Source organism: Schistocerca nitens, chromosome 5, assembly GCF_023898315.1.
Source record: "Schistocerca nitens isolate TAMUIC-IGC-003100 chromosome 5, iqSchNite1.1, whole genome shotgun sequence".
NCBI lineage: Eukaryota > Metazoa > Arthropoda > Insecta > Orthoptera > Acrididae > Schistocerca > Schistocerca nitens.
This window is the reverse complement of record NC_064618.1, coordinates 782,345,952-782,922,667: the sequence shown is the minus strand read 5'-3', so window position 1 is coordinate 782,922,667 and position 576,716 is coordinate 782,345,952. Positions and strand designations below refer to the sequence as shown.

The window sequence follows — 576,716 nt, the reverse complement described above, 5'->3', positions numbered from 1 at the left end:
TTATCTCTACAGTTCCTCTGCCTGAATAGCTCTATGCCTATCAGCAACTACATTAAAAGAAAAGTAACGATGATGCAATTTTTAATCATCGACTGCCTTTATACAAAACATCGTTTGAAAGTACTACGGGACTGTACAAAATGTGCCCATATTGTAAATAATAAAACATTATTGAAATTACTGTCCCGCTAACTTACATTCTCCATGCATGAGTAATATTTATTTCTCTTCGTTAATGTACACTATACTCACACAAAGTTTCAAATAAAGATGCTTGATTGAATCACCAGTCTGCACTTTCCTTCTGTTTGCATTTGTTTACTGTCAACTCCCGCAACTGAACGAGGTACCTCACTCCAATAACCTGTACTGTGTGCCAGCATTGGAGATTCTAAGTTTTGCGTTAAATTTTTAATGACATAGTGGTTCCCTATAATACGTATTTTAACAGGTTTTGATGAGAGAAAGTAGGTTACCGAATAGGAGTTATAGGGTCCTATTTTAAAAAGCGTAATGCTGTTCATGCATTCGTAAAGAACAAAGTTAAAAAATATTTAAATAGAAAACTTTAATAACACGTTTACAAAACGGACTAAAATTTATAAAATAATTTCTCCTAGCCTCATCCAGATTCCTAACTACGTAGCGATAGTTGAAGCAAATGGTTGTAGCTCCGTCATAAGCTGCATTGAGAGGCATTTTTTTTATTTCTTGATGGTGACTAGTGTAGAACGCCTGTGTCCATTTTCAAACCATCAGTATAGTAAGTGTGACAACACAGGCGATAACCGACTCAACGCCATTAAATAGACCACATAGGATGTACGTTAGAGTTCTGTGCGTTTTGATCATCACTGCAGGGGCAGTGTCTGTATACAGGCTATCGCCTGCATTATCACGCGATGGTTTGAAAATGAACACAGATGTCCGAAACCAGTCAACATCAAGAAATAAAAAAAAAGGTATTTTTCAATCCAACTTATGACGGAGCTACAACCATTTATTTCAAGTATAAATCAACTTGCGGACCTATTTTTCACCTAAAGCATGTTGCGAGTTCGTACATAGCGACAGTCCTGAAAATATGTTCTTCTGAATTTTTAATACCTATGACATTACTGGTAAAATTCAAAACTAAAAACGTTGGGTGCATGTTATATATAATCGAGGCAGGAATAGTTTACGTAATCACTAACAGTTTCATTGCACTGCAAGTGAGAAGAACCGTTTTGTGATTTTTTTCAGCGACAGAGCTACTCTCTACACTCCTTACTATCATCTACTGCATGTGACCGATGAATGCGTTTTAAATTTTACATGTATTGACACAGCTATTAAAAATTCACAGTCACAAGTTTTCAGGTCTATCTGTACGGCGTTAGGAATCTGTATGTGTCTAGGAGAATTGATTTTACGTTTTACAGTCCGTTTTAAAAACATGTTACATTAAAAAAGATTTTTATCTAAGTAGCTATTTTCTGGCTTTTAGTCTTGTGAGTGTGAAATTTTTCAATCGATTTCAAATCTTTTGACGAGATTACAATAGAGACATATGGTGAATTTCAGGTTTGAGATTCTCTTCACCTGAATCAACCAGTATATTGCTTTCGTGTACGTGTACCTGGCGAAAAGACAGTAAAGCTAACATGACAGATTCGAGCTCACACGTTAGCTTACAAGCAATCGCTCTTACCACAAAACATTCTTGACTGGAACAGAAAGAGAAGGAAACAGCAGTAGTACACTAAGAACCCTCCGCCACACATCAGACAAATCCAGTTTTTCTGTTTCACTGTCATCCAGCTACGAATTATGTTGAAAGTTTCAACTCCCTAGCTCATCGGGAAGTTATTTTAAAATCAACTGCAAAATTTGTACTGAAGAGACAGGTAGACAAGAAAGCGACCTAATAAAAGCATGTTCGAAAGCTAATGATTGTGACTCATGTCCCCCTGGTGGCTAAACAACATATTATTGATACATTTCCTATTCAGCTTTTGCAGAAACGTTGTAGGGGTGGTCAAAATGATGGGACGCTCTGTGCTGTGGACATACAGTACGTAAAATTACATTACTCACTATTCTGGTGTTGTAATTTCAGTGGCTGGCAGTATCAATTATGATGCAGAGTGGAATCAACATGGCACTTGAAATTTCTTCCATGACAGATTTGTCGTATTTAAAAATCACTGGTATCTACTCTCGCAGGTAACTCAGATTCTGTTTCGATTCCCGATCTGACCGACAGTCTTAAACTGTTACACGCAGTCAGCAAGTCATGTACACCACAGAGAATTAAAACTTTCAGTCATTATACTTTTACAAAGTAAAACGTGATAAGGATATTATTTTGTAGGCAATAGTCACGTGTGTGTCTCTGTCGTTCAAGACAGAGCTGACATTTGTCATTCCTTAAGAGTGGTTTCTCCTTCTGTGCATAGAGAGGCAGAATCCACATATTTACCTACAGCAGCGAAGATGTACTGTGACCAGCTGTCGGTTCCGTTCTTACATTTTATCCGTCCGGTTCAAATTATTGTCTCACTGAGGATTAAAAAAAATACTTAAATAGGTGGTACAGGACTCTAAAGTGAATACTCTGAGATAAGAAACTAAGAGTAGAAATGAATTCATCTAGGCTGATCAAAAATATCCGAAATCGGTTAAGATATCATACACTCCTGGAAATGGAAAAAAGAACACATTGACATCGGTGTGTCAGACCCACCATACTTGCTCCGGACACTGCGAGAGGGCTGTACAAGCAATGATCACACGCACGGCACAGCGGACACACCAGGAACCGCGGTGTTGGCCGTCGAATGGCGCTAGCTGCGCAGCATTTGTGCACCGCCGCCGTCAGTGTCAGCCAGTTTGCCGTGGCATACGGAGCTCCATCGCAGTCTTTAACACTGGTAGCATGCCGCGACAGCGTGGACGTGAACCGTATGTGCAGTTGACGGACTTTGAGCGAGGGCGTATAGTGGGCATGCGGGAGGCCGGGTGGACGTACCGCCGAATTGCTCAACACGTGGGGCGTGAGGTCTCCACAGTACATCGATGTTGTCGCCAGTGGTCGGCGGAAGGTGCACGTGCCCGTCGACCTGGGACCGGACCGCAGCGACGCACGGATGCACGCCAAGACCGTAGGATCCTACGCAGTGCCGTAGGGGACCACACCGCCACTTCCCAGCAAATTAGGGACACTGTTGCTCCTGGGGTATCGGCGAGGACCATTCGCAACCGTCTCCATGAAGCTGGGCTACGGTCCCGCACACCGTTAGGCCGTCTTCCGCTCACGCCCCAACATCGTGCAGCCCGCCTCCAGTGGTGTCGCGACAGGCGTGAATGGAGGGACGAATGGAGACGTGTCGTCTTCAGCGATTAGAGTCGCTTCTGCCTTGGTGCCAATGATGGTCGTATGCGTGTTTGGCGCCGTGCAGGTGAGCGCCACAATCAGGACTGCATACGACCGAGGCACACAGGGCCAACACCCGGCATCATGGTGTGGGGAGCGATCTCCTACACTGGCCGTACACCACTGGTGATCGTCGAGGGGACACTGAATAGAGCACGGTACATCCAAACCGTCATCGAACCCATCGTTCTACCATTCCTAGACCGGCAAGGGAACTTGCTGTTCCAACAGGACAATGCACGTCCGCATGTATCCCGTGCCACCCAACGTGCTCTAGAAGGTGTAAGTCAACTACCCTGGCCAGCAAGATCTCCGGATCTGTCCCCCATTGAGCATGTTTGGGATTGGATGAAGCGTCGTCTCACGCGGTCTGCACGTCCAGCACGAACGCTGGTCCAACTGAGGCGCCAGGTGGAAATGGCATGGCAAGCCGTTCCACAGGACTACATCCAGCATCTCTACGATCGTCTCCATGGGAGAATAGCAGCCTGCATTGCTGCGAAAGGTGGATATACACTGTACTAGTGCCGACATTGTGCATGCTCTGTTGCCTGTGTCTATGTGCCTGTGGTTCTGTCAGTGTGATCATGTGATGTATCTGACCCCAGGAATGTGTCAATAAAGTTTCCCCTTCCTGGGACAATGAATTCACGGTGTTCTTATTTCAATTTCCAGGAGTGTACATTGTTTTCACACAGATGAAATGTGAGAAAGTCCTTACTAAATGACATATAGTCTGTTTTAACAGCTATATTAATTACAGAGATATCGGTATTAACTTTGATTTTTTTGTAGAACTGTAGTAATTTACGTTTTTAGCATTAACGTTCTGGAAGAGATAAATTAAATGGTGTTTCACTCTTTAAAATCGGATCACTAGTTTCAAAGTAGTAACACTGTTTAAAACTTAGGATTTATCTGTGTTGAACACGAAATCTATTGATGTCTAATGCATTCGTGATTTCATATCCAAGTAAGGAAGTACGTCACTTGGGATAAGGAGGAAAAAAAAGAGTCTTGCAGTGCGTGTGTGTGTGAATTCCTAAGGGACCAAACTGCTGAGGTCATCGGTCCCTAGACTTACACATTACTTAAACTAACTTACGCTAAGGACAACACACACACACACACACACACACACACACACACACATGCCCGAGGGAGGACTCGAACCTCCGGAGGGAGGGGCCGCGCAATTCGTGACATGGCGCCTCTAACCGAGCGACCACTCCTCGCGGCAGTTTTTCAGTACCAATATAAAAACGGCACAGAGAAACTCTAGCTTTTGGTGCAGCAAAAATAAGATAAAAATTAACCTCCTATATACAATAGCCCTATACTTTAGCGTGAAACCTCCTAATTTAGGCTTAACACTAGACCTCCACAGATAGAAAAATCTCATGGAAACCAAAAGTCAATAACTGGGAATAATTAAGGACAGACAACTGTTATTCCATAACTACGTACAAAACCTGTGGCACGAAGCATTATGGATGGCAAAACGACAGCTCCCAGTTTTATAAGTACTGAGTATCCTAATGTGTGGTTACACCGGTGTGCTGTCCGATCAAATACCTTCTGTGTTAGCATGTCCTGGGATATGGTCAGCGATACATAAAGGAGAAAAATTCAGGACGTGGAGAACAATTGTCTCAGGTAGATCCTGAGAGAATCCAGATACGCCAGAATAGTAGATTTCCATGCAGAGACTAACGTGTGAGCTATAGACCACATGACACAGAAGCGAGCCACCACGAAACGCCAAAGACTAGATCGTCTTAGAAGACAACCAGACACGTCCAGGACGTCGTAGTAATCGTTGCAGTGTCTTGACACAGGTGTAAAATACCTCGCTCCCTGGTACAGCACGACGAAATAAAAACAAAAAAGAAAATATACACAATTGAAGAAAAAATAACATATGTTATGAAAAGGAAAGTTGCTACTCACCACTTAGCGGAGATGCTGAGTCGCAGGCGACACGAGTCGTGTGTATGTGTGTGTGTGTGTCTATTGTTGATAAAGGCCTTACTGGCCTCTATTTGTGACAGTCTTTTGATTGTGCCTATCTGCGACTCAGTATCTTCGCTATACGGTGAGTAACAACTTTCCTTTTCATAATATTGTTACATTCCAACCTGGATTTTCCATTGTTTGAAAAATAACATATGGGTAGACTTACGGAAGTCTTCGGACCTTAAAAGTTCTCAGGGGACTAAGAAAAGAGGTTAAATCCCTTAACCTGCCATCTAGGAAGAATGTCTCATGGAGGTGAAGGTACTTCCAAAAATGTAAAGAAAATGAAATCTAAATTTCCAGTTCGTCTGTGCCGGCCGCGGTGGTCTAGCGATTCTAGGCGCTCACTCCGGAACCGCGCGACTGCTACGGTCGCAGGTTCGAATCCTGCCTCGGGCATGGATGTGTGTGATGTCCTTAGGTTAGTTAGGTTTAAGTAGTTCTAAGTTCTAGGGGACTGATGACCACAGATGTTAAGTCCCATAGTGCTCAGAGCCATTTCGTCTGTGCAGTAAAAGAAAACAAAAGAAAAAATATAAAGTCTTACACAAATCAAAAGAAACTAAATATTCTACGATAATACTCTAAGAAGGATGCGGACCTTCAAAATGTTAATTGAAACAATTCCGTCTTTTGCCACCTGAGCGACGTCAGGTAACTAACAAATAATTATATCAATATATATTCGTAAGTATTGAGCAATGTGTTAAAGAAATGTCCATTTCCTGTTTGTTACATTTCCAGCGCACGAGTTTGTAACAACACGGTCCAATAGTCATTGACTGACGTGACGTGCATCGCTACAAGGTATCAGCCGACGTCCACGAACGCATTGTCAAGAACATCGACGCTTATTACTATCACCATCACCGGCGTCACTAGTGGTCTGCCGTAGGGCAGGTCTTCACATCTAGTTCTCCATGCAGTCCTGTCTTTCGCTACCTTCTTCACTTTCTCATAATAGTCTTCTATCCTTATATACTGAAGAAACTGGTACACCTGCCTAATATAGCGTGGGGCCCCCGCAACCACGCAGAAGTGCTGCAACGTGACGTGGCATGGACTTGACTAATGTCTGAAGTAGTGCTGGAGGGAACTGTCACTATGAACCCCGCAGGGTTGTCCATAAATCCGTAAGACTACGAGGGGGTGGAGATCTTTTCTGAACAGAACATTGCAAAGCATCTCAGATAAGCATGTCTGGGGAGTTTGGTGCCAACAGAAGAGTTTAAACTCAGAAGAGTGTCCCTGGAACCAATCTGTACCAATTCTGGACTTGAAGGGTGTCGCATTATCCTGCTGGAATTGCCCAAGTCTGTCGGAATGCACAATGGACATGAATGGATGCAGGTGATCAGACAGGATGCTTACGTACGTGTCACATGTCAGAGTCGTATCTAGACGTATTAGGGGTCGGATATCACTCCAACTGCACACAACCCACACCATTACTGTGCCTCCACCAGCTCGAATAGTCCCCTGCTGACATGCAGGCTCCAAGTGTTCATGAGGTTGTCTTCATACCCGTACACAACCATCCGCTAGATACAATTTGAAACGAGACTTGCCCGACCAGGCAACTTGTTTCCAGTCATCAACTGTCCAATGTCGGTGTTGACAAGCCCAGGCGAGACGTAAAGCTTTGTGTTGCGCAGTCATCAAGGGTACACGGCTGCGAAAGCCCATTTCGATGATGTTTCGTTGAATGGTTCGCACGCTGACACTTGATGATGGTCCAGCATTTGAAATCTGCAATAATTTGCGGAAGTGTTGCACTTCTGTCACGTTGAACGATTCTCTTCAGTCGTCATTGGACCCGTTCTTGCAGGATCTTTTTTCGGCCGCAGAGATGTCAGAGATTTGATGTTTTACCAGATTACTGATATTCACGGTACACTAGTGAAATGGTCATACGGGAAAATCCCGACTTCATCGTTACTTCGGAGACGCTCTGTCCATTCGCTTGTGCGCCGGCTATAACACCACGTTCAAACTCACTTAAATCTTGATAACCTGCCATTGTAGCAACAGTCGCCGATCTGACAACTGCTCCAGACACTTGTTGTCTTATATAGACGTTGCCGACCGCAGCGCAGTATTCTACCTGTTTATATATCTCTGTATTTGAATACGCATGCCTATATCAGTTTCTTTGGCGCTACAGTCTCTTACCGACACTCTGGTATCTTCTGCGTTTTGTTGTTGTTGTTGTTCTTCTTCTTCTTCTTCAAAATGGTTCATATGGCTCTGAGCACTATGGGACTTAACATCTGAGGTCATCAGTCCCCTAGAACTTAGAACTACTTAAACCTAACTAACCTAAGGACAGCACGCACATCCATACCCGAGGCAGGATTCGAACCTGCGACCGTAGCGGTCGCGCGGTTCCGGGCTGAGGCGCCTAGAAACGCTCTGCAACAGCGGCCGACTCTTCTTCTTCCATTCGTTGTTTCTTCCATAGCATCCATCAGTAAACAATCTCTTCTCATTCAATATTCAAGTCAATTGTGTTTCTTCTTCGTCATTAACTTTAAAATTTCTCTCTCTTCCTCCACTCTTCTCAACATATCCTCATTTTTCACTTCGTCTACCCATTTTATCCCTTCCATCCTCCTCAAATTCACCTCTGAAATCCTTTTCTTACTGACGTCCCTATCCATGCACTGACAAAGAAGACTTCTCGTCCTGTTAAATACCTCCTTGAGAGTTGCTATACGCGTTTTCACATGCTTAGTGCATTTCATGCCTTACGTAGTTATGATTCCCAGATATCTGAAAGCACTAGCTTGTTGTCCTAACTTTATAGCTGTTATTTTTATTGCATTTATCACCATAGACTTTGTCTTCTTATTAATTCTCATTCAGGTCTTATTTAATTTTTTCGACATTCCAGGCATAGCTCTTTCACTTTTTGCCGGTAACATTATATTATCCCCAAGATGAGTGCATTCTATCCTCCTACTAACGGCCCGCACTCCTCTTTTACGTTTTAAACATTTCTAAACAATATGCTCCAAATATATGTTAAACAGTATCTGGGAGAGGCAGCAGCCTGGCCTCACTCCCCTCCAAATGTGCTCCAATTGTGCCTTCCTCTGTCATATTATTATAATGAAATTATTTTAATTTTGTAAATAATATAGCAGTTCTTTACGGGTCTTCATCATGTCTGTATGGTGTCTGTATCGAATGATTATAAAAAATGTTACGAAGATATTTACGTTAATGTGATTATAGTTATGCAATAAATCTCGACTACTGAGAAGGAAGTCAGCTGAAAATATTTTAGATATGGAGTATTCATTTATCCAGTAACGTCTGATGTAATACTTTAAGATCAGAAGTTTACTAAGGTACTGCATATAAAAAAAGATATTTTTGAAACATGTTAATATTCAGTCAAGAAATATCGCAAATACAGGGTTATTACAAATGATTGAAGCGATTTCACAGCTCTACAATAACTTTATTATTTGAGATATTTTCACAATGCTTTGCACACAAATACAATAACTCAAAAAGTTTTTTTAGGCATTCACAAATGTTCGATATGTGCCCCTTTAGTGATTCGGCAGACATCAAGCTGATAATCAAGTTCCTCCCACGCTCGGCGCAGCATGTCCCCATCAATGAGTTCGAAAGCATCGTTGATGCGAGCTCGCAGTTCTGGCACGTTTGTTGGTAGAGGAGGTATAAACAGTGAATCTTTCACATAACCCCACAGAAAGAAATCGCATGGGGTTAAGTCGGGAGAGCGTGGAGGCCATGACATGAATTGTTGATCATAATCTCCACCACGACCGATCCATCGGTTTTCCAATCTCCTGTTTAAGAAATGCTTCTGCTTTAGCCTTTTCCGTAAGATTTTCCAAACCGTCGGCTGTGGTACGTTTAGCTCCCTGCTTGCTTTATTCGTCGACTTCCGCGGGCTACGCGTGAAACTTGCCCGCACGCGTTCAACCGTTTCTTCGCTCACTGCAGGCCGACCCGTTGATTTCCCCTTACAGAGGCATCCAGAAGCTTTAAACTGCGCATACCATCGCCGAATGGAGTTAGCAGTTGGTGGATCTTTGTTGAACTTCGTCCTGAAGTGTCGTTGCACTGTTATGACTGACTGATGTGAGTGCATTTCAAGCACGACATACGCTTTCTCGGCTCCTGTCGCCATTTTGTCTCACTGCGCTCTCGAGCGCTCTGGCGGCAGAAACCTGAAGTGCGGCTTCAGCCGAACAAAACTTTATGAGTTTTTCTACGTATCTGTAGTGTGTCGTAACCATATGTCAATGAATGGAGCTACAGTGAATTTATGAAATCGCTTCAATCATTTGTAATAGCCCTGTAGTTCGAAGAATCAATATTGCTGGCAAAGATATACGCTGACATTGATGACTTGCACGGTGCATTTGTTTAACCAGTATGAGTATTTGAAGTCATAAGTCTTAAAGTTACGCAAAATATTAATGTTCTGTTTTGAATGGCAAAGTTAATCAGCTACAAAATAAAAGTCAATCGAAATATAAATTATACGAATTAACAGCAGAGAAGGGAAAAGTTATAATTTCGAAGTTTGTAGTGTTGCCACGGGCGACAAGGTCGGGTACATAAAAAAAATCAATGAATTGAGCCTTACCATTTGCAATATAAGTAAAATTACTAAAGAATTACCACAAGACGGAAAGCAAAGACAACAATGAAATTGTTCGCTCAAAGGTGTCCCGATAGACAGTGTTCGAGAAGTATAACGCGAATAGACAGAAAATGGTTGGTGGAAGGGCGTGGAATACTTTGCAGACGGTAAGAAACAAGGCTGGGACTAGCGGATCAAATGAAATTGATTTTTTGGCAGTTATTGCTCATGTTACACACGTTAGCTCCAGGGAAATTTCGAGTGCATCGGGAATAAGTTAGCCGGCTTCAGCCAAGCACTGTTTGGATGTTGTGCGCAAACTTCACCAGCGGATTAACTAGCGGGACCGCATAAGAAGGTACAGGGAATTCTGTCTCTCTGCTCTGATGAGATTTCAAGGTAATACGCATTATGGAGTCGCTGAGAACCCGCAATGTCTGATGCAGGTAGAACATGAGAGACAGTGGAGGCGAAACGTTTGGTACTGGATTGTTACCGACTACGTGAATACTCCACATCTCATCGAAGAAACCTAAACAGGTCAAAGAGTCGCACAATTTCCTATCGATGTTTTACCGGCTCTCCTAGAGGAAATACAACTTGAAATAGGTGGATGTATGAGGTACGAGCACTATGAATGCCCCGCGCACTGTTGAATTTTGTGCCACTACTTGTGGTTTCTGGCTAGGCATTGCTGTGTCTCAGTCTGGTTAAATGGAAAAGAATGGAAAGAGAAAGCTCATATTTGCAGTATGTATGGGGATGGGACATACGTCCTAATTCCTTCTTTCTCTGTCTATCTCCTCCTCCTCCTCCCCCATTTGTCCATCGCATTCTGCCTCTCTCTGTCCATCACGTCCTTTGCCCTCTCTCCACCCATTATGTCGTTTCCTAACTCTCTCCATATTTCCCCCCTGTCGGTCATCTTATTTTCCCTTTCTTTGTCCATCTTCCCCTCCCTACTCTCTCACCATCTCTTCCTGCCCCACCTCTATATGCCTGTCTTTATCCACCTTTCCGCCGCCTTTCTATGACCATCTTGTCCTCCCCCTATCTCTTCCTGTCCCTCTCTCTGTCCATGACATCCTTTCCGCTTTCTGTGTTCTCTGTCAGTCTCCTACCCTCTCCTCTCTCTGATCTTGAGCATTGTTTACTCTTATTTGCGAATTCTGATTCTGTAGTAGTTGTTGTTTATTGTTATTGCAAATTTCTATTCTGTTCAAATGGTTCAAATGACTCTAAGCACTATGGGACTTAACATCTGAGGCCATCATTCCCCTAGACGTAGAACTACTTAAACCTAACTAACCTAAGAACATCACACACATCCATGCCCGAGACAGGATTCGAACCTGCGACCGTAGCAGCAGCGCGGTTTCGGATTGAAGAGCATAGAACCGCTGGGCCACAGCGGGGGGCTTCCGATTCTGTAATAGTAGCAGTAGAAGTAGTACACTCCTGGAAATTGAAATAAGAACACCGTGAATTCATTGTCCCAGGAAGGGGAAACTTTATTGACACATTCCTGGGGTCAGATACATCACATGATCACACTGACAGAACCACAGGCACATAGACACAGGCAACAGAGCATGCACAATGTCGGCACTAGTACAGTGTATATCCACCTTTCGCAGCAATGCAGGCTGCTATTCTCCCTTGGAGACGATCGTAGAGATGCTGGATGTAGTCCTGTGGAACGGCTTGCCATGCCATTTCCACCTGGCGCCTCAGTTGGACCAGCGTTCGTGCTGGACGTGCAGACCGCGTGAGACGACGCTTCATCCAGTCCCAAACATGCTCAATGGGGGACAGATCCGGAGATCTTGCTGGCCAGGGTAGTTGACTTACACCTTCTAGAGCACGTTGGGTGGCACGGGATACATGCGGACGTGCATTGTCCTGTTGGAACAGCAAGTTCCCTTGCCGGTCTAGGAATGGTAGAACGATGGGTTCGATGACGGTTTGGATGTACCGTGCACTATTCAGTGTCCCCTCGACGATCACCAGTGGTGTACGGCCAGTGTAGGAGATCGCTCCCCACACCATGATGCCGGGTGTTGGCCCTGTGTGCCTCGGTCGTATGCAGTCCTGATTGTGGCGCTCACCTGCACGGCGCCAAACACGCATACGACCATCATTGGCACCAAGGCAGAAGCGACTCTCATCGCTGAAGACGACACGTCTCCATTCGTCCCTCCATTCACGCCTGTCGCGACACCACTGGAGGCGGGCTGCACGATGTTGGGGCGTGAGCGGAAGACGGCCTAACGGTGTGCGGGACCGTAGCCCAGCTTCATGGAGACGGTTGCGAATGGTCCTCGCCGATACCCCAGGAGCAACAGTGTCCCTAATTTGCTGGGAAGTGGCGGTGCGGTCCCCTACGGCACTGCGTAGGATCCTACGGTCTTGGCGTGCATCCGTGCGTCGCTGCGGTCCGGTCCCAGGTCGACGGGCACGTGCACCTTCCGCCGACCACTGGCGACAACATCGATGTACTGTGGAGACCTCACGCCCCACGTGTTGAGCAATTCGGCGGTACGTCCACCCGGCCTCCCGCATGCCCACTATACGCCCTCGCTCAAAGTCCGTCAACTGCACATACGGTTCACGTCCACGCTGTCGCGGCATGCTACCAGTGTTAAAGACTGCGATGGAGCTCCGTATGCCACGGCAAACTGGCTGACACTGACGGCGGCGGTGCACAAATGCTGCGCAGCTAGCGCCATTCGACGGCCAACACCGCGGTTCCTGGTGTGTCCGCTGTGCCGTGCGTGTGATCATTGCTTGTACAGCCCTCTCGCAGTGTCCGGAGCAAGTATGGTGGGTCTGACACACCGGTGTCAATGTGTTCTTTTTTCCATTTCCAGGAGTGTATTTTAATCGTAACCTCATAACCCATATATAGCTTTTATGTGTCGAAATATTTATTACATTAATGTGTTAAAATTTGAAGTATATCGGTGGATTTCTTTGAGATTTTTGGTAATAACGTTTCGTCCTTGTATATTAGATATCGGGTCGACAGAAGCGTCCGATCCCACGCGTCGGCTTTGACCCGTGACGTAAGGATGTTGTCGTGTGTGACGTCATGACGGCGCGGAGTTTGGTTTCAGTGTGGCTGTCTACAGTTCTGTTTTATCTTATTTTATTTACTTTTCTGATCTGTTCGTTCTATCTCATGAGATTTTTTTTTAATTTAAAAACACTTATTACTTATTTTAATTATCTGTTTCCTCCAATTTCTGTTTTAGTTTATTATATTTATCTTTCTGATCTGTTCGTTCTATCCCGTGAGATTTTTTTTTAAAAAAAGACAAAAACACTAATCAGCTACTGAAGCATCTTTATCTTCTATGGGTTGCAGGGGAGGTGGGTGGGTATTCATGCATGGCTGTCTTCACTTACACGTTGTAGCTACGCAAGGCGTCTAAATTTGTTTATATTTAGTTTGCCCCCACCCAAAACACCCCATTTCCTGCGCTTGTCCCGTTAGTGTCATTAGGTTTCTTGTGGAAAGTGTGTGTGTTTGTTTTTGTTTCCACCATATTTGTGACGTCATGCGTCAAAGCAGACGGGCGGGATCGGACGCTTCCGTATTTCCTAGATATCTATTTACTTATTACATAAATTTAAAGATATAAAAAAGCACACGCTTATTGGAATGCAACGTTGTGCCAAAATTTCTAAGTAATCGGTAAGGAATTTTCGGAGCTATGTGGTTTTGGACAAACGAACATTTACATTTGTATTTGCCACTATTGCACCTCTGTAAGTAGACCCCCTCAGCTGTGTCGAGCTGGAATGTCCCATCTGCCAGAGCTGACAGATTCGTATAATACGAACTTCCGTGTAAGACACCAACCGATTTTGTGTTTCGTACTGATGAATGACTGTATGCCATTCAGGACAAGAGCGTGTAAAAGATATAAAAAAAAAAAAAAAAAAAAAAAAACAGGTAAGTCCTAACTTAGAATACAGTAATTTCTCCGAAACTACTAGTCAGATTTTGAAGAGGGGAACGCCGATGAATTCGTCTTTCTTACAATTACCACAAGGCAGCAGAAAATTGTATACTTTCATTTGAAAAAGTGAAGTTGACACCGATATGTCTACAATTAATATAGTTATGAAAAGCGGGTATGCACAATTTTGTAAGGACTCTTCTACACGGGCGAAGCCGCACGTAAAATGCTAGCATATACAGGGTGTCCATAATTAAATTTCCATTTTCAGAAAAATAACGAAAATTTGAGCAACAGATGGCGGGGTAAGATGTCGGCTACAAAAGACAGATAAATGGTAGTATGACGGCTATGGTTTGAGTTGCAAATAATGTCGTCCGTACTGTTTAGCGTGCATGACTGCAAAAGTTCGGCAGACAACAGTTGTGGCACTGTTAGGTAAGGCCATCCATCACGGCGGGATGTACTACATCGGATCCTCAGGCCAAAAGCCCATAAAAAGCAATATGATATCAGTTTCTAATTGTTGTGAGACATGCGCAAGACATGTTCATTATTCTGTCCACGGTTATCTTCCAGAATTTGAAATAGAGAAACAGCATACTTCACAACAAATCGGAGTGTCTCGGAGTCACGTTTAGAGCACGTTGCGCAATCTGTACCTTCAGTTTAGCTACATTCGTAATTGGAACACCGAACACAACGTCTTTCAGATAACCCCGCAGCCAGAAGTCACACGGATTAAGATCAGCCGGCCACTGTGGCCGAGCGGTTCTAGCGCTTCAGTCAGGAACCGCGTGACCGCTACGGTCGCAGGTTCGAATCCTGCCTCGGGCATCGATGTGTGTAATGTCCTTAGGTTACTTAGGTTTAAGTAGTTCTAAGTTCTAGGGGACTGATGACCTCAGAAGTTAAGTCCCGTGGTGGTCAGAGCCATTTTGATTAAGATCAGGCAACTGTACGACGAACTGTAAGGAAATGACGGCTGACAATACTAGCATTTCCGAAATGATTTTGCAGCAGCCGCTTCACTGGCTGTGCAATGTGCGGAGGAGCACCATCTTGCATGAAAATGATCCTACCCACACATCCATGCTGTTGAAGGGTTGGGATGGCGTCGGTTCGCAGAACGCTCTCACAATGTTCACCGGTGACGATAGAGGTAACAGTCGTCGGTAGTCCATCAATTGGGACAGCAGCCGGACACGGAGAACGCGAATAAAGATGACAAAACCAGCGGCTGTATTTGAATTAAATTCGTTTATTCTTTGTTAAAACGTGCTGCCAGTTTCGACACCACATGGTGTCATCTCCAGATCCCTGCACATCGAAACATACATAACATGACAAGAGTATGAGAGTGCAGACGACATAAATCTGACCGAGATTCGAACTCGGGACCTTTGCCTTTCACGGGCAAGTGCTCTACCATCTGATCTACCCAAGAACGACTCACACCCATCCTCACAGCTTTAATTCCGCCAGTACCTCGTGTCCTACCTTCCAAACTTCACAGAAGCTCCCCTGCGAACCCTGCAGAAGTAGCACTCTTGGAAGAAAGAATATTGCGGAGACATGGTTTTGCCATTTTGCTACACCATGGGGGATGTGGTGCAAAGCCAGGTCTCCGCAATATCCTTTCTTCCAGGAGTGCTAGTTCTGCAAGGTTTGCAGGAGAGCTTCTGTGAAGTTTGGAAGGTAGGAGACGAGGTACTGGCAGAAGTACAGCTGTGAGGCGCGCCGTGAGTCGTGCTTGGGTAGCACAGATGGTAGAACACTTGCCCCCGAAAGGCAATGGTCCCAAGCTCGAGTTTTGGTTCGGCACACATTTTTAATCTGCCAGGAAGTTTCATATCAGCACACACTCCGCTGCAGAGTGAAAATCTGATTCTGGAAACATAAATCATAGTTTGTGAGTAAAAGGATAAAAATCTCATCATAAAATTACATAACAAAAATATGAAATTATTATCCACACTAAACAAAATTAACATCTAATAAATTTTGCATGTTTTACAGCAATGACGCAATGGACTTGAGGAGAACCCACACGTAGAAACAGTTTGCGTAACTGTTTGTACGTTTGTCTTTCCCTCAAGTCCGTTGTGTCATTGATGCAAAAAAAATGCAATATAATTTAGATGATAATTTTGTTTCGTGTTGATAAAATACCGTATTTCTATTATGTACATTTATGATGTGATTTATCACTTTTTAATCACAAACTATGATTTACTTTGTCTGCGCTCTCTTACTCTTCTGTCACGTATGTTTCCATATGCAAGGGCCTGAAGATGACACCATGTGTGTAACACCGAGCGCCGGCCGCGGTGGTCTCGCGGTTCTAGGCGCGCAGTCCGGAACCGTGCGACTGCTACGGTCGCAGGTTCGAATCCTGCCTCGGGCATGGATGTGTGTGATGTCCTTAGGTTAGTTAGGTTTAAGTAGTTCTAAGTTCTAGGGGACTGATGACCACAGCAATTGAGTCCCATAGTGCTCAGAGCCATTTGAACCATTTGTAACACCGAAAATGCAGCATACAAGGCAACTGCTAACGATATATAATTTTTTTCTGAATTGTATGTAAATATTTGTAATTTAAATTCTTTCTTTTAATAAGTAAGGACATTGCTTCCCTGTATGTGTAAATTTAGGTAGAAGTCTGTTGATGTTTCATTGTATTTATCTGTGTCTTACTGTGAAACTTATAAGCTCTCGGAGAAAGCCAAAGGAAATGTTATTTGCATCGACTAGCAACGATAATAGCAGTGCTTGTGCGTTGTAAAATCTTTGGGCAGGGGGTTGTTGCGCAGAGCGCGCGGAGAGAGGGGGAGACGGGTTCCAGCGCTTGTAGTGTCCGGTAGTGTGGTGTTAACGCTCTCGCAGTAGAGAGTACTATTTTTGGCGGCATCATGTACGCTCGCCGGCCAGATGACTAGTAGCACGAGTACGGACAGTGGACGGGCGGAAGAGGCTGTATTAATTACGATTGCCCGTTCCTGTAACCAGCCGTGGCTCCACAAGATGCTACCGTCTTCAACAACAGCAGCAGTTCCATCAACATAGTTTCGTCGTCGGCTCCGAGTTTCGTCGTATGCGCAGCACTGAAGTAAGACTGTTCATTTGTAGAATGTATTAAAGGCTAACCCAGCAGCACAACTGAATGTGATTTGATTGATAAAATTTATTTAAATAATAATCAGTTAAACTCAGGGAGATTGTGTCCTCATTGCCTCCCAGACATTGTTACCAAGCAGGATCCTTATTCTTTTTTCCCCCTAATATGCTAACTGAGTGTCATAAGAAACAAATTGAATAGTTACAGCCAGTTTATTAACGAATAATTTCACTTTTAAGAATTTTAGCCTCAGTCTACTTTCAGTTAACTGTTGTACAACAGAAGTTTCAGTATATGACTAAAGTAAAGCAATTTCATTTTTCAAGCTTGAGAATCAATCACCGGAAAAATTCCAAATCTAAAAAAATGCACAAATTAAGAGTGAGGAAGTTTTATTTATTTTACATATAGCTTGGATCACATGGCTGTTTGGTTTGGTACGTATTCTAGTGTTTAATTCTGTTCAAGTCAGTAAAAAAGTCTCAGTTGTTCAGACAATAATATGAAATACAATTTCAAAAATAAGTAACGGCAAAGTAAAAAGTGCTTGCTTCTTTTTCTAAATTTCTTTGAGGCACTGAAAGTCATTGTTCATGTAACGAAGTTCAATACTAACATACAGTTTAATTACATATTTTCAAATCATTACTCGATTGCCTTTTTCAAAATTTAATGCCAAACATAACGTAAGAGTGACTTCTCAGCTTTCTTTATCATTATATACTCACTTAAAATTAGTGTCAAAAAAACGTGACAACCTTCAGTTGCCACGTCAGTGTTTGATAATACATGTTTTTCTTTCCCATCATCTTGTACATGATTTTGGATGTACCCCTTTTCTGTCCAGTGTTGTTTGTGAGTGAATGCACAAAATAACTTTCATTTTCCATATTATAGCCTTGTTCGGTTTAATTACTTTTTATTTTTAGCAGACTTTCCATAAGAAGTGTCTGTTGTACACTTTCCTCATACTTATCGGCATCACTTCTTCGGGAAAGATAGCCTTATCAAATTAGAAAAAATCCATTAGGCGTACACACGACCCACGGTCATATTTTATATCGCAAGCAGGATAGGCTGATTAGTAAGAGGGAGGTTGCATATGGTGTAGAAATTGGTAGCATGTTTTAAAAAAGAATAAACGACGTTAGACTCTAATACAGCCGCTGGTTTTGTCATCATTAGTACAGCTAAGAGGACCAGATGGACTCCTGCCCTCGAAAAAATTGCGGCCATCCGATAAACAATCTGTCAACCCGCACCAGGCAGTCACCTTTGCAGAAAGGAGTGATGAAGGTTGATGTGCGTGCGGATTTTCCATTGCCCATATTCTATAATTCTGCATATTGACGTGCTCTTCGCTATGGAAAGGGGCTTCGTCTGTCCATAGAATGTTCCATGGCCATTCATTGTCTACTATCATGCGAGCAAGAAATTCCAGAGCGAACGTTTGTACGTTTGTCTTGTCGGCAGGTCAGCAGGAAGCAATTGCTGAAGATGGGCGATTCTGTATGGATAGCAATGCTGGACGTTTCTTAGGATTATATGCAACGTGCTCTCAGGCGTTTCGGGCGATTCCCAGTGGACTGCATGTTACCACACCACCGTTCGAATCCTCCTGCAATGCTGAGGTCTTATCTTCCACAAACATCGAATCAGCTGCTTTCCTCCCTCTGCCACATCGCACTTCAAAAAAACCTGTCTTTTTTGTAATCATTTTCTCCATACCTTTAGCACACATCGGACCAATATTTTCTTCATATCCTTGAGTGTCCGGAACTTCTGCAGGGCTACTGGCGCACAGTCACCGTTCTTGTAAAAGAGCTGTACTAGGAGCACGCGACCCTTCATGGAGACGCCCATGTTGGACGTCTCAGACGCAAACTGAGGAACAGCTGTGTGCCGCACGTCTGTTGGTTTGCATATTTGACATTTACTTGGTTAATTTTTTTTATGTGTTTGTTTACCCTGCGTCAATAGTATGACGTTCAAATTTGACGTCATTCGGAGCAGCGATTCTCTTTCTACAGTGTTTTGCAACTGGAACTTTTAACTACGCACACACTGTACACAGTAGTCGAAATCAGTATAAAGTAATAGTACAATGTCTGAAGCATGTATATAAGGAATTAATTATGAAAGTAGTAGATACAATAAGACAATCATGACGGAATTAAATAGTTTCTCTGATAACGCGAGTAAAAAAATAAGGCGTTTGCTTTTCCTGGATGGAAATTGATACAAATGCGCTCACTGACCTGTTGTGTTACCAGAATGTTAGCACTTTGTCGAACCTCAGTTCTTCTTAACTATCTCAAACAATCTCTTCGTCATTGATTCTGCTAGGGTTTGTAGTTCTTGCAGTGTAACTGCCGCCTACTCTTCTCGCATCGCACTTCACAACTCATTTACGGCCTCACATTGCCTTCAGTTGCGATATGCACGTCTTTCAAGTATTCTCTAAATGTTTTCCGCGGGGCAAGTGCAGACCAGGGCAAGACATCGATATTTTTACCTTCAAACCACTTTTTGGTTGTAGCAGAAACATGCACAGATGAACTATCTTGCTTGATCCAGCAGGTCCTCATACATTCTAATTAATTCTGCCTCTAGCATCTCATATACATGTTAGAGTTGCTTTCTAGTGTTCAATCAAGCAATCTGTGACTTACCTTTGGCGCAGAAGGCTCCCCAAATCACAACACTTCCATCACTGCTCATTATTACCTGCTGCTCTGTTCCCAGATCATGCCAATAATATTGAAATCGATTCGGCTCATCTAATTAAACTTCTTCTCATCACTGAAAATAAGTTGATCGCATTCTGAAGTTCATGAAATATGTTTTTCATCAAACTCCAATGTAGCCTGTTTATGTCTGAGTCTTAGAGCAAGTTTCTGCAGTCGTTTCTTGAATGCAAGATGTTTGTCATGTGACAAAATTTGTCGTCCACATCTGGCAGTTGGCTCTGAGCACTATGCAACTTAACTTCGGAGGTCATCAGTCGCCTAGAACTTAGAACTAATTAAACCTAACTAACCTAAGGACATCACACACATCCATGCCCGAGGCAGGATTCGAACCTGCGACCGTAGCGGTCGCTCGGCTCCAGACTGTAGCGCCTAGAAACGCACGGCCACTCCGGCCGGCACATCTGGCAGTTACTAGCACATGTAAATCACGGAGAAGTTGCGAAGAATAACGGTTATGGCCCTTGCTTTGCTTAAAAGTAATTGTTTTAATGCCTCAGACAATTTTCTGCTTAGTCCATATTTTCTGTTTTGTCCGTATCATGCGCCCAATCTAACGAAATGGTAATTCACTCTACTTGAACGGAACAACTTTATGGCGGTTGGCGTGTAGAGTCCCGTTTTCTTGTACGCACTTGATTTTTACTTTTTCAAAACGTGATAAATGTTTTCCGCGTGGCAGTGTTACAGTCGTGGTTTACGTACATAATACTTACTGTCACTAATGGTGTTTTCCTCGCATCTGCAGTAAACACACGGACGCACACACTAACATCACCATACAGCCGACTGCCTTTATATCGAGTTCCACCCTCTGACACTTAAATCGTTGATGTCTTGTTATATACTGCGATACTGACATCAAATGCAATACCCCTTGACTGCATTTGTCTGTATACTGGAACACATAGTGCTGCATGTACACTGCGCAGAACTATTACAAACGACAATGTTAATTTTCCTGCAAATTTCCATGCCTTTGTCCTGATTCCCACTACTGTATAAATAATTATTTAAGTAAAAATATACTCTCGTCAGAATTTTTAAAATCAATCGAAAAATTTCACGCACACATAACTTAAAATGCAAAAATAATGATTTGAATAAAAACAGAGTATTTAAAATACAGTAAAAAATATAAAATAAGTTATCCTAACTCCACACAGAATTCTAATCAGATACGGATAGTCATGAAAATTTGTGCTTGTTGATATTTAATAGCTATGACAATACTTGTATGATTTATAACGAAAAACATGGGCCGGCCGGAGTGGCCGTGCGGTTCTAGGCGCTACAGTCTGGAACCGAGCGACCGCTACGGTCGCAGGTTCGAATCCTGCCTCGGGCATGGATGTGTGTGATGTCCTTAGGTTAGTTAGGTTTAATTAGTTCTAAGTTCTAGGCGACTGATGACCTCAGAAGTTAAGTCGCATAGTGCTCAGAGCCATTTGAAAAACATGGGGTACTTGCAATAGATAAGACCCTACTCAAAATAATAAAGGGACACTTTTTTTTTAAACGTCGTAATTTGTCATTACTGCGACGCAGAAGCGTAAAATTTGTTTCAAAAGTACCTAAAATTTTCCTCTGTAATAGTGCAGAAGCGTGGCCTCCAGCCACGGCTCGACACTTCGAAGAGCAAAGTATCGACAAATGTAAAAAAAAAAAAAAGGCCAGAGCTCAGACGTTCACGTGAGGTGTAGGCTATCGTGTACGTGTCACACTATGGGAAGGTCGTCAGACCACCCTTAGCCACATCTCATCGCTTCTCTTGACGCCTTTGCGATGGTGGTCAGGACCGCGAGGTACAGCGTTGGAATCAGGCGGTTTTCTGATGAGTGACAGAGGAGAAGATTTAAGACACACCGCCGCTCAGAAATCGACACGAAAAGGCCCCAGGAGGTGGCATACAGGGTGTCAATGAAACCACCTCTTCATTTTGGTCGTTCATATACACATCTGCATCTACATGATTACTCTGCAATTCACATTTAAGTGCTTGGCAGAGGGTTCATCGAACCACAATCATACTATCTCTCTACCATTCCACCCCCGAACAGCGCGCGGGAAAAACGAACACCTAAACCTTTCTGTTCGAGCTCTGATTTCTCTATTTTATTTTGATGATCATTCCGACCTATGTAGGTTGGGCTCAACAAAATATTTTCGCATTCGGAAGAGAAAGTTGGTGACTGAAATTTCGTAAATAGATCTCGCCGCGACGAAAAACGTCTTTGCTTTAATGACCTCCATTCCAACTCGCGTATCATATCTGCCACACTCTCTCCCCTATTACGTGATAATACAAAACGAGCTGCCCTTTTTTGCACCCTTTCGATATCCTCCGTCAATCCCACCTGGTAAGGATCCCACACCGCGCAGCAATATTCTAACAGAGGACGAACGAGTGTAGTGTAAGCTGTCTCTTTAGTGGACTTGTTGCATCTTCTAAGTGTCCTGCCAATGAAACGCAACCTTTGGCTCGCCTTCCCCACAGTATTATCTATGTGTCTTTCCAACTGAAGTTGTTCGTAATTTTAACACCCAGGTACTTAGTTGAATTGACAGCCTTGAGAATTGTACTATTTATCGAGTAATTGAATTCCAACGGATTTCTTTTGGAACTCATGTGAATCAGCTCACACTTTTCGTTATTTAGCGTCAACTGCCACCTGCCACACCATACAGCAATCTTTTCTAAATCGCTTTGCAACTGATACTGGTCTTCGGATGACCTTACTAGACGGTAAATTACACCATCATCTGCGAACAACCTAAGAGAACTGCTCAGATTGTCACCCAGGTCATTTATATAGATCAGGAACAACAGAGGTCCCAGAACGCTTCCCTGGAGAACACCTATCACTTCAATTTTACTCGATGATTTGCCGTCTATTGCTACGAACTGCGACCTTCCTGACAGGAAATCACGAATCCAGTCGCACAACTGAGACGATACCCCATAGGCCCGCAGCTTGATTAGAAGTCGCTTGTGAGGAACGGTGTCAAAAGCTTTCCGGAAATCTAGAAATACGGAATCAACTTCAGATCCCCTGTCGATAGCGGCCATTACTTCGTACGAATAAAGAGCTAGCTGCGTTGCACAAGAACGATGTTTTCTGAAACCATGCAGATTACGTATCAATAGATCGTTCCCTTCGAGGTGATTCATAATGTTTGAATACAGTATATGCTCCAAAACCCTACTGCAAACCGGCGTCAATGATATAGGTCTGTAGTTCGGTGGATTACTCCTAATACCCTTCTTAAACACTGGTGCGACCTGCGCAATTTTCCAATCTGTAGGTACAGATCTATCGGTGAGCGATATTTTGCCGACAGTTGGAGTGTGATGTGCAACGTACCGACGTTCTTCACAACCTTTAACGCTGCTAATACCCTCCAGATGGTTCAATTTTTCTCAAATGACACTGTGAGGCTGCAACCACAATGAACGCAATCAGACCACTTAGGAGCATAGCACGATCACAGTGTTTGATGTGGTGTACGAGATAGAAACTTAGAGACCGTTCAAAACCATTCTACGAAATTTGAACTTGATGCAAAGCAGCAAGGAGTGTTTGTGCTTTTTCAATCCTATTTTGCGCCCTTCTGTGGAGTGGTCAGAGCGGGGTGCTACATCGACACATGCATGAATAAAACGATAAAGGGTCTCTTTAAGAGCCCCAATTCGGCAGTACCCTTGGTTCCACCTGCGCACCTTTGTTGAGCTTTTTAAAAGTGTACCTGAACAGAGACAAGCCTTGCCTGATTCCCAGGAGCCTGCAGGTAGGCAACCCCTTAGACACCTCTCAGATTCCACATGTCCAAGGTGCTACGTCGTCTGTGTAGTGACACTCAGCTGACCAGTTTCCAAGTGGTTTCCCGTCCACAGGTGCTCAGAAATCGATCAAGTATTATCTCTGTCCATTTTTAAATGCTAAGGTGGTGCCAAACTGAGGACTTCGAGAGATCTTTTGCCATTTTGTTCATGCATATGCCAATATAACACCCTCCTGTGGTCATGCAACATGAGGGTGTGAAAGAGGAGGGCTGTAAAGAAGCATAAAACCTTTTGCTTCTTCGGATCACGTTCAGATATCGTCGAATAGTTTTTCACGTATCAGAGAACTGTGGTTCTCAGTAGATAAGATAGGTTGATGTGGCAACTACTTAGATCTGAAGTTGATCCTGACTGATCGAAACATGTAATCTAATTAAAAATGTGCATATGACACAGAACAATAAATGAGAATTATCTTTTTGATAATGTTTCAACACGACGAAATAATTCCCACTTTTACTGATAAACGGCGTTGAGATTTCGTCAACCTTTGATTCCATGCTCTCCTTTACTCGACCAGTGTTTTACGGTGTTCGGACTTCTTTCGGACAGTTGCGGATTTTAGTCGCTACAGAGCTCGTTTCGCACAGTACAGCAAAGTACTCGGGACAGAGTATGCGAGAGATACAAATGTGTAGACGTATGACAGCAACCGACTGTTACATCGAAAGCACAGTTTCCAGCATTTTCTGTGATGATTAGTTCTTTCCTCATTAACGAGGTTCAATTCTGCGTCAGCAATATAAATATTTTCCGAGCCAGTTTCATGTGTGGCAGTGCAGGAATATCTACATTATCATACACCCCTGAGATACAGAGAACAACACTGCTTCGATAAATCTGTTTTCAAGAAATGAAGACGAGACGATACAATGGTGAAATTCGAGGAGTGGTTATGCTTCTGAATGTCACAAACAAGACGTTTCGGTCGCACGGCATCAAATATGCGATGCGGATAGACACCTGTGTATCACAAACCATCGTATTATCTGCGATTAAACAGAATATCCTCACATTTTATCGTCGGGAACATTATATGGAAGGAAAGTGTTTCTGGGCTAGGTTTGGGCTGTGCCTTCTATAAGTAAGAGTACATCACCACGTGGTGGATTCTGTCAGTGCTGCAGCGTCTCCGTTCTTCTTCCTGGCCGTTGTCCCATATTTTCACGGAGTCGGCCTGTTAATCTTCGGATTTTTTGCAGTGTTAGCGGTAAAAGGTGGACGGATGCTCTTCTTGTCGCACCACCCCTTCGCAAGAGTCCTTATGCCGATTTCGCTCGCAGTTTCTCATAATTTACATTGTTCTAATAACTTTTTAGATCTTTGGTTCTTCTTATAAAAAAAATCAACAATAAATTTTTAATGTAATTTCACAGAAATGAGTTGCAGAGAGTGAATAACGTACGGTACCAACTGAAAAACATCAAACAATGCGTACAAATAGGATTAGCTACAGGCAGGTTGGCTATCACGGTTTGGATTACTACTTATCGAGCACCTACTTCACCCAGAAATTTTGAATATGCGCCTCAAGTATATCTTAAGAAAGTACAATTGAGCATTCAAAATGATGAATACATTATATGCCCCGATAAAGCGATCTCACGTTCTTAAAACGATAAGAGAAGCGAGCTCAGAGCTCACGCAGAGTGCAACAAAGAAGTTGTGGTGGTGGAGGAGGGGGGAGGGTGGGGGTAGGTTACTCGGAACTAAAACAACTGAAAACGTGTATCAAATTATTAAAGGTCTATGATATACAACATCTGTTGGAATCACATCTTATGGGTCCATTTCGTGGAAGGTAAGATGTCTTTGTCAAGTGTTGCTTACTTCGTCCAATAACCCGTAAGATTTAGCCTGCGTGTTGAATGCAGTGATTCGCAATCACCTTATCTCAGCACTCGTAGATCTCAAATTAAAAGCTTCAACTGCGAATTGTTTGCTGAAAATTTTGATTTTGTCCATAATCGATGTGAGGTCATGGTTGTAAAAGTTAATGTTAAAATATTGACTCAATCACCTACTTAGAGTGTAAAGAAACCTCTAGATTTCTAATATTTTTTACACTTTATCATATGAAAGCTGAATAGGGACTGCTTGTGCAATTTAACCCTGAATACAAGTTTGAGGGTAAGTGAGAAGCATATCACCGCTCGAAAATCCATGAAAATTCCAGTATAGATGTGAATACACGTGACGGAAAGTGGTCTACCAGGAAAAAGTATAAGTTAATGAATACACTAGATCTAAATCCAATACACAAATCATATAATTCAAACCATAAAGTTGTCGATAAGGTGGTGATGCATGAACGTTGAGTAACAGAAGTTAACACTTCCTTGTAAGAAACATCTCAGGTTCACAGAGAAATAATACTGCAGACCTCTAAAAACTTGGAAACTAGTGTAAATGGCTACTTGTAAGCCAGTCGCGTTTTCCAGATTCAAATCACCATGTGCTCTGAATCAAACAGAATGTGAAGAAAGACACGATATTCTGCATGTGAGATTTGCACACAAAAGCTCTCGAAAACGCCAAACTTTACCGTAATTTCAGTAAGAAGACAGACCAAGACTATAATATACAAACAACATTATACAGGTTGTCAAGTTTAGTAATTATTTAGAGTGTAGCGTTTGAACTTTTGTGACTGAAACACAGTTGTCTTTTTCGCCGAGCGACGTTTGTTAAGCTGGAGTTATTTATTTTTTTAAATAACATGTAGCATTGTGAAAGTTGTATTGAGTATTGTGTCTCTTTCTGTGTGTTGCATGTACAACGCACGAGCTACTGACAAGGGGGTCTCCGGTGATAATCTACAGAGGTGGCAAGAGGCAGTATAGGTCAGCCGACATCCAACTTACGGAAGACATACTGGAAAATATTATCATGAATTAGTTTGAATTATTGTAAATTAAAATTAATAAAGGAATATTGATTATGCAGCACTTCTGTATTGTATGCTCTTGAGTGCACATCAAAGGTGCGTGAAGCTCATACTGTGTCACATACGTTATTTCTTATCTATGAATCATATTAACGTATACGGATACGGAGTTGAATTTGATCAGCAACATCAAATTTATTCAAAAGTGACAATTTATGTAGTTCGTCTTATCTGAAAAGAATCACTGTAAGGAAAGAAATAATTGCTGTCCTATGAATTCAAGCAACTCCTAGTGTCAATAGCCCTCACAAATATACCTGTATACAGAACAATTGAGAATAGTGTTATCTTTCAATATTCATACATAATATATCAGGTGTTTATGCTTTTGGAATTGGCCAGTTGTCTTGCTGTGAGAATATAACTATTTTCGTGAGATTGGAATAAGGAAACGGCAGCTACTACTTGCGTTAACAGTGAATCAAGAGATAATGACGGAACCTAATACTAAAAATAATTTCTGGAAGTCAGCAATACATACAATTACGATAAAATTTGGCTGAACGGTTTTAAAGGCTATGAAATTATTTTCTTAGCTCTTCTTAATTGGGAGTTCTTCGGAACATTAATAATCAAACATTGATAAATATCACTAGGTGTACGAACCTGAGATAACTCTAACAAATGTGGGTTTCCGACGTAGCGACACGCGGACATCCAATTAACCTAAACTCCCTGAATCCACTACACATGTAAAGATAAAATTCGTTGAGAACACCGTAAGAGGTTAGGAGATTAGTACAGGACAGACTTCCATGCGTCAGTCAGGGTTATACAGTTTCTAAAAAACACAGAATTTATCTTCGAAAACGCTATGCACATATCCAAGGAGAACTTTCCAACACTTCGGCGTAGTCACATTTTAACATTTCAATTAATTTAGTTCAAATAACTTAAGAAGCTGTATGTAACGTTTACCCGATATTAAGACTTAAATATAAAGACGATTTAAAAAGACGGCCGTTTAAAGCGAGCTCTTTTCATATATCGCAGGATTTCTCCACATTTGGCCAGTGATCTCTATAGTATCTCAACACTGAACTCCAGCTGTCTGAACGTACCGGCCAAACGTGCTTGTATTTCGTTTTTTGCCTAATTACAACATGGCTGCACGAATTGTGACGAGAACGCAAAGCAAATACGCTTTTCTATTCTGCTCCCACATCAACCGATTCATCGTATGTTGATATAAAGTTCAAAGCCAGAAATACATAAAGTTTTCTTTATCATGCACAGACCGTTGGAAATTTGTTTACCTAATTACAGCATAGTTGAGTGTGCAGTAATCTGCAGGCATGTCGAAGTTCCATGCTCTGAGGTCAGACATCTACAACCAGGTAGTAAGAGATGACTGCGCTCGACTCAAGTCACTTGTTTAAATTACAGACTCTCAGTCACTTATCGCCTCTTTCCCATGGCCTCTTTCTGCCAGTACGAAGTATCGTTGACAAATCGAGAAAGTGCAGGACACTCTTAGAGACAGCTAAGAGCTTCGACCGGCTTCGGTCAATGAAAACGTCGTGCGACAGAATTCGTTCTGTTTCCGCCAAGTCTCGCAAGTTTTCTTTGTCGTCCTGAGCTATGGCCTTGAGGACATTTTGTCTAGTGTGTATATGAGGGTATTTGACCAGTAAGCATTGGTAAGATCGCAGCCTGCCGCAAGCCTTATAACCGTGTTAAGTTAGCGATATGTTAAGAATTCCTGCAAACTGTAGCAGATGTCTCACTATTTGGCAAAGGTCTGCCACAGCGTTCTTTCCCCGTCTATATTTTAATACTTGCTACAGTGGTTTACGGTTGTGCAAAGAGGACTACGTTACATAACCATTGTTTGTCTTGTGGTAGACTCCTGCTTTGGTTTAGTATTCTGTCGCAGGTTCTCGTTCACACATACTGCTAAAGTCGTTATGAGAAAACTATAGCTTGTAATGCAACTCATAAACAGTATTTTATTTATATTGGTTGTTGAAACGTGTGCCCTGTTCAACTGGTTCAAATGGCTCTGAGCACTATGGGACTTAACTTCTGAGGTCATCAGTCCCCTAGAACTTAGAACTACTTAAACCTAACTAACCTAAGGACATCACACACATCCATGCCCGAGGCAGGATTCGAACCTGGGACCGTAGCGATCGCACGGTTCCAGACTGTAGCGCCTAGAACCGCTCGGCTACTCCGGCCGGCATGTGCCCTATGTTTGGCTGTTTTCACATCGCGTCTCGAGTTTCATTACACAACATATCTGTATGGTGCAAAAAGTGATAGTTGCAAGTTGTCAGTTAGCCACATGAGTAATTAAGGAATCCGCTAAAATTTCCGCTACACTATAAATCACACAAATCTTAAAGTTATGAATTCCCAAAATACTTAGAGATTACAGTTACGAATAACTGATATGGCCAATGGCCTCGCCGCAGTGCTAACATGGGTTCCCCTGAGATCACCGAAGTTAAGCGCTGTCGGGCTTGGCTAGCAATGGATAGGTCACCGTCCGGCTCTGCCGATTGCTGTTGGTAAGCCGGATGCACTCACCCAGTGTGAGGCCAGTTGAGGAGCTACTTGACTGAGAAGTAGCAGCACAACGGCTGGGAGAGCAGCGTGCTGACCACACGACCCTCCGTATACGCATCTGGTGACGCCTAAGGTCTGAGGACGATACGGCGGACGGTCGGTACCGTTGTGCCTTCAAGGCCTGTTCGGACGGTGTTTGTTTTTTATATTGAAACGATCACATAGATAATCCTGTGAGGAAAGCGAACCAAAAACTCTAATTTATTGCCAGAACACTTACAGAACGTAACTAAAGAGAGTGCCTAAACCCGCTTGTGCGTTCTCTTCTGGGGTATTGTTGCACAGTGTGTGGTCCATATTAGATAGGACTGTCGGAAGACATCGAAAAAGTTCAAAAAATAGCAGCTCGTTTTCTATTATCACTAAATAGAGGTACGAGTGCCACAGATACGATACCCAAACTGGGATGTCAGTAATTAAATCAAAGGCGTTTTTGATTATGGCACGGTCTTGTCAAGAAAATTGCCGCCAAGCTACATATGGAGGAATGAACATCGTAATAATATAGGAGAAGTCAGAGCTTGCACGGGAAGATTTAAGTGTGCCTTTGTCCCGCTTCTTTTCGAGAGTGGAACGGTAGAGAAGTACACTACTGGCCATTAAAATTGCTACACAAAGAGGAAATGCAGATGATAAACGGGTATTAATTGGACAAATATATTATACTAGAACTGACATGGGATTACATTTTCACGCAATTTGGGTGCATAGATCCTGAGAAATCGGTACCCAGAACATCCACCTCTGGCCGTAATAACGGCCTTGATACGCCTGGACATTGAGTCAAACAGAGCTTGGATGGCGTGTACAGGTACAACAGCCCATGCAGCTTCAACACGATACCACAGTACATCAAGAGTAGTGACTGGCGTATTGCGACGAGAGAGTCGCTCGGCCACCATTGACCAGACATTTTCAATTGGTGAGAGATCTGGAGAATGTGCTGGCCAGGGAAGCAGTCGAAGATTTTCTGTATCCAGAAAGGCCGGTACAGGACTTGCAACATACGGTCGTGCATTATCATGCTGAAATGTACAGTTTCGCAGGGATCGAATGAAGGGTAGAGCTACGGGTCGTAACACATCTGAAATGTAACGTCCACTGTTCAGAGTGCCGTCAATGCGAACAAGAGGTGACCGAGAAGTGTAACCATTGGCGCCCCATACCATCACGCCGGGTGATACGCCGGTATGGCGATGACGAATACACGCTTCCTATGTGCGTTCACCGCGATGTTGCCAAACACGGATGCGACCATCATGATGCTGTAAACAGAACCTGGAGTCATACGAAAAAATGACGTTTTGCCATTCGTACACCCGGGTTCGTCGTTGAGTACACAACCGCAGGCTCTCCTGTCTGTGATGCAGAGTCAAGGGTAACCGCAGCCAAGGTCTCCGAGCTGGTATTCCATGCTTCTGCAAACGTCGTCGAACTGTTGGTGCAGATGGTTGTTGTCTTGCAAACGTCCCCATCTGTTGACTCAGGGATAATATGCCTGTCATCTCGACTGCTAGTGACACGAGGCCGTTGGGAAAAAAAAAGAGGTTGAAATGGCTCTGAGCACTATGGGACTTAACTTCTGAGGTCATCAGTCCCCAAGAACTTAGAACTACTTAAACCTAACTAACCTAAGGACATCACACACATCCATGCCCGAGGTAGTATTCGAACCTGCGACCGTAGCGGTCATGCGGTTCCAGACTGTAGCGCCCAGAACCGCTCGGCCACTACGGCCGGCCCGTTGGGATCCAGCACGGCGTTCCGTATTACCCTCTTGAACCCACCGATTCCATATTGTGCTAACAGTCAATGGTTCTCGACCAACGGGAGCAGCATTGTCGCGATAGGATAAACCGCAATCGCGATAGGCTACAATCCGACCTTTACCAAAGTCGGAAACACGCATTTCTCCTCCTTACACGAGGGCTCACAACAACGTTTCACCATGCAACGCCAGTCAACTGTTGTTTGTGTTTGAGAAATCGGTTGGAAACTTTCCTCATATCAGCACGTTGTAGGTGTTGCCACCGGCGCCAACCTTGTGTGAATGCTCTGAAAAGCTAATCATTTGCATATCACAGCATCTTCTTCCTATCGGTTAAATTTCGCGTCTGTAGCACGTCATCTTCGTGGTGTAGCAATTTTAACGGCCAGTAGTGTAGCTTGAAGGTCGTGCGATGAACCCTCTTCCAGTCACTTAATTTTGAACTGCAGAGTAATAACGTTGATGGTGGAACAGATAGAGAAGCAGCTGGGGAACTGGAGCAGCTGTCGCAAACACTTGTAGAGAGGTGCCAGACCTTGGTGAGGGGCACAGGACAGGCATTTCCGTCGCCATTTCAGAGGCCGATGCCTGGTTCGTTAACGCCTCCCGTGTCTCGAACACGTAAGACAAGCAAGGCCACGCGTTAGCGCCCCGGTCGCAAATGCATGGGGCGGGCGCCGCCTGACACGTGGGTGTTCTCCACTGTTCAGGGACGGCGCGTGGAGCTATAAAAACCGTCGGCAGCCCAAAGTCAGCAGCACACCACTGCAGGACAACATGGCTGCCACACGAGCTCTCCTTCTGGTAAGCGATACACCTGTTGCTCATAGGCTAACTATCTACATCTTCTGATCTACATTCCGCAGAGCCCGCTATGCAGGGCGAAGGTTATGTTTACTGTGCCAATATTATTGTTTTTCTTTCTCATTCCATTCGCGTACTGAGACAGGGAAAAATGACTATCTGGATGCATCTGTACGTGCCATCATCTCTCTTATTCTCATGGTGGGAGCTTGATGGTGCCAAATTCAGCTTCGAATACGCGTTCTCTAAATTCACTCAACAGGATTTCGAGAGAACGGCGTCGCCATCATCTCTCTTATTCTCATGGTGGGAGCTTGATGGTGCCAAATTCTTCTTCGAATACGCGTTCTCTAAATTCACTCAACAGGATTTCGAGAGAACGGCGTCGCCATCATCTCTCTTATTCTCATGGTGCCAAATTCTTCTTCGAATACGCGTTCTCTAAATTCACTCAACAGGATTTCGAGAGAACGGCGTCGTCTTTGTTTGAAAGATTCCTATTTAATTTCTCCGAGCATTTGTAACATTTTAACGGCCTCTTCAGGGCCTAGCAGCGGATCTTTAATTTCGATCGATGAAGAACTGGGACAATAGAAATGGTCAAGGGTAGCCTACATGATTTTCTTTACAGATGCATTGCGTTTCCCCAGAACCTTTGAAACAAATCTAAGTTTACCATTCTTTTTCCCTAATATTGATTTTACGTGATCGCTCGATTTGATATCCCCTCTTAGTACTACCCCTGAATACTTGTACTACGATGTGAAGTGTTTAAGATGTTCACTATTAATCTTATAATCCGACAGTTGCGGATTCTGTCTCTTGGTTACAGGCATTATCTAAAATTAACCCATATTTAATGGGGGCCGTCATTCACAACACCAAGTGAAAAATTTGGCCATTTTTTCCTGCAACTCCTTAAGATCGTACAACAGCTTCGTCAGGCAACAATCTTACAGGCCTAGTGCTCCTGGTCCCATTTGATAAATCGTGTAAGTATAGTGAAAACAGTAGAGATTCTATTCTACATCTGCATCTGTTCTGTTAAGGCGAGTGCCGTCGAGTACTTTGTGTGTCCGTGTCATTTCTTGCTTTTCCTTTTCCAGTCGCGTATAGTTCGCGAAAAGGATTGCTCGCAACCGTCTATGTGGGCTCGAATCTTTCTAATTTTATCTTGATGGTCTTTTCACGAGATAGGAGGAAGCAATATATTGGACGGCTCTTATACAAAAATACGCTCACGGAACTTGAACACTAGACCGTACTGTATGCAGAACGCCTCTCTTGTACGTCTGCCACGTAGATTATGAACATCTCTGTGATGCTTACGCGCTCACTAAATGAAACTGCAATTAAACATGTTGCTCTTAGGAACCTTTAATTAAACATGCTGCTATTCTTTGGATATGTTTCCTGTGCCAGTCCCATCTGGCACTGATCCTTTACTGACAAGCAATATTCAAGTATTTGCCCAACGGGTGTTTTATGAGATAGCTCCTTTGTTGATGGACTACATTTCCTGAGGTCTCTTCTACTGAATATCTGTCTGGCATCTGCCTTACTCGTGATTAATTTTATGCTGCCATCCCATTTCATATCGCTCCGTAAGCATAGTCCTAGACTTTTTTATGGAAGTAACTGCTTCCAGTCATTGTCCTACAATTGTGTAATCATACAATAAAGCTTGTTTCTGCCTAAGTTATCGCAATACGTGCCACTTGTTGAGGGCCAGTTTCCACTCCCTGCAGCAAGAGTCGACTCCCTGCAGGTCTTCCAGCACTTCGCTACAATTTTCTAGCGTCGCGATTTCTCTGTACACAACAGCATCATCTGCGAAAAGCATCATGGGACTTCCTTGGGACAAACGTGATGTTACTTTCGTTTCCATGGAACATTCGCCGCCCATGGGAACTTATTCGACTGTGTTAGTTAAATGTCCCTCGAGCCAATCAGATATTTGAGAAGATATTCCTTGTGATCGTGTCTTAATTAGTAGTCGACGATATGGTACAATGTCGAGCGTCTTTCGAAAATCTAGGAAAACGGAATCTGCTCGTTCAACTGCATTTATTATTTCCGCGGTGACGTGAATGAACAAGCGTGTTGGTCTGCCACTAGTGGTTTTCCCTGAAACCGTATTGATTCTATGGGACAAGCTTATTTGCCTCCAGGAAAGACATAATGTTTGAGTTTAGGATTCAGGAGCGCAGATGGATGTAAGTGATACTGGTCTGTAATTCTGCACATCTGATTTCCCTATACGGAGGCTCATTTCATGTCTCGGCTTCTGCGTTTTGTTTCCATACACAGCTATGTTAGCTCCACCACTCATTCGGTCTCTATAAGCCACTGCTTCCACCGATACAAACTGTTTACGCTGTACTAAAACTGCAACAGTAACCTATAACTTAGACAGCAAACTGCAGCTGTGTTAGAGGCCTAGGTTAGTGCGCCAAGAGGTTATCATGGGATTTACGGGGCGAACCACAGCTCCATCCATAACATTTCTCAGGCTGCTCAGGGACGTTTTCTTAGTATTATGGTACAGGCAACCAATGGCCTCCGGTACTCGTTGCAAAATAACTACATTTGACGTGGTTTCTTACCCCCATGTGTCTTAGAATATGTACTGCACCGAATATAACTGAAGAAAGTGCAAATGTCGAAGGTATGCGCTATGTGTCATGCTTAGAAATAAACTTGTCCCATTCACTCACGGTACTTGCTGCTGAAAATATTAATGTCGACTCCACTCCTCGCCTTCTAGCTTACATTTGGTACAGCTCGGTTCTGTCTAGGGTTTATTTTCGCAGCAGTGTTAGTTGTACGTTAACAATTATATACAGTGCTATCGATAGATTTGCTGATGAAGATTTGGCCTACAGCACCTCACGTATACCTTCAACCAATCCACGCCGGCAGCTGTGACCGATAGGTTCTAGGCGCTTCAGTCCGGAACAGCGCTGCTGCTACGGTCGCAGGTTCGAATCCTGCCTCGGGCATGACTATGTGTGATGTCCTTAGGTTAGTTAGGTTTAAGTAGTTCTAAGTCTAGGGGACTGATAACCTCAGATGTTAAGTCCCATAGTGCTCAGAGCCATTTGAACCATTTTGAACGACTCCACTGGAAGAAAGCAAAGCTTAACTCTGCATTAGTCTGTGTTGATTTGTAAGTTTTGGTGATAGCAGATTATATGCTTTTTCACTGTTGTGAAGATATATAGACAGAACCAACGTTAACTGCGCTAACAAGCAGAATAAACAATATTTACATCATTACTCTGCAACGAGCCACCAGAGACAACAGTCCCTTACACCAAAATACCAGAAAATATCCCTGAACAACCTCAGAAATTTTGTCAGCGGAGTTCAGGTTCACCCTGTATAATGGAATTGTGCGCTAATCCTTCCGAGCACCCTATTGAGTTAACACGGTTCACTAACACGATTCTCCAAGGAATCATCTGTTGAATTCCCCTTATGAATGTCACTGAACGGTTTTTTAGGTGCTTGAGACTGACAACTCGTTCTCATAGAAGTTCCGAGTTGTATACTTCATGAAATTTAAAACTGTGGCATGCTTCGACTGCAGGATTAATCAGTTATAATTAGATACAGTCACGTGAAACATATGTTTCTGACGGAACAATATGTAGGACTTGGATTAGAATGAGTTCATAAGCTCCGTAATGGGTAAAGCAGACTGAGATTAATGTGTAGGTTGGCTGGCTCTGAGCACTATGGGACTTAACATCTGAGGTCATCAGTCCCCTAGAACTTAGAACTACTTTAACCTAACTAATCTAAGGACAATACACACATCCATGCCCGAGGCAGGATTCGAACCTGCGACCGTAGCGGTCGCGCGGTTCCAGACTGAAGCGCCTAGAACCGCTCGGCCACACCGGCCGGCCAATGTGTAGGTTGCTGGGAAATTGCAGTTCGCTTACGAAAGACTAAAAACATCTTGTACGACCTGTTACCTGATTACTGCTCACGTTTATAAGACCATAACAGATAGGAATAACAGTGAACATATAACGTACACGAAGGAGGACGATGGGAATGGTCACAGGATTCTTCTCCTGGAGACAGCTTAAAACAGAAATATTGAGAAATTTTTGTTGGTAAACATCTGAAAAAAGACAGTCACACATCTCGGTACAATCTAGGTAAGAAACTTCAAGAAACCTCTTTCAAGGGAGAAACTTTGAATATTATGCAGCGAGGACGCTTTGATCTTCGGAGGCGACAGATGACCTTGATATCTAAATAAACTCTAGATTTTGCCCTCTTCGGAGCATTTTAGTTTGTTTCAACAAGTAACCGGTTTCAGCTATAAAGATATCAGTTATTTAAAAAAAATATGACTTGAGTGTAAGACAAAGGCGTGTCTGAAACCGTTTTTGCTGGAGAATACCTTTCATGTCTCTGTTGGGTGATGATCAAAGGTGCCAAACTATCACTGGTAAGTGAAAAATATGTAAAATCACATATATGATGATTACGAGGAACAATTTAAAACTGCACCAGACAGAATAAATGCGTTTCGCTGAAAGCTCCCAAGTTTTTATTTATTTATTTTTTTCAATTTTTATACATTTATTTATCATTTGTATTGGCTGTCGCTACGTGCCAATACTGCCGTCTCAATATTGGAAAGACGATACGACAGTGTGTTTTGACATTCGGAATATTCATTAAGGTCAAACGGTACTCTGGTACGGAGTTACATTGGCTTAGCTTTCTCATATAACGCCATGCAGGCGATTTTGGTGTCACTTACATGGGATAGGAATATAAGGAAAACAGACCACCAGTCCCCGAGTGATGGAAATGTACGCCCCGGCCGGGAATCGACCTAGGCACCTTGATGATGGTGTTTGAGGCGTACTCGGTTCCTCTATTACTTGGGAACCGTCGACGAATGTCAGGACAAATACCCCTACGTGGCCCCATAAGCACACAGTCAGAATTGTTCGCCAGCAATTGACACACCATATACAGAGTAAGCAGTTTCATCGCACCACGTGTGTATTTGTCCACAGGTGGCGATCGGCGTCGCGGCGTTTTGCTTACTGGCGACAGCTGCTCCCGCCGAGGAAACAAGGTCAGTCTATGTTCTGCTCACTTTCCGTCATACGATGACGCAAGAGAGAAGCTAGGCATATAAAACAGAAGCAAGTTATGAGTCATCGTAAGATTTGTTGCCTGCAGATGTAATAGTTATGGAAGAGTACACACATATTTTATAGATAATAGCCAATCGAGACAGTACAATGGCTCACCTAGAAACATGACAGTCTAGTGGGAGTGGTTATGATTAATATTGAAAAGAAAAACACTTCGTAGTGTTCTGCAAAATTATATTCATCCGGTCACGAGCCGGCTTTTGTCTTCTCAGGCATCTTCAGGTGACAACTGAATGTGGCAAACACAGTGAGACTTACACAGATATTATTTTTACAAAAGATACAAAAATATCAGAGTGTTTATATAGGAAAGTATTACAAAATGTTCAAATGCGTGTGAATTCCTAAGGGACCAAACTGCTGAGGCCATCGGTCCCTAGACTTAGACACTACTTAAACTAATTTATGCTAAGAACAACATACACACCCATGCCCGAGAGAGGACTCGAACCTCCGGTAGGAGGGGCCGCGCAATCAGTGACTGCACGCCTCTAAACGCTCGGCAAACTATTACAATAATTACATCAACTAAAAAGGGGGTAAACAATGTTTCGCTGGAGATACATTTAACAAATGATGAGAAATAAGATTCATTTACAATTTGAATGTAATATTTGATGATCATTTAATACCAGGCTGGCATTCTGTGTCATGTGTTCATTGATTTCCAGTACTTTCAGTAGGGTTATCTTTCTGCTGTTCTTGACAAAATGGTTTGTGTGTCATATGACTGGTTTTCTGGTAAAAGATGATGAGCAAAGGTCTTTCTTCATAGCCAGCTTCTCTCACGTTCGCGTAGCCTAATTACCCGCAGCCTAATTACCACAGCTCTGACCTTTGGTTATCATCTTTTATCAGAAACCATTCATATGATATAGAATGTGAAGTTTTACATTATGTCAAGGAAAGTAGAAAGGTGATCTGCTGGAAATACAGGAAATCAACAAAACAAGACAGAGAAAGTCAGCCTAGTATTAATTGGTCAGACTCAGTTTCCATTTCCCCTCCGTTAAATTAAAGTTTCGTTACAATACTGTATTCCAACTGTGAATTAATATTATTCCTCATCATTTGTTAAATGTATCTGCACGAAAATCATTTTTAGTTAATGTAATTATTGTAATGCTTTCCTATGTAAACACTCTGTCATTTTTGTATCTTTTCTACAAGTAATATATGTTAAAGTCGCACTTTATCTTTATCTGCGTTTCCGACAGTCAGGTGTTACCCGAAGATGCCTGAGAAGCCGAAAGCCAGTTCCCTGTCTCTCTTTATGGTCCTCAAATCGTAGTTTCAGGTACCTGATGATGCTAGTAGCCGAAACGACGTAATAAATGAAGAAAATTTTAATAGCTTTCGAAACGATTTTATTCACAAACTATTCCATCTTATTTGTGCTTGTGATACAGAATTGTATTGACTGCTTTGTTTACGTGCACTGTCGGCCTATCATGTGACAACCCCTCGTGTCGTGTTGCAGGCCGGCGGAGGAGAGTGGCCCAGTCCTGACCGCAGCGGCACCGCCACAGTAAGTATGCGCTCACTCTCTCAATTTACATAACTTGTATCAGTCAAAATTCTTGCTACTTGTTTCCTGTTACTCTCCACCTCACTATGACTTCTACTAAAATTGAAATCATCCACTTCTCGCCCTATTATCAATGCAACGTCGTGAAAGCACATCTTTACTTGGGCCCGCACGTCTTACACGTTTGCGAAGCATGCGTTCCTGCTATGCGGCGTCACTGACCGCGCTCTTCGTGGAAAAACAGTTAATCGGCGCACGCGGATCAACACACTGCGTTGCCGTATTTGTGAACACGGTTATTAATAAACGCCGCTAGCCTTGCTTTAATCCACGAGATAAGGTTAAATAAAGTCCCTGCGCAGTAGCAATCCGATCGCCCTCTGATAAATCCAAGATCAAACCGCTAATTCTAACACACTATACATGTAACTTTCTCTGCTACAACTCGAACTGGCTCTCTGTAACTTTCTAGGCAACCTCAGCAAAAAGAAAAAGTTTTGTGGGTAATAGTACAACGATATGGTGATCGAAGGTGTTGTGGCGTAACAAGCTAGCTACGCCACACTGAGAAGTAGCCGAAAGGGCACGCGTCAACTCACGCCGTCTTGCGTTAAGTCTGAAACAGGATACTTTATGAATGCTACAAAGAAAAGAACGGAGCTTCTCGTATACTTAACTTTAATTAATTATGGTACATTTCTCTTGATAATACAAGTGAGACTCTCTCCAGATATGGTTAATGGCGCCTTGCTAGGTCGTAGCCATGGACTTAGCTGAAGGCTATTCTGTCTCTCGGCAAATGAGAGAAAGGCTTCGTACGTGTAATCGCTAGCAATGTCGTCGTACAACTGGGGCGAGTGCTGGTACGTCTCTCAAGACCTGCCTTGTGGTGGCGCTCGGTCTGCGATCCTGACAGTGGCGACACGCGGGTCCGACATGTACTAATGGACCGCGGCCGCTTTAAACTACCACCTAGCAAGTGTGGTGTCTGGCGGTGACACCACAGAAGGGTCATTCGAAAATCAAACATTAATTTCATCGAAAATAAAAAAAAATTTACTGTCATTCGATTGGGACATAAAGTCGCAGAATGTGCCTGCGATTATTTAGTGAATACTGTAAACGCCTTTTTCACCGCTTTTTGGTCTCTGACGACAGACCACTTTCGGTTAAAACTTTTTTATTCGCGCATTTCGGGGAACGCCCATAATCAGAATATCAGGTAAAAGAACTTAATACAAAGTACCACGTAAAAAAAATTTCTATCGTAACTGAATACCAATGTTAAGATAGAAATCATTTGACACTACTCTTTCTATTAAGTTCTTTTTATCTGTTCTGATGAGGGGCTACGCTCGAAACGTGTGAATAAATAAAATTGTAACAATAAGTGGGCTATTGTTATTAGCGGCAAAAAGGCTGTGGTATAGTCATGTTCAGTATTCACTTTAATAAGCTGGATCATGTCCGTTTCATCGAGTAGCACTTATTATTTTTTTCTATCAGTTGTTAGCTCCATGATGCCGGCCGAAGTGACCGTGCGGTTAAAGGCGCTGCAGTCTGGAACCGCAAGACCGCTACGGTCGCAGGTTCGAATCCTGCCTCGGGCATGGATGTTTGTGATGTCCTTAGGTTAGTTAGGTTTAACTAGTTCTAAGTTCTAGGGGACTAATGACCTCAGAAGTTGAGTCCCATAGTGCTCAGAGCCATTTAGCTCCATGATCTGACACAAACTGTCACCGAGCAATGACAGAGCTTGACCTAATTCAGTACGTACTGGACCTCTAGAGTCACAATCCGCCTTCGTAGAACAACGGAACGTAGTGACGTCAGTTGAAAGACACTTGCATTTGAGAGGATGGCGGTTCATGTCTCTGTCCGAAAAGTCAGGTTTAGATTTCCCGTGCTTGCCCTAAGTCGCTTGAGACAAATGCTGAGATAGTTCCCTAAAGAAGGACGCGGTCGATTTCTTTCTCTGTGCTTACCTAATACTAGTCTGCTTTCTGTTTCTAGAGATACCGCCGCTGAGTGAGCCCGAAACGGCAGTATCTTCCATTCTTCCTCACGTGAAACTAAAAGCCCTTGCGCTAAAATGATCAAGTATAATTTCGTGTCTTGGTACATCTATAAAAAGACTCACTAGACCTGTCTTCACTCTAGGAGAGATCGCGAACGAGTTGCACACTTTGCCAGTTTAGAGCAAGACCCGAAAATTCTCTTCCCGTCACAGCTATGATCCGTGGAACATGCATGTAACTAACTGTCTTCATTTTTCCCAGGATATCAAACATCTCATTGCAGCTCTCGTTGACGCAGACTCTGTCTTTACTCTTGACTGTACTGTCGTGAAAGTATCCTGTTTTTCTATGCTCTTCTTTCCACTTCTGCACACTTTTGCGTCTCACAAATATCATTCTAATTGCGAATCACTATAATAACGTGAGCGGTAAACGCTGTAGCTGAAAACATATTTCTCACTTATTTTATACACTGAGAAACATTGTCATATAAGAAACGTATTGCTATTCTGTTACCTTGCGTGTATAAGTTGTAATGTACGTATCTGCAATAGCGCAATTTGTATCACTCGCATGCACGCTGTTCATTTGAAGTAGAGCTATTCTTCTGGCGAGGAAACTTCATATGTGACCTGTTTTTCTCAGCACCGAAGGAAAATTCTCCGAATGCTCATCGGTGAAGTTTAATTTGTGAGCTTCTGGAAATTATGTTCACATTTTTCAGTTACGGTATACCAGCATAAGCTAAGTGCTGACGTAAGCTCTACTGCAGCAGAAACTGCAAACATCTCGCAAATACTAATATTCCTGAAAATACAACTGAGTTGCAGATCGCAGAGTGTGCCATACAAATCCATTGATACAACCAAACTATCTGCCTTTTTCTACGCAACGCACTGAAAAAGGTTTCTGTTGTAATACGGAATAAATGTGCATACTTTCAGGCGTTTGTGGTCTAAATGAAGTAAATGTTTCTTTCAGGACCGCGGGCAAGACACAGGAAAGCGACGAGTCGAAAGAAAGCGACGAGGACAAGAAGACGAGGTAAGATCTTTCACAGTCTCGTAGCTTTCTGTAGGTTATCTGATGGCGCCACACTGGGGAAGTGAAAGCAGCACAGAAAGAATACTGCACTATGTTATGAGTACAGAGACTGTACTGTACACTCAGACCGTGCGACGATTATGAGCAGAGAGCAACTCTACTGGTTAATACATCCGGTAGTTGCGTATTCCATTAACGAACATTACGTTCAAGTGCATCTGATACTTGGCTGCTGATCAATGCATCCCGTATTTACGTATTTCGTTAACGGACATTACACTCAGACGTATATAAATGACACTTCGTTAAAAAAAAAGTTCAAAATGGAAACAGTCATCATCATAGAGATTATCGATAGCAAGAACAGCAGCAACAGTAGGAGGGGCAGCAGTCTTTTGACTTCCACAAACCACTGCTGGATAAAAACCTCTACATTTCTTTAGCTATAAACACCCATGTTGCTTGTACTTGTTCTATAATGCCATTCACAACTTTCTATTATGTATTCGTCTCGGTCTATTATCGTCTTCTGCAGCACAGAAACAACTTTGGCGGTAAATCCTATCAATCGGTCTGTAGAATGTTATGAATCAACAGATCACTTATTCAGCACCTCCGACAGAAGTCAGCTTATATAGACTGATTTTTTCTAAATGCGGTCCAACTGCAGGAAACTGTGCCTTCGAGGATAAGTAGCAAAAAACTTTAAATGGACCCGTGGCCGGAAACTATTTCCAAGGAAGGTAAACCCACCGTAAAGGTGGAAAGAAAAGGTCTTTGACAATAACCCCGTAATCAGCACCAGACAAGTGACTCGCCAGCACGGGGTACGTCAGATGAACTTGTGGAACATTCTCCACGAACAATATCCGTATCACTTAACAACGCGTGCGTGCCTCATTACCTACGCGACATGCCTGCTCAGCAACGCTTTTGTCGCCGGTTTGTCGCACATGCCACCACAGTGCTGTACCCTCCTTGTGACAGAACAGGTTTAAACGGGGCGCTATAATTAACAACCATCGTTGAGCTACGGAAAGTCTCCGTGATGGCAGAGAAACATCAGTACCGGTTCACTCTCAATGCGTAGGCGGGGATTACCGGTGACCACCTCGCGGAAGCAGTCATTCTTCCACAAAACATCACAGACGACTTATATCTGCACTTCCTGTTGATGATCCTGCTTTCACTTCTGGAAGAAGTGCCTTTGGTTGTGCGAAGCGTAATGTGGATACTACACGATGGAGCCCCAGCTCACTGCCCTGTTGATTGCGAAGCTAAAACTGCATCTACATCTACATCTACATTTATACTCCGCAAGCCACCCAACGGTGTGTGGCGGAGGGCACTTTACGTGCCACTGTCATTACCTCCCTTTCCTGTTCCAGTCGCGTATGGTTCGCGGGAAGAACGACTGTCTGAAAGCCTCAGTGCACGCTCTAATCTCTCTAATTTTACATTCGTGATCTCCTCGGGAGGTATAAGTAGGGGGAAGCAATATATTCGATACCTCATCCAGAAACGCACCCTCTCGAAGCCTGGCGAGCAAGCTACACTGCGATGCAGAGCGCCTCTCTTGCAGAGTCTGCCACTTGAGTTTATTAAACACCTCCGTAACGCTATCACGCTTACCAAATAACCCTGTGACGAAACGCGCCGCTCTTCTTTGGATCTTCTCTATCTCCTCCGTCAACCCGATCTGGTACGGATCCCACACTGATGAGCAATACTCAAGTATAGGTCGAACGAGTGTTTTGTAAGCCACCTCCTTTGTTGATGGACTACATTTTCTAAGCACTCTCCCAATGAATCTGCCCGCATCTCGTGGTCGTGCGGTAGCGTTCTCGCTTCCCACGCCCGGGTTCCCGGGTTCGATTCCCGGCGGGGTCAGGGATTTTCTCTGCCTCGTGATGACTGGGTGTTGTGTGCTGTCCTTAGGTTAGTTAGGTTTAAGTAGTTCTAAGTTCTAGGGGACTGATGACCACAGATGTTACGTCCCATAGTGCTCAGAGACATTTGAACCAACCAATGAATCTCAACCTGGTACCCGCCTTACCAACAATTAATTTTATATGATCATTCCACTTCAAATCGTTCCGCACGCATACTCCCAGATATTTTACAGAAGTAACTGCTACCAGTGTTTGTTCCGGTATCATATAATCATACAATAAAGGATCCTTCTTTCTATTTATTCGCAATACATTACATTTGTCTATGTTAAGGGACAGTTGCCACTCCCTGCACCAAGTGCCTATCCGCTGCAGATCTTCCTGCATTTCGCTACAATTTTCTAATGCTAACTATCGTACAGACAGAACATCTTGCCGGTGTGCTCTCATGAGAGTTTTCGGTCACTGAAACCTGCGCTGTCCTTAACTTCAAATGGGTGTTCCTCCCTTAGGGACAGATTTACTTTCTTGCTCTGTATCCTCTCATGAATCCCATTCTACAGTTTGTCATTTAGGAAAATCATCCTTTATTGACGCCCTATCAAGCTAACATTACATTTAAATACGGCAATTTCAGCACTTATAGGACCAGAAAAAAACTTAAGTTGAAAATATTGCCGTTAACAGTCTCATTTTTCTTTTTATGGTAGTAGAAAGTATACTCTCAGATAGGGAAAAGCAGTGCATCAGCTTCTTCCTCAGTCTCAAACTAAAGTATTGTGTGCTTACTTGCAGGAGAGCAGCTGACGACGATGGTGATGATGACGATGACAGGAGAAAGAGGTGAGTGGCTGAAAGCCGTCACGTATCTCATTAATTTATTCTCTGCAAATCACTGTTAAGCACATAGTGGCTAGCGCTATTTATTGTGTCATGTGTTAAAATACCTCCCATACCAACTCACAGATTGGACGGGAATGAATATCCGTTTATTGTGTGCTCCTTCACAATTTCTCCGTGAAATTAATGCTTCACAAGCTTTTACAGCCGAGGTATCACTTTTCTGTTTAAACGATACTTCGACACCTTTCCTAGTTGTCTTCCTCAGGTTTCGAGTGCAGATTTCGTGGCTCGTAGGTGTGTCGTTCAAAGTCTGGTTGGACGAATTCTGCTATCGACGTCTGACAAAGAGAACTGGGGAAACCGTCGACAAATCGTCTAAAGATAAAAATAAGATCTCGACTTCAAATGCAGAAACATGTTAACCCTCTGCTTACCGTGTCTGTACGAGTTGTTATTGGTATAATATTATTTACACACTGCCTGCTAAAGTGAAAGTACACGCTAAAGGATATTCGTTGATATCGACACGAATGACGCGTTTACGCATTGTTACGATGGGTCGTTTAATATTATGCATTTTATTTAAGAATCAACTATCACTTATCTTTGATTGTTTTGCAAATGCTCATCCTTATGAGTGAAACTGCTGGCAGATTAAAACGGTGTGCCGGACAGTTACTCGAACTCGAGACTTTTGCCTTTGCCGACCAGTACTCTACCGACTTTTATCCTCCCTTTCAGTTTGTTCACTTTTGTTCGTTACATTTGGTATGGGCGGAGATCAGATGACACATGTTCAATTCATAGTTGATTCCTTCCCACACCTCTTTTGTTACAGAGACCAGCAAGCCCTATGACCGAACACGCTGAGCTACAGTGGCAGCGCCTACTGAACTACTCAAGCACGACTCATGAAGTGTCCTCACAGCTTTATTTCCACCTTCCAAACTTAATCTTTGAGAGTATTTGTCCTACCGTCCTTTTCGTACGCTCGATACGCAATGCTGATCACCAGTGCCGATTAGCTCTCAAAGAATCAGTCTGGCGAATCTGACAACCTTTTCCCGTTCCTCAGCCAGCTGCAGGAAGTGCATATACACTGCTTTGTGACCTAAAACATAAATCTCTCTAGAACCGAACCCCAGACCTTCAGATTTATTGTCTGACACCCAGCCACAGAGGCTAGAAGTTTAATATTGGAAACCTAAGAGAAAGAAATTTTCTATGACTGAACGCAAATCTAATATGCATCTGCATCTACATACATACTACTCAATCCACCTTGCGGTGCGCGGTGGAGGACAGTACGTTCGCCACTACAAGTTATTCCCCTTCCTGTTCCACTCGCAGACAGAACGATGGAAATATAACTGTCTATGCGCCCTAATTTCTCTTATCTTACGTCCGTGGACCTTGCGCGAAATATATGTTGGCGACAGTAGGATCGTTCTGCAGTCAGCTTTAAATGCCTGTTCTCTAAATTTTCTCAATATTGTTCCTGAAACAGACCGTTATCTCGAATTTCTGAGTCAGCTCCGCAACACTTGTATCGGTCAACGTGCAGATGCACAATATTGTACGATGTAAGCCAAGTGAGAATTCTCTTCCTGATATAGTTATACACTACTTGACATTGAAACTGGAAGACCAGGAAGAATAGCAAATGTTGCAGTGTGTACAGTGATGTAGGAAGGATACATTATTCATATCTACATCGTTTCATGACGCCATGCCAGATTTCATCACCGCAGTAGCTCCAGAGCGGTGGTGATCCAGTCTCTCGGAAACAAAACTAGGAAGATCAAGGATTAACGTCCCGTTGACAGTGAGATCATTAGAGACGGAGCACGAGCTGAGTTGTTTCAAGGATGGGGAGAAATAGGCCGTGCCCTTTGAAAGAAACCATACCGGCATTTTCCTTGAGCGATTTAGGGAAATAACGGAAAACCTAAGTGTGGATGGACGGACGTGGATTTGAACCGTCATCCTCTCTCATGCGAATCCAGTGTGCTAACCACTGCGTCACCTCCCTCGGTTCTCTCGGAAATTTACCAGAAGATGTTTTCAGTGAGTGAGTGATCGGGAGTACCTCTTGGGTAGACCAGGAATCAAAAGCCATTGTATCGAAGTAAGTCAGGGCAGCATAGGTAATAAGCGATCTTGCGTTATCTTGCTGTAAGATAACTTATCAGAGACATCAAACGTAGGACTTAGCCAATGGCTTTAACACGTTAGAAGTGTAGCGGCTGCTGGCTGTGGGCTAAGCAAGGTAGAGTTAGTCGTGTTCTGTACCCAGAGGTATCTGGTATTCTCACCGCAGGTGCTGGACCCATACGTCGATAACGAATGCAACCTGACAACGATCGTTCTCTTTAGAGCCCATAGCCCCAATCCCCCACCCCACCCCACTCACACCCACACACGGATACGTCTATCCTTACGTCTGCCGTTAACATTATCATTTTTTGTTTTTTTTCGGTAGCAGAAAATGTAATGTCAGATAGGGAATAAGTAGTGCGTCTCCTTCCTCCTCAGCCTCAATCTATTGTTGCTTTTTTTGCAGGAGAGCAGCGGGCGACGATGGTGATGATGACGATGACAGGAGAAAGAGGTGAGTGGCTGAAAGCCGCCCTGCATCTGCTTCTTAATCTGTTCTCTGTAAATCACTGTTAAGCACGTATTGGATGGTGCTATTTATTGGATCGTATCTTAAAATTTCTTCCGCACCAGCTCATAGACTGAACGGGAATGAATAACTGCTTATTGTGTGTTCCTTCAAGATTTCTCGGCGGAATTAATGCTTTCCAAGCTTTTGCACTTTCCCTAGTTGTCTCCCTCACGTGTCGAGTGTAGATTTCGTGGCGCCAGCGTGTATCGTTCGGTTCGGTTGAACGAACTCTGCGCTTGAAATCCGACGAAGACGTCCGGGGAAGCCATAGACATATGGTGTAAAGATAATATTAGAACTCAATTTCAAATCCAGAAACAGGTAAACCAATTGCTTATTGTGTCTGTGCCGTTTATTATTGGTATAATTTTTTCCACCCAGTGCTTACGAAAGCAGAAAGCACAGGCTAAAGGATACTTGTTGATGTAAACCGTAATGGAACATTTATGAATTTTTACTATAGTTTCGCGTATTATTAAGTGTTTTATTCCATTATCAACTATCACTTATCATTGACTGTTCTGCGAATTACCATCTCTACGAGTATTTGTGCTCCTGTTCTTTTCATATATGGTTACCAATGCATCGGTGTTGTCTTTTCTTGCGAAATATTTTGAAACTGTATTGTAAGATACTCATCAAATAAAAAATATGGTGCGCCAGTTTGTTCATAGGTTTTCACTGCCTCCGCCAGTAAGTAAATCTTTAAATGTATAGGATGGCGATGCCACGGTGTTATATTGACCAACGTCGCTGCTACTGCTACAAGTTGCCTTCATCAAGACGATGTGTTAACGGTAACCCAGCCGCATTTTTGGCTGTCTTGGTGCGCGGGAAGTTAATAATGACACTACGAGATACGCAGTACTCCTCAAGCCGACTAATACGACCTTATATCGTACGAAAGTGTTTCACAGTTCGTATTACGGGCTTCTAATGGTTGTAGGTGTGACTTCAGAAAAAGTTTCGATGAATAGCTCATGTCCGAAAACGTACCGTTTGGTTATAAACTAAGTTTGATGGAAGGATAAGTTTTAAATCGTTTGTTTCACGCTACACACACAAACTAAGATGGTACCGTCGTCACTCCTTGTTGTAATTATGACACCACTTACGATTTTCGTCCGACTACAACAACGGCTGCGACAATCTAGTTCGTTCGCAACTGAATGTGTTGACTGTGATGCTCCACCGACGCCTCGCACTCTCGATTTCCTTTCCCGCCCATTGGCTTGTTTAGTACTGGTTTATAGGACAGTATTGCTACGAGGACAGTCTGCTGAAAGAAATTATACACCTAGAGGTTTTGACGAAAATGGAAATTTTCCACAACAAATTCACAATAAAACGTGAAATATATCTACAAAATGAGATAGATTAAACACACAGCTTCAAATCCTTGGCTTTTGTACCGGAGGTAAGAAGTCCTTTCTCAAAGATAGCAATTTTTTTTTGCCCCATCGAATCCGGCGACGTTTCTTGGTATCGTAAAGGACAATTGGATCAGAAGTTTGAAGGTTGCTGGATACCCTGCAAGAGTGGGCTAAGCAAGTTATTCATGAGATGCGTGGAACGTCGACATGTACGAAGCTCTTATAGTCCGATTCGGTTGTGAAAGAGAAGAAAGCGTAGGTATTCGTTTGGACAAGGGTTTAATTAATCGCAATGACTGTTTCAGACTGGACAACCCATCAATCAGTCCGTTTCTTTGATTAGCTCTAAATGAGTCGATCTGAACACTTTTTCGTTCCTCAACCAAAAGCAAGAAGTGTATGTATACCGCTTTGCCAACTCACAAACAAATATATTTGGGGCATAAAATCCTTGCCCACATGCACCATGGCAAGGCGCAGTCAGAGTCAAAGAAGGCGGACGTGCTTGCAGTGGATCAGTCGCTCGGCAGACCCGATGAGTAGTTTGAAAAACGCAGTGCTTTTCTGGGCATGGTCCGAACTTCGAAAAATGGTTCAAATGGCTCTGAGCACTATTGGACTTAACATCTGGGATCATCAGTCCCCTAGAACTTAGAACTACTTAAACCTAACTAACCTAAGGACATCACACACATCCACACCCGAGGCAGGATTCGAACCTGCGACCGTAGCGGTAGTGCGGTTCCAGATTGAATCGCCTAGAACCGCTCGGCCACAGCGGCCGGCTCCGAACTTCGAACTAACTTACTCAGCCCTTACGGTCGGACCCACATTTTAGCGTGAACACCGAATCTTGACACAGTTGTGCATTTTTCACACTAACAAATCGTTGCCACAAGTGAAACAAGTGACAGGTGAGAGGAAAAGGTAGAACTGACTGGGGACCGAACCCCAGAGGTTTGAAATTTAGAGCCTGACACCCAGTCACCGAAGCCAAAAGTTAAATATCGGAAATGTGAGAGAAAGTAAATTTCTGTGACTGGACGCAATCTAAGCTACACCTACATAAATACTCCGTAAACCAAGACACTGTGCGTGGTGAAAGGTACATTGTACCACTACTAGTCATTTCCCTTCCTGTTCCACTCGCAAATAGAACGAGGGAAAAACAGCTGTCTACATGCCTGCGTACGAGTCATAATGTCCCTTGTTTTATGTTCGTGGTCCTTCCACGAAATGTACTTTGGCGCCACTAGGACCGTTCTGCAGTCAGGTTCAAATTTCGGCTCTCTAAATTTTCTCAATAGCGTTCATCCCGCCATTTGGGTTCCTTAAGCAGATCTTTATTCTTGTATCGGTCACAGTGAACCAGCATTCAGTACCATTTATGAACCCTCTGTGCAATCTTTCCGTGCGGAATGTAGGTAGCGTTTTTGCGGTTACACTGGAAAGCTAATTATCTGCATATCCAAGAATGTAGTACACTTTAGGCCAATTTGACATTTGTTACGCGTCACTTTTATAATGTTGAAATTTCAATGGCCAGCAGTGAATAAGGAAAGCGAATCTTGATAAAGGTTTTCGACATGTTCTACAGGTAAATGTGGTGGAGTTCTTACCACGAAGGTTACTCATACTACACTACTGGCCATTAAAATTGCTACACCAAGAAGATGACGTGCTATAGACGCGAAATTTAATCGACAGGAAGAAGATGCTGTGATATGCAAATGATTAGCTTTTCAAAGCATTCACATAAGGTTCGCGCCGGTGGCGACACCTACAACGTGCTGACATGAGGAAAGTTTCCAACCGATTTCTCATACACAAACATCAGTTGACCGGCGTTGCCTGGTGAAACGTTGTTGTGATGCCTCGTGTAAGGAGGAGAAATGCGTACCTTCACGTTTCCGACTTTGATAAAGGGCGGATTGTAGCCTATCGCGATTGCGGTTTATCGAATCGCGACATTGCTGCTCGCATTGGTCGAGATCCAATGACTGTTAGCAGAATATGGAATCGGTGGGTTCAGGAGGATAATAGGGAACGCCATGCTGGATCCCAACGGCCTCGTATCACTAGCAGTTGAGATGACAGGCATCTTAACCGCATGGCTGTAACGGATCGTGCAGCCACGTCTCGATCCCTGAGTCAACAGATGGGGACGTTTGCAAGACAACAACCATCAGCACGAAGAGTTCGACGACGTTTGCAGCAGCATGGACTATCAGCTCGGAGACCATGCCTGCGGTTACCCTTGACGCTACATCACAGACAGGAGCGCCTGCAATGGTGTACTCAACGACGAACCCGGGTGCACGAATGGCAAAACGTCATTTTTTCGGATGAATCCAGGTTCTGTTTACAGCATCATGATGGTCGCATCCGTGTTTGGCCACATCGTGGTAAACGCACATTGGAAGCGTGTATTCGTCATCGCCATACTGGCGTATCACCCGGCATGATGGTATGGGGCGCCAGTGGTTACACGTCTCGCCCACCTCTTGTTCGCATTGACAGCCCTTTGAACAGGGACGTTACATTTCAGATGTGTTACGACCCGTAGCTCTACCCTTCATTCGATCCCTGCGAGACCCTACATTTCAGCAGGATAATGCACGACCGCATGTTGCAGGTCCTGTACGGGCCTTTCTGGACAGAGAAAATGTTCGCCTGCTGCCCTGGCCAGCACATTCTCCAGATCTCTCACCAATTGAAAACGTCTGGTCAATGGTGGCCGAGCAACTGGCTCTTCACAATACGCCAGTCACTACTCTTGATGAACTGAGGTATCGTGTTGAAGCTGCATGGGCAGCTGTACCTGTACGCGCCATCCAAGCTCTGTTTGACTCAATGCCCAGGCGTATCAAGGCCTGAGGTGGTTGTTCTGGGTACTGATTTCTGAGTATCCATGTACCCAAATTGCGGGGAAATGTAATCACATGTCAGTTCTAGTATAATATATTTGTCCAATGAATACCCGTTTATCATCTGCATTTCTTCTTGGTGTAGCAATTTTAATGGTCAGTAGTGTAAATTACTACAGAACATGTTATCCGTACCACTGCAGTGAAGCAGTATTTCCACTGTACTTCACTGCAGTGTCTTAATGCTGCGTAACTGTTGGGAGAGCGAGGCCTCTAATAATGTAGCACATGACCTTTTTTGTGTTTACACGGAGGCGGCTCCCGTGAAACCCGGCGACGATGACGACAACGACAGGAGGAAGAGGAGTTGGTGAGTAGGCCTGCGGCACATCCAGCGAGTCGACAGTCCTTTGCTGAGCTCATTCACAGGGGTCATCGTATGAAACTGCGCGTCTGAAATAATTCAGTGCATCAGCTTATTTCAGCTGAGCTCCGACAATTGACGGTTTCCTCAAACATCTCTCACGATAAGTTAATAGTTCACAAGCTTTATTACTCCTACTTTAATAAGGCCACATAAAGGGAAGATCGTGGATTCCACCCCCACTTTGGACATTGTCGGATGATTTGAACGTTTATAAATTTGTTGCTCATTGTCTTCCACAGATTTTATAAATTTTAGAAAGGACATTATGTGAAATCTTAAGCTGTTGTTCAATTTATTCTTTACTGTGGGCTTGTTTTCAGTCAGAAACCTTTTTCCAGCACAAATTTTTGTTAACAGCTCTCTCTCTCTCTCTCTCTCTCTCTCTCTCTCTCTCTCCCAAAAAAAAAAAAAAATCACACACGCACACACACACACACACACACACACACACACACACACACACACACAGACACACATTCTTTTTACGTACATTACACAGGATATAGTGGATATAAGTGCAGATATTTCTGTTTGAGGATGGTGTACGGAACAATATTACACCAGTACTTACGTCATTTACAGACTAATAATTATAGCTATTACTAGCCGTATGTTTTTAGGTTGCTTAGTACCTCCAAGTACATGTGGCCAGAGCAAACCCTTAACGCTAATTTACCCCTGGGCAGCAGGTCAGATGCTGAAGTGTGGCTGCTTCCACGCAAAACAGTTAGTCTATGCTGCCAGGTGTGGTCTACTTAGTGGTGCAGCTACGACCATACGGAAAACATCGGGTAGTAAATTATGTAGTGTGTTTGTGGGAAGACTGTTCAACACAGAGAAAAAACTACCAACTCACTCGTGTGTGTACATAGCAAGGTACCACATATAAAAATATCTGCACTTCCATCCGTTGCGCCCTATATATATTTTTTGTCAAAAATATAATATTTATAAGTTATGTTTAGTCATGCAGAGATAGATGCATCTGTGAAAATTTGTGCAGATTTTTTCAGTGACTACTCTACTCCATTACATATAAGTGCATCATTTGCAAAAATCATTAGTATTGTCTGTGGAGTTGTTAGTATGGAACGTGAATAGAAGAGTGCAGACAATTTCCCCTGCGGCATGCCTTTAGTTGGGTGGGACGTTCGTGTTGACTATCACCTCCCCTACCATTCATTCAGTAGGGTGTGACGACTGTTTTTGTCGAAACATTTGGCACAATTTCTTATCCATCCGGCCCTGGAGCGCTGTTTTTCGAAGTCACTGCCAATAAAATTCTTATCACCCATCTTTGCTGTCGTGCGCTAGTTAAAGTAGTTCCGTATCTTCTACTTCTTTCGATAAATCCCCATCCAAGATAAATTTTGCGTCTTCCCTACCAAGAAATCCCAAAGCAGCCACGAATTTTGTTTGATTCTTCATGCGATGCTGCCTTTTCTTAACAGACGATCGCATGGTACTGAGCCAAATGCTTTTTGGTAGTCGATACATAGTGCAGCCACCTGATTAGCTTGATGCGTCGCTTTCAGGATATCATTTGAGAGAAATGCGGGTTGGGTTTCGCATGACTATTTATTTGAATGAGGGATATAAATGTATTCGAGATACTCATTATGTCTGAACCCAGAATATGTACTATACTTCTACAGCACTGACCATTGTCAGTCTTCATCAATCGACTTCGGCGCGCTGTTTCAACTAGGGTAGTAGTTGACATCTTGGATATTCGGGAATCCAGCCGGATGTTCGCGTCGTTCTCGCACGATATTTCAACAGCGTGCCTCGCTGTCTTCTTCAGGTGTTACCTGAGACTGGTCCTTGGGTCGATCGAGTCCAGTATTTATGCCTGGGAGCAGATGACAACCACAACCGTTGAGGACGGCCAAAACGGGCACCGACGGCAGTCGTAACATCCGTGACTGGAGGGGTCCGTTGAAGCCGAGTCTGGCGGCCGCGGACCACAGATGGAACACTCGGCGCGGACCGATTAGGGAACTCCCAGCTCCTCCCAGGCATAAATACTGGACTCGACCGACCCAAGGACCAGTCTCAGGTAGCACCTGACGAAGACAGCGAGGCACGCTGTTGAAATATCGTGCGAGAACGACGCGAACATCCGGCTCGATTCCCGAATATCCAAGATGTCAACAGATCGCCGGGAAAGCATGAAGAATTACAGGGTAGTAGTTCTTCCTTTGTAAAAGAGTATTTGAAAGAAGAGTTCTTGACATTTGTTTCGTATCACGAAAACTGAAAAGAGGAGCGCTGCGACTCAGGAAGTGGAACGCTGTGTAACGGCTGTCCATCTCTCCACAGGTCGGCAGAGAGCGCCGAGGACCTCTCCGACTCCAGGGACCTCGACGACAGTGACGAAGATGGTGCCAGGAAGAGGTGAGTCCAGTCCAGTTCTAACAAGGGAACCTCCCCATCGCACCCGCCTCAGATTTAGTTATAGGTTGGCACAGTGGATAGGCCTTGAAAAACTGAACAAAGATCAATCGAGAAAACAGGAAGAAGTTATGTGGAACTATGAAAAAAAAAAGCAAAATATACAAACTGAGTAGTCCATGTGCAACATGTGCAACATGTGCAACATCGAGGACAGTGTCAGCGCACTGTCGCCGTGGTTAGCGTGAGCAGCTACGGAACAAGAGGTCCTTGGTTCAAGTCTTCCCTCGAGTGAAAATTTTACTTTCTTTATTTTCGCGAAGTTATGATCTTTCCATTCGTTCGTTGACGTCACTGTTCACTGTGATAAGTTTAGTGTCTGTGTTATGCGACCGCACCGCAAAACCGTGCGATTAGTAGACGAAAGGACGTGCCTCTCCAATGGGGACCGAAAACATTTGATCGCAAGGTCATAGGTCAACCGATTCCTCCACAGAAAAACACGTCTGATATATTCTATACGACACTGGTGACGGCATGTGCGTCACATGACAGGAATTTGTTGTCGACCAACCTAACTTGTACTCTTGGCGAGAGGGTAAAAAGATTCTTCTACCTTGCCCGATTTAGGTTTTCTTGTGGATGTGATAATCACTCCCAAAAAACTGATGAAAACATAATAGTTTGTCACATAAACTGAAAATCAAAAATTAAACTTTTCACTGAAAGGAAGACTTGAACCAAGGACCTCTCGTTCCGCAGCTGTTCACACTAACCACGGGACCACGACGCTCCAGAGGTTATATTATCCTTGATGTTGCCTATCTTCCGCATGGACTACTCAGTTTATATATTTTGCTCATTTTCTTATAGTTCCACACAACTCCCTGTTTTCTCGATTGATGTGTGTTCAGTTTTTCAAGGCCTATCCACTGTGCCAACTTATAACTAAATCTGAGGGGGGTGCGATGGGGAGGTTCCCTTGTAAGCAAAGAAGGGAAAGCAGAAAGGTGGAACTGAAAAGAGGAGCGCTGCGACTCACGAAGTGGATCGCTGAGTAACGGCTGTCCATCTCTCCACAGGTCGACAGAGAGCGCCGAGGACCTCTCCGACTCCAGGGACCTCGACGACAGTGACGAGGCTGGTGCCAGGAAGAGGTGAGTCCAGTCCGACAAGCTTCGCTCACCACACGCTGTATGTTACCCGGGGACAATAAACGGTGAAGAGGGTGAAGGCTGGGGAGCAATCGGTAATGAATTACTTAAACTTCACGTTTGTGACTCCCCCTGTCCACATCCATGGTTATGATTGATCGTTCCAACGATGTTTACGGAAGACACAAGTATCATAACAGATATTTAGAGAAAAAAATCAACATCGGAACGATGTTTCAAAATATATATACGAAGACAGTAACTTTGTTCTCGAAAGAACAGTTACTGTTGATGACCGTGCAGCTTTTCCCTGGAATAAATGATGACTAACTGAAAACCTCGGCTGCTGACAGGTGTTGTTGATATACCTCGATGTGGACAGCTGACAATGTGTGCCCCGACCGGGATTCGAACCCGGGATCTCCTGCTTACATGGCAGACGCTCTATCCATCTGAGCCACCGAGGACACAGGTGAATAGCGCGACTGCATGGACTTATCCCTTGTACGCTTCCTGTGAGACTCACATTCCCAACTGTCCACAATTCTACATATGTATTGTACCTTATAGACATTTGCCCAACTACTCATTACTCGCGCACGCTTTGGCGGTTCCCGTAAGAATCTGGGCAACCTGTGCGCATTCGCACAGACGAAGGTCAATGGCTGGGCAGCCTTTAACTATATATACGAAGACAGTAACTTTGTTCTCGAAAGAACAGTTACTGTTGATGACCGTGCAGCTTTTCCCTTGAATAAATGATGACTAACTGAAAACCTTAGCTGCTGACAGGTGTTGTTGATATACCTCGATGTGGACAGCTGAAAATGTGTGCCCCGACCTGGACTCGAACCCGGGATCTCCTGCTTACATGGCAGACGCTCTATCCAGCTGAGCCACCGAGGACACAGGTGAATAGCGCGACTGCATGGACTTATCCCTTGCACGCTTCCTGTGAGACTCACATTCCCAACTGGCCGCAATTCTACATATGTATTGCACCTTATAGACATTTGCCCAACTACTCATTACTCGCGCACGCTTTGGCGGTTCCCGTAAGAATTTGGGCAACCTGTGCGCATTCACACAGACGAAGGTCAATGGCTGGGCAGCCTTTAACTATATATACGAAGACAGTAACTTTGTTCTCGAAAGAACAGTTACTGTTGATGACCGTGCAGCTTTTCCCTTGAATAAATGATGACTAACTGAAAACCTTAGCTGCTGACAGGTGTTGTTGATATACCTCGATGTGGACAGCTGAAAATGTGTGCCCCGACCGGGACTCGAACCCGGGATCTCCTGCTTACATGTTTCAAAAGATTTACCAAAGTTTCTACCACTTAATTTCGAAAAGTAATAGCCCAATCTTCAATTATCTACAGCAAGTGCTGAAACATCAATGTTAAATAAATCTCTTGGATACAGGTCTAACAAGGGGAGGCGACGACGTTGGGATCACTGATTTACTTCAAACTTGCACACCTGTAGTATGCCATTAAGACAGCAAAATGTGCAAGTAGTAAGCTACACCACTCTGGGAATTCCGAGAAAATCGCATGAGAAGTTTTACACGTCTATTATGTAACTGATGTATCCGTGCGTAGGTGCCGAACATTAGAGTCAAGTGGTTAGCGTTTGAGCTTCATAAGACGAACGAGTACGAGGTGACCGTTCGGCTCCCACTCAAACTTTCAATTTTGTACTAAAAGTGTAAATTCTGTGATATTAAAAAAAAATTTGCACCTACACTATTCGTTCTGGCTACATTATCAGCCTCTCACCGCTGTGCAGGTTACGGGTACTTTACCAGACTACATGTATAAGGGATTTAGCAAGTCACGACAGGCGTACATTTTCGGGAAAACTCTATCCTTTTCTTCATTTACTTGTCGATAGTTATGAATATGTTTGGTGTAGTAATTAAATTCAGTTATAAGGAGTAATCGGTCAAATGACATGAAATTCATTAAAACTTCGTGCAAATACAGGTAGTTTTTTAAAATTATATTACCTCTAAAATGTCATGCAAATAAAAAAAAACGTGACCAGTATGAAAAAATATAGATTAAAAATTAAGTTTGTGTAAGAGTCGAAACGTCACCTGATACACTATTCGTTCTTGCTACATTACCAACGTCTCGCTGCTACACAGGTTAACTGTCAAATGGGGTCTACATCTGTCTCTCCAGCTTGAAGTCTTACGAAGCTCGAACGCTAACCACTTGACCACCATGAACTCTATAACATTTGGCACCTACGCACAGATACGTCGGTTACATAACAGACGCGTAAAACCGATCTTGCGATTTTCTCGGAACTGTCGGAGTAGCGCCCCTTTCTAGTTGCACGTTATATTGTTTAATGACATATTAAAGGTGTGCAAAGTTTGAAGTTAATCTGTAATCTCGACGTCGTGCCTCGCCATGTAAATTAATTACACCTTGCACAGATGATGGCTAGATCTCTGACGCAATAATGTGGAACCGTTTGCATCCTTTGTATACATGGTTTGCGTCTCTCGTTAGATAATATCCATTTACAGACTAGTAGAGAGCACAGCGGCTTAAATTTTCCAGAGTGAGCATACTAATCTCTGCCACTACCCGGGATGCAGAAGAAACACGGATTTGCTGCACCAGCTCTCAGAGCTTTTATCCGTTTGAATAATGTGGTGCACTGTTTATGACGGATTTCATTTTCGAATTAATCTACCACAAACGAAAATGAATATGAACATCTTCGATTACAACACTTGGAGGAGAAAATATCCATAGTTACCGTTACAAAAGGACATTCACATGAAAAGTGGAGAAATGTGCTACAAAAAATTTGCTTAACAAAAGACAAAATGCCCGCATCTCGTGGTCGTGCGGTAGCGTTCTCGCTTCCCACGTCCGGGTTCCCGGGTTCGATTCCCGGCGGGGTCAGGGATTTTCTCTGCCTCGTGATGGCTGGGTGTTGTGTGCTGTCCTTAGGTTAGTTAGGTTTAAGTAGTTCTAAGTTCTAGGGGACTGATGACCATAGATGTTAAGTCCCATAGTGCTCAGAGCCATTTGAACCATTTTTTTGAAAAGACAAAACTGAAGGAAGACTGAGGGTAAATTTAAAAACATACTGAAAATTACCTTTACAACTCGTTCCGCACAGTGGACGAATGTTGATATGCAAATTTGCAACATACGTATCTACTAATGGAATAAGATACTTACTGCTGTTCTTAAGCTAGAGCTTTTCTCACTGTTGTACATACCCATTAAGATTATAGCAGCACACACACGTGTAAATTAATAGCATATAAACTCTGTCTTTCCACATAATAACGATACAGTATGTGAGTAACTGGCAGGTCGTGTAACTGTCAAATCACACTGCTAACGAGTATTCCAAGGTTGTGCACTGGTTATAATGGCGACACAACTACGAGATCATCGGGAGTTTTTTCTGGTCCATTAGTAAAACAGATCCTAGAAAGAGATTTAGGAATTTCCTTCCAAAACAGTTTATTACTGTTCCTAATTTTCAGCACAAATCCATAAAGTGCCATAGGTGTCGTGTAAAATTGTGCTCATTCGTTAGCAATTCTACTCCACTATACAAAAGATAGAAGGAAAACGAGGCACAAAAAATCTGATTTTCGCGTAATTAATGCTTATATTTGCATAAGTGGAGCAGTCTTACTTAGCAGTAAATGCGATTCAAATTGATTAAACTAAAATGAACTTTCTCATTTGTTCCAGGCGTGGAGCAGGAAAGCCCGAAAAGAAACACAAGTGAGTATATTCTGTGTGTGTGTGTGTGTGTGTGTGTGTGTGTGCGTGAGCGTGTGTGTGTCATTACAATAGAAATATCATTCCACCATATCTGTGTTTCAAACTTCGAAGTATGCTAGCGCATCAAGTTAGATGTTTCTAAACACATTTGGTCTTAATTTTCTTATAAGTTTTGTGTTTGGTTACTACATTCAAACTTACTTGTTTGAGAGATGTAAAGAATGACTTTTGCACTGTTTTCATAACAATCGCTGAAACTTTACAAACCTTCTCATTCCCCACTTTTCAAATCTGTTCACGTAAATCTTTGCCTGAAGATGACGAGCAGCAAAATCGTCGAAACGTTGCAACAACACGACGCTACTACTCGATTGATAATCTAAGAATGTCTCATCAGCAAATTTATAAACTGCATGGTCTTGTGATCTGTGGGCCTGATTCGAAAATTATCTTGTGGCTCAGAGGGAAATTAATGACAGAAGTAAAATTTTCTTCATTATGCAAAATACTTCCCATTTTGGACGACTGATGGTGAAACTGGTGCAGTTCGGAAGGTGCTGAACGATTGCCTTAAAAGCAATGAAACTGCAGATTGCATTGTCATTAGTTTATCATTTTGAGTCCAGTTGCAGCTATTTTTTAAATATTTTCTACGTTTACAGCTTGAGCATTTTTTAATATGACTGCGTCAGAGCTACATTGTGCCCCTACAGCACTGTGGATAGAAATTTATGTTTGTCCTGTACATTTTTTGCCATGTTTTGGAGCATTATGACGACTCCTTAAAGATATACAAATTAGCCATCACGTACAAAAAAATACAAGAACTAAATGAGCTGGAAACGAATGATCCAAAAGCTGATAACTCTGCATGGGCATCTAACGTCATGCAGTCTGCAGCGTTGTTCAAAGGACCACGACGCATTCGCAAAGGGATGAGACAACAAGGTGGTCCGGTAGGTTAGATTCGACCGCAGAAATGTGCGAGGATTCTGAGGGTTTTGAAAGGACTAAGTTGTGTCAGTCGCACTCTTCCAACTGGTTGTGAACATTTCTAACAGTATTATGGAAGGCAGTTACGGTATGCATGTGAACGTTACCTTTGAGGAGGGATTCGTAACCATTTTAACCAAGTATTCATTCCACTTGTCGCAATGGCACCATAGTATATCAAGAAAACAATCGCTAGAGAAGTGACGCAGTCTGTACCAGTGAAACAGGCTTTTGGAAGACTGACAGACGGTGCGTGTGTATTTTACTAGGTGTTCTGTTGGGATAAGGACACAATTTACGCGAACTACAACGATCACAGTCTATTCCTGAAGTGGGTAAACTTAGTGAATTTCACGAAATAAGCTCTATTGTCTGTACTTTCAATGATCATACTCTTGACTAATGCCTTTTTAGTTTTACACGCTCTCGATCACCATTAGTGTTCCACGATTACCAGTTTCGGCTTATTGTACCACCGCCAGAACTGCAATATCAAAGATAAATATAAGCTATGCTACTATTACACAACTGAAACTGTCGTATAGAGCGCTTTATCGACTACATTTACTCTATGGAAAACACTTGTAATTGCATGAGAATATCGAAAATAAACTGTCTACGGCTTGCGCCGCCAATGGATCACGTTTCCTGTTCAATGGGCATTATTTGACGTTGCCATTGTAGTGAGAAACATCTGAGAACAACCTCTGTGGTAACATGCAAATCTGGGAATAGAGGTGGAACCTAGGTCCTATGTTCGTTAGATATAGGACCATTAAAACAGGTGAAATATGTTCTTGGCCGGTTTCGTTTTGAATCTATAATTAGAGATGACGTTAAACCATAGTGATTGTTGTCCATCTTAGACTGGATTAGATTGAATAAGATTAGATTACATTGTACCAACTTGTTCCTTAGCCCCATAGTGAAATGGTCTTCAACAAACGTTCACTTAAGCTAATTTCTAGACCTTTGTAGCCGAGCAACATGGAAACAAGTACAATTTGCAAGGTTATATAAACATACCGCGTCACAGCTCTGGCGCCGTGCTGAAACCAGGTGTACGTAACATCATTCTTACTTGGTATGGTTGATAACATATGTATGAGTTCATTTTAATAATTGTACGATATTAGTAGCTAAACTTTTTACGGTTTCTGATAAGTTCTCTCAGGTGTACGTTCCTGAATAATGAATACCTATCTGACCAAGATAGGCCAGGTATTTCTGAAGATTGGTCTTCTGTAAACCATTGATTCCATGAAATGAGTTGTTGGATGAACTACGTCAAGGAATGAATATATTTATATGAACGAATTTCTCCAAGTAGTTCTTCAAATTGCACCACGAACAAAATGTATTACACGCTTCTGATTTCGGAAAATTTTAACTTGGGCCTTGTTGAATCTCTGGAAGTACCCGTAAAATGTTTGAAGCGCATGATCATGAGTTTCGGTCACTCTATGCCCCTCAGATCTCTACTTCTTAAGGTAGTCAAACATCTGTCACGCAGTTTCGAATGGGTTGTTATAACTTCGGTAGTGTTGTGAGCAAAGTGACTGTGGCATGAAAGCAGGATCGATTACCACAGTGGTGCGACAGGCTAGTCAAGAGTTTGTGACCTGATGACAGAGTCATATGTCGTACTGTTGTTATAGTTTACCTCAATGTTTATTACGGTACTGATGATGGGGTCCAGTACAGTAGCGTTGTGTTATATTTGACAAATGTCTGTCACCTGCCGATCGGGTCATGAATCATCGTGTTGTGTTGCAGGCGGGCAGCGGCCTCTGACGATTCGGATTCAGACTCCGACGACGACTAGGATGCCACAATGACGGACCACCACCACCACCACCACCACCACCACCTCATCATCACATGCCACGCCTACTGAATCTCATCATATGACGTCCCAGCAAACAACTGGTCACAAGGACTGAGAAGAAGCAATTCATTAGAAATTGTTTACTATTTTATTGTACAGTATTATTGTTTAGTGTACAGCATCAATAAAACAGCACTTTCGCAAAGCTGGTCTCCATTTTGTTGTTATTCCATCACCAACTGAGCGTTTCAAAATCAAAAGTTAACAACTAATATGAAAATTGTGTTACTTACAGTAGTGACCTTAGCATTAAAGAATGGAATCGATTAATTGAGTCTGAGTTAAAAGTACAACATTTATACATCTATTGACCACAAGGACAGAAAATGCGAATTTATTTGAACAAGAAACTATTAAAGTAACTGAATTAGTAATTTAGAACAGCAAACAATTATTTATAAAACTCAGATCCAATAAAACTTAAATCAGTTTAGTACGGCAGTAAAACAAACACAAACAACTTGAAGCAATCCACTACCAATTCTTACTGAGTTTAAAAGTTATATATTTAAAAGATACTCTAACCAGAGCCATTGAAAGGACAATCAGTTATTTACCCATGACTCAAATTAATTACAATTTAAATGAACATGATTAAGAAACATCATACAAAAAACGGTCAGACAAAGCAAAGTCAGCAAAATTTGAATTTATATAAACCAGAATGTTCAAAACAACTGTAGCTTCCCTTGTGGAGTCACAGCTCTCAACCACTGCTTTCTCCCATAATGTGTATCTTGGCATTTAAATATCAGTCTTCCTCAGCACATACAGGTACCAAGAAATCCCGCTGACTAATCTGAAACCAACTTTTCTTATAGTTTTAAAAAACATATTTTATTTCTACTGCCGACTTCCAACCATATGGCACTATTAGTCACAATGTACAAAAACATCTAGGCAACTGACTGACCGCTTAATCACACACCAACAGAACAAAATCTGTATCGTTTACAGCAACATAATACATTGAGCGCAGCTACCTTAATTTTTTTTCACATTTATTTGACTTCAGCGCAATAGTCAAGCCACGTTGTTGTTGTTGTTGTTGGGGTCTTCAGTTCAGAGACTGGTTTGATGCAACTCTCCATGCTACTCTATCCTGTGCAGGCTTCTTCATCTCCGAGTAACTACTGCAGCTTTCATTCTTCTTAATCTGCTTATTGTGTTCATCTCTTGGTCTCCCTCTACGATTTTTACCCTGCGCGCTTCCCTTCAATACTAAATTGTTGATCCCTTGATGACTCAGAACTTGTCCTACCAACCGATCCCTTCTTCTAGTCAAGTTACGCCACAAATTCCTTTTCTCCCCATTTCTATTTAGTACCTCCTCATTAATTATGTGATCTATCCATCCTCAGCGTTCTTCTCTAGCACCACATTTCGAAAGCTTCTATTCTCTTCTTGTCTAAACTATTAATCGTTCACGTTTCATTGCCATCTATGGCTACACTCCGTACAAATAGTTTCAGAAAAGACTTCCTGACACTTAAATCTACGTATATTCGATATTAACAAATTTCTCTTCTTCAGAAACGCCTTCCTTGCTATAGCCAGTCTACATTTTATATCCTTTCTACGACGACCATCATCAGTTACTTTGCTCTCCAAATAGCAAAATTCTTCTATTACTTCAAGTGTCTCATTACTAATCTAATTCCCTCAGCATCGCTTGATTTAATTCGATTACGTTCCATTATCCTCGTATTGCTTTTGTTGATGTTCGTCTTATGCCCTCCTTTCAAGACACTGTCCGTTCCGTTCAACTGTTCTTCCAGGTTCTTTGGTGTCTCTGACAGAATTACAATGTTGTCGGAAAACCTCAAAATTTTTATTTCTTCTCGATCGATTTTAATTCCTACTCTAAATTTTTCTTTTTTTCCCTTTACTGCTTCCTCAATATACAGATTGAATAACACTGGGGATAGGCTACAACCCTGTCTCACTCCCTTCTCAACCACCGCTTCCCTTTCGTGCCCCTCGACTCTTATAACTGCCATCTGGTTTCTGTACAAATTGCAAATAGCTTTTCGCTCCCTCTATTTGACCCCTGCCACCTTCAGAATTTGAAAGACAGTATTCCAGTCAACATTATCAAAAGCTTCATCTAATTCTTCAAATGCTAGAAATGTAGGTTTGTCTTTCCTTGACCTGTCTTCCAAGATGAGTCGCAGGGTCAGTATTGCCTTGCGTGTTCCAGCATTTCTACGGCATCCGAACTGATCTTCCCCGAGGTCGGCTTCTACCAGTATTCCCATTCATCTGTCGTGTGTAAAGAATTAGCGTCAGTATTTTGCAACTGTGACTTATTAAACTGGTAGTTCGGTAATTTTCACATCCGTCAATACCTGTTTTCTTTGGGATTGGAATTATCATATTCGTCTTGAAATCTGAGGATATTTCGCCTGTCTCAAACATCTTGCAAACCAGATGGAAGAGTTTTGTCATGGCTGGCTCTCCCAAGGATATCAGTAGTTCTAGTAGAATATTGTCTACTTCCGGGATCGTATTTCGACTTAGTTATTTCAGTGTTCTGTGAAATTCTTCACGCAGTATCATATCCACCATTTTATCTTTATCTAAGTTCTCATCCATTTCAATAATATTGCCTCCAAGTAGATCGTCCTCGCACACTCTGCATACTCCTGCCACCTTTCTGCTTTCCCTTGTTTGCTTAGGACTGGTTTTCCATCTGAGCACTTGATACGCATATAGGTGGCTCTTTTTTCTCCAGAGGTCTCTTTAATTTTCCTGTAGGCAGTATCTATCTTACCTCTAGTGATGCAAGCTTCTACAGCCTTGCATTCGTCCTCTATCCATCACTGCTTGGCCCTTTTGCAGTTCTTCTTGGTATTCCTGTCAAGCCATAGTCGCAGTAAAGTACAGAAAGTTTACATGACTAGTTTCGGTGAAGCTCATTCACCATTGCCAAATGTAACAAGTATGAAATAGGTCTGCTATTAATGATGAGAACCTGAAATATAAGTAGCATCTGACCACAACTGCTTTTTGTTATAGGAAGCAATACTGTGAATTTATCAGTATTGTTTCTTAAGACAAAGATGTTGTGGTTAGACATTACTTATATTTCAGGTTCTCATATTTTAATAGCAGTCTTATTTCACACTTGTTACATTTGATAATGGTGACTGACATTCCCCGAAACTAGTTATGTAAACTACCTGTAATTTACTGCGATAATGGCTTGTCTATTGTACTGAAGTCAAATAAATTTTTAAAAAAACTTACAATTAGTCGCGTTCTTTAAGACAGTGATGTGTAACTACAAAGCTAGCTTAATGTGTTCAGCTCAAACACAGTCTAGGGATACACTGTCGGAAAATGCTGATTTAGTAAGAAGCAAATTACAGTACCCGTTCAGGATAAAACGGTCACTAGCCGAGATAGCCACGTACACAACGTATGTCCAATATCGTAAATATATCTGACATAGTAGCAGAATTGACTCACTATGACAGGTACCAACAGCTTAATTCTGATCAGGCGAGCCAGCGCCGTCACCGGCATATGTACGGCTACAGCAGGCAAACATGCCCAACTCTTGGCTAGCGGCCATGTTTCTATCTTCGACCAGCACCATGCTGTCTTCTCGCTCCGCTGACGGTTTTTCTTCCTCCTTGCTGTCGGTACACGCCACCAGATAAACACTTTCCCAACCAGAAAGTTCCTGCACACAAGGTAGTGGGAACGACAGATAGTGGCCAGATAGTGCGAACTTCGCACTACCTTCCTCCGCCCCAGCTCCTCCAAATTCCTAATGAAGACATTGTCGCAACTGGGTAATTATATCGCCTCCATCCCATATTATAGCATATGGCTTCCTTCTTATGAGTCTCCCAAATATTCCTCTTAGTTAACATTCATTGCACAGGTTGAATCTTGCAAGGAAGAAAACATCAACCTGCCAGTAATGCTATGCTGTTTGTTTACGTAAATAGCACTGTTATCGGTTTCGAACCAACAGGTTCGCCTTTAGACGGGTCTTTACGTCTAGATACAATTTGACGATGGTGACATTAGGTTTCGGTTCTTTAGTCTCCCTTGTTGTGAAATTTCAGTGATGTCGTGGGGTCCTACAGTAAATATGGTGTTATAAACGATATAGTTAAACATAACTATCCCTAATATAATGTCTGAACACAAAGTAAACCAATCCTTGAAGTCGAGATGTTGTAGTTATAGTTTATTTATGTCAAAAATCCTGCATCATCATGTTGCAATGTTGTTTGCTTGCGCTCAAAAAATACTGAAGAGTATATAAAGCACTTATTTGATGTATACTAAACATACACAAGTCAAGAAAAACTTTTGCAACACCTAGGTTCCCAGAGTTCCGGAACCTGTACAGAAAATTGGAATAGACATCAGTATAAACATCATTCCGCCCTTTTTATTTATCATGAAACTGCGTAATGTACCACCATACAGCGAGACCTTCGGAGGTGGTGAACCATATTGCTGTACACACCGGTACCTCTAATACCCAGTAGCACGTCCTCTTGCATTAATGCATGCCTGTATTCGTCGTGGCATACTATCCACAAGTTCATCAGGGCACTGTTGGTCCAGATTGTCCCACTCTTCAACGGCGATTTGGCATATATCCCTCAGAGTGGTTGGCGGGTCACGTCGTCCATAAACAGCCCTTTTCAATCTATCCCAGGCATGTTCGATAGGGTTCATGTCTGGAGAACATGCTGGCCACTCTTGTCGAGCGATGTCGTTATCCAGAAGGAAGTCATTCTCGAGGTGGGCACGATGGGGGAACAAATTGTCGTCCATGAAGACGAGTGCCTCGCCAATATGCTGCCGAAATAGTTGCACTATTGATCGGAGGATGGCATTCACGTATCGTACAGCCGTTACGGCGCCTCCCATGACCACCAGCGGCGTACGTCGGCCCCGCATAATGCCACCCCACAACAGCAGGGAACATCGTTGCACTCGCTTGAAAGTGTGTCTAAGGCTTTCAGCCTGACCGGGTTGCCTCCAAACACGTCTTCGACGATTGTTTAGTTGAAGGCATATGCGACACTCATCGGTGAAGAGAACGTGATGCCAATCCTGAGCGGTCCATTCGGCATGTTGTTGGGCCCATCTGTACCGCACTGCATGGTGTCGTGGCTGCAAAGATGGACCTCGCCATGGACGTCTGGAGTGAAGTTCTGCATCATGTAGCCTATTGGGCACAGTTTGAGTCGTAACACGACGTCCTGTAGCTACACGAAAAGCATTATTCAACACGGTGGCGTTGCGGTCAGGGTTCCTCCAAACCACAGTTCATAGGTAGCGATCATACACTGAAGTAGTAGACCTTGGGCAGCCTGAGCGAGGCTTATCATCAACAGTTGCTGTCTCTCTGTATCTCCTCCATGTCAGAACAACACCGCTTTGGTTCACTCTGAGACGCCTGGACACTTTCATTGTTGAGAGCCCTTCCTGGCACAAAGTAGCCTAACAATGCGGACGCGATCGAACCGCGTTATTGGTCGTCTAGGCATGGTCGAACTGCAGACAACATGAGCCGTGTACCTCCTTCCTGGTGGATGGACTGGAACTGATCGGCAGTCGGACGCCCTCCGTCTAATAGTCACTGCTCATGCACGGTTGTTTACATCTTTGGGCGGGTTTAGTAATATGTCTGACCAGTCAAAGGAACTGCGTCTGTGATACAATATCCACAGTCAACGTTATTTAAGTAATGGCAGATGTGATGTTGTGGCTTAAACTGTTTTAACCGTAATCCGTGAAGACCGAATGTGATTGAAAACGGTCGATTTTTGGGTTTTAAATTAAATTTCAGCTGATGGTCAAACGTGCATATTATACATTACTTGACGGCTGTGAACAACCACCTTCCAAAAATGTTTAAAACATATATTTCCATCTCTTTGAGTAGAGTCATAAGGCCATTTTTCTTAGCATGATGTAGTATCTGTACGTGCTGCAATGTCTTTTACTCCATTCTGTTGAGAATTGTGCGGATTATAAATGTAGATTTTGGTATGTTGTTAAAATATGTTGGCATCTAAATGTTCCTTGAATCGGCTCTCGAAGATTCTCGCAATTTTTGCAATATAGTAGGAGAGGAAAGTGGGTGTATGTAACTGGTCTTTCGTATGGGGAGTTGTCATTTCTTAAGTTATGACTGGCTACCCGCTCAAGTTTGTTATCTCTGTGGGCGCTTATGTTTAAGTTGGTATTTCTAAACGGATTGCTTATTTTGTATGATATGCTCTTTAGGAAAGGTATTGCAACATATTTTGTGCTGTTTTCTAGTATCTTTTGTGCTAACTGCATTGGGGTCTGTTGTGAAGCTTTGTTTTCTGATCTTTTTATTGTTTGTGATATTTTTATCTATCATGTGAGGACTACATCCGTCGTTTGAAGTTATGCTTATATTGATAGTAATCTCTTTACGTTGTTCAACTATTTAAAGTGGAATTTTATGTAGGTGATTCAACACTGACGTAAAATGTAGCATCCTACTTTGGTTCGGATGACAAGATGAGGTGTTGATGCAAACGTCAGTGGTTGTTTATTTTCCACAAATTTCAAAATGATGTTAGTAGTTATTGCTGGAGATTTTTAAGTCTAAGTAGTAAATGTTGTTAATTGTCTCACATTCAACAGTGGATTTAATTTTTTTGTGGATGCTGCTCAGATTTGTAGCTAATGTGTCGATTTCCTCATTGATGACATCACAAAGAATGACTGCATCATCATATAATTTTTACAGTAGATGACATTGTTGTTGATGTGCCTGTTAGCTTTGAAAAATGTTTGCTCTATTTGGTTTAGGTAGATATTTGCTGACGTTTCAGTTAGTCAGCTATCCATTGCCAACCCATATTCCGGTTTGTATGTTTTGTTATTAAAACGCGCAGATTAATGTTGGTTACAGCACCTCTAAAATAGCGTATCACTACTACTCGTTCCCTTTCCTGTTTCAGTCTCAAACTGAGCAATAGGAAAAATATTATGTGCTTCCATAGTTAAGTATTCTCTACCAAGTGGCTTTGTTTATGTTGTGAGGACGTCATCTAGTACGTACACAGAGCTTATATGTGCTTCTGCAAAAGATCTGGATACTACAGTCAAGCTGATTTTACTTTAAAAAATGGACCTAAGGCCTTCTGGATGGTGTTACAATATCATGTCATGTGAACTGTTAGTTCTGCATTCTCACCGTGTGCATATGTAGAATTCAACAGGGAACATTTTCATCTGGATATATGTCACTCAAGAAAGGTGTAGACACTCCTAACGATTCAAAAATGTCTTACTCACTTTCAGTCTATCATGGCAGTGTTCAACCCATGTCGCTGTATTGTGTGCAAAAGCTTGCAGTATTCCAACAGCTGACACATATTCCTGACACAGTGCCAGAACGGAAGCATCTGCAGTGTAATAAACTCGGAAGAAAAACTCCATAATGCCAAAGTCGCTAGTAAAGCATTTATTTTGATAACTGATTTGGATAAGATCCAAAGGTGGTCATGTAGTGTTACCGAAACCGATTATCGAAATATGTGCTTTACTAGCGATCTTCTGAGTTTTTCGACTGACTTAGTCGTCTTTTTAAAGCATTCTGACGTGGTGCGATCGTCTCTGTGCCACTACGAGTTTCTAAAAGAAGCACCTACTTGCATTCAGCTACGTCTTCTGCTGGCAGTTTCATAGAGCTACAGAGGTTTCCCATTCCTCATTTGAGTTCTCAGAGTATCCCTTATACACCTCAATATGAGTACATTGACTTGTTTTGATCCTAGTTGCCCGTCCCTAAACCCTATCAAATCTGCATGATAACGACTCCAAACCAGCAAATGAAGACTCTAAAACTGAGTAGATGAAGAAACTGGTGTCACAAACGTTGCACTTTGTCGATTTCGGATAATTTTCATTGCAAACACATTAGCAGTCGGTTATGTGACTGCAATCCTTTCAAATTTTGTATGGTCATAGCTGCTACACACTCTTCAGGGGTGCTGGCATCCGTGTAAGTAATAGCAGCACAGTGTGCACACGTCTAGAGAGATAACATGGGCTGTTATCGCCTTGCAGTGTGTACTTGGATGGGAGCACCGCCTAGCTGGTGTATCGTTATGGAGCTCTGAATTTTGGTTAACTTGAATGCTCGTGGTTCTCTTTGGCTGCAGCTATAGGATTCTACCCCCTTAAAGTTTACCACCAATCTATGTATAACTCTATTAAAAAAACAGTGTTGGTTGAAAGTATGTTAAGTGCTGGAAACAGATTTCCCACATTGAAATGTTGTTAGTGCCACATTCCCAAGAGGCCCAAAATACCCCCACAAACGTTACAGAGGAGTAACGTTAGTGCATTTACATGTTACCACATCCCTGACGACTGAAAATAGCTTCAAATCAGTAAGATCTGTATGGGACAGTCTCCACTACAGAGGCTCACACATGTTTTCTCAAAGTATTGGTCGGTGTGAATTGTATGATGTACCTGTTGTCCTGTTCTAAAATTCGAGTAGGGTTAAGTTTGGAACCACGTAGCCCACAGAGATTGTCCATAGCCAGCAGAAAGTGTTTACCCACATTGCCAACTCATGGCATGACGCCAGCCAGTTCAGACATATTGTGAATATGAAACAAAGGGCCGAGCACCCCAATGGAGTTTCTAGCAGTCACTTACAAATTTGGCATGTGCAGTGTAACTCCCTTTGGCTTATGGCAGTGGACTCTGTCTCTCAGCAGCATTGGACACGGTGTGGCGCAGGCAAGGTGGCAGTGGCAGCAGAGTTGCTGTGGCCAGCAACCATGATCTGGTGTGGTGTGGCACTGGGATTACTGTGTCTAAAAACAAAAGACAAGTGCATACCTATTCCAGTCCTATACTACTGTTGCACATGCCACTGACAAGGATTTGACAACTTTGTATGTTGCACCAATCAGCTACAATATTTTGAAGTTAGGGTATGCCGTTTAGTTCTGACAATCAGAGGGTTTTCATCGTTTTAAACTTGGGGTAAGTGAATTTCTCACCATTCAAAACTGATGACAAGAGAATTTGGGATTTCCCACTATTTTAAACTTAGGAGAAGTGAACTCCAGGATTAGGATGAAGTAAATTGTTTAAAGTATGACATTAGAGAGGAGGGAGAAACTGTTAAATTGTAATGCCAGAGGGGTAGTGGAATTGCTTATCCTCCCCCAGCAATTGTTGATTCCGGACATGTAAGATCCAAGTTTAGGGTGACAATTATTTAAACTGTCAGGTAACAATCGTTGTTGGTGTAAGAACTACCTACCTTACACAGTTAGAGAGATATGAGGTCATATGTCGCTAAATGCTCCTAAAAATTATATCATAGTTCAGTCACATATTTCAGGACATGCGACGTCATAAACACTGACATACATGAAAAACTGCCGCTCTGTATGGCGTTAAATATTTATTACTTCTTTAGTACTAACTCTATTCGCAACATATTTTGCAGGCGGTATCGATATATGCCACTGAATGTGCCTACACAAATATATAACTGTATGACCCATAGTTCAAGAGCTATGACGTCATAAACACGAAGATGTGTGAAAAAATGGTGCAACATCAGTAGAATTTTAATGCGTTTTTCTTTACTAATAAGACGCTCTTAGTGTCGACTCTGCTTAAGGAAATCCCTGACACCTAGAAATACTTTTGACAGCTTTCAACTGTGAAGTTCAAACAGCTGTAGGCGAAAACAGTTGCTATCTACAGAGCTATGAAGGGGTGTTACGGTAGAGATGTTTACAACATCATGTTTCAGCTGCACCCAGCATACAGAAACTGTCTGGGATCAACTCACAATGAGTCTATTGCATAATGTCACAGGTGTCTTCATGAATACATGAAAATGAAATTTTTTCGTTTTTACAGTACAAACACGGTTCATTTTTTTGTTTTCATTTCTAATAGAAAATTGACAAAGTGAGTACCTGTGCAAGGCCATGTTTGTCAGCTAGTGCGTTATACATATGCGTATAAAGCAGAGTTTATGTGCATATGTCTGGAATCTTCTCCAAAATCCTTAGATCAGTTTCAGTGAAATCTGCCACAGAAACAGCAGGCCACATGAGTATCAACACTGTGATGTTTATAGCCTCCTAGCTCCTACAGAAGTAGAGATATGGCCCAAAACATGTTTCTTTGAGCCCCTGGCATATAGCGTCCCCTACATGAGAAATATGTTGTGTGGGAACCATATCAGATTGCCAAATCAAGCTGCTTTGCATGGCAGCCTATACATCAGGGGCAAGAAAAGGTTTTCTGGGCCCCAACTTGTAGGTTGCCCAGCATGACAGTTGTGTTGTGTTTTTGTAGTATTGGTCAACTTCATCAACCCGCTTTGTATGGAAGCCTCCACATCAGAAGCAAATAAATGGTTTTCAAGTGCCTGACCCATAGCTTGCCCTGCAGCATAGGCATGTTGTGGGAGTCGTTTTTGCCTGCTTCATTGAATTGCATTGCAAAACAGGTTACACATGGGGGGCATGGAAATCATTTATTTGCCCCTCACATACAGGCCGTCACGCAAAGCAGGTTGATAAAGCTGGCTGATACTACTCCAGCACAATACTCCAGTCCTGCATGGCAGCTTACATGTCAGGTACAGGAAACAGATTCTTTTTTTCAAATTATTTGGCAGATAGTATCGACGTATAGCGCTGAATGTATCTAGAAAAATATGTCATTGTACAACACATAGCCGGCTGGGGTGGCTGAGCGGTTCTAGGCGCTACAGTCTAGAACCATGCGACCGATATGGTCGCAGGTTCGAATCCTGACTCGGGCATTTATGTCTGTGATGTCCTTAGGGTAGTTAGGTTTAAGTAGTTCTAAGTCCTAGGGGACTGATGACCTCAGCAGTTAAGTCCCATAGTGCTCAGAGCCATTTGAACCATTTTTTTTTACAACACATAGCTCAGGAGATATGAGGTAATAAATATGTTTCAAATATGTTTCAAATGAAACTGCAGGGCGAAACTCGCTATAGATATAGGTACAATATGTGTGCATATATGTGTAAAATATGATGGAAACCCAGTTCTAACAAGGGAACCTCCCCATCGCACCCCCCTCAGATTTAGTTATAATTTGGCACAGTGGATAGGCCTTGAAAAACTGAACAACGATCAATCGAGGAAACAGGAAGAAGTTATGTGGAACTATGAAAAAAAAAGCAAAATATTCAAACTGAGTAGTCCATGTGCAACATGTACAACATCAAGGACAGTGTAAGCGCATTGTCGCCGTGGTCCCGTGGTTAGCGTGAGTAGCTACGGAGCGAGAGGTCCTTGGTTCAAGTCTTCCCTCGAGTGAAAATTTTACTTATTTTCGCGAAGTTGTGAACTGTCCGTTCGTTCATTGACGTCTCTTTTCTCTGTAATAAGTTTAGTGTCTGTGTTTTGCGACCGCACCGCAAAACCGTGCGATTAGTAGACGAAAGGACGTGCCTCTCCAATGGGAACCGAAAACATTTGATCGCAAGGTCATAGGTCAACCGATTCCTCCACAGAAAAACACGTCTGATATATTCTATACGACACTGGTGACGGCATATGCGTCACATGACAGGAATTTGTTGTTGACCCACCTAACTTGTACTCTTGGCGAATGGGTAAAAAGATTCTTCTACCTTGCCCGATTTAGGTTTTCTTGTGGATGTGATAATCACTCCCAAAAAACTGATGAAAACATAATAGTTTGTCACATAAACTGAAAATCAAAAATTAAACTTTTCACTGAAAGGAAGACATGATCCAAGGACCTCTCGTTCCGCAGCTGTTCACACTAACCACGGGACCACGACGCTCCAGAGGTTATATTATCCTTGATGTTGCCTATCTTCCGCATGGACTACTCAGTTTATATATTTTGCTAATTTTCTCATAGTTCCACACAACTTCCTGTTTTCTCGATTGATGTGTGTTCAGTTTTTCAAGACCTATCCACTGTGCCAACTTATAACTAAATCTGAGGGGGGTGCGATGGGGAGGTTCCCTTGTAAGCAAAGAAGGGAAAGCAGAAAGGTGGAAGGAGTATATAGAGGGTCTATACAAGGGCGATGTTCTTGAGGACAATATTATGGAAATGGAAGAGGATGTAGATGAAGATGAAATGGGAGATATGATACTGAGTGAAGAGTTTGACAGAGCACTGAAAGACCTGAGTCGCAACAACGCTCTGGGAGTAGACAACATTCCATTAGAACTACTGACAGCCTTGGAATAGCCAGTCCTGACAAAACTCTACCATCTGGTGAGCAAGATGTATGAGACAGGCGAAATACCCTCAGACTTCAAGAAGAATATAATAATTCCAATCCCAAAGAAAGCAGGTGTTGACAGATGTGAAAATTACCGAACTATCAGTTTAATAAGTCACGGCTGCAAAATACTGACACGAATTCTTTACAGACGAATGGAAAAACTAGTAGAAGCCGACCTCGGGGAAGATCAGTTTGGATTCCATAGAAATATTGGAACACGTGAGGCAATCCTGACCCTACGACTTATCTTAGAAGCTAGATTAAGGAAAGGCAAACCTACGTTCCTAGCATTTGTAGACTTAGAGAAAGCTTTTGACAATGTTGACTGGAATACTCTCTTTCAAATTCTGAAGGTGGCAGGGGTAAAATACAGGAAGCGAAAAGCTATTTACAATTTGTACAGAAACCAGATGGCAGTTATAAGAGTCGAGGGACATGAAAGGGAAGTAGTGGTTGGGAAGGGAGTGAGACAGGGTTGTAGCCTCTCCCCGATGTTATTCAATCTGTCTATTGAGCAAGCAGTAAAAGAAACAAAAGAAAAATTCGGACTAGGTATTAAAATCCATAGAGAAGAAATAAAAACTTTAAGGTTCGCGGATGACATTCTAATTCTGTCAGAGACAGCAAAGGACTTGGAAGAGCAGTTGAACGGATTGGATAGTGTCTTGAAAGGAGGATATAAGATGAACATAAACAAAAGCAAAACGAGGATAATGGAATGTAGTCGAATTAAATCGGGTGATGCTGAGGGAATTAGATTAGGAAACGAGACATTTAAAGTAGTAAAGGAGTTTTGCTATTTGGGGAGCAAAATAACTGATGATGGTAGAAGTAGAGAGGATATAAAATGTAGACTGGCAATGGCAATGGCAATGGCAGAATTTCTGAAGAAGAGATATTAGTTAACATCTAGTATAGGTTTAAGTGTCAGGAAATCGTTTCTGAAACTATTTGTATGGAATGTAGCCATGTATCGAAGTGAAACATGGGCGATAAATACACTCCTGGAAATGGAAAAAAGAACACATTGACACCGGTGTGTCAGACCTACCATACTTGCTCCGGACACTGCGAGAGGGCTGTACAAGCAATGATCACACGCACGGCACTGCGGACACACCAGGAACCGCGGTGTTGGCCGTCGAATGGCGCTAGCTGCGCAGCATTTGTGCACCGCCGCCGTCAGTGTCAGCCAGTTTGCCGTGGCATACGGAGCTCCATCGCAGTCTTTAACACTGGTAGCATGCCGCGACAGCGTGGACGTGAACCGTATGTGCAGTTGACGGACTTTGAGCGAGGGCGTATAGTGGGCATGCGGGAGGCCGGGTGGACGTACCGCCGAATTGCTCAACACGTGGGGCGTGAGGTCTCCACAGTACATCGATGTTGTCGCCAGTGGTCGGCGGAAGGTGCACGTGCCAGTCGACCTGGGACCGGACCGCAGCGACGCACGGATACACGCCAAGACCGTAGGATCCTACGCAGTGCCGTAGGGGACCGCACCGCCACTTCCCTGCAAATTAGGGACACTGTTGCTCCTGGGGTATCGGCGAGGACCATTCGCAACCGTCTCCATGAAGCTGGGCTACGGTCCCGCACACCGTTAGGACGTCTTCCGCTCACGCCCCAACATCGTGCAGCCCGCCTCCAGTGGTGTCGCGACAGGCGTGAATGGAGGGACGAATGGAGACGTGTCGTCTTCAGCGATGAGAGTCGCTTCTGCCTTGGTGCCAATGATGGTCGTATGCGTGTTTGGCGCCGTGTAGGTGAGTGCCACAATCAGGACTGCATACGACCGAGGCACACAGGGCCAACACCCGGCATCATGGTGTGGGGAGCGATCTCCTACACTGGCCGTACACCACTGGTGATCGTCGAGGGGACACTGAATAGTGCACGGTACATCCAAACCGTCATCGAACCCATCGTTCTACCATTCCTAGACCGGCAAGGGAACTTGCTGTTCCAACAGGACAATGCACGTCCGCATGTATCCCGTGCCACCCAATGTGCTCTAGAAGGTGTAAGTCAACTACCCTGGCCAGCAAGATCTCCGGATCTGTCCCCCATTGAGCATGTTTGGGACTGGATGAAGCGTCGTCTCACGCGGTCTGCACGTCCAGCACGAACGCTGGTCCAACTGAGGCGCCAGGTGGAAATGGCATGGCAAGCCGTTCCACAGGACTACATCCAGCATCTCTACGATCGTCTCCATGGGAGAATAGCAGCCTGCTTTGCTGCGAAAGGTGGATATACCCTGTACTAGAGCCGACATTGTGCATGCTCTGTTGCCTGTGTCTATGTGCCTGTGGTTCTGTCAGTGTGATCATGTGATGTATCTGACCCCAGGAATGTGTCAATAAAGTTTCCCCTTCCTGGGACAATGAATTCACGATGTTCTTATTTCAATTTCCAGGACTGTAGTTTAGACAAGAAGAGAATAGAAGCTTTCGAAATGTGGTGCTACAGAAGAATGCTGAAGATTAGATGGGTAGATCACATAACTAATGAGGAAGTATTGCCCGCATCTCGTGGTCGTGCGGTAGCGTTCTCACTTCCCACGCCCGGGTTCCCGGGCTCGATTCCCGGCGGGGTCAGGGATTTTCTCTGCCTCGTGATGGCTGGGTGTTGTGTGCTGTCCTTAGGTTAGTTAGGTTTAAGTAGTTCTAAGTTCTAGGGGACTTATGACCACAGCAGTTGAGTCCCATAGTGCTCAGAGCCATTTGAACCATTTTTTAATGAAGTATTGAATAGGATTGGGGAGAAGAGAATTTTGTGGCACAACTTGACTAGAAGAAAGGATCGGTTGGTAGGACATGTTCTGAGGCATCAAGGGATCACCAGTTTAGTATTGGAGGGCAGTGTGGAGGGTAAAAATCGTAGAGGGAGACCAAGAGATGAGTACACTAAGCAGATTCAGAAGGATGTAGGTTGCAGTAGGTACTGGGAGATGAAGAAGCTTGCACAGGATAGAGTAGCATGGAGAGCTGCATCAAACCAGTCTCAGGACTGAAGACCACAACAACAACAACATGTGTAAAATGTATTAAATATTATACATGACATGTATTTTACCTGTGCATACAAACGCAAAGTCATGGGCAAATAGCTCATCCTAAACACCTTGAACAGATTCAACCAAATTTGGTACACATATTAGTTATAGCTGGCCAGTGTGGCCGTGCAGTTCTAGGCCCTTTAGTCTGGAACCGCGCGACCGCTACGGTCGCAGGTTGAAATCCTGCCTCGGGCATGAATTTGTGTGATTTCCTTAGGTTAGTTAGGTTTAAGTGGTTCTAAGTTCTAGGGGACTGATGACCATAGATGTGAAGTCCCGTAGTGCTCAGGGCCATTTGAACCATTTTATTAGTTAGAAACTGGAAAGAAATACTGTGAGGGTGAGAACCACCAGCCTCTTGTTGGTGTAGCGTGATAACATGGAAGGGGAAGGAGGAGACTGGCAGACAGTGAAAGTTAATGAGGAGTGGACATACAGTGTGGAGGAAGGAGGAAAAGTGTAGCATGGGGGGAGGAGGAGATAGACAGGCAGAGGGGTGGGGGAAATGGTCAAAGAGAGAGAAGAAGAGGTGGACAGAGAACAGAAAGATCAGGTGATGGGGAGAAACAGGAGAGAAAGAGATAGGCAGAGAGAGGGGGGAGGCGGAGATGAAGAGACACAGATGGAAGAGGAAATAGAAAAAAGGAAGAGGAGGACATGGACAGACAGGTAAGGAGGTGATGGATAAAAAAAGGAAAGAGGAAATGAACAGGGAGAGGGAAGAGTAGGAAGTGGAAAGTAGGTTGATGCTGAAGGAGGAGGACATGAGGACAAAGAGAAGGGGTGGAGGAGATGAACAGAGAAGGGGTGAAGAAGGAAATGGATAGACAGAGATAGACAGAGGGGGAAGAAGGAGATGGACTAATAGAAGACTCGAATAAATACAAATCCAGGCAACGGTGGGTATTCAGTTAGTAGTGGTATATGAACACTAGTCTGTAGAGCGCAGAAGTAGGCGTAGACGTAAATATCCTGAACTGATGGACGAGACGTGAGAGACCACTGTTGATGTGCTACACATTGAAACTTCTTAAAAAAAAAAATTACTTAAACTGAAATAACTGAGAAGGTGAAACTTCTAAATATGATTTTACTTAAACTGCTGAATGCTTACTTAATATTCTTAAACTGCGTACTGAACCTATTGTCTCTTTGCTATTTTATCATTTCAGCACTGGCCCACAATATCCTAGTGCAAGCCAATCAGCCTGCTCAAAAAATGACAACCTGACTTCAAATAATTAATACAAAAGAATGGCTCTGAATTAGTAGAAATCCTAACAATAACCAATACATTTCATAAGTCACTTACCTCAGAAAAATCTTCATTACACGAACTACTGCAATACAGCAAGCGCCAAAACAGCCAGCTAAATAAAAGATTCTAACTATTGAAGGCTACGCGCCCGGGTTCCCGGGTTCGATTCCCGGCGGGGTCAGGGATTTTCTCTGCCTCGTGATGACTGGGTGTTGTGTGATGCCCTTAGGTTAGTTAGGTTTAAGTAGTTCTAAGTTCTAGGGGACTGATGACCATAGATGTTAAGTCCCATAGTGGTCAGAGCCATTTTTGAAGGCTATAACTACTGATAGGCATGTGGTTAGCAAAGGAAAGATTTTGTTGCAGAGCAAATAATGTATTTACCTTAATAATGTGACAACTAGTTCAAAAATTATATAATCATCAGTAATAAATCTCCGTGACGGATACACATTCAGACCGTCCGCTCGCGCTAATACGGCAAACCTCCAACACTGCTAATTATTAACCTCTAACCCTCATAACTGCTGATTACTCAGTCCCAACTTCCATCACTGCTGGCTGTTCACCTCCAACTTCCATCACTGCTGGCTGTTCACCTCCAACTTCCACCACTGCTGACTGTTCACCTTCAGCTTCCATCACTGCTGGCTGTTCACCTCCAGCTGCTAGTCCGACTAGCCACAGAGTCTCTTACAGAGTGCGCACCATGGAGGTATAAGGAGGGGAGATGCCATGACGTCACAAACTTGAAGCCGACAGAATCCGAGCTCCGCCATTGCAGTTTGGTCAGAAGACTCGTTTCCGATTGTGCTACTGTCTAGAGCTGCTGAAGGTTTTTTCATTTTAAAATGCCGGTTTGCGTTGTTTACGGGTGTACTAACCGTTGGAATAGTGCTACCAAGTTAAAAGGAATCACGTTCCATGCGTAAGTGGCCCCGTTCGTAAAATATTGTCGTTTATATTCGTGAGATGTGCGGCCTTGTTTACGTTTTGTGAAACTGTTTTCTTCTTATTTTATTTCAGATTTCCGATCAATGAAGCTCGTAGGGCTCTGTGGGTTCATATGCATATTTTTCTTGACAAAGCACAAACGATGTTTGTATTTACAAATGAAATTTTGTATAAGTGTGTAAACGAGTAATAAATATCTTCTGGTATGTAAACTAGCATAGCTTTCGGGTTCTGCTTTCAGTTTACATCGACACAAATACAGTAAAAGGTGATTTGAGTTTGAAAAGAGCTTTGTACACTGTTATTTTTCATCATTCGAAGTTCGTATCCAAAAGAAACACTTAAGTTAACGAGACCAAATCAGTTGTATTGCTGGGGCAAAAACGCATTAAAAACAAAACGAAAACACCTGAAAAAGCTATTCTGACGTTGTGTTATGCATGTAAACATTGTAACACTCATCATCTGAAATTATTTCGCAGACATAACGTTAAATATGAAGAACACGCAATTCTAACAAGAGCTCTGTCACTGTTTTGACCAATCAAACATGGCGGCCCACCGGCTTCAAACAGACGTACAGCAGACGGCAATAGTGCCATCTCCCCTCCTTATACCTCCATGGTGCGCACAGTGCTACCAGAGCTATTAATGCAGAGCGCTGAATAGCGCTGCCAACATACAAACACATAAACAGCCTACTTACAACATCTATCACTGGTCACATATACATAGGCAAAAATAATAGATACGAGCAAAAGGATAGAGTACCTAAGATTCGAAATGGCACCTACAACTGTAGGAGAATGAGTGCATGTTCCAAATGCTACATACAGCGTCATGTCCCTTTTAACACACAACATGTAACAAATATTTAACCAAAGAAGTTATACGCTTATTTAGTTGGTGTGCATTTTGTCAATGTCGTTTCATGGTCGATAGTCAAGACGGAAATGCGCCCGGCCAGTGTATTAGACGTGACCCGAGAACTGAGTGACGGACTATTGAACTGGTAATCTGTTACACTATCACAGGGAAGGGAAACGGCAAGAGGCTGATTGTCAGATAATTGGCTTACGTTTTACGTGCCCGGTATAATTCTCCGTGCACTTCGGTGCGCCTACTGATTAGATTAGCGGCGGCATCTTTCATCTGCGCCAGCGACTGCAAAGGAAAACACGAAAGGAATAACGAGGACGAAAACTAAAAATAATGATACAGTGCTTAATTTTTTACTAGTATACGTAGTACCGTTGTTCACTTACAGGCTGAGTCAAAAGGAATTTACAGTTTTGTAATGATACAGAAATTTATTGAGGTGACTTACAGAATCGGTAGATGTGTCATTTTGTAGCAAGGAACCTCAAGTTTGATTCACGTAGTGCTTTGTGTGCCATTCTGCCACTAGGAGTGTCAGCGTAATGCACAGTTAAAATAGTGTTGCGGAGTGTGCTCGCTGTGTGTTTTGGTTTCATGAAATGAACTTTGCAATAACTATTCGGGGTAAATTTCACACTGAATACACTGAAGAACCTACAAGTAGGCCGACAACTTACTCGTGGCGTAAGAAGTTCGTTGAGATGGGTTGTTCACTGTGAGATGATAGATCACCAGGTCGCCCACGTGTCACTGGTGTTGTGTATATGGATATGCTTGAAAACTTTTTAATTCGACAGACCAATGAATAGACGGAAATGGGATGATGTACTACTAGTAAGACGGTGCACCGCCTCATTTCCTAGCGGAAGTTCGAGATTTGCTCGATAATGGCTGCCCAGGTCGGTGGACTGGTCGTGAAGGGCTCGGTGGACAGGTCGTGAAGGACCAGTAAATGTTTGGTTCTCTAGGCGAGTATTGTGATTTAGTGGGCGTAGAGCCATTACCTTTATGGAGGTTGAAGACAATAATTAAATTTGTTTCCGTGGAAACAAAAATGTGGTGTTTTGTATGAATTTTGTCCTGTTATTCTCAACTATTTTAGTGAAGTTACTGAAGTAAGCCTAGATTTCGGATGCAGTCAGGTAGCTAACGGGATTATATATTAGCATCGGAGCAAGGAAATGTTTAATCCCCTCTCGTGGATCAAAGGAACGCTATCGAGCTATATTAAGCCTATGTTGTGAGGGTACATTTAAACCGTCCTGGTCCAACAATAAACGTTTCCTAGGTAATCTTTGTGGCAGTAAGTGACGTAATTTGGTTCACGTGCCGAGATCGTGTAAATTCCAGGCTTGATCACGAATGAGACTTTGCTCGAGGCCATCACAACACAAAGCCATGTTATCAACGTCCTCGCGGAAACGTCACCTTAAAGTGCATTTCTTCCATGTTCCGCTATTCGAAAGCAGAAACGTTTAGTTCTCTGCAAGTTTACACATGAAACAAATTCTTCAGTTGCAACTTGTATTGTCGATTCTCTTTGATGTACCTGTTCAATAACCTAAAAAGAAGGGCAATGAAAACAGTTAAATGAAAAGATTCCATACCGAAAACTCACTCTGGGGCGCTCTAAGAGGGATACAAACATCCTCCTAGTCATATATTAATGTGTTATTTTTATTATCTGTTGAAGCAATGTATGTAACTTGTTATACTCGTTTAACAGCATTGAAAAAAAAAAGAAAAACGAAAGTAATGAGAATTTAAAAAATGAGATCAGTTTAATATCAGAATTGGGGACCACATAGTGTAAGAGGTGAAATAATTTAGAGATATTCGAAGCAAACTAACCCATGATGGATGAAACAGGAAACCAGGCTAGCACAAGCTCAGAGAGCATCCTTTGCAGAAAGGGTCTATTAATATAAAAAATAGGGTTCAATTTGAGAGAAATTTATGAGAATTTACGATTGGAGCACAGCAGCGTATGTAAGTGAATCGCAGGTTGTGGAACTACGCGGGAATTAAATGTCTGATCTGCGCAGTTGCAGAAGGGAAGGCGCACTGAAAGCTAAGTTACGTGTAAAATTAAGAATGAGAACTTTCTTCGCAGAGTCGGTAAGGAGAGCAATAAATGTAAATCCAGAGAATGTCCTTGGTACAAGAGGGAGCCTCAGACAGAGATTAAATACCTTGAAACGTAGATGTCTGATGACCCCAAAACTAAAGTACTGAAGTACTTGTTAAGTGAGTTTGTAATTTTTCCTGTAATTCGTGACCCTGCCCTTCCTTCACATTGTGACTTACAAACGGATTCGCCCAATAATGACTTTTCTCAGCGAGAGAGCTTTATGACACGGGTTGGTCCTGTGTCATCTATGTAGCTGCGATTTTCTTGTCGCAGTAGCGGGCAATAATATTCTCCGCGGCCGTTGTGGCCGAGCGGTTCTAGGCGCTTCAGTCTGGAACCGCGCAACTGCTACGGTCACAGGTTCGAACCCCGCCTCGGGCATGGATGTGTGTGATGTCCTTAGGTTAGTTAGGTTTAAGTAGTTCTAATATCTATGGGACTGATGACTTCAGATGTTAAGTCCCATAGTGCTCAGAGCCATTTGAACCATTTTGAATAATATTCTCCGCGTCAGCTGTTATTCTGTAGCACCGACTGGAAAATCGAAAACCGCTTCTCCAAATCCCAAGTCTCTCCACATTTCTGCAAAATGTCCAGTTCCTTGTTCCTTACAGGCATCACAGGCTGTAAGATATAAGGAGCCTCTTAAAAGTGCGTCCATAGAATCGGTATAAATGTTTAGAGATATTTTGAAACAAAATTGGTCGCAGAATCAAATTCTGTGCTAACTATGGTTATGTCAATCTAATTATCCTTCTGCATCGCTGTTATATTTTTGTATGTTAAAAATTACAACTTAATGCGGTGCAGGTTCAGCCATCATCAGAATCGAAATTAAAATCTCGAAAACCAGTGTCTCTTCAGTTCATCTGTACACTTCTACCATGACTAGTCAATTACTGAACTAAACGATTCACGAGGTTTTACGTATGTTGATGGATAGCTTAAGCCTCATCCGTAAATCCTTCAAATTATTTATACTAAACAAAGAATTAAAAATGATAGTAATATGATAAAAGGGCGACTATAGCATAGAACATTGTTGACCCACATTTTAAAGAACATAAACAGTTTTTTTTTAAATGCGAACATTTTTAGGTTAGGCTTTACCGTGACTGTTACTGACATTAAATGAAACAACAAGTTCACTGTTACCAGTCACCGTTTTATTTATTTCCACGACGCGTTTCGAAGGTTTAAACCTCCATCATTGGGTGGATTTACATTAGTAAGTATTACATTTGTGTGTGTGTTGTGTTACGATTCTTGGAGGAACTTGTGGCACTGCCTAGTGGAGAAACAAGACACTATTTCAGAATACGGTTTGGGATTACTTTTGACAAAAAATTTAAACTGATATCTAATGGTAAACAGTAAGTAAGTAAACGAGAGTACCTTTAGTGGTCACAGGTTCCTTTTGCTGTCGTAACACATCACACGTATACTGCCACATTTGTAAACAAATATGGCGTCTGGAATCAGCTGGGTGCAAGGTTCGTATAGCAGAAGAGAAGACATGATCGCAAAGTGCAAAGAATATACATTGTAACAACATTATTGCAGAATCATTGTTTTAAGCATTTGGCGGTGTTTGTTTTGAGGTGTCAAATATATGTGTGTGTACTTCAGGTGGTATATAAATCCAATTCTGACAAGTTAAAACAGCTAAACATTCGTACTCGTTTATACAATCAGGTGAAATGTTAAAATGGATTAAACTTCATACTTGTTGATAACAATTAGGTGAAATGTTACATACTTTAATTACAATGATCATATTGGCTACAACAGTAAAATCATACATACATTACACTCTTTGACTGGGATTAATAAACAGATGTGAGGGGCTGGAGGCAGAAGGAGAGGTAGAGAGAGAAAAAAGTGTGTAGAGAGAGAGAGAGAGAGAGAGAGAGAGAGAGAGAGAGAGAGAGAGAGAGGGAAGAGTGATTATATGAGAGCAAACATTTACATGACAAGGGGTCTTAATCTTGCATGTTGCATATATTAGCTGCCTAAAGGTTGCGGTAATACATTGGTCAGTGCTATAAAATATGCAGATAGATATACATTTGTGCCAATAGTTGATGTACATACAGTTTCAAGCTGGCAAGGGGTACAAGCTGTTGGTGTGATGAATTATCTGTGAATGAGGTCAAACTCTTGTACTCTTTGCAGCTGTCAATATTTATGATAAATGTTAGGTGTGTGTGTGTGTGTGTGTGTGTGTGTGTGTGTGTGTGTGTGTGTGTGAGAGAGAGAGAGAGAGAGAGAGAGAGAGAGAGAGAGAGAGAGAGAGAGAGAGTGTGTGTGCATTTTTAAGAGTGTAGGCAGTTGTTGAAAACAGAGATGATACTATTGTAAATATTGTAATTTTTGTCATTTAAGATGGACTCTGTTTGTTTCATTTGATGTTTGTATATTTGGAGTGTTTCAAGGATGTCTAGTTTTCTGCGTTTTGGTTGGATGTGTAGGATGCTAATACTTGTGTTGTTAACATGGTGTTTTTTTTTCATGCAGGTGGGCAGCTATTGCTGATGTGTGATATTTTTTGTTTTTTAGTGCTGCCATTGTTCCTTGAACCTAATCTCAAATGATCTGCCTGTCTGGCCTATGTAGAAGCAGTCACAGTCCAAACATTCAATTTTGTACACACCTGTGTGATGAAGTGGGTTTCGTGTGCCGATGTTGTGGGGTAACTTCTGTCCAATCCTGTTGTCAGTTGTAAAGGATATGCTTATGCCTTTTCGTTTGAAGACATTGGCAATCTGGTATGAAATGTTACCCAGAAAGGGGATTGTATGGAAGTTGTTATTTTCTTTTTGTTTTTTGTGTTGTGATTCTTTTGCAATTATTGAATGATTTAGGGTGTCCACTATGGAGCTGTTATAACCATTATCAATAGCTGTTTGTTTTATTATTTCAATTTCTTGATCACATTTATCTTCTGAGAGTGGTAGTTGGATAGCTCTATTAATCATGTACCGGAATGCTGCCATTTTGTGTGCTGCGGGGTGGCAAGAGGAGTTGTGAATTGTGGTATGTGTTGCGGTAGGCTTCTGATAAATTTCAAACTGATGTCTGTTATTCTTTATTCTAATGGTAAGGTCTAGGAAATTTATACAATCATCTTTTTGGTGTTCAACTGTGAATTTTATGTTTTCATGGGAGTTGTTGAAAAACTGATTCAACTCACTGATGTCATCTTTAGTGCATTTGATTAGAATGATGGTATCATCTACATATCTGTAGTAGTAGATGATATTTTTGAGGAGGTGGTGATTGTAATTCAGGATTTTGTCTTCTAGGTTACTTATAAATATTTCTGCTAGCAATCCGGAAAGATTTGAGCCCATTGCCAGACCATCTGTTTGTTTGTAGATTTTATTGTTAAATTTAAAATAGTTGTGTGAAAGTGTGAATTCAAGCAGGTCCATTAGTTCATTAATGTGAGTTGAAGGGATTTCTTTGTGTTTATGTAGGTTGGCATTAATTATCTGTAGTGTGGGATCTATTGGCACAGAGGAATATAGGTTTTGTATGTCAAATGAGGCAAGTGTGGCTCCATCAGGTACTTGTATGTTTTTGACATATTGTGTGAATTCTGTTGTGTTTTTAAGTGTTCTCTCATTATTGAATGTGTATGCTTGTTTGAGAATTCTGAAGAGTATTTTATTGAGCTTGAATGTTGGGCTGTTCCTACAGTTCACTATGGGCCTGATGGGGGTCCTATTTTTGTGGATCTTTGGTTGTGATCTAAGGAAAGGTGCTTGTTGGCTCATTGTTACAATGTTTCTTGCTTCTTCGATGGTGAGTAGAAAGTTAATGTTGTTTGAAATGTGTTTAATCTCCTTTTGTATTCTGGCTGTTGGATCTTTATGTATTTCAGTTATGTTGCTGGTATGGAAGAAGTCTAAAGTTTTCTCTATGTATGTTGTTCTGTCCATTACAACAGTTGTGTTGCCCTTGTCAGCTTTTACAATTATTGCATTATTCACATTAAGTTAGTCTTAATGGTACGTGCAAGGGCTTCTTCTGTTCTCTTGTACACTGGGAATGGTTTTGCAATTTCCTTTTCAATGATTTCGTTAATTTTGTGGCAGGCTGATATTCTGTCAGTTTGCTTCTTAAAGGCGATGGTCGAGATCTGTGTTGCACAAGTGATGAGCTTTTCTTGGTTCTTTTGATCCAGCGGAGCTTGAACATTGTGTTTTAAACCTTTGCAGAGTAGTGCCTCTTCTTCTGTAGTGAATGTTATGTTCGTGTTGTTGAGGAAAGGTGTGAAGAATGTGTGTTTCTTTTGGCTGTTATGGTTCGGTTTGGGAGGTAATTGTTGCTTTATAAGATTGGCTAGTTTTTTCTTCTGTGTAGTTTTCGTTTTCTGTACGATGAACTCTGTGTACTCTTTGACTTTTTTGGTTATGGAATCATATTCTAATCTATGAAGCAAATTTCCCAACTGTAATTCTGCATTATAAATCTGTGTTGAACATTTGTTTTTTAATATAAAGTTCTTTCAGCTCATTTTTCACCCAGAGTTTTCGTGCGATTTCCAGTGTTTTCTTCGCAGTTGTTGTGTTTGTTTTGATGTCAATCTTGACATAATTTGGGATGACGTTATTCTTGAGACAATTCCTATTGAAGTGTATGTGTTGTGTCGTCATTGCGACCTTTTCCGCACTCTTTTTGTACTCGAAAATAGCCTTGATTGCCTGACTGGGCAGATTAACTTTAAATGCGAACATTTTTAGGTTAGGCTTTACCGTGACTGTTTCTGACATTAAATGAAACAACAAGTTCACTGTTACCAGTCACCGTTTTATTTATTTCCACGACGCGTTTCGAAGGTTTAAACCTCCATCATTGGGTGGATTTACATTAGTAAGTATTACATTTGTGTGTGTGTTGTGTTACGATTCTTGGAGGAACTTGTGGCACTGCCTAGTGGAGAAACAAGACACTATTTCAGAATACGGTTTAGGATTACTTTTGACAAAAAATTGAAACTGATATCTAATAGTAAACAGTAAGTAAGTAAACGAGAGTACCTTCAGTGGTCGCAGGTTCCTTTTGCTGTCGTAACACATCACACGTATACTGCCACATTTGTAAACAAATATGGCGTCTGGAATCAGCTGGGTGCAAGGTTTGTATAGCAGAAGAGAAGACATGATCGCAAAGTGCAAAGAATATACATTGTAACAACATTATTGCAGAATCATTGTTTTAAGCATTTGGCGGTGTTTGTTTTGAGGTGTCAAATATATGTGTGTGTACTTCAGGTGGTATATAAATCCAATTCTGACAAGTTAAAACAGCTAAACATTCGTACTCGTTTATACAATCACGTGAAATGTTAAAATGGATTAAACTTCATACTTGTTGATAACAATTAGGTGAAATGTTACAGACTTTAATTACAATGATCATATTGGCTACAACAGTAAAATCATACATACATTACACTCTTTGACTGGGATTAATAAACAGATGTGAGGGGCTGGAGGCAGAAGGAGAGGTAGAGAGAGGAAAAAAGTGTGGAGAGAGAGAGAGAGAGAGAGAGAGAGAGAGGGAAGAGTGATTATATGAGAGCAAACATTTACATGACAAGGGGTCTTAATCTTGCATGTTGCATATATTAGCTGCCTAAAGGTTGGGGTAACACATTGGTCAGTGCTATAAAATATGCAGATAGATATACATTTGTGCCAATAGTTGATGTACATACAGTTTCAAGCTGGCAAGGGGTACAAGCTGTTGGTGTGATGAATTATCTGTGAATGAGGTCAAACTCTTGTACTCTTTGCAGCTGTCAATATTTATGATAAATGTTAGGTGTGTGTGTGTGTGTGTGTGTGTGTGTGTGTGTGTGTGTGTGTGCATTTTTAATAGTGTAGGCAGTTGTTGAAAACGGAGATGATACTATTGTAAATATTGTCATTTTTGTCATTTAAGATGGACTCTGTTTGTTTCATTTGATGTTTGTATATTTGGAGTGTTTCAAGGATGTCTAGTTTTCTGCGTTTTGGTTGGATGTGTAGGATGCTAATACTTGTGTTGTTAACATGGTGTTTTTTTTCATGCAGGTGGGTAGCTATTGCTGATGTGTGATATTTTTTGTTTTTTAGTGCTGCCATGTGTTCCTTGAACCTAATCTCAAATGATCTGCCTGTCTGGCCTATGTAGAAGCAGTCACAGTCCAAACATTCAATTTTGTACACACCTGTGTGATGAAGTTGGTTTCGTGTGCCGATGTTGTGGGGTAACTTCTGTCCAATCCTGTTGTCAGTTGTAAAGGATATGCTTATGCCTTTTCGTTTGAAGACATTGGCAATCTGGTATGAAATGTTACCCAGAAAGGGGATTGTATGGAAGTTGTTATTTTCTTTTTGTTTTTTGTGTCGTGATTCTTTTGCAATTATTGAATGATTTAGGGTGTCCACTATGGAGCTGTTATAACCATTATCAATAGCTGTTTGTTTTATTATTTCAATTTCTTGATCACATTTATCTTCTGAGAGTGGTAGTTGGTTAGCTCTATTAATTATGTACCGGAATCCTGCCATTTTGTGTGCTGCGGGGTGGCAAGAGGAGTTGTGAATTGTGGTATGTGTTGCGGTAGGCTTCTGATAAATTTCAAACTGATGTCTGTTATTCTTTATTCTAATGGTAAGGTCTAGGAAATTTATACAATCATCTTTTTGGTGTTCAACTGTGAATTTTATGTTTTCATGGGAGTTGTTGAAAAACTGATTCAACTCACTGATGTCATCTTTAGTGCCTTTGATTAGAATGATGGTATCATCTACATATCTGTAGTAGTAGATGATATTTTTGAGGAGGTGGTGATTGTAATTCAGGATTTTGTCTTCTAGGTTACTTATAAATATTTCTGCTAGCAATCCGGAAAGATTTGAGCCCATTGCCAGACCATCTGTTTGTTTGTAGATTTTATTGTTAAATTTAAAATAGTTGTGTGAAAGTGTGAATTCAAGCAGGTCCATTAGTTCATTAATGTGAGTTGAAGGGATTTCTTTGTGTTTATGTAGGTTGGCATTAATTATCTGTAGTGTGGGATCTATTGGCACAGAGGAATATAGGTTTTGTATGTCAAATGAGGCAAGTGTGGCTCCATCAGGTACTTGTATGTTTTTGACATATTGTGTGAATTCTGTTGTGTTTTTAAGTGTTCTCTCATTATTGAATGTGTATGCTTGTTTGAGAATTCTGAAGAGTATTTTATTGAGCTTGAATGTTGGGCTGTTCCTACAGTTCACTATGGGCCTGATGGGGGTCCTATTTTTGTGGATCTTTGGTTGTGATCTAAGGAAAGGTGCTTGTGGGCTCATTGTTACAATGTTTCTTGCTTCTTCGATGGTGAGTAGAAAGTTAATGTTGTTTGAAATGTGTTTAATCTCCTTTTGTATTCTGGCTGTTGGATCTTTATGTATTTCAGTTATGTTGCTGGTATGGAAGAAGTCTAAAGTTTTCTCTATGTATGTTGTTCTGTCCATTACAACAGTTGTGTTGCCCTTGTCAGCTTTTACAATTATTGCATTATTCACATTAAGTTAGTCTTAATGGTACGTGCAAGGGCTTCTTCTGTTCTCTTGTACACTGGGAATGGTTTTGCAATTTCCTTTTCAATGATTTCGTTAATTTTGTGGCAGGCTGATATTCTGTCAGTTTGCTTCTTAAAGGCGATGGTCGAGATCTGTGTTGCACAAGTGATGAGCTTTTCTTGGTTCTTTTGATCCAGCGGAGCTTGAACATTGTGTTTTAAACCTTTGCAGAGTAGTGCCTCTTCTTCTGTAGTGAATGTTATGTTCGTGTTGTTGAGGAAAGGTGTGAAGAATGTGTGTTTCTTTTGGCTGTTATGGTTCGGTTTGGGAGGTAATTGTTGCTTTATAAGATTGGCTAGTTTTTTCTTCTGTGTAGTTTTCGTTTTCTGTACGATGAACTCTGTGTACTCTTTGACTTTTTTGGTTATGGAATCATATTCTAATCTATGAAGCAAATTTCCCAACTGTAATTCTGCATTATAAATCTGTGTTGAACATTTGTTTTTTAATATAAAGTTCTTTCAGCTCATTTTTCACCCAGAGTTTTCGTGCGATTTCCAGTGTTTTCTTCGCAGTTGTTGTGTTTGTTTTGATGTCAATCTTGACATAATTTGGGATGACGTTATTCTTGAGACAATTCCTATTGAAGTGTATGTGTTGTGTCGTCATTGCGACTCCGCACTCTTTTTGTACTCGAAAATAGCCTTGATTGCCTGACTGGGCAGATTAACTTTAAATGCGAACATTTTTAGGTTAGGCTTTACCGTGACTGTTTCTGACATTAAATGAAACAACAAGTTCACTGTTACCAGTCACCATTTTATTTATTTCCACGACGCGTTGCGAAGGTTTAAACATCCATCATCGGGTGGATTTACATTAGTAAGTATTACATTTGTGTGTGTGTTGTGTTACGATTTTTGGAGGAACTTGTGGCACTGCCTAGTGGAGAAACAAGACACTATTTCAGAATAAGGTTTAGGATTACTTTTGACAAAAAATTTAAACTGATATCTAATGGTAAACAGTAAGTAAGTAAACGAGAGTACCTTCAGTGGTCACAGGTTCCTTCTGCTGTCGTAACACATCACACATATACTGCCACATTTGTAAACAAATATGGCGTCTGGAATCAGCTGGGTGCAAGGTTCGTATAGCAGAAGAGAAGACATGATCGCAATGTGCAAAGAATATACATTGTAACAACATTATTGCAGACTAATTGTTTTAAGCATTACTTACTGTTTACTATTAGATATCAGTTTCAATTTTTTGTCAAAAGTAATCCTAAACCGTATTCTGAAATAGTGTCTTGTTTCTCCACTAGGCAGTGCCACAAGTTCCTCCAAAAATCGTAACACAACACACACACAAATGTAATACTTACTAATGTAAATCCACCCGATGATGGAGGTTTAAACCTTCGAAACGCATCGTGGAAATAAATAAAACGGTGACTGGTAACAGTGAACTTGTTGTTTCATTTAATTAAACAGTTTTTAGTTGTCTATGCAGAACTCATCCTTTACACTACGTTATACAGGGTGATTCAAAAAGAATACCACAACTTTAGGAATTTTAAACTCTGCAACGACAAAAGGCAGAGCTAAGCACTATCTGTCGGCGAATTAAGGGAGCTATAAAGTTTCATTTAGTTGTACATTTGTTCGCTTGAGGCGCTGTTGACTAGGCATCAGCGTCAGTTGATGCTAAGATGGCGACCGCTCAACAGAAAGCTTTTTGTGTTATTGAGTACGGCAGAAGTGAATCGACGACAGTTGTTCAGCGTGCATTTCGAACGAAGTATGGTGTTAAACCTCCTGATAGGTGGTGTATTAAACATTGGTATAAACAGTTTACAGAGAATGGGTGTTTGTGCAAAGGGAGAAGTTCTGGACGGCCGAGAACGAGTGATGAAAATGTAGCACGCATCCAGCAAGCAGTAACTGGACTACAGTATCTGGAGATGTTAGAGAATTGGCTGTTCCCTCAGCTCGAACAAGAAGCACAACAATTCATATTTCAGCAGGATGGAGCGCCACCACATTGGCACTTATCTGTCCGTAACTACCTGAACATCAACTACCCGAGGCGATGGATCGGCCGCCAGGCAGCCCGTGACAGAGCACTTCATCACTGGCCTCCAAGAAGCCCTGATCTTACCCCCTGCGATTTTTTCTTATGGGGGTATGTTAAGGATATAGTGTTTCAGCCACCTCTCCCAGCCACCATTGATGATTTGAAACGAGAAATAACAGCAGCTATCCAAACTGTTACACCTGATATGCTACAGAGAGTGTGGAACGAGTTGGAGTATCGGGTTGATATTGCTCGAGTGTCTGGAGGGGGCCATATTGAACATCTCTGAACTTGTTTTTGAGTGAGAAAAAAAACCTTTTTAAATACTCTTTGTAATGATGTATAACAGAAGGTTATATTATGTTTCTTTCATTAAATACACATTTTTAAAGTTGTGGTATTCTTTTTGAATCACCCTGTATAATTTCAGCTGCTTTTAGGATGTAATTTAAAGAAAGTGGACAGGAGAACTTAGACATTTGCTACTAGAATTAAGTTTTCCTGACATAAGAATTTCATGTGTCTTAGAAGAACAAACATCCGACATGTTCATGATCTGAATAGTTTGTTCAAATCGCTAGCTTTAAAAATTCTTCAGTAGTTTTTTATCATTTATTTTGAAAAAAAATTGTCACCACTGTTTCACCCCCATAGGGTTAAATTTTAAGAAGAATGGTGAAACACGTATTTCTTTAATTCTGATCGAGAAACCAAATACCGATTTTCGTAGGTCTAGCTTCAAAATTGCCTTAATAGCAACATGTTTTCAAAAAGCCTCTCCTCCCCTATTACACCCCCATAGGGGTGGAATTATGAAAAGTCTCTTCTTAAACTACGCCTACGGTCTAATCTCAACCTCCTCCGCAAATTTCAAGTTTCTATCCTTAGTGGTTTGGGCTGGGCAATGATGAATGAGTCAGTCAGTTGGGACATTGTCTTTTACACACATAGAGACTTAACCGTACACATAAGAAATGAAATATGATATGCAAAAACATATTTCCTTCTGATTTAAAAAAAATCTGCAATAATAATAATAATAATAATAGTGACAAACAGCTTGAGAATATTCTGAAGTTCACGTACGATAGTTGCTCAGAAAGTAATGCACCGCATCTTTTTTCTCAGTCGAAAATAATGCAACGAATGCGAAGCGTTACATATATATTATTTGAAGCCTCCTGAGTGAGCGCGCTAAGTTTCCGTCACTTCGGACAGATAGGGTAGCTGCAGGACAGTTTCAAAATGGCGCCTGTAGGTCATGCACGTTAAAAGCAATGTGGCATCATCAAATTTCTCACTACAGCGTAGCTGCAGGACTGTTTCAAAATGGCGCCTGTAGGTCATGTACGTTACAAGCAATGTGGCATCATTAAATGTCTCACTACAGAGAAAGAAACTATGGGGAATATCCACAAACGCTTGTAGAAAGTCTATGGACCATCTGTTGTCGACGGAAGTACAGTTAGTCGCTGGGCACGGAGGGTGAGGTCATCAGAAGGCGGTTCGGCGGAGCTCGACGATTTGCAGCGGTCGGGGAGACCATCCACGTCTGTCGACCGGACAGCCCTGGCCTAGCCCCCTCGGACTTCAACTTGTTTGGGTCATTAAAGGATGCCATTCGTGGAAGACATTTTGAGGACGATGAGGAGGGATTCACACAGCGGAGCACTGTCTCCACCAACAGGACAAGGACTGGTACCGACATTACATACACACACTTGTTTCGCGCTGGAGGAAGGCCATAGAATGGGATCGAGATTATGTGGGAAAATAAGATGTGTAGATTAAACACCATTCTTTCAAATGTGTAATTCTCATTACGTTCACTAAAGAACTGTTGAAGAAAACAATGTGGTGCATTACTTTCTGGGCAACCCTCGTATTTAGATCTCTAAAATGTCTCTAAGAATGTCAAAAAGCTGCCATTAATAGCCTTGGAGTCGTGTTTTTCTTGAAAAAGTTGAAAACTTTCACAGTTGGAAATTTCTCGTGGTTGAGAACTGGTGGGCTAAATGCTTTGCGCAGCGGAATTGCCAGCACATTGGTAGCCGGCAAGCACAGCTTCCATTGGTATATTGCTGGTGGGAGCAGGCCTTCCTGCTAACAGTCACATGTTAACCACACTACCTGACAGACAAGAAGTGAAGCACTGAGAAGAGCAGGTGCGAAACGAATTCAAATTTCACCAGTTTCGAGGATATGTGATGTTATGGCAATGATTACAATACAGAGTCAAATTCACGAAGACGTTGGCAGTATGAACCCACTTATCAGTAGAACGTTGCAGCCCCTCTGGCCAGGATGAATACACAGGTTCAGTTGTGAAGGATATCATAAAGCCAACAAATTACCTCCTGAGGCAAGCTATCGCACAGCTGCTGCAACTGGTTTTATTTTTTTATTTTTTTTTATTTACACGTCAAGATCCGTAGGACCAAATTGAGGAGCAAATCTCCAAGGTCATGGAACGTGTCAGTACATGAACTTACAACATAAAAGTACTAACATATAAAAATAAATGTTCACGAACCTGAAAAAAAGTCTGTCCATAAGTTTAAGTAAACGCTATCAGCAATACAATAAGAATCAGCTTAATTTTGAAGGAACTCCTCGACAGAATAGAAGGAGTGACCCATGAGGAAACTCTTCAGTTTCGATTTGAAAGCGCGTGGATTACTGCTAAGATTTTTGAATTCGGGTGGCAGCTTATTGAAAATGGATGCAGCAGTATACTGCACACCTTTTTGCACAAGAGTTAAGTAAGTCTGATCCGAATGGAGGTTTGATTTCTGCCGAGTATTAACCGAGTGAAAGCTGCTTATTCTTGGGAATAAACTAATATTAGAAACAAGAAACTACAACAAGGGGTATACAAATTGAGAGACCAATGTCAAAATACCCAGACTCTTGAACAGAGGTCGACAAGAGGTTCGTGAACTCACACCACTTATTGCCCGAACCGCCCGTTTCTGAGCCAAAAATATCTCCCTAGAATGGGAGAAGTTACCCCAAAACGTAATACCATACGACATAAGTGAATGAAAATGAGCAAAGTAGACTAACTTTCGTGTCGACGTATCACTCACTTTTGATACCGTTCGAATAGTAAAAATGGCAGTATTAAGTCTTTGAACAAGATCCTCAACGTGGGCTTTCCACGACAGCTTAATATCTATTTGAACACCTAGAAATTTGAACTGTTCAGTTTCACTAATCATATGGGCGTTCTGTGAGATTAAAACGTCAAGTTTTGTTGAATTGAGTGTTAGAAACTGTAAAAACTGAGTCTTACTGTGATTTGACGTTAGTTTATTTTGTACAAGCCATGAACTGAGGTCATGTACTGCACTATTTGAAACCGAGTTAATGTTGCACACAGCATCCTTTACTACCAAGCTAGTGTCATCAGCAAACAGAAATATTTTAGAGTTACCCATAATACTAGAGGGCATCTCATTTGTATAAATAAGGAACAGGACCGGCCCCAACACTGATCCCTGGGGCACCCCCCACTTGACAGCACCCCACTCAGATCCCACTTCACAGCCGTTATCAACATTGTGAATAATGACCTTTTGCTGACTGTTGCTAAAGTAAGAGGTGAACCAATTGTGAGCTACTCCCCTTATTCCGTAATGGTCCAACTTCTGGAGCAATATTGTGAGATCAACACAGTCAAATGCATTAGTTAAATCAAAAAATACGCCAAGCGTTCGAAACTTTTTGTTTAGCCCATCCAGTACCTCACAGGGAAAAGAGAATATAGCATTTTCAGTTGTTAAACGACTTCTAAAGCCGAACTGTACATTTGATAGCAAATCGTGTGATATAAAATGATCAATTAACCTTACATACACAGCCTTGTCGATAACTTTTGCAAACACTGATGGCATAGAAATAGGTCTAAAATTATCTACATTATCCCTTTCTCCCTCTTTATAAAGCGGCTTTACTACTGAGCGCTTTAATCGCTCAGGAAACTGACCATTCCTAAAGGGAAAATTACAAATATGGCTAAATACAGGGCTAACATGTGCAGCACAGTACTTTAATATTCTGCTAGACACTCCATCATAACCATGAGAGTCCTTAGTCTTCAGTGATTTAATTATTGACTCAATCTCCCTCTTGTCTGTGTCACAGATTTCAGACATCAATCTCAGAAAGGCATTTGCTAAGAAATTTATATGATTTCTTGTAGAAACCAAATTTTTATTTAATTCACCAGCAATGCTCAGAAAATGATTGTGAAATACTGTACATATATCTGATTTATCAGTAACAGAGATATTATTACTGCGAACTGACTTTATATCATCGACCTTGTGCTGCTGACCAGACACTTCCTTCACAACTGACCATATGGCTTTAATTTTATTCTGTGCATTAGCTATTCTATTTGCATACCACATATTCTTTGCCTTGCTAATAACATTTTTAAGCACCTTACAATACTGTTTGTAATGGGCTCCTGTAGCTTTATTGTGACTACTTCTAACATTTTGATACAATTCCCGCTTTGTTCTACATGATATCCTTATCCCACTAGTCAGCCAACCGGGCTGTCCATTATTGCTAGTACCCCGTTTAGAATGTTCTAATGGAAAGCAACTCTCAAAGAGCATGAGAAATGTCTTATGGAAAGCATTGTACTCGTATTTATCATCTATATTATCGGCACTATAAACATCTTGCCACTCTTGTTCCTTGACAAGTTTTAAAAAACTCTATTGCTGTTGGATTAACTTTCCTACATAGTTTGTAATTAAATATGACATTGGTTTGAGTACAAAAGCCTTTTAGTGTTAAAATTTGTTCATCATGGTCTGAAAGGCCATTCACCCTTTCACTAACAGAATGCCCATCTAGTAATGAAGAATGAATAAAAATATTGTCTATGACAGTGCTACTGTTCCCCTGGAAAAAACAACTTTTGCATCAGATCATATGAATTTAGGAGATCTACCAACATCCTTTTTCTTGCACAATCGTATACAAAATTAATATTGAAGTGATATAATGGATACTTTGCTCTGAGACAGAGTGGACGTCCGAGCTAGTGTCACGTGTTCTACCAGTGACAGTATGGGTATACTGTTGGCCGTGGCAATACCTCAACATCATGCAGACAGTTCACAGAGACACGCGCCATATGCGAGCGAGCATTGACCTGTTGAAAAACAGCACCACAATACCGTCGTATTAGAGTAATTTAAAAGAGTGCAGGATGTCTTTGACGCACTGCTGTGCCGTCGGAGTTCCCTCAGTTACTACTAGCCACAACCTGAGGTCATATCGGATGACTCCCAACATCATGACGTCAGGAAATTGCAGGATGTCTTTGACGTACTGCTGTGACGTCAGGGTTCCCTCAACCACTACCGTCCGCAGCTCGTGGTCTAGCGGTCGCGTTCTCGCTTCCCGAGCACGGGGTCCCGGGTTCGATTCCCGGCGGGGTCAGGGATTTTCACCTGCCTCGAGATGACTTGGTGTTTGTGTTGTCCTCATCATTTCATCATCATTCCTGAAAGTGGCGAGTTTGGACCGAGCAAAGTTTGGGAATTTGTACGGGCGCTGATAACAGCGCAGTTGAGCGCCCGACAAACCACACATCATCATCATCAACCACTACCAGCCACGACCTGAGGTCATATTCGATGACTCCCAACATTATGATGTCAGGAGTAACTCCGCTGTGCCTCTCCAAAACATTAGAAGATTGGGATTTTCCCCTAGGTCGCTACCATACTCGCAGACAATGGTCATCCACGGTAGTGCAGAACCGTGACTCATAGCTCAACGCCGTGTGGCGGCATTCATAAGGGGACTATGCTTCCTAGTCACAATACTACTACGAAATCAGTCGTTTTTGTTGTGGTGTTAATGGTAGCATATGTGTGGGACGGTAATTCCACAGCCCGCTTTGTGGGGCGGCGGGTAAATTAAAATCTTCTTCGTCGTTTACAAGAGCCTGAAAAATATTTTTGCGGTCAGCCAGAAAGCGATGGAGATCATATTGATCATATTTTCCAGTGTGCAAATCCATATTATTGTGGTCACCGAAAGAAAATGTTACTGCTTGCTATTTACTCAGCGGGATCAAGAACTAAGACTATAAATAAAAGTTTTGTGTTCTAACTGATAGACATATTCAGTAAAAGTTCACACACACAATCATGGAGAAGTGTGATGTGAAACTAATTACCCCAGGTGGTCAATCCACCGCACATAACTACGCAAGTAGACAATCGGATTCTGAGGAGTCTGCAACGTCACGCAAAGACGAATCGGATTGCCTTGGAACCTCAGACAAAATAAAATACAGGAAAGCAAACTACTTAGCAACTTTTAATGCAAATTCACTTTTGAAAGTGGGGGAAACTTACGACTCCAAAGGTCACATTAAATGAATATAGAATCAATATTACGGCTGAGCAAGAGACCAGGTTCTTGGATGAGGATAGCTCTGAATCGGGAGGATTCAGGTTTTTTAAGGGGAAGACGGGGACAAGAGTTCTGAAAAATGTTCCCCACCTTGGGACAGGTTTCGTAATTGACATGAAAGTTTTAAGCTCCATTATAAGCTTATAGTCTGCCTCTGAAAGGCTATCCACACTCACGTTTAAGTCGACCAACAAAGTATATACTGTTGTAAATGTTCATGCCCCTATAAACATTGACAACAAAAAGAATAAGGAGAAGATGGAACTAATTTGGGACAAATTAGATGACACGATCCACAAGATCCTCGAAAAACATAACGTCATCCTTCTAGGGAATTTTAATGCCCATGTGGGGAGAGATAAAAGGTTCAGGAATATAGTGGGGAGATACCCGGCACATAAGAGGACGAATCAAAATGGTATCAGGCTCATCGAATTATGCCAGGCGTACAGTTTGGTCCTGAAGTCAACTAGCTTTAAGAAATTACCAAGAAAGCAGAGGACGTGGGTTTCACCTAAACCTCTCGTGTGAAAATTCCAGTTAGATCATGTTGCGATAAAGCGGAAATTTCATAGAAAATCCAAAATGTCAGGGTTGTCAGAGGAGCCAACCTCAACTCTGACCACTACCTATCTAAAGTGAAACTGAAGATCATCCCCAAGAGCAACTTTCATAGGAAAAACCTCGCACGAAGGAGATATGATCCAGAGAAAATAAAGGAGAAAAAGGAGAAAAGGGGAAAGTTAACCAGCGACCGAGAAGACTAAGATTGGAAGCAGATGGTGAAGAGTCTTATAACCAAGGCAGAGCAGCTTGTTCCTGTTACCAAGATGAATAAGCACAGGTGGTGGAACGATGAGTGTGATAGACTACTTGATCTCAGGAAGAAGGCGTGGCACATCTGGCAAACCAAAAAGGACGAGAGTGCCTGGCAGCACTTTGCGGAAACTAGAAAGATGGTGTCCAAGGAGATCAAGAAAGTTAAGAAGGCGCAAGAAGACAAACGGCTGAGGAAGATAAATGACGACTTTGCTAAGAGCAACATGAGAAACTATTATCGGATCTTCAGGGAGAAGCTAAACAGGTATGACCCCCCAACTCTCCAACTTCAGAACAAAAAAGGGAACATGGCGTATAGTAATAGGGGCAACTGTAAGATACTAGCAGAATACTTCAAAGAACATCTAATCTGCGAGGAACCACACCAAAAGATGGCTTTCGATGGTGGACCGAAATCATTCCCCAATCCAGATTCGAAAGCCCAATCTGTAAGTGAGATCCAGGCAATACTAAATCATATGAAAAATTTCAAGGCATGAGGAGAAAACCAGATAACAGCCGAATTATGGAAGTATGCTAGCAAAAATGCAATTGTCTTACTCCAGAAACTTTTTGAGGGATATGGAAGAATGGAACCATTAGAGAGGAATGGAAAATGGCCCTGATACACTCTCTTCAGAAAAAGGTCCTAATCTGATCCTAATAACTATAGAGGGATTTCCTTGGTGGATGTGACCCATAAGATATTGTCCAGAGCTTTACTAATAGGAGCAGAATCCCAGATGGATTGCCAGATTGGATAGTATCAAGCAGGATTTAGGAAAGGAAGATCCTGTCCTGAACAGATCTTAAACCTCAGAAACATTTTAGCGTATCAGAAGCAGAGGGCGAAACCGTGTATAGTGACTTTTGTAGACTTCCAAAAAGGATACGATTCCATAGACAGAGAATCGTTGTTCAATATTTTGGAGGAGTTTAGCTTGGATGGGAAAACTCTAAACATCATCAAGGAGACACTCACGAATACGTTCTCTAAAGTCAGATTCTTTTGAGATCAGAACAGGGGTCCGACAGGGAGATGGTCTCTCACCCCTGCTGTTTAACTGTGCTCTCGAAAAGGTTGTGAGGGAATGTAATGGAAGAACGAGACGGGGAATAAGACTTGGAACAAAAAGCAAAGAAATCACGATTAAGTGTTTGGAATTTGCTGATGACATGGCACTGCTCGCGGAAACGTGGGAGGAAGCTAAAGAACAAATCACCGAGGAGGCAGAGAAGAAAGGACTTAAGATTTCTTACGAAAAAACGAAGATTATGACGAATATCCTAGATACTCCTAAGAGAATTACAGTAGGAGCTCAAAAAATAGAGGTGGTTAGGAGTTTCAAGTACCTAGGGGAATGGACTGAATGGAACAACCTTGAAGGGAAAGCAATGGAAGTAAGAAGGAGCAAAATTAAACTAGCTTTCCAGAAAACCAAAAACACATACAATAAGAAAGCCCTCTCTTGGAACACCAAACTAAGGCATTATAACACAGTAATTAAGCCGGAAGCACTCTATACAGCAGAGACACTAGCCATGGGGAGGAAAGGGTAAATTGAGAAATTGGAAATCAAGGAAAGGAAAATTTTGAGGAAGATCAGGGGTCCCAAATTCCAACATAACAAACAAGTTTTCTATAAGAACGATCCCTCTAAGCAAAGTCGGAAACCGTGAGGAAAAGGAGGATTGATTTCTATGGACACGTACTCCGAATGAATCCCGACAGACTAACTAAACAAATATTTGACTTCTTTTATAAAAAAGACTAAACCCAATTCGTTTAAGGAATTAAAAAGAATTTGAGAGAACTCCAGATTACCGAAGTCACGTTAAAGAACTGTACAGCCAAGAACGTGACCAAAGACAAAACTAAGAAGTTCCAAGTTAAGATCAACACCAGGAAACCGATTCAGATATCAGAGGAGGAAAGAAAGAAGAGATCAAATAGAATGGAGAATTATTGTGAGAAAAAGAGAGCACAAGCATCTAAGAAGTGCTTGATCTGACGTACCCTAAAGATGGGTGATTCGAAGTGAAAAAAATGCCCCTGTCGGAAACAGCAGTTCAGAGCCGAGCTCTACAGTAAGTTCCAAGTGAAATGGTCTAACCAGCAAAGTTAATTGCTGGCCTTAAATTTGGAAAATAATCTCGCCACATGCCATACGGTCTTGTCAACATTACGGTCGTCACACAAACTGTTACTTCCGTGAAAAATAAGCGATTCAGGACTGTGTACAGTTCTTCACTTTCTACTTTTACAGAGAACACGTTTGGTAGCTGTCCGGCTGTGATGTCACCCAAATCCCAGCTCACGCAGGAGTTGACCGACGCGGACAGACTTGACATCTCGGTGCGAAGTGTCTCTGGTCGTATTTATACGCGGGTACAGCGGGCTGCCGAACAGAACATCTGCTGTCAAGTGCTCTAGACACGGGTAGCAGCATCTAAATGGCCCCTTTCTCAGACACGTTTTAATTAATATCTCTGTTCTTTTACAATTTACAATCTTCTTAATTTTTCTGTGAATGAGGTAACATTGGCTTCAGTTACTGAAAAAGTTTTAGCTCGGCTGCAGGTAAACTTTGGCGACTAGAAGGTTTGGAAAGGAACTGACAGTAGAACATGACCTCTGAACTGCTCCTTTTAGATTCCTTGTAATGCTTGCCATTTACAGTCAAGGCTTGAAACTTGGTACAGATGTATTATTTCATCAGTGTAATCAAGTGCTATAATTAGAACTTTCTATAATAAATGAACATCATACTTAATCTATTATGAATGAGGACGATTGTGTTCCATATTTAATTATTAGTAAATAACTTGAAAACTAATGGATGTAACTTAATGGAGTTACATAGTTAATGTTTTTATATCAAACTAAGGGTACACACGAATGTTCATCTTTCTGAGTCTAATACTTAGCGTGTTCAAATTTTCGTAAAGCGCCGATCTTGACCAAAATTTTGCTCTGATCAAGTTGAGACTTGTAACTTTTATTTGTGACATACAACTGCACATTCTGATCAATTTTTAGCTTTCTAGCATCATTATGTAGTGCCACATTTTTTCTTAAAATACCGTATTTAGTAAAAAGTATTCATTAGAGGATTCTGAGTTCTCTCAATGTAAACATTATTTAGTGAAGCACACACTGACAAAATTTGGAAAAGTTATTTTAATTTTTAATTTTATTCCTGGAGTATTGTGCAATACTTTGTATGCTACGCACAGGCACATTGTGATGACGTGGCGCTAGTGGTAGTGGACTGGGGTAAGTCCCAGCACACGCGCTCGCCTCTGTATCTCTCCTAATGACACAGCGCTTGTTTCGGCACAGCCTGCTGCTAGTCTCCCATCAGTGGTGCAGTAGGAAACAGAATGGTGGACGAAGTCCATTACTTGTTCTCCGATAGTAAGCAGAGATATTAAGAGATTACGATGTGCTTGGTGCACAGTAATTCATATTCCCTTGAGGTGGTCAGATGTGATTGACCAGAACCCTCATCAAGAGTATGCCTGCCTTCATGTTCCCATGCGGTTCAACATAGGGCCACTGTCACATTCGACAACCCCATAATCCTGGACACTACACGACTCTAACAGTGGGCCAAATGAAGAGCCACAATAACGTACTGCTCATAATGCCGTCTCAAGCGAGTATGCTGTACCGCCATGTCCTTCACAGATGTTGCTCAATATCTGACCCTGTTCATGATCCTTACATACCCTATGAGGTCTGGTAGCAACACTAAGATGAACAACACTGGTGGCTGTTCTGACTTCCACAGAGAATTGTAACTCTATAATCATTTACATACCCGCCGATGGTGCAGGCGTGTACGAAGTTTCAGTTACATCCTACCACATCTTCTGGGTGCTTCAGTTTCTCTGTCAGGCAGTGAATTTAATCGTGACTAATTTTGGCCATATGAGGGAGATCTTCATAAACCATTAGTCTTTGGTGGAATATGGCGTACAAAGCTTTCACAACATGCGTTGATACACATACGTTTACTTTCTACGTCACACATGACCTTCATTGGGATATTCCTTCTTTATTTTCTAGGTCTCAATATAACTTTCTGATGCCTTTGAAACCGGTCAATATGTATAAATAACAGTGTGCTGGGAGTAAACAGTATTTTTCTTTTACAAAATATACCCCATACGATACTCTCTCATACGATTATAATCTCATACGATTATAATCTCATACATTTAGAATAATATTTTGAAATATATGGAACAATGTGTCGCAGCCTGACGTCAGAGGAAGCGATATGATACCAGGAAAAGATCTGAGGCTCTTGGGCGAACTAAGATAAGGCTTAGGCGCTAATACTTATCGATTATCTGTGGCGGATGTACGGCAATGAAGATTTTATTAAGATAAACGTAGGTCTTCATGTGACAAAGAAATTTTTGAGGATGCACGTCTCGATCAAAGAATTGTTTGGAAGTGAATTATGGACATGAGGAAAATCAGAAAAGAAGAGAATCTAAGCGTTTGAGACATGATGTTACGGGAAGACATGAAAATTAAATGAACTGACAAGCTAATCAACGAGCAAGCAAAGAAATCGGTAGAAAAAAGCTGACTAGAAGAAAGGTTGGGATGGTACATGTGTTAAGACACCAGGGAATAACTCCCATGGCACTAGAGGTAGAGGCAGAGATAGAGAGTAACAATTGTAGATGACGACAAACATTATAATATATCGAACAAGTAATCGAGGATATAAGTTGTTGTGTCTAGACCATACAGCCTAGACACAATGCTGTAGCCGATAGGGCACGCAATGCTAACGCAGACGGGCGTGAAGTCTGGAACATGAGACTTATAAATGAATAAGAAGAAAAGTACGTAGATGCTTGTTACTTAACTTTTAATTAGTCCTTGGAATACATCTCTCTTGAATATTAGTAAGCTATAGGCACTGATACAAATGGCGCCTTGCTAGGTGGTCGCCAGTTAACTTAGCAGAGGGCTATTCTACTGTCTATCTCTCGGCAAATGAGAGCAAGGCTTAGCACGTCCAATCGCTAGCTATGTTGTCCGTACAACTGGGGGCGAGGTCTCCTCAGTCTCTCGAGACCTGCCTTGTGGTGGCGCTAGGTTTGCAATCCCACAGTGGCGACACGCGGGTCCGACATGTACTACAGGACCGCGGCCGATTTAAGTTACCACCTAGCAAGTGTGGTGTCTAGCGGTGACACCACATAAGTAATAGTTTATGAAGAGATTGGCACTGTGGCGGGAGCATCAAACCATTTACAACAGTAATGGTATAGGAGCAACCACAATGAAGTAAAATGTTTGGTTTCGTAGTTTGTCACTTGTATCACAAGCACTCAGTTGTATAGGAAAAGAATTCAAGTGTTTTGATCAGCAGGACATGGTTATTTTATGGGAGACAGATAGTACTGTACGAGGTACAGACACTAAAATATTCATACAAGCTACTTCCAGGGGAGGGAAACCACAGCTCGATGACATTGTGAATAACGATAAAAAAAACACGCAACACTTAATAACCATTCAAATTATCACATAAATATTACAGCAGTTAAAAGGTCAAGAATGATGAGGTGTTCCGAAAGCCGACTAGCTGTATGAAGGTGCATTATTCGCAACTACTGGTTTCACATCAGTATAGATGCTTCTTCAGGTTTCATCTGCCAAGATTACAAATCACTGTATGAAATTTATTAAGTGGTTGAAATACAGAACCATTGAAAGTGTTGGCGTTCATAAAGAAACAATGAGTCCTCATAACGGTTGTATTTTCATAATATTGGTGTACGATTATGGAGTCCCAGCATTCGGAAAGTTATCCACGGTAAGACTCAAACCACGTTAGTGGACTGTCACAATAAAATTGAGTACACCCAAAAGATGTTTGACAAAAACATACAGAGCATGACTGCTGAATGAGCCAGGCCCAGAGGAAAACAGGAAAAAATTAATAATGAATGGGACAGTAATGCGAACGGAGTAAAATGCGTAAAAAGCTAATGTCTAGGGAAAGTACCATATGTAAACGGGAAGGTACCGTCCAAAAATTAATGCTGTAGTACAGAACCGAAATATCGAGAATGAAAGAAATTCCTAAGATAGCTTACCGGATAACACCCCGTAGGACATATTACAGGATTCAGTAGACACCAGCTGTATAAAACCGATGTAAGTAAAACTTAAAATCCTGTATAATGTGCGTACGTCATTATTGCTATTCGCTAAACACTCGCTAACGTGCGGTCAAATTGACTACATTTGCACGAAGATGGGTGTCGTTTCCCTTACAGACGAAGGACTGAAAGCAAATTTAGGACATGTCTCCGAGACCCAGGTAGAAAATTGCGCAGTGCTTGCAATCAGGGCCATCAGGACTTAAACTAGCTCCCAGTTTGTCTGTGTAAAGTGACGAAGGACAGTGCTTGTAACGGAAATGCGGTATGAAAATGGAGCTAGAATTCACTTGAATTAAAATTAGGGGTTTGATTCGGGCTTTTGATGAGTTGCTTAAAACGCTGGTGCCCTGTTATTGATTGGTCCCTTCAGCGCGACGGTGCAGTGCTAAAAATGGGGGGTGAGGGTGGAGAGGCGGACCCTTTGTCACACCACACGCTTTATTTTTAGACGGTACTACGTACCAGTCTGGCCACTTGTTCATCACACCAGCTCCCCTCCTCCACGTGGGCACACCTTATCTGATCTCCTCAGCTGCGTATCTCTGTATCTTTACTGTATCTTCTGAAGCTTGATTGAAATGTCATCAAACGGTGAATACTAATTGCTATAGAAGATTTTATTGTATTACACAATTTCCCTCAGCCGTATTATTTACTGCATCGAGTTCACAGTGAAGTCGATTTCGGGATACTACGATCCTGTTCTCAGGCACGTGGCACTGATCTTTTACACAAACGAACTCCTTATAACACCTCTGTACAGTGATGCATTTTAAGTATGAAAGCATGTGCCATCACGGAAACAAGGACGTTAAAAGTTCAGCCACGTCAGATTGAGTAGGCCATGACTGCCGTCCCAGCACACAGGCGACACAAGCCGAGTTATCCAGAAGAACAGGTCTGTGAACGTCGCCTTTCAAGGTGTAGAAATGTTTCAATTCGCCCTCTAACTGTGAATAACGAAAATTTTATTGAAAACCTCACGTGTAACGGTAGTTTAGAGCAAGTTAACTCCAGGAAGTTGTACAATCAGTGTGAACAATAGGACACGTTAACTCTTATTGTTATATATGAGTACTGCGGCAATTGAATAATCCAGATATATGAAAAATTACGCTAGGTAAACTCGTGCACACAGTCACAATGGGCCAACAGTTATTGCAACAACAGTTATTTTTCGATACCAATAACTTGATGAGTATTAATAATTGGCAGACAGAATAACTCTGATGTGGGCTGATGGCGAACAGCTGAAGTAAATGTCACATTTGATTTCACGGTTCGGTAAGTTGTCAAATTTGGTTGTTTGCATATTATAACTTAGTGGCAGTGGAAAACTTTTTTTTTTTTTTTTTTGCAGTCGGTGAATTAAAGATTGATAAAAATTCGACAATTCCTGCACGATTTCTTTCAACAAGATAACGGGAAATGCGATGTAGGTACTGTATATAAAAACGTTACACCCGCAACCGTCAACTAACACGCTGCCCACTCACTTCACGTTAAAGTTGAAGTTTAATTTCTACTGCAGTAAAATAGGTGCAGTAAGTACTCCATTGTGGCTCACTAAACAGGAGAACTGCCTGGGGTTACAAAATCGTAGAAAGTGGATTCATTTACTTGTGGACAAGATTTTCTTTCGAAGAATGTATAAACAGGCCAGTAAAGTTTTGAGGACGCTATAAAAACTACATTAATTCATCAGCTGAAAGAAAATGATTGCACCGCGTTATTGATCAGGAGATACCGTATGGGTTAGTTTTGGCACCTAGTGCAATTCTTTCTTGACGGCACTTCACTGACTTGCGCGTCGAGTATGATGAGGACGACAGAGCAACCAGTCGTGGAGCAAAGAAGATCTCAGACCCGGCTAGGAACCGAACCTAAGACCCCAGGTTCCAGAGACAGCAACACTAACTACTAAACCACGAGTTTCAGTCAGTTCAGTAGCTGAAAACAGAACATTATATCATATGAAACTCTGTAGTTCCGTATATTTTTCAAGTCTCAAACATCTGTGATGTATGTATGCAGACTGAAGCGAAGAATGAAAATTTGTACCCAGGCCGGAATTCGCAGATGCGCTATGCACTACGCCACCCTGGCACAATGGAATTTGGACTGAGGCGGAAGGAGTGCTAGGGTAGTCTGTGGAGTTGTGGAAAGGCCCTGTGCTGTATGGTGGAGAAGTGGTTAGCGCACCTGCCACGTGAGCCGGAGACCTGCGTTCGAATTCCAGACTGGGTACAAATTTTCATTCGTCCCTTCAGTCTGCATAAATATATGAACAATATTTTGTACTGTGAGAATAATTACTGATATAAACGTTCCAATTTTCCAAGCCTCTCACTATGCGATCATGAGTGATCTTTGTCGAAAAGTATTTGCGATGGCTAATGGAACTGGACTAAGGGTGTAATTGCATTACTTAACCGCACATCCGTTAACAAAATAGGAATAGAATCGCTCGCCGCCGTGGACATGATATGCAAAATCCTGATCCAAAATAAGTACAGCAAATGGCTGATATGTTATTTTGTACGGTATACACTCAGAAGAAAGTACAAATTACTCTCGACATCGAAACACACCTAAAAGCAGAATTTGAAAATTTCAAGAGGATAAAAAATTTAAAAATATTGAATGTAAATTTCCACGTGGCAGTGTTCCAAAATTAACAGAGCCGTAAAAGGGAATAGCCACAGATGAATAGTGATGTGACAGTTGAAACGGCTACACTCTCTTCGATTTTAGTTTTACTTTATTTCAACTTATTTTAGTTATATTAGACTTATTTTAATTAATGTAGTTATGTAAAACAAGAGACAAGAGTGAGAAAGAAAATATGCTGTAGAAAATACAGTAGATCCTGGATAGTCAAAAGAGGGACATTGCTATGTACACCTAGAAAAAAGCACATACAGAAATACCACCGCTGAAGAGAGATAGTGAAAATGCCTCTCATTTGTAGGAAGTTGAAAAGATGTCTCCACATAAACAACTGTTGCAGATTATATGACAAATCTCATTCTTTTAATCATGCAGTTACTTTTCAGTAGTATAAGATAATGATGATGAAAACGTCCCATACTTCGAGGAGCGTAGGTGACGATGCGGGAGACCCGCACCGCCGCGCTAGGCAAGGTCCTAGCGGAGGTGGTGTGCCATTGCCTTCCTCCTACCGTAATGGGGATGAATGATGATGATGCAGACGACACAACAACACCCAGTCAACTCGAGGCAGGAAAAATCCCTGACCCCACCGGGGATCGAAACCGGGACTCCATGCGTGGGAAGCAAGAACGCTACCGCAAGACCACTAGCTGAGGACTTTCTTACCTTACCGTAATATTGTTTAAACATTTACTTAAAAAAGCAACTGCTTAAATAGTGAGATTCCGAGCATAAAACCTAGAAAGAAAGACAAGAGTGAGTTGAAAAATATAGCTAGCGTCATGCACTGCTAAACAATACAAGTCGAGTTCAGTACTATACGAAGTCATTATTTGTCTTAAGCAAAAATTGGTGGCATGGTAAGCACGTATAAGAATGTAACACGCAAAGGAGCATATGAGTGTCTCTTAGAACGAACCAGACAGCTTTAGTCTTCGAATGTTGCGTCTCATCATCCAGTGACAACAATGTTTCATTTTTTGGATGTACATAAATGCGGAAACAACATAATCTGTCCTAGGACCTAATACTGGTATTACTTGGGTAGAGTGTTGTACTTTTTGATCACTTTCAAGTTTTATGTGTTTTGTTAGTACATTTTTAAATTATGGCTTTTACTTTTTGTGTGCTTCAGCCTTTTTTCTGAAATTACAAAAATTACTCCGGTAAAGTACAGTTTTCCAAGTGTGAAAAAATATTCTAGGGCACAACACAGTCATGTACCTAGAAAGATATTCTACTGAAGCCTTGCGATCTTGTCAATATTGTATTTAATCGTACAGTTATAAATCTGTCGTATTATTACTCTACTACACGCCAACAAGCAGTAAGTGAAATCAAATCAAATTAAATAGAAATATTATCAAAAGCGAGTTACTAGTTAATACAAGCTACTGGAAATTAACATAAATATTCGATTTTTAAGACAGGTGAGATAGTTAACCATTAAAGAAAGTCAATGTATTTGCAAATATCACGAACTGTACCTCAAAAGACCTTATTCCTTTTCAAGGTATGAGATGGTGCACGACCAACGAAGTATGACGTAACCGTCCACACATTATACAGCTAGTTTTAAAAATGCAGACAACCTTGTAAATAGGGTCTTGATAGACCGCTTCAATTGTATTTAGTCCTTTACTTTTAGATCACTGCTTTTCTGTTCATTTTTGGAACACAACCTATGACCAGCTAAGAGGCAGAAGTGATGACACTTTCTGCAGGAAGGACCTGACCATCATTTTGCAGGGCAAAGCTCAAGCACGTATAGTGCAAGCTGTTACTGGTTTGTTTGACTGATGTGGCTGCCAAGTGCTATACCACCTACTGCACTCCCCTGACTTAAGCCCTCGTGAGTTCAACTCGATTTCTAAACTGAAGGAAACACTTCACGGCATTCGCTTCAGAACTGCTACAAACTGGTCGGGCTATAGACCGCGCCGCTCGAACTGTCAACAAAACCTGCACTGCTAAGAGTATCCTACGACTTCCACATCGCTGGCAACGGGCTATACACAATGCTGGTGACTACTCTGAAGGTCAGTAAAACTCTGAAACACGTATCTATCTTGTGCGAGTTGTAAATGAACAGTTGCCACTATTAAATTTCCAACTCTCGTGTTTGATAAAAACGCAATTATTGGAAGCTTATGTAATCAATATTACAGTCTATTGATTTTAAAAATAATTTAATGTCATGACCGAAGCAAAGTCAACCCTATTGTTTTTATCCCTCGGAAAATCATATTTTACCCCTCAGGGGGCAAATTCCCCCAGGTCGGGAACCACTGCTCTAATAGCATGACCGAAATTTCAATAATTAAAGTAGCATTATAGAGTCAAGCTGCGACAATTTCAACACAATTTCGTTAAAAAGACATAAGTCAGATTTCCTCTCCATGAGAAATATACGAACAGACCACTTACCTTACATCAAGATAAGTGTAATCCACAATAATTATTATAAATTTGCGGAGAGGCACAGCAAATACGTAGACTTCAGGGCGTTTCCCGGGCGATGCGAGGAACTTATAGCTGTAGCCACCATAAACTCCAATTGCCACTTTGCTCTCCATGGCCGGTTAGCTCGGCTCTGAGCTGTATTGATTCCTGTACCCGTTAATTGCTGTGTATCTACAGATTATCCTACCAGTGAAGGTTGTTCTCAGCTACATGTTAATAAATTTTAAAAGAATGTATCCCATTGTGAGACTATAATCTGTTTTAATGACAGTCTTATCTTCTATCCAACTTCCTCAGTCGCTTTATTAATTGGAGCGCTTTGCAAGTACGTTTGACGTCAGTTACCTTCCACGGTCGGGAATGAGTTAGACATCTCTTAAATTCTTGGCATTTTGCAAACTTTCGGTCCGAGACGCAGAGCCAGATGCTACGGTAAGAGAACGCTGAGGCGAGCAGTTTGTGACCAGCAGACCAGCATTCAAGAGATATATCATTCGTTTTTTACCTGCCCTTATCCCGTGTCTTCAAGAGGTCGCCATATCACTCCCATTTTGACAGGGCCAGTCGTTGAGGATGACCAGATTTAAAAACACAGCATTGGGAGTTCCACTTTTTCTTTTATAATTATTAAGACAGGAAAATTAGCCCGAAGAAGGGCTGCTCTGACCAATAAATATGCACAAGCTGAAATTATTTCTAGTCGACGTTAGGCATTCGAAATAAGAGTTAAATGGGTTTGTGATGGTGTCTGGCTTGTGTGAAAAATCACAAAATGGACTTTTTCAGTTTTTCTCTTGGCTCGAAGACGATACAGCCTACAGAAAATTCCCAAAACATCAAAATGAAAGAGCATAAAATGTCGCCTAGAATGACCTACTCAAAAGTTAAACCGTTTAGCCACTATCGAGCGTGAAAGATTGGCAATTTTTGCCAAGTTGACGGAAAGGTATGTTATGCTCAGTTGCAACTCCTGTAACTCCAAAACGGCTATTCCAAACGAAAAATGTCGAAAGTGAAAAGCCTAGAGCATCAAATTATGCATAAAAAGAGCTCTTAAATTTTAAAATTATCTCACTGCTTTGCAAAATGCAAATAAAAGTATTCGTAGTGCTAAATTTCCCCTAAGACTATTTTATGAAGTCAAATTACTTTTGAACAACAAATTATCAACATTCGTCGAAATATTCAAAATTACCAACACTTATTTGGAGAAATTCAATAAGTGGTTTGATTCTCATGACCCATTCCCTCAAGCAACCGTCTATCAAGCGCATTAGCACCGGAGGGGAGGGGGGTGATGACATCTACTGCCAGGAGGCTTAAGAAAAAGAGAAAAAAAAACATGAAAAGTGATGAAGGCAGAAACTTTAAGGAAGTTCAGTGCTTGAGGAAGAACCAATTAGTGTGCCTACGATCCGTGAAGTGTAAGGTCAAAGTGAATGGTGAACCAATTCCTGTCAGTTGTGACACAATTTTCCGTCGAATCTATTTTCATATGAATTCACCTAAGCAGCTCGGGTAATACTTCGCCTTTGAGTTAGGCCCATATCCATTAGGTTTTTTTGGCGACGACGGAATAACGCGCAAGAAAATCAGACTTCTTTAAACTGTTCGATCCAGTCACTATTAAAATCGCAAGCAACACAGACTTTGTCCTTGATGGTAGGTTCCTCCTATACCGAGTTGTGTGGAATCCTGATGTATTGCCTCCATCCTTGAAAAATACAAGAAACATGTCGAAAAGCCTTTTTAGAGCTACGAACGCTTTCACGTTTTTATTTGTATCTTCGCTAAGACGTGAGCCTATTTTGAAATTTAAAAGCTGTTTTTACACAGAATTTGACGCCCAGCAACTTTCATGGGTGACGCTTTTCATTTGGTGGTAGCCGTTCTGTAGTTACAGGAGTTGACTAATAAACATAATCAACTTTTGCGCCCAGCTGGTAAAAAATTGCCGATATTTGACGATACATTGTGGCCAAACGGCAGAATCAATTTCAATTTTTTAGTAGGTAACTAATCGAGAATTTTTACGCTCTTTCATTTTGATGTTTTCGGAAACTTCCTGGGGGATGTATCGTTTTCTACTCAATAAGGGAAACCCTGAAAAAAAAAGGGTTTTCGGTCCTCAAAAATTTTGCACAAGCCAGAAATCGTCGCAAACTCATTTACTATTATTTGGGATGCCTGTCGTCGGTTAAAACTATTTCCTACTTGTGCATATTTATTGGCTAGCAAAAGTCTATTTTGCGTAAACAAATTACCGGTTTCGTTCAAATTTCGGACATCTTCAGCAACACGTCAATAACCACCGGAAACATATTAAAAATCCAGAAAGTAGAAATTATTGCTAAGTTAGCTATCACTATCACTTCCGCCTTTCAGCTTCCACTCTTGACTGGTTCGTGGAAAGAAAAGTTGTGGGTAGGCCCCTACACAAGCTCGAATCTAATCTAGCCATACTTTTTTGTGAATAAAACAGCCTTTTCCTGTTGCCACTTAATTTATTTATCCCAGACGCGTTTCACCTTTTTCTTGTTCTAAGGAATCATCAGTGGGATCTATAACAACGCAGTTTTGTTAGTTTTAGATTATCAAACAGTTCACTTCGCAATTTTTTGTATAAAATAGTAGTCACGATTTATTGATCTTCGTTTCCTCTCATCTGGTCTGGAGGTCGCACTACCACTTTATTGCTGACATATAAGACAACTTTGCGTTCTGACCTTCTTCACACTGTTCACCGTGTTTCTCCTTATTTTTTTGTGGTGTACTATTGTTCTTTTGCCACTCGATGTAACTATTTTGTCGGACACTACTTTTCACAACGTAAATATTGCAACTTCATCTCGTGTTTCCTCCTCTTCGGCATGTTTACTTACTTGTTGCCAACCTAACGAAGTATATGTTCGAGACTAACTTCTAACCATGATGTTTATACCTTGTGTTTGTATGAGGGACAGATACAGAGAGAGGGAGACAGAGAGAGAGAGAGAGAGAGAGAGCTGAAGAGCTTTTTTTTTTTGCGGAGGTTGGTGGTTTGAATTGTATGGTGTGGTACTAGTTTTTGGTGTGTGGTTGGAAGCTTTGCTGACAGCTGACTTGACTTTTCGTTTCAATATTCTGTGGAGGGATTCATGGATAAGTGAGTGTAAAGATGTTAGTGGTATTATTATTATATTGGATAGTATTATTATATTAATCATCTTTGGGAGCGTTATTCTATTATTTTATCTATTAGTGTAAATAATGAATTGATTGGCATGTGTACTTCTTCATTCAACAGGTTTTACTTTCTGCTTTGGTTTTCTGTATGTGGTAATTTTATTGCAGGGTTGGGAGGTGTTTTTTATTGTTGATTCTAATTATTTTCATGTCATCTTCTCTATTGGTTGGTTTGTAGTAATGTTCTCTTAGGTGTTCTGCAAATGTGAAGTGATTTGTCCCACATTTCTAGGCTCTCACGTGTTCTCTGTATCTGACATCAAATGTTCTACCTGTTTTCCTATGTATCTGCCTTCACAAGTGTTACACTGTAGTTGATATATACCCGCTTTCTGGTACAGGTCTCTGTTTTTTGTCAGTTGGGGGATGTATTTTTGTATGGAATTGTTTGTTGTTTATGCTATGTTTATTCCCTGTCTTTGAAAATGTTGGTGATTTTATGGGTGAGTTTGTGTTTGTACGTCATTTTGTACCATCTTGTGTCTGTCATCATGTCCGAAAGAACACAACACCATATCCATATAAGTATTAGTTCTGGCAATACCGGCCATGACCTTCTTCCTCTGTGCGGATGCACACATATTACCCGAACTCTTACGGGACTTCGTAAGAATGTCTTCCACGAGTAATGAGTGTGTTGGGTAGGGACACTTCGAATGTAGTGTGTGGATGTATAAGGAGAGAATGTGGGTCTCGCGGGAGGCGTGCGAGAGATAGTCCCTGCAGTCGCACTATCGTCTGTGCCCTCGGTGGCTCAGATATATATAGCGTCTGCCATGTAAGCAGGCGATCCCGGGTTCGTGTCCCGGTCGGAGCACACATTTTCACCTGTCCCCGTTGATATATATCAACGCCCGTCAGCAGCTGAAAGTATTAATATATAATTCTAATTTCATTCCATCACACTAGTCGCGGCGGTGAGAACACTAAGTTTACGCTTGGTACTTTCCTCGCCCTACAGCGGCCCCCGCCAGCCGGCTAAAGGCAACACGCCACTCGCAAAGTTCGTCAACCGTCGTAGGACCAGGTGAACGTGGCGCTATGATTCTCTTTATCAAATGTCACTTTCTAATTTGAAGACGTTTTATGTTACAGCCTTGGATTTTGCATTCTCGCAACTTACGAAAGTTGTTCAAAAGTTGTGAAATAGATTCGCAAGTGGAAAAAAGACTTAACATTTGCATATTTTTGTTTTCTTCGGTTTAAGAGAGATGTGAACGAAGCAAAGTAGCTCTTAACACTTGCACCTTGTGTGGAGTGAGTGCTTTTGGTAAAAACGGGCCAAGAAACGTCTTTCGTTCTGTCATGACTCGTTATCCACATTCAGGAAGTCTCGATAACTGACATATGTGATGAACCGCGTCCATTTATCCTTAGTACGCCATTTGCATTCAGTAAACAAGGTTCAGACGTCGGCTGTAGGAGTACAACAGGCTCTGACTGAAAGCAACAAAAATCAAAGGGTTGACTATTAAGGCATGTTAGCTAAAACGTCATCATATCGCTCACTGAGGATTCCTATGCAGTATTGTTACTGGCGTCTAGTTATGACGTCTTTATGTTAACTTCTTAAGAGGAAATTGATGGCTGAGTAGTAAGAAAAGACATCACCTCGAACAGTATGAACATAAAATTACACATGTGGTCGCTCAAGAAGATCGTTGTGCAAGAAGATCGTTGTGCACTGCGAAACGCTACCCTGCGTCGTGTCTCTCGCAGCTGGTATTTGTTGCCAACAACGAAGAACTGTAACTCTGCTTATCTTCGTAACCTAACGGCGAAAGTATATTTTAATAAAACAGAAAGCTCTGTAATACGTGATTGCCCATAACAGCATGAGTGAATAACATATTACATATTCTGGACTTCGAAACGGTCTGTGTTTATTCCCGTCCTACGTCATACTGAAACAGTCTGCAAATTTGGAATTTCGTAGTTATAATTCATTTACTGATTTTGGATCTGACGACCAGTAGCTCTGTCACGAAAAGGCTAAAAACTTGGCCTTGGAGTGAAACTATGAACGGTGTCCCAAAGCAGACTATGCTTCAGATGCAAACACGTTACCTCGATACCACTGCAGCCCTGCCCTCTGACATTAATTATTCCATTGATGGCTAGAACTGATAAACTGCAAAGTAAAAGACGAGATTAGTTGCAGTTCCCGCGTGTAGTGAACTCCCTTGACGCCGATGTCACAGCATTTAGGAAATAACTCAGATTATTCAATCAAACAGAGAAGGAAATGTCAAGTGAATTTGTGAGCATATTTATATATCACCCAGTGAGTAATTCGGCAGCTACACTGTTGCCAAACATATTCTACGTTATTGCCAAGATTCAGTTATGCTACGAGCAGGAAGAATTCGTTTCAGCAGATGACTTGAAGCCTGGCGAAGACATGGCGAATGAGAACGTGAATACAAAAATATATGTAAATGGATTTTATTCGAGGTTCTGAACTACAGCGTTGTTACGCTCCCACTGCAGAGTAAACATCATAAATCAGTAACTGACCCAACTATTTCTGCTTGCTGCGTGGAGTGGCCTCGCGGTTTGAGGCGGCATATCACGGTTGCGCGGCCCTTCCCGCCGGAGGTTCGAGTCCTCCCTCGGGCATGGATATTTGTATTGTTCTTAGCATAAGTTAATTTAGTTAGTTTAAGTGATGTGTAAGTCTAGGGACCGATGACCTGAGCAATGTGGTCTCTTAGGAATGCATACACATTTGAAAACATTTATTTCTGCTTTTCTGACGTAAGTAAGTTGAAAACTGCCAAACTGACTCACCAATCGCGACCACATATATGGAGCGTCTTGAGTGGTTATACTGCATACATTATGAGCACATAACAGGTTTTTTGATCCTTACATACTATGATAATGGTTTTGTTGAATATTCTGTTACTGGCACCGTGCCCGAAACAGAAGAAAACAAATGAAAGGAGCTTTCACTGGAAAACTTGAAGATCCAAGGAAAGGTTTCGTAAGCTACGAAAAACGTTACCTCGAGACCAACAACTAGCTGAAATGTGGGCTCAAAGAACTGTGTAAAAATCGACACCAGCGAATATGAGCAGTGTTAATTCGATTTGAGCTGCTGCTATGGTGAAAGAAGAAGCAGTTGTCGTTCGGACAAGGAACAAGGAACGAAAAATTCAGGCAGTAATGTCTGGAATAAGTCATCCTTTAACATAACTGTCATGAAGCCCGTAAATACTGAACGAATGACAAGTATCTTCTCATAATGACTACAGTATAACCACTGTTGACGTTTTGTCAGAAAAAGCAAAGAGCATCTATGTAGAAGAGCTTTGCAACTGGCTGAGAGGTATCGACATAACAATATGTTCACCATGCTGAGCGTTCCACTCATTTTCTATGCGGCGCTTCAGAGACGGTGCACGTTGTTATTAACTGAGTCCCTGATGATATCATTTATGCACGACGCCTCTGTCCTGCCACAGTACTCAGAAGACAGTCGTCGCGGTGTAATACGACAGCAGAGATGGGCAGACCGTGCTAGTACCAGTAGAGACTATCTATATGTAGCTGATTCATGACGCTAAACTACCACTACGTCGGATTTTTAGCTCAGACATATTTTCTGCACATGAAAGAGTAGCTCAGCAGTAGGTGAATAGCATCCACACCCTGGTACTCCACACATAACACAGGCCAGTAATATGCCACTGTACCGCAGTGAAATGCCATATGTAGGCATCATTATGGAAGCGTCTTTTTTCTTCATTTGCAATAGAGTGTCACCTCGTTTTGGATGGAGGTAAACAATTGTTACAGACTACCACAACATAATTCATACCAATTCCCTCCCCACCCAACAACAACAAATATCGACGATGTTTCTTAATATATATCACGGGATACAGTTCTATACCAAACTTATCAGCTTCTTGCTGTCAGGTTTTTTGAGTGGCTATTCTGCTATTACTCTGAAGATGAATACATAAGGTAAATACCGACATTTTATAGTGGTGAACATCCAATGTCTCCATTCTTCCAGCTTCACCATTCCAAATGCAGTAAAAATGAGCGACATATATGGACTTGAAACTGATAAACAATGCTATGTAACTCCCAGAGTGTGGCGATCTCCATTACTCACCTGACGATTACGAACTCCAGTGTTTCATAGGAATCCTGTACCAAATTTGGTTGCGGTCTTTTTCAATTAAATCAGAGGGAGAGGAATAACATTTGGCTTCAAACACACGTTTGAAGGGGAGTCTGAATGTATGGCTAGAGCTGCAGCATTACACTGCCAGTGAGATATCGTCGAGAATGTGGACATTCTCTCACTGCTTTCGCCCTGAACGTTTTAGGGAAACACCTGTCAATCTGCTCAATCCAATATACGAGGCACCCATCTCGTTAGTATCGGACAGACGAAGAATTAATTCTTATGGTAAATATATTAATTCTGCAGATAACTGATTGGCAAATTACTTCGATTCACTAGTATTTGACAAGTTTTAGGACCATCACAAGACAATAACTAACAAAAGGATGGCTTTAAAGGTTTATTACATTTATTGTCTGGAAAACAGTTACATAAAAAATGCCTTTTGAAAAGTGTTTGGCTACTGATAGTCGACAGACTTTGAGGACTGGAGCTGAATTACCGTAGTTCACTATATATTTGTTTGGAATTTCGATGCCTGACTAATTCATGCATAATAATCGACAGAGCGCTGGAAAATTTACGTTTTCGACTAGCCTACAAGGTGGTCATGTTACGAGTAAACTACAACGTCTCTGTTGTACTGTATGGAAAACCTGACTTATTCTTGATTTATTGTTGCCATGCTCGCTGCCTTGTGGAATAATTACGTCGAAAACAATTTCAGATTACGCAGTGCAGTAGTGTAATGTCATATAGCACTCATCCAGTGTGCCATGGATGTAGATGAAGCATGGGATGCCAAAAATGCAATTGAACAACTGACTTACAAAGAAAGTATATCGCACCACAGCAACTGAAGAGACATTAACCGCAACTCGCACAGGCCGTGATTTCCGTCACGACAAAATACAGACACAGCTCCACGCCAACAGGAGGCACCGCTGGCAATCACCTTCTGGCCACCCACTGGTACCGCTTCCCCTTAAAACACTTCAACAGCCACTCCAGAGGCGGTCAGTGAACAAACCAGTTCTATGCTAAGAAAATTTATCTCTAAATAACATTCTCCAGTATGCATAAACGCCTGATGATGAGCAAAGCATGCTTCAAATGGATTGCAATGTGTTCAATTAAACATAAAATAAGTAATTATAACAGCAAATTTCTGACTTAGCTTGTACAAAAGCAATGAGAGAATGTCCACATTCTCGACGATATCTCACTAGCTGTGTAATGCTGCAGCTCTAGCCATATATTCAGACCCCATCATACTTTGGGAGTTACTACTATAGTATTGTTCATCAGTCATCAAAGCATTTACGTCGCTCATTTTTACAGCATTTTGAATGGTGGAGCAGGAAAAATGGAGACATTGGATCTTCACCACAGTGTTTGTTGTTGTTGTTGTTGTTGTTGTTGTGGTCTTCACCCATGAGACTGGTTTGATGCAGCTCTCCATGCTACTCTATCTTGTGCAAGTTTCTTCATCTCCCAGTACCTACTGCAACCTACATCCTTCTGAATCTGCTTGGTGTATTCATCTCTTGGTCTCCCTCTACAATTTTTACCCTCCACGCTGCCTTCCAACACTAAATTGGTGATCCCTTGATGCCTCAGAACATGTCCTACCAACCGATCCCTTCTTCTAGTCAAGTTGTGCCACAAACTTCTCTTCTCCCCAATCCTATTCAACACCTCCTCATTAATTACGTGATCTACCCATCTAATCTTCAGCATTATTCTGTAGCACTACATTTCGAAAGCTTCTATTCTCTCCTTGTCCAAACTATTTATCGTCCATGTTTCAATTCCATACATGGCTACACTCCATACAAAAACTTTGCAGCCGTGGCTTATTAAACTGATAGTTCGGTAATTTTCACATCTGTCAACACCTGATTTCTTTGGGATTGGAATTATTATATTCTTCTTGAAGTCTGAGGGTATTTCGCCTGTCTCATACATCTTGCTCACCAGATGTTAGAGTTTTGTCAGGACTGGCTCTCCCAAGGCCGTCAGTAGTTCTAATGGAATGTTGTCTACTCCTGGGGCTTTGTTTCGACTCAGGTCTTTCAGTGCTCTGTCAAACTCTTCACGCAGTATCCTATCTCCCATTTCATCTTCATCCACATCCTCTTCCATAATATTGTCCTCAAGTACATCGCCCTTGTATAGACCCTCTATATACTCCTTCCACCTTTCTGCTTTCCCTTCTTTGCTTAGAACTGGGTTTCCATCTGAGCTCTTGATATTCATACAAGTGGTTCTCTTTTCTCCAAAGGTCTCTGTAATTTTCCTGTAGTCAGTATCTATCTTACTCCTAGTGAGATAAGCTTCTACATCCTTACATTTATCCTCTAGCCATCCCTGCTTAGCCATTTTGCACTTCCTGTCCATATCATTTTTGAGACGTTTGTATTCCTGTTTGCCTGCTTCATTTAGTGCATTTTTATATTTTCTCCTTTCATCAATTAAATTCAATATTTCTTCTGTCACCCAAGGATTTCTACTAGCCCTCGTCTTTTTACCTATTTGATCCTCTGCTGCCTTCACTACTTCATCCCTCAAAGCTACCCATTCTTCTTCTACTGTATTTCTTTCTCCCATTCCTGCCATTTGTTCCCTTACGCTCTCCCTGAAACTCTCTACAACCTCTAGTTTAGTCAGTTTATCCAGGTCCCATCTCCTTAAATTCCCACCTTTTTGCAGTTTCTTCAGTTTCAATCTACAGTTCATAACCAATAGATTGTGGTCAGAGTCCACATCTGCCCCTGAAAATGTCTTACAATTTAAAACCTGGTTCCTAAATCTCTGTCTTACCATTATATAATCTATCTGAAATCTGTCAGTATCTCCAGGCTTCATCCAAGTATACAACCTTCTTTTATGATTCTTGAACCAAGTTTTAGCTATGATTAAGTTGTGCTCTGTGCAGAATTCTACCAGGCGGCTTCCTCTTTCATTTCTTACCCCCAATCCATATTCACCTACTACGTTTCCTTCTCTCCCTTTTCCTACTACCGAATTCCAGTCACCCATGACTATTAAATTTTCGTCTCCCTTCACTATCTGAATAATTTCTTTTATTTCATCTTATATTTCTTCAATTTCTTCGTCATCTGCAGAGCTAGTTGGCATATAAACTTGTACTACTGTAGTAGGCGTGGACTTCGTCTTTATCTTGGCCACAATAATGCGTTGACTATGCTGTTTGTAGTAGCTTACCCGCATTCCTATTTTTTATTCATTATTAAACCTACTCCAGCATTACCCTTATTTGACTGTGTATTTATAACCCTGTATTCGCCTGACCAAAAGTCTTGTTCCTCCTGCCACCGAACTTCACTAATTCCCACTATATCTAACTTTAACCTATCCATTTCCCTTTTTAAATTTTCTAACCTACCAGCCCGATTAAAGGATCTGATATTCCACGTTCCGATCCTTAGAATGCCAGTTTTTTTCTCCTGATAACGATGTCCCCTTGAGTAGTCCCCGCCCGAAGTTGCTTTCAACCGTTCGCAGTACCAGCACAGCAAGGCCGTTTTGGTTAGTGTTACAAGGCCAGATCAGTCAATCATCCAGACTGTTGCCCCTGCAACTACTGAAAAGGCTGCTGCCCTCTTCAGGAACCACGCGTTTGTCTGGCCTCTCAACAGGTACCCCTCCGTTGTGGTTGCACCTACAGTACGGCTAGCTGTATCGCTGTGGCACGCAAGCCTCCCCACCAATGGCAAGGTCCATGGTTCACCACAATAAAATGTCAGTATTTACTTTACGTATTCACCATCAGAGTAACAGCAGAACAACGACTCAAAATACCTGACAGCAAGAAGCTGATAAGTCTGGTATAGAACTATATCCGGTGTCATATATTAAGAAAACTCCTCGATTTTTGTTGTGGTTGGGTGGGGAGGGAATTGGTATGAGTTATGTTGTGGTAGTCTGTAACAATTGTTTACCTCCTTCCTAAACGAGGTGACACTCTATTGCAAATGAAGAAAATAGACGTTTCCATAATGATGCCAACATATGGCATTTCACTGCGGTAAAGCGGCATATTAGTGGCCTGTGTTATGTGTGGAGTACCAGGGTGTGGATGCTATTCACCTACTGCTGAGCTACTCTTTCATGTGCAGAAAATATGTCTGAGCTAAAAATCCGACGTAGTGGTAGTTTAGCGTCATGAATCAGCTACATATAGATAGTCTCTACTGGTACTAGCACGGTCTGCCCATCTCTGCTGTCGTATTACACCGCGAGGACTATCATGTGAGTACTGTGGCAGGACAGAGGCGTCGTGCATAAATGATATCATCAGGGACTCAGTTAATAGCAGCGTGCACCGTCTCTGAAGCGCCGCATAGAAAATGAGTGGAACGCTCAGCATGGTGAACATATTGTTATCTCGATACCTCTCTGCCAGTTGCAAAGCTCTTCTACATAGATGCTCTTTGCTTTTTCTGTCAAAACGTCAACAGTGGTTATACTGTAGTCATTATGAGAAGATACTTGTCATTCTTTCAGTATTTATGGGCTTCATGACATTTATGCTAAAGGATGACTTATTCCAGACATTACTGCCTGAATTTTTCGTTCCTTGTTCCTTGTCCGAACGACAACTGCTTCTTCTTTCACCATAGCAGCAGCTCAAATCGAATTAACACTGCTCATATTCGCTGGTGTCGATTTTTACACAGTTCTTTGAGCCCACATTTCAGCTAGTTGTTGGTCTCGAGGTAACGTTTTTCGTAGCTTACGAAACCTTTCCTTGGATCTTCAAGTTTTCCAGTGAAAGCTCCTTTCATTTGTTTTCTTCGGTTTCGGAGACGGTGCCAGTGACAGAATACACAACAAAACCATTATCATAGTATGTGACGATCGAAAAGTCTGTTATAATGCATGCAGTATAACCACTGTAGACGCTCCATACATGTGGCCGCGATTGGTGAGTCAGTGTGGCGAGTTTCAACTTAATTACGTCAGAAAAGTAGAAATAGATGTGTTCAAATGTGTATGAATTCCTAAGGGACCAAATTTCTCAGGTCATCGGTCCCTAGACTTACACATCACTTAAACTAACTTAAATTAACTTATGATAAGAACAATACAAATATCCATGCCCGAGAGAGGACTCGAACCTCAGGCGGGAAGGGCCGCGTAACCGTGATTGCCGCTTAAAACCGCGCGGCCACCCCGCGCAGCAAGCAGAAATAGTGGGGTCAGTTACTGATTTATGATGTTTACTCTGCAGTTGAAGCGTAACAACGCTGTAGTTCATAAACGCGAATAAAATCCATTTACATATATTTTTGTATTCACATCCTCACTCGCCATGTCTTCGCCAGGTTTCAAGTCATCTGCTGAAACGAATTCTTCCTGCTCGTAGCATAATTGAAACTTGGCAACACAGTAGAATATGTTTGTCAACAGTGTAACTGCGAATTACTTATTGGATGATATATAAATATGCTGACAAATTCCCTCGACATCTCCTTCTCTGTTTGACTGAATAATCTGAGTTATTTCCTTTAAAGCGGTGACACCGCCGTGTCACTTAATGGTTTTGAGTCAAGGGAGTTCATTACACCCGGAAACTGCAACTAATCTCGCCTTTTACTTTGCAGTTTATCAGTTCTAGCCATCACTGGAATAATTAATGTTAGAGGGCAGGGCTGCAGTGGTATCGAGGTAACGTATTTGCATCTGAAACATAGTCTGCTTTGGGACACCGTTCATAGTCTCACTGAAAGCCAATTCTTTTAGCCTTTTCGTGACAGAACTACTCGCCGTCAGATCCAAAATCAGTAAATGAATTATAACTACGAAATTCCAAATTTGCAGACTGTTTCAGTATGACGTAGGACGGGAATAAACACAGACCGTTTCGAAGTCCAGAATATGTAATATGTTATTCACTCATGCTGTTATGGGCAATCACGTATTACAGAGCTTTCTGTTTTATTAAAATATACTTTCGCCGTTAGGTTACGAAGATAAGCAGAGTTACAGTTCTTCGTTGTTGGCAACAAATACCAGCTGCGAGAGACACGACGCAGGGTAGCGTTTCGCAGTGCACAACGATCTTCTTGCACAACGATCTTCTTGAGCGACCACATGTGTAATTTTATGTTCATACTGCTCGAGGTGATGTCTTTTCTTACTACTCAGCCATCAATTTCCTCTTAAGAAGTTAACATAAAGACGTCGTAACTAGACACCAGTAACAATACTGCATAGGAATTCTCAGTGAGCGATATGATGACGTTCAAGCTAACATGCCTTAATAGTCAACCCTTTGATTTTTGTTGCTTTCAGTCAGAGCCTGTTGTACTCCTACAGCCGACTTCTGAACCTTGTCTACTGAATGCAAATGGTGTACTAAGGAGAAATGGTCGCGGTTCATCACATATGTCAGTTATCGAGACTTCCTGAACATAGAGAATGAGTCATGACAATACGAAGGACGTTTCTTTAAACAGTAAGATTCTTTACTGACGTTTTTTTCCCAAAAGCACTGGCTCAAGACACAGTGGAAGTGCTCCGAGTTGCCTTGCTGTCCTCACACCTCTTTTAAACTCAGATTAATCAATATGTTGCAAATGTTAGACTTTTCCACTTTATAATATAATAAAAAATACAATAATAATACTATAATAGTAAATGTTAAGATGTATGGAAATAATGAGATTAATTTTTCGGTTGTCGGATAAGCACAATAAGATGAGCTATGCCTGGAAATGGTTTCATATTAGTTTACATTAGTACTGCATGGACGAAATAGTCTTTATCTTGGTGTAGATTTATGCTTACCAATTAGTAATACTACGTCCGATAGCTCCGATCGCCATATTCCACTTACAAAATCCTGACTGTGTCCATCATTCCTTTTGGAATCGTATCTTGGTATTAGCTCCGAAGTACACAGGTGGGCTTCTTGGATTTTTATATATTACAGTACTACTTGGAATAATAACTCAGTTTTTCTCTGATGAAATACGAATGTATTAGCTACTCTACACACATCAAAAATACAGACTTTTTTACTTATTCTCTCATAACCAAAATGGTTACCTCCAATTTCGCTCTAAAATAACGTGCGTCTACCTCCGTTCATTAACAGAGGGCGAGTCCCTCCTCTTACCGAGGAACAGGGAAAACATCTTTTTTTTAAGATTTGAAAATCAAAAATACATGACGGTATGAGCAGGCTCTACGCTGGGCTACCGCTTTACCTTTTCTCTATGCCTTTGAAGAACTCACCTCGCAGGATTAGCCGAGTGGTCTGAAGCGCTGCAGTCATGGACTGGTGTGGCTGGTCCCGGCGGAGGTTCGAGTCCTCCCTCGGGCATGGGTGTGTGTGTTTGTCCTTAGGATAATTTAGGTTAAGTAGTATGTAAGCTTAGGGACTGATGACCTTAGCAGTTAAGTCCCATAAGATTTCATACACATTTGAACATTTGAAGAACTCGAAAACATAAAAACAAGAAATATCACAACTTGCGAATCTATTTCGAGCATGCAACATCTAGGAGTGAAAGATAAAAGAACTTCAAATTAGAAAATGACAGTTGTCAAACACAATGATAGAGCCGCGTTCACCTGGTCGTACGACGCCTCACGAACTTGGCGAGTGGCGAGCTGCCGGTAGCAATCTGCGATCTGCCGTTGTAGGGCGAGGAAACTACCGAGCGTGAATTGTTGTGGAGACTTCTGGTTTTACAAGTGGGGGGGGGGGGGTTAGAAAGTAGAGGGAATTGTTTTTTAGCTCCATCAGACTGACTACTTTCGCAGACAACCGAAATACGATTAACTAAAAATGGAATGGTGTGTATTCAATACCGCGAATTCGTGGCCGCATTGCGCTACGTTTACCTCTAGACCAGGAGCATTTACAGCTCTGGAGCTTCTCGAGGAAAGGTCAACAGTGGCGCGGAGTGGCCGCGTTTGGCCGGCCGCGGTGGTCTAGCGGTTCTGGCGCTGCAGTCCGGAACCGCGGGACTGCTACGGTCGCAGGTTCGAATCCTGCCTCGGGCATGGGTGTGGGTGATGTCCTTAGGTTAGTTAGGTTTAAGTAGTTCTAAGTTCTAGGGGACTTATGACCTAAGATGTTGAGTCCCATAGTGCTCAGAGCCATTTGAACCATTTTTTTTTTTGGCCGCGTTGTTTGAGGCGTCGTGTCACGGATTGCGCGGCTCCTCCCGCCGGAGGTTCGAGTCCTCCCTCGGGCATGGGTGTGTGTGTTGTTCTTAACATACGTTAGTTTAAGTAGTGTGTAAGTCTAGGGACCGATGACCTCAGCAGTTTGGTCCCTTGCGAATTCACACACATACTTGCTCCAGACACTTCCGAATACTACAGTGTTGCCAGATGGTGCACGACGCGGCCCTTAGAAGTCTGGTGGGCGATCGACTTTATTGGCCACCTTCACTGAACAACTTGGACTTCGCCTCTGCGGCGGCCGGCTGTCGACCAATATCTTTGTTTAAGATTGTAGGTACAGAACATTATTGACGCATTACTGGAGCAGCTCGATTTCGCGACCGCCAACGTTGTTAAAGACACTGTACCCACGAAGCATGTTCTAGTACACACTCTCTATCCCAACTGGTGTCCCTTCAATTTCTAGCGCAGCGGCCAGGTCTTGTTCCAGAAGAGTTTCCTCTTTTTCTAGAGGAGTCTCATAAACTGAACATTGCACACGACCCCACTGTCCTGTCTACCTTACTGCATACCACGACAAACAACACTGAGACTTTTCTGTTTCCCTCAGCAGATATGGACGCTATACACATCTGAACCATAGAACGGAAACAGTACGTTTCCAGACATAGGTTCCTATTCAAAATATTACGCACTAACACCCCTGTACAAGTCCTAGAAGTTTGTCACTGGCCCGCGCGGGATTAGCCGAGCGGTCTAACGCGCTGCAGTCATGGACTGGTGCGGCTGGTCCCGGCGGAGGTTCGAGTCCTCTCTCGGGCATGGGTGTGTGTGTTTGTCCTTAGGATAATTTAGATTAAGTAGTGTGTAAGCTTAGGGTTCAAAATGGTTCAAATGGCTCTGAGCACTATGGGACTCAACTTCTGAGGTCATTAGTCCCCTAGAACTTAGAACTAGTTAAACCTAACTAACCTAAGGACATCACAAACATCCATGCCCGAGGCAGGATTCGAACCTGCGACCGTAGCGGTCTTGCGGTTCCAGACTGCAGCGCCTTTAACCGCACGGCCACTTCCGCCGGCTAAGCTTAGGGAATGATGACCTTAGCAGTTAAGTCCCATAACATTTCACACACAAATGGTTCAAATGGCTCTGAGCACTATGGGACTTAATATCTATGGTCATCAGTCCCCTAGAACTTAGAACTACTTAAACCTAACTAACCTAAGGACATCACACAGCACCCAGTCATCACGAGGCAGAGAAAATCCCTGACCACATTTCACACACATTTGAACATTTTTTTGTCACTGGAATTTCCGAACACCTTGTATTTTTGTCTTATCAGTTGATGTCTTTAAGGTGCTAAATTAAGGTGTGAAGGCTGTGGACGTAGGTTTTTCTGTCTCCAGTGTACCGAAGTGTGTCTATAGTATTAAAAGGTCGTAGAGGTTCTTAGTAGAACATAGAGACAAAATTTCTTCCCGCACCAGGGTTCGAACTGAATACCTCCGTCTCGAACACCACTAGAAAGAAGAACGAAGATTGGATTTAATGTCCTTTCGACATCGAGGTCATTAGAGACGGAATACGGCTCCGATTGTGTCAAGAACGGGGAAGAAAATTGGCCGTGCCGTTCCAAAGGAACCATCCCGGCATTTCCCTGAAGCGATTTAGGAAAATGACGGAAAATCCAAACCTGGCTGGCCGTACGCGGGATTGAACCGTCGTACTTCCGAATGTGAAAGGATTCACTTCAGCTTACGTCCTTGCTGCACGGATGTTTGTACACAAACATCTGGAAAAAAGGAGGAGATGCGGCGGTGTTTGGCGTCGTCACGGCAGAGAGGCAGGGCCGCGAGGCACAGCGAGTCTATGACGTCACGTGTTTATTCGCGGCGCTGCGCGCCACCGGTGCGCCGAGTCTGTGGCGCTGGAGCTAATCAGCACGCAGGAGCCGAAGCGATAAGCATGTGCCGTGTGGTGTGCGCCGTGTGCCGGGCAGGCAGTGTAGCATGTGCTTTCGCGGGACCCACAACGCGGCTGCTGTCGCCGTCGCAGCAAGCGTCCTCGGGCTGGTGAGTGTTGGCGCCAAACTGCAGGGCCCGCTCTGTCTGCGGCAGGTGTTCGCTATCCCCCGAGCGCGAAACCTACGGAACTGTCGGTCAATGGGACCCAGTATTCGCAGGACCTCAGTACCCGACGTGTATATTTATCAAAAGAACGAAAGCACCTACATTGCCTAGGAATCCACCATCCAACCGATCACCCGACCGGTCGACCGACAAATTGGACGTATGTAGACGTTTTGATCGACCGACCGACCGACTGAGGAACGTTCCTTGTCGGTATTCGGTTTGTCGGGCGGGGAGGACCACCCGACTGCCAGACCCCCCCCCCCCCCCCCCCCATTCCAACCAACAAACTGGCCGTGTGTAGCGCTGTCGTGCCAACCGCCCGACAAAAGTTCGTCTTTTGTCACTGCGCGTGGCATTAAATGTTCTAATACACATGACAGTGTGCGGGGAAGAACAAACTTTAAAGACAAAGTTTGCGGAGAAATTTAAAGACTGTATAATATTTGTGGGACACGTAGCACGAAGAGTACAGTAATACAGATGCAAGAAATGAAGCAGTTTTTAATTTTTTTAACATATCCGTCATGTCACATAGAGAGAATAAAATTCTGTAGACCTTCTGTATTTTTGTTTCTAGGTTCATTTCCGATACTTATTAGACACGAAATCTAAAAACCGAAATTCAGCGGACATTAATTCTTAAGATACACTTGCTTCATTGTTATAAGTGTTTAAAAAGTCCAGTCTATATCCAAGACCTCTGCCAAGAAAAGCAAAGTGTGTGATTTTTTTTTTTTTTTTTTTTGCATAGGTCTAACAGTTGCTAAATGCTATTGTCGTTGTATTTGTTACATGATGCGCGCCACCACCACATGTAGTCTTTCTTCTTTGAATTAAAATGAGTTCCTTAAAGTTACAGGTCATCTTTTATGACACATACATAAATTAATTCATAAAAATGGCTCTGAGCACTATGGGACTTAACTCCTGAGGTCATCAGTCCCCTAGAACTTAGAACTACTTAAACCTAACTAACCTATGGACATCACACACACCCATGCCCGAGGCAGGATTCGAACCTGCGACCGTAGTGGTCGCGCGGTTCCAGACTGAAGCGCCTAGAACCGCTAGGCCACCAGCGGCTGGCAATTAATTCATAACGTTTACATGAACTTCTTTTATTTTATTTACTCTTTTTTGCCATGATGTGTTTCCTCAGTCAATTGTAAATCACGCTGAAGTTTCAGGAATTATTTTAGTTAATAATTGTGGTCTACAATAGCACTGAATCTGATGTCTTAACTTCTGTCAGTGCCTAGAAGTCGTGATGTAGCTAAGAGCCTCACATCACAGCTTACACCCTTTCTCATGGCTGTATCCTTTTTCGTTAACAATGGTTTTATGACGTTTAGCATCTCCGAAATGCATGACTCATCCATTCTTAGATAATTACGAAAATCATTGGATTTCAGCTGCCTAAGCAACAGAAAGTGGGTGAATTTCCTCTCGTTAACTTGCAAAAACCTTCCTCTCGGCATTTTTTGGCCTTATTAACTCTAAAATGGCCAAGGCAAATCCCTACTTTTGTTTCTGTGCAAAACCACGCGTGACCACATACAACTTGAGCACATCTCTCTGCCAAAAGAAGACATATTGTCAACGGATAAGTGATAAATTATCTTCTTTTAAGTTCTTGCGGCGATAATCACAAAAGATTTAAAAATTCATTTTCCCACTAGACCAGCCAGTGGCGACCATCAGACTGTCTAATCGCGCGTGCCTAAAGCGTCGATTTAATGTTTCAGTAGAGCTCTCAGTATAATTATCCTCAACATAATTATAAACGTAAGTGCCAGGAGGGATTCTTAATCAGTCAGCAAGAGTGCCTTCTACACGTAACATTTGTCTTGTGCATTGTCGAAAATGCGTAACCCAGGTCATTATGGATATTATGACGCACCAGTTATCTACATATGTAACTGATTTAAAAACACAACCAGTTTCGGGAAGAAATGATTCCATTATCAAAATCGTAAAAGTATAGTGTGTCTATCAATTACCAATAATCATTTTAAAAAATCGTAACTTGGAAACTATTAGAGATAGAACATGGTGGTTTGCTTCCTCTTATGACAGAATTCCAGTGGATGCCACACGCTTCGCTCGTAGAACATCAAGGAGGTATTAGCACTGCAGTATCGATTGATCTGACTGCTTCATTGACTAGTGTACGAAGGGTACAAACGCCATGGACTGGTGTTGCGTGCACGTGGTTCTTCATTTAACTCCACAAAAAGAAGTCTAGTGGATCGGATGAACGCAGGGGCCATGCCATGGGACCATCACGACCAGTCAGTCCACTGTATGAACTGTTGATGTAGCTTTCTGTAGTTCGCGTGAGGCACGACGAACTGACCTCTGCGCGCTACACTGAAATGCAGCTTGCGCTCTGTCAAAAAGTGCTTGAGACGCAGCGAGATATCCGTTTCGAGATTATCTCCCCCTGGCAAATGATATATAGGGGCCCTGCAGCGAACTTGTGACGTCACACAAGTTGGCTTGTCCGCCACAGTTCGCGAACGCTCGGTTCCGTCCAAGGCCGACGGGAAATCAATTTTTTGCCATGTTAACAGAATCTTCCGTCGGTTCTTGATAGAACAACATTATAATAAATGAAAAGCAGCCGTTTGCTTTTGTTCTACAATATTACTTTTATTTTTGTTAAACGGTTTTCGGCTTAAAAGGCCATCATCAGACATTTACTGAAGATTGTTACCAAAGAAGTTACAATGTTTGCAAATAACAATGGAAGAGAAGTAACACGTCTACACTGAAGCAGAAACATACAGTAAGTAACATCTTTGACAGAGTGGTGGTAATGCATTGAAAAAGTGAAAAGTTGAACAAAAAATAAATCAAAATGGAGTAGACAGGAAAAACTTTAACACAAAATAGGAACAGCATGACTACATAACAGGTTCTATTAATAAACAAAACTAATAAAATAAAATTAGTACTTGATAAGGCTACATCAGGTGGTATAAAAGATGGAGGGTGATACACAAACCAATTAAAAGAAGAAACAATTATCAATGTAGCTACAGGATACATAAGGAACTTATGCAATATCAATAAGATACACGGAAATAAATAAATGCAGGAAAATGGAGTTGTCTGAGGGAACATACAGTAAATGAAATCTTTGAGAGTGTGGTGGTACTGCATTTTAACATTAATATTATATTCAAAACAGTGGCTATGTAACAGTTTGCATTAAATAAATGAACAAAGTAAAATATGAACAGTTTTTGATGAGACAATTACAAGAGGTGGTAAACATGGGCAGTAATACAAGCACCAGTTAAAAGAAAGCCTTTACTATTGAAACTGCAATCTATATGGAATACATAGACAACTTCTATAAAATAATAGAACTCAATGGATACAGGAAAATGGCAACATGTAGGAACAGATAGTGCGAGAAGTAATGAACAACAGATGATTATATAAAGTTTAGGAGAGGGGAAGTGTTGAGCTGTGTCTGGTCATTTAGGATTAGATCTAGACTGTGAGCAGGATGTATATTAATTTCCAGGGCTTCCAGCAGGTTGAGTTTATGGCCTTTGTTTTCTAAGTGAAGTGCATGGGGCACTGGCTGGTAGTTGTGACCCTCACTCAGAACACACTTTCATTGTTGTTTATAAACATTGTAACTTCTTTGGTAACAATACTCAGTAAATGTCTGAAGATGGCCTTGTAAGCTGAAAACCGATTAACAAAAATAAAAGTAATATTGTAGAACATAATCAATTTTTATTGAAAAGGTACCCATATCGAGAGCTAGCGTACACGTAAACACGCAGTCAAGAATTATTAAACTACTCTGAAATAGGTACTCGCTTCCCACCAGAGACGGCTGCTGGCACTCGTTAAGACTTGCAGTGTCACGTGATGTGACGTAATTGACGCGGCCTGTATTTCTCATGGGCCGCGTGATCTCCCAAACTGACGTTAGTTATTGTGCAGTACCGTTGTCTAAGATCTCGAGTATGCAAACATTGCACCTTTTCCTAGCCTGTCGCCATTTTTATGTACTCCTCATGAAATCTGTAACGAAAGACAAAGGAAAAAGTAACTCTGAGAACTGTGATCTATTACAGCATCCCACTATTCTCTATCTCCAATAGTATCCAAGTTATAATGTCTTGAAATCACAGCGCGACTTTATGGACACCCTAATTATGCCATTATCTGTAGTCCAAAATAGGAAAGCAGCAAATACACGGTGTGGCTCTGAGCACTATGGGACTTAACTTCAGAAGTCATCAGTCCCCTAGAACTTAGAACTACTTAAACCTAACTAACCTAAGGACATCACACGCATCCATGCCCGAGGCAGGAATCGAACCTGCGACCGTAGTGGTCTCGCGGTTCCAGACTGTAGCGCCTAGAACCGCTCGACCACCCCGGCCGGCAAAATACGGTGTCAAACATGTAAGACTCTCCATTATATGTACTGTATAACGTCCGTAATTACTGGTGGCGCTAACCAGTGTCACAGAGTTCTGTTTACTAATAAAGTTAACTGCCAATGACCTGCCTTTCGGAGGCTTTGATTCATCATCGAGTAATACTTCTACCTTCTAGTTCAGCTCCATTGAGTTTGACAAAGTAAAGATGTTGATAATTATGTAGTTGGTATGTATCTACGTTCATATTTTCCTCGGAATAAAGCGCTTGTACTTCACGTTCATTCACTGTTTACATGAAATATAGCTTCATCGTTCATCTGGATACTAATCCTTCCTTGTAAGGGTCCCACAATGCTGAAAAATATTTTATAATCGATTGAATCTTTATATTCTGACAATAAGGAACCTAGGCACTGTCTCATTGTAAGATATCTACTGTAAACCAATCTGCTGAATGTCATTACTGAAATGATAACAGGAATAGGTGTTCTCTGCCTCTCCTCACTGCTGGTTTAAGAGTCCATAGGAACTGGCATTGCTGGCCACCCAGAGCGTCATGACGAGCACTGCAGTGATGTTATCAGGATCTGGTTTATACTGCACTCAGTTGTCATAAATATCATGCATTGGCATGTCTGACGGTTGCAATATTAACCTTATGCACCCGAAGATACTTAATTCTTTCTTTTAAATTATCGGTTAAGGGCAGAATTCGGCATTAACACGCCTTTGTAAATGAATCATCGCTGAATCAGCCTGAAATAATTGCGGGAAGCTACGGAATATTTGAATCCCTTTCTCGCGTTATTATTGTTGTTATTATTGTTATTATTATTATTTTTTGATTGTTGCCGACTTACGTGGTGGACCTTAATAAAAATGATATTTCATTTAATTTTGATTTTACGATTAAATGCTTTCCTGAAGTTCTCCTGTTTAACAATATTAATCTCAAATTATTTGTTACGTTAATGAATGTTAGACACGCAGAATCTTAAAACATGAGCATACAAGCTGAACAATGTAATAAACTTTTCATATTAATTTCCTCGGCTAGTCAGTTCACCTTAAAGCAAGAAATCTTTAGTTATTAATTAAAATTGCTGCCCACACACGCGCGAGAGTATTTTTCTTACCTCCGTTAACCATTGTATTGTAGTCAGAGTCCTGGCTCTGGGTCTCGGCTATGGTACTGAAAATAAGAATCTTAAAGCTACGTATTTTCTGCAACGTCGGGCGGCTGTGGAGAAAAATTAATATTATGCTAATAGCGGGCGAGTTTTTCGCTTCCGCTAATTTTTCATAAGTTAATATCGCCACGTAATGGCGTCGTTGGCTGCATCGGCCGCTGCGATTGTTGAACTGTAAATTACTTGAATGCAGGTTAATTCAAGGAAGGCGGACATGAAATCGGGATCACCTCTTACAAATTAAAAGTGCACAATAATATTAAATCAGTATATTATATGCTTAACTCATAAAAATATGCTTACCTTTGCCAGCACTCGCAAGATGTCCGTCTGTACACACTCAAGACAAAAATGGAAGTGGACTAAAAAAATTAACAAAAGAGCGTATCTTGTCTCTTTAGATCATTTTGTCATAAATTATTTCTTTGCATTGCATTTCTTTGCATTTCTAGACAGAGAAATTATTATTTTACGGCTACATGATAAAAATATATTATTCAATTTTTGAATGTCTCTTCTTTATAAATATTGTTTTTTAAGTCTTTTCGTAATATAGCACTGGGGACGCTATACCTTCCTTTCCAAAAGAGGTTCAATGCCGACGAGACCATTTGTTGGGAGGGGATATGTAATTTCTGTGAGCAGAGTAACTGTGGTACAGTTTGAGTATGAGATCGCAATGTCGTAAGCCGCTTAACGACCACGTTCATGCGAGTCAACACGTGTGAGAGTTACAATGTATATGTGGCAGTTGTCAGCCATAAGGCAGCAATGATCTCTAGTCCGACGTGTTGGGGGTGTCTTAGCTACATCTGGAGCTAAGCCTGGCACAGGTACACGGCGCATTGGAGACATGAACTTTTGCCATAGTCTGTGGCTTCAAGGTAACGATGGACATGCTTCTCTGGTGAACAAAGAGTGTGTACTCCTAGCCATGATCATACACTTTGCACTTCGCATAAAATTCAGACTGTATACCAGTTGTGTCAGTCACACACGTTCAGAATGTAAACAAATGCTCTTGGAGGCAGGTGGTGTGTACGGTATTCTTCCAGCCATACTGTGGGTCTCCTGTTCCACTTGTAAGAAAGAGGTAGATAAGATGCAAGCGATAGATGGTTTCAAAAACCAGCAGCATTGCTGGGGTAGGGTGGTGAGTTGAAATGGTAGCTGGTTTACTGTTTCTGATGTTCCATTCGAGAACACACGTAAGTGTCTCACCTCAGGCCTGAGTGTCCTTATATTTCATTGACCCTTCATCCCACCAAATGAAATATTTATCAGTAAGTTCCGTCGCTATTGTGTGTCCCCCTTTCTTCCCATTCTGAGAACAGCAAACTTAACGACATGTATTCCTTCTCAAAACATTCGTCAGTTGAGCTTAGCTTGCCAATATCCACCAAATCTGCAACCTCCATGTTCTGTTGTAGATATTCTCAGGTTGCTTCAGTCATAGCTGTGAGCTGCCTATTGAAAATTACTTTTGCACACCTGCCAGCCCAAAAGCTGCGGTTCCTTTCGGATCCAAATTACGCCAATGGCACCTCTGCTTTTGCGAGGTAATTTCTGTGCTCTACTTTGAGTTCAGCTCCTACAGACACATGACATTGTGTTATCCTCCTGAAGGCTGTTAGTTACATTCAACAAATTCCAAGACAAGCCATTCGACTTAACAATCGAAACCCTCCTATGGCTTCTAGATGGTGATGACTGGTCAGATAACCTAATAGTTGTAGTCACTGCAAACAACAGAGCCTAGCTAGAAGAGAAAGTCAGTAGAATACTACAAACAATTGCACAATAGTGTCACAACGACAAACACAGGATAGCCAAAAACGAAAAAATACCCATTACTGAAAGGATCACTTCAGTTAAAATAGAGGACACGAGCATCAACCCCCCGCCCCCAAGGGGGGTCACGGTTCTTTCGTCAGTTCGTGCATGGCGCACATGGGGTTCCAAGCTCTTGCTGCCTATTCTTCGTTCCCGGACTGCAGTTTCCTTCCCCATCTCCCGTCTTTGCTACTTCCCCTCCGGTCCCGCCTTCCCCTCTGTCTCGGTGTTCTTATTTATGTTGAACGGGCTATCTACCTGGTTTCCTCTATTCCTTGCGGTTTTGTTCCCCCTGCCGTTTCTTATTCACCCTTCCTTTTCAACGTTTCTGGGCCCCTTTGGGGTTTGACCTCCATTTCGAAATTTTCTCTCTGTCGTCTGATCCATTTGGGGCAGAACTCCCTCTCTAACGTCTAAGGCATGGATATCCCTCCTCTTTTCTCTCGCTCTTCCTTCCCTGCTATAGGCTCCTCCACCCTACTAGGTCACCAGCATCTACAACCAGTGAGAGTGGTGGGGCTGTTATCTGCCCATTTGGCTAAGCCTCCTGACAACACAGGGATCACACTACTGTACCTTAAGCTGTTCCCTCCGCATGTATGCCTAAGAGTGGTCGATTGTCATTCTGGAGCATCAGAAGGCCTGACAATGGCTGCCATGACAGACGGCCATTGCTGTGGCTGGCTGGAGCCCATGGGGTGAGCCCCTGATCAGATTGAGTGGTATCATGAAAGATGCTTTGCTCATAAAGCATATCCAGGTCCAAAAATTTGGCCATTCTCGTATGGCCATCTCTTCGAGTGGTAACAGATCATTGAATGCTGCTTCTTATGATCTTGTTGCCTTCCCTTCCCTGTTACACCCTGGGGGAGGGCCAGGTTCGCCAGCTTTGGGTGAATACTTTCCCATACCTGGTCTGTACTAGTATGTGACAGGGATCACCGCCACAAATTATTTGTTTTGGAAAATGTCAAAGACAAATTTGGCGAGGCGAAGTCTCTGAGTAAGATGTGGTCAACTTCTTCTGTCACCAAATCTGTACTCTTCGAGCATGTGATCATCTTTTTCGATTTCCCAGTATCCATTACACCTCACCCAGTCTTTGAATATGGTCCAGGGAGGTGTTTTTCATAGGGAACGATGAGTCGTTCATTTTATTCAGCATTTGCAGAAAGGTCGTAAGGGCAATCGCATTGATACCGCCGACTATCAAGGGATATACCCTACCAGAGAAGGTCAATGTGATGTGAAGCCGTACATTCCGCCACTCATGAGGTGCTTTGGTGCTTGCCTTTTGGACACATATCTTCCTGATGTACAGAGGATCCTTTATATGGTGACTGTAGACACCTGCTCCATGAGGGGAGACCCTGTGTTCCACCATACTTGTGTGTATAAGAAGATCCAAGAGTATAAGCCCCTGAATTGTTTATCTCAGGCTTGTTTATCTGAGGCTTGTCAGAAATTTGAGATACTTCATTCTGTATCGATGATTTCTACTTTTCCGCCTGTTACATCCTTTCCCCCTCCTTCCTCTTTATTATCCCAGTACCATGCTCTGCTCCCCCCCCCCCCCCCCACTGGCAGTCCCTCGCCCTCCCCTGCAGGTGACGCTTAAGAAGTGCCTCCCTTCAGTGATGGGTCTACCTCCTAGAACCCCTCCCCCTGGCGTCTCTCAGGCCCCAGGCCTGCTACATCATTTGGCCATGGGACACAGTCTGTGTAGCCCAAGGTCGCGCACTCTTTTTCGTTTCTGGATCTTATAGAAGCCTTCTCTGTGCCCTACCCTTTCATCTATGAAAAAAAAAAAGAAACATAAGCCCCAGGACAAGGCCAACCTGGTGCCCCAGAGATGCCTTCTCCCCTCTCGCAACCTGTCTGAAATCTTATTTATGGACGTCATCCATTGTTGTTGGTGAAGGATGGTGACCTGGAAGTGTCATTGGCTCCAATCCATTTGCCCCCCCCCCCTTCTGTATAGCCATTTCGTGATTAGTCAATGTGACTGTAATAGATACTAACGTGAACTCCCAGAGTTGCAATCCCTTATTGCTTTTTACTCAGCAGCTTATTTTAATGACGCTCACTCACCAATCCTTCGTGGGTTCTGTGCTTTGTATTGGAACTGGTCGGCCCTTTGAGGGCTTCCAGTAGCGTCTGTACATTTATCCGTAGGGATATTGTTAGCACATGGATCCCACTTCACATCCCATTAGAAGCGGTGGGCATTCGGGTCCTCTTGGAGTCTCCATTGCAGTTTGCAATCTGTATCTCCCTCCTGACAAGCTACCTATATCTGCTGCCCTAACTTCTCCCTTCAGCAACTCTCTCCTCCCTTCCTCCTCCTTAGAGATTTTAGTGGCCATCACCCTCTGTGGGACAGTGCTTTTTCATCTAGTTGGGGTCTCCTCATTGACCAGTTTCTTGCAGACCACGAATTGTGCCTTCTTAATGATGGTTCCCCTACTCATTTTAGAGTGACATACGGCATATTTTCTGTCATTGATCTTTCGGCCTATTCCCCTCGCCTTCTTCCTTCCTTACACCGTTCGCCAATCGTTGACCTCTGCAACAGTGACCACTTCCCATTGATTCTCTCATTCCCTTCCCACCTCCTACAGAGCAGGTTGCCCTGCTGGGACTTCCATCATGCTGATTGACCTCTATATACCTCCCACCTTCCTTTGTCAGGTTGCGTTGATGAATTCGTCCCTGATCTGTCCAATAAGATAATCTGCACAGCCTGCATCGCCATTTCCCACTTGATGGGCTCTCTTCACAGTCGGCCAGTTCTGTTGTGGCCATTGCTACTACTATCCATTATTATTGTGACACCTTACAACATCTTAAGCTGCACACATGCACCGCAGGTCTTGTTACCCATAAACATCTCCATGCTAAAGCCCATTACTTAAGAAAACAGAGCAAATGGGTGTGTTGGGACTGCTTCGTCTGCTTTCTAGGTCTCTTTGTCACCTGTGCACACTACACTCCGCACCCTCCAGGGTTGTTGATGGCAGTCTCTCATTCCGGGCCTTGCCCTTCCAGGAGTCCTTTGTACAGATTCATCAGCTCTCATGGAACATCTCGCAACCCATTTTGCGACAGCATCAAAGTCAGACTCTTAATCAGCTGCGTTCCTCCTCCATAAAAATAGTGGGCTGAAGTTGTGCTCTTAGGTTTTACCCCTTGTCAGGTGGAATCCTACAATGAATCTTTTACTGAATGGGAGCTTCTTCTGGCTCTCTCTTCTTCCCAAAATTCAGCTCCTGGCCCTGATTCCATCTATAACAAATGTTATCACTATCTCCTAGAGGTGCTTTTGGCTCCAAGGAATTTTCCCTTCTCAATGGAGGGACAGTATTTTGGTTCTGTCCTTGCGCCTGCGAAGGTTCTGTCATCTTTTAATATTTTTTGTGGAATCTAAAATTTAAAAACCTCTCTCACACCGGCCTGATTTAGCTTCACTGATCAGGATAGTAAAAACATGCGTATGTTAAGGGAATATTCATTCACAAAGCAGGCTTATCACATTCACACAGTTCAATACTGTTCTATCCTGATTAAATTGAGCTTAACTTAAATTCCATAAGACAGTGAAGCAATTTCGAAGTCTCGGTGCGACGAAAATTGTCAGTCGATCTCCTGGAAACATTTGTAATAATTATTAACTTTCGGTGATCACATAGGGATGACCGGAGATCTGCTGGTAAGACCGTGTTAGCCTATTTATTTGAAGTAACTGGATATCTTGAGCATACAAAACGGCAGGTTCGTCCAGTGTAAATCAGACGTTCCCCACTGATCCCGTGCAACACAGCGTAGTAAGCAGACACTGTCAATAAGGGTCTAGTGCAGCAGGGGATACAACCCGTCGGCTTTGAACAATGACGTCATTCCTTAGTCATAGATCGTAATGTCTTCACTTCGAGGCATAGATAATAAAGCAGTTCTGTGTTCTAATAAGCACTATCATTAAAATAATTGAATGTTAATCTAAAAGCGATCGTTTGATATTCGGTGCATCATTAAATGTGTGATTTAAGTAACTTAACTGTTTGTTTTTTATTCGTCCGGTACTTAATATTTGTCGTAATGATATTGAGGTAATGTGGATTGTGTTTTTTGGCTTTTTTTTTAAAAAAAATCTCACGAGATAGAATAAACTGATCCTACTTTCTTCAGCAATCAATAAAAAAAACTAAACTAAAACATAACAGCTTTTGCTGTTATCTTTCCATTTCGTTTTTTTACTGATTGCGTAATAAAGTAGGATCAGTTTATTCTATCTCGTGAGATTTTTTTTAAAAAAGCCAAAAAACACTATTGCTTAATAAAGTAGGATCAGTTTATTCTATCTCGTGAGATTTTTTTTTAAAAAGTCAAAAAACACTTATTACGTACTCAAGGGAGCTAGAACATTAAGAACAATCGCTTCTCGGCTTTTGACAAGATATTGCTTAATAAAGTAGGATCAGTTTATTCTATCTCGTGAGATTTTTTTTTAAAGTCAAAAAACACTTATGCTTTTGACAAGATCAATGTTTATCTCTCTCGCATTCCTTTGTTTCTCAACATTCTCCTCAGCTCTTTCATCTCTGTAATACATGCTCTCTGCCGACTTGTGACGTCATTGTTCAAAGCCGACGGGTTGTATCCCCTGCTGCACTAGTCCCGTCAATAATAATCAGTTAAATAATACGCGAACACACTTACTTTAGTTCAGTTCATGTATTAAATTCCTTCTCATACAGAATCTCATCAAGATGGCGATTAGCTCAACAATACATACATATACATCCTCCTCCTTTCACGACTAATCGGCAAGAAGTCCTTCATTCTTTTCCTAAGAGAAAACATAGATAGCAGAGAAGCTATTCCATGGAGTAAATGGACGCTCCAAGGAATAATTGGGCTTGAAACTACTTTGCATTGATAATCGGTAAGATAAGAAGAGATATTTCGAGATATGTACTGAGTTATATAATTTATAAAATTTCTGAAAATATCGCGGAGAGACCGCTGCGAGAGACATTACAGTCTCATGATAGTTACTGGCCTGTCAACCTGACCAATGTCATCTGCAAGTTACTAGAACGAATGGTGGCTTGTCGGCTCATTTAGGACCCTGAATCTAAGGACCTTTTATCTTCTTACCAGTGCGCCTTTTGGGAGGCACAGTCTCTGATCGGTCATCTGCTTTGACTGTAGACTGCAGTTGAGGAGGCCTTTCCCCAACACCGCCATCTTTTGCAGTTTTGTCCATTGTAAGACCTATAACACATCTTAGTGCCATCACATCCTCTTTTATACTCCATGTGTGGGGTCAATGGGCTCCTCTCCCGATATTTTTATTCGCCAGTTTCTGCCAAACTGGTCGTTCAGAGTCCAGGTTGGCACTGTTCTCAGCTCTCTGGGGACCCAGGAGAATGACGCTCCACAGGGCTCTGTATCAAGTGTCCTTTTTCGAATCACTGTTTATGGGCTTGAAGTAGCTGCTGGAGAGTTGATCATCACTGCTGTGTATGTGGATGCTTTCTGTATTTGGGTTAGCTCCCAGTCAGTGGCCTCTGTGACACGACAGTTCCAGGCTACCATCTGGCCTCATACGTTTTTCAATTCTCTGCTCTTAAGCCGAGGCTGGTCCATTTGTGTCACTGTACTACAGTCCATCCTGATCCAGAGCTCTACCTCAATGACCAACACCTGACTGTGCTCCAACAGTTTCGTTTCTTGGGTCTTCTGTTTGACAACAAATTTACTTGGCTATCCCACATCTGTCATCTGAAGGTTGGTTCTATTCATAAACTGAATTTTCTTCGCTTTCTTGCCCACACTTCTAGGGGTGCGGATCGTTCAATCCTTCTCCACCTTCACTGGGCGTTAGTTCTGTCTTGTCTGGACTATGGTTGTCAAGGTTACGGATTAGTTGCCCCTTCCACATTGCTCCTCTTGAATCCAGTTCACCATCATGGTATCGATTTAGCCCCTGGTGCCTTTCGCACTAGCCCTGTTGGTAGTCTTCTGGTTGATTCTGGGATCCCTCCCCTTTCTATTCAGCGGTCATAGCTCATGGTTTTCCATGTTATCATTATCCGCTCTTCCCGTGCTCACCCCCTCCTATTCTTTTCGCTGCTTCAGGCCACCACCAGACCGCTGCTCGCCCTTGGGTGAGTTTACCATTTGGACTCCGCCTTGCTTCTCTCCACCATGACTTCCATCTCCCCCCTTTGTCCTCTTCCCCATGTTCTTTTCCGACTATCCATCCTGAATTAGTTCCTTGGCCCTGTATTCAGATAGATCTCTTGCGGGATCCAAAAGCCTCCATCACTCCAATGGTGTTCCGTTGTTTGTTCCGAACACTCCTAGGGAAGTTTCAGGATGCCTCTTTCTTTTACACTGATGGCTCTAAATTCATCTTCTGTTGGCATGAAACACCATCTGTTGCCTGCCACGTGTGCGGTGTTTACTGTGGAATTGATGGCCATCTGTTACATTAAACGGTCTTCACTCGATAGAGTTTTGTACAGACTCAGTGAGTGACCTGGCTATTGCACCGTTTTTATTTCTGCCACCCCTTGGTCTTCGCTGCCCACGACCTTCTCGATGATCATGGTGATGCTGCTTGTTCAATTGATTTCCTTTGGCTTCCTGGTCACATAGTTACCCCAAATAATGAACTTGCTGATCATCTGGCAAGGGGGGCAGGGGGTTGGATACCTACCCCTCCTCTCCTCTGGGAGCGGACTTGTGGCTTTACATCAAATCCCTTTTTGCTCAACTGTGAGCCAACTCTTGCGAGGCTACTCCCCTGTCTAACAAACTTCACGAAATCAAGGTGACTCCCGCCATGTGTCATTCTTCCCTCTGCCTCTCTTGGCGGGATACTACGCTCCTCTGCCACCTAGGTTGACCCATGGTTTGTACAACGCAATAAGCAACCCCCCCCCCCCCCCCCCCATGTCGCACCTCTTTGCAGTTGCATGGCTCTGATTACTGTGATTCACATTTTGCTGGACTGCCCTCACCGTTTGGCCCTTTGCACTAAATATGCCCTCCCACCCTCCCTCTCTTGTGTGTTAGCAGACCAATCTCGTGTGGTTACCTCTGTCTTAGGTTTTCTTCGTGAATGTGGTATAAGTCCTTGAACTTTCATCTGGAATTTGAGTCCCTCAGTTAGCGTAGGCGTTGGTTATGGAGGCCTTGACGTTGCCCCTACACCAGCCAGGTTCTCCCCGCCCTTTCCCTACATTTTGTCTGGTCTGTCACGCTGTTTTGTTTCCCCTTTTCTAGTGACTTCTTCCCCTGGCGTTATCCCTACTGTATCGTGATAATGGTATGGTGTGGGTGTAGGGATGCTTCGGTGGAGGTGCTGGCTCCCCACTGTGCATAGCGTTTTTTGGCACCCCTGCTCTACCCGTTCCCACCCACTCATCCCCCTCCTGTTCTTTCCTCTTCCTGTTGCCCTGGCGTCCCTTTAGCCTCGTTTGTACGTTATCCCTTCCCCTTGAGTAGAGTGTGCTATTTGTGTTGTTCCTCCATTGATTTCTGTTGTCCTAGATCATGGGACTGATGACCTCACTATTTTATACCCTTCCCCAAATCAGCCAACCAACCAGTCTTCAGAATCGCTATTACAGTGCTGTAGTTGAAAAAGACAAAAAAAAGAGAGAAAACTGGAGTCAACTCAAGCTATCCATGAATATGTGCATTGTATTCTGTCAGTCCAAAAAACTTTCGAGACTGGATCAATAAAAAATATAGAATAGTTAAAATGGTGGTTTTAACGCATATGATGTTCTACATAATCTACCCACTTGAGTGTAACACTTTCGAACACCACTGTGGATCTGTCAGAAAAGTCGTTCTTTGGTATGTTGGTCAACTCGCGCGTCGCATTTTCTTGAATGTCATGTCCTCAAAGAGTTGACTCTTCGTGTGAATTTCTGCTCTTTGTCGTTTGGTGGTGGGTTCGTATTTATAACATCAGCGTTGCTTTTGTTCGGTACTCAAGGTGTACGGGACAAACTTTGAACACACTTTTCTCATCTTGTGTGTTGTGTGTACTGTGCATTGAACTGGGGACCTAGAATCGACAGAGGGGCATCGTCCCGCCGTAGCCTAGTTCACAACCCCACACCCAGGGTGGTTTTGCGGTTCGGCCCCAGTGGACTCCCCCCGGGAACGTCTCATACCAGACGAGTGTAACCCCAAATGTTTGTGTGACAGAGTAATTATGGTGTACGATTACGTGGAGAAAGTGTTTGCGCAGCAATCGGCGACATAGTGTAACTGAGGCGGAATAAGGAGAACCAGCCCGCAGTCGCCGAGGCAGATGTAAAACCGCCTTAAAAACCATCCACAGGCTGGCTAGCACACCGGAACTCGACACTAATGCGCCAGGCGGATTCGTGCGCGCGGCTAACCGGGCGGGCTTTCTCATCTTAAAAAAAAATAACCAGTCTTGAACACTTGATTTAGAGATGTTTCTCCACTGCGATCTGTGAGACAACAATGTTGACAGACTACGGCCTCATGTCCACTACTTAACACTGCCTGCTCTCATGTGACAGATCCAATGCTGATTTGTTGTTTATAGTTGTTATTTCAAGCTGCAACCGTTACTTCGAGCTGCAACCGCATTATTATGGTCATAAGTCATGAATGAAATTAGCCTCTGTTTGTCCTCATGCTCAGTAAAGGAGGAATAGTGTTGATCAGTCAGTGATTTCCACATGCTACGCGGTTTTCATATTGTTCTTAGATAATGAACTTAACATGTCTCGTTGGATATTTCTGAGCCGTGGCGCGAGATTTTTCGGTTAAGCTTTTGGTAAAAAAAAAAAAAAAAAAAAAAAAAAAACAACTATTGCTGTGTTTGGTCGATTGGTGGATCTTCCGTGGTGGTCACCATAGAGTATAAAATATCTGTGGAGTAAGCATAAATTACACCGCACGTTCTCAACTTTAAACCGGACTGGTCACGTGATTTTTGGACGGCATCTGCTTGTCTACAACTTGTAGTAATAGCAAAGCTTCAATGTTACACGTATTCGGCTTGTTTTATAGGTTTCTCCCCGTTTGAGGGTCAGGGATTTTCTCTGCCTCGAGATGACTGGGTGTTGTGTGTCTTTCATCATCATTTCATCATCATTGACTCGCAAGTCGCCGAAGTGGCGTCAGCTAAAAAGGTCTTGCACTTTCGGCAGCCGAACACCCCGCATGGGGTCTCCCGGCCAACAATGGCGTACGATCATCATTTCTTAGTAACAGCTATGTTGCCGTATTGTTATTGCTACGGATGTAAAGAGAAGTATGTGAAAAGAGTGCCAGCTACTTTTCATAGGTACGTACAGCAAATGAATAATTTTAAACATCATATTGATATGGGGCACTTTATATGTTGAAAAAAGACAAGTGCTAGATAGATTTGGAAGTGTGTTTGAGTAAATTGCCAGTCAGCGTATACATACTGATGCGATGTTCATATGTTGATAAAATTCATACATAATTCTGATTAACTGCAGGTTCTCAAACCTTTGCGTGTGTCTGAGACCTTTGCGTGTGTCTAAGTATTTCTGCATGAGACAGTTTCCTATACAGTGCCATTGTGACGTAGTTAAATAGGGCAGCTCTGACAATATTAATCAGCGCGATAGAGAAGGTAAAAAATTATTGTTATATGTCACTTCTTTTATTATTCCAAAATTCGATCACTGATCTTGTATTTTCTATTTTTTGTGCATAATGTTTGGTTTTACTTTTCTGTTGAGATGGCGAAAGATTGTTGTAGATGTTTTAGATGTCTGTGAAGATGAGAAGGGTAAACAAAGAAAAATTGAAAATAATAATGGACGAGTAGGTGGTACAAATCGCTTACCGTGTTTACTGCAACAATATCATAGTCCCAAATCTGTTGTTTTTTCGTGAGTCTTCGGCGCCGTCTACAGTGTCATTGCAACGTGATTAATTAGAACAGAGATTCGACAATGCAATACAAAAGGTAAACATATATTGTTAGCTGTCAAGTGTTATCCCGTTATCGAAAAAACATAAATAAAGTGGAGTCTGAGCTATGATACCGTGGCAAAAAAGCACAATACCATTGCTTTTCACATCTTTAAACCAACTTTATTTGTTGGTATCAAATTGTTAAGATGTCTGTAAAACGTATAAACAAATATACAAAGTTCTATCGTACTTCTGAAGGTGATGTATCTACAGCAGCCAAGTAATAACACTCCAAATGCGTAAGCGCGGTACGGGCTAAAATGTGCCATCCTAAAACCACTTGAGATGCAGGATACGTTGGGGACAGAATTCTCGTTCTGCGCATCCGAAAGCTCACTCCATAGATATTTATACTCTTTGCTTGACACCAGGTGCGCGCGGAAGGTGAGGCATCAAAGCATGTATGCGATAGTGCTCTAGAGCGGTAGCTGGTGGCAGGGCTTTGGTCTGTGTGCAGTGTGAGCGTTGTGTTCTCGGCATGAACGTTCAGATGTTTTTCGAGTTTGGTTTAGTGCAGTAGGCCAGTGCAGCGTGGAGTGCGGTTGATAGCCGGCAGTAAGCAACAGCACTCAAGTCTCCGGTCAATAGGCGTAATTCTTCAGAGGATTAGCTATCCAGGGGCATAGAGGACAATTTGGAAATTTGTGGTAAGGACTATGGGACCAAACTGCTAAGGTCATCGGTCCCTCGGCTTACGCACTACTTAATCTAACTTAAACTAACTTACTCTAAGGACAACACACACACACACACACACACACACACACACACACACACACACACACACACACACACGCCCGATAGAGGATTCGAACCTCCGACGGGGGGAGCCGCGCGAACCGTGACAAGACCCCCTAGACCGCACGGCTACCCCGCACGGCTTCATTGCGGACTGATTTACCTCTACAGTAGTGTGCGTTTGGAGGAGGCGTTGCGACTACAGCACGGCAGTTGGGCCGTATATTAAAAGTACACACGGTCACGTTGTCGTTCCTACTATTTGACCAGCTAGGTGAGCATCTGCCTCACTAAGCTCTTTCGAGAAGTTATCTGGTTTGTTCTAGGGTGCCTACCAGTCTATATCATCCTGGTTTCCAGTCTATTGACTTGTGATGTAGTAGGAGCACACTGAGAGTGCAGCGCAATATAAGCCATTTTTAGAATAAATTGTAATATCAAATAATACCTGTTCCGCGGCTGTACACGTAAGAGAGCCTTGTCTTTTATTGAAAGCTGGTACGTAATTCTGACCCGTGTGACCAGCGAATGAAGTTGCTATTAAGTAATAGTAACGGTTAATCAGTACTTCGTGTTTCTGCCCTGTAACTTTCCTGAGTTTCTCGAAAATTATTTCAACGGAAGTACATAAAGTTGATGGATCATTCAGCTGTGGCCGTTCTTTAATAATTTAAAGATTGTTTTCAAGTTTTGAGTATTTTCGACTGTTGAAGTTAGCAAGTGTTATTTTATTCTACGTTTATGTCATCTGTGTTTGTGCTTGTATATGTTTGGCGTGTTATAGATGGCTTACTCATTGTATTGTAAAAGACTTGGAACTATAAGTTGTTCCGTTGATGCTGTGGCGTATGCTACAGTAAATAAATGTGGTTGATTGTGACCATATTGAAACAGAGTCTTCACTTTGTACATGATAGCTTGCATGGCCGCAGGTTCTGGAAATTATTATCTCAAGCTGCAAGATACCTCGTGTGGGGGGGGGGGGGGGGGGGAGAAATAGATGTGAATTTTATTTAGATCCTATAAATGAAATGCAAGGAGTGCTGTTCAACATATAAGTGGTTTATTCAGTGAAACTGCATTAAACTGCATATGCAATAATTATTGAAATTTTATCAGATTCATTAAACATTCACTCACTAATTTTCAAAGCATGTATTTTTTAAGAACATCTTTTAAACATTGAATCTTTATTCTTTTACAGTTGATACACTATCATTTTTTGAAGAATTTATTAAACGACTTAAAGTGTTAATAGATAGTTGAATAATTGCTTTAATTTGGAGTTGTTTTTAATTAAGTTCATTTGGATCAAGATTATTATTTGCTATTATCCATCCACGTGTTTCCACAGACGGTTTTTAAATATTGTAAATAAATTCGTTCCCACTCCACCATCTAACTCCCTACCGTTTCAGTTTGATATGTATCATAATTCCGTAACTTCACTGTAAGACCTGATAGGGCTAGCGCCTTAACTGCATCTATGTCTAACACATCCTCCGTCTCCTCCTCCAATGCAGTTGCTGCCTTCTTTACAAAATAATCCAGTAACTCGCACCTGATCGAAAAGGACGCTACACTTTCCTATTTACGTCGGCGTCACTACCTTATCAGCAAATCCCAGCTGTCTGGTACCTGTACCACTAAAGAGAGAAAAAATTGAAGATGTCCGTAATAACTGAAATAATATCACGAAAGAAGTTTTCAATCGAGTAATCGCACACGCTTTATTACTTACCACCAAACGAGAGATTTCTTCGATTGTTTTCCGTAGGTGCAAAAACATAGTTTGAAAAATCCAAGGTTTGGCGTTAAGTATTATCTTTTGTATGTGATAACTGATAGTTTATCACCACCTGAGAGCTGATGTCGGAAGAAAGATAAATTCTTCTGTAGTCTGTTCGAATAACAGCATCTGATTTTACCTTTTCTACCCCGAAGCTGCGCAGTTTATTCCACAGGGTAGAAGGATTTGGAATGTTACATATGCCTGATTTCTGCGTTGAGCACATTTTCTGCACACTCTGCTGCAATTTTCTGAATAGTTTGTCAAGTTCAGATGATTTTCTTCGCAGTGAACTGAGGAGCAGTCTCGTTTGTTCGTGTGGCGTAACTCTCCCACTGGCCACGAATCTGTATTTTCTTTGATTGAACAATACCGTCTAATATTTGCCTTCGCTTTTATGAAGTCGTTCGTCTCTGAGGTAACCAGTTTGAATCCTAGTGGCTAAAAAATAAATACCATCACCAGTATTTGATCTGATAGGTGACGAACGATTTGAAGTGGAATGATCATATAAAATTAATTGTTGGTAAGGCGGGTACCAGGTTGAGATTCATTGGGAGAGTGCTTAGAAAATGTAGTCCAGCAACAAAGGAGGTGGCTTACAAAACACTCGTTCGACCTATACTTGAGTATTGCTCATCAGTGTGGGATCCGTACCAGATCGGGTTGACGGAGGAGATAGAGAAGATCCAAAGAAGAGCGGCGCGTTTCGTCACAGGGTTATTTGGTAACCGTGATAGCGTTACGGAGATGTTTAATAAACTCAAGTGGCAGACTCTGCAAGAGAGGCGCTCTGCATCGCGGTGTAGCTTGCTCGCCAGGTTTCGAGAGGGTGCGTTTCTGGATGAGGTATCGAGTATATTGCTTCCCCCTACTTATACCTCCCGAGGAGATCACGAATGTAAAATTAGAGAGATTAGAGCGCGCACAGAGGCTTTCAGACAGTCGTTCTTCCCGCGAACCATACGCGACTGGAACAGGAAAGGGAGGTAATGACAGTGGCACGTAAAGTGCCCTCCGCCACACACCGTTGGGTGGGTTGCGGAGTATGAATGTAGATGTAGATGTAGATGTAGAGATGTGGGAGCGTAAAATTTCTGATCACCAGACATTGCGCCAATATCCTAGATTAAATTGAATACCTAATGTTCACAGTGTCTCGTGGGGTAAGCATGTATGAGACACCTGTCAGATGCTGACGTTAACCTTTTCAGCCTATGTCTTACTAGAGGGGTAGGCTTTTTGCTCGCACCGCATTTCACCCTTTCGTTTCCTTCATCACCAATAACACAAACATGACACTACAGTCTATGAGCATAACAGCTACTTGCACGAAATAGTTAAAGTTTTGTGCCACACAAGCGCCCAACGCTGCGTCAACTACAAAGATTCTTACATGTGAATAGAATCAATTCATTTTTTCCTTTGTGGGGCTATAGTGTCTACAGTTGGTGTACAGTTATGTAGGACTAGCTGAGTACCCGAAGTTGCCCAGGCACATATTCAGTCCATTAGTCATTCTATTAGTCCATTTCTTCCTCCCTCCCCCCGCCTCTCTCTCTGTCCATCTCCTACTCGTCGCTCTCTTTGATCACTCCCTCGTCCCTCTCTCTTTGTCCATCTCCTGGTTCTCCACTTCTCTGTCCATCCCCTCCCCCTCACTCATTGTTCATCACCTCTTTCTCCCCTTCTCTGTCCATCACTTCAGTTCCAAAAATAAGTTGGTAGTTCTTACCCCCAAAGTATCCCTTTTCAGATAGTAAGTAGTTTATGTACCAAGCTTGGGTTGGGTTGTTGTGAGGGAGGAGACCAGACAGCGAGGTCATCGGTCTCATCCGATTGGGGAAGGGCGGGGAAGGAAGACGGCCATGCCCTTTCAAAGGAACCATCCCGGCATTTGCCTGGAGCTACCAAACTTGGTAGAATTCTATCTAGAAGTTTAGGAGGAGCTTTTTACCCGTGGTATCTCCAGTGTGCGCACATGTTCCACATATTTCACATATATTAAACGTATTTTCCTCCTATTTATACACAATTTCAAAGGTATCTCTATCGAATATCGCCCTGCAGTTTACTTTTCGCGGAGCTCAATCTTTATGATGTCATAACTCCTGAACTCTTTCAGATTCTGAAGGTTATAGCGGTAAAATAAAGGGATCAAAAGCCTATTTACAACTTGTACAGAAACCACACAGCATTTACAACAGTCGAGGGGCATGAAAGGAGTAGTGGTTGAGAAGGGATTGAGACAGGTTTGTAAGCTATCACTGGCGTTATTCAATATGTACAATGGGCAAGCAGTAAAGGAAAACAAAGAAAAATTTGGAGTGGACATTAAACTTCAGAGAGAAGAAACAAAAACTTTGAGATTAAAACAGTGTGCCGGACCAAGACTCGAACTCAGGACCCTTGTCTTTCGCAGGCAAGGGCCCTGCCAACTGAGCTACCCAAGCACGACTCACGCCCCTTCCTCACAGCTTTACTTCTGCCAGTACCTCGTCTCCTAGCTTCCAAACTTTACAGAAGCTCTCCTGAGAGCACTTGCCCGCGAAATGCAAAGGTCCCGAGTTCGAGTCTCGGTCCGGCACACAGTTTTAGTCTGCCAGGAAGTTTCATACCAGCGCACACTCCGCTGCAGAGTGAAAATCTCATTCTGGAAAACTTTGAGGCTTACCGATGACATTTAACTAATGGGTGTCGCTGTAAACTTCAGAATATACAACCAACAGACGAGCGGCACACGGTTGGTCCTTAGTTTGTGTCCGAGATGCTCAACGTGACTGTCTTCATAAAGGTTCACGCGCACTTGGTAAAGCTCTTTTGCACGAACGGTGACTGCGAGCCAGTAACCCTGCATAAGTTCCGGACTCTCAAGGGTATGGGAAAATGCACTGGCCCGATGTCTGCTAAGGGTCTGGAGAAACTGATCACAAAATTCCAAAAGATAGGTTCTTTTGAAGTGCACTGTGCCACGGGGAAGAAAGGAAGTTGATTCGACGTCTGTCGAAGATGTGGCCACAGCACTGCAGAAGGAGCCGAGCGGTGGTGTGCAAACATGCAGTGTGCGGGGAATTGCCCGGACGTTGGACGTCCGAGAGAGAACGTTGCATAAAATCCTACGAAACCTCCTGCAAGGTTATCCGTACAAAATCACTCGTGTTCAGGAGTAGCTTCCTGGTGACCCGCCAGCAAGACAAACGTTCACTGTGGAATTTCTTGTTCGCACGGAAGTGGACAGTGAATGCCTATGGAACATTCTGTGCCACATTCGGTACATAGAAGCTATAGGTCACCAGGTATTGTAAATTGAGTTTATAGACAAAAGCTGTAGTTCGTCGTCTTGAACAGATCAGACAGTACAAAGAATCTGTGGGTTGCTGTGTTGTCAATGGCTCGACACAAAGATACTGTAGGGCTCCCTAATGTATTAATGTGACGACACAAAGCAGCTGTAGAGCCTCGTAACGCATGTCGAAAGAATCTTTACTTCTCCAGTTTGTATAAATGGCTCAGTACAAAGAGGCTGTAGGGCCTCGAATTCTATAAAAGTAGCAGTGGGTCTCGTAAGAATAGATTAAGACAAATAAAATTTTCAGCTGACGTCTCATAACGTTAAGGTTAAGAGATGCAGAAGACCATTTGGAGGATAAAAGGTGAACAGGGTGACCGAGGCTGGTTTAAAATACCGTTTGGTTGAGGAAATCAAATTACGATGTGAGATCAAGAATTTGAAACGCACTTCTCTGTAATACGAGCTCAGTGCCTCATCCACTACCGCTTCCGTCTATCAGTGGGTAGCTCCGTCAATAACCAGCAGGAGAGTAAGGCCATAGCATCTTCGATGCAAAGAAGACTAATGTGTCCAAAGCTCTGTAATTTAAAACACATACCTCTAGTTTAATGCTACTTTTCGTTTAGAAAACTCCCAAACGAATTCTTCAGCATGGCCTGAACTACTGAAACCTAAGGCTGTAATGGACATCTTACGAACCAGCCGGTAAGTGCTAACAATGACGGAAAGGTGGAACTTAGCTTCGATTACAATGGTGGCGAAACACACCTTAGAATACTGGTACATTTTTACTAAACATCATGAAAGTCGTACCAGACGAAATGTAGGCGATATCTCTGCGGTTTTTATGGGATACCATTTGTAATTCCATTGCGTTGCCCTAGATCAGTGATTGTCAAAGTGCGGCTCGAGCGCCACGTGCGGCTCGGATGAAGTGTTGTTGCCACCGCTGTTCCAGATATACTTCATAACAATATGGATCTAGCAGCTAACAGTTGAATCCTAAAACGTCATACAACGATAAGAGCTTCTGAAAAGCACAGTTTTTCTACTCAGTAGCAAACAAAAATTTTGAAACAGACAGTAACATTTTTAGATGTGCTTAATTTTAATTGATGATGGTGAATTCAGCCTTGAGCTAAGTAATGTTGGCCCCATAACTTAGGGCCAGAGGGATAAGTAATGCGTCCACTGCTGAGTTAGAGGGCGCTAGAGGGGGAATGTTTTGTTGTTTGTCTTCCAGTACTGACAACTCGAGGGCATGCGCGACTCATACCAATCAGCTGATATGGTATATACACTGAAGAGCCAAAGGAACTGGTACACCTGGCAAATATCGTGTGCCGCAGTACGACGTGGCATGGACTCGACCGATGTCTCAAGTAATGCTGGAGGGAACTGACACCATGAATCCTGCAGGGCTTTCCATAAATCGCTAAGAGAACGGACGGGGGGGGAGGGGGGAGGAGGGAGATCCCTTCTGAGCAGCACGTTGCAAAGCATTCCAAAAATGTTCAATAATGTTCATGTCTGAGGGTTTTGGTGACCAACAGAAGTGTTTAAACTCGGAAGAGTGCTCCTGGAGCCACTCTGTTGCAATTCTGCATTATCCTGCTGGAATTGCCCAAGTCCGTCGGAATGCACAATGGACGTGAATTAATGCAGGTGATCAGACAGGATTCTTACGTACGTGTCACCTGTCAGAGTCGTATCTAGACGTATGAGGGGTCCCATATAACTCCAACTGCACACACCCCAACCATTACAGCTTGAACAGTCCCTTGCTGTCATGCAGGATCCATGGATTCATGAGGTTGCCTCCATACCCGTACACGTCTATCCGTTCGATACAATTACAAACAAAACTCGTCTGACCAGGCAACATGTTTCCAGTCATCTACAATCAAATGTCGATGTTGACGGGCACAGGTGAGGCGCTAACCTTTGTCTCGTGCAGTCATCAAAGGTACACGAGTGGGCCTTCGGCTCCGAAAGTCCATATCGATGATGTTTCGTTCGATGTTTTGCATGCCGACACTTGTTGGTGGCCCGGCACTGAAATCTGCAGCAATCTGCGGAAGAGTTGCACTTCTGTCACGATCAACGATTCTCTTCAGTCGTCGTTGGTCCCGTTCTTGCAGGATCTTTTTCCGGCCTCAACGATGGCGGAGATTTGATGTTTTACCGGATTCCTGATGTTCACGGTACACTCGTGAAAAGTCGTACAGGAAAATCCTCACTTAATCGCTACCTCGGAGATGCTGTGTCCCATCTCTCGTGCGCCGGCTATAACACCATGTTCAAACTCACTTAAATCTTGATAACCTGCCATTGTAGCCGCAGTAACCGATCTAACAACTGCGACAGACACTTTTGGTCTTATATAGGCGTTGCCGTCCGCAGCTCGTGGTCGTGCGGTAGCGTTCTCGCTTCCCACGCCCGGGTTCGATTCCCGGCGGGGTCAGGGATTTTCTCTGCCTCGTGATGACTGGGTGTTCTGTGATGTCCTTAGGTTGGTTAGGTTTAAGTAGTTCTTAGTTCTAGGGGACTGATGACCATAGCTGTTAAGTCCCATAGTGCTCAGAGCCATTTGAACCATTTGAGCCATTAGGCGTTGCCAGCCGCAGCGCCGTATTCTGCCTGTTTACATATCTCTGTATTTGAATACGCATGCCTATACCAGTTTCTTTGGCGCTTCAGTGCATTTTGACACTAAAGAAACGGGGACTGGTGAATGTGGATTGCAGAGACCGTCATCTTGAAATGCAGTACATATTTGTCGCAAGAACTATGAAATTCAATTTAGGCTGTTGTAATACGACAGAATGAGTAGAGCAAAAAGTATAATCAAAACATTTAATGAACATTTGTGATTGTGTGTCACACTGCTTGATGCATTTAAATATAAGTACATTTTCTGTTAGTAATCGATTATTCATCCCCTCACACATATAACACAACACTACTTCGTCAAGCAATTACAGTTTCACAGCTTTTGTGTCGCAAAGGGTGCCAGCACACTGAAACACAAAGGGTGCCAGCACTCTGAAACAGAGATGACTCGACACGAAGTGTTCCCAATTGTGCCCACATTTAACGATCTGTACTTGGGGGCCGGTCGCAAACTATCGATCTTTTACTAGAGTTTGTGTGTTGGGGGCTCATAACATTCTAATTAAGTATCAGCACCCCACAATGTCAGTATTGGCTCTTCAGCAAAAATGTTTGCTACCACTGCCGTAGAGTGTTAACTACTTCCTCTTACACGCATTACATGTTGAGATTTTTGCTATTGCTGGAACGCCTGAGATACAGGAAGCAATGACTACAGCTATAGGTGACGCACACTTCTCAGAAAAAGCACCATATCGCGGCGCCGGCTTTTCGGTGTGATTAGAGGGGCAAATCGCGAAACGGCAACGGTGAAAATCGCTTTCTGATCAAGACTGACTAGGCAGCCACGTTATCCGTTACTGCCAACACCGCCAACGTTAAAAGTTATATAGAGTGACGGTAGTACTGACGGCGAGTTTTAACTTTGAGAGATACAAACTGCACCGAGGGAAATCCATAGAGACTATGTATCAGTGCTCAGTATCATTTACCGAACGATATGACCCAGGTTAAGTTTAAAGTACTGGACTCCCGATCGGGTGGTGGTGGGGTTGGGTGGGGAGGGGGGGAGGGGGGGGGGAGGCATTAACTCTCGTCAAGCTACCAAGATTTAGATTCTCATGCCTTCGGTAAATCGTTTAGCTGAATGCTGGGAAGCAAAGTAACTGATGATGGTCGAAGTAGAGAGGATATAAAATGCAGACTGGCAATGGCAAGGAAATCGTTTCTGAAGAAGAGAAATTTGTTAACATCGAGTATAGATTTAAGTGTCAGGAAGTCGTTTGTGAAAGTATTTGTTTGGAGTGTAGCCATGTATGGAAGTGAAACATGGACGATAAATAGTTTGGACAAGAAGAGAATAGAAGCTTTTGAAATGTGGTGCTACAGAAGAATGCTGAAGCTTAGATGGGTGGATCACGTAACTAATGAGGAAGTATTGAATAGGACTGGGGAGAAGAGGAGTTTGTGGCACTACTAGACAAGAAGAAGGGATCGGTTGGTAGGACATGTTCTGAGGCATCAAGGGATCACCAATTTAGTATTGGAGGGCAGCGTGGAGGGTAAAAATCGTAGAGGGAGACCAAGAGATGAATACACTAAGCAGATTCAGAAGGATGTAGGCTGCAGTACGTATTGGGAGATGAAGAAGCTTGCACAGGATAGAGTAGCATGGAGAGCTGCATCAAACCAGTCTCTGAACTGAAGACCACATCAACAACAACAACTCTGTCCCTGGTGATCTCCTTATGAATAGTAGAGTGCCTCCCTCCGTATAAATTAATTAAGTTTCCAGATCATAAATATCATAAAATATCAAAGAAAAGGATGCACTTCAAAGACAGTAAAAAAAGAGGCAAGTGCAATTATCGTATTTTGCAATTTTTTTTGTAAATACTGATTATTTTTGCTCCAAATTAAATAAAGCTCTTTGGCTTCACTACGTTGAATGAAAATTAAATTCAGGCCAAAATGGTCAATGGTATACTTGGTGACATATGAAAGTGTACGTAGTTCATGTTAATACAAAAGAGATCATTTTGAAAAGCTAATCGGACATAGAATTAAGATTTTGGTTCGACTTTCTCATAATAAAGGCGATGTCCCCCTCCTCGGGGAACAACGCCTTGTTAAAGTACATACCATGCGGGTGGAGAGGCTTGTGTGTTGGAGTGAAGTTGAAGGCTACGCTGGCAGTAGCGCTCCTATTGCAGGAGAGACCTCAATGGATGTACGTGTTGAAGTATGTCTCATGACGCCCCATGTGTCTCCTATCCACTTCGATAGCTCTTCCAAAATCTCCCAGATACCCATCCCAAGATGTGAAGCGATTCGTGCCGAGACGTGAAATGGCACATGGAAAGATGCCGTTAACGGAGCCTCTGGCATACAGTGAGCTGAGTAACTAGCCTTGCATAGCGTGGGGATCCGTGGTGTCGACCGAATAGATATCCATTTCTCTTGGGACGAAAGTGGAGAGCCGGCCGAAGTGGCCGTGCGGTTACAGGCGCTGCAGCCTGGAACCGCAAGACCGCTACGGTCGCAGGTTCGAATCCTGCCTCGGGCATGGATGTTTGTGATGTCCTTAGGTTAGTTAGGTTTAAGTAGTTCTAAGTTCTAGGGGACTAATGACCTCAGCAGTTGAGTCCCATAGTGCTCAGAGCCATTTGAAAGTGGAGAACACGGAAAATACGAGGGTTGGAACTTTAATAGTGGCAACAATTTTTCTACAGCTCGTACAAAATAGATACGTGTTTCAAAGTTTGCTAACCTTCAAGGTAGTCACCAGCATTGTGTATAACCCGTTGCCAGCGATGTGGAAGTCGCAGGATACTCTTAGCAGTGCTAGTTGTGTTGACAGTTCAAGCGGCGCGATCTATTGCCCGACGAAGTTGTAGCAGTTCTGAAGCGAGTGCCGTGAAGTGTTTCCTTCAATTTAGAAATCGAGTTGAACTCACGAGGGCTTAAGTCAGGGGAGGGCAGGAGGTGGTGTAGCACTTAGCGCCCCCATCAGTCAAACTAATCAGTAACAGCTTGCACTGTACGTGCTTGAGCACTGTCCTGCAAAATGATGGTCAGCTCCTGCAGAAAGTGTCATCACTTCTGCCTCTTAGCTGGTCATAGGTTGTGTTCCAAAAATGAACAGCACAGAGACAGAAGTGATGACAGTTTCTGCAGGACCTGACCATCATTTTGCAGGACAATGCTCAAGCACGTACAGTGCAAGCTGTTTCTGATTTGTTTGACTGATGGGGCTGCTAAGTGCTACACCACCTACTGCCCTCCCCTAACTTGAGCCCTCGTAAGTTCAACTCGATTTCTAAACTGAAGGAAACACTTCACGGCATTCGTTTCAGAAGTGCTACAGATTCGTCGGGCAATAGACAGCGCCACTCGAACTGTCAACACAACTGGCGCTGCTAAGAGTATCCTACGACTTCCACAACGCTGGCAACGGGTTATCCACAATGCTGGTGACTACCTTGAAGGTCAGTAAAACTTTGAAACACATATCTATTTTGTAGAAGCTGTAAATAAATAGTTGCCACCGTTAAAGTTCCAACCCTCGTATATCAGTTTGTATGTGTAAGCGTAAGGATGACATTTTCAACATTTATTATGAGTCTCTGATTTGCTCATAATTTTAGGCTGATAATATGCAGCTGGTGTTTTGAACATAAAATTTACTAGTTAAATTTCATTAACAAACTAAAAAAATTATACACATTTTTTCTTGTTATAACGTAAGGAACTTGTCCCTGTTGCTCGTAAATCTGTATTTGAATCACCCTGTATAAAGAGAACAAAAAATGAAGAAATAAAACATCAAGCTTCATAGGGTCTTCTCGTCCTAAGAAAAAATTTAAGTCTTTTAACTTAGAAGTTAAGTTATAGACTTTAATAAGAGACATTTTGATAATATCATACATCATCATGAATTAACGGAAGTGAGAACGTGATTTTCACCAACATAAACTGTTGACTATAATGAAGTATAACGATATTTTATATTTAAGAAGTACTGGTTTCTGTTGGACTAATGAGTGAGAATATCGCAGTAAGAACGTTCTGTTTTTACGGATACGGTCGTATCAACCACGCGCTACATTGTTATATTTGTAGCAGGTCGCTATAGCCCACACGAAATTGTAACAGAAATACTCGGAAAAGTTAAATGGGAATCTTTGAAAGAAGGACGATGTAGGTCTCGCTAGCCCGCTGGCTAAAAGAAGGAACCTGTAGCAGAAGAAGAATGCGTGATAATTGTCATGCCATCAGCATGTAGCTCACGTAATTATCATGAGAATGAGATAAGAGGGTAAAGGCCGCGAACAGTGACAGTAATTTTCCCCTTGCTCGATACGTGAATTGAACATGACAGAAAATCGATAATATTGTTTCATGGTACGCCTGAATTCACTGTCTAGTGAACTGCAGATTATTTAAGCAATTACACTATGCCGGCCGCGGTGGCCGTGCGGTTCTAGCGCTGCAGTACGGAACCGAGGGACTGCTACGGTCCCAGGTTCGAATCCTGCCTCGGGCATGGGTGTGTGTGATGTCCTTAGGTTAGTTAGGTTTAAGTAGTTCTAAGTTCTAGGGGACTTATGACCTAAGATGTTGAGTCCCATAGTGCTCAGAGCCATTTGAACCAACCAATTACACTATGTGATCAAAAGTATCCGGACACCTGGCTGAAAATAGCTTACAAGTTCGTGGCGCCCTCCATCAGTAATGCTGGAATTCAGTATGGTGTTAGCCCACCCTTAGCCTTGATGACAGTTTCCACTCTCGCAGGAATACGTTCTATCAGGTGCTGGTAGGTTTCTTGGGGAATGGCAGTCCATTCTTCACGGAGTGCTGCACTGAGGAAAGGTATCGATGTCGGTCGGTGAGCCCTGGCACGGTGTCGGCGTTCCAAAATATCCCAAAGGTGTTCTATTGGATTCAGGTCACGACTCTGTGCAGGCCGGTCCATTACAGGGATGTTATTGTCGTGTAACCACTCCACCACAGGCCGTGCATTACGAACAGGTGCCCGATCGTGTTGAAAGATGCAATCGCAATCCCCGAATTGCTCTTCAAGAGTGAGACGCAATAAGGTGCTTGAAATATCAATATAGGCATGTGTTGTGACACTGCAACGCAAAACAATAATGGGTGCAAGCCCCCTCCATAAAAAATATGACCACACCACACCATAACACCACTGCCTCCGAGTTTTATTGTTCTTGGCACTACACACGCTGGCAGATGATGTTTACCAGGCATTCGCCATACCCACATCCTGCCATCGGATTGCCTCATTGTGTACCGTGATTCGTCACTCCACACAACATTTCTCCACTGTTCAATCGTCCAACGTTTACGCTCCTTACACCAAGCGAGGTGTCGTCTTGCATTTACCGGCGTGATGTGTGGCTTACGAGTAGCCGCTCGACCATGAAATCCAGGTTTTCTCACCTTCCGCCTGTCATAGTATTTGCAATGGATCCTGATGCAGCTTGGAATTCCTGTGTGATGGTCTGGATAGATGTCTGCTTATTACTCATTACTACCCTCTTCAATTGTCGGCGGTCTCTGTCAGTCAACAGACGAGGTCGGCCTGCACGCTTTTATTTATTTATTTTATTTATTTATTTATTGTTCCGTGGGACCACATTTAGGAGAAGTCTCCATGGTCATGGAACGAGTCAATACATGAAATTATAACACGATTGTAGAAACAGAATGAAATGAAATATAAGAAACATATTCAGGTGACAAGTCGTTAGTTTAAATAAAGAAAATCAAGAATGTAACACTGGAATTTGCTTAATTTTTTAGCTCTTCCGGGAGCTCCTCGACAGAATAGAAGGAGTGAGCCATGAGGAAACTCTTCAGTTTAGACTTAAAAGTGTTTGGGCTACTGCTAAGGTTTTTGAGTTCTTGTGGTAGCTTATTGAAAATGGATGCAGCAGAATACTGCACTCCTTTCTGCACAAGAGTCAAGGAAGTGCATTCCACATGCAGATTTGATTTCTGCCTAGTATTAACTGAGTGAAAGCTGCTAACTCTTGGGAATAAGCTAATATTGCTAACAAAAAACGACATTAAAGAAAATACATACTGTGAGGGCAATGTCAAAATTCCCAGACTACTGAATAGGGGTCGACAAGAGGTTTTCGAACTTACACCATACATAGCTCGAACAGCCCGTTTTTGAGCCAAAAATACCCTTTTTGAATCAGAAGAATTACCCCAAAAAATAATACCATATGACATAAGCGTATGAAAATATGCGAAGTATACTACTTTTCGTGTTGAAATGTCACTTATTTCAGATACTGTTCTAATGGTAAATAAAGCGGCATTTAGTTTCTGAACAATATCCTGAACATGGGCTTTCCACAACAACTTACTATCTATCCATACGCGTAGGAACTTGAACTGTTCCACAAGCCACGAACTTATATCATGAACTACATTATTTGATAATGTTTCAATATTACACACAAGATCCTTCACTACCAAGGTGGTGTCATCAGCAAACAGAAATATTTTTGAATCGCCTGTAATACTAGAAGGCATATCATTTATATAAATAAGAAACAGCAGTGGCCCCAGCACCGACCCATGGGGAGCGCCCCATTTAACAGTGCCCCATTGGAACTGAACATCATTACCACTCTCAATATTGCGGAGGATTACCTTCTGCTTTCTGTTCTTAAGTAGGAGGCGAACCAATTGTAAGCTACTCCCCTTACTCCATAATGTTCCAACTTCTGCAGTAATATTTTGTGGTCAACACAGTCAAAAGCCTTCGTTAAATCAAAGAAAACACCTAACGTTCGCAACCTTTTATTTAATCCGTCCAAAACCTCACAGAGAAAAGAGACTATAGCATTTTCAGTTGTTAAGCCATTTCTAAAACCAAACTGTACATTTGACAGCAAATTATGCTGCATTTAGATTGTGACTGTTTCTAACGTTTTGATATAATTGCCACTTTGTTCTACAAGATATTCTTATCCCTTTAGTCAGCCACCCAGGCTGCCTGTTTGTGCTAGTACCCTGTTTTGAACGTTCTAACGGAAAGCAACTTTCAAAGAGCACGAGAAAAGTCTTGAGGAAAGCATTATATTTATCGTCTACTGTATCAGCACTATAAACATCTTGCCACTCTAGTTCCTTGATAAGGTTTACAAAAGTCTGTACAGCAACTGGATCAGCTTTCCTATAAAGTTGGTAACTATATTTAACATGTGTTGCAGCACAAAAATCTTTTAGACTTAAAATTTGTGCATCATGATCTGAAAGGCCATTCACCTTTTTGCTAACAGAATGCCCTTCTAATAATGACGAATGAACAAAAATATTGTCTATGGTTGTTCTACTGTTCCCTTGCACTCTCGTTGGAAAGAATACGGTTTGCATAAGATTATATGAATTAAGGAGGTCTACCAGCATCCTTTTCCTTGCACAATCACTTATACAATTAATATTGAAGTCACCACATATAACTAACTTTTTGTATTTCCTATAAAGTGAACCAAGAACCTCCTCTAGCTTTAGCAAAAATGTTGTGAAATCGGAGTCTGGGGATCTATAAATAACAACAGTAAGAAGTTTAGCTCCACTAAATTTAACCACACCTGCACAACATTCAAACACCTTTTCAGTGCAGTACTTTGAAACATCAATTGACTCAAATGGGATACCGTTTTTCACATACATGGCTACTCCCCCACACCGCAAAGAGCTCCTAGAAAAGCTGCCAGCCAACCTGTATCCTGGTAAAGGAAGCCTCTGAATTATCTCCTTATTTAAGAAGTGTTCAGATATACCAATAATTTCAGAGTAAACATCTATAAGCAGTTCACTAACTTTATCTCTAATACCTTGTATATTTTGATGAAATATACTAATTCCCTCATTAATCGGATACCCAAGCTTTGTAGAAAGTGGTTTCTTTGTTAGAGAGACTTCCCTTAAGCAGGAATACCTGTCAGCTGACTTCAATCTAAAAAAGGTACAGCTCTAACACCCACAACTACCGGAATTTTCCCATGAGTGATCCCACCACCCCCACCTATGCTGTCACCTATAAGTTTTGCCTACCTCCCCTTCCCATACCTGTTGAGGTGTAGGCCATGTCTAGTGAAACCCGTCCTGCCGATAGACTCCACCGACACCACTGAAATGTGACTCATGCCTTCTGTCATCAGCGCACCCCCAAGTCTCATGTTATTACGCCTGACGGCTGTATTAAGATGAGGCCGATCGTGACGCTGAAACAGTTCCACGAAATGCACATTCGTGTTGCCAGTCTGAGTGGCTATCTTTTCCAGGTCACCATCTATGTCATACTCCCCATCCCTATCAATACTATTACCAGCCCCACCCACAATCACTACCTGATCCTCTTTAGTAAAATCCCTACATAACCCCCCTATGTTAAAAGTCACCTGAGCCAATCCTGCATTAGGCTTCACAATGTTGGTGACCTGGTACTCACTCCCCAAAACTTCCTGCAACTGCTGGCCTACACCTGTACCATGAGAACTACCTAACAGCAGCACCTTCTTCTTTCTCGTAGACTGTGCTGTACGTGTCCCTTCACGTCTTCACTTTACTCACACATCGGAAACAGTGGACCTAGGGATGTTTAAGAGTGTGGAAATCTCACGTACAGACGTATGACACAAGTGACACCCAATCACCTGACCACGTTCGACGTCCGTGAGTTCTGCGGAGCGCCCCTCTCTGCTCTCTCACGATGTCTGATGTCTTCTGAGGTCGCTGATATGGAGTACCTTTGATCAAAAATGATTCAAATGGCTCTAGGCACTATGGAACTTAACATCTGAGAGCATCAGTCCCCTAGATTTAGAACTACGTAAACCTAACTAACCAAGAACATCACACACGTCCATGCCATAGGCAGGATTCGAACCTGCGACCGTAGCGGGCGCGCAGTTCCGGACTAAAGCGCCTAGAACCGCTCGGTCACAGCGGCCGGATGGTTTTGATCCCATAGTGTTTATTTACTGCAGGGACGACTTACAAACTATATCAAAATATATCCTCTGTGTGAGACAATACCAATGGGTGAGATGCATTATAAAACAACGATACAGAGTAAGAAAGAGACAGTGCTCCAGTCCCTCGAGGAAAAAAAGGTATTAAGCTGTGTAACTCGGACGATCTTTCCATTAAAAACATTTGTCTGGGTTCATGAAGTAAAGATCTGACTTTACAAGCGTATGGTTCGATTTGACAAACACCATTGCGAACAAATGGATTTTCAGTCGTCCCACAAAATGAAACATCCACTGAGTGCGATAAAAATTATTTTGAAAAAAGAAAATAACGTGGTCCAGTACAAACAGTTCTTTTATGTCCTTACGTTCTGCCTATCTTCGGCGGATATTGGACTGTGGCATGATAGTTGCTCTAATATATTTTTTAGCCGCCCACAATACTTTCGGTGGACGGTAAAAGACTTGTTTTTCACTTTTTGCTCATCAAAACCATTTTTTTAGTTGTTAATATTTCTTGGTATTTCACGTGACAGCCCGCTACTAATTAATAAATTACCTGTAGGATTCGCGATAACTGTGAATATTTTGTGAATAAAACCGTCTCTATCACTTAAAGTATATCTTTATTTCTAACATTACGTCTACTACTGCCATCATCAGATCACATTGAAATTTCGTCCGCCACTGTATCTGAGTGGACAGCTCGACGGCTTATCACCGGTGAGTGGCGGGGTGGGGGGGGGGGTTGATTGCCGACTGGGTTGGAGATTTTTTCCGCTCAGAAACTGGGTGTTTGTGTCGTCTTCATCTACATCTACATACATACTCCGCAATCCACCATACGGTGCGTGGCGGAGGGTACCTCGTACCACAACTAGCATCTTCTCTCCATGTTCCACTCCCAAACAGAACGAGGGAAAAATGACTGCCTATATGCCTCTGTACGAGCCCTAATCTCTCTTATCTTATCATTGTGGTCTTTCCGCGAAATATAAGTTGGCGGCAGTAAAATTGTATTGCAGTCAGCCTCAAATGCTGGTTCTCTAAATTTCCTCAGTAGCGATTCACGAAAAGAACGCCTCCTTTCCTCTAGAGACTCCCACCCGAGTTCCTGAAGCATTTCCGTGACACTCGCGTGATGATCAAACCTACCAGTAACAAATCTAGCAGCCCACCTCTGAATTGCTTCTATGTTCTCCCTCAATCCGACCTGATAGGGATCCCAAACGCTCGAGCAGTACTCAAGAATAGGTTGTATTAGTGTTTTGTAAGCTGTCTCCTTTACAGATGAACCACATCTTCCCAAAATCCTACCAATGAGGCGAAAACGACTATCCGCCTTCCCCACAACTGCCATTACATGCTTGTCCCACTTCATATCGCTCTGCAATGTTACGCCCAATATTTAATCGACGTGACTGTGTCAAGCGCTACACTAATAATGGAGTATTCAAACGTTACGGGATTCTTTTTCCTATTCATCTGCATTAATTTAAATTTATCTATATTTAGAGTTAGCTACCATTCTTTACCCCAATCACAAATCCTGTCCAAGCCATCTAGTATCCTCCTACAGTCACTCAACGACGACACCTTCCCATACACCACAGCATCATCAGCAAACAGCCGCACATTGCTATCCACCCTATCCAAAAGATCATTTATGTAGATAGAAAACAACAGCGGACCTACCACACTTCCCTGGGACACTCCAGATTATACCCTCACCTCCGATGAACACTCACTATCGAGGACAACGTACTGGGTTCTATTACTTAAGAAGTCTTCGAGCCACTCACATATTTGGGAACCAATCCCATATGCTCATACCTTAGTTAGGAGTCTGCAATGGGGCACCGAGTCAAACGCTTTGCGGAAGTCAAGGAGTATGGCATCCGTCTGGATACCCTTTGTCCATGGTTCGCAAGATATGTGAAAAAAGGGCGAGTTGCGTTTCACAGGAGTGATGCTTTCTAAAGCCGTGCTGATGCAGGGACAGCAACTTGTCTGTCTCAAGGAAATTCATTACATTCGAACTGAGAATATGTTCGAGAATCCTGCAACAAACCGATGTTAAGGATATTGGTCTGTAATTTTGGGGATCCGTCCTTCTACCCTTCTTATATACAGACGTCACCTGCGCTTTTTTCTAGCCGCTCGGGGCTTCACGTTGGGCAAGAGATTCACGATAAATGCAAGCTAAGTAAGGAGCCAATGCAGTAGAGTACTCTCTGTAAAACCGAATTGGAATCCCATCAGGACCTGGCGATTTATTTATTTTCAACCCATTCAGCTGCTTCACAACCCCAGGGATGTCTATCACTATGTCCTCCATACGGGAATCTGTACGAGACTCAAACGGCGGTATGTTTGTACGTTCCTCCTGCGTGAAAGGTTTCTCAAATGCTAAATTTAAAATTTCAGCTGTCTTCCGTTGCCAGGCCGGACTGATCAGTGAGTGACTGGATGGAAGCCTTCGACCCGCTTACCGATTTTACGTAAGACCAGAATTTCCTTGGGTTTTCAGGAAGATCTTTTGCTGAGGTATGACGGTGGTAGTGGTTGTATGCTTCGCGTATCGCTCTTTTTACAGCAGCACGAATCTCTACTAACTTTTGCCTGTCCTCATTCTCCCGATCATTCTTGTACCGCGAATGCAACTGTCTTTGCTTCCTGAGCATTCTCCGAATTGCTCTGTTAAACGACGGTGGGTCTTTTCCGTCCGTAACCCACTTTTTCGGCACATACTTGTCCAATGCGTTATTTACAATGTGTTTCAAATTTGCCCATAATTCTTCCACGTCCATCGTACCGGAAGTAAATGAAGTCGATTCATTTACTAAGTGGGATGCTAACAACTGCTTATCTGCTCTTTCTAGTAAGAATACTCTCCTAGCCTTCTTGACCTACTTTTTAACTTTCGTAACCATAGTCGTAATGACCGCATCATGATCACTAATCCCTGCCTCAACGCTGACAGCGTCGATGAGGTCTGGTCTGTTCGTGGCTACCAGATCTAAAATATTTCCATTACGCGTTGGCTGTCGATTTAGCTGCTCAAGACAGTTTTCGGACAATGTGTTCAAAAGTAATTCACACGACGGCTTGTCTGTACCACCTGTAACGAATCCAGTCTATACTAGGTAGGTTGAAGTCGCCTCCGACTAATATAGTATGATCCGGGTACTTCTGCGATACAGAGTGTAGACTCCCTTTGAATGATTCTAGAACTGTCACAGTGGAACCTGGTGGCCGGTAATAACACCCAACAATTAACTTTATGTCTCCTAGCCCTGTTAAACGTGTCCAGATGACACTCTACTTCGACCTCAATAGACACAATATTTTTGTCAACTGCAATGAAGACACCACCTCCTGGGGTGTCTAATCTGTCTTTCCAATACACGTTCCAACCCTCACTAAATATTTTAGAACTTCCTATCTCAGGGTTCAGCCAGGTCTCAGTCCCGAGAATAATTTGCGGGCCACACGCTTCCTGGAGGGCAGTATTCAGGGACTTTATTTCGAACACTCTGAAAATTTACTGCTAATATCTTGATAGCTGAAGTGTCTTTACACTGAGCGCGTCCTGATTTCCCTGCCTGCACGTCGACTGGTGAGTGTTCATCAGGACACCTCGCACTACTGCCTAGCCTAAAAAACCCCCATGTGCACGCCACAAGTACTCTGCTACCCGAGTAGCCGCTTCCTTTGTGTAGTGCACCCCTGACCTATCTAGGGACGTCCTACAATTCCCCACCCAATAGCACAAGTCTAGAAATCTGCAACCAAGACCGTCACAGAGTCGACGAAGCCTCTGGTTGAGACCCTCCACTCGGCTCCAAACCAAAGGACCCTGATCCGCTCTGGGAACGATGCTCATCATCATCATCATCATCATCATTTCATCGTCATCGATGCGCAATTCGCCGAAGTGGCGTCACCTCAAAAGACCTACACCAGGCGATCAGGCCTACACGCCGGGAGGCCCTCGGCACACAACATTTCATTGAAATTATAAAGCAAGGTTCAATATCAATCTCAGTACGACCTGTGCCTAGTTGGAGTGCCTCAGTTAGGTACTTATTTTATTGATACTGACACTCAGCATTATTTTAGTACTTATAAGTACCGGGTGATCAAAAAGTTAGTATAAATTTGACAACTGAATAAATCACGGAATAACGAAGATAGAGAGGTACAAATTAACACACATTCTTGGAATGACATGGGGTTTTATTAGAACCAAAAAAACACAAAAGTTCAAAAAATGTTCGACAGATGGCGCTTCATCTGATTAGAATAGCAATAATTAGCATAACAAAGTAAGACAAAGCAAAGATGATGTTCTTTACAGGAAATGCTCAATATGTCCACCATCATTCCTCAACAATAGCTGTAGTCGAGGAAAAATGTTGTGAGCAGCACTGTAAAACATTACCGGAGTTATGGTGAGGCATTGGCGTCGGATGTTGTCTTTCAGCATCACTAGAGATGTTGGTCGATCACGATACCCTTGCGACTTCAGGTAACCCCAAAGCCAATAATCGCACAGACTGACGTCTGGGGACCGGGGAGGCCAAGCATGACGAAAGTGGCGGCTGAGCACACGATCATCACCAAAAGACGCGCGCAAGAGATCTTTCACGCAATATGGGTGGAGCGCCATCCTGCATAAACATCGTACGCTCCAGCAGGTGTTTATCAGCCAGGCTGGGGATGATGCGATTCTGTAACATATCGGCGTACCTCTCACCCGTCACGGTAGCAGTTACAAAACCAGAATGACGCATTTCCTCGAAGAAAAAAGGCCCGATAACGTTAGATGTGGTAAATCCAACCCATACCGTGACTTTCTCGTCGTGCGATGGAGTTTCCACGACAGTTCTAGGATTTTCGGTAACCCAAATCCTGCAGTTGTGGTTGTTGACAGACCCTCGGAAGCCGTCCGGAGTGGCCGAGCGGTTCTAGCCGCTTCAGTCTGAAACTGCGCTCCCCTACGGTCGCAGGTTCGAATCCTGCCTCGGGCATGGATGTGTGTGATGTCCTTAGGTTAGTTAGGTTTAAGTAGTTCTAAGTTCTAGGGGACTGATGACCTCAACTGTTAAGTCCCATAGTGCTCAGAGCCATTTGAACCAGACCCTCAGACCGTAACATGAGCTTCGTCGGTCCACAACACGTTACTCAACCACTCGTCATCTTCCGCCATCTTTTGAAACGCCCACACCGCAGATGCCCTCCGCTTCACTAAATCGCCAGGTAACAGTTCATGATGCCGTTGGATTTTGTACGAATAGCATCGGAGGGTACGCCTAAGTACCAACCAAACAGTAGTGTATGGAATGCCGTGCGACGTGCGACTGCACGAGCGCTAACTTCCCCGTGCGTAGACGAACCCGCTACAGTCTCCATTTCTTCCTGAACTGTCTCAGCAGCATTACGCCTTGTGCTCGGTCGGCGACTACGGGGGCTATCGTCTAAACAACTCGTGGCTTCGAACTTCGAAATCATTCTCGCCATAGATGTATTTGTCAACGGACCTTTACCCGTTCGAATCCCCTTCCTATGGCGATAGGATCGTAGCGCTGAACTAGCACATTCCCCATTCTGATAATACAGCTTCACTAAATCTCATTACAGCTCCTTTTATACACGATTGTCATGCGCAATCACTGACGTTTTGTTGTCCAGCGCCATCTGTCGGACATTTTGTGACCTTTTTTTTTATTCTAATAAAACCCCATGTCATTTCAAGCATGTGTGTCTAGTTTTTCCTCTCTATCTACATTATTCCGTGGTTTATTAAGTTTTCTAATTATACTGACTTTTTGATCACCCGGTATTTCTGATAGTAACATAGCTGTTTTTATTCGTGTTTTTCTTTTCCTGTAAAATGTGGAACTACTATTCTCATGAGTCTAGAATACCTTTCGTGGTTATCGCGGTCATTTCTTCGTGTTAACAAGGGATTTCGCGGTACATATCTGAACGGTTAAAACATGTATTGCGACCGTCAGAGCAATTCTGGTGGCAACTTCTACTGAACGATTAGATGACTATGCACTGAACAACAGGCGCTCGCCAATGCGAGTGAAATTATTCCTCTCTGTATTCAGTTTCCGTTTCAGTTTGTCGTTCTTTTGCAAAATAAATAATTATATTTTGTCGAAATTTGGCATGGTGTGTAAACGTGCAGGTTAATTTTTACAAAAATTCAAAAGAAAACAAACTGCTACTGTTGTGTACAAATAATCATCAGTATTTTTGAAGTCTTATAATAGTAGCAACTAAGAAAAGTTGTCCAGATGCACTGAGCAGCCGAATACCACCGTTATACTAACGCCCAAGTGCTACACGTCCCGACCGTGTCCTCATCTCCATCTCTACTACACACACACACACACACACACACACACACACACACACACGCGTCATTTGAACGAGCTATACACACCAGGTTTCAAGGACCGCACACACAGTATTTGCCTTGAGACTTGCGATCTGTTACGAAACGCTCGCGTGTTGTTCGACGTGTCGCATCTGGCTGCAGTTCACACAGGCAGGTGTCAATTCAGGTAGTCTTCGCCACACCCTTTTTGGGAAGCGCACTGCAGGGCAATAATCAATACAAATTCGGACGTGAAAAGCTGATGCATTTAATTTGATATCTAGCGTTGTTGAATGTCGCTGCTCGGCCAAAAAGCTGCTATTGGAGAAAACTGCAAATTTGATAAATGATTCAGTGGTAAGGCATTGCCTCTTATTTAAGATGACGGTGGTTAAAAGTACCGGTCAGGTCGTCCAGACATAACTTCCCCGTAACTTCCACTAACACAGGTCTGCGACATAAAAATTGTTTCAAATATATTAAGTGATATTTATAGTGTTTTCATCGCTTATTTTGGGAAAATAGTGAAAAAATTCGATCACGCACAGTTATTTCATAAACACAAATCGACAGAGGTTTTAGGATCTAGACTGAAAGATAAACATATATTGGCTCCGAGTACATCGTTTTCTTGGTATCGATCGAGGGAAACGAGTTTGTATCTTTCTTCTCTCAAGAAGGTGACCTGGTGTTTTGCAATGATGTTCCTGGACTTATGGCACGTTTCAAAATAGAATATGCTCCTGATGAGTGGAGACTTTTCATTGATTCTTCAAAAAGAAGCCTTAAAGCAGTACTTCTACACAATGGCAATAAGTATGCTTCTATACCAGTTGGACACTTGATTCACTTAAAAGAATGTTACGAAAACCTTGAACTGGTTTCAAGCAAACTCTCCTATTCAGACCATAAATGGACTCTATGTGGTGATGTAAAAGTGATTTCGGTGCTGCTTGGGCAACAAAGTGGCTATACGAAGTTCCCTTGCTTTCTCTGTGAATGGGACAGTAGAGACGGAAAGCAACACTACATAAAAAAAGCTTGGCCCTTGAGAAAAACCTTACAGGTAGGGGTTAAAACTTTTGAGAGGAAAAGCCTTGTGGATCCCAAAAAGGTGTTACTTCCACCACTTCACGTTACGTTGGGGCTGATAAAACAATTTTTTAAGGCATTGCCAAAAGAAGGGGAGTGTTTCAGATATCTTTGTGGACAGCTTCCTGGTCTATCCGAGGCAAAGCTAAAGGAAGGAATCATTGTCGGACCGGACATTAGAAAACTAATGACAGATCCCAACTTTGTGAACAAAATGGAAACAAAAGAAGACAAAATGGAAACAAAAGAAAAAGGCAGCATTGACATCTTTTAAATTAGTTGTTACCGGTTTCCAAGGAAACAAAAGAGATCCAAACTAAAAGACAATCGTCGCAGACACGCTCGACAACTTTAAGAAGCTGGGCTGCAACATGAGCATTAAAGTTCACTTTCTCCACTCACATCTTGACTACTTCCCTGCAAACCTTGGTGACGTAAGTGAAGAGCAGGGTGAAAGATCCCAGCAAGACATCAAAGAAATGGAAAGAAGTTGTCAAGGAAGATGGAACGCCAACATGATAGCGGACCACTGCTGTATGATAAAAAGAGATGATCCTCAACGAGTCCACAGCCGGAAAAGCAATAAAAGACGCTTCGACAGAAAGCGAAAGCGTTATTATAAGGAGTTATGAGCTTAAAGAGAAATTGAAGTGTACTGGAAGTGTAGTTTAGAACATGATTTTTAAATAAAATAAAATTTTATAACGTTGGGAATGTTATAAGTTGCTTAAATTTTGTTATTATACCCAAAAATACTCTCTTTTTTGAGAAAATCTGACGTGATAGGAAAAAATGGATTGCATTTTTGAAATCAGCGCTGAAAAGTACATAAGTCAGTTATCAAATTTCAAACAACTTCCAAAAATTATTTTTTGCAGACCTGTGTAATCAATTTAGACGAATGCCTGCAGGCTTCCTTTTTGTGGGCACGGCCGATTTCCTTCCCTCTTTCCCATCCTTCAATCCCTCTGTAATAGCCTCGTCATTGGTGGGACGTTGATCCTAATTTCCAAACGAATACAAGCTGGCAGAATGTATAAGATAGATTAATGGCAACAAGTAAGTCTGCAAAGTGATTTCGGCGACAGAGCCTCTGCAGCCTCGCGTCGTATGTGACCGGAGACATTAGTGTCCCGAGAAAACCAGTAAGAAAAGAGGTTTCAAAGTAGAAATGTAAAGGCAAGTGTGATTGTACCTCAAAGATGTCGAACTGAGCATATGAGTGAGATGGAATGAGCTAGAACGGTCATAAAGGTTCATCATGTCATGATACACTACTGCCCATTAAAATTGCTACACCACGAAGATGACGTGCTACAGACGCGAAATTTAAGGACAGGAATAAGATGCTGTGATATGCAAATGAACAGATTTTCAGAGCATTCACACAAGGTTGCCGCCGGTGGTGACACCTACAACGTGCTGACATGAGCAAAGTTTCCAGCCGATTTCTCATACACAAACAGCAGTAGACTGGCGTTGCCTGGTGAAATGTTGTTGTGATGCCTCTTGTAAGGAGGAGAAATACGTACCATCACGTTTACGACTTTGATAAAGGTCGGATTGTAGCCTATCGCGATTGCGGTTTATCCTATCGCGACATTGCTGCTCGCATTGGTCGAGATCCAATGACTGTTAGCAGAATATGGAATCGGTGGGTTCAGGACGGTAACACGGAACGCCGTGCTGGATCCCAACGTCCTCGTATCACTAGCAGTCGAGATGACAGGAATCTTATCCGCATGGCTGTAACGGATCGTGCAGCCACGTCTCGATCCCTGAGTCAACAGATGGGGACTTTGCAAGACAACAACCATCTGCACGAACAGTTCGAAGACGTTTGCAGCAGCATGGACTATCAGCTCGAAGACCATGGCTGCGGTTACACTTGACGCTGCATCACAGACAGGAGCGCCTGCGATGGTGTACCCAACGATGAACCTTGTTGCACGAATGGCAATATGTCATTTTTTCGGATGGATTGGTCGCATCCGTGTTTGGCGACATCGCGGTGAACTCACATTGGAAGCGTATATTCGTCGTCGCCATACTGGCGCATCACCCAGCGTGATGGTATGGGCTGCCATTGGTTACACGTCTCGATCACCTCTTGTTCGCATTGACGGCACTTTGAACAGTGGACGTTACATTTCAGATGTGTTACGACCCGAGGCTCTACCCTTCATTCGACCCCTGCAAAACCCTACATTTCAGCAGGATAATGCACGACCGCATGTTGCAGGTCCTGTACGGCTCTTTCTGGACACATAAAATGTTAGACCTGGCCAGCATATTCTCCAGATCTCTCACCAATTGAAAATGTCTGGTCAATGGTGGCCGAGCAACTGGCTCGTCACAATATGCCAGTCACTACTCTTGATGAACTGTGGTATCGTGTTGAAACTGCGTGGGCATCTGTACCTGTACACGCCATCCAACGCTTGTTTGACTCAATGCCCAGGCGTATCAAGTCCGTTATTACTGCCAGAGGTGGTTGTTCTGGGTACTGATTTCTCAGGATCTATGCACCCAAATTGCGTGAAAATGTAATCACATGTCAGTTCTAGTATAATATATTTGTCCAATGAATACCTGTTTATCATCTTCATTTCTTCTTGGTGTAATAATTTTAATGGCCTGTAGTGTATTTCACCTGGTAGTAAGGGAAATGCTGCTACGGAAGTCACTGTTGAGACCCACGGAAGACTAGTTTAGCAGGAATCGACGCGGGCACTGTAATACTAAAGGTGATCACAGAAGCGGACGAAAGTGTCTTGCAATGCTGTATCAAATCGTACATCTTCATCGGCAGTGTTGCCATGTCACTAAATTAATGCGGCGACAGTTCAATACACACTGAGGTGACAATGCCATGGGATAGCGATATGCACATATACAAATGGCGGTAGTATCGCGTACACAAAGTATAAAAGGGTAGTGAAGTGGCGGCGCTGTCTTTTGGATTCTTGTGATTAATGTGACATGATTTCCGTTCCAACTGTGGCTGCAAGACGGGAACTAACACACTTTGAACGCGGATTGGTAATTGGAGCTAGACGCTTGAGACATTCCAGTTCGGAAATGGTTAGGGAATTCAATATTCCTACAGGGTGTTTCAAAAATGACCGGTATATTTGAAACGGCAAAAAAACTAAACGAGCAGCGATAGAAATACACCGTTTGTTGCAATATGCTTGGGACAACAGTACATTTTCAGGCAGACAAACTTTCGAAATTACAGTAGTTACAATTTTCAACAACAGATGGCGCTGCGCTCTGGGAAACTCTATAGTACGATATTTTCCACATATCCACCATGCGTAGCAATAATATGGCGTAGTCTCTGAATGAAATTACCCGAAACCTTTGACAACGTGTCTGGCGGAATGGCTTCACATGCAGATGAGATGTACTGCTTCAGCTGTTCAATTGTTTCTGGATTCTGGCGGTACACCTGGTCTTTCAAGTGTCCCCACAGAAAGAAGTCACAGGGGTTCATGTCTGGCGAATAGGGAGGCCAATCCACGCCGCCTCCTGTATGTTTCGGATAGCCCAAAGCAATCACACGATCATCGAAATATTCATTCAGGAAATTAAAGACGTCGGCCGTGCGATGTGGCCGGGCACCATCTTGCATAAACCACGAGGTGTTCGCAGTGTCGTCTAAGGCAGTTTGTACCGCCACAAATTCACGAAGAATGTCCAGATAGCGTGATGCAGTAATCGTTTCGGATCTGAAAAATGGGCCAATGATTCCTTTGGAAGAAATGGCGGCCCAGACCAGTACTTTTTGAGGATGCAGGGACGATGGGACTGCAACATGGGACTTTTCGGTTCCCCATATGCGCCAGTTCTGTTTATTGACGAAGCCGTCCAGGTAAAAATAAGCTTCGTCAGTAAACCAAATGCTGCCCACATGCATATCGCCGTCATCAATCCTGTGCACTATATCGTTAGCGAATGTCTCTCGTGCAGCAATGGTAGCGGCGCTGAGGGGTTGCCGCGTTTGAATTTTGTATGGATAGAGGTGTAAACTCTGGCGCATGAAACGATACGTGGACGTTGGCGTCATTTGGACCGCAGCTGCAACACGGCGAACGGAAACCCGAGGCCGCTGTTGGATCACCTGCTGCACTAGCTGCGCGTTGCCCTCTGTGGTTGCCGTACGCGGTCGCCCTACCTTTCCAGCACGTTCATCCGTCACGTTCCCAGTCCGTTGAAATTTTTCAAACAGATCCTTTATTGTATCGCTTTTCGGTCCTTTGGTTACATTAAACCTCCGTTGAAAACTTCGTCTTGTTGCAACAACACTGTGTTCTAGGCGGTGGAATTCCAACACCAGAAAAATCCTCTGTTCTAAGGAATAAACCATGTTGTCTACAGCACACTTGCACGTTGTGAACAGCACACGCTTACAGCAGAAAGACGACGTACAGAATGGCGCACCCACAGACTGCGTTGTCTTCTATATCTTCACATCACTTGCAGCGCCATCTGTTGTTGAAAATTGTAACTACTGTAATTTCGAAAGTTTGTCTGCCTGAAAATGTACTGTTGTCCCAAACATATTGCAACAAACGGTGTATTTCTATCGCTGCTCGTTTAGTTTTTATTGCCGTTTCAAATATACCGGTCATTTTTGAAACACCCTGTAGATCCACAGTGTCAAGAGTGTGCCGAGAATACCACATTTCAGGCATTACCTCTCACCACGGGCGACGGAGTGGGCCTTCACTTAGCAACTGAGAGCAGCGATATTGGCGTAGAGTTATAACACTGCGTGAAATAACCTCAGAAATCAATGTGGGACGTAGGACCAACGTGTTCGTTAGTACAGTGCAGCGAAATTTGTCGTTAATGGGCTTTGGCAGCAAACGAACAACGCTAGTGTCTTTGCTAACATCAGCGCATCGCCTGCAGGAACTCTCCTGGGATCGTGTCCATATCGGTTGGACCCTAGACGATGATTCCTGACTTCAGTTGGAAAGAGCTGATGCTGATTGTAGGGTTCGAGTGTGGCACAAACCCCCTAAAGCCATGAACTCAGGTTGTCAACAAGGCACTGCGCCAGTTGGTGGTGGCTCCATGATTGTGTGGGCTGTGTTCACACAGGGTGGACTGGGTCCTCTTGTCCAACTGAGCCGATTATTGACTGGAAATGTTTACGTTTGGCTTCTTGGAAACCATTTGCAGCCGTTCATGGAAATCATGTTCCAAACGGCAATGGAATTTTTGTAGATGATAATGCGCTATGTCAAAAATGGTTCAAATGGCTCTGAGCACTATGGGACTTAACATCTATGGTCATCAGTCCTCTAGAACTTAGAACTACTTAAACCTAACTAACTTAAGGACATCACACAACACCCAGTCATCACGAAGCAGAGAAAATCCCTGACCCCGCCGGGAATCGAACCCGGGAACCCGGGCGTGGGAAGCGAGAACGCTACCGCACGACCACGAGCTGCGGACTGCGCTATGTCACCGGGCCACAGTTGTTCGTGATTAGTTTGAAGAACATTCTGGACAGTTCGAGCGAATGATTCGATCACCCAGATGGGCCAACATAAATCCCATCTGTCATTTAAGGGACGATGTCGAGAGGTCAGTTCGTCCACAAAATTCTGCATTGGAAAAACTTCCGCAATTATGGACGGCTGTAGTGGCAGCATGGCTCAATATTTCTGCAGGGGACTTACAACGACTTCATTTCACGTTAAGCTGCTACAGTACGCCAAGCAAAACGAGGCCCGACACGATAATAGGCAGTATCCCATGGCTTTTGTAGTCTTCTATGAGACTGCCTGTCACTCCTACGGCTTCCATAGTCCACAAACGAAGGCATCAATGCACACTGAATATTGGTGGCATGCTGCGAGGCAACTTGTTGCGTTCTGGAACAACCCCATCTTCAACTTCTACAATGATGATAGCAAACATGGTCAATACTATAGTTTCGCAGCTTGAATTGTTGCGCGGGGTAGTGCACTAATTCCGAATGCGATGGATCTGGCGCTATTGCATACAACATGAGATTTCGATTACTACTACTACTACTACCACTACTAATACTACTACCACTACCACAACTACAGCAAAATATATTGCTGTAGACACAGTTTTAAAAACACTTTCGAAATAAATTATTTTGAAATAAAATTATGCAAAATAACTGCAACTGTTATTTCAAGTTTATACGTAGTTGTGTGGTTACAACGGCTAAGCGTACACATAAACTTAAGTTACTGCAGAAGCACATACAGCCAGTTTCGCATGAAAGCGTACGCTGTTATCTGTATGAGATAAAAGACACTATTCTAAATTTATGTTTACATGAAAATACATGTTATTACTAATTGCACAATTACCTAATAATTAATCCAATCACCTCCATTATCGATTATAGTTTGGCACCTTTCTGGCATACTTTTCACGTGATTTTGTGCATATTCTCTCGGTAACGATCTCCATATCGACCTGATTTTATATGACAGCTGCTTCAAAGTATATATTAGCTTTCCTTTAAGCTTCAACTTAATATACGACCAAACATTTCGATCGGATTCGCATCCGAAGACATTGCAGGCCAATCCACCGTGGCCAACGTTTTGTTTCCAAGCTATACAGAGACGGCTGCTACGTTTCGGATTATTATCCTCTTGAAGCACCCACTTCGCCTCCTTTGAACCAAATAGTTTCTTAACGGACCTTAGAAGGCATTTCTGATAAATATTGCACATGTTTTCAGCGTTTAATTTAGATGTAAATAAGTGCAAATAGCCAAAACATTCATGTTACACACTGTTTGTCTATACACTGTGCAGAAGCGCGTTGATTACATATTCGAGACCACTACCAGAAATGTCGCTGCGGACGTTACATATTACAATGTACTGATGTAAGTAGGCTGTTTAGGTTTTTATGTTAACGCCACGTAGCGCTCTGCATGAAAATCACTGACTATGCTGTGTGCAGTCTGTGGCTGGTTGGCATTGTTGGAATATTCGCTATTGTATTGTTGGGCAGTTGGATGTGAACAGCGCGTAGCGTTGCGCAGTTGGAGGTGAGCCGCCAGCAGTGGTGGATGTGGGGACAGAGATGTCAGAGTTTTGAGAACGGACGATATGGATATGTGTCCGTCAGAAAGAGGAAATTTGTAAGACTGCATATCATGAACTGATACATATTTGATGAGTTCTGAATATTAAGGTAAATACATTGTTTGTACTCTATAAAAATCTTTCATTTGCTAACTATGCCTATCAGTAGTTAGTGCCTTCCGTAGTTAGAATCTTTTATTTAGCTGGCAGTATTGGCGCTCGCTGTATTGCAGTAGTTCGAGTAACGAAGATTTTTGTGAGGTGAGTGATTCATGAAAGGTATAGGTTATTGTTAGTCAGGACCATTCTTTTGTAGGGATTATTGAAAGTCAGATTGCATTGCGCAAAAAATATTGTGTGTCAGTTTAGTGATGATCAGAATTAGTAAAGAGAGAAATGTCTGAGTACGTTCAGTTTTACTCAGTTGTCTCTGTATCAAATAACGTAGAAGTTTACCAGCACAGTAATTCATAATTATTCTAAAGGAACGTTCCGTCTAAGGCGCTGCAGTCATGGACTGTGCGGCTGGTCCCGGCGGAGGTTCGAGTCCTCCCTCGATCATGGGTGTGTTTGTTTGTCTTTCGAATGATTTAGGTTAAGTAGTGTGTAAGCTTAGGGACTGATGACCTTAGCAGTTAAGTCCCATAAGATCTCACACACATTTGAACACTTTTTCGAACGTTCCACTGTTTCTGTAAAGACTTTAAAACAACAATATATTCAAGAAAGAAATCGGTACTATTTCTAGATTTTGCCGAGAATGAGCTTACTGCAGTCCAAAATTCAAAAGTGACTTATCTGCGCGGGCCTTCTGGCTCCGTCTCAGGGTGGGTTCCGTAAAGGCCGCTCCGCCGCCGACAATCTGGTGAGCCTGGAGTCGGCCATCCGTACTGCCTTTGCCCGCCGTCAGCACCTGGTCGCTGTATTTTTCGACATGCGGAAGGCGTACGATACGACACGGCGTCATCACATCCTTTCTACGCTTCATGGATGGGGTCTTCGTGGCCCTCTGCCGATCTTTATCAGAAATTTTCTGTCGTATCGTACTTTCCGCGTGCAAGTCGCGGCCTCATATAGTTCATCCCACGTCCAGGAGACCGGTGTGCCACAGGGTTCTGTTTTAAGTGTCTGCCTGTTTTTAATCGCCATTAACGGACTCGCTGCGGCCGTGGGAAATTCAGTCTCCGCTTCCCTGTATGCTGACGACTTCTGCCTTTACTACAGCTCTACTGGCATTGCAGCTGTTGAACGTCAGTTACAGGGCGCTATCCGCAAGGCGCAGTCTTGGGCTGTAGCTCATGGGTTCCAGTTTTCGGCAGCCAAGACCTGCGTTATGCATTTCTGCCGGCGACGTACTGTCCACCCGGAGCCGCGGCTTTATCTTGCCGGCGAACTCCTTTCAGTGGTGGAATTACACAGGTTTTTGGGGGTGGTTTTCGATGTCCGGTTGACTTGGCTGCCTCATATCCGGCAGCTTAAACAGGCGTGTTGGCGGCATCCAAACGCTCTGAGATGCTTGAGCCACACCGATCTACCCTGTTGCGGCTCTACCAGGCGTTAATCCAGTCCCGTCTGGATTATGGGAGCCTGGCTTATGGCTCAGCATCCCCATTTGCGTTGCGGGTGCTGGAACCAATTCTCCACAGCGGGATACGCCTTGCCACTGGTGCTTTCCGCACCAGCCCTGTGGACAGCATACTAGTGGAGGCAGGTGTCCCTCCACTGCGGTTACGACGCCAACAATTACTGGCTGCTTATGCTGCCCATGTTTTTAGCTTGCCCGGGCATCCAAATTACCGTGTCCTGTTCCTGCAGTCAGTCGTCCATCTGCCTGAACGTCGGCCCCGGTCGGGTTGTCCGTACGCCGTACGCGTCAAAGAGCTCCTCTCTGGGCTTGGGTTTTTCCCTGTTCCCCCTCCTTTCTGGGCACCTCTACGCACGCCCCCATGGTGTGTGCCTCGCCCTTGCCTTCGGCTCGACTTGGCACAGGGCCCAAAGGACTCAGTCCCTCCAGAGGCCTTCCTCCGCCGCTTTTATTCCATCCTGGCCACGTATCAGGGCTCTGGCATTGTTTACACTGACGGCTCGATGGTTGCTGGTCGAGTCGGTTATGCGCTCACTCTAGGGGACCATTCCGAACAACGTTCCTTGGCGGCTGGCTGCAGCGTTTACACTGCTGAGCTGGTCGCCATCTTTCGAGCCCTAGAGTATATCCGCTCCTGCTCAGGTGAGTCCTTCGTTATCTGTAGCGATTCCCTGAGCGGTTTACAAGCTCTCGACCAGTGTTTTCCTCGTTCTCGTCTGGTGATGGCTATCCATGAGTCCCTGCATACTCTTGCGCGTTGCGGCCGCTCTGTGGTCTTCGTGTGGACCCCAGGCCATGTTGGGATACCTGGCAATGAGAATGTTGACCACCTGGCGAAAGAGGCCACTAGTAAATCATCTCTGGGGATTGGCCTCCCGGAGACTGATTTGCGGGCAGTCTTACGCCGTGAAGTTCTTTCGGTTTGGGACGCTGAATGGCGCAATCTGCTCACGCCCAACAAACTCCGTCCAATCAAGGTGACGACGACTGTGTGGCGGTCGCCCATGCGGGTCTCCCGCAAGGAGTCTGTTGTCCTCTGCCGGCTGCGCATTGGGCACACTCGGCTTACGTACGGCCACTTATTGCGCCGTGAGGACGCGCCTCTATGTCGCTGCGGCTCCGTTTTATCAGTGGTCCATATTTTATTGGAGTGTCCGCTTTTAGCTGTGCTCAGGCAGTCGTTCGCACTGCCTGACACGCTCCCTGCCCTTTTAACAGATGACTCTGCTACGGCTGACTTAGTTTTACGTTTTATTCGGGCAGGGGGTTTTTATCATTTAATCTAAGTGTTTGTTTTATCTTATTGTTTTGTGTTGATTCTGGCCTTTGGCCTCCGGTTTTAAACCGATTTTTTAATGTGTTTTAAGTGGTTGGCTTTTCCTTTTTTATTTCTTTGGTCGGCCAACCACCGTCACACTCTGTGTGATTTTAGTTCGTTTTGTCTGGTCTTTGTCTCAGTTTCTCTTGTTCTGTGTCGTCTGTGCTCTATTCTGTTACTCGTTTTTATTCTCTGTGGGTGTTTTCAGTACTTGGAATCCCACAAACCAACCAACCAACTTATCTGCGCGTTTCCAAAGATATCGACCAATATTGCCTATTGCTAGTTGCGGAGGGAGGTGATGTCTTCGGTAGTACGCCCATAAATATTAAAGTGCAACCATTACCTTCCTCGTGGTATGATATTTTGGCACATGTATGTCTTCTTCCGTTCGACACACTGGATGGAAGCTAAGCTTACTGACGCGCGCTTGCCTCGCATCTGCAAAATAAAACATTCCTGCCACATGAAACTTTGTTGGTTGCTCTCATACTTCTAGCGTGTGTGTGTGTAGAATCATATTAACCTGCAGAATGTTTTAAGGTTTTTCTCGCTCATGATTCAGTGACTTCAGACTAATAACCATCACGTCTATGCCCATACCCTCTGTTTCTGTGCATATTTTTCGATTGTCGACTATAGATAGTTTTGCGCACCATTTCCTTTGTATCCCAGGCTTACTTACGGTGGATGAAGCAGAATTCGCGCACTCGGACGCCACAGAGTGATTCCTTGCGTACTAACAGCACGAAAAGTGATAATTTTTCGTGTTTTTGGGTCACAGTCCCTTAATACTACTTACATGTCGGGTACAGTTAGACTTCGTTAAGTGAAGTCATCGCCAAGATCTACTGAACTAGCTGTCCCAGTGTGTAGATAAGTACAAAATCACCGAAATGTATGGCACACACGTAGCAAACATGTTTTCCAGCCACAAAATAATTGAACCAGGGAATGACCATCAATACAACAGTTACATGATCAGTGAACTTGGTTTGGAAAGATACTACGGAAGTTACTGGAAGACTGGTGGTCAAAGATGAACAACCTAGGATTATATACATTACGGAAATATCATAGGTACTTGAACCGTAGTCATACTTCTTTGGACAACTCTGTTGTCTTTTAATACATCTGTTAAGTACATCTTTGGAAGAACAGTGCCCGCATCTCGTGGTCGTGCGGTAGCGTTCTCGCTTCCCACGCCCGGGTTCCCGGGTTCGATTCCCGGCGGGGTCAGGGATTTTCTCTGCCTCGTGATGGCTGAGTGTTGTGTGCTGTCCTTAGGTTAGTTAGGTTTAAGTAGTTCTAAGTTCTAGGGGACTGATGACCATAGATGTTAAGTCCCATAGTGCTCAGAGCCATTTTTTGAAGAACAGTTATACTCGAATACTAGGTGTAAACAATATGCTCATAGCAGGAAGAGAATGTTGCTTTTATTACTGTAAATACTCTTTTTGACTTTGTTAGCCTTTGGCTCCTCTATCAGCAAGTATGTGACATGTAAGAGCTATACTCATGTCAACATATGAATTAGGCTGTCTTTAATTTTTCTTTTACTTAGTGTAATCTCACACATAGTATGATGCAGGAGTCATTCGTTACCTTTATCAGTCCACCTGCTTTTCAACATTCTTCTGTAGCACCTCATCTCGAATGCTTATACTCTCTTGTGTCCCGGTTTTCCCGCAGTCGATGTCTGACTGTTATACAATGCTGAACTCCAAACGTAAATTCGCCGGCCGTGGTGGCCAAGCGGTTAAAGGCGCTACAGTCTGGAACCGCGCGACCGCTACGGTCGCAGGTTCGAATCCTGCCTCGGACATGGATGTGTGTGATGTCCTTAGGTTAGTTAGGTTTAAGTAGTTCTAATGACCTTAGAAGTTAAGTCCCATAGTGCTCAGAGCCATTTGAACCATTTTTGAAACGTAAATTCTCAGAAATCTCTTCCTCAGATTAAGGCCTACGTTTGATACTAGTAGGCTTCTCTCAGCCCGAGTGTCCTTTTTGCCAGTGCTAGTCTGCTTTTGATGTCCTCCTTGCTACGTCGATCATTAGTTATTTTGCAGGGTAGGTAGCAGAATTCCTTAATTTATTTCGTGATAACCAATTATGATTACAAGTTTCTCACTGTTCTCATTTCTGCTACTTCTCATTAATTTCGTGTTCCTTCAATTTACCTTCAAGTCATTTTCTATACTCATTAGACTGTTCATTCCACTCCACACGTCCTGTAATTCTTCTTTACTTTCACTGAGGACAGCATTGCCATCAGGGGTTCGTAACATTGATAACCATTCACTTTGAATGTAAATCCAACTCTTGAATCTTCCTTTCATTTCCGTCATCCCTTCTTAGACGTATAGACTGCATAGCAGAAGCGAGAGTTTACATCCCTGTCTTACACCCTTTTTAATCCGAGCCCTTTGTTCTTCCACTCTTAACGTTCCGTCTTGGTTGTGGTACGTACCTACTCCCGTCCTGCCCTATACCTTGCCCCTATTTTTCCCCAAAATTCGAACATCTTACACCATTTGACATTTTCGAAAGCTTTTTTCCCAGTCAACAAATCCAATGAAAGTGTCTTTGATGTTCCTTCAGTCTCACCTCCATTATCAACCGAAACATCAGAGCTGCCTCTCTGGTACCTTTCGAGTTCCTCAAGCCAAACTGATCGTAATCTAACACGTGCCCAATTTATTTTCCGTTATCCTGCGTATTATTCTTGTCAGCAACTTGAATTCATGAGCTGTTACGCTGACTGTGCGATAGTTCTCGCACTTTTCGGTTCTTGCTATCTTGGGAATTGTGTGGATGATGTTTTTCCGAAAGTCTGGTGGTATATCGCCAGTCTCACGTAATCTACACACCAAGGTGAATAATCGTTTTGTTGCCACTCTCCCCCAACCCCCCCCCCCCCCCAATGATTTCAGAAATTCCGATGGAATGTTATCTGCCTTATCTGATTTTAATTCTTTCAAAGCTATTCTAAATTCTGATTCTAATACCGGATCCCCTGTCTCTTCTCGATTGATTCCTTTTTCTTCTTCTACCACGTCATCAGACAAGTCTATCCCTCACAGAGACTTTAATGTGCTATTTCCACCTATCTGCTCTTTCTTCTGCATTTAACAGTCGAATTCTCATTGCAGTCTTAGTGTTACGGCCCTTGATTTCAATTTTAGCGAATGGTGTTCTGATTTGTCTGTACGCTGACTAAGTCGTTCCGACAAGCATTCCTTTTTCGATTTCTTCATCTTTTTCATGCAGCCATTTCGCCTTAGCTTCCCTACACTTCCTATTTATTTCATTCCTAAGACAGTTGTATTTCTGTATTCCTGAATTTCGTTGAGCGTTTTGTATTTCATTCTTTCGTCGGTTAACTTAAGTATTTCTTCTGTAATCACAGTTTTTTTTCGCAGTTACTTACTTCTTACTTACTTTTTTTTTCTCTCCGATTTCTGTGATTGCCTTTTTTAGAGATATCCATTCCTCTTCAACTGAATTGCCTACTGAGTTAGTCATTACCTCAGTACCTATAACTTCAACCCTATCTCTTCATTCCTTAGTACTTCCGTATCCCACTTCCTTGCATGCTAACTCTTCTTGACTAATGTCCTAGACTTCATCCGACTCCTCATCATTACTAAATTGTGATCAGAGTCTATGTCTGCCCCTGGGTATGCCTTACAATCCAATATCTGATTTCAGAATCTGCCTGTTTTGTAATCTAACAGAAAACTTCCTGTATCTGCCGACCGTTTCCAGGTATACCTCCACCTCTTGTGATTCTTGAATAGAGTATTAACTACTGTTAGCTGAAATTTATTGCAGAGCTCATTTAGTCGTTACCCTCTCTTCTTCTTACTACCAAGACCATACTCTTCCGTAACTGTTACTTCTACTTCCTCCGCTACAACCGCATTCTGATCGCCCATGACTTTTAGATTTTTTATCTCCCTTTATGTACTAAACTATCCGTTCAATAGCCTCATACACTTTACCACTTCATCCTCTGCTTGCGATGTCGGCACGTGTGTCGAAACTATTGTTGTCGCTGTTAGCTTGCTGTCGATTCCGTCGAGAACAACCCTATCAGTGAACCGTTCACAGTAACTCACTCTCCGTCCGGCCTTCCTATTCATAACGAGTCCTACTCCCATTACACTATTTTCTGCTGCTGTTCATATTACCCTGTACTCACCTGACAGAAGTCCTTGTCTTATTTCCGCTGTACTTCACTGATCCCAACTATATTTACATTAAGCCCTAGGATTTCCCTTCTAAGATTTTCTAGCTTCCCTATCACGTCCAAACTTCCGACATTTCACGCCTCGACTCATAGAACGTTATCCTTTCTTCCGTTATTCAATCTTTTTCTCGTGGTCACTTCCCCCCCCCCCCCCCCCGCCGCATTCCCCACCCGGTGATCCGAATGATCCGAATGGGGGCTAGTCTGGAATCTTTTGTCAATGGGAGATCATCATGACACTTCTTCAATTACAGGCTACATCTCCCCTGAATACACATTACGTGTCTTTAAAGCAGTGGTTTCCATTGCCCTTTGCATCCTCATGCCCTTGATCATTGCTGATTCTTCCGCTTTAAGGAGCGTTTTCCCACCCAAGGGCAAGAGTTTCCCCAGAGCTCTGTCCGCTCCTCCGCCTTCTTTGACAAGGCCGTTGGAAGAATGAAGGTGAATTCTTACGCCGGAAATCTTCGGCCGCCATTGCTGGATTTTTATTCAAAATTTAAGCAGTGCCTAAGTTCGAATCCTGGACTCAGAACGTTTTGATTACTACTCAAAGATGCTACCCCTAGACCACGGGGATAAACTTCTGTATATTAGCATTTATGACTTATGTTGTTACATTAAATATGTTTTCTCATATTAAATCATTACTTTCTCTATATATCTCCCTAGATGCACCACAGTTATTTATTTTATTCTGGTTAATATGTGCATGGCTATACAAAAATGGTTCAAATGGCTCTGAGCACTATGGGACTTAACTTCTGAGGTCATCAGTCCCCTAGAACTTAGAACTACTTCAACCTAACTAACCTAGGGGCATCACACGCATCCATGCCCGAGGCAGGATTCGAACCTGTGACCGTAGCGGTCGCGCGGTTCCAGACTGTAGCGCCTAGAACCGCTCGGCCACCCCGGCCGGCTTGTATTCACAGATAACTGATCTTCCAAAGGTGAATTTACAGTTGTATTCACAGAAACACTGTTCTTCCAAACCTGTATGAGTACGTTTCAATTTTATGTACCCACGATCATTCCATAATCATGGTTTGTACAACATAAGCTTACAACCTACGCCTACACCAGTCAACCAGTAACTTCCACAGTGTATTCTCAGACGATTTTGATTGCACATGTACTACCGTATTGATGTTCATTCTGTGGCTGGAAAACATGTTTCCTGCTTTTCTGCCCTATATTTCGGTGATTTTCTACATGTAAGTAGTATTATTTCGATAATTTTTAATCTGACATTGGACTGATACTGATGTTAAAATTTTGGTCCTTCTCACTTTCTATGCATTTGTACAAATGACAGTAATATAAAAATAAAGAAGTTTGTACAGTCAAATAGCGGAAATATTCAAACAGTACGAAAATTGGCACTCAGAAAATTTCGTTCCGTGCATATTTTCGATATGAAATGGACGTCAAAAAATTATAAGAAATATTTATGTCTCAAGGTAAAAGAATTTATAATGTTCTGTAGAGAGTTTCTCTGCCGGCCGGGGTGGCCGAGCGGTTCTAGGCGCTACAGTCTGGAATCGTGCGACCGCTCCGGTCACCGGTTCGAATCCTGCCTCGGGCATGGATGTGTGTGATGTCCTTAGGTTAGTTAGGTTTAAGTAGTTCTAAGTGATGACCACAGCAGTTAAGTCCCATAGTGCTCAGAGCCAGCCAGAGTTTCTCTTGTGCATAATCAGCTATTGTCGAATTTCGTTCTACTGTTTTAAAATGCAAAAAGCGATGTACAAATCACTCTCGTTCTTCCTGCCGTTAGGGCTTCCAGATGAGAAGGTTCTGTATTTTTGTTATCATAATTACTAATGAAATTATAACTAAATAATTAAAAATGCAAAATATTTTGTTGAAAGAAGTGTAATCAGCACCATGCCCCACTAATTCAAAAACTTTTATTTATTTTCAGCGCGTTAATTAATTGGAAGTTATAGGTTTGGTGTCTCAACGGTTGCATGACATCCAATTTTCAAGGTATATCATTCGAGCCTGCAGCTTATCACGCTAAAAAAAGTCCGATTATCATTACTGTTGTGCAAATCATTCTTTGCATTGACTTAAAACTCTGTTTTGTGCCTCTAAATTTTTACGCTCTTTAACACGACCTGTGTGTCTGATAATTCAATTTCATAAAGATAACAGGTATTTAATCAGTTCAAGATATTAGTCAAAGCAGGTGAATTTCACTTCAGCTCATTAATTCTAAGGCCTATATTTCACGATTTGACTTTTCTCTTGCTGTCGCCAGTGTGATGCGACATTGTTTCGTGAACATTTTACTCCTGTTTCTAAAACATTTAGAAAATCCACACTGGTCGATACAGGAGGCAATACGGGCAGCATAACAAAAGGTAATTTACCAACAGTCCGATAAGTATCTTCATTCAATACTCTGTTGCTAATAAGCCAAGGAAGTGCAGTGGGTAGAGCTTTCGTTAGTATACTCCAGTTTAAGAGTTTGTGTGTGTGTGGACGAGCTCTGAACTTGCCCCTTGGAGATACGCTATCGCTATAGTTTTATAGTCATTCAATTGATACTTCTCACATCCTTATGGTTATAGCGGATCTCCATTCTACTTAAATATAAACATCCTAGCCTTATTTATTAGCCTACTTAACCTATCTTGCTTCCTTAATTTTTAAGAAAAAAACCAGAGAATTATGAATTTCAACTAAAATCTTAATTTGAGAGATCCAAAGTACTGTTTCTATTAAATTATTATGGAAAAGGAATCTAAATATAAATTTTTAAGTCTCTAGCTCTTTTCTGTTGCGCCAATGATTTTTACAGAAAAATGTCCAAATTTCGAAAATGGTTAAAGTTATCGAACTGATATTCAACACATATTAATTTAGTATTACTCCTGACATGCTAGAACCGTTTTAGGTTATTTGCTTGATTTTTAAAGTATTGCGCAACATTTATGACGTCAGAGCTAGTTACAACAGACTGGCTGGCACACAATGGAAAGACTGATGTGAATTTACTACAGCATGAGTAGGCTGCTTCCCTACAGTACCGCTTCCTCACCTAGACATTGCTGCGGAGGTGGTGGTGACTGGAATCGAACGGCGCGTTCTTCATTTTGGTGCAGAGACGGGATTTCAGCAGGCGGAGGGGGAGTGATGACGTAGTTGGCTGCATACTCACGTTTGCCGAGTCAGCAGCCGCCGGCCCGGGAGACAGAACGTATTTGCAGCGTCAGCATGGCCACCGAAGGATGCCGCTACCGCTTGCCACCCTCCAGTCGATGTGAGGCAGGTGTAGCATCGGGCAGTCTTCCTACGTCTTGCTTGCTGCTTACCACACTGGGAAGCGTGGAGTTCAAACCAATTATGGCCGAAGTTGAAGGCGAATGGCAGCACTGGGTGGTGATCAGCAACGACGAGAGCCCATAATGGGAACAGGTGAACAGCAACTGATGCCGGCAGCCCCTAGTGCAGGCTCGGAAGTGCGATCTACAAGGGAGGTTGTGGAAGCCAACTGTTCTCGTGGACGTGGGACAGCGTCTGATGATATGAATAAAGGAAATGAATCACCGCAGCCGTATCATCAAAGAAATTTATTTCAAACAATTAGTTTCGGCACAATCTTCAAGTCCACTATAAATCAAAAGAGTAATTTCATTCCTTGGCTCATGTATCATGTTATTGTTGTGGTTTTCAGTCCAGAGACTGGTTTGATGCACCTCTCCGTGCTACTCCATCCTGTGCAAGCTTCTTCATCTCCCAGTACCTACTGCAACCTACATCATTCTGAATCTGCTTAGTGTACTCATCTCTTGGTCTCCCTCTACAATTTTTACCCTCCACGCTGCCCTCCAATACTAAATTGGTGATCCCTTGATGCTTCAGAACGTGTCCTACCAACCGATCGCTTCTTCTAGTCAAGTTGTGCCACAAATTTCTCTTCTCCCCAATTCTATTCAGTACTTCCTCATTAGTTATGTGATCTACCCATCTAATCTTCAGCATTCTTCTGTAGCACCACATTTCGAAAGCTTCTCTTATCTTCTTGTCTAAACTATTTATCGTCCATGTTTCACTTCCATACATGGCTACACTCCATACAAATACTTTCAGAAACGATTTCCTGACACTTAAGTCTATACTCGATGTTAACAAATTTCTCTTCTTCAGAAACGCTTTCCTTGCCATTGCCAGTCTACATTTTATATCCTCTCTACTTCGACCATCATCAGTAATTTTGCTCCCTAAATAGCAAAACCCATCTACTGCTTTAAGTGTTTAATTTCCTAATCTAATTCTCTCAGCATCACCCGATTTAATTCGACCACATTCCACTACATACATTACATGTATCGTAGAACCCACACACTAATAATAGTCGTGGACCCCACACATCAGGAGTGTGTATTCTACAATGTGTTGAACACACATGCAATCCGCAACAACTAGTATTATACGGGTAGTATGATAATGAGCCAAGGAATGTAAGTGCTCTTTTGGTTTGCGGTGGACAGGAAGATGGCGTATGTGTTGCGCCGAAACTCTCGTTTGAAATAAATTTCGTTGGTGGCACGGCTGTGCTGGTTTCTTTTCCTTATTTACCAGGGAGGTGATCACCAGCAAATAGTTACACGGTAGGTGACCAAGTGGTGTGAATCGATCGCCCGATCAGACGGCCACCAGTAGCTACTGGGAGACGACATGCTTACGTCGTGACTGGATGCTTCGTCTGGTACTGCAGTGGTCTTCGCCTTGCAGTTAACAGCTGGTGAAGGCAATGGTGTTCGCCACCACATCCAAACCCCGATACCGTCATGTGCAGAGAATGACGGCAAGAATCTGTAACATTTGAGAGTTAGGGTCTGATTTCCGGGAGTTTTATGACAACATGGTGACCAGTACTTCTCCAACAAGTGCACCCTCACTCCATAAGGGAAAACAGACTCTAGCGGACGGGTGTCACCATAATGCAACGATCTACGGCTTCATTTGTTCTGCTTCTCTTGTTCAGTCCGCTCCAGCAGGAGCCTAGCCGGAACTGTAATACTGCCCAGCTTGGTACGCGTTGGCTATCTCCTTCCGCTTCGTCAGCCTCCAGAATAAGCGTTCTTTCACTGTGAATACGCCTTCTTGTGAAATGCTGTCTGGACTTCAAACAGATACTGGCTTCCGTCTGTTTGACGTTTCGCTTAGCGCCGCAAAAATAATTCGTCCCACCTGACGGGGTCTGGGTGCAACACATACATACCATATTGAGAAAGAGCATCCAGTTGTAACATGATAAATACACAATCAGCGACAGGATGTCTTCTATTATACTCTCATTACCTGTGTTAATATTAAATCATTGAATTTGTTCAGTATAATACATGCTGTATAACGAATAAGAAATGAAATACCGTATCAGACAATGTAAAATTAGAAACTGGACAGAAGTTACACTTAGATCCAGAATGGACCACGTGGACTTGAGTGTGCTACCATAAAGCAGCTCTGAGCAGGCAACAGAGCTACGCGTTATTGAATGAGGATACATTTCGGGCCTTTGATGACAGTGTTACCAAGTTCGACGTCCTGTTTATACGAAAAATGTAAATTTTTGTACTGTTAATGTGAAAGGAATCCCACACTGGCGTTAGGGCGAGTGAATTTTTGTTCAGCCTGTATGCTGCTTTTGCTGTACGTGTTTTAGAACTTTACTCAAGAAAAAGCTGTACAGAGGGCATAAACATACTGAAAATAAGAAATTTAAATTCCAGAGCCTCCATGGCCAGAGTCAGATGGAATAAGATCATTACGGTTCTTAGGCTGCGTCATTATGAAACACCAAATCAACTAAAATGCTGTCGTTTCTAACGACTTTGCAGCGGTTCTCTTAAGGACGATTAACTGTTGAATTCGGGTGACTTTTGTAGGCAAATAGGACAGTGTTTCGCGGCTTGATAGGCCACAAATTTGCTATATCAATTTGTCGTCTCAACTTCATCTACAACACTTTGGTACGTTGTAAACTGTTATATTTTATCTTTATATTGCCTTATTTTGGTTGTCAGGTATCTACCGAAATCATGTTCAAATGGCTCTGAGCGCTATGGGTCTTAACAACTTAGGTCATCAGTCCCCTATAACTTAGAACTAGTTAAACCCAACTAACCTAAGGACATCACACACACCCATGCCCGAGGCAGGATTCGAACCTGCGACCGAAGCAGTCACGCGGTTCCGGACTGAAGGGCCTAGAACCGCTCGGCCACCACGGCCGGCCGAAATAATGTTCTAGGTTGCTATTGGATAATAGAAAGTAAAGATTACATAGAGGACTGGCTGCACGGTAGGCTATTCCTTGTGCTGCTCTGGCAGCTGATTGGTTTGTTGTAGCGAATCGGCAGCTTGTACCCAGGGGTAGTGTTTTCTTGCAGCTAGACGCTGATGCTGCACGGCTATTCTCTAGCAGTTCCTAGTTTATACTGTTGAACCCGGCTCACGTGGAGTTACCGGATGGCGAACACGCGGCCAGGTTGGCTGCAATAGCATGCAGTCGGACCGTCGGTAACTTGTAGCCATCATCCTGCTCATGCTGTTAGGACGCTTAGCTACACTACTGGCCATTAAAATTGCTACACCAAGAAGAAATGCAGATGATAAACGGGTATTCATTGAACAAATATATCATACTAGAACTGACATGTGATTACATTATCACGCAATTTGGGTGCATAGATACTGAGAAATCAGTACCCAGAACAACCACCTCTGGCCGTAATAACGGCCTTGATACGCCTGGGCATTGAGACAAACAGAGCTTGAATGGCGTGTACAGGTACAGCTGCCCATGCAGCTTCAACACGATACCACAGTTCATCAAGAGTAGTGACTGACGTATTGTGACGAGCCAGTTGTTCGGCCACCATTGACCAGACGTTTTCAATTGGTGAGAGATCTGGAGAATGTGCTGGCCAGGGCAGCAGTCGAACATTTTCTGTATCCAGAAAGACCCGTACAGGACCTGCAACATGCGGTCGTGCATTATCCTGCTGAAATGTACCGTTTCGCAGGGATCGAATGAAGGGTAGAGCCACGGGTCGTAACACATCTGAAATGTAACGCCCACTGTTCAGAGTGCCGTCAATCCGAACAAGAGGTGACCGAGACGTGTAACCAATGGCACCCCATACCATCACGCCGGGTGATACGCCAGTATGGCGATGACAAATACACGCTTCCAATGTGCGATAATGCCAAACACGGATGCGACCATCAGGATGCTGTAAACAGAACCTGGATTCATCCGAAAAAATGACGTTTTGCCGTTCGTGCACCCAGGTTCGTCGTTGGGTACACCATCGCAGGCGCTCCTGTCTGTGATGCAGCGTCAAGGGTAACCGCAGCCATGGTCTCAGAGCTGATAGTCCATGCTGCTGCAAACGTCGTCAAACTGTTAGTGCAGATGGTTGTTGTCTTGCAAACGTCCCTATCTGTTGACTCAGGGATCGAGACGTGGCTGCACGATCCGTTACAGGCATGCGGATAAGATGCCTGTCATCTCGACTGCTAGTGATACGAGGACGTTGGGATCCAGTACGGCATTCCGTATTACCCTCCTGAACCCACCGATTCCATATTCTGCTAACAGTCATTGGATCTCGACCAATGCGAGCAGCAATGTCGCGATTCGATAAACCGCAATCGCGATAGGCTACAATCCGACCTTTATCAAAGTCGGAAACGTGATGGTACGCATTTCTCCTCCTTACACGAGGCATCACAACAACGTTTCACCAGCCAACGTCGGTCAACTGCTGTTTGTGTATGAGAAATCTGTTGAAAACTTTCCTCATGTCAGCACGTTGTAGGTGTCGCCACCGGCGCCAAGCTTGTGTGATTGCTCTGAAAAGCTAATCATTTGCGTATCACAGCATCTTCTTCCTGTCGGTTAAATTTCGCGTATGTAGCACGTCATCTTCGTGGTGTAGCAATTTTAATGGCCAGTAGCGTATTTCGGTAGCCTGTTATTTTTTCGGTGCCGTATCCACGGCTGTCGTGAAAGCACACGAGGTTCCTGAAAACTAATAGTTCAGCCACAGTCCTGGTGATGGCTCAGCTACAGGTGGTTTGTTGTGTCGCACCAAGCGTGTCCGCATGACCCCGGTCCAACAATACGAGGTGCGGCTAGAAAAAAACCGGACTGATGCTGGAAAAAACATTTATTTACAATTATTTACAATTTCATGTTATCTCCTTCAATGTACTCTCCTCCTCGGTCTCTACACCGCTCCATACGAATTTTCAACTGTTCATAGCAATGCTGCAGATCATTTTCGGTAAGTCCATACATTACTTCCGTCGCTTTTTCTTTTACTGCTTCAACAGTCTCAAATCTAGTTCCTTTCAAAGCTGACTTGACTTTAGGGAAAAGAAAAAAGTCACAGGGGGCCAAATCAGGTGAGTAGGGTGGATGATCTAAGATGGGAATGTTGTGTTTTGCGCCGGCCGAAGTGGCCGTGCGGTTAAAAGCGCTGCAGTCTGGAACCGCAAGACCGCTACGGTCGCAGGTTCGAATCCTGCCTCGGGCATGGATGTTTGTGATGTCCTTAGGTTAGTTAGGTTTAAGTAGTTCTAAGTTCTAGGGGACTAATGACCTCAGCAGTTGAGTCCCAAAGTGCTCAGAGCCGTTTGAACCATTTTTTGTTGTGTTTTGCCAAAAACGTCTTCACTGACAACGCACTGTGAGCTGGGGCATTGTCTTCGTGAAGGATCCATGACTTTTTTCTCCACAAATCGTTCCGTTTTCTCCGTACTCGCTCACGTAGGGTAGCCAGGACGCTAATGTAGTAATGCTGATTCACTGTTTGTCCCTCTGGTACCCAATCAATGTGCACAATCCCTTTGATGTCAAGAAAAAAAAAACAATCATCATTGCCTTGAATTTCGATTTTGACATTCCTGCTTTTTTTTGTCGTGGAGAACCAGGAGTTTTCCAATGCATCGATTGGCGTTTAGTTTCGGGATCGTAAGTAAAAAACCACTTGCAGATTTTCCTAGTTTGAAACAAAATTTGATGTTAACACGCTGTTCTTTCTGTACACTCAACATTTTCCGACGCACAGACAAAACGTCAAATACTTAAAACAGACTCCACGGGCAGACTGAGTGCAGGAGGCAGATGAAACTCGAGCAGTAGGCGGAGCGAGAGTCACGTGACAGGCCACGCGACTTTCAGCCTTATTGCATTCGTTTTATTGTTTCACCAGTACTAGTCCGGTTTTTTTCTAGCCACACCTCGTATAAACAAACAGCCACTAGAGAACTGCTGTGTGGCAACAGGAGACCACTACCCCTGGGTACAAGCTGCCGGTTCCCTATTGCCAATCAGTCACTTGCCAGAGTCGCGCGGGCAACAGTCTACGCTACAGTCAGTCCTCTATATCAATCTTCACCTTGAATCGTCCAATGGGATCGCAAAATATGTCATCTGTAGCCACCTGACAACCGACGTAAGACAGTAAATATTGGAAGACTATCACCAGAACTAGTAATTAGTCGCCCTGAAGACGACCGCTGCAAAGACAAACGATACGTCGTCATTTTAGTTGTTATGGTGTTTGATAATGACATGACCTGATACCAACAAAAATTTGTTTACACAACGGATATGTTGTGTAGCAGGAAAGTGCTGTACAGTTGTACTTCTTAACTTGTAAACAACACACGTTTTCCCCAACATTTATTCCGTCTAATATGGCTCAAATGGCTCTGAGCACTATGGGACTCAACTGCTGTGGTCATCAGTCCCCTAGAACTTAGAACTACTTAAACCTAACTAACCTAAGGACATCACACACATCCATGCCCGAGGCAGGATTCGAACCTGCGACCGTAGCAGTCGCACGGTTCCGGACTGCGCGCCTAGAACCGCGAGACCACCGCGGCCGGCCGTCTAATATGGGTTTCGCTTTGTCGGGATTTCGGCAAATATCATTGAGCCCCGTATTTGTTGGTTTCTACATTACGACGTACATTCTATGAATACAAGCTGTTTCTAACCACCGACATGTTGAGCATATTTCGAAAACGCGACGTTTTTGGTACGATTTGTTGTAGTTAAATATCAAATAATGACATCTGTGGTTACAGCCTTCAGATATTTGTAAAAATTGTATATCATGTAACATAGACGCTGCTGTCGTGTTGAAATGTGCAAAAGAAAGAGTGACATGAGTCTCAACGTTTCCGTAAATGAAACAAGCCTTTACGTTACTGACCAGCCACGTAAAGGCTTGTCGATAGGACCTATGTCACTCTTTAGTAATTGCACCAATGATGTAATAGACGAAATCTAGATCGGCTCCAATAAATAACGGATTTTGCGACTGATTGCTGTCCTCCTCTAAATTTAAGCTATCAAATTTATTTACTGATCAGGATTTTAAGAATTATCGAACCACAGAGACAAGGTATCATAACATTCATCACCTAGTTAGTGAAAGGAAAATAATAGATTACTGCACACCATCCAGCAGGAAGGCAGCAGAATTTCTGACTGAAGGATTACCGTTTACAAAGTTTATGTATTGTGTGTGTGTGTGTGTGTGTGTGTGTGCTTTCAATGTTCATGTATTAATATTCTGTTAAGGTTGTGATTTGACATCATAGAAACTCGTAGTGAGCTAATTGCACTTTATATGTTCGATGAGCTTTTCAATTTTGTCGTACTTTTGAGATTTAAAATAAATGTATTATTTTTAAAATGGGTTAGAGTGTTTTATCAACAATATCGTTAACTCAGGTGAGTGCATTTTCTGAAGTGCCGTGTTTTTTCCTTGTCTCTTTGTTCAGTCTGTACCCGTTAGTTGGTGCCCCCTTCTCTTCTATTCGGTGCCAATCGTTAAGCGGTGATAAGATTAGCTCGAGGTCGTAAATATCCCCCTCGTTGATAATGCAATCTTCCAGCATTGGCTGCCGAGGCGGATGAAAGGATATTCTACTGTCATCGAACATAGCGCCACCAAACTGGCACTTATCTCCACGTGTATTGGCTGCGCTTCGACTATTGAAGAGAAACTACCCTCTCAGACGCTGTACTTTCCGATCTTAACAATACATGACCGATAATTAGACAGAAGGCATGTGCAGTGCTTAAGAGGACCATCTCTCGCTTCGTGACACAGAAATAAAGTTACAGTGTAAGATAACGGATTTGTTCTTATAAGGAAATTTCTGCTCCACGTTATCTGATTTTTATAAGCGTCAACAGTTTAACTGTTGTTTCCTGTCACTGGTATTTGTCCCGAATATTCTGTAAACTAATTTAGAGAGCCAAGGTCGTAGGCAATACATCTCTTGCATTTCCTTCGCGATATCTGTCTCTGTTCTTTAGATCTATTAACTAACCGATACAGCTTATATCCTAGAGCCGTCGATCCCCTTACTCCGCCTCACTAGTGATTATTATCAGTCCTGTTGCAACTTTAAACTGTATTTGAGCACTACTAGCAGCGATCTTACTGTTCATCCGAAATGTTTGTTTGCTAAAGTTTAATTATCGTGGCAAGGATACACACAGTATACTCTCAAGGAATTCCAGAAATGAAAAATAAATTTTGAGGCTAATCTGATAGTTGCTTACATGAAACATCTTTATCGCTACGATTAGGGAAAGTATATCTCCTGTTGGATAGGTTCACTTGTATAATTGGAAAGGTTTTCTTTCCTGGAAAACAAAATAATCTTTATTATAATGTAGGAAATGATGCAAAAGGCCACAGCTGCGGTGTTCTCGAACAGTAATGGCTGAAACAATATAATCTTTTCTTCGCTATGGGTGACTGTTTTGCGTTCTCGAACAGTAATGGATGAAACAATGTAATCTTTTCTTCGCGATGTGTGACTTTTGGCTTACCTGTATCTGTGTACTGTAATTACTGTGATGAGTATAAAGTTTTAATATTTTGTTGTTATTGTTAATGCTGATGAGAAAAGGAATGGGGGCGCTAAAACTCGATGCCGGCACATATACAGGGTGTTACAAAAAGGTACGGCCAAACTTTCAGGAAACATTCCTCACACACATATAAAGAAAAGATGTTATGTGGACATGTGTCCGGAAACGCTTAATTTCCATGTTAGAGCTCATTTTAGTTTCGTCAGTATGTACTGTACTTCCTCGATTCACCGCCAGTTGGCCCAATTGAAGGAAGGTAATGTTGACTTCGGTGCTTGTGTTGACGTGCGACTCATTGCTCTACAGTACTAGCATCAAGCACATCAGTACGTAGCATCAACAGGTTGATTGGGCCCCATGGTCTTCCACCTACGATCAATGGAGCACGTTATCATGATTTCATACGGGATACTCTACCTGTGCTGCTACAACATGTGCCTTTACAAGTACGACACAAAATGTGGTTCATGCACGATGGAGCTCCTGCACATTTCATTCGAAGTGTTCGCACGCTTCTCAACAACAGATTCGGTGACCGATGGATTGGTAGAGGCGGACCAGTTCCATGGCCTCCACGCTCTCCTGACCTCAACCCTCTTGACTTTCATTTATGGGGGCATTTGAAAGCTCTTGTCGACGCAACCCCGGTACCAAATGTAGAGACTCTTCGTGCTCGTATTGTGGACGGCTGTGATACAATACGCCATTCTCCAGGGCTGCATCAGCGCATCAGTGATTCCATGCGACGGAGGGTGGATGCATGTATCCTCGATAATGGAGGACATTTTGAACATTTCCTGTAACAAAGTGTTTGAAGTCACGCTGGTACGTTCTGTTGCAGTGTGTTTCCATTCCATGATTAATGTGATTTGAAGAGAAGTAATAAAATGAGCTCTAACATGGAAAGTAAGCGTTTCCGGACACTTGTCCACACAACATATTTTCTCTCTTTGTGTATGAGGAATGGTTCCTGAAAGTTTGGCCGTGCCTTTTTGTAACACCCTGTATAAGCGGGCGTGCTGGAAAGTAATGCCTCCGAATTCTTTATGCGAAAAATCTTAAGGCTTTTTAAATAAAACAAACTTTACTAGCGTTTTACGTCTTTATTCTTCATGCCCACATACACTCCTGGAAATTGAAATAAGAACACCGTGAATTCATTGTCCCAGGAAGGGGAAACTTTATTGACACATTCCTGGGGTCAGATACATCACAGGATCACAATGACAGAACCACAGGCACATAGACACAGGCAACAGAGCATGCACAATGTCGGCACTAGTACAGTGTATATCCACCTTTCGCAGCAATGCAGGCTGCTATTCTCCCATGGAGACGATCGTACAGATGCTGGATGTAGTCCTGTGGAACGGCTTGCCATGCCATTTCCACCTGGCGCCTCAGTTGGACCAGCGTTCGTGCTGGACGTGCAGACCGCGTGAGACGACGCTTCATCCAGTCCCAAACATGCTCAATGGGGGACCGATCCGGAGATCTCACTGGCCAGGGTAGTTGACGTACACCTTCTAGAGCACGTTGGGTGGCACGGGATACATGCGGACGTGCATTGTCCTGTTGGAACAGCAAGTTCCCTTGCCGGTCTAGGAATGGTAGAACGATGGGTTCGATGACGGTTTGGATGTACCGTGCGCTATTCAGTGTCCCCTCGACGATCACCAGTGGTGTACGGCCAGTGTAGGAGATCGCTCCCCACACCATGATGCCGGGTGTTGGCCCTGTGTGCCTCGGTCGTATGCAGTCCTGATTGTGGCGCTCACCTGCACGGCGCCAAACACGCATACGACCATCATTGGCACCAAGGCAGAAGCGACTCTCATCGCTGAAGACGACACGTCTCCATTCGTCCCACCATTCACGCCTGTCGCGACACCATTGGAGGCGGGCTGCACGATGTTGGGTCGTGAGCGGAAGACGGCCTAACGGTGTGCGGGACCGTAGCCCAGCTTCATGGAGACGGTTGCGAATGGTCCTCGCCGATACCCCATGAGCAACAGTGTCCCTAATTTGCTGGGAAGTGGCGGTGCGGTCCCCTACGGCACTGCGTAGGATCCCACGGTCTTGGCGTGCATCCGTGCGTCGCTGCGGTCCGGTCCCAGGTCGACGGGCACCTGCACCTTCCGCCGACCACTGGCGACAACATCGATGTACTGTGGAGACCTCACGCCCCACGTGTTGAGCAATTCGGCGGTACGTCCACCCGGCCTCCCGCATGCCCACTATACGCCCTCGCTCAAAGTCCGTCAACTGCACATACAGTTCACGTCCACGCTGTCGCGGCATGCTACCAGTGTTAAAGACTGCGATGGAGCTCCGTATGCCACGGCAAACTGGCTGACACTGACGGCGGCGGTGCACAAATGCTGCGCAGCTAGCGCCATTCGACGGCCAACACCGCGGTTCCTGGTGTGTCCGCTGTGCCGTGCGTGTGATCATTTCTTGTACAGTCCTCTCGCAGTGTCCGGAGCAAGTATGGTGGGTCTGACACACCGGTGTCAATGTGTCCTTTTTTCCATTTCCAGGAGTGTATTTTCAGTCCTCTGTCGTTACAGGGTTCTGAATTGTAGAATGTAACATGGCGGTGTGTATCGTAACTATGTCGGTACGTGAGAAAAATACGTGCTGTAACTTAAATTTCTAATTTGAATAGTTCGTTCACACGTGCAACACCCTGTCCTTCAGCATCACAATGACAGACCACGCACGAGTGCTGCAATATCTGCAACAATCCGACGCCTTGGGTTCACTATCCTCGACCATCCTCCATACTGTCCCGACATGGCCCTATCCGATTTTCATTTGTTTCCGAAACTTAAAGAACAGCTATGAGCACTTTACTTTGATAGTAGATGTGAGGTTGACGCTCTGTCAACATAGTTAAACGCTCTACAGTGGCCGTATCAACAAATACGTCTCTCATTGGGAGAAATAAATTCGTCAACATGGTGGCTATGTTGGAAAATACACTCCTGGAAATTGAAATAAGAACACCGTGAATTCATTGTCCCAGGAAGGGGAAACTTTATTGACACATTCCTGGGGTCAGATACATCACATGATCACACTGACAGAACCACAGGCACATAGACACAGGCAACAGAGCATGCACAATGTCCGCACTAGTACAGTGTATATCCACCTTTCGCAGCAATGCAGGCTGCTATTCTCCCATGGAGACGATCGTAGAGATGCTGGATGTAGTCCTGTGGAACGGCTTGCCATGCCATTTCCACCTGGCGCCTCAGTTGGACCAGCGTTCGTGCTGGACGTGCAGACCGCGTGAGACGACGCTTCATCCAGTCCCAAACATGCTCAATGGGGGACAGATCCGGAGATCTTGCTGGCCAGGGTAGTCGACTTACACCTTCTAGAGCACGTTGGGTGGCACGGGATACATGCGGACGTGCATTGTCCTGTTGGAACAGCAAGTTCCCTTGCCGGTCTAGGAATGGTAGAACGATGGGTTCGATGACGGTTTGGATGTACCGTGCACTATTCAGTGTCCCCTCGACGATCACCAGTGGTGTACGGCCAGTGTAGGAGATCGCTCCCCACACCATGATGCCGGGTGTTGGCCCTGTGTGCCTCGGTCGTATGCAGTCCTGATTGTGGCGCTCACCTGCACGGCGCCAAACACGCATACGACCATCATTGGCACCAAGGCAGAAGCGACTCTCATCGCTGAAGACGACACGTCTCCATTCGTCCCTCCATTCACGCCTGTCGCGACACCACTGGAGGCGGGCTGCACGATGTTGGGGCGTGAGCGGAAGACGGCCTAACGGTGTGCGGGACCGTAGCCCAGCTTCATGGAGACGGTTGCGAATGGTCCTCGCCGATACCCCAGGAGCAACAGTGTCCCTAATTTGCTGGGAAGTGGCGGTGCGGTCCCCTACGGCACTGCGTAGGATCCTACGGTCTTGGCGTGCATCCGTGCGTCGCTGCGGTCCGGTCCCAGGTCGACGGGCACGTGCACCTTCCGCCGACCACTGGCGACAACATCGATGTACTGTGGAGACCTCACGCCCCACGTGTTGAGCAATTCGGCGGTACGTCCACCCGGCCTCCCGCATGCCCACTATACGCTCTCGCTCAAAGTCCGTCAACTGCACATACAGTTCACGTCCACGCTGTCGCGGCATGCTACCAGTGTTAAAGACTGCGATGGAGCTCCGTATGCCACGGCAAACTGGCTGACACTGACGGCGGCGGTGCACAAATGCTGCGCAGCTAGCGCCATTCGACGGCCAACACCGCGGTTCCTGGTGTGTCCGCTGTGCCGTGCGTGTGATCATGGCTTGTACAGCCCTCTCGCAGTGTCCGGAGCAAGTATTGTGGGTCTGACACACCGGTGTCAATGTGTTCTTTTTTCCATTTCCAGGAGTGTAGATACGTAGGCAAGAAGAAGAATAAAGTTTGTTTCATTCAAAAATCTTTAAGAGTTTCCACATAAATTTGTAGGCATTATTTTTCAGCGCGCCCTTGTAGCTTATGCATTGTCCGTCCATTGTAAGAGATCGCATCTGCTGACTGACATTACTGAAACTGCTAACTGAAATATTTGTTCTCTGCCGCTCCGCGCTGATGTTTTAAGGGTTCGCAAAAACTGGTATACGCGTCATGGTGAGTACTGCAACGATGTTATCAGCATGTGGTGTATAATGTAAACTGGCAGGTGTCAGTCAGTTGTCATAAATATGCAGTGACACATGTCACGATTGAAGTGTTAACCTTTTATACCTGAAGATCTGTAATTATTCCTTTTAACTATTGGTCAAGGACAGAGCTAGTAATTTCCAAGCTTTTGTTTTGGAATGATCTCTGCTTTAGCCAGAAGTTATTTCGGGAAGCTACGGAATATGTATCTCATTTTTTCCCTAAGTAGGTTCAATGACCACTCGTTGGGAGGGATATGTGGTTTTCGTGAGGCGTTACTTTTCAGCACGTCCTCGTACACGTAAATTCACTCATAAATGCTTGGTAGAGGATTCATCTAATCTCGTTCAGCCCACTTCTCGACAAGTCCACTCACGAATAACACGTGGGAAAAACGAACACCAAAAATGTTTCCGCTCTAGCTCTGGTTTCTCTTATTTTATTACGACAGTCATTTCTGCCTCTGTAGATGGAGGTCAACAAAATATTTTGGCATTCAGGGGAAAAAAACTGTAATCGAAATTTCATGAAAACAGTCGCCGCAACGAACCTTTGTTTTAATTACTGGCACCTCAAGTAGCGTATCATATCCGTGACACCTTCTCCCCTATTTCACTCTCATACAAAAGGAGCTACTCTTCTTTGAAATTTTTCGATGCCCTCTGTCAGTGCTATGTGGTAAGGATCCCATGCAGCGCAGCAGTAGTCGGGAAGATGACGGAGATGTGCTTGAAGGCATTCTCTTTAGCAGATCTGTTGCGTCTTCCAAGTGTTTTGCCAGTAAAATGCAATCTTTGGCTCGTCTTCCCCATAAAATTAATTCTCTCGAATAGCACCAAGGTGGCCCACATCAACAGTATTTCTTACAGTCAGTACATGTGTAACTGTAGAGAGGTTTAGATTCGAACCCATGATAGAGCTGTGGAGAAATTTAGAGTATAACCCATGATACTGGCGCAATGTCTATAGATCAGGAACTTTACGCCACTTATTCTGTTCCACAGAAATTTTCTGTGATATTAAGATCGTATGATTTAGCAAGCCGGTCGAGATGGTGCAGGGTGTATGATTGGTTCGTCAAACAAAGAATGATACGTGCTCCCCTGGGGACAAGGCTATCGCCACCTTGGCAGACGGAAGTGTCCACAGCATAATACTGAATACCGAAACAAACATCCTCGCTCACGTTCACGATCAGCTGAAGAATCGACTCAAGTAAGCTGAATGAATCGACCTAAGTAATGATGCGATCATTCCTTGCTCTCTGTTCAGGAGTTCGGTAAACTGTTTTCTCTGTCTTCTAAAACGAAATTTCCGCCATTTGGCTGTTAACTGTTAATTAATTTTACACAGTCATTATTTCGGCTTTGTAGCCATTCTCAAGTGCTTATTGAAATGGTAAAACAAGTCTGACCCGTTTCAACATGTACTTAAGAATGGCTATAAAGCCGAAATCATGATCGTGAAAATAAGTGAACAATTAACAGTCAAAATGCGGAAATTTCTTTCAAAAAATTTTATGTGAGTGTGGTCTCCCACGAAGGGAAAATTATTCTAAGTTGGTCATCCTCTGTCATCAAAATCGAGTCTCCTTACTTTTCGCGAGTCTATGCTTTCCGAAACCCACTTTTTTTTAGAAAATTCTAATGAGTATCACCATCCCCGGATAATATTCCACTTGAGGTGCTTACAGCAGACATTGACCCCACCACAAGTCTACTACATCCATTGTTTGCGAAGATATGGACGGAAGAAAAACTAGCAAAGGACTGGAAAGAGTGACTGATTATTAAGTTGCCAAAGAACGGGGATACCATCAACTACAATAACTGGCGAGGCATCACACTCCTATCTATGCCAAGTAAAGCAAGTTGATTTCGGACAGCACCGAAGCTACGTCGATCCCATCAGTAATCTAATTATAATACCTAAGCACGGTGCAGAATGGCAGAACACACCCGACCTGACGTTAATTTTGAGAAGGTACTTAACCCTCTTAGTAGAAGAGTTCTGTGATGTACCTTGGAAGAATATGGAGTACCCCCAAAGATTATCGATATTACTAGTGAAATGTACGAGGAATATGCATGTAGGGTTTTGCACACGGAGAACATACTGAAACTATCCAGACAAATGCTGGAGTGAGCCACGATTGTATTCTGTCACATACCTTGTTCTTGTTATTGGTGGACAGCGTAATGAACGGAGTTGTTGATGGCAAGGGAAGAGGTATTCAATTGAGAATGCAGACAGGCTTTGAAGACATTGATTTTCCTGATCATATTTGTCTGCTCTATCAAAGATGACGTACATTATAAACCAACTGCAAGCCTTCGTTAACTGGTGTCTTTGTTAAATTATAAATATCAGGTAGCCAGATGTAATACAAAATGATAAATTGTGTGCCGGCCGGGGTGGGCGAGCAGTTCTATGCGCTACAGTCTGGAACCGCGCGACCGCTACGGTCGCAGGTTCGAATCCTGCCTCGGGCATGGATGTGTGTGATGTCCTTAGGTTGGTTAGGTTTAAGTAGTTCTAAGTTCTAGGGGTCTGATGACCTCAGAAGTTAAGTCCCATAGTGCTCAGAGCCATTAGAAGCGTTTTTTTATGAATTGTGGGAGACAAACCAGCGACCAATAATGAGAAAATAAAGGAAATGGAGGTGGATTGGTTACACAGTACTCAAACAACATGGACCTGTTGAAAAGGCAGCGCACTATATTACGAGGGCTATCCACAAAGTACATTACGTTTTGGAATTAAAAATAAAGTATTGGAAAATTTTTTATTATATACAGATGAAAGCCACACTTAAATACTACTTTTCTACATAGTTGCCATTTAAATTAAGGCACTTATCGTAGCGATGGACGAGTTTGGAAATTCCTTCGTCGTAAAATTCGGCCGCCTGCGCCTTCAACCACGTGGTTACCTCTTCTTGAAGCTGTGCGTCCTCATCAAAACGCTGCATAGCCAACCACTTCTTCATTGCTGGGAATAAGTGGAAGTCGCTCGGTGCCAGGTCGGGACTGTACGGCGGACGAGGAAACAACTCCCACTTAAAAGATTCGAGAACTTCACGAGTGGCATTTACCATGTGGGCCCGGGCGTTGTCTTGAATCAGCAAGATCTTTGAGCCCAACTTTCCCCTGCGCTTATTTTGTATTGCTCTTCTAAGGTTGTGCAGAGTTTGGCAATACCTTTGAGAGATTATTGTAGTGCCTCTTTCCAGGAAATCCACAAAAATCACACCTTTTCTGTCCCAAGACAGTCGCCATCACCTTCCTTGCCGACATTGTCTGCATGCATTTCTTGGGTTTTTTGGGGGGAATTTGTGTGCCCCCACTGCATTGACTGCAATTTTGTCTCGCAGTTCACATGCTTAACCCATGTTTCGTCACCAGTAACGATGCGATCGAGTAACGAGTCGCCATCTTTCTCGTAAGCGTCCAAAAACGTTAACGCTGCAGCCATTCGCTGATTTTTGTGAATCTCTGTCAAGATTTTTGGTATCCATCTTGCACAAAACTTGTGGTAACCAAGCTTTTCGGTAATGATTTCGTGCAACAAACTTCGTGAAATTTGTGGAAAACTCACAGAGAGTTCCGTTATTGTGAAATTACGGTTTCCACGAACCACGGCATCGACTTTTTCGACATGTCCGGCAGTCACTATGCTGGGTCTTCCACTTCGCTCTTCGTGGTGAACGTTAGTTCGGCCATTTTTAAATTTTGTGACCCATTGACGCACTCCACCTTCAGTGATTATGTTGTCCCCATACACTTCACAAAGCTGCCGATAGATTTCTATCGGTGTACAGTTTTTTGCAGTCAGAAACCTTATTACAGCACGCACTTCGCGGCATTTTCAGTTAACGCTGACATTTCAAACTGTCACAGTAACTCAACGGAGTGCAGCACGAACCTCTCACTAGCACGGCAGGATGCCGACTGAGCGGCGGAATGCCATGACACCAAGGTGGCCGCGCTAGCCCCGCCCCTAACGGACACAAACGAAAACGTAATGTACTTTGTGGATAGCCCTCGTAGAACCCAAAAGGAACACGCAGACGTGGCGACCCAAAAGAGCCCTGGAATAGAACAGTGGAAGAAACAGCTCTGTAAGTGGGTAAAATATGGAGTGAAGTGAAATGTTTGGCTTTCAACAGAATCAGGTGGAAAATCTTTACTGCTGTCCTAGGATTCAACAGGAATAAGCCAATGATACGACAAACACCTTCAAAACCTCACAGAACCCTCTCTGGTCTAAACTACACCATCCCTGCCCTGAAAAACGCCACGTGTGGGAGAATGTGAAATCTAAATGACCTGAAATTAATCATGAATCAGGCACGCCTTTGAGACTCAATGTTGAATTTAATTACGCGACGGAATTACTAACGCTTTCATTTATTGGCCCTAGTAGCGAACCTGAAGGTGGGTGAAACCTGGTAGTCAAGGGAGGCAGGATTCGGTTACGATTGTGGACGGGGCCATAATCAGTTACTATTTGTTGCCTTTTATTGTTACACGCAATTTATTTTAAACCAGTAATTCCAGACTCAACAATAAATAAAAATACCACACGTTATTAATGAAGGAATAAACAACTGCGTAAATAACAGTGTTTTCAGTGAGTTATAATTTAGCAAATCACCATTAAATACAGATACAGCAGATAATGTTTTAAAAGCAAGCCACTGTGATCTGGGCAGAAGACCTATCACGCCAGTAATGACAATCAATTAAGAATAGTTTAAAACTCGATGCAACTTACAAATTACAGGTATTGAAATATTAAAGGCAAGTCGCTAAAAATCCGGCAGAAGGCATCAGACCCCAGGAATGGCAGTAAATTAAGAATTGTTTAAGAACTTACTGCAATTTACAACTTACAGACATTTAAATATTAAAGGTAAGTCGCCACAAACACAGCGAAAGGCATCAGACGTCAGGAATGGCAGTAAATAAGGTTTTACGACCTACTGATAAAATACAATACCAAATTAGAATTTTAAGGCAAATGACCACAATCATGGCTGATGGCATTACACGCCAGGAACGGGAATAATATAAAAAATTAGAAACCTGATGTAAAACAGCAAATATAATAGCAAAGTTTAATTACAAAACAAGCAACTGATGACCAAACGTGTGAAATAAGATGATGGTAAACTTTGTAACACTGCCCTTAACATACATTGAACACTACACTGCTAAATTTATTTCAGAAGGCGATCAGACCTATTAACTAGGCATATATAACCTTTAATGTAGGCATTACAAGGTTGTTGTTGTTGTTGTGGTCTTCAGTCCTGAGACTGGTTTGATGCAGCTCTCCATGCTACTCTATCCTGTGCAAGCTTCTTCATCTCCCAGTACCTACTGCAACCTACATCCTTCTGAATCTGCTTAGTGTATTCATCTCTTGGTCTCCCCCTACGATTTTTACCCTCCACGCTGCCCTCCAATACTAAATTGGTGATCCCTTGATGCCTCAGAACGTGTCGTACTAACCGATCCCTACTTCTAGTCAAGTTGTGCCACAAACTCCTCTTCTCCCCAATTCTATTCAATACCTCCTCATTGGTTATGTGATCTACCCATCTAATCTTCACCATTCTTCTGTAGCACCACATTTCGAAAGCTTCTATTCTCTTCTTGTCCAAACTATTTACCGTCCATGTTTCACTTCCATACATGGCTACACTCCATACAAATACTTTCAGAAATGACTTCCTGACACTTAAATCTATACTCGATGTTAACAAATTTCTCTTCTTCAGAAACGCTTTCCTTGCCATTGTCAGTCTACATTTTATATCCTCTCTACTTCGACCATCATCAGTTATTTAGCTCCCCAAATAGCAAAACTCCTTTACTGCTTTAAGTGTCTCATTTCCTAATCTAATACCCTCAACATCACCCGACTTAATTCGACTACATTCCATTATCCTCGTTTTGCTTTTGTTGATGTTCATCTTATATCCTCCCTTCAAGACACCATCCATTCCGTTCAACTGCTCTTCCAAGTCCTTTGCTGTCTCTGACAGAATTACAATGTCATCGGCGAACCTCAAAGTTTTTATTTCTTCTCCATGGGTTTTAATACCTACTCCGAATTTTTCTTTTGTTTCCTTTACTGCTTGCTCAAAATACAGATTGAATAACATCGGGGAGAGGCTACAACCCTGTCTCACTCCCTTCCCAACCACTGCTTCCCTTTCATGTCCCTCGACTCTTATAACTGCCATCTGCTTTCTGTACAAATTGTAAATAGCCTTTCGCTCCGTGTATTTTACCCCTGCCACCTTAAGAATTTGAAAGAGAGTATTCCAGTCAACATTGTCAAAAGCTTTCTCTAAGACCACAAATGCTAGAAACGTAGGTTTGCCTTTCCTTAATCTTTCTTCTAAGATAAGTCGTAAGGTCAGTATTGCCTCACGTGTTCCAGTATTTCTACGGAATCCAAACTGATCTTCCCCGAGGTCGGCTTCTACTAGTTTTTCCATTCGTCTGTAAAGAATTCGTGTTAGTATTTTGCAGCTGTGGCTTATTAAACTGATTGTTCGGTAATTCTCACATCTGTCAACACCCGCTTTCTTTGGGATTGGAATTATTATATTCTTCTTGAAGTCGGAGGGTATTTCACCTGTTTCATACATCTTGCTCACCAGATGGTAGAGTTTTGTCAGGACTGGCTCTCCCAAGGCCGTCAGTAGTTCCAATGGAATGCTGTCTACTCCGGGGGCCTTGTTTCGACTCAGGTCTTTCAGTGCTCTGTCAAACTCTTCACGCAGTATCGTATCTCCCATTTCATCTTCATCTACATCCTCTTCCATTTCAATAATATTGTCCTCAAGTACATCGCCCTTGTATAGACCCTCTATATACTCCTTCCACCTTTCTGCTTTCCCTTCTTTGATTAGAACTGGGTTTACATCTGAGCTCTTGATATTCATACAAGTGGTTCTCTTATCTCCAAAGGTCTCTTTAATTTTCCTGTAAGCAATATCTATCTTACCCCTCGTGAGATAATCCTCTACATCCTTACATTTGTCCTCTAGCCATCCCTGCTTAGCCATTTTGCACTTCCTGTCGATCTCATTTTTGAGACGTTTGTATTCCTTTTTGCCTGCTTCATTTACTGCATTACAAGGTATTGTAATAAATAATAAAACGCAAGGATCAGTACATAAGGTCCTTGAAGGGTACCGAGGCAGATTTTACCAGCAGAAGGCGTGGGCTGAAGGAGCGTTACACTGAACTACTGGCCACCAGACCAGACCTCCTTTTAGAAGACACATGTTTTGCAAGAGCCAAGGGACCACAGACGGTGCTCCAGGATTCGACCTCTGAGAAGGTCCGGCAACAAACACTTGCGGAAGCTACCTGACGTCCGATAAACCAAATGCAACGTTGGACCAATACACCAAAGCCGGAACCGGAAGTCTGCACTGTTTCCCCAGAATACTGTGTTAAGAGCGCCCGGAAGGAGAACGGAATCACTACCACCAGAGTAGAAGAATCACCAACCGGCCTACAAACAAGAAATGTGTCAAAACTACACGCCTTACCGGACAGCAGCGGCAAGGCGAGGAAACATACACTGCAGGGCAGGTAACTGGGGCGTTAGCGGCCACCAGGCAAGAAAAATCGCCGCTGGTGGAACTTAACAAATTATCACAAGTTGAACGCAGTAACTAGTAACAAGAAGTCTAGGAAAGCTAATCAGATACGCCTTCCCCAAGCACTCCACTCGTTGCTCTTCGCCTCGGCGACACTACGAGCAGCAACACGAACCCAAGCCACTGGAGAATCGCGAGATAGCACAATGGTGGAGGATTCTCTACTTCAGGGCTTCACAACATACGTGCTCGCGGAGCAAGCTGTGAGCAGCAAGGCGCGAGCACGGAGCAGCGCGAGCACGCTACCCCCACTACCGGACCAGAGCGGAGAGTGGGGAGAGTCACGTGGGGCACACAACAGCTGCCGCCAGTCGATGTAAATCCGCGGCCACCTGCAGGGATATCACACACGAATTATTACTGCGACAAATGAAACAAATAAAGGAGAATGTACACATGCCACATAATTTTATTAGCTTAGTGTATGCCTCTACATTCGCATTAATTTGTAAACTGTTGCACAATAAAAGGTGTCATTGAAGTGTGGGATTCTCGGTTATCTTGTCCTTTTTGCCCTTTACAATTGCTTCTATGTTCGGAGTAATTGTTCTTGTGCATTTTAGGTGCAGCGTGCAGTTTAAATTTCGATCAGACAATGCGTTTCTAAGGCGCGTCTTGTTACATTTCATTGCAGAGAACAGTTGTTCACAAACATGCATGGAACGGAATGTTGATATTATTGTAGCCGCCAGTTTGTGCAAACGAGGAAATCTATCCTGAGGAAAGTGTCTGTAGAATTCCAAAAAGTTTTTCTTGTTCTGAAAGTTGTCTCTGTATTCTCTGTCACAATGCAGGTCAATAATTTCTTGCTGCAGCTCAGGACGAATCTTTTAAATATTCGCTGAATATGGAGAGAACAGATCAAAATCACTGTCTAGTGCTGTCAGATCTCGAAAGCGCTGATCAACTAAACTATGTGAATAACGTTCACAGTCTTTGTGAACATCTTGCATGGATGATAATTTAGGAAAATGAGCTAGGTTTCCTGTTTCCAGCTGACTCACCCAAAGTGTCAATTTCATTTTAAAAGCTCGTATTCGATCTATGAAATTAGTAAAATGTTCAAAGCATTCAGATGGCTAGTTAAATCTGCTAAGAACGCGAGATCACATTCAAACGTGCGCGCGCATTTCCCCTCCCTCCCCTCCCTCCCTACTCCGTGACCTTGCACCTGCTCGCGAGCACATGCCTGAGCAGACGCGAGTACTCGCGCTCAAAACCGGCCAGTTGTTAAGCCCTGCTCTACTTGGATTGAAATGCACTCATCTTAAAGCTTGCTGGATCCGGATTACGACGAGGTCGTGCACCCACGTGACCATATCCCTTCCATCTGGCAGTCCACGCGTGCCGTCAGCGGTTCCGGCGTGTTCTGGCACTGCGCGGACCCCAATCGAACTGGCCCACTGACACGACCCGCACGAACAACGACGTCGCCCCGAAGATAGGGCAACAGTTACTGCATATCGATAACCGCCGCTGCTGCCACTAGCGGACAGGCAACGCTTGCGAAACCGCGTGGCGCCAGTGAACACGAGACGACAAACAACCGCAACAAGCCAACTAACCAATACCGTCTGGCCTCCAACAGAGGGCGGAAACCTACAAACAGCACCAACGCGAGCCGCAGCACGGCTCAGTGGGCAACTCAGGAAACACTGACGATATGAGCGAGTGATAGCTGTCTTGCAATTGAACTACCATACTGTTGCTTGCCGTAATGGCATACAGCTGTAAGTGATGCTTACCATAATCTTCAATGCATGGTGAACAGAGTGTAGAGACAGTGACTCCGAAGTTTGAGAGTGCAGCCGCAAGTCAGCCTCCATCACCAGTCCGTGGTTTCTGCCCTGGAACTCCTCCAACTTCTGCGTCCCTTCACCCTCTGTGAACGACTGCCTGCATATATCTTTCCCAAGTGTACTCACAGAAGCTTTCTCCTGTCGTCCCGCCAACAAAACGCGACCAACAGTCCTTTTAAACGTTGCTGCTGCCCGCCATGGCACAACTGTTTGTTTAACAACTTTTCACAACCAGAAACGGCGAAACATCCACAAACCAGTGAATCGAATTTCTTCTCTCTTATTATAAAAAGCTCCCTACCGTGCATTACGTCGTCACGACGATACTGCTAAAATCTAATCGGTGCTGATTCAGCCGCCAGCTGGCCTCGTATTACAGGTCCCGTGAAATGTTAAAATGATCGTTATGATGCTAGCAGCTGACTCAGCTCTAGCGTCAGCACTCTTTTGTCAAGTTTTTAGGACAGCCAAGAGATTTTTATCTGCGCAAGTATATCACTTAATAAGCTCTTATCGTCTACCACCAGCTGCCACTTCCGTCTTCTGGAGTGCACAATGATTTCCAGCCTCTGGCAAAGAAGCAAGCGCCCTACGTGCTATTTCTTCTCCCTCTGTTTCTGCGAAGGGGCGTGCATGTCTCGTTCCACTGGGCCTCACAATACGCGGCCTGTGTCACAATCACAGCACTCCTGACTTAGATAGTTCTTAAAGCAGATGAATGTATCGCCAACTATGTTAGACTACAACAGGTTAAAAAGGGGAAATAAAAAAATTAAAAAAAACTAGTCTTCACAGACGGGATTCGCATCCTGCCTCGCCAAACAGACAGACGTAACAGTTCTATATCATTTTAAAGAAAGCCAAAATACGTAAAAATGATGTTGACCAGAGGAACGGTGTCGTGAAATCTCAGAACCAATTTATCATTCGTGGCGAAATTAACATGAGTTGCCCGTTCGCCACGATGAGATCCTGGGTTGGTTGCTTTGTGATGTAGTATGCTGCTTCCTCTTTCATTTTGCTTGTAAATGACGAGTAATGACATTTGCGCTCGTGGCTGTTGAACAAACTCCCTGTCACGCTTCATTTGCTCTGTCAGCAGCGTTATCGTGTGAAGCTCTTATCTGTTATCTATATAATGCCACTTAATAAATTTTTAAAAATGTGAGCGCTTTAAATTACCATCAATTCCGCGATGTGTGATCTCTTCTCACGTTCCACTACACGTGCTAAAAACATAGCTTTTTTCTTTTTTTGTGAGAATGTAGAGGTTTTCGCCTAATTTCACTGATGAATCTTCTCAGATTACCAGCCGAGTGACATCATGTGAGGAGTTTCTTTCTTCTGTTCGTTAATTGATGCTCTTCCCATTTATGTATGGGTTCCTTTTCCTGCTACTATTTTACGCAGTATTTCTCCTTGAATGTATTTTAAGAACAAACTGTTTCTTGGAATTGTTTCTCTGTAGTTCCTCGAAACCTTCTTTGGATTCCAATAATCCAATAATCACATCCCCACAACTGTATCGTTACTGTTGTACCTATTCATATTAAATTTCTGCACCAACTCACTTTTTACTCGGTGTATCCCTTCAGCTCATTTGTCCAGCTGCAACATCACTGTGGTGAGCTGATGGTACTATTGCCCAAGTTTGCGACATAACGCATCTGTCTGGACATTTCCATTTTGGTAAACCACGAATTCTTGTTTAAAACCGTGGTTTATGATCTAAGTTAACAGGAAACCACATCATGGCCAAAACATACATCTTTGATGGCCAAAACATACATCTTCGATGGCCAAAACATACATCTTCGATGGCCAAAACATACATCTTCGATGGCCAAAACATACATCTTCGATGGCCAAAACATACATCTTCGATGGCCAAAACATACATCTTTGATGGCCAAAACATACATCTTTGATGGCCAAAACATATATCTTTGATGGCCAAAACATAAATCTTAACAGGCAGAACCAAATAGTTATCACTTAAGGGAAAATTCACAAAATTGGAAATAGGCTTACATGATACAAGCCTTGAACAAGTATCAAATTCTAATTGCCCCGGGTGTACCCTCACATACGAATACGACACAGACAGCGATTAGTTTCTCACACGTGTGTGTTGCAGTCGGAAAAATAGCAAAAAGCTGCCACTTTCACATCCAGGTGGCGTTATACCAGTCAATCACGTTTCAACCCTTCCGTACGGCAATGACATATGGATACCAAAGACAAACGACAGGACCTGAATTGAAGCAACTGAAATGAAGTATCTGAAAGCAGTCCAATGTGTAGCAGACTGTATGACATCTGCAATGAAAACATGAGGAGAATTAAATAATTCCCTCAAAATATAAAAACAGAAGAATATAGGCGAAAATAGCCTAACCTTTGAATGGGAAATGAACGACTACTAAACGAAACTAGTATGTACTCTGTATCTGGGAGTGCAGTTCTGGGTTCGCTCGTCTTCTATACTGTCGGTCCCCTGTTCTTCGAGTTTTCAATATTCTCCTTCGTTGCAAGTCATAGACTGCTAAGTGATCCTGTTCTTAAAGTGTACAGATTTTCTGCTGTTGTGCTTAAGGCTTCAGGGCGGTTCACTGTCGGGTACTGTCAATTTTGCGTTCATCGAATGATTCTTTTTATTGTAGATGTTAATACTGAGTTTGTATGCTAAATTAATATTGTTTATTACCCCTTACACATCATCTTTTCTGCCAGAACAGCTTCAATACTTTCTCCTAATTATTTAACTCCTCCTACCTTCAGATTTTTCCTGCTTCTCGAATCAGCCATCTAGGAGCTGTCTTGATGTTCCCCAAGTACTTGCGTCCCCGCATTGGAGTTAGTCAGGAAGGCATGCAACAGGCTGGCCTCTGCAGCTTTACATCCCTCGTGACCCAAGTACCTCTCCGTTTATCCGATGGTTAAATTATTAAGAACTAACGCGGTCGACCCACTTGGGGAAACTGATTGACTGTGGCGATTCACAAGAATATCACATAACTTTTCTTGAAACCATAAAAGGGGAAAAAAGGAAGATTAGGGTTCAACATTCCACTGACATCGAGGTCATTAGAGATACAGCACACGATAAGAATATATCAAGGTTTGCCATTTCAAAGGAAACATTCCTAACTTTTGTCCGGAGCGAGTAAGCGATATCACGGAAAACCTAAATTAGGATGGCCGGACGCTGATTTGAACCACAGTCTTCTGTTGTTGTTGTTGTTGTCTTCAGTCCAGAGACTGTTCTGATGCAGCTCTAAATGCTACTCTATCCTGTGCAAGCTTCTTCATCTCCAAGTAAATACTACACACTGCATCCTCCTCAATCTGCTTAGTATATTCATCTCTTGGTCTCCCTCTGCAATTTCTACCCTCCATGCTGCCCTCCAATATTAACCTAGTGATCCCTTGGTGCCTCAGAACATGTCCTACCAACCGATCTCTTCTTCTAGTCAAGTCATGCTACAAATTCCTTTTCTCCCTAATTCTATTCAGTACCTCCTCATTAGTTCGTGATCTACCCACCTAATCTTCAGCATTCTTCTGTGGCACCACATTTCGAAAGCTTCCATCCTCTTCTTGCCTAAACTATTTATCGTCCATGTTTCACATCCATACATGGCTACACTCCATGCAAATACTTTTAGAAAAGACTTCCTGGCACTTAAATCTATACTCGATGCTAGTAAATGTCTCTTCTTCAGAAACGCTTTTCTTGCCATTGCCAGTCTACATTTTATATCCTCTCTCCTTCGACCATCATCAGTTATTTTGCTCCCCAAATAGCAAAACTCAACTACTGCTTTACATATCTCATTTCCTGATCTAATACCATCAGCATCACCTGATTTAATTCGACTACATTCCGTTATCCTGATTTTGATTTTGTTGATGTTCATCTTCTACCCTCCTTTGAAGACTCTGTCCATTCCGTTCAACTGCTCTTCCACGTCCTTTGCTGTCTCTGACAGAATTACAGTGTCATCTGCAAACCTCAAAGGTTTTATTTCTTCTCCACGGATTTTAATTCCTACTCCAAATTTTGTTTTTGTTTCCTTTACTGCTTGCTCAATATATAGATTGAATAACATCGGGGATAGGCTACAACCCTGTCTCACTCCCTTCCCAGCCACTGCTTCCCTTTCATGCCCCTCGACTCTTATAACTGCCATCTGGTTTCTGTACAAATTGTAAATAGCCTTTCGCTCCCTGTATTTTACCCCTGCCACCTTCATAATTTGAAAGAGAGTATTCCAGTCAACATTGTCAAAGGCTTTCTCCAAGTCTACAAATGCTAGAAACGTAGGTCTGCCTCTTCTTAACCTATACTCAAGATAAGTCGTAGGGTAAGTATTTTCTCATGTGTTCCAACATTTCTATGGAATCCAAACTGATCTTCCCCGAGGTCGGCTTCTATCAGTTTTTCCATTCGTGTGTAAAGAATTCGTGTCAGTATTTTGCAGCCGTGATTTATTAAACCGATAGTTCGTTAATTTTCATAGCTGTCAACACCTGCTATCTTTGGGATTTTAATTATTATCTTCTTCTTGAAGCCTGAGGGTATTTCACCTGTCTCCTACATCTTGCTCACCAGATGGTTGAGTTTTGTCAGGGCTTCCTCTCCCAATGCTATCAGTAGATCTAATGAAATGTTGTCTACTCCGGGGCCTTGTTTCGACTTAGGTCTTTAAGTGCTCTGTGAAATTCTTCACGCAGTATCATATCTCCCATTTCATCTTCACCTACGTCCTCTCCCATTTCTATAATATTGCCCTCGATTACATCGCCCTTGTACAGACCCTCTATATACTCCTCCCACCTTTCTGCTTTCCCTTCCTTGCTTAAAACTGGTTGTCCATGTGAGCTATTGTCTCTCTTTTCTCCAAGGGTCTCTTTAATTTTCTTGTAGGCAGTATGTATCTTACCCCTAGTGATATATGCCTCTACATCCTTGCATTTATGAATAGTGGGCTCCATGTGGTTCCCAAATCGTGCAGCGACCGTAAACCATAAAATTACCAAACATGCAGCAACCAGTCGCAAAATCATGTTTTATTTATTCACTAATGCAAATCGATTTCAACTGATTAACAACCATCATCGGTGCATTTAAAATGAACATACAAATTTTAAAAACTGTATGTTCATTTTAAATGCACCGATGATGGCTGTTACTCACTTGAAATCGATTTGCAAAAGTGAATGAATAAAACATGATTTTGCGACTGGTTGCTGCATGTTTGTTAATTTTAATCCTTGCATTTGTCCTCTAGCCATCCCTGCTTAGCCATTTTGCACTTCCTGTCCATCTCATTTTTTAGACGTTTGTATACCTTTTTTGCCTCCTTCATTTACCACATGTCTATATGTTCTCCTTTCATCAATCAAATTCAATATCTCTTCTGTTACCCAAGGATTTCTACTAGCCCTCGTTTTTTTGCCTACTTGATCCTATGCTTCCTTCAGTATTTCATCTCTGAAAGATACCCATTCTTCTTCTACTGTATTTCTTTCCCCTGTTCTTGTCAATTGTTGCCTAAGCTCTCTCTGAAACCCTCTGCAACCTCTGGTTCCTTCAGTTTATCCAGATCCCATCTCCTTAAATTCCATAGTCTTGCCAATGCAAATCATAAAGGGAAACCGATAAAATGCAGGAGCATAATCAATCACCTGACAAACTTCATCGTCCAGGCAGTTAGCCTTATACACTTATCAGCCAGAACATCATGACCATCTACCACCTTTGGCACGAATAACAGCGGCGATGCATCATGGAATGTAAGCAATGCGGCATTGGAAGATCGCTGGACGTAGTTGGCACCACGCCTGCAAACACAAGTCACCTAATTCCCGTAAATTCCATGGAGGGGGCGAAGAGATCTCACGCCACACTCAATCAGATCCCAAATGTTTTCAATGGCGGTTCAGATCTGGTGAGATGGCGGGTTAGCACATCATTTAGAACTCGTCACTGTGTTCCTCGAATCACTCCATCGCGCTCCTAGCCTTGTGGCAGGGCTCATTATCTTGCTGAAAAATGCCACTGCCGTCGGGAAACATGAGCGACACGAAGGGGTGTACGTTATCTGCAACCAGTGTATGAGACTCCTTGGCCGTCATGGTGTCTTGGACCGGTTCCACTAGTCACATGGATGCCCCCGTGAATGTTCTCCAGAGCATAATGGGGCCGCCGCCAGCTTGCCTCCGTCCCGATGTACAGTTGTTAAGCAGCTGTTCCCTGGAAGACGACGGATTCTCGATCTCTCATCGGCACGATAAAGAAGGCGTATTCATCAGACCATGCAACGCTCTGCCACTGCGCCAACGTCCAGAGTCGATGACCACTTGCTCATTTCTATCGTAGATGCCCTTGTCGTGGTGTTAACACCGGCACTTGCATGGGTCGTCGGCTGTGGAGGCCCATCGTTAGCAGTGTTCGGTGAACTTGGTGTTCGGTGAACTTGGTGTTCGGTGAACTTGGTGTTCGGTGAACTTGGTGTTCGGTGAACTTAATGTTCGGTGAACTTAATGTTCGGTGAACTTGGTGTTTGGTGAACTTGGTGTCCGGTGAACTTGGTGTCCGGTGAACTTGGTGTCCGGTGAACTTGGTGTCCGGTGAACTTGGTGTCCGGTGAACTTGGTGTCCGGTGAACTTGGTGTCCGGTGAACTTGGTGTCCGGTGAACTTGGTGTCCGGTGAACTTGGTGTCCGGTGAACTTGGTGTCCGGTGAACTTGGTGTCCGGTGAACTTGGTGTCCGGTGAACTTGGTGTCCGGTGAACTTGGTGTCCGGTGAACTTGGTGTTCAGACACACTTGTACTCTAACCAGCATTGAAATCTGATGTTACTTCCACCACAGTTGGCTATCTGTCCTGCTTTACCTGTCTGCCCAGTCTACACGTCCGACATCTGTAATGAGGGGTGGTCGCCCAACCCCAGGACGCCTGGACGTGGTTTCACCTTGGCTTCGCCACATGTTCAAGACACTCACCACACCACTCCTAGAACACCCCAGAAATCGTGCAGTTTGCGAAATGCTCGTGCTGAGCCTCCGGGCCATCGCAATCTGCCCTCGGCCAAACTCAGGCATATCGCGCGCCTTCCCGATTCTACACACGGACAGCACACGTTCGCTGATGCTGTATGCGCCGTGAGTTTGTCTGACACTCATTTCTGGCTGGTTGACTCTGCTATAGCCTGGACGGGTTTATATCGACAGTAGGTCGGTGGTCATAAAGTTCTGACCGATCAGTGTACATTGACACGTTGCTTAAAGCGTGCAACAAAGTGCGCTCTAAAGCAAATGGGAAGTCACGTATAATCGGACGGGCCGCAGAGTGGACATCATTACTGCCCACGTGACGCTGCTGCTACGGCCGCAGATTCGAATCCTGCCTCGGACGTGCATGTGTGTGATGACCTTCGGTTAGTTAGTTTTAAGTAGTTCTAAGTCTAGGGGACTGATGACCGCAGATGTTAAATCCCATTGTGCTTAGAGCCCCTTGAACCATTTTTGCGCACGTGACATCAAGTGCTGAAAGGAAAACTGCATTTACGTTCTCTGCAGACGCTGCGTTGTGCACCGTGGCAGAGAACAACATGAAAGGAAGAAAACGGTGATTACGGGCAAGAGAAGAGAAGGGAAGCTTGGCATTCCTTTGAAAACAACTTCTTTAGGAGGACTAATACAGTTTTCGGAACTGTGGATCAGTGAGTATAATTACCGATTCTTACTTGAATTTGTGAGACAGAAATCAACGAGGCAGAACACTTTGATGAGGAAAGCAATTATTTTTTTCGATAAGTTATCGGCTACTCTAAGATTTCATGGCATTGGTGAATCGAAGTCTACCAGAAGCTACGCTTTTGGTACAGAAACATCTTCATTGTCTGCACCGTTTCTCCTCGAAGCCTCAGTGATTTGTCTTTTTACTGTGAACGCAGTGGTTTTCTTCCCCTATTTAACTTCAACCTTTGCTGCATACGGCATACACTGTGACGTTCAGCATATTCAGTTTATTGCTGTGTCATGTTTGTTCTTGTTGTGATAATCTTCACTTCCGCTGTCAGGAAGATACCGCTTCAGTTTATTTATTACTTCCTTCAATTCTTCAGTGTATATACACTCCTGGAAATGGAAAAAAGAACGCATTGACACCGGTGTGTCAGACCCACCATACTTGCTCATCGCAGTCTTTAACTCTGGTAGCATGCCGCGACAGCGTGGACGTGAACCGTATGTGCAGTTGACGGACTTTGAGCGAGGGCGTATAGTGGGCATGCGGGAGGCCGGGTGGAGGTACCGCCGAATTGCTCAACACGTGGGGCGTGAGGTCTCCACAGTACATCGATGTTGTCGCCAGTGGTCGGCGGAAGGTGCACGTGCCCGTCGACCTGGGACCGGACCGCAGCGACGCACGGATGCACGCCAAGACCGTAGGATCCTACGCAGTGCCGTAGGGGACCGCACCGCCACTTCCCAGCAAATTAGGGACACTGTTGCTCATGGGGTATCGGCGAGGACCATTCGCAACCGTCTCCATGAAGCTGGGCTACGGTCCCGCACACCGTTAGGCCGTCTTCCGCTCACGCCCCAACATCGTGCAGCCCGCCTCCAGTGGTGTCGCGACAGGCGTGAATGGAGGGACGAATGGAGACGTGTCGTCTTCAGCGATGAGAGTCGCTTCTGCCTTGGTGCCAATGATGGTCGTATGCGTGTTTGGCGCCGTGCAGGTGAGCGCCACAATCAGGACTGCATACGACCGAGGCACACAGGGCCAACACCCGGCATCATGGTGTGGGGAGCGATCTCCTACACTGGCCGTACACCACTGGTGATCGTCGAGAGGACACTGAATAGTGCACGGTACATCCAAACCGTCATCGAACCCATCGTTCTACCATTCCTAGACCGGCAAGGGAACTTGCTGTTCCAACAGGACAATGCACGTCCGCATGTATCCCGTGCCCCCCAGGTGCTCTAGAAGGTGTAAGTCAACTACCCTGGCCAGCAAGATCTCCGGATCTGTCCCCCATTGAGCATGTTTGGGACTGGATGAAGCGTCGTCTCACGCGGTCTGCACGTCCAGCACTAACGCTGGTCCAACTGAGGCGCCAGGTGGAAATGGCATGGCAAGCCGTTCCACAGGACTACATCCAGCATCTCTACGATCGTCTCCATGGGAGAATAGCAGCCTGCATTGCTGCGAAAGGTGGATATACACTGTACTAGTGCCGACATTGTGCATGCTCTGTTGCCTGTGTCTATGTGCCTGTGGTTCTGTCAGTGTGATCATGTGATATATCTGACCCCAGGAATGTGTCAATAAAGTTTCCCCTTCCTGGGACAATGAATTCACGGTGTTCTTATTTCAATTTCCAGGAGTGTATATATACAGGGTGGTCCATTGATAGTGACCGGGCCAAATATCTCACGAAATAAGCATCAAACGTAAAAACTACAAAGAACGAAACTCGTCTAGCTTGAAGGGGGCAACCAGATGGCGCTATGGTTGGCCCGCTAGATGGCCCTGCCATAAGTCAAACGGATATCAACTGCGCTTTTTTGAATAGGAACCCCCATTTTTATCACATATTCGTGTAGTACGTAAAGAAATGTGAATGTTTTAGTTGAGCACTTTTTTCGCTTTGTGATACATGGCGCTGTAATAGTCACAAACGTATAAGTACATGGTATCACGTAACATTCCGCCAGTGCGGACTGTATTTGCTTCGTGATACATTACCCGTGTTAAAATGGACTGTTTACCAATTGCGGAACAGGTCGATATCGTGTTTATGTATGGCTATTGTGATCAAAATGCCCAACGGGCGTGTGCTATGTATGTTGCTCGATATCCCGGACGACATCATCCAAGTGTCTGGACCGTCCGCCGGATAGTTACGCTATTTAAGGAAACAGGAAGTGTTCAGCCACATGTTAAACGTCAATCACGACCTGCAACAAATGATGATGCCCAAGTAGGTGTGTTAGCTGCTGTCGCGGCTAATCCGCACGTCAGTAGCAGACAAATTGCGCGAGAATCGGGAATCTCAAAAACGGCGGTGTTGGGAATGCTACATCAACATCGATTGCACCCGTACCATATTTCTATGCACCAGGAATTGCATGGCGACGACCTTGAACGACGTGTACAGTTCTGCCACTGGGCACAAGAGAAATTACGGGACGATGACAGTTTTTTTGCACGCGTTCTATTTAGCGAGGACGCGTCATTCACCAACAGCGGTAACGTAAACCGGCATAATATGCACTATTGGGCAACGGAAAATACACGATGGCTGCGACAAGTGGAACATCAGCGACCTTGGCGGGTTAATGTATGGTGCGGCATTATGGGAGGAAGGATAATTTGCCCCCATTTTATCGGTGGCAATCTAAATGGTGCTATGTATGCTGATTTCCTACGTCATGTTCTACCGATGTTACTACATGATGTTTCACTGCATGACAGAATGGCGATGTACTTCCAACACGATGGATGTCCAGCACATACACTCCTGGAAATTGAAATAAGAACACCGTGAATTCATTGTCCCAGGAAGGGGAAACTTTATTGACACATTCCTGGGGTCAGATACATCACATGATCACACTGACAGAACCACAGGCACATAGACACAGGCAACAGAGCATGCACAATGTCGGCACTAGTACAGTGTATATCCACCTTTCGCAGCAATGCAGGCTGCTATTCTCCCATGGAGACGATCGTACAGATGCTGGATGTAGTCCTGTGGAACGGCTTGCCATGCCATTTCCACCTGGCGCCTCAGTTGAACCAGCGTTCGTGCTGGACGTGCAGACCGCGTGAGACGACGCTTCATCCAGTCCCAAACATGCTCAATGGGGGACAGATCCGGAGATCTTGCTGGCCAGGGTAGTTGACTTACACCTTCTAGAGCACGTTAGGTGGCACGGGATACATGCGGACGTGCATTGTCCTGTTGGAACAGCCAGTTCCCTTGCCGGTCTAGGAATGGTAGAACGATGGGTTCGATGACGGTTTGGATGTACCGTGCACTATTCAGTGTCCCCTCGACGATCACCAGTGGTGTACGGCCAGTGTAGGAGATCGCTCCCCACACCATGATGCCGGGTGTTGGCCCTGTGTGCCTCGGTCGTATGCAGTCCTGATTGTGGCGCTCACCTGCACGGCGCCAAACACGCATACGACCGTCATTGGCACCAAGGCAGAAGCGACTCTCATCGCTGAAGACGACACGTCTCCATTCGTCCCTCCATTCACGCCTGTCGCGACACCACTGGAGGCGGGCTGCACGATGTTGGGGCGTGAGCGGAAGACGGCCTAACGGTGTGCGGGACCGTAGCCCAGCTTCATGGAGACGGTTGCGAATGGTCCTCGCCGATACCCCAGGAGCAACAGTGTCCCTAATTTGCTGGGAAGTGGCGGTGCGGTCCCCTACGGCACTGCGTAGGATCCTACGGTCTTGGCGTGCATCCGTGCGTCGCTGCGGTCCGGTCCCAGGTCGACGGGCACGTGCACCTTCCGCCGACCACTGGCGACAACATCGATGTACTGTGGAGACCTCACGCCCCACGTGTTGAGCAATTCGGCGGTACGTCCACCCGGCCTCCCGCATGCCCACTATACGCCCTCGCTCAAAGTCCGTCAACTGCACATACGGTTCACGTCCACGCTGTCGCGGCATGCTACCAGTGTTAAAGACTGCGATGGAGCTCCGTATGCCACGGCAAACTGGCTGACACTGACGGCGGCGGTGCACAAATGCTGCGCAGCTAGCGCCATTCGACGGCCAACACCGCGGTTCCTAGTGTGTTCGCTGTGCCGTGCGTGTGATCATTGCTTGTACAGCCCTCTCGCAGTGTCCGGAGCAAGTATGGTGGGTCTGACACACCGGTGTCAATGTGTTCTTTTTTCCATTTCCAGGAGTGTAGTTCGCGTGCGGTTGATGCGGTATTGAATAGCATATTTCATGACAAGTGGAGTGGTCGTCGAAGCACCATTCCGTGGCCCGCACGTTCACCGGATCTGACGTCCCCGGATTTCCTTCTGTGGGGAAAGTGGAAGGATATTTGCTATCGTGATCCACAGATAACGTCTGAAAACATGCGACAGCGCATTGTCAGTGCATGTGCGAACATTACGGAAGGCGAAGTACTTGCTGTTGAGAGGAATGTCGTTACACGTATTGCCAAATGCATTGAGGTTGACGGACGTCGTTTCGAGCATTTATTGCATTAATGTGGTATTTACAGGTAATCACGCTGTAACAGTATGCGTTCTCAGAAATGATAAGTTCACAAAGGTACATGCATCACATTGTAACAACTGAAATAAAATGTTCAAACGTACCTACGTTCTGTATTTTAATTTTAAAAACCTACCTGTTACCAACTGTTCGTCTAAAATTGTGAGCCATATGTTTGTGACTATTACAGCGCCATCTATCACAAAGCGAAAAAAGTGGTCCTACTAAAACATTCATATTTCTTTACGTAATACACGAATATGTAATAAAAAAATGAGGGTTCCTATTTAAAAAAAGCAGTTGATATCCGTTTGACCTATGGCAGCGCCATCTAGCGGGCCAACCATAGCGCCATCTGGTTTCCACCTTCAAGCTAGACAAGTTTCGTTCTTTGTAGTTTTTTCGTTTGACGCTTATTTCGTGAGATATTTGGCCCGGTCACGCTCAATGGACCACCCTGTATATAGAGGTTGTGTTGTAACATTTGTTGAAGTTGTTATGTTTTGATTGATTACGAAGTTATGTCTCAACATAAAAATAGGAATAATAAAAATAATAATCATAATTATAATGAAGATGATAATAGTAATCAGCAACTTAGATGGATATATTTGCACATCCGTGATTGCTTTAAGTATCAGTGCGAATATTGGCGCATTTATACAGGGTGATTGAAAAAACGTTTACAACTGACAAGTTACATCGAGCATTCAACAAGGATCAGTAATCATGTAGGGACCACGGGCCGCAAAACCCATCCGATGCTACTAAATAGCTTTGCAGCTATTTTGTGTATTGTATTGTGTATCGAACCAGGAACCTATAAATGACGAAAAGGCTTCGTCCCACCATATCCCACAGTGGTTCACAGACCCACAACAGACCACAGCAGTTCACCCACCTGACTGCCGCCCCACACCAAAGAACCCAGGGTTACTGTGCGGTTTGGCCCCCGGCCCCCAGTAGACGCCCCTCGCCCGGGCCCCCCGCCTGGAACGCTTATACCAGACGAGTGTAACCCCAATGTTTTCGTGGTAGAGTAATTATTGTGTACGTGTACGTGGAGATAGTGTTTGCACACCAATCATTGACGTAGTGTAGCTGAGTCGGTATAAGGGGAACCAGCCAGCATTCGCCGAGGCAGATGGAAAATCGCCTTAAAAACCATCCACAGGCTGGCCGGCACACCGGATCTCGACACTAATCCGCCGGGTGTATACGTGCCAGAGACCGACACGCCTTCCCGCTCGGGAAGCAGCGCGTTAGACCGCGCGACTGGCCTGGCGGGCTTGCAGCTATTTAGTTACATGTTACAAATGAACGCCCGCTACAGATGCTCGAAGTTTTGTCCAGATGCATGAGACGCAACTGACATCGACGCTGCATTAAATGGCGCACCCTCTCAAAGATACTTGGTTTATCTCGAAGACGTCCTGCTGCCTCAACAATCCTGCCTACTGAGTCCACCGGCAGTGTAACAGGTGTTTCATACACAAGGCTCTTCTGATACCCTCCCACAGGAAACAATCGACTGGGAACAGATCAGGTGATCGTGGTGGCCATGCGACTGCCCCGCCGCAACCAGTCCAGCGGCCGGGAAAGGTTGACTGTAGACGTGCTCTCACCAGTCCGCTGAAATGCGTGGCGGCTCCATTGTGCTGAAATCTAATGCGACGAATAGGCATGAGAACGTCATTCAGCATGTCCGGCAGAAACTCTTGCATGAATACATGATAAGTGAGACCTTCAAGTCGGTAGAATGTAGGCTCAAATCAATAGCCTCTGACGAAGTCATCCCACACGTTAAGGGTAAATTTGCGTTGTGAGGCATGCGCAAGTGTAGCATGTGGTTACACATCCACCCACGGATGCAGGTTGTGGACGTTCATCATATCCCCACGAGTGAGAATGCACCGTCACCGGTGAAGAGGACACTCGCTGTGAAACTTCGAACTTTAGTGAATTCCTGCAGAAACCACAACGCAAATCCCGTGCGCTTGTCGTATAGTCCGCCGGTTGCAATGCCTGGACGCGTTGGAAATTAAACGGATGCAGTCCTTCGTCGTGTACAATTCACTAAGCGGAGAGCTGGGGGTTACCTCGTGTACTTGTTGTCGGCGTACGCTTTACCCTTTCGAGAACGCTTTTCTCCGCCACAACTGTCCGTGTTGTTCGTTGGCTACCAGAAACCGGCTTATGCACATGAAACGAGCCGGTTTCGCACAATCGGTGATGTAGGGTGGGGAGTAATGTGTAGCACGGCACCTTTTTATCGGGATATTTCGCACGATACAATCGCATTGCTTCTCGTCCATTGCAGTTGGCCGCGTCATAAATCAAATGCATCCCAGCCATTTCGCAGTGCGTGCAGCTAGCCATGTCACTCCCAACGCTTTCGCAGCGTGAATGGCGACGGTCTCCTTGTGCTCCGCCCGTATTTGTATAGCAACGCCATGTCGTGACCGTAGCGCCTTTTCGTGGCGTTTGCGACCCGGGTTCCTATGTGATTACTGATCCCTGTTGTATGCCCGGTGTGCTATGTCAGTTTGTAAACTTTTTCTGAGCCACACTGTATATAAATGTGAACATATTCAGGAATAGCGCCAGTTTTTTACGTTGCAAATTAAAAGTCTGTTCTTTGAACGAAGTTGCCATATTACACCTTCTTTCGTGTCTATATCGCTTTGTAAGTGCCCCACGGGAGCTGCTCTGTTGTAGACGTCTTCTCAGCTTGAAGATACACATATGAACAAAGGCTTCGGCGTCTATCGGCCGCATTTGTGTAACAATTTATTCCGTTTCACGCACGGATATTGACTTGAATTTGGTTCGTCGGAAAATGCAGAAGTGGGGTGAGGGTAACGAGTTTAGTCAGGCTGCGCAAATCCACGGACTCTTGTGCGCTAGACGCAACGCGGGGACGGATGATCACCCTGTTTGGTCCCTTCCCCCAGGTCAACCAACCAACCATCAACGTGTAAATATACACATACTTCACAATATTCGCAACGTCGTCCTTAACACCAAGAGTACATTTATCCACTACAACCTGAAACGTCCCATTTTGAAAAATTATACCTGACTGTGCTTAAACTGACACACAGTATTTTTTAGCGCAACGCAATCTGACTTTCAAAATCCCTGCAAAAGAATGGCCCTGTCTAATATTAACCTATACGTTTCACAAATCACTTACCTCACAAAAATCTTGGTTACTCGAACTACTGCAATACAGCGAGCGCCACTACTGCCAGATAAATAAAAGATTCAAAGTACTGAAGGCACTAACTACTGATAGGCATAGTTAACAAATGAAAGATTTTGATAGAGAACAACCAATGTATTTACCTCAATAGTCATAATATATATAGCAGTTCAAGACAAATTTCAAAACTCCGCCATCTCTCTCCCCACATCCACCACTGCTGGCGGCTCACCTCCAACTGCGCAACGCTACGCGCTGTTCACAGCCAGCTGCCTAACACTACAATGGCGAGTATTACAACAATGCAAAGCAGCCACAGACTGCACACAGCACAGCCAGTGATTTTCATACAGAGGTGGCGTTACCAATAAAAAAACCTAAACAGCCTACTTACATAGCCCCCATGCTCCCCACAAAAAATTTTACAAATTGTTTTGGGCACTGGGCAATACATATTTGTTAAAATTTTTCATAATCGTGATTACAATAACAAAGAAATCAAATGCACACACTTATTGATACAATGTTGGTCAAAAGCAAAAATTTTCTCACAGTCCATAAAGATAGTTCTGATCATTCATCATAATAGTAATTACAGTTTTTTTTCACAAAGTCTCATTAGTAAAAGAAATTGCACACAGAAGTAGTGGATTTCCATGCAGTCTTGAAGAAGTAGTGTTTTCCTTCCAACGGAAAGACAGTTCTGACTCTTGACGTGCTGACAGGTAATGGGCCACAACAGGGCAAACACACAGCGGAGTCAATCGAAGTTTTGAAGAATATCGTTTAGTAGGTCATCACAGAGCAGACCCACTGCAGTCCTGGTAGAGATTACGGTATTGGTGTGCCACCAGAGGTGCAGACCCACTGCAGTCCTTGTAGAAATAATGGTACTGGTGGGTCATCAAAGATGCAGACCCACTGTAGTCCTTGTAGAGATGGCCAGCAGCCATCTGTTGCGACTGTGCAGGTGCACAATCACCATCGAAGAGTCTTGCGGACAATATAACAAGTCCATAAACCACCACTTGTGCACTCACAAAGTTTTTTAATTGTCCTTAGAACCAGCAATGCTGTTATCCAGTCCCTTGCTGAATTATTAACACACGTGCAAACACTAACAGTCCCTGAAAAGCTTCAATGTCGTCTTTGCAACGTCCTGCTAAAACAATATGTCGTAAATGTTCAGGTAATTTGATTAAGCAAATGCGGATGAGTTCTGAAGGGCTGTATGGGTTTGAAAGATATTGATTCTATGAAACGTCCCCTTTTGAAAAATTATACCTGACTGTGCTTAAACTGACACACAGTATTTTTTAGCGCAACGCAATCTGACTTTCAAAATCCCTGCAAAAGAATGGCCCTGTCTAATATTAACCTATACGTTTCACAAATCACTTACCTCACAAAAATCTTGGTTACTCGAACTACTGCAATAAAGCGAGCGCCACTACTGCCAGATAAATAAAAGATTCAAAGTACTGAAGGCACTAACTACTGATAGGCATAGTTAACAAATGAAAGATTTTGATAGAGAACAACCAATGTATTTACCTCAATAGTCATAATATATGTAGCAGTTCAAGACAAATTTCAAAACTCCGCCATCTCTCTCCCCACATCCACCACTGCTGGCGGCTCACCTCCAACTGCGCAACGCTACGCGCTGTTCACATCCAGCTGCCGCTGCCCAACACTACAATGGCAGACAACAATGCAAAGCAGCCACAGACTGCACACAGCACAGCCAGTGATTTTCATACAGAGGTGGCGTTACCAATAAAAAAAACCTAAACAGCCTACTTACAAACCCAAACAATTAGCATAAAAAAGAGGCAAAGGAAGATGATATGAGAAAATAGGGTCAAACGACGATCAAACGTACACTATGTGATCAAAAGTATTGAGACACCCCCCCGAAACATACATTCTTCATATTGGGTGCATTGTGCTGCCACCTACTGCCAGGTACTCCAATCAGCGACCCCAGTGGGAATTAGACATCGTGAGAAAGCAGAATGGGGTGCTCCGCTGAACTCACGGACTTCGAAAGTGGTCAGATGATTGGGTGTCACTTGTGTCATACGTTTGTACGCGAGATTTCCACACTCCTAAGCATACCTAGGCCACTGTTTCCGATGGGATAGTGAAGCGGAAACGTGAAGGGACACGTACAGCACAAAAGCGTACAGGCCGACCTCGTCTGTTGACTGACAAACACGTCCGACGGTTGAAGAGTGTTGTAATGTGTAATGGGCAGACATCTATCCAGCCCATCACACAGGAATTCCAAATTGCATCAGGGTCCACTGCAAGTATTATGACAGTTAGGCAAGAGGTTAGGAAACTTGGATTTCATGGTCTGCTCATGAGCCACACATCACGCCGGTAAATGCCAAACGACGCCTCACTTGGTGTAAGGAGCGTAAACATTGGACGACTGAACAGTGGAAAAACGTTGTGTGGAGTGACGAATCACGGTACACAATGTGGCGATCCGATAGCATGGTGTGGGTATGGTGAATGCCCGGTGAACGTCACCTGCCAGTGTGTGTAGTGCCAACATTAAAATTCGGAGGCGGTGGTGTTATGGAGTGGTCGTGTTTTTCATGGAGGGGGCTTGCAACCCTTGTTGTTTTGCGTGGCACTATCACAACACGGGCCTACATTGATGTTTTAAGCACCTTCTTGCTTCCCACTGTTGAAGAGCAATTCGGGATGGCGATTTCATCTTTCAACACGATAGAGCACCTGTTCATAATCTACGGCCTGTGGCGGAGTGGTTACACGACAATAACATCCCTGTAATGGACTGGCCTGCACAGTCCTGACCTGAAACCTGTAGAACACCTTTGGAATGTTTTCGAACGCCGACTTGGTGCCAGGCCTTACCGACCGACGCCGATACCTCTCCTCAGTGCAGCACTCCGTAAAGAATGTACTGCCATTCCCCGAGAAACCGTCCAACCACCTGACTGAACATATGCCTGCGAGAGTGGAAGCTGTCATCAAGGCTAAGGCTGGGCCAACAGCATACTGAATTCCAGCGTTACCTATGGAAGGCGCCACGAACTTGTAAGTCATTTTCTGCCAGGTGTCTGGATACTTTTGATCACATAGTGTATTTAGAAACATGACACACAATATTAGATAATATACTGTATATGTGGCGTCTGTTATTCCGTGCTCTTCCGAAAGAAGAGACACTGCGTATGCGTAATCAATTTGACTTATAGCGTATGCACAACTGAAATCAGGTGATTATCCACTCGGTGGTACTTGGAATACTGACAAATGCATCCTACATTTTCGTGCTGTATACAGATGAAGCAACTTTCGGCGTGATGGACTCTTCAACATCCACAACTCGAACGTTTCCATACGCCACAATTACTCGCTCTCATCGACTGCGGTTCTACTTGAATGCGGAGGTAGGTGTTGATGTTGGCTGTTCAATTTGGCCTTACCTCCAACTTACACCATTAGATGACAGCATTATTGCAATATCCTCGCCAGGGGACTGTGAGACCTGCTGGAAGATTTGCCACTCGCTACAATATAGCACATGTGGTTCTCGCATGACGGGGCACTGGCACGTTTCAGTCACCCTGCCCTCCAATTCTTGAATCGACAGTTTCCAGAAAAGTGGATTGGCAGTTCTGGTCCTGTACTACGGGCTACTCGATCCCCTGATTGACCCCTCTGGACTTTTCTGTGTGATGAGAGATGTGCAGCATTGTTTACTAAACCATTGTTGAAACAGGGGAGGACCTCGTTGCTCCGAAAGGAGCAGCAGCAGTAGGAATTAAGGACTCTCCTGCAACCTTTGACCTTGTTAGAACATGACTTACCGGTATAGCCTCTGTTTACAAGTCAACTGGGGCATTTTGAACCTCTACTGTAGCTGAAGTAATTTTATCGTGTTACTGTTGTTGTGTCTCGGTAAAAAATAATTAAAACTTGTTTGTGTCAGTTTTTGTCACACGGGAAAACGCATTAAATAAAGTATTTTCATGGTCCCATGCAACCTCCCAGAATTTGTTAGCTTAACTAATTTTCGTCCAGAGAAAATTCCCTCTACCGGCTTAAAAAAATACTCAGGGGAAAATATGAGATTAGAGAAAAATATTTGTTTCGGTGTCACGTGCAAACTTCTAGAGTTCGTCGGTTTAAATAATTTTCACCCAGCATATAACTACGGCAAGACGGTCCAGTGATCTATACCGTGCAGTAGGACACCGCACTCGAAATATTATGGGAATCAGCGAATTGCTGCAAGTATTTATGATAATGGGAAGCGCCACGACGACGGTAATGCCAACGTAAGTTGGAAATTTGAGTCGGCAGTGTCCGGATGGACGAGGCAGTATCGACCGTTCGCGGCAAACCGAAAAATCCGAGTTCGAGTCCCAGTGTGGCACAAATTTTCATCTTTCCCAATTGATTAATTTCAATGCTCAATAACAGCCAATGTCTTCCTTTCTTTTATTTCAAATACTATGGAAGGCGAATAAAAGACGGATTTGTCAGAAGGGCTCTGCGAAAATGCAATGAATCTACATAGAAATCGCATACTAAACGCCAGTGCGACCAGTTCTAGAATATTGTTCCATTATTTGGGCTTCTTATGAAGTAGGCACGACAACAGACGCCGAACGAATACAGGGACGCGCTACAGAATCGTAGTAGCCGGTATTCCCATCCACTGTAGCAGAAATGCTCGAGGAACTGTTGACCTCGTCAGCACTTTCTCCGGAGCTCCCACCCATTGAAAACATCTGGTAATTGACGTAGCCTGAAACACAACTGTTAGTACGAGAATAGCATGTGAAAGTGCATTTTATCTCGTCGCTTATGCGCTTTGCCCTGTACTGAACTTTTCTGACTGCGAGAATGTAAATTTAATTTAGCTGCGAGAATATAAATTGTCAATTATTTCAAGCCAAACCAAAACTGCATGAATTTACGTAACACAAAAACTGAATCTGATGCAACACTATCGATTTGAAATTTGCCCTGGTGATAAAACAAAACTTGATCAATTTGAAAATAATGGTCCCTGTGCTAATGAATGCTGTTCCTGAAACAAGATTTCTCACCTTTATCTGCGCATTGGTAACGCTCTTCTCACTGCTCTCTGTTAGTACTTTTAATTGTATAGTTAACAAATAGCTACTGTGCAAGGCTGTTGCTTAGCACACATTCTAATTAAATCGAATATGACTTGAGACAATAACTTCGTGAGAAAAATAGTTAATCAAAAATGACATGGATCTGAGAACTGGTATTGACTTGGGTCAAGTAACACTAACTTTAAAACTTATATTTTGACTCTTTGAAAATTAATAATGCCTGTATTTTGATGAACTATAGCATAGGGCTGAAGCAGCATGGAATGGCATACCCATATCCGTCATCTAGGCTCATTTCAACTTGATGATCAGCCAGGTCAGACCCATTGTTTCTCCCAGAGGTGGCAGCTCTGTCTACTAAATTCCCCACCTTGTACACTCCCAAACCGTCTACAAATTTCATCGTGTATTCTTCCTACAATACTGTACACTGAAGAGCCGAAACATTATCACCAACTACGTAAAATCGCGTTGGTCCATCTCCGGAAAGCAGATCAGTAATGGTTCTGCGTGTCATGGATTCGACAAGTACTCGACAGGTTTCTGGAGATTCATGGCACCACATGCCTACACGTAGGTCACACAGTCCTCGTAATTTACGTGCGGTTGGTTTCATCAGATTCAGACAAGCCGAATTTTATGGCCAAGTCACAAAATGAGTTGCCTCTCACGCTCCTCAAACTACTGTAGAACGATTCTGGCCTTGTGACAGGGAAGATGTCATCGCTGTTGGGGAAGACATCAAGCGTAAGGTGTTGTAGGTGGTCTCTAATAATGTTCACGTAGTCCACAGCTGTCATGGCCCCGTGGAAGCCCAGGTGAGTGTCCGCCATAATACAGGGTGTTTCAAAAAGAATACCACAACTTTAAAAATGTGTATTTAATGAAAGAAACATAATATAACCTTCTGTTGTACATCATTACAAAGAGTATTTAAAAAGGTTTTTTTCACTCAAAAACAAGTTCAGAGATGTTCAATATGGCCCCCTCCAGACACACGAGCAATATCAACCCGATACTCCAACTCGTTCCACACTCTCTGTAGCATATCAGGCGTAACAGTTTGGATACCTGGTGTTATTTCTCGTTTCAAATCATCAATGGTGGCTGGGAGAGGTGGCCGAAACACCATATCCTTAACATACCCCCATAAGAAAAAAATCGCAGGGGGTAAGATCAGGGCTTCTTGGAGGCCAGTGATGAAGTGCTCTGTCACGGGCTGCCTGGCGGCCGATCCATCGCCTCGGGTAGTTGACGTTCAGGTTTCATAACTAACCTTTTTCGTAGGACTCTCCATACAGTTGATTGTGGAATTTGTAGCTCTCTGCTAGCTCTGTGAGTCGATTTTCCTGGGCTGCGAACAAATGCTTGCTGGATGCGTGCTACATTTTCATCACTCGTTCTCGGCCATCCAGAACTTTTCCCTTTGCACAAACACCCATTCTCTGTAAACTGTTTATACCAACGTTTAGCCGGCCGAAGTGGCCGTGCGGTTAAAGGCGCTGCAGTCTGGAACCGGAAGACCGCTACGGTCGCAGGTTCGAATCCTGCCTCGGGCATGGATGTTTGTGATGTCCTTAGGTTAGTTAGGTTTAAGTAGTTCTGAGTTCTGGGGGACTAATGACCTCAGCAGTTGAGTCCCATAGTGCTCAGAGCCATTTGAACCATTTGAACCAACGTTTAATACACCACCTATCAGGAGGTTTAACACCATACTTCGTTCGAAATGCACGCTGAACAACTGTCGTCGATTCACTTCTGCCGTACTCAATAACACAAAACGCTTTCTGTTGAGCGGTCGCCATCTTAGCATCAACTGACGCTCACGCCTAGTCAACAGCGCCTCAAGCGAACAAATGTACAACTAAATGAAACTTTATAGCTCCCTTAATTTGCCGACAGATAGTGCTTAGCTCTGCCTTTTGTCGTTGCAGAGTTTTAAATTCCTAAAGTTGTGGTATTCTTTTTGAATCACCCTGTATAATACTGCTACCACCGGCCTGTGTCCATGGCGCGCTGCACGCTTCGAGCCTGGATAACAGCGTACGTACAAAGACCATCGACCTGGTTTAACAATAGACGGGATTCATCCGACCAGGCAACACGTTTCCATTGATCCGCCGTCCAATTTCGGTGATCCCTTTACCACTGTAATCACAATTGACGATGTTGTTGCGTTAATATGGGAACGTGTACGGTCTTCCGCTACAGAACACCTTGTTCAGTATTATGCTCTGAACGGCGTGCTCCAAAACATTTGCGGCTGCGCCAGCACTGTACTCTGTCGTCAGATCTGCCACAGATCGCGGCCTATCCTGCTTTAGAGAGCGGGCAAGCCTCAGAGCCGTATGTTCTGTGATGAGGTATGGACGTCCAACTTCTTGCCGCCTACTTGTGGTTTCAGCATTCTTCAAGCACTTTCCGTAGACGCTCACGACAGTAGCACGCGAACAGCCAACCAGCATCGCCGTATCCGAGATTGTCGGTTTCAGGCGCTGGGCCGCAACAATCTGGCTTAAGTCGGCGGATTTCCGCATTTTGAGCCACTTATCGTCGCTAGAATTAGTCCGCATTCGTCTCTGCTCCGACCATGTAGGTCTCTTACCGCCTCACGTGCCCTCAGCGCCTCCAAACAGCATCCAACCTGGCGGTGGGCATTCGTCGTAATGTTTTGGCTGACCAGTTGTGAGCGTGTGGGTGCTATTCTGTCATTCTGCGCAACGGATTAATCTGGGCTGTACCCTTTTCCCTGCGGCTCCTGCAAGATGCAACTTCCACCCCCACACTACTACAGAAGTCAGACAGACGTTCCTAACGTTCTAAAGAGAAATGCCTGAAAAACTTTCAGGAATAAATATCTTCTAGAGTCGTCCACTGTAAGGAAATAACACAAAAATTCACAAAATTTCTTACGTAACTAGTGGGATACTTGGGTACTGGAGTAGTGCTGGTTAGTGTAAGAAAAACATGAAACTAACGAAAATTATTATTTATTTTGCAAAAATTCTGAGAAATCGTAATAGCACTTTTAGTTATGAGCTGAACACGTTATTTCCTGGTTGTTTTCGGAATGTGAAGTTACCTCTCAAGGATTGGATTCGCTAACGAAATTTCTATACAAAGTTTAAGATTGTTATTGACTTGGCAGAATGGTTGAGAGCCACGCCTACTAAACTTGAATAATTATCCGTTAGAATGTGCTAGGTACTGTCGAGGCTGTCGCATGTGAAATGCAGTGAAGTGTATTCAAATGGCTCTGAGCACTATGGGACTCAACTGCTGTGGTCATAAGTCCCCTAGAACTTAGAACTACTTAAACCTAACTAACCTAAGGACATCACACGCATCCATGCCTGAGGCAGGATTCGAACCTGCAACCGTAGCAGTCGCACGGTTCCGGACTGCGTGCCTAGAACCGCGAGACCACCGCAGCCGGCAGTGAAGTGTATTGTTGTGGAGGAAATATGGGGCTCACAAGAGCTGTAGCGCATAATACCGTAAGCTGCGATGACTGCTGTCTGCGCCGCTCTCTGCTGACAAATAAGATAACTCTTGTTCTATCTGGATTGACCTTCGCCAGTCAAACTCTCCCTACGCCTTGATGAAGTCAAGGACTCCTATTCGCCCCTAGTCTAACTATTGGAATGGTACACTGGTCAGATAACCAGTCCACAGCGATACCACTCAAAAATTCGCTCGCAGGCGTTTAACTATAACTCTATCCGTTCACACCACACAATAAGTCTGGCGGCCAACACAGTGAACAATGCTTAATCGCAAGGACTCAATATAGAGTTGCACTCCGATTTGCTCTCGACAGAGGTGCTCTCCCAGTGAAGTACTGAGGAGAGACTTGTTCCTCGCTCTTTGAGTACACGTACGAGCGCGCACGCTATCGTTAGGTGTTCTCACTCCAAGAGCGACAACGGAACGGCCCCTCTCCACACCAGACGTGAAGTGTATCTTTCGGTCTCTTCCATTACTCCTTCAGCTCAAGGCATCAGAAATGTCATCTGCCAATCAGCATTGCTCTTCTAAAACGGAAGAATGACGTTTCGTTTAAGGCAACCAATCTGGAAATCTGTACCATAGGCGTTCGGCGTTTGCTATCTCCCTGGAAAAATCTCTGAAACTGCGTGCTATTTGTAAAGAATGTTTAGGCTGGGCGCTCCCACACAATGTGTTGGAATTTGCTTTTAAGCCGAACACGGGGTCATTCATCCTTTGACTTGGGCAAACACTGTCCGGTCCACAGGCGGCCGCCGGCTGACGTAGATAGCTCCCTGTGAAAACCTCTGAAGGGACCGGCGTCCTGGCTTGTGGTGTTTGCCTCTCTCGAACTAAAAGTTTTTGTGACCATCGTGTCTTAAATGTTTGTGTGTACGCCAGCCTCGAGTATTTCAACCACGGTGCGCACTTGCGATTTATTAGTTATTTGCATATCGTTTACATGAATTCATACAACATCGACTTTATCTTATCAAGTTTGGGTTCGAATGAAGCGTCTTGATGTGCGGAATATGATTGTGAGGGCGGAATATGTAAGCAATGAAGGTCAGGAGACCACGACATGTTACACAGTGTACACGCACAATAAACAAAATTTGACTATTTACTTTCCCTCCTGCTGCTGAAATTCTAGTAGCCAGCAGTGTTTGCAAGGAAATCTTACCAGTAGTATGATTGGCTTTCAGAGTTTGAAAAATTGTCGTATACAATTTATTGTGTATAAAGAGTCAGTGAAGATTTAGACTAGGTGAATTGGACCACAAATGTACGCCCATCATGGGATAATTACATTCCCACACATTCTCATTTCGGAAACGCTCTGACCCACTCCCATTTCATTGGGATTTGTCTGAAAAGAACACATTTCTTACCTCCTCTTCCAACTTTTCTTGCCAGCTTGTTTTTGTGGTTTAGCTCGTAAGAGAGTGGTTATCAAGAGTTGGGAAAGTGCGGCGTTCTGTGCCGGTAGCACCGCGGGCTGTACCCGCCCCTCCCAGCTGCCAGCTGATCGCCTGTGTGTGTGTGTAACAGTTGCAGGGCGCGGTCTGGGCCGTCCTGGGTCTTCTGGGCTTCCTCCTCTTCTGGTGCCACCTGCAGCCGGGGTCACAGGACAACTTCGGATTCGTCCTCTACGTCTTCTTCTTCTACAGTGAGTACCTGCCGCGGGCAACCCCATGTTATTTCAGCACAGTAAGCAGGGTATCCCAGGGGTACAAACAAAGTCTACACTAGCATCCAAGAATTAAACATACTGGTGAAATGCTGTCATCTTTCCTCTACAACATCCCGGAAAATTACCCTGACATGGTTACGTTTTATTTACAAGTTATTGGCCATAAACCATTGTCCAGTATACAGCCGTCCCGAAAGTAGGGGGCGGGGAAGGGGGGATAGAACCGAAAGGGGGGGGGGGGTAAAGCAAGAGGAGGCAGTTGGCCTTGTACTTGTAGACGTTTTCTTCACTGCAGAATTCTGATGCATTTTCACAAAACCACTGACGTAGTGCTGCAGTGTGCGACCAGAAATATTCTAGCTGAATCAATCGCTACAGAGCTTTGCTTTCATCCTTTACATGGGAAATATAGGAGCTGGGCAAAAGTATGTAACTACTGCGAGAAATCCATGTTTGAACATAAATGCAGATGTTAGCCTAGCTCGACGATCACGCTGTTACATTTGACACGAACGAGACCTTTGCAGTCGCCTCAGTACATTCCAAGTGTCAGTCTGGTCAAAAAGGTGTTGTGTGTAATTGTGAGCGCATTATGCCAGAGCTAAGTGCTTTGAAAATGAGCAAATTGTTGGTGCTCGTATCGTAGCTGCTTTCTTGACCAAGGACCGAGCGAGGTGGCGCAGTGGTTAGACACTGGACTCGCATTCGGGAGGACGACGGTTCAATCCCGCGTCCGGCCATCCTCATTTAGGTTTTCCGTGATTTCCCTAAATCGCTCCAGGCAAATGCCGGGATGGTTCCTTTCAAAGGGCACGGCCGACTTCCTTCCCCGTCCTTCCCTAATCCGATGAGACCGATGACCTCGCTGTCTGGTCTCCTTCCCCAAAACCAACCAACCAAGGCAACCGAAGTGTTGGGTGTTTCAAGAGACACCGTATCGAAGATTTATACCACATGCAGGGAAAGCAGAAAAACATCATCCGTTAAGCCACAGCGTGGACGAGGGATTGTGTTTATTGATCGTGACAGGTCATTGAAGAGGATTGTGACGGAGAATGAGAGGACGGCAGCTGCAAAGCTGCAGAACTGAATATCGCACTCGCATACCCTGTCAGCATTAAAACAACACGAAGGGAGTTCCGTAAGTTGGGATTTGCAGGCCGAGCTGCTCTTCGTAAACTGGACATCAGTGATCAAATGGCCGTTACAGGAAAGCGTGGTGCCGAAGCCATGATACTTGGCCTTTGGAGCAATTGAAGAAAGTTTAATCTGATGAGTCCTGTTTCTCACTGTTTCCAACTTTTGGGCGAGTTTAAGTCCCAAGAGTGAAACACGGCGGGGATTCGGTGATGATTTCGGTAGCTACATCGTGGTATTCCGTTGGCCCCATAGGTATTCTGCAAAGTCGGGTTACTATCCAGGACTGTGACCATTTGAGTTGACGAAGTCCATCCCTTGGTGCATAGTTTGTCTCCCGATGGTGATGCAGTGTTCCTAGATGACCAGGCCGTTGTTCACGCAGCCCGCATCGTCCAGAACTGACTTTATCACCACGAGGATGAATTGTCGCAATTTCCATGACCAGCACAGTCACCAGATCTCAATTAGCATTTGTGGTTTACTTTGAAAAGAAGAGGGTGTGATCGCTATCAGACTCCATCATCGTTACCTGAAATTGCCACTACTTTGCGGTAAGAGTGATAAGATTCCCTTGAAAACCATACTGGACCTGTATTTATCCATTCTGAGTCAACTGGATGCTGTTTTACAAGCCAACAGTTTTGGCTCAAATGGCTCTGAGCACTATGGGACTTAGCATCTGAGGTCATCAGTCCCCTAGAACTTAGAACTACTCAAACCTAACTAACCTAAGGACTTCACACACAACCATGCCCGAGGCAGGATTCGAACCTGCGACCGTAGCGGTCGCGCGGTTCAAGACTAAAGCGCCTAGAACCGCTCGGCCACACCGGCCGGCAAGAGTTTTACTGTATCGTATTAGACATGGTAATGTCCTGTGTTTTTGGTGTTTCCGTATTTTTGTCTACCCGTGGTTGCGTTTGTGGCGTCGTCCTGCAACCAAGACGGATTAGAAAAAAAAATGGCTCTGAGCACTATGGGACTCAACTGCTGAGGTCATTAGTCCCCTAGAACTTTTTTTTTTTTTTTTTTTTTTTTTTAAAAAAAAAAAAAAAAAAAAAATCTTTATTTCATTTCACAATAGTTATACAATAATGACCCACCACCTTAATGATTAGTGGGTCCTATATTTCTGAGTTTACAATAGCAGCTTTAACATTTATCTTTACTACAGACAGTTCTATGAGTTCTACTGGGCAGACTACGGCTGGTTTACTAGCTAACATAATTTCTAATTGCTACGATTAATTATTACTAACTGCCTGCAGCGTAACAAGTGTGCCAGTTTGGTAATATAAACCTACTTAGATGCCTTGCTCATAGAGCTAATCCCTATGAGCGAGCCCCTGGCACAGGGCAGGCAAGGGATAACTTATCGCTGCAGGTTCCTAATTTACTATCCTATTTTAATTAACTAAATCTAATTTATATTCTATGTCATAATTGGTGCATTTCCTAATTCGGGATCGCCCCAGTCCCCCTGGTCCTGGTCGTGGCGGATTCCAACTGTGAAGTCGACCTATCCACGAACAGGCGGTACAGGATTGGGGCAGAGGTCGCAATCGGTGTTTTCTATTTATTTATTACGCATGAAGGTCTCTCAAAAAAGTTGTCAATACTTTCTGCGATACCTCGTTTGCGAGCGTGTTTATCAGTTTAAACGTCTCCTCTCGTCTTAAAAGGTCATAGGTGTCTGTGCTTGGTAGTTGTCGTCTCAATGTCCCGGCTACATCATCGAAGAGGGGGCACTCGTAAACCACATGGTCGGGAGTACCCTCCGGTGCGCCACAGTCGCACGCTGGTGTCGCCCTTCTCCCAAACCGACAAAGATAAGTCGGATAGGGGCCATGACCGGTGAGAAAGTGGAGCAATCCCCTGGTTGGCTCGAAGTACTTCATTTGCAGTCTGTCCTTTACGTCTGGTAGAAACTGGAAGGTTCTTCTACCAGTTTCATCTGACTCCCATGTTTCCTGCCACAACTCTACCCCTCTTTCCCTAATCTCCCCTTTTTCCCTGACTGGTGCCCCCATAATTTCTTCTACCTTGGTGATGACTCCCCTTTTTGCCCAGTACCACGCAGCCTGTTCTCTTATCTTTATATCCAGGGGACAGAGCCCCATTATGAGTAACAGGGCTCCCCCTGGAGATGTTCTGTATGCTCCCACGGACCTTAATATCATATTCCTTTGTACTCTTCTCACCGTCACAGCAGGCGCCACCCTCGTGAGCCTGTGAGCCCAGACTCCCGACCCGTAACCCACTATTGACGTCAGTATGCTATTATGGTAAAGTTTGATTAAATGAGGCGGGAGGTGGAATCTTTTGTGTCCTATGGAGATTAGATTATTTAGTAATTGTAGTGCTTTCTGGGTTACGGTTTCTATGTGCCTTGCAAAGTTCCACCTTTCGTCGATGATGATTCCTAAGTAGCGCGTTTCTCGTCTCCGAAGAACGGGCGTGCCGTCAATTCTCACAGTCGGGTTTCTTATCAGCTGTCCTTTAAGTAGTAGATAGGTCGACTTGGATGGTGATATAGTCATTTTGGTCTTTTGGCACCATAGTTGTAATTTGTTTATTGCTCCCTCGATTTTCGGTTCTAAATCCTCGCGACTTCGGCCGCCGACCAGCAGGAGGAGGTCGTCAGCATAAGCTATCACCTCTAGCACATCTTCGCTCTGTTGCAGGCTATCCAGAAGAGGCTCCATGTGGATGTCCCAAAATAGGGGACCCAACACGGAGCCCTGGGGGCAACCCTTAGTGATAGTTTTTCGGATGTTCCCGCTAGCGGATGATAGCTGTACCTCCCGATCTTCACAATAGCTCCTCAGACACCCATATAGCAGCCCTGGGCACTCCTTCTCCCGAAGGCAGGAGAAGAGCGAAGGCCACCACAGGTTGTCGAAGGCGCCACTGATATCCACCATGATGCCGACAACATACTTGCACGGGGCTGAGCCACAAACCTCGGCTGCCAGGGCGATGGCATCAGATGCCGATCGCCCCGACCTAAAACCGAATTGCCTGTCGCTCATCCCGCGCAGCATGCGGTGAGCATTCAGTCTTTCTGCTAATAGCTTTTCAAAGATTTTCCCGAAGCCATCCAGCAGGCAGATGGGCCTATAGGATTTGGCCTCTGTGGGATCTTTATCGGGGCCTTTCTTTATAATCACCACGTTTGCAGCTTTCCATATTTTTGGGAATTTCCCTTGCCTGAGGCATTCGTTAAAGATTTTTGTGAGTGGTATGGTTAGCTGTGGGGCTAAGAACTGCACTACCTCCGCCACAATGCCGTCTGGCCCGGGGGCTTTTCCTTTCTTTAAGGACTTGATATGAGCAGCAACTTCCTCCTCAGAGATGGGGAGGACCGCTATGTCGTTGGCGTATCTACGAAGGTCTTCATTACGTAGTTGTCGCTGTTCTTCGGTGTCGTCATTTCTGTCATCGTCAGGCAACAGCGACTGGAGGAGGACCTCAGCAGTCTCCTGCCAGGATTCCGTCATCCCGTCCCCGTGCCTGAGCGATGATATCATTGTTGGGGAGCGAATCTTTTCCCTTACTAATCTATATGGCACACCCCAAGGGTCAAGGGCCAGCTGATCGGTAACGAACTTCTCCCAACTAGTAATTCTGGTCTTATGTAATTCTTTTTGGAAGTTGTCTTTTGCCTCCCGGTATAGCTGCAGCCATCTTTGTTTTTCCCACCAGACGACACTGCGCTGGTAGTGCTTCCTCAGTCTCCTAACAGACTGACGTAGTTGTTGCAATTCGGCTGACCATGGTGCCGGTGTGGCCGCCACGGCTCTCCTCCTGGTTGGTACGGCCGCCTTAATCGCCCTTGTTATTGCGTGTACCAGTTCTTCAGCTCTGTCGTCCACGTTGAAGTCCTGTCGTTCGTCTCCCTCTGGTGATGGAGGAATGTTGTACTCTCTGGCTAGGCGTTCCCAATCTGTTTTTCTAAAATTCCTTTGCACCTCCCACCCCATGGCCCAGCGGCACTCACTGTCTCCAATAATAAAGGTGATTAAATTGTGATCGCTAGTGGTGGCATTATCTTCCACTCTCCATTCTTGGAGTATGTTCACTGCGTTTGGAGTGAGCAGGGTCACGTCAATGTTGGTGCCCTGTCCTCCTCCAGCTACGTAGGTTGGAGGATTACCTGGTCTGTTTGCCACCACTAGTTGTAGAGCCATTATCATTTCTTCAGCTTTTGCGCCGTAGAACTTAGAACTAGTTAAACCTAACTAACCTAAGGACATCACACACATCCATGCCCGAGGCAGGATTCGAACCTGCGACCGTAGCGGTCTCGCGGTTCCAGACTGCAGCGCCAGGACCGCGCGGCCACTTCGGCCGGCACGGATCAGAATGTTCACAGCCGAAACTACCACGGAACTCTTGTGTCCCTTCCTCGCGCTAGCATTATCGAGCTCCAGAAATGGAGCCATCCGAGTAGTCGGCAGCTCCTAAGCATTGCACTACTGCCCCACCAGTACAACATAGACATGACTGTACTGTATCTGGCCAACATCTGTATCACAAGTACATTCCCTCGCATTGTTGCACAAAACGTTTACGTGGTCTAGCCATTATAGTACACACTAAAGAAAATTTGCGATATTGTAATACTGATACGAACTCAGGTCGTATCTGCTGATACGAGTGGCCGAGAGGCTGATCAATAGATACAGTGAAACTTAGACCTAGCGCTCAGGCAACTGAAATAACGTCGGCCGACGGGATCGGCAGATACACTGAGGGACGAGAGCAGAGTTTGCGTCCAGATTTCATTACGTGGCGATTTCATCCTCCCATCCCTCTACCAGATGCTGCATGAGGCTGGGAAATAAGGGAATGAGCGCCACGTGATGAAAGTACAAAGCAGCTCATTGCACAGGTATGTCCCGAGTAACGTAATCTAACTAGCCTATCGTAGTTCATAAATGACTGCACTCTAGAACAATACAAAGGAGAACAGTCTTCCAGAATGAATATTTGCTCTGCAGTTTTCGCTCTGGAGTGGTATGCGCGCATTTGAAATTGGCTGGTAGATTAAAATCGTACGCCAAACCGGAGCTCGAACTTGCGTTCCTTTTTTTTTTACGTAGGTGCGCAGTCCGTTGCATAGTGAAAATTCATTCAGGAAATAATCCCATGGCATAGCTAAGCTATGTATCCATTAACACCCTTTCTTCCAGAAATGCTAGTCCCGCAAGGTATGCAGGAGAATTTCTGTGAAGTGTGGAAGGCAGATGAGGTACTGGCGGAAATGAAGCTGTGAGGGTGGGTGGTGGTGAATCGTGCTTGGATAGTTCACAAGCAGACCACCTGGCAATCAGATTTTTGAAACTTTTTATATTCATGGTACTTGAAGTTCAGAATTCAAATATTAATTCCCCAAGCAGTACCACGCAACTCTCGCTATGGTATTTTCTTTGGTTTTAATCTTTCGTTTAATTCGAATGTCTACATCATTTAACTAAAAATTCATCAAATGTATGCTACTAAACACATATAAGCCCTTCATTTTTTATGAAAAAAGCACGTCTCCTTGTTTATAATTATATATTGCACGCAAAATTCCAGTTTCCATTGCAAACACAAATTCTTAATTATTGATATTTTATAAAAGATTAACAAATTTGTAACTTTTTAAAAACTTCAATCTTCTTTATGATCAATCGTCTATAAAATACGATAATTAAGAGTTCATACTACAATGCCTGCAATACGTAATTAGGAACAAGATGTGCATTCTTCACAAAAATGATATGGAGATGTTTTAATCAGTATATGTGACGAATTTTAAAAAAATAAAACGAGGAAAAGACCATAGTAGGATTCGAACAAAGGGATCCGTTGCTTACCCAATTATAATCCCCAGATGCTACCAAGGTTTGTTCTTACTAAGTATGATTTTGGTTTGTTCTTACTAAGTATGATTTTATTGGACACCAGGTATTGCAAACTCTTGCACTCGCTCTAAATACGACATTAATACAGGGTGTTTCAAAAATGACCGGTATATTTGAAACGGCAATAAAAACTAAACGAGCAGCGATAGAAATACACCGTTTGTTGCAATATGCTTGGGACAACAGTACATTTTCAGGCAGACAAACTTTCGAAATTACAGTAGTTACAATTTTCAACAACAGATGGCGCTGCGGTCTGGGAAACTCTATAGTACGATATTTTCCACATATCCACCATGCGTAGCAATAATATGGCGTAGTCTCTGAATGAAATTACCCGAAACCTTTGACAACGTGTCTGGCGGAATGGCTTCACATGCAGATGAGATGTACTGCTTCAGCTGTTCAATTGTTTCTGGATTCTGGCGGTACACCTGGTCTTTCAAGTGTCCCCACAGAAAGAAGTCACAGGGCTTCATGTCTGGCGAATAGGGAGGCCAATCCACGCCGCCTCCTGTATGTTTCGGATAGCCCAAAGCAATCACACGATCATCGAAATATTCATTCAGGAAATTAAAGACGTCGGCCGTGCGATGTGGCCGGGCACCATCTTGCATAAACCACGAGGTGTTCGCAGTGTCGTCTAAGGCAGTTTGTACCGCCACAAATTCACGAAGAATGTCCAGATAGCGTGATGCAGTAATCGTTTCGGATCTAAAAAATGGGCCAATGATTCCTTTGGAAGAAATGGCGGCCCAGACCAGTACTTTTTGAGGATGCAGGGACGATGGGACTGCAACATGGGGCTTTTCGGTTCCCCATATGCGCCAGTTCTGTGTATTGACGAAGCCGTCCAGGTAAAAATAAGCTTCGTCAGTAAACCAAATGCTGCCCACATGCATATCGCCGTCATCAATCCTGTGCATTATATCGTTAGCGAATGTCTCTCGTGCAGCAATGGTAGCGGCGCTGAGGGGTTGCCGCGTTTGAATTTTGTATGGATATGGGTGTAAACTCTGGCGCATGAGACGATACGTGGACGTTGGCGTCATTTGGACCGCAGCTGCAACACGGCGAACGGAAACCCGAGGCCGCTGTTGGATCACCTGCTGCACTAGCTGCGCGTTGCCCTCTGTGGTTGCCGTACGCGGTCGCCCTACCTTTCCAGCACGTTCATCGGTCACGTTCCCAGTCCGTTGAAATTTTTCAAACAGATCCTTTATTGTATCGCTTTTCGGTCCTTTGGTTACATTAAACCTCCGTTGAAAACTTCGTCTTGTTGCAACAACACTGTGTTCTAGGCGGTGGAATTCCAACACCAGAAAAATCCTCTGTTCTAAGGAATAAACCATGTTGTCTACACCACACTTGCACGTTGTGAACAGCACACGCTTACAGCAGAATGACGACGTACAGAATGGCGCACCCACAGACTGCGTTGTCTTCTATATCTTTCACATCACTTGCAGCGCCATCTGTTGTTGAAAATTGTAACTACTAATTTCGAAAGTTTGTCCGCCTGAAAATGTACTGTTGTCCCAAGCATATTGCAACAAACGGTGTATTTCTATCGCTGCTCGTTTAGTTTTTATTGCCGTTTCAAATATACCGGTCATTTTTGAAACACCCTGTATAAGATGTGTAAACGGCAAAAACGTGTCTCGTTTCCTTTTATTGATGATTTCTTCTTTTTCTTTCTGCAAGTGTAGTGTAAAGTCGTATATTTGTCTCTTCTCCCTCACTGAAAGCAGCTCATTCCACAGGTATGTCCTGAGTAACTCATTATATGAATCATTCGAGTATTCTTGTCTTCGATGTGGGGTACGCTTTGACGTCCACGTACTGCTGTTTATTTCGTTTACAGTCGTGGGTAGTAAACTTACTGATTTCCATTTTATCCATTTCCATAGACCTGGAATTTTGGAGCAACAAACTGTTGATTGCACGGTAGTATCAACCACTCCACACTATTTGCAGCATGGATGAATAGTCAGTTTCATTCTGTGGCCTTGGGTAGCTGTCAGGATTATATCATTTTTAAACCGAGTGACCCACACTACCATTAGAGAAGAATGACCTTAACTTCTGTGAATTATAGTTCGTCGTAGATCTCGGCCGCCGTGTCAACCTTAGGCCAGAGGCGTCACTGGATGCGGATAAGGAGGGGCATGTGGTCAGCACACCGCTTTCGCGGCCACATTTCAGTTTACGAGACCGGAGCCGCTACTTTTTAATTAAGTAGCTCCTCAGTTTGCCTCACAAGGGCTGAGCGGACCCCGCTTGCCAACAGCGCTCGGCAGACTGGATGGTCACCCATCCAAGTGTTAGCCCAGCCCGACAGCGCTTAACTTCGGTGATCTGGCGGGAACCGGTGTTACCACTGGGGCAAGGCCGTTGGCCGTTTCACCACCATGAATATAAAAAATTACAAAGATCTATTGCCGGGTGGTCTCCTTGTCAGTTGGTAGAGCACTTGTCCGTAAAAGGCATAGGTCGCAGGTTCGATACCCGGTACGGCATACAATTTAAATACGCCAGGAAGTTTAAAATTAACGCACACTCTGCTGCAGTGTGAAAATTCATTTTGGATAAATTTCTCTAGTTTGTAGCCAAAAAAAAAAAATACATGTTGTATATAACGTACATCTTACAATCCAGTATCTTATTTCAGAGTCTGCTTATTACGTAATCCAGATGGAATCTTCGTGTCTCCGTAGCTCCTCCTCTTCTGATTTTTGAGCAGTGTATACACTATTACTAGCAAAATTTGTTGCAGACCGCCATTAGTCCTCCTCGTGCCTCATTCCCACAATCAAGCTCATATTCTTTTGCATTGTTCCTTTCCTTACTACTACAGCGATTCATTTCCATATGATTATTAGATTATCCTCAGTACATACTGAATTGTGCGCTCATTATCCTCACACAGTTTATCTGTCTCTTCATCTTCTGCTTTGTCAACATGTCTATCTGGACTATTGTTGTCATTGTTGGTTTCCTGTCGAATCTGATAAGAACAACTCCATTACTAAACGGTTCATAGGAATTCTGTCTGTCTATCTTCCTATGAATAACGAATCCCACTCACGTCATACCATCTCATGCTGATGTTGATATTACCCTACGTCTTCGCTGGTCATTGCTACTCACTTCGAAACGGGACTCATCACTAAAGACAATTCTGCTCAAGTTAATGAGGTTTCAGGCCGAAGAGGGCAGGGCCCTCCAAACAGCTGGGGATATTGATGATCTAACGCTCCAGTTGGACAAAATTGGACACTACATCCCTCAGGAGGACATCCAACAACACAAAGGAAACAGTTTCTGCGTTTTATTTGCATTTACCAATAGTCGCAGAGCTCGTAATACCACCCCTTATAGACGAAATATTCATCCAACAGCTCTTTCAATCAGTGCCAAGCGGAATAATTGCTTTCCTAAGGGCTAGAGGTGGACCAACGCTTTACTGACGTGTTCAATTTGTGATGTTCTATCTCTTGTATAAATCATCCAATTTTAGTGAAATTGTAATGGTTGTTTTCAACATTTGTGGTCCTGTCCTCCTCAGTTGCGCGTAATACTACGGTATATTGATAATTTTCACTTATGGACCGTCTGACAGCAACTGAATAAAACACAATTTTAGTGCCATACGCGTTTCGCCTTTATTTTCTGCAAGGCATCATCAGTGGCCTGGAATATGTACATATGTTAGCTATTTTATTTACATTTTTGTCACTGTGCCTATAGGTTATAAACAGTTCTAGTGGTTGGTATTTCCTATTAAGTAGTAATGTTTTGAACTGTACTTACAGGTTGCGTAGGCAGTTTCTTACATATTACGCTCCTGTTGCATTTTTGGTGTTGTTCTTCTTCCTATGAGCGCCAATTTGCTGTTTTTTCCGCATTCCACAGCACTAAGCACTGAGCGCTTGTTTTAATGCAATGTTTTGGTTTCTGTTGCCGACTGTCAAATGTTTTTGCCAAAGATCGAATATTACTGCCAAACTTATGAGTAACTATTGAAGTATCTGTGGTCTGTTCGTGTATGCATTTGTGTGTGTGTGTGTGTGTGTGTGTGTGTGTGTGTGTGTGTGTGTGTGTGTGTGAGTGAGTGTTTTTTGGTGTCGTATTAATTTAATTTTATTTTATTGTATTTATTTATTTATTTTTGTTTTTGTCCTGTGTATGTGTGTGTGTGTGTTTTGGTGTAATATATATTTTTTTGTGCTGTGTGTGTGTGTGTGTGTCTGTCTGTATTTTGGTGTTACGTATTTTTTTTTTTTTTTTTTTTTTTGGAGGGGGGCTTTGTATGTGTGTGTGTGTGTATGTGTGTGTGCGTGTGTTATATATATTATGTTATCATTTCCTTTATTAAGTGTAGTAGGGAGCCTGTGTTGATGTGTGTTTGTTCATTTATCACATGTTTGTTTTCTGCTATGGCTTTCTGGATGTGGAAGTTTTCTTGCATTTGTATAAGATGTTTGTCATGGTTGCTTATTCTCATGGCACTAAAATTGTGTTTTATTCAGTTGCTGTCAGACGGTCCATAAGTGAAAATTATCAATATACCGTGTAATGGTTGTTTGTCTGTGCATGTACATCACAGTTAGCGATTTCTGCCCAATTCGGGTATTTCCTTCGGGTGCGTCTTTTTTTGCGCTAGTGTCTTTATCACAGTTGCATGTTATATCAAAGCTAAATTATTTAAATAGTTTGAATTGTTCGATTGCTTTGTTGTTGATAACAGTTGACTTGGGTGGCTATTATTATTATTTAATTACTCGGTCATTTAAGGACCACAATAAGCTTCCGACATATATGGCATCCCCCCCTTCATATATGACACTGTTCTCAGTTATTCTTCTTTCGTTTAAGCCAGATCTTTTTTATCAATACAAACATTCGTTTTCTAATGAAGTCAGCGACGAAATTGGATCTTCTCACATACAATTTAATTCAACGCTATAAGTTTGTGAGTTTATTTTCTGAGCGTCTCATGCTTATAAAATATGAAGAGCGCATATAGTCGTCTTCATCCTCCTTCTTGCTTAAGCCTCGCTGTGAAGATGCCATTTATTAAACGAGCTCTGTATTTTATTGTGAAATAATAATTAATTTTGTCTTAAACATGTTCTTATTTAGTACCATTGAGCTATCCCTGTTAATTACTAAAGATTTATCACTCGGTATAATTTACAGCCTTTTAAATATGCTGAAAGTAGACGGTTTGGTGATGCAACGATCGCACTCCATAAGCGCGCTGTCGTTCATGCATTTCACTATTTATACCTGTAAGTCGAGCCTGAGATCCATGCTTTTAACAACTTCCGATAATAATCGTGATCATCATCATCATTACCATCATCATTAGTATTATCAAGCAAATCATTTATTTGCACTGGAAGTCAACAATACCATTGTTTTGCATCACCATGTTGCCGCTTACCGGCGACGTCCTCTTGTCTCTGACGCAGGTAAAGTCTGTTAGACAGCAAGAGAAATTGCCCTTAATTCAACGCATCATTTCTGCGTCAAACAGCTGTATATATTCTCATCATTCTCTTGGTATCGTTATTGCAATGTGCTTCTCCTTCGTCGACGTTTTATCTTCTCATAAAAAAATTAAAATAAAATACACATCGGTACGAAGGTGCTAGTATTACATCGTCTCGGAACGTCCCCAAACGCCACCACAGCTGTTCTGAAAATGATTTCGTTTTCCACGTCTTCCGGTTTGGTATCCATTTCCTGTACCTCTCCTTTGAAATTCATGTACCACAGTATTCTTATATTCCTGTTTCGAGGCGAAAATGTTGAAGACAGCAGGCAGACAGCAGTTAATCGCCCTGAAGAGGGCCGTAGCAGTTGATTAGTTTCTTCATTGTTTTACAATAACGCTGTCTAGTATCGAAAATTATTTTATTCCAAACGACACTGGTCCTGGTAGTCTACGAACTAATATGTTGAAGACACTTTTCATCCATTGGGAATCGTTCATTCTTCTGATGTGGCCATAAAACTAAACTTTGCTCTTGAGCACTGTGTACATAAGTTTTTCAGTTTTAGAATATATTTCTTGTTTCTCTTTTTTATGTGTATTCTGTGTCGGCTTGTACCTGTAAAACCGGTGGTATTATTTTTCTGCCCTTCAGCTTTTAACTTAATAACATATTTTAATCAGTTCACTAAATCCAAGCTATTTTCTTGAAATAATTCTAACCATGTCAGTATAAATAACTGCTTATAATACCTCCAGATAGCTATATCTCCACACTTCACCTCAAAACTCCATCTGCGAATAGCACCGTCGATGTAGGGGGTAGAAGATGAGCTACAAGCTTGTCTCCTTTATTTTCTAGACCTCAGACGGTCAGTCTTTCACCACCCACTTTCACAAATTATGTTTATTCGTACATGCTCTGAAATGCTGTAATGGTCTGCAATTAGGTGCTCCGATGTATCTTGAGCAGACAGAGCTGCAGAAAAAGTTATAAGTACGGAAAATTATCACCGGTGCTTTTGAACATAATACTAGTCGTGTTTGCTTTATGCCATCCATAAAAGGTTCGGTTGTTCCTTGGTAAAGTAGCAGACTACAAATTCAAAGAATTGTAAAAATAATATTCCGACAGCAGTTACGTTTACAGGTTTTTATTCAGATACCAGTTTCGACTCCGCAATAGAGTCATCTTCATGCTCTATAACTTAAACGACAAGATGCATGCAGTCGTACAAGTGTATAACAGGGGACCAATACCTGCGCCTTGTTTCCGTAGAAGATTTCACGAGCAGTGTGTGATTTTTACACATGTAAATGAAAAACTATAAAAGTAACGTCTGTTGCAAAACTATTTTTAGGATTCGTAGATCAGCCCGTCCCACACTCCATAATCACAAGATGGAGTTACTTTTACAAATTCAAAGGTTTCGGATTCGATGTTTTGTCAATCACAGTATTTATCTTTGTCATTTATCTCTTCTTTCAACTATGCAACGTTTCTTGAAGTATGAAATACGGATTTGCACCATGTTTCGTAACTGTAGGTAGCCTATTACTTGCTGACATACCGCCTCCAACAAGACCAAGTGCCGCGCGGAGTGGCGGCGCGGTTTGAGGCGCTGTGTCACAGATTGCGCAGCCCTTTCCGCCGGAGGTTCGAGTCCTCCCTCGGGCATGGTTGTGTGTGCTGTTCTTAGCATAAGTTAGTTTAAGTAGTGTGTAAGGCTAGGGACCGATGACCTCAGCACTTTGATCCCTTAGAATTCACACACATTTTTGAACAATACCAAGTCTAGTGAAGTATTACGGTATTCAAAATAATCTTTGGACTGACGACTGGTTTACTTAAACACTTCATTGTTTAAACACCTTTACCGCACCTAAACTAACATGAAAATCAAAGCTAAATGGTTATTGGCAGGTGCGTCACGTGGTACACGACTCCTGGCTACTGTGTGTTAACTCACAATTCCCCCCCCCCCCCCCTTCTCCTCTTACTTTGCACCCCATGGCGTCCAGAATAGGGAGGGGCACTAGCCCGTACTGGAATCTGGATACGGGTTTTTACTTCATTACAGAACTACCACACACTTATGTAAGTTGCACAAGTTGATGGGCGCTGTCTGATATTTGATGACAAATAAGAATTCTTGCAGCCAAGATCGCGTGTTGAAACATCTTATTTCTGATGACCTCAGCTGTTAAGTCCCACAGTGCTCAGATCCATTTGAATCATTTTGATGCCAAAAACATTATCGCTGCACGACCTTCCTTTGCACTTGTCCGAAACGTGTATGTTATTACTTTAAAGTGACTTTATCATTTTTTAGTAAGCTTTATAAGCTGCATGCGTGAGACGTATACCCCTGTAATACATTTCTTCGGCTCTTTTTTTAAAAATAGAAATTAACTTCGGCTGATTTTCAGTCCTCAGGAATTTTACAACATCGCCAGCAAAAATGGCTCAAATGGCTCTGAGCACTATGGGACTTAACATCGATGGTCATCAGTCCCCTAGAACTTAGAACTACTTAAACCTAACTAACCAAAGGACATCACACAACACCCAGCCATCACAAGGCAGAGAAAATCCCTGACCCCGCCGGGAATCGAACCCGGGAACCCGGGCGTGGGAAGCGAGAACGCTACCGCACGACCACGAGATGCGGGCAACATCGCCAGCATTCATTAAATAATTAGTTATCAATCGGTTGAGATACGACTGGTTTTTTATACTTAATGTCAGAATTACACTCCTGGAAATTGAAATAAGAACACCGTGAATTCATTGTCCCAGGAAGGGGAAACTTTATTGACACATTCCTGGGGTCAGATACATCACATGATCACACTGACAGAACCACAGGCACATAGACACAGGCAACAGAGCATGCACAATGTCGGCACTAGTACAGTGTATATCCACCTTTCGCAACAATGCAGGCTGCTATTCTCCCATGGAGACGATCGTAGAGATGCTGGATGTAGTCCTGTGGAATGGCTTGCCATGCCATTTCCACCTGGCGCCTCAGTTGGACCAGCGTTCGTGCTGGACGTGCAGACCGCGTGAGACGACGCTTCATCCAGTCCCAAACATGCTCAATGGGGGACAGATCCGGAGATCTTGCTGGCCAGGGTAGTTGACTTACACCTTCTAGAGCACGTTGGGTGGCACGGGATACATGCGGACGTGCATTGTCCTGTGGGAACAGCAAGTTCCCTTGCCGGTCTAGGAATGGTAGAACGATGGGTTCGATGACGGTTTGGATGTACCGTGCACTATTCAGTGTCCCCTCGACGATCACCAGTGGTGTACGGCCAGTGTAGGAGATCGCTCCCCACACCATGATGCCGGGTGTTGGCCCTGTGTGCCTCGGTCGTATGCAGTCCTGATTGTGGCGCTCACCTGCACGGCGCCAAACACGCATACGACCATCATTGGCACCAAGGCAGAAGCGACTCTCATCGCTGAAGACGACACGTCTCCATTCGTCCCTCCATTCACGCCTGTCGCGACACCACTGGAGGCGGGCTGCACGATGTTGGGGCGTGAGCGGAAGACGGCCTAACGGTGTGCGGGACCGTAGCCCAGCTTCATGGAGACGGTTGCGAATGGTCCTCGCCGATACCCCAGGAGCAACAGTGTCCCTAATTTGCTGGGAAGTGGCGGTGCGGTCCCCTACGGCACTGCGTAGGATCCTACGGTCTTGGCGTGCATCCGTGCGTCGCTGCGGTCCGGTCCCAGGTCGACGGGCACGTGCACCTTCCGCCGACCACTGGCGACAACATCGATGTACTGTGGAGACCTCACGCCCCACGTGTTGAGCAATTCGGCGGTACGTCCACCCGGCCTCCCGTATGCCCACTATACGCCCTCGCTCAAAGTCCGTCAACTGCACATACGGTTCACGTCCACGCTGTCGCGGCATGCTACCAGTGTTAAAGACTGCGATGGAGCTCCGTATGCCACGGCAAACTGGCTGACACTGACGGCGGCGATGCACAAATGCTGCGCAGCTAGCGCCATTCGACGGCCAACACCGCGGTTCCTGGTGTGTCCGCTGTGCCGTGCGTGTGATCATTGCTTGTACAGCCCTCTCGCAGTGTCCGGAGCAAGAATGGTGGGTCTGACACACCGGTGTCAATGTGTTCTTTTTTCCATTTCCAGGAGTGTAGTTCTGTGGACATGACACGTTTTGAAACTCGCCGATTCAGTTACATAAAAACGTGGCGATTTTAAATTTTTACCCCCTCTCCGATAAATTTGTGCGGATGCCCATACGCACACCATTAGCACCATATGATATGGATATTCTATATCTTATATTACATGTTCTGCTCTTCTTCCAGCAGCGACGGCTTTCTCAAAGTATGTTTTCTGGTTAAAGTTTCGTTGGTGTTCAATTATTTTTAAAGTGTTCTTTCCTAAAAACTGTTTCTCCTTCAGTACGTAAATATTCAGCTCTTTTTTCTGAGCCTGTTGTTTGTGAATAGCGTTTGTGACGAGTGCAATTCTTCGTTTGCAGACCCAGAGTGCGGGCAGCTGCCAGACGAGCTGAACGCGACGTGGCCCACGGCGCAGTCGGAACTCGTGAGGACGACCTCGGTGGTGAGCATCGCCTACCTGGCCGTTGGCACCGCCTGGGCGCTCCTCTCCCTGCCGCTGCTCGGTCAGTAGCTGCTCGCAGAACACCGTTACTTGCTCGGCTTTCACGGTCGGTGCCGGCTTTCATTGATCAAAAGTATCTAGGACACCTGTTGTGGCGTGTGTCCACACTTGGCCCTTATGACGGTCTCAGCTCTGCTGGGTAAACATTCCCTTAATGAGGTGTGTGAATGTCTGTGGCGGAAAGCCAGCCCACTCTTCAGCAAGAGCCGAGGACGGAGCCGGCCGTTGTGGCCGAGCGGTTCTAGGCGCTTCAGTCCGGAATCGCGCTGCTGCTACGGTCGCAGGTTCGAATCCTGCCTCGGGCATGGATGTGTGTTAGGTTTAAGTAGTTCTAAGTCTAGTGGACTGATGACCTCAGATGTTAAGTCCCAAAGTGCTCAGAGCCCGAGGACGGGAAAGGTAATGATGTTGAGCGTTATGGTCTGGAGCAAAACCGAAGTTCTAGCTCGTCCCACAGGCTACTCCAGGCAGGCTAGTCCATTTAAGGAATGTTACTGTGCACAAACCACTGTCTCGCAGATACTGCTTTATGACAGCGAGACCCAGGACAAGGATCGGGCCGCGCGGGATTAGCCGAGTGGTCTGGGCGCTGCAGTCATGGACTGTGCGGCTGGTCCCGGCGGATGTCGAGTCCTCCCTCGGTCATGTGTGTGTGTGTGTGTGTGTCCTTAGGTTAATTTAGGTTAAGTAGTGTGCAGGCTCAGGGACTGATGACCTTAGCAGTTAAGTCTCATAAGATTTCACACACAATTGAACATTTGATTTTTGACAAGGATGGGATTTAATTTAAGAAAAACACGTGGAAGGATGGCCAAAATTGATGCGCCATTTATCGTTCCCAAACAAATGCTTTTACTATATGAAGATAGTAACTAGTAACTGTTCCGAAAGAACTGATGCCAATGATGACCATGCAGCTTCTCTAGAAAGAAATGATAATTAATCGAAACCCTCAGCTGCCAACAGGTGTTGTTGATATATATTCAGCTGTCCCCATTGAGGTATATCAACACTGGCAGCTGAGGGTTTCGATTAATTATCATTTCTTTCTAGAGAAGCTGCATGGTCATCATTGGTATCTGTTCTTTCGGAACAGTTACTATCTTCATACAGTTTACGGCTCCCCGACCATTGAACTTATTCTGTGCGAATGCGCTCACTTTGCCCGAACTCTTACGGGAATCGTCATCTTAGATGGCGCGAGTAATGAGTGAATGGGCAAATATTCTTTAGGAATGAGATTTTCACTCTGCAGCGGAGTGTGCGCTGATATGAAACTTCCTGGCAGATTATAACTGTGTGCCCGACCGAGACTCGAACTCGGGACCTTTGCCTTTCGCGGGCAAGTGCTCTACCAACTGAGCTACAGAAGCACGACTCACGCCCGGTCTCACAGCTTTACTTCTGCCAGTATCTCGTCTCCTACCTTCCAAACTTTACAGAAGCTCTCCTGCGAACCTTGCAGAACTAGCACTCCTGAAAGAAAGGATACTGCGGAGACATGGCTTAGCCACAGCCTTGGGGATGTTTCCAGAATCTGCCAGTTTTAATCTGCCAGGAAGTTTCATATCAGCGCGCACTCCGCTGCAGAGTGAAAATCTCCTTCTGGAAACATCCCCAAGGCTGTGGCTAAGCCATGTCTCCGTAGTATCCTTTCTTTCAGGAGTGCTAGTTCTGCACGGTTCGCACGAGAGCTTCTGTAAAGTTTGGAAGGTAGGAGACGAGATACTGGCAGAAGTAAAGCTGTGAGACCGGGCGTGAGTCGTGCTTCGGTAGCTCAGTTGGTAGAGCACTTGCCCGCGAAAGGCAAAGGTCCCAAGTTCGAGTCTCGGTCGGGCACATAGTTTTAATCTGCCAGGAAGTTTCATATCAGCGCACACTCCGCTGCAGAGTGAAAATCTCATTCTGGAAACATCCCCAAGGCTGTGGCTAAGCCATGTCTCCGCAGTATCCTTTCTTTCAGGAGTGCTAGTTCTGCAAGGTTTGCACGAGAGCTTCTGTAAAGTTTGGAAGGTAGGAGACGAGATACTGGCAGAAGTAAAGCTGTGAGACCGGGCGTGAGTCTTGCTTCGGTAGCTCAGTTGGTAGAGCACTTGCCCGCGAAAGGCAAAGGTCCCGAGTTCGAGTCTCGGTCGGGCACACAGTTTTAATCTGCCGGTAAGATTCTTTAGGAACATTACGAATGTACGTTGTGGACAGTTGGGAATGTGGGCCTCACGAGAAGCGTGCAAGGGATAAGTCCGTGCAGTCGCCCTATCCTCTGTGCTCTCGGTGGCTCAGATGGATAGAGCGTCTGCCATGTAAGCAGGAGATCCCGGGTTCAAGTCCCTGTCGGGGCACACATTTCTAGCTGTTCCCATTGAGGTATATTAACAACACCTGTTGGCAGCTGAGGGTTTCGATTAATTATAAAATACTTTTACGCTGAGGCGCCAAAGAAATTGGTAAAGGCAGCCGTATTCAAATGCAGATATGAAAACCGGCAGAATACGGCGCTGCGGTTGGCAACGCATATATAAGACAATTAGTGTCTGGCGCAGTTGTGAGATCGATTACTGCTGCTACAGTGGCACATTATCAAGATTTAAGTGAGTCTGAACGTGGTGTTATAGTCATCGCACCAGATATGGAACACAGTATCTCCGAGGTGACGGTGAAGTGAGAATCTTCCCGTACGACTATTTTACATGTGTGCCTTGAATTTCGGGAATCCGGTAAAACATGAAATCTCCGACATCGATGAGGCCGGAAAAAGATCCTGCAACAACGGGGCCAGCGACGACTGAAGAGGTATCAGGCGTTCAGCGTGACAGAAGTGCAACCCTTCCCCAAATCGCAGATTTCAGTGCTGGGCCATCAACAAGTGTCAGCGTGCGAACCATTCAATGAAACATCAACGATATGGGCTTTCGGAGCCGGACGCCCACCTGTGTACCCTTGATGACTGCATGACACAAAGCTTTACGCCTCACCTGGGGCCGTCAACACCGACTTTCGATTGTTGATGACTAAAAACGTGTTGGCCGGTCAGACGAGTCTCGTTTCAAATTGTATCGAGCTGATGGACATGTACGGGTATGGAGACAACCTCATGAATCCATGGACCCTGCATGTCAGCAGGGGACTGTTCTAGCTGATGGAGGCTCTATAATGGTGTGGGGCGTATTCAGTTGGAGTGATGTGGGACCCCTGATACGTCTAGATACGACCCTGACGGGTGACACGTGCGTAAATGTACTGCGTGTCCATTCATGTCCATTGTGCATTCCGACAGACTTGGGCAATTCCAACAGTACAATGCGACACCCCACACGTCCAGAATTGCTACACATTTTCTCCAGAAACACTCTTCTGAGTTTAAACACTTCCACTGGCCACCAAACACCCCAAACATGAAACTTCCTGGCAGATTAAAACTGTGTGCTGGACCGAGACTCGAACTCGGGTCCCGAGTTCGAGTCTCGGTCTGGGACACAGTTTTAATCTGCCAGGAAGTTTCATATCAGCGCACACTTCACTACAGAGTGAAAATCTCATTCTGGACCCCAAACATGATCGTTACTGAGCATAATTGGAATGCCTTACAATGTGCTGTTCAGAAGGGATCTCCACCGCCTCGTACTCTTACGGATTTATAGACAGCCCAGCAGGATTCATGGTGTCAGTTCCCTCCAGCGCTACTTCAGACATTAGTCGAGTCCATGCCACGTCGTGCTGCTGCACTTCTCCATTTTAGGCAAGTATACCAGTTTCTTTTTCTCTTCAGTGTATTTAATAACAATTCTGTCAAAAGCCAACTAACGGTTGCCAAGATTCTTGCCAAATACATGCAGATAGTTAAGATTTTGAAATTGAAATCACAGTGCATAAGGGCATTTGCATTACACATAAAATTACAAATTCTTCGTGAAAGACAACATGTCAATTGTGCAACGGAATGGTAGCCCGATTACAAACAGTTAAATCATTTAATAAACCTTTGGCGGCAATCTGTCCATGTGACTAGCGTCACAACTGAGAGCTAATACCACGACGGGACTTGGATGTAAGTTCAACGAACGTGAAATAAAAAACATTAAAATGCATACACCTCCACTGGTTGTTCTTCTCTCACATAGAAAAGGCATGGCCAATCTGGGAAAATGCTACCCACGTGTAAAACCGAAGGGAACAGTAGTACGTCACTGATTTTCCACAAGCCTGTTACACATCAAGTTGAGTACTTAAATAAACTACCGGGTCCCTAAAACACAATTAAAATGACAATGACAACTGAACCCTTTTTTTTTTTTTTTTTTTTTTTTTTTGAAAGAAATCAAGAAATTCAGTGCTCAGTTTGCTCAACAGGTTTCATTACCTTCCCACAAGGACCTTACGATAATAGAAACACTCAGTAAATTAATTCCCGCGACGCGATACCAAAAGAATGACAATAAGCTAGTCAAGTTGAGGCTGGAACGGGGGATCCGCAACACCTACGCCCCGTGCGATGAGGGAAAGCCGCCGAAGCAGAAGGGGTAAACGGTCTCTGCCCCGGACCTATAGAACAGCAACGCATCAACCGCTGCCTATACAAGGCTTTCAACACATTCTAAACAACAAACAACAGACAAGTTTGATAGTAATTAGCATACACAGCAACACTTAAGCGGCCAATTAAATATTATTTTCAACGAAACCAATTATTAATACTTGAGTACGGGAACGCTCCACTCATAACATTGTAAATTAACCTTCCTAGCAATACCAAGAAACAATGTACAAAGCCATTAAAAAATAAAAAAATGGTTCAAATGGCTCTGAGCACTATGGGACTCAACTGCTGTGGTTATCAGTCCCCTAGAACTTAGAACTACTTAAACCTAACTAACCTAAGGACATCACACACATCCATGCCCGAGGCAGGATTCGAACCTGCGACCGTTGCAGTCGCACGGTTACGGACTGCGCGCCTAGAACCGCGAGACCACCGCGGCCGGCTATTAAAAAATAATTACATAATTATTCAAACGAGATTACGTAAGTCAAGGTATACCTCTACTGGGGCCCTATTAGGGACCGGCAGATGGCAGGTTAAAATGTACACCTATAAGCCGTAGTGTTCCTCTGCATGGAGTAAGAGAGTGTGCAAATACAAACACGCACTTACACATGACCTATAGGTGTGTACCTTTTAGGCTGAGCGCACAAAACTTTACTTGCAGGCCAAATCCAATAACACGCCACAGGAAGGACCATAAGGCCTACAATAAATAGAAATTACGTTTAATCAATGATAACATCAACGATTTCAAGCACCATACTAAAAATTGCAAATATTATACTCCTTTCATCACAAGAATAAACTTAATGTAAGCAAACACAAACGCAGTGATTGGTCAGAAGCCTTAGCACACGTACATTGGGTTGTTTCGCTCCTGGAAGTAGGTCCTACGTATGTATGAGATATATTATTACTAAGTTACGATAAATGAAGCTTCAGGATATTCAAATATATATACAACCATCGACGTATTTCTTAATGACATTTGTGCTACGTAGCTTTTATTTTAAAAATCGTGTACAGTCACAGCCTCTGCGCTGTTGTGCTCCGATTATCGTGCTGTTAATATACAGTATGACGACGGCTGAGGCTGCTCGCTGTTCCGTAGTGAAACACGTGTGTGGAACACGGTTCGAAAGTGCCGAGAAATAGGTTGTTCTCAATGTTCTTCATAAACTTACAGAGATAATCGGCTTTGAAGTTTCCCAAGGCACTGTATTAGATACAATTTACAGACTTACCGACAATAGCGCCATTGGTAGCGTTATAGACTGATAATCTTCTGCAGACTATGGGTCGTTGGTTCAAGACTCGTGAGTTACTTTTTCTTTTCGTTCAATTTGAAATACCTACATCTCGCAGTTGTAAAATTCATCATCACTTTTTTATGAATAACGCACGTCTTCTTCTTTCCAATTTCATATAGCACGCGAAACTCCTGTTTTAATTTCAAATATAAATTCGTAATTATCGATATTTTATGAAGTATTGTTAAATAAAGGTTGCTGAAATTAAGAAAACATAACAATGTAATTTTTAAGGCAAAAGTGAAAAAGCTAATACTCTTTTTTTGGACTGTGTCCATTGTTTTATACCTCAGATATAGTTAAGTGTCGTACAAACAAGAAAAACAATCGTTTTCACAGCATCGAGCTCACCATACAAATGCATTTTTACATTTTTCCACTGTACCCAACAGAACTGACCTGGAGCCAACCTAAGCGACCTGGACCGAGGAATAGCCGGCCGGTGTGGCCGAGCGGTTCTAGGTGCTTCAGCCTGGAACCGCGCGACCGCTACGGTAGCAGGTTCGAATCCTGCCTCGGCCATGGATGTGCGTGATGTCCTTAGGTTGTTTAAGTAGTTCTAAGCCTAGGGAACTGATGACCTTAGAAGTTAAGTCCCACAGTGCTCAGAGCCATTTGACCCATTTGAAATTTGGACCGAGGAATAACATGACTATTAAGCTACCAGACCTAATGGAATTGACGCACTCAGCTTTTCCACATGTCACTACCGGGCACTGGCGGGATGTAGAACTGCACATCACAAAAGTAGAGGGGAAAATGCGGCGCCTGGGCGGCTTCGTCGATTCTGTTGTTGGTCGACTCGTTATCAACATAGCAAATGACACTTACAGAACTGAAACTTATTTCTCGGATTCGGATGAGGAAGGAGCTAAGACACTCCAGTATGAGATTTTCACTCTGCAGCGGAGTGTGCGCTGATTTGAAACTTCCTGGTGGATTAAACCTGTGTACTGGACCGAGACGCGAACTCCGGACCTTTGCCTTTAGCAGGTAAGTGCTCTACCAACTGAGCTACCCAAGCACGACTCACGACCCGTCCTCACAGCTTTAATTCTGCCAGTACCTCGTCTCCTACCTTCCTGACTTCAAAGAAACTCTTCTGCGAACCTTGCAGAACTTGCATTCCTGGAAGAAAGGATATTGAGGAGATGTGGCTTAGCGACAGCGAATGAGATTTTCGCTCTGCAGCGGAGTGTGCGCTGATATGAAACTTTTGGCAGATTAAATATCCTTTCTTCCAGGAGTGCTAGATCTGCTAGGTTCGCAGAAGAGCTTCTGTGAAGTTCGGAAGATAGGAGACGAGGTACTGACGGAATTAATGCTGTGAGGATGGGTCGTGAGTCGTGCTTGGCTAGCTCAGTTGGTAGAGCACTTACCCGCGAAAGGCAAAGGTCCCGAGTTCGAGTCTCGGTCCAGCACACAGTTTTAATCTGCCAGGAAGTTTCAGCTAAGAAATTACCTGACGACTGATTGTGATTAATACCTTCATTGGCTTCAGTATTCAACAGTACAGTGAAATCCCTGCAGTACGCTTTCGCATTACACGTAGCTCGCTCAGAAAAATTACCCTGTATTTAAGTTAGTAATTTTCATCACTCTTTTTTGAAATTACAATAGTATGTAAGGTGGGAACGAGAGAGTTTTATGCTTATCATTTGGTCACCTAAGAAGCGAGCGGTGGTGCTGGAGTTTTTTAAAAATTAAATGACATTCGAATCTTCAGTGTTTCTTTGCTCGTCTCTTTTTACTTCTGAACTGCAACTGCTCAGACCGTTGCCGGTTATGTGGACCGCTGGGTGGCCAGTGCTGTCAAAGTTTAATGCGCCGATAAAGCTGTTGTCCCGCATTATCTCTGTCTATGTGCGGGTAAAACAGCATAAAACGTATCCTTATGGTAGTACTTCACTGAACTGGTACAGCTTGGCTTCCGCTCCACGTGAAGCGAAATCCAATGAGATTCAGGCAAAAACAGAAGAATACATGGTGTAATGTTTACATCAGGTTTATTCTTATGATGAACAGAGTATAGCTTGACACTTACAGAAACATCCAGATTGACACACACAACCCCAAAAGGCATCACTGAAAGGCATAAAGGAACCGGATACCTGGCCAGCATACCAGGGTAGAATAATCAATCTTTAAGTACAGTACTTAAAGAACAGTCTTCATACATAATTTCAAATAAATGCCAAAGAGGCCAACAGCATCAGGAGTCCAGCCTAGGTGCCTCAAATACTGCTCTCCTGCTAGTAGCTGCTAACAAGTTGTCCTTACATCTCGGCGTATTTAGCACACCACAACTGACTGATTCACTTCGTAACCAGGTCTCACGCGACGAGAGCCGCTATTTGCCAGCTAAACTCGCCGATAGCAACGTTCAACGCCACAAGAAAACGCAGGTCCCCATAACCCAACGGCCAAAGGTTTCAACTCGCAGCAATCACCAGGACGCCGAGTTCTCAGGCACACCCGCCCAACCCCGTGTCCCACCCACCACTCACGGCCACACCGCCTCAGAGGCAAAGCATAACAAGGCAAAGATGACACTACGAAGGCCAGAGTCGATGGAACGCGCGCACAAGTGTCACCAGTAGGATCGCGCGTTCGCTCTCTCAGAACCCACCACAGCTCAGACAGGGTGCAATGCCACGCTGATACAGTCATCGTCTGCAAACTGTTCCTCTACTGTACGCAGTACACAATGCTGTAAAATGTAATCATATCCTTCCGCATTTAGAGTTTTGTTTAGCGTTATAAGGTGGCCACATCCTAACCACGGAGAACACCCCCATAGCATGAAACGACCTCCTGCGTACTTCATTATTGGTACCACATACGATGGCAGGTAATGTTCTCCAGGCATTCGCCGAGCCCAAATCCTTTCACTGGATCGTTAGTCTCCAGTCATGCGTGTCCAGTGGTGTCGTTCTCTGCGCGAACTCGAGTGTCCCTTAGCACCAACTTCAGAAATGTATGGGTCCTGACAAGCGAAACTCCTCATCGCACTCCCGTCAGATTGAATACAGATGAAGCATAAAAAACAGAAAGTAGGAGTACTGAACTGTGAACAAACAAGCAAAATAGAAGCAGTAAACGGTGCAAGCTCAAGATGTGCAACATCCAGCGCTTTGCTAGAATTACGGCGCCGTGGCTGTGCGCTCACGGTGTTGGACTGCAAAGCGGGAGTTTCGTGTTCAACTCTCCATCGTGCCCCATTTTTTTTCCACAAAATTATGAACTTTCCGTCCGGTCATGACGTGTCTGTTCTCCTTTTGTAGTTTTACCAATTGTCGTACTGTATATTGGTTACAGAGTATGAGTCATGTAATAATAATATATTATCATCGCGAGTTAATGTGGAGAACAGTGAGAGTAGGCGAGATGTCGCATGAACCTCTCGCAGGAATGCAAACAATAAATAAACGAGCGTGAATTATATTACAACAAAGGAATTAGAGAGTCAAAACTCCCAAAATGGAATGCAAGAGTCGCAACATGAGGTTCTTGTGTAGAACAAACAGGAGGTACCCTGTACGTACATCTGTAGCTCCCTTTCTTAGATCTCGCAGTTGCAGACGGATGTTGTACCACGGACAGACACTAATTTCAATACAGCGAACAAACACGTCAATAACTGGACGAACAGTTCATAATTTTGCAAAAAAAAAAAAAAAAAAAAAAATCTGTACGGGATTTTGAACTCGCAACTCCCGCTTCCCAGTCCAGCACCGTGACCACATCACCACGACCCCGCAGCTATTGAAATTAACTCTATATTTCACAGCTTCAACTGGACCGTTCACTGTTTCGGGTTTTTATCTTTTGTCAGAGTTCAGTGTGCTTCTTCACATTTCTATAATTGATATGTGTACAGTTTTTGGTGGGCTATTCACTGGGCCATCTTACCACTAAATCTGAAGGCGGTGCCTTGGATAATTTCCCTTGAGAGGAGTTGCTCGGCCACTGTACTCACTTCCTTTTAATTCCACGCAATAATTGTTCCAGTTGGTGTGCTGACAGCACTTTCGACTTCACGAATGATTCCTTCTACTAATTTCATGAAACATTTCACGGTTATCCTCCGCAATGATCCTACATCTACATTTATACTTGGCAAGTCACCTAACGATGTGTGGCGGAGGGCACTTTACGTGCCACTGTTATTACCTCCCTTTCCTGTTCCAGTCGCGTATGGTTCGCGGGAAGAACGACTGCTGGAAAGCTTCCGCGCGCGCTCGAATCTCTCTAATTTTACATTCGTGATCTCCTCGGGAGGTATAAGTAGGGGGAAGCAATACATTCGATACCTCATCCAGAAACGCACCCTCTCGAAACCTGGCCAGAAAGCTACACCGCGATGCAGAGCGCCTCTCTTGCAGAGTCTGCCACTTTGCTAAACATCTCCGTAATGCTATCACGGTTACCAGATAACCCTGTGACGAAACGCGCCGCTCTTCTTTGGATCTTCTCTATCTCCTCTGTCAACCCGACCTGGTATGGATCCCACACTGATGAGCAATACTCATTAGGTCGAACCTCCTCTGTTGATGGACTACATTTTCTAAGGATTCTCCCAAAGAATCTCAACCTGGCACCCGCCTTACCAACAATTAATTTTATATGATATTTCCACTTCAAATCGTTCCGCACGCATACTCCCAGATATTTTACAGACGTAACTGCTACCAGTGTTTGTTCCGCTATCATATAATCATACAATAAAGGATCCTTCTTTCTATGTATTCGCAATACATTACATTTGTCTATGTTAAGGGTCAGTTGCCACTTCCTGCACCAAGAAGCGAGCCTATCCGCTGCAAATCTTCCTGCATTTCGCTGCAGTTTTCTAATGCTGCAACTTCTCTTTATACTACAGCATCATCCGCGAAAAGCCGCATGGAACTTCCGACACTATCTTCTAGGTCATTTATATATATTGTGAAAAGCAATGGTCCCACAACACTCCCCTGTGGCACGCCAGAGGTTACTTTAACGTCTGTAGACGTCTCTCCACTGAGAACAACATGCTGTGTCCTGTTTGCTAAAAACTCTTCAATCCAGCCACACAGCTGGTCTGATATTCCGTAGGCTCTTACTTTATCAGGCGACAGTGCGAAACTGTATCGAGCGCCTTCCGGAAGTCAATGAAAATGGCATCCTCGGTAACTGTCCATTAGTAATGAGGTCTGCTTGATCTCGGTTTAACTGTCGTTTTTCCTTCGCGTTTCCGATTCACAGTCACATCACTAACAGTCGACTTGGGCAGCTTTAGACGGGTTGAAATGTTGAAATGTGTCAACCAAAAGCTGGGTTCTCTCATTTCGAGGGGCAGGAGGAGAGAGGGAGGAGATCAGCGTTTAACGCCCCGTCGACTATGTGTACCATGTGTGTGGTGTTAAACTGAGTCACGGGGGTCAGTGAGCTGTTAAGTGATCCATCCAAAATTTCACTTCGTCTGTTCCTTTTAATTTCTTTATATTCAAGTGCGTATACTGTATGCCACCTGTGTGCTAGTTTCGTTGTTCTGTGTGACCTGCGGGAACATATGGAAAGGGGCGACCGTTCTCAAGGGGAGATTCCTTGCACAGTAGGGATTCTTCACCTTGATAGCGTCAACCCCTGCGACAAAGCGCTGCATCAGTCGGCGCTGCGATGACGTTGTTAATGGGACACCTCGCTTGTGCAAGATAGTGCATGTGGATATGGGGTTCTGTCATGAAACGTAGAGGTTGTGTTTCGGCCAAGCCACATAATCTTTTTCAGCGGACGCACTCCGGCGACAGAAATCACGAAAGCAGTTTTTCGGCACCTTCTCAGAGTGGTGGTTGAAAATATTTTCTCTGCGATAGCAACTGTCCATGTTGGGTGAGAATCAGACGCCACTTTGAGCTCCGTTTTGTTTTTTTGTTTTTTTTTTGTTTTTTTTCCTCGTTTGTGGGGACACAAGTTGTTCGTCTGGGAACAAACCTGGGAAAAGATTTGAGCGCCCATTTCTCTGTATGCAGGAACAGACCACATTTGTTCATTTCAATAATTTTGTTATTAGACATTCCATTGGACAGAAGCTTTGGAGCTAATCCTCACATTGATCAAGCTCGAAATTATAACACCGAACTCTGAAGTGTAGGTATCCCACAGGCGGGTCTTCTCTTTTATTTAGCACCTTTCGTGCTCCTCCAGAATTGGAAAAGTTTGTGATGATAAACTTATGGGGGGGGGGGGGGGGGGGGGGGAAGGACATCGGAAACGAGGGACGATGGATGTTTGGAGTTCCGTCAGTTGTAGCAACGCACGTCTTGCAGCGGCAGTTCCTGTCGCACAGGTGGTAAGATGTATCTGCGGTGTGGGTTTTCGAGGAGGAGGAGGAGGAGGAGGGAGGAGGGAGGAGATTAGTGTCTAACGTCTCGTCGACGATGAGGTCATTAGAAGCGGAGCACAAAATCGCATTAGGGAAGGATGCAGAAGGAAAGCGGCCATGACCTTTTCGAAGGAACCGTCCTGGAATTTGTCATAAGCGGTTCAGGGAAATCACGGAAAACCTGAATCAGTTTGGACAGATGCGGGTTTGAACCGTTGTCCTGAATGCAAGTCCAGTGTGCTAACCACTGCACCACCCTGCTCAGTGAGTTTTCGAGCTCAGATGCTATCAGATCATGGGTTGTATTCAAATTGTCATTTTCATTCCGTACGTATAATGTTGGTGTGTCTCACAAGTGATTTTTTTGGGCAAAATATGATGTCTGGGACTACATGTAACTTTGTACTCAGATTCGTGTAACCACTCATGCAACTAGCTACTAATGGTAAAAGCTGTGGCTGTCTTTCAAATCCAGTACGGTATTATCCACTTGCACACCCACTGGAAGTATGGACTTGCCTCTCTTACATTGTTCTAATTAACTGTAGCGTTATTTGTATATGGTGTTATTATTCCGCCAGATGTTGTGACATCCAATTACTGCACCTTGTGGTCTCATGTGAATACCAACAGAAGAAATGACTATAATTCCACTGGACCCTGAATTTAATTTAAGTGTTTAGAAATTCTATCTCATTTCATGTTAGGTATTGTAAACGTAGATATACCGACATCGTAAGCCAGTTGCTTAGACCAATTTTGATATCATTTAAATAGTTAAAATAATTAGTGTTATGCTGTGTAACAACTTTAATAAGTAGAGGAGATCACGAGAGCTGTCTGTGTGACGTACGTCGGAGCTTGGCTGGTGTCTTGCAATGTCCTTGATGGATTTGTTACTCATATGACATCCAGTGACTACCCCATGTTCAACGTGACTGAGCTCTCCTGAGTGATCCGTTCTGTGATCACAGTTCCTCTACTTATGACACATTACCCCCCTCCACATCTTCTTTTATACTGGTGCGTTTGCCTCTTGTGACATCTAATGGTCAATTCTGCATTAAATAGGGGCATCGAGGTACATTTGATCACTCTGTATGTTCTACCGCGTACAGTATGAAAACTTGACATACCAAAGCAAACTATGTTTTGAATGTCCTCGCATTGTAAGAGAGTTTATGCTGAGGATGGCTACTTTAAATGGCTTTTATTTTTCAGTTATGATTTTTTATGCTACCTACTACTTTGTTTCAATTGCACAAAAAAATTGGTTGTGAAGAATTCTGGCTGCATATTAAAATGGGGAGTGATATTCCTTAATATCTATACTTGGAAAAAAAATCTTTTAAAATTATCTTTATATTTTATCTTGAACACTGTTCTTCTGAAGTAGCTAACTTTCAGCTTAATTAGCAATATTGTTGTATTAACTTTAATAGCACAATTTCATAGCTACTATGTACAATTCTTCTTAAACAAGTGTGACGAGAAAATCACATTTATTTTAAAAATTCTTATTCTTTGATAACATTTTTATGTCCTGGAAACTTAGGGAAACACTCAAATACAACTTAAAGAACATGTTACTTCTGACACTTGTTTTTCAGTTAATTATTTAATGCCATCTTCGAATAATTAGACACCTCTCTCAGATGGAAAGCTGCAACTAGCAAAATATTTCTTTTCAAGCCACTGCGAACGATTTATTTTAAGGAAGGTATCACTAAAATCAAAATCAGGAAGAAGTATATATAGTCAAAAACAAACTGTTCCATCCTAGCATTAGCATATTTTGGGATTTGATCGATTACTACTTGTATCCTTTTAATATCGTCATCTAGTTGTTCTGCCTCACGAATCAGTGCACTGATTAATTTTGCATTACGATAAAAGATGCATATGGCGACAGAGCCAGAGAAAGGTAACATAAACGACTGTTAAGATCTTATAAAGTAATATGAGAGATGTTGTATAATATGGTGTATTAAACATTTTATAAAGTTCATGGCAACAGAAAAAAGAGTAATAGTGGGTGATATTTATACTTGTGGCTGATAAAACCCCTTCCCTCAAAAATACTTCTCCTCTTCATACCTCCTCTGTGTTACCACACATGACGTTTCCCTGATCTCATTTGTACTAAGATTGCAGGACACACGAGGCGCCTATTTGCTTCCACCACCCTGAGTGGAATGCGAAAGTTCTAATAAATGTTCATCAACCTGTAGTCTTCTACAGTAGTTGTCCCCTGTGCAGGGAACAGCACATAGGTTACGAATCCGTTATCTGGAGGCTGTAAGAAACTCTTAGTGAAGAACTTTTGTTTTAGAAATGATTAAATTTCTAAGCAGTATGTTTATACAGGATGCCACTCGCTTTTTATTAGCAGAATAGGAGAAACTGCACAGTTACATTCCACTTCAGAGTCACAAATGATTTCTGTTCTTCAACAAATTAATGAACTGCATATTTCTGTAATTAGTATCACACTGTTCTCAACTATATGTCCAAATAATCATACATTGCTAATAAACTCTTAACTGACACCGACAGTGACAGACTGCATGTCTGTCTTTTGACACTGCCAAACCAGCTCTGATCTTACAGCCGAACCATTTTGCCCACCATTCAAGTTAGGCTCGATCTGAATATCACTGAAGTGCTTCATCTGCCTTTCCATTTTGCAGTTGTTCATTATTCTGCTGGTTATTAATACTTGTGAAATAATGAAATGATAGCACGCCATTGAGAGATGCTTTAATTAGAAATTCAAGTAAATACACTGTTTAATTTTGCAAATATTCATGATAGAAGATCAACATTTTGGCGCACAACTTCCAAACGCTGGAGCCAATTGAGGAGAAGGGCCACAAATTAGGCGGTCTTTTTCATGATACGTGTACCAAACAAACCATCTGTTATCGGTCCCTCACACCATATTACGTCATCTTACCAGAGCTTCCTTCTCAACTGCTCTAAAAATGGCTTCTTGTAGCTAAATATGATGGTTGCAAAGCAAGAAATATTATAAGTCTTGAAACCATAGTCAAATCCCAAACACAGTGCTCTGACTTCAAAAGAGGTACAGAATCATGTTACAAGGTACAGTGATATGGAATATGCTAACTGCACAAACTGCCTTTCTTCTTGTGGTGAAAATTACATTTCTCTCTAACATTTTCAACAGTCATCAGTATCTATGTTGCATTATAATACCCCTGAAACATGAAAGGATACTCTGTGAAATGGTGCTTCAGTATAACTGTCCTCAGGCTGCTATTCTCTCAACATATCTCAAACAAAATTGAGGTTTCAAGATGTATGGAGTTGCTCATAGCATATATTAAAAAGTATATTAAAAAATTGGTTGGTCTTTATTTTATATAAATACTTCAGAATTAAATGTTAATAGACATATCGATTTATCAAAAGAAATTAAAGATAAAAAAGATGTAAGTAATGTACAAAAACAGGTCTAAAATTTTTTCTTTATTCTATAAAATCAGATTTATACCCAGCAAATGATCATGTAGAAAGGAGTATTAATTATAAAAATGCTGCATTAGAATTAGATGATATTTTTCAAAAAGAGAAAATTAATTTTCCCTTTCAGCTAACAGATATTCCAAAATTTTAAATGAAGTAAAATTTTCCAATTAATGTTTCTTCTTATGATAAAAATTTATTGTATATCCTCTTACCAAACAAAAAATATACACAGAAAAAGTAAATCTTCTTTTAATCTGAGATAAAAATAATTCACATTATTGTTGGATAATAAATCAAACTAGATTACTTACTTCACAATCAACTAAAAATGGACATCAAATTTATTCCTGTGATACATTTTTAATATCTTTTTATTCTCAAAAAAATAGACAAATTCGAAAATGGTCGTAGTGAACATAAATAAGTAAAAATTGATAAACATAAAATGTCAGAAAATAAAATTTAAAAATAATAATAATTCATTATGAATACCTTTTATAATTTATGCACATTTCGAATGTCTTTTAAAAGGTGGTGTTCCAAATAATAAACAACAATATATATCTGGTTAAGCTGGATTTAACATTATGATTTATGGGTAATCTTAAATTTATGAGTTCGAATGTTGAGAAATTATCTTATCTCACAAAAGAACAATTCAGAGAAACCACAATATATTTTAAAGGTGAACAATTAGATTTATTAATAAAAAGAAGTGTATTAACATATAATTGGATTCTGAAGAAAAATTTCAAGAAACAAAATTTCCTAGAAAAGAATGTTTTTACTCTAGACACACTAAAGAAAATATTTCTGATGAAAATTATAACTGTGCAAAAACAGTTTGGGAAAAATTGAGTATTAAAAATTTAGATGAATATACAAGTATTTATAATTATTCTGGTGTTTTCATTTCACTGGACATTTTTGAAAATGTTAGACATACATTTATTAAATCTTTAACACTCGATCCATCTTGGTATTTTACAGCTCCTGGAGTGTCATTGCATCCTGTGTTAAAAATGAGAGAAAATTTAAGTTTATTTGTGAAACGATTGTGATAGGATTCGAGGTGGAATTTCCCATAAAATTCAAAAATACCACAAATCAAATAATAAATGAATAATTTTGAGCCAGAAAAATAAATCAAATTATATTGCATATTTAGACACAAATAATTTATGTGGCTGGGCAATGTGCCAAATTTTATCATTTAGCCATTTCAGTTGGTTAAACCCAAAATGTTAACGGTGAAAAATTTTTTACAATAAGTGAAAACAAGTAATATGGTTATATTCTGGAAGTCAATTTAGGGAATACCAAAATAATTTCACGATTTAAATAAGGACTTACCATTAGCACTGGAAGAAATAAATAAATTACTAACAACATTAAATAATGAAGGAAAATATGTTTTACATTATAGAAATCTTAAACAACATATAAATTATAGGTTAAAATTCCAAAAATTGAAAAATTACATTGTTTGAAACACTATATCGATTTTAATACAGAACTGAGAACTAAAGCAAAGAATGATTTTAAAAGATTTCTAAACACTGATAAATAATTGAGTATTTCATAAGAAAATGGAACATACTAAATATGGACAAAATGTTAAAATAATTACAGATAAGAAAAGTATATGAATATAATTCGAAACCAAATTATGTACAAACTATTACATTTTCAAAAAATCTCTTTGCATTCATATGAAAAAAAATATTAAAATTCAGAAAACCAACTTATATTGGAATCACCATTCTATGTATTTCAAAAATTAAAATGTATCCTTTTTATTATAATGTTATGAAATGAAATGAAAATATGGCGAAAATGTTAATTTATGTTATATGGATACAGATTCTTCTATTTATATGGTAAGAACTGAAGATTTTTATAGAGATCGTTGATAAAAATAAACGAATTTGACTCCAAAAAGGTAATGTTTATGGAAATCCACAGTAAACAAGGAAGTGTTAGGAAAAATGAAACATGATTATCATGGAAAAATTACACTAGAGCATGTTAGTTTAAGATCGAAAATGTATATTTATAAGAAAAAATAGAAAAATACTAAAGGAGATAAAAAATCTGTTATAAAAACTGAAATTAGTTATGTTGATTATAAAAATTGTTTGGTTAACAAAATAAAACAATATACAAAAACAAATTTAATTCATGTAAACATGAATGTATACAGTTAAATGTAATAAAATAGTTTTAAGTTCTGATGATGACAAGTATATTATATTACAAGATTTATACATCAGCATATGGTCATTATAATTTAAAGTCAAATAAAATAACAGATGGTAACACTGAGCTCTTACATGAATTAAACAGTTGTATGGAAGATTAACCGAATAATAATAGCAAAATAAAAAATTTACCAATTTTTAATATTTTTATGATATGGTAGTTTTTGACATTTTTCTGTTATACTTACAAATTTTCCCACAAAATAATGCAACTTTTTGATAATATCCTCTTAATATATTTCATAATTGGAAACTATTTTCTCCTTCTTTGTTTGATAAGTCACAGTTACATATTTAGAAGAATTTTTAATTCCTTTTTTATAGTATTCACGAGGAAATGTTTTCCTATGTCAGTTATTAATAAGTTATTGTATATGTTCATATTCATTTTCTCTATATTCTTTTTGTTTCTTTTTTATACAATCGATGCAACACATTTTTGAAGGCTTATTCACACAAATTTCTTATGAATTTTTTTTTCATTTTTCTCACAATGGACAAATAACATTGTTTTACTTTGCATTCATAAAGAAAAAATATAACATTTTCAAAAAATATATTAAAATTAATTATATGTATGGATACGAAAGTTTTAATAATCATTGATGGAAAAGTAATCCATGGTTTTATGCAAATCAAGTTGGTAATATATTAGGGTACAATGTTCTTCAGATCATGTAAAACAACATATTAACGAAATGTATTGTAAAAAATATGAAAATTTCAATATCAGTGTAAAAATATTCATCCTCCAAAATGTATTAATGGGTTTGGTTTATATTAACTAATTATGAATTCACAAATGCCATTTTCTGAAAATTTTCAAGACTGGATTTATGAAGAAGTTTTACCATCCGTTCGAAAACATGGTGAATATAAAATAAATATTAATATAAAACACCTTATGAAGGCCAAATAAATTATTTAAAAGCGGTAAATAAAATTATGCATAACTATGAGGGCTATCCACAAAGAACATTATGTTTTGGAATTAAAAATATATAGTGTTGGAAATTTTTTTATTGCATACAGATGAAAGCCACACTTAAATACTACTTTTCTACATAGTTGCCATTTAAATTAAGGCACTTATCGTAGCGACAGACGAGCTTGGAAATTCCTACGTCGTAAAATTCGGCCGCTTGCGCCTTCAACCACGTGGTTACCTCTTCTTGAAGCTGTGCGTCGTCATCAAACTGCTGAATAGCCAACCACTTCTTCATTGCTGGGAATAAGTTGAAGTTGTTCGGTGCCAGGTCGGGACTGTACAGCGGATGAGGAAACAACTCCCACTAAGAAGATTCGAGAACTTCACGAGTGGCATTTGCTGTGTCGGCCTGGGCGTTGTCGTGAATCAGCAGAATCTTTAAGTCCAACTTTCCCCTGCGCTTGTTTTGTATTGCTCTTCTGAGGTTATATAGTTTGGCAATACATTTGAGAGTGTATTGTAGTGCCTCTTTCCAGGAAATCCACAAAAAATCACACCTTTTCAGTCCCAAAAGAAGAGCTAAACACGTGGTTGAAGGCGCAGGCGGTCGAATTTTACGACAAAGGAATTTCCAAGCTCGTCCATCGCTACGATAAGTGCCTTAATTTAAATGGCAACTATGTAGAAAAGTAGTATTGAAGTGTGGCTTTCATCTGTATATAATAAAAACAATTCCAATTCTTCATTTATTTTTAATTCCAAAACTTAATGTACTTTGTGGAAAGCCCTTGTATATAAAAATGAGATGAAATATTTTATAGAAATATAGTAGTATTACATGAAAGAAATGAACAGAGAAATAGTTTATTACTACACATTATAATCAACTCATGATGAAAATGTAAGACCTACTTTTGTTATTTAACGATTATGTGATAGTAATTTCATTTATGATTATTATGTTCTTCGAACACAATTTAAAAATGGTAATAACCAAATAAATGATATTAAAAATATATATACAAATTTTGAAGAATTATAAAGTATAATTACAAACCAAGTTAAATAAATTTATACCAAGAAAATAACAAAAGTTGAAAATTGTTTTTCATCAAAATTATTTTAATATTTTGGATCAATATTCAAGAGAACAATTTTCTGATGATGTAATTAATCTTAATAATATTTCTTAGAAAACAAAACTAATTTTCCCACTACTTTTTCACGATTTTAAATAAGATTCATAATGATTTTTATATAAATCTAATCAACAAAATTAATTCAAACCATCTGATTCCCACCTAACAGGTTCAGATTTTCAAATTATTCCAACATTAAATCATTTTTTTACCTTTAATTGAATTTCAAAAATACTGTATCTTCATTAATAAAAGAGTAAACATAATCGACATTATAACCATTACAAAACATGTTTAAATTTTCAATAAATAAAATTTTTTACTAACGTTTTTAAAAAATTACAATAATTTAGTTTATCCATTTACTGTGTGAATTGTTAAATGCTAATCATTTAACATATACTTAATCTCCTTTCATTCTTAAAACTTGTTCAACAAGCTAAACATCTGGAACATTCGTTTTCAACAGTTCTTGTTCATAAAAATTTCCTATTATTTCATCACCATTTAAATCTTTCACCTTATATGTGATTCGATTAGTAAGAATAACATCCTCAATTTCAAAATTCCTGTTGACCAATTTGCTGTGTATCCTTTTTAGAAAATTCCTTGTAATGTTCTTAATCTTACTTGATGTCCAATTTTATATTTAGCAAGAGTATCTATCTAATTTGCTACATAAACAGTTTTCAATAAATTTTTGCATTTCCTTTGTCTATCTATGTTGATTTCATTTTTATTGTTGTATCTTGTGATATTATATTCATCAACTAATTTCAAAAAGATTTCAACCCATTTATAATTTTCTTGTGAGTGAAATTTTTGTCACATTTTTACATTTAATGTTCTATTAAATCATTTAACAATAGGTGCTTTTAATTCACTAAAAGTTGGATAATGATTGTTATTAAATATTTCTCATTAATTCTTGAGATCATTAGTTACGAATTCTTGACCATTAACTGTTAATATTTTTTTAATTTTCTCGACTCAAATATATTCCAAAAGAATCAAATTCATTCTTACATATTTTATTATTAACTGGAATAGCCCAAGCAAATTTTGAAAAAAAGTTTATAACTTATTTTTAAAATTCTTTTTAATTTTCCAGAATCCATTTCAATTAATTGAGCTTGTCCTAAATCATCTATTCAAAAAGAAATTCAATTTCGTCATTTAAAATTTTTTCTCATTGATCTATGTATTTCATTAATAATTTCTTCTAGAAAATTTATTCCAGTACTAAGAATTTCTTAACTAATTCTCTTTTTTTAGTTTTTCGAACTGAATAAAGACTTTCAATCCTATGATTTGCATTTTAAGTATTTACTCTATGCGAATTATGTGTTTCAGTGAACGTTTTCCATTTCATAAAATAGAGGTGATTATGATTCTCCATTTATACAGAATAAAATAAAATTAAATTATTTCACCAAATATAATTAACTTTACATCAACTGGAACAGTTTTAACAGAATCCCTTAATCTTATAGTCATCAAATTTGATTTATGCACTATTACTTAACTCATTTTAATATGGAGTTAAAACCGGTTTTGAGAAATAATCTGAAAAATCCTCTATTTCCCTTTTTGTAAAGTAATAAGTTAGATTAATTTTATTAAGCTTATTAAAATCTGTTTTAGCGATATAATTATTGAACTGCTTTAAAATGCTTGTATATTCAGCTTTAGTAACATGATTCTTTAACTCATGAACTGAATACTGTTTGCTCACTGCATCTTTTACATCAGTTGGATCATTTATTCTTACAATTCCTCTACCTTTAAAACTAATATGACTTCTTGTTACTTTAAAAATTGAATTTTATTCTTCCTCAAATTGTTTAATTTCATGATCTATTTTTGAGTCTACTGATGATTGAATATCTTTAAATTTTGTTTGTAACGACTGTGACAGAGCTTTTACTTTTTCAATGCTGACTAATTCTTCATGAATTTTTATTCCTATTGTAGATGGAATATTTTTTTAATTTTTGGTTCAAAATCTTTGATTTTGGATTGTAAATCTTAAAATTTATAAATTAGTTCAATGTTAATTTTTGGTTCTAATCACTGAAAATCTTTTCTTTTTTTCTAAATCGTTATTGAGTTTAGCATATAAATTATTTCTAAAAACGTCCATTTAAGAAATTTATTTGTTTAATTAAATTGCAGTCAAATAGCCATATGCTTAACATTTTACATTTGTATTTTACATTTTTTCATATTCATTTATAGGTTTCACTCTTTAACTGCACACTTCTATGTGATATCGTTCACAAGCTTCACTACACAGGTCACACACACGTGTTGTGGTTGGGTCGTGGTAATTTTTGTTTTTGCAAATTAGATGATGAAACCTGTGAATAAATGATCTAGTTATGGCATCCTGCAGTTCGAAGTTTGGTGCTGTCTATGAGTGACTTGTCATTGTTTTGGTGCCATAGAACTCCAGCCATACTCTTTCTCGTTTAGCCTTCATGTTCCTCAGTGGATTTCTGGAAGCCTTTGTGTGTGGCATCATATAATCGAAATTTGATGTCTTCAATTAGAAATGTTTCTCTCGCTACCAGGTACACTAGTCTAGATCTTATAGTCTTTGAGAGACCTAGTGCTGTTTTCACATAAATCGGTTTTACCTTTTCTCGTGTATCTAAATTTTTTTCTGTCAGGTGGTCCCATATAACCTCCGTCCCATAGGCCAGGATTGGCAAGATTTTTGCGTTGAAAAATTTCACGGCCATTTCTAGACTGAGTAGGCGGACGTTTTTGATGCCCTGTATTGCTATTATTGCTTGGGCTGCATGTTCTGTTAAATGTTTGGGAAAGCATTTGGCTGTTGATTGCAATGTCACCCCTAGGTATTTAAAGTCTGATGAGATTTTTATTTGTTGTCCCCTTGATGTTGATTTTCGCATTTTTGGGTGTTTTGACTCCTTTTCTGTAAATCACCATTCCGGCTTTGTTATGTTTATGTGTAGTTTGTGTTCACTGCACCATTTATCTATTTTCTCAATGATTTTCTGTGGCTTTTGTATGTCTGTTGATCCTACGGCTATGTCATTAGTGTATGCATATATGTACACATCTTCATTTTCTCTAATTTTCTTCAGTGGCAAGAAATTACAGCAAAGGGCTCATTGAGTCACCCTGCAAGACTCCGTTCCACTGCAAAATGAGGTTCAGAAAAGAGAGGTTGTCTAATACTGAGACTAAGTTTTACTCGAAGTTTGACTGGAAAATTCTTGCCCATACGCTATCGTCTCCCATTGTGTTTTCCAGTTTTTGACTGCCATAAGTGTTGATCTTCCAGATCTGAAACCCATTTGTGGTTCTGGGAGGTTACTGTACACACAGGCTTTGATTTTTTGTGTAATTATCTTTGAAAACATCTTCAACTGGCTATTTTCTAGGGCTATGCCTCTGTACTTGTTTGTCTCCTCTACCTTTGTAGAGATCTTTTATTGTCGAGTGTCTCCACTGGGTCGGAATTCTCTCAAGTTATCGGCATATATTGAATAGTTAGATCCATATGTGTTGGAGAGCCTCTTTTGCATGTTGTTTATGTTAATTATATATATTTTTGGGTCCTGCTGCTTTCTTCTTCTTCGGTTTTTTTATACTTCTCTTACATCTTCTTCATTTAGAGGTTCCCATACATCGCCTTTTTCCTTTGTTTGATGTAGTTTCTCTTTCTTTGGGGGTGTTTGGATTCCCCATTTGTTCAATATCTTCCTGAAGTGGTCTTCCCATTCATTCATGTCTATATTTGGTGTATGAGCCAGTCTTCTTGGTCTTGCTGCTATGTATGGGTCTTCCACTGCTTCATCTGCTTCTCTTTTTGCCTCGATTTCTATGTATTCTTTTTTCTTCTCTTCTATTAGTTTTTTTGTATATTTTCCTCTCTACTGTGTATAGTTTGCATGTTTCCTTATTGTGCTAGTTTCTTAATCTGTGAAGCGTTCTTAAAACAGTGTTCCTTTTGCTGTAGCATTCAGCATCGAATCATCTTTTTGCCATCCTTGTTTTTGGGTTTGTTTGTATCACTGAATATTTTAGGAAGTCTTCTATTTTGTCTGTTGCTTTTTTAAGGTCTCCTTCCTCTATTAAAGTTTCTATTTGTGTTATTTGTTCTTGATTGTTTGTTATTTTTCTTCATCTATATTCCTTTCTTCATTTGAATGTGCTTTCATATAGGAGTGATGGAGTCATGCCATATTGGTTGAATACTTCCCTTTATTTCTCCTCTTGTTCACGCAAAATAAATAATGCTTTTCCCATTGTGGCATATATATGTAGGTATTTGTCTGTCATTCAGTAGGGTGAAACAATCTTCTTTTAGGGTTACAATGATTAGTCTTGTTTTATAGTTCTGAATTTCTATTCTGCAGTTGAGATCGCCTGCAAAATGGTGCTTTGCTGTCGTATTAAATTTAAAGTATATTTAAACTTATAATTCATATGCAATAGTTTTAAAACAAATAAACACAACTGACCGCAAATAAATTTCTTAAAATTTTGTGTCTTTTCGATGTCAGAATCCAAATCATTTTTTACTAAATAATTTACTAGATGTTTTGGTGCATTACCACCAAATAAATCAAAAACAAAATTTATGGCTTTATTATTACATAACAAATCCAGCAAGTACCAACATGATCAGATGTGTCTAAGTTACCTGTTCCAGCATATAAATCTTTTGGTTTATCAGATAATTCATCAATCATTAAAATGCTACAAAAATAATTCATTTTTAATTGTTTAGTTTTTCAATGTCAGAATTAGATAAAGGATTAATAAATTTTAATTACTTTATTGAAATTTTTTCTCCATCCACTTCCTGTTTATTAAATTGATAAATTATCTCTTTTTTGTCCTTCTAATTATTTATCAGCTTTTTCCTGTTTGTAACTGATGTGGCAATGCAGCTAACAATATGTTTCTTCATTAAAAATTCGATAATTTGTTTTACAATATGAATACCTGATTTAATAATTAAATTTCCTCAATTTTTTTATCTCTCTTTCTTTTTCGTGCATCAGTTAAAAATTGATCAACACTATTTAATTCATCATTATTTTATTTTAGTTGAGACAGTTTGCCACTTGGAAGTTTAGTATAATCCATACAAAGTTACACACACACACACATACACACACACACACACACACACACACACACACACATATATATATATATATATATATATATATATATATATATATATATATATATATAAAGAAATGTTTTATAATCCCCATCCATTTTCTTCAACATCTAAAGCCAATTCTAATTTTCGTTTTCATTACATTGTTACTCTAACAGCAGTTTCAGCTATTTTTTTCCTAAGGTAGCATCACTTGCATACATTCTTTCTTTTGCAGCTAACTGAAGTTCTTTATCAGCTCAATGGCTCTATTCTATATGTATATGATCATGATAGGTTGTGTCATGTCGTTTGCATTCTTCTTCTAATTTATTTATTCCTGGATCACCACTTGCTAGTCTTTCTTTTACTTTTATCACGGTGTGACACCAATTATAACCAGTATAATGCATTTCATGTGTTAAATTATTAATTGCATCATAAACTAAAGGTTTTCCATATTCCCCTTTCCTACAGTATCTGATGTGTTATTCAAAATTCTTATATAATATGGTATATCTTTTGGATCCTTGATAATGAAGTCGCTGAGTTTATTTGTCACCATTTTTGTTATTTTTACTTTTTTACTTAAATAAATTTAGTTGTTAGCAATTTCTGTTTCATGAATAACTGTTAATCTCTCAATTAAGTCACAAATAGGTTTTACTGATTTCCACAATGAATGTTATAAATTACTGGAGAATCTTATTAAGTAAGGTATAGCATTTGTATCGTTGAAAACAAAACCATATAGTTTATGTTTGAACATCAGTGTTATTGGAACCTTTCAGTATGATAATTTTTATTTCTAGCTAACTCTTCTCCATGAATTTCTGTTAATCTATCAATTAATTGAGAAACATCATTCTTCCAAATATGTATATTCAACTGGTTTTTCTGAACATTTATCTATACTAAGCATTCACCACCATTTTGAAATGAGTCATTAAGATTTCTTTCTGTAAAACTAGGAAAATAATCAACAATTGTTTTATCAAATAATTACATTTATTTACTTTACTTTATTTAATTTTGTTTGGATTATTATCAGATTATGCAGCATTTGAATCGAAAAAAATTATAGCATAATTTTGTATATAGAGAGAACCAAATTTTTACCTTTATCATCTAAAGTAATTTGTTTTTTAGTTAAAATATTCATTAATGCATCAGTTACTGCATATTCTCATTCACCAATTTTTTATTTATCAGCGTTGAATACAACTTAATATTTACCAATAAATTTGAAGTACCAACAGATTTAATCCAAAAATATTATCTTCAGAATGGCTAATAAGTTTTAACATTCTTTTAGTTATATTTACTTTATTAACAGCTTTGTCTTTGTAACTTCCTACCCATGTTTATTCAGTAAATCATGTTTTTCTGATTCACGTAATATATAATCTCTTTTATCAATAGCATATTGTTTAACTGTTGGAATCTCGTTAAATTCTTCTAAAAATCTTGATTGTAAAGAACCATTTGTGTTCCAAATTCTCTACTTTCTTCTTTTGCTTTTAATACATTATGACTTAACCTTCGATTTACTTGTTTAATTTAATCAGATGCATTTGATCTCCTTTATTAAATTTTTAATATTCTGTTATTGGTTGTTTTTTCCATTTTTTAAACTCTTCTTCTTATTGTTCCTTTAGTTTTCTTTTTTGTTTAGCTTATTTACAACTTCTAGATCACGTTTTCAAAATATTTGTTAAGGATAAAAATATTATAATAATTTTATTATTTCACATTCAGCACTTTCATGGTCATAATTATTATTTTCAACGTTTTTATGTTCAACATTCATTTTTAAGTTCCATGTTGTTATGTTTGACATTTACATTCAATGTTTTTATGTTTGACATTTTTGTTCAATATGTTTACAAGGTTGGATCAAATATAAACGGGATTTTATTTTTATATAAATTCATTAATGAAATACTCAACACAATTGTAATTTATTTTTCCACATTGTCTCCTGCTTTCGAAATGCATTTGTCCCAGCATATGGCCAGCTTTTTGATGCCCCTATCATAAAAAGAGCTGGGTCATTTCACCAGCCAGTTGAGCACAAAGTCTTCCACACTCTTGTCATCTTCAAATCGTCACCTTCGTAGAGTTTCTTTAAGTGGTCCAAATAAATAGAAACTGCAGGGCGGTAAGCCCAGGCTGTAAGGACGATGATGAAGTGTAGTCTATTGCATTTCCTGTAGCTTGGAAACAGAGCTGCAGTATGGGATCGCGCATTGTCATGGATGAGGATTACCTGTCGAATCGATTGGTCTCGTCTTTTGCGGCGATATGCAAATCTCGTCTTGTTCAACAGTTCGCAATAGTAAGCAGCATTGATTGTGTGTTGCTCATGCAAAAAGTCAATCAGCAAAATGCCTCACTGATCGAAAAAAACCATTGAAATAACCTTATCAGCTGACAGTCGAGTCTTGGCTTTCACTGGTGTTGCCTCCCTTTTCCTCCAACACTCCTTACTGGCTTGTTTGGCTTCTGGAGTGTTGTGGTGAACAAAAGGTATGTAGCAGGTGATGATCCGACTTAAAAACGTATCACCTTATTCTGCAAACCTTGCTGTAAGTGTCTGACAGACCTCCAAACATCTCAGCTACAGATTTTCGGTCAAAAGTGTACGGACCCATCTGAAACACTCTTTACAGAGCTGTAGGTCGTTTGTGATAGCTCCCATAATTGATTCTGACTTTTTTTTATTTTTGATACTCTCGCCCTTTGATCATCTTCAAATATGTCTTTAACTGCACGAATGTTTTTGTCTGTAATGCTGGTCAGAGGGCGGCGATCATATTGCTGATTTTCAACACATTCATGTTCATCCTTTAACTTTTTGTGCCAGGCAAACACACGCATTCTTGATAATGTTTATCACCGAACTGTGCAGCCACTGTAACTCCTTCATGAGCAAGAAATTTGGTAATTATGCATTGCACAATGGAGGGGTGCACCTGTTGCTCAGACATTGTGAGTGTTACTGATGAAATGGTGGGAAATATTTAACTGCATGCTCTCGTTACTTCTAACAGTCCAGCCTAAACATAGAAGAGTCACAGGGCCAGTACTACCATCTGCTGATGTTCAGGAATAAAAATCCTGTTTATATTTGATTCCCTCCCCCCTCCTCATATGTTCAACGATTTTATATTTAACATTTTCGTTTTATGTTGGAAAAATTCTTAAGCTTGCCTCTGTATTTACCATTATAAAACCAAAAGACCTTTATTCCAACATTAACTACACAAGTGTTTGAAGCAATCAAATTTTAAATTGCACAGAAGAAATTAATGATAAATAAGATTTAAATTTGTATCATATTGTCTGAAAATATTTTAAAAACTTATATTATCTCTAACTAATTGGTTTGGTATTTTTCAATAAGTTGGAGCTATATAAAAACAGTCTCTTCCTTTATGTCCATCTGTAATAAAATATTCTCAAACTATCTTGATTTTAAACAATTAAATCCTCAAAAACTACAACTGAATTATTTTAACATTAATCTAATGGGGTAATTTCATAATTATTTTCTTTAAAAGCAGCAATTTTTTCATTAATTTAATCTTAAATTTTTTCACATCGTTTTCTAAATTCTTAATGTTTTGTTTGATCTTAACTTCTAGAGTAAATGTACAAATAATAAATTTTTTCTCAGTTTAACCATCCTGAACCTAGAATATAATTATCAATCATTAATGTTGTTTTTCCACAGTCACTTCGACCTATTACTGAACTTGAAATTGAATTAGGTAAAAGTATACTGTGTTTATTTTTATTTGTTTTCGGAAATTCTTATTTTTAGTTCCTAATCTGTCATCCATTTACGTAATTGTTTAATATAAATGAGTAGATTATTTCAATTCAGCGATAATTCATCTGTTCTGATGAAAAGATTAACTGTTACAATAAAAGAAACCTATAAAGATGTTCCACTAGTTGTTTTTATACAACTTTTTTAACTCTAAATATTACATAAAAAATAATCAATTATATACTAATGAAGAAATAGTAGAAATTCCTTTTGGTCAATAAAGTTTGAAAAATTTAGAAAATTACCTCAATCAGAAAAGCATAATATACACATTGAACAAGACAACATTTTAAACAAAGTTACTTCATTTATGGATAAAGAAGATTGCATTGGTCAAATTTTAGAATTTAATAATGAGGGTAATGAAAAAGCAACTGCTAATAATTTTCCTAAAATTATTCCATATGAATTAATAAATGTAAACTTTAATCTATCTGACAGATTGTTTGTTAAACATAATGATCATTTTCATAGAGAAATTAATATCATTTCTTCATTTAAACCAAATGCGAAATTTGGAGGACCAGTAATTTATAAATCAAATTATTATATTAATATTCCAATTTTTGATACTATTTAAAATTTAATAATTTCTGTCACTGATGAAAATTGTAGGTACTTGTGTATTAGTAACTTTAAAAAGGAATTCATAAATTTTTTACTTAATAAATTGTGAATTAAGTTGAGAGTTATCAGTTTTACTCATTTCCTGCTAATGAGAAAACCAAAACTAATTTAAATCTGTGCAACAAAGAAACACAAAATAATACTAATCTTGGCGATGGATAAATTCATCATTATTTTTCACTACTTTATATAACATTAGATGTTTTTCATACAGTTGGAATGGATTTTTCATCATATAATAATAAATAAAATAATAAAATAATTCATAATTATGTGTTGAAATTGATTGATATTAATACAACTATATAAGGAAACTATTTTATATAGAATAGAACATCCATTCATTTCTTCATCAACTCTTATTCTATTAACTTCATCTACATCAAATGAATGAACTATGGAAGGAACCATTCTTAACAATAATAAAATTAAAAACGAATAAAATTAAATACTTTATCCATTAGAATCATTTGGTGGATTTGTTTAAAGGATTTTTAAGAAATAATTTTGGAAGGAGATTCAACAGTAATTTCCACTTCAGGTTCAAGAAAAAGTCAAGAAGAATCTATTCTTCGATGGTCTGCCAATAATGACTTCTTCCAAAAGAAGATAAAATTGATGTAAAAAGTCTGGAAATTCGTGTTCCTGTTGTTAAATATGAACCAGGATATCCGCTTGAACTGAAACAAGGAGGGCTGAAAAATCCAAAAATTTCCTTTTTATTTTTTTGAACTGCAAATAATTGAACTTCCTGTATTAAAAGGAAATGAATTTAGAATTAGACATTACTAATTATTGTAATTTTTTAAATTTGATATGCCTTACTTTATTTTTGTTGTTTACCAAGCTAATCGAAAAAATAATTAGTTAAATGATTCTTCTTTATTTGATAATGTAAAATTACAAAATATTTATCTAAAAAATGGAAGAAACGAAGTTTTTCCTCAAGAATTATGGAATCTTGATCTCAAAATAACGTGTTAGTGTTACCATGATTTTAGAGATTTTAAAAGAATAACACAATTAAATCCTGATATAAATGTAAATCCATTCAATTTGTTCGAAATTATCCTATTCTATCATAAATATGACTAAAAGAATTATGTTCATGTTTTAACTGAAAATTTTTAATTACACAAATGAATAAAAAATTTAAATACTTATAAAAATATTATCTTTATTTTTACAGTTGCTTTTGAAATGTTTCCAGAATGGTAGAGAAGATATGAACTAATCAAATTTAGATTTGCAAAAATTAAAATATTTGATAAACATTTTAATTTCTTATATATAAATAAAAGCAAAACGAATTGAACATGAATGGTAGCATTGAAAATATCATAAGTGAACTTAACAGTTATAATGATTGTATGGAAGTGTTCACTAAATTAATTATCAGAACGGAAAAAAAATCTAACAATATTTCAAATGCTGAAATTTCAACAACTAAATATGGTGAAAAGATTTTATTACCTTTAGGTGATAAATATGAAATTACTCTTCCACATCGTTATACTAAAATTTTTCTGAAGATAACGATTAATTACAGAATATTTTGTATTTAATTTTATTTATTGAGGTAATAAATAAAATAAAAACTGTTTGGTTCATGTTATTGAAATTTAATAAACTTTAGAATTTTTGCATTTTTTAAGTTTAATTTTGTGAATATTAAATTTTAATTCGAAAAAAATATTTTTTTAATGAAATGAAAATATTGTTCGACGATATTGGTAGATTTTTAAATTGGGGAAGCAACAAAACTAAAATCTTGATTTAAATCCGAGAATTTTTTCTTTGCTCCAGAACCAGCATACATATACTACTTGTATCAATTACTGGAGACAAAAGTTTCTTTTTGCAACATGTGATCGCATAGGCTGGATAATGGAAGTCAAGCCAAAGCATTCAAATAACAGATAAGTGAACATAGGAATTGAAATCAGATCGGATATTTAGTTACAACTCTACATAATGGAATTTATAAAGCCAAATCAATGAGGTAACACATGTTTTATCAATGCGCAAGCAACACCTCACAGTTAAAATTTAAATACGTGGTCACTACATAAATTGGTTTACGCTGGTTACTGTCACTTAGAACAGCAAGAATTACAATATACAGTCTTTTGACTGGTACGAGGTGGCTGTCCATGAATTCCTCTCTTATGGCAACATCTTTAGCTCCGAGTACCATTCGCACTCTATGTCCTGATTTTCTTCCTCTTCTTCTTCTTTTGGCATTTTCTCATATTGGCAAGGTTATTAACGGATTTAAGATGGTTAGTGTAAGTTGCGGCCGGATGCACACCCTGTCGCCACCCCAGTATGCCCCCTCCCCTTTGTCGATTATATGCACCTCAACTGTCTGGGCTTATTTTTAGTCATGTAAAAGTGAGAGAAAGTTTTCTAACGTTTGCGAATCCGAATTCTGCATAAAGTAAATCGGGATTCAGTGCTTAAGATTTGCATATGTTGATGATGATATAATTAGGTGCACTGATCCTAAAACCGGTAATAACCTATACCAGCGCAAGATTAATTTTTTTAATTAATAGAAGCAACTGTGCACAAGACTGTACCTGAACTGCTTATACAAGTATACACCATTAGTACCAGGTATTATGAAGTTCATTAGTGTCCAAAATTAAAGCAGCAAACCGCTATTTCCCCGTGCCGTATGTAATTCACGGTATAATCCTACTAAATGTCAACAGATGTCCGTTCAATCGTGTTCTGCACCGAAGATGTAAACATTAACTTCAGGGCATGTATCAAAGGAGGTAGCGTTTTCTGGTAGTCCCACATCCACAGTCGCTGTGTGTACAGTGACAGACAGTGCAGTATGGCACATAGAAGACGCCTCCCAGACTCTCTGCGGTGGAAGGCCATAAGAAGAATGGAAACAGGACAGTCGCAAACTGATTTGACCCAAAGGCTTAATGTGAATCGTTCTGTTACTTCTCGGATGTGGCGACAATTTATAGAGATCGAAACAGCATCTCAAAGACCAGGGTAAGACCGATCAACTGATATCAAAAAGAGAGGACCATTATTTGGCTATAAGGGCACAACCGTGTCGCATTAGTACTGCAAAGCAACTGCCATCTGACTGCAGCATCCACTGGACATGTTGTATCGAAGCAAATGGTGTACAGAAGGCTTCAGCAGATTCGTTTTTACTGCCGGAGGCCTGCTGCTTGTGTACTTCTGACGCGTCATGACAGTAGGGAACGTCTAGAGTGGAGTCGTCAACATGCCACGTGGACAGTCGAACCGTGGGCCAATGTTCTTTTCACAGATGATTCCAGATTTCGTCTAAAGAGTCATTCTCGACGGAATCAACACTGTACGACCAAAACATAGTTCCGTTACGAAAATTCGTTAGTGCCTGTCCATTCAAATATGTTACAAATAGTCATACAAACAATGTACAACACTCTCCTCTTAATGTGTGCAAATCTTCCAAGCAAACAAAGCAAACACTCGACTCTCTGAGTGTGTACTAATCACATATACAAAAACACAGCAAATATTGCAGGAACATATCCCAAAATCTATGGGACAATTCCGAACAGTATTTGAGCATAACTCAACTTACGTATCGACAATAAGTGCTTGGTCTTAGTACAGCGCTCTCAATGAACGTTTCCGTCATCCAACGAATTATTTGAGCCCACAATTCATATTCCTGTTTTATAAGATCTGCCTTACTAGTAACGTTGTAAGATTATTAACAATGGGGACCACCAGACAGTAATTTCTGGAAAAAAACTTAGTGTTAAACAGATCGGCTATAAATGACCAGTAATCACTCTGACCTGAAAGCACCCACACTGTTATTAGTGCAAGTTCTAGCACTTCACTGCGACTATCCGTCCAACCGCTAATATCTCCACCTCCACTGAGAAATCCACAGTGTGAACGTGAATGTGCAGCACGACTCCTTCACTGTAGCTTCTCAGCATCACATTTTCACTGCGACTCTTCCACTGAAACTGACCATAAGACCCATGTAAAACAATTTTCGAACCAGTTACCCATGCTAAACCATCTTGGAACCACTTCGCAAAAAATGTATAGCAATACCATCACTTTCAACAATTGAATCATTATTTCAGATGACCATCGAATATTCTTGTGGCCAGTTTTCTCTGCTGTAGGATCTTTGCCACTCGAAGCTTCGGCAATGGTACCGTACGACACATTTAAGCAAATATTTGAAATAGCAAACGAATAATACTCAACGCTGCGTCAGTAAGAGATACCAGATCTTCCTTTGATCCAACACAGTCCTTTCTGATATCCATCAGGCTTGACAGTCAGTCATTATCGTCTGGATCCCTGAACACGTTGGGACCACAGGGAACGAAAATGCTGACCAGATCGCCAAATTGGTTACCAGGATGCCGACTTTGAGGATGCGGGTACCAGAAGCAGATCGATACCGCAACGTTAATTGTTGGAAGCTAGGAGCATGGAATGGTGTGCTGTAGTTTCTCCAAGAGAGCTGAGAATACTACAGTGGACCATATCCATGTGGCAGTCTGCCCTTCGTGCTTTTCATTGGGAATACACCTTTCTGTCATCCTCACATTGGCCGCATTTGGCTGATCTAATGCAACATCCTACGACATGAGGATCCACCCCAGTGTTGGTGTGGTGCCTGTATCAGAGTGGCCACATCATACTAGACTTCCCTAATTTGGCCATCCTACTGTGAGACCTTAAAATTTCTGATATCCTGTCTCTGGTGCTAGCAGACGATGTCAAAGCGGTTGATCTGGTTTTACGTTCTACTCTTGAAGGTGGTTTCTACTTCTTTCTGTGAGGTAGGACACTTTTGTTTCATCGACCGCTTGAGGGTTTGGTGAGATACCCCGTTGCTGACCCAGGGGATCCATGGCTGCCCTTTCCCAGTGGTCCAACATCGCTCCTGCCCTTCCACCTTTTTATTCTTCTTATTATTTTACATTTGTCGTTGTTTTAGTGTCTCGTCTTCGTTGTTTTCTTTCCCGAGAGTTTACCAACTTATCCGTATTACTAGTTTTCTGGTGGTAGCGGAGAGTTAGGAAACAACAGGCAGATGTAGTGGGTGCATACCCACTGCATTACATGCCCCAGGGGATTCCATATGCTGTCTGGGCGGAGCAATTCACTCACCTTTCTCCTTCTCACCCCTATCTCACTTCCAGTTGCTCCTGTCTTCTCGGTTGCAATCGGGTTTAAAAATTTGTCTCTGCGTCCTTCCTTTCTGAAGACTATTCCCTGCTTGACACACATAGGATGGAGGGACCAATGACTTCGTAGTTTATTTCCTTTAACACCATCAATCCAGTCCAGTAAAATCCATACGTTCCATTCTTCATCTGTTCTGCGGGGAACCATCTTATTTTTCGTATTATCAATGCACCAACTGTCCAACATTCTTCTGTAGCACTACATTTCAAAGGCTTCGATTCTCTTTCTCTGTTTTTCCGGCAATCCATCATGTCTATCATACAATGCTGAGCTCCCAACGTACATTCTCAAAAACTGTTTCCTCAATTTAAGGCCGATGTTTGTTAAAAACAGACACCTTTTTGTCAGGAATGTCCTCTTTGCCTAAGCTAGCCTGTTTTTTGTCCTTCTTGCTACGTCTGCCATGTGTTATTTCGCTTGCAAGGTAGCAGAATTTATACGTGGTCACCAATTGGTAATCTTATTCCTGCTGCTCCCTATTACTTCTGCTTTACCTCGGTTTATTCTGAATCCATAACGTGTGCTCATTAGATAGGTCATTCCATTCAACATGTCCTGCAAATCTTATTACTTCCTGAGGATATAAATTCCATCAGCGAACCTCATCATGGCACCCTTTCATCCTGAATTTTAATCCCACTCCTGAACCTTTCTTCTATTTCCATCGTTGCTTCTTCCATGCATAGGTTAAACAGTTGGTGTGTAAGACTACATCCCTACGTTACTCACTTTTCAATCCGAGTACTTTATTCTTAGTATTCCACTCTTATTGTTCCCACTTCGTTCTTGTCCATATCGCACATTATCTGCCTTTTCTTATATCTTACTCCAATTTTTCAGAATTTCGAACATCTAGCACCATTTTACAAATTCGAACGCTTTTCCAGGGCGAAAAATCCTTTGAAGGTGTCCTGATTTTTCTTGAGTCTTGCTTCCATTATAAATCACAACTTTAGAACTGACTCTCTGGTGCCCTTATCTTTCCGAAAGCCAAACTAATTATCATCAAAAAGGTCCTCCATTTGCAGCTTGGATGTATGAGCTCCTAAGCTGACAGTGTAGCAGTTCTCGCACTTACCTGCTCTAGCTGTCTTCGAATTTGTACCGTTGACATTTTTCCGAAAGGCTGATGGTATCTCTGCAGACTCATAGCTTCTATACACCAACTTGAATAGTCATCACTTCGAAAATTTCAGAAATTCTGAAGGAATGTTATTTATCCCTTCTTCCAAAGCTGTACTGAACTCTTAAAACTGGGTCCAATTATATCTTGGAGGTCGCTATCTAATTTGGACGGTATTATTTAACGGTTGACTTCATCGCATTGGTTGAACTTACAACAATTTCCCGGTTTCGATTCTTTTGAATTATCGTCAAAATTATTTCATAAAAAAGTAAAATGTCAATAGTCACTTAATGCGAATCTTGGTGAGATGTCATCAGCGTAGTTGGCTTTTCGATGCCTTACTTTTGTGACGAAATACTGGATCTGATAACTCATAGGAGTCTAAATCGGTCAGCTGGTGTAAGTCTCTCTAATGCGATCAAGACAAGAGTGAATAAAACAATTACAAACACCATTAATCACCTTGCCAACGGGTTGCAGTACTGACTGTATGACGATGGATGAAAAAAATGCCTCTTGCGTTATAAAAAATTTAATAGAGAAAATATATCAGAGGAATTAGTATAGATCGTAATTAGTATAGATCGTAACCTGAATATAGTCAGCATGGAAGTGTACACATTTGTTCCATAGTTTACTGCAGGGATGAAAACAGTTTGGAAAAACTCTGGGACTTATCTCTTTGTGGGGATGCTGTAATGGACATCAGGATTGTACAACGTTAGATGAAAGTGTTTAGTGACGTGTGATTGCAGATAAACAGTATAACAGTAAGCTGCCAAGAATAATGTCACAGATGCCAATCGAGGACTTTTTGTTGAAATGATTTGAGGAGGCAGACGCATTAGAGCTGACAATCAACACCGAAACCTAGGTTATTAAAATAATGGCTCAGGAAGAAGAACTGAACTTTTCCAAAGTGGTTTTGATTACTGCATGGTAACTATGTTGAATGGTAGTGTTGTGCACAGGCAGTTCACTGTATGATATGTATTGTATTGTATGGGACTGGGGACCTAGAAACGACGGAGCGGCTTCGTCCCCGCCGTAGCCCTCAGTGGTTCACAACCCCACAACAGGCTACAGCAGTCCACTCACCCCACCGCCACCCCTCACCAAACCCATGGTTATTGTGCGGTTCGGCCCCCAGTGGACCCCCCCCCCCCCTCCTGGGAACGTGTCACACCAGACAAATGCAACCCAAATGTTAGCGTGGTAGAGTAATTATGGTGTACGCGTACCTGGAAACAGTGTTTGCACAGCAGTCGACGACATAGTGTAACTGAGGCGGAATGAAGGGAAACAGCCCGGATTCGCCAAGGCAGATGGGAAACCGCCTTAAAAACCATCCACAGACTGGCCGACACACCGGACCTCGACAGTAATCCGCCAGGCGGATTCGCGCTGGTGACTGGTACGCCTTTGTAACCTCCCCCTCACTTATCGACCTTAATGACAGTGAAAAATTAAACCGCATGCACCTAATGGAAATTTGAGAAAAGCAATCGTCACCGAAGTTAATCTGTCGGTAAAGAGGGAGGAAAGGGTTACATCTAAATGAAACGAAAAAAGCAAATGAAATTGTTGGAAATTAATTTTGAGAAAAGGGTAAAATTAATAAAGAAAGTAAATGTGCGGTCATTATGTTAACAATTAATTGGCGTTAATTAGATATTTGAGATTTGGGGAAAACTACGGTCGCTAGTCCTATGGACAACTACTATAACAACTTAAAATGAAATATTAATGCACATATAATTAGCACTAAAAGCGTGGCAACTGAAGGTTGACACATGTTGTGTGAAAACTGAATGTTTGTCAGAAGTAATAAATTTCGCTACACTCTGACTTAATTTAGCAAAACAATTAATAAAACTGGATAATTTCGTGACAAATTAATAGTGAACTTTGTTTCTGAAGCACTACGAAATTCAATAAAATAAGCTTTGTCTTGGGCTACCTCCACAATCATTTCAAAAGCTACTGGAATCTACGCAATTTAGAAATAAGAGATTTAACTTGGAACTTGAATTAAATGATTCTGAACAATTAACAATAGTAAAATTTAGTACGTACCAAGCTGAGCTGCAGTCACAGGTAAGCTAAAATATGGTAACAAAACTTGCACTTTTAATTTCTGCTTGTGGAATCTAAATATTGTAGCCAGCTATGAATACCTTAACTGAACTTTGAAATTAAGACAGTGAAATGGAATGATATTACTTTAATGCTGGCGTTTGAGTTTCAACGACACTCGGGTTCATTCCGGAAAAGGAAGGGACCCTGCTTGGTAATGCAATTGGGACAATGAGCAGCAAAGGTTCATGCTAAGTTGCTGTATTTTGCTAATAGAATAGTTTGAAAAGCTGAGGACTGCCATACAGTTCTAAAACTTTATGTGCTTTCAGTCTTCCTTGTTGGTTGATTGAAGATTTGAAATCGTCAGTCGAGGAGGTGGCGACAGTCACTCATTGTCGGCCGTCGCTGTTGCAGAAGCTGGATGTTGGTGTGAATTCTTCTCGACACTGACACCTGGCGAAACGGGCTCTTGATGTGCGCCAGCTAATGCTTCCCGTCCGCGACACCGTGTCAGAAACTATTATAGCAAGTCGACCGCAATTACATGCTGCCAAACCCCGAAAGCGCGGCAACTCGCGGGAGCTTCACACAACACACCTGCTCCACTGCACCACCCCAGCCAGACTCTCTCTGCTCTGCCCGCGCTCCATGCGGCAGAGTTCACACTACCAAAGATCCTAAACACTTTCGTTCTCCACACGACCTATCGATGTAATCGTTCGATAGCATAGTTTTTCCTAGGCAAGACCCAGTGTAAAAATTACAAGTAGTATTTACAAAACAAACCAATTATACATCGACCTAAATGCATAAATATACACTCCTGGAAATTGAAATAAGAACACCGTGAATTCATTGTCCCAGGAAGGGGAAACTTTATTGACACATTCATGGGGTCAGATACATCACATGATCACACTGACAGAACCACAGGCACATAGACACAGGCAACAGAGCATGCACAATGTCGGCACTAGTTCAGTGTATATCCACCTTTCGCAGCAATGCAGGCTGCTATTCTCCCATGGAGACGATCGTAGAGATGCTGGATGTAGTCCTGTGGAACGGCTTGCCATGCCATTTCCACCTGGCGCCTCAGTTGGACCAGCGTTCGTGCTGGACGTGCAGACCGCGTGAGACGACGCTTCATCCAGTCCCAAACATGCTCAATGGGGGACAGATCGGGAGATCTTGCTGGCCAGGGTAGTTGACTTACACCTTCTAGAGCACGTTGGGTGGCACGGGATACATGCGGACGTGCATTGTCCTGTTGGAACAGCAAGTTCCCTTGCCGGTCTAGGAATGGTAGAACGATGGGTTCGATGACGGTTTGGATGTACCGTGCACTATTCAGTGTCCCCTCGACGATCAACAGTGGTGTACGGCCAGTGTAGGAGATCGCTCCCCACACCATGATGCCGGGTGTTGGCCCTGTGTGCCTCGGTCGTATGCAGTCCTGATTGTGGCGCTCACCTGCACGGCGCCAAACACGCATACAACCATCATTGGCACCAAGGCAGAAGCGACTCTCATCGCTGAAGACGACACGTCTCCATTCGTCCCTCCATTCACGCCTGTCGCGACACCACTGGAGGCGGGCTGCACGATGTTGGGGCGTGAGCGGAAGACGGCCTAACGGTGTGCGGGACCGTAGCCCAGCTTCATGGAGACGGTTGCGAATGGTCCTCGCCGATACCCCAGGAGCAACAGTGTCCCTAATTTGCTGGGAAGTGGCGGTGCGGTCCCCTACGGCACTGCGTAGGATCCTACGGTCTTGGCGTGCATCCGTGCGTCGCTGCGGTCCGGTCCCAGGTCGACGGGCACGTGCACCTTCCGCCGATCACTGGCGACAACATCGATGTACTGTGGAGACCTCACGCCCCACGTGTTGAGCAATTCGGCGGTACGTCCACCCGGCCTCCCGCATGCCCACTATACGCCCTCGCTCAAAGTCCGTCAACTGCACATACGGTTCACGTCCACGCTGTCGCGGCATGCTACCAGTGTTAAAGACTGCGATGGAGCTCCGTATGCCACGGCAAACTGGCTGACACTGACGGCGGCGGTGCACAAATGCTGCGCAGCTAGCGCCATTCGACGGCCAACACCGCGGTTCCTGGTGTGTCCGCTGTGCCGTGCGTGTGATCATTGCTTGTACAGCCCTCTCGCAGTGTCCGGAGCAAGTATGGTGGGTCTGACACACCGGTGTCAATGTGTTCTTTTTCTCCATTTCCAGGAGCGCAATTACATGCTGCCAAACCCTGAAAGCGAGGCAACTCGCGGGAGCGTCACACAACACACCTGCTCCACCGCCCTACTCCAGCCAGACTCTGCCTCTGCCCACGCTCCATGCGGCAGAGTTCACACTACCAAAGATCCTAAACACTTTCGTTCTCCACACGACCTATCGATGTAATCGTTCGATAGCATAGTTTTTCCTAGGCAAGACCCAGCGTAAAAATTACAAGTAGTATTTACAAAACAAACCAATTATACATCGACCTAAATGCATAAATATATATATATATATACAAATAGTAAAACAATTACAATATATAAAGACACAGAAATGTCATATCTTCAGGTAACAAAATAAGGAAAAAATTCATAGTGCATTATATGGAAATAGGAGGATGTGCATTTCCAGCGTTACACTTCCCGCCCAGAAAGCGGTGCGTTAGACCTCACGGCCAACTGGGAGGGCGTATTATATGCAGTAATTCTGCTGTTACATGTCCATTATTAATTTATTTATGTCACAGAAAGCATTACTTTTTTATCCAGCCTTGTACAGTTATTTTTCTCTGTAGAATGTAATGTAATTTCTGAAATGAAAATTACGGGAAAGCTCAAATATTTTATGTTATTTAGGTTTTTGAGACCTAAAACTGGTCTGATGCCACTGTCAACACTAATTCATCTTGCAAATGTCCCTCTGTGTAACTACTGCACCCTGTATAATGATTTTATGGGTGGTGAACCATACTCCGAGACGATGCTGCAGTACTGTGTCTCCAGACGCCAGAAATAGCCGACAACGTTTTATGAACATACATGATCACGGAAACGCAGGCTAGAAATTCGAGGACGCGTGAGTGATTGGTTAGTGTTTTGAATCAGCAGCGTCAAGCAGTTTTTAATGCTGACACGACATACAACTGATACTATTTCAGTGGATATGCAGTAGTTTATAAAGGCTCTATCAGTTTGGTATTAAAGTTGAAAGGATAAATGTCAGGGTAGGAATAAGCAAAAATGCGTTACGGAGCAGTAGGGGAGTGGGAGGAATGGTTGATTACGTGCAGTATGTCCTACAATATTTGCTGAACACGATATTTCCTGAAAACACATATATCAGGCGCAACAGCAAAGTTTTGTCCAGATTACATTATGTCAACATATAAACTCCAGGTTGATTTTAAGAAACTTCACCTTCCGTTCAACAACTATTGTTCTGATAACAAAGCTGCTTCAAAACCCTTCGAAAGGGGCTCTGCTAGTAGCCACCCAGTAACTGGTGAAACACCCGACTCGGGGTATACGAGGTGTGGCTAGAAAAAAACCGGACTAGTACTGGTGAAACAATAAAACGAATGCAATAAGGCTGAAAGTCGCGTGGCCTGTCACGTGACTCTCGCTCCGCCTACTGCTCGAGTTTCATCTGCCTCCTGCACTCAGTCTGCCCGTGGCGTCTGTTTTAAGTAGTTGACGTTTTGTCTGTGCGTCGGAAAATGTTGAGTGTACAGAAAGAACAGCGTGTTAACATCAAATTTTGTTTCAAACTAGGAAAATCTGCAAGTGAAACGTTTGTAATGTTACAACAAGTGTACGGCGATGATTGTTTATCGCGAACACAAGTGTTTGAGTGGTTTAAACGATTTAAAGATGGCCGCGAAGACACCAGTGATGACACTCGCACTGGCAGACCATTGTCAGCAAAAACTGACATCAAAGGGATTGTGCACATTGATTGGGTACCAGAGGGACAAACAGTGAATCAGCATTACTACATTAGCGTCCTGGCTATCCTACGTGAGCGAGTACGGAGAAAACGGAACGATTTGTGGAGAAAAAAGTCATGGATCCTTCACCAAGACAATGCCCCAGCTCACAGTGCGTTGTCAGTGAAGACGTTTTTGGCAAAACACAACATTCCCATCTTAGATCATCCACCCTACTCACCTGATTTGGCCCCCTGTGACTTTTTTCTTTTCCCTAAAGTCAAGTCAGCTTTGAAAGGAACTAGATTTGAGACTGTTGAAGCAGTAAAAGAAAAAGCGACGGAAGTAATGTATGGACTTACCGAAAATGTTCTGCAGCATTGCTATGAACAGTGGAAAATTCGTATGGAGCGGTGTAGAGACCGAGGAGGAGAGTACATTGAAGGAGATAACATGAAATTGTAAATAATTGTAAGTAAATGTTTTTTTCCAGCATCAGTCCGGTTTTTTTCTAGCCGCACCTCGTACATAACTATCATGGTGGAGTATTACCACATTCACCATCACTTTGAAGTTGACGGCCAAGTAAAACCCGTGCCCCTGTACTTTATTCTGGTTCACAAGGAGAAAGGCAAGTCATAAGAAACAATAAAGAGCAGAGTAAATCAATCTTACAACAACGTCAGCGCAGGGGAGGTGGCTGGAGGTGGAAAGGGGGGGGGGGGGGGTACGTCGAAACGAGAATGACTTTCGAGATGACCATTGGTAGGAAATGCACCGTTGTGGAGCTGCAGATATAGAGCGACCGACAGACAATCAGCAACAGGCGTTTGTACGGTAAGCGCATGTGTTTGGATGTGTATCACAGTATCAGTTTGTTCCATTAAGCTTCTGATATGTTATGTTGGGATTGTTGTGAAGCACTGTACTTGTCTTTCACATTGATTACAGGGAAGCGAAATGCAGTGCTTTGGGTGCGACAAAGTGTCACGTTAAAAACGATCCAAGCACTTAAGTATTACCGTCCTCCCTTTCCTCTATCAGCAACCCCCAGTATTGCAAGTTCCTCAGCAGGTTCTGCATTTCAGCTCTGTCTCGTTGCCGTAATTCAAGACTAGTTGCACATGCTGATGGTGAACTTTCACTTTCAGTAAACTCTTTTTCGGTTACCACTCATATATTCTAGGCCATTTTACGTTTCTGTATACGTTCTTTACTGTATTTATTTTCTTTACTATAAATCCCATAGTAGCAGTCAGTACTCTGTCATACGGAATAGATTTTTTTAAGGGCATTACATTATTAAGATTTCAAAAACGCTGCTAAGTTAGATCGTTTTATTCGTTACTACACACTTATCTCGGCAAATAGTCATCTTCAGGTAATCTGTATGTAAATGATACATAAGTTTGGTACAATATTTCTCATGTAATAGGTATATATTAATTTATAAAATTATTATAAAATTCGTTAAATACGTGAGATGGGTTTGACATCCATACTTTATAGTGGTTCTGTTGCTGTCTCTTTGTTTTAATTACACTCCATTAGTGTTCTTGGAGTAATAACGGTTGGTTATACTAGATATGACTTGTTTTCTACTACAATTTTCAGATTCTCTTACTTTTCTTTAGAGCAATAATTACGTCACCGCTTATTTGACAGATGTACCAGCTATACTGTGTGGCTACAAAAAGGTTTTGGTTATCGTGCTGTAATTTGGAAATCTTTGCTAGTGGTATAAATTCAGTCAGGAAATATTTTTCTTATTTGGAAAATAGACAAGTAACAACGGGAGTTCGAAGGCAATTGTCAGGGCTTTCGTAGAGAGAAAGCCCTGAAAATAAAATTTGATGAAGCAGAACTAGTAACAGTTGCTGATGAGTCTTCTGGGCTGTGTGGCTGTGGTCGAAGAAACTTTTCGGTTCCTGAGGTTTCGTCCAGAGCTGCGCTGGACATCTTCAGGAGTCGTATCTAGTATATTCCGAAGATGATCAGCTCAGCTCCAGACAAAACATCAAGAGCCGAAAAGTTTCTTCGACCACGGCCATACAGTACGGAATACTTGTCAGCAACTATGACATCCGATCGTGAAACCCTTCACTGTATGATCAGAACTGGTAACATTTCGTCGAAAAGTTAATAGCCAGTACCCCTTCTCACCGGAAAAAGTCTAAAGAATAACGATTTCATTCACCCCAGTTTTGGGTACTATGTGCATTTTCTACTACAGATAGAAATAAAAACCAGAGTAAAAGAAACGTAAGGAACTGGATAAAATGGCGCATCTCTCGTTATTTCTTCGTTTAACAATGAAGCAAATAGGTGTACTTATTTGAACGTTCACTAAATGCTGGAGGCAATTTAAAATAGGAATTTTGGTTAGCCTTTCAGGCTAAAAAGATTATTCAGGTGTTAAACTCTGTAGGGGGTGCGAGTGGGCGGTTCTGTATGCTGTCATTCGATTTCTTTCAGGGCCTTTGGCCTCTGAAAGGTTGCTGACCACTGATCTAACAAGGGAAACTCCCCATCCCACCCTTAGTGATAAAATGTCCCGGAGGACAGCACGTCAAAAACTGAAGATAGATCATGCACGAAAACAGAAAGAAGGCGTGTTAAACTGCGATAAAAGAAGAAAAATAGAAACAGTGAAAGGTCCAAACTGAAACGTTGAACTTCAGGCAACTTGCAAGAAACACGGCGTCCTGGCTGTGGGGTCACAGTGTTGGACTATAAAGCGCGAGATCCATGCTCAAATCTCCCTCGTACCCCATGAATAAACTGAAGAGCCAAATGGTTCAAATGGCTCTGAGCACTATGGAACTTTAACATCTGAGGTCATCAGTCCCCTAGAACTTAGAACTACTTAAACCTAACTAACTTAAGGACATCACACACATCCATGCCCGACACAGGATTCGAACCTGCGACCGTAGCGGTCACACGGTTCCAGACTGAAGCGCCTAGAAACTGGTACACCCGCAGACTTTTTTTTTATAAAAACTATGGGACTTAACATCTGAGGTCATCAGTCCTCCAGACGTAGAACTACGAGTAATTAAACCTAACTAAGCTAAGGACATCACACACATGCATGCTCGAGGCAGGACTCGAAGCTGCGACCATAGCAGCAGCGCGGTTCCGGACTGAAGCACCTAGAACTGCTCGGCCACAGCGGCCGGCTTTACCACGCTCCAGATATCCACGCTACAGTCGTGAAATGGTCGTACGGGAAAATCCCCACTTCATCACTAATTCGGAGACGCTTTGCCCCATCGCTCGTGCGTCGACTATAACACCACGTTCAAACTCACTTAAATCTTGATAACCTGCCATTATAGCAGCAGTAACCGATCTAACAACTGCGTCAGACACTTGCTGTCTGGATTGGTTAAAGAATGTATTACTATAGCAAGTAAGTGTGATGAACAGTGAGAGTAGGCGAGATGCCGCATAGACCTCTCATATAAATGGAAAAAGCAATTAAACTGGTGTGAACTACGTTGCAACAAAGGAATTCAAGAGTCAAAACTTCCAAGACGGATGCTAGAGTCATGGTATGTGGTACTTGTTTAGAACGAATAGAAGGTACGCACGTCTGGAAATCCCTTCGTTACATCTCGCTGTTGCAAACGCACTTTACACCATAGCACGGACACAAATTTGAGTAAAACAAGCAGACACGTCAGTGACTGGACAGACAGTTCATAATCTTCTAAAAAGAAAAACAAAAAAATTGGGCCCGAGGGGTATTTGAACACGGGAATCCCTCTTCACAGTTTAAGATTTTGACCACATAACCACGACGCTGCGGCTACTGAACTTTCCTCGATGTTGCACATCTTGAGCTTGGATCGTTCGCTGTTTCGATTTTGCTTCTTTTTTCACAGTTGAGTACACCGTCTTCCTGTTTTCATGCATGATCTGTGTTCAGTTTTTGACAGGCTGTCAATCGTCTTAGCACTAAATCTGGGGGGGGGGGGGGGGGGAGGGAGGGGGGAATCGCTTGTAAGGGAAAGTGGGTAGATGGCATAATAAAACATGAGCAACTCGAGTGAATCTCTCGCAACATCTTGATTTAACGACAAGTCTGGAGGAAGGATTTTCGAATGCTGCTGAGGCTGATGATTGTGATGGTTATTCAGATAGAGGCCAATCACAGAGCTTTTCAGATGCGCCTCGTATTGCAGGAAGTTGGTAGCGGAGCGTCTGGACCAGCAACGGCACTGCAGAGGACGTGCTGTAGGGGATGACTTTGTAAGTAGGCTGTTTAGGTTTTTATGTTGGTAACGTCACGTAGCGCTCTGTATGAAAATCACTGGCTGTGTTGTGTGCAGTCTGTGGCTGGTTGGCATTGTTGGAATATTCGCCATTGTAGTGTTGGGCAGTTGGATGTGAACAGCGCGTAGCGTTGCGCAGTCGGAGGTGAGCTGCCAGCAGTGGTGGATGTGGGGAGAGAGATGGCAGAATTTTGAGAGCGGACGATCTGGACGTGTGTCCATCAGAAAGAGTAAATTTGTAATACTTTATATCATGAACTGATATATATAGGATGACTTTTGAATATTATTAAGGTAAATACATTGTTTGTTCTCTATCAAAATCTTTCATTTGCTAACTATGCCTATCAGTAGTTAGTGCCTTCAGTAGTTACAATCTTTTATTTAGCTGGCACTATTGGCGCTCGCTGTATTGCAGTAATTTGAGTAACGAAGATTTTTGTGAGGTAAGTGAGTCATGAAAGGTATAGGTTACTGTTAGTCAGGGCCATTCTTTTGTAGGGATTATTAAAAGTCTGATTGCGTTGCGCTAAAAATATTGTGTGTCAGTTTAGTGTTGATCAGAATAAGTAAAGAGAGAAATGTCTGAGTAAGTTCAGTTTTGCTCAGCTCTTTGAAAATCAAATGACGTAAGAGGTTTACCAGCACAGTAATTCAGCAATTTTTCTAAGGGGATGTTTCAACTTGTGTGTTGCAGTGGTGTCGCTGCGCCGCGTGTCCGGCCTGGCGTGCTTGCTGTCCAGCTACGCGTGGGCGCTGGCCGCGACCGCCTGCCTCACGCTGGACGTGTTGGCCACCGTGGCCTACGGCTTGGACGTCAACGATGAACTGGTGAGTGACACGACAGAACGAGTTCATTCCATGGCTTTCTAGTGCGCCGGTGAGAAAACTCCGGAAATCACTTACGTTAGCAATATACACTCATGTTCATAAATTAAGGATAATTGCAGAATGTGGTGCCACACATCGTGGCACTACACAAAACTGGCGCTAATAGCATAGGCACATAGGAAACACACACGACACAGATCTGTAAGTCCACGGTATTGGTGATAAGTTGAGAAAACCGTCCCGAAACACATGTGCTAAAACGCCACTGTTTCCTGCGCATGTACCCCAACATCGGTATGGGATATGATCACCATGCACACGTACATAGACCGCATAACGGGTTGGCATACTCTGGATCAGGTGGTCGAGCAGCTGCTGGTCTATGGCCTCCCATTCTTTCATCAGTGCCTGTCGGAGCTCCTGAAGTGTTCTAGGGGTTTGAAGATGTGCAGCGATACGTCAGCCGAGATCATTCCAGACGGGCCCGATGGAGTTTGGGTCTGGAGAACAGGCAGGCCATTCCATTCGCTTGATATCTTCGGTTTTAAGGTACTCCTCGACAATAGCAGCTCGGTGGGACCGTGCGTTATCATCCATCAGGAGGAAGGTGGGACCCACTGCACCCCTGAAAAGGCAGACATACTGGTACAAAATGACGTCCCGATACACCTGACCTGTTAAAGTTCCTCTGTCAAAGACATGAAGGGGTGTACGTGCACCAATCATAATCCCACCTCACACCATCAAACCACGACCTCAATACAGATCCCTTTCAAGGACGTTAAGGGGTTGGTATCTGGTTCCTGGTTCACGCCAGATGAAAACCCTGCGAGAAGCACTGTTCAGACTATACCTGGACTCGTCCATGAACATAACCTGGGACCTTGTAATGTCTTCTTGACACCAGGCTTTACGTGCTCTCCTGTGACGAGGGGTCAGTGAAATGATGCACCATGCAGGTCTCCGGGCGATTAAACCATGTCTGTTCAGTCGTCTGTAGACTGTGTGTCTGCAGACAACTGTTCCAGTGGTTCCAGTAAGGTCCCGAGCAAGACTATCTGTAGTACTCCGTGGCCGTCTGCTGGCACTGATGGTGAGGTATCGGTCTTCTTGTGGTGTTGTTAACTGTGGACGTCCAGTACTGTAGCGCCTGGACACGTTTCCTGACTGATGGAATTGTTGCCATAATCTTGAGATCACACTTTGTGGCGCATGGAGGGCCCGTGCTGCGACCTGCTGTGTTTGACCAGCCTCCAGTCGCCCTAGTATTCTACCCCTGATACCGTCATCAATATGTTTTCTTTGAGCCATTTTCAAAAAACAGTCACCGTTAGCACGCCTGAAAAGTCTGCACACTTACTCGCTGCACCGTACTCTGACATGCACCAACACACCTGTGCGTATGTGGACTGCTGCCAGCGCCATCGTGCGACGACCGCAGGTCAAATGCACCGCATGGTCATACCCCGAGGTGATTTAAACCCGCAGACCGCCCACCAGAGCATTTTGCACCATGTATCAGCATTATCCCTCATTTATGAGCATGAATGTATTTCATGCTACATTTGGTTGTTGTTGTTGTTGGTGGTGGTGGTGGTGGTGGTGGTGGTGGTGGTTGTGGTTGTGGTGATGGTGTGGTGTTCAGTTATAAGACTGGTCTGATGTATCTTTCCGCGATAGTCTGTCCTGTGAAGTTCCTTTTCATCTCTGCCCAACTGTTGCAACCTAACTCGCCCAGATAGACACGCGCAGAAAGTGCTTCTTTCCGGATTCGAGGATACGAGCCAGCCCCAGATCAAATCCACCACGTGGATTAATGACGAGGAAAGGCAAGCAGGCCAGCCTGCCGCATTGAACTAACAATGGGAAGTCACGATCTCGTGTCACTGATTAACTTAAAATTCTGTACACTTTTAGTAGTCCATCAGGAAAACGTAATATGCATGTAGTAAGGCGTACTACTTAAGCGCTTCTGAGAAAATCGCAAGGGAAGTTTTACCCTTCAATGATGTATCGGTGCGCTGAGCACGAAATGGTAGCGGTCGTGTTGTTAGCGTTCAAGCTCCGTAATCGGCGGATCGCTGGGTCGAGTCCCACTTACGATTTTTTAAATTTTTGTAACATTATTTCACACATACAGTAGTGGAAATCACAATAAAGGCATTGATATTTGTAAGAAAATTAACATTACCGGTCGCAATAATTCTTCACAATGTATATGCAGTAGTGTGAGATCAAGAATGAATGCATGGTTTCGCGGTGATATGAATTAATAAACTTTTTTTTTCGTCAGCTCATGAGGCCTGTGAAGGACGATCTAGGGCTTAGAACCCTGGAGTGTACAAGATACCATTTCAGTGTGGCTGTTACTACGTCGGCCAAACAGTACGCAGTGTGGAGCAATGCCGGACGGAACACGAGAGGTGCTTGCGCCTACGCTATCCAGAAAAATCAGCCGTGGCAGAACACGCCTTAGAAAATGGACACCGAATTCTCTTCGACGAAACATCTGTCGTTATGAAGACGAAGGGATTTTGGGAAAGCGTCATAAAAGAAGCTATTGAAATAAAAACCTCTCAAAATACCATCAACAAGGACGGCAGTTTGCAGCACAGCACAGCCTTGGGACCGGCTATCGCGATGTTAAAACGGGCGCTGTGGACGCGGGATGAAAACATTAGCATATATGGCGAGGAAGAGAGCACCTGTGACGTCACAGCCAGCAGTGCGGCTATTTAACGACGCGGCCACGGCGACACAGCAGTCAGGTCTTACCACTTGACAGTGACCGGGGAGAGCTCAGTCTAAAGCTCGTGGGATTTTAACCACCTGACGCGGCTGGAAGCCCGAGAAAATTTTACTACTGTGAGATCAAGTATGTCGACAAATTCAGTCAAACTGTATCGCATTTGATGTCAATAGTACAGTATATAACAAGACTGCAACGGTTCAGGTGCTCGAGGGTGGAACTCGGCATAAAGACAGTCAGCTCTGTCCCGTGTTAGTGTGTTCGTATGTCCCTTTCTGCAGACAGGAAAGACCCCGTTAGTGACAGTGCTTCTTGTGTACGTTAACAGAGATTGTGACAACGCCACGCGGAGAACAGTTATAACGTAATGAAAAAGCAAACATAGGTGCGTACAAGGAAATGGGACTCTCTAATCGTGAAATCGCTAAAAGTTGAAACGTCCAAGTACAGTGACTCACAATTTCGTTAGACTGGGTGCGCGATATGGACAGGACGGAAAATATGGGCAAACTAGAAAACTGTCTGAGGCATCGAAACGTTTACTTTTGTGCAAAAGAGGGGCCGCAAACCGTTATTCTTCTCAACTTGTTGCCGGTTTATAGTTGCTAGTAACTTCAGAAGTGTACGACAAGTTTTGTCACATGACAAACTTCTTGCACTCAAGAAACGACTGCAGAAACCTGCTGTAATATTCAAACATAAACAGACTAGACTGGAGTTTGTTGAAAAAAATGTCAGAATGGGGTAAAGTGATCTCCTGTGATGATAAGTTTAATTTATATGGGCTGCATGGATTTCAATATGATTGGCATAATCTGAGAACAGAGCAGCAGATGAGAATGAGCACAAATTTTGGTGGTGGAAGTGTTATGATTAGGGCAGCCTTCTGCGCTTAAGGTAAATCACGCACTACAATGCACTTTAAGATGTACACTGAGATGCTAGAGACAAATTTATTAGAATTTATGAGGACCTAGGGGACAAAAGTCTAACTTTTCACCAAGATAACGCATCTGTCAATGTTTCTGCTACAACTAAAAGTGGTTTGAAGGTAAATATATCGATTTCTTTTGGCCTGGCCTGCACGTAGCCTGGAACTGAACCCCTAGGAAAACCTTTGGAGAATTCTTGCAAGACGTGTTTATCGCAATGGAAGGCAATTTGAGACCTTACGCGAGTTGAAAAGAGCGATACCAGAAAAGTGGGCGGCAATTTCACTACAAGAACTATAAACCCTAACAGCAAAAACGCCGAAAAGAATTTTTGAGGTAATTAGGGAGAACGGAGGTTGGGCGAAGTACTAACAATGCAACAACACAACAGCACAGTGAGTGCCTTTAGACCAATTTCCATCCATGAAATGGAAATGCCTTATCTTGTTACTCGTGTTATAAAAGAAACTATGTAATTCTGTCATATTATTTGTCTTATATGCATATATCACTTTCAGAATAAATTCGATACATGTGCACTTCATACTTTTTAAGTTTACTTTCGTAGAAACCACGCCTTTAATACAGATTTCAAGTACTGTATTACATTTGAAAGGTAATATTATGAAAAGACATGGTATTCGCATGAAATTTTATTGAATTTCCAATGTTATTTGGTTGTTTGCTAGCACAATAAATATTATATTTATAACAACCGACAAGTAAACGACCAAGCGCTCCTGAAGTTTTCCTGTTGCTGTCGTGACTTTCAAAATCCCTTACATATGCAACTGGTTAACTTACCGAAAAACGCTTTGCACCTGGATGCTTGGATGTATAGAGACAGGTTTCAAGAAGGGGAATAGGTTTGGAAAGCCCAAGACAAACATCGATATATAAATGTGTCAGTAACTTTATTCATTGATACAATGAGTTATAATACGCCCGAACATGAGGCTAGTTGCAGGTCGATACTTTTTATACAGACATAGTAAACATAAATAATAACGGCATCTATTACACTCAAAAACTGAAATTCTCCCCGAAGAACAAGGAATTTTCAGGGTTTCTAAGGAAAAACAAAGGTCGTTCTCACTGTGGAAAATTTCTTTCTTCTAACAATTTGGATGCAAACAATGCGTAACGTTACATTTTCGTCAATATCGGCGCCGAAAAATGGCAATGTACGACTGAATGGATCTGAATAGCATCTTCACGACAAGCAATCTCTGGTTCGTTTTCAATCAAATGTGAATAAGTTTGAAGGCGCTTCATAAAGTTTCTATCTTCCCTATAGAAAGAAAAGACGGTTGGTTGGTTGGCTGATTTGGGTGAGGGGACCAAACAGCGAGGTCATCGGTCACATCGAATTATGGAAGGATGGGGTAGAAAGTCGGCCGTGGTCTTTCACAAGAACCATCCCGCATTTACCTGAACCGATTTAGAGAAATCACGGAATACCTGAATCTGGATGACCTTCGTCCTTCCGAATGCAAGTCCAGTCTGCTAACCTCTGCACCACCGTGCTCGATGAAACAAGCGTCGCATAATAAATGTTGTAATAATAAAATCCAGCAAACATCAAAATAACTTTGGAAATTCAACAAAACTCCATGCTGCTACACAAGTCCTTCCATCGTATTACCTTTCAAATCTGGTATGTAGGAAACAATTTGACTAGTGTTGAAAAAATAGAAACTAAAAGAAGGTGAGGGGGACTCAATCCAGTGGGCCACCGATTACGGAGCTTGAACGCTAACCACATGACCGCCGCCAGCTTGCTCTCAGGGTAGCAAGGCACCGGTACGTCAATGACGCGCACAATTTCTCATGCGACTTTCTCGAATTCACCTAAGTGGTGCGCCTCCCTATTTCTACACTATGTTATCCTAATGGACTATTAAAAGCGTACAACGTTTGAAGGAAATCAGTGATCCGAGCGTCACGGGCTCCCCTTATAAGTAAATACAGAAACACGCTACGCAAACATTCCGAAACAACATTTTCACACTTTGAGATTTACTGTAGACGCAGGCAGGCTGCGTACACAGATACCGCCGCCCATCCCCAAGGGGCCTTGGAGGGGGGGGGCAAGGAAGGTACCAGCCACTCACTGTCACTAACATCACTGCATTATCTAAAACTCTAGACGCCGACATATGGGGTACACAGTTTCGTCCTGGAAGGCTCGGTGGCAGGGGGGGGGGGGGGGGAGGAGGGGATGAGAGTAGCAGTGTAGGCATGACACATGTCATATAAATGATCGTAACTGTAAAATAAAACAACCAAACACCTATAAATAGTTATAATTTAAATGAGCAGTCAAGAATAATTACAGATCTCATTTTACCATATGTATGTTTAAATTATTCTCTTTATATTACAGACCACAGTGGATACCTAGCACGAACAGGCAAAACATACACACATCAAAAAAAGTTTCGCATCACTTCACTTGCAAGAGTACCGGAACATGTACAGAAAATTGGAAGAGAGATCAACATAAACATCTTTTCCGCCCTTTTTATTGCTCATGAAAATCACACATTGCATATTGTACCACCCTACAGCGGGACCTTCAGAGGTGGTGGTCCAGATTGCTGTACACACCGGTACCTGTAATACCCAGTAGCACGTCCTCTTGCATTGATGGATGCCTGTATTCGTCGTGGCATACTATCCACAAGTTCATCAAAACACTGTTGATCCAGATTGTCCCACTCCTCAACGGTGATTCGGCGTAGGTCCCTCAGAGTGGTTGGTGGGTCACGTCGACCATAAACAGCCCTTTTCAATCTATCCCAGGAATGCTCGATGGGGTTCATGTCTGGAGAACATACTGGCCACTCTAGTCGAGCGATGTCGCTATCCCGAAGGAAGTCATTCACAAGATGTGCACGATGGGGGCGCGAATTGTCGTCCATGAAGACGAATACCTCGACAATATACTGCCGATATGGTTGCACTACGGGTCGGAGAATGGCATTCACGTATCGTACAGCCATTATGGCGCCTTCCATGACCACCAGCGGCGTACGCCGGACCCACATAATGCCACCCTAAAACAGCAGGGAACCTCTGCCTTGCTGCACTTGTGTTGAACAGTGTGTCTAAGGCGTTCAGCCTGACCGGGTTGCCTCCAAACACGTCTCCGACGTTTGTCTGGTTGAAGGCATATGCGACACTCATCGGTGAAGAGAACGTGATGCCAATCCTGAGAGGTCCATTCGGCATGTTGTTGAGCCCATCTCTACCGCGCTGCATGGTGTCGTGGTTGCAAAGATGGACCTCGCCATGGACTTCGGGAGTGAAGTTGCGCATCATGCAGCCTATTGCGCACAGTTTGAATCGTAACACTATTCAACATGGTGGCATTGCTGTCAGGGTTCCTCCGACAAATAATCTGTTGATAGCGGTCATCCACCGCAGTAGTAACTCTTGGGCGGCCTGAGCGAGGCATGTCACCGACAGTTCCTATCTTACTGTATCTCCTCCAAGTCCGAACAACATCGCTTTGGTTCACTCCGAGACGCCTGGACACTTCCCTTGTTGAGAGCCCTTCCTGGCACAAAGTAACAACGCGGACACGATCGAACCGCGGTATTGACCGTCTAGGCATGGTTGAACTACAGACAACACGAGCCATGTACCTCCTTCCTGGTGGAATGACTGGAACTGATCAGCTGTTGAACCCCATCCGTCTAATAGGCGCTGCTCATGCATGGTTGCTTACATCTTTGGGCGGGTATAGTGACATCTCCGAACAGTCAAAGGAGTTCTGGGAACCGGGGAGATGCAAAACGTTTTCTGATGTGTGTATTTGGTAGAAACACATAAAACATTCATTTCCAAAAGACGGAATGTTTTGATCTGTATGATAAAGCAAATGACCGAAAATACCAATAACAGCCATTTAACCTTCAGAGTTCTTTTGTAGAACCGCATTTAAAAATCTTCTGTTCCCTCCTTATCGGCAATGTTTAAGTTCCATGTATTCTTTAACAATTGGACCTTTCTACAGAACGATTCGATCCACGGAATTCTATGCTAGAGTAAAACAGGTAGTGACGCGATCTCGTACATGTTACCATCCATAGTGTCTACGATTTTGTATTATCTGTAACTACGATGACATATCATTTCGTGGAAAAACTTACGTGTACTTCGCCTGTATGGAATAGGGCAACAATGTGAACAATAGTCTAGTATCAATACTGAAGAATAGCCAGGAACGTATAAAAAAGTCGAAAACATTAACAGGACGTCCCAACCGTAAACGCCTGCAAATAGTTAAATTAAATAACATGAACTCTGAAGGTGTACTACGACAGAAATACGGCTGTTCGTGCTAAGACATCCACTACATACAGGAACCTGACTGATACTGCAGGTGATAGGTTGGTGCGTAAGTTCGTAGCGTTTTTGTTTTGCATGTTGGTATTCCGATTGCTATGGTTTGATTTGTAAATTGCAGTGTTTTATTTTTATTTCACAGTTGCTATCTGAGTTTACATTTCGTTATTTTGTCGCTTGGAGACGGTGAATGGACCTGTGGATGCTCTAAAATAGAGTGGCAAGCGGAGAAATCGGAAAGTTTCCGAGATATTCTGATGTTTCAGTTCAGTAGAGGGGTGACACCAGCAGAAGCAGCCAGAAACATTTGCACCACGTGTGGGGATAATGCCATTGGACAGAACACGGCAATAAAATGGTTTTCTCGTTTTAAGGAGGACCCTTTTAAGATTAGTGACTCACCACGTTCAGGAAGACCTTCACTGTTTGACGGAGATCGTTTGAACGCATTAATGCTTAATAGTCCACGTCAGAACTGGCAAATACGATGAACTGTGATCATTTCACCATCGTGCGACATTTTCATGCAGTGATCAAGGTTCAGAAATCGGGTGTATGGACACCGCATGCCCTAAGCAAAAATCACAAAAATCAGTGGGTGGCTATATGTGTATCTCTGCTTGCTCCTCATCCGTTGACTCGTGAATAACACCGACCATTCCTCTCCTGTGTTGTTATTGGTGACGAAAAATGGTGTCTTTAACCTAACATAAAAAAGAAAGGAATGACTGATCCCAAAGAAAGCAGCTACTCCCTGTACAAAGACCTGCGCACATCCACAAAAGATAATGATACGTATCTGGTGGAACAGCAACGATGTGGTGTGCTACGAGTTGCTTCCCCCAGGTGTAACCATCACTGCAAACATTTATTGTCAACAACTGAGACGTCCTGCAGATGCAGTTCAAGAACAACGACCAGGAAGCCTACGGAAAGTGATGCTACTCTCCTACAACGTCCGCCCGCATTCTGCTAAACTGACAAGAAACGCTCCACAGGAGTCATTCTGCACCCAACTCATTCACAATCTTGCGCCCCTGTATTTTCACCTTTTCCATACACTGTCGAACAACCTTGCAGGAGTTTCCTTTCCGGATGACAATGCGTTCTGAACATCACTCTACTTCTTCGCCTTAAAACCACGTGATTTCTACAGTCGCGGAATCTAAAAGTTACCCCAGCGTTGGCAGACTGTTGTAAAAAAGTGATGGACAATCGTTAGCGCTCCTGGCTCACCGTCTTATAAACTGGCAAAACACTTGGCATCTCTGCTTCAGCCACACGTGGAGAAGACCGACACATACATTAAGGACTCAGGACAGTTCATTGAGCAGCTGAAGAAACTGAAACTTGCACCAAACGACATCCTGGTCAGCTTTGATGTTGTTTCGTTATTTACGAAAGTGCCACCCAGTGACGCTCTGGAGCACATCGGTTCCCTTTTCCCGCAAGACATCAAAAAGCTCTTCCATGCATGTCTCACCACGAGCTATTTCACGTGGAATGGCGATTTCTACGAACAGCTGGAAGGCGTCGCCATGGGTAGTCCTCTCAGTCCAGTGGTGGCCAACTTCTTCATGGAACAATTCGAAGCACAGGCACTGGACTCGGCGACTTGCAAACCTAAGGTGTGGAGCCATGGTGAAGAACAGCTCGGTGACTTCCTAAGACACCTGAACAGCCTCCATGCCAACATAACATTTACCATGGAAGTAGAAAAGGACACAGCGAAAACCTGGGACACAGCGTGTATCGAAAACCGACACACACGGACCGATACCTGCACAAACTATCAAACCACCACCAGAGCCAGAAAAGAGGTATGATTAATAGGCTCGTAACGAGAGGAGGACGAATATGTGAGCCGCAGCACCTCAGACAAGAAATGCAATACCTGGAAAGTGTTATTAGGAGCAATGGGTACTCCTCAAATTATATTAGAAGTGTAACAGAGCCAAACACTCGGCGAAGTAATGAATCAGAAAAAGAAATGTCGGGTACGGCCTTTCTGCCATACATTCCCAGAGTGACGGACAGAATCGGCCGTATGTTGCGCAAACATGAGGTAAAGACGATTTTCAAACCGACAAAGAAGATCAAAGAGTGTCTTAGATCGACGAAGGAGAAAAGTGACCCACTTGCAATGTCGAGAATATACCGTATACCATGCACATGCGAAAAAGTTTATGTCGGAATGACTGGAAGATCAATTAGCACCAGGATCAAAGAGCATAAGCGACATTGCAGGTTCGGGCAGGTGGAGAAATCGGCCGTGGCAGAGCAAGCATTGAGTGAGACCGACCACATAATAAAATTCGCCGACACATAAGTTCTGGTTGTAGAGAAGCACTATCACACGCGCTTGTTCAGAGAAGTTGCAGAAATACAAAAACACGCGAACAGTTTCAACAAGAAAGAGGAAAGCCTTAAGGTAAACGGATCCTGGCTTCCCGTACTGCAGCGAACGACCGTCGCAGGTAGCAAGAGGAGAACCGCACCGTAAATGACCGCGGAGAAGCCCTCGGACGTTGGCGCGCCAGGTACATACAGTCTGCGGCCGCGAGCTCGGCTCCAGTTCACCACCGGCAATGGAGGGTGAAGCTTTGACAATTCCAGCCACTCGTGCTGGCCAAACGTCAGTAAAATCATTAGCTGAACGTCGGCCGAAGAACCCGAGACAGGAGCCAATAGGCAGTTTGTCAACAAGTGGCCACGAAAGCCTTAACAATTTTGAAGGACAATATATTATTGATGAATAAAGTCTCTGTTATGCTTGACTGTTGCGTTTGTTAAAATTATGTAAAAACGCGACAAACTTTTGCACCAACCCAATATTTGCGTCCATAACACTCAGAGACCTAGAAGGTGCAGCGAGTATACGTGTCCACAGCGCTGTGAGCATTAAGACCTCCACAACATCTGGGGAAAGATACGGAGTTCCATCTTAAGATGCCCACGGCAAACAAATGGTAAATTATTTAGATAGGGAGTATTTGCTTGAAGTCATGCTGAACATGCTTGACAGGTGCTGCTGAGCCCGCATCTCGTGGTCGTGCGGTAGCGTTCTCGCTTCCCACGCCCGGGTTCCCGGGTTCGATTCCCGGCGGGGTCAGGGATTTTCTCTGCCTCGTGATGGCTGGGTGTTGTGTGCTGTCCTTATGTTAGTTAGGTTTCAGTAGTGCTAAGTTCTAGGGGACTTATGACCACAGCAGTTGAGTCCCATAGTGCTCAGAGCTATTTGAACCAAGGTGCTGCTGAATGCTAACATTATGTGGTTTTCACGCAGCCGATCTTCAACCAGCTGGACGAGTCGACGCAGGACCTGGTGCAGGGCCTGCAGCCGCTATGCATGGCGCTGATGATGCTGCTGACGTCACGGTTTGTGCTGCTGTGGTTCGTGGACTCCGTACTGGTGGCCATGGTCGTGCTGGGCGCGCGCCGGCTGCGTGACAGTTTCGAAGACGACAAGGTAGGCATTCTGTGGGGCTGCCGATGCATCGGCCTAAATAGTGTCCTTGACCGATTCGCTGTTGTTACAGCGGCAAGGTCATGTTGACACTAATGACGATTTTGAGGGTCCAGAGGTAAATAAATCCTTCCATAGCCATCAGTTTTTAGACGTTCGGCCTCATAACCTAATATTACGTGGAACAATATGTCGGATGGCCCAAAATTAGATAATGCATGAAATGTAGGTGAAGGTGCTCTTTTATTGGTTCCATCCAGTAGAGGATTGGGGTTCACATCACTAGACCACCGAGGCGATTAGTCTGTAAGTCTGTCCAAATATCCTATCTCTGGGAGCCAAATCATACGCAAAGTGCTCATGAGTAACAAATGGTTGCTTAAATTATTCTATTTCAGTGAGTGACATACAGTTCTATACTCTTCATCTCAGAGTAGCACTTGCAACCTACGTCCTCAATTATGTGCTGGATGTAGTCCAATCTCTGTCTTCCTTTACAGTTATTGTCCTCTACAGTTCCCTCTAGCACCACGGAAGTCATTCCCTCATGTCTTAACAGATGTCCTATCATCCTGTCCCCTCCCCTTATCAGTGTTTTCCACATATTCGGGAGGACGACGGTTCAATCCCGCGTCCGGCCATCCTGATTTAGGTTTTCCGTGATTTCCCTAAATCACTCCAGGCAAATGCCGGAATGGTTCCTCTGAAATGGCAAGGCCGGCTTCCTTCCCCATCCTTCCCTAATCCGATGAGACCGATGACCACGCTGTCTGGTCTCCTTCCCCAAACAACCAAACAACCAACCAACCATCCACATATTCCTTTCCTCTCCGATTCTGCACAGAACCTCCTCATTCCTTACCTAATCAGTCCACCTAATTTTCAATATTCATCTGTAGCACTAGATCTCAAATGCCTCAATTCTCTTCTGCTCCGGTTTTCCCACAGTCTGTGTTTCACTACCATACAATGCTGTACTTCATACGTACGTTCTCAGAAATTTCTCCCTCAAATTAAGGCCGATGTTTGATACTGGTAGACTTATCTTGGCCAAGAATGCCCTATTTGCCGTTGCTGGTCTGCTTTTGATGTCCTCCTTGCTCCGCCCGTCATTGGTTATTTTACTGAATTCCTTAACTTCACCTACTTCGTGACCATCAATCCTGATGTTAGGTTTCTCGCTGTTCTCATTTATACTACTTCTCATTATTTTCGTCTTTCTTAGATTTACTCGCAGGGCATATTCTGTACTCATTAGATTGTTCATTCCGTTCAGCAGATCACATAATTCTTTTTCACATTCACTCAGGATAGCAATGTCATCAACGAGTCGTATCATTGATATCCTTTCACCTTGAATTTTAATTCCACTCCTGAACCTTCCTTCTATTTCCATCATTGCTTCTTCGATGTACAGATTGAACAGTAGGGGGGAAACACTACATCCCTGTCTTACACCCTTTTTAATCCGAGCACTTGGTTCTTCATCGTCAACTCTTATTAGTCACTCTTGGCTCTTTATACATATTGTCCGTCTCTCCCTATAGCTTCCCCCCTATTTTTCTTAGAGTTTCGAACATCTTGCACCATTATACGTTGTCCAAGGCTAGTTTCCAGGTCGACAGATCCTATGAACATGTCTTCATTTTTCTTTAGTCTTGCTACCATTATCAACCGCAACGTCAGAATTGCCTCTCTCTCGTGCCTTTACCTTTCGCAAGGCCAAACTGATCGTCATCTAGCACATCCTCAGTTTTATTTTCCATTCTTCTGTATATTATTCTTGTCAGCAAATTTGATGCATGAGCTGTTAAGCTGATTGTGCGATAATTCTCGCACTTGTCAAGCTCTTACAATTTACCAATTGGAATTTGTGTTTCTTCCTGCTATCGCGTTTTCCATGTTACATCGTCCATTAATTCACGTGCCCTGCTTTTGGTGACGAGCACTATATCACTTTCTTGATCATCCGTCACGTCTGTTCATGTAAGCTCACCAGACAAAATATAGACACCCCAATGAGAACGCAGAAATGAATAGCTAAGCCTCAACAGATGGCACAGCGATTGAGTCACATGCTCTGCCGCACTGCCTCTGCTTAACCATAGGGAAGTAGCGATCACTGAGACATTTATGTTTCAAGGGGACATTGTACGAAACATGGGGAAATGTAAGGACGTAAGACAGCGACAAAAAGGGGCAACCATATTAGGCCGTGCCCATGGCCATACGGCAGTGGTTCCCAACTTTTCTGAGACTATTACCCCTGAGTGCAATCAGGTATTGGCTAGTACCCACCCCTCTCCAACCATCAACAACTACATTAGCGCCTAACTAAATTTTAGAATGAAAAATAATTTTCTTTGGACATTTTTTGGTAGAAGATAAATGATATTTTAGTTTTCGTAGGTGTCTTACTAAACCCCGAAATAATGAGTCAATGAGACAACATTTTTTTAAAAATTTGTAGAAAGATGAAGTAATTCTCAGTGCATCGTGAGTTTACCTACAACTCTTTCACAGAAAAGGGAGCTAATTATCCGCATTGATGATAGATACTTATTACAAAACGAGCTTCCTCTGCACCACTCTTCCCCTTAGTGACACTTGTTTCACTCACAGCACTGCAACCCCATTTTGAAATCAACCAAGTGTATACTACAGTTGCTGCTTATGTACCGTTACACTCCTGGACTCCTCACATCTGAAATCATAGAAACTGAAAGACTTCAGGCTGCCAATTGTTTGCGTCTGACCACTGCCGCACAACAATATAGTAGCCATTGCATAATTACTGCTGTGTTGTCATCTCAGATCGCATATTGTATCGATGTGAATAATGAAGCAATTTCTGGCCCGTTGTAGGAAATACACACAACTCGGAGAAGGCATATTTAAGTATACTGTCACAGATGGATGATACGAAGTACATGTGCAGTAGGTGGAATATTTGAGTAACTAGGAAGATATGTTCATACATTCCTATGACAAGCTGTAACCTCCACCACATTGATTGGCGACTCCATGGAGTGTCCTGTGCACCACGACCAGATAATGGATATACTTGAAATGAGAGACAGCATTGGTCGTATTTTTTGTTTTATTAACTGCAAAATCGATTTTCGGTCACTTAGTGACCATCCTCAGTGCTGTAATATACAATTTAAATTGGTAGGCACTGGTGTCAACAAGCTTAGAGCGATCACATAAACTGAGGCCGCTGTTTACATCAACAGCGGCCTCAGTTTATGTGATCGCTTTAAGCTTGTTGACACCAGTGCCTACCAATTTAAATTGTATATTACAGCACTGAGGATGGTCACTAAGTGACCGAAAATCGATTTTGCGGTTAATAAAACAAAAAAATACGACCAACGCTGTCTCTCCTTCCAAGTATCTCCACCACATTGCCTCCCGCATTAATGCTAGTATTTGAAAATAAATAATACAATTGTTGGTAACTTATGTAATCAGTATTACAGTTTTTCGAAACAGTAATGATAATAATAATGATCTTTTGAACGTAGTTCAGTTGTGAGACACAAACACTACTGAACCTGTTTTTTACCTCCTACAAAATTTTATTTTACACCTCAGGAGGTGAATATTCCCACGTTGGGAGCCACTGCCACACGATGTGTGATGTTGCTGGATTTGGAGGTGTACCGCGCTGGACTGTTCAATGTGTCTTCAATCGGTGGAGTAACACACGCGGCCATGAAACACGTCAAAACTGTGGTCGGAAAAGATCTTGGTAGAGGGACCGATGACGCTCCTCACCACTTACGAATCAGAATCGCTAAACCTTACAGAAAGTGCTGCAGGCAGTGAATGGAAGGGCAGTGAATGATAAGTCCACACCCACCTGTCTGAGAGAAAACATGGCGACTGGAACTGCATGCAATGAACATTTGGAGGCCGTCGATCACACAGACACGTAAGGCTGGTAATGTGCTCTGACGAATCACGGTGTAAGAGTGCTCCGAGGCGTAATGAAGCAGTTCATCCTGAATGTGTGCAAGGTCAGGTGCAAGACAAATGTTGGTCTGTGGTTTTTGGGGTACTTTTCTTATGATCTCAGCCCACTCATTGAGATGACCACTAACATATGAATCAGCATGTTTATCTAAACATTTTGAATGATCGGGTGTTGTCTTTCAGTCAACATCTGCATGATGAATAAGCTAATAAGACCCCTATTTTTCAAGACGGTAACAACGAAGTTCATCAGGCTGGAAGAATATGTGACCGGTTTTCTGAACACCCCCCCCCCCCTCCTCTCGATTACATTTCGATTGGTCTGCAAAATCGTCTTAGTTGAACCCTGTATAAAATTTATGGTACATTTTGGAAACGCGGGTAAAACCCCGACATCGGCATCCACGCAATTTTGAGGAATTTCGCGATCAAATCCTCAGCGAGTGGATTAAGGTGGATGCGACTTAGGTGCATAACGTAGTGGACTCACTTCCTAACCGAATGCAGCAGGCTATCAAGTTTAGAGCGGAATTATAGCGTATTACATGATGCTCACAATGTTTTACCTAGGGGTGACTAATTTTTTGTACATTCAGTTTAACATTTCGTAGTGGTGATAAAATGCAAATTTTCTCGGCAGGTATTTGTTTCTTTGGACATTTTTGTTTTACAGGCGTTAGGCTGCGGTCCAAAGCATGTTTCTGAACCTGATGGTGCGTATTTTAATACCTTTGACGTTATTTCAGCGTTAAGATACGAAAGGTTAAACTCAGAAACATGCGATGGACCACGGTCTAATGTCCAAAAAACAAAAATGGTCAAGGATTTCGTAATAAGACAGGATGTGTCGAAACTGGTCATGTGTGTAAGTAGAAAAGCCCTGAAACTAACTGTGAGCCTGTTGGCTTCAAACAGTTGATACCTTGAAGCTAGATCGTAGCGAGAGACGATGTGGGATTTCCATACCCGTGGGACACACGTCCCACTGGTCACGGTAGGGTTAATCTACCAGCAAGCTACATACTTTATCTTAAGACATAGGGTGAAGAAAAGCAAGCATAAATTTTTAGCGGTTTTGCATTTAGAAAAAGCTTATGACTGTGCTGGATGGAATACATTCTCTGAAATTTGGAACTTTTGAACAATGTACAGAAATGAGGCTGTAATATTGGAGTCGAAGGATATCAAACTGAATTAACAGTCGATCAGGAATGAAACTGGGTTTTAGCCTACCCACGATGTTGTTCAATACGTGCACTGAGCCAGCTGTGAAGAAAACCCAAGAAAAATTTGGAAAGGGATTTTGATTCAGGGACAAGATTGAAACTTCTTAGTTTAATTCTGAAACTGCTGAATTCAATTGGTCTTCAACTGCTGAAACTTCTTAGTCTTTACCACGAGATGAAGTTGCTGAGTGCAACTGAACCTACTGTCTCTATGCTTTCTTGTATCATTTCACTGACCTACCGAATTTTCCCTGACAAATACAGCTCAAACTTATTGATTTATTACCCACAATATTGGTTCAAATGGCTCTGAGCACTATGGGACTTAACTTCTGAGCTCATCAGTCCCCTAGAACTTAGAACTACTTAAACCTAACTAACCTAAGGACATCACATACATCCATGCCCGAGGCAGGATTCGAATCTGCGACCGTAGCGGTCGCCCGGTTCTAGACTGTAGCGCCTACAACCGCTCGGCCACCCGGCCGGCTCCACAATATTCAAGCGCAATGCAATCTGACTCGAAATAATTAACACAAAAGAATGGCCCTGAATTAAAAGCAATCCTAACAATAACCCAAACATTTCATAAGTCACTTACCTCACAGAAAATCTTCATGACACGTACTACCGCAAATACAGCAAGCAGCAACTACAGCCAGCTAAATAAAAAGATTCTAACTATTGTAGGCTCTAACTACTAATGGGCATGTGGTTAGCAAAGGAAAGATTTTGTTGCAGAGCAGACAATCTATTTAGCATATTTTACCTTAACCATGTGACATCCAGTTCCAAAAATTATATAATCGTCAATAATTCCATTATCCAAACATTAGCAGATACATCAATCACAATTTTACAATCAATTTTCAACCAACAATAAATCTCCATGAAGGACACACGTCCAAACCGTCCGCTAGCGAACTTCTAACCTCCAACACTGCTAACTATTAACAGCCTACTACCAGTCCGTCCAACCACAGAGTCTCTTAGCGAGGGCGCAGAAAGCTGTCAGTGATATTAATGCTGCCAACATAGAAATATATAAACAGGCTACTTACAAGATATAAAAACTATAACTTTTGCCGATGACGTAAATGTATCAGACATACTGGGTGATCAAAAAGTCAGTATAAATTTGAAAACTTAATAAACCACGGAATAATGTAGATATAGAAGTAAAAATTGACACATATGCTTGGAATGACATGGGGTTTTATTAGAACAAAAAAAAAAGTTCACAAAATGTCCGACAGATGGCGCTGGACAACGAAACGTCAGTGACTGCGCATGACAATCGTGTATAAAAGGAGCTGTAATGAGAGAGAGAATCACTAGAATTTTCTGCCATTTTACCTTTACGTCACCGATTTTCTCGCCAACTGTTGTTTTTTCTTATCTTCATCTTGTTACCACAAATTCTGTAGGCTGAAGAGCGGCGTAGTAAGCTGCTGCCAGCCCGCCCCCTTCGGGGGGAATTGAAATTTCAATAAAGAAAAAAAAAAAAAAAAAAAAAAAAGAGAGAATCACATGCGCCAGCAGTGGCAGCATATTGACGTTACCTGAAAAGGCGCTTTTAGTGAAGCTATATTATCAGAATGGGGGATGTGCTAGTTCAGCGTTACGATGCTATCGCCATAGGAAGGGGATTCGAACGGGTAAAGGTCCGTTGACAAATGATTTCGAAGTTAGGAGCCACGGGTTATTTAGACGGTAGAGCCCGTAGTGGCCGACCGAGCACAAGGCGTAATGCTGCTGAGACAGTTCAGGAAGAAATGGAGACTGTAGCGGGTTCGTCTATGCACGGGGAAGTCAGCGGTCGTGCAGTCGCACGTCGCACCGGCATTCCATACACTACTGTTTGGTTGGCACTTAGGCGTATTCTCCGATGCTATCCGCACAAAATCCATCGGCATCATGAACTGTTACCTGGCGATTTAGTGAAGCAGGGGGCATTTGCGGTGTGGGCATTTCAAAAGATGGCGGAAGATGAACATTGGTTGAGTAACGTGTTGTAGGCCGACGAAGCTCATTTCACGCTCAGAGGGTCTGTCAACGCCCACAGCCGCAGAATTTGGGCTACCGAAAATCCTAGAACTGTCGTGGAAACTCCATTGCACGACGAGAAAGTCACGGTATGCGTTGGATTTGCCACATCTACCGTTATCGGGCTTTTTTTTTGTTTTTCGAGGAAATGCGTGATTCTGGTTTTGTAACTGCTACCGTGACGGGTGAGAGGTACACCGATATGTTACAGAATCGTATCATCCCCAGCCTGGCTGATAAACACCTGCTGGAACGTAGGATGTTTATGCAGGATGGCGCTCCACCCCATATTGCTAGACGCGTGAAAGATCTCTTGCGCGCGTCGTTTGGTGATGATCGTGTGCTCAGCCGCCACTTTCGTCATGCTTGGTCTCCCATGTCCATAGACCTCAGTCCGTGCGATTATTGGCTTTGGGGTTATTTGAAGTCGCAAGTGTATCGTGACCGACCGACATCTCTAGGGATGCTGAAAGACAACATGTGACGCCAATGCCTCACCATAACTCCGGGCATGCTTTACAGAGCTGTTCACAACATTATTCCTCGACGACAGCTATTCTTGAGGAATGATGGTGGACATATTGAGCATTTCCTGTAAAGAACATCATCTTTGCTTTGTCTTACTTTGTTATGCTAATTATTGCTATTCTGATCAGATGAAGCGCCATCTGTCGGGCATTTTTTGAACTTTTGTATTTTTTGGTTCTAATAAAACCCCATGTCATTCCAAGCATGTGTGTCAATTTGTACCTCTCTATCTACATTATTCGGTGATTTATTCAGTTTTCAAATTTATACTGACTATTTGATCACCTGGCACAAAGAAAAAAACAGAACTCCTTGAAAGACTAGAGGTTGGACGTTCATATCAACAGGACATGTACATTAGTACGTTCTGCAGAAATGATTAGCACTTGAACCAGATCGGCCCGCGGGTTCAAGGTCAACATCGATATCGCGGAGCAACACCACCTATCGTTAAAATGTGCCTGCGGCTATCGTTGTCGCTATAATCGGAAGGTAATGCATCAGTTTGACTTCAGGGTGCCTCGCAGACATTTGCGCGTACCGTACCATTAAATCAGTGACTTTGAAAGAGGGCGCATTATTGGAAACAGAAAATGTGATGCATCCATCCGGTAAACTGCTGCCCGTGTAGGACCAAGTGTTTCAACAGTGCAACGGGTGTGTGTAGAATGATTCACGGAAGGCCGTAGAACACGACGAGATGGGTCACGTGGCACCACCCTGGCGACCCCTCTAGAAGGTCAACACTTCATCCCAATGCCATTGCACTGCAGATATACGTCCTCAACGGCTCTGGCGCAACAGTAGAACAGTGTGACACATCGTACACTATCAGGGTTGACAGTCCGTCGTTGTGTGTTACGGTGTGGGTTACGTGCGCGTCGTCCACTTCTCTGCCTACCTTTGACAAATGTGCAGAAACATGCTAGGCAGCAATGGTGTGTGGAACGACGTCACTTGGGCCAGGAATGGCATCAGATAGTTTATTCGGACGAATCCAGGTTCTGTTTGTTTGAAAATGATGGCCGCATTTTTGTTCGCCGCAGACAGGGGGAGCGGCAACACTGACTGCATTCGCGTAAGACATACAGCGCCAACTCAAGGCCTCATGGTGTGGGGTGCTGCTGGTGCGTGTCCAGGTCACTGTGATCAGTGTCACACACATGAACGACGTCCTGCGAGCCGTAGACATACCTTTTCTGCACAACCCCCCAGACGCCAGACGACATTGCAGCGGGGGCACAGAAGCGTCTCTGGAGCTGCTTCGAGGATACATTCGCTCATTCGTCTGTCAAATAGTCTGTGTCGCCATCAGTCAGCAAGTCGGTGCCGAGCTTCGCAAAGAACTGCGTTGTGCTGTTAGCTGCGACCACGAACAGGAGCCTTGCACGGCTGCTTACAAACATCTTCTGAGGGTTGCTAGAAAATTTAAGATTGGATTTTATTAGAATCGTCAGAAATTGAACTTCCGCTGAACAGCAATTTAGTGTGTCAATTGCTAATCTAATTCCCTCAGCATCTTCTGATTTAATTCGACTGCACTTGTGTACTATTCTTTTACCTTTCTTCCACTCTTCAAGAACCGAGCGAGGTGGCGCAGTGGTAACACACTGGACTCGCATTCGGAAGGACGACGGTTCAATCCCGCGTCCGGCCATCCTGATTTAGGTTTTCCGTGATTTCCCTAAATCGCTCCAGGCAAATGCTGGGATGGTTCCTTTCAAAGGGCACGGCCGACTTCCTTCCCTAATCCGATGAGACTGATGACCTCGCTGTCTGGTCTCTTCCCCCAAAACAACCCAACCCACGCTTCAAGAAACGTTCACGTTCAGAAAAAAAAAAGAAAAAAAAAAACAGAACACCTGAACGACTACAGATAGGACATTCATATTTGCAGCACATGACATTAGTATGTTCTGCAGAAAGGATTAGCATTTCAGTCACCTCGGTTCAGCGTTTGTCTTGTAGCCTACTAGTCACACAGTTTGCCATGGGGCCTAATAACTTGTTCCATGCGTGATGGGATCGACGCGTATAAGGCACGAATGGCGCTCTGTGGTATAGATGTATTCACCTGGTTCCAAAGTTCATCTGTTGTCGTTGACATTGGGTCACAGTGCTGCAACCGTAATTTCACCATATTCCAGGCATTTTCGATTGGCGACACGTCTGGTGATATGGCGGACCAGGGAAAAAGGCTGACAACCTGTGACACCAAGAAGGCACGTGTTCGTACAGCAATAATTATGTGCTAACTTCCCAACTGGGATTGCAATGCAACTGATTTTTCCTACTATAGACCCACTTTAAAGGAACGTTTCGTTTTTATATCTTAATAAATACAGTTGGGACATTTTCTTCAATTGAACTTTAAGTGGTCTTCACTCTCTGAACTGTCAATTGCCTTATCAAATAACATCAATCTTTTTGGAACTTTATGCATCGGAAACATTCTCTAGATAGAGGATGGTACTGTACCCTATATATTCTAGTTGATACTTATACTGTCGGCCGGAGTGGCCGTGCGGTTCTAGGCGCTACAGTCTGGAACCGCGTGACCGCTACAGTCGCAGGTTCGAATCCTGCCTCGGGCATGGATGTGTATGATGTCCTTAGGTTACTTAGGTTTAAGTAGTTCTAAGTTCTAGGGGACTGATGACCGCAGCAGTTAAGTCCCATAGTGCTCAGAGCCATTTGAACTATTCTGAACTTATACTGTGGATAATCTACTGTGTTTTTCTGACTTCTAGGTCAAAATTAGATTTTTTTAAAAGCTCGAAAATGATTGAAGGCTACTTTACAGAGCATTTCTACATCATATTATTACATTAAATCACATGTAGGCCTACCACTAAAATTTGAACTCTGTGTGTTAAACCCTACCGCATGTAACATTTCGTAAAATATCGATTTTCGTGAAACCTTGACGGATATCACACATAAATACTTCCTAGTCGGATGCTGACTGATAACATCATACCTATCCATACACCAAAGTGGTAGCCGTTCTGTAACTTACCGAAATCCACATTCTGATTTCATGAGTAGTCCATGAGTTACTAGGGCAGCCTATGTTACATGTAACAATGTTTGGTACCATAGTTACCGCGACTCTGAATGTATGAAGACGCAACAACAAACTCCTATGTAACCAAACGGGGTTTAATTTCCCCACAAACGCTTCCGACGTTAAAACTAAGATATTTCCGCGGCAGTTCGAGTTGTTCTCGCCCTTCTTCTGTTTTCTCCCACTCATACATCGCAGAGGGCGCCAGGAAGGAAGGTAGCGATTTTAAGTGCCGGCAATAGACATATCATCTGAGGCAAAACACAATCTCGAGCTACAATAAATTGTAGAGAGATATTATCATCTACAAGGATTAGACCTGCTGTTCTGTTCCGCCTCATAATTGTACACACGACCTCTCTAAAGGATGACCAATAACTCGTTTTCCTCTAGAATCAACCTGCAACGTAATTTTTGTCATTCTGTTGGTCTTCCATACGTTGAAAGTCATCTTTCTTAAACTATTCTGTATTTTTTATATCATCTGTAACTGCCTCCACATTTAATTCCTGACTGATTTCAATAATTTGCTTATGACCTAGAAGGGGGGAAACCTCATTTCAGACGATTCGATATGTCCAGTGTGCATGCATGCATGCAAGCAAGCAAGCACACACACACACACACACACACACACACACACACACAAACCAATATGACATTCTAATGATACGTAAATTATTGTTTATATATCAATTGTACCACCACTAGGAAAATAATTATTACACTCATCGTTTCTGACGTGATGACTTAAATTTATACGTGATGGCTGGGTGTTGTGTGATGTCCTTAGGTTAGTTAGGTTTAAGTAGTTCTAAGTTCTAGGGGACTGATGACCATCGATGTTAAGTCCCATAGTGCTCAGAGCCATTTGAACCATTTTTGAACTTAAATTTATACAAAATGTTCAGATGCTTAGGCTAAACTTGACAGAATGAAAGACTGACTGGTAACAGTAAAGTTGTTTCGTTTGTATCAAATAACAGTTACGGAAATGCCTGACCAAAAATGTTCACATTTAAAGATTCAGTTTGTCTTATTTAATATACAACAGTGGAAGATCTGTAACGTTCTACAGTTCGAGTGGGATATCCTTTTGAACGTTACACATCATTGTTAAACGAATTGTGAAAAAGATGTCCCCAAATCTTTGAAGTTTCTTTTCAAACATTGTCTGATTGCTTATAGGCGCGGATTGAAGGTAGTGGTTGTGGTGGTGGTGGTGGTGGTGGTGGTGGTGGTGGTAGTGGTGGGGGCAGGGAGGGGGGGGGATGGAGGCAAGTGGTTGATGAGGGTCACGACCTGTCTCTCGCCGAACAAAGGTGTAAAAGTGTTACATATATCAATTTTCAAATTTATCAGCTAAATTTAGGAGAATAAACTAACACGAAAAAATTAATGTTTTGAAAATGACGAGAAACTCTAGAAGATTACAATTTATGGTTAACACACGCTGCTTTTTGTTTCTTGTCTACGTGGATGGACTTGTGCCCTGACTGCCTGTGCAGAACCTCCCAACCAGGTAAAGGCGCCCATTCACTGGATGACCGAACCTCCTGCAGACAACAAATACAAGGTTCGAGACCTACGTACCACGGGAAGTTGAGTAAGAGAAGATGGGAAGGGAGAGTCTCTCCACTTAGAAAAAATAAGTATAATATTACACAAAGACTGAATTCCCGAAAGTGGGCGCAAATGACTAAAGAAGTTTCCCCCCGTACAGACGCTTGCATAGCCATACTTTGAGCACCACTGCTCACAACCGTAGAGCGAAGTGGTGAATGCACAGTTCGATTCTGTAAAGCTGGTATTTTGATGTACAACTGAGCGAGGTAGCGCAGTGGTTTCCTTCCCCATTCTTGAAACAATCCGAGCTTGTGATCCGTCTCGAGTGACCTCGATGTCGACGGGACGATAAATCCAATTTTCCTTCCTTTTTTATGTAAAAATTGTGAGACTTTTACTATTATAGTGCTTAAGTGACTTGCATGGCACGCGTTCTTCTCAAATTTTTGAACGAAGTCTTTCCAAGATCTATTTTTCTCTAAACTGCAATATCTTTTTTATACTGAAGCGATGTACTGAACACTTACGTAAAAAGAATTACCATTATCATTATATCAAAACATTTGATATATTTTACTGTTATTGTTTACACTTGTAGGCATCGGTAGCACATTAAACTAAGTGGCAAGTTAGATTTGATGGGATAGTAAGACAGTTCATAAACTGGGAACTCCTCCACCCAGAAAAATCCCATTCCCGACTATGTACACTTTAAGTGATATCCCAGATATTTAAATTCTTGTTTCAGTTATTACTTCACTTTTATAACTTTTGTTCTTATTGGTTTTAATCCCCGAAATGCCATTACTCAAGTTTTACTTGCGATAATTGCCGTACCATATGTAACAGCAACTTAGTTCAATCTCTGTATTGCTCTCTGTCCTTCATTTTCGGTATCGCATGTTACGATCCGGTCATCACTAAACAGTGTAATTATGAAATCTACACTCCTGGAAATGGAAAAAAGAACACATTGACACCGGTGTGTCAGACCCCCCATACTTGCTCCGGACACTGCGAGAGGGCTGTACAAGCAATGATCACACGCACGGCACAGCGGACACACCAGGAACCGCGGTGTTGGCCGTCGAATGGCGCTAGCTGCGCAGCATTTGTGCACCGCCGCCGTCAGTGTCAGCCAGTTTGCCATGGCATACGGAGCTCCATCGCAGTCTTTAACACTGGTAGCATGCCGCGACAGCATGGACGTGAACCGTATGTGCAGTTGACGGACTTTGAGCGAGGGCGTATAGTGGGCATGCGGGAGGCCGGGTGGACGTACCGCCGAATTGCTCAACACGTGGGGCGTGAGGTCTCCACAGTACATCGATGTTGTCGCCAGTGGTCGGCGGAAGGTGCACGTGCCCGTCGACCTGGGACCGGACCGCAGCGACGCACGGATGCACGCCAAGACCGTAGGATCCTACGCAGTGCCGTAGGGGACCGCACCGCCACTTCCCAGCAAATTAGGGACACTGTTGCTCCTGGGGTATCGGCGAGGACCATTCGCAACCGTCTCCATGAAGCTGGGCTACGGTCCCGCACACCGTTACGCCGTCTTCCGCTCACGCCCCAACATCGTGCAGCCCGCCTCCAGTGGTGTCGCGACAGGCGTGAATGGAGGGACGAATGGAGACGTGTCGTCTTCAGCGAAGAGAGTCGCTTCTGCCTTGGTGCCAATGATGGTCGTATGCGTGTTTGGCGCCGTGCAGGTGAGCGCCACAATCAGGACTGCATACGACCGAGGCACACAGGGCCAACACCCGGCATCATGGTGTGGGGAGCGATCTCCTACACTGGCCGTACACCACTGGTGATTGTCGAGGGGACACTGAATAGTGCACGGTACATCCAAACCGTCATCGAACCCATCGTTCTACCATTCCTAGACCGGCAAGGGAACTTGCTGTTCCAACAGGACAATGCACGTCCGCATGTATCCCGTGCCACCCAACGTGCTCTAGAAGGTGTAAGTCAACTACCCTGGCCAGCAAGATCTCCGGATCTGTCCCCCATTGAGCATGTTTGGGACTGGATGAAGCGTCGTCTCACGCGGTCTGCACGTCCAGCACGAACGCTGGTCCAACTGAGGCGCCAGGTGGAAATGGCATGGCAAGCCGTTCCACAGGACTACATCCAGCATCTCTACGATAGTCTCCATGGGAGAATAGCAGCCTGCATTGCTGCGAAAGGTGGATATACACTGTACTAGTGCCGATATTTTGCATGCTCTGTTGCCTGTGTCTATGTGCCTGTGGTTCTGTCAGTGTGATCATGTGATGTATCTGACCCCAGGAATGTGTCAATAAAGTTTCCCCTTCCTGGGACAATGAATTCACGGTGTTCTTATTTCAATTTCCAGGAGTGTATTTTGTTAAAAAATTTTATATTTTTTAAGCCAGTTTTCATAAACGTTACCAAGGGTGGATAGAAGTGAACACCCTTGTCTGACTACTTTCTTCTGTTTGTAGAGGCTGATTCACGTTTCAGAGGATAAATATTTAACCTATTGTTCACATACGAGGATTGAACAGCTAAGATTAAATTCTGTGAGGTTAATATTTTTTAAGGCTTCGTGTATTACATTTCGTTTCACCCTGAAGAATGTCTTTTAATCTTAGAACCGTTTTGCTGGTGGGTTTAATTTTGGACGCCATAAAACGAGGTCATCAGCTCTCTGACCCTATTATGAATGAGTAAATTAGTTTACAGGGAGATATCGATAGCGATATTGCAGTGAATGAGTCATAAGAAGCTTACCTTTGAAGTCTGAAACTACCTTTTTAATTTTTTTTTTTTTGTTAAACACTGACCAATAGAAATTTCCCCGACAATGACAACTCAAACTTAACCTATTCATTTATTACCCACAATGTACAAGCCCAACGCAATCTGACTACTATACATTGACAACATGACTTCCAATAATTAACACAACTGAATAGCCCTGAATTACAAGAAATCGTAACAATAATACAAATCCAAAAAATATGAAATTAAATAAATATGAAGCTACCTCTAACTCTGTTAATTGCCTTAACTCATTTCAATCATGAATCCCGATAGTGGAAACCCCATTTCTTTTATAAGTCACTTACGTCACAGAAAATCTTCATAACACGAACTACAACAATTACAGCAAGTAGCAACAACAGCCAACTAAATAAAAGGATTCTAACTACTATAGACTAACTATTAGGAGGCATATGGTCAGCAAAAGAAAGATTTTATTGTAGAGCAAACAATGTATTTAGAAAATTTTACCTTATTCATGTGACATCCAGTTCCAAAAATTATTTGGTTGTGAATAATTTCACTAGCCAAACATTAGCATACCTTTCCTTGCGTATATTTTTGTAAGAATTTTCATCTCACTTTGCATTGCGTGTCCTACCAACACAGAGTCTCCACTAAGAAAATCATGTCCATACACTTCCCTGTCCACTCGCTAACTGCTAGTCCGTCCTACCACAGAGTCCCTTACTGAGGGCTCAGAGCGCTGTCAGCGATATTAAGACAGTCTATAGCTGCCAACATACAAACAGGCTACTTACAAGTTATACGGCAAAAATATTTTAAGTTAAAAACTTGCTCTGACTAGTATGGAATGTACAAACAAATCTCACTAATAATTTGTCATTCATGTGCCTCAAAATAAAGGTAACCAGGAGCGGCGGCCGGGGGGGGGGGGGGGGGGGCTATGGGGCTATAGCACCTCCCCCCCCCATGTAGTATCATATTGCACTAGATAAAATGACTTCACAAATCAGCGAATATATTACTCCAACAGATTCTATCATTTTTTTATAATTATGTAGCAATATAGGTTGCAATGTATTCCAAACACATTTTAACAAAAGAATAAGAGTGGCAAATAGCTTATTACCTAAACCAGTAAATATCATTTAACTTAAAATAGGTGTGTTATTAATACACAATTTTTACCCTGAACTACGAAACAGCTACCAGAAACTACTTTAAGCGACACCAAATTTTACCAATTTGTCGGTAGAGGACCCCAACTCTCCTTTTGTTAAGCCATATTCCATTCCCCCAACCCCCCCTCCCCCTCCATTAGCCCTCCCCGCCCCGCCCCCCCCCCCCCTTGACCGACTTCTAGAATCGCTCCTGAATGTAACAGACTCATTATTTAAATGCAACGGGGAACAATTTTATCCACCAAAAGGTCAATCAGTGAGGCCAACTAAAAGCGCACAGAAGGCAAAATTATGACTTGCTACGGAATAAATTTACTATTCTTTAACCAAAAGCGCATAGCACTGCACAAAGACAGCCTTCGCTATTTATCCCACTATTCCGTGCCTAGCCACAAATGAAACCTCTCGGAAGTGCTGTGGATGCAGAGGACAACTTGTCACCTGCGTTCTTGTTCGTAAGCTGCTTCACACCTGAGCAAAAACCTTTGCTATGTGTTGTAACAAGTGGTCGTGCAATGGACAAGCTTGGTCATGATCAAGTCGTTTGTCATAATTTGAATATTCTTTTCCCGTTTTCCCTGCCAAAATAATATTTTAATTTTAAGGCGCAATGTCCGTTTTAACAAAAACGGACGAAGCTGCAGGCATAGCATGCGACGAACCATATACATATTAATAAGATCAAAGATGCGAAAAATAAGAACGCATTACTCCAGATTTATACGCGAATTACGTTTCGTTAAATGCACACAGTTTCACTCGTATATAGTGCGTGTCAGGATACAAGAATGCGGGAACCAGAAAAAATCTCATGCTCGAAATTAACTCCTGAAACCTACTTTCATTCTTAGATTGAGAAATAGGATGAATAACACAAGAAATTGCATAGAAATATACAGGTAATTCCACAAAACAAACCTCCAAACGCTCCGTCGTATTCTACGCACATGTGTAACAGACAGTTAATCATAAAAGCATATCGAGATTGACTAAAGGAACTAAAACTTCCTGCACAACATGAGAGATGTTCCCTCTCCCATATAGACCACAGAGACAGCCCTCATTAAAAGCAACCTGATAAGACAACTTAGTGGACATTGGACATCACATGGTATTTGAAATCTCAAATTAGAAAAAAATATCCTCTCCAGAATGTTAAAAGCATAACACATACTACAAAGTAATAAATTCCTCATTTTTTGCAAAATATACGGCCGAGAAGAGGTCACTGTAATAGCATTTGAGTTCACTCCCGGAGATCATGGCAAGAAGCGCCAACCAGCATCTCGGCGGGCTGGTTCACGAAGCATTACACAATACAGAAACAATCTACAACAAATATCAGAAGGCAAAGCATTTATATGAGTAAGCAAAGAAACGTGTTAACTAACTGACTGACTGACTGACTGATAGTCATGTGGGCCTAAAGTTGACGCTTGAAACCTCCGACGTTCAGTTGCGTGTTGTAACAAACACGGGCCACGGTCGGCGAGCAGCATCTGCAGGGACATGTTTACGATGACGACCGTGTTTACGAGTGCGGCTGTTGTGTGTGCACTGTTGTGGTTTGGTCGTCAGTGAAAAAGACCAATAAAAAGGTGTTAGCATGTGGACGTAATGTGCTGTTCCAGTCTCTTCTGTGCCTAAGGTCCATCACCGTTCCCTTTGGATCCCTACGTAATTCGGTGCTCTCCGATACACACGACCGAACAGCGGAGGAGTGGTACTCAAGAGTCAACTTTAGGTTACAATATCGCCGGATGTAATTAACATTTTACACTGCAACAAACGGCACTGATTACGTACTTGTTTATATGTTCAGATGTGCTAACAAAACTAAAGGGGTTCCATTTAAAAAAAACTAGGTCTGTGTTAAAAAACATACTTCCGTGCATTTTTGTATGGTTTGTATTAAACAATTATACTAGCCCCTCTCCTCAAGTTCGGTCTGTGGAAATGGTTCGTCAGTATTTGATGTGGTTTACGAATATATCCAGCGGTAACGTTAGGTGACTCACCCTGTATAACGTTCTTCATACATGTGATCTTCACGGATTTATTATCGTGCGTCCGTTTTTGTTAAAACGGACATTGCGCCTTAAAATTAAAATATTATTTTGGCAGGGAAAACGGGAAAAGAATATTCAAATTATGACAAACGACTTGGTCATGATCAAGCTTGTCCATTGCACGACCACTTGTTACAACACATAGCACAGGTTTTTGCTCAGGTGTGAAGCAGCTTACGAACAAGAACGCAGGTGACAAGTTGTCCTCTGCATCCACAGCGCTTCCGAGAGGTTTCATTTGTGGCTAGGCACGGAATAGTGGGATAAATAGCGAAGGCTGTCTTTGTGCAGTGCTATGCGCTTTTGGTTAAAGAATAGTAAATTTATTCCGTAGCAAGTCATAATTTTGCCTTCTGTGCGCTTTTAGTTGGCCTCACTGATTGACCTTTTGGTGGAAAAAATTCTTCCCCGTTGCATTTAAATAATGAGTCTGTTACATTCAGGAGCGATTCTAGAAGTCGGTCAAGGGGGGGGGGGGGGGGGGGGGGGGCGGGGCCGGCTAATGGAGGGGGAGGGGGGTTGGGGGAATGGAATATGGCTTAACAAAAGGAGAGTTGGGGTCCTCTACCGACAAATTGGTAAAATTTGGTGTCGCTTAAAGTAGTTTTTGGTAGCTGTTTCGTAGTTGAGGGTAAAAATTGTATATTAATAAGACGCCTATTTTAAGTTAAATGATATTTACTGGTTTAGGTAATAAGCTATTTGCCACTCTTATTCTTTTGTTAAAATGTGTTTGGAATACATTGCAACCTATATTGCTACATAATTATAAAAAAAATGATAGAATCTGTTGGAGTAATATATTCGCTGATTTATGATGTCGGTATTACAAAAAATGCTGAATTACGAAAGCGGCCTTCTTAGACCATATACTTCGCTTCTTGGTTATTCGAAACGTGTGACAAAAAGAAAGTTACATTAACGAGACCAAATGCACCGTATTTCTGGATCAAATATGCCTTTAAGACCTGAAAATCATCTGAAAGTGCCTTCCTGGCACTGTGTTATTCACGAAAGCACTGTAGCATTGACTTTAAAACAATTGTTACGTGGCCACTACAGAAACTAAAACAAGAAGCAAGTTTAAACAGTAGACTGCCAATGTTTAGGCCTTACTAACAGGACTGCGCCGACTTCAAAGCAACGTACAAAATGGTTTCTAGGTTTAACGTGGATTCCGAACCACGGCGCAGATGGGCATGTTTCACATCAACAAACACAGGCAGAGGTGAAAGAAGTTGTAAGCTGCTGATAAAAGATTTAGCATTCATTGGGGATCGAACTCGAAATCTTTCGATTTGTAGTCTGATGCTTCACCGCTCATACGGCAATGAGATTTTTGTAGTTTTTTATATTTATGGTACATGAAGTTCAAGATTCTTGAGTTTTCGAGAGTCCTTAATTTCCCAAAGAAAGGCTGATATTTTGACCGTCAGCGTAGCTCTGTGGTACAATTCTCACTTGCCATGTGAAGATCCTGGGTTCAATTCGTAGTCGATGATGATTTTGAAACGAAGGTGCAAGTTCTATGATCATTTCGGCGCAGCGTAAAACAAATGAAGATTGACAAAAATCCGTGGCACTCGAGACTGGTACTCGTTGGATCATTAGTTTCAATCTCGTTTCGGTCATTATTTATTTAGTTTTTTCCGTTCATTTCGAACAGCTACGTCATTTAACCCCCCCCCCATGAACCATGGACCTTGCTGTTGGTGGGGAGGCTTGCGTGCCTCGGCAATACAGATGGCCGTACCATAGGTGCAACCACAACGAGGGGTATATGTTGAGAGGCCAGACAAACGTGTGGTTCCTGAAGAGGGGCAGCAGCCTTTTCAGTAGTTGCAGGGGCAACAGTCTGGATGATTGACTGATCTGGCCTTGCAACACTAACCAAAACGACCTTGCTGTGCAGGTACTGCGAACGGCTGAAACCACGGGGAAACTACAGCCGTAATTTTCTCCAATAGCATAGTGAACGCATTATTGTGGCCAAGATAGACACAAAGCCCATGCCTACTACAGTAGTACAAGTTTATATGCCAACTAGCTCTGCAGATGATGAAGAAATTGATGAAATGTATGATGAGATAAAAGAAATTATTCAGGTACTGAAGGGAGACGAAAATTTAATAGTCATGGGTGATTGGAATTCGAGAATAGGAAAAGGGAGAGAAGGAAACATAGTAGGTGAATATGGATTGGGGTAAGAAATGAAAGAGGAAGCCGTGTGGTAGAATTTTGCACAAAGCATAACTTAATCATAGCTAACACTTGGTTCCAGAATCATGAAAGAAGGTTGTGTACATGGGAGAATCCTGGAGATACTTGAAGGTATCAGATAGATTATATAATGGTAAGACAGAGATTTAGGAACCAGGTTTTAAATTGTAAGACATTTCCAGGGGCAGATGTGGACTCTTACCACAATCTATTGGTTATGAACTGTAGATTAAAGCTGAAGAAACTGCAACCAGAGGTTGTCCAGTGTTTCAGGGAGAGCATAAGGGAACAATTGACAGGAATGGGGGAAAGAAATACAGTAGACGAAGAATGGGTAGCTCTGAGGGATGAAGTAGTGAAGGCAGCAGAGGATCAAGTAGGTAAAAAGACGAGGGCTAGTAGAAATCCTTGAGTAACAGAAGAAATATTGAATTTAATTGATGAAAGGAGAAAATATAAAAATGCAGTAAATGAAGCAGGCAAAAAGGAATACAAACGTCTCAAAAATGAGATCGACAGGAAGTGCAAAATGGCTAAACAGGGATGGCTAGAGGACAAATGTAAGGATGTAGAAGCTTATTTCACTAGGGGTAAGATAGATACTGCCTACAGGAAAATTAAAGAGACCTTTGGAGAAAAGAGAGCCACTTGTATGAATATCAAGAGCTCAGATGGAAACCCAGTTCTAAGCAAAGAAGAGAAAGCAGAAAGGTGGAAGGAGTGTATAGAGGGTCTATTCAAGGGCGATGTACTTGAGGACAATATTATGGAAATGGAAGAGGATGTAGGTGAAGATGAAATGGGAGATATGATCCTGCGTGAAGAGTTCGACAGAGCACTGAAAGACCTGAGTCGAAACAAGGCCCCGGGAGTAGACAACACTCCATTAGATCTACTGACGGCCTTGGGAGAGAGAGTCCTGACAAAACTCTACCATCTGATGAGCAAGATGTATGAGATAGGCGAAATACCCTCAGACTTCAAGAAGAATATAACAATTCCAATCGCAAAGAAAGCAGGCGTTGAAAGATGTGAAAATTTCCGAACTATCCGTTTAATAAGTCACAGCTGCGAAATACTAACGCGGATTTTTTACAGACGAATGGAAAAACTGGTAGAAGCCGAACTCGGGGAAGATCAGTCTGGATTCCGTAGAAATGTTGGGACAAGTGAGGCAATACTGACCTTACGACTTATCTTAGAAGAAAGATTAAGGAAAGGCAAACCTACGTTTCTAGCATTTGACTAAGCAGTCAATTGCTGCCCCACACACTCGCAGTGGGCGCCGGAAACTACCTCCTACGCGGCACCTGCCGATAACAGACGGTGTTATCGGACCTCAGGTCGCCTGACGCTATCTCTGAGATACGACTAGCCCATATACAACAAGATTTTTTGCGCTACTACGTCCCATATAACGCGCCATTTAAATTTATTTTGGCTTGGTCCTGTGTCGTCGAATTATGTTGATAACTGACATTCCTGCATTGTTCAGAAATTATCGGCACGTGAAAGGTTGTTTGCCGCAGTAACAAGTCAGAAACTATTTAGAGGGTAGGGTCTGGTATAGTAATACATTTCGGCAGTTATTTGCTTTGCCGCCGCCACTTAGCATACGGTGGCTAGCGGGAAACAAATGTTGGTGAAGTCTCGTGGAGAATGATGCTTCAAAATACTTGACGTTGATCCTTTTGCCTCTCTCTCACGTAGCCCCTAGTGTTGATACAAAGACTCAGAAGAAGAGTCGTAAATCTACCGTAGGCTGTCGTAGACCAGCACAAGTATGCCTAGACTACGGTAGTTTTCTTACAAGGGAACCTCCCAATCGCACGCCCCTTATATTTAGTGGTAAGATGGCGCAGTGGTTAGCCCGTCAAAAACTGAGCGCAAATCATGCATGAAAACAGGGAAAAGGGGTACTGAACTATGAAATAAAGGAAAATGGTAACAGTGAACAGTCCAAGCTTACCAAGTGCAGCACTAAGTAGACTTCTTCTACAGCTAAGGCGTCGTGGTTAGCCGACACGGTAGCTCAGCATATTCGTTCGGAGGGTTAGCAGGCCGCTATAATAAAAAAAACTAAGTGAATGGATCAACAACAAACTTCAACGGGTGACATGGGACGTCCGCCCCGAACAAAGGCAACGAACGTTAATGAAAAAAATGAGATTCTAAGAAAAAGTTAGTTCTCTTTCTGGCATTTGTCATACTATACATTGGATGTAGAATATATGTCACGTTGTAAGAACACATTAGCGTCGCAAATAAATGTGACGAATAGTGAGAGCAGGGGAGATATCACACAGTTGTCTCACAGAAATGAAAACAACAAATAATTCAATGTGAGCTATGTCACAACAAAGGATTCAAGAGTCAAAACTTCCAAAACGAAACGCAAGTTCCAATACGTTAAAAAAATAGGTTCAAATGGCTCTAATCACTATGGTACTTAACATCTGAGGTCATCAGTCCCCTAGACTTAGAACTACTTAAACCTAACTAACCTAAGGACATCACACACAGCCATGCCCGAGGCAGGATTCGAACCTGCGGCCGTAGCAGCAGCGCGGTTCCGGACTGAAGCACCTAAAACCACAGCGGCCGGCGATACGTTAAAAACATGTATTTTGACAGAGCACAGAGAAACCGTGTGATTGTGAAACTGTTGTGTCATTTGTTGCAGCTTACGTGACAAACTATTATGTTTTGTTCATTTCCTTGGAACTGATCACATTCACAGTCATACGAACACGTAAATCGGGCAAGGGGGTAAATTTCAATCACTCATCGGGCGTACAAATTACGTAGATCCCGTCATATGACACACGTACTGTCATTAATGCCGTGTACGACACACCGGACGTATTTTCCGGTGGAGGATTCGGTTGACTTGTGCCGTGTCATCAAATGTTTGCGGTTCCCATTCGAAAGCCAGTTGCTTTCGGCTGCTAATAGAGTAGTTGTGCAGAATCAACTTTCGTTATAGGTCCTTTCCTTACACCTCGGTAAATAACAGTTTGTGGGGACGTAGTTTTGGTAATACGTAGACTTTTTATAGAGTGGAAGGTAAATTTGGGCTAATTTCATACAGAAACCTATAGTGGGGAGTTTACAGTCTTAGAGTAACGACTTGCCGTTTGGCGCCGCTAGTAGTACGGCGACGTAGAGTTGAAACACAGGTATCATTGTGCATTACAGTTGCACAGTCAACACAGGTATCGGCACGCGAACAGAGCTTTACTCGTAAGGCTGTTTTATCAACACTACAGTAACAGAGATCTGCTGCTCTTCGCCAGTATCGACGCATTATAGGGATGTGAGAGTCTTCTTTCCGCACTGGGGTTGAAGAACATGATTCGGAAGTTCGAATTAACTGGCGATTTGGGAATTGCCCCTGGGAGAGGCCGACAGGCAACTGCCACTCATATTTGTTGAGTAAGTTACTGTTGCCATGGCTGAGAATCATGGACGTAATGAGCGATCTTCAAGCAGTGCAAGAGCTGTGTCACGACAGCTGAACATTCCACGGTCCATCGTTCAAAGAGTGCTGCCTGCAACTGTGTAAAATCCGTACAAACGTCACATTACTCTACAACTTCTGCCACGTGACGCAAACATTCGAGTGGACTTATCTTACAAGGACTGAAGTTGAAGACGTATGGCCTTGGGACATTATGTGGACTGAATCGTCACCGCCAACGAGCGTTCCTTAAGTTCTACTGCATATTGAACAAGTCAGTATGTGTTGTGGTTTCATGGCACATTTCACGATCGGTTCATTTTTCTTTGAGGAAGTCGGACCGCAGGGTCAAGGATATGAACCGCGAACGGTACAAGTTACTGTGATCTACTGCCTATTGGCTTCTGTCTCGGGTTCTTCGGCCGACGTTCATCTACTGATTTTTCTGACGTTTCGCCAGCACGAGTGGCTGGCATTGTCAAAGCTTCACCCTCCATTGCCGGTGGTGAACTGGACGTCAGAAAAATCAGTAGATGAACGTCGGCCGAAGAACCCGAGACAGAAGCCAATAGGCAGTTTGTCAACAAGTGGCCACGAAAGCCTCAACAATTTTGTATTACTGTGATCTACTTCGCCAACATGTTATTCCTCCTCTAGGGGGAGAGATGCTTTGGAGTCAACTGTTTTGACGCGCAATCAAGCTCCATTTTACACTGGTCTGAGGGCGCTCCATTACACATTTGCAGAAAACTGAATCATTAGCCGTTCATTCCCAACTGCGTGGCCACCAAGATAACCAGATTTGAACTCGTGTGATTTCTGACTGTGGCGTCACCTTCAGGACAGGATTCATGAACGGGACAGTAAAACACTTCGGAGGTTGAAGATGAGTTTAGTGAGCAATGCAGTCAACATCTCACCTGAGATGTTATGGTAGCAGTAGAGCAATCTCTGCTGCGGTTCCAGTCTGTCGTGGGCGAAGACTGAGCAACGTTTGTAACCTGGAACGTAAACATGGTACGCAATTAACAAATGTTACCCTCTTCACTCTCATATGAAAGTTAAAACGTGGTTCTTTCAATGGTTTATTCGTTATTCCTCTTTCGCATGTCCTTACAGTTGTTTCGATAAAGCTTCATTGTCCTACGACCACTCGTTTTTCGTGGAGGCCCTCTAAAGTAGCGAAAGTTTAAAATATAACAACCTTTTATATGACATGTTTGTTACGCAATAGCGAACAATAAGAATATTTTGTAATAAAGATGATCGTACATCTTTCAGAAACCTTTTCAATGATTTTTGAATTCTTTCGCTCGCATCCCAGTACATTTAGTGCTTAACAGTTTCTGTGGGTGATAATAAAAATCGATTGAAATTTAACTGTGGTACAGACAATCACAATTCAAAGACTGAAAAATAATTTTCATGGAGACTCTATCTCCCTGTCTATGGTTTCTGAACCGAGAGGTAAGATATCCAACATTCTGATCCAAAATTAAGCAGGTAATCATGAATCCTTAACAATTCAAAAGAAAATTAAAAACATATCGTATTTGCTACCTTTTCTCCAAATTATCTGAATACCTAAATTCAGCAATTGTAAACTTGTGTTAGCTGCACGGCAAGTAGCAGTTTTTGTAATAAATCTGGATGATTATTTACTATAAATGAGACTCGCTATTTATAGATGTCAATATATTTTCAGTGAAAAATGCCTTAGTTATCAAATATTAAGCTAGTAATAGGAGGGTAAAAATCGTAGAGGGAGACCAAGAGATGAATACACTAAGCAGATTCAGAAGGATGTAGGTTGCAGTAGGTACTGGGAGATGAAGAAGCTTGCACAGGATAGAGTAGCATGGAGAGCTGCATCAAACCAGTCTCAGGACTGAAGACAACAACAACAACAACAATAGGAGCTATTGTACTAAACCTGAGGAGGCGGCAGCTTTTTTCTTTTTTTCGAAGTAGAAGCTTTGTCACATTTAGATGGTGTAATTGTGCAGATCATTAAGTAGCGTAGAGATAGTTTATTGTTAATAGGGCATATGGATTGTTTCTATGACGCCTTAGTCACCGCTTATCATGATGGTCCGCTGGAACATGGTTCTCAGTGAGGTGTGTTGATAACGACGGATGAAAATGACGCTCTGCAGCGTGCTCCCATGCTGATCACAAAGTTGGTACGGAGGTCTTGTGGCAGGGCATTCCACTCATCAACCAGTGCTGTTGGCAACAGCTGTATTGTCGTTGGTGCATGTGTCGTTGATGCATGGTGCTGCAGTGCGTCTTCCCAACGCATCCTACAAGTGCTCGATGGGATTTAAGTGGGTGAACGGACAGGTCAGTCCATTCGCCGAATATTCTCTCGTTCCAAGGGCTCTTCCACCTGCGCTCTTAGAAGCCGTCATGCACTCTCATCCATAAAAGTTGTCAGGACCAAATGCACCACCGAAAAGATGCACATGTGGAAGGGGTGCACTATCACAGCAGCGTTAACCAGTGAGTATACCGTTTCCAAAGATTTAGAGATGAGTACGCACATGCAGCATTGTGCGTCTCTAGATCATACCATGTGGACCACCAATTTATCACGTTAGAGAACGCTAGACGTACCCCCAGATGGCGAGAAGTGAGAACACTTAATGTAACGAGGAACACGCCTCATTAAGAGCCATGTCCCACCGTTTAGATTGTCGAGGGTAACATCACGAATCTAGGTAACTCCAGTTTAAGCGTTGTCTTTGAATAAAAGTGTCATTTCTGTTCGTGTTACTGCGTACAGTTATCTTTGCACTATACTGTAGCAGTTCTTTCTATCGACCTATGTTACTTGGAAGTGTCACACAATGCGAAAGTTATTTTCCTCCGTAAGTTTTTCACACCAGTGTATATATCCGTGTGAAGATATTTTCTCTGCTCTCAGCATCGACCAGCTATAACTATCGTGTGGTACTGGCAAAGGCAACGTTAAAGCCTCCCACAACAGTTTTCTTGTTCTGTAAGCCACTGCTTGAGAAAATATTGTAATGTCTCAGTCTACGTAGTACTTCGTAAATCTAATTTGAGCAAATACATAAAGGGCCAGGTTTTGACAAGTGATGTCGCTATACCAACTATTTCATGTCTTCGTTCCAGACGATTGGACAAAGTAACACGTAAATTTATAAAGTAAATCTTGAACGGCACAACTGCTAGCGCATGGGATCGAAGCTCATTATCGGAAAGCTTTGAAATAAAGACAATCAACAACGACATAATAGACATGTCAGAAACGCTGTAGAAGCCACGATATGGTGCCATTGGAAAGGAAAACCTATCCAGAAACGTCAAACTGAGACACTATATGCCAACAAACATAAATACCGCATGCTACGCAAAGGAGACGACCACTATGGGCATGAGAGCTTGCATCCGGATGGAGGATTCGAAATGTAAGATCTGGAGAGATATCAGAGGCTCGAAAAAAACCTAGGTTAAGTCAGGGGCTGTACGAGAGTGTAGAACCTGTTTCAAGGACAATACGGATTTGCCGGGCACATCATGAGGACGGAGGACAACACACTGACCTAGAAAATATGGAACGCAACATGCTTAACAGGGAATAAATGATTGAAAGAAGTCAGTGTCGAACTACAAAACTATTGGAATACGCAAAAAAAAAAAAAAAAAAAAGAAATCTACACGCAGCAATGCAGGATAGCTCCAGTTATAGGAATGCATTGGAGGGACAGAGGTTGACTGACATCACAATCAAAGTTAAGACCACAGAAGAAGAATGAACCAGGAGGAGCCTGAGGATGAAGAGGCCCTGGGAAGAAGGAAAGCGAACAGAACAAGCCACCTGTAATTCTAAATGGTCGAAATGAACCACACAAATAAATAATCATTAAATAAATGTAGTTAATCGTAAACTTTTACAGTGCAGAAAACTAAATTTTGCTACACTGTCACCAGAAATTAATTACGCATATTGCTTGGGACAACATAGTGACCGTCATCTCACACCAGGATCTAAATAATATGAACACGACATCGTCAGCAGGCTGAAGATTCATTTGAGACTTCCGTTCTTTTAGCGGCATCTTCGTGTTACTAACCAACCGCAGTTCGCATTAGTTGGATGAGGATCTGAAGATAAACTGAAACAAAGGTCGAAACCGGTAAGGCAAACAAGAACAAAATCTGATCCAGACGGTGTCTGTCTTCACGATTAGAACGCCGTGTCTTCAAATTGTTTTAGGTAGCCACGTACGGTGTTGTGTAGCTTTCCCAGTCGACAACGAACGCATCCCGTGTTTCCGTCGTACGGTCGTAATAACGAAATCAGGCCGCCTGAATGGCTCTATGACCGGTGCCCCTGACTCAGGCGACCGGTAAAGCGTACTCAAAGCCCACCATTTCGTGTGAGGCGGCAATGGACACGGATTCGAGAGGACAGCAGTTCAAATCCACGCCCAGCCAACCCAATTGAGATTCCTAAATCGCTTAGGTCAAATGCTGGAACGAATCCTTTCTTTCCCCATTCTGATCTAATTCGATCTTGCGCTTCCGATCTTACAACCTCGCTGTCGACAGGATGTTGAATTCGTTTCCCTTCACTTCATGCACAGTTTTCTTGTTACCTTTTAGCTGTTTTCTGTACTCTGCATTCGGTATTCTCCTTAATCAAATGATGATATTATCGCTCAAAACATCGATCGAAATACACATTCGTGCTTATTTGGTCATAAGCGTACATATTTACACTCCTGGAAATGGAAAAAAGAACACATTGACACCGGTGTGTCAGACCCACCATACTTGCTCCGGACACTGCGAGAGGGCTGTACAAGCAATGATCACACGCACGGCACAGCGGACACACCAGGAACCGCGGTGTTGGCCGTCGAATGGCGCTAGCTGCGCAGCATTTGTGCACCGCCGCCGTCAGTGTCAGCCAGTTTGCCGTGGCATACGGAGCTCCATCGCAGTCTTTAACACTGGTAGCATGCCGCGACAGCGTGGACGTGAACCGTATGTGCAGTTGACGGACTTTGAGCGAGGGCGTATAGTGGGCACGCGGGAGGCCGGGTGGACGTACCGCCGAATTGCTCAACACGTGGGGCGTGAGGTCTCCACAGTACATCGATGTTGTCGCCAGTGGTCGGCGGAAGGTGCACGTGCCCGTCGACCTGGGACCGGACCGCAGCGACGCACGGATGCACGCCAAGACCGTAGGATCCTACGCAGTGCCGTAGGGGACCGCACCGCCACTTCCCAGCAAATTAGGGACACTGTTGCTCCTGGGGTATCGGCGAGGACCATTCGCAACCGTCTCCATGAAGCTGGGCTACGGTCCCGCACACTGTTAGGCCGTCTACCGCTCACGCCCCAACATCGTGCAGCCCGCCTCCAGTGGTGTCGCGACAGGCGTGAATGGAGGGACGAATGGAGACGTGTCGTCTTCAGCGAAGAGAGTCGCTTCTGCCTTGGTGCCAATGATGGTCGTATGCGTGTTTGGCGCCGTGCAGGTGAGCGCCACAATCAGGACTGCATACGACCGAGGCACACAGGGCCAACACCCGGCATCATGGTGTGGGGAGCGATCTCCTACACTGGCCGTACACCACTGGTGATCGTCGAGGGGACACTGAATAGTGCACGGTACATCCAAACCGTCATCGAACCCATCGTTCTACCATTTCTAGACCGGCAAGGGAACTTGCTGTTCCAACAGGACAGTGCACGTCCGCATGTATCCCGTGCCACCCAACGTGCTCTAGAAGGTGTAAGTCAACTACCCTGGCCAGCAAGATCTCCGGATCTGTCCCCCATTGAGCATGTTTGGGACTGGATGAAGCGTCGTCTCACGCGGTCTGCACGTCCAGCACGAACGCTGGTCCAACTGAGGCGCCAGGTGGAAATGGCATGGCAAGCCGTTCCACAGGACTACATCCAGCATCTCTACGATCGTCTCCATGGGAGAATAGCAGCCTGCATTGCTGCGAAAGGTGGATATACACTGTACTAGTGCCGACATTGTGCATGCTCTGTTGCCTGTGTCTATGTGCCTGTGGTTCTGTCAGTGTGATCATGTGATGTATCTGACCCCAGGAATGTGTCAATAAAGTTTCCCCTTCCTGGGACAATGAATTCACGGTGTTCTTATTTCATTTTCCAGGAGTGTACATTGCCGATGTGTGCTATGAGTACTAAGTCAACATTTTGAGAGCTTTTCGTACGTTACTTAATCGTATGCTTCGGTTGGGTTTCCTCAGGAAATCTGGGTCGCACCACCATCCCTGATAGAAGGGAAAGACGTTGAACGCCCCGTCTACATAATGGCCATTAGAGCGACAACTGAAGAAAACTAGGAAGGAGAAGCGGCTGTGGCATGTTCCTGGGAAGCACCCGTGCATTCACTCCAAGTGATTAAGGGGAGAAACAGAAACCCGGGCGGCTGGAGAGCGGTTTCAACATTGCTTCTCGTGAATGAGAGTTCACTATGTTTAGCACTGTGTCACCGCGCTTCTTCGCCAAACCTGTCTCAGACGTCACAACTCCACTGCGCCTACACAAGGTCCTTTTCTTGACTCCGCTACGAGTCGTATCTCAGAGTACGTAACACAGAGAATAAACTTGCCAGAAAGTCTAAAAATTCTCGATGCTCCATCTGCTCACGTGCAGCGCCCGCCGGATATAGCCCAGTGCGTCAGCTGTTCTCTGGGCGGCCTGCCAGCTGAATGACGTGGGCAGCGCTTCCAACTGCGACCTTAACCCCGCCCCTTCCTACGTGGACTCCCTGGTGCTCCGCTTGTTTGACTCATCCGCAGGAGCAAAATACAATGCGCTGCTCCGACGTCGCCGTCCAAACGTCACAGTCCAAACGCCGCTATTCTCTGAATTTACTGCAATGCTATTGACGATTAGAATGATGGATCTGTCTAGCAGAGTTACTGAAACAGTGTTTCATTGACAAGGCGAACTTTTTTCTCGATGGCCAGGGCTATCCCCGTTAGTAAATACACTCTGAAAATAACAACAATAACAAAAAATACGACGCACAACGAAGGAAATATCCGAATGAGACAGAAATCGGTAGGTGTGATTTACATGTACAGACAAACAAATGATTACAATTTCAGAAAAATTGGATGATTTATTCAAGAGAAAAAGCTTCACAAATTAAGCAAATTGATAACACGGGTGGCCACTTCTGGCCCTTATGCAAGAACTTATTTCGCTTGGCATTGATTGATAGAGTTGTTGGATGTCTTCTTGACGGTTATCGTGCTATGTTCTGTCCAATTGGCGTGTTAGATCGTCAAAATCCCCAAAGGGTGCAGGGCTCTGCCCATAACCCTCCAAACGTCCTGAACTGGTGAGAGTTGGTGGTCATCGGAGCTCAGTTTGAAGCGGGACTCATCACTGAAGACAATTATACTGCGGGCAACAAGATTCCAGACCGAAGACGTGTCTGGGGAGGCCGCAGACAGTGGTGGGATATCAACATGATTGTCGCCTTCCTTACGGCTTGACATCCAGGAGAGATGGTTTGGGAGCCATTTCTTTTCATAGCAGGACCCATTTGGTCGTCATCAGCGGCATCCTTGCAGCACAGCAGTGAATTGAAGATACTTTGTTGCGCTTCATGGCAAGCTAGCCTAAGATTACATTTCCAACAAGATAACGCCCGCTCGCAGACAGCGACAGTTTCTACTGTTTGACTTTGTGCTTGCCAAACCCCACCTTGGCCAGAAACGTCGCCGGATCTTTCCTCAATTGAGAATTTTGAAACATTATGAGCAGGGATTTTGATGGTCTAACGCGTCTGTTGGACAGAAGTTGTCACGTTGTCCCTCAGGACACCCAACAAATCCGTCAGTCAATGCCAAGCCGAATAAATGCTTGCATGAGGGCCAGAGATGAACTGTACAATTGCACCATTCGTGAATCTCTTTCTCTTGAATAGATCATCCAATTTTTTTCAGCTGATGTAATCATTTGTTTATTTGTACAAGTACATCACATTTACCGATTTGCGTCCCATTCGGATAATTCCTCCGTGGTGCGTGTTTTTTTTTTCTTTTTTGCCTTAGTGTATGAGCGTAGACGTAGGTGCTTCCACATGTGTGTGTGTGTGTGTGTGTGTGTGTGTGTGTGTGTGTGTGTGTGTGTGTGTGTGGAGAGAGAGACTGTGCACGATATATGTGCGTGACTTTTTTGAACAGCGGAAAAGGGGTGTGGGTGACAATGAAGATGAGAGTATTGCCCATAACCTGTTTCATAACTAATAATGTAATAATGCTATTGGTTTTTATTCGTTATCATCATCTATTCGATAAATCTCTCATTGTGATTTTGTGCTGTATGCAGTCCCGTTGACCCAGCTCGTTTTCAGTTGATGGTACAATTTTCTGAGTCCTTAGGCCGCCTCACATTCCTCTTCAAACTTTTTCACTGTTCGACGTTTCGGTCGCTCTGTTGGTATCCTCTTCAAGATTCCACTGGTGTCCCTGGATGAGTGAATACTGTCGAAAGACAGAGTCGCTTTTGCTTATAAAAGGCTATTTTTCCGCGCTTTTTCCTTGAAGTAGAGTTACCAAGAAAAAAAATCTTCCGATTGCTATTGGTGGACCATTTCCATTGGATAAGTAATGAAAGTAGTTACTGAAGAGAAATCGAAAATGTTATGATTGTTTCCTGTTAGCTGTTTATGCTCCTCGCTCGCCGTGACAGGGTGAATATTTTCATGCTGTTGTGTAGATACGAAGATGGAAGCCTGTAACCTTCATCTCTCATTCTTCGACATTTGGACTGTTTCAGTCTTTCCTTTTAAAGATATTTTCTCCGGCCAGCACGTGTATGTGCTTAAAATCCGTAACCTGGCTACGGTTTTCTTTATGCTCCGCTACCGCTGATTTTACCTTTCGTCTCAACCGTGTGTGGGATACATGCTCTCTAGCGCAGGGGCACCATCCTGAAGAAGGTTCCGGCAGAGGAATCGAAACGTGGAGCAGTGAAAGACTTTGAAGAGGAATACGACTTGGCCTAATGAATCACAAGATTTTAACTTCAGCGGCCATGAAAGCCTGCAGACTGTGTCTTCCGATGTCATTCTAACATCTTCCATTATGTTGTCAGCCGGCCGCGGTGGTCTCGCGGTTCTAGGCGCTCAGTCCGGAACCGCGCAACTGCTACGGTCGCAGGTTCGAATCCTGCCTCGGGCATGGATGTGTGTGATGTCCTTAGGTTAGTTAGGTTTAAGTAGTTCTGAGTTCTAGGGGACTGATGACCACAGAAGTTAAGTCCCATAGTGCTCAGAGCCATTTGAACCATTATGTTGTCGTCTGTCATTTCTTCTCTTGGAATCCATCAAAGAACTCTTCTGGTACGGTCTTCCATTTATACGCCTGGCTACCTGTCAGGCCCACGGCCATATCATTTTCATTGAAGTCATAGTTACGTCTTACAATTCGATCTGTTCTTGTGTGTTCGTTTTCTTCTCTCTGCTAGTTATTCCGTGAGGACTATTGTCCATTGCTTGCGTAGCAACCCTCGGTTTTTGAATGACTTCCTCATTAGAAGTCCATGTCTCACTGCTGAAAGTCAAACCACACAGATAATACGCACGTACTAATATACCAAAAACAATCTGGATAATTTTTAGACTTCTATATTTTCTTTCGTTGTTCACTCCACCATTGTCTTCATCTACCTTAAATACGAAAGCTCATCCGTTGTTTCAATGACTTAATCACTAATTTGAACGATTTTCTTTTCCATGTACATTATTTCAGTCTTACTGTAACCGAACTAGAAGTCTATTTTCAAACTAGCTCTATTATGTTTTTCCATTCGTTCGCGGTAGAAGCAAACAGGACTAAGCTACATACAAAATCAGCTTGGTTCAGATATATTCCATTAATGTATATACGTTTCTAGATTTCCCAGTTTTAGGATATGACTACTTCCTGCCGAGGACAGTTCTGTTGATACGCAGTCTTCTTGTCTGTCTCCTCTATAAATTTTAAATTTCTCACCGTCGCAACGAAATCTAAAGAAAGCTGTAGCGCTGACGAATATGTTCTTCAGTATACCGGTATTCACGTACGATGTATTAGTGATTTGTTTATCTACATCTACATCTATATCTACATCCATACTCCGCAAGCCACCTGACGGTGTGTAGCGGAGGGTACCTTGAGTACCTCTATCGGTTCTCCCTTCTATTCCAGTCTCATATTGTTAATGGAAAGAAGGGTTGTTGGTATGCCTCTATGTGGGCTCTAATCTCTCTGATTTTATCCTCATGGTCTCTTCGCGAGATATACGTAGGAGGGAGCAATATACTGCTTGTCTCCTCAGTGAAGGTATATTCTCGAAACTTCAACAAATCCCGTACCGAGCTACTGAGCGTTTCTCCTGCAGAGTCATCCACTGAAGTTTATCTATCATCTCCGTAACGCTTTCGCGATTACTAAATGATCCTGTAACGAAGCACGCTGCTCTCCGTTGGATCTCCTCTATCTCTTCTATCAACCCTGTCTAGTACGGATCCCACACTGCTGAGCAGTATTCAAGCAGTGGGCGAACAAGCGTACTGTAACCTACTTCCTTTGTTTTCGGATTGCATTTCCTTAGGATTCTTCCAATGAATCTGTTTGGCATCTGCTTTACCGACGATCAGCTTTATATGATCATTCCATTTTAAATCACTCCTAATGCGTACTCCCAGATAAATTGTGGAATTAACTGCTTCCAGTTGCTGACCTGCTATATTGTAGCTAAATGATAAGGGATCTATTTTTCCATGTATTCGCAGCACATTACACTTGTCTACATTGAGATTCAATTGCCATTCCCTGCACCATGCGTCAATTCGCTGCAGATCCTCCTGCATTTCAGTACAATTTTCCATTGTTACAACCTCTCGATATACCACAGCATCATCCGCAAAAAAGCCTCAGTGAACTGCCGATGTCATCCACAAGGTCATTTATGTATATTGTGAATAGCAACGGTCCTACGACACTCCCCTCGGCACACCTGAAATCACTCTTACTTCGGAAGACTTCTCTCCATTGAGAATGACATGCTGCGTTCTGTTATCTAGGAACTCTTCAAACCAATCACACAATTGGTCTGATAGTCCATATGCTCTTACTTTGTTCATTAAACGACTGTGGGGAACTGTATCGAACGCCTTGCGGAAGTCAAGAAACACGGCGTCTACCTGGGAACCCGTCTCTAAGGCCCTCTGAGTCTCGTGGACGAATAGCGCGAGCTGGGTTTCACACGATCGTCTTTTTCGAAACCCATGCTGATTCCTACACAGTAGATTTCTAGTCTCCAGAAAAGTCATTATACTCGAACGTAATACGTGTTCCAAAATTCTACAACTGATCGACGTTAGAGATATAGTTCTGCACATCTGTTAGACGTCCTCTCTTAAAAACGGGGATGACCTGTGCCCTTTTCCAATTCTTTGGAACGCTACGCTCTTCTAGAGACCTGCGGTAAACCGCTGCAAGAAGGGGGGCAAGTTCCTTCGCGTACTCTGTGTAAAATCAAACTTGTGTCTCCTCAGGTCCAGCGGCCTTTCCTCTTTTGAGCGATTTTAATTGTTTCTCTATCCCTCTGTCGTCTATTTCGATATCTAACATTTTGTCATCTGTGCAACAATCTAGAGAAGGAACTATAGTGCAGTCTTCCTCTGTGAAACAGCTTTGGAAAAAGACATTTAGTATTTCGGCCTTTAGTCTGTCTTCCTCTGTTTGTCTGTGAAGATTTCGCTTCAAACGAGTCAAAGATTTACTCAAACTATATACAGTCGTTGGAGAAAAATATGGAAAGAATGCGAGAAATGCTAGCCAAGCCTGAAGGTTGAGCTATTGTATTTGACAGAAACGCCACCTGTGCAATGTCCTCAATTCGTTGCAAGTGTCAGTAGTGGTCAGAACAGTATTCTGTGTAGCTTTGAGTGCATTATGTCGGAGCTAAGAGAATGCAAACATAGGTAAATTGTTGTTGCTCGAATGGTGGGTGCTTCCATAACCAAATTAGCCAAAGTGTTTGGTGTTTCAAGAGGTGCCGTATCGAACGTTTATACGGCATTCAGGGAAAAATGGAAAAACCTCATTCGCCAAGTCGCAATGGAGACAAAAACGTGTGTTGAATGATCGTGACAGATATTCACTGGAGCGAATTGTGACGAAAAACAAGACGACAACAGCTGCAGTCGCTGCAGCACCAAAACAAGATCGGAGCTCCATAATCACGGAGTTTCAGGGCGAGCTGGAAAGCCCGCAACAGGAAAATGTGGTGCTGAAGCCAAACCTGGACTATGGAGCAACGGAAGAAAGTCATTTGGTCGGATGAATCTTGTTTCTGACTTTTTCCAATTTGAGGCCGATTTTATGTTCCAAAAGTGAAAATATGGCGAGGGTTCGGTGATGATTTGAACAGCCATGTCGTGGTATACCATGAGCCCCATGAGTTCTCTACAAGGTCGCCTTACTGCCAAAGATTATGTGACCGTTTTGGTTGATCAGGTCTATCCCATGGAACAATGCATATTCATCAGTGATGATCTGTGTTCAAAGACGACACGGCCTCCGTCCACACGCACGCTTAATCCAGGACTGGTTTTGTGAACACGAGGATAAATTGTCGCATCTCCCCTGTCCACCCCAGTCACCAGGTGTCAGTATTATTGAAACTTTGTGGTCTACTTCGGAGAGAAGTGTGTGTAATCGTTATCCGCCTCCAAGTCTGAACGTGGCACCACTTTGGAGGAAGAAAGGTATAAGATTCCATTGAAAACCATACTGAAACTCTATTTAGCCATTCCGAGACGACAGGTAGCTGTTTTGAACACGAACACGTTCCTCACACCGTTTTAGGCAAGGTGATGTGTTGCGTTTGTGATGTTTTCATATTTCTGTCCGCCTTCTCTAAGTCCCAGACAAAGTACCGGATGATCAGAAAGTCAGTATAAATTTAAAAACTGAATAAATCACGGAATAATGTAGATAGAGAGGTACAAACTGACACACATGCTTAGAATGACATGGGCTTTTATTAGAACCAAAAAAATACAAACGTTCAAAAAATGTCCTACAGATGGCGCTTCATCTGATCAGAATAGCAATAATTAGCATAACAAAGTAAGACAAAGCAAAGATGATGTTCTTTACAGGAAATGCTCAATATGTCCACCATCATTCCTCAACAATAGCTGTAGTCGAGGAATAATGTTGTCAACAGCACTGTAAAGCACGTCCGGAGTTACGGTGAGTCACTGGCGTCGGATGTTGTCTTTCAGTATCCCTAGATATCCAGAATGAGATTTTCACTCTGCAGCGGAGTGTGCGCTGATATGAAACTTCCTGGCAGATTAAAACTGTGTGCCCGACCGAGACTCGAACTCGGGACCTTTGCCTTTCGCGGGCAAGTGCTCTACTGGCAGAAGTGGAGCTGTGAGTACCGGGCGTGAGTCGTGCTTCGGTAGCTCAGTTGGTAGAGCACTTGCCCGCGAAAGGCAAAGGTCCCGAGTTCGAGTCTCGGTCGGGCACACAGTTTTAATCTGCCAGGAAGTTTCATCCCTAGACACGTCGGTCGATCACGATACACTTGCGACTTCAGGTAACCCCAAAGCCAATAATCGCACAGACTGAGGTCTGGGGACGTGGGAGGCCAATCATGATGAAAGTGGCGGCTGAGCACACGATCATCACCAAACGACGAGCGCAAGAGATCTTTCACGCGTCTAGCAATATGGGGTGGAGCGCCATCTTGCATAAACATCGTACGTTCCAGCAGGTGTTTTATCAGCCAGGCTGGGGATGATGCGATTCTGTAACGTATCGGCGTACCTCTCACCCGTCACGGTAGCAGTTTTGCTGTCCAGCGCCATCTGTCGGACATTTTGTGAACTTTGTTTTTTTTTTTTTTTTTTTTTGTTCTAATAAAACCCCATGTCATTCCAAGCATGTGTGTCAATTTTTACCTCTCTATCTACATTATTCCGTGGTTTATTAAGTTTTCAAATTTATACTAACTTTCTGATCACCCGGTACTTCAAGTTCATTCATGCACGCTAATTTCTTCACGAATGAAAAATTGTTCTTTGTGCTAGATCTTCTTTGCTCCTTTTTGCAAATAATATTAATAATCATTACGCTCGACAACCCACACGGATCAGCACTGTACTCACAACTGATGCTTATAGTTAACGTCACACAATATACGTAACCGTAAGTAAGTTTGGCAACGAGCGTAAACATTCCGGAGATGCACGAAGTCAGCCGACTTCCACCGATCACAGAGGGGCCAAGTTAAAGTGTGCGACAAGTTAACGATCATCCCGTTTACTGTAATGGCAACCTGTAAATTGTGAGAAACTAGACAATTCATAATCTGTGACTGACACGGTATGTTTCAGTAGGATTAACTGCGTTCGGTTATCAGCTGATGTCTCGGTGACCACTCCACAGATTGTCGCGTCTCTCACCTGTTATCGCACTTCCTCTGGAAATTACCAAGCACGGTCTGCAGATAAACATCGGACAGGAAACTACAGACGTAAAATACTGAGGTGGCCATACCTTACCAGCACTGTTTTGAGCCCTGCATTTTTAAGAAGTTGAACGGTTTTCCGTCATACAGTTTTTCGGTAACAAAGCAATCGTTTTTCATAGATACGTCATAACTTGGGCAATTATTTACAAAGTAATGTTAAGCTCTACGGTTTTCAGGCAGGTGATCTCGTCGAAAGGGCAGCGAAACCACCTGGCTGGAAACACGGAACGTCATGTTAGTTCAACACGACAGCAAATACGATGATATTCTTGCGAAGATTCACATCTGATCTGGAAAAACAGCGCTCACTCTTCACATGCTGATGTCCCGAATTCATTGCGATTTATTTTCATAATAAGTACGTCCTCAACCGGATCGTGACGTACCCTCATGAGCAAAACCACTTCCTGGTGCTGTGTAGAGTCGTGGGTTTCACATTGTTCAACACACGTGTTAGTTACTACGAAAGCAAAGGGAGCTTCATTTTAGTTTTAAGTTGAAGCTTTATTGACAAACAAAAGGTAAACGAAGCCACAATGAGCCTAAGAAGAGCAATAACAGAAGCACTCAATCTATTCGGAAGTAAAATTTTGGCAGTTGAAAAAATCCTAAGAAGTTACCAACTAGCCGGCCGGAGTGGCTGAGCGGTTCTAGGCGCTACAGTCTGGAACCGCGCGACCGCTACGGTCGCAAGTTCGAATCCTGCCTCGGGCATGGATGTGTGTGATGTCCTTAGGTTGTTAGGTTTATGTAGTTCTAAGTTATAGGGGACTGATGACCTCAGAAGTTAAGTCCCATAGTGCTCAGAGCCATTTACGATAGTATACGAATCAAAATCGTCTGTTCAGTGACACATTGACTAACCTGGCAACGAAACAGAACGCAAAGACGAGATAAAACCTACAGCTTTAAAATTGGCACATTACAACTTGCTCGAAATGGAAAGGCATGGGACGGAAACAAATTTCCGAATTGGAGAAGTTTCCGGATTACACAAACGTCATTAGATTACATAAAATTTGGCAGATATCATGCACAAAAGTATAAATTGGTAATTATGCACGTATTTACGTACCTTCGCTCCTACACGGTATACGTTCGTTTACTGCATATTGTGCAACAGAACACTAGAGAACACTAGACTTGACAGAAATTGATAAATATCACGATATTTCTGTATTGTTTCTCTAACTTTAGGTTTGTGGTATGTACATACGTATTATTCTCGCGTTTATTTGACTTACATTTCGCTTTTTTGTCAATTTTTCCTATTCAAAAATGTTTATTTTACGCAATTTTTTGCACTATGCAATTGTTCCAACGGCTTTGGACGATTTGTGTGTGCTGAAAATTGCATAAAATCGTTTATGCATGCAATAGCTTCTTTAGGCGTGTTAATTTTTCTACGGATATCATTTTGCTCCTCTTCTGCTTCTTTTGTTTCTTTCTGATCATCTTCTGTGTTGCGGATTTCTGCTGCTGCTGAAGTAGAGTGTGTTGACAGAAAATCATCACTTCGAATGTAGTGATCCGCAACTACATGTAATGTTTGGCATTTTAATTAATTCGCTATTAGGTTTTACAGTATTGTCCTCCATTGTAATGCTACTCTTCCCTGCATTTCTTAACTTACCCCACACTTGATGTCACACGATGTGCTGATTAGCTATGAAATTGTCAAGCCATCCTGCGGATGTCAAACTCTTTATTTCCAAGCTCTTTAGTGACTTACGAAACTTCACTCTGCAACATGGGTCCAGACAAAGATCATTTCCGCACTATCTCGTTAATTTCTTCATTTCCCGTCTTCTTCCCTATCATTTGCCCGTTCCCTTTCATCCGCCTTATCCCTGACATTATGTTGTTGTTGTTGTTGTTGTTGTTGTGGTCTTCAGTTCTGAGATTGGTTTGATGCAGCTCTGCATCCTACTCTATCCTGTGCAAGCTTCTTCATCTCCCAGTACTTACTGCAGCCTTACATCCTTCTGAATCTGCTTAGTGTATTCATCTCTTGGTCTCCCTCTACGATTTTTACCCTCCACGCTGCCCTCCAATACTCAATTGGTGATCCCTTGATGCCTCAAAACATCTCCTACCAACCGATCCCTTCTTCTAGTCAAGTTGTGCCACAAACTCCTCTTCTCCCCAACTCTATTCAATACCTCCTCATTAGCTATATGATCTACCCATCTAATCTTCAGCATTCGTCTGTAGCACCACATTTCGAAAGCTTCTATTCTCTTCTTGTCCAAACTACTTATCGTCCGTGTTTCACTTCCATACATGGCTACATTCCATACAAATACTTTCAGAAACGACTTCCTGACACTTAAATCTATACTCGACGTTAATAAATTTCTCTTCTTCAGAAACGTTTTCCTTGCCATTGCCAGTCTACATTTTATATCCTCTCTACTTCGACCATCATGTTATTTTGCTCGCCAAATAGCAAAACTCCTTTACTACTTTAAGTGTCACATTTCCTAATCTACACTCCTGGAAATTGAAATAAGAACACCGTGAATTCATTGTCCCAGGAAGGGGAAACTTTATTGACACATTCCTGGGGTCAGATACATCACATGATCACACTGACAGATCCACAGGCACATAGACACAGGCAACAGAGCATGCACAATGTCGGCACTAGTACAGTGTATATCCACCTTTCGCAGCAATGCAGGCTGCTATTCTCCCATGGAGACGATCGTAGAGATGCTGGATGTAGTCCTGTGGAACGGCTTGCCATGCCATTTCCACCTGGCGCCTCAGCTGGACCAGCGTTCGTGCTGGACGTGCAGACCGCGTGAGACGACGCTTCATCCAGTCCCAAACATGTTCAATGGGGGACAGATCCGGAGATCTTGCTGGCCAGGGTAGTTGACTTACACCTTCTAGAGCACGTTGGGTGGCACGGCATACATGCGGACGTGCATTGTCCTGTTGGAACAGCAAGTTCCCTTGCCGGTCTAGGAATGGTAGAACGATGGGTTCGATGACGGTTTGGATGTACCGTGCACTATTCAGTGTCCCCTCGACGATCACCAGTGGTGTACGGCCAGTGTAGGAGATCGCTCCCCACACCATGATACCGGGTGTTGGCCCTGTGTGCCTCGGTCGTATGCAGTCCTGATTGTGGCGCTCACCTGTACGGCGCCAAACACGCATACGACCATCATTGGCACCAAGGCAGAAGCGACTCTCATCGCTGAAGACGACACGTCTCCATTCGTCCCTCCATTCACGCCTGTCGCGACACCACTGGAGGCGGGCTGCACGATGTTGGGGCGTGAGCGGAAGACGGCCTAACGGTGTGCGGGACCGTAGCCCAGCTTCATGGAGACGGTTGCGAATGGTCCTCGCCGATACCCCAGGAGCAACAGTGTCCCAAATTTGCTGGGAAGTGGCGGTGCGGTCCCCTACGGCACTGCGTAGGATCCTACGGTCTTGGCGTGCATCCGTGCGTCGCTGCGGTCCGGTCCCAGGTCGACGGGCACGTGCACCTTCCGCCGACCACTGGCGACAACATCGATGTACTGTGGAGACCTCACGCCCCACGTGTTGAGCAATTCGGCGGTACGTCCACCCGGCCTCCCGCATGCCCACTATACGCCCTCGCTCAAAGTCCGTCAACTGCACATACGGTTCACGTCCACGCTGTCGCGGCATGCTACCAGTGTTAAAGACTGCGATGGAGCTCCGTATGCCACGGCAAACTGGCTGACACTGACGGCGGCGGTGCACAAATGCTGCGCAGCTAGCGCCATTCGACGGCCAACACCGCGGTTCCTGGTGTGTCCGCTGTGCCGTGCGTGTGATCATTGCTTGTACAGCCCTCTCGCAGTGTCCGGAGCAAGTATGGTGGGTCTGACACACCGGTGTCAATGTGTTCTTTTTTCCATTTCCAGGAGTGTAATTCCGGCAGCATCACCCGATTTAATTCGACTACATTCCATTATTCTCGTTTTGCTTTTGTTGATGTTCATCTCATATCCTCCTTTCAAGACACTGCCCATTTCGTTCAACTGCTCTTCCAAGTCCTTTGCTGTCTCTGACAGAATTACAATGTCATCGGCGAACCTCAAAATTTTTATTTCTTCTCCATGGATTTTAATACCTACTCCGAACTTTTCTTTTGTTTACTTTACTGCTTGCTCAATATACAGATTGAATAGCATCGGGGAGAGGCTACAACCCTGTCTCACCCCCTTCCCAACTACTGCTTCCCTTTCGTGTCCCTCGACTCTTATACCTGCCACCTGGTTTCTGTACAAATTGTAAATAGCCTTTCGCTCCCTGTATTTTACCCCTGCCACCTTCAGAATTTGAAAGAGAGTATTCCAATCAACATTGTCAAAAGCCCTGACATTAAGGTATCATACATTTGTGTTTCACCGCATTTAAACACACCATCATTTCGTGCAAGGAGAGTTTCTTTCTCACACGCCTGGACTACATTAATCTGTTCGTCAAATGTAGCCGACACATACTGTTTGTTCGACATCATGTTACAGGTATCACTTAAAGTGCTCCTAGTGAACTGAAATTGACAGAAGATAATGCACACAGTGCATTTTTTAGGAATGCTTGACCTTGCTGGGTAAAACCATTGTTTAACAGAACAACAGCCACCTCTTTCACTGCGCATATTGCAGCAGTGTTTGGAAGTGCGCAACAAAGTTCCAGTGTGCTCCACCACGCATTAGTAATAATGGAAAACGAGAAAAGCCTACAAACGAGCGAACCGTTTCCTTTGTTGTACCGGCACTGCGCCAAACATGTTCGTAGTAATAATGGAAAACGAGAAAAGCCTACAAACGAGCGAACCGTTTCCTTTGTTGTACCGGCACTGCGCCAAACATGTTCGTGGTTGCATAGAGCGGCGTGGTTTGAAGCCCGCATTCACAAATGTTCAAATGTGTGGAATTTCTAAGGGACCAAACTGCTGAGGTCATCGGTGCCTAGACTTACACACTACTTAAACTAACTTATGCTAAGAACAACACACACACACCCATGCCCGAGGGAGGACTAGAACCTCCGGCAGGAGGGGCAGCGCAGTCCGTGACATAGCGCCTCTAACCGCGCGGCCTCACATCTACAACACCGCCTTGCGCCGAACTGCTTTTTGCTTTACTTTGCACTGCTTAGCGGCACTGTCAAGACTGTAAAGTCTGTGTGTTAAAAGTAGCCTCCTTTTAGAGTAATCAGTAACTAATGTATACTGTAATACGGTAGTGCTGTACAAGCTTTTTCCGCATTATGCAACGTACTGGTATGTATTAAAATTTGCGTTCCGTTTCCGCGTTAGGCTCCTTCCATCTTATAAGAAATATTTGCGTATAATAGTGTACTGAACGCATCGGGACTGAAATACTTGTACGGTTTGGGCGGATTTCCGAATTACACACGTTCTGCTTTGATCAACTTTTACTGTGTAACAGGACACATCTATAGTGCACGAGTCAGGTGTTTAAGGCCTGCCACCTAGCGGTAGAACGGGTGAAGCTGTGATTTCAGCAGGCGTTACACCCATCAGGGAGAAATAGGAGCCGTTGTATTCTGCCGTGAATACGCCGACGCGCTTGTGTGCGCGCGCATGCACAGAACGCTGCATTTCGAGCGGGCTTTTTGTTTGTTGGTGTTGTGTTCACATGTGATCAGTAGTCGAGAAATACGTGAGCTCTTGAGGATTCTTTTGGCTATTGCGCGAGATATTCTACACATTTTTGAGCGGGCAGCTTTTACAAACTCAGTGATCATAATAAGGTACGTCTACAAAAGTTTAATACGTTTCATGTAATGTTCATATAATTGTACTTTCGATATATTTACGTATCACCTTGACTGCCGAAAGTAATGCACGTGTTTGATCTGATCGCATCTTTTGTACTGTCTCAGCATACCAGAAAGGATAGTGCTAAGAGAATAGCCACAATGTCAGAACAATTGTGCTGTCCGCGACCACTGAGGACTGTTTAAGCAGTTGTGCATCTTTGTTGCCGCATGATTGTGAAACAGCTTTCCTATTACTGCGTCACTTGCACAAATCCCGTCATGTACGATCGATAGCAGCTTGTCAAAACAAGGCACATCCATGCGCCAAACACCAGACACATCCATTCTGACCCTAAATTCCTGTGGATATTCGGTCCTGAAGTCCTTCATCCCTTCTTCCAACCAGGGTCGAACCCAATTCCTACTCCTGGGATTGCGTCGTTCTGCCCTTCTACTAACGACTAAGGCGGACACTGTCGCGGCAAATGCTTCATAGATAGTTACATACTCTACGTCCAAAATGGGGTAATGATAATAATGAGCGTATGGCAGTGGTGGCCGGGAGATCCCTCGCAGGGCGGTTCGGCCGCCGCTCCACAAGTTCTTTACCTCCACTACGGCGACTTGCGAATGAGGATGATATGCTGATGAAAGACACACAATACCCAGTCATCTCGAGGCAGAGAAAATCCCTGTCTCCGTCGGGAATCGAACCCGAGAACCCGTGCGCGGGAAGCGAGAACGCTACCGCAAGACCACGAGCCGCGGACTCCAATATGCGGTGAAACGTAATCATAATCATTTGCTTGTACCACAACGACATAAATCAACTCTTTAGTCGATAATTCTGTATAATCATAACGTAATTTGATTCTAGCCGTGCAAGGTAACAACAGCTGCTTAATAAATGAGAACCCAGACCTCTCTGCAGCTTCAGTGAGAGTAAGCAGCAGCTTTACGAATGTACCAACCTAAACAAGACCGCAGTTCCGAATATGCAACCATTCAGCGTTGGTGGGGACTTACGCGTTACATCTATCGTGCAGTAGGGCTAACGAAAAAGTTGGTAGTTCTAGACTTGTACGCTTGGGGCGCTGGTGCAAGTTTGTATACTACAGATGTGTTGTGTAATACCGTATGCTCGTATGCAAAAGGAACTACTGTACCATCTGATTTGACGCGTCAGCACTGTTTCTCTGACGGTTAAACCGTGCTCTCGATGTGTCGCTGTAGCCTCCACCTTAAACCGGGTGCTACGCTATTCGCACTGTGCTAGCCCACGACCTAAAACAAGTGCTAGCAGCAGCAGCAACAGGTACGTCACAGGTGTCGGGAGCGCTGCGTGGCGCGGTAGAGATAAGACGCCAGCACCGCCACCAGATGTCACGGCAGGCGGCGCCGCCCAGCCTCGGGCTTGCTCCCGGTGGCAGTCCGCCATGGGCAACTCGAGTAGCAGCCGCAAGAAGAAGGCGCGCACGCGCGAACAGGTAAACGCTTCGCCACCCGCCCACCGTGTGTTGCGCCGTCTGCTGGGACGTCCTTGTTCACTGCGAAAACGTGACGACCATCTTCTGCATTACGCGATCGCGTCTCTGTTGTGAACTGCCATTTTCGTAAAACGCAATGACTTGTTAATTGGTTACTAATTGTTGCCAGTGATAGTATTAACACCTGTATGTTATATCAACGTGAAGCAAGACACGTTTCGAGTGAAGAGATTATGACACATGTTTTTGAGATCATGACACAGGTTCTTTATCCAAAATTCTACATGTCTCGGAAAAGCAGTTCACACACCTTCAGTTTAACTGCGCAGTTATCCGTCCATGTTAAAATCTGTACATTCAACTGAACTGAAGGTCTGTCCACTGCATTCAGTTTGCCCTCAGTCTTCCTCAGTTCTGTCGTACCATGCAGTGTCGGTGACAATGAAGTGAAAAGTGATAAGTGCTGGAATAATAAAGAGAGAGAGACCTTTAGTTTGTTGTGTGATTGTATCAATCTTTGAGAGACTCGCATCATGATCGCTGCCTATTCTTTAAATCGTTAATCCTCTGAGTTCTTCCCTAAAACTAGATGGAAGGTTATTTATTTTCCTCACTACTCTTGCGACACAAGTCAGGGTCCAGACATGTCAAATTTTCCATTAAAATGTTTGCGACTGCTTTATTACGCAATTTGAATATGAAGCAAATTCTCTGTCCCGAAGTTCAAGATGCCTTCGGTACCGATTCGGCAACTCGAAGTTGTCATCTTTTAATCTAACCTAGACACTGGGCTGCGCTACAGAGCAGGATGCCATCTTAACGTTAAGTTTCGTTGGCTTCATCACGTCAACTGTCACCTTTCAAAACATTTGTTGCCACAACCTATATTGTAAAATAATAATAATACACAAGCAAACAATTGTCTTGTTCTGTACTATTTTCTTAGTGCATGCATGACGTCACACGCAGCGACATCATTACGTCACGGAACGAAACCGACACACAGTATAGTGAGGTTCAACTGACCCGCTTCCGGTACCCTCTTTTTGTTGTTTTCGTGATTAGCAACAGGTTGACGTTGAGGTGAAAAGCCACGACCAGGCTGTGTGAATCGTAAGACTACCGGAGGGAACTGTGCAGTTTGTCGTCGCAAGAGATAGTCTGTCGCACGAGCGAACTGGTTGTCTGCACTACGAATTCCTCCGAAAACCATAAATTAATCTCTCAGACATTATCATCTGCTCAGCTATAAGAACGTGTTTCGGATCCTTCCTTAATACAGCACTACATTTCGAGGGGAGGTCCGGGTTTTGGAACTTGCTTTCACTTTCGAACCGAAACTTGTTGTTGCTGGTTTCCCATGGCGATCCTGCCAATCCGTTGTGATATTTGTAGCTTAATCTATATTATCGTACTGTAGCGTAGCATTTCATTTGTACCAACAATGTAGGAAACAGCCAGCTTTCCCAACAGTGGCGGAGTACACGTGTGACCACTAGCGCTGCGCGCCAGCGTCATTCCTGTTCATCTTCTTTTGCAGACTGTTGTCTTGCCCTGCCACGCGCTTGTTTTGTTGTTATCGCTCTCTGTAGCGTGCTTCTTATAAATATTCCTAGGAAAGTTGCTCTGCGCTTAAGCATTTGTTTAGTGACACAAGATATGAAGCTGCGTGACGAAAAAGCGTTAATGGATGTCGCAGGTCTAGAGGCATCGCATTGCTTCTGATGTTAATCAACCGATGAGTCCTCAAAATTCAAGCGATAAGTATTACAAATCATGAAACTTCCTGGCAGATTAAAACTGTGTGCCCGACCGAGACTTGAACTCGGGACCGCTGCCTTTCGCGGGCAAGTGCTCTACCAACTGAGCTACCGAACCACGACTCACGCCCGGTACTCACAGCTTTACTTCTGCCAGTACCTCGTCTCCTACCTTCCATTCTCATTCTGGATTACAAATCATCTTGCTGCTTCACCAATTTAATGTGATCTACATGTTTGATTCTATAATACAGGGCGTATGAAAAAGAATCATCCGATTTGGCACATCTATATTTCTGAAACTATTAAACATATACAATGAATTGGTTTTTTTTATGAACAGGAATTCAAAAAATTCTTTATCATACCTTTTCATAGGTGTTCAATATGCCCTCTTGGGATGTACGGCATGTGTCAATGCGGTATTCAAATTGTTCACACACTGCAGCGTGCATGTCTTGAGTTACAGCTTATGCGATGTCTCAGTTCATTCGTTGTTGTTGGTAACGGAGGCACGTAAACATAATTGAAATGAGCGTGTGGCATTGTTGGCCGGGAGGCCCCATCGGGAAATTTCGGCCGCCGAGTGCAAGTCTTTTATTTCAATCGAGTCTTTTATAACACCCCCCCCCCCCCCAGTCGAGTCTTATAAACCACCCGCAAGATCTAATCACATAGTCAGGCCCGGTGACCTTGGAGGCCAGTAACTTACGGCTGGATTACTTGGTTCAGTGCGACCGATCTATCGTGCGGTTATCCTTTGCTTTAAAAATTCCCGCACTCCCAGATGCCAGTGTGGCGGTGCCCCAACCTGTCGGTAAATGAAGTCGTTCGAATCAGTCTGCAACTGTGGGAAATAAAAAGTTCTCAGGCATATCGATAAATGTGCTCCTTGTAACAGTGTTCTCGGCATAGAAAAATGGACCATACAAATTATCACGTGAAAACACATTAAATTTTGGACAGTCCCTCTCATGTTGTACAACTTCATGTGGTTGTTCCGTACCCCATATTCTCATATTCTGACGGTTCACCTTTCCATTTAAATCGAATGTTGCCTCGTCACTAAACACTTAAGTGTGAAGAAAACTGCCATCCTCCATCTTCCCAAGAACTTCGCACATTAGATTAGATTAGTTTTTCGTTCCATAGATCCGTGCTGAGAAGATCCTCGTGGATGTGGAACATGTCAATTTATTTTTTTTAAAGCTGAAATAACAATACTAATAGTATGAATATATACATCATTTGTTTCTATTAAAAAATTCGTCAGTGGAGTAGGAGGAGTTGGCCACTAGTAAATCTTTCAGGTTCCATTTAAACTGATCTTTATTTGTAACTAAATTTTTTATGTTTACTGGCACATTATTGAAGATGAGTGTTCCTGAGTAGTGGACCCCTTTTTGAACTAAAGTAAGTGCTTTTAAGTTCTTGTGCAGATCATTTTTGTTCCTGGTATTGTATGTATGAACTGAGCTGTTTGTTGGAAAAAAGAGATATATTATTTAGGACAAATTTCATTAATGAGTAAATATACTGAGAGGCAGTAGTTAGTATACCCAGTTCTTTGAAGAGGTTTCTACAGGACGTCCGTGAATTTACTCCACAAACAATACGTATTACACGCTTTTGGACTCTGAAAACTTTTGTTTGACTTGAAGAGTTACCCCAAAATATTATACCATATGACATTATGGAATGAAAGTAGGCAAAGTATGCAAGCTTTTCATTTTTATGTCGCCTATGTCTGCTAACACTCGAATTGCAAATACAGATTTGTTAATACGTTTCTGCAGTTCTGTGGTGTGCTCTTCCCAACTGAATTTATTATCAAGTTGTAATCCCAGGGATTTAAGACTGTCAACCTCTTCTATCTGCTCTTCTTCGTATTTTATGCATATGCTGGGTGGAAACCTCTTACAGGTTCTGAATTGCACATAGTGAGTCTTTTCGAAGTTTAATGTCAGTGAGTTGGCTTTAAACCATTTATTAATATCCATGTTTGTCACCGTCGCGAAGACCTTGCAGTAACTGAATTTTGTATGGTTTCGTATGTAAACGTCGACGCAACACACGCCAAGCCGCCATCGGCGGCATGCTTATCTGTCGAGCTGCGTGGCGAACGGATTTCTGCGGACTCCTTGTAAAACTATGGCGGAATCGTTCGACGTCTGTGAGACACTCGCGTACAGCCCGGCGATTTGCTGTTACGCACACACGTTTCTCGGAATTATTCATGCTCTTGTCTAATGTTCTGTGCTGTAGGAGGATCCACACCACACCTAGTGCGGAAGTCGCTCTGAACAGTTGTTACTCACCCGCACTGTCCGCCTGCTTAGCTGGGCAGTAACGTGCTCGCCTCCCATGCAAGCGGGCGCGGGTTCGATTCTCGGACGGGTTGGAGATTTTCTCCACTCGTGGGCTGGGTGTTGTCCTCGTCATTTCATCCTGATCACCGGCACGCAAGTCACCCAATGTGGCGTCGACTGAAATAAGTAGTGATGGGGAGCTCGTGAATGAGTCGTTCAAATGAACGCTTCACTCCAGTGAAGTGTGAACTAACCACTCAATTTCAGTGAACTGGTACTTCAAACTCTTCACAGATAACACACTCCACACTTTCTTCAAGTTCACTCACTCTCTTCCTCTCCCTCATCCTATTACATCGGCATTACGTCACTCATTCTCCCTTCACTACAGTCCCCCCTCTACTGCCTGTCGACGAATCGCGCGGCGTTTGTGGGAAACTATAGGTTTGCGAGGGGTTGGGGAGGTGAGGGGCGATGTGAAGGCAACGTCAGCTGCTTCCTGCAGTTCTGACATCATTACCCGTGACTATTTGTGCAGTTCAGTTATACTTCGTCTACCGGTAGCCTACCGTTGGCAGCGCTTTCGGACAAATTAATAATACAGATACAAACGAAGAGGCTGGCTGTGTGAGCACGCACAGCCAACATGAAAGAGGGATTTTACCTGAAATCGTACCAATTACTACAGGTGACAGTTTACGTTTTGAATTTGGAGGGTTATATTATTCTCAACAAAATAAAATCTACAGGAAAACTTCTGAACAATTACTTAACGTAGATATATAGACTTTGTGACAGTGGTATACATACTCACTCTATTTTGGATTAAATTTTAAAAGGAACATGAAATTGGACTGCATTTTGTTGGTAGCCCCAGTTTTTCAGTCCATGAATACAACAAATAATGTTTCACTTGGCTGATAAAGACTTTTTTGGACGTTTCATGAGAAAATGTCGAACAAGATTAAATGTAATGCCTTTTTTATATGTGACAGGCTTCTCTGTTTATCTTTCCTTTGTCCACTTCGACCACGCTCTATTTAAGTTAGCTCAGACGCTGTAAGAGCGTAAAACATTGCGTGCACGTTACTGCATAGTTGGCCATCTGTTGGTAAAATTATGAAGTATTACGAACCTTTATTGTACGAGCGAGGCGAAGCGAGCGTAGCCGCGGCTGAGCGGCGAACTGGGCAACTTCGCCAGGCTTCCGTACTTCATGAATGAACTACTTCATTTGAACGCTTCACGGCAAAGAGTGAAATGAATGAAGTAGTTCACGGGAATCAACGAGTTCGACCCATCTCTAGAAATAAGGCTTGCACTCGGCGGTCGAACTTTGGCAGATGGGTCCTCCTGGCCAACAATGTCATTTCTTTTACTGACCTGCACTGCGCAAAACATAGAACATAAAATTCTTTCTGTTGTCCCAACACCATTTTTACTAGAGCTGACTTGGGCGCACACTGCTGCTACCTAGAGGGAAGCATGTAAAATTAGCGAGTTTGCTCTTTCCAACAGTACATGGTTCACGCACATATCTCGTGTAACATAATAGTTATGATTTTTTTTAAATCGGTTGATTCATTTTGATACGCCCTGTACCTTTTTGTGGATAGGGTATGCAAATGTCCCTACCTACACAATACTGCAGCTCCTGTAGTTTTTTTTTTTCACTTGTTTCATAAAAGCACACAAAGATGTATGTTGGTGGCTGATGTGTGAAACTGACTCCGAATCAGTCACGTTCCCATGTTGGCATAAACCAACGTTATCATAACTATGTGTGACTGGTAGATACTTACTGAAGAACTATTAAATTAATTCGCAATGCCTCAGTACAACTAGCAATGCGAATACCCATTACCCGTTAAATGCGTAACAACACTGCGCGATTGTGTTTAATGTTATGTTGGTAAACTGGTTACTAGGGGCGTTCTGAAAAGGTATTTTTGGTACCTTGCACATAGGATCTTTCAGTGACCTCAGCACAGCTGCCACCTTCCTGGCAACTTTATTGTGTCACGGAACAATTGTATGTGGTTACTGTACATCCAATCATGAACAGGCCTGCAATTCTACGACGTTGGCGAACCTCTACCCTCGCAGCGCGTCGTTCATACTGTCGAATGAAGTATAATAAGATATATCGAGTTCCCGTGAACAACTCCAATGATAACTTTGCAGTCGTGGTATTGCTGGTGTGGGGCAGCGCATTGTCGTGCTGGAGGAGCACTCCGTTCCATCATTTTCCCTGTCGCCTTTGCTGTATTCTGCGTCAAAGTCGCACAAAGGTTTCTCAGTAGACTATGCTGTTGACAACCTCAATGTTCCATGGAGACTGCGACGTTGACGGACGATCAACACTCACGTTCTTGCGTTCAGATTCCCTTCTACCAGCTTTCCCAGCAGTACCAGCTGTAAACAGTCTTTTGTGTTGGAGTTTATTGACCCAGGCACCGCAGTTACACTTGTGAAAATCTTTAGTTTTGATACCTCCCTTCTACAAAACCACACTGTCCGTGTTTGTCCGCTATAGTCGCCTTTCAACTTGTCCATAACTTTCTCAACAAGAAACAAGCACTGTCCGTTATACTTACAGTGTTTATAACTGTCATCTAGCATGAGCGTGGTGTACTAGAATCAGTTCATCGTTGTAAAAGAGGACGTGCCGGTAGTTTGAGCGGTGTTCGAAAAGAACGCAATTGTATATCATTTCCGTACGCACCTCGTCGTGCAGGTGGTAATTCAATCAAGGAGCTTTAGTCGGCACCGAGCGAGACGGCACAGTGGTTAGCACACTGAACTCGCATACAAGAGGATGACGGTTCAAACCCGCGTCCGGCTATTCATATTTGAGTTTTCCGTGATTTCCAAAATCACTTCAGGCAACTGCCTGGAAGACCTATTTCCTCCCCACCCTTCCCTATTCCTGTGTGACCGATGACCTCGCTGTCTGGCCGCTTCTCCTAAACCAACCAACCAGCCTATAGTAGAATATTACCTTGATAATGTATGGATGAATGTCGATACGCTTTTGTCTCACTGCGAGCGACGTCGCGAGGTAGCGCAGTGGTACGGTTGTTGACTTGCGCTCTAGGTAACTTGCGGTGTAAATCCCTGTCAGAACAACCAGATTTAGGTTTTCCGTTTTCCGTTATGTCAATAAATCGCTGAAGGCAAATGGTTTCATTATCAAAATGGCTATGCCAAGAGGTCTATCTGGCTGTTGGAGATCCGGCTTATAACAGTTTCTCTTTTCGTTCCAGCCAAATACCAGGGGAGCTGTTAATGAGGCACAGAGTTCCAAATTGAGAATAAATGGGTCTGAAACTTCAAAGTTCCGGCGGATTTCATACAGCTATGTATTGTCGTCTCTCTCTCTCTCTCTCTCTCTCTCTCTCTCTCTCTCTCTCTCTCTCTCTCTGTCTGTGTGTGTGTGTGTGTGTGTGTGTGTGTGTGTGTGTGTGTGTGTGAGGGGGAGGGTGTGGTGGTTTTAGCATCTCGGCGTCTATATTGAACCACAACCTCTCTTCCTTTTCACTGCGTGTGGGTAGTATTCTTAAGTAGGAACATTCAGAAACTGACGTTTGCTTTGCTTCTATTTGTTATATTTTGCAACGATTGACTAATCAGGCGCTTCGCTCGAGAATTAGTTAATGTTGAATGGCAAGAGGATGGTTTCTAGTTTTCCAGTTGGCGAAGTAAGCGACTGGGATGGGCATCGTAACAAGATCAGCAAGTTATTGAACGGTTGTAGTATTAATTGAGGTAACAAGGAGGGATCAGATGTTACATGCGTTTCAAATTACTTCAAAATGCACCTTCAGTTCTATGGAGTGATATTCACCTTGTATTGTGTATTTCACTTATAAATACAGTTTTCGTTAACAAGTCTTATAATGCTGTCTGGTAAACAATACAACGTCAAATGACGCAGAATTTCCTGTCAATGTTTACTGTATAATTTTTCTACCTAACTTATTCGTAGAGTTCGGAATCAGTTCTAGACAGGTTTTACCACTATTTTCTAATGGAAGACAGCTAAGTACGTTGCACCTTCGGGAAAATGGCGCAACAGCACCGAAACACGTTTTGAAACATGACAAATAGAAAACAATTAATAGTTTGTTGTTTTTCATCGATGTGAGCATCCACCAGAAATTAATTTTGATTCATCAAACACCGAAACAGGACAAGAAACCATTTTCCTCCGTAATGATCAGGAATTAGAAGAGCTGCATGTGGTTGAACGAGTCTAAGTACTACATGCTCACTGCTTCTCAGGTCGAGACTTGGAACAACGCGAGAACATGGAACGTGAAACGTCCCACTGACGTCTTGGTTGTTACAGAGACCAGCAGTGAGTGAGGGTCAGCGGTGAATTGCCCTCGACTTTGCTGAATGAACCATCCCGCCATCTGACTGAAGAAGTATTGCAGTTGCAAGTAGTAGACATTGCATATCAGGTTAAGTAGCGAACCTTCATTTAACCAGTTATTTCGAATGAGCTGTCACATTCCATTCGTTAAGCAAGAAAATTAAACGAATGTCACAACGCTAATTCGAACTGGGAATACTTTTATTAATTTTTAAACTAATTTTGATTAACTGAAATATTCGTTGAGGAACGTTCAGAATTCGAAGTAGAGATCAGTTATCGCGAATTCTCTAAATGTGATTTCCATATTTGCGTTTCGATGCAGTATCTACTTTAAAAGGTAAGTGTTGATTCCAGGAAGTTACTGTGCTATTCCGATACGCGACAGTACGACGAACTCTATTTTAGTGCTCCGCGCATGGTCCTTAACCCTTGAGCGGGCGCGCCTGGGTATAAAGTGCGCCAATCAAAAATAAAATGATATTGTGCTGTTCCATTTTTGTTTCACAGCTGCAAACCTATACGTATCCTTCAGTACTGCTTCACGTAACACAGCAATAAATTGTGTTGTCGTACGCCCAAGTGAGCAGCAGTAATATAAAATACAAAGCGAGCTATGCGAGAACAAATTTACGATCAGTTTTAAAAAATGACCCCAGTTACGAACTGGCAACATAATTCCACATTGAGGCAGTTGTCTACGAGATAAGTAGTCATCGAATAAGCAGCTGACAGAGATCTGATGCAACTTGCTCAATGCTTCGAATATCTTTAACACCTGTCCTTGGCAAAATAGTTATAGTGAAAATTTACTTATTGTTTAATACAACAGTAGTTTAGCTCATATTAAGTAAGTTTATTTTCTCCTTGTTTATTTAAACTAAGATTAAACTATGATTCTGATCATACTGTGGTAATATAAGGAAAGCTATTCTTTTCATTTGTACAAAGTGCGCCGCGCGCCCGCTCCATGGTTAAGAATCACACAATTAGGCCATTTTTGTACACACTGGCATCAGAATCTTTTTAAGTACCCGGGCTGAAAACAGCTAGAATGCTTCGTGCTAAATGACAACCAAGTACGTTTTTAGAAATAAATTCAATCTGAGAATCTGCGAACCAACAATCTGCAGTGCTGCTCTTTTGTCTTATAGTTCTATGTATTTTATTCAGAAGACTTATAAGAACGACACTCAAAAATAGTGTAGCCTTGTGTTGTACAAGACTATTCATAATACGACTGTCTCTGGATATGATGTAGCGAGACGTGTGCTAAATCGGTTTGGCTCCACATTCCACCTCCGTGTCTCTCGAACTACATTTCGTTCTCCGAGACACATCAGTTCACTCGCAGGCATTCTGCTTGGATTTTGAAACATCCAACTCCATATTTGATTTTCCTCAGTTTCAAACCCCAGGAACAGTAATAGCTGTCGATTTGCTCTCAAGACCGGTTCCTTTCTCTCTCATATGTTATCTGACGAAATCTATCAAATCGGATCTGGTCCTTAGATAAGCTGAACTTTTCGATACAACCAAGGTGTACTCCAGGAGAAATAGCGCTGAGAACAATTGCACGCGTATACTGACATCCGCTGCCAATGTCACTAATATTTATAATAATAATATGAACTTTATTTGCCTAGGTTGCAAGTTTATAACACGATGTGACCGGTTTTGATTGAGTACTAACAATTATCTTCAGACCATAAAACATTGTTACAGAGTGTAACAAGTCACATGTTGTACAGTCAAGTATGACTCTTTAAAACCACTCATATCGTTCAATAAGACTGCTATGTAGACTAATAAAGCCTATATTGAAAATCAAGATTGCTTTTCCACATTCTTGACCATCCATGTCAAGCCGTATCAAAATATGTTTACATTGCAGTCAAGACATAGACGACATTAACTGATCGTAAGCTAATTTACATTCATCAATCAAAAGAAACTTTATAAGTGAGCAAAGAAACAGTTGTCGATTACGTCGCTGAAGTTTGCAATTTATTCTTTAAATCACTAATTTCATCATGTTCGGTTAACATGAAGCACTTGTGTACCCTTCCGTAAATTAAAGTGTAATTGCTTTTCACTTTGATTCGCCCTATTTGGGTACTGTTGCGCGGCATCAAACGATTTGTCTTACTGCGGATACCGGTATTATTATATGCGGATACTTACGGCTACGGTAGTCAGTCCCGATGGAAATTTTCACAAGCTGGGTGTTTAATATCTTATACGTCATTCTGATTCGCATAAAGCAGGCGAAATTTCTGCATTTTTAACTTGCAACTAATATTCCTTTCAAATTACTATATGTAGGTGCGAAAAGGGAATCTCTGGAACGGGGTAATTTGAGCAGTTTCACACACTGTATTGTGGTTTATTGAAATTCTGAAGGTAGCAGGGGTAAAGTACAGAGAGCGCACGGTTATCTGCAACTTGTGCAGACACCAGATAGCAGTTGAGAGTCGAAGGGCACGAAAGGGAAGCAGTGGGTGAGAAGGGAGAGATAGGGTTGTTGCCTGTCCCCGATCTTATTCGATATGTACATTTGAGCAAGCAGTAAAGGAAACTAAAGAAATATTTGGAGAAGGAATTAAAGTTAAAGAAGAAAAAGTAAAAACTTGGAGGTTAGCCCGTGCTGTAAGTACGTCAGAGACAGCAAAGGACTTGGAAAAGCAGTTAAACGGAATGGACAGTGTACTGAAAGGCCATATGAACATTAACAAAAGCAAAACAAGGATAATTAAATCAGGTCACGCTGAGACGTAGATTAGGAAACGAGATACTAAAAGTAGTAGATGAGTTTTGCAGCTGGGTAGTAAGATAACTGACAATGACCGAAGTAGAGTGGATATAAAATGATGACTGACAATGTCAAGAAAAGCCTTTCTGAAAAAGAAATTTAACATTGAATATAAATTCAAGAATTGGGAAGTCTTATCTAGTGTACCGTTCTACGGATTAGAAATGAGAACAATTAGCAGTTCGGGGATTTGTTGTATTTACCTGCAGCAAGTATCTTTTTTGACTTAATTGCCTGCTGTTTACTTTTGTACCATTATGCATTACATCATCTTTGCCAGTAATGGTAAACAATGGCCTAATAACTCGAAACATAGAGAGGAAAAATAGATAATTAGCGAAAAGTTGCAAATGTTTTTCAGTTTAATAATACACTCCTGGAAATTGAAATAAGAACACCGTGAATTCATTGTCCCAGGAAGGGGAAACTTTATTGACACATTCCTGGGGTCAGATACATCACATGATCACACTGACAGAACCACAGGCACATAGACACAGGCAACAGAGCATGCACAATGTCGGCACTAGTACAGTGTATATCCACCTTTCGCAGCAATGCAGGCTGCTATTCTCCCATGGAGACGATCGTAGAGATGCTGGATGTAGTCCTGTGGAACGGCTTGCCATGCCATTTCCACCTGGCGCCTCAGTTGGACCAGCGTTCGTGCTGGACGTGCAGACCGCGTGAGACGACGCTTCATCCAGTTCCAAACATGCTCAATGGGGGACAGATCCGGAGATCTTGCTGGCCAGGGTAGTTGACTTACACCTTCTAGAGCACGTTGGGTGGCACGGGATACATGCGGACGTGCATTGTCCTGTTGGAACAGCAAGTTCCCTTGCCGGTCTAGGAATGGTAGAACGATGGGTTCGATGACGGTTTGGATGTACCGTGCACTATTCAGTGTCCCCTCGACGATCACCAGTGGTGTACGGCCAGTGTAGGAGATCGCTCCCCACACCATGATGCCGGGTGTTGGCCCTGTGTGCCTCGGTCGTGTGCAGTCCTGATTGTGGCGCTCACCAGCACGGCGCCAAACACGCATACGACCATATTTGGCACCAAAGCAGAAGCGACTCTCATCGCTGAAGACGACACGTCTCCATTCGTCCCTCCATTCACGCCTGTCGCGACACCACTGGAAGCGGGCTGCACGATGTTGGGGCGTGAGCGGAAGACGGCCTAACGGTGTGCGGGACCGTAGCCCAGCTTCATGGAGACGGTTGCGAATGGTCCTCGCCGATACCCCAGGAGCAACAGTGTCCCTAATTTGCTGGGAAGTGGCGGTGCGGTCCCCTACGGCACTGCGTAGGATCCTACGGTCTTGGCGTGCATCCGTGCGTCGCTGCGGTCCGGTCCCAGGTCGACGGGCACGTGCACCTTCCGCCGACCACTGGCGACAACATCGATGTACTGTGGAGACCTCACGCCCCACGTGTTGAGCAATTCGGCGGTACGTTCACCCGGCCTCCCGCATGCCCACTATACGCCCTCGCTCAAAGTCCGTCAACTGCACATACGGTTCACGTCCACGCTGTCGCGGCATGCTACCAGTGTTAAAGACTGCGATGGAGCTCCGTATGCCACGGCAAACTGGCTGACACTGACGGCGGCGGTGCACAAATGCTGCGCAGCTAGCGCCATTCGACGGCCAACACCGCGGTTCCTGGTGTGTCCGCTGTGCCGTGCGTGTGATCATTGCTTGTACAGCCCTCTCGCAGTGTCCGGAGCAAGTATGGTGGGTCTGACACACCGGTGTCAATGTGTTCTTTTTTCCATTTCCAGGAGTGTATTTTAGGCACTGAGAGTGAAATCAATAGAAATTAATCCAGGCGTTTTATAAAACGTTTGACGGCAGTAGATGACCATACAGGAAACGTATTCGCATGTCCAAATAACTTACGGGTTTGCTGCCGGGTGACGTCGTCGACCACCGCCGATATTTCGACTGGAGCACACCCTGCCATTCTCAAGGCAGTGTTGTGTCTTGAGAATGGCAGGGTGAGCTCCAGTCGAAATATCGGCGGTGGTCGACGACGTCACCCGGCAGCAAACCCGTAACTTATTTGGACATTCAATTTGCCGGGCAAAGTTAAGGTCTCACAGTATCCATATGTATTTGCGCTGGTGATGGAGCAATAACATAAAGTGTAGATCAGTGCAGAAAACAGCAAAGCTGTCTTTTGCACAGAGCTGTAGAATGATGCAGCATATAGTTAGATTAATGCGTCGACAACAGTGATTTTCTGAAATTACGAGATGACTATGTAAATGTATATACCTTAGGTTAGGTCAAGTTTATGCAGAACTGAGCTTGAATCTACAAGTTAACGGTGTGAATGTGCTGAACGGAACAATATAAACGCTGTGTGTTTTGTGACGACATAACTCGCAGGAGTTCAAACTCGAGATCCAATTTGCCTCGGTAGGCAGTGGTCTCTACGTTTTCGGTCGCACGTCCGAAGCACGTGTCTTATCAAAAGCGCCTGTACACTGGGAGTGAACGTCCAGGTGTGTGTGTGTGTGTGTGTGTGTGTGTGTGTGTGTGTGTGTGTGTGTGTGTGTGTGTTGTTCTACTGGGAGCACTTCACACTGTTTCCGCTGCCGACTCGGCTAACGACGCTTACGAAACGGCCGCAGTGCCTGTTGTTTTGTAAGACCTTGTGCGCGCCTGCATCTGCCGCCAAGTACACACGACTGTCTCTGTGGCTACTGCATGCTGCTTGCAACTTTATGACTCTCGCCTCACGACGCCAACTTTCCATAAAAAACGTTAACATTCTGCAGCTCTGTTCCAGTGGACAAGAGAGAGCTCTTGTGATGCTCAAGGCCGGCCACGGCGTACCTGACTATACACGTGCCGGGTGTGCAGACCGAATCACAAAAGTCATTCTGTGATCTGGCGTACGGGCCACGGGCGGTCCAAGGCTCCACGTGTCTCGCTTTTACTCGTTCCATCCCGTAAGTACTCGGTACAGCACGACATTTCATTTTTTACTGTGGTGTAGAATGTTTCGGTCGACACAACTGTATTCAGTTCGGCAGAACCGTGATCTCAGCGTTGCTTACGCTTCGCTATTTGCTCGTTGTATGAAGGACTTTCGCAGATCTATTTGATGATTGCACAAAAAGGGGCAACATAGAGATCTATCGTCACAAGCCTTTAAATAAAGAATGGGAAACGCAGAAGAGAGGGATGAGAATTCTCAGTATATGTTGTGCAGTCGAAAAAAGGGGCGGGTACTGAAATCTGTTAGGAAACTTTATTACGGTACCACGTAGAAAGAATTTAAAAACCTGGTCGACAGTGAAACAGCAAAGATTTGCAACCATCAAATGATAGGATTCATTGGTCAGTACATCAAAGAGCATTTTGTGCTAAATTCGCGGACATGCAGCTCCCCCCCCCCCCCCCCCCACCCATCGGAGGTTCGAGTCCTCCCTCGGGACACTAGACTCGCATTCGGGAGGACGACGGTTCAATCCCGCGTCCGGCCATCCTGATTTAGGTTTTCCGTGATTTCCCTAAATCGCTTCAGGCAAATGTCGGGATGGTTCCTTTGAAAGGGCACGGCCGAATTCCTTCCCTAATCTGATGAGACTGATGACCTCGCAGTTTGGTCTCTTCCCCCGAAATCAACCCAACCAACCTTCCCTCGGGCATGTGTGTGTGTGTGTGTGTGTGTGTGTGTGTGTGTGTGTGTGTGTGTGACCATCGCGTAAGTTAGTTTAAGTTAGATTAAGTAGTGTGTAAGCTTAGGGACCGCTGACCTCTGCAGTTTGGTCCCATAAGACCTTACCACAAATTTCCAAATTTTGCAGACATGCAGCACGTGTTGGTATTGGTGGTGTAATAGTAAAATTTCTGATGTCGCACCCATTAGTGCACTGACAGTGGCAACTGTTTTCTATGGAAGTGAGAGAAGAATATGGAGACTACTTACTACAGCCAAGTACGGTGGTTAAGTCAAGCGGCAAGCCTGGAACGATTTTTCGATTTAAAACTAGCTGATGTTGAATATATGAAGGAAAAAGGAGTGCAGAGAGGAAAATTAGGTCCGGGATGGATTGCAGAACTCGCAATTTAAGTGAACTTAACTGCACTCTGCCCACAGTAAGACACTGCAAGGTGCGCTTCAGCGTCTCTCTCATTTGATGGGGATGCGTTTCAGAAGAAAATCGCGTTATAGAAGCGACACATTTTGACAAACACAGTTCAGTTCTCTAAGCTCACTGCCGTTAAAGAAAACGCAAGGTTTGAAGAATTTATTGTTGCCGTGACAGAATTGCTGATAGTTTCCTAAACGTCAATGTACATTGCCAATCTTACGTATGTTTTCGAGATCATTTGCCGTTTCAGCCGAAAGTGGTCCTGAGCATGTGCAGTTGTAACCAATTGATCTGCAAGGTAATAACAATTTTAATGTCAAACACTTTTGCGTTAAAACTGTGCAGGGTGTCTATATTGCTTTCCTCAGTCTCCTTAATGAGGTTGCAAAATTACCTCGGTATTTCGATCGACATATGTGTGTGTAAGGCGGTTTTCAATTATGGAAGTAAATAAGTCACGATTATGTGGCAACCTGAGTGCGAAAATCAGTGAAATTGTCTGCATACCACCAGTTTGTACAGGGTGTTTCAAAAATGACCGGTATATTTGAAACGGCAATAGAAACTAAACGAGCAGCGATAGAAATACACCGTTTGTTGCAATATGCTTGGGACAACAGTACATTTTCAGGCAGACAAACTTTCGAAACTACAGTAGTTACAATTTTCAACAACAGATGGCGCTGCGGTCTGGGAAACTCTATAGTACGATATTTTCCACATATCCACCATGCGTAGCAATAATATGGCGTAGTCTCTCAATGAAATTACCCGAAACCTTTGACAACGTGTCTGGCGGAATGGCTTCACATGCAGATGAGACGTACTGCTTCAGCTGTTCAATTGTTTCTGAATTGTGGCGGTACACCTGGTCTTTCAAGTGTCCCCACAGAAAGAAGTCACAGGAGTTCATGTCTGGCGAATAGGGAGGCCAATCCACGCCGGCTCCTGTATGTTTCGGATAGCCCAAAGCAATCACACGATCATCGAAATATTCATTCAGGAAATTGAAGAGTCGGCCGTGCGATGTGGCCGGGCACCATCTTGCATAAACCACGAGGTGTTCGCAGTGTCGTCTAAGGCAGTTTTACCGCCACAAATTCACGAAGAATGTCCAGATAGCGTGATGCAGTAATCGTTTCGGATCTGAAAAATGGGCCAATGAGTCCTTTGGAAGAAATGGCGGCCCAGACCAGTACTTTTTGAGAATGCAGGGACGATGGGACTGCAACATGGGGCTTTTCGGTTCCCCATATGCGCCAGTTCTGTTTATTGACGAAGCCGTCCAGGTCAGTAAACCAAATGCTGCCCACATGCATATCGCCGTCATCAATCCTGTGCACTATATCGTTAGCGAATGTCTCTCGTGCAGCAATGGTAGCGGCGCTGAGGGGTTGCCGCGTTTGAATTTTGTATGGACAGAGGTGTAAACTCTGGCGCATGAGACGATACGTGGACGTTGGCGTCATTTGGACCGCAGCTGCAACACAGCGAACGGAAACCCGAGGCCGCTGTTGGATCACCTGCTGCACTAGCTGCGCGTTGCCCTCTGTGGTTGCCGTACGCGGTCGCCCTACCTTTCCAGCACGTTCATCCGTCACGTTCCCAGTCCGTTGAAATTTTTCAAACAGATCCTTTATTGTATCGCTTTTCGGTCCTTTGGTTACATTAAACCTCCGCTGAAAACTTCGTCTTGTTGCAACAACACTGTGTTCTAGGCGGTGGAATTCCAACACCAGAAAAATCCTCTGTTCTAAGGAATAAACCATGTTGTCTACAGCACACTTGCACGTTGTGAACAGCACACGCTTACAGCAGAAAGACGACGTACAGAATGGCGCACCCACAGACTGCGTTGTCTTCTATATCTTTCACATCACTTGCAGCGCCATCTGTTGTTGCAAATTGTAACTACTGTAATTTCGAAAGTTTGTCCGCCTGAAAATGTACTGTTGTCCCAAGCATATTGCAACAAACGGTGTATTTCTATCGCTGCACGTTTAGTTTTTATTGCCGTTTCAAATATACCGGTCATTTTTGAAACACCCTGTAGAAAGAATTTAAAAACCTGGTCGACAGTGAAACAGCAAAGATTTGCAACCATGAAATGATAGGATTCATTGGCCAGTACATCAAGGAGCATTTTGTGCTAAATTCGCGGACATGCAGCTCCCCCCCCCCCCCCCCACCCATCGGAGGTTCGAGTCCTCCCTCGGGACACTAGACTCGCATTCGGGAGGACGACGGTTCAATCCCGCGTCCGGCCATCCTGATTTAGGTTTTCCGTGATTTCCCTAAATCGCTTCAGGCAAATGCCGGGATGGTTCCTTTGAAAGGGCACGGCCGAATTCCTTCCCTAATCTGATGAGACTGATGACCTCGCAGTTTGGTCTCTTCCCCCGAAATCAACCCAACCTACCTTCCCTCGCGCATGTGTATGTGTGTATGTGTATATGTGTGTGTGACCTTCGCGTAAGTTAGTTTATGTTAGATTAAGTAGTGTGTAAGCTTAGGGACCGCTGACCTCTGCAGTTTGGTCCCATAAGACCTTACCACAAATTTCCAAATTTTGCAGACATGCAGCACGTGAAGGTATTGGTGGTGTAATAGTAAAATTTCTGATGTCGCACCCATTAGTGCACTGACAGTGGCAACTGTTTTCTATGGAAGTGAGAGAAGAATATGGAGACTACTTACTACAGCCAAGTACCGTGGTTAAGTCGAGCGGCAAGCCTGGAACGATTTTTCGATTTAAAACTAGCTGCTGTTGAATATATGAAGGAAAAAGGAGTGCAGAGAGGAAAATTAGGTCCGGAATGGATTGCAGAACTCGCAATTTAAGTGAACTTAACTGCACTCTGCCCACAGTAAGACACTGCAAGGTGCGCATCAACGTCTCTCTCATTTGATGGGGATGCATTTCAGAAGAAAATCGCGTTATAGAAGCGATACATTTTGACAAACACAGTTTAGTTCTCTAAGCTCACTGCCGTTAAAGAAAACGCAAGGTTTGAAGAATTCATTGTTGCCGTGACAGAATTGCTGATAGTTTCCTAAACGTCGATGTATATTGCCAATCTTACGTATGTTTTCGAGATCATTTGCCGTTTCAGCCGAAAGTGGTCCTGAGCATGTGCAGTTATAACCAATTGATCTGCAAGTTAATAACAATTTTAATGTCAAACACTTTTACGTTAAAACTGTCCAGGGTGTCTATATTGCTTTCCTCAGTCTCCTTAATGAGGTTGCAAAATTACCTCGGTATTTCGATCGACATATGTGCGTAAGGCGGTTTTTCAATTATGGAAGTAAATAAGTCACGATTATGTGGCAACCTGAGTGCGAAAATCAGTGGAATTGTCTGCATCCCACCAGTTTGTACAATATGAAACTTTTGTCTTCAGCGCGCCAAAAGTAGTTATGATACCGACAATTTGTTTTATTTGTGATCTGTGTTGATGCAGTGGGACTGCTCTGCAACTGAAGTGCGGCGCGTTCGCCCCTCTGCACCCCCCTCCCCCCCCCCCCCTCCTTCCGCTCAGAGTGGCGTGGCCATGGGGGAAATGTACAGCGAAGCCGTGTGCTATGCTACTCGTGCCAGGGCGCGGCACACGAGCCCTAATCTTGGCCGCTCTTGCCTTACGATCATACCAGTTCGTTTCTGGATAATGCGAGGAAACAGAAATTTCTCCATACATTTTGAAGTTTATTCAAGTCTACATGCTCTTTAATTACTTGCGTGTTAATTACGAACGCACTGCTGTTGAAACCCGATTACTGTACTGGTTTCGTTGAACTGTGGTAACCGCTCTAAACCCCATTCTAATCCAAGCAACTTTTAACCATGCCGTAACTGACTTAGGAAACCTTAACCAGTCGCTTAGCTGTTGTGCTGCAGTAATTTAGGCGCAGTGTTATGAAACTGGGAATGATCCTACTCGATTCGACGACATTACATTCTGCATTCACTTGTTTTGATATCAGCTTGACAAGTGACACTTCCGTACAAACATTGACTGATGAAATTGACTTTTTCTTCTTTTTGCTTTGAATCAGATTATGACGTACTAGTTTTTTTGTTTTTTTATTTTTTTGTTTACGTATTCTGTTACTCTGATTTGCGGAGGTCAATTGATTAAACTGTTACAGCATTGGTAATATTAGAGCTTGAACTCAACTTTTCAAGCTCGTTTTCAAATAAATCACAATGTATTAGTGCTGTTTCGAGGACGTGATAAACGCTCTTACCGCAACGACGTACTTTTTTAAACCGCATTCGACAGCTCGTGAAACCACAAGTGCAGTAATATAGCGCATGTTAATATTCGAACTTGAATTTTTTCACAGAAGTATAAGAGAACTTTGCTGAAATTGAAAGGCAAAGTTACTGGAACCGAACTTCCACGTATAGCGTAGCAGATGATGTTTAGAAAAACTGTTATGGAAACAAGTAAACAATCGAACGGCTCGATACAACGACGAAGGCCTGTATAAGAGCGCCACTTGGTGGTGCTTACACCGCGACAGCCACCTTACTTCTAAATTTTAGCACATTTCTGGAATATTTTTGCGAACGTGTGAAAAGCAACGTTAAAGTGCTTTATATCGCTGTATTAGACCTTTATAAAGCTTCCGAAAGCCGTTAAAAGCACATAAATTTAAAAATAACTGTACTCGCTTAAATATCCTGCGTGACACAATAATCAGGAGGGTTGAACATATAACAGAATTACGTGCCTCTCTGTGTACTAACATGTGCAGAAAACCTCGTTCCGATATGTTGAACCGCCCATGGGATTAAAAGGGGTGCTACATCTTACGTGATTCCCCCTGTATACAAAGGATGGGCAAAAAGCGTCCATGTCACGAATGGGTTATAACTGTAAATAACTTTTTATTCTATTATTATACTACCATTATATTCCACACACAAATGTAAACAGTCTCGGGAGCAGTTCCTTAAGAAGGTGAAATATCACTGAAAACTAAGGATGAATAAAGAAGTTCTTCAGGTCTAACCCGTTCGCTACTTTCGGCCCACCCTGTATAAACAACTGTAGTTCAGATCGATTAGGCAAACGTATCCTGTTGAAGGAATGACGTCTGAATCGGCAAAGGGATTTAGGAAAATTTGAGAACCGGAGTAAAAATGGCCCAGTGTAGATTCGTCTCCAGATTCTCCCAGACATGAGACCACATCCCCATAGCGTAAAATATTTCGCTGATAACAAAAGTTTATTTCTAAGGAACTGTTTTAGACACAGGTATGTGGTTTCTTGCAAAAGGTAATACATTCACTTCTGCGTGTACTCGAACACCATGTTAATAACAAGGCAAGTGGAGTGAATGGTGACATCGTTTATACTGCGTGTACTGCATTTCATTGCAGTCGACGGAAATCGGCACGTCGTATTTCTGGAGAAACAGTATCATCTCAGAACACATGGGTGAAAATTGTACACAAGCGGCTGAAAACGGTCCAGATGGCTGTAAGCACTATGGGACTTAACATCTGAGGCCATCAGTCCCCTAGACTTAAACCTAACTAACCTAAGGACATCACAAACAACCATGCCCAAGGCAGGATTCGAACTTGCGACCGTAGCAGCAGCGCGGTTCTGGACTGAAGCGGCTGCATTTCCATACGTAGTATGTGCAGCTTCTGCAAGCCTTACAGCCAGGTGGTGGGCACAGATGTGCCGAGTTTGATGACAGACATAGAAGAAAATTGATTATCGCTTAGGCGTACCACGGGTAAGAAACGCAGTTATTGCTTTACTTTTCCTATTCATCGAGAGGCATACTTGTACGAACTATGCGCCTGTTGAAATGACAACAAAATAGAATCTTAGTTTGGCCCTAAACAACGCAGATACTTTATTGTAAACACCTGTAGTAAGCTGGTAAAATGAGAGAAAAGACAGGAAATGCGAATTAGGTGAATCAGGAAATTTCTTTGAACATATACTCATGTTCAGAAATAAAGAACACGTTGAACGACTTGAGGTAGGAAGTTCATATTCACAAGACATGTACATTAATATGTTCTGCAGAAGTAAGTAGCATTAGCACCACGTCGGGCTGCGGGTTCAAGTTAAACATGGATATCGCGGCGCAACGCCACCTACCTGTGAAGTGCGCCTGCGGCCCTCGTTGTCGCTATAAACCGAAGATAATGCATCAGTTTGACTTGAGCAGACATTCAGGGTGCCTCGCAGACATCTGCGCGAACCGTACCATTAAATCAGTGACTTTGAAAAGAGGGCACATTATTGGCATTAGAAAATGTGAGGCATCCATCCGGGAAATAGCTACGCGTGTGGGCCGAAGCGTTTCGGCAGTGCAACGGGTGTGTGCAGAATGGTACACGGAAGGCCGTAGAACGCAACGAGATGGGTCACGTGGCAGCACCCAGGCCACCCCTCTAGAAATCGACACCTCATCCCAGTGACGTCGCAGGACAGATCTGCGTCCTCCTCGGCTCTGGTGCAATAGTGGAACAGTGTGAAACATGGTACACTATCAGGGGTGACTGTTCGTCGCCGTGTATTACGGTGTGGGTTACGTGCGCGTCGTCCACTTCTCTGCCTACCTTGGACGAATGTGCAGAAACATGGCAGACAGCAGTGGTGCGTGAAACGTCACTGGGGACTCGAATGGCATCAGGTAGTGTTGTGTTAGTTTGAAAATGATGGCTGCATTTTGGTTCGCTGCAGACAGGGGGCGTGGCATCACAGTGACTACCACGAGACATACAGCGCAAACCCAAGGTCTTTTGCTGTTTGTGCTGTTGGGTATAGCCACAAATCACAACTGGTAGGTGTCCATGGCGCTGTGACCAGTGTGACCTACATGAATGACACCCTGCGACCCGTAACCATACCATTTCTTCACAACACCCCAGACGCCATTTTTCAACAAGACAATGCACCACCACATGTTGCTGCACGAACACGTGCCTTCTTGGTTCCACAGGATGTCAGCCTTTCGCCCCGGCCCGCCAGATCACCAAACTTGTCGCCAATCGAAAGCCGGCCGGGGTGGCCGAGCGGTTCTAGGCACTACAGTCTGGAACCGCGCGATCGCTACGGTCGCAGGTTCGAATCCTGCCTCCGGCATGGATATGTGTGATGTCCTTAGGTTAGTTAGGGGACTGATGACCTTACAAGGGAACCTCCCCATCGCACCCATCTTAGATTTAGTGATAAGTTGGCACAGTGGATAGTTCTTGAAAAACTGAACACAGATCAATCGAGAAAACAGGAAGAAGTTGTGTGGAACTATGAAAAAAAATAAGCAAAATATACAAACTGAGTAGTCCATGCGCAAGATATGCAACATCAAGGACAATCTGAGCTCAGGAGCGCTGTGGTCCCGTGGTTAGCGTGAGCAGCTGCGGTACGAGAGGTCCATGGTTCAAGTCCTCCCACAAGGGAAGAGTTTACTTTCTTTATTTTTGCAAAGTTATGATCTGTCCGTTCGTTCATTGACGTCTCTGTTCACTGTAATAAGTTTAGTGTCTGTGTTTTGCGACCGCACCGCAAAACCGTGCGATTAGTAGAAGAAAGGACGTGCCTCTTCAATTGCAACCGAAAACATTTGATCGCAAGGTCATAGGTCAACCGATTCCTCCACAGGAAAACACATCTGATATATTCTATACGACACTTGTGACGGCATGTGCGTCACATGACAGGAATATGTTGTCGACCCACCTAACTTGTACACTTAGCGAATGGGTAAAAAGATTCTTCTACCTTGCCCGATTTAGGTTTTCTTGTGGATGTGATGATCACTCCCAAAAAAGTGATGAAAACATAAGAGTTTGTCACATAAACTGCAACAAATGAATGCAACAGTTTCACAGTTGCACAGTTTCCCCTGTGCTCTGTCAAAACATATGTTTTTAACGTTTTCAAATTTTTCCGTCTGTAGACCGTCAAATCCTGCATATGTCCAAGCAAATCTGAACATGTCCTCGAATTTTGGAGAGAGAAGTTGATTATGTGTGAGTGCCAGAACTTTGATAATTGTCTGAAAATTAAAAATTAAGCATTTCACTCGAGGGAATATCTGAACCAAGGACCTCTAGTTCGGTAGCTGCTCACGCTAACCACAGGACCACGGCGCTCCTAACCTCGTAATCTCCTTGATGTTGCCTATGTTGCGTATGGACTACTCAGTTTGTATATTTTGGTTATTTTTTCATAGTTCCACACAACTTCTTCCTGTTTTCTCGATTGATCTGTGTTCAGTTTTTCAAGGCCTATCCACTGTGCCAACTTACAATTAAATCTGAGGGGGTTGCGATGGGGAGGTTCCCTTGTTAGAAGTTAAGTCCCACAGTGCTCAGAGCCATTTGAGCCAATCGAAAATGTGTGGGATGTGGTGAAATGACGGGTGCAGCGCTGTGGTCCAGTGCCAACCACCACAGATGAACTTTGGAATCAGGTGAGTGGAGCATGGATGGCTCTGCTACAGGACGCCATTCGCGCCTTATACGCGTCGATGCCATCACGCATGGAACAAGTTGTCAGGTTTCCATGGCGGACCTTACTAGGCGACAGGACACATGGTGAATCTAGGTGACTGAAATGCTAATCATTTCTGCAGAAGATACTAATGTGCATGTCCTGTGAAATATGAACCTCCTATCTCTAGTCGTTCAAGATGATCTGTTCTTTCTGAACATGAGTTTACTTCCTGAGCGACCAAGATACCGTAGGCAATCTTTGTTTTTTGTAGCAGATTATTTAAATCCGATAACTTCCTTAATAGATAACCAACAGTTTGATAAAACTCAAGTACGTGCTGCACCTCCAAAGGAAGTTTCAGTGTTACTAACTCTCGTAAAAGTTAAAGTTTAGTGTTCATGACGAAATTTGTTCTAGAGTAATCAGATACAGTTCTTTGTACTTTTTATTTTATTAAATTGGTGCTGTATCGAATGTTTTCGTAGTCAAATGTTCCCAGGGAAACTTAAACATGCTGCTGTAAAGCCAATTCACAAAGAACGTCAATTGAAAAGTCTAAATTTTAATTGACATATTACATCCTTGAGTCAGTGGACTACAAATTATTACCATTAGGAGAATTCACTGCGTCTATGGAATACGAATAATGTAGTTTCAGTGGTGCGCAAAAAAAATAGTGGTGTGCGACTTCCATCATGTTGATCCTACAAGGGCGTGCTGAAATGTAATGTGTCCGAATTTTTTAAATGTGAAATCTTAGTTTTTTTACATAAAACTAACTTCAGTAATATTCTACATCTTTATCCTTCATGTCTGCATATTTATTTCTCAACTTAGTCACCCTGGCAGCGAATAAATTTCTCCCAACGAAAGACCAATTTGTTGAAATGTCACAACAGAATGTTTTGACGTTGACGGAGCCACAACTTCATCTCTGTGCTTGCACCGCTTTGTCAGTATCAAAGTTAAGTCCTCGAAGATGTTCTCTACGTTTTTGAAACAGATAGCTGGAGGGGCCAAGTCGGGACATTATGGAGAATGATCTAGGACACTGATCCATAGACGTCGGATTGTTGCAGATCTCGCAGCGCACATGTGTACTCTGGCATTGTCACGCTAAATGGAAGGGTGCTCCATGTGTGGACGAACTCTTCGAATTCGAAATTCGATAACAGCACGTTGTTTCTCGCGCAGCCACATAGTTAGGTAGCTCTTTAAATGCTGACTTCATGTTAAGTATAAACCTCATTTTCACAAGTAGATCTGGAGATATAGCGTGATAATTTAGATTTCTTGTGCTTATTGACATGCTTTACAGTGTTAACCCTCCCTCTTCTTTCAAGGACTGTTTTTCTCCAAAAACATAAGATTTTAAGAGAATTTTGGTTCTAATATCTACGTTTCTCAACAACGCGATAAAACTACCTCGTGCTTTTGTCTATAAAATAGGACAGCTTAATATCTACATAAGTTGTGAATGCAGAACATAGTGCATTAACATGAATGTGTTTGTCACATTTAATTTGTCACGTCACTGTGTTCTACCGAGGCACTGATGATTATTGGTGGATCCGTATGTGCTTCACAATGATTATGTTGTCACTTGCACAGAAGACTATTCAGCTGCATGTAGATAGCAACTTAAAAGCATTTTTTGAGACCGTAGTCAGCATGTAGAGAGGATGTCTATACCAATCAGACCATGAAAATACGCATTCCAGTGACGCAAAGAGTGATATTTAGGAATCACTTTTATATTATTGGTTAAAATAGCTCTGAGCTCTATGGGACTTAACATCTGAGGTCGTCAGTGCCCTAGAACTTAGAACTACTTAAACCTAACTAACCTAAGGACATAACACACATCCATGCCCGAGGCAGGATTCGAACCTGCGACCGTAGCGGTCGCGCGGTTCCAGACTGAAGCGCCTAGAACCGCTCGGCCGGCTTTATATTATTCACTTGAACTCAAACAAGTGTATATGGCTGATAAAGCTGCCAAGGAAGCTTGTTGGGATGGTGCTGTCCATCAATGTACCATCCCGTTGCACGCCATTATCTCATTATCTGACAGATGCATCATGCGTCAGTGGGAGACTGAATGGTTGCAGGTGACAGACAATAAACTGCAGTCGCTCAAACCGACCACAAAAGCTTGGCGGATTTCGTGTCAGCCTCGCCGCTGGAAGGAGGTTTTGCTTACCAGACTGCGCATCGGGTATAGCCCTTTCACACATGGCTTCCTCCTCTCCCGGTGGAGGGGCGGGGGGGGGGGGGGAAGGATCCACCTTTCTGTGAAGTTTGTGGCGTGCCGCTTTCAATTCAGCATATTGTGGCTACGTGTGTCCTGTATACTGATATTAGGGCAGCCCTTGGTCTCGCGGGAAATGTGCCCACCGTCCTCGCAGATACCGATACCAGTGTTAAGAGTGCTGAAATTTTGTGAACTATCATGCCTCATCGCTAAACTGGTGGGGAAGGGCGGCAGACTTTTTTTTTGTCATCTGTCTACTGACTGGTTTGATGCGGCCCGCCACGAATTCCTTTCCTGTGCTAACCTCTTCATCTCAGAGTAGCACTTGCAACCTACGTCCTCAATTATTTGCTTGACGTATTCCAATCTCTGTCTTCCTCTACAGTTTTTGCCCTCTACAGCTCCCTCTAGTACCATGGAAGTCATTCCCTCATGTCTTAGCAGATGTCCTATCATCCTGTCCCTTCTCCTTATCAGTGTTTTCCACATATTCCTTTCCTCTCCGATTCTGCGTAGAACCTCCTCATTCCTTACCTTATCAGTCCACCTAATTTTCAACATTCGTCTATAGCACCACATCTCAAATGCTTCGATTCTCTTCTATTCCAGTTTTCCCGCAGTCCATGTTTCACTACCATACAATGCTGTACTCCAGACGTACATCCTCAGAAATTTCTTCCTCAAATTAAGGCCGGTATTTGATATTAGTAGACTTCTCTTGGCCAGAAATGCCTTTTTTGCCATAGCGAGTCTGCTTTTGATGTCCTCCTTGCTCCGTCCGTCATTGCCTAGGTAGCAGAATTCCTTAACTTCATTGACTTTGTGACCATCAATCCTTTGGTTAAGGTTCTCGCTGTTATCATTTCTACTACTTCTCATTACCTTCGTCTTTCTCCGATTTACTCTCAAACCATACTGTGTACTCATTAGACTGTTCATTCCGTTCAGCAGATCATTTAATTCTTCTTCACTTTCACTCAGGATAGCAATGTCATGAGCGAATCGTATCATTGATATCCTTTCACCTTGTATTTTAATTCCACTCCTGAACCTTTCTTTTATTTCCATCATTGCTTCCTCGATGTACAGATTGAAGAGTAGGGGCGAAGGGCTACAGCCTTGTCTTACATCCTTCTTAATACCAGCACTTCGTTCTTGATCGTCCACTCTTATTATTCCCTCTTGGTTGTTGTACATATTCTATATGACTCGTCTCTCCCTGTAGCTTACCCCTACTTTTTTCAGAATCTCAAAACAGCTTGCACCATTTTATATTGTCGTACGCTTTTTCCAGGTCGACAAATCCTATGAAAGTGTCTTGATTTTTCTTTAGCCTTGCTTCCATTATTAGCCGTAACGTCAGAATTGCCTCTCTCGTCCCTTTACTTTTCCTAAAGCCAAACTGATCGTCACCTAGCGCATTCTCAATTTTCTTTTCCATTCTTCTGTATATTATTCTTGTAAGCAGCTTCGATGCATGAGCTGTTAAGCTGATTGAGCGATAATTCTCGCACTTGTCAGCTCTTGCCGTCTTCGGAATTGTGTGGATGATGCTTTTCCGAAAGTCAGATGGTATATCGCCAGACTCATATATTCTACACACCAACGTGAATAGTCGTTTTGTTGCCACTTCCCCCAATGATACGTTATAAACTGCTCTGCATGTGGGGGCAGCCTTCGTCCCCAGCCATGAGATTTCATGTTGACTTTTCGTCAGGGCGCTGATGACCGTGATGTCGAGCGCCCTCTCAACCCAACTCATCATCATCATCAAACATCTGTACAGAGTCATTTGAGTGAGTGTTGATATTATGTCCTATTTACCCATGTAGACACAAGTTGCTGCATCGATGGCTATGCACACTCGCCCAGTGCCGTAGTGCACGCCAAGTACTATTTACATATCAGCAGAGCCTCCCACGTTAATGAAGTTGTCATTAATGCTTTTGTTCGTTTTGTCGTTATAATCTTCATTCTGAAGTGTTTTATGGTGCAGCCCTCTACGCTAGTGTATCCTATGCAAGTATCATCATCTCTGTATAACGATCGTAATGCAAGCCATTTAAACATGCTTGCTGTAATCAATTCTCGCTATCCCTCTAACTTTTGCCCTCATCTCACCCCTCCCTGCAACAACAAATCGACTGTTTCTTGATGCTCAGATTCTTACTTTTGGTTGAATTGTACTATTAATTTCTTCTTTTCTTCCTTATTCGATTCGGTACCTCCTAATTAGTCGTCTCGCCTTCCAATATTCGCATTCTCTTGTAAGATTTAATTTCAAAAGCTTCCATTCTCTTCTTGTTCAAAACGTTTATCGTCCACGTTTTCTTCCATACAAGACTATGCTTAAGACGAGTACCTTCACAATAGACTTCCTTTACATTTGTATTCGACATTTTCTTTATATTGCGAATCTCCATTTTATGTTCGTCGGTCATAGTTATTATTCTGCCCAAGTAACAAAACTCATCTACTACCTCTAGTGTCTCATTGCCTAACATAATTATTTCAGGATCGCCCGATTACATTCAGTTAGACTTTGGTATCTTCCTTTTATAACCTCGCTTCAAGACACTGTTCAGACCGTTCAACTGCTCTTCCAGTCTTTGCCACATCTTACGGCAAACCTCGAAAGTTTTTATTTGCTCGTCCTCAGCTGTATTTCCCTTTCCAAATTTCTTTGTTTTCCATCGAGCTTGCTCATTGTACAGATTGAAGAATTTTGGAGCTATATTACAGTCTTGTTCTACTCCCTCCTCAACTACCTGCTTCCATTTTGTTCCCTTCACTCTTAAAACTGCCGCCAAGTTTCTGTACAAATTGTAGATAACATTTCAGTCTGTGTGTTATATCCATAGTTACTTCACAGTTTCTAATAGTGTATTCCAATCAACTCTGTTATAAGCTTTATCTAAATTTACAAACGTTGTAAATATGTTTGCTTTTTATTTCAGCCTATCTTCTACGGTAAATCGTACGGTTAATAATGCCTCGCGTGTTCACGCATTTCTCCGGACTCTTAAGCTGATATTCCCCAGATATTGGGTATTAAATGTGTTTCCATTCTACTGTAAATAATTTGTCAGTATTTTGCAACTGCTACTAACTGATTAAACTGATGATTCGGTTGTATTCACACCTGTCAGCACCTCCCTGCTTTGTAACTGGAATAGCATCGCATTAAGATACTGTAAGCTGTACTTTGGTTAATTCTCCTCTGGGTACTCGCTGGCTAATAACTCGATAGCTAGCAGACAACTACAACGCATAGAACAGCTTCTGAAGTGGATGAAAGGTACAATATTAGTTTATACGTAATGATTTGATTATTCAACGATCGGAAGGCTTCCAACAGGTTTCAGAGATAGTGGAACTCTATAAGCTGATCGCCAGTGCACCTAGTGTCCTTTCGTAACGCCATAAAACGTGCTTCCGCCGAGGATCGGGTATCAGGTGGTATCGCGTGTCATCGATAGCTGATCTGGTGACAACACTGCAGGAGACCTGGTGTCCATTTATAAGCACAGTGCCACGTGTCTGATTTTCCAAGAAAATCTCAGTAATCCGGAGAAGTGCAGCTCGCTCTCTTCGCCCCTCAGATCTAGAGGACGGTACATAATGGCGCCCATGTTGACGATGCATTCGACGAGTTAAGAAACATATTTGTTACTGTTCCGCATTGTCGCCTCTGTTATTGGATTTAGGATTCTGGCTTTCCTAGCAGATTGAACACAACACGAAGTTTTTAATGAGTACAACTTGGCAGATGTAGAAGTGACTGTAGCTGTTACTAACCAGAGTTCAAATAAATAAATTTGTAGAAAGCTAATATCTGAAGTTCCGTGAGGTTGCTAGCGGATGATGCTGTTGCATATCAGAAAATTACATGTCCAGAAAACTGAAGCGAAGTGTACGAAGAACTGCAAAGAATATGTATACTTCATGCGTGTACTGGCAGTTGACTCTCAATATAATCAAATCCAAGCGTATTACGAAAAATTGGAAAGACCCGTTTTGCACCAGTGGAGATAAATCACGGGAAACAGTAACAGACTTAAAACACTCAGGATTATCAGGACAGAATGATGTAAACTGGAACGATAAAAAAATTACAGGACAAGCCGTTGCCAGACATAGATTCAATGAAAAAAATCTTAAGGAAATGTGTTTCATCACCAAATAAATGGTTTATGTAAGATTTGTTCGACAGAGTCCTTGGTATTGGTCATAAACCTGAGACACGTACCAGGTAATATTACGAGGAGGAGATCGATAGAGAGCGGTGTTACGTCTTCGGTTCTTTTAGTCAGTACGAAACCATCTCGTGGATGCTCATCCCAGAAAGCCGTTGAACATACCGGAGAAGTTTATTGTTAAAAATGCAGGAACTTACATTCTAAGAAGAGCCAAACAACATATTGACTCCCTTGACATTTTGGGAAAATCTCACACATTCAAGCCAGTTCGGAGGCTTACGCGCACCATTCACATGGACCTAGAAAAGTGGGAATAAAAGTAACCATTGCGCATGCAAGAGGTGGCTTACAGAGTACGTATGTAGAGATGAATGAGTCACTGATTTACACACTGTTACTAGAAAGTGAAAGACGGCCCGTCAATTTTGCTTCGGATTAAAGTACAATGAAGCGTTCTGCTGATTAATCAGTCACTTGTGGTCGTCACTGCGTTTTATTTCCTTCGAATGTCGAACGCTCACCGATAAGCGGTTGTCTCATCGTGTGATTCATAAGCCGTATGTCTGTTCCGAGGCTCGTGCTGGTTAGCGGCAAAGCAGGCGCATTTGTTACGTCGCTGGACTCATATTTGGAGAAAGTAGGTGCAAATCCCCGTCCGGCCCTCCTGATAATGGTTTCTCAAAGATTCGCAGGGGCTGAAGACAGTCAGCTCCATGGCCAAATGTATTTCCAGGTATTCGACTTCAATAATCTGCGTTCCTCTATATTTCATTTCCTTAGTACACGAGAAAATTGTTAGCATTGTTGAAATTGCTCTGAGCATTATGGGACTTAACATATGAGGTCATCAGACCCCTAGACTTAGAACTACTTAAACGTAACTAATCTAAGAACATCACACACACCCATGCCCGAGGCAGGATTCGAACCTGCGACCGTAGCGGTCGCGCGGTTCCAGACTGAAGCGCCTAGAACCGCTCTGCCGCACCGGCCGGCTTATTAGGATTGTCCAAATTTTTTTTTGGTCAGTCTTCAGAGTGGCTAGATACGGCCCACACGATTTCTTCTCTTGTCCATAGCTCTTCATCTCGGAGTAGCATTTAAAATTAACCTCCTCCAACAGTTCTTGCCTTCTACACCTCCTCTCTCTATTATGGAAGTTATTCTCTGATGCCTTAAAACGTGTCCTGTCATCCTGCGTCCCTTGCAGCGGAACATTGGACGTCGGCGGAAATTCCCGTAGCCTGCGTATTAGACCTTTAACAGAATAATTTTGTACGTCACTTTTAATATATTTGCTATCAACATACAGAGGATAATGTAAGAATATTACGTTCTAAAAAAGTGATGACGCGTTCAACCAAATGTGATTATGTTAATCTACAAAATAGACACAACTACATCTACACTCTGCAAGCCACCTGACGGTGTGTGGCGGAGGGTACCTTGAGTACCTGTATCGGTTCTCCCTTCTATTCCAGTCTCGTATAGTTCATGGAAAGAAAGATTGTCAGTATGCCTCTGTGTGGGCTCTAATCTCTCTGATTTTATCCTCATGGTCTCTTCGCGAGATATACATAGGAGGAAGCAATATACTACTTGACTCCTCGGTGAAGGTATGTTCTCGAAACTTCAACAAAAGTCCGTACCGAGCTCCTGAGCGCCTCTCCTGCAGACTCTTCCACTGGAGTTTATCTATCATCTCCGTAACGCTTTCGCGATTACTAAATGATCCTGTAACGAAGCGCGCTGCTCTCCGTTGGTTCTTCTCTATCTCTTCTATCAACCCTATCTGGTACGGATCCCACACCAGTGAGCAGTATTCAAACAGTCGGCGAACAAGTGTACTGTAAACTACTTCCTTTGTTTTCGGATAGCATTTCCTTAGGATTCTTCCAATGAATCAGCCTGGCATCTGCTTTACCAATGATTAATTTTATATGGTCATTCTATTTTAAATCACTCCTAACGCCTACTCCCAAATAATTTATGGAATTAACTGCTTCCAGTTGATAACCTGCTGTATTGTAGCTATATGATAAAGAATCTTTCTTTCTATGTATTCGCAACACATTACACTTGTCTACATTGAGATTCAATTGCCATTCCCTGCATCATGCGTCAATTCGTTGCAGATCCCCCTGCATTTCAGTACAATTTTCCATTGTTACAACCTCTCGTTATACTACAGCATCATCCGCAAAAAGCCTCAGTGCACTTCTGATGTTATCCACAAGGTCATTTATATATATATTGTGAATAGCAACGGTCCTACGACACTCCCCTGCGGCACACCTGAAATCACTCTTACTTCGGAAGACTTCTCTCCATTGAGAATGACATGCTGCGTTCTGTTATCTAGGAACTCTTCAATTCAATCACTCAACTGGTCTGATAGTCCATATGCTCTTACTTTGTTCATTAAACGACTGTGGCAACTGTATCAAACGCCTTGCGGAAGTCAAGAAACACAGCATCTACCTAGGAACCCGTGTCTATGGCCCTCTTGAGTCTCGTGGACGAACAGCGCGAGCTGGGTTTCACACGATCGTCTTTTTGGAAACCCATGCTCATTCCTACAGAGTAGATCTAGAGAAGGAACTACAGTGCAGTCTTCCTTTGTGAAACAGCTTTGGAAAAAGACATTTATTATTTCGGCCTTTAGTCTGTCATCTTCTGTTTCAGTACCATTTTGGTCACAGAGTGTCTGGACATTTTGTTTTGATCCACCTACCGCTTTGACATAAGAACAAAATTTCCTTAGGATTTTCTGCCAAGTCAGTATATAGAACTTTACTTTCGAATTCGTTGAACGCCTCTCGCATAGCCCTCCTCACACTACATTTCGCTTCGTGTAATTTTTGTTTGTCTGCAAGGCTTTGTTTATGTTTGTTTGCTGTGAAGTTCTGTGAAGTGAGACAAAAGCGAGCACCGAAAATAGGATTGTGAAGAGATCGCAAAACGGCTGCATACGCTGATAGAGAAATCAATTTCGAATAGCGACATTAATTTCCTATCATAATTTATGGACCATTCTCAGTTTGTTTCCCACCAATCTGAAAAATACGGTTTGGGGAAAAACGAGTTTGTAGTTTTGGTTTACATTTTTTGCGTGGAGGTTAAACATTCCCCTGGACCATCCAGCAATCCTTCCAGATTCAAAGGAGGTCTTCTTCCATCTTCGTGGCCGTGGTGGTTTTGGGGTCCTCTTTCGCAGCTACTGTCATGCGCTGCTCGATAAGCTTTTCATCCGCTTATGTGTAGACGTTGTAACAGACTGGTCCGGCCTCAAGTTTAAGCACGTTCATAATTTCCATAATGCGTGTTAGGCCGACGTTGATGTTACATGTAGAATGTGAAAGGTTTCCGGAGACACTTTTCACAAATCGCCTTTTACTCGATAATGGAGTTTCCGGAGAATTTGGAAAGAACACCGCAGTAGATATCCCAGAGGAGATTTTAAGCAAAAAACATTGATTTTTTGAAGTTTTCTTAACATAGAACAGTAGAGACAGAACACAAGCACTCGTGGGGTGTGACTGGTGAAAGATACCTGTCGTGCCCGTTTAAAGGGACCATTCTGGCATTAGCGCGAAATCTCGGAAAAAGTAGCAGGTGTACCGGTATGAAATGAGCGTTTTTTGTGAAAATGAAACACTAATTTTGAATTGAAAAGTAAAAAACATTTTATTGAAATTACTGACCATTGCTTTGTATACATTTTGACCACCTTTCTGGCAATTTGTGGACACCACGCCAATAGAAATGTTTGTCTTCTGAAGCAAACCAGACACCCAATTTTCGACTTTTTCGAAGGAATCGAAGTGTTCCTCAGCCAGTGCGTGTCCCATTGATGAAAACAAATGGTAGTCGGAAGGGGCCAAGTCTGATGAATACGACGAGTGGGGTAGCAGCTCCCGGCCAAGTGTTTTGATTGTATCCTGAACCAGTTTTGCTTTGTGTGCAGATGCTCAAAATGGTTCAAATGGCTCTGAGCACTATGGGACTCAACTGCTGAGGTCATTAGTCCCCTAGAACTTAGAACTAGTCAAACCTAACTAACCTAAGGACATCACAAACATCCATGCCCGAGGCAGGATTCGAACCTGCGACCGTAGCTGTCACGCGGTTCCGGACTGCAGCGCCTTTAACCGCACGGCCACTTCGGCCGGCTGTGCAGATGCATTGTCGTGTAAAAAAATTACTTTGCCGTGTCTTCTGGCCCATTCTGGTCTTTTTTGATCAATGCATAATTCAGTGATCATTTGTTGTCTGTAGCGATTAGTATTCAGTTTCAACGGGTTTTAGAAGCTCATGATACACCACACCTTTCTTATCCCACCAAACACAGAGCATTGTCTTCTTGCCGAATCGATCTGGTTTCCCAGTCGAAGTTGATGCTTGTCCCGGATTAGCCCATAATTTTTCCCGTTTAGGATTCTTAAAATAAATCCATTCTTCATCGCCAGTAACAATTCTATGCAAAATTGATTTTCCTTCATGTCTTTGAAGCAAAATTTGACAAATGGTTTTTCTGTTGTCCATCTCTTTCATTCAATTCATGTGGCACCCATTTTCCACGCTTTTGGATCTTTCCCATAGCTTTCGAACGGTCAGAAATTGTTCGTTGTGCAACTTTTAGCATTGCTGCCCTTTGCTTCTGACTCAAAGTATCTTCATCCAATATTGCTTGCAATTCGGCGTCTTCGAACTTTTGGGTGGTCTTCCACGTTCTTCATTTGTTACATCAAAATCATTATTTCTAAACCTTTGAAACCATCTTTTGCATGTTGCTTCTGATAGAGCATCATCACCATATGCCTCGACAAGCATTTGATGCGACTCTGCAGCACTTTTTTGCAAATGAAACAAAAAATTAATGGTTTCCGAAAATCATCACTTTCTGGTACAAAATTCAACATTGTTAACACGATGAAAACATACGATGTTGTTTGTTCCATGACTTGATGTATACTTAGTATCTTTGACAGATGTCATACCAACCAAACAAAAACAATTAAGGCTCGTTCACAACAAATGTTCCTTATCGACGCATTTGTATCTTAACGCTCATTTCATACCGGTACACCTGGTAAATCGGGTTGGCCTGAAGGGGACACTGAATCACCATCATGACGAGTAGGGATCCAGTGTGTTGCCGCTGTGGAAACTCGTTCGGCGCTATTGTAATGGCACCAGTGTCAACAGGAAGTTTCATACAGGGCCATTCAATAAGAAAGAACATATTTCAGTTGCTTATTGCAGACAGATTGTGAAAGATAGAAATGCTTATGTCCCTGGATAGAGGAAGGTTCAAAGTTTTAATTATGTTCGCATAGACATTATGCAAAATGCTCAATATGAGCATCATGCATTTCTCGAGAAATATCGAAGCGGGAGTCCATTTCATTCCACAAAGGAATCAGCATGTCCCTGTTTATTGGATAGACAGCTTCAACAATTCGATATCTCAGCTCTTGAAGAGTGGACGTGGAACAAAGATTCTGTCTTTTATGTACCCAAACAGAAAGAAATCACAGGTGAGAGATCTGGCGACCTGGGAGGCCAAAACAGTGAAAAAGATCTTGTTGTCCACCTCTTCCATTCCAATGTTGTATAATGCTGTTGTTCAGATAACGTCACGCTCAAGATGAAAGTGAGGCGGGATGCCGTCTTGCATCAAAATTAAACCATTGGAATTTTCGAGAATTTGAGGGAACAACCAATTTTGCAGTATGTTCAGGTATGAAATTCCTGTCCGTTTCCTCCCCAAAAAAGAAAGGTCCATAAACAGGAGCGGCACAAAACACTCTAGTTTCAGTGAGTGTCTTTTATGTTCGTCGAGGATTTTTTGACCCCCCCCCCCCATTTTATAAGCGGTTTACTTTACCCGGTAGATGAAACGTCGATTCGTCGGAAAAGATGAGTAGTTACGCAAAAATGTCCTCTGCCATATCCTGCAGAACTGATACGCAAAATCCGTAACTTCTATTATGGTCGACGCGATCCAGTTGGTGCAGTAACTGTAGCTTGTAAGCCTTCATATGCTGGCATCTTTTCAGGACACGCCACTCCGTTGTAGGAGAAGTTGAGTTCCTGGGCTGGCCGTCTTGCGGACTTCAGATGGCTACGTGTGAACGCATCCCGGATACGCTCGACATTTTCATCGGACGAGCTTGGCCGACCAATGCCCTTCCTTTTGCATATGCAACCAATTTCCAAGAATTTTTTTGTATACATCCAACATACAAAATGATGACTCTTGTGCTGTAGTCGCCATGTTGCTACCAAGAAACAACTCAAGTCTGTTCTTTCTTTTTGAATCACCCGGTAGTTTTTTCTTTCCTTGACTTTGTTGGTCACGTAATTTCAAACGGTTTGTTTACGCTTACAACCAACGAAATTTGTAGGAAGAATAATTTATTAATTTAGTTTTTCAGACAGTGTCATCCTTACAGGAGAAGGGAAACTTTTTTCCGAAACTGGAATCGGATTCCAGCCAAAAAAAATCAGGTATGTTGCATGCGTACAGTCAACTACGGTATATGCGTACAATCAGTCACACGTCTTAAGATATCGCCATGTTCAACGGTACCTCTGATCGGATGCATTCTTCATTGATGCCGCAGTCCTCTTCCTGCTCCATCCGTGTCAGTCCGATACTGTGCTTTTACATTTAAGGCGCAGGCCTTTCTACGTATCCCTTCTCGATACTGTTCCGAAATAACGAACACCTACGCTGCAATACACAAGCAATAATCCGTCTAGTCGTGTCACTGCGATTGATGTTAGTCAGGTACAAATCTGAGAAGGGGAGGGGGGACTGAGACAGTACCACAAAACTCTCTCGCATAGACAAGGGAAATCCGTCGCAAACAGCTTAGTCTTCGACCTTGATATGGATCCCAGGGTATCGGACAGTGTACGAAGAAAATTCATCCGAGATTCTTCGGAGCTAGTGCTGCCGGTAGGAAATTCCCTTTTCACGATTTACTCGAGCACCCGTTAAAAAGGTGGAAGGTTATCAGAGATAAAGGCGGAATTCAGGGAGCCTGCAACACATGCCAGATGATTTATCAGTCACACACCGGAGCCCAGAAACGAAGGGTCATCTCCGTATGAATCAGTGTTCTGTACAATAGCTCAGACTTACAATGTGAATTATCGGTAGTATTGTGTTTTTGTGCATGTGGCAACAGCTGTTGCTACTTAACACTAGACTACCCCAGACTTAACATGAAGTCATTCGTAACATCTGGAGATTGAACACTTGTAACTTTATAATCGCTGCGGAACCGTAAAACGCGGGAGTAGCCCCTGCATCATACAACAAAGATATGAACACAGCAGACAGTCGTCTCGTTGAATGAGCGACTGGCTTTTCTGTAAGTAATTTCCAGCACGAGCCAAGCTTCAACAGCGGCCTACATTTATTGCTTAATGAATAATTTTTTATGCCGGGGAAAGTGTTTCGATCTCGAGCCATCATGAACACTTAATCTATATTCCATGTTAACAAATTTCTCTTCTTCAGAAATACTTTTCTTGCCACTAGCATTCTCAATTTTATATCCTCTCTACTTTGGCCATCATCAGTTAGTTTGCTGCCCAAACAGCAAAACTAATCTACTACTTTTTTCTATCGATTCCTAATCTAAGTCCCTCAAAATCACTTGATTTAATTCGACTTCATTCCATTATCTTGTTTCCATTTGTTGATAGTCGTGTTACATCCTCATTTCAAGATGCTGTCCACGACGTACAGCTGCTCTTCCAAGCTCTTTGCCGTCTCTGACAGAATGCCAATGTCACTGGCAAACCTCAAAATTTGTATTTCTTATACCTGGAAGTTTAATTCCTGCTCCATATTGCTCTATGGTTTCTTTTACTGGAGAACTCCTTGACTCCTTTTGAATAACTTTGGTATCTAGGCTACAGGAATTTTAACATCTGATACGTACGATAACCTGGAAGGTTGTAACTGTAACAGTAATTTTTTTTTTTCTCGAATACAGCGAGCTCACGGTTGTCAGGGTGCGGATTATCCAGCTCGCAGATTCTTTCTACATGTTTGTGCGATTTTTGAAAAAAAAAGAAAAAGAAGACTTTCTTTTATAATTAGAGCTAATATTTTCGATTGGGACACACACTTATTATTATGAAGGGGCAGACGACGCGAATGTAAGTAAGAGAGTGGATTTAGTAGAGGATGAAACGAAGACGGTGCGATCAAGAAACCTGATACCTCATATGCAGAGGCACTGAAAGGCATTGATCTGTTGTTAGATTATGCATCACAAAATTCATTTCACTATACCAATGCCTCCCCCCCCCCCCCATCTCCGGAGAATAACAACCGTCGTCAGGGAAAAAAGTGAATGAAAAATGAAAGCAGAAAGAAGTGGGCCATTATTTTTCCCAAAATGAACTGAAAGCAAGTGTTAGGAAAGACTGTGTATTTTAAGCGTATTTTAGTATCTAATTTCTCAGAATTCAACAAGTAACCCGTAATTAATGCAGTTGACTTTCAAATGAGGGTTGTAGCATATACACTAACTCCAGTAAAAACATTGATTTACCCATAATTTTCGGTTATTCGTGTAACCTCGGGTCAGCATTAACCAGGATGACCGGGAGTTTCCTGTAAACAATTCTTACAGTTATTTAGTACAACATGTCAGAAATTTGTCACTTGCAGCAAGTGCTTAAGAAAAGTACCGCGTGACAGGAAAACTGGAGGTTCAAATTTATTTCGTTTCTCCAAGGGGCCCCATGCAATATTAAGAGGCAGTATGAGGCAGCAAAGCAGACCAGCAGCAGAGAGAAAAGCTGCATTAGCAGGAGAGGACCCAGACTGAACTCCTGCTTCAGAGGCGCTCCCACGACCGTGGGAAGCTGTGTTATGCAACGAGAGTGACACACCTGCCGCCTACAAGCTGAAGGTCCCTCTCTTGGCCACAAACTCCGTCTCACACGCAAGTCTTCACTCCATTTGATTCTTATTTTCGTCTTCTGCACTTTCGTTCTCTTCACCTGCGCCGTCTCTTCTTGTTCCTCGCCTACTCCTCTCGCTCCTTTGCCTGCTCCTCACTCACATTGTATTCACCGAATGCTATTGGTACCAAAAGTAAATGTAGTAGGAAGAGAAACCCCTACTACTGAAGTAGTTGTTTTTATTGGGTTGCCTTGCTTGTACACAGCAACTATACAGCCTCCTCACAAGGCCAGATATGTTAAGGCAAACTACGGAAAAAATGTGTGCATTGGAGATTAGCAACAGCTTACAGTAACTTGTTCAGTGAAATTAGACATTATGTATCGTGAATGTGAAGAGGTTGCGTAGCAATCGAGTACAATGTTCACTTCCACTGCTTAAGCACCGGTCTAATCCTCTTTTTTTCTTTAAAAAAAAAAGTCATGTGTTAGCACAGAAAATTGTTTAATGAAACTCTGATAAGCAAACCACTAAGTTGACACATTAATTCAAGGACGGTAATAAGATAAAGATCGAAGTTCAGTGTTGAAACGTTGTACTTTGAATAAAATAATTTTGCGTATTGGGCCACGTCATTATAATCCACTGAAGCAGCTAAATTACCGATGTTTTAACCGCCCAGAAGTGGACCGCAGCATGCCGGTCGAAATGTCTGAAATTCGGTAATTTGTAATTATTTTATTCAGAATAACTCCGGCCATGGAAGCCTACAGACACGAAATGTTGGTGTGCGCACCGTTACACTATCTCTCTTGCAGGAGAATCCTACTTGATGATGTTTTAATTGTAGACGGTTTCGTCCAGAGAGTTAGAAGTTCACTACGGACAGAAATATTAATTTGCGCTGCTTGTTACTCGAATAAGTGACATATGCAATCACGTAGTTCGTATTGTTTGTGAAGCGAGTACGCGTGTGAATTGTGTACAAGGCCGCTCCCAGGAACCTCGGCAGCAAATTAGAACCGTCAGAGTCAACACCAGTGGAACGATTTCAGCTGTACATAGTAGCGCATGCAGGGTGGCTATTCTTCTGGAAAGCCTGGGATTCGCAGGGAATCATATTATACCTGCAAAAATCAGGGAAATCTCAAAGTATTTCAGGAGTTTCATGAAGTCTCAGGGAATTCTCCGTTTTTAACCTAGCGTTGAAACTGAATTTTATTGAATTTTATAAACCAAAAATATTAAAACACTTAATATCTTAGTGTGTTAATATATATTATATATTAAAGAACTGCGATGAAACTACTGCCTATGGCTGGTATACAGCTCAGCGGATAGGAAAGGAAAGTTATTATGTGGTATGCTGCCCACTTCCCCCTCTTCCATCCGCCCACCATTAATTTATCAGGAGCTTCTTGATCCCGTCTTCTTCCTCACAGCCGGAATTCCCAGGGATTTTTTTTTCCAAGTTTGAGTGGCCTCCCTGGCATTCCTTTGCTACAGTACGGAATATCAATTTATCGCAGTTGTTGTTGTTGTTGTTGTTGTTACTGTTGCTGCTGTTGTAGCTAGAATGCTAGAAACCACTCACAAGCACACAAATATATATTTATTTTGTTACAGTCTGCAGATTCTGACCAAGGGTTTCGCTAGGTTTACCGTGACTGTAAGGCCAATGCCGTAAATAGTATCCCCTCCCGTTGGTTCGATTGTGGACCTATCGTTCACTATCAGTTCGCCTGGTAATTGGCTGAAAAGAACGAGTATAGAAAAGGTTGGGCTGGTATACGTAAGCAGTACCTTTGGGAGCTAGATTCAGACACTTCAGTTTATAGTGTAACAGTGATAGATGTTATTTGCAGCGGAAAACGCAGAAAACTGAAAAGCGTAAGCTAAACTTGGTCCACAGAGAATCCAAAAGGAAATTAAATAAACTTATTACGCAATACGTTCTAATGGTGCAAATGGCTAAACTTGAAAGAAAATGAATCAGCGATTCCCGTTCGACACTTAATGTAAAGATGGCTTAGAATGAACAATTTTACACATGAGTATCTACTTTAAAACGTTAGTAACTTATGTGTGATGCGGTGTGCGCAATGGGAGATTTAAATCATTTTTTAAATTTTGTATCGCCATTGAAGCTCCTGCTGCTTACGTGTTAGATAACCCTTCGATTTCTCTTTGTCGGCCGCTGTTAAGCTCCTCTCATTACTGTAATGTCCGCCTTGATAGGTGAGTGGTAAACTCTGCGGAATGCCATGCAAAGGGGCCCGGGTTCGAATTCTGGCTGGGTCGGAGATTTTCTCCGCTCAGGGGACTGGGTGTTGTGTTGTCTTCGTCATAATCTCATCCCCATCGACGCGCAAGTCGCTGAAGTGGCGTAACCTAAAAAGACTTGCACCAGGCGACCGGTCTAACAGGCACCCTAGCCACGTGACATTTCATTTCATTACTATATTGATTAGAACAGACCATTAGCGCGATAAGTTTTCCTGTATTTAAATTAATACTTCCAAAATATATCCAGAAACGTGTGCTACTGTAGAGCTCCAACGTGTAGTATGGTCTGAGTTTATATTTATAGGTATCCCTAAATGGCAGGACGTGTTTACTATAGTCTCCACCTACGAGTATGTACTACCTACTTCCCACTGTGAAACGCTGTCGTGATTCTATCGAGTCCTGTGGCCAGGCTTAAAGAACAAATGACTAGTGACTGTAGTGAACCGACAAATAGCACTACCGTTCACAAACCTCAGTTCGTGGTCGTTGGGAGAGGGGGGGAGTACACACTAACTGCAGGTCATTCCCGAATGCTTACACAGAGCCGGACACAATTGCAAAAGGACATCACTCCCAACACGTTAACCGTTCACGTCACATTGCAGGGATGAAGGCAGCTTTTTGGGCCTAAACTGCGTCCACCATTCCCCTGCACACATCTTCGTTCCTGGTTCACGCTCTGTTACAGTGAAGGTGACAGAAGATCCCCTATAAAAACATATCTTTGGCATAATTGTCCACCATGTTATTTCTCACGGCCACTTGATTCTGCAGGGTGACGTAGTTAAAGGTAGCCCCCCCCCCCCCCCACTTGAACGCGACTGCAATATTTAGACTTTTGAAATAAAAGCTACAGCAGTGGACAGTATTATGGAGTCATCGATTATTAACATTCTTCTATCATTTCAGTTTATTTCATCAGCGAAGTTAGACGTTTCTCCTTGCGGTCTGCAAAATGACTTTCTCGATAGAAGAAAATTGAAATTTTGGAAGCATATGTAAAAACAGGTTTGATTTAGAAAACTCGCGAAATTTTTAGGGTCAAGTATCCGGATAGAGGACTACCAGCAAAGAGAGCAACACAGAGTCTGAGTAAAAACTGGCGCACCTATGGATCTGTCCAAAATGTAAAACGACAGAGAATTACTGCAGTTCACGCACCATAAATTATTGCAGACATTCTCCGAAGAATTATTCAGAGTCCCAAGAAGTCTGCACGTAAATTGTCCCAACAGGCGCACGTAAGTAGGAGGAATTACCAGCACATATTGAAATGTATTAATCTGAAGCCATAATGTGTGGCGGTTGTGTAGCAGTTACGGGAGGATGACAGAAACGTGTAGATTACTGCGCGTGGCTCTTGAATAACATCAACGAGGGTTTATTAGATGCTTTCCATTACATCACGAGTAATGAAGTATGGTTTAATTTCGGTCATTGGTTTTCACAGAATGCGAGGCAATGGGCAACGGAAACCCCAACACTGTGTTAGCAGTCACTCCACGATGAAATAAAACGGCGTTTGGTGCACTTTTAACAGGAACTCGCATCATTGGACTGATATTTTTTGACATTACCTTCAACACGGTTTCATATATGGAAAATTCTGATACATTTTGTTCTCAACTCATTGAATATGAATGACAATACTGCTTGTTCCTGCAATATTCCACACGTCTAAGGTATCCCTGGGATGAGTCAATGATATCTTCACTGAGGAACGAACTATTAGCAAACATTTATGGCCTCCACGTTACCCGGATCTACCAACATGTGATTTTCTCCTGTGGGGATACGTGAAAAGTCCGCAGCTCGTGGTCGTGCGGTAGCGTTCTCGCTTCCCGCGCCCGGGTTCCCGGGTTCGATTCCCGGCGGGGTCAGGGATTTTCTCCGCCCCGTGACGACTGGGTGCTGTGTGATGTCCTTAGGTTAGTTAGGTTTAAGCAGTTCTACGTTCTAGGGGACTGATGACCATAGATGTTAAGTCCCATAGTGCTCAGAGCCATTTTTGATACGTGAAACAAATCCATAAACAGTACAGGAAATGAGACACCATCAGCCGTGAAGTTGCCGCCATTGATATCCGAACCTTACGCCGGGTCTATCTGAATATGCTTAGACGTGCACAGCTGTGTGTTGATGTTCCAGGGGGCCACTTTCAACATTTTCTACACTTTTTCATTGTTTTTTTTCGTTGCTAATAACTGTTAAGTCCATTTCGGCTCCTAATTTCTATAATTTAGCTGCATTTCCTTTATACTTGCACGAGCTACTTTTATCTGCACCATCTTTTATTTCTTCATGATTGATTAGAATAGCAGTCAATATTTGGGCCCTGTTAGGCGGAGTTAGCTGCAGGTTTCGAATGTGATGTCATAGCTGTGAAGCGAGGCTCTGTTGCTTGATGGCGCTCGTTTAGTCGGACTTAAGTGACAACATTTGCGAATGTAGCTACACCTACGGTGTGAAATGGTTCAAATGGCTCTGGGCACTATGGAACTTAACATTTGAGGCCATCAGTCCCCTAGAACTTAGAACTACTTAAACCTAACTAACCTAAGAACATCACACACATCCATGCCCGAGGTAGGATTCGAACCTGCGACCGTAGCGGTCACACGGTTCCAGACTGAAGCGCCTAGAACCGCTCGGCCACACCGGCCGGCCCTACGGTGTCGACTGCTGTGGAAGTGTGCAGATTTCGTTCGGAAATCTGGTGTGTTGAAGACTAAAATGGCAGAAAAACGAAAATTACCGAGATAAGAGACCTATGATAAGCAGACTTATGAGCTCTAGAGAGGGCAGTGTCAGAGAGAATGCGACGGGATTGTAAGAAGAAAATATGCATCGTATATCTATCATTCATGAACGTATTTCGAACTAGTTAAATCCAAAGAGCACGCTTAAGCAGAGCAAGCAGTAAAATGCGTGAACAACCTGTAGACATGCAGAACGTGATCAGGCCTGATGAGTCTACGTCGACAATGTTCCCAACTTGCTGAACTGTGGAACACCGGGGAGATTCTGTGGTTGTGTGGGCAGCATGTCCTATGGTCACGGTGAAAGGACAAGCCAGTAGTAATATCTAACAAACTATTTCAGGTGAACGTGCACAATAAAAGGTGAATGCAGTTTTCCCACCAGGAGACAGTGTCTAACTGGATTGTAATGTCCCCACCAATATTAATTTATAAGTGTATTTGTTCTCAACGAAATGCCTTTGTAATGTTGAATTTTGTCTAATGTCGTAGCAGACGAACGAAAAGACTTGTTATTTCGATAGAATGCTTAAAACTACTGTTCTACAGACTAATCTTTCTATGTAAATCATATAATAATTGCAGAATTTGATCGGAACTATTGTTGGCGGTCAGTTGTTTAGTATTAAAGAAAACAGTGAAGTGCATAGCATGCATAAAATTATAGGTGACATGTATACATTTGTTCGACAAATTTAGGTAGCCAGGTATATTATATAACCCCGGCAATGCTTCACAGTTACTGAACGAGTGCGGGAACTGAATGTATGTCCTAATCTCGTCCCCCCCCTCTCTCTCTCGTCCATCCCCCTCTCTCCGTCCGTTTCCTCTTCTTCCCTTTCTCTGACCTTGAGCCTTGTTCCTGTTATTACGAAACCTTGATTGAAGTCACTTGAAATGAGTGGGTAAATCGGTCGAGGTCATTGGTACATGGGGTATGAGAGAGACCTCTCCAGCTGATTGATCCGTGAGGATAGTAACGTCAATGACAGTATTTCGCCATTTTTAATCTGAGAAAAGATAGTATTACAAAGTTTCGGACGATTCAATTGCCGCAGTAGTATTCTGATCATAAGCCGATCAGACATAAATAAAACTTTCCTCTTAAAACCGACTTCGAGGAAGAAAACAAAGCAGTACTGTGTAGTGCTTACAATTGTTGCTTAAAATTATGTATAAGAAGAAAAAATATACTAGGGGAGCAACGGTTGTGTAATGGTTTAAATGCCCTGCGTTCGTAGTTAAAACTGACTGCGAGAAAGAAAACGAAAACGTACATTTTCACAGCACAGCATTTTCTTTCCTGTAGTAAGTTTTGACAGAAAAACCTGTACATAGTTGTTAAAAAAATGTCCGTCCGAATGTTTACTAGAGCATCGTGCAAAAATTTAAAGTAAATAGGTGAAGAACCTTTCGAGATGTTTAGTAACAACGTTGATCAACGTCTTGCGTTTGTATGGTAGTACAGATAAATGAAAGGTTTTTGATTACTGCTTTGGAGTTTACTTCATCTGCGACCGATGAAATTAAGGAATAACAGAGAAACATCAGAGCAGTATGAAGCACTATAAATACATATTCCTTCCATAATTTCAAAACGCTTCTTAGAGTTTTCATGGCAGATACCCATACAAGTAGTGAGAAGAATAGAGGATACACTACCTGACTTTTCATTTAGGTTGGGTATTTGATGGTGACGGTTCTAAGTTCTTAATGTTCATATTTTGACCATTAGACGACTCACGTTGGATACCTAGGAGTTTCAATTCTCTTACAGTATTGTTGACAGTGCTTAGTTTCGGCAGTAACAGGTGCTATTTTTACCTGCTGTAAAGGCGCAGGGCGCACACTGAACGAGATGGCACAGCAATAAGACACTGGACACGTATTCGGAAGTTTGCTAGTTCAGTGCCGCATATCTTGTTATTTTGTCTTAGATTTTAGTGACTAGTGTGATAAATTATACCTGATGCGAAAACTAAATATTACGGCGAATTACTGGGAAAACAATCTATATTTTCAGAATAAACTGAAAGTAAAACAGTGTGGTCGTCTGCTTCTGTCACGGTTACATGACGATAGAATGGCATTTTTAAAATTTCGTTTCAGGCCAACTAAGGACTATGTCATTTCTTAACTTCTAGTCTGAATTTATCTCCGATGAGTAGGTTCTTCCGTTCAGTCTGCACTTCTTAGTCCACTTTTTGCCTTACCACCCCACCCATGTTCTTTGGCTGTTTTCCTGTTTTGGAAGAATGTGTGGTTGTTCTTTGTTAATCTACTTTCACTCGATGTTTCTAAATGTCCATAGGTTGTAACACGTCTATTGCTGATGTCATCAGTTATTTTAGGGCATAATTAATTCAGCGCTTAATTGCTGGGCCTAATATTTTTCGTAAGGTTCTTCTTTTGCTTTCGAAATCGTCTAAACCCATTTTGTATCCAGAAAAACTAGTGTTTCCCACCCATAGAGGAATTAGAGTATTAAACTGTACGATAAAGCCTTCATTTAAATCATTAGAAAACATTTCTTTGTTCAGACTTGTCACTTTCATGTACTCTTTTCATTTTTTTGGTTCTGATTTTAATTACAACTTCTCAATTTTTACATTTATACTTTCACCCGCAGAGATTTAAAGTTGTATGTGTTTTTGATGTTGGCGTGTTTCGTTTTTAAAATTCTTGGTGGGTTTCTTTCATTTATCATGTATTCTGTCTTTTAAAAAGATACGTGTAGATGTGCCTTTTCATCTGGCTACGTCAGAATTTATAGTCTTTTCTTTGCAGTCTCTAAGGTTCTATCCTTTATAACGAGGTCGTCTGCAAAGACCGAACAGTATATTGCTTCTTACCCAGCTTCTACCCAACTTTTTTAGTTAGTAACTGTTCCCCCTTCTTCTTTCTTCCATTGTCTATAACTGTTTCCTACACACAATTGCCAAACAGTCTCTTTTTCTTGGCTCCTGATATAATGTGAAAGCGACTAGAAGTTGTTCCATTAAACTTAACTATACGTTTATAACCTAATTTTCGATAGAGAATCTATTTCGTCTGTAGTAAATGAGTTTTTATTTTCGAAGTTCCTCTGCATTAGACATATATTTCCGATTTCTGTAACGCCGTATAGCCTTTATTTGGGATTCCGTGATATATCTTTTTGAGCCCAGATGCTTCTTCTAAGTCTGTGTGATAGCAGAATAAAACTAGCCACTAGAGGCATTAAAGCTGTTTTATGAATAATTCCCTGCTCGAGCCATGGCTAGATTTAGGACGGTGTTAATTCTGCATGGCGTAACCATCCTCGCAGGAATGTACGTAGACCTCTTGCTATTGCGTGAAGCTGTACTCGGAACAGTGTTCGCAGACATCGAAAACGGTGTAGGAAACCCTCAGTTGTCTTATACAAGTCGCTCATTAGGAGCGCTCATAAACTGAGAAATTTTTCTGTTTGCCCTTGAGATTGCTACTTGAAGTACACTCGAACCGGAAATGACCCATTCCTGTTAATTCCGGCACGGCACGGCAAGGCGCCAGCGACTGCGGTTCCATTTCGGTACAGGGCGTGAAATTCAAGGGCAGAGCGAAACACTCTTGGCAGCGTAAGGGAAACTGCCAGGAAAGCTGTACTCGAGTACGAAACTCGTTCCTCTTCTTAAAACTTCACCATCTGTTTTCTCTTACACATTTGCTATTACTGCCTTATGTCGGCACATAAACAAACTCACTTGTCAGGAAAACTTACGTATCACAAAAAAAAAATTAACGGGTAACAAATTAACCCACACAGATCAGCCATTCCTGCACATAACCTTGCTGCGGTTATATTCTCGATCAGATGGAGTAGAAGTGTAGGACTTACGAAAGAAATGAAGGTAGGATTTAACGTTCCATCGACGAAGAGGTCATTCGAGACGGAATATATGCTTGAATTTTACAAGGAAATCGTCGTACCCTTTCGAAGAAACAGTCCCCCGAGAGCTGATTTCAAATTTCGTCCTCCTGTGTCTTACCATGTCGCCACTCGTTCGTTGCCCATCCTAGAGACCACGGAAACTTCTTGTTGTTGGACTGTGACGTAGCTGCCCATTTTCTCTCTACACGCTAGTGGTACTGGCACCAACATACATCGCAGTGCGTACTTAGTGTGCAGACGTCGCTTGAGTACAGTGATCGTTTGTGTAGTGCTACTAGTACTCAGGTTAATTTATTCTTCGACACGACTTTGACAGTACCCTGAAATACGTAAGTCGATACACTGGCGCTTCAGTAGTCGGTATTTGCTCATAATTACTCAGATCGTTTGGGGAGACAGCCTTGATAAAACTACTCCACCATACATCTGAAATACATCAGTCAGCTGAAATATCCTCAGACTTCAAGAAAAATCTGAAAATTCCTGTCCCAAAGAAGGCAGGTGCTGACAGGTGTGAATGTAAGCGATTCATTAATTTAATAAGTCATCAGTGCGAAATAATAACACGTTATTTACAGAAAAATGGAAAAAAACTCGTTCGTAAAAGCCAACCTCGGGGAATATCGGTTTGGCTTTCGGAGAAATGTAGGAACAGGGAAGGCAATACTGACACCACGACAAAGAAGATAGGTTACACAAAGGCAAACCTGAAATTACTTCGTTTGTAGATTTAGAGAAAGCTTTTGACAATACTGACTGGAAGTCATTCCTTGAAATTCTGAAGCTAGCGGGGATCCAATACAGAGAAGAAAAGTTTATGTAAATCTTGTACAGAAACCAGACCACATTTGCAAGAGTCGAAGGACATGAGAGCGTAACAGTGATTGAGAGGGAGTGAGGCAGGGGTGTAGCCAGTCCCCGCCGTTTTTCAGTGTATACGTTCAGCACGCTATGAAAGAAACCAAGTAGAAATTTGGAAACGTAAGTGTAATTCAGACAAAAGAAAAACTTTAAAAGTGTGCTGACGATTTTGTAATTCTGTCAGAAATGGCAAAAAACTTGGCAGAGCAGTTGAACATAATGGTCAGTGCCTGCAAAAGAGGTAATAAGATAAACATCAACAAAAGTAAAACAGTAGTAATGGAATGTACTAGAATTAAATTTGACGATGCTGAGCGAGCAAGATTAGGAAATGAAACACTAAAAGCACTTAATTTGTGCAGAAAAATAACTGATAAAGGCCGAGGTATGTAGGGTATAAGATGAACAATGTCAACTGCAAGTAAAACATTTTAAAAAAGAGAAATTTGTGAATGTAAAATAAAAATTTAACAGTTCGAAAGTAGTTTCTGATGGCATTTCTTTGAAGTGAAAGTTGGAGGTAAAATGGAATACAAACTTTTGGAATGCGGCACTTAAGAAGAAAATTAGATTGATAGATCGAATAAGTAATGCGGAGGTACTGCATCTGATTGAGGTAAAGGGAAATTTATAGCACAACTTAACTTCATAGGTCTCATCCCGATGACCTTGGCAGTTAAGTCCCATAAGATTTCACACACATTTGAATCTCATCCGGAGGCATCAAAAGAATCGTCAGTTGGTGAATGAAAGGGGGTATGAGAGTAAAAGTCCGAGGCTTGGATTCTGTAAGCTGGCTCAAATGGATGTAGGTTGCAGTAGTAATAGAAGACAGCAAGAGACAGCAATAGTAAAGCTGAAGTTTTAAAGTTCACTTTTAAGAAATCGTTCACACACACACACACCGTAGTTTCACCACTGCACAGACTCTCGCAAGGAGGACATAGTAATAAGCGTCCCTGGCGCAGACAAGCAATTGAAAGAGTTGAAAACAAGTCGCCAGGCCCGCATGGAATCCCAGTTCGGTTTTTCCAGAAGTTACTCTACGGCATTGGCCCCTCACTAAGCTTGCATTTCTCGCGAATCGCGCACCCAGCGTGAAATCCTAAGCGACTGGAAACAGCTGCATGTGACTGCGGTAGGTAAAAAAAAAAAAAAAAAAACTGCATAATTACATTCGAATAAAGTCGGTTTGCTGCAGAATTCTTGAGCACATTTTGAGTTCGAATGTAATAAATTTACTAGAGACGAAAAGCTTCTGTCCACAAATCAGCACGGATTTAGAAAGCATCGCTTGTGGGAAGATCAGTTTGCACTATTTTCACATGATGTCCTGCGAACCATGGGTGAAGGACAACAGACAGATTCCATATTTCTAGATTTCCGGAAAGCGTTTGACACGGTGCCCCATGCAGACTGTTGACTAATGTCCGTGAATGACTCAGATTATTTCTTAATAGGACCCAGTAAGTTGTCCTCGACGGTGAGTGTTCATCACAGGAAAGGGTACTGTTTGGAGAGGCCTAGGGATGTGTGATAGGGCCGCTCTTATTATCTATACACATCAATGATTGACAGGGTGAGCAGGAATTTACCGCTGTTCGCTGATAAGGCGGCGGTGTACGAGAAGGTCGTCGTTGAGAGACTGTAAGAGGATACATGATCACTTGGACAGAATTTGTAGTTCATATGGTAAATGGCAATTTGCTCTGAATGTAGAGAAATATAAGTTAATGCGGATGAGTAGGAAAAGCAATCATGTGACGTCAGAGTACAGCATCAGTAGTATACTGCTTGGCACAGTCACACTGATTAAATATCTAGGTGTAACGTTACAAAGGGATGTGAAGTGGAACGAGAACGCCATGTTGGTAGTGGGGGAAGGCGAGTGGCCTACTTCGTTTCCTTGGGAGAATTTTGGAAAAGTATATCACAGCTGTAAAATAGGTGGCGTACAGGAAGCCAGTGCGATCCGTTCTCGAGGAGTGTTCCAGATGAGGTTGCGTTAAAGGAAGACATCGAGGCAGTTCAGCGGCGTGCTGCTAGATTTGTTACCAGTAGGTTCGAACAACACGCAAGTATTACGGAGGTGCTGCGGGAACTTTAATGAGACTCTGTCTGGAGAGAAGCTGGCGCTCTTTTCGAGGAACACTATCGAAAAAATTTAGAGAACAGGCATTTGAAGCTGACTGAAGAACTTGTTTTTTTGCGCCAACATACATTTCGCGTAATGTCACGACGATAAAATCAGAGAAATTAGGGCTCGTACTGAGGCTTGAAGACAGCTGTTTTTTGACAATATTTTAAAGTAGTGTAGGTGATGGGCTCCGCCAGGCACCGCACGAAGGCGTGCCGAGTACCTATTTAGATGCAGTTGTGCAGAGACGAAAAGACGTGCACAGAATATACTAGCGCAGAGAGTAACATCTCAAATCAGTAGTCGGACTGAAGGCTACATCAACAAGACATGAGCTAAGGTGAACATGTTGTGTGTGTGTGTGTGTGTGTGTGTGTGTGTGTGTGTGTGTGTGTGTGTGTGTGTGTGTCAAGTACATCTGATGATGAGGCTGGAAAACTCGAAATCTAGAGTGATATAATAAAATGAAGAGACTTTAATTGCAGATAGAAGCATTTTATATTGACGAGAGCGCAAAGCTGAGCGTTAAGTGTCTTATTTATTGCCATCAGGGCAACGAATATCCGAAGATCCTTGTCTATGATGTGCAAAACTAGTAATAAATTGAATAATACACGACATGTTGAGGTTTATCTGTAAATTATTCAAGCATTAATTTTCTTAAGACGTGAAAGGTCTCAAAATTGGATTTCCCATCTTTTCTGTGGTCTACCTCTGCTAGTTTTTACTATGGCTTCGCAGTTATACATTAAATTAACACTAAAGTACACAGTATTAATGCTCCATGGTAATACTTATTTTATATTTCGTTGTGACCGGCTTTCGGTTTTCTAGGCCATACTCAGACAAGACTAGTCCACACATCATCAATGGGAGCTTATAGTTGTACAAAGATTGTTTTTCCAAAGACATTTGACCATTTTACGCCTATATATGTATACGAAAAACAGAAGCGTATTGAAATACACACAGAAGCTTTGAACAAACAAATCTCATATTATATTACAGAGATTCATAGTATGGGAATATCAAGGCTAAAACAATACACGACTACCGGCACAAACTTGTGTTACAGAGAAAATAATTGGTGGAGCTGATGAACAGGCAAAATAAAAGGTGAACTGGGAGAGGGGAGGAATGGTCAGTGGAAGTTGGAGAAAAGCGAACAGTTATATTTATAACGAGCGTATTATTTTAAGGTTTCTGGTTGCTGCTGCTGCTGATGCTGCTACTACTTTAGCGAGCGTGAATAATGGAACTGTATTAGATTGTAAAGGATTGTTTATTTAATTAACAATATTTTGTGGGCAGCATAGAGTAATAGCGATCGCAAAAATTAAAAAAATCTTAGTCACTTTTTTCTCGTAAAGGTTTCTCCTATTTTTTTTTAGTAGGCAGTAAGTACATTCTGCTTACTATGAAACTGTAATTCTAACAACATAAAGAATTTCAAACGAAAACATTTCTGCCTTCGTGTTTAAATTTGTTTTTGGCATATTTCAAAAAATAAACAACTTTTGCAGTCTATCGCTCTATTCAATTGGGAGACAAATACTCAAAAAGTGAAATTCCTCTCGGCAACTGGCTGTTGCTGCATGTTTTACTGTTCGCAGAATTCGCCACACGGTGATACACGACTAGATAGGACACATCCAGATAAATACCAGAAGTTAGAAGTTAATGCTATCTTTACTCAAGAGAGCGAAGAGTGTACGATACTGAAAAGGGAAATAAAATGAAAACACAACAGCAGAGCGCTCGTCTATTAAGCACAAAAGTTTCAGCGATGTTGTAAGAATAACGTACCGAAAGAGATAAAAGCAAAACATAACTATCGTTGTTGCCTTCTTTTATTACCTAGTGACAAGCAGGAGTTAAGAGACGCAAATCTGTAAGCCATAAATGGTTGAAATTCTTCTATGGTACGTCGTAGGGAAGAGCAAGCAGGACATAATTGTTGTTAGCATGTTTCCTCACCGTTTGGGATGAACACTTTGCACTGAGTAGTTAAGAATGAAAGAAAGGGATGTTAGAGGCATTTCAGCGTGTTTACATTAGCACAGCTGTTGCTGGTTAATTTTTGTTGTAAGAAAGCTTTGCACAATTTATCGCAGTGGCTGTTATTGCATTCCTATAGGGCTATCAGTAAACACCTTCATGTCTTAAATGAAAAGTGTGTTTAGCGAGGAATCGCAGCTTCAGCGTTTACCACCTCTTCTGAGTGCGTCCGCTTCACGAACATCTATCAGTACCAGCGAGCGTCAGCAACGAGAAATACAGTGTGGTAACAGCACACGCTAACCAGACACGGTATTTTCACTATAAGGTTTATTCTGGAACGCTCAATTTCTGGCCTAAGTCCACCTTCGTATTCGATCATACACTACTGGCCATTAAAATTGCTACACCACGAAGATGACGTGCTACAGTCACGAAATTTAACCTACAGGAAGAAGATACTGTGATATGCAAATGATGAGCTTTTCAGAGCATTCACACAAGGTTGGCGCCGGTGGCGACACCTACAACGTGCAGACATGAGGAAAGTTTCCAACCGATTTCTCATACACAAACAGCAGTTGACCAGGCGTTGCCTGGTGAAACTTTGTTGTGATGCCTCGTGTAAGCAGGAGAAATGCGTACCATCACGTTTCCGACTTTGATAAAGGTCGAATCGGAGCCTATCGCGATTGCGGTTTATCGCATCGCGACATTGCTGCTCGCGTTGGTCGAGATCCAATGACTGTTAGCAGAATATGGAATCGGTGGGTTCAGGAGGGTAATACGGAACGCCGTGCTGGATCCCAACGGCCTCGTATCACTAGCAGTCGAGATGACAGGCATCTTATCCGCATGGCTGTAACGGATCGTGCAGTGACGTCTCGATCCCTGAGTCAACAGATGGGGACGTATGCAAGACAACAACCATCTGCATGAACAATTCGACGACATTTGCAGCAGCATGGACTATCAGCTCGGATACCATGGCTGCGGTTACCCTTGACGCTGCATTACAGACCGGAGCTGCTGCGATGGTGTACTTAACGAGGAACCCAGGTGCACGAATGGCAAAACGTCATTTTTTTCGGATGAATCCAAGTTCTGTTTACAGCATCATGATGGTCGCATCCGTGTTTGGCGACATCGCGGTGAACGCACATTGGAAGCGTGTATTCGTCATCGCCATACTGGCGTATCACCCAGCGTGATGGTGTGGGGTGCCATTGGTTACACGTCTGTCACCTCGTCTTCGCATTGACGGCACTTTAAACAGTGGACGTTACATTTCAGATGTGTTACGACCGTGGCTCTACCCTTCATTCGGTCCCTGCGAAACCGTAGATTTCCGCAGGATAATGCACTACCGCATGTTGCAGGTCCTGTACGGGCCTTTCTGGATACAGAAAACGATGGACTGCTGCCCTGGCCAGCACATTCTCCAGATCTCTCACCAATTGAAAACGTGTGGTCAATGGTGGCCGAGCAACTGGCTCGTCACAGTAAGCCAGTCGCTACTCTTGATGAACTGTGGTATCGTGTTGAAGCTGCATGGGAAACTGTACCTGTACACGCCATCCAAGCTCTGTTTGACTTAATGCCTAGGCGTATCAAGGCCGTTATTACGGCCAGAGGTGGTTTTTCTGGGTACTGATTTCTCAGGATCTATGTACCCAAATTGAGTAAAAATGTAATCACATGTTAGTTGTAGTATAAAATATTTGCTCAATGAATACCTGTTTATCATCTACATTTCTTCTTGGTGTAGCAATTTTAATGGCAATTAGTGTAACATCACATTACTCGTCTGCTACTGAAAGCATTACAATGCCTGCAGTACAGTCACAGAGTTGTTGGGTTGTTTATTGGTGGAGGAGACTACACAGCGAGGTCATCGGTCTGATCGGATTACGGAAGGGTGGGGAAGGAAGTCGGCCGTGCTCTTTCAAAGGAACCATCCCGGCATCGGCCGTTGTGGCCGAGCGATTCTCGGCGCTTCAGTCTGGAACCGCGCGACCGCCACGGTCGCAGGTTCTGCCTCGGGCATTGATGTGTGTGATGTCCTTAGGTTAGTTAGGTTTAAGTAGTTCTAGGTTCTAGGGGACTGATGACCTCAGACGTTAAGTCCCATAGTGCTCAGAGCCATTTGAACCATCCCGGCATCTGCCTGGGGGCGATTTAGGGTAATCACGGAAAACCTAAATCAGGATGGCCGGACACGGGATTGAACCGTCGTCCTCCCGAATGGGAGTCCAGTGTGCTAACCACTGCGCAACCTCGCTCGGTGATTCACAGAGCTAATACTGTACGGTGTGCTTCAAAAATGTTCATCCGGTTTCACAAGAGCCGCGCGGGATTAGCCGAGCGGTCTGAGGCGCTGCAGTCATGGACTGTGCGGCTGGTCCCGGCGGAGGTTCGAGTCCTCCCTCGGGCATAGGTGTGTGTGTTTGTCCTTAGGATAATTTAGGTTAAGTAGCGTGTAAGCGTAGGGACTGATGACCTTAGCACTAAAGTCCCATAAGATTTCACACACATTTGAACATTTTTTGGTTTCACAAGACTATACATCCTCTACTTCAGGTGAATTTCAACTCATGCGTAGGACTGCAAAGATTTATTTTCAAACGAACCAACCTCTTTTACGTCGGTGCTTCCTTTACATACAGACACATAGCACAGGCACAGGCACAAAACTATTTTCCTTCAAGATGGCAGCAAGACTATGTATGTAAGACGCATGATTAAGTTTGTACAAATTAGCAAAGTTGTGAAGTCATTATTGATACGCTCTGTTTGTACCTCCCAAAACTCTATTCAGTTGTTTTGTTGCTTGGCTACCTCGGCCATGGAGTTCTTAATTTCGCTTTTACAATATCCAATTTTGCTAGTAATTACTCCCAAATACGTATGAGAGTCGAAAGACTGTGGTATGCCAAAATCTGACGTCAGGTCTTGACTCACTGTTCCAGTAACAAGTACGTTGTCAATGTGCTGTGGAGCACAGCAACTACCAACTTATAATTGACGCCACAGTAAACGTTTAGTTTCTACACAACAGTTAAAATCGATCCAAAGTTTCTACATTTGTTCCTGTGGAAGATATAATCCCGTTAAAATAATTGCCCTAATTTGTCAGCTTAAATAAGTAAGCCCGACCAGTGGTGTTATTTACTACCGTGATGCTGGAGCAGCGTATTTCCGCAGTTCTCGGGTTCCCCCAGCTCGTGTTTTTGAGTCGGACGCAGCGTGGCCGCCGCCAAGGTCGCCATTGACATAGGAGGACGCACGCCGCGTCATTGCGAAAGCGAACCTCCTGCGGCGAGAAACTCTTGTCCGACGGAGGAGCAGCCGCCGTTCCAAGCGTGTCATACGGTCTGTCCGCGCAGCGGATACTCGCTCTTACCACCTGCGCGGTCTCGCCGTCGCGCGCTAATTGGCTGTTCCTCTCTCAATTATCGACAGACAACGAACACTGCTGCACACGCCTGCTGCTACACACGAAAATAATTAAGTCTACACTACTGGCCGTTAATTGCTGCACCACGAAGACGACGTGCTACAGACGCGAAATTTAACCGACAGGAAGGAGATGCTGTGATATGCAAATGATTAGCTTTTCAGAGCATTCACTCAAGGTTGGCGCCGGTTGCGACACCTACAAAGTGCTGACATGAGGGAAGTTTCCAACCGATTTCTCACACACAATCAGCAGTTGACCGGCGTTGCCTGGTGAAACGTAGTGATGCCTCGTGTAAGGGGAGGATAAATGCGTACCATAACGTTTCCGACTTTGATAAACGTCAGATTGTAGCATATCGAGATTGTGGTTTATCGTATCGCAACATTGCTGCTCGTATTGGTCGAGATCCAATGACTGTTAAGCAGAATATGGAGTCGGTTGGTTCAGGAGGGTAATACGGAACGCCGTGCTGGATCCCAACGGCCTCGTATCACTAGCAGTCGAGATGACAGGCACCTTATCTGCATGGCTGTAACGGATCGTGCAGCCACGTCTCGATCCCTGAGTCAACAGATGGGGACGTTTGCAAGGCAACAATCATCTGCACGAACAGTTCGACGACGTTTGCAGCAGCAGGGACTATCAGCTCGGAGACCATGGCTGCGGTTACCCTTGATGCTGCATCACAGACAGGAGCGCCTGCGAAGGTGTACTCTACGACGAACCTAGGTGCACGAATGGCAAAACGTAACTTTTTCGGATGAATCCAGTTTCTGTTTGCAGCATCATGATGGTCGCATCCGTGTTTGGCGACATCGCGTTGAACGCACATTGGAAGCGTGTATTCGTCATCACCATACTGGCGTATTACCCGGTGTGATGATTTGGGGTGCCATTGGTTACACGTCTCGGTCACCTCTTGTTCCCATTGACGGCACTTTGAACAGTGGGCGTTACATTGCAGATTTCTTACGACCCGTGGCTCTACCCTTCATTCGATCCCTGCGAAACCGTACATTTCAGCAGGATAATGAACAACAGCATGTTGCAGGTCCTTTACGGGCCTTTCTTTGGATACAGAAAATGTTCAACTGCTGCCCTGGCCAGCACATTCTCCAGATCTCTCGCCAATTGAAAACGTCTGGTCAATGGTGCCCGAGCACCTGGCTCGTCACAGTACTCCAGCCACTACTCTTGATGAACTGTGCTATCGTGTTGAAGCTGCATGGGCAACTGTACCTATACACGCCATCCAAGTTCTGTTTGACTGAATGTCCAGGCGTATCAAGGCCGTTATTACGGCCAGAGGTGGTTGTTCTGGGTACTGATTTCTCAGAATATATGCACCCAAATTTCTGGAAAATATAATCACGTGTCAGTTGTAGTGTAATATATTTGTCCAACGAAAACCTGTTTATCATCTGCATTTCTTCTTGGTGTAGCAATTTTAATGACCAGTAGTGTAGTTGCTTGGTGCAACAAGTCGGTCTTCGTTGTCAGACTACCTAACCGCGAGCAAGACTTTTCTATTAATTTCAGTATGAATTTGACGTTCAGGCTTTCCGTAGAAATAATTGCTTATAAATCTCCCTTCACTTTTTGAGCAGGAAGAAGGGATACTACACTGCGTTTCGTCTTACATCTGTACTTATATGTACAATGTGAGCTATAATCTACGCTGTCGGAGGAACTGAGCATTACGCCTGAGGTTGGAAATACCGCTACAGTTGCAAGGTTCCTCTATGTAGAACACAACCAGTTTCGGGCTCTTTTATACGCCCATCTTCAGGTGTCGTAATTCGGTGCCTCTGACTCAGAGCGCCGCAGTGGACGAATACAAGACGCGGTCCTGAACTCGTCCACTGCGGCGCTCGGAGTCACAGCACCAATTTACGACATCAGAAGATGGGCGTATAAAAGAGCCCGAAACTGGTCGTGTTCTAAATAGAAGAACCTTGCAACTGTAGCGGTATTTTCAACCTCTGGTGTAATGCTCAGTTGCGGATGTTCCTCCGACAGCGTGGATTATAGTTTACATTGTACATCTAAGTACAGATTTAAGACGGGCTTATAAGAGCCCGAAACCGGTTGCATTCTAAATAGAAGAACATTAACAAATGTAGCAGTATTTTAAACCTCTGGTATCTTGATTCAGTATTGTTCAACTCTGCTGGTTCGTTAGTACAGTGGTTCAAATGGTTCAAATGGCTCTAAGCACTATGGGACTTAACTTCTGAGGTCATCAGTCCCCTAGAACTTAGAACTACTTAAACCTAACTAACCTAAGGACATCGCACACATCCATGCCCGAGGCAGGATTCGAACGTGCGACCGTAGCGGTCGCGCGGTTCCAGACTGTAGCGCCTAGAACTGCTCGGCCACTTCGGCCGGCCAAAATTAATCTTTCGACTTTCTTTCATTCGCATGTTTGAAATAGTGTTCTTGTTTGTCTACTTACATGTACTGTGCCGCCTCTATTACGCAGAGAATCATACACGCCCAAACTACCACTTAAACTGTTTCTTTTTGAAATCAAAATACGTTACAAAGGTATTTTATCATTGTCTTCGCAGAAAGTTTAAATACAGTTAGAGGTGTTACATTTTCTGTGCGTTATATTCTTTTATATAAAGTTGTCGCTGACTATTACTGACTTTTAAATTATCGATTATACTTTATATTTTATTTGCTTGCAGATACTGAGTAGTTTGTAAGGGAGTGAACATTTTTAAGATATTGACTGTAGTTGTTGTATGAGGGAGAAATACTTGGAAATAATTGATTCACTATTTAGATTGTCATTGAGAATTTTTTCCTCTTTCCTTTGGTGGCGTACTAAAAATCTCCAGCTCCTCTATTGAAGGTGTGCGATTTCTGAAGTGCTGGAGTATCTTAAGCTCTTCTTCTGTGTTTTTTAATTGATGTCCACTGGTTTTAATGTATGTTGCTATCGCTGATTTTGTGAAATGGTTGTGGGTGTTGCTCAGTTCAGTGTATCTACTATGAAAATTCCTACCAATTTGTCCAAGTCACAAATGTGATTTTGTATTTCCTGAGTCTGAGAATTTCTTTTTTTTTTATTTTTAAAGTGTGCATTAATATCTGTAGTAGTTTGTGGAAAAAGCTACTTTCACATTATTTACCCTAAAATTCTCCCAATAAACCGAAGTCGACCATTCACCTTCTCTGCTGCTCTCCTTACGTGCTCATTCCATTTCTTAACGTTTTGTGATTTAACTTGTACTATTTAATCGATGTGACTGCGTCAGGCAGCACACAACTAATGCTGTATTCGAACATTACCGTTTTATTATTCCTACTCGTCTGCATTACCTTACGTTTTTCTACATTTAGAGCAAGCTGCAATTCATCATACCAACTAGAAATTTTGCCTAAAACATCTCGTATCCACGACGACGACAACTTCCCGTTCACCACAGCATCATCAGTAAATAGCCGCTGATTGCTGTTCACCCTGTCCGTCAAATCGTTTTACGCAGAGAATAAGAGTGGTCCTATCACACTACCCTGGGACACTCAGGACGACACCATCGTTCAAAAGTACTCATACTACACTACGCGATCAAAAGTATCCGGACACTAGGCTAAAAATGACTTAAAAGTTCGTGGCGCCCTCCATAGGTAATGCTGGAATTCAGTATTGTGTTGGCCCAGCCTTAGCCTTGATGACATCTTCCACTCTCGCAGGCATACGTCCAATAGGTGCTGGAAGATTTTTTGGGGAATGACAGCCCATTCTTCACGGAGTGCTGCACTAAGGAGGGGTATCGATGTCGGTTGTTGAGGCCGGTTACCAAGTCGGCCTTCCAAAACAACCCTAAGATGTTCTATAGGATTCAGGTCAGTACTCTGTGCAGGCCAACAGGTATGTTACTGTCGTGTATCCACTCCGTCTCGCGTCCGTCGGCCGTCGTAATTTAATATACGAGTATATATTATTATTGCTATTATTATTAGATTCTTGCCGAATTACGTGGTGGGCCTTAGTAAAAATGATATTTAAGTTGAACAATGTAATAAACTTTTCATATTAATTTCCTCGGCTAGTCAGTTCACTTTAAAGCAAGAAATCTTTAGTTATTAATTAAAATTGCGGCCCACACACGCGCGAGAGTATTTTTCTTACCTCCTTTAACCATTGTATTGTAGTCGGAGTCCTGCCTCTGGCTCTCGGCTATGGTACTGAAAATAAGAATCTTAAAGCTAAGTATTTTCTGCAACGTCGGGCGGCTGTGGAGAAAAATTAATATTATGCTAATAGTGGGCGAGTTTTCAGCTTCCGCTAATTTTTCATAAGTTAATATCGCCACGTAATGGCGTGTTGGCTGCATCGGCCGCTGCGATTGTTGAGCTGTAAATTACTTGAATGCAGGTTAATTCAAGGAAGGCGGACATGAAATCGGGATCACCTCTTACAAATTAAAAGTGCACGATAATATTAAATCATTATATTATATGCTTAACTCATACAAATATGCTTACGTTTGCTAGCACTCGAAAGATGTCCGTCGATACACAATAAAGACAAGAGAAGAAGTAATGAAGACGACTAAAAAATTAACAAAAGAGTGTATCTTGTCACCTCTTTAGATCATTTTTGTCATAAATTATTTCTTTGCATTTGAAACTTGGACAGAGAAATTATTATTTTACGGCTACATGATAAAAATTTCTTACAAATTATGAATGTCTTCTTTATAAATATTGTTTTTAAGTCTTTTCGTAATATGGCACTGGGGACGCTATATCCGCCACAGGCCGTGCATTATGAACAGGTGCTCGATCGTGGTGAGAGATGCAATCGCCATCCCCGAATTGCTCTTCGACAGTGGGAAGCATGAAGGTACTTAAAACATCAATGTAGGCGTGTGCTGTGATAGTTCCATGCAAAACAACAAGGGATGCAATCCCCCTCCATGAAAAACACCACAACACCACAACACCACCACACCACACCATAACACCACCGCCTCCGAATTTTAGCGTTGGCACTACACATGTTGGCAGACGACGTTCACCGAGCAATCGCCATTCCCAGACCCTGACATAGGATCGCCACACTGTGTACCGTGATTCATCACTCCACACAACTTTTTTCACTGTTCAATCGTCCAATGTTTATGCTCCTTACACCAAGCGAGGCGTCGTTTGGCATTTACCGGCGTGACGTACGGCTTATGAGCAGCCGCTCGACCATGAAATCCAAGTTTTCTTACCTCCCGCCTAATTGCTTAGTACTTGTAGTGGATCCTGATGCCGTTTGCGATTCCTGTGTGGTGATCTGGATAGATGTCTGCCTATTACACATGACGACCCTCTTCAACTGTCGGCGATCTCTGTCAGTCAGCAGACGATGTCGGCCTGTACTCTTTTGTGCTGTACGTGTCCCTTCACATTTTCACGTCACTATCACATCGGAACAGTGGACCTAGGGATGTTTAGGAGTGTGGGAATCTCGCGTACAGACGTGTGGCACAGGTGGCACTCAGTCACCTGACCACGTTCGAGGCCCGCTAGTTCCGCGGAGCGCCCCATTCTGCTCTCTCTCACGATGTCTAATGACTGCTGAGGTCGCTGATATGGAGTACCTGGCCATAGGTGGCAGCACAATGCACCTAATATGACAAACGTATGATTTTCCGGGTTTGCGGATACTTTTGATCTCATAGTCTGTATTTTGTAGGGGGGGGGGGCAGGCTGCAAGATCTTGGCGGCATGGGTTATTTTTAATGCTATGGAAGACGAATGAGAACCTGGTAGTAGCCATACAACGTTCCAGTTCCGATCCTGTTAAAAACCTGCCGATATTTTTCTTAAAAGAAAAACACCGTACCACCCTATGTTTTGGGTCATATTACTTTAAGCCATTATGCCATATGCTCCTACCTGCGTTATGTCTGCAGTGGCGTCCGTGTGCTTTCCGGAAATCTAAGAGTGTATAATCTGTCTGTTGCCGCAGAATGTCGCACGAGAAAAGGACATGCTGAGTTTCGTACGAGCAATGCTTTCTAAAACCGTGCTGATTCGTGGACAGAAACTTTTCGACATCGAGGAAATTTATTCTAGTCCAACTGAGAATATGTTAAAGAATTCTGCAGCCAACCGATGTTAAAGATATTTGCCAGTAAATTATGCGGGTCCGTTCTTATATACACGAGTCACCTTCGCTTTTTTCCAGTCGCTTGGGACTTAGAGTCGGGCGAGAGCTTCGCGATAAGTTCAAGCTAAGTAACGGGCCAAAGCCCTGTAGTTCTCTCTATAAAACGAAATCGGGATTCCATCCGGACCTGGCAACTGATTTGTTTTCAACTCCTTCAGTTGCTTATCAATGTCAGCGATGCGTATTACCATGTCCCCCGTAAGGGAGTCTGTACGGCGGTGAACACCGGGATGGTCAACAACTTACCGGATATAAGAAGCCTTCGGACCCGCTTAGCAATTTTACGTATTTTTTTGAGTTCTCGTCAAGAACTTTTGCTAAGACGTGATGGTGGTAGTTGTTGCATGCTTCGCACATCGATATTTGTTTGGATCGTAATCTCATTTTTCTTACCTGTCATTAACAAACAGTTGTGTGGCGATAAGACGTCGTAGATTACAGAAGCATGGATCGCGAAGGTACAAAACATTACGTGGGCTAGGTGCTCCGGTGGGCGAGTGCTGACGTGAGTGCGCAGTCATAAGTCATAATGATTTATAGCTGTGGAATGGTCACGTGTCAAAACACACGATAACATTAAGCTTTGGTGCTAGTGGCTCTTTGTCCAATAAGTAGATCATAACTGAATCAATGCATCTGAAATAATATGAAAACATCTCCAAAGATAAATGCACTGATTTAGCATCATTAGTATGACTCGTCTGTATAAAATATTAATTTGACTTACATACATATAAATATATGCTTTTAGATTCACCGCACAGTGCATGACACAGGCTACTTCGTAACAATATTATCTTTTTTTCTGCCCTCTTAGATTTGCGTATTGAGCAAGTGCAAAATAGTATACATGCGTCATTATAAACCATAATCTTTCTTATCTTATTGTCACATATACGTGAAACCTTAAAACGGCAATCAGTGCTAACGTTATACCTCTGCGAGAAATTTTTGAAAAGTTGACCTTGAGGTAACCTAATGGAAACAGAACAACCAAACTGGGATTCGCCCCCCCCCCCCCCCACACACACACACAGTTTCCTTATATCTGTTCATACTAAAACGCAGTAACCTAACCTTGCAGATATATGTGTTACTAACAAACAAATGGCCAATGAAATAGTGAACAGTAACATATGCCTCTCAACAACACTTACCTTAAATGAACTAGGTGCAATAGTTTGTAACACCAATTACCGACATACTTGAAACTAGTGGCAATACCGAGCAGGAAAAAGCTTGAAAAGGTTCTGAATTTAAATCAGAGGTCTGTTAATGATCATAATCTATGACTTCATTACTTAGTACAGGGTATCTATGCCCGTGCATTAATCAACTTGCATTAGAATAGGTAACTCAGTAAATAGTCCTTCCTTAAACTCGTTTTGAAGCAACTAAACAGAGTGCAAAACTAATTACACTGGTTCTGAAGGAACCTTTGCATTGCTTCATTAACTAAATAGCCTAGTACATGAGCACCGCTAAACTTTCATGGTTTGAAGAACCATGCTCATTAAAAAAACTACACCACTGTGTATGAGAAATTGTAAGCATAACACTAATTATTAATTAAATAAAGCACAACAAACCCTTAAATAACAAATGTGCTTTCATAAGCAGTCTTTTGACGCACTCAAAAGTTATAACTGGCTGTGCAAATGACAACACAGCATTAAATTCAAATTCGACCACTTTCTCATAATAAATTAGGCCACTCGAAAGTAGAATCACTAGGATAGGCTTCCACACCTTTTCCACTCCGCCAGGCTACTTCCGTAGCTGTGGGGCTTTCTCACACCCTTTACATTCAATCCTATGTTCCCTATCTATGAACCACGTCATTTACAGTACATTAAATATCAATCACTTCAGTAGTTATTTAAATTCACAAGCATGATTTTAACGACATCGTTCAAAAGTTTATATAACTGAAATATGTATACAAAGTTAAAGAATTTCCATAATAGATACAACACGCTACATAAGAAACACTACAAATTGACGTACAATTATCGATACAGATACAAAATAGGTCGAAAATAGATGTTAACAGATCTTTGTCGTATACCCGTTCCTTAAAGTTACAGTTGCAGATGCTAATGGTGACCAAGTGTTTAAGGAGATCAAAAACCTAAGGTCGTCTGTCCCCTGTTCACCCGCCAAGACAGAAACAGGTACCCAGTCTGCGTGCGTGGAAAATTCTGTGTGCAAGTGTGAGGAAGTGTTCTAAATGTGTGCGTAACGTGTAAATGAGGTGGAACGTTGGAACCAGCCCAGCATTCACCTAGTGAGATGAGGGAAACAGCCTGAAAACTACATGCAGGCTGGCCGGCGCACCCACCCTCGTGGTACACTGCTGCATCTCCCCGTCCCGGAAGAGGTCACATTAACACACGCGGCTACCTGGGCGGGTTTTAAACGTCAACAATAGGTTTTCATGAGAACGACTCCGATTTCTTCTAAAGATACCCATTCAGGTTTCCGGAGCATCAGTTCGGTGTTACACTTCAGTGCCGGATATACCGATCTGTTACCATCCCAGCAAAGAAAGGAATGAAGGAAGATGTTGATTTAACGTCCCGTCGACGATGTGGTCATTAGAGACCAGAAGCTCAGATTGCGGAAGAAAATTGGCCGTGCCCTAGTAAAGGAACCGTCCCAGCATTTACCTCAACGATTTAAGAAAATCACGGAAGACCTGAATCTGGATGGCCGGACGGAGATTTGAATTGCTGTCCTCTCGAGTAAGTGTCCAAGCGTCTTGCCGCTGCCTCACCTCAGTCTGTTCCAGTAGCGATTAACAAGAGTTAGGAAATGGACTAATTACGTAGCGTAATCGATGTAAAACCAAAAATTATACCAATAACTTGTTGCGTTGTTTCCTTTGAGCGTCTTAATTGTTTCCAGTACCAGAGCTGCTTGTTTCAATACCTCTCATTTGTGTGGTAAAAAGTTAGGTTTCGTAGAAACTTCATATAAGAATACCGTTTAAAAAGTGGGATTTAATATTTCGACATATTTTCTGCTGTATTCAGTTTCAACACCAGAGTGAACCGTGAGAGAGATAAAAGTACTTCCTAGGATTTTCTGATAGAATGAAGTTGATATCACAAATGTCAGAATTATCAGTGATAGGTGTCAGTTTTATAATATTTCAGCCTTGGCATGCGTTGGCAATAAAATCTATACTCACTATCCTGAGATATTTTATCAGTTTCATTACTGCTTCACCAAAACTGTATGTTTATTTACTGGGTACGAGTTCATTAAAAGAGACTGTTTAAAATCAGAGTTTCATGTATGTCATAGACGCCACAAACGATTATCGTAAAACTGGGAAATCGTGAAACACGAGATCTCCAAGTGTCCTCGGTGAAAATACAATACTTACACTTGCACCAATTGTTTATCGAACCGCTGTTCTGAAACGCACAATGAAGAGAAAATTGTCTAATGTTAACCTAGTATATGTCAGCATAGATCCGCACAACCTGCATATTGTGTTCATATCTGTTTATAAAGTTTCACGAACGAATGGACACAATTCGATGGATGTAGAGCCGTTTTGGTGCTCTTACAACACTAAAACGATGATGGTCGTAAGTATTAAAATGGAACTCCGTTAAATAAACCTCGTTATCGTTATTAAATTACCTGCGCAAAAGTTAGTTACATCCCTTAGAGTGGAAATATTCGCTTCTATGCGATTCGCATCTGCAAGCTTTTTTTTTTTCTTTTTCTTCTTCTGGAGGAGCTCTTCCCTGGTTAGAGATTTCAGTGAAGGTAAGGTATCGCTGTGGGTTACGCGACTGTGGACTTTTAACCAAGGTTGATTTATGAAATAGTAATTTACAATGCCGAAGCACGTGCAGAGATAAACAAGGCAAAAACTTGCGCTGTAACTTATTAGACAATTAGCATCAGATGAACAATAACCAAAAATAATTTTTGCCCCCCCCCCCCCCACAGCCACAAATAATTTCTAGCTCATCAGAATTACAGGCAACTACCACCAATCTCAACCACATCTTGGACAGACAGTACATACGCGCAATACAATCTCCACGAACTACTTTACTAAGCACTAAGGGTGCATGTACTGGTAGCAGAATCACAAGGCTTATCACTTAAGACACAATTATACCACATCACGACCTCGTCATGGTGTTTCAATTAAAGAACAAAAGTGATACAGACAGCTCATACTGACCACACTGCGCTTTTTCAATTTAATCACAACTGTCATACGATCTGAACACACCATGACACTGCCGTGCTTTTTCAGTTCAGTACAACTATACAAGGCACGATTCTACCAATCCAGGTGCAGCATGTCCTCACTGTGTTTTAACCAATATACCTCAGACGTACACTAATGCCTGCACAAAAGCAATCATGGCACACTCAACAGCACAAGTCACTCTTACGCCCTGCTGTAGATTGGTCGTAACGGAAACACTCTTCCACCCTTCCTACTTGGCTTACAGCTGCCATCTCTTCTGGATATCCGAAGGAGAAGCCCCATCTGCTGCCACAGCTAAACGATGTCCGCGCTACACCTGACCACGCCCCCTGTTGATCACTGCAGTCCAGTTGCTTCCCCAGCTACACTGCACTGTATTGCTTCTCCAATGTGCATGTGATTTCATCATGGCATGTGATTTCATCATACCAATTTACTGCAGCGCAATCAGCTGACGACTGCTGTCAATCGCTTGGCCAGCCACGCCGGTAACAAAGATACGCATAGCGAACCGCCCATCGAGGGGAGGCATCGAACACAAGGCTTGTCTGCCGCTGCCCACAGCAGCTCCGGTCCCAGCTCACGGTGATGCGGACCCCACCACTCTGTACTGCCGATTTCAAGTCCAGGTGCTACGGCCTATCTGGAGCCAGCCTCCATCCGTCTTCACAGGCTAAGCAGCCAGCGACTCTAGGAGGTAAACATGACTCTGTACTGCCCACGAAACCCGGAGCTGAATGCAGGATATTGCTTTTTCGCGTCATACCACCACACTGCTAACCACTGTGTTGGGTCACCATAGCAAAACTCGTCGTGGCCGCAGCTGGAGCGCCGGATCCACGCTGGTGTAGGCTGGTGGGGATGGCGGAAATTCAAACGTGGCGCGAAATTCCTATTTCAGGTTGCGCTTTCCACGTCTACCGGTCGTTATAATTTAAATGCAGCTATTCATGGAGGTCCATTGTGGATTGTAATTATCGTATTGCAGCGAAACTTTGTAGATATGCTGATACGTTACTGCAGAACCGATTTTCGCTGGAAAACAAGTTAGTTTCACTTGCGGCCACCAGGTGCAAATCAGTCGCTGTTGACTGTATGACGTCCACACTGTCATTTAACAAACATATGAGGGTAATCTCAAAAGTAAGGTCTCCTATTTTTTTATAAGTACATAGACCTGTTTATTTCTACAATGGTTTACATCAGTTTACAGCTTGAACATGTAGTTATTTCTGGACATAATCACCATTTCTGTCGGTGCATTATGTAGACGCTGTGGCAGTTTTTATATGCCCATGTTATACCATCTCGCCAACGTGCTGTTTAGAAAGTTATGAACCTTTTCGTTCACCTCGTCGTAGAAGCTGAATCGCTTTCCGGCCAAATGTTCTTTTAACCTAGGGAACAGGTGATAGTCACTGGGCGCCAAGTCAGGGGTATAGGGTGGGTGGGTGATTATATTCCACTGAAACTGTTGCAGGAGTGCAACGGTTTGCCGAGCGATGTGTGGGCGAGCGTTGTCATGGAGAATGTGTACGCCCTTGCTCAACATTCCTGGTTTCAGGTTCTGAATTGCCCGTTTGAGTTTTTTCAGATTCTCACAGTACCTGTCAGCGTTAATTGTGGTCCCAGCGGTTCAGCTCCAACGACGAGGTCAAAGAAGAGGTTCATAACTTTGTGAACAGCATGGCGGCGAGCTGGTATGAAATGGGCATACAAAAACTGCCACAACTTCTACAAAAATGCAAGACAGAAATGGTGATTATGACCAGAAATAGATAAATGTTCAACCTGTGTAACTGATGTAAACCATTGTAGAAATAAACAGGTCTATTTATTTATAAAAAAACTAGGAGACCTTACTTTTGGGATTACCCTCGTAAAATGAGTCAACAGTATGACTGTCTGGATGGGAGGCCGTGCGCTGTGAGTGAAACTGTTTTATGAACGGCAGCAAATAAAACTGTTTAATGAAGGTAATAATAAAATTCAAAAAGAAGGGTGAGCTTGAAGTGGAATATGGAAGACGTCCCGTTGGAAGTTAACTGAGGTTGCCGTAGATGTTAGTGACCGTGCGGCATGTGCCTTGGTAGTGCTAGTAGTCGTAAAATGTCACGAGAGTTGTCCATCTCATGGTTAACAGAACAGGAAGTTTTTCGGTCTGTTTTACGCACGTACCCGCACAACACCCAAGCGACGCAGCAATTGAAACGTCATGATCCGCGGCAACGTCCTGAATTTGCTCTTCGGTTTCTGGCACGGATCGAAGTTGAAGACGTGTGGCCGGGAAATATTCTGTGGAGTGACGAGACACATTTTACACTACTGGGTGCACTAAATACACAGAACTGCCGAATTCCGGGTGCTGTTAAACCACGTGCTGTGCACGAAGAGTTATTGCCCTCGCCGTATGTGACTGTGTGGTGCGGATCCACGAGCATATTTATTCTCGGTCCGTTCTTCTTTGAAGATAATATACGCAGGGGGCCTCTCAGGTGTAATGTGACGTCTGCATCTTACCGTTACGTCCTTGTACAGCACATGATTCCATGTTTGGAAGAGCACAACTGTCTGGAACCAATATTTTCACAAAAGATGGGGCAACACGTCATGTCGCTCGCCCAATGAAAGATCTGCTTAAAGCAGCCTTCCACGAGTGTGTTACGTCCAGAGGTTTCTCAAAAATGGTTCAAATGGCTCTGAGCAGTATGGGACTTCACTTCTGAGGTCATCAGTCCCCTAGAACTTAGAACTACTTAAACCTAACTAACCTAAGGACATCACACACATCCATGCCCGAGGCAGGATTCGAACCTGCGACGGTAGCGGTCACGCGGTTCTAAACTGAAGCCCCTAGAACCGCTCGGCCACTCCGGCCGGCAGAGGTTTCTCAGATGCATCGCCGGCAAGATCAACTGATGTCAATCCATTGACTTCTTATTTGGGGGATATCTAAAAGAACGTGTCTACCAGGAACACATTAGTTCTCTACCTGATAGAAAGACCAGTCTGCAGGACCACGTTGCTCACACTCCACTGGAACTGCTGCGAGCAACGGTCGATCATGTTGTTTTAGGGATGCAGCTTCTCGGCGGCGTCTCCGGTGTTATTCAATAAATTGTGTAAACGGCGCTTAATTATATAATCAACTTACGCATTTCTCACTAGTTCGACCTTTTCTGCTCACGTCCTCTTCCTAATCCATTACGTACAGAAACATTCTATACGTTTTTCTTGCACTTACAGCGCCACATGGGCACCTAGTGGCCAAAATTGGAACTAATTTTTTCCAGCTTAAATCGGTTCTGTATTGACGCATTACAATATGTACAAAGTTCCGATGCCATACGATAATTACAGCCCACACAGGACTTCTGTGAGTAGCAGCACTTTAATTATAACCACCTGGTACTTCTGCATCCGTATTCCAGAAAACACGTTACGTTGTGTGGTCGAGGATATTTCGTGCATTATCCTACCCTCCCTCCGTCCGTGTCCTGTTAAAGTTACAATGGTGTTGGGGTGCCGGTAAACCTGAGCATGAACCCAAATTCCTCTGTCATTTACCGTGATGTATGAATGAGAAAGAAACATGTTCCCCGATCTCGGCTCTTCTGCTCGAGGAATTTTAACAGTAAGTACGTTCATGATGCGTGGCGGCTCTCTCTTGATGACTGACACTGGAGGTGGACGAAACGGGTAGCCCTTCCTTCGATCTCCTGTATACAAGCTTCTGAGATTGTCGAGCAACAATGAAGACTCCGTTAGTTACTACCTTCGGGGATGAATTACAGTTCCTTAGGATTCTTCCAATAAATCTTAGTCTGTCATCTGCGTTTCCACTATAAATAACTTCGGATGAAAGCTCCTAGATATTTACACGTTTATACAGTTTGAAATTATTGATAATTAATTTTTTTTACCGGTAATAAGGTCTACAATGTACTGGGAAAGGGCAGATGTCTGAAATCAGATCAGCAGCAGAGAAACGGTAAATTCCAATTGAAGTTATGTATCGTATTGTTGGCAGTGGTAGCGGGATATTCATTCCCATACCTGGTGAGGATATTACAGATTCTGAATGCGAAATAATGTGCATTAATCTTAGTATGGAAGATGGATCACGCATATTAATCGAATGGTTTTACAGGTCACTAGCTTCAGAAGCTGTGCTGATTGATCGTTTCAAAGAAATGCTAAAAAATATCGCTGGCAAATTTCCAGACAACACTATGGTAATAAGGAGAGATTTCAACTTTCCAATCTATTGATTGGGAGACTAATGTTTGTTGAACAGGCTTGCGAAGGAGAGTGATTCTTGTGATACCTTTTAACCAAAAATTTCCTTGGTAAGATAATAATAACAACAATGGCGTGTGGCTAGGGCCTCCCGTCGGGTACACCGTTCGCCTGGTGCAAGTCTTTAGATTTGACGCCACTTCGGCGACTTGAGCGTCGATGGGGATGGGATGATGATGATTAGGACAACACAACACCCAGTCCTTGAGCGGAGAAAATCTCCGATTGGCATTCCGTCGCACTGACCACTCAGCTACCGGGGGCGGACCTTGGTAAGATAGTTCAAATGCTCAATCACGAAGGTAGCGTATTAGGTTATAAACATATTGTGTCGTATGTATTTACCTTCTCGTTAGCAGACTTCTTTCATCACTTCTGCTTCCTAATTTCGCAAGCAAGCCGTTCACAATTTTCGCGCTTTGCATCGCTTTAATCGCTTTACTATTTATTCTCAACACAAATTGTGTCTTAATTATTAAACTTTCGAAATGTGGTGCTACAGAAGAATGCTGAAGATTAGATGGGTAGATCACATAACTAATGAGGAGGTATTCAATAGAATTGGAGAGAAGAGAAATTTGTGGCACAACTTGACTAGAAGAAGGGATCGGTTGGTAGGACATGTTCTGAGGCATCAAGCGATCACCAATTTAGTATTGGAGGGCAGCGTGGAAGGTAAAAATCGTAGAGGGAGACCAAGAGATAAATACACTGAACAGATTCAGAAGGATGTAGGTTGCAGTAGGTACTGGGAGATGAAGAAGCTTGCACAGGATAGAGTAGCATGGAGAGCTGCATCAAACCAGTCTCAGGAGTGAAGACCACAACAACAACATTGACTGTTTTATTTAAAAGCTCTTCTTAGGTTTCCATAATTTCACCTAAAATATTTATGTGTGAACTTAAAGATTTGTATCTATTCTCTTGTACCTTTATTTCTATATTGTTATTGTTGTCGTTTCATCAGTTCTGCTGTAAGTTAGTTACACAATAGTTGCAATAAGATGCCTTACACTCGGCATCATTTTTGTATAGGAGCCACAGGTGCGTAAATAAAGGGACAGAAGGAAGCTAAATAGAAGCAGCAAGGATGAGAATCTATAGGAGAGTGAAGGGACTTCACTGAGAACGGAAATGTTTTCACAATTACTTGTGTATGCTGTTAACGATAGAATATGGGAAAAACATGCGAACAGACCACCCGGAAAAATTCTGAGCTGCAGTCCGAAAGGAAGAAGAGACAGGTCGACTAGCGAATGGTGGTCACAAACTTCGTGAAAACGGAACAGTTAAAAGCGTTTCACATTGTGCAAGACGACGACACTGACGATCTTGTTGTTCTCGTTTTGTAACAGTGTGCTTGCTCCATGGTATGCCAATAAAAAGATAAACAAACATAACGTTCCGAGGTATTATGGCAAGAGTTTAGGAGAGGAACGAGCGCCGCTTGTGAGACGTGCTATCTACAGTTATTTCCAGCGAGTAAACACTGTGACGCCAGAATTGCCGGGAGATGCTGTCGGAGCTTAGTAGGACGATGAGAACGTTATCTTCACGTCGCAACTTTCGCAGACCGTCTCTCCGATAAAATAGCGGTAGATCTACATGTGTAGTCCGCGTCGAAGTACCCTCATTATTTTTGCAGACTTTTTCACGTGCTACGTAACCTAGAATACGTTCATGAAATCAATCTGCAAAGTAGTGACGGCTAAGACTACTATTGTAAAGCTTCAGGGAGTATCCTCAACTACACTGTTTGGATTTCAGGTAATTTTTCTTCTTATTGAGGGTATTTTGAGGCGCCAAACATATACGACCTATAAATATAGGCTGTAGACTGGAAACACACAGGTGATTCAGAAAGAGGGGTGTCGTTAATATTTTATGCATGTATTAATTCCTTGGAAACGTCTTGATCGTTAAGTACTTTACTTTTGACGCGTTTCGAGTAATCAGCATTAGATAATTATAGCCTAAATTAACAAAAAATATTAGGAAAGCCTATATATAAATACAACAGGACCAGTCTAATATTAGGAACGAAACTACACACTGAGTATAAATACTTGGAATATGCATAAGAATGCTTATACGAGTGAGCAATACAAGAAAATGTACTCTTTCATGTGAAATTGCCGGTAAGCGCATTTTCACCAGACGTTACTTTGAGAAGTCACATGCCAGACTGGAGGCAGCAGATTAGAGAACCGGAACACCTCAACTAGGCTCCAGATGGCGTTGATTTCAAAGAACGAAACATAACAGGGTACGGCGTTTACAGTACACAAAACATCGTAAATATCCCGTACCACATTACGTCTAGTTTTTACAATAAACGTCTTGTCAATGAAATAATATAACATAGCATACGTTATAAATAAAACCTATCATGGGACATATACAATGAATATACCGAACACTAGGCACAAAGGCCAAGTATTCCATCGAGAGACAGCAATGTAAAGGCCATCATTATCAGGGAAGACAACATGCATTTTTTAATTATTTTTCAAACAAAGCAAGCAACTGTTAATTGAGATCACAGATTGGGCAGTTCAATACAAAACCTAGTCATAAGCAACCAATTTTCTAACCGTATTAAGATGGAATAGGAGTTGATGGAGATGGGTGACAGTGGTGGAGGGACGTCTCAAAGTGACGTCTTTTGAAAATACTGTTAACGCCAATTGCAGACGAGAGACCGCAAAAACATTTACTGTGTGCTAACCGGTTTCGGTTAGTTTTCGACCCTCCTCAGACCGACATACCATGATAGCAGGCAGTGGCGGTAAATGGAGCTGGTGTTAAACTCCGCAAACGGCGCCTCCAGAAACCTTCCAAAAAATTAGTACATTTTTTTTCTTGTATTGCTCAATTGTACGACCTTTCCTAACCATATTGGAAGTACTTATACTCGGTGTGTATTTTCGTTCCTGATGTTACATTGTCATGCTTTTCTACTTCTGTTTATTGTGTTAATTTTGGCCACACTTGTCTGATGATCATTACTCGAAACGAGTCATAAATAGTTTAGCGATCAAGACTTTTGCAAGGAACTACGACGTGCCAAGTCTGAGTAGTCGCATTCTTTAAAAATCGATGACTTCATCAGTCAAATGAAATATTTTGTGTGTTTTGTTTTGCACAGCAGTTATGTAAAATATCGTCTCCCGTCATTTGATAGCCACTACGGAATAACGCCTTCCTTCAGATTCCCTATGCACTACAGTACTCAGTCATACCCACCCATTCACCTGCTATCATTCGTTCCCTTGTTAGATAATCTGCTCACTTCCATTTCAGCAAGGGGTGAGGCAGAACAACCAGATCTAGTAAATATATGGAGGTGCGGCTTTCGCTGAGTCATAGCGGAGGGTATGACGTATTGCCTGACGTATGCAAGTATTTTTTAACGATGTCGATTTGACAATGATTCAGATTATTTTTTATGTAAATGTACATTTTTCTGTAGCACTGGAAGGAAGAACAGTGTAACAGGTCTTGAACTTGATCAAACAGTAAGGAGACAGCTGCAAATCGCTTTCCCACCGTCAGCAGAAGAGGTGCCACAAACCATTGCCCTGCAGTACTAACTGCTAACAAAGGAGTAACCCTGGCTGTCCGTGTGTTTCTTATTACGACTATTATACCAAGTGCTCAAGATATTGAACTTGAGAACTGATGCAATGTTGAATTTCATCTGAACTTACTGCAACACTGGTCAATATTGCACTGGTGTTAAAAACATAAGGGCAAAAGTAATTTTCGCATGATGCGTCACTGCCAACTCGATGAAACTTGGGCTATAATAGAAAGGATTGCTTCAACGAACTGCAGAAGGCAACTGAAACACTGAATGGGACGAACAAAAATCATACAAAGACAAGAGTTATACTGAAGTCACTGCCATTTATGATCATCTGGACATTACAAAGGGCGAGACAGAAATGAAAGCTCTGCAGTATGCTCTCGTGATGGCCAAAAGTTTGGTAAGGACTTCTTGGGGTATGGAGTACCCTTCCTCCATCTGCTTAGTTGAGAACTGCTGGATGGTCGCTACGGCATGTGGACGTGTTGCAGTACGTTTATCCAATGCATCCAACGCTTCTCGATGGGATTTAAGTCGGTGGAACAGACAGACCAGTCCATTCGTCGAATAGTCCCTCGTTCCAAGAGCTACTCCACCTGCAGTGTTCGATGCGGTCGTGCATTTTCATTAAAAAAAAAAAAAAAAAAAAAAAAAAAAAAAAAAAAAAAAAACGAAGTCAGTGGCGAACGCACCCGTGAAAAGACGTACATGGGGAAGGAGCACGGTGTCACAATAACACTGACCGATGAGTCTACCATCTTCAAAGATTTGGAGGTCATTACGCCCACGTAACATCTGCCTCCCCACACCTTGACCACCAAAACGATCATGTTCGACAATGTTCCTAAGTCATTACGTGTTCCCAACTATAGCCATATGAGGGCACGTCGAGAATCACCACTCAAACTGAATCTGCTCTCATCCGAGAAGAGCACGTGGCCCCACTCCTCGTTGGTCCAGTCCATATACTCTTTGCACCATAGCAAACTGTGCCGTCGATGTGCGGGTGTAAACGGTATACAGCATTCTCGTCGTTGGGAAGAGACCAACACCATGCAGTCGCCGTGCCACAGTGGAGCGAGAGATTGTCTACCTCGCCGACCAGTTAAATGTGGCTAAAACAGCATCCGCTATTTGGTGTGGGTCTCTTCTTGCCTGTTGTACAATGTAGCGGTCAGATGCCGTTTTCGGCCACCTTCTCTCCTTAGGGCAGCAGTGCCTGTGATTTGAAATGCTCCCCTCGCGTGTGAGGCAATGCTGTGAGCAATACGAAACTCCTAGGCTACACTCGTCACACTTCGTCGTTATTCCAGCTTCTCTGCTAATCATTTCCGTGTGAAGTCATCAAAATGTTGTCCCCGCGCCGTGTTGTAACGACTCTCACCCCAACAGTATCCCGTAACGAGTCGCTGATTGACACACACTGTCGTTTCCTGTTCCTTAAACTGTCTCGTGTTGCTGGACTAGTCCCATTGGGTGCTATAGTGACGCTCATCTCATCCTATGTGACGTCCAAGTATCAGGGCAGGACTGGGAGATCCCTGGCCATATGATCCCGCACTTCATGTCCACAGAGTAGTTACGTTACTTACATAGCTCGCCCTTAAGTTTTTCAGAGCAGTATATACTGCATTTGCTACCTTCAGGAGTCGCCGGTGTTCCCTTATAAGCCGCTTGTTTTAAATTTCTTCACATTTAAATGTCCAGAGTGTTACATCTGGCCGGTCGGAGTGGCCGAGCAGTTCTAGGTGCTACAGTCTGGAACCGCGCGATCGCTATGGTCGCAGGTTCGAATCCTGCCTCGGGCATGGATGTGTATGATGTACTTAGGTTGGTTAGGTTTAAGTACTTCTAAGCTCTAGGGGACTGATGACCTCAGAAGCTAAGTCCCATAGTACTTGGAGCCATTTGAACCATTTTTGAATAAGGTCTGTAACCACTCGCACAGAATGGACACACAGCTGTTATGTTGGAAGCCCAGTGTCCATACGTTGACAGAGAGAAGTACTTCTTTATCCATTGCTCTGAGCTATCTCGGAGTTTCAGCCGACCATAAGTGCTTATTACAAAGATAGATTTGGCCATAATTTTTAAAGGATGTTTCATCCGTAACAAAATTTTGCTCAGAAACGGTGCATGGCTTTATAGCTCTCGTGCACACCATTCGGAGAAGTGTAACAGATTTCGAAACTGATTGCCACATAGCTGTTGACGGCACAAAATGTGAAATTTAGGAAATTTTGAGTTAGAATGTAGTACACTGCCGTGGTTGATGGGACTTTCACGTACTATGACACACAGAAAAGAGAAAAGTGGCGCACCACGTAGAATTTAGGCAAATTAGTCACAAACTGATATCCATACAGATATCGACGGAAAACGCAAAATTGTAAACTTTGGCGGCCGATGGGTGAAAGTGTAATGCTGCAGCACAATTTCATCGCGCTACTTGCTAGAGTAGTAAACAGGGTACATGTCGATACTGACGATGAAGTCTTCGCGAATTTCAATCTGTGTACTCAGTCGGTCAGTAACTATGTCTTGCAGACAGGCGTGTGAAAAATACATGCAGATGTCAGCGTTTGACAGAGGATGTGTAGTCGGGATCAAGGAAGCCGGTTGGAGTAATCGGCGAATCGCTCGACACTATTCGACGGTGTTAGCAGGAATAGCTGGACATTGCCAAACATAGCGTCAAGAAGGAAGCGATCGACCTTGAGACTTGAGAGATGACAGATCATGAGAACCCAGCAGTCATCACAGAGGCTCTCAGAGCTCCAGATTCGCCGGCAGTGGTGGCTAAGTGGTTCTAGGCGCTTCAGTCTGGCACCGCGCGACCGCTACGGTCGCAGGTTCGAATCCTGCCTCGGGCATGGATGTGTGTGATGTCCTTAGGTTAGTTAGGTTGAAGTGGTTCTAAGTTATAGGGGACTGATGACCTCAGAAGTTAAGCCCCATAGTGCTCAGAGCCATTTGAAGCTCCAGATTCTTCATCATCGATCCGACGTGCAACTGGTGCTTCAGTGGACAAAAGGACCATTAATAGGCGGCCCACAGAAAGGAGGTTGATCTCTATATACCACTGCACTGGCGTCGGGCTCATTCGGCCTGGAATCTCATTAATGGGAGTAGAATTGTCCAGTGAAGAGTCCCCCTTCGAAATGAGCCCCGATAGCAGGCCCCAGACGGCCGTGGGATACCAACCTGACTGTCGCCCGCCATACAGCCTGACAACCGTTTAATTCCAAAGCAGGACCTCTTTGGTTGTCACCTGCGGCGCCCTTACATCACAGCGGTAGGTCAACTATATTCCACGTCCAGTTTTGTTGCTCTTCATGGCAAGCCAGGGGCTTAAGTTTCAGCAAGATAATGACCGCTCGCACACGGTGAGAGTTTCTACTGCTTGTCTTCGTACTTGCCACACCCTACCTGGCCAACAAGGCAGCTGGATCTCTTCCCAGTTGGGAACGTTTGGAGCATTATATGCAGGTTCTTCCAACAAGCTCGGGATTCAGACTATATAACGCACCAATTGGACAGAATTTGGCACGATATCCTTCGACTCTATCAATGCCAAGCTGAATAACTGCTTGCAGAAGGAGCAGAAATGGACCAACGCGTTATGTACTTGCTCAGTTTCTGAAGTTCTTTCTCTTGAATAAATTATCCAATTTTTCTAAAATTGTATTCATTATTTTGTCTGTACTTGTACATCACATCTATCAATATCCGCCACAGTCGGATTATTCCTCCGTGGTGTGTCGTTTTTTGTGTGCTCTCCTACTGAATGTGGGATTCCTCCTTGTTACTCATCAACGTTCGGCACATATGTCGTTGAAGTCGTCTGCGAATGATTTTTCCAACTCCACCTAAAATTATATGCAGCTCCAATAACAAAAGACGGGGTTAAAAATTACTTACATACGTACGCCACTATCGACATATGTCCACTATAACTTACGAAATCCGCAGTCGATATAACTGTAATTAGCATGTTCTGGATATATACAGGGTGTTACAAAAAGGTACGGCCAAACTTGCAGGAAACATTCGTCACACACAAATAAAGAAAAGATGTTATGTGGACATGTGTCCGGAAACGCTTAATTTCCATGTTAGATCTCATTTTAGTTTCGTCAGTATGTACTGTACTTCCTCGATTCACCGCCAGTTGGCCCAATTGAAGGAAGGTAATGTTGACTTCGGTGCTTGTGTTGACGTGAGACTCATTGCTCTACGGTACTAGCATCAAGCACATCAGTGCGTAGCATCAACAGCTTAGTGTTCATCACGAACGTGGTTTTGCAGTCAGTGCAATGTTTACAAATGCGGAGTTGGCAGATGCCCATTTGATTTATGGATTAGCACGGGGCAATAGCCGTGGCGCGGTACGTTTGTATCGAGACAATTTCCAGAACGAAGGTGTCCAGACAGGAAGACGTTCGAAGCAATTGATCGGCGTCTTAGGGAGCACGGAACATTCCAGCCTATGACTCGCGACTGGGGAAGACCTAGAACGAAAGGACACCTGCAATGGGCGAGGCAATTCTTCGTGCAGTTGACGATAACCCTAATGTCAGCGTTAGAGAAGTTGCTGCTGTACAAGGTAACGTTGACCACGTCACTGTATGGAGAGTGCTACGGGAGAACCAGTTGTTTCCGTACCATGTACAGCGTGTGCAGGCACTATCAGTAGCTGATTGGCCTCCACGGGTACACTTCTGCGAATGGTTCATCCAACAATGTGTCAATCCTCGTTTCAGTGCAAATGTTCTCTTTACGGATGAGGCTTCATTCCAACGTGATCAAATTGTAAATTTTCACAATCAACATGTGTGGGCTGACGAGAATCCGCACGCAGTTGTGCAATCACGTCATCAACACAGATTTTCTGTGAACGTTTGGGCAGGCATTGTTGATGTCTTGATTGGGCCCCATGTTCTTCCACCTACGCTCAATGGAGCACGTTAGGATTTCATACGGGATACTCTACCCGTGCTGCTAGAATATGTGCCTTTACAAGTATGACACAACATGTTGTTCATGCACGATGGAGCTCCTGTACATTTCAGTCGAAGTGTTCGTACACTTCTCAACAACAGATTCGGTGACCGATGGATTGGTAGAGGCGGACCAATTCCATGGCCTCCACGCTCTCCTGACCTCAACCCTCTCGACTTTCATTTATGGGGGCATTTGAAAGCTCTTGTCTACGCCACCCCGGTACCAAATGTAGAGACTCTTCGTGCTCGTATTGTGGACGGCTGTGATACAATACGTCATTCTCCAGGGCTGCATCAGCGCATCAGGGATTCCATGCAACGGAGGGTGGATGCATGTATCCTCGCTAACGGAGGACATTTTGAACATTTCCTGTAACAAAGTGTTTGAAGTCAAGCTGGTACGTTCTGTTGCTGTGTGTTTCCATTCCATGATTAATGTGATTTGAAGAGAAGTAATAAAATGAGCTCTAACATGGAAAGTAAGATTTTCCGGACACATGTCCACATAACATATTTTCTTTCTTTGTGTGTGGGGAATGTTTCCTGAAAGTTTGGCCATATCTTTTTGTAACACCCTGTATTGGGGATGACCTTTCTTCACTGCTTCACACATACACTGATAGGCCAAAACATTATGACTACTGCCCTCCGCGACGTTGGAAGCCGCCTTTTTGGCGTTGCGGGCACGTGGCGTGGTAGTAAGTTTGTAAGCGGAGCAGTCTCGGACGGGGGATCACTCTAGCGAAGAAATCGGCTGCAGATGGAGAAATCCATGGAGTTAAGCGACTTTGGCAAAGGGCGGATTATTACTACGTAGAGCCTCTGAACGAGTATCTCGAAAAGGGCGAAGCTGGTCGATTATTCGCGTGCTACTGTCGTGAGCATCAACGGAAAAGAGGTAGGACTGTGAAACTAAAACTAGGTGCTAAATGGTTGGAAATCCACTACTCTTCACAGAATGAGTGGTTTGGAGTCTTCCCTGCTTTTTAAAGTAGGTCTGTTTCATCTCTGCCGAAAGAGCACAGTACTTATGTACGCACAAGTTGTCCGGAGCACACCGTTCATCGTTATAAGTTTTCAGGACTATGTGTTTGGAGTTAAAAATCTGTATGGAGGTAGGAGATCTTAAATCGTGGTATGAAAAACGGAGTCTTATTTAAATAATTATTAGGTCTTAATACACTCAATTTATAACCCTAATTTAAAACTAACTCTTATTTTCTTCCATTAGTTGAAGTTTACGTGTTTTAGAAGCAAACAGCATCATGCCACATGCCATCAGCAAACTGAAAATTTGTTCCATTGACGTCAATATTTTCTTCGTTTTTTTTCTATTCAAAGTGGCTGTAAAAAAAAATCACGTGATGCGACAAGCTAGTGCGGCTGTGTAACTCCAAAACAACCACCTCTACACTTCAATCACGAAGACATATCTTCATTGAACGATGAGAAACAGCGCTTAGCATGAAGTCGACCTTCTCTGCAGGTTTTGAACGCCGCTTCTAAAACCTTCTGTACGTTCCCTTCAAGTGAAAGATTACAAATTCCTGATCAATATTTATAGTGCTAATCCCTTCGTAACCTCATGTTATATCTTATTACGTCTCATGATCGTTTGTCTGTACACCAGTTTTCCTTATTTTGTCACAAGCGGTTTTCCGTTTTCGCTGAATAAATTTCACGTGAGTACGTTTCTGGGCTCCCACTACCTTCAAAAATCACCATATACTGTAAATTGTGTGTACAATTCCTTCCCTTTTTGCCAAAAGGAATCTCCTCACAATGTTTTAGCATATGATAATGATACACTTTGTGCAGTATAAGGTAATATACCGTTAAGTCATTTATACGTTTCTTAATATGATATACCAGTCTTCCTCGGCAGATAAACTGATGGTTTCTAGGTTACTGGGCTTAGCGGAAACCGGAAACTTAGAAACAAAGTTCGTTAATCTTTAATTTATCCAAGTTGTATGGAAGTTGTGTTCAGTTTTGATACCGTGTCATAAATTTATAAAATAATTTGTACTTCTTCAGTCACTTTTTATTAATATTTATTATCGTGGCTGGTTTTGACAGCGTGCTGCCATTATCTGGTGTATTACAGTTACATGTACATTAATCTGAAGTGTGACTAGGATTATTTCGGCACTTAGTCTCGCTAGCATACACTGTAATACGCCTGATGATTGCAGCACGCTACGGAAACGTGCCGTGCTAGTAAATATTAGTAAAAAGTGACTGAAGCAGGAAGAATTATTCCATAAAAATTATGAAAGTCGGTGTCATAGTCACATCGTAACTACTACGCGCCTACGTAATGCTACTAAACTTTTACATCTGATGATTGCTTCAAAATGAAATCGATATTTAATTGTAACAAAATATTTCGTGACCAAGACATTCACTTTTATAATCTAATTCCATACAAGGGTCACCGATCTATTTAGGAGGTACAAACGGCCGTATTTCACAAAATTCGTTATTATTTCCAGTGCAACAACCTGGAAACTTGAGTTTCGAAATATTTCCTTTTCACTCATTACCAAGTATTATATCATTATTTTCAAGCATTCTGAAATGCCAATAAAAGTATGTTTCCTTTGGAAGGTCGCAGTTGCGTCAGTTCTCGATAGATGAAGCAAGCCGGCCGCGGTGGTCTAGCGGTTCTAGGCGCTCAGTCCGGAACCGCGTGACTGCTACGGTCGCAGGTTCGAATCCTGCCTCGGGCATGGATGTGTGTGATGTCCTTAGGTTAGTTAGGTTTAAGTAGTTATAAGTTCTAGGGGACTGATGACCACAGATGTTAAGCCCCATAGTGCTCAGAGCCATTTGAACCATTTTTTAGATGAAGCAAGTAACGGGTACTAATCATACAGTGACATGTTTCTACGCCTCTGTATAGTATCTTTTGTAAGAAATCTTCTTTGGGTAACTTGAAATAGTGCGGGTTCCTTTTTGAGCGGAGAACCTTGTAGTCAACAATCGCCTCATCTCTCTCTCTCTCTCTCTCTCTCTCTCTCTCTCTCACACACACACACACACACACACACACACACACACACACACACACTCACACTTGTAACGGCCCGTGCTGCAATTAAGACATGCATCATACCGTTCCTAGCCGCGGCTGCGGGCTCGTCACCTTGGCTAACGTAAGACTTCAGAGCCGGTTTACGGTACCTGCTTTGTGCAGCCAGGAGATGAGGAGTCGCTCTTTCTGTAAAACTTTTAGATGGCCAGTAGTCGGGGCGTGTTGTGCTGGTTTAAGAGCGAGAGATGATTCTTTGAAATGCTGTAGCTGTGCAGCACCTGTGGGAAGTAAACTTTTGAGTAGGTTTCCAAGAAGCAGTACTTTCCAGAGGAACGTTACTAGCGTCCTCGGCAAGGTATAACCAATGAAAGTGCCTGCGTTCTGCTCACGATGTTGATTGGCTGAAAGGTTTGGGAAGGGAAAGAATTTTTTGGAGCTGTTTGGGGCTCACAGTTCAAGAAGCCGACAGGCAGTACTTGAGGGTGTAGGAGGCAGGTCGTGGGCCGTGTGGGGTAGAGATGATTTTTTTTTTAAAGTTGTATGAAACTACACTCCTGGAAATGGAGAAAAGAACACATTGACACCGGTGTGTCAGACCCACCATACTTGCTCCGGACACTGCGAGAGGGCTGTACAAGCAATGCTCACACGCACGGCACAGCGGACACACCAGGAACCGCGGTGTTGGCCGTCGAATGGCGCTAGCTGCGCAGCATTTGTGCACCGCCGCCGTCAGTGTCAGCCAGTTTGCCGTGGCATACGGAGCTCCATCGCAGTCTTTAACACTGGTAGCATGCCGCGACAGCGTGGACGTGAACCGTATGTGCAGTTGACGGACTTTGAGCGAGGGCGTATAGTGGGCATGCGGGAGGCCGGGTGGACGTATCGCCGAATTGCTCAACACGTGGGGCGTGAGGTCTCCACAGTACATCGATGTTGTCGCCAGTGGTCGGCGGAAGGTGCTCGTGCCCGTCGACTCGGGACCGGACCGCAGCGACGCACGGATGCACGCAAAGACCGTAGGATCCTACGCAGTGCCGTAGGGGACCGCACCGCCACTTCCCAGCAAATTAGGGACACTGTTGCTCCTGGGGTATCGGCGAGGACCATTCGCAACCGTCTCCATGAAGCTGGGCTACGGTCCCGCACACCGTTAGGCCGTCTTCCGCTCACGCCCCAACATCGTGCAGCCCGCCTCCAGTGGTGTCGCGACAGGCGTGAATGGAGGGACGAATGGAGACGTGTCGTCTTCAGCGATGAGAGTCGCTTCTGCCTTGGTGCCAATGATGGTCGTATGCGTGTTTGGCGCCGTGCAGGTGAGCGCCACAATCAGGACTGCATACGACCGAGGCACACAGGGCCAACACCCGGCTTCATGGTGTGGGGAGCGATCTCCTACACTGGCCGTACACCACTGGTGATCGTCGAGGGGACACTGAATAGTGCACGGTACATCCAAACCGTCATCGAACCCATCGTTCTACCATTCCTAGACCGGCAAGGGAACTTGCTGTTCCAACAGGACAATGCACGTCCGCATGTATCCCGTGCCACCCAACGTGCTCTAGAAGGTGTAAGTCAACTACCCTGGCCAGCAAGATCTCCGGATCCGTCCCCCATTGAGCATGTTTGGGACTGGATGAAGCGTCGTCTCACGCGGTCTGCACGTCCAGCACGAACGCTGGTCCAACTGAGGCGCCAGGTGGAAATGGCATGGCAAGCCGTTCCACAGGACTACATCCAGCATCTCTACGATCGTCTCCGTGGGAGAATAGCAGCCTGCATTGCTGCGAAAGGTGGATATACACTGTACTAGTGCCGACATTGTGCATGCTCTGATGCCTGTGTCTATGTGCCTGTGGTTCTGTCAGTGTGATCATGTGATGTATCTGACCCCAGGAATGTGTCAGTAAAGTTTCCCCTTCCTGGGATAATGAATTCACGGTGTTCTTATTTCAATTTCCAGGAGTGTAGTTCAAAGGTGTGTGAAATCTTAAGGGACTTAGCTGCTAAGGTCATCAGTCCCTAACTTACACATTTCTTAACCTAAATTATCCTAAGGTCAAACACACACACACACACACACACACACACACACACACACACACACACACACACACACACCCATGCCCGAGGGAGGACTCGAACCTCCGACGGGGACAGCCGCCCGAATCGTGACAAGGCGTCGAAGACAGCGCGGCTACGCTAATGCTGAATTCCAGTTTTTCTCATGTCCTCTGACATCTTCCTTCCACCTTAGCTTTGGTTTTCCAGCTCTTGTAGCCCCTTAACGAACTGCGTTGAATATCATCATCAATCCGTCATTAGCTATGAGTACATATCCTTGCCATTCGCCGGCCGCTGTGGTCGAGCGGTTGTAGGCGCTTCAGTCCGGAACCGCGCTGCTGCTACGGTCGCAGGTTCGAATCCTGCCTCGGGCATAGATGTGTGTCATGTCCTTAGGTTAGTTAGGTTTAATAGTTCTAAGTCTAGGGGACTGATGACCTCAGATGTTAAATCCCATAGTGCTTAGAGCCATTTGAACCTTCCCATTCCAGCCTTTTAATGTTGATGAAACTGACAATGACTATCTCATTATATAAATTATATAGCTCATAGGTAACTTTCCTCCAGACACTATATCCTTGCGCTGACCCGAGAATTTACCTCAACAGTTTTCCTTCAAATATGCTAGGTTGCTTTTCATCGAATTTCGTAAATATCCATGTTTCAGCACTGAATGTTAGCACCGACCGCACTAAGGCTTTATCCAACGTAACTTTCATTTTCTTGAACAGCAACGTAGATTTCAGATGTTTTATGATGCAGTGGTAGAATTTATTGACGGACAATATTCGTTTTGGGATTCTTACAGTTTATTTATGACCGAGCATAGGTGAAATACGCACAACATGATACTTACGAATGTGTGAACCAATTTCTATGAAAGGGCATTCATTAGAATAATTTTTCTTAGTTACAGGCATGTACTTAGGTTTCCCTTCATTTATCTGTAGCTTCGTATTCCTAGCAGCTCTTTCAAGATTTGAGAAGGCGTCGCTCATAGCTCGTGGCGTTTTTGCAGTTCAATAAATGCTCTTTGGCGTATGAAGTTCTTGCAGTTTTGTCAATAATCATCTACATGTGTCAGACCTGAACTGAACTGCACCGATAGTCCCCATTGTCTTGACCCCCACATCGCATAAAACCTTTCGTTGTATTAAACAGAAGGCACGCGATAATGAATCTCTGATTCCATTTTTGTGTGGTCACAGCGATAAATAGCTTCTTACGTCAGCTCGCACAGTTTGGAAATAACTCGTAAGTATGGTTCCTTGTGCAGGCTTGGAATTCTGCTTAACCTGTCGGTTTCCTACGCGAGTGTTCGTTTAATGACCGTGCATGCGCACGATAGAAAGGAGACCACAGAGCAGAACACAGCGCCGTTAGCTAGCCGGAGTTGGCGTTTAATGAACGAGACGTGTTAGCGAGGTATAATTAACGCCAGGAAATTCAGTTTGTTCCTTTGAAGTCTTTTGAGTGTGGAGTAGTTATGTGTTTTTCCCCCTTTTGAATTTGAACTAGTACCCTCTTTTGATATTGGAGGAGATTATCGCTGGAAGTTAACAGAAACCAACTGGAGGTGCTGTAGCGACTGTGTTTCATAATCTGAAGGTCGTATATGACAGTAATTCCGAACGTAATTGGAATGCTACAACGCATTTGTTAGCGGTGCAAAACTAGGGATAATATCAGTCCTTTTTGATGCGTAAAAGAAAGATGGACGACATTTACTTAGACAGTTCTAATATTGTAGTAGTGCAGAGGATTAATACAGGCCTGTCAATAAACCTTTCGGAGCACATCTAGGAGGGGTAGGGATTTGTCATGTAGTCTGCTTCGCGAGTAGGACTTCGCTCGAGGCTGCGGAATTTCCTAGGACGAGACAGAAAGAAATTTCAGTCGTTGTAGTACGAGGGACTTCTAAAGATAAGTTACGTATTATTATAGCACGCCAAGTAATTTTTATTTAAGACTCCACAGCACAGCACTTTAAAGTGACACAGGAAACTCCCATCGTTTTTCAACATAGTCACCAAATCTCCGTTAACAGCTGTCGGAATGTTCTAGCAATAGTTCAGTTCCTCGTCGATATAAATTCGCGCCTTGATCATGTAGCCGTTCGAAAACCGATGTGTGGACGTCCTCAACATTGTAAAATCTCTTTCCCCCTCGTGTTCTTCCTCGATTGCCTGGACATTGTCCTCCGTGGCCGATGTGACCTTCCTTCCTGAACAGCGTCACCCACTTCTTCGCGGCCTTGGTCAAATTGTTGGCACCATTTCAGTACGACTAGGTAAGACATTACATCTGATCCATATGTCGCCAGAATTTTGCGGTGAATCTGTGTGCAGTTCAGACGTTTTTCGCACAAGAATCGTACTGCCCCACGTACCTCAACTTCGAGCTATGTAACAATTGCTCCGTCACTTCGTTCCCGCACTGTTATGTACTTGTTATTCGTACCGGAGCAGAACTGTCTCTGCAGGAAGCCCGTAACACGGGCTCTTACTGATAGTGTGTGCCATTCTCGTTGCGAGAAGTTCGTAGCGCGGGACGACGTGTAACAAACTTTATGAAGTCGACATACGCACTCGCACACCTTATTGCTTTGAAACCGCTTTACGCACAGGCATTCCAGTCGTCCCCGACAACGCAAAAATACCAGCATGACAGTGTCGTAGTATATAGCGTTATAAGTGTTGTACAATCACATCTTCTCTAAAGCTCTAGATTCAAAGTCTCCAACACGAAACCTAACGACGAAACACACCGTCGAAGTAGACATTTTTCCTTGAATAAAGGACAGCTGCGGTGCGATTCTAAAAAATCGTAACTTGTTGCAGTCCTATGACTGGAAAGTCCTGTCTAGGAGTAATTATAGCATGGCATCTCATTCTCATAACAAAATAAAAAAAATGTTAGTGTGTAAAAAGATATGTCAGTGTTATAAATATAAAGCATCATAATTAATGGGTGACTAGGGGGTGTGACGCCATAGCAAACTTCGTCTTTGGGCGCACGCCTTCCGTGTACCCTCGGCACCACTCCCCAAATCCTCCTTGCTGACGTCTTACCACTTTAATCTTGATCGCTGCCTAGTCCTGTTATTCGTTTATAGAGATCAACACGATTTTACTGTAATGTTTCCCTATAACTTCATTGTAACTTTGTTTGTATGACGGAGTACAAAACATGGAATACACAATGTCTAAAGTCGCACTGCTCGCAGTAACGCTATTCCTTTTTCACTGTTCCGTTGTCGATCGATGAGAATCCATAACAACACATCGACAAGCGTTAAATATTCTTTACACTTCCGTTACGTTGGCTCGTTTGGCATTACTACTATTACTGACACCACCACCACCACCACCACCACAACTGATTTTAGATCTTCTTTCTCCCCCTCTTACGTTGTCGCACCTCTCCCCCTTTTCCTGTTTGCCCTTTCTAATTTTTTTCGCCTGTCACAAATATGCGCACCCGCTGTGCCCAGGCAGCCATACGCAAGTCACGCCACTGACTATTTATTTTTTAATTCACAGTGCCATTTTCACCCTATCCAGGAAGAGGCCTTTAAATTAGAACAATCATTGTACAATTTGAATTAAGGAAATTCACTTTCGGAGCGATGGCACTTAATCGTCGCTGTCACGTCCCATGCTGTATTAGCCTCTGTTCCAAATTACGATTTATTTTGGTGTTTTGTTTTTTCGTGCGGGAGATGTTTCATTTGGAGTCGGCCAGTGCTTAATGAGAGTAGCAGAAGAGCTGGCGGCATCTTTGGTCGCTATTTAAAGGGTGACGCGATGATGTGGATTAGGAACATATTACGCAGGTGTTTAATATCAGATGCAAACACTGATAAGGTTGGTTGTGGGACTTAGTCGCGGCGATAACGAACAGAGACCCAGGTCCCTGTGGGGAGATAAGGCCGAATGCCTTACACCTGCGGAAAGTTCACAGGTTTGTTGCCTCTTCTCTCAATTATCTACTGGCCTATCCTGCAGGTCGTCTTACGAAATGTGATGCAGAGTAATTCAGGGCACTGTTGTCACGTCACAATTTTCCCGGTCCATGTGTGAGTGCTGCACGGGGGGGAACGACTGTCGAAATACTCCGGCATGAGCTCGATTTCCTCTTACTTCACAGCCATAGTCAATGCATAAGATATATGTAAGAGGACGTAATGTTCTGCTTGGCTCTTCAAACGAGGCCGAGATAAACGCGCCGCACTCCTTTAAAACCCTGCCTGGCAAGTGTCGAGACTACCAAACAGTATTCAAGGTTCTGTCAAATAGGCGGTTTGTAAGCTGCCTCTACCGCACATGAGTTATGTTTTCTTAGGATTATTTCTGTGAGCTGCTTCTACACTTCCAGGCACTACACTACACTTCAGGCAGCGCCGGACCATACAGATATTTTACGGTTATTTCGATTCATTTCGCGTGAGCCAAAGATCGAATATTAATGAATCTTTTCACCCTTCAGTACGCACTACGTTTGATTCTCTTTTTTTAAGGTTTAACCGCTAGCCTCACGTATGTTTTTTCGTTTCTATACTGACACTGTTTGCATTTATATATCACAATACAATAGCTTTACTCAATCGCACACCTTCCTCTTCTTTCATTGAATATGTGGATCTGAGAGAGACCAGTAACAAAGGTCGGTTATCCTCATACCAATTATCTCTATATTCCAGCTATGGGCTAAAATATTTTATAAAAGGTAATTAATTTGGGCCTATGATTATCAAGACCGGAGTACAAACCATTTTTCAAACACATCGAGTCAACGTATGTAAATATGGCAAGTCATAAAACAGTAAGCCGAAAAAAATTTAGTCTCTTTACGTAAAAACGTAAGTGCCACACACAAGCTGTTACAACACGCATATTGACTCTGAATGAAATACATTAGCAGACTACAGGGTCAACATGCCTGTCCTAACGGTTTGTGTGGGGTTCTTAAATTTTTACGTAAAACGAAGAATCGTTTTCGGCTTATTTTTTGGGCGGAAAAATATATACGTATGTTGGTTCAAAGAGATTCAAAAATTGTTTGCATTCGGATTTTGAAGATGGTCATCGAAATTAATTACCTGTAATAATGGTTATACCTGATGTCGTGTCTTCAGTTATGATGTTGGATCAGTTTATTATCAACTCTGTATTTTCGTTACACGATAAACTAACATCATTAAGTTTATGGTGTCTATTCAGTATGTTATTTCAACCAGAATTATTTCGCAAGTTACCATATGCTGTACTTTTTTCTATAATCAATATTTTGTAGGAGATAAGCTTTATTACATATGCTGAAATCAACCGCTATGTTTTGTATCTGCGTATGCTCGTAATACCTTAATTGATGTTTACAAACGTGATCCTTTAACCGTTTCAAAAAAACTGTTTCTGCTAGACGTTTCAGAAAATGCCTTTAAATCCATTCCCTTCATAGACACTAATATCTTCCGGGCTTATTATTTAGTCAGAAGTCCTAGTATGCTACAAATACACCGCGAAACCTTCTTACACTTCTAGTAACGGAATTCATAAAAGGACTCTACAATTGGTTAGTAGAGTTAGATCATGTAATGCTATCCAGACGCTACGTCATCCTCTGCCAATGGCAATAGAGCGTATGCGCTATAGAGGGCACATCGCTCTCCCAGTCGTTGCCAGCTTTCCGATCCTGGAAACCGTTTTTTCCAATCCAAGTACCTCCTCAGCTGGAGTCGCGGGATTAGTGTAGTCCGTAACATATGTATCCAGAATAATACTCTGCAGACAACTGTGAATGACATGGCATACTTCAGATTCTACTCCGTATGAAAGTTTCCTCCCTTTCCGCTCGCGTAAGAACGCGGGAGAAACGACTAGTTAAATGTATGTGTAATTAGTCTAATGTTCTAGTGGACCACACTACCTGCGATCTGTAAGAGGCAGTAGAGTATATCCAGATTCCTGAATAATGTTTCTTGAAACTGTAAGCAAACTTTCGTCGAATAGTTGGCGTCCATTTTCAAGAGTGCGTTAGTTCAGATGTTTTAACCTCTCTGTGACTGCCGTGGGTCAAACGAACGTGCTACCAATAGTCCTGCCCTCCTTTGTACACGTTCAACATTCCAGTTAGGGCTGGTTGATAAGCGTCTCACATACTTGACCAATATTGTAGGACCGCTCGCCCTTTGTAGACTTCGTTGTCACAGTACCCTTCCAGTGAACCGCAGTACCAATGACTGAGCTTTTGTGATTATTCCATTTCATATCGTCAGAAATTTTTACACTCAGCTGTATATTACTTTCTTCATTTACTTGTGACCCGTTGATAAGCTTTTTTTCCTTATGTGAAGCGCACAGCTTTACATATCTGAACACTTAAAGAAAGTCGCCAATCTTTGCAACACTTTGAAATTTTACCAACACCTTCATTATACGAGGTGTGGCTAGAAAAAAACCGGACTAGTACTGGTGAAACAATAAAACGAATGCAATAAGGCTGAAAGTCGCGTGGCCTGTCACGTGACTCTCGCTCCGCCTACTGCTAGAGTTTCATCTGCCTCCTGCACTCAGTCTGCCCGTGGCGTCTGTTTTAAGTAGTTGACGTTTTGTCTGTGCGTCGGAAAATGTTGAGTGTACAGAAAGAACAGCGTGTTAACATCAAATTTTGTTTCAAACTAGGAAAATCTGCAAGTGAAACGTTTGTAATGTTACAACAAGTGTACGGCGATGATTGTTTATCGCGAACACAAGTGTTTGAGTGGTTTAAACGATTTAAAGATGGCCGCGAAGACACCAGTGATGACACTCGCACTGGCAGACCATTGTCAGCAAAAACTGATGCAAACATTGAAAAAATCGGTAAACTTGTTCGACAAGATCGCCGTTTAACAATCAGAGCAGTGTCTGAGTTAACAGGAGTTGACAAGGAAAGTGTTCGCCAGATTCTTCATGAAAGTTTCAACATGAACAAAGTGTGTTCAAAAATGGTTCCAAAGTGTCTCACAATTGAACAGAAGGAACGCCGAAGAATGATTTGTTCTGACATCCTGGAAAACATTGAAAGTGATCCCACCTTCTTACAAAGTGCTATTACTTGCGATGAATCGTGGTTTTTTACTTACGATCCCGAAACTAAACGCCAATCGATGCATTGGAAAACTCCTGGTTCTCCACGACAAAAAAAGCACGAATGTCAAAATCGAAATTCAAGGCAATGATGATTTTTTTTTTTTTGACATCAAAGGGATTGTGCACATTGATTGGGTACCAGAGGGACAAACAGTGAATCAGCATTACTACATTACCGTCCTGGCTACCCTACGTGAGCGAGTACGGAGAAAACGGAACGATTTGTGGAGAAAAAAGTCATGGATCCTTCACCAAGACAATGCCCCAGCTCACAGTGCGTTGTCAGTGAAGACGTTTTTGGCAAAACACAACATTCCCATCTTAGATCATCCACCCTACTCACCTGATTTGGCCCCCTGTGACTTTTTTCTTTTCCCTAAAGTCAAGTCAGCTTTGAAAGGAACTAGATTTGAGACTGTTGAAGCAGTAAAAGAAAAAGCGACGGAAGTAATGTATGGACTTACCGAAAATGATCTGCAGCATTGCTATGAACAGTGGAAAATTCGTATGGAGCGGTGTAGAGACCGAGGAGGAGAGTACACTGAAGGAGATAACATGAAATTATAAATAATTGTAAATAAATGTTTTTTCCAGCATCAGTCCGTTTTTTTCTAGCCGCACCTCGTAGATAACATTATCAGCAGTTACAATTAACATTACCTGTCAGGTTACCTACAAGGGAAGCCTCAGACCTGTCAAGCATGGATTTTGGTGGTATGTTGTAGAGGGACCTGTCTTGAGTTCGTGGCTAGCAGCTTTCTATGCGACGGCTCCTAGATGACAACAAAATCGATGTTGAAGTTTTGTACGTATCTCATAATCCGCTAATGTTAAACACGTTTCTACCAAACTAGCGTAGCGCAGCGGATGAGGATGAGGGCTACCATGCTGATGGTATGGGTTCAGACTCCGCCCCTGCACTTGTTTTCAGATTCTTCGTACAGAATATCATTAAATAGTATATGTCAAGCAAATGTATAAAAGATTGTAATTTTTGCCATAGTAACTTTATTATTAAACGTCATAGCAGCACATTTTGTTCAGATACGCATTGCGTTTGTCACAGAATAGAGAATCGTCTAACTCGCTATCCCTTGCATCACTTCCTGTGCTAGAACAGAATTCCCTCGTGGAATATGCCTCTGAAGCAATCGAAACACACACTCGTAGACAACCGCGTTTTTCACGAAAGCTAGTGCGTTGCGGGCTCATTAATTTTACACAAGTGACACAGAAAATACAGATGGTTTAAATACTTCTAGGACAAATACCATCCGGAATTCCGAATGACTGATGTTCAAATGTTTGTGAATTCCTAAGGGACCAAGCTGCTGAGGTCATCGGTCCCTAGACTTACACACTACTTAAACTAACCTATGCTAAGAACAACACACCCACACCCATGCCCAAGGGAGGACTCAAACCTCCGGCAGGAGAGACCGCGCAATTCGTGACATGGCGCCTCAAACCACGCGGCCACTCCACGCGGCTGAATGACTGATATTTTAATGAAATTACTTCGGTAAGAATGAGTTTTTTTAAATAATTTTGCATGAATTATACTATTTAATGGTATTCTGTACAATGTATATATACACTATGTGATCAAAAGTATCCGGACACCCCAAAAACATGTTGTTGTTGTGGTCTTCAGTCCTGAGACTGGTTTGATGCAGCTCTCCATGCTACTCTATCCTGTGCAAGCTTCTTCATCTCCCAGTACCTACTGCAACCTACATCCTTCTGAATCTGCTTAGTGTATTGATCTCTTGGTCTCCCTCTACGATTTTTACCCTCCACGCTGCCCTCCAATGCTAAATTTGTGATCCCTTGATGCCTCAAAACATGTCCTACCAACCGATCCCTTCTTCTAGTCAAGTTGTGCCACAAACTTCTCTTCTCTCCAATCCTATTCAATACCTCCTCATTAGTTACGTGATCTACCCACCTTATCTTCAGCATTCTTCTGTAGCACCACATTTCGAAAGCTTCTATTCTCTTCTTGTCCAAACTAGTTATCGTCCATGTTTCACTTCCATACATGGCTACACTCCATACAAATACTTTCAGAAACGACTTCCTGACACCTAAATCTATACTCTCTTCTTGAGAAACGCTTTCCTTGCCATTGCCAGTCTACATTTTATATCCTCTCTACTTCGACCATCATCGGTTATTTTACTCCCTAAATAGCAAAACTCTTTTACTACTTTAAGTGTCTCATTTCCTAGTCTAATTCCCTCAGCATCACCCGACTTAATTTGACTACATTCCATTATCCTCGTTTTGCTTTTGTTGATGTTCATCTTATATCCTCCTTTCAAGACACTGTCCATTCCGTTCAACTGCTCTTCCAAGTCCTTTGCTGTCTCTGACAGAATTACAATGTCATCGGCGAACCTCAAAGTTTTTACTTCTTCTCCATGAATTTTAATACCTACTCCGAATTTTTCTTTTGTTTCCTTTACTGCTTGCTCAATATACAGATTGAATAACATCGGGGAGAGGCTACAACCCTGTCTCACTCCTTTCCCAACCACTGCTTCCCTTTCATGCCCCTCGACTCTTATAACTGCCATATGGTTTCTGTACAAATTGTAAATAGCCTTTCGCTCCCTGTATTTTACCCCTGCCACCTTCAGAATTTGAAAGAGAGTATTCCAGTCAACATTGTCAAAAGCTTTCTCTAAGTCTACAAATGCTAGAAATGTAGGTTTGCCTTTTCTTAATCTTTCTTCCAAGATAAGTCGTAAGGTCAGTATTGCCTCACGTGTTCCAACATTCCTACGGAATCCAAACTGATCTTCCCCGAGGTCAGCTTCTACCAGTTTTTCCATTCGTCTGTAAAGAATTCGCGTTAGTATTTTGCAGCTGTGACTTATTAAACTGATAGTTCGGTAATTTTCACATCTGTCAACACCTGCTTTCTTTGGGATTGGAATTATTATATTCTTCTTGAAGTCTGAGGGTATTTCGCCTGTCTCATACATCGTGCTCACCAGATGGTAGAGTTTTGTCATGACTGGCTCTCCCGAAGCCATCAGTAGTTCTAGTGGAATGTTGTCTACTCCCGGGGCCTTGTTTCGACTCAGGTCTTTCAGTGCTCTGTCAAACTCTTCACGCAGTATCTTATCTCCCATTTCGTCTTCATCTACATCCTCTTCCATTTCCATAATATTGTCCTCAAGTACATCACCCTTGTATAAACCCTCTATATACTCCTTCCACCTTTCTACCTTCCCTTCTTTGCTTAGAACTGGGTTTCCATCTGAGCTCTTGATATTCATACAAGTGGTTCTCTTCTCTCCAAAGGTCTCTTTAATTTTCCTGTAGGCAGTATCTATCTTACCCCTAGTGAGACAAGCCTCTACATCCTTACATTTGTCCTCTAGCCATCCCTGCTTAGCCATTTTGCACTTCCTGTCGATCTCATTTTTGAGACGTTTGTATTCCTTTTTGCCTGCTTCATTTACTGCATTTTTATATTTTCTCCTTTCATCAATTAAATTCAATATTTCTTCTGTTACCCAAGGATTTCTATTAGCCCTCGTCTTTTTACCTACTTGATCGTCTGCTGCCTTCACCACTTCATCCCTCAGAGCTACCCATTCTTCTTCTACTGTATTTCTTTCCCCCATTCCTGTCAATTGTTCCCTTATGCTCTCCCTGAAACTCTCTACAACCTCTGGTTCTTTCAGTTTATCCAGGTCCCATCTCCTTAAATTCCCACCTTTTTGCAGTTTCTTCAGTTTCAATCTGCAGTTCATAACCAATAGATTGTGGTCAGAATCCACATCTGCCCCAGGAAATGTCTTACAATTTAAAACCTGCCCAAAAACATACGTTCTTCATATTAGATACATTGTGCTGCCACTTACTGCCAGGTATTCCGTATCAGCGACCTCAGTAGTCATTAGACATCGTGAGAGAGCACACTTGAGCGCTCCGCAGAACTCACGGACTTCGAACGTGATCAGGTGATTGGGTGCCACTTGTCATACGTCTGTAAGCGAGGTTTCCACACTTCTAAACATCCCTAGGTCCACTGTTTTCGATGTGATAGTGAAGTGGAAACGTGAAGGGACACCTACAGCACAAAAGCATACAGTCCGACCTCGTCTGTTGACTGACAGAGACCGCCGATGCTTGAAGAGGGTTGTAATTTATAATAGGCAGATATCTATCCAGACCATCACACAGGAATTCCAAACTGCTTCAGGATCCACTGCAGGTGCTATGACAGTTAGGCGGGAGGTGAGAAAACTTGGATTTCATGGTCGAGCGGCTGCTCATAAGCCACACATCAGGCCGGTAAACGCCAACAACGCCTCGTTCGTTGTAAGAAGCTTAAACATTGAACGATTGAACAGTGGAAAAACGTTGTGTGGAGTGACGAATCACGGTACACAGTGTGGCGATCCGATGGCAGGGTGTGGGTATGGCGAATTCCCAGCGAACGTCATCTTGCCAGCGTGTGTAGTGTCAACAGTAAAATTCGGAGGCGATGGTGTTATGGTGTGGTCGTGTTTCTCATGGAGGGGGCTTGCACCCCTTGTTGTTTTGCGTGGCACTATCACAGCACAGGTCTACATTGATGTTCGAAGCACCTTCTTGCTTCCCACTGTTGAAGCGCAAGTCGGAGATGGCGATTGCATGTTTCAACACGATCGAGCACCTGTTCATAATGTAAGGTCTGTGGCGGAATGGTTACACAACAATAACATCCCTGTAATGGACTGGCCTGCACAGAATCCTGACCTGAATCCTATAGAACACCTTTGTGATGTTTTGGGACGCTGGCTTGGTGCCAGGCATCACCGACCTACATCGATACCTGTCCTCAGTGCAGCACTCCGTGAAGAATGGCTTGCCATTCCCCAAGAAACCCTCCAGCGCCTGATTGAATGTATGCCTGCGAGAGTGGAAGCTGTCATCAAGGCTCAGGCTGGGCCGCCATACTGAATTCGAGCATTACCGATGGAGGGCGCCACGAACATGTCATTTTTAGCCAGTTGTCCGGATACTTTTGATCACATACGGACAGTGTCTGAACCCCCGCTGTCAGCGTGTTAGACGTGAACCTTAGCCGCAATCCTACACTCGCTTGGTCGAAATATGACTGACGTTACAGGGACAGAAGACTGTGCATAATACTTAAACATCGATTTTCTCGGAGATTAAGGGCTGCCTCATGAAAAGCTACTAGCCAGGTACACATGATAAGTCCCTCTACAACACACATAATATTCATCAAAATCTGTGATTAAGATCTATTGATCGCCCTGTAAGGTACAACACGAACAGCAAGGATCCCTACACATTTCACGAGGACCTCGTGTTACAACTGTAGACGTCATTTTCGTTCAATATTATATGCTGGATTCTTCGTACCAGTAAATTTTTATTCCAGTCACAAATTTCGTCTAATACCCGATATGGCGGTACTTTCGTTACTAAGCGTGGGTGGGGACCTGAGTAAAATGGTTTTGGCAAGTGGAGAAATGGTGCATTTACCTGTTTGCATCCGTTGATTTCAGGATATCGTGTGAGAAAAGTGCAGTGTCCCACCCGACAAAAATCCCTGGCTAGCCCAAGAATTGAACCTATAGTAGGTTCAACCCATGGCAGACAGGCATACTGACCGCTCACTTACGAGGGCGGACATGGACGTATTATTTTTATTCTAGAAGAATTTTTCATATAATTAGAGGACGTTCCGATATTCCAATCATTATAGAAAGAAGGAAGAGTGAGATCTGATTTGTTCTCAACGGCGCAGTCATTCGGCAGGGAACACAAGCGTCGACTATGAGAGGATGGGGGATGGAAGTCAGCCACGTGGTTTGAAAGAAAATATTCCGGCAGTTGTCTTACGATATTTATGAAAATTACAGAAAATTTAAATATGGATGGTAACAGAGAAATTTGACCCCGCTCTGTTAAAATGCTAGTCCAGCATCTTAAACACGCAGCAAGTACAGTCGCTTCTCATTGTAGACACTGGTGAAATCAAAGACTTGGTATCTTCATCAGAAGAATATCTGACAAGGAAGTATTTAAAGTAGCCCACACAGTTTCAGATACGTGGTGAACTTTGGAATTGTATGCAGCAAAACACTAAGACAGATCGAGACGCTGATAAGGTACTTAAAGATGGTTACAGACCACCGCAGTAGAATTTTTGAGGTCAGAAAATTTTGAAATATTCCTCTGTTTGAGCATTACCATTACGAGTGAAACGTCAGTGCCTTATGTAAGGTATAAAAAACTATATACACAAAATTTTAGTATGTTTAGAGGAGATAAAAAGAATGTTATATGACAATGTCACAGGTGCACTGTTTTCCCGCTCTGGATCGATGGAAGTTTTGACACTAGTGATGTTAAGAAACGGTGTTCAAACTTACGTGTGATAAACATTTTAGAGAGATCTGAAAATGTCCTTTTATAAAATGGTTCAAATGTCTCTGAGCACTACGGGACTTCACATCTGAGGTCATCAGTCTCCTAGAACTACTTAAACCTAACTAATCTAAGGACATCACACACATCCATGCCCGAGGCAGGATTCCAACCTGCGACCGTAACAGTCGCGCGGTTCCGGACTGAAGCGCCTAGAACCGCTCGGCCACCGCGGTCGGTTGTCCTTTTACATTAATGTACAACTGGTATCTGCGTGTTGTTGACTAACGCGCTCAGAACAACCATGTGTTTCGCGAATAATGGCTGCAGCTTCAGTCAAAAAGGCAGCCAGCTTCCACCGAAATGTGTATCGGTGTCTTTTACACTGAACACCTAATCTCCCCATAGCTGAGCACCGTCTCTGAACAGCACTAGCTTCAAACGCTTCATCGACTCTAACAGGGAAACGATACACCTGTGACATTTCAATCACATAAAAGTGTGTATTTTTATGCCCTCTAAACGGACTACATAATTTTGTATCCTCGTTGTTTGAAGCCTATATAAGATTAATGTCTAACTCTACATCAGTACGCCGTGAACATCCCTAGGTCCACTGTGATAGTGAAGTGCAAACGTGAAAGGACACGTACAGCACAAAAGTGTTCAGGCTGACCTTGTCTGTTGAACCACAATACCGCCGACAGTTGAAGAGGGTCGTAATGTGTAATAGGCAGACATCTATCCAGATCATCAAACAGGAATTCCAAACTGCATCAGGATCAACTGCAAGTACTATGCTAGGCGGGATGTGAGGAAACTAGGATTTCATGGTCGAGCGGCTGCTCATAAGCCACACATCACGCCGTCGTGGATGCAGATCGCAGTCACATTGGGCAGTGATACTAACCTGTAACTTAAACTTGATACGCAGTGGATTAATGATATCCTCTGAAGTCGAAATTGTGTGTTCCTTTCAACAGTTTATTCGTTATTCGTCACGCCGGTAAACGCCACGTCTCGCTTGTTGTGAGGAGCTTAAACATTGCACGATTCAACAGTGAAAAAACGTTGTGTTGAATAACGAATCACGCTACACAATGTGGCGATCCGATGTCAGGGCGTGGGTATGGCGAATGTCCAGTGAACGTCGTCTGGCAGCGTGAGTAGTGCCAACACTAAAATTCGGAGGCGGTGGTGTTATGGTGTGGTCGTGTTTTCCATTGAGAGGACTTGCGCCCCTTGTTTTGCGTGGCACTATCACAGCAAAGGTCTACATTGATGTTTTAAGCACCTTCTTGCTTCCCACTCTTGAAGAGCAAGCCGGAGATGGCGATTGCATGTTTCAACACGATCGAGCACCTGTTCATAATGCAAGGTCTGTGGCGGAATGGTTACACAACATCAACATCCCTGTAATGTACTGGCCTGCACAGAGTTCTGACCTGAATCCTGTAGAAAACCTTTGGGATGTTTTGGAACGCAGACTTCGTGCCAGGCCTCACCGAAATACATACACTGCTGGCCACCGTAAATGCAACACCCTGAAGGAAGCATCCGAATCAAGTGAAATTTACACCATGGGTTTGCAGCGATGAGATATGCAACTGATTAGAATTTCAGCGCAGACGCACATCAAGCGCGCCTGTGGCGCCACCTCATAGCGCCATTTAAGGCTTGGCGATTTCGACGAGTGAAGGTTTGGCACGTGTGTTTACCTTGTGGTTGTTTCACAAGACGATCAGTTATGCCTCTTAGACAACAGCGAACATCTTTTGATCAAGTATCCGAGTTCGACAGAGGAAGGATAGTGGCTTACCTAGATTGTGGATTATCATACAGAGAAATCGCTAGTCGTGTTGGACGAAACCAAACAACTGTAATGCGGATATGTGACCGTTGGATGCAGGAGGGTACGACGGACCGACGTGGTCGATCGCATTCACCTCGGTGCACTACTGCACGTGCTGATAGGCAAATTGTGCGCATGGCAATGACGGATCGCTCAGTGACATCCCGAACCATAGCACAGCACATTGCGTCTGTAACACATCATCCAGTGTCTGCGCGTACCATTCGACACCGTTTACAGCAGAGTGGTCTGTCCGCAAGACGTCTATTGCTTCGTCTACCATTGACGCAGAACCACAGACGTCTCCGTCGCCAATGGTGTGATGACAGACGGATGTGGACGGCAGAATGGAATGACGTTGTCTTTACTGACGAGGCACGCTTCTGTCTGCAGCACCACGATGGTCGGATTCGAGTGTGGAGACACCGTGGAGAGAGGATGCTGGACAGCTGCATTATGCACCGCCACACTGGTCTTGCACCGGGTATTATGGCATGGGGCGGCATTGGATATTACTCTCGCACGCCTCTAGTACGCATTGCCGGTACTTTAAATAGCCGGCGCTACATATCCGAGGTGCTGGAGCCAGTTGTCCTTCCTTACCTTCAGGGCTCGGCCACAGCCATATTTCAACAGGATAATGCGCGACCACACGTGGCACGCATTGTCCAAAGGTTCTTCGTCAATAACCAGATTGAATTGCTTCCCTGGCCGGCTCGCTCTCCGGATCTTTCGCCGATAGAAAACATGTGGTCCATGGTTGCTCAACGCGTGACCCAGATTACATCCCCAGCTGCCACACCAGATGATCTTTGGCAACGTGTGGAAGCTGCTTGGGCTGCTGTACCTCAGGAACACATCCAACGTCTCTTTGACTCAATGCCGAGACGTGTGGCAGCGGTGATCTCCAACAATGGCGGCTACTCTGGCCACTGATTCTGGCAGGAACCACATGTCACAGACGTCTGTAAACGTAATCGTTTGATACTTGGTCAACATGTTATCTACAAAATAAATCTTGTTGTGCTACCTCTTGTCTTTCTTGGTGTTGCATTTACGGTGGCCAGCAGTGTAGATACCTGTCGTCAGTGCAGCACTCAGTGAAGAATGGGCTGCCATTCTCCCAAAAACCTTCCAGCACCTGATTGAACGTATTCCTGGGAGAGTGGAAGCTGTCATCAAGGCTAAGGCTGGGCCAACACCATATTGAATTCGAGCATTACTGATGGAGGGCGCCACGAACTTGTAAGTCATTTTCAGCCAGGTGTCGCGATACTTTTGATCACATAGTGTGTGTAGTACTCTCAAAGATTCCTCATTATTGGTGCGCTGATTGTACCATCGCAGATGTGCACTAAACGAGGATGTAAAATTGTCGCTTATCTTTGTGTGCTCTGTGGGTCTGGTGGAGAATAATCTAGAAGGGGCAATCACAAATTTTCCGTCCGAAGTCCGGACAGTCCAGAATCGATGTGCCAACTATAAGGGTTGATTAAAAATTTTCCGTTCGATTGGCGTACCGCGGTCAGCAGTGAGCCAATCATCCGACCGACGCACCAGGTTGAAATCAACCGTATGGGGAAACACCGTGTCGTGCTGCTTGAAGATGATGTCCGTAACTGCCTGCGTCACATCCTCTTACGACAGGAATCGTCTAACCTTCAACACCTTTCGTTAAGGAACTGAAGATGTGATAATCGCATGTTGAGAGACCCGGACTTCAGGGTGGGCGCTGGAGTGTCTCTCGTAGCAGGGTGGGCGCTGGAGTGTCTCTCGTAGCACGTTGGTCCGGCATGGACACATTTAAAAAAGTCAGTGCTTATATACCCGCGCATCGGAGTCGCGCTACGTTACATATCCGCTGCAGCAACGCCGTCAAACGAAAAACTTTTGATCGCCCGTTTACCACAGCTAGAAACTTCCACATTCACCACATTCGATTTTATGAGTTTGTGATTGTGTAAGGAATTTTGTCGTGTGGTTGGTGTGCCCGACTATTTTCCGTACTCCGTGTGCAGTCAGACTCGCAGTTTCCTTTCATGAATATTACTGGTTATCCTCTCTGATGTAGCACCATTATAAGGCAAAGCAATGTAGGGGACAGTGTTTGTACGGGAATAGTGTACGTAGGTGCACTTGATGTTTTCTGGTTGGTGTTTCAATGTGGTGACCGATTTTAGTCAGTGAAGAAACGCGCAGTAGACCGCCATAAGCAATTTCTGGCATTTACTACTGATTTTGTTGTTATGAGGCTTCAAGTTTGGTTTTATGCAGTATTTGTAAATATTACGATTTATACATGTTTAAGTGATGTATAATACATTAAAGCTATTTTGAAGATATGTTTAGTTGTTCAGTCACATAGTTTTATGGTGAGTGAAATTCCGTATATACTTGTAATTAGTTTCATAACGTGTGGACAGTTGAGCTATACTTAGTCTGCACTACACCATCTTGTACCGTGAAAAAGGTCGTGGTCTTCTGTCATCGAAAAAAGTGATAGCCTACTTCCAAATCAAGAAACTTTCTTAAATGTCTTAAACAGTTTTCTGTTTCTTGAAAGTGGGAATTTCTTACTTGCCGATAGCTTCTATTTAAAAAAGTATTTAACTTGTAACTTTTTTGACACTACTTCTTAATTTGATTTCATTCACTTATTATTGGTATGTATTAGAATAATAATGTAACACACAGACTGTTAAATACGGGTATTGACAAGATTTTTTGTGATTGTAACATTTTCAGATATGAATAGAATTTTTGTTCGTAGGTACATGACCATGTTGTGGACCTTGGAAATTTTTCGTATTTGGAAAACCCTTTCCTGAGTAATTACTCTAACACCAGAAAACGACTGCAGCGTACACAACATGACTGCTATTACTTCAGAATGGAATAAGAAAATATATTAAATATCTGTCACAAGACTGGCTAGAGCCGAATGTATGAAAAGTATTCTAAGCTCCAACACTCCCCCTACTTCGTGTTTTCTCCGTCGACCAAACTAGACGCTGAGCTTTTCATCGGTCTTCCTAGAGATTGCCATAATATACTCCTGGAAATTGAAATAAGAACACCGTGAATTCATTGTCCCAGGAAGGGGAAACTTTATTGACACATTCCTGGGGTCAGATACATCACATTATCACACTGACAGAACCACAGGCACATAGACACAGGCAACAGAGCATGCACAATGTCGGCACTAGTACAGTGTATATCCACCTTTCGCAGCAATGCAGGCTGCTATTCTCCCATGGAGACGATCGTAGAGATGCTGGATGTAGTCCTGTGGAACGGCTTGCCATGCCATTTCCACCTGGCGCCTCAGTTGGACCAGCGTTCGTGCTGGACGTGCAGACCGCGTGAGACGACGCTTCATCCAGTCCCAAACATGCTCAATGGGGGACAGATCCGGAGATCTTGCTGGCCAGGGTAGTTGACTTACACCTTCTAGAGCACGTTGGGTGGCACGGGATACATGCGGACGTGCATTGTCCTGTTGGAACAGCAAGTTCCCTTGCCGGTCTAGGAATGGTAGAACGATGGGTTCGATGACGGTTTGGATGTACCGTGCACTATTCAGTGTCCCCTCGACGATCACCAGTGGTGTCCGGCCAGTGTAGGAGATCGCTCCCCACACCATGATGCCGGGTGTTGGCCCTGTGTGCCTCGGTCGTATGCAGTCCTGATTGTGGCGCTCACCTGCACGGCGCCAAATACGCATACGACCATCATTGGCACCAAGGCAGAAGCGACTCTCATCGCTGAAGACGACACGTCTCCATTCGTCCCTCCATTCACGCCTGTCGCAACACCACTGGAGGCGGGCTGCACGATGTTGGGGCGTGAGCGGAAGACGGCCTAACGGTGTGCGGGACCGTAGCCCAGCTTCATGGAGACGGTTGCGAATGGTCCTCGCCGATACCCCAGGAGCAACAGTGTCCCTAATTTGCTGGGAAGTGGCGGTGCGGTCCCCTACGGCACTGCGTAGGATCCTACGGTCTTGGCGTGCATCCGTGCGTCGCTGCGGTCCGGTCCCAGGTCGACGGGCACGTGCACCTTCCGCCGACCACTGGCGACAACATCGATGTACTGTGGAGACCTCACGCCCCACGTGTTGAGCAATTCGGCGGTACGTCCACCCGGCCTCCCGCATGCCCACTATACGCCCTCGCTCAAAGTCCGTCAACTGCACATACGGTTCACGTCCACGCTGTCGCGGCATGCTACCAGTGTTAAAGACTGCGATGGAGCTCCGTATGCCACGGCAAACTGGCTGTCACTGACGGTGGCGGTGCACAAATGCTGCGCAGCTAGCGCCATTCGACGGCCAACAGCGCGGTTCCTGGTGTGTCCGCTGTGCCGTGCGTGTGATCATTGCTTGTACAGCCCTCTCGCAGTGTCCGGAGCAAGTATGGTGGGTCTGACACACCGGTGTCAATGTGTTCTTTTTTCCATTTCCAGGAGTGTATTTTATCAATATTTCACTATAAACAACCCTGTGTTTGTTACTAACACAAACAATAGTGTACATATTTTGTTTTCCTGAGACAAGTCTAAACAGCTTTCTATGGCCTACTGAGATACCACACAAGAGTTTGCGACAGTTGGTACCAAAAGTACCGTGGACGTCCGTCGACAGCAGGAATGTCACTGCGCGCAAACCAATCTCGCTGCCCGCTGGGAACCACGCCCCCCGGAACAGCAGCTTCACAAGGGAGAGAGACGCGCGCTTAAGTAACCGTGCACAAGCAGAGGTTTTCGGCTGTAAGTTAAGTCCGAATGTTGTTAGGGAGCTCCTGCAGAACGTTCCTCGTGTCTTAGTCAGATGCAAACAATAGCCGATAGAAAGACAATGGCTAGGCTTCAATGAAAACTGAACAGTGAATAGAATTACCGCGTTTCGACAGAGGCCGCTTGCCTCGAGATTTAACTGACTACTGTTAGTCTGGAACTTTGCTTCGAACAGTACATAAAGACAGATCAGATTTCTTCAGACTTTAGTTCAGAAAACATTTTTTAGTTCGTGGTGATGGAACTGTAGTCTATGCAGAACAGATAGGCTAAACCTGCGTTGTACAATTGCTATAACCAGTGTTACCAAAGTTGAGTAATGTACTTTCCTGACCACTATTGTGTTACTTCCATTGTGTGTGTGTGTGTGTGTGTGCTGCGTTAGAACCCACGTATCTGCTCTACCACTACACCTGTATTAGTCTTTTTCAGCGGCAGTCCACAACACATTTTGCGCCTATATGCACAAAAGAATTTACTATTGCATACATGGAGTTTAGCGCCGAGCAGATTGGCCCTGAGCTAACCGGCAGGGTTGCGAGTTGCCAGAGTGTTCGTCTGTGTGATGTGACGATTGATCGTGATGAAGGTCGTGGTCGTTGCAGGTGATGTGCACGGGCCCGCCCCGGAAGCCAGACGGCCAGGCGCTCCCGGGGTACCTGGGCTACGACCCCAGCTCGCCGCCGCTGCACCCGCAAGACCCAAGAGTGGCCGCTATGCGGTAAGTCTCACTGAGAACTGTCGACGCTTTTAGCACCCTAACCACGAACCGGCGTTGTTGTATCTCACAGAGATTGCATCCTCATTCTTCCATCAAAGTAATACACACCTTTTGTGGAATTTCGAACTTTCGTAATGCATCTGATCGCTTCAGTCGTTTATGGGCTACGGAGCTACGATTTACGTAGCAGCCATCGGGATTTATTAGTTCATTGTCCTCTGACTGACAGAGACCCTGACTGCATCGGACTACCAAGCACCGTGTTACAACGATAATGGTGCAAGCACACGTAGTTATGGAATCTCACTTTAGCGTGTTTGCAGAATTTTGAAATCGAAATTTTAAACGTGACATAAACTTAAATATATGTTTCTGACATGATAAACAGAAGGTCGACGCAGGCAACATTTGATAGTGTTTCCTATCAGAAAGGTAACGTCATGAATGTTCAAACGCGTGTGAACTCTTAAGGGACCAAACTGCTGAGGTCATTGGTCCCTAGACTTACACAATACTTAAACTAACTTATGCTAAGAACAAAAAAAAAAAAACACACACACACACACACACACACACACACACACACACACACACATATATATATATATATATATATATATATATATATATATATATAGTCAGAAAATGTTTGAAACGCTTGTAGGGATGTTGCAGGGCAGGTTGTACTGAGATAGGAATGTTACAAGAAAAATTCGATACGTTGCACCGTTTCAGAGTTACTTAGCATTGAAGTTAGACAAACACATCGTCGCGCGCGTAAACTCGTTTCAGCTAACGAGACGAAGCACTCGTTGGGCAACACCGCCCCTGGCAGGCCACTTGATGCGAGCGCGCGAAGCCCCGATTGGGTAATTTCTATGCTAAAAAACTCGGAAACGGAGCAACACATCGAATTTCCTTCTTAACATTTATGTCTCAGTACAACCTGCCCTGTAACATCCCTACAAGCATTTCACACATTTTCTGACCACCCTGTATATATGCATCTCCGAGAGAGGACTCGAACCTCCGGCGGGAGGGGCCGAGCAATCCGTGACATTGCGCCTGAAACCGCACAGCGTCATGACAAATATAATTAGATAGCAAAGATTATTATTATTATTATTATTATTATTATTATTATTATTATTATTTCTTTCTTTTCTCAGACGTTATGTCTGGTCAAAAATGGAAAGTGACGCGGACCTTGATCAAGCGTGACTTCCTTTTAACTGTACGGTATATGTTATATTGCATTTAGGAACTTTCGGGTAATTGAATATGTATCAATTACAGATTTCTGTAGTTGTATGTATACGTTTGGATGTAGCTGTATTGCGTTGATGTACTGGTGCATATTGTGTGGTATGACTCCTGTAGTTGATAGTATAATTGGTATAATGTCAACTTTATCCTGATGCCACATGTCCTTGACTTCCTCAGCCAGTTGGATTATTTTTCAATTTTTTCTCCTGTTTTCTTCAGTATATTTGTTGTATTGCGATTAGTTGTGTGAATTTCTTCTTTTTATTGGTGAGTATGATGTCAGGTTTGTTATGTGGTGGTGTTTTATCTGTTATAATGGTTCTGTTCCAGTATAATTTGTATTCATCATTCTCCAGTACATTTTGTGGTGCATACGTGTATGTAGGAATGTGTTGTTTTATAAGTTTATGTTGTAAGGCAAGCTGTTGATTAATTATTTTTGCAACATTGTCATGTCTTCTGGGGTATTCTGTATTTGCTAGTATTGTACATCCGCTTGTGATGTGATCTACTGTTTCTATTTGTTGTTAGCAAAGTCTGCATTTATCTGTTGTGGTATTGGGATCTTTAATAATATGCTTGCTGTAATATCTGGTGTTTATTGTTTGATCCTGTATTGCAATCATGAATCCTTCCGTCTCACTGTATATATTGCCTTTTCTTAGCCATGTGTTGGATACGTCTTGATCGGTGTGTGGCTGTGTCAGATGATACGGGTGCTTGCCATGTAGTGTTTTCTTTTTCCAATTTACTTTCTTCGTATCTGTTGATGTTATGTGATCTAAAGGGTTGTAGAAGTGGTTATGAAATTGCAGTGCTGTAGCCGATGTATTTATATGAGTGATTGCTTTGTGTATTTTGCTAGTTTCTGCTCGTTCAATAAAGAATTTAAGAAAATTGTCTACCTGTCCGTAATGTAGGTTTTTTATGCCGATAAATCCCCTTCCTCCTTCCTTTCTGCTTAATGTGAATATTTCTGTTGCTGAATGTATGTGATGTATTCTATATTAGTGGCATTGTGATGTGTAAGTGTATTGAGTGCTTCTAGGTCTGTGTTACTCCATTTCACTACTCCAAATAAGTAGGTCAATATTGGTATAGCATAAGTATTTATAGCTTTTGTCTTGTTTCTTGCTGTCAATTCTGTTTTCAGTATTTTTGTTCATCTCTGTCTATATTTTTCTTTTAGTTCTTCTTTAATATTTGTATTATCTATTTCTATTTTTTGTCTGTATCCTAGATATTTATAGGCATCTGTTTTTTCCATCGCTTCTATGCAGTCGCTGTGGTTATCCAATATGTAATCTTCTTACATTTGTCTGTTCCAAAAGCCATATTTATATCATTGCTGAATACTTCTGTTATCTTTAGTAATTGGTTGAGTTGTTGATTTGTTGCTGCCAGTAGTTTTAGATCATCCATGTATAGCAAATGTGTGATTTTGTGTGGGTATGTTCCAGTAATATTGTATCCACAATTTGTATTATTTAGCATGTTAGATAGTGGGTTCAGAGCAAGGCAGAACCAGAAAGGACTTAATGAGTCTCCTTGGTATATTCCACACTTAATCTGTATTGGCTGTGATGTGATATTATTTGAATTTGTTTGGATATTAAGTGTGGTTTTCCAATTTTTCATTACTATGTTTAGGAACTGTATCAATTTAGGATCTACTTTGTATATTTCCAATATTTGTAGTAACCATGAGTGGGGTACACTATCAAAAGCTTTTTGGTAATCAATGTATGCATAGTGTAGCGACCTTTGTTTAGTTTTAGCTTGATATGTCACCTCTGCATCTATTATCAGTTGCTCTTTACATCCTCGTGCTCCTTTGCAACAGCCTTTTTGTTTTTCGTTTATAATTTTGTTCTGTGTTGTATGTGTCATTAATTTCTGTGTGATGACTGAAGTTAATATTTTGTATATTGTTGGTAGGTATGTTATGGATCGATATTTAGCTGGGTTTGCTGTGTCTGCTTGATCTTTAGGTTTCAGATAAGTTATTCCATGTGTAAAGGTATCAGGGAATGTGTATGGGTCTGCAATGTAACTGTTAAATAATTTAGTTAGATGTGAATGTGTTGAGGTGAACTTCTTTAGCCAGAAATTTGCTATAATATCTTTTCCAGGGGCTTTCCAATTGTGAGTAGAATTAATTGCTTGGGTGACTTCATGTTGCAAAATTATCACTTCAGGCATTTGTGGTATCATCTTGTGTGTGTCTGTTTATGCTTGTATCCACCGTGCATGCCTGTTATGTTCTACTGGGTTTGACCATATGTTGCTCCAGAAGTGTTCCGTGTCTGTTATGTTTGGTGGATTGTCTATTTTAATGTGTGTGTTATCTATTGTCTGGTAAAATTTCTTTTGGTTTGTTTTGAATGTTTGGTTTTGTTTCCTTCTATTTTCACTTTTTTTGTATCTTCTAAGTTGTTTGGCCAATGCTTGTAATTTCTGCTTTTTTTCATCTAATTGCTCTATCGCTTCTTGTTGTGAGATTTTACCTAACGTTTTTCGTTTTTTTTTTTCTGACATTTCATTTCTTATAAATTGTGTTAGCTGTCCGATGTCTTTTCTCAGTTTTTCTATTCTGATCTGTAGCCTGTGTTGCCATGCTGGTTTTGTGGGTTTCTTCTGTATGTTGGTTGGTTCTGATCTCTGCCTAGTGTGTATATTTAGTGTAGTGAGTGCTCCTATGTAAACCAGTAGTTGTAACTCTTCCATAGTAGTGTTTTCATTTATTTTGTTGTGTATGATTGTGTTGATAGTTTTTATTGTTGTTTCGACTTGTGGGTTATTTGGCGGTCTATGCAAGAATGGTCTTATGTCTGTATTTGTGTCTTTGTATTCTATATATGTCAGCTGAAATTTTTCTTCTATATCTAACATGTGTGTCACTTTGTGTTCTATTTGTGCTTGTTCTGGTGGCTGTCTTAAGATTTCGTTTTCCTTTGATTGTTTAATTGATGCGTGTTGTTCTTTATTATTATTATTATTATTATTATTATAAGGGACTAAAACTATCGTCGGAAAAAACACACTTCATGACAAATGTCAGTGATGCCCCTCAAATCATAAAATCGTAACACCACAATATCAAAAACAAAACTATTTTAAATACCAAGGAGAACGGATACCAAACAATACAAAACAGAAGATCGCCATATAAAACTGAGTACATAAAATGAGAAATAAAATAAGAAAAACATATATAACAAAGAAAATTTGGTCCCGGAATACAAAACTAAGACACTATTAAACATTGGCAAGTTCTGAAAAGTGTATGCAAGATTTGGGGATTCTTAAAAACTGTAATAGGTTGAAAGAAGAATTCTAAGGAAAATATTGGGACCTAGAAGTAATAGTAATGTTCAATACAAATTGAGATCGAACAGAGAGCTGTATTTGAGAGTGGAAAAGCTAAATGATGTAATCAGGAAAAGAAGACTATAGTTTTATGGAGACAATACCGAATGAATAATGAAAGATGAACCAAGAAGATCGTGAACTTACTAAACAGCTACGAATCGAAGCCCATGTGGTTCACCGAAATTGACAAAGATATGAAAAACACTGCATTTAGAACGGACATAATACGTAGATAACAGAATAATTATTTAACAGCAGCTCAAAATCAGGCCTTGAGGAAAGACAGAAGTCTGGAAATCGAAGAAAGTGTACAGAGGAAGAAAAGGGACGACGCACTTCAGGAGCAACGAAATGCATAAATGACAATAATAATAATAATACCAAGTGTAAGTAGGCTGTTTAGGTTTTTTATTGGTAACGCCACGTAGCGCTCTATATGAAAATCACTGACTGCTGTGTGCAGTCTGAGGCTGGTCGGCATTGTTGCAATAATCGCTAGTGTAGTGTTGGGCAGTTGGCTGTTAACAGCGCGTAGCGTTGCGCAATTGGAGGTGAGGCGCCAGCAGTGGTGGGTGTGGGGAGAGAGATCGCGGAATTTTGAGAGTGGACGATCTGGACGTGTGTCCATCAGAAAGAGTAAATTTGTAATATTGGATATCATGGACTGATTTTATATATATATATATATATATATATATATATATGCTTTTGAACACTATTAAGGTAAATACATGGTTTGTTCTCTATCAAAAACTTTCTTTTGCTAACTATGCCTATCAGTAGTAAGTGCCTTTAGTAGTTTGAATCTTTTATGTAGGCCGGCCGTGGTGGTCTCGCGGTTCTAGGCGCGCAGTCCGGGACCGTGCGACTGCTACGGTCGCAGGTTCGAATCCTGCCTCGGGCATGGATGTGTGTGATGTCCTTAGGTTACTTAGGTTTAAGTAGTTCTAAGTTCTAGGGGACTAATGACCACAGCAGTTGAGTCCCATAGTGCTCAGAGCCATCTTTTATTTAGCTGGCAGTATTGCCGCTCGCTGTATTGCAGTAGTTTGAGTAAAGAAGATTTTTGTGAGGTAAGTGATTTGTGAAAGGTATAGGTTATTGTTAGTCAGGGCCATTCTTTTGTAGGGATTATTGAAAGTCAGATTGCGTTGCGCGGAAAATATTGTGTGTCAGTTTAGTGTTGATCAGAATAGGGAAAGAGCGAAATGTCTGAGTACGTTCAGTTCTACTCAGCTGTTTGAAAATCAAATAATGTAAGAGGTTTATCAGCACAGTAATTAATAAATTTTTCTAAGGGGACGTTTCACAAGGAGATCCATTTAGTCCTTTCTGGTTCTGCCTTGCTCTGAACCCACAATCCAACATGCTAAATAATACAAATTATGGATATAATATTACTGGAACATACCAACACAAAATGACACATTTGCTATACATGGATGATTTAAAACTTCTGGCAGCAACAAAACAACTACTCAACCAATTACTAAAGATAACAGAAGTATTCAGCAATGATATAAATATGGCTTTTGGAACAGATAAATGTAAGAAAAATAGCAAAGTCAAGGGAAAACACTAAACAAGAAGATTACATATTGGATAACCACAGTGATGAAAAAAGCGATGGAAAAAACAGATGCCTATAAATATCTAGGATACAGACAAAAAATAGAAATAGATAATACAGATATTAAAGAAGAACTAAAAGAAAAATATAGACAAAGACTAACAAAAATACTGAAAACAGAATTGACAGCAAGAAACAAGATAAAAGCTATAAATACTTATGCTATACCAATATTGACCTACTTATTTGGAGTAGTGAAATGGAGTAACACAGACCTAGAAGCACTCAATACACTTACACATCACAATGCCACTAATATAGAATACATCACATACATTTAGCAACAGAAATATTCACATTAAGCAGAAAGGAAGGGGGAAGGGGATTTATCGAAATAAAAAACCTACATTAGGACAGGTAGACAGTTTTCTTAAATTCTTTATAGAACGAGCAGAAACTAACAAAATACACAAGGCTATCACTCATATAAATACATCGGCTACACCACTGCAATTTCATAACCACTTCTACAACCCTTTAGATCACATAACATCAACAGATACGAAGAAAGTAAATTGGAAAAAGAGAACACTACATGGCAAGCACCCGTATCATCTAACACAGCCACACACTGATCAAGACGCATTCAACACATGGCTAAGAAAAGGCAATATATACAGTGAGACGGAGGGATTCATGATTGCAATACAGGATCAAACAATAAACACCAGATATTACAGCAAGCATATTATTAAAGATCCCAATACCACAACAGATAAATGCAGACTTTGCTAACAACAAATAGAAACAGTAGATCACGTCACAAGCGGATGTACAATACTAGCAAATACAGAATACCCCAGAAGACATGACAATGTTGTAAAAATAATACATCAACAACTTGCCATACAACATAAACTAATAACACAACATGTTCCCACATACACGTATGCACCACAAAATGTACTGGAGAATGATGAATACAAATTATACTGGAACAGAACCATTATAACAGATAAAACACCACCACATAACAAATCTGACATCATACTCACCAATAAAAAGAAGAAATTCACACAACTAATCGCAATACAACAAATATACTGAAGAAAACAGGAGAAAAAATTGAAAAATAATCCAACTGGCTGAGGAAGTCAAAGACATTTGGCATCAGGATAAAGTTGACATTATACCAATTATACTATCAACTACAGGAGTCATACCACTCAATATGCACCAGTACATCAACGCAATACAGCTACATCCAAACGTATACATACAACTACAGAAATCTGTAATTGATACATATTCAATTACCCAAAATTTCCTAAATGCAATGTAACATATACCATACAGTTAAAAGGAAGTCACGCTTGATCAAGGTCCACGTCACTTTCCATTTTTAACCAGACATAACGTCTGAGAAAGGAAAGAAATAATAATAGAATTTATGCACAGTCTAAATTGTTAGTTATACATAGATATACTGTAAGAGAAGATGCTATACAGCTAATGAAATCAACTACAGCAACAGCAGATTTCAGTTGAGTGAGTTCATACGACTTTAAAGCCAAATTTATTTCTGCTTTATGGTGATACGCTGTAGAATTAAAGAAAATGAGTTAGTTACACAGTCTAATATTTGTGTCTAAAGAAAGATGGAAATATTCATCGAGAAGCTGCACTTTAAAATAAGTGTTCGCACATAGCTGCACTGCTGCATTGTTGCGTGGATGTCGTGTCTTTTAGTGACATCTCGGTGGCACGTTTGCATCTCTTCATACAAGGCAATACATTTCTTCTTCCTTACTTAATACATCGCCACTGCAACTATGACATGCCACATCATTCTTCTAGATAGTACATTTTCATACTACCGCATTCCAAGCTGACATATATCGTCAAACTGATAATCAAACACAGATCTCAGCTCCATGCTGTTAGAATAAAGTAAGTCTTTGTCTGAACAGTGCAGTTATCTTAGAAGTGCAATAAAAATGTTTACATATTTGTGTTTCCCTTGCTACACCTATGCTCTTTCTGTGTTGTTTAACTTTTACGTCAATGTATCACAAAAATGATATTATTTCCAACTAAACTTTACTCGGAGTGAATCATTTGTACAAACAGTCCGTTACACCACCAACAGAAGGCCTTACTTGTTAGATTAACATAACTTTGATATATACATCATCATACCTCACACTAAATTAGTAAATAAAATTAACAAATTAGCAAATAGAAAGTTGTGCCTTTGTGTTTTTAAAGTGTGTTTCTGAAATGTACGTTAATGTCTTAACTGTGTCATTACATATTATACAAAGACCCTCAGTTCTTGAGTTCATTATTCGGCAGTATTCCTTCATTTTCTGACTGAATTCTGAGATTGTTCTTCGCGCCCCGTCTTCTTCGCGCCCCCCGTCTTCTTCGCGCCCCCCGTCTTCTTCGCGCCCCCCGTCTTCTTCGCGCCCCCCGTCTTCTTCGCGCCCCCCGTCTTCTTCGCGCCCCCCGTCTTCTTCGCGCCCCCCGTCTTCTTCGCGCCCCCCGTCTTCTTCGCGCCCCCCGTCTTCTTCGCGCCCCCGTCTTCTTCGCGCCCCCCGTCTTCTTCGCGCCCCCTGTCTTCTTCGCGCCCCCTGTCTTCTTCGCGCCCCCTGTCTTCTTCGCGCCCCCTGTCTTCTTCGCGCCCCCTGTCTTCTTCGCGCCCCCTGTCTTCTTCGCGCCCCCTGTCTTCTTCGCGCCCCCTGTCTTCTTCGCGCCCCCTGTCTTCTTCGCGCCCCCTGTCTTCTTCGCGCCCCCTGTCTTCTTCGCGCCCCCTGTCTTCTTCGCGCCCCCTGTCTTCTTCGCGCCCCCTGTCTTCTTCGCGCCCCCTGTCTTCTTCGCGCCCCCTGTCTTCTTCGCGCCCCCTGTCTTCTTCGCGCCCCCTGTCTTCTTCGCGCCCCCTGTCTTCTTCGCGCCCCCTGTCTTCTTCGCGCCCCCTGTCTTCTTCGCGCCCCCTGTCTTCTTCGCGCCCCCTGTCTTCTTCGCGCCCCCTGTCTTCTTCGCGCCCCCTGTCTTCTTCGCGCCCCCTGTCTTCTTCGCGCCCCCTGTCTTCTTCGCGCCCCCTGTCTTCTTCGCGCCCCCTGTCTTCTTCGCGCCCCCTGTCTTCTTCGCGCCCCCTGTCTTCTTCGCGCCCCCTGTCTTCTTCGCGCCCCCTGTCTTCTTCGCGCCCCCTGTCTTCTTCGCGCCCCCTGTCTTCTTCGCGCCCCCTGCCTTCTTCGCGCCCCCTGCCTTCTTCGCGCCCCCGCGCCTTCTTCGCGCCCCCGCGCCTTCTTCGCGCCCCCGCGCCTTCTTCGCGCCCCCGCGCCTTCTTCGCGCCCCCGCGCCTTCTTCGCGCCCCCGCGCCTTCTTCGCGCCCCCGCGCCTTCTTCGCGCCCCCGCGCCTTCTTCGCGCCCCCGCGCCTTCTTCGCGCCCCCGCGCCTTCTTCGCGCCCCCCCGCCTTCTTCGCGCCCCCCCGCCTTCTTCGCGCCCCCCCGCCTTCTTCGCGCTCGCGCCCCCCGCCTTCTTCGCGCTCGCGCCCCCCGCCTTCTTCGCGCTCGCGCCCCCCGCCTTCTTCGCGCTCGCGCCCCCCGCCTTCTTCGCGCTCGCGCCCCCCGCCTTCTTCGCGCTCGCGCCCCCCGCCTTCTTCGCGCTCGCGCCCCCCGCCTTCTTCGCGCTCGCGCCCCCCGCCTTCTTCGCGCTCGCGCCCCCCGCCTTCTTTGCGCTCGCGCCCCCCGCCTTCTTCGCGCTCGCGCCCCCCGCCTTCTTCGCGCTCGCGCCCCCCCGCCTTCTTCGCGCTCGCGCCCCCCCGCCTTCTTCGCGCTCGCGCCCCCCCGCCTTCTTCGCGCTCGCGCCCCCCCGCCTTCTTCGCGCTCGCGCCCCCCCGCCTTCTTCGCGCTCGCGCCCCCCCGCCTTCTTCGCGCTCGCGCCCCCCCGCCTTCTTCGCGCTCGCGCCCCCCCGCCTTCTTCGCGCTCGCGGCCCCCCGCCTTCTTCGCGCTCGCGGCCCCCCGCCTTCTTCGCGCTCGCGGCCCCCCGCCTTCTTGGCGCTCGCGGCCCCCCGCCTTCTTGGCGCTCGCGGCCCCCCGCCTTCTTGGCGCTCGCGGCCCCCCGCCTTCTTGGCGCTCGCGGCCCCCCGCCTTCTCGTTGGATACATCCAACAGTTCCGTTATTTTTGCTCTCAACCTCTGTATCACATTTACCGACTCCACACATCCCTATATCCTGATGTACTTCTTTCATCCATTGGACTTGCCTTTACGTTCTCCTGGTAAGTCAATATTGTATTTACAACACTTTGTGGTTTCATTCCCTTAATATGTCCATAGAGAGCCAATGTTATTTTTTCTCTCTGTTAAAGTGTGTTAATGAGATATTTTGGAACTTTTCATATAATTAATCGTTTGGTCTCAAGTGAAATGGAAACGCAACTGCACTTATTTTTATATGTACTGAATTATTTTATTTCAAACTTCTTCGGGCAACAGAACAAAGTAAAAATATTCATGATCATCAACTTCTCAAATTATTTCTCCAGTACATTTCCAATATGAACATCGTGTCATTTCAAAATCAGCTTTCCCATAAAGTAACAAATTAAGGAACAAAACGGACGATAACTATAAACTTAAAGAATCATCGAAGATCATTATACAATGTCTAATGTACTTATAAATTAATTTACCTGATACTTCAACGAACTTAGAGGTTGGAGTTAACAGTAATCAGAAGTTCAGAGTTCTTCGTGTAGCATTTCCGCTTACTGTTTTTTTTTTAATTTTACATGCTTCAATAAAAAATTCAGGATGTTATCTTCAACATTACAGTAAAATCAATTTGAGGACTGTAATATCTTCACCGCAATGCCACAGAAAAATAAAGACTGGCTGGCTCTGAGCACTATGGGACTTAACATCTATGGTCATCAGTCCCCCAGAACTTAGAACTACTTAAACCTAACTAACCTAAGGACATCACACAACACCCAGTCATCACGAGGCAGAGAAAATCCCTGACCCCGCCGGGAATCGAACCCGGGAACCCGGGCATGGGAAGCGAGAACGCTACCGCACGACCACGAGCTGCGGACAAATAAAGACTAATAGGTGCGAAACGACAAAGGAAAGTGTTCTAGCATACATTTAGGACCTCGAGTGAGATACTGCATCTGAAACCGGAATCAGGATGTCAAGAGTTCTTCGAATGTTGCAACAAAATTTTTCCTTCTTTTCACATAAATCCTTCTTATCTGCAGCTCCAGAAAGGCGGTTTCTAGCAATGCATCTTATTTTGCTGTCCGGGAAGAGAGAACCTATCTTCCTCAAATAAGATATTCATGAGTGACGGACTTATTCTCGCTAATCACCGATAGATAGATAGATTTATGCAACATGCATTGCCGAATGGTAGAGAACACTCACTGGCTACGACAGGCTGAATCGTAGCTACAGAGGAGCTTCAGTATCTAGTATCGAAACCTCGGTGACGGCATCAATGGGCCACTTTTTATTGAAGAAACAGTAATCGATAGTATTTACGCCAATTCCCTCAGACACTTTAGCATTGTTTGTTGAAGATAGGTTCCCATGTATCGGTATCAGTATTATGGTTGTCTTGCACATTTTGCTCCAGCACCAAGCCAGATACTGAATCAAACGTACCCACGGCAAGGTATAAGTTTCAACTTAATGGAGAAGTTGTGCAGTTTCAATTTCAAATGATAGAGCACAGCAATTAGTCGTCCTTTTATTGAAGGTTTTATTCGTCAGATCTAGATTTCGGATAGTGCCTAGCCATTATCAATGCTAAAAAATACAAGAAGTACATAGTCGGGCGATAGTATAGGAAGTTACAACTCATGGAATAACCAGTATGGCTAGTACAACATTACATACCATTTCATAGTATCAATACATATTCCAGTACGTCAGTCCCCTGTTGTTCGGGCATCTGTCACAGTTCTTTCAAGACTACTGTGTAATGAAGGTAGGCTTTGCAGAGAACACACAGATTGGCTGTATGGCTCTATATTAACTACGTTATATATAACCTTCAAAGAAGAGCATCGTGGTTAATTGATTACGGTGTTGGACTACCTAGAGGGAGAGCTGTGTTCTAACCCCTCCCGTGCCAAATTCTTTTCCGCTATTCGCTTTATGCAAATTTGTGTCTGTGTCGTTGTGCAGCATCGAGGTGTTGATTCTGCACTCTATTAGCAGCTGAAAAGAAGTGACTTCCGAATGGGAAACGTTTGATGACAAGGCGGCAAGTCAACCGAATCGTCCACTGGAAAACAGTCTGATGTGTTACACACGGCATTAGAGGCAGTACGTGCCTCATATGACAGGAACCTCTTATCGACGCACCTGATTCATACGACTGGTATGTCAGCGAGATACGCCTCCTTGCCCGATATACATATTCATATTAATGTGATAATTCCCAAGGAAATAATGAAAACGTAATAGTTTGTCGCATACACTGCAAGGATTGAAAGTAACAGTTCACAATCACACAGTTTGTCTGTGCTCTGCGAAACATAAAAATAACGTTTTTTGAAGTTGCGTTCCGTTTTGGAAGTCTTGACTCCTGAATTCTTTTAACATACTTCACAGCCGTTTATTTGTTGTTTTCATTTCTGTAACACGTCTATATGGTATCTCGCCTGCTCTTATTATTCATCATATTCTATAACCAATGTATAGTATGGCAGCTGCCAAGACTACAGAGAGAGAACAAACATTTCAATCACCGAACGGACAGTTCATAATGTTGTGAAAAATTGAGTAAATAAATAAACAGTACACACAACGCCGTTGCCATTCTAGGCTGCTGTTTTTTAGCACCTCTTGTTATTGGACCGTTCACCGTTTCTATTTTGCTTTTTTTTAAATTTCAGTACATCTTTTTCCTTTTTTCATGCTTAAGTTGTGTTCAGTTTTCGACGGGCTATCCACGGGGCCATGTTACCACTAAATCTGAAGGGGTGTGATGGGGAGTTTCCGTTGTCAGTATTTGACGTCATATCTCCTGCACTGTATGCCTTACAGTGATATAATTTTGCAGGTACATTCTGTATTAAATGTGAATATTGTCTGCAAACTATGTTGGGAATGCAGTTACTAGTCAAGAAGTAATAAATTAAAACGTCGTGGGTAATCCGGCAGTTTCACTACATGAACAGCGAAAATGAAGCAAGCGATAATCTTTTTTCCTTTCATCGTTTTACGGTGGTTGTCAGGGAGAAGTAGTTTTGTAAAGCTGTCAAACTGTGTGTAAACTCGGCTGCAAGTCATCAAGTGCTCCCATTCTCAGATAGTGGATGAATAACGTATGAGTATTCGCGCGTCGTGGGCTGCACCGCTTTTTCAGTCCTACCCCTTTGATAGGTAGGTGGTTCTTATTACCACAGTGATTCTTTCGTGACACTAGGTGGTTCGTGTACCAAAGTTTGGTTGAAATCGGTCCAGTAGTTTAGGAGTAGATGTGGGACATAGATATATACACAGACTGAGGCGACAAGTCATGGGATGCCTTCTAATATCGCGTCGGACCAACTCTACGTGACATAGACGCAAGTCATATGGAAGTCCCCTGCAGAAATATTGAGCCATGCTGCCTGTATAGCCGACCGTAATTGCGAAATTGTTGCCTGTGCAGAATTTTATGCACGAACAGACCTGTCGATTATGTCCCATACCGGGCGATCTGGGTGGTCAAATCATTCACTCGAACTGTCCAGAGTGTTCTTCAGGCCAATAGCGAAAAATTGTGGCCCGTTGGTATGGCACATTGTCGTCCCTAAGAATTCCATAGTTGTTTGGGAACTTGACGTCCATGAATGGCTGAACATCGTCTCCAAGTAGCCGAATATAACCATTTGCAGTCAATGATCGGTTCAGTTGGACCAAAGGGCCAAGTCCATTCCATGTAGACAAAGCCCAAGGCCTTACCGAGCCACCACCAGCTTCCACAGTGTCTTGTTGACCACTTGGTCCATGCCTTCGTGGGTCTGCGCCACACTCGAACCTTACCATCACCTCGTAGCAGCTGAAATTTGGACTCATCTTACCAGGCCATGGTTTTCCAGTCACCAGTGATCCAACCGATATGGTCACGAGCCCAGGAGAGGTGCTGCAGGCGATGTCGTGCTGTTAGCAAAGCCACTCACTTCGGTCGACTGCTGCCGTAGCCCATTAACGGCAAATTTCACCGTACTGTCCTAACGTATAGGTTCGTCATATGTCCCACATTGATTTCTACGGTTATTTCAAGCAGTGTTGCTTGTCTGACAACTTTTCACAAATGCCACTGATTTCGTTCGTTAAGTGAAAGCTGTTGGCCACGGCATTGCCCGTAGTGAGAGGTAATGCGTGAAATTTGGTACCCTCGGCACACTCTTGACACTGTGGATCTGTAAATATAGAATTCCCGAACGATTTCCCAAGAGGAATATCCCATACCGCGTTCACATCGGAAATCTTGCCACATTTATCCCCTTAGTACAAATGACAGCACTGCTAACGCATTGCGTCTTACACCTTATCTACGTGATACTACCGCCATATGTATACAGGGCTATTACAAATGATTGAAGCGATTTCATAAATTCACTGTAGCTCCATTCATTGACATATGGTCACGACACACTACAGATACGTAGAAAAACTCAAAGTTTTGTTCGGCTGAAGCCGCACTTCAGGTTTCTACCGCCAGAGCGCTCGAGAGCGCAGTGAGACAAAATGGCGACAGGAGCCGAGAAAGCGTATGTCGTGCTTGAAATGCACTCACATCAGTCAGTCATAACAGTGCAACGACACTTCAGGACGAAGTTCAACAAAGATCCACCAACTGCTAACTCCATTCGGCGATGGTATGCGCAGTTTAAAGCTTTTGGATGCCTCTGTAAGGGGAAACCAACGGGGCGGCCTGCTGTGAGCGAAGAAACGGTTGAACGCGTGCGGGCAAGTTTCACGCTTTAGCCCGCGGAAGTCGACGAATAAAGCAAGCAGGGAGCTAAACGTACCACAGCCGACGGTTTGGAAAATCTTACGGAAAAGGCTAAAGCAGAAGCCTTACCGTTTACAATTGCTACAAGCCCTGACACCCGATGACAAAGTCAAACGCTTTGAATTTTCGGCGCGGTTGCAACAGCTCATGGAAGAGGATGCGTTCAGTGCGAAACTTGTTTTCAGTGATGAAGCAACATTTTTTTCTTAATGGTGAAGTGAGCAGACACAATGTGCGAATCTGGGCGGTAGAGAATCCTCACGCATTCGTGCAGCAAATTCGCAATTCGCCAAAAGTTAACGTGTTTTGTGCAATCTCACGGTTTAAAGTTTACGACCCCTTTTTCTTCTGCGAAAAAAACGTTACAGGACACGTGTATCTGGACATGATGGAAAATTGGCTCATGCCACAACTGGAGACCGACAGCGCCGACTTAATCTTTCAACAGGTTGGTGCTCCACCGCACTTCCATCATGATGTTCGGCATTTCTTAAACAGGAGATTGGAAAACCGATGGATCGGTCGTGGTGGAGATCATGATCAGCAATTCATGTCATGGCCTCCACGCTCTCCCGATTTAACCCCATGCGATTTCTTTCTGTGAGGTTATGTGAAAGATTCAGTGTTTAAACCACCTCTACCAAGAAACGTGCCAGAACTGCGAGCTCGCATCAACGATGCTTTCGAACTCATTGATGGGGACATGCTGCGCCGAGTGTGGGAGGAACTTGATTATCGGCTTGATGTCTGCCGAATCACTAAAGGGGCACATATCGAACATTTGTGAAAGCCTAAAAAAACTTTTTGAGTTTTTGTATGTGTGTGCAAAGTATTGTGAAAATATCTCAAATAATAAAGTTATTGTAGAGCTGTGAAATCGCTTCAATCATTTGTAATAACCCTGTATGTATGTGCATAATATGTAAGGATATCACAATGTCCGGCAAACGGACTATATAACGATTGCTGTCATTGCACGTATTATGACAAAATAGTGTTGAGGAGTAACTAAACGGCGAGTGGTTTCGCAGGAAGGACGTGCGCCTGCTGCCAGAGGCGAACCTGCGTCGCAGCCCTGTGTCCTCCATGACGGAGGAAGACCTCTACCACCACCAGTACGCCAGGCCCTTTACCTACACGCCACAGCCTCAGCAGCTGCAGCAGCAGCAGCAGCCGCAGCAGCAGCCGCCACCTCAGGCCCTCCAACAGAGGCGGCCGCAGAGTGACATCGAGAAGCATCCTCAGGCATACATCCAGAAGAAGCGGACGGACAAGGAGAAGCCCCGCGGAAAGGTGAGCTCACCATACTCCACACCTTCGTACTGTTCGGCCCAAATGCTATCGGAAAGTACGATTTTGTCTCACTCCATGTTACCGAGCAGGCTTTGATCTTGATCCCATAGGCGTCCGTCTAGAGCTTGCTCTTGACAGTGACCCAACGTCTGATTTTCTGCACCTATACTCTGAAAGCCTCAAAGTCTGTGGTCGAGGGCGCTCAGGTACCACTGTTATTTTCCCAGTTACCTTTTGTTATGAATGACCGCCGGCAACACTCCTTATAACATCGATTTTTTCTGATTTTACCGCCATCATCATTCATATCATATATATCGTAACGTCCAGAAACGTTTCCACTGACATCACGGGAAATAATTTGATATTTAATCCAGCACACAAATTTATCCAAAAACGTTCGGTATTTAGTGGGACGCTACGCAGCTTCGAGAAATTCATATCTCGTGTATGGTTTGTGAAAAAAGATCTGCCCATACTTGTGATAGGACTCTATACGTCTCGAGTAGGTGGCCACCACTGGGAATAAATCACAGAGGGAGTCCCACAAGGTTCAGTTTTGAATCCACTCCTGTTTCTTATGTGTGTGAATGAGTTTCCACTCAACATCCAACAAGCAGAATTGGTGCTTTTCGCAGACGATAATAGTGTTATAATACATCTCATTAGAGGGAAAGCGACAGCAGAAATGGTCAGTTATGTTTCCCAAACAATTATTAAGTGGTTCTCTGAAAAGACTCGCCTTAAATTCTGAGAAAACACGCTATATTCTGTTCTGTACAACAAATAGTCCTACCCAGCAGTTGATGTAGCACGTGAACGGGAGTCAGTAAGTAGGATAGAACGCTCCAAATTTTTGGTGTTAATGAAACGAAGATATTACTGAGCTTCTGAAACTATTTCAGCCACTTTTTCTCTTCATACACTCCTGGAAATGGAAAAAAGAACACATTGACACCGGTGTGTCAGACCCACCATACTTGCTCCGGACACTGCGAGAGGGCTGTACAAGCAATGATCACACGCACGGCACAGCGGACACACCAGGAACCGCGGTGTTGGCCGTCGAATGGCGCTAGCTGCGCAGCATTTGTGCACCGCCGCCGTCAGTGTCAGCCAGTTTGCCGTGGCATACGGAGCTCCATCGCAGTCTTTAACACTGGTAGCATGCCGCGACAGCGTGGACGTGAACCGTATGTGCAGTTGACGGACTTTGAGCGATGGCGTATAGTGGGCATGCGGGAGGCCGGGTGGACGTACCGCCGAATTGCTCAACACGTGGGGCGTGAGGTCTCCACAGTACATCGATGTTGTCGCCAGTGGTCGGCGGAAGGTGCACGTGCCCGTCGACCTGGGACCGGACCGCAGCGACGCACGGATGCACGCCAAGACCGTAGGATCCTACGCAGTGCCGTAGGGGACCGCACCGCCACTTCCCAGCAAATTAGGGACACTGTTGCTCCTGGGGTATCGGCGAGGACCATTCGCAACCGTCTCCATGAAGCTGGGCTACGGTCCCGCACACCGTTAGGCCGTCTTCCGCTCACGCCCCAACACCGTGCAGCCCGCCTCCAGTGGTATCGCGACAGGCGTGAATGGAGGGACGAATGGAGACGTGTCGTCTTCAGCAATGAGAGTCGCTTCTGCCTTGGTGCCAATGATGGTCGTATGCGTGTTTGGCGCCGTGCAGGTGAGCGCCACAATCAGTACTGCATACGACCGAGGCACACAGGGCCAACACCCGGCAGCATGGTGTGGGGAGCGATCTCCTACACTGGCCGTACACCACTATTGATCGTCGAGGGGACACTGAATAGTGCACGGTACATCCAAACCGTCATCGAACCCATCGTTCTACCATTCCTAGACCGGCAAGGGAACTTGCTGTTCCAACAGGACAATGCACGTCCGCATGTATCCCGTGCCACCCAACGTGCTCTAGAAGGTGTAAGTCAACTACCCTGGCCAGCAAGATCTCCGGATCTGTCCCCCATTGAGCATGTTTGGGACTGGATGAAGCGTCGTCTCATGGGGTCTGCACGTTCAGCACGAACGCTGGTCCAACTGAGGCGCCAGGTGGAAATGGCATGGCAAGCCGTTCCACAGGACTACATCCAGCATCTCTACGATCGTCTCCATGGGAGAATAGCAGCCTGCATTGCTGCGAAAGGTGGATATACACTGTACTAGTGCCGACATTGTGCATGCTCTGTTGCCTGTGTCTATGTGCCTGTAGTTCTGTCAGTGTGATCATGTGATGTATCTGACCCCAGGAATGTGTCAATAAAGTTTCCCCTTCCTGGGACAATGAATTCACGGTGTTCTTATTTCAATTTCCAGGAGTGTATGATTGCTAGTCTTGAAATAAAACGAATCAGTCTCCTGACATTTTTTGCGTATTTCCACCCAGTAACGTCTTATGGATTAATTTTTGGGTCACTCAACACCTGTAAAGTATTAATTGCAAAAAGCGAGCAGTAAGAATAAAAGGCGGTGTTCAGCCGTGGTCGCCATGTAGGTACCTGTTCTAGGATATGAACATTTTAATTGCATCGTCACAATACGCATATTCGCTAACGAATTTCCTCTTAAACATCCATCGCAACGTCAAAAAATTTTGATAATTTTTCCAGTAGCATAAAATGTCTGACAGGTATCAAAGCAAGTTATAAATCTAATATAAAAATCATTTAGCCTATGCAACTTTTTCTATTCCATGGATCTTCCATATACAAATTGGTAGTCTGCAACATCAAGAAAAAAGTTTTTAACTGTAATGCAGGAGTTGGATTAAAAAAGTCTTCATTAATGTTAATACACTATTGGCCATTAAAATTGCTACACCAAGAAGATATGCAGATGATAAACGGGCATTCATTGAACAAATATATTATACTAGAACTGACATGTGATTACATTTTCTCGCAATTTGGGTGCATGGATCCTGAGAAATCAGTACCCATAACACCACCTCTGGCCGTAATCTGGGCATCGAGTCAAAGAGAGCTTAGATGGCGTGTACAGGTACAGCTGCCCATGCAGCTTCAACACGATACCACAGTTCATCAAGAGTAGTGACTGGCGTATTGTGACGAGCCAGTTGCTCGGCCACCATTGACCAGACGTTTTCAATTGGTGAGAGATCTGGAGAATGTGTTGGCCAGGGCAGCAGTCGAACATTTTCTGCATCCAGAAAGGCCCGTACAGAACCTGCAATATGCGGTCGTGCATTATCCTGCTGAAATGTAGGGTTTCGCAGGGATCGTAACACATCTGAAATGTAACGTCCACTGTTCAAAGTGCCGTCAATGCGAACAAGAGGTGACCGTGACGTGTAACCAATGGCACCCCATACCATCACGCCGGGTGATACGCCAGTATGGCGATGACGAATACACGCTTCCAATGTCCGTTCACCGCGATTTCGCCAAACACGGATACGACCATCATGATGCTGTTAACAGAACCTGGATTCATCCGAAAAAATGACGTTTTGGCATTCGTGCACCCAGGTTCGTCGTTGAGTCCACCATCGCAGGCGCTTCTGTCTGTGATGCAGCGTCAAGGGTAACTGCAGCCGTGGTCTCCGAGCTGATAGTCCATGCTGCTGCAAACGTCGTCGAACTGTTCGTGCAGATGGTTATCTTGCAAACGTCCCCATCTATTGACTCAGGGATCTAGACATGGCTGCACGATCTGTTACAGCCATGCGGATAAGATGCCTGTCATCTCGACTGCTGGTGATAGGATGCCTTTGGGATCTAGCCCGGCGTTCCATATTACCCTCCTGAACCCACGGATTCCATATTCTGCTAACAGTCATTGGATCTCGACCAACGCGAGCAGCAAAGTCGCGATACGATTATCCGCAATCGCGATAGACTACAATCCGACCTTTATCAAAGTCGGAAAAGTGATGGTACGCATTTCTCCTTACACGAGGCATCACGTTCCGCGCGGAATTAGCCGAGCGGTGTGGGGCACTGCAGTCATGGACTGTGCGGCTGGTCCCGGCGGAGGTTCGAGTCCTCCCTCGGGCATGGGTGTGTGTGTTTGCCCTTAGAATGATTTAGGTTAAGTAGTGTGTAAGCTTAGGGACAGATGACCTTAGCAGTTCAGTCCCATAAGTTTTCACACACATTTCAACATTTGAACGAGGCATCACAACAACGTTTCACCAGGTAACGCCGGTCAACTGCTGTTTGTGTATGAGAAATCGGTTGGAAACTTTCCTCATGTCAGCACGTTGTAGGTGTCTCCACCGGCGCCAACCTTGTGTGAATGCTCTGAAAAGCTAATCATTTGCATGTCACAGCATCTTCTTCCTGTCGGTTAAATTTCGCGTCTGTAGCACGTCATCTTCGTGGTGTAGTGTAGATCGGTGCAGGGAACGATGCTATGAAACGACAGCTGTGCTTCCATTCTGTGGGCAAGGCGTCTTAACTGAATTAACCAGCTGCCTGTAGGACTTCCTGCGGCACCAACACTCGAAGGAATTTTCACCAAAAGAGGGAGTAACAAGTGATAACTAGTGTGAACCAAATACCCGCGTATGTATCTTAACGTGAGAAGCTTCTGATGACGAACCTGTATGTTTGAAACCGGGAACGGGACTATTTATATGAATAAACGGTATTTTTAAAAGTTTCTGGTTGGTGCTTTCGTCTGTGCAAGAATAAACCTGTATATTATTTTGTACTTTTTAGAAAATGTTGAAGTGTGTGTGATTTCGTAAGAGACCAAACTGCTGAGGTCATCGTTCTCTATATCTACACACTACTTAAGCTAACTTATACTAACAGGGGAACCTCCCCATCGCACCCCCCCCCCCTCCCCCTCAGATTTAGTTATAAGTTGGCACAGTGGATAGGCCTTGAAAAACTGAACACAGATCAATCGAGAAAACAGAAGTTGTGTGGAAGTATGAAAAAAATAAGCAAAACATACAAACTGAGTAGTCCATGCGCGAAGATAGGCAACATCAAGGATAGTGCGAGCTCAGGAGAGCCGTAGTCCCGTGGTTAGCGTGAGCAGCTACGGAACGAGAGGCCCTTCGTTAAAGTTTTCCCTCGAGTGAAAAGTTTAATATTTTATTTTCAGACAAATATTATCTGTCAGTTCGTTCATTGACGTCTCTGTTGAATGTAATAAGTTTACTGTCTGTTTTGCGGTTAGTAGACGAAAGGACGTGCCTCTCCAATGGGAACCGAAAACATTTGATCGCAAGGTCATAGGTCAACCGATTCCTCCACAGGAAAACACGTCTGATGTATTCTATACGACACTGGTGACGGCATGTGCGTCACATGATAGGAATATGTTGTCGACCCACCTAACTTGTACATTTGGCGAATGGGTAAAAAGATTCTTCTACCTTGCCCGATTTAGGTTTTCTTGTGGATGTGACAATCACTCCCAATCGCATCGGATGGACTGGCAGATAATAATTGTCTGAAAATAAAAAATTAAACTTTCCACTCGAGGGAAGCCTTGAACGAAGGACCTCCCGTTCCGCAGCTACTGACGCTAACCACGGGACCGCGGCGCCCATGAGTTCACACTCTCCTTGATGTCTGTCTTGCACATGGACTACTCAGTTTGTATGTTTTGCTTATTCTTTTCATACTTCCACACAACTTCTTCCTGTTTTCTCAGTTGATCTGTGTTCAGTTTTTCAAGGCCTATCCACTGTGCCAACTTATAACTAAATCTGAGGGGGTGCGATGGGGAGGTTCCCTTGTAAGAACAACACACACACCCATGCCAGAGGGAGGGACTCGAACCTCCGGCGGGAGGGTCCACGCAGTCAGTGACATGGCGCCTCTAACCGCGTGGCCACTCTGTACGTACGGTTAAATAAACCTATTGTAATAAAAATTTGTTTTTATGTAAATAATGTTTTACGTAGGGCGATGGGGACTCCACGGACACGAAGTACATTCACCTGACTGCAGTAGTTTGCCGCCGTTCCTCAAATCCACCTCCCGTAGTCCCACTATTGCAGCGTGCTGATTATGCGCGGCGCTGTGCAGGAGAACGTGCGGCTGCGGCCCGAGGAGCTGCCGGGCTACAGCATCCTGCCGCTCAAGCAGGGCTTCGACCCGACGCCGACGCCGGCGCCGGCGGAGCGCCCCCCGCCGGAGGACGGCGTCCTCAGGGGCGACACGGCCCGCAGGGACTTCCGGCGCCGCCTGGAGCACCAGCTGGAGCAGCCCCGCCGCCTCTCGCCCTCACCCGGGCCGCACACCGTCTCGCTAGAAGACTACGCCAGGTACCTCCCAACGGACTCAACTCAGCTGACGTTTGCAGTTGTAGCAACTCTTATGTTACATGTGTCTCACATAATCTGAAAGAGGTGTGTGTGTGTGTGTGTGTGTGTGTGTGTGTGTGTGTGTGTGTGTGTGTGTGTGTGTGTGTGTTTTAGGAAAGTGTAAACGACGTCCACAGTAGTTATACAACCACTCGCTCACAGAAAGATCCGTACCTAAAGACTGGAAAATTGCCCAAGTCACACCAATACCCGAAAAGAAAAGTAGGAGTAATCCGCTGAATTACATGCTTATATCACTAACATCGATTTGCAGTAGGGTTTTGGAACATATACTGTATTCGGACATTATGAAGTACCTCGAAGGAAACGATTTATTGACACAGTCAGCACGGTTTCAGAAAATATCGTTCTTGTGAAACACAACTAGCTCTCTATACTCATGAAGTAATAAGTGCTATCGACAGGAATGTCAAATTGATTCCATGTTTGTAAATTTCCAGAAGGCTTTTGACACCATGCCTCACATGCGTCTTCTAACCACACTGCGTGCTTACGGAGTATCGCCTCAGTTGTGCAACTGGATTCGTGATTACCTGTCAGAAAGGTCACAGTTCCTAGTAATAGATGGAAGTCATAGAGTAAAACAGAAGTAATATCTGGAGTTCTCCAAGGAAGTGTTATAGGCCCTCTATTGTTCCTGATCTATATTGATGACATAGGAGACAATTTCGTCTTAGATTGTTTGCAGATAATGCTGTCATTTACCGTCTTGTAAAGTCATCAGATGATCAAAACGACTTCCAAAATGATTTTGATATCTGTATGGTTCGAAAAGTGGCAATGGACTCTGAATACGGAAAAGTGTGAAGTTATTCACATGAGCACTAAAAGAAATCAGCTAAATTTCGATTATGCAATAAGTCACACAAATCTGAAGGTTGTAAATTCAACTAAATACTTAGGGATTACAATTACAAATAATCTAAATTGGAACAATCAGATAGATAATATTGTGGGTAGAGCAAACCGAAGACTGCGATTCATTGGTGCAACAGGTCTACTAAAGAGACTGCTTACACTACGCTTGTCCGACCTATTATGGAGCATTGCTGTGCGGTGTGGGGTCCGCATCAGCTGGGACTGACGGATGACATCGAAAAAGTACAAAGAAGGGCAGCTCGTTTTGTACTATCGCGAAATATGCCAAAGTATTTGGGAAAATTTTTGAACGTGTTGAGGAAGGCAGAATGAGTAGGCTAGTACGCCACTTTTCGGTCCTTTAAATCAACAACAACAACATATTCGCATTTTTTGTGCTTGGGTAGGACCTTTTCTCTCATGGTAATTTTAACGAACCAGAAACAAATTGGAAATGCTATCTGATCGTGAATTAAACAGAACATATCACACAGCACAAACACTTTCAAAACTTCAGAGCAACGAAAAGAAATGAGCCTGCATTGCGAAACCTCCGCTCGCTATTAACTAGAGTGAGAAATGACGACAGCTAGTTACCTCTGCCGCCAAAGAACCACCCTAATTAAACTGTGAACAGCGGGGTTAATAAACGCTCATTTTCTACCCAGCAATGTATAAATGTGGGGGAGGTAACCACACAATTTCATTAAATATGCACAGGAATTAATAACTATGAAATGAAATTCCAAGTTACGATGAATTTCTGACTTTATTAGCACAAGTAATTTCGTTAAAAATATTGTCAAGTAATTCAGTGAAAGTTTCTCCAGATGTACCTACAGTGATATTAAACACAGAAAAGAAAAAGATTGAAGTGATTTATGGTTAGCAGAGTTACGAAAGGGAAGCACGTAATGGTAAGTTCCGCTCTCTACTGTATTAAATTTTGACAGAATCAAATCCGCGACTGAGCAACAGTTGATTCATGCTTGGAACATACGTGAAATTGTTGCGCTAATATTCCAGCCCCAGTGGCCAGGTAGAATCTAACCGTGAAATCGTTGATGGTTATTAAATTCATCGCGACGTATACCGACGTAAATCTCACCGTCGTTGGGATGTGAATGCACTGCCTGTGGGAGCTTCCGTTGGCTCGCTACATGCCCCTGTGTGTGCGTCGCTGTTGCATCGTCCTCGGACGAGGTCTGAACCTTAAGTCTGCTTTGCAAAGTCTCCGCCAAAGCATCCTGGCTTCAGAGTATTCCAGCTGCGTGCGGAACCCGAAGTGTCACTAGCGAGTGTAAAAACGCGAAGTAGCTCTGCTTCAGTCTGAAACCGAAGTGTCCCCTCTGAAAGCAGAGGCTGAAGTCACTCAGAACAGAATGCGAAGAGAAGTTACAAGCACACAGCGCATCAGTTCTGTGGAAGTTTCCCTGTGTCAAGCAGAAATTTCTAGTCAGGAAGTAACATTTTTTCCGTCAATGAAAAAATTAAGCAGATGCTGTTGTACTCCCACCACTCTAGGAAAACTGCGAACCTTCCAATCAAGTGTACCGAAACCCCTCTTCCAGGAACGTGCATCTAAAAATTTTACGTCACGATACTCCAGCCAGTGCATCTGTCTTACATTTGGCCCCCTTTGCACGCTGTTTTCTATCGTGGGAAGAGAAAAAGAAAAGATGTATAAATAGTGAGCTAGATGCTGAAAAGGCGGACGAAGTGTGTGACCGTCATTTCCAGAGACTACGTGTGTCTTTTCGAAAGCTTCCGAGATCGTTATCTCCCCTAGAAAGTTTCTTCTTAAAAATAACTCTGAAAGTTCGCCGTGTTATTTACCAAATCCTCTTTCCATCAGGGAAACGTGTCACAGATTGACCTCAGCAGTAAAGTGTTACAGAGTATACCTTGCTGACAAAGTCTCTCCAGGATTCAGATAGAGCATGATGAACGGCCATCTCCAGCACCTGTCTTCGCCTGCCTGAGTCAAGCGCCAGGGGCTGACACTTTACCTGCCAGCTGAACTAGCGAAAGTTGCGATGGTTCTTCTGTTGAACTACCCTTGTTGCTCCGCGGCTGGCGCAGTATGCAGTAATCGTTTTAGCGGCGAAGTCTGCTTCCGTGGTTCCCGCTATTTCTGTGTTGTGCCGCGAGCCGTCCATTGAGGAAAACAAGTCTACACCAGCGCCACGGATATAGAAATCGCCCTTTGTTTTCGATCATACAAAAATGCAGTGAACGCAATGGGATATCTACAAGTCTCAAGATTGAAGAACAGGAAGAAACCACCTGTTGCTGTACTCCAATTGAAATTATGTGCTTTACTGATAGTTATGGTGCTTTCTTCACTATTTATTGGAAGTTTAAATGTTTCCGGTGCTTCGTGTGGTAGAAAAGTCAGTTTGGCTGCTTTCATTATTTCTGCTTGTTTCCCATAGTATTTTCCAAGAATGACGCTGAAAATTGATCGCCCAGAGCGGATTTTGTTGACGATAATAATTGTTTAAATATAATGATGTGTAGAGTACAGTGGCATTTCCTTTTTTCTGCAACACCGATTTTTACGAAATTGGCCCCCAGTTTCATTTGGATAGTCACACGTTGCTATTTAACAACAAACAGTGTACTGATCAGTCTTCTCTTTCACGAAGTAAGTATTGTCATCCACGAGTACAATATTTTCAGTATTGCTACTTGCCAAACTGAATCTACCTTTTCTTGTGGTATGCGTCAAAGAGCTTCGTGGTAAAGTTGACTAAGAAGCACGTATTAAAAACTTTACAGCGCTGCAGCACTACGTCTTTAAAAATTCGTACTGGGGATTCTCAGCAATTATTTGTGTTATTACCAAAATGGTTCAAATGGCTCTGAGCACTATGGGACTCAACTGCTGTGGTCATAAGTCCCCTAGAACTTAGAACTACTTAAACCTAACTAACCTAAGGACATCACACACATCCATGCCCGAGGCAGGATTCGAACCTGCGACCGTAGCGGTCGTGCGGCTCCAGACTGTAGCGCCTTTAACCGCTCGGCCACTCCGGTCGGCGTGTTATTACCCCGTGTTAAGATATTGGAGCGATATGCTAAAGACCACTCCTCACGCCGCCCCCACACATGTTAGGTGTTTCTCCAGCTTTTTTATTTTTCTTCACTTTCTGCTCATTTATTAAATCAGACGTATTGTATTGTATGTTAACCGGGGACCTAGAAACGAGGGAGAGGCTCCGTCCCCGCCGCAGCCGCAGTGGTCCACAACCCCACGACGACTACCGCAGTCCACTTACCCCTCCGCCGCCCCACACCGAACCCAGGGTTATTGTGCGGTTCGGCCCCCGGTGGACACCCCCCCCCCCCCTCCCAGCGAACGTCTCGCACCAGAAGAGTGTAACCCCTATGTTTGCGTGGTAGAATAATGGTGGTGTACGTGTACGTGGAGAACTTGTTTGCGCAGCAATCGCCGACATAGTGTAACTGAGGCGGAATAAGGGGAACCAGCCCGCATTCGCCGAGGCAGATGGAAAACTGCCTAAAAACCATCCACAGACTGGCCGGTTCTCCGGACCTCTACACAAATCCGCCGGGCGGATTCGTGTCGGGGACCAGGCGCTCCTTCCCGCCCGGAAAGCCGTGCGGTTAGACCGCACGGCCAACCGAGGGGGAAATAAGACATACTGACTTCGGTTTCTTGCATTATATGTGCATTCAGTACAGTTCGGTATTTTCTCATGAAAGGTTGTCGATCGTCTTTCATAATGTCATGATCATTTTCTCACAAACAACCCCAAAGAGCTTGATTGACGTGAAATTTGCAGAGAAGTAACCTTCTGTTCGGAAGTACAGCTCGTAAGGCATTCCTTTCAGCGCTGCTGTCATTTGTCAAAAATAGTTTTGGTTGAAAAACCTTCTGGCAAGTCTCCTCGAAATAATCTTTCTCGGACTGAAAGGCATGTACGTATGTAATTTTCTCGAGGTAGACTTTTGTGCACAATGACAACAGTTCACCATCACAAGCACTGAATTTTATATTAGTAATTATCATTGTGTCCATTGTATTTTATAATTTCGTAATTTTCCACAAGACCACTTAGTATGTCATCCAAAAGTTCCATATTAAACACAGAAAAAAAAAAAAAAAAAACCTGAGTCGTTGGTCAATGAAAAACAAACGTGACTGACGAACGAAACGCTAACGGCGTGAAACAACTGTCTGAACTTCATGCCTACGTTCCACGCATCTCCTTAATCACCTGTTCGGAAGATCAGTTTGCGTTTCAAACCTGTGCGTGATTGGAGGATGCGCGCCTTGAAATGAACACGAGTTTAGGAAATTAGCGTAACAAACATTTCATAATTCAAGGCACTATTGCTTCTTATTGAGCACGGAAAAGGAAATACGCGGCCCGGACTGGTATCCACGTTGACTGCTTGGTGTGGATTTCGTGGCTGAAGCTGCGATATCACGGTGTCTGAAAGCATTTGGAGGCATTGGATGGAAGAGCCCCGCGTTCTCTTGCGTCTGGACGGACTCGCCGACTGTCTCTTCACTTCTTATCAATCTACTCAGCTCATAAACTCTCGAATTTTGCTATTGGCGCATTAAATTTCCAATGCTGCCCTGTGAGTGATCAGCGTTTCATGACCACGCTTGCCAGTGCAGGGTGGAAATTTTCTACCTTCTTTGGGATGGTGTTTGATTCCTAGGTTGGTGTCTTCCTCACGCTTTCACGGTCAAGGCTGCTCGCAGCATTCGTCGCACATTGTTTCGATGTTTTCCTGCATTCCCTAAGTTGCTGTGGAAGTAGCCACGAAACAATTATTTGTGGTAGCTGTTTCTGCATGAAGCTTGAAGAGTCTTATGTTCGTGCTTTGCCTACGAGACGTTCGTGATTTATGAGCAACCTTCTTTATATTCCAGCAAGCGTTTCTTAAGCAGGCTGACTTCTCCCACAGTTCCTTAGTCTCTTATGCACCCCTTTGTGAATTCTTGGCACTTTGTGTCTATGCTCCGTCCCTGTGCCTGTGAGGTGCTCGAATTCTCGACATGTTCTCGCTTTCTAAGGCAGGTGAAAACGGCTGCAGCCAGCCAGAAGTTTCACACGCCTCCACATGAGCATTCTTGATTCTTTTGTGTCCATGCTCTATTTTAGTGATTGCAGAGATTCACAGTTACCTGTACGCTTCACATTGCCCACAAGACTGTTCGCAAGGTGTCCATTCTTTAAAAGCGATGCGAGGGCATTCGCCAGCTTAACCCCTGCACCGCTGCAGAAAGCCCCCACGTCCGCGTCTCACACTGCCGCTGAATGGGGACCGACTTTCACTTCGTCCTGGGCTGAAGGACCTGGAAGTGGGCGAAAGTGGCCACCAGCGGAAGTATCACAACTGACATAACCTCCTGGTACAATTCTGCACCGCTCCAAAATAGCTACTGTGTGAATGATGCTTTGTGCGGTGAGCTTAGTAAACTACTGTTGTGATTAAGTTATGCATCATAGGAAGCGGGTGTCGTTTTGGCAGTTTCGGTCGTATGGGCTGTAGGTATTCTGCAGCCATATTTACTTTGCAGTAGGAGTTGGAACGATCCCTTTCTGCAACTTGACACAAGAAGTGACAGAAAGAAGATGGAGGACCGTATTTCGCCAGTGTTCTGAAGAGATTCACATTATCTGTGACTCCAAAAATCGTCTAGGAAACTGAATAATTTACCGTAAACAGCATGACAACCAAACATACATAAGCTATAATAGTGCTAAAGCCACAGTGTTTCTCAATGGTGATGCCAGTGCTAAATCTATGCTGTAGTAATATGACATACAATCAATTCTAGAAATGTGTGAGAACTATGTAATTAACAAGAAATCTGTTCCTCATATTCCAGGAGGGGGACGCATACCATCCTTCTGGCCCCTTTGCTGATAGTTGTACCTATTATACACTACTGGCCATTAAAATTGCTACACCACGAAGATGACGTGCTAAAGACACGAAATTTAACCGACAGGAAGAAGATGCTGTGATATGCAAATGATAAGCTTTTCAGAGCATTCACACAAGGTTGGCGCCGGTGGTGACACCTACAACGTGCTGACGTGAGGAAAGTTTCCAACCGATTTCTCATACACAAACAGCAGTTGACCGGCGTTGCATGGTGAAACTTTGTTGCGATGCCTCGTGTAAGGAAGAGAAATGCGTACCATTACGTTTCCAACTCTCAGAAAGGTCGTCGGATTGTAGCCTATCGCCATTGCGATTTATCGTATCGCGACACTACTGCTCGCGTTGGTCGAGATCCAATGACTGTTAGCAGAATATGGAATCGGTAGGTTCAGGAGGGTAATATGGAACGCCGTGCTGGATCCCAACGGCCTCGTATCAGTCGAGATGACAGGCATCTTACCCGCATGGCTGTAACGGATCGTGCAGCCACGTCTCGATCCCTGAGTCAATAGATGGGGTCGTTTGCAAGACAACAACCATCTGCACGAACAGTTCGACGACGTTTGCAGCAGCATGGACTATCAGCTCGCGGATCGTGGCTGCGGTTACCCTTGACGCTGCATCACAGACAGGAGCGCCTGCGATGGTGCACTCAACGACGAACCTGGGTACACGAATGGCAAAACGTCATTGTTTCGGATGAATCCAGGTTCTGTTTACAGCATCATGATAATTGCATCCGTGTTTGGCGACATCGCGTTGAACGCACATTGGAAGCATGTATTCGTCATCGCCATACTGGCGTATCACCCGGCGTGATGGTATGGAGTTCCATTGGTTACACGTCTCGGTCACCTCTTGTTTGCATTGACGGCACTTTCGATCCCTGCGAAACTCTACATTTCAGCAGGATAATGCACGACCGCATGTTGCAGGTCCTGTACGGGTCTTTCTGCATACAGAAAATGTTGGACTTCTGCCCTGGCCAGCACATTCTCCAGATCTCATACTAAATGAAAACGTCTGGTTAGTGGTGGCCGAGCAACTGGCACGACACAAGACGCCAGTCACTACTCTTCATGAACTGTGGTATCGTGTTGAAGCTGCATGGGCAACTAGCTGTACCTGTACATGCCATCCAAGCTCCGTTTGACTGAATGCCCAGGCGTATCAAGGCCGTTATTACGGCCAGAGTTGGTTGTTCTGCGTACTGATTTTTCAGGATCTATGCACCCAAATTGTGTGAAAATGTAATGACATGTCAGTTCTAGTATAATATATTTGTCCAATGAATACCCGTTTATAATCCGCATTTCTTCTTGGTGTAGCAATTTTAATGGCCAGTAGTGTAGTTCCAGTACCCTATGAATATTAGATTTTCGTGTAGTTTTACATACTGACTTACCTGCTCAATTCTCTCGTGTGATGTAAATAATTGTGCCTCATTTAACTAGCTGATGTGGATTTGGTAGAGATTGTGATGAAATTCATTCCACTACTGAACTTTTCATATTGACTCACTCTTTTTCCTATCTTTCTGTTCATGACAAACTCTACCCCCATTATGCCATTTTCCGCTGTTGATAAGTGTTAAGCTGTCATGCAGTAATATGGTAGGTAAAGGTGAGACCTGTGTAAAAGGCAGCTTACGACTGCTTCTAGTGACGTCAGAGCCTGAGACCTACTGAAGGTCACAAGCGCAACTTGCTAGCTGTTCACGGTGTGATTTACAGTATGACATATTGGTGTAAATTTGTAAACCGTCATAGATTGTGCGTTACACTTAGATTACATTAAGCTGTGGAGGAACTGAGTGTAGCACTGGCATTGTGGCATCACGAGAATTACCTGTGAGTTACCACAGTCTAAACAGGTGCGACGCTTAAATCCGGACAAGTTTCAATTTAAATTTCCCGCCATATCGTAGTTCTGCTGGAGGTCGCTATTGGCGTTCTTGAAAGCCATAAGCCATAGGCTGAAAACGGCCGAGGTGTTATGAACAGGTGCGGAGTTCAACCGAAGAGCCACAATTATCGAAAGTCTTTTCGCTGGGCGTTCGCCCACTGAAATGGTCGATTCTTCGGGTACCCGAAATAAACTATTTAAGATATTGTGGCCAAGTATAATGCTTCGGAAAGGTTCCACTAACCCGGCGAGGAAACCTCATTCGAGGACACCCATGTCACGAACAGCCATCGAAAAGGCTCAGACACTGATTTCGGAGGACCCGGGGCAATCTCTGAGGAAACTAGCCTCAGTATTGAATGTCAGCTTGCGAACAACGCAGACAAGGACCTCATACGATCCATTTAGTCGAAAACTGGCTCTCGGATAACGTTGTCATGTGCGGTCAAAGGATTTCTGGCCCTCGAATCGCCCGGATTGGAACCCCCTCGACTACTACGTTTGGAGCGTAGTCGAAAGAGTTGCCAGTAAGACGAGGCACCCTAATGTTGCGTCTCCACGCACCACTATCGAAGCAGCATTCGCGAATGTGGAGAGCGCTCTTTTAAAAGAGTGCGTGCGATCGTTTCAGGACAAGATTGGAAGCGGTCATTGGCGGCTGAAGGGGGTTACATCAAGTGTACTCGTGAAAGAAAAACTACTTACATGAAAAAGGATTTTCATTTTTATTTGTATTTTGTTTTAATAAATGTGCTTTTTAAAAAAGTTAAAATTGTCCGGATTTAAGTGCCGCACCCGGTACATCCCATAGTGTACGCTGAGCGTGTAGCCAGTAAGTACAGTGATGTGCGAAACATAAGGATGAAAGTGACTATTATGTGTCACTGCCATTAACATAGGTTGGTAAAGCTTGGACTGAGCATAGATAACACTGCTACACCGTATTACAGAAGTTATATGAAAGAAATATACAATGACCTATATCTCTAACGTCGATCAGTTGTAGAATTTTGGAACACGTATTATGTTAGAGTATAATTACTTTTCTGGAGACTAGAAATTTACTTTACAGGAATCAGCATGGGTTTCGAAAAAGACGATCGTGTGAAACCCAGCTCGCGCTATTCTTCCACGAGACTCAGAGGGCCATAGACACGGGTTCCCAGGTAGATGCCATGTTTCTTTACTTCTGCAAGGCGTTTGATACAGTTCCGCGCAGTCGTTTAATGAACAAAGTAAGAGCATATGGACTATCAGACCAATTGTGTGATTGGATTGAAGAGTTCCTAAACAGAACGCAGCATGTCATTCTCAATGGAGAGGTCTTCCGAGGTAAGAATGATTTCACGTGTGCCGCTGTGGAGTGTCGTAGGACCGTTGCTATTCACAATATAAATATATATATGACCTTGCGGATAACATCGGAAGTTCACGGAGGCTTTTTGCGGATGATGCTGTAGTATATCGAGAGGTTGTAACAATGGAAAATTGTACTGAAATGCAGGAGGATCTGCAGGGAATGGCAATCGAATCTCAATGTAGAAAAGTGTAATGTGCTGCGAATACAAAGAAAGAAAGATCCTTTATCATTTAGCTACAATATAGCAGGTCAGCAACTGGAAGCAGTTAATTCCATAAATTACCTGGGAGTAGGCATTAGGAGTGATTTAAAGTGGAATGACCATATAAAATTAATCGTCGCTAAAGCAGATGCCAGACTGAGATTCATTGGAAGATTCCTAAGGAAATGCAGCCCGAAAACAAAAGTAGGTTACAGTACGCTTGTTCGTCCACTGCTTGAATACTGCTCACCGATGTAGGATTGATAGAAGAGATAGAGAAGATCCAACGGAGAGCAGCGCGCTTCGTTACAGATCATTTAGTAATCGCGAAAGCGTTACGGAGATGATAGATAAACTCCAGTGGAAGACTCTGCAGGAGAGACGCTCAGTAGCTCGGTAAGGGTTTTTGGTGAAGTTATGAGAACATACCTTCACCGAGGAGTCAAGCAGTATATTGCTCCCTCCTACGTACATCTCGCGAAGAGACCATGAGGGTAAAATCAGAGAGATTAGAGCCCACACAGAGGCATACCGACAGTCTTCTTTCCAAGAACAATACGAGACTGGAATATAAGGGAGAACCGATAGAGGTACTCACAGTACCCTCCGCCACACACCGTCAGGTGGCTTGCGGAGTATGGATGTAGATTTAGAATGATACTAACGGAAATGACACACTTACGCAAAGACAATAATTGCAGTGAAGTCACCGTGGTTCGTGATGTCCGCTGGACGTTACAAAAAGGAGGGACGTGGTTCTTGATAGACCTTGTGATCGCCACGGACAGTGATGTATGCTCTGCAACGTGCTCGAATGCTGGCTACAAAGACGGTAAGGAGTTCTCCTAGGGCGTTCAATTACCCCACCAGTCGGGTTGACAACTGCTAAATGGTCGTCGGTGCACGTATATGCACTGCAATTCGCCTCCCCAACACATCCCAAACGTGCACCATGCGTCCGCAGCTCTTGGTCTAGTGGCTAGCGTTGCCGCCTGTGGATCACGGGGTGCTGGGTTCGATTCCCGGCCGGGTTGGGGATTTTCTCTGCCGGGGACTGGGTGTTCGTGTTGTTCTCGTCATTTCATCGTCGTCATTCGTGACAGTGGCTAGATTGGACTGTGTCACAATGGGGACTTTGTATGGGCGCTGATGACCTCGCACTTGAGCGCCCCACAAACCAATCATCAGTATCAGCATCATCATCACGTGCACCATGGGATTTACGCCGCGCGAATGGACAGGCCAGTCAATGCGACGAATATCCTGTCATTCCAAGAGCTGCTGCACCTCTGCTGTTCTATGCAGATGCGCACTGTAATTCATAAAAATGAAGTCGGAGCCGAATGAACAACTGGAAAGATTCACGTGGGAAGAGGTACAATGTGACAAAGTCGACCAGTGAGCGTTCCACGCTCAAAGATTCGAAGGTCAGTACTTCGACGCAACAGCTTCGCTCACCGTAACACCTGGGACAGCAATACGATCATTTTTGACAGTGTTCTTGGGTGAATTACGCGTTTCCACCTATCGACATTCTTGGAAACGTCCGACATTGTTGAACATAATCGTTTTGGTGGTCCTTGCGTTATGGTGTAGGGAGGGATAATATTGCGTGGGCATACTGACTTCCAGATCATTGAGCATGGCACACTCACCGGTCGACATTACTGTGACATTGTATTGTTTCCCCCACGTACATCTTTCAGAGGTACATTCGGCCCTCACTTCAGTTCAGTGGATGACAATGCACGACCGCATCGAACAGCACTGATAGGAGGAGCTCTTGAAACGAGAGGATGTTTAGCGGGCCTCTCCATTCCCCGAATGAAATCTCATTGAGTACGTGTGGGGTGTGTTGGGGAGATGTACTGCAGCATATCCACATGCAGCAACGAGCATTCAGCAGCTGTCAATCGCAGTGGAGTGGGAATTGAACGCCTTACACGAGAACCCCTTATCGACCTTGCGGCCAGCATGGAAGGGCATTGCGGAGTACGCATGGCCATCGCCGGTGATCGCACACCCTGTTAAGAACAATGTCCCACCATTTGTTATGTCCAGAGTGCAATCATGAATCGCAGTGACTTGTTTGAATAAAAGCGTAATTTCTGTTCGTCTCGTCGCGTATATTTTTCAGTCACGTTCAGTACTAGACCAGCAGTCTCTTCCTCTGTAAGGGCCCAAATTTCGTCGATCTGTGTTACTTGGAAGTGACTCATGATGCGGAAGTTGGTTTCGTGTGTAAGTCCACAATTCTAATCGTGTCTGCCGGAGGATCAGTAGGAGGGACGTGTGTTATATACACTACTGGCCATTAAAATTGCTACACCACGAAGACGTGCTACAGACGCGAAATTTAACCGGCAGGGAGAAGATGCTGTGATATGCAACTGATTAGCTTTTCAGAGTATCACACGAGGTTGGCGCCGGTGGCGACACCTACAACGTGCTGATATGAGGAAAGTTTCCAACCGATTTCTCATACACAAACAGCAGTTGACCGGCGTTGCCTGGTGAAACGTTGTTATGATGCCTCGTGTAAGGAGGAGAAATGCGTACCATCACGTTTGCGACTTTTGATAAAGGTCGGATTGTAGCCTAACGCGATTACGGTTTATCGTGTCTCGACATTGCTGCTCGCGTTGATCGAGATCCAATGACTGTTAGCGGAATATGGAATCGGTGGGTTCAGGAGGGTAATACGGAACGCCGTGCTGGATCCCAACGGCCTCGTATCACTAGCAGTCGAGATGAAAGGCATCTTATCCGTATGGCTGTAACGGATCGTGCAGCCACGTCTCGATCCCTGAGTCAACAGATGGGGACGTTTGCAAGACAACTACCATCTGTGCAGGAACAGTTCGACGACGTTTGCAGCAGCAGGGACTATCAGCTCGGATAACATGGCTGCGGTTACCCTTGACGCTCCATCACAAACAGGAGCGCCTGCGATGGTGTACTTGACGACGAACCTGGTGCACGAATGGCAAAACGTCATTTTTTCGGATGAATCCAGGTTCTGTTTACAGCATGATGATGGTCGCATCCGTGTTTGGCGACATCGCGGTGAACGCACATTGGAAGCGTGTATTCGTCATAGCCATACTGGCGTATCACCCGGCGTGATGGTATGGGGTGCCATTGGTTACACGTCACGGTCACCTCTTGTTCGCACTGATGGCACTTTCAACAGTGGACGTTAGTTTTCAGATGTGTTACGACCCGTGGCTCTACCCTTCATTCGATCCCTGCGAGACCCTACATTTCAGCAGGATAATGCGCGACAGAATGTTGCAGGTCCTGTACGGGCCTTTCTGGAAACAGAAAATGTTCGACTGCTGCCGTGGGCAGCACATTCACCAGATCTCTCACCAATTGAAAACGTCTGGTCAATGGTGGCCGAGCAACTGGCTCGTCACAATACGCCAGTCACTACTCTTGATGAACTGTGGTATCGCGTTGAAGCTGCACAGGCAGCTGTACCTGTACACGCCAACCAAGCTCTGTTGGACTGAATGTCCAGGCGTATCAAGGCCGTTATTACGGCCAGATTTGGTTGTTCTAGGTACTGGCTTCTCAGGATCTACGCACCCAAATTGCGTGAAAATGTAATCACATATGAGTTCTAGTATAATATATTTGTCCAGTGAATAGCCGTTTCTCATCAGCATTTCTTCTTGGTGTAGCAATGTTAATGGCCAGTAGTGTAGTAGGAAGATGTGAGACGTTTGTAGTCACAGTAGACGCACTATGCGCTTGTTGCAGGAGAGACGACGGGCGCGGCGGCGCGCATCGGCTGCCTCCCGAGCAGCTGCGCAGCCTGCTGCCCTGGAGCTACCTGGCGCCGCCTGAGGAGCTGCCGCGCCGCCACGCCAGGCCGGACTCGGACGCCGACCTGGAGATGCCGCCGGTGCCCGTGCCGGACTACACGCTGCACTTCGGGCAGCGCTCCCGCGACCGCCTGCCCTCCTCCAGCCCCGCCTCGTCCACCTCTGGGTTCGCCGAGGAGCGCACTCTTGCCACCGGTGAGCCTCTCCTCAACCCGCGCGTTGTTGGACCGTAATATAGCCAAGAGCCATCAGTACAAGTTTATCCACAAGAACGGGTGGTTATGATTAAAGTGCAGCTACTCACAGAGGTTTTTCATTGTAGGCTGTAATTATTGTATAGCAAAAGAACTAGGTAGATCTGCTAATGTGTTAATGCAGAAGCGATTTATGCTTAAACAAAACAAAAAAAAATAGTTCCAATTTTGGCCACCAGGTGCAAATCTGGCGCTGTGTAGGATCACGCCAACGTCTCCAATGCACATATTGAACAAATTGTGTAATCGGCAGTTAATAATAAAATCATCATTATGTACTCACTTGTTTAATCTGTTCTGCTCACTTTCCGTTCCTAATCCATTACATATCTACATCTCGTGGCCAAAGTACGAGGGTGGTGTTTGAAAAGTTCTCGGAATGGAATTGAAAATAATTACTTACATAATGAGATTTTCACTCTGCAGCGGAGTGTGCGCTGATATGAAACTTCCTGGCAGATTAAAACTGTGTGCCCGACCGAGACTCGGTCGGGCACACAGTTTTAATCTGCCAGGAAGTTTCAATTACTTACATCACAGAAACTTTATTTTTCAATGTAGTCTCCTTGTAGATTAATGCACTTGGTCCATTGATGTTCCAGTGCCTTCATCCCATCTCGAAAATGAGTTTCCTCCGGGCCTGCGAAATACCGGTTGATCAAAAAGTCAGTATAAATTTGACAACTTAATGAATCACGGAATAATGAAGATGGAGAGGTACAAATTGACACACATGCTTGGAATGACATGGGGTTTTATTAGAATAAAAAAAAATACAAAAGTTAAAAAAAATGTCTGACATATGGCACTTCATCTGATCAGAATAGCAATAATTAGCATGACAAAGAAAGACAAGGCGGGTGACCTTGAAACGAGTTCCCCTCGCTGCCGCTTGGCCGCGCCGGATCGTGCTCTAGTTTTAACAGAGCGCGATCCGCTGCAAAAGACTAACTTCCGGCCGGCAACGCCCATCCGGCTGTGCGCTGATTGGCTGGCTGGGCGCTTTTATCAGGAGCCACATCTGCTGGGGGCCCAGTCTCGCTCGTGAGGCAACAGCAGGCTTAGTCGACTCGAGGCAGCCGCACAGGACGCACAGCCATGCCTTTACAGGAAATGCTCAATATGTCCATCACCATTCCTCAACAATAGCTGTAGTCGAAGAATAATGTTGTGAACAGCACTTTAAAGCAGGTCCGGAGTTATGGTGAAGCATTGGCGTCGGATGTTGTCTTTCAGCATCCCTAGAGATGTCGATCAATCATGATACACTTGCGACTTCAGGTAACCCCAAAGCCAATAATTACATGGACTGAGGTCTGGGGATCTGGGAGGCCAAGCATGACGAAAGTTGTGGCTGAGCTCACGATCATCATGAAACGACACGTGCAAGTGATCTTTCACGCATCATCTCTCTGACATTTTGTGGTTTTTTTCCTCCCCAAATAAAACCCCATGTCATTCCAAGCATGTGTGTCAATTTTTACCCCTCTATCTACATTATTCCGTGGTTTATTAAGTTTTCAAATTAATACTGACTTTTTGATCACCTTGTAATAGTCAACTCTGGCTATCAATTCCTCATTTGAAATGAATCTTCGTCCACCAAGAAAAATTTTCAGTTTTGGGAAAAGATGAAAGTCTGACGGAGCCATATCAGGTGAATAAGACGGGTGTCGCAAAAATTCATACGTTAGTTCGTGTAATTTTGCCATGGCGACAGCACATGTGTGCGGGTGTGCATTGTCTTGCTGGAGGATGACTTTCTTCCTTGCTAAACCTGGTCTTTTTACGCATATCTTTTGTTTTAATTTGTCTCACATCTGCATCTACGTGATTACTCTGCTATTCACAGTTAAGTGTCTGGAAGAGGGTCCAATGAACAACCACCTTCAAGCTGTCTCTACCATTCCACTCTCGAACGGCATGCGGGAAAAACGAGCACTTAAATTTTTCTGTGCAAGCCCTGATTTCTCTTATTTTATCGTCATGATCATTTCTCCCTATGTAGGTAGGTGCCAACAGAATGTTTTCACAATCGGAGGAGAAAACTGGTGATTGTCCAGGAGGTTAGCATAGTATTCTCCAGTAATTCCAGAATGAGATTTTCACTCTGCAGTGGAGTGTGCGCTGATATGAAACTTCCTGGGAGATTAAAACTGTGTGCCGGACCGAGACTCGAACTCGGGATCTTTGCCTTTCGCGGGCAAGTGCTCTACCAACTGAGCTACCCAAGCACGACTCACGCCCCGTCCTCACAGCTTTACTTCTGCCAGTACCTCGTCTCCTACCTTCCAACCTTTACAGAAGCTCTCCTGTGAACCTTGCAGAACTAGCGCTCTTGAAAGAAAGGATATTGCGGAGACATGGTTTAGCCACAGCCTGGGGGATGTTTCCAGAATGAGATTTTCACTCTGCAGCGGAGTGTGCGCTGCTATGAAACTTCCTGAAGCTATGAGGATGGGTCTTGAGTCGTGCTTGGGTAGCTCAGTTGGTAGAGCACTTGCCCGCGAAAGGCATAGGTCCCGAGTTCGAGTCTCGGTCCGGCACACAGTTTTAATCTGCCAGGAAGTTTCATTCTCCAGTAATTGTTTGCCCATTGGGGAGACAATCTACCAACAGAATTGCCTTCGCATCCCAGAACACTGATTCCATGACTTTTCTCACCATAGGGATTGTCTTTGCTTTCTTTGGTGGTGGAGAATCAGCATGTGTCCGCTGCTTTGACTTTTCGTTTTCTTTCTGGGGTATAGTAGTGCACCCAAGTTTCATCTGTGGTCACAAACCAGTGCAAAAAATCTTGTTTGTTTCTCCTAAAATGGACCAAAAATTGTCCCCGTATGTCCATTCTCATGCGTTTTTGATCCAGCATCCAAGACTCGTGGCACCCATTTTACAGATAATTTTTTCATTTATAATTCTTCAGTTAAAATGTGATATACCCTTTCAGATGGCATCTGGCAAGCGTGAGCAATTTCACGCACTTTCAATCGGCGATCCTCCATGACCATTTTGTGCACTTTTGCAATGATTTCTGGAGTAGTGACACATCTTGACCGACCGCTATGCAGATAATCATCCAATTTCTCCCAACCAAATTTAAATTCATTTGTCCATTTTGCAACAGTTGAATATGAAGGAGCAGAGTCTCTCGGTGTATTCTGGAAATCAGCATGAACGTCCTTTGCTTTCATACCATTCGTTATGAAGTACTTAATCACTGCTCAAATCTCAATTTGTTGCCATCCTCACAAATCGCTGCGCGTGAATAACAGAGCCATGTCACTGCCACAGCTCTCTTCCAAGAGCACTGACATGGCGCATGTTTACAGACAACAGCCCAATGAATATCACATGAAGGACTAGTTGCGCTAACGCTGACCTCTCATGGTCATTCTGAGAACTTTTCAAACAACACTCATATGAACTATTTTTTTCCAGTGTAAATCATTTCACTTTAAGGCATTAGAATATGTACCAAGTTTCGCTCCCATACAGCTCACATTCTGCTGAAGTACCAGCACTGTAATTAAAACTATTCAGTACCTCTGGGGTTTCAAATGACAAATGCACTTAAACTAAAGGCTGGAGCACGAAAAACCAGTCCCAAGTACAGACTACTCACTAATTACACACTAATGTTGCCTGCCAAGAGTAGGTACAACAGCAGCATTAGCTTATTTGTTATTTCCTTACCACCTAACTGTTACATGTTTATTGATTTGCTGTTGTATCTACTCGTGGCAGGCATTTATTTGTGTGTAACTGGTGAGCAGTCTTTACTTTGGCCGGTTATTTGTGTGCCACCCTGTACAGGATATAAAGAAATTTGGTAAATGACAGTGTGTAGAGCATCACTCCATTTTACTTGTAACTCACATTATAGGTGCCCAATATAGACACCGTTCTGATACAGTGAACATCATGTGCAGTTCACTGAAGTCTTCATTGCAGTTGACCTGGAAGGCACAAACTCAGCAGACTGACATTCAAAACCATTCACTAGCATGAATGAATTCAATATAACGATATGGAGTAATGATTTGTATACATGTTCCAACATGCCTGCCCTCTAGTGGTGTAACTGCAACTACACCAAAATGTGCACAGTGAATTAAAACTTGCACAGGTGCTTTACGCGCTTGTACGTGTCATTTTTCTATATATCTTGTAGTTTTCATGCAGCAATTCTATATGCTTACGAATAACCCTGTATTGTCCCAGATACTGCTTTGTCCATTGCATCTACCCTCTTGCATGTGATGGCTTTTGCATTACTTACAGCTGCATCAGTGATGTGTGTCATATTTAAAAATTATTTATCTAAAAACAAAGATGATGTGACTTACCAAACGAAAGCACTGGCAGGTCGATAGACACACAAACAAACACAGACATACACACAAAAATCAAGCTTTCGCAACCAACGGTTGCTTCATCAGGAAAGAGGGAAGGAGAGGGAAAGACGAAAGGATGTGGGTTTTAAGGGAGAGGGTAAGGAGTCATTCCAATCCTGGGAGCGGAAAGACTTACCTTAGGGGGGAAAAAAGGACAGGTATACACTCGCACACACACCCATATCCAACCGCACATACACAGACACAAGCAGTCTGCTTTCATACCATTCGCTATGAAGTACTTAATCACTGCTCAAATCTCAATTTTTTTCCATCTTCACAAATCACTACGTGTGAATAACAGAGCCATGACACTGACACAGCTCTCTTCCAAGAGCACTGACATGGCGCATGTTTACAGGCAACAGCCCAATGAACATCACGTGAACGACTAGTTGCGCTAACGCTGACCTCTCATGGTCATTCTGAGAACTTTTCAAACAACACTCTGTATGTCTGTGTATGTGTGGTTGGATATGGGTGTGTGCGCGGTGTATACCTGTCCTTTTTCCCCCCTAAGGTAAGTCTTTCCGCTCCCGGGATTGGAATGACTCCTTATCCTCTCCTTTAAAACCCACATCCTTTCGTCTTTCCCTCTCCTTCCCTCTTTCCTGATGAAGCAACTGTTGGTTGCGAAAGCTTGAATTTTGTGTGTATGTCTGTGTTTGTTTGTGTGTCTATCGACCTGCCAGTGCTTTCGTTTGGTAAGTCACATCATCTTTGTTTTTAGATATATTTTCCCATGTGGAATGTTTCCCTGTATTATATCCATATCATTAAAAATTATTTAGTGCTACATGGGAGTAGACATTGGTTCCCAGACATTCAGATATCAAAAATTTGCAATATAATCTTGCACATTACATACTGCACATAGGAAGACATTTTGTAAAACATCTTGTAACTAAATTGCTTGCTAATGTGCTTAGCAACACAACATATACTTTCTCCTCCACAGACTTAAGCACAATCACTGCAAAACATTGTGAACAGGCAACAGTTACAGAATATGTTTAGACAGTGGCATTTTGCACAGAGGTAATGTACACCAGCAGAGAGAGTTACAGGCATCTGATGACAGTATTGCGTGCAGTACATTCCTGTAATTATTTTTAATAGGCAAATTATGTAATGGAGTTAAAATTACTTGCAGTAATGTTACTAGTACAATAAATTCTACTCTTTATTGCTGCACAAAGTGTATGTGTTTTGTTAAAAATTTTACCAGTGGTAAAAGTCTTCTCTCATGTTATTTTGTTTGTATGATACTTAAAATATTGACAGTCATGTCACCAGTATAATAAACTACAATGGTCATTACTATGTAAAACATAATGAGGTTTCACAACATTGTAATTGTAGTAAGTAGTTGTCCGTCCTGTTCATTAGTTAACATGGTACTTAAAATTTTATTACCGTTGTTCAAAACCCTTGTTACAAAAATTGGATGTCCCCTGTGTTGATTCTACTAATTCACATTTAAAATTCAAATTAACATCACAAATTTAATATAGTACTACAGACACTACCAAACAAAAGAATGTAGCTCCACAGCACTGCCAGACGTCATGATGGTAAAAGCAGTCACTTGTATCTGCTGCTTCATCTGGTACTTAAAATATGACTATACTTTGATCCCCTCCAAAATGTTCATGGTTTTCCCTAACTAGTTGGGTGTAAAATTTTTAATGTTTTGTTTATGTCTAATGCAGAGTGTCTGTCTTCTCTCAGCCTATGTGCATCATGTTAATGGTTTATTTCTCACCCTCTGAAACGTTCCTTAAAATATACACTAAGATTTAACAAAGGCTTAATCTGAACATAGTAGGGGTCATTGAAGTGAAATGGAAATAAGACAAGGATTTCTGGTCAGCTGAGTATAGTGTAATATCAACAGCAGCAGAAAATGGATTGTGAGAATACAAAGAGATAGAGAAAAAATATGAGGATACTGAAAGGGTAATACAGTTCGTAAAGGGAGGTGGAAAATCTAATAGTCATGGGGGACTAGAATGCATTTGTAGGAGAAGGAGTAGAAGAAAATGTTACTGGAGTATATGGGCTTGGAACAAGGAATGAGAGAGGAGAGCAACTAATTGAGTTCCATTACAAATTTCAGATAGTAATAGAGAATAATCACTTCAAGAATCGCAAGAGGAGGTGGTATACTTGGAAAAGGCTGGGTGATATGGAGAGATTTCAGTTAGATTACATCATGGTCAAATGCAAATTCTGTAGTCAGATATTGGATTGTAAGGCATACCTAGGAGGAGATATAGACTCACATCGCAATGTAGTAGTGATGACGAGTAGGCTGAAGTTTAAGACCTTAACCAGGAAGAATCAATACACAAAGAAGTAGGATATGGAAGTATTAAGGAATGAGGAGATACGCTTGAAGTTCTTTAAGGCTATAGGTACACCAGTAATGAATAGCTCAGTAGGTAGTACAGTTTAAGAGGAATGGAAATCTCTAAAAAGGGCAATCACAGAAGTTGGAAAGAAAACCATAGGTGCAAAGAAGGTAACTGTGAAGTAACCATGGATGCAGAAGAAATACTTCAGTTGATAGATGAAAGCAGAAAGTACAAAAATGTTCAGGGAAATTCAGGAACACAGAAATACAAATCACTGAGAAATGAAATAAATAGGAAGTGCAGGGAAGCTAAGATGAAATGGCTGCATGAAAAGTCTGAAGAAATTGAAAAAGAAATCATTGTCAGAAGGACCGACTCAGCAAATAGGAAAGTCAAAAAAACTTTGTGACATTATAAGCAAGGGTGCTAATGTTAAGGAGTGCAACAGGAATTCCACTGTTAAATGCTGAGGAGAGAGTGGATAGATGGAAATAGTACATTTAAGGCCTCTATGAGGGAGAAGTTTTGTCTGATGTGATAGAAGCAAAAACAGGAATCAATTTAGAAGAGTTGGCATCCAGTATTGGATTTAAGTGACCCATGGAGGATATAAAATCAAGTAAGGCAGAAGGGATAGATAACATTCCATCAGAATTTCTAAAATCATTGAGGAAAGGGGCAAAAAAAAAAAAACTTTTCATGTTGGTGAGTAGAATATAAGAGTCTGGCGACATATTGTCTGACTTCGGAATAGTATCACCCACACAGTTCTGAAGACTGCAAGAGCTGACAAGTGCAAGATGTATTGCAAAATCAGCTTAACAGCTCATGCATACATGTTGCTGACAAGAATAATATACAGAAGAATGGAAGAGAAAATTGAGGATGTGTTAGATGACAATCAGTTTGGCTTTAGGAAAAGTAAAGGCATGAGAGAAGCATTTCTGACATTGTGGTTGATAATGGACTAAAGAAAGAAAGAAGAAAAATCGAGACAATATTAAGAGAAGGAAAGTTGTTTGATAAATCAAGATATGCTCATGTGATTTGTGAACCTGGAAAAAGTGTTTGATAATGTAATATGGTACAAGATGTTCGAAATTCTGAGAAAAATAGGGGTAAGCTATAGGGAGGGGGTGGGTAATGCACAATATGTATAAGAACAAAGAGGGAATAATAAGAGTGTATGATAAGAACAAAGTGCTTGGGTTAAATACAGTGTAAGACAGGTATGTTGTCTTTTTCCCTATTGTTCAATCTGTACATCAAAGAAGTGCTATCCTAAGTGGAAGTGAAGAAAAAGTACATGATCTCTTGAATGGAATGAACAGTCTCAGGAGTACAGAATATGAATTGAGAGTCAATCAAAGAAAGAAATAAGTTGTGACAGGTAGCAGAAATGAGAACAGCAAGAAACTTATCGGGATTGATGGTCACAAAATAGATGAAGTTTAGGACTTCTGCTACCTAGGAAGCAAAATAAGCAGTGATGGATGGAGCAAGGAGGACCTCAAAATCAACTAGCAATGGCAAAAGGGGCTTTCCTGGCCAGTAGAAGTCTACTAGTGTCAAACATAGGCCTTAATTTGAGGAAGAAATTTCTGAGATAGTACATTTGGAGCACAGCATTGTATGGTAGTGAATCACTGACTGAGGGGGAAACCAGAACAGAAGAGAAATGAAGCATTTGAGATGTGGTGCTCCAGATGAATGTTGAAAATCAGGTGGACTGATAAGGTAAGGAATAGTAGGTTCTCTGTAGAACCAGAGAAGAAAGAAATGTGTAGAAAACACTGAGAAGAGGGGACAGAAGGATAGGACATATGTTAAGACATGAAGGAATGACTTCCATGGTACTGGAGGGAGTTGTAGAGGGCAGAAACTGCAGAGGAAGACAGATATTGTAATATACCCAGGAAATAATTGAGGATGTAGTTGACAAGTGCTACTCTGAGATGAAGATAGTGACAGGAGAGGAAATCATGGCAGTAAGAAGACTGATTAAAAGATCTCACATTTGAGAGAAAACATCCACACCATATTAGGTTCAAACAAAAAAATTAAAATTTTATATTGAGCTAATAAGGAAAAACCAGAAACATTTTGCAGGTGTTTAAATATGCCAGCATCTGAAAAAACAGCCCTCACAAATATTAAACAACTAGACAGATTTGACAAACAGAAGGTCTTTGGAAAACTTTAGTCATACTTTAAGCACCATATGAGCAAATGAACCTCCATAATATCTAGCAGTGCTGCAGAGCTTTATTTTTTGTGTGGTAATGTCCGTTGTACAACATTATATTTGTGATATTAATCTGAATTTTAAATTACCACATTAACAAAATGAATACAAGGGGTCACTTTTATAGCTAACAAAGAAGATTATTACAGAATAACTGTATATTTTATACAACAATAACTATTGTAATCCATTGTATTAAGGACGTTTATGTAAACAATTTCAACAGATGTACATGACAAGGTTTTCAAGCAACTGCAGTTCCTTTTGAATTAATGAACACAAGGGACTGCCTTGTACTGTTATGACAATGTTATGAAATCACACTATATTTAATACGGTAACAACCATTGTACTTCATTCTAATGGTGACATTATTGTGGGTATTTATGTAACACAACAACTAACAAACGTAAGAGACCACTTTCACCACTGGCATAATTTTTAACAAGACCTTGATATATTTTATGCAACAATAATGAATGCATCTACATATACATATATACTGTGCTAGCCACCAAGGGGTGTGTGGCAGAGGGCACAATTTGCACCATAGTCATATCCCCCCCCCCCCCCCCCCCCCGTTCCACTCACAGATTGTGCGGGGGAAATACAACTGAATGCCTCAGTATGAGCTCTAATTGCCTTGTCTTTGAATGGTGATCATTGCGCGATTTGAAAGTTGGTGGTAATAATATATGCTCCACATCCTCGGTGAAGATAGGATTTCGGAATTCAGGGAGTAGCCCCTTCCATTTAGTGCGCCGTGTATCTGCAAGTGTGTCCCACTTCAAACTTTCTATGAGATTTGTAACACTCTCACGATGGCTAAATGTACCAGTCACGAATTTTGCCAGTCTTCTTTGGACCTTCTCAATCTCTCAGATCAGACCCAACTGGTAAGGGTCCCATACACACGAAAAATATCCCAAGACTGGACAAGCTAACGTATTTTAAGCTATTTCCTTTGTTGAAGGACTGCATCGCTTCAGGATTCTACCAATAAACAACAATCTAGGGTTCACCATACCCGTTACGTATGTGATATGATCATTCTATTTGAAATCATTTCGAATAGTCACACCCAGATACTTTACGGATGTTACCGCTTCAAAAGACTGGGCATTTATTTTGTACTCGTACATTAATGGGGATTTTTGCCTTGTTATATGCAGTAGGCTACACTTACTAATATTGAGAGATAACTGCCAGTCATTACACCATGCATTTATTTTCTGCAAATCGTCATTGATTTGTTCACAACTTTCATGTGATACTACTTTTCTGCAGACTACAGCATCATCAGCAAACGTCTAATGCCACTGTCTGTGCCATCAATCAGACGTAATTGTACTAGCAACACTGTTGTAAGTAATCTTAACTTAGACTATGAAATATTTTTCATCAATAATAATGACAGGTACTTAATTGTGCAATACTGTTGTTATACAACTGTAGCTCTCTATGCTTGTATACATAGACATACTATAAAATGCAACGGTGTAAGCCTGTTCTTTGAGCGTTGCCTCTTGCCCCATTTTTATAACACCTATGTTTAAGTCTGTGGAAGCAAGGACAGATTATCCTGCTACATACATTAAACAAGAACTTAAAAGCCATTTGTTAACAGCAATGTATTTATGTGATGAATTACAAAATGTGTTCCTGTATGCAGTACATAATGTAATATAATACATGATAGAATAAAGGTCATCTTCAATAAAGAATTTGACAGCTTGCAGCGGATATTTAAAGTGGTTTTATCATCCATAGTTTTTTAGGTGTCCTCTGTCTAGTAAAGAACCCTCACACTGTGGAAAACTCCAAAAGTGGAGAGCCAGGTGTAGTGAAGACACTGTCTTTAGTAGATTTGTTGAACCTTCAAAGATAAAACAAGGAAAAATTGCAGAACCTGTTGAATGGAATCAAGAGCTTAATGAGCACACACTATGGATTGAGAGTACACTAAAGACAGACAAAAATAATGAGGTAAGGTGTAGCAGAACTGAGAACAGTGAAACATCAGAATTGGAGACTATGAAACAGATGAATGATGTCTGCTACCTTAGAAGCTAAATAACAAATGACGGACGAAGCAGGGACAACATAGGAGGGAGATTAGCACAAGGAAGGAGAGCATTTGTGGCCAAAATTTGTCTGCTAGCCCCCCCATGAACCATGGACCTTGCTGTTGGTGGGGAGGCTTGCATGCCTCAGCGATACAGATGGCCGTACCGTAGGTGCAACCACAACGGAGGGGTATCTGTTGAGAGGCCAGACAAACGTGTGGTTCCTGAAGGGCAGCAGCCTTTTCAGTACTTACAGGGGCAATAGTCTTCATGATTGACTGATCTGGCCTTGTAACACTAACCAAAACGGCCTTGCTGTGCTGGTACTGCAAACGGCTGAAAGCAAGGGGAAACTGCGGCCGTAATTTATCCAGAGGGCATGCAGCTTTACTGTATGGTGAAATGATGATGGTGTCCTCTTGTGTAAAAAATTCTGGAGGTAAAATAGTCCCCCATTCGGATCTCCAGGCGGGGACTACTCAAGAGGATGTTGTTATCAGGAGAAAGAAAACTGGCGTTCAACAGATCGGAGCGTGGAATGTCAGATCCCTTAATCGGGCAGGTAGGTTAGAAAATTTAAAAAGGGAAATGGATAGGTTAAAGTTAGATACAGTGGGAATTAGTGAAGTTCGGTGGCAGGAGGTACAAGACTTTTGGTCAGGTGAATACAGGGTTATAAATACAAAATCAAATTTGGGTAATGCAGGAGTAGGTTTAATAATGAATAAAAAAAATAAAGGAGTGCGGGTAAGCTACTACAAAGAGCATAGTGAACGCATTATTGTGGCCAAGATACACGAAGCCCACACCTACTACAGTAGTAAAAGTTTATATGCCAACTAACTCTGAAGATGATGAAGAAATTGATGAAATTTATTATGAGATAAAAGAAATTATTCATGTAGTGATGGGAGACAAAAATTTAATAGTCATGGGTGACTGGAATTCAAGAGTAGGAAAAGGGAGAGAAGGAAACATAGTAGGTCAATATGGATTGGGGGTAAGAAATGAAAGAGCAAGCCATCTGGTAGAATTTAGCACAGAGCATAACTTAATCATAGCTAACACTTGGTTCAAGAACCATAAAAGAAAGCTGTATGCATGGAAGAATCCAGGAGATACTAGAAGGTATCAGATAGATTATGTAATGGTATCAGATAGATTATGTAATGGTAAGACAGAGATTTAGGAACCAGGTTTTAAATTGAAAGACATTGCCAGGGGCATGTGTGGGCTCTGACCACAATCTGTTGGTTATGAACTGTAGATTAAAACTGAAGGTGGGAATAGATGGGACCTGGATAAACTGACTAAATCAGAGGTTGTACAGAGTTTCAGGGAGAGCATAAGAGAACAATTGAAAGGAATGGGGGGAAAGAAATACAGTAGAAGAAGAATGGGTAGCTCTGAGGGATGAAGTAGTGAAGTAGCAGAGGATCAAGTAGGTAAAAAGACGAGGGCTAGTAGAAATTCTTGGGCAACAGAAGAAATATTGAATTTAATTGATGAAAGGAGAAAATATAAAAATGCAGTAAATGAAGTAGGCAAAAAGGAATACAAACACCTCAAAAATGAGATCGACAGGAAGTGCGAAATGGCTAAGCAGGGATGGCTAGAGGACAAATGTAAGGATGTAGAGGCTTATCTCACTAGGGGTAAGATAGATAATGCCTACAGGAAAATTAAAGAGACCTTTGGAGAAAAGAGAGCCACTTGTATGAATATCAGAAGCTCAGATGGAAACCCAGTTCTAAGCAAAGAAGGGAAAGCAGAAAGGTGGAAGGAGTATACAGAGGGTCTATACAATGGCGATGTAATTGAGGGCAATATTATGGAAATGGAAGAGGATGTAGATGAAGATGAAATGGGAGATACAATACTGCGTGAAGAGTTTGACAGAGCACTGAAAGACCTGAGTCGAAACAAGGCCCCCGGAGTAGACAACATTCCATTGGAACTACTGACGGCCTTGGGAGAGCCAGTCCTGACAAAACTCTACCATCTGGTGAGCAAGATGTATGAAACAGGTGAAATACCCTCAGACTTCAAGAAGAATATAATAATTCCAATCCCAAAGAAAGCAGGTGTTGACAGATGTGAAAATTACCGGACAATCAGTTTAATAAGCCACAGCTGCAAAATACTAACGCGAATTCTTTACAGACGAATGGAAAAACTAGTAGAAGCCAGCCTCGGGGAAGATCAGTTTGGATTCCGTAGAAATACTGGAACACGTGAGGCAATACTAACCTTACGCCTTATCTTAGAAGAAAGATTAAGGAAAGGCAAACCTACGTTTCTAGCATTTCTAGACTTAGAGAAAGCTTTTGACAATGTTGACTGGAATACTCTCTTTCAAATTCTAAAGGTGGCAGGGGTAAAATACAGGGAGCGAAAGGCTATTTACAATTTGTACAGAAACCAGATGGCAGTTATAAGAGTCGAGGGGCATGAAAGGGAAGCAGTGGTTGGGAAAGGAGTGAGACAGGGTTGTAGCCTCTCCCCGATGTTATTCAATCTGTATATTGAGCAAGCAGTAAAGGAAACAAAAGAAAAATTCGGAGTAGGTATTAAAATTCATGGAGAAGAAGTAAAAACTTTGAGGTTCGCCGATGACATTGTAATTCTGTCAGAGACAGCAAAGGACTTGGAAGAGCAGTTGAATGGAATGGATGGTGTCTTGAAGGGAGGATATAAGATGAACATCAACAAAAGCAAAATGAGGATAATGGAATGTAGTCGAATTGAGTCGGGTGATGTTGAGGGTATTAGATTAGGAAATGAGACACTTAAAGTAGTAAAGGAGTTTTGCTATTTGGGGAGCAAAATAACTGATGATGGTCGAAGTAGAGTGGATATAAAATGTAGACTGGCAACGGCAAGGAAAGCGTTTCTGAAGAAGAGAAATTTGTTAACATCGAGTGTAGATTTAAGTGTCAGGAAGTCATTTCTGAAAGTATTTGTATGGAGTGTAGCCATGTATGGAAGTGAAACATGGTCGGTAAATAGTTTGGACAAGAAGAGAATAGAAGCTTTCGAAATGTGGTGCTACAGAAGAATGCTGAAGATTAGATGGGTAGATCACATAACTAATGAGGAAGTATTGAATACGATTGGGGAGAAGAGAAGTTTGTGGCACAACTTGACCAGAAGAAGGGATCGGTTGGTAAGACATGTTCTGAGGCATCAAGGGATCACCAATTTAGTATTGGAGGGCATCGTGGAGGGTAAAAGTCGTAGGGGGAGACCAAGAGATAAATACACTAAGCAGATTCAGAAGGATGTAGGTTGCAGTAGGTACTGGGAGATGAAGCAGCTTGCACAGGATAGAGTAGCATGGAGAGCTGCATCAAACCAGTCTCAGGACTGAAGACCACAACAACAACAACATAGTCAAATAGCTAGTAGCCTATGCCATGCACTTCAGTGATTTGTAATGTAGATGTAGCAATCAGTGTGTACTGCAGTTTACTAATGCCTACCAAAAATAGTTTAAGGCTACAATTATTGCTTCATATTTCTATCAAGTTCTGTCGATTAAAAATCTGACATTTTAATTCTGGGAAAAACATACCTTCATCATGAAACCACTGATGATACTTCGTATTTATGAATTACAGGGGGCTCCCACGCAGCAGCTAATCACTATTGGTTGCTTTGCCATTTTCAAACTAAAATCAACTGACGATTCTCCCTCAGTAATTACAGCAGAGTCAACAACAGCTTGCAGCAGTCAGTACAAGTTGTCCAGCATTTCTTTTTCTTTTTTTACAGATGGTAGACGCAAGGAGGTGCTGTACTAACCATGGCCTCCAGATCCATCTATTGCCCTTTCAAGACCTGCTCTAAAGCTGTACCAGGATGTCTGCAGCCTAAGGGTCTATCACATACAATAGTCTACATGTACATGTGTATATAATCACCTTGAGCATATTTCCAAGACACTTTGGTAAAAGTTATTGAACAACTTTATGACTGAGGCCTTCAACACAATGAATGGATATATTTTTCCTCAGAATGAAACTAGCACTAGGTAACATAGCCATCATCTACTTTGCAAATGAATATTGGCTTAAATTTTTCCATAATTTCACAGCCTTGATATGAAAATTTCGTAGACTTTCTAAAGAATTTCATATTTTACAAAACAAAAAGAATTTATGGTCTCTGAAAATAGGGACTTTTATTGTAAATTCTGAAATCATTTTTGTAAGAGACATATTTCGACAAACGGGAATTTTTTCTGATGAGAGGAGTTTGTTACAATTTCTCTTATTCTGAGCTACTATCACTTGCTTATAATCACACATTCTTCTGCTATGTGGAGTGTGTAAATACTTCCTTCTAGCATACTGTTTTGACTGAAAATGAATAGGTTGTAAACATTATAGTTCATCATAATGTGAGTGCAATACAGCTGCCCATAAGTGTAATATAACTGTTTATAATTTATATAATATAAATTTTAAATCATGATATAATTGAAAAAGCCATTTATTATTCGATTCACTTTATATGTACAGTAAAGTGCATTATGGAGTATGTCTTCATTTTAATGGAACGGAATATTATTTTATGAAGTAATTGTAATTTTGTATTGTTGGACAGTTATAAATATAACTTATTACTGATGTAGCGATGGGATTAATTTAATTACTGTAAAACCACACCAGTTGTTCTGTAAATCCTTTAGTCCACTACTGCCTTGACCATTCTGGTAAGTCATTTTCAAGTGGTTCTGAAGAATTATGCTATAGAGAAACAACTTCCAGATGATAAAAGTAAAAGTTTAGTGGATATAAAATTTTATGTGTTCAGTTATATTGTTTTTTATTTTACTATCATCAGCAATGGGAAGTGTATGTTAAAGGCAGACAGATTACAAATATTTCAGAAGCAGCAGCTCCTACTCCATTCTTATCAGGTTTGGACTCAAAAAGCTCAGAGAAAGTATACGCAAATAAACACGGATATAGCTACCTCTTTTCCTAGTAAGAACTAATAGTTACATTGTACAGACAGCATCCTGTAAAATAGAAATATTTGGAACATCAGAATTTTATTTTATGATCGTATGTCGCCAAAAAGAGGACACAGACTAATGAGATCGATTTTCAACTAAAATTAAAAAGCAGCTATGCATATTGACTATAATATGCAGTCCAGGTTCTTGAGCAAATCAAAAACATCTTCTTTCTTGTCTGCTTACCTCTTGGTCAGACACTTAAAAGGTGATACAACCAACAGCCTAGTTTTAAATTCCTCAGTTGCAGGCAGATGATTGTTGGATACCCCATTTCATTGTTGAGGCAGCAAGGCATCTGCAGTCTGAGTCTAATTTGTTGTTCACATTGTAAGTCAGATCCTGAGGTTTGGATGCTGTAGTGGATTTGCTTTGGTGTTCTATTTCTCACTTAATTTATTCTTCAGACAACAAGTGTTTGTATCTCAGCAAGCTCTTGGTCTACTACAGGCTTCCTTAATATTATTCTGCAGTCAAGAATATCAGCTTGGACTGGTGATGTTTGACAGTCTCAGTACTCACATAGGAGACCTAAGATGTGGTAAGGCAATATCACAGAATTGGTAATGAGTGGAGTGAACTTTGTCTGATTCCTGGCTGGGTCAGAGATTTTCTCTGCTCAGGGACTGGGTATTGTGTTGTCGTCATCATCATGAGACACGCAAGTCGTCGAAGTGGCGTGAACTAAAAAGACTTGCATCAGGTGACCAGTCTACTCGATGGGAAGTCCTAGCCACTCGAAATTTTATTTCAGCATCACAGTGTGTGTTACTTGCACATCAATCTTCTTTACAAAGTAGCTCTTTAAGCAATATGCATGTGCCAAGTTTACCACACACCATACCAAACCCTGTGCATCAGTCCGCAGTGACCTTGCTGGTGCTCCATATGTAGAGACGATTAGTTTGTACAGGACATTGTATCATGACTACAGTAGTTCACTCAGAATACCTTCAAATCTTCTTCAATCATCCAAGACCGAGAAAAAAGTTTATTTCGACAATCTGCTCCACGGAGATTAAAAGAGTTGTAAGTCCTGTAGCTGGTGAGTCGTAAATGTGACACATTATTGTGAATTTAGTTGGTAGAGAATCTTTCTTTGTCTTCTGTCCCCTTAGCTTAAATAATAGGCCAGCATGTTTGAGGTTTTACTTGACATAGAAGGTCCTGGGTTTGATCCGTGTTCAAACTGACTGATTAAACAATACTATTTCTGTCAAAAATACTAGAATTGTTAAGCAAAGATTTGTGTATGTATAGTCAGCAATTATGTGCAAGGCCAGATATTATCACAGTTATTTCTATGAAAACCTCAATCATGTATATTAAAGTTCAGTCTCAATTACCCAAACATAACTAGACCTGGATTAAGGCAGTAACTGAAATGTAAGCAGATGAATAGTTCGAAAAATTAACCCTTTCAGAACCCCTGGATACAATTGTGTAGATTAATATTAAGTGTGTATTAGCTGCAAAAGAAACATTTTTGCTCAATGAAAACTTTGTGTACTCATCTGTGAATTTTCAATCTTTTCATCATGCATGAGTGCTCCCACCTGTTGGCCACCACAGTAAAAATATCAGAAAGTGAATGTTGCAGTGTGCAGCAGCTTGTGACTGCCAGAAATCATGGAAGTTGTTGGTTAGCATACTTCACTGTGTAATTGAACTTAATATTGTTGTTTTGCACAGTAATTAGTAAATTATAAATTTATTTATTTCAACAATGAATATTTTAAAATTATTAATTTTTGCCCATAAAAAGAAGCCAAATGTTCAAAATATGTATTGGAACAGGTATATATATTTGTATAAATCATGCATCTAAATCATTAAAAATCACCTAAGACCATTAAAGTGTAAACAAAAATTTTCCTTCATCCAGAAAAAATTCTGGCCTGAATTGGTTAAGTAATACAAGATACGTACTATACAGCCTATAGTCAACATTCCTAAGGCAACCATGACATCAGTTATGTTGGCTGCATTTGAAGAGATATTAAATGCAGTAAATGTATACTAATTGACAGATGCAGTGGCTTTAGAAGAATACCACTTCAAAAAGTGTGATAAGGAAAACTTGGAGATATCATTCGGTAAGTTTGCTATCAGATCTTTACAAACTCCTGACTGTTAATATAACTAACCACCTCACAAGAGTACTAGATTTCTTTTAAATTGTTGAGAAAGCAGCATTTCAGAAAGGTTTTTATACTATATACCACATGCAGACTATTTGTATTCTTCTTGAGAAAATAAGTGAGTATAACACCAGAATCCGTCTGGCTTTTATAGCGTATCAGAAACCTTTCGACTCAATGGAGACAGAGGCAGTCGTAAAGACCCTGTAAAATGCCAGGATATGTTAAAGAGATATAAAGAGCTTGAAATACATCTACGAGCAAGCAAGAGTGACAGAGTGGATGAATACATTTTCACCAGAAAGATTCTGTTTGGCAAAGGAGTTACCCCTGCATTGAAAGAAGTCTTCTAATCACTAGACTGGAATAATGGAGGAATAAAAATCGGTGGCTCATATCTGAACCACCTGCACTTTGCCAATGATGTTGTGCTAATAAGTGAAGATTTAGAAGAACGAAAGAGTATGATTGAAGAACTAAATCTTGGCACTGCGAAGATTGGCTTGGAAATGAACATCAGTAAAACAAAAATACTAAACGCAGATAACCAACCACTTAGTCGGAAACCAGTCTATAGAAGTAGTTGATGAACCCACCTATCTTGGCCACAAAATTAAACAAAAAACCAATCACAGTGCAGAAATTCCTCGCATGCTAGGACTGAGTTGTTTAGCATTCCAGAAACAAATTCATTCTGAGCAACAACTACGTCCCGAATAACTGAAGGCTAATGTCTATAATAAGTGCCATTACAACCTAAGGTCTGAAAATTATGACCTTGACCAAAGCAAGTGTTCAACTACAGCAGACACAATGGGCCACGAAGCAACAGTTGCTGAGAATAGGCTTCTAATAAGAGACATTAGGAGGAGAACAAAGGTAACTAACATGTTAGAGCAGTAACAGTGGTGGCAGCGTGAACTAACAGGAAACAACAGATGTGTATTCGACCAATCAATTGTGAACAGGCAGTGTTAAGTAGCGCACAGGCAACCGTGGTGTGACAACGTCGTGTCATATATTGGTTCACATCGAAACCAAGTGTCCAAGGCATTTGTCCCGGGCAACTAGACATCCGAGAGATAGAAGGGGAGGGGGGGGGGAGGCGAGGGGAGGGGGGGGGGGGGAACGCGTGAACACCTAGCACGATTTCACTGAAATGGGAAACACGGACAATTCTTTACTGGAAAAAAAAATCATCGTGGTTGGTTAGACTTGGAATAATCAATACGAACCTACCATAAAACGATAAAGTGCAGAACTGGTCTAACGGTTCGCCAAGACCGAAGAGTTTGCAAATGTGACACGCATTTTCATGACAGTCTTACAGGGCTGTATGAATGGTCTGTACATAGTACTCAGTTGGGGGAAGGGGGGGGGTGGTTATTTTGAACAACTGAAGCATTAAAACAGCCATCTTGATTAACTTTTCCCTTTCTTTTTATTAGGCTAGTCTCGAAGCATTTTGGACTAACGAAACTGAAAACTATCAAATCGAAAAATATTTATTGCTCCAGTTCTCAGTCATTTCTGACATGGATGTACTTTTTGTAGCTTGTACATTAATTTTCAGAACAGTTCACCATTGTGGCACTAACAGAAGCCGAAGAGGATAACGTCGAGTTACATTTTCTGAATGTCACCTTCATTTCAAGATAACGATCTGAAGACTTCAAATCACGATCTTTACCAGCAACACACAAAAAATCTGCTCTAGTTTTTCGCAAGTAACTTGGTTGTTGTTTATCAGCTTTACATCCAATATCTAATTCAAAATCTAAAAATTAATTCTTTTATTGCCGTAAAATCATTCTCAGCCTCATCATCTGATGTCTGCGAACTGTCTTTGGCAGCTATATGTCTGCAGTTTGTTATAAGTCCCCCTTGATGAGCAGCAATGCAGGTGAACAGTTTGTTTTTAAATAATGGTGCAATAGCTGCATGTTCTTCGTTTGGTGCAGAAAGGCGACCACGCAATTCCTCACTTTCTCTGACACGTTACGAGGAGCATCTACAGGCTGCATAACTTTTCTGGATATGGTACCGCGTCATATTGTATAAAACTACTGCTGGAGAAAACCAACGTTTCGGCCACTGTTGCAGCGGCCTTCTTCTGGGTCTACTGGTGCGTTCTAGCTATGCTGTGTCCCTCATATTTTGTTGTTACTGTTCACTGCGCATTTCACCTTGTGCACACCTGCAGTGTGTAATACATCCACCTTGTACTTTGTGGGGCCTAGCACGTCCTGGATCCTGCGACCACTATAGAACACAGGCTGCACCCCATCCCGGCGAAGGTGTTTGCCTATTCGGTCAGTTCGTCTGTTTTTTGCTTATCTTGCTTACTCGTATTCGTCGAAAAGGCTGTGTGGGACGACTTACGGCTACAGCCATTGGCTAGAAGAGGCATACATCGGCCAGACTGGCAGGCCAATAGTAAAGCGCATTCCCATATTCGTCTAGGGCAACACAACAAATTTGCGGTGGCAGCACATCAGCGAGATTACGAAAAAGAAATAAAATCCAGCGAAGTCTGTGTGTTGGCCAAGCAGCCTGTTATGACGAAACGCAAAATAAGAGAGGCCATCGAAATACTTAAAAACCCTACGAACATGAATAGACAGGATCGACTCAGGCTTGCCCCATCTTGGCTGCCAGCAATCAGAGCCCAACAGAGCGCACTGTCAACACGAGGCACGAGGACTACCGGCGAGTAACTGCCGCCGCGCGGCCGACATCCAGCATTTGGTAAACAGGAGCCAACTTCTCATTCACCGGCGACTACCAGTCATGGCACATAATATAAGAGCCAATAGACAACAGAGGTTACGCTCTCCCTCCACCGCAGTAACCTATTAAAGTTCCCTCTCCTCCTCCCATAAGTGACCCATGAAATAAACTATCTTTTTAAAATTATGACGTAATGGTATGCGCAACGAACAGTAATAACAAAATGTAAGCGACACAGCATAGCTAGAACGCACCAGTAGACCCAGAAGAAGGCGGCTGCAACCGGGGCCGAAACGTTCGTTTTCTCCAGCAGTAGTTTTATACAATATGACGCGGTACCATACCCACCAGCGACTTTTATGTCGACTGACTCTGACCGCGGGAGCCTATGCAGTTACATCTACAGGCTGTTTCACAAAGCTATACAGACGCTACTGCGGTGCAACTCTTGAATCAGAGATGTGGCAGTGTGCAGAACGCCTGATAAGCTGCTTTAATTTTTATGTATTTGTTTATTTTTCATGAAATGCATTGACACCAGACAAAATGCAGAAATTAGCAAATCATATAACCAAAGCAAGAAATTCACACGTATACGAGGCCTGTTCAGAAAGTAAGCTCCGATTGATTTCCAAATTGAAACCACAGTGAACATCAGAAATGTTTTACTTGTAACAATTAGCTACACCTTTCAGCTACTTCTCTACGTAGTCGCCGTTCTGACTTAGACTTTTGTCATAGCGTTGTACCAACTTTTCAATAGCCTCATCATAGAAGGCAGCCGCCAGTGCTTTCCGCCAGTTCTCCACGCTGGCCTACACCTCGTTGTCTGTGTCAAAATGTTGTCTTCAAAGACAGCGGTTCATGTGACCAGAGATGAAACTCAGGGGGAGACAATTGCGGACTGTATTGTGGGTAATCTCACATTTCCATTTGAAAACGATGCAGGAGCATCTTCATTGCCCCTGCAGAATGCGGCTGAGAATTGTCTTGAAGAAGAAACAGCACGACAGTTATGTAATGTTAGCTGCATAGCTTCAGGCGAAATTTCTCACCAGGCCCTCGTACTTGGCGGCAGACACTATTTTCTAGACATCTTTACGCACTCACTGCGAGCTCAGAAATGAGAAGAGCGACGTGATGCTAACTGGGGTTATACTAGAGACACTACCCAACACATCTGTGCAAAGCTTTATCGGATTTTCATAGTCGTTTCCATTTCGCGACCGATCGGAGCTTACTTTCTGAACGCCCCTCGTATAATCTACGTCAAGCAATGAAAGCTGTAGTGCACTGCAATTTTAAACCGGAAATTGGTTCTTAGCCATCCTGTACGGCAATTGTAGCACCCTTCCGGGCAAGGCAACTCTTCGCCATACAAGCGCTGCTCGCTCTTCAATTAACAGACTACTAATGTGTGGTTTTATTTACAGCTCAATCGTTAAAGTTAATTCACAAGTACATACGTACGACTTACCAGTTTTTGTTGTAACAAATGGTTCAAACGGCTCTAAGCACTATGGGACTTAACATCTGAGGTCATTAGTCCCCTAGACTTAGAACTACTTAAACCTGACTAACCTAAAGACATCACACACATCCATGTCCGAGGCAGGATTCGGACCTGCGACCGTAGCAGCAGCGCGGTTCCGGACTGAGCGCCTAGAAGCGTTCGGCCACAGCGGCCGGCCTGTTGTAACATCTCAAGTACAAAATGAGTCGGTAAGGTAGCAACGTCCAGCTCCAGCAATATCTCACCGTGAAACCTATATTCCCGAACACCTTATGTTTGCACATATGTATTGATAGCCCCTTCCTCTGCACGGATAGTACAGCGTTGTGCGTGCATTCTGGCGCCATGTTCAGTCGTCTTAAATCTCCCTACGACTGATACACGCATACCCGACAGAAAATTTTGCAAACTGCGAAACATCCCGCTTCTGCAGTCGTCTGTTGTGCCTAAGCGTAGCTCATTATTACCGTGGCAGTACAACATACTGAATGGCATACATACAACTGGAACTTCATTTCGCGGAATCAAGCGCTCACACAATATAATGAAAAGCGCTATGAGCTGGTGGCTTCGCATTTTTCTCGGTTTGATGGCGCGTAAGAACATCGCTGACGCCAAGCCGAACCGATCTAGATAAAGTGTTGAGGTAGGTGACTCATCCCGCGACAGCGCCTGTCGGTCGCGATGTACTTGCGTCATAGAGAACCGGCAAAGAGAGCAAAGAGTGAAGCTTACGCAGAAAACCGTTATTATAAACTGAAGCGCCACAGAAACTGATATAGGCTTGCGTATTCAAATACAGAGGTATGTAAACAGACAGAATTCGGCACTGCGGTCGGCAACGCCTACATAAGACAAGTGTCTGGCGCAGTTGTTAGATCGGTTACTGCTGTTAAAATGGCAGGTTATCAGGATTTAAGTGAGTTTGAAAGTGGTGTTCTAGTCGACGCACGAGACTTGGGACACAGCATCTCGGAGGTAATGGGGATTTTCCCGTACGACCATCTCACGAGTGTGGCGTGAATATCAGAAATCCGGTAAAACATCAAATCTCCGACATCGCTAAGGCCGGAAAAAGATCCTGCAAAAACGGGACCAAGGAAGACTGAAGACAATCGTTAAACGTGACAGAAGAGCAACCCTTCCGCAAATTGCTGCAGATTTCAATGCTGGGCCATCAACAAGTATCAGCGTGCGAACCATTCAACGAAACATCATCGATATGGGTTTTCAGAGCCGAAGGCCCAGTCCTGTACCCTTGATGACTACACGACACAAAGCTTTACGCCTCGCTTGGACCCGTCAACACCTACATTGGACTATTGATGACTGGAAACATGTGGCCAGTCGTACGAGTCTCGTTTCAAATGCTATCGAGCAGATGGATGTGTACGGGTGTGCAGACAACCTCATGAATACCTGGACCCTGAATGTCAGCAGGGGACTGTTTAATCTGGCGGAGGCTCTGTAATGGTGTGGAGGGTGTGCAGTTAGAGTGATATGGGGCCCCTGATACGTCTAGATACGACTCTGACAGGTGACACGTACGTAAGCATCCTGTCTGATCACCTGCATACATTCATGTCCATTGTGCCTTCCGACGGACTTGGGCAATTCCAGCTGGACAATGCTACACCCTACACGTCCAGAATTGGTACAGAGTGGCTCCAAGAACATTCTTACGAATTTTAACACTTCCGCTGGCCACCGATCTCCCCAGACATGAACATTATTGAGCATATGTGGGATGTCCTGCAACGTGCTGTTCAGACGAGACCTCCATCCCATCGAACTCTTACGGGTTTATGGACAGCCCTGCAGGATTCATGGTGTCAGTTCCCTCCAGCACTACTTCAAATAGTCGAGGCCATGCCACACCGTGTTGTGACACTTCTGCGTGCTCGCGGGGGCCCTACACGATACTAGGCAGGTGTACAAGTTTCTTTGGCTCTTCAGTGTACTTGGTAAGTTATTTACCGTGACGCGACTAAAAGACTGGCTACACAACAGACAACTTCAGATTCATGTAATGACGCTGTTTCCGAAGTGAGAGCAACTGTTGCCGAACATATACGTACGTTGTTGTAAATTTTATTGAACGCACAGTCGATTCCTAGATCTTGATTGTGTAACTATTCGCTACTCCATAACTGTTTCTGCTATTAAATTGTAGTAACTATTCTGTTGATGTTAGCTTTCCTGTAGTACCATGGCCAGAGTGTTTTAATGGAAGGCAGACCTCAAGAAAATCAAGTAATGACATGCCGGTAAGCTTTACACCAGACGAGGACTATTAACTATTATGCCATGAATCATATGGCTGAGAGAGAAAGTAGGCGACGTTCGCAGGCATTGCGACGAAACGATTCTGAATCTTGAGTTAGCTCTGCGGTCTTTATTGTAAGGTGTCGGCTTCTCTGAGCTTATGTTGCTCCTCTGCGGAATCAAAGTTGTTCGACGAAAATAGCGAAGTGTGACTGTCGCTGTAACTCCAACCCGCAACCTTGGACGTAATTTCAGCAGGCAGAAGTAATGCTACAATGTTATAAGCGTCGAAATAGAGGAAAATTCATGAGAAATGTAAAAATTTCCAATATCGGCACTTGAAGCCGAAACATCTCACGCCCGATCCCTGATTGGTAGAAGTGTTGAGATCATTGTGTAAGTGCTGAAGTAGCAGAAAATTTCCAAAAATTAATGTTGGAACTTGAATTAAGAAACAGCAAGTGTGATTCCTTGTGGGTTAAAACATGATTAAAGAAATGGACCTTATATTAAACAACTTGTAATGCCAGTCTCTCATACTTACCATGCAGCATGTTACTTTAATCGTGAAAATTTGTACTGAAAACAGTTACGTTCAAGTGCTGAGTTAACCGAATGAAGTTGTAATTACCTGCTTCTACATGGCACCATGAGGTGCCAGTCTGTGTGTCACTGATAGAACTCGTTAAAGGATTCTCAGCACCGAACACTTTTTGTTTTTGCAGTGTGTATTGGTTATATGCACAGAGAGCCACGGTATCGTGGATAGCAGGAGGAATTTTGTGGAAATAGTCACTCCCTGCCCTTTTCCATTCGCCTATGGAGAGAGGCAAAAATCGTATAATTCCGCAAGCACGTCAGTCTTTCTCATTTTAACCTAAAGATTCATATAACGATATATGCGAATCTACCTGGAATTCCGCTTCTCTAAATTTCTGGAATCCTTTGACCAAAGACATGGATGTTGGTCTGTTTTTTAAATTTTTACTCATTATTGTCATATCTTACGGGGCCATTCGCCTAAAACAAAGTACATATTCTGCAGAAATGAGCACTAAAATTGTTTTAAAAGATAATCGTATATTTTGAGAGTTTTTTTCTAAAGAATCATAGAATTCTTATACTAAGTTCCCAGTAAATTACTTCTCAAAGGTTTTCTCTGCGGATAATACAAGTCAGTTTTGCCTGAACTTTGATTTGTGCAATTGCAATAAAAAGAACAAATATAAGATTCAGGTAGATCTTGTTTCCTGGAAGGTTCAGAGTGATGTTATATGCTCTTGAGCAAAGACGTACAGCAAGCTCACATTTGCACGATGCATGTAATTGGGAATCCACACCAACTCCCATAAATAAGTGTAACTGAGGAGTCATTCTTCCTATAAATTATCTACCTAGATTCAAGATTAGAAAATCCCTGATAACTGCCCGCCAAGCAGCGAAGCTCATTGTAAAGCTGTGTGATAAAGTTTTCCGCAAACAGGTACGGTACCTGCTGATGCAGGGGTAGATAACCATTTTCTTTCGAAAACAGGAATACATTGTGGTAAATGCAAATTTGTCAGTAAGATAAAAGTAGCTCTTTGTTATAAGTGAGGAGCCTCGACTATTTTCAGTGTCGGCTTTCCATCTATTTATTAGGTTCAGTTTAGCTTAACTTGATTTTATCCTTTGTTGTTGGTGCTTCTTCCGTTGCCCTGTTGTCTTATCGTCGTGTCCCTTCTCCTTATCAGTATTTTCCACATATTCCTTTGCTTTCCGATTCTGTGCAGATGCTCCTGATTCCTTACCTTATCAGTTCACCTAATTTTCAGCATTCGTCTGTACGCCACATCTCAAATGATCCAATTCTCTTCTGTTTCGGCTTTCACAGTCAGTGTTTCACTACCATACAACGCTGTGCTCCAAAAGTACATCCTCAGAAATTTCTTCCACAAATTAAGGCCTATAAGTGATACTAGTAGATTCTCTTGGTTGCTTTTGATGTCCTCCTTGCTCCATCCATCACTGGTTATTTTGCTTCCTAGGTAGCAGAATTCCTTAACTTAAACTACCTCGGGACCATCAATCCTGATGTTGAGTTTCTCGCTGTTCTCATTTCTGCTACTTCTCATTAATTTCGTCTTTGTTCGATTTACTCTCAATCAATATTCTATACTCATTAGACCGTTCATTCCGTTCAGCAGATCATATAATTCTTCTTCACTTACTCAGGATTACAATGTCATCAGCGAATCGTATCATTGATATCCTTTCACCTTGAATTTTAGTTCCCCTCCTGAACCTTTCTTTTATTTCGATCACTGCGTTTTCAATATACAGATTGAACAGTAGGGGCGAAATTCTACGTCCCTGTCTTACATTGTTTTCAATCCAAGCACTTCTTTCTTGATAGTTCACTCTTATTATTTCGTACATATTGTATATTACCCGTCTCTCTCTATAGCTTACCCCTATTTTTCCTCAGATTTTCGTACATCTTGTACCATTTTACATTGTCTAACGCCTTTTCCAGGTCGACAAATCCTATAAACGTGTCTTGATTTTTCTTTAGTCTTGCTTCCTTTATCAACCGTAACGTCAGAATTGCCTCTCTGGTGCCTTTGCCTTTGCTAAAGCCAAACTGATCGTCATCCAACACATCCTCAGTTTTGTTTCCCATTCTTCTGTATATTATTATTGTCAGTAACTTGGATGCATGAGCTGTTAAGTTGACTGTGCGATAATTCTCGCACTTGTCAGCTCTTACTCTTGTCAGCTGTATTACTTTAGTAAAATAAAGAACAACCGCCTTCAGTCACAACCGTGATTTTATGTCAACACATGAAGCACTTCGAGCCCTGGTGGCTTATTTTCAGGGTCGTTGACAGCGTACAGTTTTTCTTTCAGAATTAGATTAATTGTGCTCCAGGTAAGATTACTAAGATTACAATGGTATATTACGAAGTGAGACACGGTGAATATAAACTAAGATAATCGAAAAATAACTTACTGTTTCCAATAGTGGATACATAGTTTTGAAGAACAGTATGACATATTTATGTACGTATACACACTTTCCATTCTACAACACATTTGTACAAACACTTTAGAACAAGTCAAAGAATTTCAAATGTAAAGATGCTGCATTTCCACAAATACACAGGTGTTATTATTTCAAAGGCGATAAAAGTCTATTATTGATCATATAGAGATAGTATTTACAAAACAAGTATTTGTGACTGTGCCAAAGGTGGCTGTATGGTATCAAAATACGATTGCACTATTAAGTATTTGTTTATTTAGGAAAAAATAAGCTTGCAAAATTACTTAAAAAACCTGTAGCTGCTTAACTCCGTTTGTTCACTCAGCCCTGCGCCTGCTATACGGACGTCTGAGTCACAGCTCTCGTACAAGATAAGTAATTTAAGCAGTAATAAACTGTTTTTAACACTTTAAACTAATTTATTGCGTTAATTATAGTGCTCTTCAAGCGTACTATTGAAAGTTTTTGTCTTACTCGCGTATTTTCACATTAATAACGTAAAGTTCGTTTTGTTTACATATCGCGGCCAGGCCGAACTTTTGAGCTTTCATATTAAACTTCATACCGCAATTTTAAGTGCATTTACTGATAGTTTAGTGTGCTAAATACGTTTGCTGCCCCTTTATATCTGTAGAGTATCGTCATCTCTTAAGTAATTTCCAGTAATAAACTGCTGAACCACTGTTTACATTGTCGCGAGTAGGCCTAATTTTTCGTACACGTATTTTCATTGTTTTCCGGTAACTTAATTGCCTTGCTGTCACTAAGATCGATTTGTACCATGAGTGTAAAGGGCCTGACGTGCCGTGGAATCGTTAGCTCCGGGATCTGCTGTGATGGATGTAGTAACTTTTTACATTGGGGCGATTGTAGTGGCGTGGGAATTGGGAAAATGAGCGAGACTCATCAGTGGTTCTGTAGGCTATGCAGTAGAGATAGAAAGATTGTGGAACAGGAGGGGAAAATTGCTGCCCTTCAGGCTGAGTTAGATGAGGCTAGGCGAGAACTGGGCAGGTTAAGGGGGGAGAAGGGTAAACAGGGGTGGGAAGTGGCAACAGGCATAAGGAACAGGCCAAGAAATTCTTCTGACAGCTTTGTTATTAATGTAAAAAATAGGTTTGACCTGTTGCCCCAGTCAGAAACTGATGAGCCTCTCACAGAAGTAGATGTAGACAGGGCTCAACAAGCTTTCAGAAGCAAATTGAATAAGAATGTAGGGAAGTCTGCAAAGAGAAAGAAAGTCTGGTTGCTAGGTATTTGGCATGCTAGGGGTGTGGGCCAACTTCTGCAGGATGAATTAGGGTCAGAATAGCAGGTCACAAGTTTTTTCAAACCTAGTGCTGGACTGGGGCAGGTTACAGAGGATTTATGTTCACTATGTAGAGGCTTTACTAAGGAAGATACCGTGGTTATTTTGGGTGGGCTGGGCAACAGTATTGACAGAGATCTGGGGTACAGCATAGAGTGTGACCTGGCAAATATTGCATCAACATCGAATCATACCAGTGTTGGGTTTGTGTCGATTCTGGAGCGCCACGACTGACCTCATTTGAGCTCTTCTGTCAGGAGAGTTAATTTGGAGTTGGAACGGCTACCTGGATCTGGTGCAGGGTCACACATTGGTGTGGTTCCTGTTGATTCACTCTGTAGGTGGGACTATACTAGACATGGCCTACACCTCAACAAGAAAGGGAAGGGTAAACTGGCTGGGCTGATAGCAGGATATTTAAAGGGGGAGGAACTACATCTCTTGGTGGAAATTCTTTTTTAGTGTAAGATCAGTGTCCAGTGGGAAACACAGCCAGGCAAGTACTAAAGATGTTAAAAAAGTTCAAGATACAAAAGTAAAGTGAAAAATAATGTTAGTATATTTCATCAAAATATTGGGGGATTGAAGAATAAAATTGATGAGCTTCTGCTTTGATTAGAAGATATAGAAACTGAGAATGTAATACATGTACTATGCCTGTCTGAGCATCACATTGTCACTGATATGCAAAAGGTTAGCATCAATGGGTACAAATTAGCTGCACATGTAAGTAGAGATAATACGATGAGAGGAGGAGTTGCCATATATGTCAAAAGCTTCCACAAAATAAAAAATTTAGAAACTAAAAAAATTTTGTGTAGAGCAACATATGGAAGCATGTGCTACTGAACTAAAACTAAATGATGGCACTTTCATACTTGTAACAGTTTATATGTCCCCCTCACGGAATTTTCAGTTATTTCTAGAAACTTCGATGCTTTGTTGTGCTATCTGTCAGACGGGGAAGCAAATTATCATTTGTGGGGATTTCAATGTTGATTCCCTGAAAGAGTGTAATAGGTAGAAAGACCTTGTAGTATTACTCAGTTCTTTCAATTTGAGCTCCGTCATTGATTTTCCTACTCAGATTACAAAGAACAGCAGGACATTGATAGATAACTTTTTTATAGACCAATATAAGTTTAAGGACATAAATGCTTATCCTGTTGAGAATGGTCTTTCAGATCATGGTGCACAGCTAGTTATAGTACATGACATAGCTCCATGCAGTATATTAAATCAGAATTTCAAAGCAGTGCGTTCAATTAACAATATAAATATTGCAAACTTTAGGGAAAGCCTACAGCAGCTAGACTGGGATGAAGTGTATAAGGAACCCGATGCAAACTTGAAATATAACTTATTTAACGATACATTTTTAAGGGTATTTGAAAATTGTTTTCCCAAGAAAATAGTTAAACATAATTCCAAGAAAACATATAAAAACCTTGGCTAACTAAAGGAATAAGAATATCTTGCAACCGTAAAAGAGAACTGTATCTAACAGCAAGAGGGAGTACGGACCCCGAAATCGTTCAATATTATAAAAACTATTGTGTGATACTAAGAAAAGTTATTAAAAAGTCCAGAAGCGTGTGTATCATGTCTGAGATCAGTAACTCTGATAATAAAATTAAAGCAATTTGGAATATTATTGAAAGGGAAACAAGGCAACCAAGACCACAGGAAGACTTAAGTGCCATAAAACTGAATGACATGTGTACTAACAAACAATCAGAAATTGAAAATATTTTCAATAATCATTTTTTAAATGTTTGGAGAAAATAGGATCTAGATCTTCACTAGAAAAGGCAAGGCTGCTAATAGAAGAGGCCACACCTGTGCAGTTTGAAACAACTGTATTTCCACCAACCTCTCCCTATGAAATCAGTAAAATAATAAACTCACTGAAAAGTAAAAGCTCTTACGGAATTCATGGCATTTCCAGCGAGGTACTTAAAGCTTGTTCCCCACAGATAAGTAGGATTCTCAGCCTCGTATGTAATAGCTCTTTGGAGCAGGGTGTTTTCCCCAATAGACTGAAATATACCATTGTAAAACCATTGCATAAAAAGGGGGATACGTCGGATGTCAACAACTACCGCCCAATCTCTCTTCTGACAGCTCTATCAAAAATGTTTGAGAATAATGTATTCAAGAGTAGCCTCCCATATTTGTAAAAATAAAGTACTAACAAAATGTCAGTTTGGTCTTCAGAAAGGCTTTTCAACAGAAAATGCTATATACGCTTTCACTGATCAAATATTAAATGCTCTGAATAACCAGACATCACCCATTGGTATTTTTTGTGATCTCTCAAAGGCCTTTGATTGTGTAAATCATGGAATTCTTTTAGATAAGCTAAATCATTATGGTTTGAGGGGGGAAGTTCACAAATGGTTTAATTCATACTTAACTGGAAGAATGCAGAAAGTTGAAATATGTGGTTCATGTAATGTTAAAACAACAGCTGATTCCTCAAACTGGGGGGCTATCAGGTACGGGGTTCCACAGGGTTCGGTCAAGGTCCTTTAGTGTTCTTGATATACATCAATGACTTACCATTCCGGCCATCCTGATTTAGGTTTTCCGTGATTTCCCTAAATCGCTCCAGGCAAATGCCGGGATGGTTCCTTTGAAAGGGCACGGCCGACTTCCTTCCCCATCCTTCCCTAATCCGATGAGACCGATGACTTCGCCGTCTGGTCTCCTTCCCCAAACCAACCAACCAACTTACCATTCCACATTGATGAAGATGCAAAGTTAGTTCTTTTTGCTGATGATACAAGTATAGTAATAACATCCAAAAACCAAGAACTGAGTGATGTAATTGTAAATGATGTTTTTCACAAAATTATTAAGTGGTTCTCAGCAAGCAGACTCTCTTTAAATATTGATAAAACACAGTATATACGGTTCCGTACAGTAAATGGCACAACTCCAGTAATAAATATAGACTTTGAACAGAAGTCTGTAGCTAAGGTAGAATTTTCAAAATTTTTAGGTGTGTCCATTGATGAGAGGTTAAACTGGAAACAACACATTGATGGTCTGCTGAAACGTCTAAGTTCAGCTACGTATGCTATTAGGGTCATTGCAAATTTTAGTGATAAGAATCTCAGTAAATTAGCTTACTATGCCTACTTTCATTCTCTGCTTTCGTATGGCATCATATTCTGGGGTAATTCATCGTTGAGTAGAAAAGTATTCATTGCTCAAAAACGTGTAATCAGAATAATTGCTGGTGCCCACCCACGGTCATCCTGCAGACATCTATTTAAGGATCTAGGGATCCTCAAAGTAACCTCACAGTATATATATATATTCACTTACGAAATTTGTTGTTAATAATCCAACCCAGTTCAAAAGTAATAGCAGTGTGCATAGCTATAACACCAGGAGAAAGGATGATCTTCACTTTTTTTGTCATCAGTCTACTGCCTGGTTTGATGCGGCCCGCCACGAATTCCTCTCCTATGCCAACATCTTCATCTCAGAGTAGCACTTGCAACCTACGTCCTCAATTAATTGCTTGACGTATTCCAATCTCTGTCTTCCTCTACAGTTTCTGTCCTCTACAGCTCCCTCTAGTACCATGGAAGTCATTCCCTCATGTCTTAGCAGATGTCCTATCATCTGTCCCTTCTCCTTATCAGTGTTTTCCACATATTCCTCTCCTCTCCGATTCTGCGTAGAACCTCCTCATTCCTTACCTTATCAGTCCACCTATTTTTAACATTCGTCTATAGCACCACATCTCAAATGCTTCGATTCTCTTCTGTTCTGGTTTTCCCACAGTCCATGTTTCACTACCATACAATGCTGTACTCCAGACGTACATCCTCAGAAATTTCTTCCTCAAATTAAGGCCGGTATTTGATATTAGTAGACTTCTCTTGGCCAGAAATGCCTTTTTTTGCCATAGCGAGTCTGCTTTTGATGTCCTCCTTGCTCCGTCCGTCATTGGTTATTTTACTGCCTAGGTAGCAGAATTCCTTAACTTCATTGACTTCGTGACCATCAATCCTGATGTTAAGTTTCTCGCTGTTATCATTTCTACTACTTCTCATTACCTTCGTCTTTCTCCGATTTACTCTCAAACCATACTGTGTACTCATTAGACTGTTCATTCCGTTCAGCAGATCATTTAATTCTTCTTCACTTTCACTCAGGATAGCAATGTCATGAGCGAATCGTATCATTGATATCCTTTCACCTTGTATTTTAATTCCACTCCTGAACCTTTCTTTTATTTCCATCATTGCTTCCTCGATGTACAGATTGAAGAGTAGGGGCGAAAGGCTACAGCCTTGTCTTACACCCTTCTTAATACGAGCACTTCGTTCTTGATCGTCCACTCTTATTGTTCCCTCTTGGTTGTTGTACATATTGTATATGACCCGTCTCTCCCTATAGCTTACCCCCTACTTTTTTCAGAATCTCGAACAGCTTGCACCATTTCATATTGTCGAACGCTTTTTGCAGGTCGACAAATCCTATGAAAGTGTCTTGATTTTTCTTTAGCCTTGCTTCCATTATTAGCCGTAACTTCAGAATTGCCTCTCTCGTCCCTTTACATTTCCTAAAGCCAAACTAATCGTCACCTAGCGCATTCTCAATTTTCTTTTCCATTCTTCTGTATATTATTCTTGTAAGCAGCTTCGATGCATGAGCAGTTAAGCTGATTGTGCGATAATTCTCGCACTTCTCAGTTCTTGCCGTCTTCGGAATTGTGTGGATGATGCTTTTCCGAAAGTCAGATGGTATGTCGCCAGACTCATATATTCTACACACCAACGTAAATAGTCGTTTTGTTGCCACTTCCCCCAATGATTTTAGAAATTCTGATGGAATGTTATCTATCCCTTCTGCCTTATTTGACCGTAAGTCCTCCAAAGCTCTTTTAAATTCCGATTCTAGTACTGGATCCCCTATCTCTTCTAAATCGACTCCTGTTTCTTCTTCTATCACATCAGACAAATCTTCACCCTCATTGAGGCTTTCAATGTATTCTTTCCACCTTTCTGCTCTCTCCTCTGCATTTAACAGTGGAATTCCCGTTGCACTCTTAATGTTACCACCGTTGCTTTTAATGTCACCAAAGGTTGTTTTGACTTTCCTGTATGCTGAGTCTGTCCTTCCGACAATCATACCTTTTTCGATGTCTTCACATTTTTCCTGCAGCCATTTCTTCTTAGCTTCCTTGCACTTCCTATTTATTTCATTCCTCAGCGACTTGTACTTTTGTATTCCTGATTTTCCCGGAACGTGTTTGTACTTCCTCCTTTCATCAATCAACTGAAGTATTTCTTCTGTTACCCATGGTTTCTTCGCAGCTACCTTCTTTGTACCTATGTTTTGCTTCCCAACTTCTGTGATGGCCCTTTTTAGAGATGTCGATTCCTCTTCAACTGTACTGCCTACTGCGGTATTCCTTATTGCTGTATCTATAGCGTTAGAGAACTTCAAACGTATCTCGTCATTCCTTAGTACTTCCGTATCCCACTTCTTTACGTATTGGTTCTTCCTGACTAATGTCTTGAACTTCAGCCTACTCTTCATCACTACTATATTGTGATCTGAGTCTATATCTGCTCCTGGGTACGCCTTACAATCCAGTATCTGATTTCGGAATCTCTGTCTGACCGTGATGTAATCTAATTGAATACTTCCCGTATCTCCCGGCATTTTCCAAGTATACCTCCTCCTCTTGTGATTCTTGAACAGGGTATTCGCTATTACTAGCTGAAACTTGTTACAGAACTCAATTAGTCGTTCTCCTCTTTCATTCCTTGTCCCAAGCCGATATTCTCCTGTAACCTTTTCTTCTACTCCTTCCCCTACAACTGCATTCCAGTCGCCCATGACTATTAGATTTTCGTCCCCCGTTACATAATTACCCTTTCAATATCCTCATACACTTTCTCTATCTGTTCATCTTCAGCTTGCGACGTCGGCATGTATACCTGAACTATCGTTGTCGGTGTTGGTCTGCTGTCGATTCTGATTAGAACAACCCGGTCACTGAACTGTTCACAGTAACACACCCTCTGCCCTACCTTCCTATTCATAACGAATCCTACACCTGTTATACCATTTTCTGCTGCTGTTGATATTACCCGATACTCATCTGACCAGAAATCCTTGTCTTCCTTCCACTTCACTTCACTGACCCCTACTATATCTACACTCCTGGAAATGGAAAAAAGAACACATTGACACCGGTGTGTCAGACCCACCATACTTGCTCCGGACACTGCGAGAGGGCTGTACAAGCAATGATCACACGCACGGCACAGCGGACACACCAGGAACCGCGGTGTTGGCCGTCGAATGGCGCTAGCTGCGCAGCATTTGTGCACCGCCGCCGTCAGTGTCAGCCAGTTTGCCGTGGCATACGGAGCTCCATCGCGGTCTCTAACACTGGTAGCATGCCGCGACAGCGTGGACGTGAACCGTATGTGCAGTTGACGGACTTTGAGCGAGGGCGTATAGTGGGCATGCGGGAGGCCGGGTGGACGTACCGCCGAATTGCTCAACACGTGGGGCGTGAGGTCTCCACAGTACATCGATGTTGTCGCCAGTGGTCGGCGGAAGGTGCACGTGCCCGTCGACCTGGGACCGGACCGCAGCGACGCACGGATGCACGCCAAGACCGTAGGATCCTACGCAGTGCCGTAGGGGACCGCACCGCCACTTCCCAGCAAATTAGGGACACTGTTGCTCCTGGGGTATCGGCGAGGACCATTCGCAACCGTCTCCATGAAGCTGGGCTACGGTCCCGCACGCCGTTAGGCCGTCTTCCGCTCGCGCCCCAACATCGTGAAGCCCGCCTCCAGTGGTGTCGCGACAGGCGTGAATGGAGGGACGAATGGAGACGTGTCGTCTTCAGCGATGAGAGTCGCTTCTGCCTTGGTGCCAATGATGGTCGTATGCGTGTTTGGCGCCGTGCAGGTGAGCGCCACAATCAGGACTGCATACGACCGAGGCACACAGGGCCAACACCCGGCATCATGGTGTGGGGAGCGATCACCTACACTGGCCGTACACCACTGGTGATCGTCGAGGGGACACTGAATAGTGCACGGTACATCCAAACCGTCATCGAACCCATCGTTCTACCATTCCTAGACCGGCAAGGGAACTTGCTGTTCCAACAGGACAATGCACGTCCGCATGTATCCCGTGCCACCCAACGTGCTCTAGAAGGTGTAAGTCAACTACCCTGGCCAGCAAGATCTCCGGATCTGTCCCCCATTGAGCATGTTTGGGACTGGATGAAGCGTCGTCTCACGCGGTGTGCACGTCCAGCACGAACGCTGGTCCAACTGAGGCGCCAGGTGGAAATGGCATGGCAAGCCGTTCCACAGGACTACATCCAGCATCTCTACGATCGTCTCCATGGGAGAATAGCAGCCTGCATTGCTGCGAAAGGTGGATATACACTGTACTAGTGCCGACATTGTGCATGCTCTGTTGCCTGTGTCTATGTGCCTGTGGTTCTGTCAGTGTGATCATGTGATGTATCTGACCCCAGGAATGTGTCAATAAAGTTTCCCCTTCCTGGGACAATGAATTCACGGTGTTCTTATTTCAATTTCCATGAGTGTAGATTGAGCCTTTGCATTTCCCTTTTCAGATTTTCTAGTTTCCCTACCACGTTCAAGCTTCTGACATTCCACGCCCCGACTCGTAGAACGTTATCCTTTCGTTGATTATTCAATCTTTTTCTCATGGTAACCTCCCCCTTGGCAGTCCCCTCCCGGAGATCCGAATGGGGGACTATTCCGGAATCTTTTGCCAATGGAGAGATCATCATGACACTTCTTCAATTACAGGCCACATGTCCTGTGGATACACGTTACGTGTCTTTAATGTAGTGGTTTCCATTGCCTTCTGCATCCTCATGTCGTTGATCATTGCTGATTCTTCCGCCTTTAGGGGCAATTTCCCACCCCTAGGACAAGAGAGTGCCCTGAACCTCCATCCGCTCCTCCGCCCTCTTTGACAAGGCCGTTGGCAGAATGAGACTGACTTCTTATGCCGGAAGTCTTCGGCCGCCAATGCTGATTATTTATCACAATTTAGGCAGTGGCGGGGATCGAACCCGGGACCGGAGACGTTTTGATTATGAATCAAAGACGCTACCCCTTGACCATTTTTTTTAAGTCCATGGGTACTCTCTGCAGGGTTAAATCTGACTTTGGCACAGAAAGGGGTAAATTATACTGCCACAAAAGTCTTTGGTCACCTACCAAACAGCATCGAAAGCCTGACAGATAGCCAACCAACATTTAAAAATAAATTAAAAGAATTTCTAGATGACAATTACTTCTACTCATTGGCTGAATTTTTAGATATAAATTAAGGGAGGGGAAAAAACCATCTTAAACATTAGTGTCATGCAATATTTTGTGTAATGTAATATCTTGTACAGACATCTTTTATTAACCTGACACGTTCCACATCATTACGAAGTGTCGTATTCATCATCTATGGAACAAGTATTAATCTAATATAATCTAATCTATGTTTTCAGAAGATTTTCCTTTGTATAACATTATTTCTAATTGTGCTAGTAGATCAAGTTTTTTTACCATGGTTTACTGTATTGAATGCAGTTAGGCTAATAGGACGTCACTAACAAGGGAAACTCCCCATCGCATCCCCCCTCCCCCCCCCCCCAGATGGCCCCTTGGACAACCCGTCAAAAACTGAACACAGATTAAGCATGAAAACAGGAGGAAGGTGTACTTAACAGTGAAAAAGAGCAAAATAGAAACAGTGAACTGTCCTCGGTGAAGATATACAACAGCGAGCAAAGACTACGAGCCATGGTGTGGTTCAAATGGCTCTGAGCACTATGGGACTTAACATCTGAGGTCATCAGTCCCCGAGAACTTAAAACTACTTAAACCTAACTAAGGACATCACACACATCCATGCCCGAGGCAGGATTCGAACCTGCGACCGTAGCGGTCGTGCAGCTCCAGTCTGAAGCACCTAGAACCGCTCGGTCACATCGGCTGGCCATGGTGTTGTGGTCAAGCGGTGACGGAGTTGGACTACGGAGCAGACGAGCCCGTGTTCAAAGCTCCATTGTCCCCAATTCTACTTATTTTCACAAAATTTTTAACTGCTCGTCTGGTCATTGACGTGTCTGTTCATTGTATTCAGATTTATGTCTGTATCGTGGTGTAACGTCCGTTAGCAACAGCGAGGTGTAAGGAAGAGACCTATAGTAAAAGTTGATTCTGCACAACTACTCTATTAGTGGTCGAAAGGAAGTGGCTTTCAAATGGGAAACACAAATGTTTGATGACAAGGCAACAGTCCAACCGAACCCTCCACCGGAAAACATGTCTGATGTGTCATACACGGCGTTAGTGGCAGTATGTGTGTCATATGATAGGAATCTCTTATCGACGCACCTGACTTGCACGTCTATGAGTGAGTGAGATATGCCTCCTTGCCCGATTTAGGTGTTCGTTTGAATGTGAATGTGTGCGCTCCCAAAGAAATTATGAAAATGTAATAGTGTGACACATAAGCCGCAACAAAGGAACGCAACAGCGTCACTGTCATACAGTTTTCTCTGTGATCTATCAAAACATCTGTTTTTAACGTTTTTGAAGCTGCGTTCCGTTTCGGAAGTTTTTACTCTTGAATTCTTTTGTTGTAACATTGTTCACACCCGTTTATTTGTTGTTTTCATTTCTGTGAGATGTTTGTGTGGTATCTCGCCTGCTCTCACTACTCATAAAATTTACTTGCGAAGTAATGTATTCCTACCACATGACTCATATTCTGTAACCAATGTATAGTATGACAACTGCCAAGACTACAGAAAGAGAAGAAACATTTCAATGACCAACGGACAATTGATAATAGTGTAAAAAAAAAGTAAATGAAAAAAGTTTGGCGGTAGGAAGTTTTGAACACTGCTCCTCTGGTTCATAGTTCTACACCATGGTTGTTATGCTTAGACCGTTCGCTGTTTCTATTTTGCTTTCTTTTTCACAGTTCAGTACAACTTCTTCCAGTTTTCATGGGTAATCTGTGTTCAGTTTTTGTCAGCCTACCCACTGAGCCATCTTATTCATCTTATTAGGGGCGGGGGGAGGGGGGGGGGGGCGACGACGGGCAGTTTTCCTTGTTAGCTACTGTGGATTTATCCGAAGTGATTGAGTCTAAAAATATCAGTGTGTTCTTTGTAGAATGTGTGGAAAGTTCTGGCTGATTTTGCGCACGTAATATGCGGGACAACTGTTATATTGTAATTTGTATATTCCACTGTGTTCTATTATGTGGGTGTTTGTGTTTGCTGTCTGTGGTAAGTGGTGTCAAAGTTTTTTGTTTGTTCACAAGAAAATTTTACTATTGGTGTTTCTAAATCAGTTGGAAATTTTTCGTGATGTTGTGCCTAAATATGGAATGGTGGTGAAGATAAGAATTGTGTCGGTTGTCATTCCCGTAGTAACTCTATTACTGATGTCGGCCTGTATTTTGCTGGATAGTTTGTCAGTTGATATTTCTGAATACCCAGTATTTACTATAATTGATTTGATCATATCAGTTTCTTCTCTTAATGCTTTGGGATTCAAAAGGTAAAGTGTGTGCCCCGTTCAACATGGCTCTACATGCACCATACTAGTGTGTGTTTGGGTTATTTGTCATATCAGAGTAGGTTGGTTTCCCTGAAAATTTGAAAATTATATTCTTGCTGTTCATTAATAGTTGTCAGATATAATTATAGATTGATTCGTTTCGTGTTCAGCTGCGAAATTTATTTTATTGTGTAGTGAAAATGTAAGAAATTTATGAAGTTCATCTTTTGTGCCATCAAACAGGAGCAGAGTGTGATACACGTATCTTCTGCAATAAACAATTTTTTTAGCAAGTATTTTTCCATTCAAAAAAAGTATTTTCTAAGTTTTCGATAAATATGTCAGCTAGGAGGCTTGACATGTTGTTACCCCATAGCAAAGCCTTATTTAGGTTGATAGATTTTATCATTGATTGAGAAGTAGTAGTGGGATAGTACTATCCAGGCAGATTATCTTAAATTTAGCACAAACAATATTAAGCAGCGTAGTTATAGTTTACCGTTAGTGCACTTTCCAAATTTCTTGTCTTTTTTAAATGTATGAATCGTTCCAAATCCATTAATTAGTTAATTAATAACTGCACTGTCTTATAAGGAATAAGAAACGACGGCCATACTTGCATGGCTTCTTTACGGTACCTATTTATTAATATCTCGGAGAAATACAATACATAGCAACATTTGGAAATGTTGACCACTACAAGGTCACCAGATTTTCTAAACACTTCTCGTACAGTCGTATAATGCAAAATTTGCGTTACGGAGACTGAATACGCAACAAACTGGATGAAAATACTCATTAACCAGGTCTTAGACAAAGTACAGATATCAAGACACAAAGGAGTTAAAAAATCAGCTGCGACCATTTAACATTGGTTTGTATCAATGGAACAAGTTGAAAATTTGTGCTAGATCGGGATTCGAACCCGAGTCCAGCACAAATTTTCAGCTTTCCCCATTGATATAAATCAGTGTCCACTGGCTGCTAATATCTTTAATTCCTTGTGTCTTGTTCATAGTTGGTGCAACATCAAATGTTCGAAAGAACAGACACCATAATATAAAAGTACAGATGTACTGAAAGGATATCAAAAGCAGTGCAGCAAACACCTGTTATTAGATACCCCAGCGTATCTCTCGAAAATACCGATTTCACGTTATCGCGCAGCTGATATGCCAAGAAATTCGAGATAACTCATATGACAGCGCAGGCAGCTGTATGGGCAAGTGCATAGATGGCGTGGCAGTCTGTACAACGCTTTCCACCCGAGTCCCGGCAGACAGGCAGATGTCGCTGCATCCTGGACACACCCCGAAGCTAAAGGCGTGACGGTGCCAACTAACAATGTGAAGGACAGGGGCGAGTAGACGACGCTCTTTCAGGCGTAGAATGTTACAGGAAAGAAAGTAGGTTTAGTAAGACAAGTAAATAACGTAAGAACTACTGAAAATAAAAGGGCGAGTATGGAACCGAGGAAAATGAAGAACACATCTACGTTGCTCATATTCGTCGCAGTACACGGTCAATCACATCATCGTGACCATCGCTATGTTCGATGTCAGCGTGCAATAACCACTCACAGACGGCAGGTGGCAGCATTTGCAATGGATGGTACACTATTGGCCATTAAAATTGCTACAACACGAAGATGACGTGCTACAGACGCGAAATTTAACCGACAGGAAGAAGATGCTGTGAATACAAATGATTAGTTTTCCAGAGCATTCACACAAGGTTGGCGCCGGTGGCGACACCTACAACGTGCTGACATGAAGAAAGTTTCCAACCGATTCCTCATACACAAACAGCAGTTGACCGGCGTTGCCTGGTGAAACGTTGTTGTGATGCCTCGTGTAAGGAGAAGAAATGCGTACCATCACGTTCCCGACTTTCATAAAGGTCGGATTGTAGCCTATCGCGGATGCGATTTATCGTATCGCGACACTACTGCTCGCGTTGGTCGAGATCCAATGACTGTTAGGAGAATATGGAATCGGTGGGTTCAGGAGGGTAATACGGAACGCCGTGCTGGATCCCAACGGCCTCGTATCACTAGCAGTCGAGATGACAGGTATCTTATCGGCATGGCTGTAACGGATCGTGCAGCCACGTCTCGATCCCTGAGTCAACAGATGGGGACATTTGCAAGACAACAACCATCTGCACGAACAGTTCGACGACGTTTGCAGCAGCATGGACTATCAGCTCGGAGACCATGGCTGCGGTTACCCTTGACGCTGCATCATAGACGTGTACCCAACGACGAACCTGGGTGCACGAATGGCAAAACATCATTTTTTTTCCGAATGAATCCAGGTTCTGTTTACAGCATCATGATGGTCGCATCTGTGTTTGGTGACATGGCGGTGAACGCAAATTGGAAGCGTGTATTCGTCATCGCCGTACTGGCGTATTACCCGCCGTGATGGTATGGGGTACCACTGGTTACACGTCTCGGTCACCACTTGTTCGCAGTGACGGCACTTTGAACAGTGGACGTTACATTTCAGATGTGTTACGACTCGTTGCTCTACCCTTCATTCGATCCCTGCGAAATCCTACATTTCAGCAGGATAATGCACGACCGTTTGTTGCAGGTCCTGTACGGGCCTTTGTGGATACAGAAAATGTTCGACTGCTGTCCTGGCCAGCACATGCTCCAGATCTCTCACCAATTGAAAACTTCTGGTCAATGGTGGCCGAGCAACTCGCTCGTCACAATACGCCAGTCACTACTCTTGATGAACTGTGGTATCGTGTTGAAGCAGCATGGGCAACTGTACCTGTACACGCCATCCTAGCTCTGTTGACTCAAGGCCGTTATTACGGCCAGAGGTGGTTGTTCTGGGTACTGATTTCTCAGGATCTATGGACCCAAATAGCGTGAAAATGTAATCACTTGTCAGTTCTAGTATAATATATTTGTCCAATGAATACCCGTTTATCATCTGCATTTCGTCTTGGTGTAGCAATTTTAATGGCCAGTAATGTATACAAAGGCATCACACGAAAAGGAGGAGAAGGGGGAGGGGATGGGGGGGGGCAAGAGGGCAGTTGTTCTCGCAATTGTCCAAAAAGGACATGATCATCGACTTTCGGGTCAAGAGTGGAAGAATTTCCTAAACATCTACGTTGGTAAACAGTTCGCGCGCCGCCGTGGTTAATGCATACCGTGCAGGACAAAATAGCGCTACGCAAAACCGGCGCCGAGCAAACTGCGGTGCACCACGGGCCATAAAATGGTATGGGTGAACGACTGCCGCGGAGATGTGTACGGGCGAATAGACGCGCAACTGTTAAACAACTGACCGCTCAGGTGAACTAAGAGGTTACCAACAGTGTCTTCTCAACGACAGAACAGCGAACGATGCTGTGTATAGGCCTCCGCAGCAGGCGCCTGGTCCGTGCATACGTGCTGATTGCTGTTTATCGCCGACGAAGGCTGGAATTTGCACACTAATACCGCAACTGGACATTCACTAAGTGGCGACAGGCGCCCTTTTCAGATGAATTACGTGCTCCAAAGCAGGTGGTTGTTGGCACGTACTGTGTGAAACGTCTGAAAACAAACATACTCCAACAATTGCCGGCAAGGTCCAGGCTGAAGGAGGGAACTTAATGGTCTGGAGAACATTTTCGTGGCAATCCCGTGATCTCGTCTTTCTGCAAGGCACAGTGGATCAACACAAATATGCACCATGTCCAGCCCTACATGCGGTTTGTTTTTCCTCGGCATGATGGAATCTACCAGGAGGACAATGCAAGTTGATAGCGTACTTGTGTGGCTGGAAGTGCACTAGGTCGAGTTTACCGCATTCCCCTGGCCACGAATCTTCGCGGATTAAAATCCAGTCCAATATCTGAGGGACGACTCGATCGAGCTGTACGCACCATGGCTCCTCAAACGAGAAACTATGCGCAGCCGGCCACTGGTCTGGGGTCGGCATGGCTCCACATCCTCCCTGTCGGTACCCCACTGACTCAAAGTACGCTTTGACGGGTGCGGCATTAATGTGACTGGACAGTGCAGATAATTCATGGATTCTAAACTGTATGGTACTGTATCAACCAACGACTTTAGCTACGGTTTCTTCATATTCTGCTACGTCCATTATAAACGTATTGTAACTTCTGGATCATAAGTGACTTTTATTTTTTTTCTAGTGTGCGTTAAAGCCCTTTCAAAAATAACATTACGATATGTTGAAACTCTTTGATTTGCGGGTGGTTCGATATTGTGGTAAACAGAAAATCAGGTACAATTTTAGAAAAAACCGTTAACAAAATTTTCAAGCACATTTATAAACGTTCTAGAGCCACTCACTTAAAAAAAAAAGCGTCACTTTACCCATTGACGAAATAGTCTCGCGTCATCAGCCGGGTTGTGGGGTCGTGTTGTTAAACGTTTCGACGAGTTTCCTACTCGTCACCTCAGACGAAGTATGGGTTTCACGTCCGCTTCGTTTCTCTACAACCGCTGGACTGCAGACTGAGGTTAACACCCAACATAAGAATAAAATATGATGACAGGTAGAAGAAAAAGACACTTTTCCATTCTGGGATTACGACTAAATAATAAAATTCACTTACGAGGCACCAAAGAACTGATGAAACGCTTTAATAAATCTCTGTTTTCAGTGCAAATGTCGTCTACTATAGGTGATATTACACTTTGCTTTCTTTTGTTCTGTAATATCGTACGGTATCTTATTTTAGGGCAATTCTTCCAGAAAAGCTACAGTTTTTTGCCAGTCAAAAAGCATGTAATATGTTTGGGCATTTAATAACATATTGCAGTATCCTCTTTAGAGGAGTTCTTATCCTAAATACTGCTTCTCGGTATATTTATCCTTTAATCAAATTTACAGAGATAAAATCCTTTCTTCCAGGTGTGCTGGTCCTACAAATTTCGAAACTTCTGTGAAGTACGAAGGTAGGAGACGAGGTACAGGCAGATGCAAAGCTACGAGGAGGGGTCACCACTCGTGCTTGGGTAACTCAGTCGATAGAGCACTTGTCCACGAAAGGAAGATGTCCCGGGCTCGAGTCCCCATCCGGCACACATTTTTTTAGTCTACCAGAAAGTTTCAAATCAGCGCACGCTACTCTGCAGAGTGAAAAAATTAGTTCTAATTCTGATTGTATAATTGCATTTAAAACAGTTGTTCAGAGACCGCTGTCAGTCACAAAATTTGTTAACTGATCCAGTTATTTAATGAGACAACGTGTTTCGAGGTATAACCATCACATTCAGGCTACAATGGCAGACGAAAAAAGTTTACCGGAAGTACATTCTTGGCATGTGCTGTGGTAATTCTGTAAAGAAAGAAAGAAAGAAAGAAAGATATAGCCTACTACGAGGGAATATTCACATCGTATTTTGGTTTGCCCTTCACATCATTTTTTAAGTGAAAGAGCAACACACGAAGTGAATATTTCTTCTTATTAAGTTATCGTTTTCTTTCTCCATTGTGTGACCATAGTGCATATGAAGACTGGACAGAACAACTTTAATATCTCCTGTTCAATGACTGCTGCCTTACCGCTGGCGAGGAGATTTGTGCACTCTGCTTTGACCCAGAGAGCTGTACTGGCGAGACCTTATTCGGGAGAGGGGGGGGGGGGGGGGGCTCATAGGCATAGGGAAGTTAACTCTCCTAGAGGAGACAACGTCGACGAAAAACAGCGAAGGACACCCAACAAAACCTGAAAGATGGTTACATAGCTGTTGCGGAAACAACCATCTAATAGAGTCAATGTGAAAAGAAAAGCGGGTGTACTGGTTTACCCGAAGGTGGCAGCCCCACTAACTAGCTACCCTGGCTGCAGGCCGGTATCCTGTAACGGAAGAATTATAATATTAGTCAGAATCTCGAGTAAACAGCAAACAAGTCGGATAAATTTAAGACAACCTCGACTTACAACAGGTAGAAACGACTTGCAGTAGATAGTGCTTTCAAATTGATTACTTGGAATGTCCGTAGTCTAAAACATAAAGAAGTGGAATTAGAAAATTAACTAAATTCACAAAATATTGATATGGCCATCATAACAGTAATCAAAAAGAAATCAGGAGGTTCCAAAACAATAAAGAGTTATGACATGATATACAGTGGAGTCCCTCACAAGGAAAGAGCCTGTGCTAGAGTTGGTGCTCTGTGGAAGAAGACTTTAACAAACAAAAACACACTTAGACCTTTACTACTGAAAGGACAATAGTGGTCAAAATAAAGATACCAAGAGGTTATCTATATGGAAGTGGAGTATATGCCCCAGAAGAAGGATGGGATGATGACTCTAAAGATTTCTGTGGTATCTTGCAGAGAACCCTATATAAGATAAACAAAAATGATTATCTGATGATAGTAGGAGATGTAAATGCAAGGGTGGGTAACACCCCCGTGGCAAATATTGTTTTTGAAGGGCAAACGTAATAAATAATAATGGATGTAGATCGAAGGCATTCTCATTGAATTATCAGCTAAGTCTAACAAGCTCTTTCTTCAGGCAAAAACGGGTCCACAAATATACCTGCTCAGCTAGAGGCTCTTCCACAATTATAGACTACGTAATTGCAAATAAGAAGATCTGGTCTTTAGTGCAAGACACATGGATTTGCAGAGGTTAGGTAAAGGATGGAAGATATCTTCCAAACAGAAACAAAATAATGCCGATACATCATTTAACGCACATTTACTTCAAGAACAGCGTATCCGTTTACTATATCAGAAAATACTTGAAGAATACATTAAGTTTAAATATAAAAGCAGGTAACATCAACCAATAATGGAATAACATAAAGGAATCACTAATTAAAGCAGCAACACAAATACCTAGCTCAAGAAAGAAAAGGTTTATTAATAGGGGCCAGAGATACTGGGATAATGCAATACATAGTCCACTTAAAGATAAGAAGCATGCAAGTTTGGATTCCCTCAGACGATCAAGATCAGAGACTTGATTAGAGAAGGAAATCAGTTCTACTCAATAGGAAAGTCAGGTAAGTTAAAAACCTTAGCTGGGAAAAATATATTACAGATATTGAACATGATGTAAGGAGAAGACAAGACAAAGCATGCAAAATAATGGAACATTTAAACAAAGAGGAATAGGGCAATCTGTAAATAAACACAATATCAGAATCTAATTGGTTACAATACTGTAAAACACTCTGGACGGATGTCCAAGATACATGGGTGATTTTGTCTGAACCAGGTACGAACGTAGACTCAATAACGTTGAAGGAACTACAGTGTGCAATAACGTCTATCAAGAAGAGGAAGAGACCAGGGTGCGACAAAATCAATATAGAACTCATAAAACATGCTCCAAATACCACAAAAATAAGGATACTCGATTTTATGAATATGTGTTGGCAATATGATTATATACCTGAAGAATGGAATATAGAACAGATATGCTCAATTCATAAGAAAGGAAATTGACACGAATGTCAGAACTACTGAGGTATTAGCGTTCTGAATACATGTTATAAATTTTATGCTAGAATTTTAACGGAACGACTAACACCAGTCACTTGAAAATGTATTATCTAATGCCCAACATGGTTTTCAAAAAGGCAGATCATACTCGGACTGTATCTTCACCATGACACAGCTAATGGAAAAACATCGTGAATTCAATTTACCAAGTTTTCTTGCCTTCATTAACTACGAAAAGGCGTTTGATAAAGTAAATCGAAACAAATTGCGGGAAATTTTAAGAAACATAGGGATTCCATCTCATCTTATAAGAGCTGTACAGGGTTTATATACGAATAACAAAATAGACATAAAAATAGCTGGTAGCAGACACAATATAGCTGAAATAAATCGAGGAGTGAGGCAACAGTGTACCTCTCATCCACTTTTTTTAATATGTACACAACGATGTAACCAAAACATGGGCACACACAATAACACATTTTAAAATTAACGATGTTAGTACACTACTTTTTGCTGACGAACAAGCAATAGTCAGACAGAATGAAAATGATTAACAAGAGGCTGTCTTTAATTTAAGTAAAATAGCCAGAGAATACAATCTGAAGGTCTCCTTGACAAAGAGAAAATCAATGACATTTTTAGGACACCAGTCCAGGCGAGTGAAAACTGAGATTGACAAGCAGATCATAGAGCAAGTTAATACATTTAAGTGTTTGGAGTGCAGTATAACATACAGAGAAAACAAAGAAATGCAATATAACTTTAGACCTGTTTAACTATTTCTGTGGGACTTTACGCAGATCATAGGGAAAAGAAGTCCACAAAGATACTCTACTACTGTTCTATAAGATTTAAGCTATAGCAGCACCGCTGTATGGGTGGAAAACTGGGCTCTTAAAAAGAGAGGTGAAAAGGGAATCAAAGCACGAGAAATGAATTTCCTTAGATACGTGGGTGGATATAGTTTGATGGAGAAAAAGATAAATGATGCAGTCCAAGCTGAACTGAATATGCGAAATATAACTGACGTAATAAAACAGTATCATTTGAGATTGAAAGAACACACAGACCATATGCCAGATGGAAGAATCACTAATGCCATAAAAGAATATAAAACAAGAGGGAAAGATCTTTAGGAAGACCAATGAAGAGTGCGTTTAATCCCTCTAAATATTCTACCTCACTGAATAACTAAGTAGGCAACACATCTTTTTACTGATAGCGGGCACTGAAAAACCTTTCCATATTTTGAATCAGCATGACGTTACCTAAATTTATATAGTGAAATGGTCTCTGTCTGAAACGAATTGAATAAATTATAGAAAAAGTTAAAGGTTACAAAATGTATCCTGGTGCTGAGGTTGATGTTGGCCGCAACCTGGTAGAAAAAAGGCAGGGAGATAAGGCACTTAAAAAGTTTGAACCTTGACAAGCTGAAGATATTAAAACACACTGCTTTGGCATAATATGAGACAAAAGAAGTAACCCCTCGTCATAGAGTTTTGGTGTGGAAAACTGATTGAATTGATTTTCAAGAAGTGTAATAAGTGAAGCTGAAAAAGTACTAGGATTGAGGAAGACAGAAAAGTTGCACTCATAGATAGCAGATTTAATTAATAAAGAAACGGCGAAAATATAAAAATTTTGGTAGCGAACAGAGACTCTATGGTCTCTCAGAAACGAAATTATCTAAAAATGAAGCAATCCTGGAGCAGAATGGACGTGGACTGACACGAAACTGAAAGAAGGTAATACAGACTAATAAACAGGCAACATTACGAACAGGGTGCTTATCGTGCTATGCTCTTGAAGTTGCATAGCACCCCTCTGTCAATGGAAGCATCCTTCCAGGAATTCATGGTGATCCAGTTGGTAGCATTTTTTAACGTATACTATCGTGACTTTGTATGGAATATTAATAGCAGCATTATTAAGAAACTTAAAGATTCCTTGACTCCACACTTAGAGAGGGCGTAAATACGTTAGTGTCATTAGGTAAATATATCCCTAAGACAGTTCCGTATCAGGGTTGCTACTATGGTCATATCGTTTTGGCAATCAGCTTTCGACTTGCAAGATTGTCCCAGCATATTTCCTTTCCAGGAATAACCCGCGGAAGTTCAGATAGTGAAAACATGAAGGGTGACTGATCCTCTTAAGTCTCCAGGTGTTTAACAGAGTTACGTGTTGTAACTGCTAAACATATCGGCCTGACGGGTAGAACATTTAAGGTATATTTAGGGAACATTCATCGGCGTCGGATTCTAACTCAGCTCTGGTTACCCTTTTTTCTGTGACAGCTCACTCTGTTACAAGTATTTCATCCAACTTTTCACTCTTGTATAGGAAACATATGGACAATGTTCTCAATGTTCTAGAAGAACTAGAGATTTACTGTGCCTTAAGGAAATTCCTTAGTTATATTCTCAACACCTAAGTTGAACTGAAACGTAAATCGACTTTAGATAATACTTCTTCTTCATCTCCCCACCCCCCACCTTCACCCTCAGCCTTTGGGTCTTTTTACGATTTCATACTTTATGCGTCCCTCACCTTTTTACTTTTTTCAAAGATATTTAACATTTTAAATAGTTCCCCACATTGTGCCATTTATGTCTTTCAAATTTCATCACAATTTTCGTGCACGTTGGGGCACTTCACAAGTATATTTTAGTGAGATGTCCTAAATACGCCTTTTTTAGACTGGTGTTACTTTTCTTCTCGGGGTACGATATGTTTCCGTTAGTCTGTGGTCAGCCGCGCCGCTGCCCTCTGCTCCACTCGTCGGATCCACTAGTAAATGTTACATGGTATTGTTGTCACAATAAAGTAACTAGTCAGCTGCAGCAGTGTTTATCACTCAACAAAATAAACAATCACTACAGGAAGAAAAAGAGCGAGGGGTAAATGTATTAGAGATGAGAAAGATAATTGGGTAATGGATGTAGAAAATAAGGCGAAGGGAAGGAAACAACCGTTGAAACTTTACAGTGGCAGAGAAGAAATTGCGACAGTTTAAAATAAGGACATGGTGCAAGAGTGTGACAGGAGACACTGAATACTTATTCCTAAATTTCTAAAGGCTTTATATCAACTCAGAAGTAATAAATTTGCAAATATTTATGAATTACCACAGGAACTCTTACGAGGATATGGCCAAAGGACAAGACGAGAATTGTAAAAGCCAGTGAATTAAATTTATGTAAGTGAGTAAGTTCCATCAAATTTTGAAAAGAACGCAATTTCTACACTTCTGCACAGCTACCTCTTTCGGCTGTTGCCATCTTCAGATCTGTTAGAAAAACTGTGGTGTGACAAACTACTTTCAGTTAGCTGGAAGGGCCTAGGAATATGTAAGAAATAAAAAATAGTCACCTGACTAATAGCCATGCATACCAGACTTTGTCCCTCCAGTTGATAAATCTTGCATCACGTATTAGAGTGTCTTGAAGTTTCATTTGCGAGTGCAGCACGGGAAGAATGACAGCTTAAAACGTCTCGGTGTGTTCGCGGCCCGTGTGGGTGCGATAAGTAGCGGAGCTAGAATGTGTTCCTAATTTATTCATTCAGTACCGGTTCTTGAAACTTTGGCGTATATCTTCAAGCAGCTGCAAGTTCAGGGTTTTCTCCATTTCTGTAGCTCAATCAAACCTATGACTGCTCATGCTGCCCTTCCTCCTGAGGGCTCTACACACTAGAGCAAAATTGTAGGATAGATCGCGTGACTGTTTTGCGTGCTGGTGTAAGCTGGCTCCTGCACACCATGAGGCATAGAGGTCATAAGAAGATCGACAGAGGCCAAAAACAGACTCGCTGGAAACACACCGCCAACGCCTTCTCGGTCGCCAGTATTTAGACAGCCGCCGCGGAGCACAGAGCCATTGACGGAGTCACAGTCTTACCCCTAGCATGGAGACAGGTAGCACATAGCAACCTTATAGTGAACACAGCGGACTTTTATGTAACAGCATTGAGGCTACGTGGAGCTTGTACCACAGCACCCAGTTATTAATTGTGTGCAGTTTGTGTAATAGAATGAGGATACCCGCCACCAGCCAGCATCCTCTCACTGCTTCCCATGGTACAGCTCTACAGAGACAACGAGACGACATGAAAGTGGATAACGAGCATTCAATATTTTATATGAAGATACTTTGCTCAACTCACTGTATTTTTCCAGCATCCTGCCAATGAATCGACGTCTGCCACCTACATGAACTACGACTATGTGATTCCACAACTTGCTGGACCCAGGTATTGAATGATTCCAGTTATGACTCATTCATATTGTAGGAGACAACTAGTTTTAGTTAATAAGTTATAAAGTAACTTACATTCAATTCGTAGATTTGGAGAAGTTTGATTGTTGAAAGCAAATGGATTACCCGCTATTGACTTGCTGGGCCTATCGTAGCTCCACTGGAGCGCCTGTTGTCTGCCCCTTTCCGAGGTTCCAGTAGGACCTTCAAAAAAATGGTTCAAATGGCTCTGAGCACCATGGGACTCAACATCTGAGGTCATCAGTCCCCTATAACTTAGAACTACTTAAACCCAACTAACCTAAGGACATCACACACATCCATGTCCGAGTCAGGATTCGAACCTGCGACCGTAGCGGTCGCGCGGTTCTAGACTGAAGCGCCTAGAACCGCTCGGCCACACGGCCGGTCCTGTAGGATCTTCACAGCTACCGTAGCGGTCTGAGGGTACACACAGTCCCTTTTACAGAAAATCAGGAACAAAATAGAACCACAATTAAGAAAACATCAATAAGGATTTCGACCTGGGAGATCAACCACAGACACCTTATTTCCAGCCAGACAGGTTGTAGAAAAGAAATGTGAATTTGATAAGCCATCGCAGTTGCTTTCGTAGATTAAAACTGGCTTATGACACTGTTAGAAATAAATAATGTAGACATGAAGAATAAAGACGTAGAATGTTAATTAAGTTTGTTTTATTTAAAAAGCTTTAAGAGTATTCACATAAAAAATTCGGAGGCATTACTTTTCAGCACGTCCTCGTAAACTTGAACAGAAAGCAGACTGCAGCTATAAGAGTCGAAGAATGTGAAAAGGAAGCAGTGGTTAAGAAGGGAGTGAGACAGGGTTGGAGCCTATTATTCAATCTGTATATTGAGCAAGCAGTAAAAGAAACAAAAGAAAAATTTGGAGTAGGAATTAAAATTTTGAGGTTCGCCGATGACATTGTAATTCTATCAGAGACAGCAAATATCTTGAAAGAGCAGTTGAACGGAATGGACAATGTCTTGAAAGGAGGATATAAGCTGGACATCAATACAAGCAAGACAAGAACAATTGACTGTAGTCGAATTAAATCATGTGATTCCAAGCGAATTAGATTACGAAACGAGACATTAAATGTAGTAGATGAGTTTCGCTATTTGAGCAGCAAAATAACTGATGATGGCCGAAACAGAGAGGATATAAAATGTATACTGGTAATGACAAGGGAATCATTTCTGGAGAAGAGAAATTTGTTAACACTGGATATAGATTTAAGTGTTAAGAAGTCATTTCTGAGGGTTTTTGTCTGGAGTATAGCTATGTATGGGAGTGAAACATGAACGATAAACAGTTTAGAAAAGAAGAGAACAGAAGCTTTTGAAATGCCGTGCAGCAGAAGACTGCTGAAGATTAGGTGGGTAGATCACGTAACTAGTGAGGAGGTACTGAGTAGAATTGGGGAGAAAAGAAATTTATGGCACAATTTGACCAAAAGAAGGGATCGGTTTATAAGAACATTCCTGGACAACAAGCGATCACCATTTTAGCGCTGGATGCATTTTAGTGTGGGGGTAACGGCAATCGTGGGAGACCAAGAGATGAATTCAGTAAGCAGATTCAGAAGGACGAAGGTCAAACTAGTTATTCGGAAGTGTAGAGGCTTGCACAGGATAGAGCAGCGGAAGAACTGCATCAAACTACTCTTCCGACTGAATACCACAACAACAACAACAACAACATATGAACATTATAACCATCAAGTAACACACGTTTCATTCACGCACTGCTTTCAATTTCTGTAGATTTTGCCGACTACTGCCGGTTCTTCAGCGTACCGTATCATTCTGATTTTGTCTGTACGAAACACTTTCCATTACGAGACAGTACTTTATTTCTGTCAGTGCCTGATATTTATACGAATTAAATGTCAGTGGTTAGTATGAGAATCCTTGTTTCACATATTTCCTCATTTTATCGTTAATAACTGCTGATTACAACAGTTTCTTTCGTGGGCGAACTGCGCTTCTATGTCTGTTGTTATGTGGAAGACATTTTGTTCCATTCCACATCATCAAAAGCTTCTCCATGTGATCTTCCTTTTCTTCTTCTTCTTCTTCTTCTTCTTCTTCCTGGAACTTTTCTGTTGATACAGGTCGTTTACAGAGCCTCCTCCAAGCATCTCTTTTCTCCCACAGTCTACCATTCAGCATTTCCTCCCTTTGTGGTTCTCTTTGGTTCACATCATCGTTCAGCTAGTCTCTTCCAACTTGTTTGTTGTCTTACAATTAGTCAATGTCCATATTCTGTCGATATGGGGGCGAAACATAGACAATGGGAAAGAAGAAAACCTGAGTAATATCGTGTTAAATTAGACTGATGAAGGTCTGATGAACTGAGTCAATGAGAAAATATGGGAGGCGTTCAATAAGGAATTCAATACATTTTTCTTCTGAAAGCAGGTTGGTTTCTTTTCGGGATTCCAGTACAGTATATTATTCCCCATTATTTTGGTTACAAACCTTATTTTTCAATATAATCTCCATTAAATAAGACGGCGTTACACCACTTAACTGGGAGGGTCAGTATATCCTCATGGTACCACTCTACCTGTCGACGTCAGAACCATCGCACTGCCGCATCAACCTCCCCATAATCCTGCGCAGTGAATCCTTCATTGGACCAAATAGATGAAAGCTCTTTGTGGTCTTCTGGTAGGCGGCAAAGTACCCAGCGGACACAAACCAACAGAGACATCTAGTTGAGCAGTGAGGTGTTTGACTGTGAAGCTTCGATCACCTCGAAGGAGAGTGTCCATACTTTCCAACACTGCAGAAGTCACAGCTGTTTGTGGCTGGCTGACACGTGGGATATCGGACAGGTCTGTGGGACCTAGCTGGGATGTTCCACACACCTCGTCCAGCGACTCGCCGTGCTTCTGTTCGGTGCCAGGACTCCGTACAAATTCTGCGAGCACCTGTTTCCCACAAAAAAAAAAAAAAGTCAGCTCTGTGTTTGGTACGAATGTCTATTACTAAAGCCATTTTGAAGGCTACGTATAGCGCTGCCACCTATCGCAATATTCCACGATGTCCCACAACAAATCTCGCATTTTTCAACCGAAACGCGCAGAGGAAAAATGCGTTGCGCTACTCATTGAAAGACCCTCGTGTGTCTACTAAAGAACATAATGAATCGAAGAGAAAGAATGCGTTGGCACAGATTAAGAAATGGATCGCTGCAGAAAACTGTAGCTGAAGGAATGATTGCAGGAGATAATCGCAGGGGTAGGATTAGATACGAAAACTTAAGGCAGATCGTTGATAGTGTGGGATACAGAGGTTATGTTTAATTGTAAAATATAGCTGGCAAGAGACGACAGGAAGGGAAAACAGCATCTAACCAACCTTATGAATGTTCAGCAACACAACAATATCTGGCACCCACAGTACAGCCGGGACTTTTCGAAAGCCCCAAAGAACTGGAGGAATGCTGCTCTTTAAAATATGAAAGCTCTGAAGAACCAGGTCTTCATTTCTAAACAGGAGATACGTAAATGATATACCAATGGGCCCAGAGGCAGTAAATCTGGGAAACATAACTCTCGACATTACAATTACTTTATGTTACATTGCATGACTGTAGAAGATAATATCAAAGTCGTCAGCATTTTTACGCTCTATGAACGTATCACTAGATTAGGTAGAGTTTGAAATTGTAATAAGGAAGCATTGTCACTGAATTCCATAAGCACAACAACATCAATTACTGTAGATAACATCTGTCACAATTTCCTCTACATTGTGATCTTCGCTTAGTTACTTGCCTTCTGCCACCAAGAAATGCGAGCAATCAGATGTTCGAAATTTATTTATCACGTTGATTTCCATTTCAGCGTTTAGCTGAAGTTCAAGTATCCAGTTACCTGGAATGTGTTCATAATATTTGCAACAACACATAAACGTTCACCAATACACACAATATATATATATATATATATATATATATATATATATATATATATATATATATAATACTATAGGACGTACTTACATGAAACATTCTTTCAACCGAATTTTCACTTTTTGTCGAATGTTCTCTTGCGATTTCCAGAGGCGCCATTTACTTTGTATCCTTCATAGAAAAGTAAGACATCACGGGGTACATATCCATCAAGAGTTGAACAAAAAACGTTTTTTTTTATTTTATGGGCATGTACCTCGTGGTATCTTACTTCTCTGCAAGGAGACACAGTAATTGGCGCCTCTGGAAATCGTAAGTCAACATTCGACGGAAAGTGAAAATTCGGTTGAAAGAATGTTTCATGTAAGTACATCCTATAGAATAGTGCTTTAAGGGACTAACCGGAATGCTGGATTGGAATGCTCACGGCTATCCCTTCCGGTATTATTCTGGGTATTAACGAGCCCTTGAACTCAAATGGTCCGATACAGAACCTAGTAGATAGTGTCGGAAGTTCGATGTGGCTTTTCGTGGATGATGCTGTAGTATACAGAGAAGTTGCAGCGTTAGAAAATTGCAGTGAAATGCAGGAAGATCTGCTGCGGATAGGCACTTGATGCAGGGAGTGGCAACTGACCCTTAACATAGACAAATGTAATGTATTGCGAATACATAGAAAGAAGGATCCTTTATTGTATGATTATATGATAGCGGAACAAACACTGGTAGCAGTTAGTTCTGTAAAATATCTGGGAGTATGCGTACGGAACGATTTGAAGTGGAATGATCATATGAAATTAATTGTTGGTAAGGCGGGTGCCAGTTTGAGATTCATTGGGAGAGTCCTTAGAAAATGTAGTCCATCAACAAATTCGACCTATACTTGAGTATTGCTCATCAGTGTGGGATCCGTACCAGATCGGGTTGTCAGAGGAGACAGAGAAGATCCAAAGAAGAGCGGCGCGTTTCGTCACAGGGTTATTTGGTAAGCGTGATAGCGTTACGGAGATATTTAGCAAACTCAAGTTGCCACTTGAGTCAGACTCTGCAAGAGAGGCGCTCTGCATCGCGGTGTAGCTTGCTGTCCAGGTTTCGAGAGGGTGCGTTTCTGGATGAGGTATCGAATATATTGCTTCCCCCTACTTATACCTCCCGAAGACATCACGAATGTAAAGAGAGATTCGAGCGCGCACGGAGGCTTTCCGGCAGTCGTTCTTCCCGCGAACCATGCGCGACTGGAACAGGAAAGGGAGGTAATGACAGTGGCACGTAAAGTGCCCTCCACCACACACCGTTGGGTGGCTTGCGGAGTATAAATGTTGTAGTAGAAATGTAGATGTAGGTATACACCAAAGGCAGAAGGTTAGATTCTCGTCGCTGCGAAATTCGAGGTCGAATGGATCTAAATAATCGGAAAGTCAAGGGCGTTGTCCAAAGCTGGCGTCTAGAAAGTTTATAGAGACGAGACGATTGTAATTAATTGTTCTGGGACAGCCAATCGGAAAGATTTTATGCGGAAAATTGGAAGTTCACATATGGCAAATGACGATAGGGGTGTAGGAGCACAGAGGAGTGTGTACTTGGGTGGTGAGGGATCGAGAGACAGGAGACATCGAACCCTGCGTCAAACGAAATTTACACATTGATTACCTGAGTAATCGACAAGTTTCTTCATAAGTAATATACACTGAATTTATTTTTGTTATATAAATAAATAAATCGAGAATTCTACACAATGCAGCAATTATTCAGGAATGATAATTACATGAATAACGTCTCTGATTTTGACCTTGACTAAACAACTGCCCAGTCTCCGACTCAATACGACACATTTCATGTTCATTTTCCAACAAAAGTATAAAGTACATACGAATGTGAGACTGAGATGACAGTATGACCAAAATCATCATCAACATTTACATTTTCAGATTAAACACCCCTGCCAGTTCCGAAACCACGCTGTTTAAAGCTTATCACACAATCTTCTTCATGGTCGTCCTATCCTTCTTCTACTGTTACGTCTGTAGTCATAGGTTCTCCTTGGTATCCAGCTTTGATCCACACGTAGTAGACAGTCATAACATTCCTTTCTCTACTGTTCGATCTTTTCTACTATACTTCGAACGTGGAGCTCTCTGTCATCTCACTGTTCCCCTTTTGATCTTCATAGAAGTCCCATTTTTTCCACTTCAGTTCCCTCTCTTGTTTGGCCTTTAAAGTCAATTCCTCAGGTCCACCGAGCAGTAAAGGTAAAGCCATAGTCTTATAGACTTTGAGTACTACTTATTTCCGTGGTTTCTTCAGGAGCTTTCTCTTACTCTTATCTAACATGTGTAAATACACTATGTGATCAAAAGTATCAGGACATCCCCAAGGTGCATTGTGCTGCCACGTACTGCCTGCTACTCCGTATCAGCGACCTCAGTAGTTATTAGACATCGTGAGACAGTAGAATGGGGCGCTCCGCGGAACTCACGGACTTCAAACGTGGTCAGATGATTGGGTGTCACTTGTGTCATACGTCTGTATGCGAGATTTCCACACTCCTAAACATCCGTAGGTCCACTGTTTCCGATGTGATAGTGAAGTGGAAACGTGAAGGAACACGTACAGCACAAAAGCGTACATGCCGACCTCGTCTGTCGACTGACTGAGACCACCGACAGTTGAGGAGTGTCGAGGGAGACATCTATCCAGACCATCACACAGGAATTAAAAACGGCATCAGGATCCACTGCAGATACTATGGCAGTTAGGTGGGAGGTGAGAAAACTTGGATTTCATGGTCGAGCGGCTGCTCTTATGCTACCCATCACGCCGGTAAATGCCAAAGACCCCTCACTTGGTGTAAGGAGCGTAAACATTGGACGATTGAACAGTGGTAAAACATTCAGTGGAGTGACGAATCACGGTACACAATGTGGCGATCGGAAGGCAGGGTGTGGTTATGGCTAATGCCCGGTGAACGTCATCTGCCAGTGTGTGTAGTGCCAACAGTAACATCTACATCTACATCCACCTGACGGTGTGTGGCGGAGGGTACCCTGAGTACCTCTATCGGTTCTCCCTTCTATTCCAGTCTCGTATTGTTCGTGGAAAGAAGGATTGTCGGTATGCTTCTGTGTGGGCTCGAATCTCTCTGATTTTATCCTCATGGTCTCTTCGCGAGATATACGTAGGAGGGAGTAATATACTGCTTGACTCTTCGGTGAAGGTATGTTCTCCAAACTTTAACAAAAGCCCGTACCGAGCTACTGAGCGTCTCTCATGCAGAGTCTTCCACTGGAGTTTATCTATCATCTCTGTAACGGTTTCGCGATTACTAAATGATCCTGTAACGAAGCGCGCTGCTCTCTGTTGGATCTTCTCTATCTCTTCTATCAACCCTATCTGGTACGGATCCCACCCTGCTGAGCAGTATTCAAGCAGTGGACGAACAAGCGTACTGTAACCTACTACCTTTGTTTTCGGATTGCATTTCCTTAGGATTCTTCCAATGAATCTCAGTCTGGCATCTGCTTTACCGACGATCAACTTTATATGATCATTCCATTTTAAATCACTCCTAATGCGTACTCCCAGATAATTTATGGAATTAACTGCTTCCAGTTGCTGACCTGCTATTTTGTAGCTAAATGATTCTATGTATTCGCAGCACATTACACTTGTCTACATTGAGATTCAATTGCCATTCCCTGCACCATGCGTCAATTCGCTGCAGATCCTCCTATATTTCAGTACAATTTTCCATTGTTGCAACCTCTCGATACACCACAGCATCATCTGCAAAAAGCCTCAGTGAACTTCCGATGTCAGCCACCAGGTCATTTATGTATATTGTGAATACCAACGGTCCTATGACACTCCCCTGCGGCACAACTTAAGTCACTCTTACTTCGGAAGACTTCTCTCCATTGAGAATGGCATGCTGCGTTCTGTTATCTAGGAACTACTCAATCCAATCACACAATTGGTCTGATAGTCCATATGCTCTTACTTTGTTCATTAAACGACTGTGGGGAACTGTATCGAACGCCTTGTGGAAGTCAAGAAACACGGCATCTACCTATGAACCCGTGTCTGTGGCCCTCTGAGTCTCGTGGACGAATAGCGCGAGCTGGGTTTCACACGACCGTCTTTTTCGAAACCCATGCTGATTCGTACAGAGTAGATTTCTAGTCTCCAGAAAAGTCATTATACTCGAACATAATACGTGTTCCAAAATTCTACAACTGATCGACGTTAGAGATATAGGTCTATAGTTCTGCACATCTGTTCGACGTCCCTTCTTGAAAACGGTGTGTTTTTAGCGGAGGGGACTTGCACCCCTTGTTGTTTTGCGTGACGCTATCACAGCAGAGGCCTACATAGATGTTTTAAGCGCCTTCTTGCTTCCCACTGTTGAAGAGCAATTCGGGGATGGCGATTGCATCTTTCAACACGATCGAGCACCTGTTCATAATGCACGGCCTGTGGCGGAGTGGTTACACGACAATAAAATCCCTGTAATGGACTGGCCTGCATAGAGTCCTGACCTGAATCCTATAGAACACCTTTGGGATGCTTTGAAACGCCGCAAATTTTTGCAGATGGCCAAGTTTACTGGCAGTTTCGAAAAGCAAGCTGCAACGAACTGTATGGTTCTTACATATAATGAAAAAAATATATAATTTTACCATATTCACAAAGAAAACTATATATATGTTAAATAGAGTGGACAATAAAGGACACCCTTGTCAGACTCCTTGTGTGTTTCATCTCATTCCTATACTAATGGTTGAGCCGACTCTTATCTTGACGTTTTTAGCAGCATACAAACCCTGAATTGATCATATGAAATACTTAGAAATGCCATGCTCTCCCAAAATTTTCTATAACATACATGTCACTACCCAGTCAAAGCCATTTTGTAAGCCAAAAAAAGACCCATATGTTAGGAAATTAAATTTTCTATCGTTTTCTGTTATCTGGTTTAAATATGTGTACATCATCTTCCTGGTCTGAAACCATTTTGTTCTTCTATAATAAAACTCTCTGTTAAAGCATTTAATTCAAATGGTTCAAATGGCTCTGAGCACTATGGGACTTAACATCTATGGTCATCAGTCCCCTAGAACTTAGAACTACTTAAACCTAACTAACCTAAGGACATCACACACATCCATGCCCGAGGCAGGATTCGAATCTGCGACCGTAGCGGTCACGCGGCTCCGGACTGAGCACCTAGAACCGCTATACCACCGCGGCCGGCGAAAGCATTTAATCATTCGGAAAAAAAACTAGGCATACATGTGATTCCCAGAGTTCAGTAGGTTAGTATCCGTAATTGCATTCATGCCAGTCTACTTTTTTAAGCCTACGTACTGGGCTATAGGTAAAAGTAATATAAGTACTGAGATCTGCCAGCCTTCAGGAACATCGCCATTCTTCCAGCATAGATTTGTAAAAGTTAGAAGCCTAGTTTTAAGATTTTCATGGTCATTTTTAATAAGCTATGAATTTTCTGTTTCTCATTGGCTCTATTGCAATTTCCATTTCTTCCAAGTAGACGGAATCTACACTCACGTCTGACTGAGCTGTTACAATATTTACTCTTTCCGCTCTCTATATGTTTCGGAAGTAGTCTCTTTTATAGAAGATATTATTCCATTGTAGAGTACCTTTTTCCTCTTTATTGAGAGCTTTCATTATTTTAACTAATACTATTTATCTTTTATATTCAGTGTGATCTTGTATTGAGATGTTTTAAATAAGCGTCTTCCTTTCTCCCAATCATCTTTTCTAGGTCTTCATTCCAGATATGTATTCATTTTTCTTCCTCATTTCTACAGCACCCTGGTCTGATTTTATCATTACGTCACGCATTTCTCTCCATTCTTCTTTTATGTTTCGGTTTATTTTTGAGTCTTTAATCGTCTTATTCATTCGCCATTGATATAAATGTATCATACTGGAATCTTGCAGAAAACGTAGTTTGAAGACTTCGTCTGTCAGTGTATAAAATTTATACTATGGCATTTTTGTTTCAGATACCAAACGAAAATATTCTGAATGTTTATCGTAGCATCTTTGCACTCTGGTATCTTGTACTAAAGGTATGATTTTGTAATTTTTGAGGATGTAATCAATGACTGAGCTGTTCTCTCTTGCGCTCCAGGTAAATTCATGGATATTTTTAGTTGATAAAATACATCCTTTATCATCAGACTATTAAATGTTCTGAAGTCTCTTGACAGTTCACTATTGTAATTCTTACAATCTTCTCTATTATTTCCAATTACCCCTTTTGAAGGCATGTTTCCTACCCTTGATTTAAATTCTCCAACGGCTATGGTTTGCACATGACTAGGTAACTGTCCACAACAGACTATAGGAAACGATAAAACTCACGTTTGTTCTTTTTTTACTTTTCCTGGAGCATACAGGCCTCTGATGTTAATATTCTATTTTAATTTCAGTTTTAAATCTGTTGTTCTTTCATCAGTCGCGTTTTTACCATTATACCAACATCAGCACCTGTTGATACACCCTTTATTATCGGATTATTAAATGTTCTGAAGTCTCTTGATAGTTCACTATTGTAATTCTTACGATCTTCTCTATTATTTCCAACTATCCATTTTGAAGTCATGTTTCCTACCCTAGCACCTGCTGATGCTGGTGTAAACATACCCGCTTCTCCTTAAATCAAAAAATAATTTTTCAGTTCAGTGAATCCTCTTTTTTTAAATTTTTGGTGGCAATTATTACTGCTATATCAATGTTTGCTTTCAGTAGTTCTACATTTAGTTCTTTTTCTTTGCTGCATCTGCCCTTACATTCCATGTAATTATCTTCAGTGATTTATTGCTCCAATTAAGCTTAGCCTCTTCATAGTCCAGGTCTTTGTGTCTGCCTGGCTTTTATTAACATGGTTGTGATGAGTAACTGATTTTTTAAAAATTTCCTTCATTATATAGGTTGCCAACCTGTAGCCAGAAACAATAGCAATAAATTGTCATCTGCAAACTAAATTGTCATCTGAAAACACTGTAGAATATCTACATTGATAGCACTGATGTCAGCGAAAGTTTCTGAGAGTTGAGCAATAACATCAAGACAAAGGTCAGTTTCATATTGTCTCTTTTAATACTGCTTTTAATGTACGTACGTGTAATGTGTGAGTGTGAGTGTGTGTGTGTGTGTGTGTGTGTGTGTGTGTGTGTGTGTGTGTTTTAGAGCGCTAAAATGACGAGTCATACGCGCCCATACGAATCTTACGAAAAGGATTTAAAAACGACTACACGTTAAGCCGAATCGATGGGAGGAAAAAGGGCTAAGAATAAGGACTTCCGCTTGGAGAAAGGTCCATAAAAATATGCTGCAGAGACAACGTAGCTTCCGAACTAAGGCTTAAATGTTCGTCGCCATATTACTACGACGGATAAAGAGTTAAAAGTGGGCGACAGCCAGCGCGTCAGAACGTAAGTGGTTAAAAAAAGGGCATTCGGTCAGGAAATAGCGAACTGTCAAAGTTTGATGACAATGAGCACAAAGTGGTGAGGAATCACCACTTAACAAATGGCGATGACTGAAACGACAGTGCCCGGTACACAATCTAGATAAAATGAGAAGACCGAGAGGAGGCCAGCCAAGCGGCTGGGAAAGGTTTCATTCCCCGGAGCTTGTTCCCGTGAAGAGAAGACAAGTGGTGATGCCAAAATGACACCACCTGCTGACAGACGGCAACACGGAGATCATTGGAAGGAATGGAAGAACTTGCGGGTCGAGGTAGGAGGACTTTTAGCCTTGGCAGCAGCGTCAGCAACTTTGTTTCCCGACAGACCGACGTGATCAGGAACCTAGAGTGGCTCTCTCAAGAGTGAGCAAATGTAAGTTTTCTAGGACCTTTTGCTCTAAGGGATAGACTGTATACGGCACAGAGAGTCTCAGAAGGGCACTGAGAGAATCGGAGCAGACGCAATTGAAAAGCCCGTGTCGTCGGATACACTGCGTGGCCTGATATACGGCGAAGAGCTCTGTTGTAAATACTGAGCAGTGTTCTGGAAGCAGATACAGAAAATGGTCGGTGCCAATGACGAAGGCACACCCGACAACGTGATCAGTCCGAGAGCCATCAGTGTACACAAAGGTACTATCGCGAAGTTTCATGCGAAGGTCGAGAAACTTACAGCGATAGATCGAATCTAGAGTAGTTTCCTTAGGAAGCCAAATCAGAGAATCCAAGGTGAACATGGGCCACCATACGAAGCCAAGATGTTGAAGGGTTCACATCCATCGGGAAAGTGGCAGGTAGCGTGAAGTTAAGCCGCAGGAGAAATAGCCAAAAACGAACTCCAAGAGGAAACACAAGAGGCCGGGCATGGCAGACAAACGTCAAGAGTATCTGCGGAGTAGAACATCGCGCTCGTATGACAGCGGTAGTTCGGCAGCTTCTGAATAGAGACTCTCAACTGGACTAGCGTAAAAGGTTCCAGTGACCTAACAGATTCCACGATGGTGGATTGTATTTAGATGGCTTAAGAGTTGCAATGGGAAATCCACTGTTAAACGCAGAGGAGAGAGTGAATTGGTGGAAAGAGTACATTGAAGGGCTCTATGAGGGGGAAGTAGTAGAAGAAGAAACAGGAGTTGATTTAGAAGAGACAGGGGATCCAGTATTATAATCAGAATTTAAGAGAGCTTGGGAGGATCGAAGGTCAAATAAGGGAGAACATTCCATCAGACTTTCTAAAATCATTGGGGAAGTGGCAACAAACCGACTATTCACGTTGGTGTGTAGAATGTATGAGACGGGCAACATACCATCTGATTTTCGGGAAAATATCATCCACACAATTCCGAAGATTGCAAGAGCAGACAAGTGCGAGAATTATCCCACAATCAGCTTAACAGCTCATCCGTTCAAGTTGCTGACAAGAATAAAATACGGAAGAATGGGAAAGAAAGTTGAGGATGTGTTGGATGACGATCAGGTTGGATTTAGGAAAGGTAAAGGCACCTAGAGGCAATTCTGACGTTGCCGTTGATAATGGTTGCAAGACTAGAGAAAAATCAAGACACATTCATAGGATTTGTCGACCCGGAAAAAGAGTTCGATAGTGTAAAATGGTGGAAGATGTTCAAATTCTGAAAAAATAGGCGTAAGCTATATGGAGAGACGGATAATATACAACATGAATAAGAGCGAAGACGGAATAATAAGACTGGTCGACCTAGAACGATGTGCTCGAATTAAAATGGGTGCAACGCAGGGATGTAGTCTTTCGCCCCTACTGTTCAATCTATACACCGAAGAAGCAATGATGGAAAAAAAAGAAAGGTTCAGGAGTGGAATTAAAATTCAAGGTGAAAAGATATCAATGATACGATTCCCTGATGACATTGCTATCCTGAGTGAAAGTGAAGAATAATTACATGATCTGCTGAACAGAATGAACATTGTAATGAGTACAAAAATGGAGTGAGAGTAAATCGAAGAAAGAGGAAAGCAATGAGAAGTAGCAGGAATGAGAACAGCGAGGAACTTAACACCAGCATTGATGGTCACTATGTAGATGAAGTTATGGACTCTACTACCTAGGCAGCAAAGTAACCAATGACAGACGGAGCAAAGAGGACAGCAAAAGCAGACTAGCACTGGCAAAAAGTGCATTCCTGACCAAGAGAAGTCGACTAGTATCAAACACAGGCCGTAATTTGAAGAAGAAATTTATAAGAATGTACGTTTGGAGCACAGCATGGTATTGTAGTGAAGCATGGACTGTGGGAAAACAGGAACAGAAGAGAATCGATTTGAGATGTGGTGCTACTGGCGAATGTTGAAAATTAGGTAGACTGATAAGGTAAGGAATGAATAGGTTGTGTGTGGAATCGGAGAGGAAAGGAGTATATGGAAGTCACTGTCAAGGAGAAGGGACAGGATGATGGGACATCTGTTAAGACATTGGGGACTGACTTCCATGTACTAGAGAGAGCTATAGAGGGCAAAAATAGAGTGAGGAAGGCAGAGATCAGAACTCATCCAGCAAATAACTGAGGACGTAGGTTGCAAGTGCTGCTCTGAGACGAGAGGTTGGGACAGCAGTAGAATTCTTGGCGCGCCACATGAAGCCAGTCAGAAGACTGATGACTCAAAAACGAAAAGAAAGATGGACCGACATGCATATGCATGAAGTAAACACCCATAGTCTAAGAAATTTCCTGGCAGATTAAAACTGTGTGTCGGACCGAGACTCGAACTCGAGACCTTTGCCTTTCGCGGGCAAGTGCTCTACCATCTGAGCTACCCAAGCGCGACCCACGATCCGTCCTCACAGCTTCAATACTGCTAGTACCTCGTCTCCTACCTTCCAAACTTAACAGAAGTTCTACTGTGAACCTCATTCACCCGTAGTCTAGTTTCGAACTCGCAGGGGATCAGTCCAAACGGAGGATCCTGGTCCAATCCGCTCCCCAGGAAGTACCGCTTGGGACCTGTAGGACTCTGAGGGACCGGCTGCAGTGGGTGGCCAGGTAAGACACGGGGGAGGACAAAGTAAATTTTCCCTCGAGCATGAGCCGCAGGAATTTCATAGTTTCAACGAACTGAACAGCAACAGGCCAAAGATGCAAAGACGGTGCAAGTAAACCATTGCGCTGCCAGAAATTGATAAAACTGTTTTGTTGCTGGAAAAGCAAAAACCATTGTCAATGCTCCACAAGTAAAGAAGATTGAGATATCGCTAAAGATCCCGCTCAAGGAGACAAGTCCTTGGAGAACTTGAATAGATCGCAAAAACGTCGACGAGAGGCGAACTAAAGACGCCTGGAGGCAGACAGACTATAATAGGATTAATGACTGTAGCGAAGAGTACGACGCCTAGGATCGAACCCTGAGGCAACTCGTATTCCTGGATAGAGATGTCCGACAACATAGAACCCACACGGACATTGAAAACACTGTCTTTTAAACATTACTGAAGGAAATGGGGCCGGCCGCCTCGGAAACCCCACGTGTAGAGAGTACTCCAGCAACTATCATAGGCTTTCTCCTAATCAAAAAACACAGCCATGAATCATACATTCCAACACCTTGGAAACACAGCTGGTGAGAGAAATGAGGCAGTGGCTAGGGGGAAGGTGTTTGTCCTCAGCCGGCGTAGGTATGGGTGTGACAGCAGCTTCACGGCGGCGTCTGGGGAACGTGCCATCTGCCCAGATGCGATCGTACGTATGAAGGAGAAAGTGCTTGCCTGCAAAGGAAAGGTGCTGCAACTTCTGAATACGAACATTGTCCAGCCCTGGGGCGGAAGACTGGGATGAAGTGAGTGCATAATCTAGCACCCTCATCGTAAAGACTACATTGTAGCGTATCGCCCGAGTCTCAGCGACTTGTTTCCGATGGAGGATCTCAAGGTAATGATGGGCAGAACTCGAAATCTCCGCAAAACAGCGGCCTAAGGTGTTACAGATAGCAGTGGGATTCACAGTGACATCATCCACTATGTCAGGCTGGAAATTAGAGAATGGACTTTGGTCCCAGAGCGCCTTCAGAAGTTGGCCGGTCGTCACAACTGGGGAAATGTTATTCGCCAGGAAGGAGTAAAGCCTCCAGTCAGTCTTAGAAAGCTGACAGTTGGGTTTACATGTAGGTGTAGTAGGGGTCAGCAAACAGATAGCAAACGGGAAGTGGTCGCTCGAATACGTGTCAGAGAGAACGGACCACTCGAGATGATGGGCAAGCTGGGCAGTGGAGAACAAGAGGTCCAAATGGGAATAGGTGTGCGTGGAATCTGGAAGGAACATGAGTGCTCCAGTGTTAAGGCAGATGAGGTTGAGTTGATTGGGAAGGTTAGCCAAGAGGGCACCTTCTGGACAGCTTCTGAAAGAGCCCCAAAAGGGATGGTGTGCATCAAAGTCACCAGTCAGCAGAAATGGGTCGGGGAGTTGACAAATAAGCTGGAGGATACCTTCTATGGGGACACCGAATGATGGAGGGATGTAGATGTTACAAAGAGAAAAGATGAAGTGAGAGGGAAAATGCGGACTGCAGCTGCTTCCAGCCGAGTGTTCAATGAGATGGTTTGACTACAAACGTCATCCCAGATGAGCAGCATGACACCCCTATAAGATGGAATGCCGTTCTCTGGGGGTGGGGTGGGGGGAGGTGAGGGGGAGGGACTGGAAAGAAATGCGAGAGGTTAAGATTTCAATAGCAGCCATAATTAATCCTTGTCAGCTCTAATGCCACGAACATTCCATCGCAATAGAGCCATGATGGGGAAAGGGGAGGAGGGAAAAAATGAAGGGCTGTGACTTCGGCGGATGCCGAGTGCCAACTTTTGAATACTCACTGTTACAGGGTGCAGAGGCAGGAGGATCCTGTTCCATGAGATCAGAGGCATCAGCATTCTCACTGGGTCGGCCTGCGGATTCCAGGACAGAGAAACGGTTGGCGGTGCACCGGTGAAACGGAGGTCAACCGGGAGAGGGTATCATGCAGTGGCACCATTGAAATCGCAGAGTCGCCAATGGAGAAGAACTTTTACCTTTGCTTGATTTCTTGAAGCCTTTCCAGTTTGCAAAGGAAGACTCAGATGTTAGTTGGTTGGAGAGACATAAAAAGTCTTCGTGGAAGTATTTTTTCTGTCCTTTCTGGCCTGCCAATTGTGTAGCAGGTGATTTCGCCGCCGGAGGTGTAGATGTGGTGGCTTGTTGCTTAGCTGGAGGAGTAGGAGACGGGTATGCTACTGACACTGGACGATTTTACAACCTAGGTGCTCAATCTGAGGTTCAAGTCTGCATGGCTGTGTCCTTAGTGGAGCGAGGTGTAGCAAGAACAGTACTGTAAGTGCCAGATGGTAAGATGCTGGGCTTTCGCCTAGCCAGCAACTCGCGAGCGACAGGGTAATGCACTTTTTCCTTCACTCAGAACTCCTGGACGGCCCGCTCATTGAGATACACGAGACATTCTCGGCATTAGGCTGCACGGTCGCCATTGCAACTGATACACCTGGGAGAATGACGCGGGCAATCGCCCTCGTGAGCATCCCTACCACAAGTACAACATTTACCCATGTTTTCAAAGTCTTTCGAGTGTGGTTGTAGCTTTGACACTGGTAGCAGCGCATTGGCTTTGGAATGCACGGCCGGCCGGAGTGGCCTGGCAGTTCTAGGCGCTACAGTCTGGAACCGCGCGACCGCTGCAGTCGCAGGTTCGAATCTTGCCTCGGGCATGGATGTGTGTGATGCCCTTAGGTTAGTTAGGTTTAAGTAGTTCTAAGTTCTAGGGGACTGATGACCTCAGAAGTTAAGTCCCATAGCGCTCAGAGCCATTTGAACCATTTTTGGAATGCACGGTCGGATCATCATGACTTCATAGCCTGCTTTGATCTTAGATGGAAGCACTATCCTATCAAACGCGAGAAGAAGAGTATACATAGGCACTAAGGTTGCATCAATCCTTTTCATGGACTGCAGTGACACACTGATCAAAGAGACAAGTCTGTATTTCTTCCTCGGTCAGACAATCGCATAGCATATTGTAAATAACACCACTCGAAGAATTCAGCATTTGATGGGCTCAAGACGAACAGGATAGCCACGGAGCAGCGAAGATAAAAGCAGTTTTTGGGCCTGAGAATCACAAATTACCTCCAAAAGTAAAAGTGCCATTGAGAAAACGAGAGCAACTTCATCAGTACCTTTCTGAATTATAAACGGGTTAACCATAGCAAAGGGCCGACCTTCTCCAGTACATGATACCATGAGGAATCGAGGTGTAGCTGGGGGCCCTCCTCAGAGGGGGGCTCGCTCGGATTAAGTGATTGTCCAGACCTCAGGACACATCTCCCAAATTCCTGACAGGGGGACCAATTGGCAATTTGGGAAAGTAACAGCTCAGACAATTACCCCTCCCTGGGACTGGCCTGTTCCTGTACCAGTATCTGTCAACCCAGGGCTGGCAATTACACGTTACTCAGTCACCTCTTAGGCGGCAGACGCGTGATCGGGCCTTCAGGAGTTCACAGGGAGGAAGAAGAAAAAAAGAGGAACCTCAAACGCCGAAGCAGAGGAGATGGAAAATTAAGAGAAAAATAAAGAAAAAAAGTGTGGGGACTGTTCTGATGTCAGGCTACTGAAAATTCAGAACACATTCCCCAAAATATACCAGACTTGTTCCCCAAGGGAGGAGAGAAAGAACAACAGCACGGAAGGTGAGTGGTGAGCCCCTTGGTGTGTGTGTGTGTGCGTGTGTGTATATGTGCGTGATTATCCGAGCGGTCTAAGGAGCTGCAGTCATGGACTGTGCGGCTTGGTCCTGGCGGAGGTTCGAGTCCTCCCTCGGGTATGGGTGTGTGTGTTTGTCCTTAGGATAATTTAGGTTAAATAGTGTGTAAGCTTAGGGACTGATGACCTTAGCAGTTAAGTCCCATAAGATTTCACACACATTTGAACATTTTGTGTGTGTGTGTGTGTGTGTGTGTGTGTGTGTGTGTGCGTGCTCTTCAAATAAGTAAACAGCAATTTAGCGCCGTCATGAAATTCTGTGTTTCGGACAGAGTATCATCAATGGAAATTCGTCCAACTTTGGTGGAGGCTTATAAGGAATCCAGTATTCCAGTTTACACAACTTATGGGCATATTGCACTGATCTGACGTAGCAACATCAGCCAACATCAGCTTGGTGTGTCGCTACTGTGAACAGCTGAATGTAAGGTGAAAGTATAGCCGTTGTATTTCCTTAGGACATACCTTAATGATGACAGCATTCTTTTTGGTATAATATTACGGACGTAAAACAGTCTTACATTCCGATCTGAATTTGGTAGTGCTCAAGAGGATGCTGTAATACCTGAGCTCTAAATGACAGAAAATGAAATGTTAGCTCCCTTAGACAGGTAGGAAGGTTGAGAAATTAAAAAGAGAAACGAATACCTTGAAGTTAGATATGGTGGGAATGAATGAAGTGCGATGGCAGGAGGAACAAGACTTCTAGTCACATGAGTACAGGGTTCTCAGTACACAGTCAACTAGCGGTATTATAGACGTAACTCAAATATTATATGCTACATCTACATCTACATCTACATCCATACTCCGCAAGCCACCTGACGGTGTGTGGCGGAGGGTACCCTGAGTACCTCTATCGGTTCTCCCTTCTATTCCAGTCTCGTATTGTTCGTGGAAAGAAGGATTGTCGGTATGCTTCTGTGTGGGCTCGAATCTCTCTGATTTTATCCTCATGGTCTCTTCGCGAGATATACGTAGGAGGGAGCAATATACTGCTTGACTCTCCGGTGAAGGTATGTTCTCGAAACTTTAACAAAAGCCCGTACCGAGCTACTGAGCGTCTCTCATGCAGAGTCTTCCACTGGAGTTTATCTATCATCTCTGTAACGCTTTCGCGATTACTAAATGATCCTGTAACGAAGCGCGCTGCTCTCCGTTGGATCTTGTCTATCTCTTCTATCAACCCTATCTGGTACGGATCCCACACTGCTGAGCAGTATTCAAGCAGTGGACGAACAAGCGTACTGTAACCTACTTCCTTTGTTTTCGGATTGCATTTCCTTAGGATTCTTCCAATGAATCTCAGTCTGGCATCTGCTTTACCGACGATCAACTTTATATGATCATTCCATTTTAAATCACTCCTAATGCGTACTCCCAGATAATTTATGGAATTAACTGCTTCCAGTTGCTGACCTGCTATTTTGTAGCTAAATGATTCTATGTATTCGCAGCACATTACACTTGTCTACATTGAGCTTCAATTGCCATTCCCTGCACCATGCGTCAATTCGCTGCAGATCCTCCTGCATTTCAATACAATTTTCCATTGTTACAACCTCTCGATACACCACAGCATCATCTGCAAAAAGCCTCAGTGAACTTCCGATGTCATCCACCAGGTCATTTATGTATATTGTGAATAGCAACGGTCCTATGACACTCCCCTGCGGCACACCTGAAATCAGTCTTACTTCGGAAGACTTCTCTCCATTGAGAATGACATGCTGCGTTCGGTTATCTAGGAACTCTTCAATCCAATCACATAATTGGTCTGATAGTCCATATGTTCTTACTTTGTTCATTAAATGACTGTGGGGAACTGTATCGAACGCCTTGCGGAAGTCAAGAAACACGGCATCTACCTATGAACCCGTGTCTATGGCCCTCTGAGTCTCGTGGACGAATAGCGCGAGCTGGGTTTCACACGACCGTCTTTTTCGAAACCCATGCTGATTCCTACAGAGGAGATTTATAGTCTCCAGAAAAGTCATTATACTCGAACATAATACGTGTTCCAAAATTCTACAACTGATCGACGTTAGAGATATAGGTCTATAGTTCTGCACATCTGTTCGACGTCCCTTCTTGAAAACGGGGATGACCTGTGCCCTTTTCCAATCCTTTGGAACGCTACGCTCTTCTAGAGACCTACGATACACCGCTGCAAGAAGGGGGGCAAATTCCTTCGCGTACTCTGTGTAAAATGGAACTGGTATCCCATCAGGTCCAACGGCCTTTCCTCTTTTGAGCGATTTTAATTGTTTCTCTATCCCTCAGTTGTCTATTTCGATATCTACCATTTTGTCACCTGTGCGACAATCTAGAGTAGGAACTACAGTGCAGTCTTCCTCTGTGAAACAGCTTTGGAAAAAGACATTTAGTATTTCGGCCTTTAGTCTATCATCCTCTATTTCAGTACCATTTTGGTCACAGAGTGTTTGGACATTCTGTTTTGATCCACCTACCGCTTTGACATAAGACAAAAATTTCTTAGCATTTTCTGCCAAGTCAGTACATAGAACTTTACTTTCGAATTCATTGAACGCCTCTCGCATAGCCCTCCTCACACTACATTTCGCTTCGCGTAATTTTTGTTTGTCTGCAAGGCTTTGGTTATGTTTATGTTTGCTGTGAAGTTCTCTTTGCTTCCGCAGCAGTTTTCTAACTCGGTTGTTGTACCACGGTGGCTCTTTTCCATCTCTTACGATCTTGCTTGGCACATACTCATCTAACGCATATTGTACGATGGTTTTGAACTTTGTCCACTGATCCTCAACACTATCCGTAGTGGAGACAAACTTTTGTGTTGAGCCGTCAGGTACTCTGTAATCTGCTTTTTTCACTTTTGCTAAACAGAAAAATCTTCCTACCTTTATTAATATTTCTATTTACGGCTGAAATCATCGATGCAGTAACCGCTTTATGATCGCTGATTCCCTGTTCTGCGTTAACTGTTTCAAATAGTTCGGGTCTGTTTGTCACCAGGAGGTCTAATATGTTATCGCCACGAGTCGGTTCTCTGTTTAACTGCTCAAGGTAGTTTTCAGATAAAGCACTTAAAAAAATTTCACTGGATTCTTTGTCCTTGCCACCCGTTATGAACGTTTGAGTCTCCCAGTCTATATCCGGCAAATTAAAATCTCCACCCAGAACTATAACATGATGGGGAAATCTACTCGAAATATTTTCCAAATTATCCTTCAGGTGGTCAGCCACAACAGCTGCTGAGCCAGGGGGCCTATAGAGACATCCAGTTACCATGTCTGAGCCTGCTTTAACCGTGACCTTCACCCAAATTATTTCACATTTCGGATCTCCGTCAATTTCCTTCGATACTATTGCACTTCTTATCGCTATAAACACGCCTCCCACTTCACTGTCCAGCCTGTCTCTGCGGTATACATTCCAATCTGAGTTTAGGATTTCATTACTGTTTACGTCTGGTTTCAGCCAACTTTCAGTCCCTAGTACTATATGGGCGTTGTGACCGTTTATTAATGAGAGCAGTTCTGGGACCTTTCTATAGACGCTCCTGCAGTTTACTATTAGCACATTAATGTTGTTATTCCCTGTAGCATTTTGCCTACTCCTACCTTGCCGCGTCTCAGGAGGCATCTTGTCGGGCCTAGGGAGGAAATTCTCTAACCTAAAAAACCCACATGTGCACTCCACACGTACTCGGCTACCCTTGTAGCCGCTTCCGGCGTGTAGTGCACGCCTGACCTATTTATGGGGACCCTACATTTCTCCACCCGATAGCGGAGGTCGAGAAATTTGCACCCCAGATCTCCGCAGAAACGTCTGAGCCTCTGGTTTAAGCTTTCCACTCGGCTCCAAACCAGAGGACCGCGATCGGTTCTGGGAACGATACTACAAATAATTAGCTCTGATTCCACCCCGCGAGCGAGGCTTTCCGCCTTCACCAATTCCGCCAACCAACTGTTCGAACTGAGGATGACCTCTGAACCGAGACGGCAGGAGTCATTGGTGCCGACATGAGCAACAATTTGCAGTCGGGTGCACCCAGGGCTCTCTATCGCCGCCGGCAGGGCCTCCTCCACATCTCGGATGAGACCCCCCGGCTAGCAGACAGAGTGAACACTGGCCTTCTTCCCCGACCTTCCCGCTATTTCCCTAAGGGGCTCCATCACCCGCCTAACGTTGGAGCTCCCAATAACTAATAAACTCCTCCCCTCCCTGCTCGGACCTTGCTGAAGGAGCGGCCACATGTTCACTCACAGGCAGAGCGGGCGATGCCACACGGCCAGCCTCAACATTGACCCTCCGCCTTGTGCGCCGCGAACGCCGCTGAACCCGCCACTCCCCTTGGGGAGAGGGAGGCCCAACCGCGCCCGGTACCCGCGAAGATTTCTCGACAGCAGGGACAGTGGGTGAAGCATGTAACACCTGGGGTGTCCATGCGACACACCAGACTCCCCACTGCCGCTACACCACCCGAGGCAGCAGCCCGAAGACGGCTGACCGCGGCCATCAACACGTTCAGCTGTTCGCGAACAGTGGCCAGCTCCTCCTGCGTCCGTACACAGCAGTCACACATCCTATCCATCCTAAGAAATCAATTTACTGTAGAGAGTTAATCAACTTTTAACTACGAGGGCAGTTCAATAAGTAATGCAACACATTTTTTTTCTGAAACAGGGTTGCTTTATTCAGCATTGAAATACACCAGGTTATTCCCCAATCTTTTACCTACACAACACTATTTTTCAACGTAATCTCCATTCAATGCTACGGCCTTATGCCACCTTGAAATGAGGGCCTGTATGCCTGCATGGTACCATTCCACTGGTCGATGTCGGAGCCAACGTCGTACTGCATCAATAACTTATTCATCATCCGCGTAGTGCGTCCCACGGATTGCGTCCTTCATTGGGCCAAACATATGGAAATCCGACGGTGCGAGATCGGGGCTGTAGGGTGCATGAGGAAGAACAGTCCACTGGAGTTTTGTGAGCTCCTCTCGGGTGCGAAGACTTGTGTGAGGTCTTGCGTTGTCATGAAGAAGGAGAAGTTCGTTCTGATTTTTGTGCCTACGAACACGCTGAAGTCGTTTCTTCAATTTCTGAAGAGTAGCACAATACACTTCAGAGTTGATCGTTTGACCATGGGGAAGGACATCGAACAGAATAACCCCTTCAGCGTCCCAGAAGACTGTAACCATGACTTTACCGGCTGAGGGTATGGCTTTAAACTTTTTCTTTGTAGGGGAGTGGGTGTGGCGCCACTCCA

The 576,716-nt window shown here is 43.0% G+C and overlaps 2 protein-coding genes, 1 non-coding gene and 1 pseudogene across 5 annotated transcripts; 2 read left to right on the top strand and 2 right to left on the bottom strand.

Moving 5' to 3' along the window:
• The first annotated feature begins 31,796 nt into the window (after nucleotides 1-31,796).
• On the top strand, nucleotides 31,797-61,932 carry LOC126260066 (polyribonucleotide nucleotidyltransferase-like). Of its 3 annotated transcripts, XM_049957261.1 has the most exons (10): nucleotides 31,797-31,828; nucleotides 36,877-36,938; nucleotides 38,501-38,548; nucleotides 41,548-41,610; nucleotides 44,298-44,345; nucleotides 46,909-46,956; nucleotides 54,003-54,077; nucleotides 55,157-55,231; nucleotides 58,969-59,001; nucleotides 61,771-61,932. In XM_049957261.1, the coding sequence occupies exons 1-10, from the start codon at nucleotides 31,802-31,804 to the stop codon at nucleotides 61,817-61,819; spliced, it is 528 nt and encodes a 175-aa protein (XP_049813218.1). In that variant the 5' UTR covers nucleotides 31,797-31,801; the 3' UTR covers nucleotides 61,820-61,932. The 3 variants fall into 3 exon arrangements, with proteins under 3 accessions (XP_049813218.1, XP_049813220.1, XP_049813219.1); XM_049957263.1 differs by lacking the exon at nucleotides 44,298-44,345; XM_049957262.1 differs by lacking the exon at nucleotides 46,909-46,956.
• Trnat-ugu (transfer RNA threonine (anticodon UGU)) lies at nucleotides 55,622-55,695 on the bottom strand. The gene has a single exon. It is a non-coding gene; the product is annotated as a tRNA-Thr (tRNA).
• Nucleotides 61,933-128,200: 66,268 nt separating the features above from the next.
• Nucleotides 128,201-517,515, top strand: LOC126260056 (uncharacterized). Its single transcript, XM_049957248.1, has 10 exons — nucleotides 128,201-128,314; nucleotides 236,753-236,870; nucleotides 253,976-254,119; nucleotides 301,125-301,258; nucleotides 312,579-312,761; nucleotides 464,546-464,661; nucleotides 480,924-481,185; nucleotides 487,218-487,456; nucleotides 501,544-501,803; nucleotides 516,699-517,515. Exons 1-10 carry the CDS (start codon nucleotides 128,252-128,254, stop codon nucleotides 516,725-516,727), a joined length of 1,548 nt encoding a protein of 515 aa, XP_049813205.1. The 5' UTR covers nucleotides 128,201-128,251; the 3' UTR covers nucleotides 516,728-517,515.
• On the bottom strand, nucleotides 246,228-246,345 carry LOC126261424 (5S ribosomal RNA; annotated as a pseudogene).
• Nucleotides 517,516-576,716: the final 59,201 nt, after the last annotated feature.

Excerpts from the sequence above, each read along its gene's own strand:
- LOC126260066 (XM_049957261.1), top strand. The coding sequence starts at position 31,802 with ATGGCTGCCACACGAGCTCTCCTTCTG. Across the intron at positions 44,346-46,908 it reads GACGATGACAGGAGAAAGAG|GAGAGCAGCGGGCGACGATG; the intron begins GTGAGTGGCTGA and ends CTTTTTTTGCAG. Across the intron at positions 54,078-55,156 it reads GAAGATGGTGCCAGGAAGAG|GTCGACAGAGAGCGCCGAGG; the intron begins GTGAGTCCAGTC and ends ATCTCTCCACAG.
- LOC126260056 (XM_049957248.1), top strand. The coding sequence starts at position 128,252 with ATGTGCTTTCGCGGGACCCACAACGCGGCTGCTGTCGCCGTCGCAGCA. Across the intron at positions 254,120-301,124 it reads CCTCTCCCTGCCGCTGCTCG|TGGTGTCGCTGCGCCGCGTG; the intron begins GTCAGTAGCTGC and ends TGTGTGTTGCAG. Across the intron at positions 501,804-516,698 it reads GGAGCGCACTCTTGCCACCG|ATGGTAGACGCAAGGAGGTG; the intron begins GTGAGCCTCTCC and ends CTTTTTTTACAG.